The following is a 491,992-nucleotide window of genomic DNA, read 5'->3' on the forward strand; positions in this document are numbered from 1 at the left end:
AGCCCAGGAGCCCTCAGGGATGTCCACTTGCCAGCAGGAGCAGGCCTAAGCTGCAGTCGGACATCCTTAGCGCTGCTGAGGAGGTGGGAGAGGCTCCCACCACCAATGCTGTACTGGCAGCCATCAGCCTGGCTTGTGGTTGAGCAGAGCATCTGCCCCCTGGTGGTCCGTGTGTGTCATGGTGACCAGTCATTCCCAGTCGTTCTGCTGTTAGGGTCAATTTGCATATTACCCTTTTATTATATAGGATAGAGGCCTAGTGCATGGGTGGGGGCCAGCTGGTTTGCCCTGAAGGGTGTCCTGGATCAGGGTGGGGGTCCTGCTGGGGTGCCTGGCCAGCCTGGGTGAGGGGCTGAGGGCCATTTTCAGGCTAGCCACAGCCCCTTCAGGGTGGGGGGTCCTGCTGGGGTGCCTGGCCAGCCTGGGTGAGTGGCTGATGGCTGTTTGCAGGCTGGCCAAGCCTCCCAGCGGGGACCCTCACCCCATGAGGGTGTGGCCATCCTGGGTGAGGGGTTGATGGCTGTTTGTAGGCTGGCCATGGCCCCCAGCCACCCAAGCTCCCAGTGGAAGCTGGCTGGAAGCCGGTATCTGGGATTTATTTATCTTCTATAATTGAAACTTTGTTGCCTTGAGCGGATGCCTGAGCCAGCCAGGGCAGGCAAGAAGCTTGGTTTCCTCCATCGCCGGGGCAACCAAGCCTCCCGCTTGCTCTAGCTCCGTTGCTGCCGGCCGCCATCTTGGTTGGGTTAATTTGCATATAGTCACTCTGATTGGCTGGTGGGCATGGCTTGGGGTGCAGTGGAGTTGCAGTCAATTTGCATGTTTCTCTTTTATTAGATTAGATATATGTGTGTGTGTGTATGATATATGATATAGGATATATGATACATGATATATGATAGCTTAGGGAACATGTCAACCAAGTACAATATTAAAAGAGTTGTATGTGAACATATTAGTCCGATCCTTCCTGACTTTGACTTCCTTCTATGAGAAATTCTAATAAATATGTGCTTACCTTTGTATATTTCTTCAGAAAGTCAGGAGGGCCAAGCCCTGGGCACATACACTATGAGTCACTCCTACTAGAGTCAGAGAAGAAGAGGAGCTGGAGGTGAGAATACAAAAGGAGGTGGAGCAGACGGCTGAAGAGCAGAGGGGCTGGCGTTGCAGTCTTGATAAAGTTCAAGTAGATGAGTAGTGCATTAAAAAGTGTCCCCCCAAAATTCACAATCACCCACAACCTCAGAACATGACTTTATTTGAAAATAGGGTCTTAGCAGAGGTAATTAATGTAAGGGTTGAGATGAGATCATACTGGATTCGAAAAGAACATGAAGATACACACAGGGCAGAAGGCCAGTGAAGACGGGAGCAGAGATTGGAGTGATGATGCCACAAGCCAAGGAATGCCAGGAGCCACCACTACCTGGGATGGGCAAGGAAGAACCTCCCCTAGAAACTCTGGAGGGAGTGTGGCCCCGTGGACACCTTGATTTTGGGCTTCTGGCCTCCAGAGCTGTGGGAAAATACATTCCTGTGTTTTAAGTCACCCAGATTGTGGCAATTTGTTATGGCAGCCACAGGAAATGAATACAATGAGGAAAAGTACAAAGTAAATCAGGTCCTTAGAAGTGGGAATGAGCCTGAGAGGAAGAAGGCGGTGCTAAGCCTGAAAGAGTAGTTGACAGCATGTGCTTCTGCACACAGATACCGAGGCCAGGACTGAGACCACAACCCTGGGAGCTGGAGGCAGCTTGAGAATTACCTGCTGAGCTGTGCCTCACTGGTTAAATAACATCGTTCTAAACCTTTTTTATCTCAAGCACCAACCTATGTGACACCTCTAAGTGACAGCAGAAAGAAAGAAGAGCAATGCAGCTGTGAGCCAAGGAGCCTGGTCTGGCTCAACATCAGGCCCATCGCCCCCTTGGCTGGTGCCAACTTGCACACTGTCTCCAGGGCCCTGCAGGCAGAACGAGGGAGGTGGAAAATCAGCCTTTCCAAGTCCTTGGGTCAGGAAGAGACTGAATATGTGGATGGAAAATGAGGCTCAGAAAAGAAAAACCTCTTTGCGTGCATATTATCTGCAACAAATCAAAACAAATATGCAAGCATCTCCCTGAAACTACTGGGAAGAAAAGGGAACACTATTATTTTTTTTAGTAACATTCCTGCTACTACTAATTTAAAATGTGCAAAATGCCAATCGTGTTGCCTTTTTATAGACATCAGTTTTAGGATTAATGCAATAATAAAAAGGCTTTTCATATATTTTCCCCACTCAGAATCTTATTTTTCCACAAGATCTCACACTCTGCAAAAGCAAATTTTCCTGTCTCCCCACCAAAACCTCGTCATAGTTCGGCCTGGTGAAAAGTATTTCCAGGCCCCTCAACTGGGGTGGATGAGCTAAAAGCCTTGATTTACATGGGATTCTGTTGACATTGCGACATTTTCTGCACCACTAGCCCCGTCATGTAGTATCTCCCACCCACCCGTCTGCTCCTCAGCCCTTGGATGGCAGAAACTGCTATGTTCCTGGTGTTCAATTAAGCATTTGATGAACCAAACCAAACTGAACGGGAAGGTTGCCTGAAATAAAGGCTTCCCGAGGCAGAAGGACCGAGGGGAGCCTTGGAGGATGGGCAGAGGTCTCTATACTGCAGGCCGTGGGGAGCTACCCAAAGGGAGTAGTTGTCGTGGCTTGGAAGGTTCACTCTGGAAGCAGAAAAAGGTGGGCATGTTTGGGGAGAAAGTGATGGGTTAAGTTGAAAAAAAAAAGGAGGCAAAAAAAGCAATAAGGAATCCAGTTAGCACTAATTCAGGCAAGAGATGAAGAGGGTCTGAGCAGGAGGAGCAGGAGTAGGAGAGAGAAAGAGAAAGGGACAATCAGAAGCGGAACTGTTTGGATGATGTTGGATGGGGTGTGTTTGTCTGAGCCTGAGTTCCTCCACAACCGCCCCACCACCGGCAAAGGCAGAATCCAAGACAGAAGTGTGTGTGTATAAGTAGATTTGGGCAAGGACCCCAGGGAGCGGGAGAGAGGAGTCGGAACAGTGGAGCAAGGAAGAACAAAGCAATACCAGGATGAGGAACTTGATTAGTGACTCTATATCTCTAAGACCTTTGAGCAGCCATTCCATCCCACACTGGCTCGGGCTGTTCCCGTGGGTGTCCACTGCCCAGCAGACCCCTGGTTCCTCAGGTGTCCCGTGTCACCTCAGAGAAGTGAGAGGTGCTGAGCTCAGCTCTATGTTTTACTCTTTTTAACAGCAACTTTTTCCTGATTTTTGAATAAGGGGACCTTCATTTTCATTTTGCACAAATTGTGTAGCCTGTCCTGACTCCTACAAGGGAGGCAAACTCAAACACAGGTCCTACCTGATGATAGTCAAGGTGTTAACGTGTCATGATCTTATTTGGAGGACGGGTGGTGTGTGTGTGCGCGTGTGTGTTTCCAGTTTGCATTAGACCCTGTGTGTGGGGACAGGCCCAGGGTTTGGAGCTCAGGTGTGCTATTACTGCCATCTTGTGTTCAACTCGTGCACAACACAGAGCTCTGGAGGAGACTCCCAGGCAGGGGCACTGGGGCTGCTAGCAGAAGTAGGTGCAAGGACCACCCACACTCCATGGCCAATACATCAAGGATGTTTCTATTCAGCTGGTGGTGTTCCATGAAGACAGGCTATCCATACACACCATTTCAGAGCCTGTGTGTGTGTATGTGTGTGTATCTGTGCCTTTCTGCCAGCACGTTCTTTCCCTTCACACTCACCTTCCTCTTGTTTGTAGTTCCTCAGAGCTGAGAGCCCCTCCCCACACTGAGAGCCCCTCAAGTCTGTTTCTTTTGTTATTTCTCCAGCTCTCCCTATGTGGGGGCCTGGCCCTGAAGGCCCCTCCTGGACAGCTGATTGGGAAGCAGGGGCCACGCCAGGAGGGAAGTCAGGTCCCGAGTCAGCCTGGGCAGGACAAGGACTCTAAGGACAGGCACTCACCAAGTAAGTATTTTACCATGTGACTCTGAAGTTTAAAAACATATTTATTTATATTTTCCTCTTTGTAAGGTTTGTTAGCATGTAACTCTTTTATCTATCTAAATACTAGTATATTTTGATAAATGGTAAGAGGTAAAAATACGATTGAAACATTTCCCCCCAAAATCTTTAAATTCTTGTTCCAGTTCCACTTGTTGAATGATTTTTATGCTTCCTTTCATATATAACCAAAGGTGGTTTTTTTTTCTGGCCTATCTATTCTAGTTAATTTACCTGTCTGTGGATTTTGGCACCAGTACCAAAGTAGTGTGGTCATGCTTTATAACATATGGCTTTTTAATATCTCGTAGGGCAAAACTATTAAGTTATTTTTCTTTTTCAAAAATCTCATAGCTTTCTACCTCCCTCCCATCCCATATATTTCAAAATTATTTTTGTTAAGAAAAATTTCATTGGGGTAGTGATTGAATTGGCACAAAATCTATACACTAACCAACTGATACGTTTTATAAGGAAGGATTCCATGAGAGTTGGGCCTGTGTCCCTGAGCTGTCATTTCTCCAGAGGACAGTGTGGAGTAGGGATTAACAGTGTGGACCTTGGCCTAGGACTAGCTCTGTGAACTTGGCAAGTCTAACCTCACTTTCACAATCTATACAGTTGTTTTATCATTGTATTAGGCCTAGAATCAACATGGTGACTAGGAACAATCCCTCACAATCAAATCTCAAAACATTTAACTCTTAAATTTTACTCTGTTCACCCCAAAAGTAACTTTTAAGCCTCCAAAGGAAAGACAATATGGAAACAGCAAAGGCATTTTAACTGGCAGTGGTGGCTATCTCTACCCATATCTAAGTCTATAGTCTCCAACTGACTCCAATTGAATATAAGTATCAGAAGGGCAGGGATTTTTTTCTGTCACCCCACTTCACACACAGTGGTATATAATAGGCACTTAAAATGAATTTGTTGATTGAATAAATGAATGAATGACGATGGTTCTCCTGACAGTAGAATTCCAGGACAGTAAGCCCAACAGCCTTACCCACACCTGTCAAATAGCCAGGGAGACTTGTAGACTTGGGTAGGAACGAAGGCAGCTTAAGAGAATAGGTAAAGCAGGAGGAAAGGGAGCATCAGGCTGCCCAATAGATATCAAAGCTGCGTTCGTAGGCTTGCAATTTGCCCAAGTACCGTTAATTACCACGGGAACGCACATTCTGTAACTAACCCCACCATCCCACAGGGCGCAGACTCGCCCGCCGCCACGCCAAGCCACGCCCCTGCGGCCCAGGCCCCACCCTGCGGGTGTCTCTTATTCGGCAGTGTCAATAAAGTTGCAGCGGTTTGACTTTGCAGCGAACAACATGGCGACCTCCATGCTGGGCTCACTGCTGCGGACCGTCCGGCAGGTCAGGCCCGGGTCCTCATCCCCACCCTTCCCTCTTTCCCCCTTTCCCCCTAAACCGCAGGCACCCCACTCCTCTGCCACCTGCCGAGCTCGGCGCGGACCCGTCCCAGGGGTCCCCCCTCCTCCGGCTCGATTCAGAGGAGGCCCGGGCTGATGTACATTCGGCATCCGTCGCCGTGAAACTGATAAGCATTGAAAGCTGCAGCCTGACGACTTATGAGTGAGTGCAGGGGGACCAGGAAAGGGGTCCGGGGAGCGAGGCCCCAGGGACCCCGCGGTTAAGACATGAGAGCCGAGCAAAGCAGACTTGAAAGGAGCTCAGCGAGGGAGGAGGAGAGCCGGCAGTGGCTGACCTGGAAGCGGGAGGCGACAATTTCAAGGAGCGGGGAGTAGGCAACTCGGGAAGTCACGGCTCAGTTCCCGGTCAGGGCACATGCCCGGGTTGCGTGTTCGGTCCCCAGTGTGGGGTGTGCAGGATCAATGATTCTCTCTCATTGTTGATGTTTCTCTCTCTCCCTTCCCCTCTGAAATAAAAAATATATTTTAAAAAATGAGGAAGGGCTGAGAACGGGCTGCCGGGTTAGCATGGTGGAGGTTGGTGGGGTGAAAGCCTTCAAGAAAGAATGGGAAAGAAAGCGGACACAGAGTAGAGACAAGCCTCTGAAGACGTTTTGCTGCAAAGTGGGGCAGAAAAATGGGTCAGGAGCTAGAGTGACGAGTTAAGAGTGGGTGTTGTGTGTGTGAGTGTTTTTAACATGACAGAAGTAAACGTATTTTTTGTGGTAAAGGAAGAAATCCTGTAGAGTGGGGTGGGGGGTGGGGGGTGGGGGGGTGGGGAGATGGAGAGGGGAAAATTGCCGGAGCTGTATGTACCCTTGTGTAGGTAGGCAAGAGGTGATGGGTTCATGAGGTACCATTGGTCTTAGGAACATGGACGGTTCATCTTTAGTATCCTTGCTTAATAGAAATATAATGCCAACCGCATACGTAATTCAAAATTTTCTAGTACCACATTAAAAGATTTTTTAAAAGCTTGAGTTAATCTTAATTTTTATCCCCCAGTCATGGGAGAAAAAAGAGCTACAGGGGAAGCTATCAGAAGGAGTCAAGCTTCAGCTAGAGCAAAACTCTGAAGGGGTTGTTAAGAGAAGAAACTGAGGATTTAGATTTTGATGGCTGTAGGTGGAAGAGGGCTCAGTGGAAGAGTTTTAGGAGATGAAGAGGAATTTTAGGAGGTGAAGAGACTCTAGAGGGGCAGGACAGGATGTGTACAGAACAGAACGAAGGCAATCTTAATATATAAAGCACTGGTATAAAATAAGAAAAACCAATGTAATAGAAATATGGGCAAAGAACACAAAACATTCACAGAAGAAATATAGATCAATACATTTTTAAAGTGTATAGTTTTAAAAGTGTATTTTATAATCAGAAAAAAAGTTATATAAAGAATGAAAGTTTTTTTTAAAAAAAAAATAACTATAGGGTGTCCCAAAAACATATATACACACTTGGAATAATTACAAAGGCAGTGCTTATTAAAATACATTTCAATCAAAATTGAGCTATCAGCTTTTAAAGTGTGTTTTTTTGTGACACCCTGTAGAAACCTGTTAAGAAATGGTAGAAAGTTGATTGTAAAGAATTTAAGGGAAAAATGTTTCACCTTCCAACACACATTTTTGGCATTGTATTAATTGCCACTATTTTGGTTTAATGTACATCCATAAACGGTATTTATTCTGAATTAAGTCTATTTAAAATTACTAAAAAAAATAGTTGATCCTAAGTAGCGACTAAAAGAGGACTGCAGGATGGGGACATGGCAGAGCCTGGGTCTGACTATCCCTCACTTATTCTTTATCTTTTTTAGATGGTTCCTTCATCAGCTTCAGGCCAAGTTCGAGGCTACTACGTAGACTGGAGAATGTTGCGTGATGTGAAGAGAAGGAAAATGGCCTATGAATATGCAGATGAGAGGCTACGGATTAATTCACTTAGGAAGAATACCATTTTGCCAAAATACCTTCAGGTTAGCTAATTAAGATGAGTCCCTGACCACCCAAGATCATTAACTCAAATCAGACCACTTTTGATACTGTTTGTTGTGACTTACTGTCAAAATAATTTCTGGAGAATATGATCAAATGCTCTCAGTCAACACAAATGAATACCCTCGAAACTGATTTTGGTGAGTTTCAGATTAAAGAGAATTATTCATTCCTAACTACTAAGCCTTTAACCATTTCAGTAGGTGATGCTTAGAAAGTACTGGGGCATGCTAACCACACCAGAAATTGGGCAGTTATTTGACCTCGGAACGCCCCCCCCCCCCCATCCCCCCTACCCCTACCCCCTGCCTCATTCCAGTGTCCTAAGCTTTGCTGATGCATGGGGCTGTGTTCTTCACCCAGGGCCATTTCTAGCCTACTTGTCTGAACTCCTTTGCCCACCTCTGTGTACTGAGGTGGCCTTCCAATTAGGTTTACTTTCTTATTAGACTCCTTGAGTAAGAGGATGACAACCCTGTTTGGCATCCTGAAGCAGAAGGTCCTGCACCTACCTGGTGACATAGATAGAATACTTGCATTCAAGAGTAGCATCAGGGGGTATAACTCAAACTCAAGGCCACTCAACTTATCAAAAGCTCAGAGTAAAAATAAAATACATTTATAGAAGTTGGCAGAATATATCAGCCATTAATTACTACAGATTCTTTTAAATCTTGTCTAGATTAAGCCAGATGAACAGAAAACTGAGTGCGCTGGACACTCATTACGGCTTTTACTGTAATGGCATTTAGGTACTTGCCTATATTTAGGGAGTAACAAGGGGCCCTCTCAGCTCAGGATGTTGTGGAGGACATTATCTATGAAGACTCCCTGAAGAAATGTCTGGTATGAGCAGCAATAATGGTGCCGAGATTCTCTGAATTATGAGACCTGATCGTGGCCCTGTGCCTAGTAGCTTCCAAGTCAATATTTCTGTCCCAGTTCTAACCAGATTACAGGCTTTCAGAGCATGTAGCTTTGTCTCATTTTCCCTTTGCCCCAATTTCCTCATTGTAAACTGCCTTAAATGTTTTTGGGAACGAGGAGAGGTAGGGAGTGTGTGTGTGTGTGTGTGTGTGTGTGTGTGTGTGTGTGTGTACATATTATGTACATACATAAATAATTTGCAGCTATTCTTCAGTTTCTGCCTTATGAAACTTCATTCTTCCAATCTGGTCATTTTTCTCTTCTCCAGTTCTTCCTATAGTACTTACTGTCTGTCATTTATTGACCTAATTGTGTTGTTTTATATAATTATTTCATAATAGCAACACATGTATATGCTTTTGGAGATCAGGAACTATTAATGCTTAATAATTTGTTAATTTAGTGGCTTTCATGTGCATTTTCTCATTTATGTTCTTTTAATACATTGGAGTAATTATTTTGCTTCCACCACAGTCTAGCACAGGGTCAGTCATACTTGCTCTGTAGTAATCTGTTTTTCTCCTCTCAACCACTTTTGCCCTAACCAGACTCACTCTCTACCTTGCAAATGATCTTTTAAATATGTAAATCTCATCTAATCACTCACCTTTGCTTTTCTATCAGTCAGAATCTTTACCACAGATGTCAAAGCTCTGGGGATCCTACCCTTACTCCCTCTCCAACCTCATCTCAACCATATTTGTTCCTAATTCAGCTTTAGTCCAGAAGTTTCATACTTTCAATGACTCAAAAGTCGCATGGGAAATAACCTAACTTTATACCCCAAGGAACTAAAAAAAGAGCAAATTAAGCCCAAAATTAGCAGAAGAAAGGAAATAACAAAGATAAAAGCAGAAATAATGAAATGGAGACCAGACAAACACTGAAGATCAGTGCAACTACTGAGCTGGTGATTTTTCTGGTCTGTTTCTACTTTGAGGTGAAGGCTCCCTACTATGTTCAGGGTTCTTTGGCCAAACTCTGGCCACATTAGTGAATCTAGCCTATTGTTTTCTTCCTCTAAGCATTGACTTCACCATGTCTGTGTAACAATGTTGTGACTTCCCTTAGGAAGTGGCTGATGAAGAAATTGCTGCCCTTCCCCGGGATAGCTGTCCTGTTAGAATCAGAAATCGGTGTGTTATGACATCCCGTCCACGTGGTGTGAAGCGGCGTTGGAGGCTTAGTCGGATCGTCTTCCGTCACTTAGCTGACCATGGGCAGATGTCTGGGGTCCAGCGAGCAATGTGGTAAACTGCCTTAGCTCCAGAACCTACTGCGCTTGCAGGGAACCAGTTCTGACAAGACAACACTCTTCTAACAGACAAAAACCTAGTTTTAATAGGAATCTAGTCTACCTGATGTCTAGTTAAATTACTTTTAAATTTTCAATGAAGAAACCTGGATGTTTCATTCTGTCAGTGAATCTTCTTTCCTGTTGGACTAAATGAAACATAAGTGTTCCCAAGCATGATGCAGAGTAATAAAAATATTTTCTGTGAAAATATGCGTTGTATGCTTGCCTTTTCCTTCAAATTTAATCTTCTAACAACAAAAAAGGGTTCCTGTATTTAAGGGCATTATCTCAGAAAGCAGGATTTATCTTATAGTTCATCCAAATCATTGACATGGAGCTAGCTCACCTATGGCAGGCACTCTAATGCTGGGCTGGCTTCCCTAACCTGCACAATTCACTGTGCTGTTAGTTCACTGTTAGAAAAACAGTATGTGGGAGGGTAGAGCTGATGTCTGGATTAGCTAATGCTCAATTTTTGTATGATGGCTGAAGCACTAAGTGTTTTCTTGTTCCATCTTCAAGGACCCTTAGAACAAAGCCCCTAAAAATCTATGCAAAGAGGAAAAGTTTTGTTGAAAGTATATACTCTCTATATTCATATTTATTTCACCTGTAGCAAAAGAGTGAAAGTAGCAGTAACAGTGTGGATCAGCCCGGTGATAACAACGTGCAGAGCAGTATGGCAGCACTGACTTAATGTTGGGACAGTATTCCTGGAGCCGATACCTGCACTTACATCAGGAGGCCAGGGATGTGATTCTTTGCAGACAGAATGGTGCAAGCAAAGGGCTAGACACATCAAACTGTGAAACTAGTCACTTCAGTGTATCAAACATGTAGTGCAAAACAAGGACCATACCATGGAAAATGCCATATATGGCAAAGAGTTAAGACTGAATTTAAATACCAGTTATTGGAGTTTTAAGCAAAGGAATGACATCAGCAGCTTGCTCTACTGCTGTGTGGTAGATAGTCATGAGAGGAAGAGGCTCCATACAAGATAATGGGTCAGGACAATGTCTTAATTGTTCAGGTAGACAAGTGCCTGAACTAAGTAGTGATATTAACAAAGGAGATGACAGGACAGATCTAAGTTATTTAGGAAAGAAAATTGGGTAAGACTTAGAGACTGCCTATATTTAAGAAGTAAAAGGGCTCTCTGGGTTCCTGGTAAGGGTGACTAGATAGATGACAGAAGGCAACTCCCAGATAGAAGATCTGGGGGGAAAGAATGGGTTTAAGGGAAACAAGATCTCTAAGTTCAGGTCTCAGCCATGCACTGTTTGAGAGGCCTGTTCCATCCCGAAGTCTACTGTGCAGGTGGATAGCAGAGTCAAGAACTTGGTGGAGATGAAGTTATGAGAGGGAATTGTCAGGATACCTTGGATTCATGTTTCCTAAATTTATCTTCCAGTTTACAAATTGGAATGCTCTAGCAAATCCCAACTAGAAACTAGTATTAATCAAATTCTAACTAGAACATCACATTTGCTGATCTCTGGCATTCACTGGTAAGACACGCCCCGACTTTTCTTGTTTGGCTCAGGATCCAAGTGCAATCCAAATCTGGTTGCTCTGTCTCCTTTTTCTCCATGTCTTTCATTTGGAGGAGCCAGGTTATTTGTACTGTAGTGTCTAACATTGGGCTGTTGGCTTCTTCGTGTGTCCTTTAACTTATTCCTGTCTTTCCTATAAACTGGTTGTTACATCTAAAGGTTTAATAGACACAGGTCCAATTTTTTTTAAATGAATTTTCACAAGTGTGTTGTGTACTCTTACATCACATTAGAAGGCACATACCTGGTTGTCCAACTTTTAGTGATAATTCATCAGGGGGCTCAGCCTGACCCCTACATTTAAAATTCATCATTTATTAACCTATCATCTATCACTAAGGATTGCAATGGTGATATTCTAAATATCATCACTTTTTCTGCATTAGCTACAATTTGTCTGTAGGAACTTTCCCTTATCAATTTATTATTCTGAAATATTTTACTTACAATAAAGACCAGATAAATGCATGATTTTCTATCAATTTTCAGAGTAAATGAATTGATGCTCTAGCAACTTCCAAAGGTAACAAATAATCTTTCACTATCCCAAACTTGTAGATTTTGTTTCAATCCACTCCAGACATTATTTTTGAGACTCAAATTAATCCTTCCACTGCCCCTTATACTCCCACGATTGGGTCCTTTATCCTGTTGACTTGATATAGGATATATGATCTTCCCTCACTTTCTAGCATAAGATAACCCAGGCTTACCTTTGTATTTCCTGCCTCAGACAATTTTTTAAAAAATGTTATTAATTTCAGAGAGAGGAAGGGAGAAGGGGAGATAGAAACATCAGTGATGAGAGAGAATCATTGACTGGCTGCCTCCTGCATGCCCCACACTGGGGATCGAGCCCACAACATAGGCATGTGCCCTGACCGGGAATCAAACCGTGACCTCCTAGTTCATGGGTCGAAGCTCAACCACTGAGCCACACCAGCCCGGCACAGTTTTTTTGCATCCCGGGGCCTGTTAGTAGGAAATGGTGTGTACTTGGGGTGCTACTCATTACTAATGAATTCTGAATTGTCATTGCTGTAAACTTTTAGGCTCTATTGGTGAGACTTGCAAAAAAATGGATATTTTTTCAAGATAAAAATAGTTTATATTGATTTTATACTTATAAAAACCTTAGCTCCTCATGATATCAGTCTAGTTTCACTATCTCACTAGTGATGGACAGTCAAAATACCATGTTCTAAAGTCATTTGAAAGTAACATGCATTTATAATCTGACATGCATTAGGTGTTTTTCCCCAAATTTTAGGGTTATTTTTTATGTAGCTTTTAAATTAAATTTTAGATGGTTCTAAAACCAAAACTAAAGAAAATGGTACATTCACATAAATACTGCTTCCATCTTGTCTCTCTTTTCTCATTATTTACCGTTTTTATTACTTTGGGCTTACTCTTCCAGTTTCTTTTTGAAATACAGTGGGGCCTTGACTTACGAGTGTCCCGACTAACGAGTTTTTTGAGATACCAGCTGTCTCTCTACCGATTTTTTGCATTGAGTTGACAGTAATTTGAGTTAACGAGCTCGGTCTCGGAACAAATTGAACTCGTAAGTCAAGGCCCCACTGTACAAGCAAATACATGTATGTGTGTGCATTCACATTTCCACCCATTCTAACACTAAGGCAGGTAAGTACTAGTACACCACAAATGGCATTCTGCACTTTGCCGTTCCACTTACTGTATGCTGGTAATTATTCAATACACTAGTGTACAGAAATAATCTTCATTTCTTTTTGTGACTCTAAGTACTCCCCGTGTGAATGTACCATAGTTTATTCAGCTAGTCATCTATTAATTGACATTTGGGTGTTTCCAATCTTTTGCACATATTCCAAATTCTGGCCAGTTGCCTTTGGGGAAAGAGCCTAGAATCGTGAGCCAGATGATAAATGCACATGTAATTCTGGTAGAGATTACCAACTGTCCTTCTACACAAGTTTTAACCTTCTCATCATTTTGGTTCCATTCCCTTATATGAATTTTCCCATACCCTCAACAATCAGTATGCTCAATTTTGGGTTTTCCCAATAAAAGGTAAAAAAGTGTTTTTAAATTTCTCTTCCAAACAAGGTGGGCATCTTTTTATGTTGAAGTTCACTTGCATTTCTTTTTCTGTGAACAACAATTTCTTAATTTTGGAATCTTCTTGACACATCATGTATTTTTTATTGTGGGATTTTTTTTGGCTATGTAAACATTTACTATGTAGTTAAAATTAACCAATATTTAGCCTTATTACCGCTAGATTTTAAGTCACATAGTATAGGTTTCCCTCACTCTTAGGTAATAAAGGAGTTCTATCATTGTCTTCTAGTACTCATATGGCTTCATATATATATTAGCTTTCATCTGTTTGCAATGTATGCATATGGTTATTTTTGGTTATCTCAATAAAAGCCCATCTCTGCCCCTTGTTGAAATGCTATTAGAGGCATACCTTGGAGAGATTGCAGGTGAAGTTCCAGACCACTGAAATAAATTGAGTATCGCATAAAGCGAGTTGTAATCTTTTTGCTGGTGGAGGGTCTTGCCTTCAATTTGTAAATAATGCAACACCTGTGGAGCGCAATAAAGTGAAGCTCAATACAACTTCTGCCTTGGGTCTTTTTCTATTCTGTTCCATTGGTCTGTTTATTCATGTGTCATCATCACAGCTTTAATTATAGTTTTACTAACATGTTCAGTAGTATTAACAACTAGCCTATATATAGGCTGTTTATTCATTTTAAATCCTACCTAATAAATTTTATTCTACCACTTATACCAAATTCTCTCATTATAGTAGTCTTGGCTAATCTCCTCTTGGCTCTCCTCTATGTATTTGTTTTCTCTTATTCCTCAGTTGCATTGGCAAATACCTCCAATATAACATAGTTATGGCGATCATAGGTTTTTTGCTCTTCTTCTTGTTTTTAGGAGCAGCAATTCCCTCTAAAATAAACCATTTCTCCCCCAAAGCCTAACTTTTCCTGGATAAACAGATAGTAAAGATATTCCACTGAATAAAAACCTAACTTCACTGAAAATAGAAAAGATGGATTTTTACATTTGTTTTTAGCTTATGGTTATTGCTTTTTGTAAGCTATCTGATCCATGGCAAAACTTACTAATTGGTACTATACAAAGATATTTGTTTATTCTTGTCAAAATCAGATTTAGTTTCAATTTATTCATAAAAAACTATATCTAAACCCAGAGAAAAACATTTGTGATTGGATCATTAGGACATTGTTATGCATGGTATATGTATTACTTAAGCTGCTAACAGAAAAGAAATTAATGTCTCTATAGCAACCTTGAAGCACAAATACAAATTTGCATTTTCTGAAAAAATTCAAGTTTTATTTACTTGTTCTTACATTGGTGAGAACTGATGTCAAGAACTTAACAAGCGGTAACATTTTTTCCCCCACCTCCTAGCTGAACAAAAATACACACAATATGGCATTTTCATTAGGCAAGACTTGCTTCTTTACATTTCACATGAGAATGCAAATATTAATCTTTCTTGAACAAAATGACCAGTTTACTAAGGAAACCATCTTTAGAGGAACTGTTGAATAAGCATATTTTATTTAAATAAATCCTCCAGCAGGAGAATTCATTGCTTTTACTTAGAAGAAGGCTCTGTAAAATTATCTGTTAAATTATCTGCAGCTCACCAACATGTCCTTATTGGAAACATCATTATTTCCACATCACAATTCCCGAAAGAAATTTAAAGTCTCAGAATTCTGTCTCTCCTTTGGCTTGCTTCTCTCTTGATTGTACCCAGGCTTTATTAATGGTTCGCTTCATATCATCATCTCCATCTTCATAAATTTTCTTTAGAACATTCATCAGTCCCTCACTAGGATCTGTTTCAGTGTCATAGGAGGGCTTTCTGTTAAAAAGAAAACGTAATAATTAAGAAGTATGTATATATACATCTAAAAATTATGTGTGTGTATATACACAAATGATCCCATTTACTGACAAATTTTATATGCATGATTGATTACTAAGTATGGGAAGATACAAATCAGGTTAACGTTTGTAGCAAGCAGAGGAGTGGAGGTAAGGGGAAGATATTGAGTATCTAAAGATATTCACAATACAGCACATAACAAATTCATCTTAATGAAAACAATATACACCCACACATTATGTTTCTGGTTGTAGCAAAGAGGGGTTATCAAAACGGCTAGGAGTTTTCTTGGGACAGTGAGATTTTAGTTAATTTTTAGCAGAAGACGTAAGTAAATAAGCATTTACTTTTCTGAACTGTCTTTTTTTAAAAGCATGTTTCCTCGTATTATTTGAAAAAAAAATATTTTGAGAGAAAAACACAAACATACGCTACATATGGACACACACTGAAGTTCATATTTTTTAATTAGAAAATCCCTCCTCTTAAGCCTGAGATATATGGGTATGGGCCTGGGCCTGGCAGTAAAAGCAACAGTCCTTAATGTAGTTAATACCCTTCGTGCAATCAATGTTCAACCTAGGCCAATTAACTCTTATTTATTTATTTATTTTTAATATATTTTACTCATTTTTTACAGAGAGGAAGGGAAAGGGATAGAGTTAGAAACATCGATGAGAGAGAAACATTGATCAGCTGCCTCTTGCACACCCCCTACTGGGGATGTGCCCACAACCAAGGTACATGCCCTTGACTGGAATCGAACCTGGGACCCTTCATTCTGTAGGCCGACGCTCTATCCACTGAGCCAAACCAGTCAGGGCCAATTAACTCATATTTAATTCTTTACTCACCTCATTTATTAAGTGCCAAGTTATATACTGGACATTGGAGATATACAATAAGACAGGGTTCTGTACTCAGGTAATTCACTCTAGATTTAAAAATCAGTTCCACAGAGAGTGCCCAACTCTAGTCAACCACATACCAAATGCATGCTGGCTATGAGAGAGGAGTGAGAGAAAGGTGGATGGCTAACTCATTCCATGTAGTACATTACCAATAGAGAGGAATGTGTGACCTAAAATGGAAGTGCCTTGAATAAACATTTTTTAGAATAGCATTAAGGCCAGATAAAATTATTCTATCTTTTCCACTCTACATCAGTGACAATGAAACTCCATAACTACATTACCAGAAACTTCTATGGAACTCAAAAACCACAGGGTATCTGGGTCTCTCTGGAACTACTAAAATGAACTCTCTGGGAATGGGCACCATATCTAGAGCAGCACTATTGGTCCAGGGTTAAGAACCAGCAAAAAAGAGCCAACCAAATGCAACATGCTGGACACTTCCAGTAGGTTCTGATAGTTGGAGCATAAGTTAAGATAATTGGGTTAGTCAGTGGACACTGAGAGGTAAATGGTCAAATCACAGACTATACAACTCTGTTATCTATAAAGGTAAACTATTAAAAATTTATAATCCAGCAAAGAATACATTAAATTTCTTAAGAAAATGAAAGTGAACTCACTCTTTCTCTTTGCACTCTTTTTCAACTTGAGTCAGGTAGTCCCACCGTGTGTTTTCCGCTTTCTTTCTACATAAGATAATGACTGTATCTGTCTTGACCTAGAATACATGGAGATAAACATGAATGCTTAGAAGACAATTATTTATTCACTAATCATTACTTTAATGTGTAGGACCTGTTTTAAGAACTAGTAATACCTTTATGAATAGAGGCCAGAGTCTGAACAATCATGGACGAGAAAGACCACAACAGGGAAAATTAAGAGTACTAAGTGCTCTCAAGACAAAGAGGGTGCTAATGGGAGCTGGGGAAGGACCTTCATCAGGAAGCACTCTCCAAGATCCAGGAAAAAGAGTCTTCGAAGCAACTGGTACAGCAACGATAAGGGCTCCAAAATGGGATGATTTTGGTGTTTGAATAAAAAGAAAAAAGGAGTGGCTGGATTTTGGTGAAGCGTGGAGTAACATAGTAAGAGGGGTCAGAGACAGGCAGAAAATCCAATCATAAAGGCAGTATCACTGAGTCTGAAAGGTAGTAAGAAAACAGGACAAGTAAGAGTATACAACTCTTTCAGCAATGATCCATGTAACTCCTAGGACAGGAGTCTTTTAAGTATCCTTCAACTATGGAATTAGCTGATGAAAACTGAGGAGTGAGACACAAGTTAATCAATAAATTATATTCCAGTATTACCTTTACGCTGCTACATAATTCTATGTATAGATGGCAGAATGAGACATCTATATACCAGATGTATTAAATCTCATTTATTTAAATCAGGTAGAAAAGAGGGATTATCTGAACTAGGGAAAAGTGTGAATAACAGTTTTTGAAAAGATAGTTTATTTTTTAAAACACATATTTAATAGATTTCAGAGAGGAAGGGAGAGGGAGAGAGAGATGGAAACATCAATGATAAGAAAGGAATCATTGATCAATTGCCTCCTGCATGCCCTACACTGGGAATCAAGCCCACAACCCCAGCATGTGCCCTGACCAGGAATCAAACCGTGACCTCCTGGCACACAGGTTGACGCTCAACCACTGAGCAAGACTGGCTGGACAAGACAGTTTATTTTTATAGCTTCTAACTCCAACTAGGCTAAGTACTTAAGTCCTTTTATGTATCAAAACCACATAAAGCTTCTAATAATAGCTACTATTAATTTAAACACTTTATATATATTTCATTTCAGTATATAATTTCAGCTTTGTGAAATAAATTATTCCCATAGTACAACTGAGGAAACTGGGACAGGAAGTTATTAAGTGACCTGCCAAAAGGTCACAACCAATAAGTGGCAAGACTGGCATTAAAACTCAAGTCCCACTCTTAACCATTTTAAAAGCATAGTCCTCTCCAGAATTTAATGCAATATTCCTATAATAATCTGTTTTTCTGGAGCAGGGGTTGGCAAACTTCTTCTATACAGGACAAGAGAGTAAATGTTTTAGGCTTTGTGGGCCACGTGATCTGCTGTAGCTACTTAATTCTGTCGTCATAGCACAAAAGCAGTCGCACATACAATACACAAACAAGTGTGGCTGTGTTGAAACAAAACTGTACTTACAAAATAAGCAACATGCTGTAGTCTGCTGATTTTTGTTATACAGGATTAATTTATTCTACTTCATCTCAATTCTAAATTGGCCAGGTACAATTTAATGAGATTTCACAATATGACAAAAAAAGCAGACTTACTTTTTTTGAACTGCCTTCCACAGAGATGGGTTTCAAGAGATTGTTCACAATCATGGAGTAATTCTTCCCATTTAGATTCTTTACCAAAAGATCAAATGACCTACAACATAATAACAAACATATTATCTTTCTGGTTCTATGAAAGGTGCTATCTAGTTTTTGTGGAAATAAGCCACAGTTGAGCATCTGGCCATCCCAGAGAAGATTCACACCTTCAAAGCAGATGTGTAGGGCAATTGATTCTAAATTTAAGCAGAATTTTAGATACTGTAAAAAAAAAAAGAGGCCATCACAAAGTCATCGCTGCCTCACAGCTCACTGTCTTCCCCATAATGGGAACTCACCTCTCTGTGAAGTGCACCTGCACATTCTCCGTGGGGACGTGCTGGACTCCAGTTAAGGTAATATAGATTTTCACAAACTTATCTGACTGATCCCACCCTAGTAACAAAACAACAAAAAAAGACATGAGTGAAGTCTGACACTATCTCTAAAACAGTAAGTGCATATGGCTTATCATAAACTAAGTAAAATGGAAATCTAGTAATAGAAACATGAAAAAATTAAAATATATTTTTCTAGATGGAGAAGAGCTTCAAAGCAGTTAAGTAATCTACCCAAAATTAGGCATTTAGCCGGTAGTAGAACTTGGAATCAAATCCGTGTTTACTGAACACAAAGCCCATGTTTTATTCCTCAAAATAAAGAATATGGTCCTTAAAAAATATGTGTGTGTATGTATGTGTGTGTGTGTGTGTGTGTGTATATGTGTGTACATATATACTAGAGGCCCGGTGCACAGAATTTGTGCACTCGGAAGGGGAGGGGTGGGTCCCTCAGCCCGGCCTGTGCCCTCTTGCAGTCTGGGACCCCTCAGGGAATGATCACCTGTTGGCTTAGGCCCACTCCCCGGGGGAATGGGCCTAAGCTAGCAATAAGACATCCCTCTGGCAGCCCGGGAGCCCTCGGGTGATGTCCACTTGCCAGCAGGGAGCAGGCCTAAGCTGCAGTCAGACATCCTTAGCGCTGCTGAGGAGGCAGGAGAGGCTCCCACCACCACCACTGTACTGGCAGCCATCAGCCTGGCTTGTGGATGAGCAGAGCTCCCCCTGTGGGAGCACACTGACCACCGGGGACAGCTCCTGCATTGAGCATCTGCCCTCTGGTGGTCAGTGTGTATCATAGTGACCAGTCATTCCCAGTTGTTCTGCTCTTAGGGTCAGTTTGCATATTACCCTTTTATTACATAGGATATATCCTCATCCGAGAATGCTTTTCCATTGATTTTTAGAAAGAGAGAGGGAAATACAGAAAGAAATATTGATGTGAGAGAAACACATCAATTGGCTGCCTCCTGTACGAGCCCTGACCAGGGCCAGGCTAGGGAGGAGCCTGTAACCGAGGTATGTGCCCTTGACCAGAATCGAACCTGGGACCCTTCAGTCCACAGGCCAACGGCTCTATCCACTGAGCAAAACAGGCTAGGGACTTAGTATATTATTTAATAGTAGTTTGTTTCCCCTATTTATGGAAATAATTTTGTCCTATCCCTAAATATTGGTATTCTCCACTAAACTGGATTACTAAACATCAATACTAATTCCATAGTCATTTCTACTTATCTAAGCAGTTCAACAAACACAACCAATTATAGCTTCCTCAATTCCCTTCTTTGACAAAGTAAAATATAGAGTCCAATTAACCCAAATCTGCTAATTTGACTAACCTAACATTTACTAAATGCCATTTCAGTATATACTGTCAAACTACTGACATTATAATCTAGATCAGTGGTTCTCAACCTTCCTAATGCCGCGACCCTTTAATACAGTTCCTCATGTTGTGGTGACCCCAATTTCATTGTTACAAATTGAACATAATTAAAGCATAGTGATTAATCACAAAAACAATATGTAATTATATATGTGTTTTCCGATGGTCTTAGGCAACCCCAAGGGTCGTTCGACCCCCAAAGGGGTTGCGACCCACAGATTGAGAACCGCTGATCTAGATGATTTGTCAACACAAAAAATATACAAACATCACATAAAAGCATATTATGTTTACTGTATACAATTATATATATATCCCTAACACTTCCCCAGTTTGTGCTATAGAATAAAAGTGTCAATTTTTTAAAAAGTCCTACAGAGTCCTGTAGAACTTCATCTAACCTTTTCCCATTCATTCAATCCATCTTTCACATTAAGTATCTCCCTAAACACAAATCTAGGTTCTTACTTAATGCGCCATAATCCTACCACCATTAGACTATTTTCCTGTATCAATCAACTAAATACATAGCATAACTCCTATAGTACATCTCTTAAGCATGACACACACTGCTTTTCATTATGACAATACTCAAAATACATGGTTTGAGCCCAGCCAGTGTGGTTCAGTGGTTGTAGGTCTATGAACCAGGAAGTCATGGTTTGATTCCCAGTCAGGGCAAATGCCTGGGTTGTAGTCTCAATCCCCAGTGTGGGGCATGCAGAAGGCAGCTGGTCAATGATTCTCTCATCATTGATATTTCTATCTCTTCCCTCTTCTCTTTTCCTCTCCAAAATCAATAAAAACATATATATTTTTAAAAATACATGATCTGATGCCTTTAATGTCTCTATTCATGTCATTTGTTCATGAAATTCCCTTTCTTTTTTCACACTTGCTGAATGCACCCTTCAAACTCAAATGTTTCTTCTACAAGTAGAATCATTTCATCAGCTGCATTCCCATAATTTGTAAATTTATTAAGGATTTACTATGTACAAAAAGAAGCCTAAGGCTGTCCTTGCCTTCATAATAATTCACCACTCAGATTTAAGTCGTCCTACTTACAAAACAAAAAAAGTTACGATCTACTGAGGACAAATGGTATTGTTAGATTTTTGTGGTATTAGTTTTATGTTGTCCCAAGCACCATAAGCAGGGTCTGGGTCTTCATCATTGTTGTGCATCTGATATCACTGTAATCAGCTAGTCCTATCTAATAAAGAAAGAATATGCTAACTGACCCTCACACCATCACATAGAGTCACCCACAACCAATAAGGAGGGAATATGCTAATTGACTGCCACACCCTCAAAGATGGCGACGCCCACAGCCACAAGATGGCAGCGCCCAGTCCCCTCAGCCCCACCAGAGTGGCAGGTGTGTGGCAAGGCCTCCAGAGTCCCCCAGTCCCCTCAGCCCCACAGCCGCCCCGGGCCGGCCGAGGCTTGCGCTGCCGGCAGTGGCAGCAGCAGAGGTGTGATGGGTCGCCTCCCACCCCTGAGGGCTCCCTGACTGTGAGAGGGGGCAGGCCGGGCTGAGGGACCGCCCTCTCCAATGCATGAATTTTCATGCACAGGGCCTCTAGTTATTAACAATAAGAAAGGAACAAAGAACAAAGGGAAGGCCAAACATGATTAGCATGGCCATTTTGGGCAGCTTCACCAGGAAGCTGCACTTTCACATTCCCCAGCCAACTACTGGCCCATTCCCTGCAAAACACTGGAGGAAGGGGTCTAACAAAGGGGAGATGTGCAGAAAAGTTGGGGTGACCTAGGGAAGGTACTTGCCTGCTGATCTAACCTGGGGAACCATGGATTGGCTATAGGGGGCATGGCCTATGCAAGCTCATGAAAATTTGGGAATACATAATCCCCCAAAGGTGCTTGCCCCCAAACAAAGGAGCTTGATCTCTTGGTGCTCTTGGCTCACTGGGCTCTCCTGCATTTGCCCACGTTCCCTCCACAGCCACGTGGCCCTGCAGACCCTACTGATGGACCGCAACTGGAAACACAAGCCAACCTAGCTCAATGCTGGACTGGATGGACACTGCTCCAACATGAAATGAAAACTCTAGGCAACAGCTTTGATCCAAGCTCTGCTGAAGCCATAGCTATACTGCTATGGCAGGACAAAGGAAAATGGGACCTTGGAAACTCAGGTATATAATTCCACAGAAATAAAGTTTTCTACAGTATCTTACCCTCCAGTGCGAGTATCAGAAAATTCTTTTTCTTAGGTCACTGCAAGCCTACTCCCACCAAAAACCAGTAGGGACAAGGAGTGCCCCCCACCAATAACATGTCCACAAGTCCAAGCACAACAGTGGCACATAGGTACTCAAAATTTTACTAGATTTAACTAGATTTCTTTCCTCAATTAATATTAGTGGTTGTTTGGCAAAATGAAATGCAAAACAGGATGAAAATCAAAACAAAAAGCTCTGTTCCATATATACCGAGTAGGTTCTTTCTTGTTGCTATTCATCATTGTACTAAATCAACTTGCTCTGGTAATAGCTTCTAGAATGTATCCTTAGCCTATCCTTTTTCATCTCTTAAAAAGCATCTTATTAAATAAGTGATGTATTCAAACCACCAAAACAAACACTCAAAACTATTTTTAAAATTAAGTTTGTTATGTTAGTTGGTCACTACTGAGGACTCAGTTGCTCACAGGAAAAAAAGAGCTGGATGTAGGGGAGCGTGTCATACCATAATTACTGATTTTCACTGTATATCCCGTTGTAATGGGAGCAACCACTGCAGCTGGCTTTTCATTGTCAAGTTCTGCTTTCCTTGGTGATTTCTGCTGCGTCTTGTTCTTGACTTCAGTCTCAATCCTGGATTTTTCAGCTATAAGAGCATCACGTACTCTCTTTCTAGTGGCCTTTTCCAGCAGCACCTTCACCTCTTCAAGATCTTTCTGTAGCTGTGTTAAAGTAAAAGATAAGTCAGTTATGATAAGATAAAACTTGGTATTATGCCTTTTGGTCATTTCAGTTTTCTGAAATAAGAGCTAAGAATTAAGGACGTTCATTTAAATTTTCTCAGGTTGGGTAGTAACCTGAATTCTTTCCTCCAGCCTATTTTAAATAAAAAAATGAAAACAATCTTGCAATAACAATAGGTAGTCAAGCCTAAATTTTCGAGTTTGGTAAACCATTATCTGCCTTTGTTGAACATTTTCTTAAAATATATTTTTATTGATTTCAGAGGAAGAGAGAGACAAAAACATCGATGGTGAGAAAGATGCATTGATCGGCTGCCTCCTGTACGCCCCCTTCTGGAAATCGAGCCCACAACCCAGGCATGTGCCCTTGACCGGAACAGAACCCGGGAACCTTCAGTCCGCAGGCCAACGTTTCATTCCCTGAGCCAAACTGGCTAGGGCTGTTGTAGAACATTATATTTACAAGATACTTCTGTGATTTAAATTGAGATGAAGAAATCATTTTTTTAAGTAGAAAATGAGTTCATAGATTCCCTTATAACATGCAGTCCTAGTCATCAGGAATTTTAAAAATATTAAAGTAAAAGGATGAGGGAATACATGATGAGTGGTGAAATGCTCTAGTAACTTGACTGAGGTCATCTAACTCTATCAGGAATTGTTCTTCGCTAATATTCCATCACCAAACACCTAAATATTACACCTAAAAAAGTTTGAATTTTTAAGACAAAAGATAAAGAAATTGTATCTCTGCTTTTAAGAAAAAGTCTTGTTCTGAAGCTCCAGGCTTATATTTATGATCAAAAGTCTTGGACTTGGTTGCACAATAGAGAGAAAAAGCCTGGGCAAACAATCCAACATACTCCTGATCATTAGAAAAGCCACCTGTTCTTTCCTCATGCCAGTACCTCGCCTACTGAAGTCTACTTCTACTTTCTAAAGGTAGAGCCGTTTTTTAAGTTTGAGAGTTAAGACACTGTTAGAAAATTAATGGGCTTAAAAAATATTTTTCCAATTATCCTCTGACACATTACAAATAAGGAATTTGTTTTTCTTAAAATAATTTTACATTCTGGCCAATACTAGCAATTTGATAGGAGGATGCTTACATTATATCCTGAGGACATATAAAAAGCTCAATATAAACATCGTTAAATAACTCAGTATAATATCTGAAGTAGAGTTTAGGAGTCCTAATGTTTCTCAAGTCTTATAAAAAATGCAGTGACAGAAAAATGAATGCTTTCTCTTATCCAACTCTTGTATTATCTCATTTAACTCAGATGCCCTTGCTTCACCATCTGTAACTGATAACTGTGCCGTCTCCTGTCCATACTCACGACCCCGAGCTCCTATTACTAAGACAAAAAAATTGCAAGCTTATCTTGGGAGCATAACACCAAGATGTTTTAGTTCAAAGCAAAGCAATATTTTTTATTATAATGGTTTAAATTTTTCATATGATTCTAATACCGATAAAAATGTTGAAATCAAAATTAGTTTATGTTCCTAGAGTGAGAATTTAGTTTTAAAAATGTACCAAACAAGAGGTTTTACTTCTTGATTAGAATAGAAATCCTTTTTTGAGCAGACCCTGAAAAGAACTCTGAGAATTAACGGATTCCCAGGCCCTTTGTAGCCAGTTTTGGCTCTCAAGCACTACAAACTACAAAAGTAAGGTACATCCACTGTAAGTCTGAAACAACGTCAAGCAGGCCGTTTTGGTATTCCTCAATTGTTCTGTCCCTGCAGTCCTGAAACCAGTAAAAGTGATCCCTCTGGTGCCTTTCCTGCACGCATACTTTAAGGTGCCTTAGATAGAGCAGCTTCTCATCTAATTTACCTTGGCATTCACTTGTTTTCCTTATGCAAAAATCACATATCCCTTTTATACCCACCCATAAACACATTCAAATTTATCTTCTAATCTAGTGCCAAATCCTACACTATAAGGCACTAAAATCAAGTGCCTCAAAGTGGGGAAAGGACTGAAAAGACATTTCTCAAAAAATACACAAATGGCAAAACCACTAAGCACATGAGAAGATGCTCAGCTTCATTCATTAGTCATTAAGGAAATGCACATCAGAACCACAATGAAATACCACTTCATACCCATCAAGATGGCTAATGTCAACAACAAAAACACCCAGGAAATAACAAGGGCATCTTCAGACACTGCTTGTGGGAATGTAAAATGGTACAGCCACTTTGGGAAGGAGTTTGGCAATTTCTCAGAGTTAGTTGCCATATGATGCTGCAATTCTACTCATAGGTATACACATAAGAAAACTGAAAGCCATGTCTGCATAAAAAGTTGTTCACAAGTATTCATAGCAGCGTTGTTCCTAACAATCAAAAAGTAGGAATAATTCAAATGTCCATCAATTGATTAACTGATAAACAAAATGTGGTGTATCCATCTAATGGCATATTATTAAGTCATAAAAAGGAATACAAGCTCCACCATGGATGAACTTGAAAACATTATGCTAAGTGAAAAGGAACCAAAAAGCAAAAGGCCACATACTGTAAGCTTCTATTTATATGCAATGCCCAGAATAGGCAAATTCATAAAGACAGAACTGGATTGGTGGTTGCTGGAGGAGGAAGAATGAGGAGTGACTTTTTAATGGACCCCTAGGTTTCTTTTGGGGTGTGATGAAAATGTTCTGGATTAGCAGTGATGGTTTCACAACACTGTGGATATACTAAAATGCACTGATTTGTATGCTTTAAATTGGTTAAAAACAGTGCATTTTATCTCAAACAAAACACCCTCCACCAAGCATCCCTGAGTTTAAGTACCTCAACTGAGAAAGCCCCTTGGTCCTGGCAGGGTAGCTCAGTTGGTCAGAGCATCGTCAGATGTGCCAAGGTTTCAAGTTCCATCTCGGGTCAGGACACACACAAGAATCAACCAATGAATGCATATATAAGTGGAAAAACAAACTGATGTTCCTCTCCCTCTCTCCCTTCCTTTCTGTCTCTCCCTTTTTTCTCCCTCCTCCCCGTCCCCACCTCTGCAAAAAAAAAAAAAAAAAAAAAAAAAAAAAGCAAGTCCCTTACTTTGAAGAGGATGAATACTGAGCTATCCTGATGTTAAGACTGTAAAGTCACTTCAGAGGTTATTTCCTCAGGGCACCCAGTACCCCAAGGCCTATCTTTCACCCATCACATAAACTTGTGGCAAGTTATCCAGAATAACACTTAAATACACACACACTTTGTCTTCATTTAAACCAGAGCATGAGACTTAGAGTCACATCTGAGATTCCCCAGACGTGTTCCTATTGAGGGAAAGATGTTCCTATTGAGGGCAACAAATCTAGACACCCAGCACTTCCCTGTGATACTGACGTTCTAATCAGGCCAGGAAAGAGCCACCCGAACAGCATTCGTCCCAGGTGGAATTTCCAAACTGTCTCCAGGAGAGTTGGGCCGCTTCGGCGCAGTTTACAGAACAGAACGGAGGCGAGGAGGAGGCTCTTCCCCGCTAGTGACAACCACCCTCCCATGGGCAGACGGCTGCCCGCCCAGCCCGTTCCGCAGAACTGCTCCTGGGTCCGCACAGCCTCCGGCTCAGAGCAGCACAGCAGCGCGCCCCGCAGCACTGGGCGACTCGCGACGGAGAATCCGCGGGCTGGGACCAGACGTCCCCCCCGCCCGCCACCTTCCACCTGGAGCGACCCTCGGTGTTCGCGATCGGCCCTGATTTAAGGAAGCGTCACGGCCCCGGGGCTGCCACAGCGGGCGCCGAAAGGGCCTGGGGCAAACGTGAAGGTGACCAGCCGCTCGGTCCACCACCCGCACTACCCGAGGCCGAGAAGCCCGCCCGACACACCCCGCTCACCCGCACCGCGCGCGGGGAGAGACCCCGGCCCGGCCACCGGCAACTTTCCCGCAGGGGCAGCTCGGCACCAGGGGCCGCTGCAGGGATGAGGCCGGGGAAGCGCGGGGACCCGACGGCGCAGGAAGCTGCCAGGGGGTCGGCCGCAGGGCAGTCAGCACGGGAAACCGGGCGGTGGAGGCGAGCGACCGCGACGGGGCGACTGAGGAAGATGAGGCGGGATCCTTACCTCCTCCACAGCTGAAGCCATGGTCCGGCTGGGTAGGCAAGGCACGAGCCGCAGCCCCACGGGGGAAAGAACAGGAAACGCCGCACCCACGTGACTCGCAGCGCCCGCAGCCCTGCGACGACCCTGACCCTGCACCACACCGCGGCCCGCCTACCGCGCGCGGCGCCTCTGGAACCTTCGCGAGTCCGGCGTCACAGCCCCCAGCGCCGCCCGCCGCCCTCCCCCCTCAGCCCCGCCCCATCCCGCCGAACCTGGCTCCGCCCCTCCTTCCCGCGAGCCTCCTAGCGACGCTGAACTCTCGCGAGAAGTGTAACGCCATTCCTCTCCGCCAGAACGAGTGTACGTTTGTACGTACGCCTTGTTTGCCCTGGCTGCGCAGTCGCAACTCGGAACCTTACCGCAACCCGGAAGGAACGTATCGGTCTTCGAGCTCCAAGTCGGAAGTTGACTAGAGAGACGGCTGCTTCCGTCCCCTCTAGGACAGCGGAACAACTAGGCAGCCATCTTGTTTGAGGCTAACCTGTGAGCCTCTGCGAGAAATGGACACAAAAGGGAAAAGGGGCAGTTTATTTATGTTGTTAAAACGGGAGAGAACGAGAAGTTAACTATGGAGAACCCTGGAGAGAACAGTGATTTTCACTGGGTTCTGGCACCAGCGACATGGTTGTGTCATCAGGGACCAAGTGGGGCTGCGTTGGGCACGTGACGGCGCGACCGGGGTTAAGGCTACTAATACCAGGCGCCACACACTATAACCTTAAAACACGCGCTCTCCTGTCCCTGTGGTTTGCGGAAGCATTTCCGGGGTGCCCGCGCCCCCGCCACTGACCATTCTGCAAGTCTCCAGTTCTCACGGGGTGTGGATTCTGGGACTGTATTCGGCTCTGCTGGCTCCAGACTCTCAGTAAAAGCCCCTAACAGCGGTTCTCAACCTGGGGGTCGAACGACCCTTTCACAGGGGTCACCTAAGACCATCGGAAAACACATATATAATTACATTACAATTCATAACAGTAAAATTACAGTTAAGAAGTAGCAACGAGAATTTTATGGTTGGGAGTCACCACAGCATGAGGAACTGTACCAAAGGGCTGTGTCATTAGGGAGGTTGAGAACCACTGCAAGAAACCAACCCACTTGTCAGGTGTTTCAGCCTGACAGCCTCAAAACGTCTGCAGCGTGAACACTAACCCCTGAGAAGTCCCTGCCCGCAGTCACTAAGCTTTACTATCGCCGGAGGCAGTGATTAGAATCAGAGAAGAAAAAAGCTTTTAGAAAGATGCAGGTTGATCCTTATCCTAGCTAACAAAGGGGAGTACAATTCAAAAGCAAATGCATGAATTTCACAAACGTGAAATGAAGTCTAAAAACAACAAAACTAGCCTAAGGTGTTATAAAAATCAGGAAGGTCTTACATGCATAGCCCATGGACAGGGACAATAAATAGTGTGAAGGGTTGGGCAGGGGCAGGGGCAGGGGGAGGAGCCAAGAGGAGGTTGGGTGAGGGACAGCTGTAATACTGTCGTCAATAAGTCTTTTGCCCCAGTGCCTCTTCCGGGCCCGTTCGGCGTTTGGTATCTATAATACAATAAAATAAGTCCCTATTTCCTTTTAATTAATTGTCTTATTATTAAGCTAGCTTTTTAAAATTTTATTTTCTTGTTTAAAGTATTACAAATAGTAGTACATATGTCTCCTTTTTCCCCCCATTGACCTTCTCTGGCCTCCCCTACCCCCCCCCCCCACATGCCCCCCCCTCCACCCGCTTGTGCTTATATGCATGCATACAAGTCCCTCCATTGATCTCTTACCCCTCCCAAAACACTCCCCAGCCTTCCCGCTGTAATTTGACGGTCTGTTTGATGCTTCTCTGCCTCTGTATCTATCTTTTTGTTCATTAGGTTCTAATGTTCTTTATTATCCATAAATGAGATCATGTGATATTTATCTTTCTCTGACTGGCTTATTTCTCTTAGCATAATGCTCTCCAGTTCCACCCATGCTTCTGCAAATGGTAAGAATTCCTTCTTTTTTATAGCAGCGTAGTAGTCCATTGTGTACATGTACCTTATTATTAAGCTAGCTTGAGGGTTTCTGTTACTTGCAACCAAGGAATCTCTAGGACAGTGATTCTCAACCTTCTGGCCCTTTAAATACAGTTCCTCATGTTGTGGCCCAACCATAAAATTATTTTCGTTGCTACTTCATAACTGTCATGTTGCTACTATTATGAATCATAATGTAAATATCTGATATTCAGGATGGTCTTAGGCGACCCCTGTGAAAGGGTCGTTCGACCGCCAAAGGGATCTCGACCCACAAGTTGAGAACTGCTGCTCTAGGAAAACAGGGCCCTTGGCAGTTCTGCAGGTAGAGCCTGGAACAAGCGCCTGTGTGTTTTTTCTTCCTAAGCAGACTGGAGTCCAGTGTCAAATAAGAAGTGCTACATAAACACTGGGTTCTGCTGATTTAGAATAAAATCAACTAGAAGAAAACAGAAAAGACAGATATAGACTCGGAAACAAATGTTTATTACTGCTTAATGGGGCCAAAGGGGCAACACAAAGCATTGAAAACATCACTGGCTCACAAAAACAGTCACCTGTGGTTACCTTCGGGGTTGCATTTGTTTATTTCACAAGGCTCCATTCACACATGAAAACAAGCTACTAATCCAGTTCAAGTTCATAACAATTATAAAAGTAAACATTTTGGGGACAATGTACAATAAATTGCACTTTTCTTAACAAGCATTACATTTACATTTGTGGTGTGTACTATGCATAATACATGGAATTATGGAAACATCTAATTGGTCAGTGTTTATAGAGGAGAGAGGCTGCCCACTAAATATTTCTTTTGTCGTCAATTAGCACTGCCGGGGCTAATCAACTCCTTTATCCCAGAACCTGTTTCCATTAGAGAAACCATGGACAAAAATCATACTATTCCTGAAAATAGATGTTAGAGAATTTCTACTACCTCCTCAGCAAGGGAAAGGTAGGAGTTGAAAGAAAGAAAGTGGGGCTGACTGAGAAACTCGTTTCTTTCATTTGAATTAAGGATCCATATATTATGCAAAATACCAAAAATAGAGAAACTGATGTGAAAGGCTATTGGGACATCTTGGATTCTGGGACCATGTCCAGCTTTGTTCTTGTGCTTTCATGACACCAGAGTCTTGATGCATTGATGTCCTTATAACTCAGTTTCCTATATTTTATTCCATATATAATATATACTTATGTTACAGTGGAAAAGATTTTACATGTTAACTTACTGCCAATGAAAACAAAAGGAACTTAAAATGTTCATTTTCTACTCAGTGATTCTTTTTTCTTAAGTTTTTCAGAATACCACTGATGATAAACCTGGGATGGAGGTGGGGAGAATGGGACATGTTGATGAAGATGTTTGTACAGCAGGTAACAAATTCATTTGGAGATAAGCTGGACATGTCATCTTTTAGATGGAAGCTGAGAAGGGGACTCCTGACCGCTGACTGAGTCACTCCCTACTTGTAAACATCCAGTTTCTCATTACAATTCAAGATCATCTCTGCTTGAGGTGCAGCCCCCACTAAAGTATTCATTTTGGTAGCTTTTGAAAGACAAGGAATTCCTAAGGTAAAGGGCTTTGCCTTTATTGTACAGAAGCCACTATGAGAGAGGATGTTTTGGAGCAGTTCTAGTTCAGTGTGACCATGAGCCTGGCAACTCCAACTCGAGGCAAGAGCTTGACAGCCAGTAGTGAACAGGCCATTGAACCGTTACCTGCCCTTCTGTATTCAGTCGCCATGTATGTATTCAGGTGCATGGTACCTGGGTATACAAGAGTTAGGGACACTCTATAAAATTTTACACACACAAATCTAACTGTTCAAATCAAACAATAGTTTGTCCATTCTCTCATTTGTAACGGAAGCAAGAGAATCAGAGCTTTTGTAAGTATTGTTTTTAAAAGTTATATATAGAATCATCTTATTAAGTGTTCTTTTCAAGAGAGATAAAACAAACAAGGTATTTAATTTTTTTAAAGCTCCTTTGTCCCTTAAAGGGGTCCTGAATTCAGACACCCACCTTAGCAGAATAGTTAGTAGAGTGATTTCAGCTAAAAAAAAGAAAGAAAGAAAAGAGTCCCTTACCTCAGTTACATGTGATTCTCAGCTGCAGCACCTAATCAACCCTTTTAAGGATTCCTCACCTCTTGTGCCCTAAACTGTATATTCTCTTGTTTTACTCACTTTGGCTTAGAAATGAAGCCACTAGTTATTAACTGGAAAGTATTTAAGAAAATGGAGTAGGGGTTGAGAAAAATAAATAATATATAGTATAAAAGAATGAAAACGTTGAAGAAATGAAACAAGATATATACGATTAAATATCCCAACATCAGTACAAAGATTGCTTTTCTATTTTACTATGAAAGTTTAAGAAAGTCAATGAAGAAGAAACTGCCAACTTAATAGCCAAGAGAGGGGAATACAGGTATTAGCTGTATGTTGATATAGGCCAGAGGCCTGTATGGTATTCCTATCAGTGTTTCTGAAATGCTCTCATATACAGAACATTAGGTAACAGAGTTTGGCTTTTTTGCATTTAATTATATGTAACTAAATATAATCAAATTGTGCCATGGCTCAGAATGTGGGTAGCTAGCAAACATATGCACTGCAAAATTCAGCTTGGTTTTTTTCAGCTTTAAAATACATGTTAAATAAGATTTTCAAGATATAAAAGCTACTGAATTGAATAATCAAGTTGAAGTTCATTCCCTTCATTTATTTTGCAGAATTTAATGAAAAGAGAAATAATCACTTTTCAGAATGTTGCAAATGTTAGATTCTGGAGGAATGTTTTAGATAATGTGTTCTAGAAAAGATGAAAAACACACTCTAATATCTGAAAATTTCCTGGATATTTGGGCTAATCTCTTTCTAAAGGAATCAAGAGAAGAGTAGCAATTCTCAAATATACTTCAAAACAAGTGAAATTAAAACTAGCAGTTAATCCTAGGATGCATGAGTTTTAAACAAAAGACAGTGAAGGACATGTGGTTTGAGATAATGCTGTTATAACATATTGTTTGAATAATCATATCATATACCGTATTTTGAATTTTCTTTCTTTCTATCTTTACTATTGCTACTGATCCAAAGGCATTGCAGTGAAAAAGTTTAGACTTATGGTGCCAAAACATACTCAAGTATGATATGGAACCGGAAAAGAAAAAAGTCTGTAGATTACCATTACAATCTTTAAAAAGAAAATGCAAAAGATTGATTTACTAAACATTTGGAATGTATATACCTGGTGATTTTATTTAAAGGAAAAAATGAAATTTGACCAGGTTTACAGGTAAGCACTGGACCTTAGAACAATTTTATTTCTCCCTCAACTAGTATTTAAGGAAAATTATGCAATTTAGTCATTCTGTGGAATGTGCCAATTTTTGGAAGTTAAAAAAGCTCTGTATAGTAGATCTATAAGATTCACAAAACAGAAAAGAACATCTTCAATTTAGCTGGCCATTTGATAAGGCAACTTGTACAAGGCTTCTTGGTATCAAAGCATAAAGTATCGATAAAGCTAACAAATTATACTAAATGATTTACAGAAACAAATACCAATATGCAATTCTCTAGCCATTATATTTTACAAAAATAAAAAATAAAAATAAAAAGATTAGGTTTTCTAAACCACCATGTAGGGAATGTTAAAGTCAACATAGACACTGGAATGCTGGCTTATTTTAATTTTTGGTAAAAGGAAATGAATATAATGATGAAAGATGTCAGGACCCAAAAAAGAAATGCTGTAAGAAAGTATTATTTCATAAGTGTAACAAACAAGCCTATAAACACTGATGAAGGGACTTCACTTTTTAGAGTTTAATGACCATTTTAGAGGGAAGCAAATTGTAGTGTGTGCTCCTGGTCAAGATGGCTGTTATTTGATCTTTATCTCCAGGAGTGTGTTAATTTTAATTGCACCATATGGCACACATGAGAATCACTCTGGCGATACAGAGGTTAAGATCCTTTGCAAAGAATATGTTCAACAAGGAAACCAAGGATGAGTGTCAGTAAATGTTACTGTACATACCTAACCATAGTTGGGTTGGTGGAAAAGGCCAAATGCCACCAAAAAAGCTTAGGAAATGGTAAAATTTGTTTTGCCCTTACCAAAGGATTTCCTGTGAGGACTATTGATATATACATGTTACATATAATAGAAAAAATATTCCCATCAACTTTTAAACAATAGTTTTCTTTACCTTTCCATGAGATAAGTATTTCTATAAAGGTTTCATATTCAATCAAAAATGTTACAAATGCATTTGCAGCCTCATTTAGGAGTACCAAGGGCACATTTTGGGGGAGCTATAGAAATCAAGAAAAGCTGCCTAAGATTAAACTAAGATGATGTGAAGCTGACCTCCATTTCCCCATCTCATAACTTTAACAAAGTTACAGTATATTAGTGTTTCCTTAGCAAGCATATGTCAACATTAAATGACATTCTCTGTCCCTGTTTCTGAACACAGTGACTAAACCTAGATCTTTCTTGGCTTCTCTGGTGAAGGTTTCCTAAGGCTACAACTCGCAATGTCCCCTTCGACTTGGCGTTTGCTAGCACTCACAACTGTGCTCATATTTAGGACCTTGCAATTCCTGTGTGGAGTTCTTAAAAGGACCTGTTAGAACAACAGGGCCAAAGTGATTTATTTCTTCCTGTGTTTATCGAAATCTCAGTTCCTTTTCTCTAGTGTGACTTCTCAACAGCCTAACTTATCCTATAATTCTTGGCACTTCGTTTCCAGATGCACCCAACATAAAATGAAATAAACTAACTTGCTTCAGGGACTGTTCAGTCCCAGGTCTGTCCTTCCCTCCGACAGGTCACCGCTCTCCAGGACATCGCTTTCAGGAGGAAGCCTGACAGTGGTCCTGACCAGCCCCACAGTGTGCTTTACCTGAATAAATGCTGAAAAGTTAAGAGTTTTAGGTTTCAATTTCTTTTTGTGTGGCAAATATCGTCTTATCACTTCAACCTTGGAATAAAAGACATCTCCATTCTTATGTAAGATAAAAAACAATATGAACAGTTAGTTCTGAATAAAAAGCATTTAGTTCTGAATCACTGATTTCCAACTAAATAGCAGGCATGTAAAATAATGGGTAACACTAGGATGGATCTGAACATGACCTTCCAAGAAGAAGTGCGAAAACAGGGATTCAACATAAATCAGGTCAGTTTCAATAACATCCCTTTGAAAGTGGCAAACGAGAAAGAGTGAGAGCCACTGAAAGAGCGGGCTTGCTTCCCCGCCTCCTTTCTTTCTTTCTTCAAAGGGGCACCTGGGAGAGTCCTCGGGGTCTCCGTCGCTTTGATCGTTGTGCTCCTGTGCTGGGCTGAGGCAGGAACTATGTGCTCTCTCTGGGTGGCTGGGTGCTCTGTGGCGGCTGCAGGGGCTGGGTGCCCGTGGCCGTTTTGATCGAGTTCAGGGTTTTGCTAAACCAAGAGTTTTTTGCAGCTTGAATTTCATTCATAAGGGCCCCTCTCTGATGTTCAAGTTCCTAATTAAAACAGAAACAAAATCATCTGTGTTTTATAAATGTTTTCTCTCTGCCAAAAAATCCAGTACAGCTTCTCAGCATCCCCAGGTCTATAGAGTCATAGTTTTCCTCCCAGAAAACCCAGGAGAAATTTAACTGGCTTCTTGATGCAAAAATAAATAAATAAATAAAAGTTTACAGCTAGAAGAGGTATCACTAAAAACCAGAATCTGTGCCTTCTCTGAACAATTAAATGAAACCTCACATTATCTTTTTATTCCCCCTGCAATTTAGGTTACAACCTGATATAACCTGTTTCAAACCACAAATAAACATAAACATATGGATGGGTTGCATTTTTACTGATAGAGTAAAGCATGAGTGAGTTCTAGTTCCAAACACATGGCCTTTGCCCTGAGAACATACAAGGTCCAGCAGAGACAGCTAAGGACACCAGTGTGTGTGGGTTGGAGCCATGGCAGGACATGGTGGGTACGATTCACTGTTAAAGAGGGAATGGGGGACAGCCCATCAGAAGCCAGGACCACTTTTAATTATGTTATCCTTCGATATGGAAAGAGATTATGGAGAAAGGAATTTGGCCAAATCAGGTAATGATGAAAAGAAGCTAAAAAAAAAAAAAAAAAAGGATGTTCAACCATCGGGGGAAGAATAAACAGAGGAGGTTTGGCCTTTCATTTTTCAAAGTGACCAAGTTCAATGAGAAAGGATCTTGGCAAAAAATTGCAGGGAAAACTAAAAAAGCGTATGCTTAAGTTCTCACAAGATATAATTTTAATTATTAACATTCATTTAAATCTATGTGTTTATATCAGTGCTTAAAAATAATGACAAACACCTGACTATGCAGGACACATTCTTGGGCAGAAAAATGTATTTATCATAACTCCTATGATTCTGAGCTAAATATGTATATTCTAAAGTCCTAAAATATCCCAAACCTTTTATCGAGTCACCAACCTGGATTTTACACTTGGCCTCCACCAGCTGCAGTTTGGTTTGTGCCAATTCCAGCTCCATCTCCCTCAGCTGCTTCTTAAGTGAGTCCTTCTCATCATCCGATTCAATTCCCTGGTCCTCTCTGCTTATGGCTGCTGGCTTCAAAGCGCCCTCCTTGCTGAAAATGTCACTGCAGTGCTTACAGGCCATCATTTTACCCTGAAAGGAGATAACCAACGTCAAGCTGTATTCCATAGCATAAATCACTTCCTGAAACAACATGCGGTTTGATTTTTATTTAGATGCTGTTTGTTGCCATCAAATGCAGGCCTATTTCTGAAGGTCATTATTTCCCTTATGCTACAACCAACATGGTTACAGTCAGCACAAAACCCAAGTATCCAAGACAGATGCCCCTTTTCCTCAAAGTATCTCTAGAGCCGGGGTCCTCAAACTTTTTAAACAGGGGGCCAGTTCACTGTCCCTCAGACCATTGGAGGGCCGGACTATAGTTTAAAAAAAAAAACTATGAACAAATTCCTATGCACACAGAGGCGGCAAAAACACCCGGCGGGCCGTAGTTTGAGGACCCCTGCTCTAGAGAGACTGGGAATAGACAGTATTACAGCCCCTCTTTACATCTGTTGTAGAAATGTTGTACTACCATTACCCTTACTAGATGCCAAGCCCCATCCATCATGCCCTGCATGCAGTATCTCATTTAATCCTAGGGCTACTGTATGATTAGGTACTATTTTCACCCCCTTTTTATAAATGAAGAAACTCAGCATTTAAGTAACTTGCTTAGAGTCGACTAAAGTCATTATGACTAACCTAAATCTACCCTTGCAGCCAATAAAGTGTAAGTCCTTTTGTTCAGCATTAAGCAAAGATGATCACTACTGTTCAAGGTAATAAAAGTAACTCTGACCTGGACTGCCAATGACAGCATAACCACCACCAGGCAACAGCAACTCTCTTTGAGAAAGGAGTGCTGCTATTTGCTTAAAATATCTCCAAAAGTAGTTTAGAGAGAAAAGATATCACATAATCTTTCTATTTCAGCGTCCTACTGTTACAGCAAGCTCAATGCCCATAACCCTAACTTCTCTCTCTCTTCACATGGACGCAGCAGCTCTCCCCCTTTCTGTGTCATTGTGAGCATTGCCACCATTGAGACCTGAAGACTTGGGTGTCTTTTCATTAATTTCTCCTTCCATTTCCAGCTGCTCATTAAATTCTTCCTCTGACATGACCAAGCTCTCCCTATCCCAGGCCTGAATCCCTAAAATTGCCTTCTCAGCCCTCATTGGTTTCTTTCTTACCCCATCCATACTGTGCTCTTCTGATTCCTGCCTGATTAATGTTCATTAGAGACTTAAAAGATATCTGATAGCTCTCCCAAAAACCCTGTGCTGGCTCAGACAGGCACACAGCAAGTGTTTGGTATATGTTTATTGTTGACTAACTATTTGTTGATTAAATAAAATGTTAAAGTGGTGGCTTTGATCTGGGTTTACCAAGCTGGGTAAGCAGTGTCATTAGGCTAAACCTTATAAAGGAAGTGATTAATCTCACAAGAGGGAGGAGGACATTCCAGCAGAGAGGAGACTGTGTGCAGCCTCAGAGAACTGCAGGGAGCGAGACGCTCAAGCAGAGGGGAAGTGATGCGCTAGGAAGAGGTGCTCAGCGAGAAGAGTTCTCCACGGCCATGTTGTAAAAGTCCTGAAACAGAATGCTCATGAATCCTCGTTTTATCCTGAAGAAAATTCATTCACTCACTTCACTAAATCCTGTGCTCCATGTTGGAGTAGAGCAATTAGCCTCATGGAGCAGACATGCTGACGTGTGGGAGAGACCACAGATTCCCACCCACGTCCATATCCTCCCTTAGCAACAGAAACCTGATGTTATTTGGGCAGGAAAATGCCCAGTTAAAAAGTGCCATTTTCTAGACTCGCTTGAAATTAGGTGTAGCCATGAGATTAAGTTCTGATATGTATGGCTACGTAGAGAAACTCATCCAATTGGAGGTAGGCCATTGTATCCTTGCATCTTCTTTGTCCTAAAATTCCACCATGGAATGTGGGTGTGATGGTGGAAACTCCAATTGACAGATTTGACTTTTAGGTGACCTTGAGGATGGAAGCCCATGCTGAGGATATGGGTCACTAAAGTTTGGACACTGGTAAAACCAAGGATCTTTTTAGTCCTAGACTTCTTCTACATGAGATAATCAGCATCTTCTGTGTTTAAACCAATGTTATTTTGGGTTTTTTTATGTGTGGCCTACCTAATTCTAAATGGATACATAGGGTGATTAGTCAAGTTTATATTTGGGAATGATCACTCTGATTACAGTGTAGAGAATTAACTGGAAACAGGATGGTGATAGAGGAATGGTGTTAGGGGATGGTGTTACAGGAGGATCAAAAAATCAGAAGCTATCATCACATCATGCCAAATAAGAGCTGAAGAAGTAGGACTGGAAAGAGAAGAGATAGTGTGGTGTAATGGCTAAGTGTATGGGTTGTAGAGTCTGACTCCCTAGGTTCAAATCCTAGCATGACCACTTATCAGCTTTGTGATCTCGAGGAAATGAATTACCTGTTTTAGAAACTATCATCAATAAAAAGAAGATAATAAATTGGTAAGGAGAAGAGTATAGTGTCTATCTTCTAAGGTAGTTGAGAGGGTTATATGGGATAATAATTATGCAGCCCCATAAGTGTTGGTTGTTATTCTTGATTCTGGCTAAAACAAGTTCAAATGCCTCTTTCTGAATGTCATGCCTTCCATTAGGTAACCCCATCTGTTAGCCAATAATCTCCTCTATTCTTAATGCATACTCTACTCACATCAGTTTCCTTAATGAAATACTGAAATGCTCATTCCTATTTCTAGGTCTTCAACTCACACTGTTTCTTCCAGATGTCCTTTTTTAAATCTTTCTAACTGAATTCTACCCATCCTGCTTTAGTCCAACCAGACCTGAAGTCATCTTTGGTCTACAGTTCTTATGATTTTGCTTTCTCTACAACTGACTGTCAGTGTCATCCAACTCAGCACCTATTTACATGCTTTTGAATTATTTCCTCAATGTTTCACATATATCTGTATAATTTGTTCCTTTAGGAAAATTCTGAGCTCATTGTCAGGTATAATTTATGTTAAAAAAAAAAAAAGAAATCTAATAGCGGTGCACATAGAAGATGCTCAATAAAACTTTTATAGAGTGATTAATATAAATCCTTGTTTATTTTTATTTCCACAAAGATTTTAGTTCAGGATAGTTAATCCTTTTTTGGCCAAGACACTTTGTCAACTGAGTCTTGGTCACTGTTTCTACAAGGTACAAAGAATGATAAAAGCTCAGTGGGAGGTGGGAGGGGTAAAGGAAGAGCAGAAAGGGAAGATTATGAACCCCAAATTTAACAGGTTTGGGGAGGGAGATCACTAACTCTATACTCACTAATAATCTCAGACTGGTGTTTTATAACATGAAATAAGAAAAATACACTTTTAGAATACAAAGTCAGAATAAAGTTCATATTTTCATTTCTCATGTCTCGGATTTTTAGGTTATAACTTATTAAAATGTGCATTTATTGTGTGCTAAATACTAAGCTAAGCACTTTATATACATTATCTTATTTACTCTTCAAAATGACCTTAGGAGGCAGGTACTGTTCTCTCTTTTACAAAATAATAAAGTTTAGAGAGGTTAAATAACTTGCCCAAGTTGTTAAACTATATGCTGAAGTCCCTAGAATGCATAGAAATTACCGGTATTAAACCTGAATATATTCAAATAGAATTACATCAGGTTTCTAGAGCACTGGTCCCAACATTACTTCTTAAGAATACCAATCCATTTATTTAGTTTACTGTTGTTTCTACAGAATAAGCAACTCCTTTTTTCAAAAATAATCAATACCACTAGGGGGCAGCATATAAATAAATGCCACAAGTTTTCTTTAAAAACAAACATCTAAAAAATTGCTGTTTGAAGCCAACATGTGTTTTCCAGTCAAGTTCCAGGTTACCCACGCTGTTCACTGTCTAAGACAGCGATGGGATGAAACTGCGGGTCAGACACTGAAGCACTGCATCAGTTCAGGCACAGCTGGGATGCAGCTGCTGAGGGTTCCCAGGTTTCCACCACCCGAGAAAGCCCGGGCCTCCTGTCACGATGCTGAAACCCACTACCTGCCTCTGACAGCCCATAAGACTTATGGGGACATAACTCTCTGCTGTTGGGAGGAGGATTACACTCCAGTCAGAAGAGAGACACTATTCTCCATGATTCCTCAGTCTTCTACAACAAGGGGGCTGGGGGGGGGGGGGTAGCGGGGGGGATGTAGAAGCCATCCTGCCTGTGGGGCAGCATCACATACTGGGATGGATCCTCCTATCAGGCACTCCCTTAGGGCTGTGAATGTGGAAGAAATTCTATCACTGAACTACTCCACTCTCCTCACCTTCACTACCTCCAGCTCCTCCTTGCTGGCTGCTTGCTGCTTCTCCAGTCTGGTGCTCAACTGGGAACAGATCTAAAGGAAAGAAAAAAAAAGAGTCTCCATACTGGACAATAGAATGATTCTTACAGCATGTGCACATAACTTTATCAACTCCTGTGTTATCACATCTCTGCTGCTGGAAGAAATTGTGCAGATGCGGTCATTTCTGCAGTGAGCAGCTGAAGGCCTGGGAGTGTCCCTGTGTGGAGCACTATCTTAATGAGCAGAAGGAAACACATGAGGAAGATCTGAGTTCTTTCCGTCTCTAGCCTCAGGACTGTTCCAGTGAATTCCTGTCCTGCTTCTGGAATCGCTCTATAGAATCTCTGCTGAGTACCTACTTTGTGCAAGATACTATTTATGCTGGGAACTGGATGAAACGCAGTTTGAACCAGAAATGTCCCCTATCTACAGCCATGGAAAGAGTCTCTGTTTTCAATGACAGAAGTTTCCTTAAGAAGTGGCAGAGTAAATAAAATTTTTTAAAAAGGTTAAATGACCAGAAAATAATAAAGACTAAAATCTCATCAAGTGGTTTGGCAACACAGCATAAAACGTAAAGCCTGGGAGTCCAGTTCTACTACCTTCTAGTATTATGTCCTTGGGAAATTCGTAAGCTCTCGAAGCTTCAGTTTCCTCCTGGCCAGAAAGTGTTGTGCTATGAAAATCAGTGGAAAATATGTACTCACAGAGTTTAGTATAGCACCTGGCTGATAAGTGCTCATTAAATAAAATCTCATTATTACTGATTTAGAAAATAAGGTACTAACAAGTACTATAACAGGTAGAAATAAATGCTTTAAAGCCAAAAAAGAAAAGTTGCTTTAAAAAAATACTGAAAGTTCAACTCTTATGGAACTTGAGTGAAATTTGAATCTTTAATTTTTTGAGTAATGAAATAAAAGAATTAGGGGATGTCAAATTTTCAAGTGCAATTTGGACTGGCAACATAAAAGGTGATCTCTATTATCAAAACAGGCACTAAAAAGAAACCCCATTTTCCTCAAAAACAGTCCTAGAGGCCAGGGCCTGCTTGTAGAGTTCAGTCTCGAATTCTCCAGGTCCACGCCTGGAGATAACAAATAGGTCTGCATTAGTCAACGTTAAAGAGAAACAATCATCCTAGTAATTTTAAGCCATATACCCTTTTAAATAAACCAAAACATTCTAAAATATAGCCAATGATAACCAATTCCAACTATAGAATGCATGTGATCATGTTTTATGTCCTAATTATCTTCAAACAGATGGGCCTGTTGCCTTTTACATGACTTGAAGTACTTGCCAGATAATATTCAAGAACAGTCCCAAGGACTGCTATTTGCAGAGTGTGGCATATGGCCTAGCATGGTGACGAAAACTGCATCTGCAGTGATGGCGGGTTCCACAGCACATGCCTTTAATGTTCCTTGTACTGGTTAATGTCTAACCATGCCCTCTCCCACTTGCCCAAATTCAAAATCTCATGATCACTTCAATGTTTTCCCTCGTTCTAGCAAAACATGGCTATCTTTTTGTGGCTCGCTCTCCTCCGCTTCCGTCACTACTGATTTTAGTCAGGGTCCCATTTTTTCTCACCTGGACTCCATGCTTTGCCACATTCCTGCTCAGGTGTTCCTACTATAAACAATTAAGTCCAAACACCTCAGCTATCCCTGAAGACCTTCCTTAAACTGGGCCCCCTCTCACCTATGCTTTTCTTCTGTATTTGATACTCTTGCCAAACTAAACTATTTCTGTCCACTAATCTACCTCCGTGCCTTTGCACGTGCTGTTTCCCCATGGCCCTCCTCTCCGCTCCCTCTCCACACACCCACATCTCACCCGGCCGCTGAGGCACAACTCACATCAGCCCTTCTCCAGGAAGGGTTCCCTACTTCCCAAATGCAGTAAGTTCCCTTCCTCTTATTTATACACAGATATTGTCTCCCTTTACAAGGCCACATAGTCAAGTGGGAAAATGAGTTCCCACATTCTATACTGTGACAGCAAAGGACACACTGATCCCCTAGCTACTGCTATTCGATACAATCACTAAACTTTAGTCCTTGGCAAAGAGGCAAATGTCACTAGTGTGTTCTATAGGAAATTAGCTTCTAAGTAGGGCAGAGACGGGATCCCCGTGGTAATAATGAGGTTTCTTGTTCCTCTAAATCTATCAAACATTGTGAACAAACAACAGATTGTTTTGCTCAAATAAACCTCCATGTTATCAGCAAGCATGTCCAACCACTGCCAGTTTCAGAGGAGAAAATAAGCCAACAAATGTAATGAATGCAGTGCAGTCATTGTTCTGGAAACTCTAAAAACAAAATATATTTCCCTGAAGAACAACAACAATTACTTTCATAGCAACAAAAACCACAGTGGCACTTTACCTGTTTGTACTCGGCAATGATAGCTGTAGTCTTCTTTATTTCATATTCTGCCTTCTCTAGCTGTCTCCTGAAGACTTCTTTTAGCTAGAAAGGGTGAGAATGAAAAACATCAAGACTCAGTCACAATCATCTAGATTCCCACAAACATCTAGATTCAGGTCTGCCTGAATCAGAGCCAATGGCAAGATAAACACTATAACTATATACATTTTCCTCATTAAAGCTATAACTATCTTAAATTTTCCTCATTAAAGCTGCTTATGCTTACTACTTACTTTACAAATATACTAGGGGCCTGGTGCACGAATTCGTGCCTGGGTGGGGTCCCTTGGCCTGGCTGGGGATCAGGGCCAATCGGGTGCCTCACCCAGTCCCCATTTGACTGATTGGGGCTGGGAGGTTGGCCAACCAGGGGGAGGGACTGAGGGAGGTTGGCTGGCTGCAGGAGGTTAGCTGTGGGAGCGCAATGACCACCAGGGGGCAGCTCCTGTGTTGAGCGCTGTCTGGTTGTAACAGTCACTTAGGCTTTTATATATGTAGATTGTTAATTGTCGATTCAGAAGCTACATTTATCCTTATGAGAGTCTAAAACAAATCCTCAAGGCCACATTGCCTGCACCCTTGATGCTATATGATCAATTACTGAAAAAACATTGTAAGCCCTCCTCTTCATATCCCCAACCGTCACTGCTGTCAGCTCTCTGAAGGCAGGAACAAGGGACTCTGGGAGTGGAGTCAGAAAAAGATGGAGAAAGATGAGAGCCCTGGAGGCCAGGAGATTCAAGGACTAAAGAAACAGTGACTTCAGAAGGAGCTAAGGTGATGCATAGAGGAGGTGCTTGTTACAGTCAAAGAAATACTGAATTATGAATGCTAAGCTTACACCAGCTATTTTCGTAGTCTGGCAGCTCTAGAATTCTAGGTATAGGGGAAGGTAAAGATGATGAAAAGGCTCAGGTGCCACCAGGCTCAGGTGAACTCAGGTCTTCCAAGTTGTTGACCAAACAACCAAACAAAACCTTTGGTTATACCCCATCATTAATTGGGATGCTGTGATGTGGAATTCATCTGTTTATTCTGATCATGTATTTAATGATTAATCTGTACGTGCAATTTATTAGTGCAATTTATAATCGGGCTCATATCATTAGGAGATTTCTGAATTTCTTCATATTTGCTACAATTCTAAAAGCAATTTGTAGGTTATTCTGATTCAAACTTGGTTGTTAAATTAGTCTCTATTCTCTATCTAACAGAATATAAGGACATAAACCATTGCTTTTCCCCCTCCTATCACAGGGCCCATGGACCTCAGGACCGACTTAGATGGCTGAGAGGTTTTGACACTAATTCTCTGAGCCATAGTTTCCACTAATAAATCTCATGAGGGTACCATAATGATTAAAACAGGGAAGAAGCATGGATTAAGTTCACTTGCTAATAGCTTCACCTTTACCTGAGTTATTAAAGTAAGCCCCCAAAGGGTAGGAAGTAAAAGAAAAAACAATACTCATTGAAAGGCCTACATCAAACTGGATAATCAGGCCCTGAAAATTTTCAAGTACATAAAAAAAAATCTTGGTCCAAAATGGGCCAAAGTCATTTTTTTCATTTTCCAAAAATATAATAAATAAATGCAATAAAAATCATAGAACACTTTTTATAAACCCTAAAAGGTACTCAATGATACAACCCTTCATTAGTAACTTCACTGGAACTTTGCCTGCTTGGACCTATGTCTTTGAAAGGCTTTGTGTCCTACTTGATATTTAGTATTTCGATGTCTCAGAACGAAAGATTAAAATAAATGAGTTAATCAGCCTGGCTGGACGGAGAGAGGGAAGCAGCCTGCTCTTCCAGGGAAGCTGCAAGCATAGACGTCTGGGGCAGAGAGGCCCTGCCTGTCCCCAATCCAGGACCTTCCAATGGAAGCGTCTTCCAGCTGAACAGCTTCCTAACTCACGGAAGACTGTCAGGTGCTAACTTCATGGCTGGATCCCAAAGGGTTTCTTTTATTCCCTGGGAGTAAGGTTTGAGAGCTCTGCCAGGAACACTGTTACATCTCCTTCTAAGGCATGAATCAGGAAAATGAAGTGTGACCGATGGAGGCAACTCCCAGCAGAGATTCTGTGGGCTTTGGGCTTCACAATCCTCATAAATTACTCGAGAAGTCAATTACCTTTAGCTCCGACACGAAATTTGCAGATTTGTCAAAGCTCTTGGATCATAATCCCAAGTTACTTAAACTTAGAGAAAAGTGAATGCGCTGGCTAGACAGCTCAGTAAAGGCAAATTCCTACAGGTTGCTTGAGGGGAGAAATGCTGCCTCCTCTTCTAACACCTGCAAAGGGAATGTCGAAGTGTGATGCCACTCACGTGGACTGCTTTGACGTCAGCCTTGATTTAGAATAAAATGATTTCTTGTCTGTAGTATGAATCAGCTCCACATACCTGGGTAACATACCTGTGTAAAAGAAAGCCCGCCTAGGCCTGTTACCTGAGCAGTCTCTTCCTCCTGCTTCCTCTTCTCTTCCTCGGTCTCCACCAGCCTCTGTTTGGTCAAGAGGAGCTCCTTATTCAACACGTCTGCCTTGTCTTCCGCCTGCAAATCAGAGCGTGTCACAGTCATAAAGACAAAGACGGTGAAGGGAGTGTGTTTACTTCTCCAACTCCAGCACTTCCTGTTCCAGCATCACCACAAGCCATTCTTTTTGTTCCTCGCTAACCCTGGGATGGCTGCTTTCACTGAATGCCAATGACATACCAGGCCCTTGGCACGCATTATCTCTAACCCTCACAACAATGACTGTTTTACAGGTAATGGCAGTGAGGTTTGCAGAGATCAAATAACCCGACTGGGGCACACATCTGCTATCAGAGCCATGATCCGAATTCAGACTGGACTGGCATCAGCGCCCATGCTCTTCCTAAATGCTCCTTACACATCTCAGATGTCACCATAGCACTCACTCTGACCCTGTGGAAGTGGTTGGATGAAGGGGGTGGAGCCTTTAGGGAGGCTCTAACCAGCAGTTCCTGTGGGTGGGTTCAGAGAGGGCAAGCAAGAGAGAGGCTGATCCATGGACCAAAGACAGGTGAGAAAATTCAAAGATCAGCTGAGCCCCACAAGGGTATTCACATAGGACAGTGTGTAGCAGGGAGAAATTAAGACCTAAAATCTATGATAGAGCCCTGACCGGGTAACTCAGTTGGTTAGAGCATCATCCTGATATGCCAAGGTTGCAAGTTTGATCTCCAGTCAGAGCACATACAAGAATCAATCGGTGAATACATAAGTAAGTGGAACAACAAATCTTTCTCTCAAAATAAAATCAACTAATCAATAAATAAATACAAAACCCCATGATAGAGAGATCCATGAGGAAAAATGAAGTAATCTAAACAGAAAAGACCATATTTCTAGAAAGGCCCAGGAAAGCTCAGAAAAATACTCTGGTCTTAACTCAGAGAACAGAGCCCAAATTAACCAAGAAAGCACTGGGTGTTAGCTTCACTCAGTTAAAAATGTGCCTATTTTACACTCTAGGGCTCTTACCCCTTAGATCTCAGCTTCAAGTTCACATGTGCAGGGAAGCATGGCTGAGCCCTGCCCCACTGCCCCCATCTAAATTTGCTCCTGTTCATTTAACTCTGTCATACTTCCTTTGACAGCACTTAGCACAGTCTGTAATGACAAATTCCATGTGTCATTTACTTGTGTTGCCCACTAGACTTGAAGCTCTGGGAGGGAGAAACCACATCTCTCTGTGCATCTCTACAGCCCCGGAAGCAAGCCCAAAACAGGTAGAGAGTAGGCACTCCATAAGTATCTGGCGAATAAATGGATGTGGCTCTGAAAGTCACTACAGAAGCAGACCGTGTGGAGTGGAGGTGGCGGAGAGCCACAGGACACGGTCAGCAGAGAAAACCACCGACACAGAGGATGAAAGCTATTTGAAAAAGCTGTCCCTGGCTGACAGCAGCAAAATGTTATCCAAGTAATTGTGAATGCTGGCCAGGTGGCCTCCTGTCTGTTTCGCCTTATCTGCCGCGTGTCCAGATGGCCAGGCCAGCACAGTCTGCTGGGTGCTGGCAGGGAAGCCACATCCAGCTTCTCCGTTCTCACTGTCTGATGTTCCTCATGTCCCGTACCTCAGAGGTTATAGCTCCGTTTTCAGATAACTTGAAAGTGTCAGGTACTTAAGGTGAAAAAGTCCCCTTTAAGGACACTAATACATTAGGTTTTAGGGGGGAAATCTACACAGCAAAAGAGCATCTTAAAATTAGAGGCAGACTTCAAAAATGCAGTTTTGGAAATGTCTACAATAAAAGAAGAAGAAAGCCACTTTCCAGAGGAAGTTTTTAATATAAAAACAACTAAATATTTATGAGGAGAGGGCCTACTATTTTTATTTCACATTTTCTGCTGCACATTCTTCACCAGGCCAAGGTAAAGTAAGCTCACTGGATTTCTACTGCTTTCCGATCTGACAGCTGCAGAAATTTCTGTGGGCCCCATGTGGGAGGAGCCAGAGTTTCCCAGGAGGCTTCATCTGAAGTTTCTCCTCTTTGTTAGGCTTCTGTGACTTGAATGTGAGAGAAACACTGCAATTTGTGATTTAATCTCAAATCCTCCCATCACTTGATCAAAAGGCTCTACCATCAGGATGAGGAGCTTTCAGAGATAGTTTCTCAAAGAACTAGCCAGTTGTTTCAAATAAAACAAAAGAATCTGCCACTTAGTACATGTTTCTGGTCTAACAGGAAACATCATGTGGTTAGGAGGGAGCTAGGCACTTTCGGTGGAAAAGTCCTGGCTGTCTCTCTCCTGTGTTCCTTGGGACCAGGAAAGGACAGGGAGGGCCTGAGAGCCGGGGGCAGCAGAAACAGAACCGGAGATGTATCTGTTCACGTTTCTCATCGCTGAGAAGCCCTTACTGAAGGAGTTGAGGGAGGGTGAGTTCTCAAAAGAGAAGCTGTGTCAGAGAGAAACACTGAGAGCCTTCGTACCCAAGAAGCCTGAAGCCCACGCGGACATGACGAGGGTAAGGAGTAATTTATTTTTTCAGAGTTCCTAATTACCTAATTAGTGTTTGTTTGCTTTACATATTATTTCAAATACAATCTTCTGTCATGTTTGTTTAATGTTTTGCTGTTTTAATGAAGAGATCTGATCTTGTCCCGCTGGGAATGGAAAAGTACTAGGCCAACTGGATGAGGCAGACTCGCAGGCGAGGGCCCCTCCTTGAAGCCGCCGGGCGGGGCACCTAAACTGGGGACAGCTTTCTGGTAGGTGAATAAGCCCTGCTCGGCAGAAACTGCAACATCAGGAGGAGATATCCACGAAATTGCAATTTTTATTCTTTCATCAAGATAGCAAGCTTCAAAAGGCAGGGGCCAGGTCTTATTCTTTAAAAAGAAAGAGAAAGAGAGGTATGAAGGGAGGAAATACGAGGGAGAAGGAATAGATGAAGGAGTTCACTTTCTTCAGGGGCTGCTCCAGTATTTACATGAGCACCTAGGTGCTCAGCACTCAAATATTTCAGGAGTACCCGTGGAGCACCCTTCCAGACTGATCCTCAAAATGGATTTTCTCGAAAAAACTTCTACATAATTAATTTTTACGATGATTTTTATTTGTAGATGACATGTTTTCTTTAAATAATATATTTTAAAATATCCTTTAAAAAGGATTATCCTTAAAAAAGAACTTTAGTTTAAAAATACATATATTATATCATTATCTTCCCACTGTTTTAAAAATCTATTTCAAAAAGACATTTTACAAATATACTTCTGTTCTCCCCTTCTATTGGACATATACATTACTTCTATTTTTTATTCTTATAAGTAACACTGCAGTAAATAACCTTGTATGTATATTTTTGACCAAATCTTTGATACATATATAGAGTGTCCCCCAAAAATGTGTACACACACTTTAAATAATTATTAAGGCAGTATTTATTAAAATATATTTCATTTTCGAAACTGAGCTATCAGCTGTTAAAATGTGTATATATTTTTGGGGGACACCCTGTATATATGCCAGTTTCTTCATTTATAAAATGGAAGATTAAAATAAGTGATTAGGAAGATTAAATGAGATAATGCTTAGAAATCACTAATATAGTGCTTGGGACACAGTAGGTAATCAGTAACTATTTAATTTCATTACTTTTTGAAACTTTTAAAGGCTTACCAAATATACTACCCACACAACTTACAATTTACAGCTCTAGCTTATTTCACTGAACGCCCACTGAGGCCAACTGCTTAAAACATTTTTCATTTAGCTCGCCATCTCAAGAAAACTATTAATGGATAAAAGATTCAAAATGACAGAGTCAGTTATGAGTGAGGGCCATTTGGAAAGCTAACAGGGAACCAAGAATTTCATTACAGTACTAACTCACCACTCTAGTCTTTTTAATACAAAACTGTAACCGCTGCGGTCAGGTGGGGTGTGGTCCTCATCCACTGGAGACGCCTCTTCCTTCTTTGGTTCTGACTCTCTTAGTCACATACTTTTCATACCAACACCTTACAAGCAGGCTAGCTGCATGAGGTTTGTGGTTAAAAGGGCCATCTCTCTCCCACCCCGATTGGCTGCTTTTTCTACCTCCGTATCCGGCGTTCTGAGCAGCAGTCTTTGTTTTATTTCCTAACTCTGTTTGGTGCTGACTCCTTCAGCTTCCACCTCTCCCTGTTAGCACTGTTTCCTTCCCAGTGGTCTTTTCTCCCACCTTACTGCGGTTAAAACTTGTGAGCTGCAAAATCAACTGTGTCCATGGGGAAAAGAAGTTGTGGCAGGGACAATTTTTTAAACATTGTTAAAATTCCTTCAATCTTAATTCCATCAGATTTATGTTATTCATGGATTTGTATTTTAAACAGTGCCAATGCATAGTTAGGGCACAATAATGCCTCTTCTAAGTCTCAGTTTTTCTGATCCCACACTATTTGTTCAGAATGTTCACTTAAAATTTTTTTTAATTGATTTTAGAGAGAGAGAGGAAGGGAGGGAGAAAGAGAGAGAGAGAGGAACATTGATTTGCTGTTCCACTTATTTATGCCTGCATTGGTTGCTTCTTGTATGTGCCCTGACGGGATGGAACCCACAATCTTGGCATATTGGAACCACACTCTAACCAGTCAAGCTACCTGGCCAGGGCTGGGAATGTTCACTTTTTTAAAGTCAGAAAATAGAGTGATAACTTTAAATCTACACAAGACTCCTTCCACATTGCCAACTGTTTTTGAAAACTCCAGCAATAGAAAACAGAAGTCCTAAAGCTGTCAGTACTGTTGGAAAGAACAAAGGAAGTTAAACAATTTAAGGTCTTCCTAGCAACAGCTAAAGTTTATTCAACACATACTACCAAACTGCTTTCCCTTGTTTTATTCTCACATCAGCCCATGCAGCAACCGTTTTTATACCGATATGTAGGGTAAGAACTGCCTGGGTCACGTGGTTAGGAAATGGTAATGCTAGGATTCACACCCAGGCAGTGTGGGTGCTTAGCCACTAGGATGCCCGTTGACCCGACAATATGTGTATCTTAATGTGCATACGTCACATAAATCCTTTACATTTCCTGTCGATGAGCATTCCTGGTGGCGGATGCTCTCAGGTGACTATGCTGGCAGGCCTTGCCTTAGGAAATTACAGGGGCAGAGAAGAGACACGGAGTGAAGAGGTATAAAAGCGTAGGTCACACATGCTTCTTGGAAGTGACCCAAGCCCTTCTGCAAGGCTGGCGTTTCCCACCTGCTCCAATCCGCACAAGCAGTCCCCTCCCACCAACACCCACCCACGCATCCATCAAGCAGCGGACTCCTTGTCAAGTACAGAGGGAGCCCCGGCGGGGCTGTGGTGAGAGCAACTGGGTCCTTGCCCTTGAGGAGGTAGTCACAGTCTTATTTCTTCCTAGTGAATGGTGGGTGTACCTGATCCAAGTCATTCCGCAGAGCAATCTTGCTGGTTACGAGTTCATGGGCGAGGTCATCATTCTCTTGTTCCAACCTCATGCTGGCCTCCTGTAATCTCCGGTTCTCCCTCTGCAGAAAAAGAGCAACAACCAGGGGTGGGGGTTAGTGCCTGAGGTACTAGCAGCAACAGATGGGACTGGTGAGGAAAAACAAGCAGCAACGACTAGTGAACTTGAAGGTGTAGAGGAGAAGGCGCAGTGGCACAGGAGGGCAGGACAGCTGTCTGGGGAACAACAGTGAGTTAAGCGAGCGGTGCAGAGGCGGCACTCTACCCCGTGAACTTACCCCTGCCCCAGACCCCCAGGCAGGGCTTCGTTATAAAACATGTGCCACAAAAAAGCAAAATTTCCACACGTACCCCCAACGCGTGAGGTTCCCACATAGACCTAGAATGCAGACACAGGCAGTTCTTTGTTGGAAACATGCACAATAACCCCACCCTGACCTCAGGGGAAACCACTAGACACAGTAGGGCTGGAATAGGGGGAAACCACTAGACAGGGCTTCAAGTTGTGTTCCCAATATCAGGGGTCAGGATGCACGGGTCCATGACTTTGCTATCAACTGACATTTTCATTCTTTGGGTAAAAATATGTTTACTTTTCTGAACACCAATTTTTGTGTTATAAGAACAATTGTCCTTATGTTTGCTTTGCTGTTGTTGTTTTAAATTTCAGATTAAAAGATTCTGGGTAAAATACATTACTGAGCCCCATGAAATCCCAGGAAGAAAATCTGAAACAAAGTTATATGATGAGAGAACCAAGTCACATTGTTAGGAAGCAAGGTCTCCCCTTAACTAGCCATTATGAATTGTGTACATTCCCATCAGAATAGCAATGTAGTGTTTTCCATTCCGAAGTATCAAAAGTGCTTTTTCTGCTATTGTTAGCAATTACAGGACACTCCAGAGAGCTGACAGGAAAGACTTCAATGTGATGACACCTTCCTGTTTTTCATATTTATACTCCTAGCCGTGCCTTCTGCAAGGGTGGCAAAAACTCAGACAAAGCAGTGTTTCACAACCAGGAGACAAATCTACGTCCTGAAAGAGATTTTGTCATGGCATACTCTGTGTATGTGTGAGTGAGAATGTGTGTGTGAGTGTGTATGAATGTGAGTGTGTGAGAGTATGTGTGCGTGTATGCAAGTGGGTATGTGTGGTGAATTTTGTCTTCTATAGGACAACCTAGGGTTTGTTATATGGAAAGAAGAAAACATAATTTCTTTTTGTTTTTAAAAGAAGGGCTAAGAAACATGGTACATGCAACGCCTGCGGCTGTCCTGGGGGCAGTGGATTCAGAAACAGGCCAGCAGAGAAGCTAAAGCCCAAACTAGTACTCGACTCTAACCAGCCAACAGGGATCCTCCCTGCCCTCTCTTCTGGAGAAGGTAGACTGGGGCAATCGGGGAATGTAAAAACATTTTTTAAAAAGACACCGACTGAAAAAGGTTTAAAAGTCCCAAATCACCTAGATATTTCTAAATAATTTCATGAATTCCATGCAGCATTAAAATGGAAATGAAAAATATCTAATAACAGAAGAAATGCTTATGCTACCTTGAAGAAAAAGAGCTAAGTAAATGGAAAATCCCATTTTTATAACAGCATAAAAGATATTAATTGTGGATAGTGGATTATTTTTATTGTTGTCTTTGTGATATTTAAAGGTTTCTAAGTTTTCCACAATGGATATATAATACATGTATTTTAAAAGTTTAAAAAGTTGTTTAAAAAATAAAAAGCAATTTAGAATTTCAATTTCATTGGAAATGATAAAAATGTCAAAAGAACTTTTTTTTTTTAAGTCCACTCTTGCTAGATGCTCATATTCTGCATGAAACCACAGTGGATCTTCCTTTGTGACTGAAATACAATGTAACCCTCAAAAGTGCTGCCTGGCCAGAAGCCCTTTGCCAAGGTATTTATTCCTGAAGAGACAGCGTGCACATTTATAGGGGCAAGTTGTCCTCATCCAAGTCTATCTGTCCCCTCCACAGATGCTCTGCCCTCTTACAGAAGCATAATTACATGGAGACTAAAATAATGGAGAAGCCAGGGCCTGTGCAGCTGAATCTTTCAGTCTTTGGGGAAGTGATCCAAATTCCAGCAGGGCCTGGAGAGTGCGTCTTTCATGCCAATATATCTAACTATTGCCCCTATTTGTGGAAACAACTTACATACTTGTCAAAAACTCAGATTTAAAAAGAGAGTCAGAAACTTCTCTCATAAATACCCTCCTTGCCAGGAACAGGCAGCAAATACCAGCAGTTTCCTCAACGTATTTCACAATGCAGAAGACATTTTTCTAATTTTTTGATAAATCCCCTCCAAAGGGAACCTGGTAAGACTACTACACTACCTATTCCTGAGTTAAAGTCCTATTTCTACTGAAATTGTACTTGCAGGACTCCGAGGTACAAAAATCTCCCCTAATTATTTACATCACACTCATTTGGCATAAGAGAAAATGTTGCAGCTACCAGTTTTTCAGGTTACATTACATGCTTAGAATTGAGTTAAAATAACCTCCAGGTAAAGTCACACGATGTGAATGGGAAAGGACTTTGTTCAAAGTATTTAAGAAGCACAGGTAGCTACTCTCCCTATGGATCAGAGCTGCTTCTGATGGTTATATTATATGCGGAAGGGGTATGAGCTCAGCTAAAATTCTGACTGGTTAAGTTCCCATTCCAAGACCGATGTAACTTGGACCCTTCTTTACAGACAAACACCTGAGGGTGGGAGACTATCGGGGAGAAATTATGTGTCTGAGGGTCCCTAAAAAGCACAACAGCCTAGGGCACACCTGGCATTTGCTTTAGCAGGAAGCTCAGTCCAGTGTCTGCGAAGCAAGCAGCAGAGTGGGGAGTGTGGTCTCCGGCTCTGCACTCACAGATGTGGGGAAAGCAAGCCAGAGGGAAAATGCAGTATCCTCCTCCACAGCATGACCCTCCTGGCCACTCAGATGGACATTTTCCATGAAGAGGCGCTTGCCCGCACTCACCAAGGGTTAAAGAGGTTGCATCACTTAGCTGTCTTTTCCAGCCTTTCCCGAGGAGCCAAACTCACTTTGGAACTGACTAATTCAAGACAGAGTTCACCTTTACACCAGAACGGAGAAGAAAGTTTCCTTTCGATGGGTTTGGGAAAGGTAGTAACCTTGCTTGGCTCATTTGGAAACATTAGCAAGGGCTGCCCACCTGAGAGACAGCTGAACTCAGCCCCATGCACCTCAGTCAGTCTGGAGACAGTCACGTGTCCTACGTTTGCACAAGCAGATGTGCTGAACGCTCAGCGCCTGTAGACAAAACAGGCTCGTCGCTTCCCCGGCCTCACAGCACAGACTCCAGGAGACACTGCCTCCATAACCCCTCAATCGCTCCTCACGCTGCCTGGAACATGCCCCACCTCGTACAACTGGACAACAAGCAGACCATAGCTTTCCCATTCGTCCCCTCCCCTCCTGCACAGGGACGCACAGCTGGGAGAGTGCGGTTAGTAACTTTTGGGAGGAGGATACTGCATTTTTCAGAGAGACAGACGCTGCTATTACAGACATACATAGATTTTAAAAACTTACCTCCTCAAAAGCCATAGACCAACTACCGTTTTCAATCATAGGTACAAAGACAATTGAAGGAAAAAAAAGAAGATCCAATGAAATTGCACACCTACTGATACATTTAGGGAATGGCAGTAACAGGAACAGGCACTTGTCAATGCTATTTAGCTTAGATTTGCTGTTTTTCCTTAGAGTGTCATATACTCTAAGTTCTCTCTGGGGCTGCGAGCATTCAATGGAAGAAAGTGCACTTCAGGCAGCCAGAGGGCAAGTCTCAACTCAGGAAGACCAAGACTGAGTCACGAAACTCCTCCCACTCCAGGAACTATTTGCCGGTCTGCATGACTGATGAAAATGCTGCGTGTAACTATTACCAACTACAGTGTGAGTTGTTTATGCTGTTATCAGAGCCGGGTGGAAGGAACCTCCTTAGGCAACAAGGTTGGAAATCTTGCAAAATAGTTTATCTTCAGGCAATAGAATGACATTGCTGGGCAGGGAATGCAAAAGAACACCGGGTTCCAGCCCTCCTCCGAGTCTGAGTTCTGAAGTTTGGGTGGAATAGTACAAGGATGGTGAACATCATTTTTTCCAAGACGAAAAAAAACCCAGAAAAATGTGAGCTGGCGATCAAAAGAAAATAAACTGAGCCTTAAAGGAAAAAATGATGGGGAAGGAGGCAGCTTCATAAACTCCAGCTGTGTTTTGGGTGTGTTGTCCGCTGCTGTAATGAATTCTTGGCATGTTTTTGAAGACATTTAAGGGCCAGAAGAAAATGTTTCCCTAAAAGATCCAGTGCAATTTTATGAGCAATGGCACGCTCAGCTCTCACTTATTTTGTTATGGATACCTCCCTCTCTCAAAAGAGGTTATAATCACATTCAAATTTCATCAGGTTTTTTGACATTCAAAGACAAATACTTACACATGAAATGCTGAAATGTCTACACTGTCTGGAAATGAAGATTTTAGAAGGAAAACCTCGATATTTAGAATTGTTTTATGCTCTTCCTTCACCCAACATATCCAATTTTATCTGGCTGGTAGAAATTTAAAAATTTTAAATGTCAAACTAAAAACAAGATTTATCAGTGATAAGTAATGGCAGTTGGCAAACCAGACTGCATTTCTTGTGGCATTAAAAATAAAATCTTAGATTATAGCACAGGGGATAGCAAACTTAATGTAAATGACCAGGTAGTAAATATTTTCAGCTTTGCAGGCCATATGGTCTTTGACACTACTCAACTCTGTTATTACATGCAAAAGAATAACTAAACAAATGGATGTGGCTGTGTTCCAATAAAACTTTATTTACAAACACAGGCAGTGGGCCATATCTGGCCTACAGCCCATGGTCTGCAAATCCCTGCTCTACTCTAGCTTACAAATCAAATTTTAAAAAAGTAAATGGTCCTGGCCAGCTTGGTTCAGTGGTTGAGCATCGACATATGAACCAGGAGGTCAAGGTTCAATTCCTAGTCGAGGCACATGCCCAGGTTGCAGGAGGCAGCCAATCAATGATTTTCTCTTAAAACTGATGTTTCTATCCCCCTCTCCCTCTCCCTTCCTCTCTGAAATCAATAAAAAAAAAATACATTTTTTTTTTAAAAAAACAAAGCAAATGAGTTACAAAGGATGTAGAAATACATGAGTGTGACACATAACTTTCTCAGTAATACCACTTCAACAGAAAACAGAACTTACTGAAAACTGAAGAAAGTTTTGGAGAATTCATTCTGAAGATCATCAATAAACATACTATGGAATTCTTAATACGCATACTGTTTACCTCCCCCAGTGTTAAGTATGACCAATCAGCAGCAGCAGCATCAGGAGCCACCTGCTCTTTCTTAGCTAACCTGTTCGTGAAGCCTCAGGAGCCAAGGGCTTGCCTTCTCCACCATCCTACAACGGCAAGTTCGCTGGGTTTTCCAAGCTCAGAGAGACAGAGTGGCAGTCTTCTGAAGCTTATCATTAAGTTTCATAGTTATCATAAAAACCACCCTCTTGACTATAACCATTCATGAAAAGCACATTATTTCATAACATAATATTTCCAAAAGCCAACCACAGTCTCTGTGATGTGGAAACATAATAAAATGTAACTTTCTTTCCATTTGTAGAAAAACACTTTTCAAACATGAATTCACTTATCTTGACTTCTCTGAATGAGGGGTCCCAACACAGTAAGAAGAGGGGAACCTTTTTAATTTTTTTTGTGAGGTAAGGATTTTAGCATAATTTAAATTCTTCATTAGTCAAGTTAAAAACAAAATGTGATATTATATGTGAGGATGGCAAATAATACAAGTACAATTAAGCTTTACTTCAAATGTTTTGTTTGCATTGTTTTTACCAGGTACAATTAGACAGCTTAATTTAAAGTTATATGCAGAGCAATTGCTCTATAAACATTAGTACATGCAAGAAAACTTTGTAAATTTAGGAGTTATTTTCTTTCTATTTGAATTACATTTTGATTTTAAAATTACTATGTCTAACCTTAAGAAACAAAGTTACATATTTGAAATTCACTTATACTGAGCATGGGTAAGCTACTCCAGTTAGAAATTATGCATTTATAATACTATCTGTGTCCCAAACACAAGAGAGTATAAGCATCCCTGGTTCTTTCTAGGATATGCCCATCTAAAATAGGTAATAGTCTTTTTCGTGCTGTGGGAGATTCACTGAGTTTAATTAATTAGCTATGCTTTTTACGGCATAGCCCTCGTTTGTGCAAGTAGTTCTTTAATTAAACAAGAAAAGCATAGCATCTTCTGGAGGCAGGTGAAGACTGCAATTCTCTAAAAAGTGCTGTGGGCTGATTACATTATCAAAAAACTAACTTTCCCCAGATGGGAACAATTGATCTCCTTAAAAGAGAAAATATTTTATTTTCTGAAATTGGTAACTGTTATTAGTGGCCTGGCAACTAATTTTTACAATGTACTAAAACACCTACACATATCCATGAATGTTTGTTTTCTGGGGACGTGTATGAAAATGAAAATATCCATGATGTACTTCTATGGACAAACCTCCCTCCTGCACGTCACTTCATTTGAAATCAGTAAATATCAGAGTAGATAAAAGCTGCTACACACATTTGATCAAGCCAAACTTAAGGACAACAAAAGAGACTTAGAATACATATCCTATATTCTTCCAATAAAATTTCCTTTTCTGTCTTGAAATCTAGTCATAAAGATACACAGAAAAAGTATACCAAAGGCTATAAGCAGTCAGTATAGAGCTCACGGAGTTTCAAATACAAATTGATGCCAAGAACCAGGTGGCATAGGCAGTGTGTACACATGTTTATTACCTATTTATATATGTTTATATGTGTGTGTGTGTGTATACATATATATCTTCATTTTCATTTACATGTGTGTGTATATGTATATACACACACATGTAAATGAAAATGAATATGCCACCCACTTATGTTGTCCTTTCCCCCATAAATACGGGTACACAGAGTCTATAGTCATTAATTAGCTCCATTCTAAGGTCTCCTCTCCCACAGGATGGCTTCTGCACAGGTACCTCTGTGTGACTCAGGGTTTATGAAAGTTAGATGGTAGGCCAGGCACCCATCCTCCTGGAACACTTTGCTTGAATTTTCTTGATACATAATTCACATAAAATTCATAAAAAATGATATAATTTACCTTTTAAAATACACTCTTGAGTGGTTTCAGTGTATTCGCAAAGTCGTGCCACCATTACCACTAATTCCAAACCATTTTCATTGTGCGTAGGGTTCTACAATTCAAATTTATACCAACACTGTTTTGTCTCTTTCGTTGTGGTTGAGATTTCAGTGTTAGATATTAGACACCGGTGAGTATAGTGACATAACCTGAGAGTGCAGATATTTGCATATAAAAATAAACCCCAACATCCCAGCCGGCATGGCTCAGTTGGTTGTGTTGATCTATGAACCAAGAGGTCATGGTTCGATTCCCAGTCAGAGCACATGCCAGGTTCGTGAGCTTGATCCCCAGTAAGGAGCATGCAGGAGGCAGCCAATCAGTATTCTCTCTCATCATTGATGTTTCTATCTCTCTCCCTTCCTCTCTGAAATCAATAAAAATATATATATAAAAAAATAATAAAATAAACCCAAACACATGTTTAGACTGATAAAGCAAGAACAGGACTGCTGAGAGCTATGTCTGCTTTGTTGAGTCTCTGATCCCACCTCTGGCTTATCTGCAATAGTTCTGTCTACCACCATGCTCAAGAGAAATAGCTTCAAACTGAAACATCTCTTAGAATATCTTACTGCGTGACATTTTTTAAAAAAAATATATTTTATTGATTTTTTACAGAGAGGAAGGGAGAGGTATAGAGAGTTAGAAACATCAATGATGAGAGAAACATGGATCAGCTGCCTCCCGCACATCTCCCACTGGGGATGTGCCCGCAATCCAGGTACATGCCCCTGACCAGAATCGAACCTGGGACCTTTCAGTCCGCAGGCCGACGCTCTATCCACTGAGCCAAACCGGTTTCAGCGTGACATTTTTTTTTTAATTGACACAACCTTCCTAACTCTCTTGCCATGTGGCAAGCTAGAGGTAAATACAACATTGTAAGCAGTATGGATCCTAATGGTGGAGAAGGGGTTGTTAGTTCACTGGTAGAAGTTTTGACTCGAAGCCTCAAAGATCTTCCCATGCTATTCTTAAGAATTTACATAACTAGGTTCCCAGTCCAAGATCTATGACTTATAAAGTTTCCAGGACCTAGATCTTATTCTTGACAAAATTAAATTTAGAAGATGATAAAAGGTATTTTCTAAGACTATCCTAGTATAATTAAATAATTATAATTAGATTCTTAAACTAGAAATTGAGTATGTGAGATAACAAATCTGTTGATTGAAAACTATGTTGTCAATTGTCATCTCAAAAGTATAATGTAATTTGAGGACTATCATTTTACCAAGTATAACTATTGCCAATACAAAGGTCTAGACCAGTGATGGCGAACCTTTTGAGCTTGGCGTGCCAGCATTTTGAAAAACCCTAACTTAACTCTGGTGCTGTGTCACATATAGAAAATTTTTTATATTTGCAACCATATATATTTAAATGCCATTTAACAAAGAAAATCAACCAAAAAAATGAGTTCGCGTGTCACCTCTGACAAGCATGTCATAGGTTCGCCATCACTGGTCTAGACATTGATAAAGGGTTGAGCTATTTGTTAGGTGATGTATTGACCAGCTATTCCAACGATACAAAACAAACGGTTCTAGAAGGGGCCTGATGTGCACATCAGGAGGCCACAGCACTCAAGCAAAAGAATAATATCTGTTTTCAAAACAAAAACAAAAGGTTTAGCTCTACTTTGATCCCACAATAAAAATTATACACATTGATAGTGCTGTGTGGTAAACATTTAAAAAATAATATTATGCATTGTACTATTTATTTATATGTATCTGCTTGTACAGAAAAAGACTTTAAGAAACAATAACAAATTCAGTCCCAGGCAGATTTTAAATATACAATTTTAGTCTTTCATTTCCCTACCTTCTATTTTAAAGCACTCTTCCCAGATTTTATTTATAACGATGGCAGCAATAAGAAAACTAGATTGACGCAAGCAGTAGGAGGGCTTCAAGTTGGATCCTCAGAAATGTTTCCTAATTACTACTTCAAGCCTTTCTAAAGCAGCGTGCTACATGAGCTAATTATTGAGGACTGGTGGCTAGCTTTGCACCTTACTCCAGGAGCACCTTGTGTTACAGTTCTCTACCAGAGCAGTATGTGGGACTCCACTATCAGTTCTGCAGCCAGTTCTATGAACAAGAGGGAAAACATGCTGATATTTGATTATTGGCTAGCAATGCCTGGAAGAAATATGAGGAAGATCTGCAAGAGACTGATGCATAAAAGGTGGTGCTATTCTAGTAATACTTGGGTAAGTGGAAGCAGTAGGCCTAATAAGGCTAAAACGACCATTTATTGCACACCAACCATGTGCTGGGTGCTTAAAATACGCCATTCCCCATTTTCACAACAGTCCCTCCAGGCAATGTGTACACTACATGTTTTGCAGACGAGGAAGAGGCTTAATAGTTAGTCCAATACAATGAACAATGGTGTAAGGATTAAAAACTCCCAATTTGCATTCCACATTCTGGCCCTTTGATTTTGGAAAGCCAGGATTCGAACTCAGGTCTGACTACAAAATCTATATACTCCTTCCACCATGGCCCCTCCCAGAACCCCACATGCTATTCAATTTAGCAACAGAGGCAAGATGTACTATGTAACTGTAGCTGCCTGTGCCCAGGTCTCTGACTACATAAAAGCAACCTTAGTTCCCAAAGTGGAAGCCATGCCACCCTGGGTGATTTAATTCATAATGCCACCCAGTGCTTTTTTTTTGGCAGGATATTGTAACATTCCTCACTGTACAAATACAATATTCTCTTACCCTGATGTGCTGATGTGGAGAGAAAGGGAACAACGCATCTGTAATATTATTTCAGTTGGAAAAAATAAGTTCGAAATTAGTCATTGCATCATGGGAAGTGTTGCTAATTACCAATGAAGAAATCTATTTTTGTGAATAGCCTGATTTAAAAAAATATTATCACTTATTTAACTAAGATGTTCAGATAAGATCATTTTGATTCTGAAACTGAATACTGTAGTGAAATGTTACTGTGACTCAGAAATTTATTTGTGGAAATAAATGTTGCAACAAACACCATGACTGTGCTCAATACAACCTTTGTGGTTTTTATTTGTCCTTCCAAATGAGCTTGTACTTTTCACATTTGCTACAGACACAGGTGAGTCTGAAGCATTCTCTTGCCAGTCTTGGGACAGATCACCTTCTAAAAGTCTTTGTGGATGTGACCGTGCACAGCTAATACAGTACTTTGCCATTTTCCTTTTTCTCTCATTTTTGAAAGTAGTCGAGAGCCACTTTCTCTCTTTCCTTTTCCCTCTCTTTCTCTCAGCTTCTTAGGCAGATTCCCAGTATAAATGCAACAGGTGGCGTTACCTACAAATATATAAACTGAAAGAAAAGAAATATTACGGTGGGCTACTCAGGAAGTGTGCTGAAATGAAAACAGCCCTGGACATTTAGCATGGCCAGAGTGTCTAAATCAAGCAGGAAGGAACAGAGGGACTTGAACTCGCCACAACTGCTGCTAAGGGTCACTGAGGCCCTGCTCTGGCAGGTGCCGCATCTCCCATACCTTGTATCTGTCCATGGGGTCCTCCTGCTGCAGCTGACTCTCACGCATTGTCTGATATTCCTTCTCATATTTCTTCAGCTTCTTGGTCGGTACCTGCAGGGGGGAGAAGGCATCAGAGGAACAGCATGTGAGACGAGGAGATGATTTAGGGAAGCATTCTCTGAGGTGTTCCAATCAAGTCTCTGGCATTCTGATGCCACTCACCCAACTCAAAGTTAGGGGGGAGCAATCTAGATTTGCACTCTTTCTCTGAAAGTCCACTGGTGCGTGTTGTAGGCTTTGTGGGTCCTGCGGTCTAGGTTACACCTGCTCCACGCTGCTGTTACCGCACAAAAGCTGCCATAAGTGATGCATAAACAAATGAGTTTGGCCCTGTTTTAACAAACTTTTTTTTACAAAACGGGCTGTAGTTTGTCCATCTCTGTTCTACAATGTTGCTGATATGCCATACTGCTTTCTTGTTAATGTATTTAACAGTGTTATTAATTCTAACTACTTTCATTTAAGTAAAATTCACTCCTGGCTTCTATCATGCTGAAATGAAAGTGATTTATAACAACAACAAAAACATTTTTAAAATGGAGTTAATTTACCAGACAGAAAGAAGATTGTAAAGCTCGTCACTGCAAGCACAAAGGAATATGGAATCATTGTGCTGAATGAGATAATAGAAAATCATCTAAACAGCTCATCTATTTCTTGCTAGAATTATGTCATCTTTAAAAGACATAAAGTGGTCTAATCTTTTCTGAGAAAAGACTAAAATCTCACAGAACCTTAGAATTTTAAAAGTAAATAAGTAAGCATTTGGAACTGGACAGGCCAGGGTCTACATGCCTATTTTACTTTTCTTAACCCCTCGGCAAAGAGGTATTTAACCTCTCTTAACTTGACTTTCTTCATCTGTAAAATGACAGGCAAAAAAAATTCTAGTTCACAATGGTTGTCAGGAGAATTAAGTGATATAGGTAAATTATCTGAAATAATGCCTGGTTCATGGACATTTTTAAAATTGTTTTTTAATGTATCCCCTCACAATTAATGCAATCTCGTTTGCTCCATAGAACAGAGGAAATCTACTTTTAGGCTTTCCTTGGATAATCAAAATGATATAATCCCTTTAGGAATAATAATCTTAATGTATAGGTCCTAAAGGAAGTGACTGAAAATGAAGAGAAACAGTTTAATTTTTTAAAAGATTACAAATGTGTTATTTTGCTAAATTCTTGATAACGTGGTAAAGGCGCGGGTGATGCGTTGATGCCTCTCAGTATCCATCAGGATGTCTACCAAAGTGGCCCCTGGGAGGCTCTCAACAGATTGTTTCTTGTCGAGTTCAAAACACGTGTATATATGTGTAACAGAGAGCAAGAGAGAATGGACAGCACCCAGACTCGATATAGAATTAACATGCAGCTTTCTGGGATGAAGATGACTTAATTCTCTGGAATCTGGCCAGAAGAGTTTAAAAAAAAAAAAAAAAAAAAAAAAGCAAAGACACCCATCTTATTGTAATTGCTTTGTTCTTTCCACCCAGGAACACTCTGAAGTGTGGAATGATCTGCTTCTCACCATAACTGGGAAGTTTCCCAAACTCAGACCAAACCTGGCAGACAGTGCAAGTCATTGAACAACAACATGATGACAATCTTCATCAAACAAGAAGTCAGACATGCCCCAGAGTGTAACTGATTTACAAAATCTCTGCTGCAGATTGTCATGAGGAATGTTAATCCTTATTACACCATCTCCAGGCATCTCCAACCAGTCACTGAGACTGACTAGAGTGCAATCGAATGGAAAGCACCACCTGCCAACCGTGTGGCCTCAAGATCATCAGATGAACAAGGAGAATCTACATCAGGGGTCCTCAAACTTTTTAAACAGGGGCCAGTTCACTGTCCCTCAGACCGTTGGAGGGCCGGACTATAGTTTTAAAAAAAACTATGAACAAATTCCTATGCACACTGCACATATCTTATTTTGAAGTAAAAAAACAAAACAGGAACAAACACAATATTTGTATTTGCATGTGGCCCGCGGGCCGTAGTTTGAGGACCCCTGATCTACATGATCATGTGATGAAACATTATTTTTCTTGACCTTGATCAGGGCCTCAATTTCTCCTTGTTTTCTTTTCTCTGTATGTATTAATCATACACTTAGAAAACCAAGTAAAAAAAAAACTCTACAGATGAAGTGGCAATCACTAGCACTGAGGGAAAAGAGGAAAGATGCCCGAGAGTTTTAAGCAGTGACAGGTGTTTCATGTATATCCCCAGGGGCAGGGGCAAGGACAGAAGTGAATGGTACTATGAGGAGGGCACCTACCCCAGCAGCCATTCACTCACATTTCAGAAGTATTTCAATATTTTTTGCAACTGAATATCAGTACCAGGGGGTTCCAGGCTGCCCATCAGGCCTGAGAGGAAGTATTTTCTATACGGTTCTAAAATGGATCTATTCACCAATGATGCAAGTACATACGGCAAGCTTGCTCCTAGAGAATTTCTCCTAAAACTACATATTTTTATATTTAAGCTATTACTGATACTATCTTTATATGTAAAAGAGTGTCCTTTTAAAAATCAACCTTGCTACGTAGGTTAAGAGGTTCATTTCAAAGTGAAATTTAAAAAAAAATGCATTAGACACCCTCAATAAGCTAATCCTTTCCCATCTGGCTGAGATTCCAGCATGTTTGGCTTCAGCTTGCTCAGGGAAAGAGAACAGGTTCCCAGAACAATATGTTGCTAGGAGACTGTCCAAGCTTATTTATCTTGTGCTGTGGGGTGATATTGAGCATCCACCTGTGATTGGCACGAAGTAAAAGCGGCGAAAGGGCAGAGGAGGAAGAGACACAAGAGCTGATAGGAAACTTCTGTTATTTATGACACAGAGAAAATGGACAGTTACAGTTTCTAAAACTATATTCCAGGATAAAATTACTTTTATTTTAGTGACTGTCATACTGAGTTTGAAAATTTTCTCATTAGAGAAAGGAATTTTAAAAATGCCTGTAGTATGTAGGCTTAATTAAAGGAACACAAAGTCATCAAGAATTATTACAATTACCCCAAGAGCAGTGTAGGTATCTCTCTCCTTAAATAAATTTAATGCAAGTGTGCACTTGAGGAGTATGTTGAATAAGAAACACCAGTTTTTTTAGATGTCTACCTAATCGGGGTCCTGTTCCACTAACCATCCATGCTCTGCCTGTCCAATACCTCCAATTTGGCTAAATTCAGAAAATGTCCTTAAAGAATCCACAATTGTTTGTAAGTGCAACTGATAATGAGAACTTACAACTTCAAAATGGTTATATGTAGGGCTTGGAGGTTAAACAGGCTTGCACTGGAAACCCTGCTCTGTCAAATATTAGCTATGTAATTTTATAAGCAAATCATTTAAACTTCTTACTGGAAACTTCAATTCCTTTTTTAAAAATGGAGGTAACACAAATGACACCTACAATGACCATCTCCTTTTAGTGAGCACATAATGCACGCCCCAGCACTGAATAAGCACTTAATCCACTTTATATTGCCTTAGCCTCACAAAGTTGAGCTTGGTTTACCAAACCCATTCCATAACATGAGCACTTTGAGAAAGGCCAAGTAACATGCACAGGGACCACAGTAATGACTAGCCCAACAGGCCTTTCTCAACTGCAATGCTCCCTGCCTGTCACCCAGCCAGCACACAGATTCAACCCTGGGGCCCTTGCTAAGCCTCATCAGTAGCTGGCTGCAACCAAAGAACTAATCAACATCAAGATGATGGAGATGTTATTTTAACACCTGACTGGGAGATAATGTACGTAAGATAAGTCATATTACCCAGCATAAAGTAGGAGTTCAGAAAAATATAACACCCTCCCCCTGAACTTTCTGGGCAAGCTAGAAAAAAGGAGTACGTCACACAGACCGTGGGGTGGAGATTAACTCTGGGAGAAGCCTGCTTAAAATTCCATACAGTATTAAGAGGGGGAAGATTGAAATGATATATTTTCCTCCTCTTCCAGCCTTGTGAAAACAAGTATTGAGGCCTAAAGCACCCAGGAGATTTACAGCTTAAAGCAAATCACCTTACGTTATGGACTCAGTCCTGCTCAGATGGAACTGTTTTTGAGGCCAATGACTTCACGGAGAATGCCCTCTCTTCTCTATTGTTTCCTACACTTCTTTAGGATTTCTCTCTGTCCCCACTGCTTCATGTTCTGTGTATACAGATAATCTGGGTTCTCTCTTCCCGCACATGCAACAGTTGTGGCTGGATCACAAGCATTCCTCCTATTGGTTTTCAAATCTGTTTTTCTCAAATTCTTTGCACAAGACAGAGAAAGACATTTTGTCTCTTCTTCTTATAAGCAAGAAAAATTCTTCTCATAATAAAAACATATTTGTTCCAGGGGCGTTTTGACTTTTAAAATGCAAAATAGGGATATTTATCTTCCAATGTTAAAAAAGTTGGTGTATAAAAATGGAGTGCAGTCACCATGCGGGTTAATGCTGCTGCTGACTTCTAACCAGTTTCACTACAGCCTTTAAACTTGCAGCGGTTCTCAATTGGTTATCTTCAATTTTAGGTAGACTTACGGAAATTTTTTCCCTTTGGGAAAAATTCAGAAAACAATCGTATCTTAAGTTGGTATGCTATTACTTCTTTTATTTTTGGGGAGAGGTGCTCAAAATCCACTGTAATATCTCAAGTAAAATTCCACTTCTCAATGAGTCTTTGGTTAGAAATGTACCACTTACATTTTTAGTATAGTGTTTGAAAAGTAGAATGACTACTAAGTACTAAAAAATAAGATTGTAAGATAGTAAATAATACACTAAATCTGGTTACATGTTGAATAGCATTGGTTTGATTCCAGGGAGTAGATTAACCAGATGTAGTCCCAAAACTGGGCCATGGAAAGCTGATACAGCTATACATTCAGAGCGAGCTAATCAAGCTTATTTAAAACTAGACAATGAGACAGGACAGAAAGAGAACAGGGGAGCCAAGTAGGACTTTGTTCTTTATCACCATCAAGTGCTCCGTTCATTATAGTGGTGCTGGCCTTTCCACACGGGATGCTAGGAAACCTGAAGTAATACTTTACGCTCGTTGCTGCTGGCAATTAGATCAAAAGTAAATGCATAGCTCATGCTGATGGTAGGCAGAAGGCTACAGACATTTATGCTATAGGAAATTTCATTCAAGACTAATATGCTGAACAGTAGCTCTATAAAACAATCTGAGTCTTTAGAATCAACTTTTCTAGTACAGAAATCTGAGAAGGATAAATGGTGGGAAAGAAAGAGGAGGAGAGCCCTTTACTGTGTTTAGTTCATCTATCTACCTTTAAGCAGTGGTTCTCAACCTTCCTAATGCCGCGACCCTTTAATACAGTTCCTCATGTTGTGGTGACCCCCAACCATAAAATTATTTTCGTTGCTACTTCATAACTGTAATTTTGCTACTGGTATGAATCGTAATGTAAATATCTGATATGCAGGATGTATTTTCATTGTTCGCAACCCACAGGTTGAGAACCGCTGCAAGTTTAAAGGCTGTAGTGAAACTGGTTAGAAGTCAGCAGTAGCATTAACCCGCATGGTGACTGCACTCCATTTTTATACACCAATTTTTTTTTAACATGGGAAGATAAATATCCCTATTTTGCATTTTAAAAGTCAAAACGCCCCTGGAACAAATATGTTTTTATCATCTTCCATGAAGCTGGCATGGCCATCCAGGAACGAATGCAGTCTGTCCCCTCAAGGAATTTACAGTCTGGTGGGGAGAAAGAGATAATCACACAATTTAAATAAAGACTCATTTACAAAGTAAGGTGAGCCTCTGAGGGAGAAGTAAAGGTGGAGGGAGGGAAAATTATAGCCAGGCTCTAATTTTGATTGCTTTTCTAAGGAATGACACTCAAGCTGAGACCTGAAGAATAAGTCAGCCAGGGACAAGTAGGTAGTGTCCACAGCAGAGGAGCAATGGCAGGTGATGGGGAAGAGCAAGACAGGCTACATGATTTGCCAGGACCAGTACAAAAAGGTCAAGGCCCCTGGTTCAAAGTGATGATTTCAGATGGTGCTAGGCAGTGGTTCTCAGCCTGTGGGTCGCGACCCCTTTGGCGGTCGAATGACCCTTTCACAGGGGTCGCCTAAGACCATCCTGCATATCAGTTATTTACATTACAATTCATAACAGTAGCAACATTACAGTTAGGAAGTAGCAACAAAAATAATTTTATGGTTGGGTCACAACATGAGGAACTGCATTTAAAGGGACAGAAGGTTGAAACCACTGTGCTAGAGCATTAAACTAAGTGTGGGGACCTGTGTGACTGCACAGGTCCGGTGCCCATGAAGCAGGCTCTGGGAAGGGAGGATGCAGTGGAGCTCAAGGCCAACTGGAGCACAGCGAGGAGAGAAGTGACTGCGGAGGCTGCAGAGGTCTGTAAGGTACACGAGCCCCAGGCCAGGTGCAGGGCCAAGACCAGCCTCACAGACCAACCTACAGTGTGTCCTTCCCAGTTCCCCCAACAGTTACCAAAGAGCCAGGCTCTTACATAAGTACTCAACACTAAGGAGGACAAAGAAGATAGTATTTGCTTTCAAGAGGCTTACAAATTGTTGTATAATTTGGGGTAGAATGTGATAAGTTCCACAGAAGAGTATAAGCACCAACTGTGGGAGACTGAGGCATGAAAATTACCTGCTTGAGGGGGAGAATGTAAACACAGACAGGACTGAAATTAGCATTCTTCTGCCTACAGAGCACTGATGTGCATACCACTGTGGAAATGGCAAACACATCAGCACTCCCGTGTGCCAGGAGTGGAATGCTATATACTCTACACGCACTAATATACATTAGCCTCACCTCGAGGAGGTAGGGCTATTATCATCCTCACTTTACAGAGGAGGAAACAGATCCCTTACATTAAGTTGTCCACAGCCACACAGGTAGCAAATTCCATTTATGAGACCAGGTCTAAAGTCCTTGCTCTGAACTACTTACTACACTACACTACCATTTACTAATACTGTTTTATTTTGCTTTGTTTTTAAAAATATGTGCTATACTTATGCCTTTTTTAGTTCTCCCTGGCCGTGTGTTGTCATTTTAACCTTTTTATCTACTCACTAAGCTATATATACTGCCTTGATTTGGCTGAGAGATATACAAGAAAAGTAATTTTCCCTAAAGATTTTTCTGTTTTTATCATTAAGAGCCAGAGCTGGCACAAACAGCAATGCGAAATACACTTAGATATGAATTTCTAAAAGAAGATGACATACACAACGCTACTTTCCTCTGGTATTGACAGCAGCACCAATGCGTCTTTGTACCGATGGCCAACTAGAGCCGATGTAGTTATGCGTGATTACTACTGACTCCATAAGAATGTGAACACTGAAGCAATGGAATTCTGGGAAGTCACACATGGTTCCCAGTGTCCCCATGACCAAATGCAGGATCCGTTCTGTACAGGATTGGGAAGCACATGTATGTGCTCATTATATCAACAAATATCAACAGTGTGTAAGTCACTGTGCCAGATGCTATGCTGGACAGACACCTATGACAAATCCTTTCATCAATAAACTTAAAAAACTATAAAATTTGATTAATGCCATTACAGACATATAAGCCTCATGCTATCATTGGTTGAGAGAAAATGTTTTCACAAATCCACCAGGAAATTTAGGACAGACTTTAAGGAGGAACTTGCACATAAGCATTGACTTGTCCTAGAGGGAGCTTTTGCTATTGACGATTCACAAGTGTCAGGATTTTTTTAAGTAGATATCAGTAGCCTCCAAGGATTACAGGCAGGCAAGGCATTAGGTTTCTTCCCACCACCTTTCTAGGAGGTGGGGAGCTTCACTTGGCCCGGGTGCTCTCAGGGGCCATTCCGCAGGTGTCAGACTGCCTGGCTTATCAGAATCTTACTCGCAATCTATGCAGAAATAGAGGGGCCTGGTAGTATTTCTAGCCAATCCAATTTAAAATTATGATATCCTTTATGCTAATTGGAAAACCCTCTGGTATAGACTTAAATATAAGTAGGTTAAATTTAAAGTAGTTATCTCCTGATTAGGGTCTTTCCAATGACAACCAACTACCCCTAGACTGTGTATTTCCATATCAGGGTACTGCAAATATTAACCAAGTCCAAGGTGTAGACTAAAACAAAAACACGTTATATCACACAGTGTAGGTTGGACTATCTTAATGTAAATTATGGAGAGTGTAACAGTAGGGTAGGCCTGTGAGAGGTACAGAGAGGGGTAAGATATGGTGGAACAGCTCATTATTGCTTATTTTCTTTCCTTATTCCATAAAGGAAGCAGAGGAAACTGCTGTGAACAAAGGCGTGAAGCTAAAAATCATGGGTCTCCCAACTATCTAAGCAGGTATATTTGTCTGGATGAGGAGCTGTTGCCCTGGTGTGAGGCACTGCAGAGCAGGCCGGGTAGAATATACTGGAGCCAGATTGTGGAAGATCTAGATCTCTGCCAATTGAAAGTGTGAACCTATTTTGGTAGTTGCTAGTTCAGTGACCATATTTGCTGAAACTACAATCAGGCACATGGTCTTAACAGATGTTTGCACCCATTCTGGATATGAGAAGCAATTTGGAATAGAAAAGAACCTAAAACACTTAAAAAACCTTTACTGTTTCAATAGCTTACAGGGCTTATAAGGCAGAATACTTGACATTGGAACTATTTTTTTTTTAAAGATTTTGTCCCAGTATTGATAAGAAGTCACTGACGTTTTAAAATTGGGCACAAGAAAGATCAAAAGTGTGCTGGTAAGAATGTTCATCTGGCCTGGCGGGTGTTGCTCAGTGGTTGAGTATCAACTTATGAACCAGGAGGTCAAGGTTGATTCCCTCAGGCTCAATCCTCAGTAGGGAGCATGCAGGGGCAGCTGATCAATGATTCTCTCTCATCATTGATGTTTCTATCTCTTCCTTCCTCTCTGAAATCAATAAAAATATACTTACGGGGGGAGGGGGGATGTTCCTCTGGAAATGACATACTAGTATATGTTAAACTAAATGGGAGGACAAAGAAAAGGAGAAAGGTGGCAAATAAAACTATTTAGAAAGTTATGAAAATAGTTCAGGAAAAAAGCCTTTGTGAAGAAGATAACAATAGAAATGGAAAGAAAGAACCATTAAAACCAATAAAAGAGATGTTGTTAAAGGAAGTCTTTCCTGGTGATTTAGGTCAAGTGATCCCTCCCCTCCTTAAACTTCTTTAGAATTAGTTATACAGCATTTAATAATCACGTATGGCTGTTAAAAGCTGTGCCTGGGGTGTGAATTTTCCTAACCTAAATAGGATGCCTTAAAACAAACAAAACCAAACTTGGTATCTCCAGCTTTGTCCTAACACAAAGCTGAATACTTCATAGATGCCTAAAGCAGGTTGTTTCAGTTAGGTATATTCTTAATATCTCAGGGTTCAAGTGGATTTTGTTAATTAGTTAAAATACTGAAATTTTAAAAAAAGGCAGACAAGGGCCTTGCACATATATTTTCCTCAAGTATGGGTATTAAACGAGATATGTGATGACATAGAGCTGATAAGTGGAAAGACACCAAAATCCACTTAGCATAGGATATTTTTGTTACCTGAATGAGAAGATTGTGATAAGCAATTAAAAATGGCAGTTTTCCTTGATATGTTTGACAGAGCCAATAATTACCTCTGCTCTGTGGGGCAATTTCTAAAACAGTGCATAAGAATGAGATAAATTGAGAAGATTTTTTTATGCTATGCAATTGATGCTGCTCCCTAAATTGAAATTCAGTTCTTTAATCTTGGTGGGGGGGAAACATAAGAGGAAGAGAAAATATTCAGCATACTAAATGCTTAACACACGAAGAATATATATATATTCTTCTATATCTATCTATCATCTATCTATCTATCTATCTATCTATCTATATATATATATATATATATATCTCTGACAATCAATAAGTCGAAGAGAATTCTCATTTTGGGAAAAAATGTAATATTAAACTGTCTTTCTAGAATTGACTGAATCACTTGTATATGCAGAGCAGATCAAAGGAGAATGTATTTGATATTAGGGTTGGCCACATAGGTAAAGGAAAGGCCAGGAGATGAACTTTTCTCTGTGCCTGGTTAAGTCCGTGTACCATTGCTTACAGGTGAATGATTGCTCCCCAAAGCTTGGTGTGGAGTGGCATTTATGTTCCTATTCCCATGGAAACTGTGAGCAGGCAAGAAAAACAAGGTATGGGAAATGTATATTTCAACCCTCACTTCTACCCACCAGGCCCTCTCATTTCCATTGGGAACAGGCACTGAAAGACTTCCAGCAGCTGAAAGAGAAACTCACTCATAGATTGCAGCTGTGCCAGTGTCAGCTGAGAGCTGCAAGTGATGGTTTATAGCAACCGTTAACATTTTTAAATGATGTTTTCCCTAATAAATTCACCTCAGTAATACATTACAAGCGAAAAACTGACTATATAATTAGTATGAGGAAGAATACACAAAGGGGTCTTTGGAGGATTGAGCTGTTGTTGTCTTTCATAATTCCAATGATCATGTATCATTTTAAAACAAATGACTGTGACAGGAAATGCAGTGAAGTGAAGAGGGTGCTCACAAAGTCACTCTGATGTACAGACTTCCTCCAAATGGCGGACGTGGAAAAGGAATAGAGTAACTAATTAAACTGGGGTGGGAGGGGAGAGCAGGGATCTAATATAAAAACTAATTACATTTTATTACAAGAAACGATGTAAAGATTGTCAGCTACACCTAGACTTGGAACACCAAGCCGAATGAACTTGTTGAGGGATCTAGACTTAAGCATTTGTATAAAATTCTATAAACCTACAGAATTGCTATCCAAACCTCCTTGCTTCCCAAGTTCAAAAAGAGAGCTTATACCTGTACTTCTTTAGCAAAACATAACTAAAAAGGACAGGCCAGAACTTGCTAAAGACTACCCATTTCCCCTCTACATCCAAGGGCTTTAGAATACATATGTAAAACGATTTATACAGGGAAAATGTATTATATAAGCTTTTAGCTCAAGGGGAAATAGCTTCATCAATAACCTGAAATGAATTCCATCTTTTTAAAACATGTAAAAGTTGAAAACGTGGAAAAATAATTATTTTTGTTTTACATGTCCATCACTCAGTTTTATCTCTGAGGTTCTTTTTCACTCTTTTTGGAGAGGTCATCATTCCAAATTGTTCACTATAACTCGGCTTCTGTTCACACATGCCTCAGGCAAATACAAAACCTGAACATTATCGACGACAACTCAACAGAATGGTGTCAAGAGCACTAGCCAGTAAGACAAGGAGGGATATTAGAACAGACCTTTGCTGCTTCTTATTCTTAACACCATCTCCAAGGTGATATTTCCAAGACAAGAATATGAGAATAAACTACAGAGGAACTCTCAAGTTCAGATACTCGGTTTTCACTGTTGACTCAAGCCTAATTCTGTTCATGTTTCTGTGTCAGGACATATTGAGCACCTTCTTATCGCTTAGCACCAGGTACTGGTAATACCAACATGTATGAGTAAGACAGATTTCCTACCTGCCAGATACCTATTTTTTTAATAGAAGTATTGCTATTTTTAAATCATTCTTATATTAAAAAATACAGGGTAGCTCTCTTATCCCATCCTTCACTACTATAGACCTTGCTGTACATGAGCAATGTACTGAGATTTTGTAAATGTCACTTGTGATGTAACATATAATCTAAGCTATAAAATGCAGATTATAGTTGAAACAATGGAAGTGACTTCTTAGGACCCACTGTACATCTATAAATATGGGGCCAAAGTAATTGATAAATTCTGGCACTTTCTAATTCTACGTAAATATCTTTCCTTTCTTTGTTCACAAACAAATTTTTGCTGGCTAACAATTTCCTGTGATACATTTTTATTTTCAAGAGATTATTTATGAATGCAAATATGTGGGGACCAGACAAAAGTAAGCCAAAGTCCCTATTAAGTTATTTACTTCATCTCCTAGGATTTGTAAATTTGAGTGGGTACATATTGATATATCTGTTGCGTCTAGTCCAGAAAAAGTCAAAGTTATTACTCCTAAATACTCTCAAAACTATTATTCATATGAATTCAGAACAAAGGCATATACAAAAATTTTGTGAAAAACAATAATAAAGGCCTTCTTTAAGAACAAAAAAAAAAGAAAGAAAGAAAAAGGACACAGAATCTATCTTGAAGAAACTACCAGTATCAAAAAGGGAATAGTTTGAGCATTAAAATAAATATTTGAACAAAACAGAATAATCAACAAAACAGGAAATCCTCAGTCTCTCTCTCTCTCTCTCTCTCTCTCTCTCTCTCTCTCTCTCTCTCTCTCTCTCTCTCTCTCCATAAATAAATTTAAAGTCTGATTCTGAATGGGATATTTACAGAATTTCAAAGCACCTCACCACAAACTTCTCATTAGTTAAGAAGAGGGATAAAGCAATTTAGATGGAGAACCTGGCAGAAACCACCCTTAGTCAAATGATCAAAGTGAGTGTCTCCAGTGATGGGACAATTCGAAATCCAACTCCATCTGACAGGAGGGACGCAGTGAGAAACACACAGCATGAGCTCTATGATATCTGGTCAAAGTGTCCACCCTAAACTACCCTAAATTATGAGGAACCATCGACAAGTTCAAATTGAGAGACACTCTAATGAATAAATAGCTTGCAATCTTCAAAAGTATCAAGGTTATGAAGCTCAAAGAAAGACTGATAGATGTTTCAAACCCAAGTACCTGGCTTAGAAGTGTTCTTAAATTTTTTCTTTTAAATAAATGAATACATACTCCTCTGAAATTTGAAAGAAAAGTACTGACTTTCTGGAGTTGTTTTGATATAATCCTACATGGAGAAAGGAGAAATACGAGATGATTTCTCTGGGTCCTTTCTAATTTACTGATTCTACCCTATTTACCATATACCTGCTTATCTATCACTCAGCGTGCAATGAACAGTAGTTTGAACATGTAGAGCTCAGGACCTCACTGGGCAGGCAAATAAACAACCACATACCAAAGAAAAAAGCATGATCAGTCTAAGGAATGCTGTTTTATGATTTAATTCTTATTGTAATAGTAAGACAGCAAGTCTCAAAAATCTACACCTGGACTCAACGTGGGAGGCAGACCATAACTTCAACAAGAGGCCAGCATGTGCAGTCCTTCAGGTGGCATATCTGCCCCTTGATTGTAAGCTCAACCAGGAAGTAATAGAAACAATACAATGTTTGTTTTTAGGTTAAATATTAACAAAGCCTTCTGGCTGAAAATAGGATTCACCTTTTTGCTTCCTACAGCACCTAGGAGACTAATGGCAAGTAGTAAATGTACCTCCATAGCATGGTCAGGTTATTTCATAACCACTTCAGATGGCTACAGTTTAGCAATTAATCAGTTTTTCACACCTTACACAAAGAACAGAACAGAGCTATATATGTTATATAAATACAGAAACTCCCTGTCTTCCTCCGCCTGTCATAAATTCACCAGTTGGCTGAGACAACTGGTTCTGGTTCAGTATAACTTAGTAAAGACCGACAATAGCTGTCTTCCCTAATCTCTTTTTTTAAAACATGTAAGTCTTGCCAGGGCTGAAGCAAGCTCTGATTTGGCTCAGAGAACCAGCTTCTATTAAGTTTGAAAAGCCTCACAGAGAAAATTCCTGAAAGAGGATCACAGAAAAAAAAAAAAGCATTCTGTTAGAAGCCCTGAGAAATGACTTCCCTCATTCAAAGAATTCAAAGTGAGACTTAGAACTAGGGTATTAGAATACCAATCTCACCGTTAGCACTAAGGATTCTGAATCTTATTCTTGAAATATAATGCAAAAGACATACCATCAGCTTTCTCTTTTAAAAGAAACGGGAGATTTCATCAAATAAGAAAATTCTGAGTTTCACTGCACACAAATTCATTCCCACCCCCAGAGCCTGGAGGAGGTATAAGTATATTGTGAGCACCGGAGAATAATCAAAACTATGCATTAAGAGCATTACACTGCTTACTTGTCATTCTATTTTAAAAGAGGGGACAATGATGGGATGATTTTTAAATGTTTCCGGTTAAAATTAAGAAAAACAACCAAAATAACACACCCATTAAACTTGAGGGTTAAAAAATTCCAAACTCTTCCCCACTTGCTAAGTTGGAACCTGATAAATTCCTTTACTTGGACTTCACATTCATTTGAATTTAAAAACTGCACCCATTATAAGATTATTGTTAATGTTAGTAGGTAAAATATCAATATTAGGGATTTAATTTTAAATCCTTATCTGTTAAGATATATACTTATTTATGAGTAAAATGATATATCTGAAATTTTTATTTAATATTTCAGCAAAGAACAGATTTGGAGAATGAAACAACAAAAACAGGAAACTGATGGTCATTGAAGCTGGGTGATAGGTACATGGATATTCATGGTACTCTTCTCTCTGCTTTTGTGTGTGTTTGATAATTTCTAGTATAAAGGGGTTGTTAATGCAACCATACCGTGAGGGTATTATGCTAAGTGAAATAAGTCAGATGGGACCCTGGCGGGTAGGTCAGTTGGTTACAGCATCATCCCGATATACCAAGATTTTGGGTTTGAACTCCGGTCAGGGCACATACAATTAATGCATAAATAAGTGGAACAACAAATTAATCTCTCTCTCTCTCTCAAAATCAATTTTTATAAATGTCAGTTGGAAAAGGGAAAAAAAACACATATGACTTCACTTATATGTGAAATATGAAAAAATGAACAAACAAAACAGAAACAAACCCAAAGATACAGGTAAGACTGGTGGTCAGCAGAGGGGAAGAAAAGAGGGGGAGGGCAAAATGGGTAAAGGAGGTCAAATGTATGGAAACTAGACCTTTGGTGGTGGGTACACTAAGTACAGTCTAGTGCAGTGATGGCGAACCTTTTGAGCTCGGCGTGTCAGCATTTTGAAAAACCCTAACTTAACTCTGGTGCCATGTCACATATAGAAATTTTTTGATATTTGCAACCATAGTAAAACAAAGACTTATATTTTTGATATTTATTTTATATATTTAAATGCCATTTAATAAAGAAAAATCAACCAAAACAATGAGTTCGCGTGTCACCTCTGACACGCGTGTCATAGGTTCGCCATCACTGGATAGTGTATACAGATATCAAGTTATAATGGTGTACACCTGAATATTACATAATGATATTAACCAGTGTTACCTCAATTAAGGAAAAATAAGAACCCTGTCTCCAAATACAGCCACATGCTATGGTATGGGGTGAGTGTGTGTGTAGAACTTCAACAAGTAAATTGAGGCATGCTGAGGGGGAGGGTGTGTGTGACACATACAAATCGGCCCATACTGATGGTTAAACCACAAACTTTGGAGTTAGATGTGTTTTGAGTCAGAGTTCAGCATATGACCTGGACATGTTGCTTTATCTCTCTAAGCCTTGACTTTTGCATATGATTGTTGTGATGCATAAATGAGATAATCTGCAAAAGGGCTTATGGAACAATGCCTAGCTCACAGTATTCACTTAAATGACAGTTGTAGTGTTCTGGTAAGCCTCAACAAACTTTTATAACTTGATTTAGTTGATGCTTAATAACTTTTCATGTGTTTGGCTTTAAAAATAATTCTTTTTTTTTTTTTTTTAAATATATTTTATTGATTTTTTTACAGAGAGGAAGGGAGAGAGATAGAGAGTCAGAAACATCGATGAGAGAGAAACATCGATCAGCCGCCTCCTGCACATCTCCTACTGGGGATGTGCCCGCAGCCCAGGTACATGCCCTTGACCGGAATCGAACCTGGGACCTTTCAGTCTGCAGGCTGACGCTCTATCCACTGAGCCAAACCGGTTTTGGCTTTAAAAATAATTCTTACAATTTTATTCCAGTAATATTTTTCAATTATCTCATAAGATAAAACCTTTCTCTTGGAAAACATTCGCTCCTGAAGCCATGGGCTGCTGTGTAAGACAGTCACCATGCTGTGAGGAAGCCCCCATCATACGGAGAAGCCAAAGAAGGTGTTTCATTCAGCAGGCCTGGCTGAGCACTATCCTTGAGTTATCCCATTCGGCACCTGACACAAGAGTGAGGCACCTCCAGATGATTCTGGCCTCTAGTCTTCAAGTCACTTCCGTTTGTTCAAGTCTCTCCATAAAGGCCCCAGATGTTCTGGAGCAGAGAGAAAGCCACACCCATTATGCCCTATCTGAATGCCTGACACACTGAACCTGTGAGCACAATGGTCCTCGTTTTAAGATACTGTGTTATGGGGTGATTTGCAATAGATATACTAGAACTATAGACTATAGATAATCAGGACTATTGAAGCATAGAGACATGCAGACTACAGATAATATATGTGACAATATAGTGCATACATAATACATAGTATAGATATTAAGAGCTATAGAAACAAAGGGGACCATAGAAAGTATATAATCAACCCCCTCACTTTAAAGATGAGGAAACTGAGGTCAATCCATAGCTGCCTGATGAGTGACAGACCCAGGCCATGCACTTAAATCTCTTTACTTCCAGTACTAGGCTCTTTCAAAAACATAATTATCTCACAATACAGTTCTATGTTATAAAAGCCTCTTACATCTCTATTATTCAAACAGCAACATTCAGGATATTCCACAAGCTCTGTGTCCAAGGCCAAACATAATTATATTTCTGGATGCAGACAATTTACTGCCTACTACCCCTGGCACATGACAGGCCTCAATAAATGTTTTTTAAAGTGAAGGATTACTAAAATAGGGCAGCTAAAAAAATCTGTAAATGGTGCAGCATAGATCTTCAATGCTTGTGTTTGAAAAAAAAAAAAAAGCAGCATTTTCAGGTTTGAAATAAATGTTTAAGTGATAAAACTATGATTGCCCTTCCCCACCAATTATAAATTCTGGAAATCACACTTAAGGTAGTCTCAAATGTAACTGCTCAATGACTCCTGATGTATAAATAAATATAATTATGTTTATAAATACAACTATACATAATATAAATAAAATTGGAGGTATCACTGTTAATTGCCTGTAAGCATGCATTCTCCCTTTGTTTTTTATTTTTTTAAATATATTTTATTGATTTTTTACAGAGAGGAAGAGAGAGGGATAGAGAGTTAGAAACATCGATGAGAGAGATACATCGTCAGCTGCTTCCTGCACACCTCCTACTGGGGATGTGCCCACAACCAAGGTACATGCCCTTGACCGGAATCAAACCTGGGACCTTTCAGTCCGCAGGCCAATGCTCTATTCACTGAGCCAAACCGGTTAGGGCATCCCTTTGTTTTTTAGTAATATATTTTTAGCTGGGTACATGGCCTTCTGCTAAAGATTGTGCTTCCAAACCTTCTTTGTATGCAAGTTCTGGCCAATGAAAGGAGTAGAATTGTTACATGAAAACTTTCTCCCAAGGCAGAGGCATGCTCTCCCTTTCCCATGTCCACCCGCCCCTCCAACTGGACTGTGGACACAGGAAATGTGCTGGTGAGTTATCTGACCATGAAGATGAGGGCAACATCCCTGAAGGTGGCACATCAACAAGACAGCCAACACGGGTTACGGGTGACCGAGTCTACGGGTGGGATGTACGAGGGAACTTTTGGGTGACATAAATGTTTGAAAACTGGATGATAATAGCACAACTCTATAATTATCGTTCCTGAATTTCAACTGGGCTCATGGGTACCCATCTAAAGATGATCTTTCCCCGCCTTCCCTATAGCTTGATGAGGCCATATGATTAAGCAAAAGTAATGTATGCCATTTTGTACTGGTGCTCTTAAAAAGAGTGGGTTTTGTCCCCCCTTCCTTTCTCCTGCTGGCAGTGATTTGGCAAGAGCTCTAACAACTCCTTGGACCCATACATCAAAGCCACTGTGAGGATAGCAGACCTGTCCTGCTAACCTTGCACTCTTAACTCTGAATTCTGTGTGAGAAAACCACTGAATTTTAAGATAATACAATTACATTACAGAAAATGAAGACTAGAGTTCACCACTCAACATTTGTCAACTGTAAAGTATCTCAGGCAGCAGCTATCTTTATGAACTGTTTGCAGACCAGCAAGAAGAATGTTCTTATATAATTACAGAAAAATTTATGCAACAACTTCTGTTAGTTTTCAATATTTAAGTTCTGTTGTAGACAAATATACTGGGGAAATCTATCATGGACATTTAAGTGCATGTATTGAAAATTTGTTTAAGGAATGTTACTGAAGGCTTGTAACTTTTAGGTATCAAGATTTATTTTCTGAAGCAATGAACTGGCAGGCTTCTTTTTCATTTTATACAACCACTGATATTAAAATAGTTCTAAGTTTAAAATCTGTCCTTTTTCTTTTTCTTATATTACTCCAATTACAATTTAAGATAGGTAAATCATGCAAAAACTTTTTGTGGGCAGTTCATTCATATAAAGAAGCTAGGTATTTACTTACCTGTCACCTGACTTAAAATAGAACTGTGGCAGATAATCAACCAGGAGAGAGCTGAAAGTCAGAAGGCAGGGCACTTTTCTCCACATTGAGGTTACAAGGTTAAGCCTTATAAAATTTCATAAAATAAGAGTTTGGTAAACATATCTTCCTTATCAGGAAGATCTTATCTCAGAAAGAAGGTATGCTGTTCTTCAGGAAAGACAAGAGAAACTGCCTGTCCTAAATATCAGTCCACAGGACTGACCTTTCTATCTCTAGAAACGCAAGGTTTAGGGCTGCTACCTACCATGGTAATGGTGAGCGTACAAGTCAAATCTTCTGGGGGACTATCAAACCCTTATAGTTACACGGTTTTATCACGTGGCTTTTGCAAATCAGCATGTACAGAGTGGACTCTGAATGGTACAATCTGTGTCGCATATGAGAGACATACACTTTCACACAGTGCCAGGAATAATTAAACTGAATAATTGAGCTGCTTAATGGGTATACCAGATGACAATGGAAATGATAACATTAAAGCTGATGCCATTAAAATGGCATGCATGTCAATTATTTTTACTATTTTCTAGTTAAAACCTACAGGTTATAAACATCTGGAATAAATGTCTTAATCAAAATACCAGCTTTACAGTCAGTGAAGCTGAAACAGAGAACAAGTCTGACTTGTTCTCCAATAGGTGGAATAAATTTTATTGTTAAATGAATCCTTTCCTGAAAATCTAGAAGGGGCCAGAATTCACAGCTCGTTTCAACTCATTTCACCTCATCTCTTGGATCAATAAACATTTTCCACATGATTAGACACAGCTGGCTCTATGCCAAACAGATTCAGTTTGTGCCCTATTTATCAGCGCTTGTTTCTACCTTACTGTTAATTCATGAGACATTTCTAGATGTGGGTGTGTTCTTTTCTGAGAATAACAAAACTTATAGAGATCAAAGAGCACGTATTTGGCTTTTAAAAATATCTCTTATAATAAGGCATAGTACACCTTTGCCACTTAATAAATGCACAGTCCCAGCTTATGCAAAGACGAAACAAATATGCAATCCTTTGGACATATGTTTGCTTTAGGTCCTTTTCCAGAACAATGGATGCGAGCTTCTCTGTCCATATTCTCTTGCCTGAGAGATCCCTTTTGTGAGAGAAGTTTAAGAGGCTATTGGCAGTAAAACCTACAGAACAGACCACAGTCATCTGTCTCATGTGGATGTGGAGCACAGGGATAGTATCTCATTAACACCCATTGGCCATGGACAACGCCATTGACCCATCTTGCATGTTTCTCATATAAACAATGACTTCGCAAAAGCATAAATGATTTCCCAAATCAATTTATACTTTAAGTTTTCAAAGGCAAAAAGCACATCTTATCTGTTTACTCATTTGACCTATAAAGCAAAAGCAGGGTGCCAAGGGTAGGAGCTACTGGAATAGCAACGCCAGAAATACCAAGAAGAGGAAGTTTATTAACTGAGCAGGGCTTCTGGTACTGCTCTGAGCTAGTCCGCACATCACAGGAGCTCCAGGGGGAAAACAGGTATCTAAAATAAAACAAGTCCTAGTTCTAGGAGTAGTTTAAAAGTCACTGTCTCCAGAGTCATCTACAGCTCTATCCTATACCATTAAGGCAAGCACAGCCTGGAAGCTGTAAGGATCTTTCACTGCTCAGCCATGTGTGTCTATGTTCAGCAGCTTAGGAGAATCATACCAATAGCAAGGGAGCTTTGATTTTTATAACAACAAATGATGATTCTATTACATAATAGAAGTATTTGAATAGGTTAATTTCAACATCTTAAAATCTAGATAATGTCATTACCAAGCAATAATAGTATGCTCACAAAATTTACTGCCAATCTTATAAGCACATTCTCAGTTTCTATCAGCATTAGCTAAAAATCTAAAAATATCCTTTCTATGGATTCTTTTACACAGAAAGACAGCGCTTAGCAAAAGCAACACAACTACTCAAATCACACAAATTTGCACTCGATTCAGCTATTACATTATTCTACTTGTATCCAACTGAACAGTTTGCACTCATTAAATAACAAAAAAGTTTGCTCTCTTAGGTATTTTATGAATATTATGGTGTTTTATGTCAAGTAAAAATATCTTTGACTTAGCAACTAAGTGGGACTTCATCAAAATTAAAAGCTTTTTTTTTATTATCAAGAAAGTCAAGAGACAACCTACAGAATGGGAGAAAATATTTGCAAGTCATATTTTCTGATAAGGGTTTGAAATTCAGAAAATATAAAGAACTCTTACAACTCAAGAACAAGACAAATAACCCAATTTTAAAAATGGGAAGAGGACTTGAATAGACATTTCTCTAAGGAGGACATATAAATGGTTAATAAGTACATAAGAAGATGCTCAACATCATTAGGCATTAAGAGAATACAAATCAAAAACACAATGAGATACCACTTCACATCCATTAGGATGGCTAGAATTTAAAAAATAGCAACATCATTCAACAATGGGGTAAAATATACATTAATGTTTCTTAATTTGATATGGCCCTTGAAATCCAAATTTCCCTCCTATTCGAGTAAATCTTCAGTCAACATCACAGTTCGTTGACACTTCACTTCCTCCATATCCTATCATAGAGCTTTCGAGTAAGTGTGCCATATGCTTGACCCAAACTGCTTAGATTTTTACCATCACAAATCTTTTATGATGACAAACTTTAAATTACTCCTTATCAGCAACACTGGTTTCACAGTTGCTTCCAAAGCTGACTCTATGATAACTCTCCCAGAAATGACAGTTATATCCAGATACCACCATTCTCAAGACTGCAGACTCTTCTCTCAACATCATTTCGGAAATCATTCTAGTCCAAAGGTCTCCTTGTGGACAATTTTCCATCCACTTCTTTTCCACTACACCCAGTACTACATGGCTTTGTGTGCTGATATTTCCAATTCATTTGCTCAGAGTTCCCTCCCTTTGCCCTACATGAACATCTTCATCTCCCATCTGCACTGTCATACATCTCAAAATCTGTCTTTGAATACTCGGAAATGAAGAACTTGTGGAAGCCCTGTGCTCACAGAAAAATGTATATTTGATAATAAAATGAGTTCCTCAATATATACTCAGATTCTATCCACAATCTTAGTGTAAAGGCTCCTGCATTTCACTAGATGCACATTTCACAAATCCAGACTTTTAGAGGGACAACCCCAACTACAGAACAATGTGTAATTCTGCATCCCTGGGTGCTGAACCTCAGGTACAGGCTAATGCATTAATACTAATCCTGATCATACATGTGTGTACATGTGTGTCTGGGAAGAGTTCCCTATACTCTCCAGGAGGAAAGAATTGCCCTATGGACTCAAACGGAGAATTTAATTTAGAGAATGCATACAATGGGGGGAGAGGGAGGATAAAACAGCTGCTGGAGTCAGAGGCTGGAACTTGGAATTTAAGTTCCAGCTTTGTCACTAAGTTCTGAAGTCTTAGTTCCCTAACTTCTCAGACCCTTTGTTCCTCATGTGCTAGACAGCCATGAACCTTCTACCTTAGGGATATTGAAAATTAAATAGGCAATATTAGTCTATCACTTTGGAACAAAGTAGGTGCTAATTAAATAAATGTTAGTTCCCTCTTCCCACTGTATCATGTGAGTTGCTTCCACCTCCCTTTCTCCCAATCTTGGAGGCAGGTTTGGGTCTTATTTCTTTTTCTAGCCTTAGCACCTAGCACAGCACCTGACAGAAACTAGGTGCCTGATATTTGTAAAATGGAATGGAAGTTAAGTTGAATATATATTTTATGTTTTATAAAAGTTTTGTTTACACAGGGTTTTACTCCTTGTTTCATGGTCCTAAAATTTATTTTGTTAACTCCACTGGCACACATGATAGAATCTGGTGACCATTCACTTAGTTTTTACACACATACCCTATATTCTATAGTGTATAAACTTTTGTGTCCTCACTAATATCTGATCATTTTGCTTGGTGGAAGCAGATTAATACTTTCAAATATTCCAACTACTCTTCCTTTTGGTGCATTCATCCAGAATCCCCCCACCCCAACCCCAGCTCTTTCTGTCCAGCTCTATGTGTAATACAGTACACTGACTAATCAATGCATTATTTTGGTAAAGATTGCCTCAGTAATATCCCTAAGTGATACGCACTGCTTAAACATATGGAGGAATTTACTGGAGCATCTACAGGTGTTCAAAGGAATTCACTAACTTTCAGGTGAGAAGTTTTAGTTGTTAGCCTTTTTTCTCCCAGACCCTTAGTTTAAATCTGTATCTTTAGCAGCCTCTACTCATTACCCATGGTTCTGCCTCTAGTCCAACTTCCACACAGTCATCCTCCAGGAAGCTGAAGACTATTGCTAACCCTCATATTCCTCTCCCAGCAAGCACTAATTTAGTTCCCTTGAGACAGGGTTTCAGGTCAGTTTTACCAGCTAAGTTCCAAGTGTTTTGTATCATGGTTCCCAGGATTATGATTTCTTCTCATTCACTTTGACATTTAAAAACCTGTCCATGATACATCTATATTTTCTTAAGGATAACAAAGTAACTTAAAGGAACATTGCATCATGAGTCATTCAAGTACTTTCTCTAAAATACTAGTACTATGCTTCATGATAAAATCTGTATTCCAATCTGAAAGGAAAAAGAAAACAGAAGAGAATCAGAGCAAAACATGAAAAATGCTGTTATTTCTTTCTAGAATGCAGCTTTCAGGATTCTTCATCACATTAGAGATCTTCGATCTGAAAGGGCTATAACCCACATCTCCCTCGGAAAATGAGAAAATTTAGAACTAGAAAGGTCAAATGAATTGCCAACTTTAAATCACTAGCCTAATGTTTTGACAGCTCCATAAAATTAATGTCTTCTCTGCTTAAAACCTTTGAAACAGCTTTCCATCACCCTTTGCATAAAGTCCAATTTTCTCAGTGCGACTATGAAGGCTCTTCAGGACCTGGCTCCTGCCATCTTCAGCTAATTTCAAGCCCTTCCCTGCTCCTGCACCCTGCATTCCATGTTCCATTTATTTAACATTTTTAAGTTCCTCTTTTGCTCTTCTCTGAGGCTTAATGTATACTTACTCCTCTTCCCTTTGCCCTCACTCTCTTCCCTGATCCCTAACTTAGATCAGTCCGCCCTATATGTTCCCATAAACCCGGGAGCCCTAATCTAGACATTAGGTCTCCCCATATGTCTCTAAGGACTCAGGACTCCTTCCCCCCCCCCCCAAAATCCATACCATTTTCCTGGTGATTATTTGTTTAATATCGACAATGCCTGCTAGTTTGCCTACCCTCTGCAAGTAGGGGCCATATTCACCCTTCTATTTTCGGTGGTCTTATCGAGAACACATTACTGGGCACAAAGTGCATACTTAATAAATAATGAATTTCAAAGAGGCTTAAATTAGCTAATAATTGCTAAAATATCTACTAAAAGGCTGTTATCATGCTATACTACACCAAATCCTTTGAATTTAAGCCTCATATATTACCTTGAACCCTGTTATATTTCATGAACACACTGTTCCAACCAGATTTTTCTGGAGCCTAATTCTGTCAACCAATACGTTAGATCCTCTATAAATTTGATACGCATGCTACAAAAAAAAAACACAACAACAACAACAAAACCACCCTGCTTTTATATACTTGTCTTTCCTTTAAGGAGCTGTCCAAGGATAACTTCTAACATAAGCCACCTCTGTATCTGTGTCTGATCTTCTTTCTAAACCTCTGCTCTCTGAACTATTAAGGTTTTTCTCCATTACACCAACAAGTACTCTTAGCTTTTCTCACAGACGTACTTGAATAAATGAATTGAAAACGAGATTCTAATCAGATGGCAGCAGACCTACGTTCAAACAATAATGCTCTCGTTGGCATGTGCCTTCTCCACAGTGGGAGAAATTCAAAGCAGACGGAACTGTTTGTTTACTTAGTCACTGTAAGAATGCTTGCCACAGAGCAGGCTCCCTGTCTATGTATAGGGCACAAAGGCAAATCTGAAACTTTGGGAATTTAGAGAAGCATGTATACCTTAATACCCAAATAACTGAAACAAAGTAAGAATCTGATAACAGTGCCATTCATCATTAGGACAATCGCTCTCCTTCAAGAGCCGTGCTTCAAAATTTAAGGAAATCCCAATTATAGATCACCTTCCTCAGAAATTGCCGAAGTGTAAAAAAAAGTTCAGGATTCTGATAATCAAAGGGACATATAATCAAAGGAATCCTGGCTTCGGTAACTAATGAGAAAGTACAAAGCACAAAGCTATGCATTTGAAAAAATGGTGAAGAGCACTGCCCTACAGCCAGGGGGCCTGTGTTCAAATTCCGACTCTATTACTTTCCAGTAGTTTGACCTTGAGCTAGTTACTTAATCCGTGTTTCAACCTGATCATCTGTAAAATAAGCCTAAACATATGTATCTACCTCACAGAATTGTGGTTAAATGAATTTAAAAAAGAATAATATGTTCAATAAATTGCATTTTTAAAATAATGTATTCTTTTTAATATGTATCTATTTTAATACTATTAAGATGAAAGCCAGGTTATAACACTGTAGGATTTGTGGACCTTGCTCTTTATGTTCCTTATTATGTCACTTCTCTTTCATCTCAATTTGTGATTTTTCATTTTCTATTCTTGCTCCAAATGTAATATGAAGTCAGTGCTGAATCAAAAAAGGAAATTAGCCCAGCTGGCATAGCTCAGTGGTTGAGCATCGACCTATAAACCAGGAGGTCATGGTCAGGGCACATGCCCCACTTTGAGGCTTAATCCCCAATAGGGAGCATGCAGGAGGTAAACTGATCAATGATTCCCTCTCATCCTTGATGTTTCTCTCTTTCCCTCTCCCTTCCCCTCTGAAATAAATAAAATATTTTCTTTAAAAAAAGGAAATTAAATCTTTCCTTTTGTAGGGTACCAAACACACCAAAGCAAGTACATTTTGCTGTTACATGGGAAAGTTCTAAAAGCTGAAGAAGACTGATAATCTGCACAAGGAGATGGGACACAGAGACACCTGGCCCAGGGTGGGTCAGGACTATGCCAGCAAGCTGTCATCACAGTCATTATCCTGCCACAGCTGGGCCCAGGCTCCTGAGGCCAGAAGCAGGCAGAGTCCTACAGGGTTGGTCTACTAGTAAATAGGTCACAGGTGAGTGAAATTTTTCAGCATGAATTCATGATTTTATATAATGTTCAAATATGTTCAACATACAAAAAACAACTACATAGTTAAAAATTGAGTAGGCTGAATGCCTTCATTGCATCCTGGAATTAGCACTTTTATTTTACACCAGAGGCCCGCCGTGCACAGATTCGTGCACTGGTGGGGTCCCTCGGCCTGGCCTGTGGGGATCACTGGACCTCCGTGCCATCACAGCCCAGCCTTACCCGCCAGCTCGTGGGGCTCCAGGTCACTCTCTGCACCGGTCCCCCACAGCACGAAGTAGTGTGCGAAGTGGCAGGCAGCCGGGGAGGAGCCCAAGCATGGACTGGGCACAGCACCACTCCCACTCATCACAGCCTGCCTGCACCTACCACCACTGCCCAGCTCAGGGGCACAGGGGGAGTGTCTGCAGGAGAGGCTCACACCACCACAGCTGCTGCACTCGCTCGTCAGCCGTGTGCCCGGAGCCTGGCGCCTGTCAGCTGAGCAGCGTTCCTGCTGTGGGAGCACACTGACCACCAGGGAGCAGCTCCTGCATTGAGCGTCTGCCCCCTGGTGGTCAGTGCACATCATAGCTACCGTCCGGTCATCTGGTCACTCAGGCTTTTATATATATAGATTGTCTTTATTTCTTTTTCCCCTTGAAGATTAAGGGAGGTGAAAAGTGTTTTATTGTGGGATACCAGTATCAATTCAAATTTGTTTAGCCATTAAATTATTTTTAATACTTTACTCTCAGGTCTACAGAGAATACATAGAACAATTTCTATTATTTCCAATTAACAGAAATTAATAATTTTCATTCAGTTATTCCATTTACTTATCTGACTATTTTGGTAGAATAGCTATCATGTTTTGACCTGATAAGGGTTGAGAAAGTCCTTGTCTCTGGTAAGTATGTAACAAATGACCTCTTTTCTCACCTGGGGCAGTCTCAACAACCTCTTGCACCAAACAGTGTGCTAAATTCACTTCCATCAAGGATTATAAAGAGTGCTCACTTCCTGACATAATAGATTAAAGTCCTTCTTAGGAGAAAAATGAACTTGTGAGTCCAGCCGGCTCAATCATGCCATTCTTACTTAGAAAAAAATATATTCAAATCCATTCCAGCCTCTCTTATCCTCAGTGAGAAGGCTGGTGACTGAAGAACTTTAATGTGTAACAGTCTTGAGTGCTAAGTGACACATTGTTTTTTAAATCTTTGAAGAGTTCAAGTCGATGGCAAATTATACTACACATTTACAGATGGCATTAATACTTTAAATGGAAGATATTATTCCTGTCTCTTTAATAAGAATGAAGCTGTTCGGCCAATACCTAAGAGAGAAAGTAATTTGCACCTCTCAGGCAGGAGCAATAAAAATGATTGTTTTACATGAAAAAATAAAATTAACTTAAGTGAGACTGTTAGGTTGGAGGGCACTGCAGAGCGTTTGGCCTTCTAATCAAAGGTCATATTTTAATTAAGAGAAATTTTGCTGATTCCAGTATTTATCACATGCATGGTTTTAGCACCATCTCGGATATGCAGAATCCTAAATCATCGTAATGATTGTCACGATCTATCCGCTTGTAGTATTTTAATAGGTGGCTCAGTAAATGCACTTGGGACCTTCCTCTCCTCCCACTTATAATTCTTGGGGTGTAATTAAGGAGGGGAAACTACTAAGGTATCTTTAATGCACTTGTGAGATGGTAGGATACATGCATTCAAACGGGGCATTAGTGATTTGGAGATATTTTTCAAATCCTATACCTGAAGAACAGCCTGCAAAGGATCTGCCACAAACTGTTAAAAACACACCTATAAATGAGCTGGCTATTCCTAACATTAGGACTGTTCCCAGGAGGACTTCTGAGTAGGGACAGTGGAGCCCAGCTCTCTGAAAATTAGCATCCTTAAGACATCTGTGTGGCTGCTAGTGGGGATACTGACTAGAGCCGTACCTGGCAGTGAAACATCACACAGAGCATCTGAAAGGTTTGTAATAAAGTCTTTAACAAAAATAAAAAATGAAATGATTCTTTATGTCTTGAGACACCCATATATTCGAGAAAAGGCCTTCATTGTATATCCCTACATTAACAATTATGCTGTATGCTGTGACTTATGCAGGAATATGTACTAGTTTCTCTTTTCCTTTTTCCTGGATGAAATCATAAGAATCCCTTAACAAGGAGTTTATTCCATCTTTGGAAACCACTTTTTATTACCTAAACTAATACATATTATTTATTGTTTTACGGATAACAGGATTATTTAGATAGAATCTGAGTGGTAAAATTATGAGCAATTTCTGTGTTTTAGTTTTTATTTACATGTATTTTCCAAATTTTCCATCATTACTTGTCATTAATGAGAAAAACACCCTTTAAGTTACAAGATCTTTGGGAAATAGACCCATTTGGCCAGTTTCACTTTAAGTAAATAGATAGACACAGCTATTTCTTCTGTAATATGTATTCATCAACTTTATTACATCATTTCCCTACTCAAACCTTCATCTATAGAATTAAAAGCATCAGTTCCTTCGCATTACATACCAAACCTTCCATGACCCAACCTCTCCTCTCATCAGCTGCTGGTATATTTCCTCCCACATTCTTGCCAGGCAGACCTGCTACCTCTCTCACCCCTGTGTCCCTGAAAGTGCTATTCTTTTGATCTGGAACTTTCCCTCCACCTGATCACCTGAAAATTTCCCTTCTTTTCTTCTTTCCCATGAGAATTCTATTCAACTCTTCCACCTTTGAATGGGCACAGACATACACTGCTGGTGGGTAAAATAATGCATCCTTTAAGTTGGCTCTACCTATCAAAATCACACATGCACATCCCCTTCAATCCAACAATTCCACTCTGAGGAAATTAACCTACAGGTACACTCACACGCATTTCTGAAATGATGAGGTGCACAAGATTTGCAGCAGCAAAATATTGGGAAGAACCCTACATATCCATATATTGGGAATTAGCTAAACATATTATAGAAGTCCATAGAGAAATACTATGCAGCTGTCAAATGAATAAGGAAGCTTTGATGCACTGACACAGAAAATTTCCAACACATATTGTCAAGTGAGAAAAGCAAAGAGCAGAACATGAATGGAACACTATTTTTGAGGGGATAGCATTTTATATTTGCTGAAATTTTGAAACCCTGTGAATGTACTACTTACTCAAAAGGTAAAACTGTAAAGTTTAAAAATCAAAATGCTAAAACAAAGTGTTCACATCCCTATGAAAACATCTTCATTTCCCACACTCCCCTCCTTCATTCCTTTATTCGTTCATTAGAATGAATGGTGAAAATGGGTGAAGGGGGCCAACAGGTACAAATTTGCAGTTATAAATAAGTCCAGGGGGTGAAATGTACAGCACGGTGACCAGAGTTAATAATACTCTTTATAAGTTTATTAATTTATTGCCCCTCTTAAGGTAGCTGAGCTTGGAAAGCATTATGTATGTCAGAATTCCTAATCAAAGAAAGAGCGTTAGGAGCCCTATAATAAAGTTGATAATAAATATGCATTTATGTTTTAAGTTAAAATAAGTGTTTAAGCTAGTTAGTATGTAGTATTTTTTATGCTTCATGTCCTGAACCAGCAGAGAGGCATTAAAATAATCAGAGCTAGTATTATTTTTGTTGTGAATCCTGTTTATAAGCCAACTTGTAATCCTAGTATTGAGTCTGAATGCTACAATTTGATTTCATACTGAGCTTGAGCACTATGGTGAGTTTTTAATGTACTACTACTGACTTCTTTGGAAACCTAATCATTTGAAATATCTGTTAACCAAGCCTAAAATCTGATTCATTAGATTTTTAAAATACAAGGACATCATGTAAGGAATAAACCCTAAATGCCTTCTGCTGACTTATAGAGCCCTCCATCACAGTCAGCGGCTAACTTCTCCAGCCTCATGTCTTACCACTGCTGGCACCTGGCTCCTGGTGTTCCAGCCACACTGTCCTGTTAAATATCAAGCTTGTAACCACTCTGGGGCCTTTCTCTCAGAGGTTTCCTCTGCCTGAGCTTTTCTTTTTCCTGATTTTCTCCTGGATATCAATCAGATCTTAAATGACACCAGTGAGGCCCTCACTGACTATCCAACATAGAGCCTTCAATTGATCACTTTTGATGACATCACTCCATTTTAAGTCTCTGCATAATACTGAGCACTAGTAGAGAAGTGATATCATTAGAATATTTGTATCTTACCTCTCCTCTAAATAGTATAAGATTCAGAATTAATATGTCTTTCTTGTCCACACCTGGATTCCCAGGGCCAAAATGATACCATAGCACCCAGAGGCAGAGTATTTTTGATTGATTATTAAATTGAATACAAACATGGGCATAAAACAAAACAAAACAAAAACTAGAATGAGATTTTTTCAATCATGGCGAACAAGCTATGATTTTATAAAGCAGAAAAATAAAAATTTAATGTATTATATGTTTCATGTCAACTGTTCCTATAAAATCTTTCATAAAACAGATATTTTGAATTAACTTACAAATTAACCTCACCCCCAGAATCAAGTATAGAAAGATTATTTTCCAATATCTGAAACAGGATTAAACGTAAAAAAGTTCTAATTATTATCATAGAAGCTAGTTTAATGATTTCATATTTATTAGCAAAACAACCTACATAACTTCTGAATAGTGAATTACTTATAAAGTCTTACTCAAAGTTAATCTTTTATTTTAAGATTTTGTAAAGAAAGAATCATTGTGGAATAATATCAACAAATATACATATGCCTCTTACTATGTGCTAGGTAGTCTTAAGTGCTTTATATGTATTAACTAAACTAGGCCCAGTGCAGAAAATTCGTGCACTCAGGGTAGGGTCTCTCAGCCTGGCCTGTACCCTATAGCAGTCCAGGAGCCCTCAGGGGATGTCCAACTGACAGCCGGCAGCCAGACATCCTTAGCACTGCAGCGGAGGCAGGAGAGACTCCCACTACTGCCGTTGCACTTTGCCAGCCATGAGCCTGGCTTCTGGCTGAGCGACTCTCCCCGTGGGAGTGCACTGATCACCAGGGGGCAGCTCCAGCATTGAGCATCTGCTCCCTGGTGGTCAGTGAGCATCATAGCAACCAGTCGTTCCAGCGTTTGGTCAATTTGCATATTAGACTTTTATTATATAGGATGATTAAGTCTCACAATCCTATAAGGTGCACCTATCTAACATAATTCCAATTTTACAGACGAGAGAAATGAAGCTTAGAAAGTCAGTGAGCTAGAGCTAGAGGATGGCAAGGTGGGATTTGACCCAGTCTGGCTTCATAGTCTGTGCTCATCACTGCTCCACTTGACACCATGTCTCCTCACCTAACATGCACAGTCAGACTCTCTCCAAGGAATCTGAGTTGTGATTCAGAGGCCGCAAACTACCGCTCTGCAGAAGACAGAGCTGAAACTCTGAATGCTGTACGTCATCCATATTCTGCCCTGGGAATGAAGAAGCAGCGAACTCAGGGAATGGAAGATAAATAAGAGACCCAAAGTGAGAAGTTAATTATATGGCAAGAGACCTGTTGGATGCTGGCCAGTAACAGCCAGCTCTGCTGCCTAGCTGAACTCCTGACCTTGCGTTTATAGGGACACACCTTCGTGTCCATATCATAAACTGCCTTTCTAGTTTAAGATAACTCAAGATTTTAGTACTTAAACCGTAGTAAGAATCTTAACTCATATCAGAACTGATAAGCCAATTGAGGGGAGAGTTGGATCCTTGTACTAAACTGAAATTTATTAAATACTGCCAAATACGCACATGCTAAATAACAATGAGAATAAAACTGTCCAGATAACATTTTTTAAAATATGAATGAATCTTAATTGGTTTTATAATGTTTTCTTCTAATCAATATTTAAAATGTATATCCAGTGAAGAAGTAACCGTATTGATTTCATTGTTCTCATCTCTGGCACATGGAATTGCTCTGGATTTATTTTTTAATTTGACATGCTAAGTAAAATCCATGTACCAACCCAATAAGGAGGAAGGAATTTCACAACGCTCAACCCTCATCTCCCTTCCTTTACTGGCACAGTGCTGCTATTTTGGTATCTGTCAGTTACCAATGCTGTCTAGATATGTTAGTCTGAGTAAACAGCGTTTGTTAAGGGACAGTGTTCTAACCACTGAACACCAAGTATCTTACAGGGACACTGAGGAAACATTTCTAGATGTGGAACATGGTAAAGCCAGAATGGGCCATCTTTTCTCCATTCCATTCTTTTTTCTTTCTTTTTTTTTTTTTAAATATATTTTATTGATTTTTTACAGAGAGGAAGGGAGAGAGATAGAGAGTTAGAAACATCGATGAGAGAGAAACATCGATCAGCTGCCTCCTGCACATCTCCCACTGGGGATGTGCCCGCAACCCAGGTACATGCCCTTGACCGGAATCGAACCTGGGACCTTTCAGTCCGCAAGCCGACGCTCTATCCACTGAGCCAAACCGGTTTCGGCTCCATTCCATTCTTGATATCCAACTTTCCAGTTCAAGTTGGCACAACAACAATCTTTCCAATTTTATAGGGTGGGAAGCTTACAGTAAGTTTCAACTTCTCCATCATTTTCTCTTCTCATGTAGATCAGCGGTTGCTTATTCCTAAGTAATACTACCGTATGTATCCACCAACAGAACCAGCATGTGTGGACTAACTTCCTAACTCACACTGCCATTGTCAAGGGCCTACATGTAGAGATACTTGTCAACTCTTTCCTCCTGCATTGTGGTAATGCCCTTTAAATTTTTTTCCATGGGCAATGTGACTGCTGTCTATCACTGCCTTATTATCGCTGCAGTAATGGATACATCTACTCAGCTGATAGTTTGGCCCATATAAATCCCTCCTACTGATACACTGCCTTCCCACCACCCTGAGCCTCAACCTAAGACCCATTGTACCATCTTTAGGACAAGAGGCTTCCAGTTTCCTGTAGGACTGATATCCTGATAGTGATTGCCTGATTAAAGCAATATGCCAGGGTAACCCAGCTAGTCCATGTTCTCCTTTGTCCACCACCCTCCTCTTCCATCCCTATGGTGCCTGATCTACCCAGCCCACTCCTTCCTTTAGGCCTTGCCCAAACAGTTTGAATAGCCCTTCCCTTGTCAGAAGGGGAGACAATTAGTAAACTCTTTTTCTGTGCTATTTATATGTGACTCACTGAATCCTTACAGTAATCCAGCAAGTTAATTCTATGTCCCTCACTTTTCAGATGAGGAAAGTGAACTTAGAGGAATTAAGTAATTTACCAGGAAGTTGCAGATGCAAAATGTGAACTGAGGACTGTGTAACGTTAAAGCCCCCCAACAGTAACCTCTCAGCCTTTGCACAAGCTGTTCCCCCTGCTCAGAAAGGACCTACTCCCTTCTACGGGCGTCAAGCACCTGGGCAGCCTTCAGAGCCTCACTTACATGCTAAGGTTCCAGTGCAGATGCAAGAAAAAGGGTCCTTGCACTTTGTGTCTGTCTGACTGTAGCAGCCAAGACTCAGTGGGGAAATATAGTGAAAACAAAAACAAAACAAAAAAACAACCAAAACCTCACTTACATGCTTCTATCACCACCTTTTGAAGACTTCTTCCACAGTGTTCAATCAGCAGTAATTACTCTACACTTCATTCTATCCTGATAGCAAACATCACTCCCATAAATATTTATTTTGCTTCTCTCTTACTTGGCAGAACACTGTAATAACCCTGAAGTGTTTGTAATATTACATAGTAGCCTCTACTAATATACATGAGAAAGCAATGTTCCCTTCCTAACCACCTTAGTGATGAAAAAGTTAATTCAGAATATAAAGTAACATTTAATCCGAAATATTAGAGCTTGACCAAGTATGCTTGTTCACTGTTCTAACATTAAATCATACATTTTGAATTTAAATACATATTCAAAGTTTCCTTTGGAATGCATAATAAACGTAACGGGTATGATCTTCCTTTATTTATACTGTCAGGTATGAAAATAACTGGAAATGGTGGAGGTGATAGAGAAGAATGCTGGCCATTCCACACAGAGACAATCAGAAGGAAAACTTCAGGGACTCTCTCCTTTAGCTGCTATTACTCCTGTGTGAGAGGTTCTGGCTGCATTTAAAGGTCCTTGTGGTGCAGGGAGGATGGGGGTGGAGGAGGTGAGAATGGGGGGGAAGAGCAGAGACTAGTGGGGGGGAGGGAAGGATGGGGGGAGGACTCTACAATTTTGTCTCAAAATGCAAGCCAGATAATTTCAGCTAGTTTAACAACCAAAGAAAAGCAATCTGTTGGATTTAAGAGGAGGCAGGAATACTGTCCAATGAGGCACCTTTGTACATGTCCCCTGAGTCATTCTGACTATACTGGATTTTCCTCTTACATACCAACTTATTCGTGCTGGAATGCTAAAGCTCTTAAGTTCTGCTAGTGGTGAGTGTAGTTTAGTTTATCTTAGTAAATACAATACTGGTCTGGGCAATTTCTCATGTTGTGCGAGTGTGCATGATCTGGAAGACGAGATAAGTTCTGCTTGGCTTCCTTATCCTTTTACTTATCTGTGACTTGTCTACAGGGACCTGCATAAAGGGAACTGTGAATTTCTTGCACTGTCATTCATTTTTAAAGAATCAATAGGATATAGCCACATTTTTAAAAAGTGTGGGTCAAGATATTTCTCAAATCAATTTAGTGGCTCATAACTAGCCTTTAAACAATTAAATACAACAGAAAAGAACCTCAATACATCACATGCAGCAACAGAAAGTATTATTTTTTTTCAAATTTTCTTTTAGTCTTGTGTGTATAATGACTTGAAATGTACTTTTTACTATGAGTCTCCATCAAAAATGTCAGAGAGCCACAGGGCTATTTAAGAACAAGAAAAGATTCAGTTTCCACACCGAAACCACTATACCTAATGGGATTTTTACCATTTAAGGAATCAAGATATCTCACATTATGAAATAAAGTGCAAATACAGAAAGATATTTAATCCTGTACTACATAAACTTCTAAATAGCTCTAAAACTTCTTTGTGATAGTCAACCTAAACCCAGAGGATTGAATGTTAGCAAGAATGTCATTTGCTTAACAATGCAGTAATAAGTCAGAAAGAGAAGAACTTTATTTTATACTCTAGAAAATCTGAATATTTATCTTTTTCATACAATTTAAAGGGTTCATCTCAGACAAAGCAAAAAGAAATTCAACATGAAATCAAAGGCAAATGATAAATATTTTATCTTAGCATAATTTTAGTAGTATCTTTCCAGATGAACCCAAACCAAGTATCACCTCCAAGAGGCTATACGCATCAACTCTTTTAAATTTCAAATCTGATTAAAAAAATTAACTGTCTCCTTAAATTCAACATCCCAACATCTAGATTATTTTAAGGTTTGGTATATAGGGGAATATTTTGTGTGCGTAACATGCCTCTGAGGCATTCCATATTAGTGGCTGAATTTCATATCAAATAAGCTCCAGGTTTAGGAGTAGGAGTAGGAGTCCCCTTTGGGGAGCTTAAGTTGATATATATATATATATATATATATATATATTTCATATCACCTACAAATGGAAGAGTGTTTCCCGGTAAACACATTAATATTAATTAATTCATTCATTTTCTCTCTCTTCCTGTCTCTTGCAGGCATGTGTGCACACACACCACACAAGGTCCTATACTTAATTCAGCACAGGATGCTCCCTGTAACTCAGTCACTTTCTAGCTCTTCAGCCTCTTCAGTCCTCTCCACTGCGTCACTTTACCTCTCCCTGTTTTCATCTCATCTCCCCTTTGGCCTGGAAAATTCCTACAAGTTTTTGAAGACTCACCTCAGACCCCATAAGAGCATCTTGACAAGACCATCAGAACAACATAAAATAGAATTCTGAATTCTTTGGATAAGTATTAATGGCGGAATATTGTGAAATCAATGGACAAAATGAAGTTTTAAAGATTATCCACAACCATGGACTCCCCTATCCTGACTTGGTATTTCTATTGTGGTTGTTGGTAACAATCTCCATATATTGCATATAATTATAAAATAGATTATGTATCTTAAATAGGAAAAGAATGCAAAGTAGCCCTAGCCGGTTTGGCTCAGTGGATAGAGCATCGGCCTGCGGACTGAAGGGTCCCAGGTTCGATTCTGGTCAAGGGCACATGCCTGGGTTGCGGGCTCAATCCCCAATGGGGGGCGTGCAGGAGGCAGCCGATCAATGATTCTCTTTCATTATTGATATTTCTATCTCTCTCTCCCCCTTCCTTCCTCTCTGGAATCAATAGAAACATATTTTTAAAAAAAGAATGCAAAGTAGGCTAGATGTTTCTATACATGAACACTTTCAGAAGTATATCATGGTTTTGTATTTGTTTTGCTATTATTTTTGGCCAGCTGATTCTTTCAAACCCCATCTATAAAAGAGCTATGAAAGTGAAAAGTATAGAGAATCCCCATGTATTCATCTCCCAGTTTCAACAATTATCAACACAGTCACCTAGTTTTATCCACATTTTTAACATAATCATATAATTATTGCACCAAAAAAATTTTCTTAATATCACTAAATAGCTAATTAGTAGCCAAATTTCCCCCAATTACCTTATAGATGTTTATTATAGTTCAAATCAGCATCTAAACAAGGTCAGTAACTGCATCTAGTTGATATAACCCTTAAGTCTTTTAAAATCAATCTATGAGTGTCCCCTTTAATTTTTCATTGCAATTTATTGTTTGAAGAAATTGCCATATTATATGTTTAATGTTCATATGCCTTAAAATAGAAAGTCAGGATTTCAAACTAGTAAGATAACTGTTATGATATACTATCCTCTTTCAGAAGAGTACTATACTCTTTCAGAAGAGTAATATTTTTGTGAAGAGAACCACTAAAAAATGAATAAGAAGTTATGACAATAGTAAAGAAAGTTTGTTTAACCGGTATGGATCACTGATATCTTAAACTCAGTAGCCATTATAAGAATGATATCTACAGAGAAGAAACAACAAACATTTGCAAAAACTTCATTTTTCTATTCTGCCGGGACAGGCACACTAATAAGACCCTTGGAGAACGGCAAAAACAACAACAGAATATTAAGTCCAATCTAAGATTATACTAGACGTCATTTTCATAATAGTTCTTAGTAATACTGTAAAGATTCTGAACGTTATTTGATTTTTAAATACTAGTTCAATTCTCAATGTCAATGTTATGGTTCATGGTAAAAATGTTCCACTTCAAAAAGACTGAATTATTTGTGTGCAAATGAAGTTAGCTCTAATAATTGTATGCATTCATAGAAGGCAAATATATGTGGGGCAAAGTGACGGTATCAACCTCACTAAGTATAAAAGCATTAACCTAAGTTTTACTCCTCAGACACTTGAAATGTACTGTAAGATATAACAATGCTTAGTTACGTAAATGAATCTTTGAAAACCTGTAGCCCTTGCTGTGGCCTGTAACACAAAGCCAAGAGCAATACTTTAATTTTGATCCCCAGGAAGCTATGCCCCAATTGCTGTAGGAGTATAACTATCATATCAGAAAAGAAAAAGCCGGCCCCAGAGCAGCGTGCAAGGCACCACCTACCATAGACCGGGGCTTGCTGATGGCCACCAGACTAGTGAGGAAGTCTTCATCGTGCAGCTGGCTGAAAACGTGGGCGTCATAGGCTACCATAATGGAGATTTCTTCCATCATCTTGCCAGCTGACCTTTCCAGGCAGCAGCTGCTGCTCAACTCCAGACCACGCTGTCCAAGGAAAAATCCTACCGCAGCTCAGTGCCAATGCACACACCCACCTGAGTTGCAGGGGGTGGTGTCAAAAGCCCAGAAGGAATAAAAGGGGGAAAAACAGCAGCTGCTCTCACAGGCTTGTCTAGCAATTCACCCCCAGCAGCAAACCAAGGGAGGTCTCTTATCTACGGAGGAAGTATACGCGGTAAACACCTTCTGCATTCTTGACACAGACGCAGAAAAATTCACTTTTCGGAAATCTTCTTTGAACTTCAAAAAAGAGAAATTAAGGTGTTTCCTAACTGAAAATATCCTTAAAGAAAAATTTTTCTTAATGGATTTAAAATATGTTCTTGGTAATTAGAAATTTTTAGAAGTTTATCTTCTTCGGTGTTAGTTATGTCAAGATTCTTCTTGGAGGAGAAGAGGATTTTCTTCCTGCTTATTTCTTCACATTTATAGAAAATAAATAGATGGTGACCTTTAGTGTTTCAGAATGTCTAGCATTCTTGGTGTAGTTAAAAATTATCTCCTTAAGTATGAAAAAAAAAGAGATCCCTTTTCCCCTCTGAGTATTCTGTTAAAAAAAAAAGTACCAAAATATAAAAATGAAACAGGGACCGCAATATCAATTAATAATCAATACTCCCTTCTACCGCAATAACAACACAAACATTTTAAACAGAATTCTTGATTTGGAGAACTGTTTTCTGTTGTTATTCAGAAAGCAGCACAAGGGTCTCATTCCTAAACTGACTGCTTTTCTCCCACAAGAAAGAGTTCTCTTTATCTTTTATGTTTAAGCTCAGAGCTTTCTCTTAATTATCCAAATCAGCAGATAGCCAGAACTGTTGGTGCCTTCGCCACCTGAAGTGTATTTAAGTACAGTTGGCAACTGTAAATGAACCTCAATGTGCGCAGATGAAAATCCGAAAGCTGCCCGTGACTATCATTACAAGGCTCCCTAAATTACCAGGAAGTATAATGTATGCTAATTCCATGGAAAAATCATTAAGTAAATAAAGAGGGAGGACAAAGCTCCTCCAAATTTTTCCAATATTTATAATTAAGCTATTATCTTCTTTGCTGTTTACAGATTATGACACTGCAGTGCAATGAGAAACATTATTTGCTAGATTTAGAAATCAATTTGGCAATGCTTGTCTACAATCAAATACAAACACTGTTTGCAATTTTTTGTCCTAATTACCGATAGCAGTGTTATGTTGTGTAAGTTTATTTGCTTTTCAGAAAACAAAACTTAGAATGAAATTTATAATATCTATTTCTCCAGTTTTCCTGAAGTATCTTCACCTAGATTAGCATGATCACTTCAGTAGTATGTGTTCCATGTAAATGTGATTAGGAGAGTCTTGCAACTGCTATAGCACTCGAGATTAAATATACACCAGTGAAAGGGGTGTTGGGAGCAACCTATTGCTAGGAAACAGAAGCAGGTCTAATAGGCTTATTTAAACAGAAAATGCAATACTTTACATAAATCCTCAAGATTAAAACAACTTCCAACTGCGTTTGACGCTAGTTGGAACCGGTAAAGCATTTTTACTTCTTATTTTTTCCCACAATGCAGCTTTGTCTTTTAAGCATTATTTTCGTTAAAAATCTTTCCAGCACATTTATCTTAACGCTGACTAACCAGGTAAAAATTAAATGATAGTCAGGAGACAAGGTGTTCTAAGGCATCCCGGCAGCTCATACCTTTTGAATTCCTTTTTATCTTTTCAGAAGCACGTTAAAAAATTCTGCAAACCTCTTCGTGCATCAGAAGATTTCCCATTATCTTGCAGACCATTTTCCAGATGGGAAAGCAATCAATCCCTTTTGCTCTCCTACTTTTCTTTGCTACAGTGACTCAGTGCTTCCACACTGGTATCTGAATAAGGTGCACTGACAAAGACACCTGTTGTCGAAGGTAAAGAAACTACTTCCCACAATGCCCTACTCCCTGCTGGCAACTGCCCAGGGGCAAACAAGAATTATAACCTCACCTAAGCAACTGTCAATGTGCCCTGGAGAGCGCATTAGTGTAACAGTAGGTGATCCTGTTTAAGAAGAGCACTCATAATCCAAGAAAAAAAAAAGGGCCAGGAAAACAATATCAAATAGTCTAGGTGTGATGTATTAAGCGTAAGACATTGAAGGAATCAGGGCCATAAGAGTGCAAAACATTTTTAAAAACATAATCAAAGGTTTTGTAAAGGTAGTTTTTAAATTACATAAACAAACAGAAACTAACAACTACAAATAATTCAGTCCTTTTAGAATTCCACAAGGCTTTTAGGTAAATAATTAGGCATTTTTCAAAAGGTAAAAAGATTTTTTTAATTATCCACAGGACTATATTAAGAGTATTTCATTCCTAAATCCAAGAGATCCTCCGTCACAGCCACAGTGCATACATTTTCTAGAGCAAGGACTTTCTAAGTTTGATTTGCATCCTTTATTGTTCCTCCATACTTCACTTTCAGAGTATGCAAAGGAAAATTCAAATGATTCCTTTCTTATGCAATGAAATGTATATGTGGTCCCCACAAAAAGCATACCTTCTGAAAACTGATGATCTATTTTAAAAACTGTCTTTGTACTGGATTTTCCCTTTCCTAAAAACATTTCTGCAGTCTCAGAAATACCAGCTACAATCCCCTCCCAAACTTCAGTGGTCTTCATACAGTCATGTTTACACACAGTCCCAAGCTCCCTGGCAAGACACTTTTGTTACTCTTTTGCCTTTTCCCGGGAGAACTTTGGCCCATTGATCTCCCCTGTTGTTTCTGCAGTTATCTACTTCACACCAAGTGACTCCCCTAAAAATGGTGCAGGGGTAGGGGAAGTGGGGGTGGGGAGTTACCTGAGATCCAGGGTGCAGTGCCCACAACACCATTTGCTGCTAAAATTTACCTGGAGAGGATTGTATATCAAAGGGGCAGCAGACAACACTGGCATCCGTGCTAACCAATATATGGTCCCCAGTTCAAGCAGGACTAGCTCGCTGTCTGTCCCAGGGCAAGTCATTTAACCTCCCTTGGTTTCAGTTTCCACGTGGTCATGCAAATGAGGCATGGAAGAGATCAGAGGTTTTCACCCAGCTCAGAAAGAGTCAAGAGCAATGTGCCCAATTTCCCTCCACTAAATAGGCTTCTTAGGCAATTTGAAGGTGGAAATACCTTTTCAGTCTCTATCAGAATAAAATCAAAGGGAAACACTATTCCAAGATGTTAAAAGAAACTCCCCAGAGATGCTATAATATGTCTCAACAAATGCAATCTACTTTGTACCCTCATTTGGATTTTCTAATAGTACTCTTTTCCCTATAAAAGAGGACTCAGTTGCAGTTGTTACACTTTTTATTAGTTAATCTTTACAGTCTTTCTATTCAGAGGCCAAACCAGCTATGAAATAATTCTCAAAAGCCCCTGGATCTCATCAAGTTAAAATTTTAACGAAGGAAATCTCTAGTGGTTTTGAAGTGCTGTTTTAAGATTTTCACATGGAAAGAGTTTACTCAGGTAGCTGATTTTGTTCCAACCATCATTTTTCTAGGATTATTTTTAACAGAACCATACGTGGGTCATACTGGATGAGTATGAGTCTGATAAACCACCTCTGGCCTTCAGAGAAAACCTATTTATCCTCAAGTGTCAGATTTGGAAACAACCAAAACAAGAAAAACTTGAATAAGATGTGCATATTTTTCTATATTTAGTCTCCCCAAATGCAGCAAAGCAAAGCAGTTTCAAAGCAGTATTTTGTTGTCCACCAGTCAAAGCAGCAAATAAACAAACTTAAAAAACAACAACGCAAATTAAAAAATTATCTCACCTCGCAAGAGTGGCTGTAAAGGACCTTTCCCCATGCCTCAGGTTCTATTTGTTGAACATTCACATCAAAACAACCATAAAATCAGGATGAGAAGGAAAAGAAGACAAAGCTGCCACGACAGAAATAAGGTCTAGAGGGCAGAAAAGTCTTCTGTGTCCCCCACAGGGACAGGTGGAGCCCTGTAGAAACTGCTCATTCTTCCCAAGTGTCTAATTGTCTAATTGAGGCAGGACAGTAAGAAGCCAGGAGAATTCCTTGGCAAGTGGAATGGGGAAACTGAGACATATGGCTGATTCAAACTGGCCTCTTCCAGCACCCTGACTCACCTGCCTCCTTTTCTCTTACACTACCATTCCCTTAAGCATTAAGCCTTCAGGACAATGAAGTTGTGATCAGCATCAAGTAATTTTAGGGGTCTGTTAACTACAGAGACAGAGATTTGGTCAATAGAGATAACATATATGCCTCAGTTGTGTTTCAGCTCAGGCCCAGAGAAGCAGCAAAACCAGATGAAGCCATGCCATGTCTGGCTTCAGGACCAGATGCAATGACCAATGACTCCCTACCCTAGCACCAATTAAGCAGTAGAGACCATGATCCTGAACCCATATGCTCATTTTGATGAGTCAGCATATTAAAGGGCACACCTGGAAACCAGATGAATATTCCATTGAGATCCTCCCCTGAGATAACCCCTAAAATTCCTGCCTTTAGAAAACAAATTAAAAACCCTTAAGACTAAGGACCCAGTGTACGTTCTCTCTCTCTAGAGCAGCTGTTGCCAACCTTTCGGACTTCATGGACCATCAGTGGTCTGCAGACCACCGGTTGGTGACTGCTGCTCTGGAGCACACCCCAACGCCCCAGTCTTCTTTCTTCAGGTGTGTATCTTTGCTTCCTTTTTCCTAAGCTCTAAGGGAATACAAGAAACTCACAACCAGGGGAGCAATGGACAGCAGCAACACATCCTGGGCTACCCCCTGAACCTGCTTGCAATGGCCCTTCTTTGCTTCCCTAGCTTGTTTCCTGAGTCAACACAGCCCAACTGGCTCACTCTTCTGCCTCTGTGACTTTCTTCTAAAAGGCCAAGACAGCTCTCTGAGCAGCCCACTTGAATCTTTTCTTTGAGTATACTTTTGTTTTGCATACTAAATAATCTTCTTGTGCTAGAGTTCTTGGCTCTGAATTCTTTCTTTGCTGAACTCAAGAACCGAGAGCCAACATCATCACACATTACCATCTTTACACATCTTCACACATCTTCCTATTTCAATATAAACATTCATGAAGTATAAATAACAGTATTAAGGGATCATAACAAAATGTTCATGGTATCAACATAGGGATAAAGAACAATAAGAAAAACAAAATTCTACAAGTACTTTGTTAATCACAGAAAACCAATTATTTCAAGTAGGTTTCTATTTACACTTAGAAGTGCACATTATAAAACCCAAAGATAAAATAAAATGAGAATAAGAAACCATAGAAGTATCAATAGAAGAAAGCTTTTCAGAATATTTTGAATTTCAGAATAGTCCAGTAACACACACTGAGTTTGTACAAAGAGGGAAAAAAGGCAACAGTAAAAGATAAGTGAAATCTTAGTTCTCTTTAAAATCATGCAAAGGTAAGTAAAGAAAACCATTATTCTTATGTCAAATTCCAGCCATTCAGCTCATTATCTTTTCTATCTTTCCTAGCAATTGCTAGGCAAATTCAAAACCTCAGAAAAAAAAAACAGATTCTTAAAAAAAAAAAAAAAAAAAAAAAAAAAAAAATCCCTGAGGTTAAACTAAGAAAAAACAGTGGAACATAAAAATACTTAACAATTATACTAGGTATCTTACTTCCTCATTTGCATGTCACTACAAAGAATGAGGGTGAGGTAGATTCCAGACCCTGAAAGAGTAACTGCAACTCTTTCACAGTTCAACTTTTACCTCATTTGTAGCTCTAATCCATAGTCAACTGTTAAAAACAAGACAATTGGGCCCAAAATGGAGGCGCTTATACTAAGCCCCACCCCCATGTCACCAAACAGAGACTTCATTAAAGTTTCATCCCTCCCAGAAATGGAAATTAAACTAGTCAATCAGGAATCACCTGATCAGCACTAGTTAGGTCATTTGCCTGACAGACCTCTAAAAAAGGAAAGTGACTTTGGCAGTAACTATTCTGCTTTTTTGCCTAGTATATCCTCCTTGTCCCGCTCCCTTCTGTTTATAAAAGTCCTTCATTCTGTACAGCTCCTCGAAGCTCCTTTCTATCTGCCCGATTCATGGATGCTGCCCGATTCATGAATCCTTCAATAAAGCCATTAAAATCTTTAAAATTCACTTAGTTGAACTTTGTTTTTAAACACAACACATCCACTTAAACTTTACCTAATTAAACATAAGCGTTTCAAGGGCTGCTACATACCAGTAATCAATTTGAACCACGCTTTGATTGTAAAACGACCAGAATGTGCCAGAAGACACGGCAAAGTAATGTTGCTTCATGATGACGCCCCATCACACACTTCAAAACCAGTTAAAGACACGTTAAAAGATCTTGCCTGGGAAGTATTAACCCACCCGCTATATTCACCAGACCTTGCTCCTTCAGATTACCACTTGTTCCGATCAATGGCACACGCACTTTCTGAGCAGCACTTCAGAACGTACGAAGAAGTGGAAAATTGGATCTCTGAATGGTTTGCCTCAAAACAAGTAAAGTTCTATTGGGATGGTATCCACAAATTACTTGAAAGATGGGGGAAATGTGTAGCTAGTGATGGACATTACTTTGAATAAAGCACTTTTGATGTTTCTCTTGAAATTATCGTGTTTTCTTTGATTACAAAATCCGCCATTATTAACGGGAACACCTAGTAATATTTGTAATATAGTAACATAATGACTAATATATACTAAAAATTCTTTTATAATGACAATAATCTTTAGTAAGCATTCACTGTCCTAGACATAGGATCTCATTTAATCATCACAAGTCAATGAGCTAGGTACTATAATTATCCATTTTATGCACGTGGTAACTAAAGTGTGGAGGAGCTTAGTGATTTGACTCAATTCTTACAGCTAGAAATGAAACTGATAGAATTAAAAAACAGGTATGTCTGGCTCCAAAGCACATACCCCCAATCACTGACAGATGAGAAAGGAAGTAAGCAAACATATACTGAAATCAGCATGTGCCAGACACCACAGCTTCTGAAATACTGGTTTCTCCTCCACATACACACAGCTCACACAATACAATACACCAGGTCTGCCAACGAATGCAATAAGCAGTGATCAGAGGACTGTAACAGAATGAAGACTCTAAAGACAGAAAAGTCTTCATGGAAAAGATGGATTGGGTTTAGACAGGCAAAGTGAAATAAATTTTTTTTAAATTGCCAGTTTTTGCAGATGACATGATTCTTTTTTTAAAAAATATATACCTTTATTGATTTCAGAAAGGAAGGGAGAGGGAGAGAGAGATAGAAACATCAATGATGAGAGATAATCATTGATCAGCCGCCTCTTGCACACCCCCCCCCTCCACCGGGGATTGAACCCGCAACCTGGGCATGTGCCCTTGACTGGAATCAAATCTGGGACCCTTCAGTCCGCAGGCTGGCACTCTATCCACTGAGCCAAACCAGCTAGGGCTGAAATAATTTTTTATAGGGAAAACTAACTTAGCCTGGCCAAAGTGGTAAACTGATGTTGGGTACAGTAAGGAGATAAGGTTTCAAAGGAAGATTTGAATCAACCTGTGGTAGGTTTCAAATATCAGGTCAGCAAATTTGGAATATACTGTCTGTAGGCCAAGGGCAGTCATTAAAGTCTACAAGGTCTAGCCAACATCTATGTCATTAGAGGAAGGACACATGGTATAACAGTCAACACAGGGGCTCCAGGGTTCAGAATAACCTGGTTTGGTACCTGACTCTGCCACATACCAGCTGTGTGACATGAGCACATTACTTAAGCTGCCTCCCCTTGGTTTTCTCATCCATAAAATGAGAAAATAAAAGCGTTTTTGATATTATGAGGAATAATAAGATAATGCATATCAAAGCCCTCAGTAAGCTGCCTGGTTCTAGAAAGTGTTTGATTAATGTTAGCTGCTGTTATTATCAATATTAATGAAAATGATGTCTGCAGGGGCAGGATCATCTGCCAAACACTGAAGGGAAGATGGAGCGGCTGCCTTTAGAAATGAGACGGGATGTTCTCCGTGTGCAGGAACACACAGTCAAGGCCTCCATTCCCTATTGCCTAGTTCAAACCATAAACATCCAGGGGGTGGAATAAAATGTATCACAACTCCAAACCTCTACCAGTGTTCTCTGAGCAATGAAATCTTCCTAGGTCTGGTTTCATTTGGGAGCAATTTGGTAATTTACATGAGGCCTTCTGTCAAAAATAATTGAGACAGGTTAGAGGAGGTAAAAGGGTGGCAATGTGGGTGTATGGTGGGGGTGAGGGGATCTCCTTTAGTTTAGCTGCCCTCTCCAGTTTCCTGACTACAATGCAAACAGTTTAATCAATGACCTCTTATTAAATTGAGCCACTGTGACAAGAACAGGGAACAAAGAGAGCATTTGTTGTACAACGATATTCATCTGGTGTAACCTGATCAACAAAACACGGTTACTCTGGGCTATCATATGAAATACATAGTCCTTCCTTATAATTGTATTATAATAAAATTTTCCACTTTTCATTTGTATCTTTGAGTCAAAAGAACTATCCCACGCAGTGGTTAACAGTAGCAGCTTATCTGGAAGCTTAGACCTGACCAGTAAAACTAATCCGCTGCAGTTCAAAGATAGCTGAGTTTAATTAGGGGTGAAAGGGAAGGAGGACAGAAATAACACATATTTCACATCTATTGTGCTGGGTGGAGCTTTAACTACGTATATATTTTGGTTTTGACAATACTATGAAGCTGGTCTTATCATCCTCATTTTACAAACCAGAAAACCAGTGCCTTAAGAGTTTCAGTAACTTAAGGTCAGAGCCATGATTAAAACTGAAATGTGTGATTACAGAGGTTCTGGGTTTTTCCCCACCTACAACCGGTTCATTATAAGATGAATGAGAGAAGAGAGTAAATTGAATTTGGAAATCCTGAAATAAAAGCTTTTAAATTTTTAAAGCTGAACTCTGTATTTCTCTTATTATATTACTTTAATATTATATCCTCATATATTGAAAATATGAACTAAAAACTCATACTGCATCTAACAATATTATTAACAAGGCATTTGCAAACAAAGAAAAAGAAAAGACTGAAGGTGAACTGCTGACAAGTGCAATACACATATTAACAGTCTGCTACAAACAGAAAGTATCTTGTGGACTGAGGAGGCAGCATTCCTCGAATGATCTGTCAGGGTGGCTTCCATGATGTTAAAAACGGACTTTTTGTTTGCTTTAAGAGCAATAGTAAATTGCTTAATTGGCTAATAGTCAAATAATAAAAAGGTTTTAATTTTTTTAACAGTGGTCCTAGTAGCAGTGGTGGCAATGCCCAGAGCATCCTAGTTTCATTCATTTCAATGCAAGTTTATTTTTTATGTTCAGTTTAAAATATCATCCCCCAAAGTGGTCATTTCAGGTTTAAAAATGGTCATATAGTTTCGTCACAGAGAATAACTCTCGAATATCATGAAGATCAGAAAAATAGTTAAAATCCTTATGCTTTAATTACTCTTCAAATTAAGCATGAACTTCTTAAAAAATATTTTTTAAATATATTTTTATTGGTTTCAGAGAGGAAGGGAGATGGAGAGAGAGACAGAAACATCAATGGTGAGAGGGAATCATTGATTGGCTGCCTCCTGCATGCCCCCTACTGGGGACTGAGCCTACAAACCAGGCATGTGTACTTGACCAGAATCTAAACCCGGGCCCTTCAGTCCCTAGGCTGACGCTCTATCCACTGAGACAAACCAACTAGGGCAAACATGAACTTAAGAGATAATATTAGTGCCTAATGGGTTTAGTTTCAGTCGCAAATTCTAATATGATGACCATCTTTAGACTTAAGGGCATACATATTCTGCAATACATTTTTCTTATTAAAAATGTCCATTTGGGATCTAAGAAAACCTTCAAATGTTTAGGTGAAAAAAGGTCTGCTTACCAGTTAACCAAAGATACATAAAGAATGAAAGGTAGTTCTGACCAGTGTGGCTCAGTTGTTTGAGTGATAGCCCATGCACCAAGAGGTTGCTGGTTCTATTCCCAGTCAGGTCACATGCCTGGGTTGCAGGCTCCATCCCCAGTAAGGGGTGTGCAGGGAGCAGCAAACTGATCTCATTGATGTTTCTCTCTCTCTTTCTCTCCCTTCCTCTCTAAAAATCAATAAAAACATTTTTTTAAAAAAGAATGAAAAGCAAAACAAGCAGCTATCTTCAATTTCTAAAATTGCTACCTATTCATTCTTTATTGTCTTGTGTTAATGATCCTGTATTATAATCTTCAATATAGTTCTTAAATATAAATTTTAAATGATCAGAACTGCTATACAACTATTGTTTTACATTCAAGATAGCATGAATTTGTGGAGAATTATAAGCATGCAATGTAATAAGAGATTATGATTTGCAAGACTAAAATGACCAACATTTACCTATTATTAAAATGGAAGCATAGGAACTTTTTCTCTACACTTAGGCTGGTCTAATAATTAAATTGACATAAAACAGGTTAAAAGGAGAAAAACAAACTTAATTATGTACGTACAGGGGATTGAAGGCAAGTTGGGCAGTTGATGCTTATATGCCATCCTGAGTGAAGAAATGAGATAACAGGCCAGGGAGAAGGGTAATCCACAGGATGGTGAGAAGAGCAGATGGTCTGGTAATCAGATGTTTGTCCTATCATACACACAGATCACTCAGACAAAATGTAATCTCTGGTGATAGCTGTCTTTCTGGGGCAGGCCCCTTCTCTAGATTCCTTTAGGTAGTTAAAGAAGTATTTCTTGAATCTGCTGGATCTTAATTGCTTTCAGCTCAACTTGTTCACATACCAAAGCGGTATATTTTGGGAAGGTTTGTTTGAACCCTTTCAGTAGTAAGACAAAAAGTTGAGAGTAGGGTAATGTTTATATATATTAGCAAATATGTGTAAATAATTATATAGTAAAACTGAATAAAGATACATATTAAATATTAATAAAAATTTGTGGATAATTTTAATTTTTGTGAATAACAATTTCTTTTGCTTCTCCTAATGGCCAAGTAGTTCTTTGATTCTTCACTACTTACCCCAGGATAGAAGCATATGAAGAAAATAGGTCTGAGATTAGGTAATAATGAAGCTTTGAAAGTCATAGCAGGGAGACTGAAACCTCTGACAAGCGAGCACGCCAGGACTAAGTGACAGCAGATGGCAGCTGGGCAGCACCACTTCCCACCCCAAAGCCCTTAGCTCAGATGCTCCTCTCATATACTTCTGGGTCAATAACCAAAAAATTTATGTATAAACCATTTCCATTTAATCTCCAAGTATTTTCCTCTCCTAAAATGTTAATCTATTTCCTCTAAAGAAAATAGCTTCGTGGCATTAAAAACACAATATTGTGGAATTCTGTATTCATGAAATAGAACACATTTCTTTACCCAGCGTATGTGATTGATAGGGTATTCTGTTGGAAACAAATAACTAAAGCAAATGATGAATACAGAGCAATGTTAGTACAAAGATGATGGGAGAAAAGAGACATTCGCATTAAATATACTGTGTTTTTTGTTTTGTTTTTGTTACAAACAACACATATATGAATACTATTAATGCAGAAATCAGAATAAATTCAAAGTAAAACAACTCCACCCTTGTCCCCCAATCACCACACTGCTGTCCATGAGTTCTCTCTTTTTTTCTTTTAATGGTCAATAAAGAAACATATAAATTTAAAATAAGTCCTTCAAGCCTTTACTGGATATGGACTTATTAGTTATTTTGGTGGTTGCTAAGCAACTTTCTCTTCTGTAGGCCTAAAGCACATGAAATTAGAAGGTTTTCAGAAAAAGATGAATTGAATGTAAAATTAAGGAATGGCATTTGAAAAGCAAAAAGGGGGAAGCATTAACTTGCTAATCAGGCCATCAGAGAGGTTACAGTGGTTAAACATTTTGTTTTCCACCAGCACCAAATGGGGTGGTCTTTTCATATACTAATATTGTAATAGTGATCATTATATTCGTCTCTACACTCAACAGCCTAACTATTTTGAATATTGCAAATTAAATCAGATCAGAATACTCCAATTACTGCTACTAACACTGATCTCTATGGAGCTCTTTCTCTAATAGTTATTTTCCTCAAATCCCAAGTTTCAGGGTATGTCACAACCCTGGTTTGTATTTAATTTTTTTTTACTTAATGTAACATGGAATTAGTAAAGCCACAGCTTTATGATGCTGCTTAAACTACTACATCCCTGAAAAGTTTGTTCTTTGATACAACATTGTGGAATAATTCTTTTTACAGGCATTACTTATATCAATTCAATGAGTAAAAAGGAGTGCTATTTAATCTATTAGGTATAATTATGGAAACTTTTTTTAAAAGGTAAATAACTAAAAAGAAAATTACTGTAGAATTTCAACTGTTGTGGGGAAGAAAAGATAGGAAGTGGAATACAGTTCTATCATTGAGGATTCAGGGAAAATTCCCCACCCAACCCTGTATTTCTCCTTTTCCTCATTTTTATTTTTTTTATTTTTATTTTTTATATATTTTATTGATTTTCTACAGAGAGGAAGGGAGAGGGGATAGAGAGTTAGAAACATCAATCAGCTGCCTCCTGCACACCCGCTACTGGGGATGAGCCCACAACCAAGGTACATGCTCTTGACCAGAATTGAACCTGGGACCTTTCAGTCCGCAGGCCGACGCTCTATCCACTGAGCCAAACCGGTCAGGGCTCCTCTTTCTCATTTTTAATATCATGTTGCTAGTTGTGCAAATGGTGTCGGGTTGCAAGTGCCAACCCTTTATTCACAGTCAGTTCTCCCTGAGTTTTCTTAAAGTCCACAATGAGCAAAACTTAATGCAGAGGTGAATGAGGGTCAGCTTTAATAAATGGTCGATGAAAAGAACCTAGAAGTGCGAGGAATATCTTATCTTCATGAAGGAGAAGAAAATTCATGTGTCTGGTCTGTAACCATTCCATGTGTTGGTTCTGCAACCAAAACACTGTGAGCTTCTTATTTTATTTTAAAACAATAGCACTAGACTTAATGATTGGTTCAATTTTGACTGAGCAGTCATTGACTGCACTTTGAAGCATTATGTGAGAATTATTATCTATGAAAGAATCACTCAATCTTTAAACCTGCTCGGGTCAGACACATAACACATAACTAAAAGTAGGAACTTTTAGTGCTTTCTCTGTTTGTTTTCCCATAATAATAACAGTGCCTCAGACCAAACTCAAGAATCCATTGTGGAAATCTAATTGTCTGAAGAGGGGTAAAACGCTAAGAACAAGCAAGCAGTTTGTAACGATATGCATGGTTAAGATGTGAATTTTAATGGTCTTCATTTTGTTTACAAGACCTACCAGAATTAAACATGAGTAGACACTCCAAATTCTAGAACTCTTTTTTTTAAATAATATTTATTTCTTGAAGTATTACAAAGAGTATTACATATGTCTCCTTTTTTCCCCCCCTTGACACTCCCCCGGCCCCCACCCCCCAGTGTCTTGTGTCCACAGGTTATTCCTATATGCATGCATATAAGTCCTTCATTGATCTCTTAACACGGCCCCCTCCCCCACAAACCCTCCCCAGGCTTCCCACTGTAGTTTGACAGTCTGACTAGAACTCTTATATTGAATCACAGAGTCACAAATACAAAAGTTTCTCAACTTGGCACCAAAACGTTTGGGAAGAGTAATTGTATTATTGTAGGGAGCTGTCCTCTGCACCTTAAGATGTTTTGTACCATCACTAGCCTCTGCACACTAGATACCAGTAGTACCCATCCCCCGTGGTTGTGACAACCCCCAAATTTCTAGACCTTGCCAAATGTACCCTGGGGACAAAACTGCCCTGAGTTGCGAACCATGGATACATAGTAAATTAAAGTTATGGGGAAGTGTTTTTTTTTAATCTGAAATTGACTTGTAACCATTAGACTTTTAAAAATAATTTCTAGGTTTTCAGACCCTGTTGATGCTGCCTCCGACCCTATGAAAATTATCAATAAATGAGTCACTGATTAATATCTGTGACCTTATTTTTACTTTGACATGATCTTTGCTTCATAGATTACAAAGAACATTTAAATATTTTCATATTTTAGCTTTATTGATGTGTAACTGACAAAAATCGCATATATATAAGGGCCCTAATGAAAGCAAGAGTTTGTCTAACCTTTGGCCTCTGTATAGGACATAGTCATCCCATCTTCCACAGAGCACAGGAAACTCCCAGGTCTAAGTCGGATGGAAACAAGCTTTCTCCAGCACCTTTTAGTCTGGAGAAGTTGCAGGCTTGAATGGGGCCAATCGGAGAGGTCCACGGTTCAGACTTGCTATAGACTCCCAAAATAGAAATGGATTGTCTCTACTACTAAAACATATGACCTAAACTGAATGGTACTTTGACAGCCCACACTTAATGAAAAATCAGGCTTTCCTCAAAATGTGATTTTAGGTAATTTATTCTCTGTATTAAGAATATCAGACCTTCAAGGGGGTTGGGATAGGAGAGAAACAGAGAACACTGAAAAATCATTTTGTTAAGAAGCATTTACATTGAGTATTACAGTCAGAATTCTTAATAGGCAAGAAGTTTTATTTCAAATTCACTGGTGGAATCTATAAATATATCACTCATTTCCTGGTTGCTTAGGCCATTAAGGGTCTAATCTATTTCCTAAGCTGAAACTAGCTAATGGAAAAATATTTAGAATAGTAATCATCTAGAGAGATGGGCACTTGGCAGCTATTCACCCAAAACATATTCTTGGTCATAATTCCCTTCTGTAATTTACATGGTTTCTACAAGAATAATCTACTTTTTTACAATGAAAGGCCTTTGCTAATAAAACATGGTAAGGTTCCCCTTTCTCTATACCTAATGTTTATGAAAAACTGAATTTACTTCCTACCTTCCCTCAAGAGGAGTTATAAGGTCCAGAAGACAAATAAGCTGACAAATAAATAATCAGAAAACAATGTAAGAGTATGTCTAACTGGCTAATCCATTGGCCAAAGATTTAAATGGGGTTGCTCTGGTTTCAACATGCCCTACTAGAGATATGCACATATTCTGACATATTTTCTATCTCTCCCAAGTGTTTACCATGAGAAATCCTGTGACATCTATTATTGGATGTCTAAAGGGAGAAAAGATATTTCCCAGTGTTGATTTGATGACTATTTTAATACACAGTGTATAAATTTAATTATATGTGATTGTTAAACTAGGCAAGGAAGGGAGAGGTGATCAAGGTCTTCATCAACCCAATTTGCAAGGAGGGTGCTATTAGCAGGTGAGAATAAATAGCTGCAGGAGTAAAATCTTTGAAATGAATTAGTGGGCCAAACAGAAGGAAAGGGAGAGTTATCTTACATAGAGAATAGGAAGCAAATAACCTTTCAACTCTTCTCATGCCTCAAGCATATCAAATCCCCTCACTCCCTGTACAAACCTCCTAACATCCTAATCTACACAAATTGCCTCGTCACATATTACAGCAAATGTATACAGAAGAAAGATGGGAAAAGAAAGGAATGAGAACAAAATTAGGTCCTTGGTATCAACTTGAAAGGAAATTAACATCTTTTAACAGTGATGCTGGCTGCTGAAATAGAAAAATCACAGAATATTGGTGATTTAAAATAACAGCTTATTTTTGTTCATGGGAAGTTCAGCTGGCAAGAGGGTGGGGTTGGGGGTTTCATTCAGAACTCTCACTGATGGAGATTCTATCATCTTCAACATGTGGTTTCCAAGTCAGTTTGGATGCCAATATCCAAATGGCACAAGAAGTAGAGCACATGAAAGCAATATGGGAACTTAACTCCCCCCCCCCCCCACACACACACAGCCAGACTAAAGGAAGAAATGCACATCGCTTTTACTCTCATTCCCCTGCCAGACTATCATATGACTACACCTGACTGCAGAGGAGACTGGGAAATGTAGTGTAGCTGTATTAGCAGGAAGAAAGGAAAATAGGTTTGGTGAGTCATTAGCCAATCTCTGCAGTGTCTTTCCCAGAATATTATACCTTATCTGCAAATACACTCAGATCTTATTTCTCAAGGATGTAAATTTAAATGGCATATTTATTCCAATAAAATTCTACTATTTAACATATTTACCTCCCAATAAAAATTACTATAAAATGGATATAGCCTGCAAAAGATAAATTTTCATTCTCATTACACACTGGCTTATTCAAAGATGAGCTTAAATACATAAAAATATGCTTATATCTCTTTAATTTTATTATCTTTACTTCTACCTTTAAAAGTGGCTCTCTATTTTTACGTTTTCTCTATCTATTATTTCTCATGGAAGTCAGATAATCTCTTGAAAACCCTTCAAAAGATTTGCATTGTACTTAGGATAAAATAAAAAATCTTAAGCAAGGCCTGTGAGCTTCTGCAAGAATCTGGTCTCTGGCTTCTTCTCCAAACTCATTCACTAATTTTGCTCACTCTGTCAGTTCCCTGAAAAGATCAACGGCCTTTCTGCCTAGGGGCCTTCCCACACAGCATTTCCTCGGTCCAGAGGGTTTTTATATGTCTCTTTTTACCATGGGAGAATGGAACTGATATATATATATATACACACACACACACACACACACACACACACACACACACACACTCTCCCATTCACTCAAGCACCATGGCCAAAGCAGGCAATGAACCACTTTGGAGAGGATGAGCTTTCCCCCAGTGCACCTCGTGACAGAGAAGCCCACTGGAGGCCCTGGCTATGTCTTTGTGTCCTGCATGAAGCCTGGTAAAACCCAAGATCTAGGCCATCAGGAACTGGCAAATACCCAAATAACAAACATAGTTTTAGAATTCACTTATACTTCAAGATTCAGCCTTTCACAGGATTTGTGGCTTCTAAAATTTTTCCTTATTTTCCCACTAACTCAGCCATACATTTAAAACTATTTTAAAATTATTTTATCCAGAACTTCTAGAGGTTCTGTACCGAGGGTTTAGACTGACATCTAGTCTACTCTTTTGCCAGAAACAAGAGATCTCCTGCAGCATACTTTACCCGTCTCTTCAGCAGGCTAGCTCCTGTGAATCGTGGGCACCACCTCCACCCTCTTCCCCAATCTAAAAGAGCTCCGTACTACTTTCTCTCTTGCAACACACTTCTCTTTGCCTTTGTAACCCTGATCACAACTTTGGATTATACGTTATTTCTGCATTATCTGTCCCTTCCATTATCCTGTAAGCTCCAGGAGGACAGAAATCTTGTCTGTTGTGATTATTACTAAATAAAGTACCTGGCACAGTGCTAGGACACAGTAGCTGTACAAGAAATCTTAACTACTCATTAAGGGAAAGAATGACTGGATGAAATTTAATATAACCATAGGGAATCAGTAGTTTTAAATCCTGTAAGTGACCAATAGATATTGGCAATATTAAACAACATTTAAATATTGACTGCCTTTAAAAACTAGGCAGTATAGTATAAGGTTAATACAAAAAAAAAATAGTGAGTAGAGGTGAGGTAGTAAAATACAGACTCTGAAACTGACTGCCTGGATTCAAATTTCAGCTCCATGACTTATCAGCCAGGGGGCCTTTGGTAGAAACTTAAACATGCTGTACCTGCTTTCTGATCTGTAAAATCGGGTTACTACAAGTACTTTATGATGGTAAGGTGGCAATTCAATGATAACCATCCAGGCATTCAAGGAAGTAGGGCATCATTGTGGTTGTGGTTGTTATCATTGGAAAGACAATGTTAATCAATGGTGCCATCAAACAAAACTGGCAACTTGCATAGAATCAGAAGGGAAAATATGTAGGAACGGCAAGCTGTGGAAGATGGTGTGGGTTATAGATGTGCCAGCAAGAGGCAGCAGCACACAGACACACCTGGGGGAGGCAGGGAGGAGCTGGCTCAAGGGTGTCCACTGCCAGACTGTAGACATGACAGACTTAGTGGTCAGGGGAGGAGGGGCTGCTGGAGAGAGCCTGGATGGGCCTACCTTCCTCTTCTGCAAATGCTCAGAGCATGTTGCTCACTCGATCCATCACTCTCTGAGGAAAGGACATCTCTGGATCTGATTTCAGGCTCAGTTCATTTCAACTAGTCGGGAGCATCTGCCAAGCAGCATGATTAAGTTGTGTGCCTTCTGACAGCAGCAGGTTTCCCCAGGCATTAAAGGCAGTTCGTCTAGTACAGCAGTTTTCCTGACAAATGGAATACTCTATACATGGATCCTATTTTTCAAAAGACAAAACACTAGATCTTTCCCATTTCCTTTGTTCCTTTTAACTAGCATTTGTCTCCAAATATTGAAAATATATTACACAACCTTCTCTCATGTGCTCATTCCCCACCCCCAGATCCTGGGTCCATCTACAATGAAGTCAATAGAGTTGGGATTTTGTGATACTACACTGAAGACAGGTCTAATTATTTTATAATGAATAATGTTTCACCCTCTTTTAGTAGATGAAAATCTAGTTATTTTTCAGTCACTCTGAGACCACATGCCCAGGGCCCTCATGAAAAATTTACATTAAGATAAGTTTATATCACCTATATTAAAATTCTAAAGTTACATCTGCAGGGATAAAATGACTAAAGCTGAACGGTGAGATGAACTAGGTGAGGAGTGGTAAGATGAGGCTGCTTTGCCAGGCAGACAACTCCAGTGAAAGTGTGCGGAGGAAACTAGAGAAGATAAAAACCGAAGCCAGAGAGACCGGTTGGCCAGAGGCGGCTTTAGCAGTCCCATCCAGCAATGTTAGGGGCCTGAAACTATGACTTGTAAGGCTCTGAAAGATTCTACTATGTCAGACAATTCTCTTGAGACTTTCCCTTATAGGGGTAATGTCTGTGATTTGACTTCTTAAACAATGACCATCCTAAAGTTTGGTGGAATATTTTAGAATAAAAGGTTTCATGTAAATAAACGAAGTCCTTATGTTCCATATAGTATTCAAATTATGTTATTGCTTAAGATATTTTTTCTATTATCATAAAATATAGATATTCTTCTATCAATGGGCATCCTAATAAGATATAACTTATTTACTTGCACAACTCACTTCCTCTTTCAGGAAAGGAGGGGAGTTAGGGAGGTCGTGGCTTATATAAGTTGTGATACAATATAAAGACAGGACTATAAAGAAGTTAATGCAATATGACCATATGAGAACAGGGTACATAAGATAAATTAGAGCTTTTAATAAGCGAATATATATGCCAGAGAAAATTCCCTGTCAACCAAGCAGGCTGATGGAAGTGGAGGGCAAAGTCATGAAGAAGAATACGGTCTTTTTATATAATCTCAGAGTTTAGGAAACAATGGGAGAAATTAGGTGGGCAGACAGACACAGGGCACTGTCATGTGCTAGCAGATCTTGCAGCTCTGGGTTGCCTAGTAAGATTATTTTCAGAGGAATCTGTTGACTATGATGAGAAAGGCATTGCCATGGGCAGAACTGTATGCCCCTCAAATTCATACGTTGTAGCCCTAATTTCAAGGTCCTCAGAATATAACTATCTGGAGACAGGGCCTTTAAAGAGATAATTAAGTTAAAATGGAGTCAGTAGGGTGGATCCTGATCCAATATGGCCAGTGTCCCATTAGGATAGTGGCACACAGAGGGGAAACAGTGAGGACACAGTGAGAAGGCGGCCACCTGCAAGACAAGTAGAGAAGCCTCAGAAGAAACCAAATCCGTAGACACTGATCTTGGACCTTTAGTCCACAAGATTGTGAGAAAATAAATGTCTGCTGTTTAAGCTACACAGTCTGTGGTATTTTATGACAGCCTAGCAGACTATCACAGACATGAAATTGGGGGACAGATATGAGACCCAGGAAAAAAAGTACTGTCTGTTTAGGAACCAACGTAGTGAGAAGCTTCGGCATATAATAAGAGCTGTACAGTGATGCTAAGGGTGAGAGATAACAGAGGGTGATGTAGTCCCTGAAAAAGAAGGAAACACTGCATAGAAAACACTCATAAATATGTCGAATCTGTGCCAAAGTCAGGAATGCAAGCATTCCCTAGCCCAGGGGTGGGCAAACTTTTTGACTTGAGGGCCACAATGGGTTCTTAAACTGGACCGGAGGGCCGGAACAAAAGCATGGATGGAGTGTTTGTGTGAACTAATATAAATTCAAAGTAAACATCATTACATAAAAGGGTACGGTCTTTTTTTTTTTTTAGTTTTATTCATTTCAAACAGGCCGGATCCGGCCCGAGGGCCGTAGTTTGCCCACGGCTGCCTAAACCATGTAACAAAACACTGAGTTTTACCACCTCTTCATAAGATTTGTACTCCAAGATTCCCAATAATAATAATAATAGCAACTACAAGAAGTATTTGAAAGACACTACGTGAACTACATATTATAGTGATTTGGATAGAAAGTAGTACAGGCAGGGAAAAGGCAAAATTCTAGACATTCTAAGTGAAAGAAATAGCTCTCTCCCACAGGTGGCAGCAATAGAAAGCCCCCAAGCCAGATGAATCAACAATAGGAAAAGATTGCCCATTTAATCACAACTTTCAACTACAGCAAGGAATATAATTTTCCACTCAGCAGTTTGTTTGCCTATAAGTGGAGCTTCGGAAAATGGGACAAACAACAGTTGGAGACGTGAATTACACGAAAAAATTTTCACTATCTTTTTCAGGTTGAAATTCTCATTTATATGTGTTTCCATCATTTCAAAAGAAAATAATTTTTCTCAGGGTGGAAGAGAGGAGGAGAGAAAAAGGCATAATAGTAAAATAAGTAGGTTCTCCAGAGTATTAATGAGACTCAGTTAGTGGACAGCTATATGCTAAATGGGTCCGTAAGTTGGAGAAACAGGAATATGGAAAACTAAGTATAATGGAATTATACTCTACAGTGCTCCTGGAGTAGAGGGTCTATGGAAGTGTTTGGAATACTAACTCCCCAGAATCCGATGGCCCAGCCTTCCTAACCTAACCAATTCTAAACACCGAAGACATCTACATTTATTTTTATCACTACCTAAAAAATTAAATTATTTCCACCAAGTGGCAACAAGGGCAGAGAGAAACATCTCTATTTTCTTGTCCAAATAGAACCCCAAACACAATTTGTTAAACACATTTTAACTCTAATCTTTAATATGAATTCAAGTAGTAAAAAAAAATAAAATTGAACTGTGGATTTCATAAATAGTTGAAGGGAAATATTTATTACCATTGTCTCCAAACAGTGAAGATGAGTTCGAATTTTATTCTCCAACACAGATACACATGAATCATAACAATTGGATAAAAAGTAATTGGCAAAACATGCAGAAAGGTCTATGAAATATGAACACTCCCATTTAAGAGCACAATCATTAGTCTTACTAAGACTTTAGAAAACTGCTGAGCATGAAACTGTTGCATGGGAACAAGTTTGAAGGGAGAGAAATTACCAGTTAGAACAACAGTCCTAGTGTTATTTTGCTGTTAATTTTATGTGGAAAGCTCTTACACGGTACCAAGTGTGGAATGCATATACGGGCATAATGCTTTATTCCTATTATTTATTCTTTATTTTTCTAAAAAAAGAGACTCCCATAAAAAAATCAACTTTTATGTCTATTTATCTTACTTTTCTTTCGGGTAAAAAAATGTAATGATTTATATGGATTAGTTCATGAGACAATAGCCAGGGCCACTCATCATTTTAAAATGTCTACACATGGCTTTCTCAATAAACTGAAAGAAAATAACAGGCAGGAGTGGGTGTAATGGTAGAATAAAATGGTAGAAGTAAATAAAGGAAACCAATGCATTCCAGCTGACTCAGAACAGCTAGAGAAGCTGAGCTTTCTGAGTGTGGAGGGGACCTGGGCCTGGGCATCTGGCGCTCTGGCCTGTTTTCTCCACGTGTTAGTAATGGTTTCAGAGCTTGTCCAGCATGTAACATGTTCCCCGCTCATCCCACAATGCATGACTTATGAGAGGCGAAATCAAACTGCATGAATGCCCGTTTTGGGGAAAAACAAAACCAGTGTCCCAAATCTGAGGTGCACCGAGGATCATGAATGTAAAAAAAAGCCTCCAAAGAAAAAAGAGGCAAATGTTTTGATATAGAAACAACCCCATTATCAATTTGTTTATTATAATGTCTCTGTATCCTATAACATAATAAACATTTCCCCAGCAGATTATGGCACTTTAAACCAAATATTCCCAAATGTGGTTGTAAATGTAGAGCCTTTACAGGAACAGAACATGATTAAAAATCACCCTCTTCATGGTTCACAGAACGGCACACATTTTAGTTGCATGGAATCCACAAAAGCTTTGTGTGGCCTCACTGCTAATTCTAAGTAAGCCTCCATTTGGGAGATTACATTCTTGTTTACACACAGCAACAACAACCAGAAATAAATAGCAAGCAGCATGAAGAAATTAGAGGAAAATTGCTTTTAATACAAATGTTCTTTATAGTGTAGCTCTAGTGTGAAAGTTACTTCCAACTAGTCAAGTTCAAATCCATGGCTGCAAATATGAAGGTCTTAGAGGAAAAAATAGTAACTTACAGGTAAACAAATTTACAATCTCACATTAAAAACATGATTTGTGAGAGGCAATATCAAATTGTATTAATCCACTGTGGGAGATGGCACTGCTGTCCAGCACAGTATCTAGGAAACTGAGCTGGAAGCAGAGCTTAGAAATTTCGGAGGCAAACAGCTACCATGGTAACATTTTGTCACTGAAGGCTACCTCTCCAGCACAAGGTAGAAGACATTTCTGGTGTGCAGAAGGAAGATGCCCCGGCAGGACTTTGTTGTAGCCACTAGGGGCCCTTCTCATTTCCCTGGCTCTCTTGCCTCTGCCATCTTTGGTTTTTCCGTCTCCAATTCATGTCAATGCATTAACCTCAGTTAACAACAGAAAAACTTAAGCACAGGTCCGTATTATCTTCCAGTGTCACTAAACTGTCTTTAAAATGTAAGAATTTTGGAGGAAGATGCTCTTTTTCTTAGGTAAACACCATCAGGGATCTAATGTCCTCCGTCACCATTCTCCCTATTTATGGGTTCAAATATTCTTTGTACTTCTTCCCCACCTTCTTTCCTTGTGGTCTCTCAGTCCCCACCTGTCTTCACTTGCTTTTCTACAGTCAGGCTCAATGATCCATCATGTCAACCACTCTCTGGCTACTAGCCTCATCTCCTTGACCCTGTGGTGTACTGGGTAATGAACAACCAGTTCCTGACCCAGTTCCTCAGAAGTGACTGTTAATATTCAAAAACTGTGTGAGCCAGTTAAGTCATTGGTGCCTTGAAATTGGCCACTGTAGGAGAATTCATATATGGAAATTGGCAAAAGCTACCAATCAGGGATTTCCCTTTTGCTCATCCCTCTCATTCCCCCAAGATTTGGTTTATTAGGGCACCATTGTCCTGTCCCCACTGCCCTTCCTTTGCCTCAGCTCTGAGTAAAAATAACTGTCCGCTTCTCTCATGCATATATGTGGGCTGCTGAGTATTTCTGGAGAAACTCACAAGCATTGCAGATTTTTACCACTATGAATTCATTATCTCCAACAATTCTTTTATGTTTTCCAGTTAGTTCTTCCATTCTCTACCATGTCTGTCTAAAAGCTTTTCCATGTTCTTTAAACTTTTGACTCTATATTCCTTTCATTCTAGAATCTGCTTAGTTGAACTAGCAGAAACCTTCAAATGGAATATTTTCAACTTTGTCTTTACCAAACTGCACATTCCCTTTATCCCCATCTATTCCTTGCTCAGTCCCTCCTGCTGTAATGGAAGAAAGGCCCATACTTTTGAGTCTAACCCTGTACCTCCTCAGAAGCCTGTCTCTGTTATCTTCCACTTTTTAAATCGAATCTTCAACTTTTCTTTTTCTATGGGCCTTTCCTTCCTATTTGAAGATGGAGTGCTCTGGTCCTTAGATATCAGCCCTCATCATTCTCTAAGTGAAAGTCACATTGGCCTACTCCTAGTTTCTTAAACATCCCTCCCGCCCTTTCACCTCACAGGGTTTACATATATTGTTCCTTCCATCGGGAATGCTTTGTAATCTCAGTTTAGGAAAGTGTTCCCTAAGTCACTGAGTCAAAGACAGGTCCCTTTGCTCTTTGCTCTCATGTATTCTTATATCTCTTTTGAGCATTTATCTCACTTTGTAACTGTACATTTATTAAGGTGATTATCTAATTGTCATTTTCTGCACAACAGTATAAACTCCATGAGTTCAGAGAGCATATCTGCTTTTGTTTAATCTTGTACTCCCTGGGTTTAGCACAGTGCCTGGCATATATTAAGTGCTCAATGAAGAAATTGATTCATTGAGCTTTTTTTTAACTTTTAAAGACTCATCCTTTTTATCCTCCAAAAATCCATCTCAAGCTCATGTCTACTTATCTTGCCTCTTGTACTCTATTTTGCTGGCTGTCTCTACCATCCCCCATGTTCTCCCCATAAGAACCTTCTTAGAAGAGTTGTTTCATTCTCCTTTTTCCATTTACTCACCCTCCACATAGTCCTTGAATCACTGGCTTTTATAATTCATCATCCACTGAAATCGTTCTCAATAAGGCCATTAAGGACATCTTTATCATGAACTATTGCACAATGACCACTTTCCACTACTTGGTACCTTATATGACCTCTAAGCACTTTTCAATATCTTCCTAAGTGAAAGCAGATACAATTCCCCTTAGTGTTCACAGTTCATACTCTTCTGGGTTTCTTCCTGCCTTCTCACTCTTACTGGCTTCTACTCCTCAGCTCATCTTTTATGTGTTAATGCACCTACCCCCAACCCTTCTCTGGGTTCCTCTATGAGAATTCATCTATGGTTTCAATACTGATGACATATAAATGTCTACTTTTAGCTCAGATCTCACTTCAATATCCACCTGCCTACATGATATTTCTAAGTACTTGGATATGAATTTGTGGATAGACACCACAAACTTAACATGTCTAACACAATTCATTATCTTTCATCCTTGTAATTTGTTCTCCTTTGTTTATTCCCTTTTGCGGTGTGATTACTATACCAAGTTGACTAAGAATCCTGAATGTCATCAATGTCTGTTGATTCTCTCTTTGGAATATCTCTGGAATCTGCCTACATTTCTCCAGCCCATAACAAATGCTCTGGTCATTTTTCACCTGGATTACTGTAATTGTCTCTGAATTGGTCTTACCTATAAAATAAATGTTTGTCTCCCTGTTGTTACCATCTGAACCTGCCAATTTTCACTCTAAATCCTACTAGATGGTATGGCTACTATATACTTATCAGCCTGACAAAAAACTCTGGGAGAGACTAGTTGACACACACATCACCTTAAACATAGTCAAAATCCAGCAACTTACACCAGGACTGGGTTTACATAATTTTCCATGCTATTATGCATTCAAGTTCCACCTTTATGACATGTAAATCTGTGTATCTTACCTTGATATTACAAGCCTGCTCCATCAATCTTCTTGCATTTTCCTCTGCCCTGTATCTCTTTGGAAGCTGAACTCTGAAGAACTTTAAAGCCCCTTCAAAATCAGCCTGCAGAAGATCTTCCTTTGAGGTCTGCAAAATAATCACCCAGATCATCATGACATTTTAGCCTGCATTTATGACACACATGTTGAAAAAAGAATTTCTATTTTCTGGAATGCACTTTTTATAGCTAATATCTAGGTTAGTTCTAAAACATTTTAGAAAGAGATTTCTTTTTTTTTTTTTTTTTTTTTTTTTTTTTTTTTTTAAATATATTTCATTGATTTTTTACAGAGAGGAAGGGAGAGAGATAGAGAGTTAGAAACATCAATGAGAGAGAAACATCGATCAGCTGCCTCCTGCACATCTCCCACCGGGGACGTGCCCGCAACCCAGGTACATGCCCTTGACCGGAATCGAACCTGGGACCTTTCAGTCCGCAGGCCGACGCTCTATCCACTGAGCCAAACCGGTTTCGGCGAAAGAGATTTCTAATCTCTTGATTCAAAGTTGAAATAAGTCACCATAAATCCTAGAAGCAATATAAGAATTAATTAACAGGCTAACATATTTAATTTATATTGCCTGAAGATTTCAATGGTGGATCGTGGCAATGCTAACCAAGTTACAGCTGTGAGAGAAAAATAAATGCCAGGAAAAAAATTGAAACCTGGGACGAATCTGTGACTTTACAGGCATTTTACGGATATTACTACAAAGCTTGCTGAAGACACAGACAATGCAACCAGAGCCCATCTGACTTATATAATAAACACCTAATTGGATGATGGCTTTTCAGCAGCTCATGATGGAAATAAGAAATTGATCGAATACCTTAAAGAATGCTATGGTTACCAGAGGGAAGGGGGGTAGGAGGGTACTAAAGTGTAAAGGGGACCAAATAAATGGTGGTGAAAGATTATTTGACTTTGGGTAGTGGGCACACAATTCAACAGATCATGTGTCATAGAAATGTGCATTTGAAAACAGTAATAATCTCATTAACCAATGTCATCCCAATACATTTAACTTAAAAAATAAAATTAAAAAAAAGAATGCTATGAAAAGTAAATGAAGTAAGCCACTTAACTACTGAACTTCTTATGAAAACTACTGTTTGCAAAATTTACTTCCTTAAAAAAAAACAACCACTTAGAAATAAGTACATGTATGCATAGAAAAAAGACTAAAAGAAAATGAAATAAAATTTTTCTCTGGATAGCATCATGCTTGAGTATTTCTTTAAATATATTTTGTTGTATTTTCTGCAGGAAAAATTTTGTAATAAGAAAGACACTAAGTATTTTAATAAACAATTGTAAGTGATTTATGGAAAATACCTGATACAAATTATAGATTCAGGCAGACTCAGTAACATAGAAGTAAGCCAAAAAGATATTAGATGTTTTAAGAGTCAGTACTTAATTATGCAAGACTTCAGTAATAAAATGAGAAAGAAAAAAAAAAAACAAATAAAAACACGGAGGCTAGAAATCATAGAACTAAGCACTAGTTCAAAATATTACTTTATTTAAATTCAGAAGTACAATAAATTAACTATTAATAGTACACTGAGAGAGTATAAGGAAGTCAGAGAAATTCCTGCTTGTAATAGGGTCTGAGTTGCTGTCCTCACCTCTGTGGTCCAGGCAATTGTTATTTCTCAGGTGAGCCACCACAGTAACTTCCTAACTGGCCTCCCTGTTTCTACTCTTGCTCCCGACAACCTACTCTCCGTATAGCAGCCCCATGATACCCCTTCAGGTCATGTCACTCTTCCATTTAAAGCCCTCCAAGGGTTCCTAGTGTGCTCAGAATAAAAACCCAAATTTTTAGCATTTCCCACAGAACCCTTCATAATCTGCCCCCATTCCCCTCCATCCTCATCTTGAACCACATCCCTCTCAGGCACACTGGCTTTCTTTCTGGTTTCTATACACACCAGGTTCATCCATAACTGAAGGCTACTGCCCTAGCTGTCCTCTCTGCCCAGAACATTCTTCTCCCAGCTCTTCATAACACTCACCTTTTGTTTTCCAAATTTTCTGTCACAAAATGATGATAGGAAATGTGTTTACTAACTATATCTTCCAAGGTAACACTACTTCTTTCATTTGAATAGATTATATAAAAAGATTACCTGGACAGTTAAAAACACTTAAACAATTCCAACTTCTATTTCCTTCCAAGTAGGTAGAAAGAAACAGCCAGAGCTCATAGGTAAGTGGGATGTTAATATATCATCCTTCCCACTCTCCTAGTAAAATGAATTAAGCAAATTGCTAGGCACATGGTAGACACCACATTCATGTATTCCATGGATTCATAAAGGCTCCACTTTAAGCCAACCCAGTATTTTTTAATCAAAATTTATAAAATTCAGATTAGAAAGTGGATTTAGGACTTATTTTGATATAAAGTTGATTTTTATATTTGGGCAGCATCAGAAGTCTACATAGCAATCGCTCTATCTGGGACTCTAACTTCTTTTAAGAGTTATAATCTCTTTCCAATGAGCCATCTGTTATCCCCTGCTCTTTAATTCCCTGCTTAGAAGTAATGTTTTTTAAAAAGTCCACAAATTTAAAAAATACCAACTAGCATGTAATTAGACTGCATAAGAAATTTGATCAAAATTAGACCTTGACATGGCTACTGAAGAGACTGCTAAGCATTTGCCTATATTCATCCACCCTCCTTGGCCTGAGAGTCATTTGGATTCACTGTGCACAGTGCCTGGAGTATCATATGGAAAGTACAGTCAACACTGATATTAACATGTCACGATCTGACAATGACTTCCCATGTCATATAACAGCCAAAGGTGGAAACATTTAGAGGGGAAAGATTTTGAACATAAGTAGAGTAAAAGTTTTTCCTCTTTCTCCAAATTTCACACACTTATAAGAGTGTGAACTCTGGCTATGTGCCTCTGCTGATACCATTTTGAGTGTGTTCTTCCCACTGAAAAATTCAATGCAAGAGCTTCCCATTTTAAAGTGATTTTTTAAAGGAGGCAGGGTGAGTGGAAAGGAAGAATCCTGACGTTTCAGTGTCAGCTCTCAGTGCTTCTATCCCAAACCTCTAACTGTTCCTGGATGGCAAATCTTCTTTAAGGGCCTCTGATAAGCATCAAATTCTAGGTTAGATTATCTTAGGGAATTATTTGAAAAGACATCTAGGCATGATTTTCTCTCTCACCTTTGCTGTTTCCACCACAAATTGGCTTTTTCTTCCTTTAGTTATATAGAGTGTCTAACAAGATTTCTATTCGGTTGAGCAATATTTTTGGAGGTCTGAGACATTTGGAAGCACAGGCTTTAGAAGACAGAACCATTACTTAGCTGGCATCAAAGACACCTATGTCTCTTGTTTTGGTGTTTTAATTTCAACAAAGAAACATTTATTTGGTGAGTCTACCTACAGAATATACGCCTTTTGGTAATATCTATAATAATAAAAGCATAATATGCTAATTAGACCAGATGTCCTTCGGGAGTCCTTCCAGACGACCTTCTGGACAAAGCTGGGCCTGCAAGGGAAGCCTGGGTCCCAGGTGCCTGCTTGCGGCCAGAGGGAAGCCTGGGTCCACAGTGCCTGCCGGCAGCCGGAGGGAAGCCAGTGCCTGCAGCGGGGAAAGGAAGGCCTACTCTTGCACGAATTTCATGCATTGGGTCTCTAGTCTACAATAAAGTCCATGCGCCTGATTTGTTAAGGGGGGGTGTTCTTGACTAGAATTACCTTTGACGAACAATGATGTGCTTGGTGTCCCAGCAGGTTGAGGTCCCTCTGTGAACCAGGGAGCAATAACTAAGGCTCAAAGTCCAAATCTACAACACCATCTAGGTTAATCTCCTTTTATTTGAACAACTTCATTAAGAAGTTAAGTTGTCTTGCACACAAAAAACTATTGGGATCTGTAAAGCAAAATTAGGTATTTGTATATATTTAACTCACACACGTTCATGTTTAAAACATGACTAAAATCGCTTCTCGGCCTTTTGGCTAAGATCAAGTGTAAAACATGACTAAAGACCTAAACTCCAGTGCCGGCCCTCTTGACTGGTACTAGAAAGATGACAATATTGCATGTGGCAGGATTCCTCGTAGGCCCATCCTGGCAGATCAGCCATCGATCCCACATCATTAGCCAGTCCAATCAGAGAGGTCTGAACAACTGTACTTCCCCCAGTACACGTGCTAAAATTTGAGCAGTAATTCATTGGCTAGCTGATCCCAATTCACAGCCATATTGCTAATGAACAGGCATGTGACTTCCCAATATGTAGAGTATCCCATTCTATGAATAATCTTATAAGTGCAACACTGCATATCATCAGAGATTTCCAAATGGCCTCTGGACAACTCGGCATATACTTCTCACATGTACTGTATGGGACACTATGACCTAGACTCTGAATTTTAGAGCCTAAAACAACCCAAGGGATGTACTTCCTCAGATAGGCAACCAGGCTGACTGCATAGTTGCAACATACAAATATGTGTGACCTCCCTAAGACCTGGAGCTGGGAACCTAACTCCCTGTGGATTTTATCATTAATAGTGTGTTTTAAATTAATCTCTAATGAAGATTTGAGTATGAGGGACGTTCTTAGTTATCAGTTTATGTTTTCCTTTAAAACACTGAAAATGTAAATGTCAAAAAGAGGCAGCCCCAGATTACAGAGAGTTACCAGTTCAAGCCCTGGTGACACAAAGTTGTGTGGTCTTTAAGAACATGGAACTGTATTCAGCCAAAACGGATTCCTCAGAGATGCAGAGAATTTGTAGAATATATATTTAGTACTTCTTAGTGTCAAAGCCCCTGAAATACCACACTTTTTATTTCACTTAAAATTTTTATTTCACCTTAAAAGAACAAACACCTTTCTAATAGAATCATGAACCTTCAGTTTTCTCCTGTGTTAAGAAAAAATGTAATTCAGGAAAACAAAATCCAAATGAGCACTGATGACCTCACCTGGGCATTAAAACACATATTGAGTTCTTTTTCTTTCATTTTTAAATGTCAAAGGAATGATATTTCTCAAAAATACAGCCCTCCTCCCTATAATTGTGTGCTAGTCATTGCATCTATCTACATCTTGGAATGATAAACAGACTCTCTTCAGGATGAGAAATCCCTTATAGACGTGGTTGCCTAACATGTCTGTTATGATTATGCAGGAGATTATATTTGTATGCAAATAAATATGTGAAGACTGAATTAATAATGGTAAAGATAAGTATAAACAAAGATGAGCTATACTAGAGGGAAATATGTGAGAGAAAAGAGTTAAATTCAGGCGAGTCAATACTGTACTTCTTAAAAGACTCAAATGTGAGAGAACCATAATGAGGAACAAGCAGAATGGTATTAAACTCCATTATATAAAACAGACAAAGCTAAATTAGTCTTGTTCAAATACCAAATAATAGTTTAGGACTACTGCAGCCCAATTACATTATAGAACAGTTGCTAGGTGTAGTTCTCAAGCCACTAAAAAGAAACCTTGCGCCAGTGATTGTGGGTATTAATTTTAACCCTTGGTAGGAAGTGAGAATAGGTGATTTTTCTCTTGTTCAGGAAATTAAAAAAAAAAGCAAGCCAGACTTCCCCGATCCACTCACAGACTCAATAGTTTTAAGCTCTTTCATAGATACACAGTTTGAACATTCCGGGAGCGAAATGTACAATTTCCCACTCAAAGATTTTTATGGGGTAAAATTCCCTAATCCCCCCACCCACCCCCAAAAGAATCAAATTGGCAATCAGATGGGGAGGTTAGAAAGCAAACCACACACAGTCTAAATAAGTAGCAATAACATCTGTTATACAATTTAACCCTTTGGAGACATAGGCAGAGGATGCCTACACCAAGCTCTTGAGTATTCTGCGTTACTGCTGAGCCGAGCCAGCCAGAAAACCATTATTTTGGCTGCCACAGAGATAATGCCACTACTGTGCCCTGGGCTCTGGAAAAGAACTGTCTCCTCTAGCCAATTAAGGAGTGGACCAGGCTGGGTAGAGCCCCTGGCCGCAGCCACTCGGCACTTCCTTCTCGGTTGAGTGAGAAAGGAGGAGGAAAAAAGACTGCAAGCTCCTCCAGGACACAAGGAATCCTCACGGAGGGTGGCAGATTCCCCCCAAATGAAGTTCAATGAAAAACAGTCTCACCGCCAGGAGCCGAGGCACAAACAGGCGATGCCCCATCCCCAGAAGTTCCAGCACGCGACACGCATACTCATTCACCAGCTTGGTCCTCTCGTCGTGCATGTCCTGGGACTTTTTGACAGGAGGTGTGAGCTTAGCAGCTGGGGCTGGGCAGGGCACCCCTTGTTCCATGAGCAGTAAGTAGGTATCCAGAATGAGCAAGCTGGAGCTCTCATCCACAATTTTAGGAGATGTAGTGGGAGGGGAGCCTGGCTTTGGTCTCCCCAAGAGCAAGCACAATCCAGTCCGTTCTGGGAATTGTCAGCTAATGTCTCCACAAGAAAAACATTTTGGCTAAATTAGCCACAGTGCAAGAGCCCCGAAGAAGATCAGAAAATGAAATCAACTACTGATGTCAATGCAAAACGGCAAAAGCAATGGAATGCAAGAAAATGGCCAAGAATGATGTAGGAGAGTTCAGATACATGTGTCAAAATGTACAAGCTGCTTAGAAGGGTCTAGTGTGTGCGTGTGTGTGTGTGTGTGTGTGTGTGTGTGTGAGAGAGAGAGAGAGAGAGAGAGAGAGAGAGAGAGACTGTGCTTGTGTGTTGTGTGTGTGTGTGTGTGTGTGTGTGTGCGTGTCTGTGTGTGAGCAGACAGCAGCAGCAGGAACCAGGAAGCCAGAGCAGTTGTGAAGCTGCAAGGAGAAAAAGGATGAGCTCATTGCAATCCTTGATTCGTGACAAGCAGCGCTGCTGCTGCTGCTGCTGCTGCTGCTGCCTCTCGCTGTGAATCAGTAATGAAGGGGTAGGCAGGCAGGGAGGGAAGAGGAGGTAGGTGAATGAGCATGCAGAGCGAGTCTCGAGGGAGAATGCTGTAATAAGAAGCCAATGGCGATCGTTGGACAGATGCGCTTCCCCTCCCTGTCCACCTTCAATCAGTGTTCGTCTGACAGCTTATGCTGCTGAATCCTAAACCCACAGACAGATGAACTAGCTTCTCCTAACGTGATGGTCACAGAAAAATCAGACAGCCTGCCAGCTAAGATGCTGACCTTTATTTACTCTTGCTTTTTAATGACAAAAACAGGTAAAAGTCTGATTTTATACTGTGTATTCAAAGTGGGAAGCTCCAATCCTTGTTAGATTACTGAAATCTCCACTGAAAAGAGGTTTAGAGCAAAATGATTGAGTGTGGACAGAAGAGCAAGGATCTAGCATCCAAGAAATGACACACCCTCCACTTGACGTGTTTGTGCAATAATAATGACTCTGCAATGCTAGGATGTGCAGCAGTATTTCAGTATTATGGGAAGGCTAGCCACATTAGAAGGACTTTTTTTTTACAAATACACAATGTGATAAAACAAAAAAACCTACAATATAATGAGTATACATTTAAAGAACTACTGATGTTGAGATTCTCAAAGCAAAAATAACTTTCTTAAGCCACAGACCCTGACACTCAGTTAATAGTCCAAAACACTGTTTTGATAGACTCTGGTCAAATTAATCTTTCCCTAGACATAATATAACTGGGAACTGCCCCTAGTTTAAAAAGTTTACAATCTCAGAATTAAAGTGTTATATTAATTTACTTGCTATAAATAATCAGTTGTAGCCAGATGAAGGCAAAAAGGATCACCTTTAGGGACAGTTTCTTTTTTTTTTTTTTTTTTACATTTTTTGAGTAGTCCTTTATTTTCTTTCTTTTTTTTTTTTAATTAAATCTTTATTGTTCAGATTATTACATTTGTTCCTCTTTTTTTTCCTCCCATAACTCCCCTCCTCCCAGTTCCCGCCCCACCCTCCGCCCTCACTCCCCACCCACTGTCCTCATCCATAGGTGCACAATTTTTGTCCAGTCTCTTCCCGCATCTCCCACACCCCTTTCCCCCCCAGGAATAGTCAGTCCATTCCCTTTCTATGTCCCTGATTCTATTGTAATCAACAGTTCATTCTGTTCATCAGATTATTTATTCACTTGATTCTTAGATTCACTTGTTGATAGATGCATATTTGTTGTTCATAATTTGTATCTTTACCTTTTTCTTCCTCTTCCTCTTCTTAAAGGATACCTTTAAGCATTTCATATAATCCTGGTTTGGTGGTGATGAACTCCTTTAGCTTTTCCCTATCTGTGAAGCTCTTTATCTGACCTTCAATTCTGAATGATAGCTTTGCTGGATAAAGTAATCTTGGTTGTAGGTTCTTGGTATTCATCACTTTGAATATTTCTTGCCACTCCCTTCTGGCCTGCAAAGTTTCTGTTGAGAAATCAGCTGACAGTCGTATGGGTATTCCCTTGTAGGTAACTGAGTTTCTTTCTCTTGCTGTTTTTAAGATTCTCTCTTTATCTTTTGCTCTTGGCATTTTAATTATGATGTGTCTTGGTGTGGTCCTCTTTGGATTCCTTTTGTTTGGGGTTCTCCGCGCTTCTTGGACCTGTAAGTCCATTTCTTTCACCAGGTGGGGGAAGTTTTCTGTCATTATTTCTTCAAATAGGTTTTCAATATCTTGCTCTCTCTCATCTTCTGGCACCCCTATAATTCTGATGTTGGTACGCTTGAAGCTGTCCCAGAGGCTCCTTACACTATCCTCGCATTTTTTGATTCTTTTTTCATTTTGCTTTTCCGGTTGGGTGTTTTTTGCTTCCTCGCATTTCAAATCATTGACTTGATTCTTGCGCTCCTCTGGTCTGCTGTCGGGAGTCTGTATAATATTCGTTATTTCAGTCCGTGTATGCTTAATTTCTAGTTGGTTCCCCAATATAAGATCGAGGGTCTTATTAGTTTTCTTGTAGATCTCATTAAGTTTATCGGCGGCTTCTAAACAGTTCTTGAGAGACCTTAAAAGTGTGGTTCTGAACTCTATATCTTCCATTGACAATTTTGTCCTGTTTCTTTGTCTCCGCATTTTGTTATGCTTCCTTGGTGCACCCCCTAGTGGTCTTTGTTCGAAGTCTTATAGTTAAATCTTGATTGTTGTAGCTAATTCCAGGGAGGGTTTGACCTCCAGGCCAAGTGGCTATGAGAATCAGCTGTGTCAGCAGTGAGAGAACTTCTGTCCTCTAGGGAGGTGCTAATCTAGCCTTTGCCTGAGGCTATCCGGCAAATGCCTGTGTGCAGGGCTTGGGCGGGGCGGGTCGCACAGGATCAACAGGGTGGGCCGGAGAGAGCAGTTATGGCGGCTCTCAGTCCTGTCCCCAGGGGCTCTGCCTCTCTGAGTCCCAGCACCCGCTGCAAAGCTCGGAGAGAAAGCTTCACTCGCTCTGACCGAAGCCAGACAGTCCCGCTTCTCCCGTTTGAGTCTGGGTCCCTAAAGACTCGCCCGGATCTGGAGCTCAAACGCCAACCGCGCCCTCCGCCGCCAGCCCGCTCGCGCACTCCGCACCTCAGAATTTGACTTCAGCACTGCGCCTCCTCTGAGTGTCCATATGCGTTTCTCTTTCCTCCTAGTTGTAGGACTTCCACTCAGCCAGCGTTCCTGTGGTTCTGGGTGATGTCCCTTCCGTTTTTTGGTTTCACTTTTGAAGTAGTTGTTCAGAGCAGCAAACTCCGGCGTTAAGCTATGCCGCCATCTTGGTTCTCTCTAGGGACAGTTTCTTAACTTCAGCCCAACAAGGAACCAATATGGATTCATAACGCTGGGGCAGCAGTTCTGTAGCTGGTGTCAGCGGAGCTGTGCATGGCACAAAGTGAGTGCCAGGGCTGAGAGTAGAGCAACTTCCTCCTGAGCCTTACTTCCTACTCTAACAAATACGAGTTCGAGATCTCTTCAGGTAGCAAAACAGAAACATATTTATCAGCATATATCTGTAATCTTGGTTAGAAAAGTAGATTAATTATGGAATTGGGTTAAAGGAAAATATTGCCTTCCTTAACAGAATATTGTTTGGTTTCCTTTTCTAAAACCTCAGAAAAACAAAAGTTTGTTTCCTTAAGCATTTAAAATATTAATTAACAAAATATTTTAAATAAGATATCTATATGTGGCGGTCAAGCCTTTATTTCTTCCCAAAACAATTTTTTTAAAAACCATACAAAGTGAAGATTTTAGTGTAAAATGATCAAAAGCATGAGAATATTATATACATAGCCATGATAGCAGAATTCTAAGTAATGTGACGTTGTTAGACTCTAGAAAACATGTTTATCCTACTAATGAAAGAAAGGACTGAGACAGCAGAAAGTGAAGTGCTCATGATCATAAAACTTGTCTGAGGCAGAGCCAGGCAGCCAAGATCCCAGAGCCCAGCTACACAGAGAGGAACCTGGTGTCCCCTGCACTGTAACATGCTATATTTCAATGAATGGAGCCATTTTTTAAAAAAAACAATCTTATTAGGAAGACTGTGCTCCATCACTTCACTCCGCATGGGATTGGTCTGGAGCCTGTGCCTGCCATCTGGTAAGAAAGAGTCGAAGGTTCATAGATTTGAGTAGGGAGGGGGCTCCCAAAAGCCTGCCTGGAGGACAGTCACTGCTAAACACACACTGTGTAACGGAGCACAGGTGCCTTCTCAGTGCTTAACTGAGAAGCACCTCTTCTTCAATCAAACAGCCACAGAGGCCACATCCTTGGCAGCTCAGCCAACTGTCTACAGAAGAGCATCTTCTCCAAGCCATGTCTGAGGTGCAGGCTGCACAATGGAATGCTACCCCACTTCATCCGACCCTTTCCCTGGGCGGTGTGCGCAGGGCTCCTCTTTGTTTCCAAGCTTACACAGAAGGCATGCATAAATGTTAGAGCGCCTATTCTTTAATTTTCATTGATCAGGTTAAAATTACAACAGATAGATTCTAAACTATTCCTTGATCTTCTCAAGCTAAATCAGCATTTTACTTTTTATTTTTATGTGTGTGTATTGTCATTGCTGTTAAAAATAATGAGGTGCTGCGTTCATCTTGATAAGTTGTGAATTGCCTCTACTTTCTTCCTCTGGTTTGTCTCCAGTTCTCTGTGAAATGTGCTATCTCTGGCATCTCCGTGTCACATGGAATGATAGGTGAAGTTTAATAGCTGTTTCTGTGAAAAATAATATTTTCAGTGGAGTTATATGGGTCAGCCCATGAATTAGTGAGTGAATTTGTTTCCACAAAATGAATATGTCAAGATGGGGACACTGTCTTTTTGTGAACAGACAAGTCCATGTTCTGAAATAAGATGGTAAGACATTTGCCCAGCCCATGTGGCTCAATGGCTGAGCCTCAATGTATGACCCAGGAGGTCAGGGTTCAATTCCCAGTCAGGGCGCATGCCTGGGTTGCCGGCTCGATCCCCAGTATGGGGCGTGCAGGAAGCAGTTGATCAATGATTCTCTCTCATCATTGATGTTTCTATCTCTCTCTCGGTCTTTCTTCCTCTCTAAAATCAATAAAAATATATATTAAAAAAAAAAAGACACTGTACAGCCATACTATTTCATCCTCTGTGGAATGTGGATTGTAAAAAGGCGAGTGTAGAAGCATGGAGACCAGTCAGGACGTTATTTCAGTAGGATAAGCAGGAAATGATGGTAGCTTAGACCAAGGTGGTGACAGGAAAGATGTAAAAAGAGGGCAAATTCAAGATACTTTTGTAGATAGGGCTTACATGAGGTGTAGATCAATTGAATTTGGAAAGCTGAGGGAAGTGAGAAACCAAGGATCGTGGAGAGATGGTGCAAACTGGTTTTGAAAAACGAGCAAATCATTTATTTTGGCGATAATTTTACTATAATACATAATAATGATGAAATATGATCATGCATGGAAGCGGATGGCGTAATGTCTGACACACCAAAGGAACACATGAGGGTTTAGCATAGTTCGTGGGCCTTATAAACACTGAATAAATGATAACTATTATTATTAATACTTTTAGTCACTTAAATATTTTGCAAAAATCTGCGATGTATAAGTTGCTTTGTTAAGCCCTGTTTGGAAAACATGAGTATGCGCTAGGTAAAGGAGCCCACCAGGCAGGGAAGACTGTATGCACGTGTCCACGTGTTCCTGCCGGCCTGCAGGACAGCCCGCGGCAATACCGAGGTACATAAGTGCTGAACTCGTAAGGGAGGTGCAGAGGGAGCTGATCCTCACCAGTGAATGTAGAGGAAGAATCACCCACATTCTCACTTTTTTGCTACTTCTGAAATTCTGAATCCATTTGAAACCTGAGTATTTATCTCTTTCCAATTAGAAAATATCAGGGCAAGGCTCACAGGGAGAGGAGAGAGAGCTTTATTAACAAGTTGGTAAAAAAAATATAAATAAAATAAGATTCTTGTCTCAGCTTCTTCTACTCATTTATTTAATTTTAATTTAAAATGTTATTATTTTACAGGGCCTTTTTAATATTTCTTTTCTTTAGCAACCGGAAGTCAACTAAAGTAACCTCTTAACATTTAAAGATTTAATATTTATTCCTTCAGCTCTCCTGGAGAGACCCCACAAGGTCACAACATAGCAACTTGTGGGTTTGCTGAGGAATGAATTAGTACTCACTTCCATGTGGCAGGTAGTGAGTAAGCCAAGCTTGTAATCTTTGTCTTTGTTATTATATGTTCTGATGGCAAAGTGGATATTTTCTCTCAATTTTATAAATAAAATGAGTTAAAAATCACAGTGATCTTAAAAATTAGGAAATTCAAGAGCACTTTGGAATATATCCTTCATGAATGTCGAGTTGTTTTTCCCCCTCTGAACCTATGTCTATACACATTAAAGAAACAGACCACACTCCAACTAAATTGGTCTACCTGGTTACCTGCAGTAGTGCCGTGACTAATACCAAATGTAATGCTTCTTAAAGGCTACAATTAATCTATGACCATTGGAAAGACTGGCCACAAAAAAAATGCAGAACCCATTTTAGACATGCAAGTAGCTGTGTCATTGTGGTTTTTGCTAAAGGAGAGAGAGGATTCTATATTTAAAAGCGAAGATATGATAATATTGGTTTTTAAAATGTCCTGCAAGCTTTGGATAATATGTGCTATATAACCATCAACTACGTTAGGAAGGAAAAAAAATTAACACAAAACAACCAGAAACAGCCCTCAGTCCTAGTGGGATATGGAGGAATAAATAAACCCAGGGACAAAGAGCAAAAGGGGAAATATTTGCCTCTCTGTATACACACCACAAGCCAAGAGTTGTGCTTGCTGCTGGGTGGAATACAACACTAGCATGTGATGGGGCCTCTGCTCTCAAAGGTATTAGACTTTATGGGGAAACATGATGCATGATTGGGACAATTAAGGGACAACTGGCCATATGTAATAATGTTCCCAGTAGGTACATTTGAGGCCAGATTATGATGAAAATGGAATGCCAGATAGAGAAATACAATGAAAATAGTTCTTTAAAAAGATTAATCTGATAGCAGAGGAGAGGGACAGGGAGTTTAAGAGAGGAAGAGACTGAAGGTAGACAAGTCATAAAACTCTTCAGTAAGTCAAATGTGAGAAAATGAGAGCCTAGACCATGTGGTTGCCATAGAAACAGAGCTATGGTGAACCTGAGAAGCATCATGAAGGAGAAAACAGCTCTTTGCTCTTTGCTATCTTTGTGCAACTTTCCAAGAACCTGTGGCTTATTATGTCCTCCTTTATATAACTTATTGGTAAAAAACTGCCAGAGATAAAATCCCTTATCATGTCAGGGAAGGTCACATCATAGAGGAAACAGAACACCCCCTATATATGAACACCTCTATACATGAACACCCCCTATATATGAACACCCCTATATATGAACACCCCTATATATGAACACCCCCTATATATGAACAACCCCTATATATGAACACAGTGGCTCTCTCAGAGTTGCTGACTTGAAGTACAAAGTTTGGTTATAAGATCAACTAGAGGCCTGGTGCACAAAATTTGTGTACTCAGGGAGGATCCCTCAGCCCAGCCTGTGCCCTCTCGCAGTCCGGGAGCCCTCAGGGGATGTCTGACTGCCACAGAGGTGGGAGAGTGCTCCCACCACTGCCACTGCGCTCGCCAGCCATGAGCCTGGCTTCTGGCTAAGCAGCGCTCTCTCTGTGGGATTTGGCTGAAACCAGCTCTTTGACATTCCCTGAGGGGGTCCTGGATTGTGAGAGGGCACAGGCCAGGTCAAGGGACCCCACCAGTGCACAATCGGGATGGGGGAGAGATGGGGGAAGTTGGCCAGCCAGGGAGGGACCGTGGGAGAGCTCTAGGGTGTGTCTAGCCCATCTCATTCAGTCCTGATCGGCCGGACCCCAGCAGCAAGCTAACCTACCAGTCAGAGCGTCTGCCCCCTGATGGTCAGTGCATGACATAGCGAGCAGTTGTGTGCCCTTAGCATATCATTAGCATATTACACTTTGATTGGTTGAACAGTCGACTGGTCGACTGGACACTTAGCATATTAGGCTTTTATTATATAGGACTAGAGGCCCGGTGCACAAAAATTTGTGCACTCTGGGGGGAGGGGAGGCCCCTCAGCCCGGCCTGTGCCCTCTCCGCAGTCTGGGACCCCTCGGGAGATAACAACCTGCTGGCTTAGGCCTGCTCCCAGGTGGCAGAGGGCAGGCCCAATCCCTAGGTGCAGCCCCTGGTCAGGCTCAGAGCAGGGCCTATTGGGGAGTTGGGGCGCTGTCCCCATCATGCACAGAGCAGGGCGGATTGGGAGGTTGTGATGCCACCCTCAGTCACGCTCAGGGTAGGGCCGGTTGGGGGATTGGGGCACTGCCCCCTGTCACACTCAAGGCAGGGTCCATGGGGAGGTTGCGGCGCCACCCCGTCACGCACAGAGCAGGGCCAATCAGGGGGTTGGGGCGTTGCCCCCTGTCATGCACAGAGCAGGGCCCATCAGGGGGGTTGGGGCTCCATACCCTGTCACGCACAGAGCAGGGCGGATCAGGGGCTTGGGGCGCCGCCCTCTATCACCCACAGAGCAGGGCAAATCAGGGGGTTGGGGCACCGCCACTCTCACACTCAGGGCAGGGCCGATGGGGAGGTTATGGCTCTACCCTGTCACACACAGAGCAGGGACCATAGGGGGTGGGGGGTTGGGGTGCCGCACCCTGTCACACACAGAGCCGCAGAGTGATCAGGGGGTTGGGGAGCTCCCCCCTATCAGGTACAGAGCAGGGCGGATAGGGAGGTTGTGGTCCCGCCCCCTGTCACACACAGAGCCGCAGGGCGATCAGGGGGTTTGGGCGCTGCCCCCTGTCACGCTGATCCCGGTGCTGGGAGGCCTCGCAGCTCCGCTGATCCCGGTGCTGGGAGGCATATTACCCTTTTACTATATAAGGTAGAGGCCTGGTGCACGGGTGGGTGCCGGCTGGTTTGCCCTGAAGGGTGTCCTGGATCAGGGTGGGGGTCCCCACTGGGGTTCCTGGCCAGCCTGGGTGAGGGGATGATGGCTGTTTGCAGCTGGTCACACACCCTTCAGGGTGGGGGTCCCCACTGGGGTGCCTGGCCAGTCTGGGTGAGGGGCTGAGGGCTGTTTTCAGGCTGGTGGGTGACTGAAGCTCCCAACTGCTCCTTTTTTCTTTTTTTTTCTTTTTATTCTGGGCCAGCTTTAGCTTTGAGGCTTGGCTCCAGCTCTTAGGCCTCCGCTTCTGAAAGCAGGTTTCTGGCCTTTGTTTACAATGTTGCGATCCTGCTGGCTGAAGCCCAGCAGACTAAAGCAGGTTTCTGGGGTTTTGTTTAGCTTCTATATTTGTTACATAGTTGCTTAGAGTTGCAGCTTAGAGGCCTGCAGTGGCAGGCGGGGAATGTTGGAGTCCTCCGTCACTGAAGCAAGCAAGCCTCATGTTAGTTTCAAGCTGCCTGGCTGCCGGCCGCCATCTTGGCTGGCAGTTAATTTGCATATCTCGCTGATTAGCCAATGGGAAGGGTAGCGGTCGTACGCCAATTACCATGTTTCTCTTTTATTAGATAGGATTGGTTTGATTACTTTCTCAGAAAGTCTATTAATAGACTTCAAACCACAATACATTAAGCTGAACCAAGCTGACCCAAGCAGAAGCTGATCTGGTAGCCCTACTCGACTGTCTAGGGCAGGGGTGGGCAAACTTTTTGACTCGAGGGCCACAATGGGTTCTTAAACTGGACCGGAGGGCCGGAACAAAAGCATGGATGAAGCGTTTGTGTGAACTAATATAAATCCAAAGTAAACATCATTACATAAAAGGGTATGGTCTTTTTTTTTTTTTTTTTTTTTTAGTTTTATTCATTTCAAACGGGCCGGATTCGGCCCGCGGGCCGTAGTTTGCCCACGGCTGTAGGGATACCCTGGCTTAAGAGTAAGAGAAAAGTGGAGAGTAGCAATAATCCTTAGTGCACATCGTCCGGTACATCTAACTATCCCCAAGTCCCTCTGACGGCACCTGAGAAATGCTGCTCAGTGGCCCCTCCCTTGCACCCCTGTTGTTGCAGCCTTGGTTAAAGAAGCCTTCATTATTTCTCCTCTGGGCTATTCTCCTAACAGTCTCCATATTCATTACCAGTCTTCACATTTCAGTCTCTCCCTCTATCTCCAAAACTGTCTTCCTAAACACATCAGACCTGACTGTGTAACTGTTTGAAGGTACCCTCTGGCTCACAAGTTCAAAGGTTAGCACACAACTGTAACCATAAGACACACTTCAACAATTTGGACCTCACATACTTTTCCAACTACACTGTCTCCTTGACACCTCCTAGCAGCATTCTCTCGGCGCTTCCCAAACATGCTGTGTTTTGTGATGCCTCTGCTCTTCACATATGCTGTTCTCATCGCCCAAAATATCATTCCTTGTCTTTTTCTTGCTAATCTTTCAAGATGCAAATGTCATTATCTCTTTCAGGCCATCCCTGCCAATATCTCCCTCCTCTGCATCCTGTGCCTGTTCATGACTATGACGCAACAACTCTACGGCAAATACCTGTATCCTTGTCTGTCTCCTCCAACTCTCTGTGAACCCCTCATATGAACTACAACATACTCATCTTTGCACCTTCACTACCAACAGTTCCTAGTCACTATGGTCACAGATCATTTAAATAAATATTGAGTAAATTAATAAATGACTTATGTTCAAATGAAGAAGTGAGTTACACATAGAATTAAAGTATGGGCTTAATTATTATATGTTTTATTGATTTTTTAGGGAGAGGGAGAGGGATAGAGAGATAGAAACATCAATGAGAGAGAAACATCATCAAGTGGCTGCCTCCTGCACACACACAGACCCCTCCTCCCCCTACTGGGAATTGAATCCACAACCCAGGCATGTGCTTTAACTAGGAATCGAACCTTGACCTCCTGGTTCATGGGTCAACTCTCAACCACTGAGTCACACTAGCCAGGCGAGGCTTAATTTTTTAAAAGGCATGCATTAAACTAGGGCTGCGGTTCTCAACCTGTGTGTCGCGACCCCTTTGGGGGTCGAATGACCCTTTCATAGGGGTCGCCTAAGACCATCGGAAAACACATATATAATTACATATTGTTTTTGTGATTAATCACTATGCTTTAATTATGTTCAATTTGTAACAATGAAAATACATCCTGCATATCAGATATTTATTTACATTACGATTCATAACAGTAGCAAAATTACAGTTATGAAGTAGCAACAAAAATAATTTTATGGTTGGGGGTCACCACAACATGAGGAACTGTATTAAAGGGTCGCGGCATTAGGAAGGTTGAGAATCACTGAACTAGGGGATGGTAAGTGTGTTTCTCTTTTATTTACCATCTAAATTAGTAAGAAAAAAGTCAAAATGAAAGCAAGTACAACATTTATGGCTTTCTAAAAGAAGAGAGGGAAAATACTGACACAAAATAAAACAGTGTCAAAGCCAAGAGAAAATAAATGAAACTCAATGTTATTTAGCACTATGCTCACTATCAGGTGGCAGTTGCTTCAGAAATAAGTATATCTGACTTGGGGAGTGCAGGCTAGTTCCCTGGTGGTGGGTCAATAGACAGACCCAAGGACTTTGCACAAAGAGAAGTCCAGAAGTTATTGTTTTAGTTTGAGTTTTAATGTGAAAAATATACTGGGGAGGAGGGTGCTGAATAAAACAACATTTCCTATCTTACATGGAAACAAAGTACATGTTCATGGAAATAGTAATGTGCCTATAAATAGTGAATATTGTAAATTCAAATCATTAAAGTTCTCAAACAAAGATTTCTAAACAATGCCAATATACACCTGAACTAATATTAACATAAAATACAGCTTTAAGAAAACATCTGATTGACAAGTTTATTTGCCCAAGAGGGCAGATGCTCAGAATCTATAATAATAAAAGTGTAATGTGCTAATTAGACTGGACATCCTTCCAGACGACCTTCTGGATGAAGCCGGGGCTGCAAGGGCTGAGGCAAGCCGCTGTGGATGTGAAGGCTGAGCCCCTTCCATGAATTTTGTGCATCAGGCCTCTAGTTTACTATAATAGGATTAAAGCCAAACTCAAGAAAATGATACGGAAATCACTGTGGTAAGTAGAAGACACTTCCGTATGTCTCCTCTACAAGCTATTACATTTAGAGAAGATAAAAACTACAAGTAAATGGGTAAGATGTTTGAAATGGGATTAGCCAGGCTAGATAAACAAATTAACTAAAGAATTAAGTTCCAATTTCCATTTGTTTTACATTTATATATACAGTTGACCCTCGAACAGCATGGGTTTGAACTGAACATGTCCACTTACATGTGGATTTTTTCAATAAATTTGTAAATGTATCTTCTCTCCCTTATGATTTTCTTTTTTTAAAAAAATATTTTTATTGATTTCAGAGAGGAAGGGAGAGGGAGAGAGAGATAGGAACATCAATGATGAGAGAGAATTTGTTGGGTGCCTCCTGCACTGCTCCCACTGGGGATCGACCCTGCAACCCAGGCATGTGCCCTGACCAGGCATCTCCTGATTCATAGGTCGATGCTCAATCACTGGCCGGGCCCTTATGGTTGTCTTAATAACATTTTATTTTCTCTAGCTTACTTTATTGTAAGAATATTGTGTATAATACATATAACATACAAAATATGTGTTAATCTACTGTTTATGTTATCAGTAAGGCTTCCAGTCAATAATAGGCTATTAGTAGTTAAGTTTTGGGGGAGTCAAAAGTTACATGCAGATTTTCGACAGTTTTTTAAGCTGGACTTGAAAAAAATGTGTAGATTTTTAGAAAGGCTGAAAGACAATTCCCAGACAGAAAGCAGCCAGTACCAGGCGTGTGTGCAGCAGGCACTCGTTCAGGCAGAAAGAGTCAAGAACCATCCTTGAAAGGAGAACATAGGGGCTAGGAAGGCTCTGTGCAAACAGAGAGAGAGGATGTGATGTGTGATATAAAGATGCTTTCGGGACACAGAGCTAGTGCTATATTCTGATAGGAGAATGAAAAGACGAATAAAGTGTAATAATCAAGGACATGATGTAGACATGCAGATCATTGTCTTTGTAAATGGAACCCCCTGAAGGTGTATTGTACATAAGATGACTTATCCACATAAAAACAATGATAGCAAAAAAGAAATATCAAAGGCCTCTGAGGATTCTCCATAGGGTGGCTAAAGATACAAAACTGGAATTTGAGCTAGGACAAAATTTAGAATTATTTTCTTAGGAATGTGAATTTATGCAATGCAAAAAGCAGAAGGCTCACCCAACCAGCGTGGCTCAGTGGTTGAGCGTTGACCTGTGAATGAGGAGGTCACGGTTCAATTCCTGGTCAGGGCACATGCCAGGGTTTCTGGCTCAATCCCCAGGAGGGGGCGTGCAAGAGGCAGCTAATCAATGATTCTCTCTCATCATTGATGTTTCTTTCTCTCTCTCCCTCTCTCTTTCTCTCTGAAATCAATAAAAAATTTATTTCAAAATTCAATTTTGGCCCTATTTTATATCTTACTTTTTTTTTTACTTAACTTTTGAAAATATAGAATAAAGTTATAATTATTATATTAATGGCATTGCTAATTATGACATCTAGCCTATTTTGATTGGTTGGTGTGTTTTTCCTCTTCACTGTAGATTAATATCTGCTTTGACCACATAGATGAAAATGATTCTAAGACATTATAAGCAATGTTTCACAACTTTACTTTTTTTGTCGTAACTAGTGAAGTTACTGGCAGCTCGCAGGCAGAAGTCAGGAATACTACTAAACACCCTGCACTGCACAGGACAGTCACCTACAACAAAGACTTAGCTGGCCCAAAATATCAATAGCAGCCCTGAGTTAGGAAAACCCTGCTGAAGCAACTTGGGTTCCTGAAACATCTCATGGAGTTGAGCTGCATATAGGCCTGGAGCACAGGCCTATCCTCTAGTACAGAAATTGGTACCCAGATATTGCTGCCAACACTAAAATTTGAAATAAGTTTCTTGGCTTTGTGGTTGAGTGAAAGACAGGCAAGAAAACAAATATTGCAGACTGGAAAATTGGTGATCCCTTTTATGCTGTCATGATGTTGGTAAAACTGTTACCTGTGATAACCTCAAAAAGTAGACCATGTATGTATCTGTGATACCTGTCGCTCTAGAGAAAGCGGCTGGAAAGTGGTCTATAATCTAAACTGATCAGGTATAATGATTTGAGGCCTGGGGGTTGAAAAATCTAGCTTATCTCCCAAACAGAAGGATAAATAGCTTCTACATTTTTTCACAAGTTATCTCGAAACATCTCAGCCAAAATAGACAGTCAGCCAAGAGGCAAAGATCAAATTAAGAGTGTCACCTTCCCACCCAAGCTATGGCTGGCCTCAGGATAACCACTATTAAAACGGGGGATGCCCTAGCTGGCTTGGCTCAGCGAATAGAGTGTCGGCCTGCAGACTGAAAGATCCCAGGTTTGATTCCAGTCAAGGGCACATACTTGGGTTGTGGGCTCGTTCCCATTAGGAGCATGCAGGAAGCAGCCAATCAACGATTCTCTTTCATCATTGATGTTTCTATCTATTTCTCCCTCTCCCTTCCTCTCTGAAATCAATAAAAAATATATTAAAAAATAAAATGGGGGATGAAGAGAAGGGGCCACTGAAAACAGACAAACAAATAGAACAAGAAGACTTAAGGATTAATGTTTAGAAGCAATCTTTGGATTTACTTACTCACAATGAATTAACTAGAAGCAAAAAACTGAAAGCCTATAAAAATATGGAGGGAATTAATTCACCCCCCCCCCTCAAATCAAAAGGCTTGCCTAAAAAAATAACTTATATTTAGTTTGAGCACTAAAACAACTCTCAGGCTTTCATCTCCCCACAAATAGGAAGTAGCTTTGAAAACCATACAACTTCCAAGGAGGGTGTACACTCTAGCTCTAACTTTAGATACCACCAGGAAGGACAATGGGTAACAGTGTAGCTTCTAGAGCTTAGAACCAAACGGCAGTCAGGTGGGCTAACCAAAAATCCTCTCTACTGCTAGAGCAGGAGTTTTGTAAATTCCCATGGACCACTGATGATGGGGTGTTTCCCATTCTTCCCTTTTCCAAATGAGGGCTTTTATTCCAGTTATACATTTCCCTACCACTTCTGTACATTGGATGTGAGATGAGCAGATACCTTGTCACTGGACTCTGAGGAACCATCCCAGACCCGAGACACAGGACTGTGGATCATTTAGAGAACCTTAACTTTGAGCAGATGAGGTAACCGAATGAGGCCTTTGAACGTTTCCCTTGGGAAGGATGAAGTGTTTATGTGCCGGAATAAAGGTCATCACAGACACTGAAAGGCCAGAGGGGCCAATTATAATGACTGCTAATTGTTCTCTAAAAAATTGTCCCTTTCTTCCATAGACATAATAATTTTAACTAGTTCCCTTACAGGTAAGTGTGACCATGGGCAACATTTTTGTCAATAGAATGTGAAAAAAAGTAATGTATTCAATTTCCTCATGTTTAAAAGGAAATTGCTTGCTGTCTACTTTTGCTTAAAATTTCCCTCTTCCTCTGACTTAGAACTTGATGTGGCATTAATCTCGTTTTAACCATGCACACGAGGATAACATACTACGAGATGGTGAAGCAAGAACACATGGAACTGAAGCCCCTCAGTGATTCATGGAGCTGAGCTGCCTGCCTTTTGGGCCAGCTCTCCTGTTTGTGGACTGGCATGTGTAAGAGAAATAAACTATCTAATTTAAACCACTTTGTTTTTATGGTTTCTCTTTCACGAGCTACTTCTCTTTTTAAATAGCAGCTTAGTCTATATCCTAATTAATCAAGGTTATAAATATTACAAATAAAACATTTTATTCTAAATTCATTTGGCTTTGCCCAAGCCAAATAGCCTTAGTCACAGGAAAGAAACAAAGGAGAGAAAAAAAGAGTAAGGCTCTGAGGTTTGGGGTTATTGTATTTCCAGTAAAAGGAGCGTATTTCAACCTTTTTTCAACCGGCATAAACCAAGTATCAAATAAATTTTAATATGCTTCAGTTGAATTTCCTCTGACTGGTTATACTATTGTGATAATATCAATCAATTCCCACAGTGAGTCATCAACCCTGTCAGCACTTTAATGAACAAAATTAGTCTATTTCATGCGGAAAAGCAAAACTGGCAAGTCTTGCAGATAAAAAGGGTCATAAAAACTTACTGGGCAGTGACATCCTCTGACAAAACTCTCCTGATAACATCGCCCTATTCTCAGCTCACACAAAGTGATTGGACAGAGTGAAATAAAGTTTGAATAGGGCATTAAACAGGATTCAGGGATGACTTCATACATCTTACAGGCTGTGAAAGAAGAAATGGATAAGCAGAACTCGTGATCATTCTTGATTGTGAGCTTGTTTTCATTAACCTAAATTCAATTATTTTTATATAACAATGGCTCCAGAGTTGCTCTGGTTCTGTTTCTGTTCTATTCAACCAGTGACATTTTGAAATTGGGACAACTATCTTTACATGTGAAGTTTATGGGGTTCAGAACACACTATCCCAAAACATGGTACCTGGGCATATTGAATATTTTAAGCTGAAGAAGAAAATGATAGAAGTAGGAAAGTTTCTCTGACCTTCTTCTGTCCTTCTCCGCTGAATCAGGTCATCAGACCCTCATGTGAGAGATGCCCTCCCTATACTTGAAGGAAAGAAACATCCTTATCTCCAAGACAGAGGACTGTGGAGAAGAATATAAAAAAACAAGCCTGGCAAAGTTTCCCCCAGTTTATTATATTTAGCTCACCTCCCCTTTGTCCTATCATATTTCTGCAAGACTATCTACTTTTCATCCAACCTAACATCAAAACATTCAAGTTTAATCAGTTCTTCAGGTCTTTGCTTCCTTTTGAAGGCTCCCATGTCATGTAAAATATGTTATTTAAATTTGTCTGCATTTCTCTTGTTAATCTGTCTTTGTCATCTGACTTATAGGTCTAACCAGGAATCCTAAAAGAGTTCCAGAAAACTTTTCCTCCCCTACACAGTCCTCCAAAAGCTTGGATAAAAAAACTTCCTTTTCATTCATAGTACGTTGGCAACATGAATTTGTGAAATTAAAGCTGATTTGAATACAATTTAAGTGTGAAAAAACATGGGTTTTTGAGTGAGAACTACTGGAACTGAGTATGAAGTGGGAATAATCGTCTCTTTTTCACAGGTGACTGTAAGGTTTAAAACAAACACACACACACACACACACACACACACACACACACACACACACACACACTAGTTTAGTGGTTAAGGACATGGGTTCTAGAGCAAGACAGGCCCAGTTCTGTGTCTGGTGTATCACTGACACTGAATGACTGTAGACAAGTTACTTAAATTCTAAAGCCTTAGTTTCCTCATTTGTAAAATGAGTATCTTGACTCAGCCTACCTTTATAGGATAACAGTTAAAATTCAAGGTCATACAATATGCTAATTAAAATAAACAGTTACTGGTAGGAGCTGGAAGCAGGGGGTAATGGGGAGTAATTGCTTCATGGACTCAGAGTTACAATTAGGGAAGATGAAAAAGCTCTAGAGAAGGATGTTAGTGATGACTGCACAACAATGTGAATACACTTTATGTCACTGAACTATATGCTTAGAAATGGTTAAAATGGCCATCATAATAAAAACAAAAGAAAAGAAACAACTAACAGTCATGAAGATTACTTTAAAAGTGCTTAGCACAGCACCAAGCATATTTTAAGTGCTAAAAAATGGATAGTTCTGCTACTATTAATTTGATTTATTAACTATTCTTGAAATGCATTTGAGAGCTCAACACAGATGGTAAATGCTACGCAATTACCTAATTAGTGATTTTAGCTGTCAGATTTTTACATGGATCCAACATAGTACTTGAGCATCTGGAAACACCTAGTAAGAATAATGGTAGTACAGCAGTGTGTGCACTTATACACACAGCCACACACACACACACACACACACACACACACACACACACAAGTCACAACAACATTTCACTAATTTAGAACAAACTGTTTGTTCACCAACAAGGATGGTGCCAAAGGGCCTTTTAAATGGAATTGAGAATAGTTTACTGGTATTATTTTTAACTATAATGGACTGAATATTCTTTTGCTCCTAATATTATTATGTTACTCTGCAAACTCTTTAAGAGACAAAGATAAACTTTAGCCAAGCATTTAAATAATCAATATGCTAATTACAGGATGATTCTTATCTATCCATTAAAAGACTGAGATGGTTGTATGTAGCATATACAGAGTGTGTCTGGGTGTGTGTGTATGCATACATAATACATACACATACACACATCTAGCATAGACTGACAGCAAGACAAAAATTAAGAGCCTTGGAAACCATATGTTCCTGACTCCTTATTTTATAAATAAAGAAATTAGGTGTTAGAAAGGTTAGGTGACCTGATTAAAATCCCACAGTAAACTGGTGGCAGATATGTAATTAAAGCCCTCTGAACCTCGCCCAGGAATCACCCTCAAATGCACCAGAGCAAAGCACCTGCCGTGGCCACCTTTCTCGTGCCTCCTCTTCACGGGGCTCACTCTGCCCAAAAGGCCCTCCTCAAAGTTTAGTTGTCACCCTTGGACATTCTTTCTTGGTTCTCCCTGAATAAACTTGCACTTTTTCTAGTATTGATCTTTAATCCATAAAAGGCATTATTTCTGGAACTTTAAATGTCCACATTTGTGTTTGTTTTAGCATTTACAAGATAGCATACTAAAACTACACCGATCATCAAACTGAAGCTACACGAGAGAAAAGTTAAAACAAACTAAACATTCAAATTATGCTGGAAGGGGAAACCAATATAAAGGAATTCCAGTGCCATAGAATCAGAAGTGCTGGATTAGTAGCTTCTATTTTCAAAGGAGTGGTGTTTTGCTGCCACCAACAGGACAACAGGCATTCCTTCATGGAAGTTACAAAACTAACAATGTGTAAACTCATTGCAAATTCAGAAGACTGTAAGAACCCTTAAACTCAACAATAAAAAGTATGAGGTAACCCAATTAAAAAATTGGGCAAAATATCTGAATAGATATTTCTAAAAAAAAAAAAAAAGAAGAAGATATACAAACAGCCAATGAACTCATGAAAGGATGCTCAACATCATTAGCCATCAGTGAAATGCAAATTAAACCACAAGGAGATTCTGCTTGCCGCCCACTGGAGTGGCTATAATCAAAAAGGTGATAATAAGGGTTAGCAAGGGTATAGAGAAGTCAGAACCCTCATTGTTTTAGTTGCCTCTTATTTATCCTGTTGGTACGGAGGGATTCTTGCCCTAGGATTGTGGAGATAGTCGATTATTATGACTTGACTAAGAGAGTGCAGTGAGAGGGAGGAAAGTGGGGAGATGAGAAGAGGCTAAACTTGGCCAGACTGTGAAAACCTTGTGGGTTCCATTATAAACTGTGAAGTTTCCCCAAGAGCAGTGGGAGGCCATTGAAGGGTTTTAAGTCAGGGAGTCAGTTACTTCTCTGACCCTCCTCCCCTCGTCCTTCTCAGAGCACAAAGCCTCAGCAGGGCTTTCCACCAACCTGGAATGCTCCTGTACACATCAGCATCGCTCCCTCCCTCACTGCCTCAAGCCTTTGCCCAAGCCCCTCCACCCCTGCCCCTTACTTGGAGGAACCAGACTCCCTATTTAACATGGCAAAACCGACCACAACGCCCTCTACCCTGCTGAACTTCTCCTTTTTCCCACAGCACTACCGCTTCTCATACACACTATTTACATACTTGTTATGTTTCTTGGTTATTAACTGTCTGCTACAACACAGGCTTCATGGAGGCAAGTATGGTATTTTTGCTATTTTAGTTCACTAATCTAGTCAAGCATATAAAATAGTGTCTGTCTCCTAGTAGGTGTTTAGTGAATATTTGCTGAATAGTAAATAACAAAATTTGTTTTAAAAGGACACGAATGGTGGCCATGTGGGAATGGGCTGGACAATGGCCACAAGTATTTGGAGGAGGAACAGCATCCGCTTCTCTTAGCTCCACTGCTAAACCCAAAGCCAAGCCACCAGCTTCTCTTACACATCGCACTCCAGAAAAAGGCGTTCCTCCTCTTTTTTAAGCATAGAAAGCCCTCTTTAAGACCTTTATACTTGTTTCTTCTGCCTAGAAGGCTCATTCTCCAGATTTTGGCAGAGCTGGCTACTTCTTTTCATTCAGTGTTCAGCTCAAATATCACCCCATACAGCATTTTTATTGACAAGCTAATTCAAAGAAAGGGGACTCTGGCCCCTCTGCACCAACATCACTCTCCTTGATAAACCTAAACAAACACAATGCTAAGGTCATTACATTTGTGCAATTACTATCTTTCATTCATCAGAACACAGGCTCCAAGGGGTATGTCCTCGTCAATACTTTACTGCTAATGCCTAGAAAAGTGTCTACCACTTGGTAGGTGTCCAATATTTCTTACTGAAAGAGGTCATGGCAACCATCCAGGTCAGAGAGTTCAGAGCCCAAGCCACCCAAGTGGGAAGATTCTATACATTCTCATCTAAGGGGATTAAGAAATCCCCTTAGATGTCAGAGATTTAAAAAAGAGAAGACAGAAGAGAGGCTAGCTTCCAGGTTTCTACTTTGAGCAGCTGAGGGGAAGGTGATGGAGGAGGAGGAACAGGTCTGGGAGGGCATATTGGTTTGGTTTTGACTTTCGGATTTGATGTGCCTCTGAAACATCTAAGCAGACTTGTTAAATCCACTGCCAAACATTTGAGTGCAGGCTAAATATAAAGAGAAGAATGAACATTTATAGATAAAGCCAGGGGAAATGAACAAGATCAGCAAGGGAGAAGCTGTATAAAAATGCTACAAATCCAGCTTTGCCATTATTAAGCCAAAAGACTTTAGGTAACCTAACATTTATTAGGCAATACAATTTTCTAGACACTATGTTAGAAACTTTTATGTATCACCTTACTTAATTCTTACCATAATCCCATAAATTATTTTCTATTAGTATCTCAAAACTCAGGGTTTGAGCACTTAATTACCCAAGGTCACTGGAGCTGAAATTAGACCCAAATCTGAGTCCAGTGGCTGCGATTTTAACCACTGTGCTTTACTGGGGAAAGGTGAGCCTATATCTTTTAATAAACAAGGCAATTATCACTTTCAACAACGGAATGTCATATTTGACTGAAGAACAAAAACTGACTGGGTTATTTTTACCAACTCTGCAGCAAATGTCTTGCTGTTACCACACATTAAAATAGTATTGATATGTTGATATAAAATCCAACAAGGTAATTATAACTGAATTCTAAAGTGTCTTATAAATTTCTAGCTATCATAGAAAGAACTGCAAATTGAAATGTAGCAGTTTCCTTTTTAGTCTGTATGTTACAGAAGCTTTCTAATAATTCAATGACATGTTTAGGTATCTCCAGGGATGTTATTATGGTTAGAAGTATTTTAAGAAAAAAAACGGGCATCATTTTGATAGAAACAGGTTTTAACTTCTTCTTTTATATCATCTAACTCATATGAATGAAAACCTTTTTTTAAAATTATTAGAATGAGAGCTATGACAGCAAGATTAAATAGATTATAAGGAAAAAAAGAAACAAAGTCTAAATAAACAACAACGAAAGAGATGGGAAGAGGGGAGAGGATCAGAGTTCCTCAAAGAAATCTTTTCTGTGTGTTTAAGAATCTAGAATGCGTCAGCAATGATAAGTTGAATTATGCCCAGTTCTCAGGGCAGAGAGGTCAGAGAGTTTGGTAACTTTAAAAGAAAAACAGACTTACCTTTAGAAGAGCCAAGGCTACATGAAAGATTATATTCAAACCCTGAAATTAAAAGAAAAAGATTCAAAGTCAACATTGCCACATCTACCACAATTTTATTAAGTATTTTCCCGAGACTTCTACACATCATTTTCACTTTCTATGCAATAAAAGCCTAATATGCAAATCGACCAAATGGTAGAACAACCAGCGAAATGACTGGTCGCTATGATGTGCACTGACCACCAGAGGGCAGATGCTCAATGCAGAAGCTGCCCCCTGGTGGTCAGTGTGCTCCCACAGGGGGAGCGCCGCTCAGCCAGAAGCCAGGCTCGCGGCTGGTGAGCACAGCGGTGGTGGCAGGAGCCTCTCCTGCCTCCATGGCAGCGATAAGGAGCAGTGAGCCGAGCAGTAAGGAGCAGCAAGCAGGTGGGCAGTAATAAGCAAGGGATCCTGGACTGTGAGAGGGCACAGGCCGGGCTGAGGGACTCCCCCCCAACCCCCGCTATGCACGAATTTCATGCACTGGGCCTCTAGTACAATAATAATTAAACAAAACATGAGATTTTTTAAAAAAGGTATTTTTTTTCTCTGAGAGGCTTATTGCAAATTTGAGGTGCTATTTAATGAATATTCACATAAAATCATTGTTTTTACCATAAATCACTTTCCTCCTATCTAATTCTGGATTACATGCATGGCCTAAGGCTTGTGAAAGTCAAGTGCCTGGATCAAGATAGCAGTAATGCATAAGTCTAAAATTATTACTGAAATTCCTGGTCTGTATGTCTGGGTGATGTGGTTAAACTGTCAGTGGCAGGCAAAACAAAACAAATAGTGTGGCTGATAACTGCATGGGGGCAGTTGTAAGTATCACACAGGATTTCCATTACTGCTTATTGTTTTGTTGTTTGTTTTAGTTCTTGCTTTCAGGTAGTATTTGTACAACTAGAGATGGTAATTAGGCCTATCTCTAGACTTGCTTTTCTTTCTTTTCTTCCATCTCAAAACCAGAGTAGTATTTCTTTAGAAATAAACAAATTAAATAGCTTGCTAAGAAGCCATATTGGAGCTGAACTGTGAACTCTGAGCTCACAATTCATTCTGAAGAGATGTTAAATTCAAGAAGAGGGAATCTGAAATGCTCAAGATGACAGAATCAGAAATGAGGTTGCCGCAGAATATCCTGTTTCCTTGCCATGTGAGTCGCCATGCATGAGAAGAAAGATCTTTCAAGTAGGAGGTGACTATGTGTTGATATCTCCTATAAGCCCAGGTTCTATTTGATGCACCCTCATCATCTTGGTCACAAATGTAACCTGTCAGCCTTTATGACATGGAACTGAATCAGATGTATTATGCAAAGAACTTCTAATAAACCATCTTTTTTCTGTCTACAAAATCAGAAGTGAGCATTAGGACTAGGTACTTAGAGTGCATTCCTATTATAATTTGCTAATGTAATCTTTCATAGTCAGCCACTAAAAATATGACATGATGGTGGAAGGGAAAATGATAAACAGCAAATATTTGGTTGGAGGTTTTGAATTTACTCAGTTAATTCTTTAAGAAACTAAAAGCAGTAGAAGTAAGTATATTCAGGCCAGGAGACAAAAATTGATTTACAAAGTTCATCACCACCCAAGCAATGACCATAGACTATTTACCAATTAGAAAAAGGAAAAAAGATACTGGAGATCTAAAATGTGGGTTACAATTAAGCAGGTTTTGCTTTCCTAAAGTTGCATCCTCCCCCACTAACTACTGCCCACTGCAGCCAAAACTTGCAAACCGAGAGACAAAGATCTGCTGCCTCACCCCACACTCCCTCCATCCCACATCACTACTGCTGGGCAGTGGTGAATTCTCACAACCTGAGTGCTTACGCACCTGCCATCAGGACCAAGTCCACCTGGCTCTGTTCTTGTTTTTCTAGTCACCGCTCAAAATGTAAGCCTGTCTTGTCTCCAGTTCTCCACCCTAAGCTTTCTCCTGTCCATCTCTCCTTCCCTATCCCTTCGGCACACTCTTTGGAAACGCCACTCCATGTTCAACCAACTCTGCTGTATTCTCCACCTCACTCCCAAACACTCCCCGCTCCCTTGCATTCACAGGAATAATGAGATTTCATTGATGCTCACAACATGTATAATAATTCATATTTTTCACAATATGAGCTTGACTAGCCTAAGGGTATAGATGTATTTAGCAGCAGGCTAGGATCAATCCTGTCCCCAAGCCTCCTAACATCTAGGAATAGTATTTTCACCATATAGTGCTGGTGGAACACACGTAGTAGGTACTTATTTGATGACTGACTGAATGAACTGTATTAGCTATCCCAAACTTTCTGGGATTCATTCTCTTCCCTGTGGACCAGCTAAACCAATTACAGAATCATCATCAAATATATCTCTAATTAACCAAAATAGCCCTCACTAACACCAAGAGAAACATTTATTCAAATTAGTGTGGTGATATGATATTACAATCTATAGATATCATAAGTAGCAAACTAAAACCAAAGTGTGAAGTAGATGGGATTAGAACAGGTAGCCTGTAAGGACAGTTGTCAGAATTAAAATATTAGATCTGACAGAAATAAAGCATAGATTTTTTTAAAAACTATAAAATGTATAGCAATCTTGGCCCATCTAGTGGATCCTATAACCCTCCAATAGTTAACATCAGTGCATCATGATACTCCAGCAGCAATAATGAATGCTTATGTTCAAAATACTGTGCATAGGAAGGGAACACAGTATGTGCTTTAAATTAAAAGTAGATTTTTTTTTTAAGTTTGGGAGGCAAAAGAGATGACTTACAGTTATCAGAAAAAATATATCAAGTAAACTCTTTTAAAAAGTTCAAAATAGCCTAACCAGTTTGGCTCAGTGGATAGAGCGTCGGCCTGAGGACTGAAGGGTCCCAGGTTCGATTCTGGTCAAGGGCATGTACCTTGGCTGCAGGCACATCCCCAGTAAGGGGTGTGCAGGAGGCAGTTGATAGATGTTTCTCGCTCATCGATGTTTCTAACTCTCTATCCCTCTCCCTTCCTATCTGTAAAAAATCAATAAAATATATATTTTTTAAAAAGTTCAAAATAGTCAGGTATTACAGCATCTGCTTACATGAAGCTCTAGACCAGGGGTTCTCAACCTGTGGGTTGCGACCCCTTTGGGGGTCGAACGACCCTTTCACAGGGGTCGCCTAAGACCATCGGAAAACACATATATAATTACATATTGTTTTTGTAATTAATCGCTATGCTTTAATTATGTTCAATTTGTAACAATGAAATTGGGGGTCACCACAACATGAGGAACTGTATTTTTTTAAAAATATATTTTATTGATTTTTTTACAGAGAGGAAGGGAGAGGGATAGAGAGTTAGAAACATCGATGAGAGAGAAACATCGATCAGCTGCCTCCTACACACCCTCCCCTGGGGATGTGCCTGCAACCAAGGTACACGCCCCTGACCAGAATCGAACCTGGGACCCTTCTGTCCACAGGCCAATGCTCTATCCACTGAGCCAAACCGGTTAGGGCATGAGGAAATGTATTAAAGGGTCGCGGCATTAGGAAGGTTGAGAACCACTGCTCTAGACATTATCCATTAACCCTTCCCATCCCAACACACATACACACAGACAGTAAAGACTTCACAGCCTTAAACTAAAGAAGACTGTGTCAGACTATGGAAACAAAGATCCTTTTAGACCTCTGAGTTTTTAAAAATCAGGAAAATCTTGCTAATCTACCAGGATCTTCACTTCACTACAAAATGTATTTTAAAATATCTAACCCATTTTTACTATTAAACCCATTTTTACTATTAAAAACTATTTAAAATGGGTTGGATATTTTTAAATACCTATTTTTTCTTTTAAATAAGACATTCTCACAGGAATACAATTAGAGGTATCATTAAATTGCAGAAACTATCCCTGGGTCAGCATTTGGTCAGTTTAAAAGCTACAAAGAGGTTGGATTTACGATGTGATGATGTCAGTGCAAGCTGTGGTCCCAGCGTCCCACCCAACAATCAAGTGAACTAAGGGAACCACCGTGCACGCCTCTAACACCAGGAACTGAATTCGAATCCCCCACTGTCCACCTACTTCTACATGATCCAACGTCTGCCTAACTGAGCTGACATTTATTTTTTGAAATATATTTTTAAAAGACAAAGATGTTATATATTTTCCAGATGCCTCCTCTTTTCAGGAATGTGTAATCTGCTGCAATCTGTTTGCTACTGAGGGGGAAATAAGGCTTCCTAAGAGGACTCACGAGGGTAAAAACCTTTGGAGAATTATTAAGAGCAAAAATAACAATTAATATGTTGTCATGGTCACTTATTAATTATAGTAAAAGATCTATCTCCAAGAGCAAGAAAATAAATAAGAACCAACATCCACTGAATATTTTCTATGTGCCAAGATCTGAATTAATTATATGAAAATGTGTCCTTATTTAATGCCATGACAAAGCTAAATTCCATTTTTCACACAGGAAGTTAAGACTTAGAGAAGTTAAAGTTAAATTTTCAAGGTCACACACCTAGTAAGTAGATTTTAACCTAAGCAGTGCCATTCTACACATCATACTCTTAACCACTAAGTTAGAGAAGATGGCTCAATGGTAAATGAATGAATTAGTTGGGTATTATTTAATGTGTCCTCTAATTCCTAAAGGATTAAAGTGACTTCTTCCATTTCAAGGGAAGTAAATTTTTTGAACAGAGAGTGGAAAGATACCAAATAGGTGACTTCTACCAAAACTAAGGTTTATCATTTGTCCCTATATTGAAAATACAAAAGTAGCCGACCACTTACAGGATGTGAGGCAATAACTTGTTGTGCCAACCGCTTGTGGTGGACAGAAAGGGTCCCCACCGTCCTCCAGTGACAACAGACTGAGATCAGATTGGGAACCTGCTGTTTCAAAATTCAGTCATAGCCTGGGAGAATGTTCACTTAAAGAACACCTACACGTAATTGCCCCAAATGAAATAATTGCTCTAAAGTGCAGATCGCTATGTTCCTGGGGAGGCCGACAACTAAGCACCCACAATCCTGCACAAAGGAAGGCTGAGTGCAGAGCACCCACAGAAACAGAGAGCGCACCCTGGGGCTCTGATGAGCAAGCAATCGTGGTCTCAGGGAGCTGACAGATTGCATGAGAAGCTGTCAAAGCTGACGTTGACAGCGCTGAGAACAAATGCTGAAAAGGTGGTGTCTAAAGTGCCAAGTGTGCCTCAGCACCTGGGTCCTCAGGGATCAAAAGGGGAAATCAACAGCATGTGAACATGGAGTCCTAACAATAAGGCCGGGAGAAATTATCAAAGCAGAAGTGGCTAAGGTAAGTGGAGCAGACGCACAGACAAATACGGCTAAAGCCAGAAGACATGGGTGCTGCCCTTCCTGATCCATCCAACACGTAACATTCCACCTCAGGAAGGAGAATGACTAAATGAGACCGCATTTAAAAAGCATAATAATGTATTGAGCACTTGCTAAGTACCCAGTGAAAGCTAGCAGTTATTAAGTTCATTTATTTATTGCCAACCAGATCTTATTTTTCATATATACTTTCCACTTAATTCTCTCAACAACTCTATAGCATATGTGTTACTGCTACCACTTTAGGGATCAGGAAACAAAGGCTCAGAAACCTAATACTGATGGTACACGGTAAATCCCGGATTAGAATTTATGTCTGTCAGACAAAAAAAAAAAAAAAAAAAAAAGAAATCCATGCTTTTTCCTTCTAATTCCACCTCTACTGCAAATTCAACATTGGTCAGATATCTGCGATGAATTAAAGATGGTCACAATTTTTTGACACTTCTCTTTTTCAGAATCTGGGAAGACTATGCTACCTCTTTGACCAATAAAATGTGGTGAAAGTGAAGCTGTGCCAACCGTTCTGGGCCCAGACCTTCATGACTGGCAGCCTCCAGGGCCCATTTCTTATAGCACTGGCTCTTGGAAGCCAGTCACCATGTAAGAAGTGCGATTACACCTAGACCCCCACGCTCTAAGAAGTCAAACAAAGACAAAGGGCCTGCAGGATGAGATGCTGTCCATAAGAAAGAAAGGCCAAGGGCCACCCAGGTGCCAGACCTGTGAGTGAAAAGTCACCCTGAAAGGGACGCCTCCAGACCCATGCGCCCGGCTGAAGCCACATGAATCAGAGATGAGCCACACAGCTGAATCCAAATTCCTGACTTAGGAAATTGTGAACAAAATAAATGGCTGCTTGTAATTTTTGAAAGCTTTTTATCTGAACTGATTTCAGAACTAGAAAAAAATTGCCAAAACAGCACCAAGAGCTTCTGCATATCCTTTGCAATGTTAATGCCTTACATAACCACAGAGTAACTATCAAAACCAAGGAAGTGCCCAGCTGGTGTGGCTCAGTGGTTGAGCCCAACCTATGAACTAGGAAATCAAGGTTCGATTTCTGGTCAGACACATGTCCAGGGTGCAGGCTTGATCCCCAGTAAGTGGGGAGGTGGCGGGGAGGAAGTGCAGGAGGCAGCTGATCAATGATTCTCATCATTGATGTTTCTATCTCTTTCCTTCTCCCTCTCTGAAATCAATAAAAATAAATTTTAGTTGTCAAATCTGCTTGGCCTTCTTTCATCTGAGACAGTTTTCAATCTTTGTCTTTCATGAACTTCATACTTTTGAAAAGAGTACCAGCCAGTTATTTTGTAGAACGTCCTCAATTTGATTTGTCTGATGTTTCTTTATGAATAAATTTGGATTAGATGATGTGTTCTTTTTTTTGTTTTGTTAATTCTCACCTGAGGATATTTTTTCTATTGATTTTTAGAGAGAGTGAAAGGGAGGAGGAGAAACATCAATATGAGAGACAAATTGACTGTAGGTGCCCTGACCAGGGCCAGGGATGGAGCCTGCAACCCAGGTATGTGCCCTTGACTGGAATCGAACTGACACTCTAACCACTGAGGAAAACCAGCTAGGGCTCTATGATGTGTTGTTGACACAAATGCCACAGAAGCAATGCTGTGTCTGTGCACCTTATCAGGGGACTATGCAGTATCAGTATGTCTCACTCCAAAATCATTGTTTCAAAGCTACTTGGGTCCAATGTAGCATGTTATCAGGTAAGCAGAACAGAAGCCCTTTGTCTTCTCGTTGATAAATATCTTACTTCCATGATCTATAAAGTAATGCATTCCTCCACAGAAAGAAGAAAGTAAGAGAATTATCATGCAAATTTAAAGAAGTAAATACTGGCTGCATTTAAATATAGGTCCTATGGCAAGAATACCATAATATGTTAGCCAAAAAGTATTTTGCCTTAGTCTGCTCCTCATATTGTAAGTGAGCTCTTTAAAAGTTCAACCTTTTATAACAGAGTTTGATGGAGTAACCATTACTAGTAAAAATGATAGGACCTTTTGGGTTTTGGTTTTTATTTCTGAATGACCACTAGAGGTCAGGATTGCAGCACTGAAAACCAAGCAGCAGCTAAAAAATGATTACAGGGATCTTCACAGTAGCCTCTGTACAAATTTAAGTCCTGATGTTTTAAAACCCTCATGGCTAAGTCCTCCCTTGTGCCTACTATTCACTCACTAATGGAATATAAAATACGACAAAGTCTGGATGATTTCCACTTTTCCTTTCCCCAGTTTTATTATATATTTTCCATTTTTATTATCAAGTCATTTGTTAGTATTTTCCTAATTAGGATGAAGAAGAGAGCTCAAGAATGGGGAGGGATGAGAACTAAATATAACATATGAATGCCTCTAACTGTGGATAATTTTTTTAACTTTGCTTGACTTGCATTTGTTTTTATAAATAAAGTACTGAATAGACATATATCTACAAAGTCTGTGTCCTTAATTATGAGCAGCCCTAGGAAGAATTCTTAGAGGTTGGTGACATCTGAATTAAATAAACCTTCCAGAAACAAGGCAGGTAAAGTGAGAGAAATAAATCAAGTTAGAGGTTTTGACAGGTATTCTGAGGACTACTTAGCAGTCCTAACTACCAACTAATCTTCATCCTCTCCTTCCAAACTCCTGCTAGTTCCCATTGACCCAATTCACCTAGAGGTAGACTAGAGTAGACTAGAGTAGAGGTGCCCCTCTACTCGCTGGCTCTCCTTTCCCCTCGCAACTGCCCAGACCTTGGTCCACAGTATTATCAGTTCTAAAGACAGCTAGCAACATAAAGAACTTTCATTTCCCTTAAAGTCTGATCTCCTTCCTACCTTTATCTCTTTTTGGAGAGTCAGTAGAGTGCAGGGGGTTATGTGATGTACTCTGGAGCCACCCTTCCCAGGTCTTGATCGACCTTTCACCCCCTCCTGTCTGACTTAGAGCAGTTATGTAAACTCTCTGTCTCGGTTTCCTCATAAAGAGCACCTATTTCAAAGAATGGCTGTGAGGATTAAATGAGTTACTATGAGTAAGGCACTTAGAACAGTGCCTGACACACATTATTATAGTACATGTCTGAACACATTATTATAGAAAAGTCCTCAAAACTGAACTTGCCAGGATTGTAAAGGAATTTCAGTTTTTTAAGATCTCAAGGAGTATGCTACATATTCTGATAACAACTGATCTATATATTTCTTGTATAGTTTCTTGAAAAACATTTTCTCCTTTCTCCCAATCAATTTGATCAGATCAAAGACTCACTCTTAAGAGGATGAGAACTGGTCACAAGGAAATGGAGATAGCTAGTAATTCAGGAGAAATAGATCAAAGGATTAAAGAGAAGTGTTCATAGGTTTTGCTTCTTAGAAAGTGATGGAAGCTGACTAATTACATCTTTGGCATTTATTCCTTAATTGCCAGTTGGACTTTAAAAATTTTTATTTCAATGAAACAGAGCTTAGAGGCACTGAAAATGCAGGCAGCTTGCCCTGGTTAGGCTGCTATCGCGCCCCTAACATCACTGGTGAACAGACTGTGCAAGATCTCTGAGCCGGACAGGATCTCTGGGGGTGCATCCACTTGGGCCTTGAGATGTCAAATAAAAGCACAGGGAAACAGTGATAAGAACCAGAGAATATGGAGAGGACAACTGGGAAGCCGAGTATCAGCCCTGTTCAGCGTTCACCGGCCGTGTGGCTCTGTCTCTCATCCAACTGCTGTTCCTTTTGCTACAGTTCACGTTTATTGCTTTTTGTTCTGTCTTCAAATGAAGTAGAGAATACCTGAGTGCAATTTCCTCCTGTAACCAAAGATGCTTTTGAAGGTACACCTTTCAAAGTTAAATATTCTCAATTCTTTTAATCTGTCCTCATCTGTACTAATTGCAAATTCTTTTGTTGTTTGCCTATGAATTAATTATCTTTAAGGCATTCATAAATCTCCTAAAAAAATAAAACTAGATAGTATACTGTAGCATAAGTCCAAATCGTACAGGCTACTATTGAAGAATTGCCTACTATACTCAGAGCATTAAATTTAAGCCCTACTACTAAACTATCTACTGCTTTGAGCTTGAGGTCAGCTATGGGTCTTATAACCTTTTCCGGCCAGACTTACACAAGTCCTCTTCTTTTAAATAAGGGCTATTGGCTTAAACTACCCATAGAGTGCTTTCCAAGTCTAACATTGATCCATTATTCTTTATGATTTAAATATTTAGAATAGACTTAATAGATTTATAGAGACATGGCTGTCTTTAAGTTCTAGTTCACCAGAAGATGTACCAAGGAAGGCACCAACATTACCAGGGCAGAGTTTGGAAACCAAGAGTCACTCACAGAGTATGCCTATAGAATCTAGCAGTGTTAAGACTGGAGGGATTTCCCGGCAAACTTTAATGGAGGCTGAGCTTGTGAATAAAAGTAAAGATGGACAGCCAGGAGAGGTATGGAAAAGGAAATTTCTCAAGTTGAAGATCTAGAGTATAAAGGTTTTTCTTTTGTTTTCTGGATTATCCATTGGAACATATATTTGTTTTAGAAAGCAATGTAATCTGATTTTCACAAATGCTAAGAAAAGCAAGAGAATTAAAAATCCTGAAAAAGTTACCAAGTAGAACGTTCCTTTTCTAGACATTCTAAACATCAGGGCAAGCACTCATTTCAGACGGATATCTAAGTGTTTGTGACAGGAGAACAGTGAACGCCTCTCTATGATTCCCAGGGGCCCTCGCGACCTTTGTGTAGCCTCATAGCTATGCTTCTGCGGGCAGTGAGCCGCCAGTAAAAGCAGGATGTCCCTAGGGCTGCTTCAGAGGAGGTGGGAGGAAGGGGCAATGCTGTTCTAGTTGAGATTGAATTTGGAAAAATGGTCTTGCCCATTAAATTCTCCTCTAGGCCATAATTTTTACTTTTTAATCAAATTCATATGTTCCCAAGCGGAATTTTGTTTATGCCTGTTTTAATTTCCTTTAGGACCCTGAAATTGTGTGACTGGACTGGATGGCTCCTCAGGTTTGAGCAACTCTTCACTTGGGTAAAATCAAAGGCATGCCTGCTCAGAGAAGATGTGGGTAGACACATTACCCTGGCGACCCCACCCTGGTGCACTGCAAAGGTGATTCGTGTTCACAAACAACTAGTGTGGGGGAAAGCCAAACCTTGAGAGCACTGTATGTTCGTCTCACCAAAAAGAAGTCTTGAGTCAAGTAATTACTCTAGAATTTACATTCGGTTACTGGAACTAATTTGTTTAGCTTTTCATCTTTAATGTGGCAAAATTTTAAAGACAACATAAATGGAAATAAATGAGTAAGAAATTGCAAAGTAAAATAAAAGTTGTAGATGGATTTCAAATTGGTTCCAACAGAGTATTTGGAGGTTGCAGTGTGTGGAGATTGCATTGCTTGGGCAATAAATGAATGGGTCTTGAATATAATTAGCTACACAATGTTACCGCGGGGAAGGAATAATAGAAGTTTGTCTGCGATGTCTTCTGGAGAGAGGCTCAGGATTGCTTTTCTCCTCTACAAAGAAATGCAGTTCTGGTGATTGGTACATGAGGTTACTTGTGTGAGGAGGAAAAACAGAATCTTTATGAGTTATTTTTTGTTTGCTGTTTTCTAGAGGCTTGCTCCAGAAGGTGTGCTCTGTGAAGACAGTGTGCCAGCATCGCCTAAGAGTGAGTTCCACGAGCAGACGCTCAGGTTCCATGTCCCAGAACCACCAACCCCGAATCTGAACTGCAATTTAAATAAGATCGCCAACTGCCCTAATCTGTTTGACTCAGTGGATAGAGCGTCAGCCTGTGGTCTGAAGGATCCCAGGTTCGATTCCAGTCAAGGGCATGTACCTTGGTTGCGGGCATATCCCTAGTAGAGAGTGTGCAAGAGACAGCTGATTGATGTTTCTAACTCTCTATCCCTCTCCCTTCCTCTCTGTAAAAAAATCAATAAAATATATTTTAAATAAATAAATAAATAAATAAATAAATAAATAAGATCGCCAACTGATTCAAATGCGTATTAAAATCTGAGATCCACTTTTTTTTTCAGACAATATATATCTATTCTGTGTAGTGATTCCAAATGTAATCTACCTCCCACAAACAGCAGGTGGCTCCATGTAGCAGTGAAAGAATGATAAAAGTCCTAAAGATCAAGCTGTCAAAATTGATCTTTCCAAAAATAACTCTAATTTTCTAATTAGCTTTATAATAGTGACAGATCATTGAAAAGACTTATTTGAAAATTCACTTCAGATGAAGTTTCTTTTGAGTCAGCCTTGCTGACCAGAAATTGTGTGAGGAAATAAAAGAGGAAAGAGGTAGCCTAATTTATAAAAAGTCTGCTGCAAATCTATTTACAAATAGAGGTATAAGTCTCTAACATAAATCTTTACATGAAAACCCCAACCCAGCAGAGATTTCTGGAAGAATAAAGAGTCAAAGGGTAAATGCTAACTGCAAATTATTAAACAAGCAAACAAATCTAATATATACATTTAGAACCATAAAATAATTATTATTGCTTCAAAACTGATTTTGGTCAATAGAAATAACTTGTGCTATTGTCACCTACCGCTCATGCTGAACTATACTTTTTGCTACCAAACTGCATCACATTCTTTTCTTTGACTCCAAAACTCCCAAGCCTGGTCCCAGAACACAATAAAAATCTAGGAAGCATAGTCAGTCTAAACACTGTCAGAGGACAGGTGAGCCCTGCCCTTCTCTGACCAGTAAGCCAAGCGATAGACATTTCCGCAGAGGCCATTTCATCCTTGGAAACATAAAGTACCTGGACTATCTTTTTTAATCGACAGGAAAGAGATGCCATAGACACAATTTCTATACAATTATAGAAGGAAGGCGAAATGTTAAAAGATAAAGATATAAAAGTAAAGTGATATAAAAGGTTATACATTATTGATGCTTCCTATTTGTAAGTCTAAATTCTACTAACTCTCTTTTTCCAAACAGAGAACTTGTGGGGGAGAAAACAGATCATGTTCTCAGAAGGTAAAACAAACAAACAAACAAACCAGCAACAAATCATCAAAAATGTCCTGCAGTATATCCCTCTTCCTCAACCTTTAAACTATCTATGTAGTGCTTGGGGAAAGGGTATTTATTTTCCTGTTCCAGACAGGTATTTTACCTGGGTAAGATACAGCAATAATACCTCTTAAGAGTTTAACTCACAGTAACCTTTGACCTTCAATTGCACAAGTTCACTTGAGGACCAAACAATAAATAAAGGACAATGAATATCCGTGTAACAAATACTCTTGGCCACAGGTAGGCGCTCTTTTCTGATTCAATTCAATCCTACTTTGCCTGACCTCATCTTTCCTCATCAAGCAGTCAGAGTCCATCAAAGAGCCTGCCAATCCCTAACCATGCCTTAACGACAATCATGGCCTCTATTTCTGAAATATAAATTCATCTACCACCCTTCATCTCCTCTGCTGACACCTGCGATGATCAACCATCATTTCTTAAGTGGGACTCAACCATAGTCCCTAACTGATCTCCCTGATCTCCTTATCTCCCTTTAATGCATTCACAACAGCCATAGTCATCTCTGAAACGTTTAAATCAGACCATGCCGTTCCATGCTTAAAGATCTCCAATGGCTTCTCTCTGCACTTGGGATGGAATCACATGTCCTCCTCAATGTGATCGACAAGCTCACACCACTGAGTCCACCTACCTCTTGACCAACTGCTCTCTGTATTCCAGAAGTTCTGGCTTTCTTTTAGTTCCTCCCACCCAAAGCCTCACACGCATTTCCCCCACCTACCAGTGGGAATTCTCCTACTCATCTCTCAGATCTCAGCTTTAAATGTCACTTACTCAGAGAGACCATTCTTGAAACCCTGATCTAAAATAGGCTTACTTATTACAAAAGTTGAGGCATCTTGTACTTTCCCTTCATAGCATTTACTATCATGTATAATCATATTAATATCTGTTAAGTCAATCTGGTCTAATGTAACATTTGAAACCACCATTTCCTTATTTCTTTCAGGATATCTGTCCATTGACATTAGTGGGGCATTAAAGTTCCCACTATTATTGTATTCTCCCTTTATATCCACTAATATTTGCTTTATATATTTAGGTGCTGCTGTGTTAGGTGTGTAGATTATAATCATGTATGTTTTTGTATTTTTGAATTATCTGTCTTCCCATTAGCTTGTTAGCTCAATGGATGCGAAGACAATGTCTGTTCCATTGACCATGGCATTTATTAGGTCTAGCACAATGCCAGGACACAGAAGGTGTTTACTATTTATTAAATAAATTAATGATGGATGAATAGATAAGATATTCTTTTTAGTGAGCATCACTGGTCCCTGCATGTTGAATTGATGAGCTATTAGTTATTAATTTTCTAGAGACAAAAGACAAAGCCTCACTTCTAAACAATTTGGAAGCATATGCTGCTCCATTTTTTGCTTTCTTGGCATCCTTCTAACTGCTTTAAGTACTGAAGTTAGAGTCATCCACTTTTCACACCTTTTTAATGCTTTTGAAATTACTCATGAGTCTCTTTAGACTCTCATATAAGCCTTTAACTACCCAACTATTTAAACTAGTTATACTCCTGTCTTAATGCAATACACTAACAAATGTATTCTATGAATCCCTTCTCCCCTAATATAAGAAATCACATAAAAGAAAAGGCTATAAGAAGAAATCTAATCTAAAATTTTTTTATATTTTTATACAAATATTTTTTAATATTTGTAATTTGTTCCTTCTCGTATAATTCCACAAAAATGTAGTACTGTTAGACAATGTGGCATCATACCACATACTCTTTCATATACTTACTGCAAAAGATAAAAGGCGCAATTGCTAGAGGACAGACTCATAAAAGCCACAATGCATAGTATCAGCATTCCTCCTTTTTATTTGTTTTGTTTGTTTGTTTGTTTATGGTATAGTTAACATTTTACATAGGTTTCATATGTATCACATAATGATTCAATACCTTTATACACTGCTAAATGATCACCACAATAAGTCTAGTCACCATTCGTCACCATACAGAGTTATATTTTTGTGTGTGTGATGAGAACTTTTAACATTTAATCTCTTAGCAACTTTCAAATATGCTTATAACTCTAGTCACCATGCTGTACATCACAATTCCAGAACTTATTTAGTTTATAACTAGAAGTTCGTACCTTTTAAATTCCATCATGCATTTCATCCACGTCCCACAGCCCCCTATTTTGGCAACCACTGATATCTTCTCTATGTAAGAAACTAGACTACTGTCTAACACCAGACACACATATTAATTCAAAATGGATTAAAGACTTGAATTGTAAGACCCGAAACCATAAAAAAATCATAGAAGAAAACAAGCTCCTTGACATTGGTCTTGGCAATGATTTTTTTGGATTTGACATCAAAATCGGAGGCAATGAAAGCAAAAATAAATGGGACTACATCAGACTACAAAGCTTCTGCACATTGAAGGAGGTCAGCATTTATTCTGAATGTTTTTATTCCCACTGAATATATGTCGGTTGATATTACCACACAACTATTTTGGCTCCCCCAGAAATATCTTTCTAAAACATGTACGTCATCATGACATTACCCTAATATAAACTTCCAGTGGCTTCGAATTTTTATAACTGTGCTTCCTGAACCTGAGGCACAGCATGAGATTTTTTTTAAAAAAAGGGAAAATCTAGTCACATTCATGCTTCCACACCCTAATTGAACAAAATTTTGTCCTATAGCATACTATTGGACTTATAATATAACAAAATGATTATAATAAGCCATTCATATATATGTAGAATCTTTTAAATTTCATCATGTGTTTTTACTGTCAAAGAAAGAAATAGGCTTAAAATAAGAGTGCCTCATATCAAGCATACAGAATTTATGAAATACCAACGCACACTTCTCTATTTTTTTTAAAAAAAAGCATTTGTGAATATGATTTTTAAAAAGCTTTGATACTTTGAGAAAAAGGTAAGTTTTAGATTTTCAAAAGACATTTTTAAGCTTAATATATGTATGTATACATAATATGTATAAGCTTAATATATATGTAATAGTATATATGTATAGTAATATATGTATAGTAATAATACATATATTATTACTATTAGTGATCACATATCAACTTCTGACCTAGTGAAAGTAAAAATCTGAATAAGCTCCCCTCCTCCCCCAAACAGTCTGTACTGGAAGAATACAAATTCATCTTCATTCCTTATGTGGCAACTACTAACCCTAAAAGGTTCTGTCTTATTCTTCACCTAAATCTCCATGAAATGAAATATCTGCCTATTTTTCATCGTAATTTGTCCTGCTATAACACTGTTGTAAAACAAACCTGATCCAGACACTAGTGCTGAGGAAGTTGAGCTGTTAAAACACTCATCTGTTCTCTGTCAACTTGGCATTGTTGATAAACTCATGGTAACATCTGAGTAAATAGCTTTGCAAAAATCAGCAGACCAGGTTTTCACTCCCAGAGTCACCATTGACAATACAGCAACCACAAAAACATAGTTGGATATTTCCCTTAAGTTTTGTGTTTCTCTCAATTAATTACCTTGAACTATTACTTTATTTCTAGAATTTGTCAAAATAATAAATTTTAAGAGATGAAAGTGTGCACTATCTCACGCCTCTCCATCTCCCTCTTCTTAATCCTTCAGAGAAAGGTCTCTGCCTGTATAACTCAATAAGTATGAGAGGGGCCAGAAAGTAGTTCCCCAATAACTCTTTGGTACTGCTGCTGTTGGTAATTAAAATGATCAAAAAGCATATATCCTTTAGCCCAAACACATTTCTGTATATAAGTACAAAAAACTGTTAAATCAGCATTCCCTAAACTTGGAAAATTAAAAAACTCAGGGACATCTGTTAAACATGCAGATTATTAGGGCCATATCCTCAAGAATCTTAACTCCAAGATGGGCCTATAAGGTTTGTATATTTAACAAGCACTTCCCAATTCCCCCAACTTATTTTTTAATATATTTTTATTTATTTCAGAGAGGAAGGTAGTGGGAGAGATAGAAACATCAATGATGAGAGAGGATCATTGATTGGCTGCTTCCTGCACACCCAGCACCGGGAATCAAGCCCACAACCCAGGCATATGCCCCAACCGGGAATCAAACTGTGAGCTCCTGGTTTATAGGTCTATGCTCAACCACTGAGCCACACCAGCTGGGCCCAAGTTATTTTTTAAACTGAGATATAATTGTAATTCAAAAAGCATAAAATCCACCCTTTAACAGTACACAGTTCAGTGGTTTTTCAGTATATTTACAAGATTATACAATCAACTCCATTATCTAATTTCAGAACATTTCATTACCCGAAGAGCAGTGAAGCCCCAAGAAAAAGAACTAGATCATATTTCTAGATGGGTGAATAGGCAAAGTAATATCTGCCTGCTAAAGGTGATCTGTTTTTCAGAAGCCTGAAAATTTCATATATTTCAAGGTTGACTCATGGTATTTGAATATTCACTTCAACCCACAGTCACTTATTTTAAGCTATTTACTTTTCAAGTGGAAAGCTTATTAATTATAAGATAAAATGTGCTTTGATTCTAAAAGAGCATTTAAAGTATAGACTATATCAGTTCTACCAGATATCTATCTTTCATCCTACAAAGAGAGGGAAAGAGAAATTCTGAATATTAAGAATATACTAATTTTTCTCTGTATTAAGGAGTCTTGTGGATAAAATGGATTCTTGCCTATCTGCTGATTAGCATAAAGAAGAGATCTAGTCAGAGGTAGTATATACATATTTCACCGGAATGTTGGAGAACAACTAGACCATGATCACTAAATGCCTTAAGTAAGAAACAACCACCAGACTGTGACACAACCCAAAATGAAATCCAATAGGTCAATGAGGCACTGGAACATACAGGAAATTGTTCTTTTCAATGGAAAGTTTTCGGGCATTATTCGTCAGCAAAAAAGAGCAAAATGGGCTGTTTACTAGGCCATGGACAAAAATCAAAATGTCAAGTGGACTTTTAAAAACAAGATAAAACTTCTGAAAACCATGATAAGATAATCCAAAAAGCAGGACCAGAAGGCCCCATTATGCTGCTTTTTAACTAATGCAATCAGCAATTCTAGTGATGGTCGCTGGACATTTATTGTACATTTAGATATAATGTAGAGGCCCTGGGTAATGATGAAAAGGTCAAACCATTATTTGGTTAAAATGTCAAACAATGGATGCTGATGGTAAAGTACCTGTAGAAGGAAGCTAGAGAAGAATACCAGAGAAAACCATTTCATTGTGAAATTCTGCTAGATCATAGAAGGAGCACCTGGAATACGATGTCAATAGTCTTGGACAGAGAGACCCCAACTGATGTTATGAATTGATATGACTTTCGCCTTTAAAAGAGAGTAGGTAATGGGGGCTTCTTCAGAGAAGCAAAGCCCATTGGTCTATTTGCTATGGAGATGGACAAGAATAATCAGGCTATCTGCCCATGTAAATTTAAAAAAACAAACAAAAAAACACTATTTCTAAGTTGGCTAATTTAGAAGCTGAGAAAAATAAAGGACAGCCATCTGTTTGGAGAAGGTAAGAACAAGTGGGAGAAGGTACGTAAGGCTTTTAGTACAGTGTATGGCTCAGAAATACTTGCCAGAAATGCCTTCCAGTATGCTTCCCTCAAATCTTTGAGACTTAAAAAAGGAAGCTTGAGAGTTTATCAGCAAAAATTGGGTATGAATAAAACTAGATGGTGAGGCCAAGTAACTACTCTCCAAAACAAGTTCTCATTTTCAACTACTTCCAGCTGATACTGTGTGCTAGATTTCCTTCTCTAATGTGCAATCTAAATAATTTATAAATTGGGGGACCATTATTACTAATAATTGCAGTGGAGGTCTTTAAACAAGTATTTGTTAGATGCTTTCACAATCCAATTTCTAGACAATGGAAAACATTGAAATATTTTATATCACTTTGTGGATAATCACTATGCTGCCATAACTCAAAACCTTAACAGCAAAAACTATACCATGAAGATAATTTGGGACACTGCTACCACTTCAACCCTGAGGGCCATAATTTTCAAGATTACACTCTATATTAAAACTATTCTGCTTGCATTCTAATTAAATAAATATTTATGGCTGGATAATATGTAGCTTGTTTTGAAGATGCATTCGAGTTTTATTTAATAAATATTATATTTATCAACTGCCAAATTTCAAAGCAGGCAACACTAAGAATTCTAGTCTATGAGGTATATGCACACTAGAAATGCTTTATTGTGCCAGATCCACCAATGGCACAGAAAATCAACAGCTCCTGTTGAATGACTCACCCCAAGACTACCCCTTACCACAGCATATTGGACAAGAGATGGACAGCTAGTGTAAGGTGACCAATACTTGTGACTTGGACTATCCAAGCTTATTTTAAAGTATGAGCAGGACCAATTAGGCTATCCTACTTGGCAAGAGCTGTTGCTACTAGAGTTGAATGGTCCTAGTAGGTCTTTCTGAAATATTTTAGGCCCTGTGTAAAACAAAGCTACAAAGAAACAGGTCAAGAAATAAGGGAGAACATCTAATTCATAAAGAGAGACAGAGAGCAATATAGATGAGTGCCTGGAGTCTCTTTGGCACCACATAAGTCTCCTTTTCCCCCCGTTCATAAACGCATTTAAATGTAGACAATAAAAATAACTTCATCCATTAATTCTTTGTTCCTTTTTTCTTCAACAGATTATTTCTTGTGTATTTACAAGCTGAGTAGTTATATGGCAGTTCACAAAAGAGACATGGCTTCTCTTTTTGGAAATTTATAATCTAGGGGAAGAAATAGAAATTTGAAAAATAATACACAGGGTGCTATCAGAGAGAGTAAAAGGAAGGACCTATTTAGAGATGGGCGGTCAGGGAAAGCTTCTCAGAAGAAGTAACATTTAACCTTAGACTTGAAGGAGTTATCCAGGTAAACAGTGATGAATACACTCTAGGCAGAAGGGGAAAAATTTACAAATGGTTTCAAGCTGAGCAGATCTTAAGTGTTCCAGAAAGTAAAAGAGGACCAGTGTTGAAGTACAGTGAGGAAGAGGAAGATTGACCCTAAGATACCACTGGCAGGAAGGAAGAGCAAGAATACAGGCCAAATAAGACGATGTGAGGTTTATTCAGTGGGAAACCACTGAAGGGTTCTAAGCAGAGGAGTGATATGATCTGATAGGTATTTTATGAAAATCTCTCTGGATGCAATGGAGAATAATAGAATAAAAGATACATGGTGTCAAGTGGAAAAACCACTTGGGAGGTTACTGAATAGGATATGTTACTCGGTTGGAGACAGAAAAAGATTTCTAGATCTATTTTGGAATTAAGAATAGAGTTAACATATGACCCAGCAATCCCTCTCCTGGGTATATACCCCAAAAACTCAAAAACATGTATGCACCCCTATGTTCATTGTGCATTATTCACAGTGGCCAAGACATGGAGACAACCAACATGTCCTGCAATGGAGGATTGGATAAAGAAGATATGGTACATATACACAATGGAATACTACCCAACCATAAGAAAAGATGAAATACTGCCATTTGTGACAACATGGATGGATCTTGAGAATATGCTAAATGAAGTAAATCAGTCAGAAAAAGCTAAGAACCATATGATTTCACTCATGTGGGATATAAAACTAAAACTCATGGACACAAACAGCAGTGTGGTGGTTGCCAGAGGAAAGGGAGTAGCGGGGGTCGAGGGTGAAGGGGGCCTAATATATGGCGATGGATGATGATCTGACTTTGGGTAGTAGGCACACAGTGCAATATATAGATCTTGTATCATAAAAATGTACACTTGAAACTTATATGATCCTACTTACCAATGTCACCCCAATAAATTTAATTTAAAAAAGATCTATTTTGGAAGTAGACTTGATAAACTAGCATTTCCAAATATGTTCAATTATAAAGTGCTGAGAGATACATACATATGTAGTAAAATGCATGCAAGGGAATGATAAACATTGAATTCTGTATAACGGTTCCTCTGAGGAAGGCAAAGGAGGGTATGGTTAGGAAGATGTAGTAATACACAAAGCTAATCTTGTTACTGTTTTATTTCTTAACAAGAGAGGTAGAGATACACACAGAAGCTCACTATATGTCTTAATGGTTCTTTTGTGGGTTTTAAATATTCAATCATAAAAATAAGAGAATATGTTTAGTTATTTTATTCAATCCATAATACAGTTTACCTGTCATGAGTTTTTCTGCAATAAAAAATACTATAAAGTAACTTTAGTTATTCCAATTCATGATGAACTGTAAGATTTTTTCCTAGGAAAAAAATCAGTTACCCTCTGACTTTAAGTCAGTGATCTTTGTGTTGATGATGAGAACCAAACCAACAGCAAATAAACGCTGTAGGTTACTATGTATCTGGTCTTTGTGAGTCTTCAGAGTCATGTGGGTCTGATTTTATTGTAATAAAGTATCACTCCTTTTTATAACAGTAAATATGTACTTTTATTTTAAAGTACTAGGTCTGACATGCTTACTCCCCCATTGACTGTTTTTTATAATTATTCCACCCTCTATATGCCTTAAATGCCCCCTAAAGGTACCAAAACCTACCTAGAACAAACATTGCAGAGAAATGGGAATGTAAGCATTGCCTGAATAAAGCACATAACAGTAATATTCCCAGTCACTCCACAACATCATGTCTCCAAGATGTTCTGTGAAGTGTAGAAGCTGCACAACCAGCCATACTTCCCTCTCACCACTACATTAAATGAAAAAAATGTGATGAATAAAACTTACCCCAGATGATCCATCAGCACTTCATATCCAGAATTCAACCACTTTTCACAACCTCCAGTGCCAATAAAATGGTCCAAGTAGCCCAGATTACTACAATTGCCTCCTAATGGTCTCCAACTCCTCCCAGTTGTGCAACTTGTGTGATCATATATCAGAGCATGTAACTCATACTCAACATTCTCCAGTGGTTCCCCATCTCAGTCCAATACAACCTAAATTCTCTACACTGGTCAAAAGGCTCTATTAAAATCTGCCACATTTCTTCCTTCTTTTGTTTTTCTCCATAGTACTTATCAGCTTTGATCTATTACATAGTCTACTTAGTCATCTGTTTGTTGTCTGTCTCTTCTACAAGGATAAAACTTTAATGAGGGCAAGAGTTCTATCTGCTTTTTCTTTACTGCTCTATCCCCAAACTTGAATGGTGTCAGCATTTAATATATTTTTGTTGAATGAATGAATAAGTAAATATTCTTCTAAAAGTCACCAGAAGCACAAGCACAATGGTTCTGCCATTTTAACCATTTTAATGGTTCTGCCTCTTGTGTAATGACAAAATTAATGAAAACACAAGAAAGAGCTATAATACAACTGATGTGAGAACCACAAAGAGCTTGTAGGTGAGAAAGAAGTTAGGGTCCAGAAATAAGATTTTAGAGACAGTGTTTTCTATTCCTGAAGATTTCTATTGCTAAGTAAAAATTTAAAGTAGCCTATACAGTATTTATTGGTTAATCAAAAATCTCTTCCCTACTTTTGTGGCCAATTACTACTCTTAAAGTTTTCTGAAAGTTTTATATTTATGTTAGAATTCTTAATCTTCCTTATATCAGCCCATTCTGATGTTTTTTATATTCAATGTATTACTTGATAAAGGCGTTAATTAATGCTACTGTAGTAAGCATATTGCAATATATAACCAACATATATCAAACCAACAGGTTATATACCTCAAACTTAGAAAATGTTAAATCAATTATATCTCAATTTTAAAAAATTCAACATATTACTGTTTGAGGGAGGAAAATGGGGCAAAGAGTAAGAATATTATATAATAAATCTACTCTTCAGATTAATAGCTTCTGAAAATTGCCTTGAAAGAGGGATTATACCTGGTGGTATTTAATAAGATATTTTTAACTTTTTTTTCATTATCCTAAGAAGAAAGGAGAGGTAAGAAATATACGCGAATTTGAAAGATCAATGATTTCCTTTAATTTCATGAAATACCAAGTTACTATATAAAGCTGAATATATTTGCTACTCTAAAAATTGAACTATCTGGGAAGAGTCAACTTCAAACCCCAGCTGTCAGTTACCATGTCAAGACTAAAAGAAATACTGTTTTCCTTATGTCTTTTGAAAGAAGATAGAAAAAATACTTTTGGAGGACTCCTTAAATCACAAAAAATAAAAAAAAAATAAAAAAATAGAATGGCCTAGCCCAGTGGTCAGCAAACTGCAGCTTGCGAGCCACATGCGGCTCTTTGGCCCCTTGAGTGTGGCTCTTCCTAAGCTTAGGAGTACCCTAATTAAGTTAATAACAATGTACCTACCTATATAGTTTAAGTTTAAAAAATTTGGCTCTCAAAAGAAATTTCAATCGTTGTACTGTTGATATTTGGCTCTGTTGACTAATGAGTTTGCCGACCACTGGCCTAGCCAGTTTTGCTCAGTGGATAGAGTGTCAGCCCTCAGACTGAAGGGCCCTGGGTTCAGTTACACTGAAGGGCATGTACCTTGGTTGCAGGTTCCCCGGCCCTGGCTGGGGTGCATGCAGGAGGCAACCAGTTGATGTGTCTCTTTCACATCAATGTTTCTCTTTGTCTCTCCCTCTTCCTTCCTCTCTCTCTAAATATCAATGGGAAAATATCCTCAGGTGAGGAAGAAAAAAAAAAAGAAATAGAATGAAACTTCCATTAAGGTTAATGGCTAAAATTTTGATTTTAGCAAAGATGCATCTCTACTGGGAGTGTTGTTAGAAAGTTAATAAAGGATCAATAGCTACTTGACCCTCTCTAAGAATCTCTGTAGTCAGCTAGTTAATTGAAGAAACTGAGAGCAACTAAAAGGATTACACAGGTAGAATTGAAGATAATATTAACTGACTATTTACTGTATAACAGGCACAGTGCTAAGTACCTTATTATTCATAATTTCATATAATCATTATGTAAACCTGAGAGGTAGATATATTGTTAGCTTCATTTAACACATGAAGAAACTGAGACACATATAGGTCAAATAACATGAAGGTGATATAGGAAGGATTAACTAAAAAGCCAAATATCTTAACTCCAATATTAAACTATCTCTATGTTGCTTCTGCAATAACTGAGTACATTGCTAGATTTTCCCCATCAGGCTGACTTCTCTCATAAAAGCACAGAAGCGATTCTGCTCTTAGATCCACTCTTAGTCCCATCCAAATACAACTTCAGAGACCAAGTAAATTACTTCAGACACCAAATGAATTGTATTTTGTTTCATATTCATGAACTCTAATCTGCTCCAGGACCTGTTCTCTTAAAAAATAAAAATAAAAAATAAATAAAACAAAAACCTGCCCTTGACCATGAGGAAGACTTTCAGTGAGTAAAAACAACTCAAATTAAAATGTTCAAAATTTTTTGGAAAACTGCTTGGTGGCATCTATAAACTTTAGTGCTTGGGTGCCCTAACCCAGCAATTCCAAAAAAGTCATATGTATGCTTGCTTACCAAAAGCTAGTCCAAGAATGTTCACAGCAACACTATTCATAATAGCCCTAATCTGGAAACGACCCAAATGCCCTTCAACAATAGCATGAAGAATGAGGAAATGGTGGTATATCCACGATGGAACAAACAAACCATGCCCACATTCAACTACCTAGCTAAAACTCATAAGCATAATGATAAATGAAAAAGCTAGACAAGAAAGAGTTCCTATTGTGTGATTCCATTTATATACAGTTCAAAAACAATCAAAACTAATCTATGGCATTAAAAGTCAGGATAGTAATGACTCTTCAGAGGGGTAATAACTGAAGAGGCAGTAAAAGGGAGGAGGGCCTCTGAAAAGTTTTTGAAAAATTAACACTTTTCCATCTGAGAATTTCCTAGCCTTCCATTTGTAACTAAACATTAATTCAGAACTATCAAGATTTAAATTATTTCCTTAACAAATAAAGAATATGACAAAAAACATAAATGGATGATTCTATTTAAGACTATGGTATCATAGTCTTAAATAGAATAAAATATTTAGAATATTTTATTACATGTGAAAGAATAGCTTTAGTATAAATATTTTATTAACTACAAGAAGGAAATGGGCAAAGAGAAAACACAGACAGGCAGGAAATAAAAGTTTATCTAAAAATTTCCTTTGCAAAATAATATTCTGACAAAGATGAGTTAGTGGAAAGAACAAATATCCTGAAGCATACTCCAATATTGTTCCCAATACGGTTTGTTTTACAAAGCTACTTTGCTCTGTTAAGGTTTGTTATTTATTTCCCTGGTTAACATAATGTTGTGATTAAAACCTACTCCGTGTTTTGGAGAGCTAAACTATGCAACTTCCTAAAACAGCTACAGAGCATCAGTTTAAGAGAAGGGAAAGTGACATCTATCTACGATGCTCTTATTCATTTTAATGAGCATTAAGATCTTTCAAACACTGTGATTATGAATCACAGTTGACAAGTGATAAGAAGTCTTATAAATTTTCTTTTCCTTGCCATCAATGTTGCTAATTTTTCTTAGCAACTGACATTGGAAATTCGAGTATCTTCAAGATGAAATTTCCTGAAGAACAATATATCTGGGTTCCAGAAGACCCGTGGACAGTGCTCCAATATCAGGTAGAGACGATTTTAGACAGTCACCATTCCAGTGATCACACTGTTTTGACTTTGAATAAGACTTTAGCTCCTAATTTTGCATTCTTCCTTTAGGTTAAATTTAGGTAGGCATTTTAGAAACTAATTTGTAAGTAAAACAAGTAGAATTAATGTATTATCAACCAGGTTCTCTAGCTGCTATGATTTCAGAATTTGGGAACTTGTTCTGTGACCCTCAGCAAAACGCTTGACCCTTCTTTATCAAAATATGTTGCAAATCTTTAAAAATCTTACATGCCTACAAAATGCTCTGCACCTTCAGCACTGTAAACCGCCAACTAGAACCTTTGAACCCAGCTATACTCACACAAAATGGTCCCTGTCATAGTAGGCTGAGATATAACAATCATGCTTTATACAGCCGATTCATTTTATCTTTTCAAATCTTACTTTTATAGTTAAATTTCTAGGGTGATTAAAATAGACTTTTCTTTTAAGAAAGAGAAAGCTTTGTGTAAGAAAGGTAATATAGTAATACAAAATTGCCTAGATTATATTAGGTTTATACTTTTGACTAATTACTCCAACTTTTAAAGTTAAGACAGCTATATTTTTATACACATTTATATTCCCAATTAAAAGATTCTTTTCTCCAGCAACTTTCTATCACTGCTAAGACTCAAACATTTTGATGGTCAGTATATGTGCTATGTATATGTAATACTGCTTATTTCTTTAAGAGAACAAAGTAAATAAATGTAGTCATCTAAGAAACTAAAAGCAATAAAATAAATAAATACTAGAGATACCTCAGAAATTATGCAAACTAATTTTTGAAATATTTTACTGTCTGAAAATATACCTATATGATGCAGAAACTTTACTACTTCTTTATAATCTGGATGGAGTCTCAAACATCATATAAAAAGAAATATCTTACGAATTGAGGATTTAATTATTATAAAATTTTCACTCTTGGTATATAATTGCATTAGTACTAAAAACACCTGATTCTAAATCATTATTTAACTTTACAGGTCCTTTATATTAGTAGCCCATTATTACACATATGGACTTATAAATTTAACTATGCAAATTTAATTACCACATTTTACTTTGTAGAAATTATATATGCTTTAATATCCTCATTTCTCACAAATAGCAAAATTTCAATTGAAATAGTCTTTACTAAAAATTCAAAGAGAACTTTTTGGTCAGTATTTATAGCTTAATGTCACAGGAAAGAAGAAAATGAAGACCACTTAAACCATTGTGAGCAGAAACAATGCTCTTTCTCTTTGGGCTTAGGTATGAGAGAGGGGGTCACCCTACCTCACAGAGCAGTAAGTCAATGATGTGGAAGACCATGCAGAGTGGGAACTTGGCGGTGAAAAGAGTGAGAAACCACTGGGAAGCATACATATGGGCCTCCAGGTTCAAGTCACAAAAATGGCTGTGCAGATCCGGTAGCTGCTCCTAAAAGTCAAAGGGGAAGATTTAGTGGGCAGAACGTGCAAGAAGCTTTATTTCCTGCCACAACTGCCATTTATGACAAGCTTCTTATGAACACTTTTCATTTTACTGAAGTAATCCATGAACTGCATAACTACAATGAAGTGATGAGAGGAGGTGGGGATTAGGGACAGACTTGTTATGAACAAGTAACAAAGACCATCTCTTGCTCACTCAACTCGTCTTGTTTCTGGGGAAATGTTCAGATGGCCCACCTGCCTTCTGAAGAACATCGTGACTCCAGGGTCAAGTGACTACCCCCATTCAGGGGTCACCATTTATTTCCCCTTTACCTCTTCTATCTCCCTCACCCACCTCTCCCTCTTGTTGAACTCCTGACTAGCTAGAAAAGAGATGTACTTGTTGTCAACATCATCTGGTTTTTATGCTACCACTTCAGTATATTTTTTGAAACTTAGAAAAGGCCAAAACATAACCAATATTTTAGAAACCTATCTTTGAGATCTTAAAATAATAGCAAAGTACAGAAACTGCAAGTGTATAATGTATGAAATTGAATGTCTCCTTAAAATGTCTTTATGCTAGTTTTATCTTTTTGCCCAAGCTATGCCAGTAAATGCATTTCAAAAGCGTGAAAGGCCAAGTTCACAGCATTAGTGCAGAATTCCCATAACTGAAAGACAAAGGCAAACATAAAAGCCCACTTTCATTTTGTTTTCATAAAAAGACCACAAAAACAAATAGCCCACTTCTTGTGCAAGATGCTCTTTGAAAAACACCCAAATGTGCCCATCTAGTACTTTAACTGGGGTGTTCAATGGTCATCCAATTAACAGACAGAAGGTGCTATCAGAAAAATGTGCTTGGGTTTCTTTTTTGTTTCTCCTTGCTAATCCTCACCCGAGAATATTTTCCATGTTTTAGAGCAGTGGTTCTCAACCTATGGGTCGCAACCCCTTTGGGGGGGTCAAACGACCCTTTCACAGGGGTCGCCTAAGACCATCGGAAAACACATAAATAATTACATATTGTTTTTGTGATTAATCACTATGCTTTAATTATGTTCAATTTGTAACAATGAAATTGGGGGTCACTGCAACATGAGGAACGGTATTAAAGGGTTGCGGCATTAGGAAGGTTGAGAACCACAGTTTTAGAGAGAGAAAGAGATAATCATAGATGTGAGAGAGACACACCAATTGGTTGTCTCTGGCACATGCCCCAACCATGGCCAGGGATCAAACCTACAACCCAAGTATGCCCTCCTGATCAGAAATTGAACCTGTGACCCTTTGATGCATAGGCCAGAGCTCTAACCATTGAGACCACTGGCCTGGGCGTGCTTGAGTTTCTTCATAGTACCATGAACTTGCTATTCAATTATCAGGTACAATTATTTGACTCTCAAAGTGCTTAAGGATAGTGACCTTTAAAAAATATAAGCTTTTGTAATAAGGTAAAAGTGAATAATTCCAAATAAAACTTTTCTTGGAAGAATTATATCTCTAAAAAAGAGCCTGTAGCCTTTAATGCCCTTAGTTACCAGATTCTCTAAGTTCTTTCTTCCCCACCATGCCCATTTGTCATTGTGCTTACAGTTTATTTGACATACTTCCATCCTTTCCATCCTTTTCTTTCTTGTTCACATTTGAGGTTTCCCACCCTCCTATATCCCCTTCTTCCAGGAAAGCTGTCCTTTATCTCACTGCAAACTCTCCATCTTTCACTCCCCTGTTCTCTCCGTCTCCTATTGGCTTCACTTCCCTCTCCAGACACCTGTGGGTCTCCAGACAGGCCGTGTCAATTAGTTCCTGCCAGTATCTTCCACTGCCACATCCCACTAACATTCCTCCCCAACCATTTCACTTTTCCCCAATATAGAATAAATCCCTTCATGAATTTTTTTTCACATTTCTCTTGAGTTTCCAATACCTCATATAGAGAATGCATAGATCCATTATAAAGGTATGATTTCTAATCTCAGTGGAATTTCAAAGCTACTCAATTTTTTTGTCAGTACTAATCAGTAATTTTGCCCTTACAATCTTTTTTATTATGTAATATTTGACATAAATATGTTTCTCATATATATAAATTTATACATACATATTATAAAATAGTAACAACTCTGAGATTAGGAAAGTATGCGGGAAAATTTTTTAAATTTTTATTGAATTTATTGGGGTGACATTGGTTAATAAAATTATATAGATTTTAGATGTACAATTATATAATACATCATCTGTATATTGTATTGTGTATTCACTATTCAAAGTCAAGTCTCCTTCTGTCCCCATTTATCTCTCTTTTACCTCTTCTACTTCCCCCACCTCCCCATTCCCTCTTATAAACATCATACTATTGTCTGTGTCTAGGAGGTTTTTTTTCCTTAATCCCTTCACCTTATGTGGATTTTTTAAAATATGTCTCCACATTACAATATTTTAGGTGTGTTTGACGCTACTATCAATATCTTTCTGTCTTTTCGAAGTATTCTCTATATGTAGACCTAAATATGGTATGGGTACCGGTGCTAATAATACAGAGAAAACTTAAATATTCTTACTCTGTAAATGTCTTTATTTCTTTACAAATAATACTCAACAATCTCTTCATTGACTTAACTCACTATATTCTCATTCAAAGTGTATTAAAGTTGACCATTTAAAAAGGAAGATAATTTTTAAAATGGTCAAATGGTTAAACAAATATTTTATAATATCAACACCAATGTAGATATTGGTCAGAAACCAACTCCATTTGCATTTTCTGTAGAATTCTATTAAATTTTCATAAATCATGATTGCTCATCAATCTTATTAGACTTTTTCTATAACACAACCAATCCCTGAGAGATAAAAGTCCCAAACTTTTATTTACCTGCATTAGTCTCTCCAACTGATAAAATTTGCAATGAAGATCTTCAAAGTTGTTTTTGTAGAGATCTCGTAAACCATAGTCATACATAATTTTCACCAAAACACAGAATGCTTGTTCTTCTGGCATCTACAGAAAAACATAAATACAGAGCATGACTGAGTGGCATTTGGCCAGAATGTCAGAAAATTTCCAACACTTTGTTAGTCTTCTACATTAACAGCTGAAGGCCTGTAGTGAATAAAGTTCTTCAGAGCCAGCCTTCTGCATTGTTACAGGTAAAATCTGTTTTCACAGCTTGTAACTTCTTCACTTGAGATGATCTTCCCACTTTTGTTAATTTAATCATCCTTCCTTCATTCATTCATTCACTATATCACCTTAAAAATAGTTAATACAGTCACATGATTCAAAAATCAAAACAATGTAAAAGTATAAAAGGCAGAAGTCTCACTCCTCTCTATGCCCAGGACACTAACCCCTGTGTCTGACCCCATCTCTTTTGCTTAACTTCATAACTACTCTTAATAATGTCTCATGTATCCTGCAAGTGTTTCTCTATGCAAGTGAAATAATTATATTTCTTATTTTATTTTTTCCCTTTTCTACATAAAGGATAGCTGGCTTTTTTCCTCAGTAATAATTCCAAAGAGGGATTGCTGGATCAAGGGATAAACACATTTTTTAGTTTGGATAAATAGTGCAATACTGTTCTCCCAGAATCTTCTTGGTGTTGCTATTTTTCTTTCTATAAAAAATAGTTTTCCAGAAAGAATCTTGTGTGCTTCTACCATTAAGATTCTAATGGCCAATAAAATCTAATACACCCTCCCAGAAGTATTTTTTTGTGAACAGAGAATAAAGTCCGAAATCAAAGAAACAATCTCTAAATTGTGGTGGGACTGAAAAGTACATATTGGTAGTTACAAAATACGCATGGGGATGTAAAGTACAGCATAGGGAATATAGTCAATAATATTGGAATAACTATGTATGGTGCCAGGTGGTCACTGGAAATAACAGGGGGAATACTTTGTAAAGTATACAATTATCTAACCACTATGCTAATACAGAATAATATTTAACATAAACTGTAATTGAAAAATATAAAAAAATTTCAATTAAATAAAAAGAAAAGAAAAGTACAGATGCCCCATGGGGCACTTATAAGAACCTAATAGGTCTGTGACTTACGAGTTTTAGGCTGTAGAAATGAAAAAGCTACAATGTGATTAACAAAAAGAAAAATATTGGACTATGTTCCAACTTCCCCCATTTTTACCTAAGTGACTTCCTGAGAATCTTTCTTCTTGACCTTATAAGCCCACTCATGCCTCCCCACTGGGGCTCCCTGTAATCTGGTCCCCAAAGAAGCACAGAGAAGCTCTCGTGCAATAAGTGGACATGAGGAAGGATCTGCAATTTTCAGCCCTTATTTGCTTCAATTGCCTGTGTAGGAAAAGCCTGGATATCAGTGCCTTGTTCTCAAGAACGTTATAGCATGTGAAAGACCAATGTCCCCTGGCTGGTGTTATACAATTGCAGCTCAATGAATATAGAAATTTTCATTGTCTGTTGCTCGTTTGCTGAGATGGTTGACTGGATTTGGTAACCTAAAAACAGTGCTCTCATACAAAACACACACACACACACACACACACACACACACACACACAACACTGCTCTCACGTAAAACATACACACACACAAACAGTGCTCTCTATTTCAAATTAATTTAATTAAAAAAGATATTTTGAACAAAGGAAGAAATCTTAGTGCAGGCTATTTCTAAAGAATGCAACATTATTTTTAAAGAGTTTAAATCAAATTAGTGGATCTCAAAGGGCTTGCTTTAATGAATAGGTAATAATTTGTTATTAGCAAATCCTATATAATAAAGAGGTAATATGCAAATTAACCCTCACATCATCACATGTCTCAAGATGGCTGCACCCACAGCAGAGGCGGCGTTCCCACAACAAGCTATAACGAGTGATCAGCAGGGACCTGAGGCTGTGTGGCGCCGGGCTGGGTGGGAGACCTAAGGCTGGGCGCCCCGCCTGGTGGGGCTTGATAGGGGACCTCAGGCTGTACCCCCCACACTGGCACTGGGTTAGGGGACCTCAGGCTGCACCTCCCTGCCCAGTGGGACTTGATGGGGGACCTCAGGCCATGCCCCCTGCCTGGCAAGGCTTGACAGGGGACCTCAGGCCATGCCCCCCTGCCTGGAGGGGCTTGACGGGGACCTAAGGCCACATCCCTGCCCTGGGCCGGGGGACCTAAAGCCACACCCCCCACCACGGCACCAGGCTGGGGGACCTGAGGGTGCGCTGGGTACCTGAGGCTGTGCCCCCCACCTGGCGGGGCCTGACGGGGGTGGGGCCGGCTGGGTCTGGATCTCGCCCAATAGAGGTGGGGCCAGCTAGGTCTGGGTCTCGCGCAATTTCAAGGCGCACGCAGGTGGGTGGGGGCTTGACTCTGGGTCCTGCAGTTTGCCCCAGACTCTGACTGGAGGAAGATGTTCATATACATTCTACTAATTATCTTTCATCTCTGACATTTCTATTATAGAGAAAGGGCAAATAGCAATATTAAAATATTTCCTCTAATTAATTCCCTTTTAATGTGCACGAATTTCATACACCAGGCCACTAGTTAGGTAATAAGTGTTTCTGAAACTTTTGAGAATGTATGAAAGTGGTCCGCCCTTTAAGTAATTTTATGTATTCTTCCTACAATCTTATCAATGATATTGTATCATAATTTGGAAAGCTTATTTGAGCAAAGGAAAACCAGAGCTTAGACTCTGTTTAAATACTGCATTAAAAATGCTGAATTAGGAAAATAAAAAATAAATGAGGGTTTTTTGCCACAGTATATAAAAAATTTAAAAATAAACAAATTGAGGTCTCAATAAGCTGAAAGAATTCAGAGAGACATATATGCAATATTGCAGTCTCTGTTATTCACTTTAACCTGACAAGATCTTTGCTTTCTCTGACTCCCAAAGCTCTTTGTGGCATGTAGTGAAGTTATTTTTATGCTCCTACTAACCCGGGAATGAGCTTTAACTTTGCATCCCCTAAAGATCTTAGCATATAGACTTAAATAAATATCAAGTATTAAATATTTGTTTAGGATAACTTTAGCAAAACTGAATACATCTGCCTTTATCAATGAAGGCATGTAGACTAGTAGGGCCATCGGTGTCACCTGCAAAGATAAGAGCCAGCAAAAATGTAGTGGGAAAGGACAGGTGTGAAAGTGGAAGCAAGAGGCAGCCAAAGGTAACTATATCAGTTCTTGATCTCTTTTAATATGACAAATGCTAAATATAAAAATCTTTTATATTATCTGTACTTAGTATTGGCTATTAAGCTTGCCCCTCAATTTGCATAAAGAGAATCAGTCAGGATCTGAGAATCAACACCTAGCTGTACTGTCAACCTCATCTTACTACAAGAGTGAGTTCCCCACTACATGGTATTGTGGCACCTGCTGACCTTTTTTTAAAGCATTAAAATAACTATTTAATTTATGAAAATAATGGTTCATTGAATTAGACATGCCATTTTTATCATTGATATGTAATTGGTCTGAAGTACAATAAAAGTAAGTCATTGAACAATATCTTTTTAAATATCAGATGTTATTACATGACTAGAGGCCCAGTGCACAAAAATTTGTGCACTCGCGGGGGGGGGGGGTTTCCCACCGCCCGGCCTGTGCCCTCTCTCAGTCTGGGACCCCTCGGGGGATGACCACTTGCTGGCTTAGGCCTGTTCCCCGGGGGATTGGGCCTAAGCTGGCAATCAGACATCCCTCTGGCAGCCCGGCAGCCCTCGGGGGATGTCCACTTGCCAGCGGGGAGCAGACCTAAACTGCAATCGGACATCCTTAGCGCTGCTGAGGAGGCAGGAGAGGCTCCCACCACCACTGCTGTACTGGCAGCCATCAGCCTGGCTTTTGGCTGAGCAGAGCTCCCCCCTGTGAGAGCGCACTGACCACCAGAGGGCAGCTCCTGCATTGAGCATCTGCCCCCTGGTGGTCAGTGTGTGTCATAGTGACCAGTCATTCCCAGTCTTTCTGCTGTTAGGGTCAGTTTGCATATTACCCTTTTACTATATAGGATAGAGGCCTGGTGCACGGGTGGGTGCCGGCTGGTTTGCCCTGAAGGGTGATCCGGATCAGCGTGGGGGTTTCGCTTGGGTGCCTGGCCAGCCTGGATGAGGGGCTGATGGCTGTTTGCATCTGGTCACACCCCCTTCAGGGTGGGGGTCCCCACTGGGGTTCCTGGCCAGTCTGGGTGAGGGGCTGAGGGCTGTTTTCAGGCTGGTGGGTGACTGAAGCTTCCAACCTCTCCTTTTTTTCTTTTTTTTTTCTTTTTTTTTTTTTTTTATTCTGGGATTTATTTACCTTCTATGGCTGTTACTGGAGCTGAGAGCCAGCTCCAGCTCTGAGGCCCGGCTCCAGCTTGAGGCTTCGGCTGCTGAAAGCAGGTATCTGGGGTTTGTTTGGCTTCTATAATTGAAACATTGTTGCTTTCAGGCTCAGAGCCGGGCCGCGGCAGGCGGGGAACCTTGGCTTCCTCCATCACTGAAGCAAGCAAGCCTCATGTTCGCTTCAGCTGTGTGGCTGCCAGCCGCCATCTTGGTTGGCAGTTAATTTGCATATCGCCCTGATTAGCCAATGGGAAGCATATCAGAGGTACGGTTAATTACCCTATTTGTCTTTTATTAGATAAGATGGGTTTCTAATACTGCATATCCATCTTGGCTGTGTACAGGAGCTTTGTCATGGTATCAGTGTTGTTTTATTGAGGGAAAGAGGTGATAAGCATTTAAATCCTTTAACTTAAGATACCACAATGTCATCCATGACTATGAAATACAAAGTTAAATACCTGCCTCACATGCACAATATGAGAATCAAGTATGATGTAATCACTGTTTGGTAACAAATATTGACAATGATCTGCCATCTGTACTAACAAAGGTAATCACTGAATGGAGACAATCTCCAAGTTTCACTGCTTCTTTCTGCAGTGAACCACAAAACAAAGCAGCCCTATGTACTTCAAAAGTCTTTAAGACTCAGCTGAAGTCACACACATCAAGACATTTTTTAAAGCAAAATTATCTGTTGATAATATAAAATAATACTCTTAATTAGGATAAAACTAAATTTTCTGATCTGAATGGTTATTTCATATCTTTTTGCAAGAAATCTACCTTTGTCCTTGAAGGCGCTGAACAGTCTACCAATTTTCTGGGTTTCTTCAACAAAGGTGGATGCTAGTGACTGTTTTGAAAATCAGAAACTCATGAGTCTTTATTTTCTGTTCACCCATTGAACAGCAAATAGAATGAAAATTTCCAGCTGATTGTTTTCCTCTTAAAGCAAATATATGCTAAAATACATCTAAATTAAATGTGTATTTATAAGATATAAAACATACTGTACAACATATTAGTCTGTTAATGTGTGGTCAATTGAAGCTAATGGGACCAGGGTCCAAAGAAAATTGACTGGGCAAATAATGATTAATTTTACAAAGAATAGTAGTAGCTACTGTTATTAGAGGCATTCATTCATGATCCCATTTGATACTTACCAAATCTGTAACGTAGGCATTATTTTTACATTTTAAATAGTGGATGAGTGAAGTTCAATGAAGTTAAGTGATTTGCCAATAACTGCACATCTATTAAGTAAAGCCTGGATTTAATCCCAGAGCTACACCCTTTTTGTGCCAGATACAAAATAGGGACTCTTCATGCTTATGATATAAGGTATCCGATATTCATAAGAACACTAGAAATATAATAATATTGTTTCCATTTTATAAATGAAAACAACAACAACAACGCTGAACCTCAGAGTTTAGGAAACTTTTCCAAGGTCATATAAATTGGAAGGTATTAAACCATAGTTCAAATTTATAGTTGTGCTTTTACTATCCTTTGAATGAGTTCAGCTTTGAAAAGGTAGAGAAACTTAAGTTATCTAAAATGGGAGGATTGCCCTAACCAGTTTGGCTCAGTGGATAGAGTGTTGGCCTGCGAACTGAAAGGTCCCAGGTTCGATTCTGGTCAAGGGCATGTACCTTGGTTGCGGGCACATCCCCAGTGGGGGGTGTGCAGGAGGCAGCTGGTCGATGTTTCTCTCTCATCGATGTTTCTAGCTCTCTATCCCTCTCCCTTCCTCTCTGTAAAAATCAATAAAATATAAATAAATAAATAAATAAATAAATAAATAAATAAATAAAATGGAAGGATCGACAGAGGATTGTTTTTTAACATGTCTTGAATATATTTACAGGACACATGAAGAGGATATTGGGGAATGGCCCCAAAGGTACTGATGCAAGAATGAACTTAGAACAGGAAAATCTCTTGGATTTTAAGAAAAAGTTATTTGGGAGCATAAAAGGGCTTATTAAAACTCCTGTAGTAAGAACATCACTATAAGATGATGTGTTGTGTCTGTCTAGCATCCTGTCTCCCTATCATCTGGTATCAAAACTCCTTTCCTCTAGGAGAGCTGCTCAGGAGGAGCTGATCCAGCTCACTGTCAGCAATTGAGGGAGACTCAAGGCCTGGACAGGGCTAATCAGAACATCCTATCTTCCTGGCCTTAGCAACAGGTTCAGGGACGGCAGGTTCCCAAGGCCAATCAGAATCCTCCAGGAATTCTTTTCTTTTCTTTTCTTCCTTTTTCTTTCTTTACTTTCCTCCTCCCCCTCCCCCTCCCTTCCCCCCCCCCTCCTCCTCCTCTTCTTCAATGCAGGAGCTATAGCAAAAAAACTGGTCCCTTTTAAATGAAGTTATAAAACTGAAAGGATATGAGCCAGGCCAGTCTGCAGACATGTTGCACATTTGTGCCCAATTCATATAATTAAGGCAAGAAAATTTAAAGAAAACAGAGATACAGAGACACAGGTTCCTGACTAAGCAATTCTGGAATCCAGCCATGTCAAAATCACCCCTGCCCTGGACTTCCCAGTTAGGTGAGCCAATAAACTTCCTTCTTAAATTAAGCTGCTTTGAGCTAAGGCTACATCAAGTAGCAGACAGAGTCCTCAATAGCGTAATGGCACAAACACTCTTAGTTATAGAAACACTTGGAAGCCTCTACCTTGTCACCTTAGACTCTGTGGAATCTTTATTTTCAAAAAACTAAGTAGCTCTGCTTCCCATTTAAGTCTATTAGTTAAATCTTATCCTAAACCTGTCTTTTTGAGGGGTGCATTAAAGGTTTCATAATTTTTAAAACTTTTTTTTAAATAAAACACACAGATATGTTAGTAAAAATATATTGGGTTAAAAATTATTGCCCTAACCGGTTTGGCTCAGTGGATAGAGCGTCAGCCTGCGGACTCAAGGGTCCCAGGTTCGATTCCGGTCAAGGGTATGTACCTTGGTTGCGGGCACATCCCCAGTAGGAGGTGTGCAAGAGGCAGCTGATCGATGTTTCTCTCTCATCGATGTTTCTAATTCTCTATCCCTCTCCCTTCCTCTCTGTAAAAAATCAATAAAATACATTTTTTAAAAATTATCTAAAATATGTTATATGATTTTTAGAATAAATGAAGTATATAAGAGGAAATTATCATATTTCCTTTAAGCAAAGACTAACACCATAATGATCATATTGCTAATTATTGCATATTTAACTTCAAAGGCTGGTGAACATATAATGGTTACAAGCAATCCATGCTATAACATTCTTCTCCAATTCTAAATGATCAGTTTCCTGTAATCTCATCAATAGATATAACAGCATCTACTATAATAAACACTTCTTTCATTGTTTAAACTATAACAAGTTACAAAGCTATTATCAAAGCCTTTAGAAATTTCCAAGCAGGAAGGTAATTATTTCCTAAAACTACTTAGACATGAAAAAACACAAAAATTCTAAACTTTTTTTTTTTTTAACATACTTTCACTTTTGGTCTTTCTTTCCTCTTAGGCAGTGCATGTGAAATATAAATGACCGTGGGGGAGGAAAAGACAGCATCCCCAAAGAAGCAGGTTCTGACAATGATTAATGTAGAGCTGCCAAAGAATGTCTGGCAGCAAAAAGAAGCAATAGCTTATGTAACTGATAAAAAATTAGTACGACCCTAATAACATATCTCCTTGGAACCTGAGGTAGTGTATTTGATGAATTGTTTAAGCTAGACTGTATTCTTCTACCTATTTAAACCATGGGGGCAAAAATACGGAAGAAAAGAATTAGTTAACTTTTCTTATTCAAATTGGTTAATGGGTTGGTCAATTAATGGAATATACTGATTAACAGAAGTATTATACATACTGTTCAATTAAAAATTAGAGTATATTTTTCATTAACACTAGGCGGAATATCAGTTCATCTTTCCTCAAAGATGCTGAAGGCATTTCTGTATTTCAAGTTATTTATAAGCCATGGCAACAACTGCATAATTCTACTAATGTACAAAGTGTAAGAGCCTGGATTGAATTTCTATCCATCTTGTGACATACTTTAAAAGCAATTTTGTTGAATAAGTTTACAATGGCTGACTTACCATATAACACTTATAATAGGAGAGGACATAATATAGAAAAAAAAATTGGGTATTTGATTTTTCTGACTATTTGATTCACTCTTCTCTCTTTTTTTTTCAGGGGGAGGTGTTTCCAAACAAATATAAACTTACAGATATCTAAACCTGTTAAATCTCGGAACAGATTTCTCAGCAAGATATTCTTCTCATTGAATTTCAATCAATATATTACAATGTGTTTCACTGGGCTACAGTTAAATGCTAAAATGCTAGACTGTAATATACTCAGTGACTACTTTGTGGAATACAAAGCATCACCATCCACAGCTTGAACATCAGCTTTCATCAGAGCCACTACAAAGGCTCCTTGTAGAAGAACAATGGCTCTGAGCCCTGGTAATAATACCATGTCATTGCTTACAGTCTCCAGCCCCTTGTTAGGGACCTGACAATTCGAGATACTAGGTGGGTTTAGTAGTAGAGAATCTGTGGCCATTAAGTACTTGATTATCACAGGGAATGCCAAGCAGGTTGACCATGGAGATATCAAAGAAAGAGGGAAGATAAGGACAAGATAAAGAAGACCAACAACAGGTGATAATGCAACAGACAAAGAAAACAAACTCCAAGTTAAAGAAGGTGAATAATCACAATAGAACCATTCATATCATTATTATCATTCAAATCAAGTTATCAAAACTAGAACCATACTCTACTATAATTGCTCTTCATTTCCAAAATGCAAACCTACAAGGAATGCTTTTGTTTTGAACTTCCTGGACTTCTCTGATGCATCTGACATTATACATTGTTTCCTCTCAGTTGAAAATCCAGAAATCCTTCAAGGATTCTTCGTCCCTATCAGCCTTTTAAATATCTGGCATCTCTGAGCTCTATCCTGTTCTTCTTACTCTATTTATTTTTCTTTGATGATGATCCACTTTCATAATCTCACTTTTGTTTTTTCACCAGCATCAGTCTCCAGTATCCAATTGGTTGCTGGATAGCTTCACGCAGCTATGTCTCAAATATCCCAAACTCAAGGAATTCAAAACAGAATTCATCATCCCCTCCTAACCCTTTTTCTTCATTCAATCTCAATGGATGCATTTGTTTCTCAGCTCAAAATAACATAATCCATCCAGTCACTAAAACTAGAAAACTAGACATGCTACCTTAGATCCTTCTTTGTCAATGCATCCATAAAGCCTACCAATTTTGCCTCCTGCATGTTTCTTAATTCTGTTTCTCTTTCTCTGGGTCCCAACATCTCTCATTTAGATTGATATTTCCTTTTCTCTCTACTGCTGCTCGTTCCCTTCAGTTCCGCCCAATACAAAGGAGTAATAAAGAATGTATCTGAAATGAACGTCTGACTGCCATTCCCTCACTTGACACTGATCAATGGTTCCTCCTTCGCTTTATTCTAAAGCCCACATTTGTTGACATGATTACAAAGTCTTCGTAATTTGGTGCCTGCCCATATGACCGTTTTTGCCTCATACCTTTCCCTGCATTCAGTTCCTATAGTAACTGTATAGGAACTGTAATTTCGTATTGTTCCCTTTATATACGGTGCCCTTCTGTGTTTTCATACATTCGTTCATGTTGTTCCTTTTGTCTAACAATCTCTACTCCCTCCCTTTCTCGTCTTGCCTCCCCCAACCTCAATTATTTATGTCTTGGCAAAGCTACTGCCTCCTCCAGAAAGTCTTTCTGAAAGTTCTGGGTTGGATAGTTCTTCTATTATTCTCTTACTTTGTGTGTCGCTTTCACTAAGCACACTATAAGTTCTTTAATAAACATAAGGAAAATCAATAAAGACATAGGAATAAAAATAATAAGCAAGTGCCTGCATTCTCTGTGCCCTACCCTGGACCATGAGGCCTTTGAGAACACAAATCATAAATCACTCATATTTGTAATCCCACCCACTAGCCCAGGACTGACAACAGATGCTCAAGAAATATTCTGTTAAATAAAAGTGACTGAGAAGAAAGAGAGTATACAACAATAAATCACGGAAAAGCAAAAGGCCTCCTTGTCACATTCCTTCATAATGGTCCTGAACCTGCTCATTTTGGGGCAGCTACATTGACTTCTTTAATTTTAGAGGGTTCTAGTTAAAAATAACTCCAAATAACCACTTTATTCCCTTCTAGCCAACAAAATTAATTCTAATGAGGAACTGTCCTGTTCTTGACTTCAAAAAAAGACTTCAGATCTCTTACTTTATCACCAAAGGTACGGTTTCTAAAAAGATATGCCATGTGTAATCTCCATCAGGTAAATGGAAAATAAGGAGGGAGGACAAAACCAAGTAGAAAATAAACTAAACTTGGCAGCACCATACCATTTATCACATGGAAAATTACTTACATGCAGAAGCAATACAGCAGCAAGAAAAGACTGTCCTTGGCAGTACCCAATGTCTTCGTCGTAGACAGAGTAGGCCTGAAGGAAAGAGAGAGAAGTCTCATAAACATTCACAGACTTTCACTTAGGGGTTAGCTCACATCAGGCTGCTGCTTGTTCTTGTCCATGCACTGTCACCACAGTTTCTCTGGTCCTTCACCGTGAATGTGTGGGTCATGAGTACAGAGGCATCCCCAAAGAGGCAGCACCTTTCCTAAAGCAATTTTAGATGTCCCATTATCCCCAGGTTCAACTTCAGCATTTGGAATAAAGAGATACTCAGAGCACCTAAATTAATTTTAAAAGATCCATGCAGTTTGTCATCAGGCAAATGAGATCACGGGAGGCAGGAGCTAAGGATGGGAGAAGGTGGGAAGTTTCTGAGTTGATGTGGGTTCTAGTGCACTCTATGGGGGAAATCTTAATGTTGCTGAATCTGTAGTGAGGATCTTCTAATCTAATAGACAAGATAATCACTTTCTATAGCCTTCTCAAACATTTTCTAAGCTATTCTCCCACTTTCCAGAAGGCTAACGGGTAAAAATGACTCCTCCCATTTATTCCACTGGGGCAAAGCAGAAACATTTAGCTGGCATGTTTTACAGAATGGCTAAGAGAGTCTCACAGATGTTCTGGATTCACAATCTTTAACATCATTCTAACCAGGATGGCAGGTACAGAACCAAAGAGGCCCATTCATAGCAAATCCAGTGCTCCTGGGGAAACAGCTGTTATACCATTTAATTCAGGGTTCATATTTATCTTCAGAAGAAAGGAAACAAGGTTGTATGCATAATATATACCACTTAGCACTTCAAACTGCTGGAGCATAACTTTTAAAGAAGACACTCATTAGAAGTTTTTAGGAAATTGACTCAGTTACTGTAGGCATGGTGTGCTGATCAAAGAGTAAAGAAATTAGTAAGCTTTTTCTGTAAGAGTCCAAGGAGTAAGTATTTTCACTTTTGAGGAACACATACATCTGTGGCATGTTTTGTGTTTTTTAAATATATTTTTATTGATTTCAGAGAGGAAAGAAGAGGGGGAAAGAGATAGAAACATCAATATGAGAGAGAATCACTGACTGGCTGCCTCCTGCATGCCCCATACTGAGGATAGAGCCCACAACCCAGGCATGTGCCCTGACTGGGAATAGAACCAGTAACCTCCTGGTTCATAGGTTGATGCTCAACCATTGAGCCACGCTGGCTGGACTGTTTTTGTTTTTTAAACAACCCCTTAAAATATAAAAAACATTTGTAGCTCAAAGGAGGTACAAAAGCAAGTAGCATGGGCCACAGTTTACTGACCCATTCAGGTGCTCCTACATTTATTTCTAAAAGACAAACATCCCAGTTGTGCTGTTTGAGTCCTGGGCATGTATCCCACCCATGTGCTAGATTTCACCTTAGTGAGAGGATTTCCATTTAATGTCCAGGGCAATGATTATCAAAGATAATCAGGAAGGGTTACCATAGGGAGACTAAGTGTGCTATCTCCCAAATGCCAAAGAAGTCAGAGTACAGGGTCTAGAGCAGTGGTTCTCAACCTTCCTAATGCCGCGACCCCTTAATACAGTTCCTCATGTTGTGGTGACCCCCAACCATAAAATTATTTTCATTGCTACTTCATAACTGTAATTTTGCTACTGTTATGAATCGTAAATATCTGATATGCAGGATGAATTTTCATTGTTACAAATTGAACATAATTAAAGCATAGTGATTAATCACAAAAACAATATGTAATTATATATGTGTTTTCCGATGGTCTTAGGCAACCCCTGTGAAAGGGTCGTTCGACTCCCAAAGGGGTCGCAACTCACAGGTTGGCGACCCACAGGTTGAGAACCACTGGTCTAGAGCTCTTTTTTTACTTAAAAAGTTTTTACTGAAATATATAACTTGTGTTCAATGAAATGCACACATTTTAATTGCACAATTCTTTGAGTTGGGTCATTTAGGTAACCCATCATTACAGAATATTTCCATCATTTCAGAATGTCCCTCAACGCCTCTTTGCAGTCAAACCCAGGCAAGTAATGATCTGATTTGATCACAATATATCAATATTATTAGCTTGGCATTTTAAAAAGAATTTCATATAAATGGAATTATATAACATATACTCTTTTGTGCCTGGCTTCTTTTACTCAGCATAATGTTCCTAAAATTCTGTCATATTACTGCACGTATCAGTAGCCCATTCCTTTTTATTGCTGAGTAGTATTCCACTGCATGAATAAACCACAATTTATTTATCAACTCTCCCATTGATTGAACATTTGTTGTTGTTTTTTCCCATTTTTTACTAGTATGAATAAAGTTGTTATGTATACACAAGGTTTTTTGGTGGATATAGGTTTTCATTTTCACTAGGTAAATACCTAGAGTGGAGGTTCAGGGTTCAAATAATAAATGAATGCTCAACTTGATAAGAAATGCCAAACTGTTTTCCAAAGTAGTGGTACAATGATTACAGCAATACAGCTAAGTAGGAGTGCTCAGTGCTTCACATCCTTGTCCATACTTGATATTGCCATTCTCCTTCCTTTTATTACTTCCTGTGGTTCTGGCTTGCATTTTATTGATGGTTAATGATGTAGAGCATATCAAGTGCTTTTAGGCAATTAATACATATTCGTTTGTGACTGTTTTTATTATTGATTCCTAAGATTTCGTTCAGTTTACAAACCCATTGTTAGACTGCATTGCCAGTATTTTCTCCCAGTCTGTGCCCTGCCTTTTCCTTTTCTTAATGGCATCTTTTGAAGTACTACTGTTCTCTTTTAACCTTCTTCTGCTAATGATGATATTATCACACACTCTCCTAATGAGAGAAAAATGAGACCATGAAATCACTATCTAATGAATCTGAAAAGAGCTTTTCTTCATTATCATCAGTTGCCAGAGCTCTGGCGAATTTTAAAAATTAAAAGATAAATTAACATTCTTTTACTTTTTAAATGTTCTTTGCTTTATCCTATCTAATAAAAGAGAAACATGGTAATTAGCCGTACATCCGCTACCCTTCCCATTGGCTAATCAGGGAGATATGCAAATTAACTGCCAGCCAAGATGGCGGCCGGCAGCCAGGCAGCTTGAAGCTAACATGAGGCTTTTTTGCTTCAGTGACAGAGGACTCCAACATTCCCCGCCTGCCTTGCCGGCCTCTGAGCTTGCAGTTTAAGAAACATTGTTACAAATATAGAAGCTAAACAAAACCCCAGAAACCTGCTTTCAGCCAGCCGGGATCTCAGAGCTGGAGTTGATACAATGTTTTGATTATAGAACCCAAAAAAACCAGATACCTGCTTTCAGCAGCAGAGGACTCAGAGCTGGAGCCAGAGCTAAAGCTGGCCCAGAACTTAAAAGCAAAAGAAAAAAAGGAGCAGTTGGGAGCTTCAGTCACCCGCCAGCCTGAAAACAGCCCTCAGCCCCTCACCCAGACTGGCCAGGCACCCCAGTGGGGACCCCCACCCTGAAGGGTATGTGACCAGCTGCAAACAGCCATCATCCCCTCACCCAGGCTGGCCAGGAACCCCAGTGGGAACCCCCACCCTGATCCAGGACACCCTTCAGGGCAAACCAGCTGGCCCCTACCCATGCACCAGGCCTCTATCCTATATAGTAAAAGGGTAATATGCCTCCCAGCACCGGGATCAGCGGAGCCACGAGGCCTCCCGGCACCGGGATCAGCGTGACAGGGGGCAGCACCCAAACCCCCTGATCGCCCTGCGGCTCTGTGTGTGACAGGGGGCGGGGCCACAACCTCCCTATCTGCCCTGCTCTGTTCGTGACAGGGGAAGGCACCCCAACCCCCTGATCAGTCCTGCTCTGTGCCTGATAGGGGGGAGCTCCTCAACCCCCTGATTACCCTGCAGCTCTGTGTGTGACAGGGTGCGGTGCCCTAACCACCCTCCCCCCCATGGGCTCTGCTCTATGTGTGATGGGGTAGAGCCATAACCTCCCCATCAGCCCTGCCCTGAGTGTGACAGTGGCAGCGCCCCAACCCCCTGATCGGCCCTGCTCTGTGGGTGACAGGGGGCGGTGCCCCAACTCCCCTATTGGCCCTACTCTGTAAGTGACAGGGGGGAGCTCCTCAACCCCCTGATGGGCCCTGCTCTGTGCGTGACAGGGGGGAGCTCCCCAACCCCCCTGATGGGCCCTGTTCTGTGCGTGACAGGGGGCAGGGCCCCAACCCCCTGATTGGCCCTGCTCTGTGCGTGACTGGGGGTGGCGCTGCAACCTCCCCATCGACCCTGCCTTGAGTGTGACAGGGGGAGGTGCCCCAACTCCCCAATCGGCCCTACCCTGAGCATGACTGAGGATGGCATCGCAACCTCCCAATCCGCCCTGCTCTGTGCATGACAGGGGACAGCATCCCAACTCCCCAATCGGCCCTGCTCTGAGCCCGACCAGGGGCTGCACCTAGGGATTGGGCCTGCCCTCTGCCACCCAGGAGCAGGCCTAAGCCAGCAGGTCGTTATCTCCTGAGGGGTCCCAGACTGCGAGAGGGCACAGGCCGAGCTGAGGGACTCTCCCTCCCCCCTGAGTGCACAAATTTTTGTGCACCAGGCCTCTAGTACATTTATATTTCTGATTGCTTCATTTGTACTTTTACCCAGAGCTCAGCAGTATGTGTGTGTGTGTGTGTGTGTGTGTGTGTGTGTGTGGTGTATTGGGTGTGCGTTAGGAGTTGGAAGAAGGATTGCAGACAGAGAACAGAGAAGGAGAACAAAGCTGAAGAAGAGGGAGAAGGTTCTAATACTATCCCTATTTGCAGCATTTCTGGTGGTGCTCCGTCACTGCCTTTTTCATGAACACAGAATCCTGGGATTTGCTGATGACAGAGCATGTTGCATGAGTGATAAATAGATATTCAATGCTTCCCCTTCCCCACGAAAGATGTCTAAGTGGAGGATTCCTTAGATCTCTGGATCTCCAAAAGTCAATCATTTTTCACCAACGCTGATGTCATTTTGACAAATGTTGGATCCATCATTACCTAAATATATTTAACATTTATTGAGAAGTGTGCTATTTATATGCTTGTTTGTGTTACAAGAGAAGTTCAATAAAAAAATCAAGGTTGCCCTGGCCAGTGTTTCACAGTGGTTAGAGCATAAATCCTACACTAAAGGGTTGCCGGTTCAATTTCCAGTCAAGGGCACATACCTAGGTTGCAGGTTCGATCTCCAGCCCCAGTTGGGTACATATGGGAGGCAACCAATTGATGTGTCTCTCTCACGTTGATGTTTCTCTCTCTCCCCTCTCCCTCCCTCCCTTACACTCTATCTGAAAATCAATGTAAAAACTATTCTCGGATGAGGATTAACAAAACAACAACAAAAAGAACGAAATCAAGGTCCACCACTCATGAGAGATGGTATGAATTCAGCGAGTCCACAGACTATTCTCTCACCAGAGAGCTGAGGATAACAGTGCAAATCAGTCTGCATTTATCTTACTTTCCACTTGTTTTATAGTTTTGGGTTAGGTTAGTAGGAAAAATGACTTTTTCAGAGGCCACCTACTAAATTGATTTTATGATTCACAGTTTGAAACATAGTGTTCTGGCAAGTTCTTTTGCTTGGAGTTCTCCCAAGCACTGCTAGTCTAAGCCTTCTCCAACTGAACTAAAGTGAACCCTTTCCCTCTACTCAAAACATGCCTCTCTTTGCACCAAACCTCTCCCCACTCCTCACTTTATTTGCTTCTCTGGCCAGACGCCTGTTCAGTCTGACTTTTAGATGACACTTGCAGGTGATAAATAAATGCTAAGTCTGATGGGAAATGAGATATTTACATAGTTACAAATGACCTTACACAAAGTACTTATTAATTACAAAGAGAAACAAGTAACTTTATAGTGCAGAAGGCTGATAAATAACATCTTATTTATGTGATCAAAGTGAGCAGTCAGCAATAATGCAACAGTGTGCTCCCTGCGAGGAACAGGTCATCTCTTCTGTTAGTCCTGCCAAAGATATATAACCCAAATCCAACCGTGAGGAAACATCAGGCAAACCCAAATGGGGGGGCCAGTCTAGAAAATGACTGGCCTGTAATCTTCCAAAGTGCCAAGGTCAAGAAAGTGAAGGGAGGAGTGAGATGCTATTTCAGACAGAAGGAAATCAAGGAGACACGACAACTAAATGAAATGTGCGATTCTGAACTAGCTCCTTTTCTGTAAAGAACATTATTTGGACAATTGGTCTAAAGCTTAGGCAGAAGCAATATATCAATGCTACGTTCATGATTTCTAGGTTCTATTACAGTTATGTGGGAGAATATTCTTGCTTGTTAGAAAACACCCTAAAGTACTTGGCGGTCAGTGTGGCACCATAATGGCAAATCACTCTCAAATAGTGGAAAACACCAAACTCCAGTACTTACAACATTCCTGTAAGTTTGAGATTGTTTAAAAAATATATAGACATGGAAATATACATATGTACATAGATTTGACAGAATCATTTTGTCTGTTGATTGTAATAATAAAATATTGAGGCTTTAAAAATGGTTATTAAGTTTGTCCTATATGCTGGTAAAAGCAGAGTATCTACATAAGCTATGAAAATAGGTTCACTGACATGAAATAATCTAAATACTGGTGATGATAAACATAGAGGCTAGATGTACTCACTGATACTCACTCACAAAGCCATTTTCTTATCTAACAGAGCTGGCAAACTTCCTAGATGTAACTTTCCTTTTATATAACACTTTTAAAAAAGGCCCTTGGCAACACTTTAGAACTGAACTGATATACTTGTGTGGTTTTTTTTTTAAAGAAGGAAATGTAAAATAACTAGACTACCATAACCTTAAAAAAATTGCCTCTATTAAAAGTGAACTACTGTGTGATAATGGTAAATTACTCAGAGTATTTCTTTTACATTCTTGGACTTTTAACTTAAAAAATATAATGCATAAAGGCTATCCTCAACAAAGTCTCTAAAATTAAGCAAGAGCCCTGATCTTAGGAAATTATCCTGAATGATCTGTGTGAATAAAATTACTTTACAGAAGAAAAAAGTGATAGAAATAAAGAGCTCTTTTAGAGTTTCTATACATTAAACATTATCTAAAATGATGACCATGAAAATATGTCTCCCAGATCTCCACCAATGGGGACGTAATTAGCAGAGGGTCTCCACTGCTGTGCTCTGAAACCCATCCTGCATTTGCACCTGAGCCACACTTCCCATGGTTTGCTCCCAGCCAATGACTGAGCACAGCAAGAACACATAGGTAGGCCAGCTTTCGGCAGATGTGGGACCTCACAGGCAACTGTGGTTGAGGACTCCCCACTGGCCTTGCCGAACTTCCCTTCGAAGGACCCTACAGTCTCAGACACTTCCATCCAACTTTCCTTCCTCTCTTCTTCCCTTGGGGTCAGATGAGCACTGGAGTCCATGCTCTCCTAGCTCTCCCCTACCCTCCCCTGCCCCCCCCCCCATTTTCTCTTATAGGCATTTCCCCTGAATATATTTCTTACATCTTTAATCCTGTGTTGGTTACAAGTTTCTTAGAAAACCTAGACTAACACTGTCAGTTTCATGAGTCAAGACCTCTGAGTTGATTATATTGACACTGTGTAACTAGTACTGCACTCTGCTCTCTGAGACAAAGAAAAAAGTCAGAGGTAGCCTCTTCCCTCAAAGACTGAAATGAAACTAATCAGGTGATGTTCAAAACATAAACCATAATAATGGTCTAAATTTCAGAAAGTATTTTTAATCTGTAAATCACTGTGGGTAGAAGTGGGTAGGACAAGCTTCACAAGGGAAGTGGGCAACCAAGATCTGGACAGATGGGGAGGAGGTGGAAAGCAATTCAGATTCACACCCTTCCCAGGTCTTTAAAAGATGCAGGAAGAGGTCTGGTTAAGGAGGAGGCTTTAGAGTTATAAAGATATTGCCAACTGCATAATAATTAGTAAACAGGAAACAGGTCCCCATAATTCCATAACTAATTCACTCAGAAATAACTGCGCGTTTATTGTTTAGGATATTGAAGGCATTTGAATCTAGAATAGAAATAGATCTCTATGTTGTAAAAATCCATAAATGCAGGAGGCGCCATAAGCAGCATTTTATGTGAAGGCTCCTTGTGCTATGTCTTTACAGGTTCATTTTGTTCTTCCTTTTTCTCTATTTTAAAAAGTAATCTAACTTCTTATCTTCCTCAAAGGGCAATGTTTTTTTTTCCAAAAGTTGCTATAAACAAGCCCGTAGGGTAAACACTAATCTCTGTACTCTGATTTTAAACATTTTGTATCATCCTTAGAATCCCACCATTTCCTTTCTATACTCTATAGTCATGGTGTGATGGCTTCAATTAGCCTTTCAGTTGAAAGACCACAGGCTCCACAGAAACTACAAAGCTATTTCAAGGAAAGCTTATAGGACCAAGCACACAAAGGAAATTTTAAATTCTCCTCAGACACTCTCAAAATCATTATAGATCGGTCATTCTCTTTCCAGGACTCCAGCTTCACAAACCTGACCTTTTCACGGTTACAGTTTCAGAAGAAAAATCCATTATTTAAAATAACATCCTATCTTCTTAGTTAAGCTCTGACTCAGAAAGTCTATCCTATTAATATGTATATTAAAGAGGACCACAAAATTTAAACACGAAGCTAATCCGTTATGAAGGACTTTAGTGATACTAACAAATATAAAATGTTTTTGAGATATTGTAAGCAAGAGTTAAGCATGAACACACACACACACACACACACACACACACACACACGCCATTAAGCTTCTTTATATGTGTGTGTATATATGTGTGAGTGTGCATTTGCTGTTTTGAATGGCTATAAACATTGTCCTTGGCAATGTAGCAGAATTAGACAATTCTTCTACAATGGAAAATGTGAAATGGATGATTTAAAGGAAGGAAAAAACTAAGTAAAACTCTTACTCTGAGAGATTAAGATTTATCAGTATGCTAATCTGGTACCCTCGTTATCCCAATGTAAACAAAAGGATCATGAAAATTTCCCCACTCCTTTAGAAAAATCTGAAATTATTAACCAATTACTTGTGTGCCAAAAAGTTTGAGGGGAACATTGTGAAAATTTGATCACTCCTATTTCTTCATGGGAGCTAAATAATGTCTCAAAGAAGTGGAAATTTTGGGGAAAGTGGCCTGCAAAAATACTGAGAATATAAATGAGCAGAGATTTCAATAGTTTCCTAATGTCAAGGGCACGGCTGAAGGAGGACCGACCAAAGAAGAAGGTCTCTAGTAAATGCCTCAGGATTTTAGTCAAGATCCTGGAAAGGTCTCTATACAAGAAAAAGTCAAACCTGAATCAAAGCGTTCCCTCCCCCACCTCCCGCAAATACTCCATCTTCCTACCAGAGGAACAATGAATCTACTCTGGAATAAACATCATCTAAACCTTTATAATTCTCATATAATCCAGAATTCTATTAAAAACAATCAAGCATGAAGAAAACATGAGAAAGTAAATAAAAATCAAAAGAAATAAGAATATATTCATAGGACATCAGGTATTGTACTTTAAATAAAATAATAAAAATAAGAACAGCCTGACCAGTGTGGCTCAGTGGCTGAGCGTTGACCTATGAATTGGGAGGTTACAGTTCTATTCCTGGTCAGGGCACATGCCTGGGTTGTGGACTCGATCCCTAGTGGAGGGTGTGCAGGAGGCAGCCAATCAATGATTCTCTCTAATCATTGATGTTTCTATCTCTCTCCCTCTCCCTTCCTCTCCGAAGTCAATGAAAACATATTTTTTTAAATTTTTTTTTGAAAACATATTTTTAAAAAAATAAGAGCAGATAGCAATGAAATAGAAAGCAAATATTTAATAAATAAAATCAACAAAGCCAAAGTTGATTCTTTGAAAAACTAATAAAATTAGCATAATATCAATTCAATGCAACACCAATCAAAATCTTCAAAGGTGTTTTGTTCCCCCTCCAAAACTTCCAAGCTAATTTTAAAATATGAAACTACAAAGAAACAGATACTAAAAACAATTTTGACGCAAAACAAAGTTGTAGGCCCAACAATACAAGATAACAAGACATTATAAAGCCACTATCATTACAATAGTGTGGTACTGGTGCAAAGATAGATAAATAGATCAATAGAATAAAATGGTTCAGCAAGACACACACACACACACACACACACACACACACACACACACACACACAAACAAACAAAAAACACACACACAACAAAAAAACCAGAATTTTTAAGAGATATATGCACTCCCATGTTTATTGCACTATTATTCACAATAGCCAAGATATAGAAACAACCTAAGTGCCCATCAATGGATGAATGGATAACAAAATGTGGTGTATATACATGCTTATTCAGCCAGAAAGGAGGATAACCTGCCATTTGAGACAACACGGAAGGACCTTGAGAACATTATGCTAAGTGAAATAAGTCAGACAGAAAAATGACAAATACTATATGATATCACCCATATGTGGAATCTTAAAAAAAAAAAAAGTCAAACTTGAAAACCAAGTGTGAAATGATGTTTACCAGGGAGTGGGGGTGGGGAGACTAAGATTGATATTCATGAAGGGTACAAATTTGCAATGAGTAGATATTAGCCATAGAGAGCTTATGCACAATATAATGAATATAGATGATAATATATTATTACAATCATGGAACTTGCTAATAAGACACAAAAAATTAATTATCCAACCACTAAAAAGATAAGATAATTATGTAATGTGATAGAGATGCTAAATATTGCTACAATGGCAATCATATTATAATACATAAATGTATCAAATTAAGACACTGTATACTTTAAATATACAGTGAGTATAATTATGTCAAACATATTCAGTAAAAAAAGAAAAGAAATACAACTCCTGCCCCCACTCCCAAAAAAGAAAGAATGGCCCAGATACAAACCCACATTTACATGGATCTGACTTATAAAAAGGATGCTATAGCAATACAGTAGGGGAAAGAATAGTTGTTTAAAAATAACTATGGATCAATTAGAGATACATATGGGGTGGGGGGTAATGAGCCTTGACTTCTACCTCATCCAAAAACCAACTCTAGATAGATCATAATTCCAATGTAAAAAGCAAAAGAATAAAATGTCTAGATACATCAGAGAATATTTTCATGACTTTGGATTAGACAAATACTTCTTAAACAGGATACCAAAACACTAACCATAAAATAAGTGATTAATAAAGTGGGCCTCACTTTTTTAATAGCTTCTATTCATCAAAAGATACCATTAATAAAGTGAAAAAGAAAGCCATAGAGAAGAATTCTCATCAAAAGAAGTTATCTAAAAGTAAGTCACTAAATGTATTCCATTTCAGGTGTTCCTGAAACACACACCCAACACAACAGCAGAAAGCCAGGTAAATATTCAAAGTTAAATCACACTCCCTTATAGCTTCAGTATCGAGAGATAGAATACCTGACATAGGAATTCATCTGTTATATTTTAGGAAAATTTTGAAAACAACATTAAGAATCATAGCAAATTGGAAGTAGAATAATCTTATCAGACCCCATACTCTAATGAGGAGCAAATCCGAAAAGTGGTTTTCCTCCAAATCTTAGATTTTCCTAGGGGAAGAATCGGGACCAGAACCAGATCTCCTGATGCTCAGTCCTTTAAATTGCACCAACCTGTCCCCCAACAGAAAACAGATTTTACATCATATGTAAATTAGAAAAGTGCTAAAGACACCTGGGATGGTATCACATTTTTCTTCCTTTGAAGGACACTATTTTAAAACATGTTATTGAAAGACAGGAAGGAGGAAGGGTGGAAGGGGAGTCCAAACCTTTACATATTCAGAATCCTATGAATTCTACTATTATACCTCCAGTTCAACTCCACACATAAATTTATGACAACATAAGAATCTTTGAACCATTTTGATTTCCTCCTACTGTGAAAATGATATTAAAAGGCAAAAGCTGAAATTGACAGGGCCATTAAAACATGACAGCAGGTTTTTAACTGTGTTCCCTCTAACCTGACAGTTCAGGCCATTTCTCATCTCACCAGAGCCACAGAAAACTTCACCTACAAAGTCAGACTCTTGTATCCTTGAAACCAGCGTTGGTTTCAATACTTATTGTAATTGAAATTCTCTTAATTTCTGTCTCAATTTAAGAGCAGAGCATACTGTAAGTCGTACAGGCCTTACGGGTAAGGAGTTGTCAGAAATAAATGAGGTAGTAAGTGTGAAAGCACTCTGTAAATGTGAAATTATTATAAGGCACATGGAGGCACTGTATTAAAAAAAGATTTATACGGGTGTTGCTGATGTGAATAAGATGCACTATTCTTAGTGATGCATCATTAGATGCTGATGCTGATCCTTTACAATCAGGAGTAAGACATGGATATCTATTCTCACTGCTTCATTTTAACACTATAATAGAGGTTCTGGCCAGTGCGGTAAGACAGGAAAAAGAATAAGAAGAAAAAAAGAAATTGGTAAGAAGAAGCAAAACTGTCATTATTTCAAGATTATATAACAAAACAGCTGATTTTAGATCAATGTATTATGAATGTTTATTTGGTTTTGTGCAAGGTATCCAGAATGTAAACTCAAAGGTATACTGCTGAGTGTGTGAAGTATAATGTTGGATATTATTCTAGAAATTAAAATGATAGAACAGGTAGGTCACACTCTGTGCCCTGAAAGTCACACACAATAGCTTTTGGGGACATGGGGCGGTCATAAAATGAAAGACTATGGTTCAAACTGAATGCAAAAAGCAAAGGAAATAGGATGTACAAACCTGAGAATACTGAAGTCTAAATTTTTCATAAGTATGCTGTGCAATTTGTGAGTTATCACCACCACCTGAGCTTCCCTTTATGAGCACTTGACTGGAATTCATGGTAGGACTCCAGTGAATTTTGGTTTCTAAAACATTTTCTGATATGTTCATCTCTGCTCTCCTCCATTATCAAAGACTGTTGTAAATTTATGTTTAAGTAATTCCTATTTTAGTACAATATCACAACCCTCAGCAATTTATATTTACTATCTTTAATTTTGAAATGTTTTTAATATGGTTCCTTTGTTCTCTGCAATTTTTACAAAATTTAGTGCAATTTAGTCAGCAATTAAGGTATCTTAGCGCTACATTTTTATAATATTCTTTACCCAAAAACAGCTTTTAAAACTGTCTAATTGCCATGGACAGACAATAATGCAGTGAAGGTCTAGGGAGGGGAACGGAGAGGGGAGGAGGGAGTTAATGGGGGGAAAAAGGGAACATCTGTAATACTTTCAACAATAAACATAAATTTTTAAAACTAATTATGTTTCAAAATCTACATTGATAAAAATCTAGTAAAATGGCTACATGAGTGAGTTACTAATGAATATTTTTTAATGAATTCAAGGTTGGATTATTAGCCTGTAATACCAAAGCAAGGGGTAGCAAGTATTTAAATTTACCAACTGTTTAACTTTTATCTTTGTGTTTAGTAATTTTTCAGATATTTCCCTCTAAATATTACATAATGAGGCAAATATTGTTTTTAGTACAATAGAGTAAAACTAAGTCAGAGGCTGCAAGCATGGAGCCATCTGTTTAGTGATGTGAAAAAAATATCAAGCATCAATCAGAGAAAAATTGAGGGAAAAGTCACTGATAGGTTGAAAACATACTCAACGCTAAGGGGAAAATGTTCTTCTATATCCCGTAAACCAGGCCCTTCTAAATAAACTTAGAAACTGCATACATTTTGATATCTGCCTTACACAAGCCAGAAGCTAATTAGCCTGTAGAATTTCAAAATAGTTAGAAAATATTTTTAATAATTACCTTTTCCTGTTACAAGCATATAATAAATACATTATACATTTTTTTTTGTGGTGTTGGATGGGTTTGACATTTTTAAAACTAAAAGATGTATCACTTTCTAGAAATCAGTACATTCTCAGATTTTCAGTTATTTATGCACTTCTAGTTCTGAATGATACATCCATATAAAAATAGATTTCTGATCAGTGTATATATTTATAATCCTCAAAAATGAGGCCATCAGGAGATAAGAAAAGACAATATAGACTAAACAAGACAGGAGTGAGTGGAGGGCTAACCCACAAACATGCAAGGATGACTTTACTGAAAGCTGAGCCCTTTGCACAATTAAATATCAATCCTGCTTGGTTAGCATATGCAGGCAAGTGTTTTTATAAGCACCATTTAAAAAACAGCAAATATACAATGATGTCGATATGTGAGTATACTTCGATTACCTACTGGCTCATCTCTGATGTTCAAAAGGCTAAATCTGATTATTCAGGAACTGGTTATCTAACTTACAAATTAGCCATAGTGTTTGCTTTTTCTCCATATTTTTACAAGATTTTTGGATAGTTCACTGTTTGTTCATCTCTATCGCAATGGTAGATGAGGATAATGCTGAGTATACCCATCACACATTGTAGGGCAACTTAAGTGTGAGGAAAGGGGCAACTTTGTTTAATGCTTTCATAATTTTGAGTCTTTGGCCTCACTTAGCATCGACAATATGAGGAGTTAACTTCCTATAATGACTAAAAAAGTCATTCTGCATTTCTGATATGACCTAGAGAAATGAATAATATTCTAATGAGTATTCTCCACTAACAGAGACAGAATATTTTGTACCCAAGCATATGTACTGAATGCTAGGAAACAGTTTTCTTCCAGGCCTACCACCCATGAAGGAGAAGAAAGATTTTAAAATGGGACATACAAACTGCACAAAGACGAACACTGTGACAACACAGATTATATCAATAACAGGTGCCACAATACTTCTTAATCCTGCTTTCTGTCAAAAATTGAGACAACTATCACATTATCTTGTCAGAAGGGCAGAGAGATGGGGACTCCACTGAGCGTTTACTGCAGTGGCCTGAAGAGGACCTTCTGTTCCCTTTTGTTTGCAGCAGAGCCAAACTGAGGCTATACCATGCCTCTTCCTCACAAGTTGGCACTGAACGCAGCCAAAAAGATACCTCAGGACCTAGGACTGAGGGTCTGGCAGTTTCCATGTAAAGCAGAGAACATGCACAGAGCACATAAGAAAGGAAGACGGTAAGAAATCTCAAGCTCTTTCAGATGGGTTCCTGAAAGATAGTCTATAAAATCAATTAGAAAACCTGAGGCCGAGGGCCCTACCTTGCAGATCTTGTAGAGCGATTCCTGGCCATCTCCTCCTGTGTCTTTAAAGTAATCATGTGCAGGGAACGTCCGATGAATGTCTCGAGTGATAACACTCTCCTGGGCGGAGTCCTTAAAGAAAAATTGAAATTTCTTTTTAATTATGAAAGCTAACACATATACATGGTAAAAGAAAATTCAAACAGCACATAAAAAGTATGCCCCTCCCATCAATGCCTTCTACCCAAGAACATAGTCTCTCTGGAATATTCCTTATCAGTACATGCAAATGTATTTCATTCTCTCTAAGAGCAGCTACTTAAAAGAATGAGGTACACTGGATATGGATATATCATTACTTATTTATGTATTTATTTATGTATTTATTGAGAGAGAGAGGGAGAGAGAGAGAGAGAGAGAGAGAGAGAGAGAGAGAGAGAGAGAGAGAGAGAGAGAAATATTGATTGGTTGCCTCCCATACACATCCTGACCGGGGATCACACCCACAACCTGGGCATGTGCCCTGACTGGGAATCAAACCCACTACCTTCCAATGTATGAGATGATGCTCCGAACAATTGAGCCATACCAGCTAGGGCAACGATGGCGAACCTATGACACGCGTGTCAGAGGTGACACGCAAACTCATTTTTTTGGTTGATTTTTCTTTGTTAAATGGCATTTAAATATATAAAATAAATATCAAAAATATAAATCTTTGTTTTACTATGGTTGCAAATATCAAAAAATTTATATATGTGACACGGCACCAGAGTTAAGTTAGGGTTTTCAAAATGCTGACACACCAAGCTCAAAAGGTTCGCCATCACTGAGCTAGGGCTATCATAATTTATTTAATATTCTCCTAATAATAATTGTTTTTGCATTTTTTCTATTTATATTACAAATAATATCACTAGAAACATTTGTATCCATATGTTCAAGAATAGGTTCGTAAAAGTGGACTTGCTAGGTCAAAGACATACATATTTCCTTTTTTAAAAAAATATATTCCCATTGATTTCAGAGAAGAAGGGAGAGGGAGTGAAAGAAACATCAATGATGAGAAAGAATCATTGATCAGCTGCCTCCTGCATGCCCGCAACTGGGAACGGAGCCCGCAACCCTGGGAATGTGCCCTTGACTGGAATCGAACCCGAGACCCTTCAGTCTGCAGGCCATAGCCACTGAGCCAAACCGGCTAGGGCATTACTAGTATTTCCATTTTTGATAAAGTTGCTTTCCCTCCAGAGTTGTGCCCAATACATACAAACTGTAGGAAGAGTGTTTCTCCACACCCCACAATACCACCTGGTATCTGTCTTTGTAATTTTGGACAATAACTGAAAAGTCAAACCACAGTAATTTAAAAAAGTAAAATATTATCAATCTTTTCCCCCTGCGAGGTTAATTCCCCAACTTATTCCAGAAAATAAAAAGCCCCAAAACTACTATATTAAGATGACAAATGCTTTTTAAAAGATATATATATACATATATATATATATATATATATATATATATATATATATATACACATACATATACATACACATATACATATATATATGGTTATTTTTTTCCAGATTTAGAATCCTAAAGCTCCAAATTGAGTAAAATTCTAAGCCTTATGAAAAAATGATTAATGATTCACTTGATTTTATTTCATTTCTGTAAAGATGGTTAGTTTTATCTGTTTACATGTCAAGAAGATGTGTTGGGACAATGTCTAGCAACCCTGATGATGGAAATATTTCACATAATTTAAGGATACCTTAATGAATACCACAGAAAATTAAAAATATTTGTTTAATGTCTTGCTTCCATAAAGATTTGAACAAATCCCCTTTCAGTTTAAATCCAGGGAGGAAAAGAATGTTTAATATATGAGTTACTTTAATGAATGGTATTTCCATTTGCTCTCTAGCTGAGACGTGCATAAAGGAAGTAGCTGTGTGGCTTCAAGTGAAGCCAGTGCCTTGTCTTGCTGCCTTTTTCATTTCAGCTGCTATTTCATGCTGGGTGGTAATTAGATCTTCTATCACATAGAGAAAGGACACGGACTGAAAAGTTCCACATTTGCTAGCAAACACCAAACATATTGCAAATCAGTCCAGAGAAAATTCTGATGGCTTACAGGAATGGAATGTTACGAGTTGAATAAAAATGAAACTTAAAAAAATAGCATAACTTAAGAAAAAGCACACATAGAAAGTTTATATTTATCAAGGTAAAGACAGTTTCTACTGATAAAGAATACTTTAGGGTGAGGTGGGCATTGAACAAGGTGGATGAATATGAAGGCAATGTATAAAGAGAGTCACTATGAAATGTAAGTTTTACTTGGTCTGGTCTAGAGAAGAAGGAGGGAGTCTGGTACCAGGTAGAAGAAAGTTTTCACTGTCCAGGTGTTTTCCAAGAGAAGGGTTCTCTTTCCACAGTAATCGTTTCCACTTACAAACTAATTGAAAAGATAACCAATGAAAATGTTATCACTACCGTTGCTGGACTATTTCAAGAGCAAACATATGCCGAGTGGATAACTCTTTTTAGCAGCTTTCAAGATGTTAAAGAGAGAAATCATTGAACTATATTCCCTAGTAACTGCCTACTATTTGGCATCATGCTGTGTCTAAATGGTACAAACAGTCTGATTAAGTAAAAGGGAAACTGATCAGCAATTTCAAGAAAGTAATTTTGCTTAAGATTGAGTAATTTCTTTCTATGCATATGTGAATCTTCCTTGTTGTTTTTTAAAGAGGCAAAAAATCAAATGAAATTACAATTCATAAACTTTTCCTTACTTAATAAACTTTCCCTTTCTAGGGTTACCTTTAAATACTTTCTGCACTTGTGTGCTTCTAGAGTTTTCTTCCTACATATTGATCTCAGTTTCTAAGGGAATAATTTCTGGAACTTCACTTTATAAACTAAATAACTATTGTTACATTGTTCATTGGAAGTAAAGGTCAAGATATACAGTAGACTCTTATGAGTCTGTATAGACTAAAATGAATGAAATTGTGTACTAGACTAGAAAAATAATCATTTTTTAAGCTAAAGCTAATTACCCATATTGTTGAGAGCAGGAACAGTACGTATGTATGTGTATGTGTATGTATGTGTGTGTGTGTGGGGGGGAATATATATATATATATATATATATATATATATATATATATATATTCAGGAATCCAGACCTAATTCCCCTAATTCCCCAAATTCATTCACTCCCTCACCCATTCAACAAATATTAGAGACAGGGAGTCACCAAACCTAACTCTCAAAGAAGAATAAAACAACTGTTCTCTTTGATATTCATTACTTTCTTTTTAGTCTTATTCAAATTATGTGTGTCATTTTTACAAAAAGTAAAATGTATAGAAAGGACAAAAAAAGAGGCCAAATAATTCACCATCCTATGATAAAAGGGTAATATGCAAATAGACCGAACAGTGGAATGACCGGTCGCTATGACTTTCACTGACCACCAGGGGGCAGCTCCTGCATCGACTGTCTTCCTGGTGGTCAGTGCACGTCATAGTGACCAGTCATTCCACCGTTCGGTCTATTTGCATATTAGCCTTTTATGCTTGCAGGATCAGGCCAAAACCGGCTCTCCGCCATCCCAAGGGGTCCCAGATTGCAAGAGGGCACAGGCCAAGCCGAGGGACCCCACTGGTGCACGATAGGGACTGGGGAGGGACACGGGAGGTTGGCCAGCCAGGGAGGGACTGTAGGAGGGCTCCAGGGCATGTCCAGCCTTTCACTCTCAGCCCCAATCAGCCGGACCCCAGCAGCAAGCTAACCTACGGGTCAGAGCATCTGCCCCCTGGTGGTCATTGCATGTCATAGCGAGCAGTTGAGTGGCCTTAGACTATCATTAGCATATTTCGCTTTGATCGGTTGAATGGATGGCCGGATGACCAGCCACTTAGCACATTAGGCTTTTATTATATAGGATGGCTAAAAACATTGTAGAGCACAACCAAAACTGATATGAGGTCATTTTCTTGGAGGGTCCCCATGAGAAGAGTCTCCTTCCCTTCCTCCTTCTGAGCAGAGTCCTTGTTTCTATTAAAAGCAGAGTCCTGCCAACCATGTTCAGAATGAAAAGAGGGAAGTCACTCCTTCATGAGCAGCTACTTCCCCCGTATCCAGAGACTGACAACTTGACCCAGCATTTACTTTCCTGTAAATGCATCTCGCATTCTGATCCTCAGGCCATGATGGTGGATTACTGGCGTTTGGAGCCAGAGGAGCTCATTGGTTCTATTTCTGGCTACCCTACTTGATACCTATGAAACCTGACAACTTATTTAATCTCACTTAGCATTAGTTTCCTCATATGTAAAATGGGATAACACCAAATTCATGTCGTTTAGAATAAAATAATGTGTACACAGTGTTTAGTACACTGCTTATTATAAACTGAGTACTAGAGAAAGAAAAAAATGAAAATAATTATTATTCCCCCTTTCCCCAAGAATCACATTTAACTGTTTAAATATTTTGGTGAACATACATTTTAGACATCTTTCTGTATTTGTACACACTAAATAATAAAGTAAATAACTGTTCTTTGGATATCATGAACATGATTATGAAACCAATTTCCTTAGAATTTTGAGCATGATGACATAATGCATACATGCCCTGTTCTGAATTTCTTGTCCTGTATGTTATGTGTCCTAAATTATCCTTGTTTCTATTAATCCATGAATAAAAGCAAAAGTGAACAATTATTTGAATAAAGTGATGTTTTTATCAACTGACAGACACTCTGGCTCCAGTCTTGCATATGTCCATGCAATAAAGAAAGACGTACACAAGCTCAGAAGGAGGATGGGAAGGAGAGGGTAAAGTGGAAGCTAAATTTGCCAGAGCAGCTACCACTTTAGTATCATGACTTTAGCTTCAGAGGATCAAGCAAAGGGTAAAGTCATAGTTATGGAGAGGACAAATGCCATTGTCACGATTGCATGCGTCCCTTTTGGACTGTTACCACCAAGAATGTAACCTAGCTGGCAAACAAAGTCCTTAAGATGGCCTTCTATTGTGCCTAAGGAGGGGTCCGGTTAGGTCACACACAAAAGCTGACTCAGATCAGAAATTAGGAGTAGTGGGGAAAGATTTGGAAGAAAGTCTTAAAAGTTGAGTTTTATTCCCTCCACCCCTGACACTACCACCAGATACATTTATACTTAGTTAACCTTTTAAGGATTTTCTTTAATTTCCAAACAACTAGATAATAATACTAAAAATCTTCAAAAAAGATGCTGATCTCCAGTGCAAAAAAAAATCTATGGTCCAACAGAGGACATAATCCAGCTGGCTAAAGATCAGACTAAAACCATCTCCAAGAGATATGATGAGAGCAGCTCGATTAACTTTTGATCATTGTAAGTGGGTTCAATTTAAAACTATTACCAAGGGTATTACATGAGCTGTTCTTCCAATATAATGTATATAGCCTCATAGTCTGGAATCCTCTTAATTCCTATTTGAAAAGAATCATCACTTACATGCTTGTTGTGAGCAAGAAATGAACACAGCATTCACGTGTCATCAAGTATTAGGAAGACAAGTGTGGATGGCCATAGCCTAGTATTTTTTATGAAACAATTTCTGGGCTGTCAACAGCAGGAAAGGTATTTTAGTGAGGATGGCAGTTTTCACATGTGACCTTAGTGCCAGGTGAGGTGTAGAAGTAATGTCCTGATAAATGAACACCTTGACTGGACCTTGATTTGCTACATTTCTACGACAGCATCTTTTTTTTTTTTTTTTTTTTTTTTTTTATCAATCTCTATTGTCAAATCCATAGAAGAACTGCATTTTCACTTTTCATCTTTGACAAAATCATTTCAACTTTAGAAGTCCCATGCCATCTTGTCAGTGTCACTAAAAATGCCAGTGTAGAGCTCGCCTCGCCACCGCCCGACAGCAGATAAATGATTCAGAGCTTAAAACATTTGACCTTAGAACGTGCCTTCTATCTATCCTTCCTCCACAGGGATCCTCCTTTAGTTCTGTGTTGGAGCTAGATCTAGGGTAAACATCACAAACTGGTCAGCCTGCATATCCCTGAAAGCAGATGGGTGTGCAGTGGTGGGTCTGATTGATTTGCCTTGATGTTTGCCAAAAATCCAAAGAGGCAGAGATGAAAGGAGAAAATGTAAAAGTGTATCCAGTTTCAAATGTGCTACTAAAATCAGGATCTGGAAACAGGAACACATAAAGGTTGGATCACTGCCAGTCTTCCTTTCTTGAATATGGGCGGGGGGGGGGGGGGGGAGACGGGGAGGGGGGGGGGAGCCGTAGCATAAATGGGGTAATATGGAAGCAATAAAATTAACGCCAACTATCTCATATTGTGAGCAAGCTGTTCTGAGGGCACTGGACACAGATGTTCCCAAATGTCTCAGAATCAAAGCCTGACATGAAGGTCAAAAACACAAGCCGTATTCTGGTCTCACCTTCTAGGAAATCTCTTCAGGTAGAGTAGCAACAGTGAAGCCTAAGGGCAGGGAAAGGGAGGGGAGAGAGGGAAGTGTACTTACAAGACCAGTAAATATTCATGATAGATACCTTGATCCTGAAGGAAGTGTGGGACTGGAGTGGGAAAGGTTTAAATAGAACAAAGGATTCCTTTTGGACCCGGAAATTAAGAAGCATTGAAGCCCAGTCTGAATTTCACTGAGCTCCTAGGAAATCTAGGTCAGAGCTACAGATGACTCTCTATGATGACTATCTGGGATTACCTTTAGACTCCAAATATACCTACCAGATGCATCTATGGCCATATTTGGACATGACCTCCTTCCCAGGGTTGCTGATCACTCATTGTCCCCAAATAAAGGTTCATTTGGGACACTTGGCAGTATTCGAAATTCCTACCAATGGACAGCGATTGATAAACCCTCCAACGCCTGTTAGAATGAGCACAATAACTATACTCCATACTGTTACTTTCCAAAGTGAGATGCATTTACAACTTTGCTTTATGATTTTTCTCAAAGCAGCCCTTTAAACCTTTTTGAAATAAACATTTTAACAACTCCATATTTACTACCCACTGTGTAAAAAGAACAAAACATTCATTTGTCCACAAAATTTTAAAGAATGTCTCTGATAACCAGCATTTGAAAAACATGCTTATTTTTATCTCATTATTACATTTTATAATTTTATTAACTTTGACCATGTATATACCTCATTATTGTTTTTACAGGCTGGATAATTTTCAATCGTTTTAGAAAGCACTCTACCACTCCAATCACTTTAGATCTTTCTCTTTGAAATTCTTGGAGCTAGCCGAAACCGGTTTGGCTCAGCGGATAGAGCGTCGGCCTGCGGACTGAAGGGTCCCAGGTTCGATTCCGGCCAAGGGCATGTACCTGGGTTGCGGGCACATCCCCAGTAGGAGATGTGCAGGAGGCAGCTGATCGATGTTTCTAACTCTCTATCTCTCTCCCTTCCTCTCTGTAGAAAATCAATAAAATATATTAAAAAAAAAAAGAAATTCTTGGAGCTCAGTTATATTTTCTATTTGCTGCATAGTACTAAGAATCAGGCTCTGTTTTAGGTGCAGAAGATATTGTCAGCAAGACAATGTCTTCCTTATGGAGCTTATATTCTAATAGTTGGGGAAAATATATTTAAAAAGCAAGCATGTAATACTGGTTAGTGAAAAGTATGATGAACAAAAATCAAGGTAAAGAGATAGCAAGGAGAGGTCTGATATTTTAGGTATGGTGGTTTTGCCTCTCTTTAGATGAGGGTTCAAATATTCAGACAAAGAGCATTACTGGCAAAGGGGAACGCATATGTAAAAGCCCTGAGGTGGGGAGTGGAATGGCAATATGTTTCTAGACTTTTGCAGCACTTTGCTGACCTTTATCTTTGCAGATGACTCCAATGAATTACCAAACGTGATTCCGATGCTATCCTAAATTAACATGGCTTCCGCCAAAATTTATAATTGTAATTTAGATGAATTAAGAGATGTTTTAATTCATATATTTGAATAATGGGCTCCTAGTGGAACATGTTTACATGAAAGCTTACCATTCAAAATTTAGCTAACACTTGCCATGTGCAATACACTGTATGAGGATCTACGGGATCAAAAAAGCATGGGATATAGACAATACTGTTCCTACATTGCAAGAGGTTATGATCTATTTCTAAAGGCAAAATATAGTTTTAAATCCCAATGGAAGGAAACATGCTATCAGCCAAGTAAGTAATAGAGACAATGGCAGCTACAGGAATTCAGGAGATAAAGTGATTGCAAAAGGGCTGAAGTGGTGAAAATGGCCTTCTACAGGAGCTGGGGACTGGGCTGAGTATTGCAGACAACATGGGCTCAACAAAATTGAAAGATCTCAAGAGAATTCTTTGACAACAAGTATGGTGTGAGCAGAGACCCAAAGCAGGAGAGCACTTGGCATGCCTAGGAGACAGACTCTGACCACAGGAGGGAATTCATAATGGGGTAAGTTGAGTGGGATCTAGAATGTGCAAAGATAATCTTGAATGAAGATGTTTTAACTTAATCCTATAGACAGGAAGGAGCTGTTTCTTTGCTATGGTCTTTCTGATCACAATTTGGGGAAAGAATTGGTACACAGTGAGGAATTAACTTTATCCAAAAAGAGGGCTGGCCTTTCTCACTGGCTACTAGAAGGCGATCTCTAGGCCCTTGAAATTTCATGCCTGAAAGAAGGTTTGCGCATGTGGGCCTTGGCCACCCCATAGTCTAATGATATGATGGGGTTTGGGGCCATGCAGTGTTAGTCCGATCTGTGAGAAGCTGGGGTCCAAAGGTCAGGCACATGGGCAGTAATGCCAATAATGTGTATATTTTTTAAATCCTACAGGACCAATAAAGTTACTCTGTACTAGAATGTGGGTTTTGGAAAAGGCAATTAATTTTTTTTATCAAGTCAGGTTATATACCTGCCATTTTGTTCTTTTTATAACAGTATATGTTTCCATTAACATCAGTTTTTACTCATCTAGAAGTTGAGAATGCACTGATCACCACAACAATAATAACAACCAAAAAATGGGAAGTGCTAAGAACAGAAGGGTTTCTTCCTGAGAGACTATAATAGTTCTAGTTCTCAATTCTAAAGGTCATTTTGATAAACTGAATGCTTTAATTGCATCTAGTAAGTGTCCAATAGGGCTTTGTTTGTTTGTTTGTTTGTTTTTTGTTTTACAAATCCTGGCTAATATTAGAACTTTATTTTCTGATACTCTACTTTGTTTATTTTTCTATATGTAAGATGATTGTCCATTTGCGTTTCTCCAACAGATTTCTCTGGAAGTAGAAGAAACCTTTTGCATAGGGTACATTTGCAACGTGACTAATCCTTTTTGGAATAAAGCCAAAGCATGAGTGTAAACCTAAAGATTTTTATTTTACACCTTTTTTCTCTGTTATGGATTAAAAAATGATATTACTATTCTAAGACTTGGGAGATTTAGGTAGATATATCTTCCAGCTCCTGACACTGTATATTCCTATTCAGTTTCTTTGCTGATTCTTCCTCTGCCTACTCCTCATGGGATGGTGTTACAACCACAGCCTTGTTCTTTGTGCACCCTCCTTGCTGTCCCTGGGAAATCATACCCATTCCTATGACTTCTGCTACCATCTGTCTTCTCTCTCCTAATCTTTACTAATGTAGATTCTAAACCTTACTAATGATCGGAATCATCTGAGAAGCTATTACAAATTTAAATTGCCAGCAAAAGTTTATAAATTGTTACTTGGGAACTATTAGTCTTAGAGAGCTATCATTCCACATCTAAACTTAACAAATCAAAAACTCAATTCAGAATTTTCCATATAATCAGGTGTCCTTTTTATATTCTCACTCTCAATGGGATGAACTTCCACTCCCATCTCTGCTCTTTTAATTAAATGGTACCCATATCTGAATATCCTCATTGGATTGTCACCTCTAAGTGTATAATGATCAGTATATTTATCTTTGTTTCCCTGGTTCCTGAGCCTTTACATGTGCTTAGTAAATGGATGCTCAATAAATAGAATAAGAGAAGTAGGCATGGTAAGCATATACTTCCTATGATGAAGAGACCCAAAGTTTATCATTTTTTGCTTTGAGTTTTAAATGCTTTTCGGACCTCATTTAATCAAGAACATTAGCAAAAGGAAATAATTTGCAACAAAATCTAAGATGATGACAAAGACTCAGAGATTTCTAAATCAAAATTTCACAGTAAAAGGTATACCATGATGTTATATAAACTACAAGGGGAAAAATGAAATGGGTTTCCATCTTAAAATAGAAATCAGAAATTCTACTGCTATTGGAATTGCCAAAAGTCGTTATTACAGAAAGCTGGGGTTTTCTGAGTTTTACTTCGTTTTATATGAAAAGTAAAAAAAAGATAAGAATATATTCAAATTCCATATTATTTTAAAATCAGTCTTTTAAAAGTGAAATAAATCACATAATGTGTTAAAACCCTGCTAGAAGGAAATTACTTCACAGTTTACATGTTAACTCTTTCTCAGTGAAATAGCTTAAAGTAGTAGATTGAGGTCAAGGTTAGGCAAGAATCAGGAAATTCCTTCCTCTTTATTGTACCACTGTATTATAGCATTTAATAGGCTCAGGGTCTTTAATGCCAAGTTAAATCAGAAAAAAAAATGCTCCTCTTTTTTTTATATTAGGACACTCTGGGAGTAATAAATTAATAAAGACTAACATCTTATTTTCTACTTCATAAGACTAGAAGATACTCATGAAAAAAGGATTTTTCTTATATTTTGAATAGTTATTTAGGTTCTATAAAACCAGCACTAGAAAAATATAGAAATAGAAACAGTTTATGGTTGTGGTCTTTCTCACTTCTGAAATACCACCCCCAACCATTTAATTAATATATGAATTTATTTTTTTTCTGATGCCATTTTATTTATTGTTATAAAATAATTATTTGGCATAAACTTATCACATAACATCAATATATGAATTTAAATGTTATAAGGGCCACAGATTTTTATGCAATTTTTTTCAAACATATCCCAGTTGCTAAGAGGGGATATTTAAAGTCTGAATTTTTTTTTAAAATTTATCTTTATTGTTGAAAGTATTACAAATGTCCCCCTTTTTTGCCCAGCTAGCATGGCTCAGTGGTTGAGCGTTGACCTGTGAACCAGGAGATCAGGATTTGAATCCAGGTCAGGGCATATGCCTGGACTGTGGGCTTGATCCCGGTAGGGGTGTGTAGGAGGCAACCTATCAATGATTCTCTTATCATTGATGTTTCTATCTCTCTCTCCCTTCCTCTCTGAAATCAATAAAAATATATTTAAAAAACAAACAAACCAAATGTCTCCCTTTTTCCCCTATGGACCTCTCCATCTCCGACCCACTCCTTCCAAGCCTTCACCACACTACTGTCTGTGTCATGGGCTATGTACATATGCACATAAGTTCTCCAATTAATTTCTGCCCAACCAGTCCTAAAGTCTGAATTTATAATAAAGGGAAAGAAAATACTAAGAAACAAGTAACCCCACTTATTTCTCATGTATTAGGTTGCCATTTGTGGAAGGTACTTGGACTTGATTTGGTGGCTAGCGGGGCTAGAAGCAGGCTTCCTTCCAGGCATTCGTCTGGCATTGCTTGTTTCTATAGGCCTGGTTCTGCAAATAAACACTCTCCCATTTCTCCAAAGCTTTGAGTGATTGATCCTGTTATATATACATAATGGTTCCTATGTTGCATGGTAATTAGGTATAATGGATATGTCGTTCACAATATGAAAATAACTAATATTATTTTCACCACAATTCACAACATTTTACCTACAAGAAAAAGATGGTCCCTTTGTTCACAACACTGTTTTGCCAGTGGTTACTTGGAGGTAACCTTGGAGCAAGTCAGCACAATTTAGTTCATAATGCTAACTTCCTGATGTACAGGAAAGAAAAACCAAAGAAGCCTTTACATGGATTTATCATGTATAAACAGAAAACACTTTGTAACAACCTTTGCTAAATCTACCTTCAACCCAGCATAGGCTAAAATGTTTTATGAAGATGTGTAGTGCTGCAATTAGCAAAGAAGCCACTGATAACAGCACTCCTCCAAGTCAGTATTTCTTGCTATGTCTGTGATATTGTGGTTAAAATCATAATGGCAAATGAGGCAGCCCTGAAGTATAACGGGGTAGCGTGATCCAGAGAACCTATCCCACATGCAGCAATTCTGAGAGCCACTGGGAGAGGGAAGGAATGAGGCTGACTTTAATTCTTAAAACAACTAAAATACAGCATTATGATCCTGAGTGTCAGTCAAGACACCTCTGCCTTAACCAGGAGGGGAACAGCGGCAACCTTTGAAAGTCAGGGAGAGATGGAGATGGATGGCATAAGTGAGACAAGAGGAGTGTTCTGGCTCTAACCGTGACAGCAGGTACTGTGACACCTGCCCCTGGGAGAATCAAGGAAATGCAGCAAAGTCAGAGTTGAAGGGAAAGAATGACACTGGAGGGTGGAGGGCACAATAATATTTCATGTGTAGAACGCTTGCTAGTTTTTATTCGTATCTTACCAAAGAATTCAAGTAGGACACTACTATAAGAATAAGTGCCCTATATAGAAAATGAATGCAATTCAATATGCTCAACTATAATGTGGGCTTTAGTTATCTTGCAATTTTATAATTCTACAAGGGTTAAAAGCTACTATGCTTCACCCCAGCTTTATGGTTCCCAGATAACATAAAGGATGCCCAGTTAAATGCATGGCACATACTTACATTTAACAACCTCCTCTTCCCTCCTCCGCCCGCCCCCCGCTCCCCCTGCCCCCCCCCCCCAGCCCTAGCTGGTTTGGCTCAGTGGATAGAGCGTCGACCTGCGAACTGAAGGGTCCCAGGTTCGATCCCAGTTAAGGGCATGTACCTTGGTTGCCGGCACATCCTCAGTAGGAGGTGTGCAGGAGGCAGCTGATAGATGTTTCTCTCTCATCGATGTTTCTAACTCTCTATCCCTCTCCTTTCCTCTCTGTAAAAAATCAATAAAATATATATATATATATTTTTAAATCCCCCCCACCCCACCCAAGGATATGCCTTTCATTGATTTGGGAAAGAAGAGAGAGAGGAGCATCAATGTGAGAGAGGGAAATCAATCAGTTGCCTTCTGTACATGCCCAACTAGGGACTGAACCTGAAACCTAGGTATGTGCTCTGACCAGGAATTGAACCCACCAACTTTCTGTGTATGAGATGCCACTCCAACCAACTCAGCCACCTAGCCAGGGCCATACTTATATTTAAAAATTAGTTTTTGTTCATCTGAAATTCAAATTTAAGATTTGTCCTACAGTTTTATTTGCTAAATCTGGAAACCTTATCCAGATTACTAATATCACAGTATTGGGAAAATCAATTTCTGAGTACTCTTCATACATAATTTTTTTCAGTTGTTATTAAATACTTTTGTCTGAAAGGCACCATTTTTTATTTAAATTAGTCACATCTGATTTCTCAAGCAAGCTATACTAAATTTACTTAATAAAAATGAGCAAATATTAGTTAAAATCCATAGATATTACTATGAATAGAATCAGAAAGATCTGTTCTAAACTAAAAAAAAAACAACGGAGAGAAAAATGAGGACATCTAGATAACAATGGACAGTCACATTATTAGGGAGGATACCAAGCCTGTGAGGCACAGAAAAATTGAATTGATGGCCTAGAAAATAAGATCAAATTAAGATCTAGCAGACTGATCTGAGGTCCCTGAAGACCTGAAGGCAGGGAACAGAGAGAGAGATTCCTCCTAGTGAATAAAAGAGAAAGATGCTGAGAATGTTTACTTAGTTAACTCTCCTCTGTTCAAATGCCAAATAAAGAGCAATCAATTAACATCTGAAAACTTTTCTGGTCACAGAGAAAGAGGCTTAAATATTAGCATAATGACATTAACTTATACCAGAGATTTTAGTACTATGCCATGTCTTAGGACCTAAGGCTTCAAATGACCATTTATTGCTCTGGTATTTACATGGTAAGATATGAAGAAGTATCAGGACACAACTTGAAAGAAATGGTGAGTGTGGTGTCCTGAGGACAAGCAACATTTGTATATAATTGCCAATTCGGGTAAAATAAAAGTTTACGGGTTGCATATTTTAAATACATTTTAATTAACATTTCAAAGTAAATAAATGCACCTACATTTAAATATTCTTAGTTATTTTTCTGAAGTGTTTTAAATTTTTCATTGACACTTCATTAACTAAGTAACTAGCAGACACTGCAGTACCTGATTATAATAGGCATTTTAAAACAAACTGTTAGTCTTTCGTTGATTGCACTGTAAATTCCTAGTAACTGAAAAAATATGATTTTTCTTCCCATACTGCACTCTTTAAAATGGAGAATTTTCTATTGAAAACAATTTTTAAAAGGTGAAGGGATTAAGAAGTACAAATTGGTAATTACAGAATAGTCATGGGGATGTAAAGTACAGCATAGGGGATATAGTCAATAATATTCTAATAACTATGTATGGTGTCAGATGTGTGTGAGATATATAATATTGTAGGTCAACTGTAATTGAGAAATAAAAAAGGATTTAAAAGAAAAAGAAAAGAGGATTTTCAGTTGAAAACAATTTAAACAGAAATTTCTTTAACACACCCACATACACACACACACTCGAGAGTCCACTTCCTTTTAAACAATTCTTATTAGCTACTTTCATCTTTTCGGCAGTAACCACTAACCACAGCAGGAGCTTAGTCCCCACCTCTCAGGGATTCACAGTCTGCCATCTCACCCCTAGGCCTGGACTCACCAAGGGTTTGGTGGTCTCTGAAGATAAACCACACAGACTGTAACTAGGCAAACCAGGGGCACTGAAAAATAAGGAACACAATTATCTTGGGAAAATTTTATATTTCAATCATAATCAAAATCACTAAAATACTCACAATGGGAACAATCTAAAACTTGCTTCAGGAAATATCCTCAGCCAATCCATTGCTTCTGGGCCCCACCAACCTACTGCCCCCATTCTATCCAATAAGACCATCTGTCCTCACCTCCAATTGGGTAAACTTGCTGATTTTCTTCTATGTGTCCTACCTGTCCAGTAAACAATGGAATACTCATTTCAAGCAGGGTAGGGAAGCAGACAGGATCGGAAGAAAAGACTGGACAAATCTAGCCCTCTTAGGGATATTAGATAATGGGCCATAATTCAAAGGTAGGCTGGGTAAGGTGGCTGTACTATTGGTCTAGAATCAATGCTGTCCAAAAATATATATAATGTGAGCCACAAATGCAAGCCACATTTATAATTTTAAATTTTTGTGTAGCCACATTAAAAGAGTAGGGGAAGTTAATTTTAGTAACGTATTTTATTTAACCCAATAAATCTGAAATATTATCATCTCAACATGTAATCAATATTAAAAATTAACAAAACATTTTACATTTTCATACTGTTTCTTATATCACTTTTTATTTTTCAATTACCATTGACATACAATATTATATTAGTTTTAGGTGTACACCCCAGTGAGTAGATATTACATAACTTACTAAGTGATCATTCCAATAACATAAAAAGAACTCCCCAGACAAGAATAAGCTAAAGGAGTTCACCACCAAACCAGTATTACATGAAATGTTAAAGGGTCTTCTTTAAGAAGAAGAGGGGGGGGGAAAGGATCAAAATATAAACAATAAAATGGCTATAAATACATACCTATCAAGAATTGAATCTTTTAAAAAAACCAAGATAAACAATCAAGCAGAACAGAAACAGACTCAAGTTTCTGAAATCTGGTATGAAATTTGTTATACTTTCCACACATGTCAAGTGCTGATCTGCCACATTTCAAGTGCTTGACAGTACAGGTGGCTAGTGGCTGCCATACTAGACAGTGCAGAAATAGATTTTAACTCCAAAGCCACACTTCAGTCCCTTCATCATAAACTTTTCTCTTTGTAGGGGGTTAGAAAAAATGTCTTTTGAGTGGGAGAGTGAAAACAGGGAGGAGGTGAGAGGGATGGAAATGAAGTTCTCAAAACCAGCCTTTGACTGTGTAAGTTGAGTTAAATTCTGGCCCTAGGAACACACGTTACACAGAATGACCACTGATGCTTTTGTCTCGTCCACCAGTCTTCTGAGATGACAAGGTTTCTTGCAAAGTGGCTAAACTCATTACCAAGAATAATATTTCTTAGCCATGCTTCCATATGGATATAATTGACTACCCTGGGCCAAGAGATAAACACCAGTAAAAAGCACAAGTTGGGGCATGGTCTTCAAAGTCTTTTCTCTAGACTTTGGCTTCAAAGTGCTTCACAGAAGGTTGTGCAAATCTCAGAGATAATTTCTGCTCCCGGGACTGACAAAAATTATGGAAGCAAATCTTAATTAACCTTGTATTGAGAAAGCACTGCCTGAGTTCTCTAAGCAGTGAGAATGCTCCCAGGCTAGATTAACAAAATCCAATTTGGGCCCTTGCTTTTTTCCAGGTCTCTCATTCTCCTTTGGGCACAATAAAGAAGGGCACACAAAACATCCTTCACAGTGGTATACTCTTTTCAGAGACCATATGGTAGAGGGGAAAATGGGCTTTAAAGCTACCTACAAACTAGGTAATGGACAGGTTACTCACCTCTCTGAACTTCGACTTTCTCATTATCACTACTCTCCCACTAAAATGGTGATGCTAATTCTAATTTTCAAAACTGTGTTACATAAGGTATTACATATGCCAATTGACACACAGGAAGCATGCAATTCATGGTGGATAGTATTAAGTCTGAAATTATTTTGCCTCTTCCTATAGCACAAGAGCATTTGGAAGTTGGGCAATTCTTGCTGCCTCCTGATGGTACCAGGCAGCCAGATCCTACCCAGAACTTCTAACATGAAGTCATGGTGAACAGACTGGGGTAGCAAATATATGGCCATCCTTGGAGCTTCTCCGTGGGAACTTTAAATCTCTATTACTGAACGATTATGACCTAATGCTCACTATTGTGGACCATAATCAAAATAAAAAAGAACAAAGAACTAGTAAATCCCACAGTGCACCTCACAGAATCATTTCTGAAAACATCTGCATCTGACAGACAAACATAGAGGTATGTATGGGGATGGTCAAAAAGATTGACCACCACCGAGGGTAGAATTTACTAGAACATACTAGACTTTCAAAGAGCCCTGAAACTTCTCACTTCCTAGGATATGCAAATGAGCAGGAAAAAGAGAGCATCTGACTCCGTTGGAAAGGAATTTTTAGGGCAACCAAGAGGTAGAATTGTCAAAGATGGGCTCTAAATACAGATACAGGATAATGACATAATGATCCAAATTCTGATCAATAGGCCTGCATTACATCTGACTACCTTCAATGACTACAGCACAAAGTGTAACTGCTGAGCTAGATGATATGAAATCTTCCTAGGGTAAGATAGTCACTTTTTAAATAGCATTTCTTTTTAAAAGCACTTGGGAAATATAAGAGCTAAGGGTGTGGTAAAAGAAATTTTCTTGACTTTATAAGGGGAATTCAATATAAATCCTTTTTTGTGTGTGCTATAGTTTGCATTGCTATTTTGGGTTATAAAAAGAAAAACTAACCTTGATTAAAGCACATGCAACTTTTAAAAAATGAAGCACCATGCTTAGGTTTAAAGAACAAAGTTTTAGTATTAAGACAGAAAAACAATTAAAGAAAAAAAGGTCTGTCCATCCCATTGTGAAAGAAACCCTCATTTAAATTCTACCCTCAGCACTCCACCATAGCTGCTCATAGGGTTACACTGACATCTGAATTATCAAGTACAAGGGATATTTTTCAGTGCTCATATTGTGTGAAACAGACAGCTTCTGAGAGCTAACTGTACCTTCCTTTTTTTTCTCTCTCTTATGATGATAAGAAACTTTTAAGATCTACTCTCTTAGCAACTTTCAAATATGGGCATACCTTAGAGATCTACTCTCTTAGCAACTTTCAAATGTGGGGGTTCATTCTAGACCATCACAACAAAGTAAGTTGTAACCTTTTTGCTGGTGGAAGATAGTGCTTTCAATTTGTAAAAAAATACAACATGAATGAAGCTCAATAAAGCAAAGCAATAAAGCAAAGTATGCCTGTATTCAATACAGTATCGTTAACTATAGTCACTAAGCTGTTTATTAGATCCCCAGGACTTAACTATTTTATAACCCACAAGAGGCCCGATGCATGGAATTCATGCAAGGGACTCAGCCCTCGCAGCCGAGGTGACTTGCCTTGGACCTCACAGCCCCAGCTTCGTCCTGAAGGCTGGCTGAAAGGACGTCCGGAAGGTCGTTCAGCTGTCCGGTCTAATTAGCATATTATGCTTTTATTATTATAGACTAGTGGCCCGGTGCACAAAATTCGTAAACAGGAGGGGAGGAATGTCCCTCAGCCCGTCCTGCACCCTCTCCAATCTGGGGCCCCTCTCGCAATCTGGGACTACTGGCTCCTAACTGCTCATCTGCCTGCCTGCCTGATCACCCCTAACCACTCTGTCTGCTGGCCTGCTTGCCCCCAACCACCCCCTCCCCCCCGCTGGCCTGATCACCCAACTGCCCCCCACTGCCAGCCTGCTTGCCCCCAACTGGCCCCCCCACCGGCCTGATCACCCCCAAATGCCCTCCCCTGCTGGCCTGGATCGCCCCTAACCACCTCTGCCTCGGCCCTGCCACCATGGCTTTGTCCAGAAGGACGTCTGGAAGGTCTCCCAGAAGGTCTCCTGGTCCAATTAGCATATTACCCTTTTATTAGTATAGACTAATATGCACTCGGGGAGAAGCGGGGGTCCCTCAGCCCGGCCTGTGCCCTCTCGCAGTCTGGGACCCCTCGGGAGATAATGACCTGCTGGCTTAGGCCTGCTCCCGGGTGGCAGAGGTCAGGCCCAATCCCTAGGTGCAGCCCAGAGCAGGGCTGATTGGGGAGTTGGGGCGCCGCCCCTGTCATGCACAGAGCAGGGCGGATCGGGAGGTTGCGATGCCACCCTCAGTCACGCTCAGGGTAGGGCTGATTGAGGGGTTGGGGCACCGCCCCGTCACACTCAAGGCAGGGTCGATGGGGAGGTTGCAGCGCCACCCACTGTCACGCACAGAGCAGGGCCAATCAGGGGGTTGGGGAGCTCCCCCCTGTTACTCACAGAGTAGGTCCAATAGGGGAGTTGGGGCACCGCCCCCTGTCACTCACAGAGCAGGGCGGATCAGGGGGTTGGGCGCCGCACCCTGTCACACTCAGGGCAGGGCTGATGGGGAGGTTATGGCTCTACCCCGTCACACACAGAGCAGGGCCCGTGGGGAGGGGCGGGGGGGGGGCACCACAGCCTGTCACACAGAGAGCCGCAGGGCAATCAGGGGGTTGGGGATCTCCCCCCTATCAGGCACAGAGCAGGGCTGATCAGGGGGTTGGGGCGCCTTCCCCTGTCACGAATAGAGCAGGGCGGATAGGGAGGTTGTGGCCCCGCCCCCTGTCACACACAGAGCTGCAGGGCGATCAGGGGGTTTGGGTGCTGCCCCCTGTCACTCTGATCCTGGTGCCGGGAGGCATATTACCCTTTTACTATATAGGATAGAAGCCTGGTGCACAGGTGGGGGCCAGCTGGTTTGCCCTGAAGGGTGTCCTGGATCAGGGTGGGGGTCCCCACTGGGGTGCCTGGCCAGCCTGGATGAGGGGATGATGGCTGTTTGCAGCTGGTCACACACCCTTCAGGGTGGGGGTCCCCACTGGGGTGCCTGGCCAGTCTGGGTGAGGGGCTGAGGGCTGTTTTCAGGCTGGCGGGTTACTGAAGCTCCCAACCACTCCTTTTTTTCTTTTTTTTTCTTTTTTTTATTCTGGGCCAGCTTTAGCTCTGAGGCTCCAGGTCTTAGGCCTCCGCTGCTGAAAGCAGGTTTCTGGCCTTTGTTTACCTTCTGTATTTGAAACAATGTTGCGATCCTGCTGGCTGAAGCCCGGCGACTAAAGCAGGTTTCTGGGGTTTTGTTTAGCTTCTATATTTGTAACTTAGTTGCTTAGAGTTGCAGCTCAGAGGCCAGCAGCGGCAGGCGGGGAATGTTGAGTCCTCCGTCACTGAAGCAAGCAAGCCTCATGTTCGCTTCCAGCTGCCTGGCTGCTGGCCGCCATCTTGGCTGGCAGTTAATTTGCATATCGCCCTGATTAGCCAATGAGAAGGGTAGAGGTCGTATGCTAATTACCATGTTTCTCTTTTATTAGATAGGATTCCTTCTCTCTTGGAGCTCCCACATACCTCTCCTCAGTCTCCCTGGTCATCTACTCTTTTTCTATAAAATTCTTAAATATTTTTGGCCCTTTCTTCTTCTTAACTAACACTCTCCTTGTATATACAAGGCCTCAAATCTAACTCATTCACTAATAATTCTCAAATTATGTCTCAAGGTTCAGACTCATTTTCAACTGCCTACTGAGCATCTCTACCTGGTTTCCCCATAGGCACCTCAAACTCAATGCTAAGAAACAACTCATCACCTTTTTCCTGAAGTCTTATTTCCCTCCCATAATCCCACCCCACTGTGAATGCCACCACTCACTATTTAATCCCCAGAGCTAGAAAGCTGGTGTCTCCACATATGCATCCTCTTATCTGGCTGCTGTTATCTAAATCAGTTACAAAGCCTTATTGGCTCTCATTATTGACCTTAAATCCATCATCCTTTCTCCATCTCCCCTACCTTATTTCAGCACCTGAGCTTCTTCTTCCTAGAATATTATAAACTTTTTCTTTCTAAAGTAGATTTATTGGGATATAACTGACTTACCAAAAAAAAAAAAAAAAAAAAAAAAAAAAAAAAGCCACCATTTAAAATATACAATTCAGTGGTTTTTTAGTATATTCACATAGTAATGCAATCATCATCATGGTCTAAGTTTAGACATTTTTATAACCTAAAACTAAGCCTCATATCCTTTACTCTTTTTTAAAAATATATATTTTATTGATTTTTTACAGAGAGGGAGGGAGAGGGATAGAGAGTTAGAAACATCGATGAGAGAGAAACATCGATCAGCTGCCTCCTACACACCTCCTACTGGGGATGTGCCCGCAACCAAGGTACATGACCTTGACCGGAATTGAACCTGGGATCCTTCAGTCTGCAGGCCGACGCTCTATCCACTGAGCCAAACCGGTTAGGGCTATCCTTTACTCTTCACCCCTCAGCATCCCTATTCCTATGCAACCTCTACTTTATGTGACTATAAACTTAATATAATGTTTAAGTTTAAATTTAATAATACAATATGTAGTCTTTTGTGACTGTTTTTAAATTTAATTTAATATAAATTTAATAATACAATATGTAGTCTTTTGTGACTGTTTTTTTTTCACTTAAGCATCATATTTTCAAGGTTCATCCATGTTGAAGCATGTACCAGTGCTTCCTTTTTATTCATTCATTTTTTGCTGAATAATTTTCCATTATATGGACATACCACAATTTATTTATCCATTCATCATTTTATAGACACCTAGGTTGTTTTCACTTTTAGAATATGAATAATGAATAATGCTGCTACGAACATTGTGAACAAGTTTTTGTGTGAAAGTATTTTTATTCTCTTGGGTCTATATGTTGAACTGGAAGTGCTAGGTGATATGGTAATTCTCTGTTCAATCTTCTAAGAAACTGCCAGTTTTCCAAAGTAGCTGCAGCATTTATACATTCCCACCAGGAGTGTACAAGGGCTCTGATGCTTGCCAACACTTGGCTGGCCATAGCCATCCTAACAAGTATGAAATGGTATCTCATTGTGGTTTTGATTTGCATATCTCTGATAGCTAATGATGTTGGGCATCTTTTCATGTGCTAGTTGGCTATTGGTATATCTTCTTTGGAGAAATACCTATTAAAATCCTTTGCTCATCTTTCAATTGGGCTATTTGTCTTTTTATGATTGAGTTGTAAGAGTTCTTTGTTTTTTATTTTTAAATATATTTTTATTGATTTCAGAGAGGAAGGGAGAGGGAGAGAGAGACAGAAACATCAATGATGAGAGAGAATCATCGATGCACTGCCTCCTACATGCCCCACACTGGGGATGGAGCCTGCAACCTGGGCCGGGGCCCTGACTGGAAATCGAATGGTGACCTGGTTCACACTCAACCATTGAGCCACATCGGCTGGGTGAAGAGTTTCTTATATATAATATAGAACAGACTTATTGGCTATTCATGCAAAAAAAATTAACTTTCTTACATAAGTTGCCTCCATTCATGACCTTTTGTGTGGAAGAAAAGAAAATGGTACTTCAAAAGTCATGTTGTAAGTAATGATTATTATACAGATAAAACAGCCTATTTTTTTTTTTTGGTACTTATTTATTTTTTGTTTTTAAAGTATATTTAATTAAAACTTTATTTTTCAATTACACTTTACATTCTATGTTATTCTGTCTTATACTTATTTCTGATGTTTAGGAATAAATTTCCTTGTTTTACAGTGTAATTTTTAAAAAAGAAGTACAGTGGACAAAAGAACATATTCAAAAAGGCAAGTATGAACAATGGTTTACTTTTAGTTTTCATTTTATGATTATATTTCAACATATAAAAGAATTGTGTACCAATTGTTTTTGTTACCAACTAGATAATGTCTTCATTAGCATTTAACCAAGTGCTGCTGAATGGAAGAAGAGAAGCACAATGTAATTGGTTAATTAAGATTTCAAAGAACCTGATGCTCCCTAGAGGGAAGGCTAATTTCTCATTTATAAGGCCATTTATAACTCCAGCTCTGAGAAACAGTCCTAATAAAATTCATAGTTAAGGAGGCCTTCAAATGCACACCAGCCATGAACATTGGGGCTGCCTGCTGTTAGCAAAATATTAATATTTGATGCTACAGCATTTTCATTTTTATCAGATTATTTAGCATAAATCTGTTTCAGGTTCTTATGAAATATTTTATGTATTAAGTAGATTAAATTCGGGTTATAATGGTTGGTTTTAAAATGATTTCAAAATAGTTTATAGTCACTAGGAAGCTATATAATTTGATTAGATTGTTGATTGTGTGCCCTCCAATAAATGTGGGCAGATAAACTATTTTTAGGACAAAAACCCTTATTGTAGGGTCCTTTGAAAAGGACAGGAGGAGAAGAGAAAAAAGAGCCAGAAAGAGAGCAAGGGAGAAGAGAGCAAACCGAAGGAAATAACCCACTTTACCTTGTTTCTGTGTTTTCCAGGTTATCACCTACATGATATATATTACTACCTCATCCGATGCTCACAGCAAGGCTATAGGTACACAGATAATTACTATATAGCACATTGAAAATGAAAAGGCAAAACCTTCAGGTGAGTTAAATTACAACTCAGTTACATGGTTAGAAAATGGTAGAGCAAGTCCTGCCCGCATGGCTTAGTGGTTGGGCGTCAACCTATGAATCAGGAGGTCATGGTTCGATTCCTGAGCAGGGCACATGCCAAGGTTTCGGGCTTGATCCCCAGTGTGGGGCGTGCAGGAGGCAGCTAATCAATTATTCTCTCTCATCACTGATGTTTCTATCTCTCTCTCCCTGACTCTTTGAAATCAATAAAAATACATTTTTTAAAAGAGCCAACCCAGAGAGACGTTAGCATGCTTTTTGTTCTATGTTCCTAGAAATCCTCAACCTGAAAATTTTCTAAAGCAACAGTTCAGTCATCATCATTACAGAGAAACACAGTGATGGAAGACGGATAGGCTTAGGCTGGTGTCCAGATAAACTGCTTTTATATCTCCTCTCCTCTGCACAGGTTGAATGAGCACAGAGCTTTGTATCTGTCAGTACTTAGTAATCAGTGGCACTGTAAGGCCAATACTTCAGGATTGCCTCTTGGCAATGGATCAAGTGACATAATTCCAACACCTTTTACTTATTGCTCAAAATAAGATCAGAGAGTAATAGTTTTACAGTGTCTAAAAACACCTTCTGTCTATGGTGTCACAGAATTTACTTTTGTCATAATAATAACTACATAGGACCTTAGCTTAAAGACAGGTGTCATTTTTCAAAAAAGCCATTTATAAGCCACAATTCTTGATAATTAAAACAAACAAACTACTCTTCAGCTCCTTTCCTTTGTCACAGGATTAGGAACATTCATGCAAGGGAAAAAGAAACTTAAGCAATCTTGTCTGGGAGGAGGCAGAAGTAGCAGAGCTTTGAGCTTCTCTAGTTGGCTGAGAGAAAACACTGCTGAGTTCTTGAGTCCACATCTGGACACATACATGTGGCTTTCTGAGCAGCAACACCAGAGTTACTTTTCAACAATTCCTTGTAAAAACCAGTGGACATCTGAGGGTTGCCAAAATAAAGAGTACAATGAGGCAGTATACGTAGTAGTTACAACATGCTCCAGAATTAGAGGGCCCAGGACAGCCGTGGGCAAACTACGGCCCGCGGACCGGATCCGGCCCGTTTGAAATGAATAAAACTAAAAAAAAAAAAAAAAGACCGTACCCTTTTATGTAATGATGTTTATTTTGAATTTATATTAGTTCACACAAACACTCCATCCATGCTTTTGTTCCGGCCCTCCGGTCCAGTTTAAGAATCCATTGTGGCCCTCGAGTCAAAAAGTTTGCCCACCCCTGGCCCAGGACCAAGTCCTAGTTCTTCCCGCAGCAATCTTTGTTGGTGAAGATTCAGATGGGCTGAAAAAATAACAGGAAATTCCAGACAGAAGTTTATTTTTCTCTCTTTTGTAAACGCCCAAAGGTTGGCAGTGCAGGGCATGTGAAGAAGCTCTGCTCCCCAAAGTCCACGGGAACGCTGCTCCTTCCAGCTTTCTGTCCTACCTTTCCTCGGGTGCAGCCCTGGCCCTAGAGGTCTAAGATAATATTCCTACTGTCACGTGCCGGCGCAGGACAAGGAGGAACAGAGAAGGGGAGAAGAGGGGCAGAGTGGGTAAGCCAACTCTCTCTTAAGAAAGCTTCCCCAAATGACCCACAATACTTCTTTTTGGTCACAACTTGTCGCACTTCACTGCAAAGGAGTTTAGGACTCTGAGTAGCCACATGCCCAGTTGAACTGTTTTTACTATAGGGAAAAGGTGAGAACAGATTTTGGGGTACTAGCTGTCTCTACTACACTGTGTGATCAAGACCTCGTTATGCACTGACTTCTCATCTGAAAAATGGAACAACAAAAGAATCTTCCATCACAGAGTTACTATGAACATGAAATGATAATATACATAGAGGGGTTAGCATAGTGTCTGGTACATAATAAATACCCAGCAAAGTAAACAATTATTTTTCTCTTACTAATTTCCTTTTCAATTGTTAAAAATTGTATGAACAGTTTTGTTGTCTTTAGTTTATCTACTCTTTCCCAAACCCCAAAACATCTGCATAGTGTAAACAGATTGATCTTCTCAAATCACTGATTTCAACAAGACCACTCCTCTTTCAAATGCCCTTGCCAACAAACACACCACACACACACACACACACACACACTAAACATACATATACTGCAAACACTCATTTCCTTTTACTTTCTCTTAGTGGCATTCTTCTAAAGCTATGCCATAACCTCTAAAAACTTCCTTTTACTTCCCCAATATCTTTCCAGAAAAATCTCCTACTATGATGTACTAGTAATGTGGATAACACTAATGACAACAATGACAAAAAATGAGGACCAAAGTACTAAGTTAACAGAGGCCATCAGTTTTTAAAAGTTTTTTTCTTTGTTAGGTAATGTCCTAAGTGCTTTATATGAACCTTCTCTTTTAATCCTCATAATAATCTTGTGAGGTTATCACCATTATTATTTCCAAAATAAAGATCAGAACTAAAGCTTAGAAAGGTTATAACAAAAGTCATGCAGTAAATATATGGCAGAGGTCTGCTGGACTCCAAAGCTGTTCATTTACTGGTAGCCACTGTGTGACACCTGTCTTCCTGTACAAACATGCCATCTGCATTCCAAGTACACACCTGAGTCACCTTGGAATCCTTTCTCTAATCACATCCTGCAGAGCTTCATTAAGGTACAGCTCATGTCTGATCTCTTCTATGGGCCCCTCATAACTATAATGATAACAAACAGCAAATGGTATTTAAATTATACTGCTATAATACTACATGGTTCTAAGCACCATACATGCACTAACTCATTTAATCTTCACAACAACCCTGTGAATTAGACCCTAATTATCCCCATTTTATAATGAGGCAGATATGAAGAGGCAAGCAACTTGCCCCAGTTCACAGAGTTAGTAAATGTTGAAGCCAGGATTCCAACCAGCTAGTCTGGATGCAGAGTTTGTGCTTTTAACCACTAAACAATACTGCCAGTGATTCATCTTTCATAATTTACCTCCTCTGACAAAATATATTCTTCCTGTATCCCTTATTTAGATAGTAAATCACATATAGTCTTTTATTATATAACCATTTCATATATTAAGATATCAAGTATAAGATAAACAAAATTTAGTATACTCATACAATGGAATAACAGTCAGCCATAAAAAAGAATAAAATTTTGATATATGGTACAACAGGATGGACCTTGAAAACATGATGGACATTGAAAAATAAGCCAGTCATAGAGGCCAAATATTGTACAATTCCACTTATATGAGGTATCTAGAATAGGCAAATTCATAAAGACAGAAAGTAGAATGGAGCTTACTAGAGGCTGTGGGGAGGAGGAAAAGTGGAACTTTTACAAGTATAACGAGTTTTTGTTGGGGATGATGAAGACATTTTGGTTATAGATAGTGGTGAGAGTTACACAACACTGTGAATGTATTTAATGACACTGAATTGTACACTTATGAATGGTTGAAATGATAAATATTATGTTACATTTACCACAATAAAAAAATATCTGGGACAATATACTATAGTCACACTCTGTAGACTCTACTGAAGGCTAATAAAACCCTTCTGGGACCAGAAGATGCTAGGAAATGTCCTATATTATTGGTTTGTGCTCTTTAAAAACCTTAAGCAGACAGCAAATGAAAACTACCATTTCCATTAAACACCTAAGCAATAAATCCTTAAGCACATCTTGCTTTGCCAATATGATCATCGTAACCTTCAGGAAAAGGGTTTTGTGCATGTCTGCATGCAGACATATAATGTTCGACAAAATCTTGATTAAACTGAATCTTTGCAATTGTGTCACCAGGATTCAAGGACAATTGTCTAATTTCCATTGTGTAAATGGCTAACATAGGCACAAAGAAAAGTGATGCTGCTTGGATTACTGTGTAAAGCTGACACTAAAAGCTATGGTTCTCAGCCTAGCGTTCGGTAAGTTACTGGATCATGCAATCTTGAAAAACACCACAAAACATCAACATGATGCTCCTATTACAAGAGATGAAAGCAGAGCAGGGTGAATCCTGATCACCACCCTCAGCCCTCCTCAAATGTTCCCCCTACAGCATTCATTATGCCCTCCAGATTTAAAGGGGAGCATTTAAAGACACTAACTCAGAAGAGGTGACCAAAAAAACACAACAACAACAACAAAAAAACAAACCCAGAAAAGAAAAGAGAAAGAACTCAAGGACACAGACAACAGTGTGGTGACTTCCGGGGTGGGGGAGGGTAGAAAAAGGTATAGGGGGTATAAATGGTAATGTGGGGAAAAAGAAGAGGTGACCACATTATTACCCACCCGAGTGACCATGATTGAGAAATAAACAAAGGTGGCACCTGTCCTTCAATAAACGACCTAACCCCTTTTGATGAGGAGGTTCTAAAACCTTCTTCAGGTGAGACTCTGCCAGCTCACTGGCCAGATCCTTCCCCATTTGTCACTTCTCATGTTCAACCCCCTCCAGTTACTGACAGGCAGCAAAATGGAATTTCTCTCCTTGCTCTCTGCTTGGCTTATATTGGAGGCACAAATCATAAACAACACTGGAATTACCAAAAGCTCGAGTATTCAGCAACTGAATGATTAATAACTAGAAATATCACTGAGATACCTTTCAATTTCTTGGGATAAATTCTAAAAGGACTTAAGAATCCTAATTATAAATGAGAAGTTGTTAATATAATACCACACCATAGATCAAAATGTATCTGTCTGAATAACAACTTATAATTTTTCATTTATTAAACAATCAAAGAAAGTTACATCTTTAGATATAGAAGGAAAAGAGTCCCACTCAAGAGCTCTCAAATCTTCATATTTTTCTTGAGATGAAGGATTTAATCAGCTTCCTGAAGCATCTCCCCCATCATTTTATTTATTTTTTTTAACTGTAGCAAATTCCGGGCCTCACTAAACATTCTGTGCCCAAGTTTCCAACACAAAGCACCTGGGACATGAGGAAACAAGGCTTAGGTGGAATTTCTTCGGTTTGTGACTGGTGCTCAAACTATCATGCAGCACAGCTTTGTTTGGTATTAGAAATTTAAATTCAGAAGTACTAGGAAAATTCCAAACTTTGTCAAGTCCAAACAACGAATACCTTATAAATATTATGACAATCAGTTTAATATTAACATACACAAAGGAATTAGAGGGAGAACAGAAGGAAAGTAAAAACCAAGAGAAACTAGAGGGGAATTATAATATTGTACACCTGAAACTTATATAATGTTATAAACCAATGTTACCTCAATTAAATAAATAAAAGTCTCACTACATCTTTAATTACACAGTTGGGTTGAATGCCTATAGGCTACCTTGCCAAGTGTGACTCCGAACAAGTTACTTGTCTATGCTTCTCAATCCTCATCTGCAAAATGATGATAATAATGGTAGTTATCTCACATGCTGTTGTGAAGATTATACACATCCACATTTGCACAGCACAGGTAGAGTGGCTGACTCATCCTAAATGGTCAATAAATGCCAACTGCTACTGCCAGAAGAAAGGGGATTCCAGCAGAAAGAGGGAGATCAGGAGACGGATTTTACATATCCGTCATATGACCTAGAATGAATAAAGCACAACTTCTGTGAGCCTCAGTTTCCTCACCTGGAAAATGAGAATGAGGACAACCACTGCTTACCCTGGCCAACTATGAGAATCAAATAAGATTAGATATGTGGAGAAACTAAGATGGCGGCATAGGTAAACACCGGGAAATTGCTGCCTCCCACAACAACTTCAAAAATACAACGAAAAGACAAAACGGACATCATCCAGAACTACAGGAAAGCTGGCTGAGTGGAAATTCTACAACTAGAAGAAAAGAGAAAAGCACACGGAGACTCAGAGGAGCTGCGGAAGTAAAGTGCAAAGGTACGGAGGCTCGAGCGCGTGCGGAAAGGGGCTGGTACCTGAGGACACGGCTGTCTTTTTGAATCAGGAGGGAGTCACAAGCTCCCGACTGCTCTGAACTCCGGTTCCAGGAAGTCTCTGGGGACCCAGGACTCATACGGGGAGAAAATGGACTGTCTGGCAGCGGGCAGAACTCTGAACTTGAGGGCGGCTTTCCCTCAGAGGTGCTTGCAGCAATTATTGGGCCACTGAGACGCGCGGCCCCTTAGGGCAGGGCTGAGGACCAGCCATAGCTGCTTGCTCTGCCCTTTGATTCCCTGAGACCCCGCCCCACCCAGGCTTTTACATATGAATGCCCTGGCCCTTTGCAACCTGAAAATTACTTAACAAATTGCAGCTGGGCCAGACAGACCCAGAACTTCCAAGAGAAGGCCCAAGGCCCCACAGCAGCTTGCATTGCTTCACAGCTGGGCACCTCCAAACTCCAAAAAAGGAAGGGGAATCTGTAGTTCTCTTTGTAGCTCCTGCTGGGTAGCCTTAGGCAGAGGCTAAATTAGCACCTCCTTAGATCCAAGAGCCAGTGTACCCAGTGGTCAGAGGGGGACCATCCAGATTACAACTCCTCAGATCCATAAGGGACACACTCAGGGCGCAGACTCAGTGAGCACCAAAGCCCCACTGAAGCAAGTCTTGCCCCAGAAGGGTGTCTTCAGCACAGAAGTTCTCCCACTGCAGACACAGCTGATTCTCACTGCCAATTGGCCTGGAGGTCAATTCCTCCCAGTGATCCTACAACAATCAAGGCATAACTACAACAAGACTGTGCACTAAGCCCACAAGGGGGTGCACCAAGAGTGTCCACCTCAGGTAACTGGGGAGGCTGAGCCACTGAGCCCTACAGGAAACCTAGCACACAAAACCACTCTACCAACACAGGGAAGCATAAAAAATGTGGAGACAAAGAAACAGGTCACAAATGACAGAAATGGAGGAAAGCAAACGACTGGATATAGAGTTCAAAATCACGTTTATAAGATTTTTCAAGAATTTTATGGAAACTGCTGATAAATTTAGTGAGACCCTGGAGGATATGAAAAAAGACCAACTAGAAATTAAGCATACACTGACTGAAATAAAGAATAATATACAGAGATCCAACAGCAGACAAGAGGATCCCAAGAATCAAGTCAAAGATTTGAAATACGAAGAGAAAAAAAAAAGACCCAACCGAAAAAGAAAAAAGAAAAAAGATTCCAAAAATATGAAGATAGTGTAAGGAGCCTCTGGGACAACTTCAAGCGTACCAACATCAGAATTATAGGGGTACCAGAAGAAGAGAGAGGGCAAGATATTGAAAACCCATTTGAAGAAATAATGACAGAAAACTTCCCCTACCTGGTGAAAGAAATAGACTTACAAGTCCAGGAAGTGCAGAGAACCCGAAACAAAAGGAACCCAAAGAGGACCACACCAAGACACATCATAATTAAAATGCCAAGAGCAAAAGACAAAGAGAGAATCTTAAAAGCAGCAAGAGAAAGACAGTCAGTTACCTACAAGGGAGTACCCATATGACTGTCAGCTGATTTCTCAACAGAAACCATGCAGGCCAGAAGAGAGTGGCAAGAAATATTCAAAGTGTTGAATAGCAAGAACCTACGACCAAGATTACTTTATCCAGCAAAGCTATCATTCAGAATAGAAGGTCAGATAAAGAGCTTCACAGATAAGAAAAAGCTAAGGGAGTTCATCACCACCAAACCAGCATTATATGAAATGCTGAAAGGTATTCTTTAAGAAGAGGAAGAAGAAAAAGGAACTCTTACCATTTGCCACAGCATGGATGGAACTGGAGAGCGGATAAATATCACATGATCTCACTCATTTGTGGAATATAATGAACAACATAAACTGATGAACAAGGGCTGATCCAGAGATGAAGAGGCATTGATTGGACTGTTGGGCCTTGGAGGGAAGGTAGGGGAGGGTGGGGGTAAGAGGGAAAGATCAACCAAAGGACTTATATGCAAGCATATAGGCCTGACCAATGGGGTGAGGGCATGAGCGGGGGGGGGGGGGGGGAGGGGGGGAGGGGGCAACGTGGGGATAAGGACACATATGTAATATGTTAATCAATAAAAAATATATTTAAAAAAAGAAGAAAAAAATAGACAGATACATCAAAATAAATAAATATATAAAATAAATATTAAAAAAAAAGATTAGATATGTGAAACCACTGTAAAACTACAAATATGTGAATTTTTAAGACATGGAGCTCTGCAGTTTTAACTTTGTATAAAATATGTCTGTCTAGCCCTAGCTGGCTTGGCTCAGTGGATAGAGTGTCGGCCTGCAGACTAAAAGGTCGAGCAGGTTCAATTCCGGTCAAGGGCATATGCCTGGGTTGCTGGCTCGGTTCCCAGTTGGGGGGCATGCAGGAGGCAGCCAATCAATGATTCTCTCTAATCATTGATGTTTCTATCTCTCTCTCCTTCTCCTTTCCTCTCTTAAATCAATAAAAATATATATTAAAAATACTATCTACACTAATAAAAGAGAAACATGGTAATTGGCGTACGACCGCTACCCTTTTCATTGGCTAATCAGAGAGATATGCAAATTAACTGTCAGCCAAGATGGCGGCCAGCAGCCAGGCAGCTTGAAACTAACATGAGGCTTGCTTGCCTCAGTGACGGAGGATCGTTGGAGGAAACCAACGTTCCCCGCCTGCAGCTGCAGGCCTCTGAGCGGGCAGTTTAAGAAACATTGTAACAAATACCGCCGGACTTCAGCCAGCAGATTCACAACATGTAAGCAAAGGCCAGAAACCTACTTTGAGCCGCGGAGGCCTAAGAGCTGGAGCCAAGCCTCAAGGTAAAGCTGGCCCAGAATAAAAAAGAAAAAAAAAGAAAAAAAGGAGCGGTTGGGAACTTCAGTCACTCCCAGCCTGAAAACAGCCCTCAGCCCCTCACCCAGACTGGCCAGGCACCCCAGTGGGGACCCCCACCCTGATCCAGGACACCCTTCAGGGCAAACCAGCCGGCCCCACCCATGCACCAGGCCTCTACCCTATATAGTAAAAGGGTAATATGCCTCCCGGCACCGGGATCAGCATGACAGGGGGCAGCGCCCAAACCCCCTGATCGCCCTGTAGCTCTGTGTGTGACAGGGGCCGGGGCCACAACCCCCTGAGCAGCCCTGCTCTGTGCCTGATAGGGGGGAGCTCCCCAACCCCCCCCCCCACGGGCCCTGCTCTGTGTGTGATGGGGTAGAGCCATAACCTCCCCATCGGCCCTGCCCTGAGTGTGAGAGTGGCGGTGCCCCAACCCCCTGATGGGCCCTGCTCTGTGTGTGACGGGGGCAGCGCCCCAACCCCCTGTTTGGCCCTGCTCTGTGCGTGACAGGGGGTGGCGCCACAACCTCCCCATTGACCCTGCCTTGAGTGTGACAGGGGGCGGTGCCCCAACCCCCCAATAGGCCCTGCTCTGAGCCCGACCAGGGGCTGCACCTAGGGATTGGGCCTGCCCTCTGCCACCTGGGAGCAGGCCTAAGCCAGCAGGTCATTATCTCCTGAGGGGTCCCAGACTGCGAGAGGGCACAGGCCGGGCTGAGGGACTGCCCCTCCCCCCCGAGTGCACAAATTTTTGTGCACCAGGCCGCTAGTATATATATAATAAAAAATATGTCTGTCTAATGATAAGGACACAGTTCTCATCAGTGCCATCTTCACTGAGATCATGTAATGTGTAGTGCATATGTGCACATTATTTTCAGAATGAAAATCTCTTTTAAAAAATACAAATATTTGATAAATATTCTGCATAGCAAGTTATTTAGGTAGAAAATAAAAAGAATTATTTTAGAAAAATGTTTTTTTAAAAGACCTGCATGAATATGTTCTCATTTCTCCCAGGCTTTCTGTCTGTCCTTTGTATTCCCACAGTCTTTGTTAAAGCAATCACTACTGCCTTGCCTATAGTATAAAATAACTGTCTCTCTCACCCTATTCTAAGTCCCAGAGGGAACATACTACCTTGTTTAGGTTTCTAATTTTTTATACAGTTCCTGATACTTAGAAGATTGTAATGCTGTGAAATTCAGGACAAATACACTATCATCAATTATGAACAGTTTTTTCTTGGAAGGTAAACTACTCATTGTCTATACAGCTCACTTGATAACTTATTATGAAAAATCCTATAGCTTCTCTTGGAATACTTTTAGAATATTGTGTGATTTTTATATTGCTATTTAAGCATCTACAAATGTATTATGGTCTTCGCATATAGTCAGATACCTCTTGAGAGCAAGATCCAGGCCTTATATTCCTTCCAAATTCTATATCACTTAGCATCACTCTCACATAGTTCAATAATCAGTTGCTAATTGATCGATCATTGTATATGTGGCAGCCTAACATAACCAATAAGTCCAAGGGGGAAAAAAACAAGGGAATAAAAATTTCATCTTGGTACTTACCAACTTTCTGTTTTTAGTTTTATATCTAGAAAATAAGGAAACTATGATTGTTAAATATTATACAAGAGGCTTAATAAAATCATCTGTAATCATTTTTGTGCTTTGGGGCAAAATGATACTCCATAAATAGAAAATTGTATTAAAATATAGATGTCTAGGAAGCCGGGGAGCCTAGTGCCTAAACTATGATGGATATAAGCAGAGGTTGGCATGAGCTGGAGTAAACATCCCAGGAGGTCATTGAAAGTGATAAACACTTTTAAAAAGCCATAATGTTTTTTAGAGGTGATCTGTTTTCTACTATTAGTGGCAAAAACCTGGGCTGACAATATTTTTTTGAGACTTAAAACTAAGATCTGGCTGGAATGAAAAAAGTTGCCTGGCTAGACACCAATTCAACAACTTTTCCCCCATTCAAACATTTCTCTACATTAGAGGAAGAAAGAAATTAAGTGAAAGTATTTGCCCACATTTTACTATGAAAACAACTATTACGCATTCACATCTTTAAACTGCACTGTTAAAGAATTGTAGAAGCCAAATATAAATTGAGTTGATTTCTGGAACCGTTTGGCTATCACAGTAATGAGCATGTGCTTATTAGATGCCAAACACTGGTCTACATGCTTTGCATATGTTAATTTTATTTAGTCCTCCCAAGTTTTAATATTATCCTCATTTTATGGTGAGGAAAGCAAAGCACAGAGAGGTTAAGTGACTTGTTCTAGGTCACAGAGGAGTAGAGCCAGGATTTGAACCAGAACAGTCTGGCTCCATAGTTTTTGCTCTTAATGTTCTATATTGTATGTCTACGCTATTAGCAGCCAGCACAGATACATGCAGTAACTTTTCAATTTAATTTTATACCTAATTTACATACTTGTATAAATTGAATATTCTTTTCACCAAAATCTTCACATGAAAACGAATAATTTTAAGTCTAAGCACTCATGGTCCAGTGCATGGGAAAGAATATTCTGCTAAAACACTCAAAAATACTCTAACATTGGGTGTGGACAAGCTTTTTTGGTCAAAGGCCAGATAGTACACATTTTAGGCTTGTGACTCAAACATCTCTGTAAGCACTACTCATCTCTGCCTTTGGAGCATAAGAACAGCCGTAGATAATGTGTAAATGATAAGCTTCAAACTTCCTTACAGAACAAGCGGCAGGCCAGATTTGGCCTGAGGGCCATGGTGAGCTCACCCCGCTCCACACAGAAACAATGTATACCTAGACAAGAGTCTACTGTGGTGAAAGCAGGCTAGCCACATAGACTAACTACCTTATTACAAGTTGCTTTAAATAATTTATTTGGTTTAAGGCAGTAGTTCTCAAGCAGGGGTGAGTTTGCCTCCTAGGTCAATGTCTAGAGACATTTTGGGTTGTCATGATTAGGGGAGTGTTACTGACATCTAGTAGGTAGAGGTCAGGAATGCTGCTAAACATCCCACAATGCACAGGATGGTCCCTACAACAAAGAATTACCCAGCCCAAAATGCCAATAGTGCTGAGGTTTGAAGAACCTTGATATAAGATTGACAATCTGTCATGATCTTTTCTATTTATCCCTCTTAAGAGAACTTTCCTGTTTTGTCCTGAAATAACCCTGCAAAGACCAGAAGGTGGACACATTTATCTCATTTTCTATACAAGAAAACTAATATTCAGAGAACTTAAATGATGTACAAGGATTTCCAAAGCCAATCATGTATCAGAGCTAATATTAACCCAGGTCTAATGTTTTCAAACCTGTGTTCACCTCCCCCAATACACATCAGATTTTAATACATGTAATTTCTCTTTTTTTATGAAGTAAATGTTGTCTATATTTTGTCACTATTTGGTTTTCTAAGGTCTCATTGAGGGACAATTCAATCACAAAGGGACGATTCACGTCCTGGGCTGGACAGAGCAGACAGTGCAAGATCCATCACACTACTCAGAACTGCATGCAACTAAAACTGATGAACAGAGTATTTCTGGAATTTTCCATTTTATATTATTGAATCTTAGTTAATCGTGGATAACTGAAACCACAGAAAGGGAAACTTCGGATAAGGGGGACTACTGCATAACTTGAGAGTTTATTTGGAGTCCAGCTACTACTCCTTTTACCAATAATTGTTCCTCCTTTGCTTAGAAAGATGAGCCAACTCATCTATGGAGGTCAACAGAATGACAGCTATCACAGGCAGAATCTGTTTATCTCGAAGGAAACTCTGAGCAAAGCCTTGAAAGTGAGACCAGGTTAAATGAGGTAAAGAAACAAACTTATTAAGCTATATATTTGATTCGATGGAAACTTTAACTTAGTCTGGCAGTAAAACAGCATACGGAGTTCCCTTAGGCTGAGATAAAACATCACAGCCTTTGCAGAAAGCATCAAGGTGGCTGGTCTGCAGCTCCAGGGTGGAGCTTTTGTTTGAAAAAGAGGTCATAACACAACACAACTGAACTGTGGGAAAATTAACAGAGACTTTTAGACATGTCAAAGCCTCAAAGAGTAACAAGAATGAACTGTCCTGGCTTTGACTTAAAAGTTTTTTCCAATTTTTGGAGAAAACTTCAAGGGGAGAAGAGAATGTTCCCTTATTCCTTTCCCCTCTAGGTTATGAGAAAGAAGTGGCTGCAAATGGTACATAATGACTCTTTGAACTGGGAACAGTTAAAATGCAGGGATTAAGCAGGAGTGCTTTCTTTTTCTTCTGAAGAAGAGAGCTGCATGGTAGCATTGGGACTGCCTGTTCACTGACCCCAAGTTCTTGTGGTCCATTTGCTTTTCATGGTCCCTCAATCAGAAAGCAGCCAGTCCCTCTGGCAGAGCAATCTCCTTTCCAATGTGTGTCCTAAAGGACACGAGTCCCTAGACCTTAAGAGTGGTGCCATACTCTACAGGAAGCTAGAGAGTTAGCTCTGCCTCCAGAGGCTTAGATTCTCGGGCAACAACCAGCTCATCGGAGCTCAGTGTAAAGGCTAAAGGAACTATGGGGATCCTAGCTTGGGCAAGCTGTCTTCAAAATTGACCAAGGGGGCAACAAGACAATGTAATTCAGGTACAGCCTCTGACCTGATCGAAGTAAGAACTGTTCAGCAGGATGCTAGCACCTGGTTTCATGGCAAGGAAAATGACTGCAAGATTTTTTTGCCATATCTACCTATCACAAACACACTATACAGTGTTTTGAAGTTTGAAAACTGTTACTCAAGAGTGGGTTAAGCAGGGTGGAAAACAGTTAAATATGAATCTGAAAGATAATCTGTATCTTGGCATATCTGTAAATCTTTATAAAAGGCTCTAAATGTATATGTCACTCATTCAATGGGTACATAATTACTTTTTAATGTTTAACTATAAACAAAGAGTTGTCATTTGTAGAGAAGGGATAATTGTGGAAGAACGCTGGTTATTTTCTCTATTTACTTTACCGTGACTGAGGGAAGCCTATCAGGACATACTGCAATGCCATAAGCCAGGCACCCTCTTGCTTATTCTAACTGCTGGAAACCTAATTAAGGAGCAATAAACAACCCCCTGCGTGCTGGCCTTGGACACTCTGAGGGCAAGCAAAAACACAACAACATGAAAAATGTTATGCAACTATCACCATTCATTATTAACTCCAGAGTTATTAAGCACCAAAAAGCAAAAAGAGTTATGTTACCAACTAAATCTAAAGAGGACTTTCATTTTCTTCCTTTAAGACAGATGAGATCTATGCTAAGATATGTAATGCCCCCACCATCACCCCAGTAAACATTTGATTTCAGAGGATTATCACTTTCATTGAGAGGGAAAAATATAAATTTAAACTTACAGGAAGGTACTTTGCTGAAAAAAACTATTTCAAACAAGTACAAGATGTCTTCTAAAGAAGGGATTTACAGTGTATAAATCAAACCAAACACTTCATCCTATGATACACATTATGGCACATTTTACTTCGAAGTAAAAGTACTGTTGTTTTTTTTTTAAAAAATCTACCATTCCCAAATTCCAAGGAGCTCATTTGCAAATGCCCAGGAGATATAGTAGATTATTATAACCCTAATTGATTTCAATTTTACAGCCACCAGGTCAGAAAGAGGAAAATTTCACCTAATAATGAACACATTGCAAGAAACAGTTTTAGATTTTTAGATATCTCCTTTAAAAGCAAGAAGAACTTCAGATGAAGCTGGTTTAGTGCTCTTAAAAAAATAGAAAGTTAGATAAATGGTGCATAGACTTTTCTCAGAAGAAGCAAATGCGAGGAAGGCTCAATTTTTAAAAATAATACCAAGGATTTGGTCCAATCTGCAAAAGTAATTATACTTGAAAAACAGTGGTGATACAAATGAAGAGAACAAAATGAAACTATAAAAACCTGCTGAATTTGACTATAAATCAATTCATTTTTAAGGGTAGGGGGAGTAACTTAATGCACTGAATTGAGATTTTCCTTAAAGTGGCAAACTTTGATTATTAATCTCTAAGAGGAGGAATACTAATTATAATTACTATGTTGTATTATTCCTATGGGAAACTGCTCTTCTACATACATAAGCAGTCTATAATTTTCTTTTTCTGCACGGTTTTTCTCTTTTCCAGTTTCTTAAGGGGAAATGTAAGTTTCTTGAGGAAGTAAATTAGATTATTGATTAGAGACCTTTCCATATGTCTAATATAAGCATTTAATGCTACAAATTTTCCACCAGCACTGGTTTAGCTGCCTCTAACAATTTGATGTTTTATTTTCACTCATTTCTATGTATTTTTAAAATTTCTTTTGAAACTTCCTCTTTTACTTACAGATCATTTTTCTCCCTGTTTATTTCTGCTATTAATTTCTATTTTAAATTCACTGTTGTCAGAGAATATTCTCTGTATAATTTCAATTCTTTAAAATTTGTTGAGTTTGTCTTATGGCCCAGGATATTGTTCTATCTTGCTAAATGCCCCACCTGTATTATGTTGCTTTGGGGTAGCATGTTCTATATACACCTTTTAGATTCTATTGTTTGATCTTATTATTTTGCTCTTTTATATCCCTGCTGATTTTCTGTGTAGTCATTTTATCCGTTGCTGAAAAAGGGTCCATTTACATTTTGACATAATTTCTTTAGTGGCCACATCCAATTTATTTTGTTCCTTTGTCCACTTGAATATTCAGTAATGAATGTTGGGTAGGTAACTGAACATATAGTAGCAGTCACTAGCTGGCTGACTCTCAGAAACCTGGGGCTACCATTGACTTGCTAATTAGCAGAAGTGCAGTTACTGGAGTAAGATTTATTGACTGGCTGATTTTCAGAGGCACGTGCACTTAATGATGGTTACTTATGCATGACTTGGGACTTTGGGCAAAGGACAGTCTTTTCCTTTCTTGAACATAAAAGTTAAGTACTTCTAATTCTCAGTTCCATTCAGAATAACCTGCAGGAGAGACCATAAAGGAGCATATCTATAATAATGAACGTGTAATATGCTAATTAGACTGGATGTCCTTCCAGACAACCTTCCGGGACGAAACCAGGGCTGCGAGGGAAGCCCGGGTCCCAGCTGCCTGCTGGCAGCTGGAGGGAATCCCGGGTCCCAGGTGCCTGCCGGCAGCCGGAGGAAGGAAGGCCTACTCTTGCACGAATTTCATGCATCAGGGCTCTAGTAGATCTATATTTCTGGAGGTATAATTTTCAGCTAATGTTGCCATTTAAATTATTTAAGTGCCAATTAAGTTAGCTCTAATGGCCAGATTTTTATATGCTGTGAAAATGTTGAATACATGTTATTTAATGCATCCTAATAAAGTCCACACACAAAAATCATTCAATACATGACTACCCTAATCATGAGGGAATGTGTGTGTGTCTTGATAAAGACTGGACTTCAGATGATATGGATGGTTTTTAAATAGGAGAAAGGTACAATTAATGTTTTATACAGGTGGGGGTGGAGGTGGGGGAGTGAGATTCCTTTAACTAAAACCATAATCCAGGAAAAGTATTAAAAATGAGATCCCCAATTATTACAAGGGTACTTCCTTAAACTAAGGGGAGGTGAGGACAGAGGAAGGTGCTATAAATTAAAATAGAGCATGGCTTCTGACTAACTTTAGTCTCAAGGGTTTCAGACTGGCATAGTGTTCAATTCCTATTTAATGGCAAAGCTAACTCCCCTACACTATTTATAGAAAAAACCTAAGCTTTTGGAATTATTCTTAGTTTTAGGGATTCAGGAACAAGTTGACTTGGCTTTTTAATAATTTTACCTCTTCAGCTTGTTCTATTGCTTGAGATCTCAAGAGCTATTACTAAAAATCGAAAGCTTCCACTTCATCTCTGCATAATTCTAAACTTTAGTCTAGAATGGTGTCCAGCTCTATTCACAGTGGATTCTCTCTTCGAGGGCATTCTAAGTTGAAATACCTATATGGTTTTGCATCGCAATAGTTAGAATTAGGTCTCCTCTTTTAATGCATTCTCACTCCATCTTTTAAGTATCTAGAGGAACCACTTTCCCCATCTTCTGCAAACCAAGAAAATTTTGAGTTTTACTTTCTATAATTTTAATTAGAAGAAAATAAAAATAGTCAAAATAATGCATCAACTGTGGAAAGAAGGCTGCCTCTTCTATCTTCTTTTGAGAATTCCTGGTCTATGAAAAAAATTATGTTTACAAAGAGTGAGGTGCAGGATACCAAGAGATGGTAGCAAAAATTGCCAACAATGTAGCCTGTGGCTTCACCACCACTATGGAGCTAACAGATGGATTTGAGGGCAATGACCTAGGTTTCATTGCTGTTCTGAGTGGACTCAGGACAGGGATCCAGATACACTGACAAAATGACTAACATATACTCTATAACATCTGCCTATACTATCTGAGGAATCAGTCATTAATATTTAAATCTTCATGGTATAAACACAATAGTAAGAAACTTTTATAGCTGTGGTATATCTTTTTTTCAATTTAGGTTAATATTATAGTTTTAAATTGTTGTTGTTTTTTTAAGCCTTTTTAGGTGCTTTTAACTAGCTCGTTAAAAAAGAGGGTGCAGGCCAGGCCAAGGGACCCTAACGGTGCAGGAATTCATGCACCAGGCCTCTAGTATGCATATAAGATCTTTGGTTAATCTCTTCCCGCCCTCCCTCCTCCCCCATTCCGTCTGAGATTCATCAGTCTGTTCCATGTTTCCATGCCTGTGCATTAAGCGTCTGCCCCCTGGTGGTCATTGTGTGTCATAGCTAACAATTGAACAGTCAAACGGTTGAATGGTCCCTTAGGCATATACCATACACACACACACACACACACACACACACACACACACACTACTAGGCATATAATATGATATATCTATAAATAAACAAGTTCAGGGTTTCTTCATTATTTCTATTCATACTCTTAAAAATCATGGTAGACAGATAGCCAGTTAGCCTGGAGGTCAAATCACCCCTGGTATTGCCGACAACAATCAAGGCTTAACTACAACAAGACTGCGCACAAAGACCACTAGGGGGTGCACCAAGAAAAGATAAAAAAATGCGGAGACAAAGAAACATTTGACATTCTGGCAAATGTCAGAAATGGAAGATATAGAGCTCAAAACCACACTTTTAAGGTCTCTCAAGAACTGTCTAGAAGCCGCCGATAAATGTAGTGAGATCCTCAAGAAATCTAATGAGACCCTCGATGTTGTGATAAAGAACCAACTAGAAATTAAGCATACACTGACTGAAATAACGAATATTATACAGACACCCAACAGCAGACCAGAGGAGCGCAAGAATCAAGTCAAAGATTCAAAATGCGAAGAAGCAAAAAAACACCCAACTGGAAAAGCAAAATGAAAAAAGAATCCGAAAATATGAAGATAGTGTAAGGAGCCTCTGGGACAGCTTCAAGCATACCAACATCAGAATTATAGGGGTGCCAGAAGATGAGAGAGAGCAAGATATTGAAAACCTATTTGAAGAAATAATGACAGAAAACTTCCCCCACCTGGTGAAAGAAATAGACTTACAGGTCCAGGAGGCACAGAGAACCCCAAACAAAAGGAATCCAAAGAGGACCACACCAAGACACATCATAATTAAAATGCCAAGAGCAAAAGACAAAGAGAGAATCTTAAAAGCAGCAAGAGAAAGAAACTCAGTTACCTACAAGGGAATACCCATACGACTGTCAGCTGATTTCTCAACAGAAACTTTGCAGGCCAGAAGGGAATGGCAAGAAATATTCAAAGTGATGAATACCAAGAACCTACAACCAAGATTACTTTATCCAGCAAAGCTATCCTTCAGAATTGAAGGTCAGATAAAGAGCTTCACAGATAAGGAAAAGCTAAAGGAGTTCATCACCACCAAACCAGTATTATATGAAATGCTGAAAGGTATCCTTTAAGAAGAGGAAGAAGAAGAAAAAGGTAAAGATACAAATTATGAACAACAAACATGCATCTATCAACAAGTGAATCTAAGAATCAAGTGAATAAATAATCTGGTGATCATAATAGAATCAGGGACATAGATAGGGAATGGACTGACTATTCTTGGGGGGGGAAGGGGTGTGGGAGATGCGGGAAGAGACTGGACAAAAATCGTGCACCTATGGATGAGGATAGTGGGTGGGGAATGAGGGCGGAGGGTGGGGCAGGAACTGGGAGAAGGGGAGTTATGGGGGGAAAAAAGAGGAACAAATGTAATAATCTGAACAATAAAGATTTAATTTAAAAAAATCATGGTAGACAGGATGTTTACAGTAAGGATTATGGAGCACATTAACAACAGAACTATCATTTCACAAGGAGTAAATGAGAAGGCAAACAATTTAATTAACATTAAATATCAGAGTTTAGAATGCTTAGATTGTTTAGCTCCATTCAGTAAATGGTGCTTTCTGTTATTTACCTTCACCCAGAGAGTAGGAATTAAATCCTAGGTTTATCTGATGCTAAGCTCTTAACCAGTGAGCTTAACCTCCAACTAAGGCCAGTTTGTATGATTTCTCCATGAAAAAATAATAATAACAATAACTAACATGTTTAGTATGTGTTGATTTTACCTTACTTATTTCTTTCTTTTTTTTTTTAATTGATTTCAGAGAGGGAGAGAGAGATAGAAACATCAATGATGAGAGAGAATCATTGATCGGCTGTCTCCTGCACGCCCCCTACTGGGGATTGAACCCACAACCAGAATTGAACCTGGGACCCTTCAGTCCACAGGCTGATGCTCTATCCACTGAGCCAAACCAGGTAGGGCACCTTACTTATTCTTGAAAATGATACTCTAAGTTGTAGTTATTATTTTTATTTATAGATGAGGAAACCAAAGCATAAAAACGTTTAATAACTTGCCCTAGGAGACAGAAGGCTTAAAAGTGATTGGAATCTAGGCATTCTACTTCCTGAACCCAGGCTCTCAACCACTTCACTAAAGTAATGTGTTTTCCTGCAACAATTTCCACCTCATAAACATTTAGCAGACAAATTCCCTGGTCTGGAATTGGCATCACATTACAAAATGAACTCATAAACATGAAAGATTACACACACATACACATACATATGAACTATTATTGGCCCTGTATTTCTAGGTTATTTGATGTTTAAACAAAATTATCTTTAAATTGTGTTCAAATGTTTCAAATTGCAGAGGCATAATCCTATTATTTCTTCCTATAAATTTGACCTTTTTCCTCCCAAAGAGTTCAAAGTAGTTCTTCAATAAATAACATAATTTTATAACAGAGCAAAATATCATTACACCCACTCGGTAGGTAAAAAAATAACTAAGTTGTAAAAACATTAAATGTCAGACTGCAATTCAAGGAGTAAAAGGCAGCACTGGGAATAGAATACAAAAGTCCCTATAATGGTATATCTATAAGGCTAGGCCTCAAACTTTTGTCCGTTTCAGGAGACATTTATGAGGCACACACTATATCAGACACATGGCAGACAATTTGGGGTTTGGAAAAATGTAAAAAAAAATATATTTCTAAAGTGGCTTATAATCTGGCAGTAAATAAGATATCCGCATAAGGAATCATAAGGGAAGGAAGTACATATTAATAAAAGCTGTTAACAGATTTATAAGGAAACCAAAAGAGAAAAAATTACACTCAGGTTGAAAACGAGAAAGTTTCAAAGGCATTTAACCTGGCGTACCTTAGGAACAGCTAAAACATTCACACACGAAGGGAGAGAAACATGCATTCCAGATAGCAGTATCATCAGAAGCAAAGAAATGGTTTTTCCAAAGAATAGTTCAGAGATGACTGCACCAGCGCACACATGAAAAGGGCAGCGCCACCTACGAGTGGAAAGGCAGGCTCCAGACAGAGTGTGGAGGGCATTCTCAACAGGCTAAGGAGTTTAATATTTTTTTCTAAACCAAGGAGAACAAGAAAATTACATAACAGAATGTGAGCCTCAGGGAGATTGTTCTGGCAACATTTTTAGAAGATTGACTAGAAAAGAGCATAACTAATTGGGTGCACACTTGTTGAGTAACAGTGTGCATGGGGTAATATGAAACCACTGGATACCCATGCAAGATCTTCCTTCAAATCCAATTTTATTGGAAGATTTGTAGATTTGAAAAAAATGATAACTTTTTGTGCTCCTTAAAAGGTCTTTACACATGCATCAGAATCCCACTTCCCACATTGATCACAAAAAATACGGACTAATACATAAAACTCACACGATGGCACAGCATTGAGGCTGTGCTCTAAGGTAGCACCCCTCCTCTCTCCTCAGTGACTAGCTCCCTCTTCTTAGCTGGCTGTTCTAAGATGAAAATGTTTGAGAAACACTATATAAGGCTTTAATGATGTAAGTGGGAAGGTCTAACTTATGCAATCAAATGGAGGTGAATGGGCTAGAGATGTTAGGGGTGAGGTAATTGCGGTCACCCCTTCCTTATTCTTCCGCCCAGACACGGCTAGGTTCCCCTCCTACAAACTTCCATGTTACACTGCACACCACTGCTCCAGCACTTAGCAGATTATGTCAAATGGCCTGTTCCCTGTCTGTATGTACCCACTTCAACTTGGACCATGCCAAGGGACTGTCTTAGGTTACAGTTGTATTCCTAAGACGTTGCGCAACTTCTGGCATCTAGTTAGTATTCAGCAAATGTCTGTTGACTAAATAACTGAAGAAGCAATAGATGAAATGGCATCATAATTATTTATATTTCCCTGTCCCAGAGGGGTGTAACGAGTCTACCCATCTGACCTGAGGATCCTGCTCCTTTTTCAAGGCTTTAATCAGGCCAGAGTAACAATGTATTTTCATCCACTGGGAGGTGTGCTTTGGTCAGATTAGGAGTCACCTCCAAACCCTCCCCCAATGCTGTCCCCACAATTTTCAGAAGAGTGCTCAGCAGTAAGTAATTGGATTGTCCTAATATGTTAGCATCTCCATTTAAAAATTTTAGTGTTTAATATTCCTCCCTAAGGTCACAACAGTTATATAAAAGTTTTATTTTCAGTAAAATCTTTTTTAACAACGACAACGACAAAACAGAAAAATATACAGTTCAAAAATATGTCTCAAATCATCAACAAATCAACAAACGACAAGTGCTGGCGAGGATGTGGAGAAAAAGGAACCCTAGTACACTGCTGGTGGGAATGCAGACTAGTGCAGCCACTGTGGAGAACAGTATGGCGTTTCCTCAAAAAATTAAAAATGGAATTCCCATTTGACCCAGGAATCCCACTTCTAGGAATATACCCCAAGAAACCAGGAACACCAATCAGAAATGATATATGCACCCCTATGTTCATAGCAGCACAATTTACAATAGCTAAGATCAGGAAACAGCCTAAGTGCCCATCAGCAGATGAGTAGATTAAAAAATGGTAGTACATCTACACAATGGAATACTATTTTGCTATAAAAAAGAAAGAACTCTTACTATCTGCAACAGCATGGATGGACCTGGAGAGCATTATGCTAAGTGAAATAAGACTATCAGAGAAAGATAAATATCACATGATCTCACTCATTTGTGGAATATAATGAACAACATAAACTGATGAACAAAAACAGATCCAGAGACATAGAAGCATCAAACAGACAAACCACAGAGGGAAGGCAGGGGAGGGTGGAAAGTAGGGTAAGAGATCAATCAAAAGGCTTGTATGCATGCATATAAGCATAACCAATGGACACAGACAGTCAGGGGGTAAAGGCATGTGCTGGGGGCAGGAGTGGGCTCAGAGAGGTCAATAGGGGGGATGTAGACATATGTAATACTTTCAACAATTAAGAATTTTTAAAAATATGTCTCAACAATAAGGATCATAAATATTACAAATAAGAATGTTTAAATGGGCAGTAAATAAAATTAAAGGTTTGAGGTTAGATGTGACTTCAAATTAAATTTTATCATCATAGGTTTGGACAGTGAGAAAACTGAGAAATAATCTTGCTTTCCCCCTCCTTCTCTTGTTTCCTTTCTTAAATCATTTAAAAAAAAAAAAAAAGGTCTTGCTGCCTGTGAGGCAGAGAAGAGAGCCCAGACCCTATCCTCACAGAGCTCAGAGCATCAAAAATGGAGGAATCAAACAAGAAGCTGCTCCTTGATAGGATTAATGCTGACAGTAGAGCAAAAAATCAGAGTGAAAAGTTACCTTGTAAAAGTAAATAAAGACAGACCAAGTGTCCCATTCAGTCCTACCGGCCTTACCAAGAAAGCTTAGACATTTACTAACTGGGTTTCTTAATGTGGGCTCTTGAAACTATTTCTTCCCTAGCATGCAGTACTTATAATGAGGGGGAAACAAAAACAAAACTATTTTCTTTGTATGTCATTATAAAAAAAGTCAGCATATAGTAGTCTAAAAAGTAAAATATGACTCTTTGCACTTCATGGCAGAATATTAAAAATCCTATCAGAAAATACTCAACAATAGGAAAATGGTTAAATATATACAATAAAAGCCCTACTATAAAATATTATGCAGTCATTAAGCATTACGTTATGGAAAAATATTTAGTGGTACAGGAAAATATTCACGATGATTTGTCAAGTCTAATTTTAAAACAGATGATAAACAGAGCAAGGCAAACACAAAATGCACATGGTTAGTTAGATTGGGCACCCTACTTCCCTTCGAAGATTCAGGAGCCTTTCCTGGACGTCAGGAAAAATACACAGAGAAGTTCTGTTTCTGTGTGAAACTGTGGCTCTCCACTCTGGTTGTGCATATTTTCATTCTGAACAACTGACACTGTATCAGCAGAAGAATGAATTTTTTCATTGCATCTACCCACAGCTCCTTCTAGAAATAGAAAAATAATTCATTACATATGTTTCCTCCGATAGCTGAATTTTCATTACCCAAATGAATTTTATTAGCCACCTTCTCATAGAAATAAGGCTGCCAGCTTTCTTCTCTTTTATTCTTCTCTCCTATTTTTAGTTGCCAGTGTTCTGTAAATGAAAATCTTTTCTTAAAATAGAGGCCAGTTAAATTAAAATGCTGTTTGCGTTCCTGCCTAATACCTAAGTTTAATGTGCAATGGCATATTAATAATAGAATATTAAAATTTCTTGGTATGTTCCCATGTACACTTTGCAATACTCTAAAATTCTAGTGAGAAATACAGAGTCTAGAAAATGGCAGAATCTGATTTGGAAAATTCTGTAAGGGAAAAAAATAAACCAAATATCCTTTCAGCATCAGAAAGTATAAGAATTGCTGATGGTAGGTTAAGAATACTTAACTTTTATTAAGTATCTCTCTGAACACTGACGGTGGAGGACTGGGGAAACAGCCATACAGGCATGATTGTTCCCCCCAAATCTCTTTACCCATATCTGCTGATCCTCCCAGTCCTCTGGGGGAAAGAAGGCTAATCACTAGTACTGATATAGCTCTTTGTTTCTCAAATCTTATTAAGCTTCTTTGCACTTGGTTCAACCTCATAATATGAACTGTCATAGCAACTCATTCAACTGCCTCCCACATATAAGTTTATAGTCTATTTTTAATTGAAACTTCATCTAAGTCACAGAAAAACTGGCAAAATACAAAAGCTCAGCTGGAAAGATATTTCTGAAATTATCTTTATGGTTTGGTGAGGAGAGAAGATAGGCAACTCACTATTTCAAAGCAATCAATAAATGTATTGTTGGCCTTTTATGTCAAAGAACCAACTTCAGAAGCAGCAAGATAAAATTTCACCACCTAATTACATTCTATAACTTAAAAATCTCCTTGGTTTTAAATTTATTTCACCCTATCTTACCAAAGAAAATTGCTTTAAAGTGTAAAATAAACATACAGTGTCTAAATCTGCTCTTTTCCCTAGTAAAAGAAAAAATAAATTATGTAAAAGGTCTAGGGTAAAACCATACAAAGGCAATAATTCAGCTACTCCACCTTCTGCTAAAAAAAAAAAACAACAAAAACCCACAATATTTCTTGCTAAATGTTAGAAAATTTATTTAAAGTAACCAAATATTTTTATTTTAACATAATACATACCCTTCCCCAAAAGATAGTTTATCCCTCTAGTCAGTGACTTAAGCTATTATCTAAAAAAAAAAACTATCGGTTTTATCTAAAAGTTACTATTTGTTAACCTTATTACTGCTTGTTTTGATAAAAATAATTTCTTTTTTAAAAAAAGTAAAACTCTTCCCACATGAAAGGAAAATGCTTATTTTTCTTTCTACTTAATCTGTCATTTTCAGTCACCCTGGAAATGTGTCACAATTTCACATTCTTGTCCTCTTTGTCCTCCCACCCTCCTTTCTTCTATCTCTCCCTCAGTCTTTGCACAGACACATAGTTGCAGAAAGAATTATTTTTGCTTTGGAGTTTTTCATTCTCCAACAGCACTTTAAGGACAGTAATATAAATACTGAGAAAGGGCATACGTTAAATTTCCAGAGTGCTGTATACATGTTGAAATTATTCATTTGAATAAGTTCTCCAAATGCAGACCTCATCAATAATTAAAATACTGATGAAAGAATATTTGCAAAGAGGAAAAAAAATGTTATGATAAAACCTGAGGTGAAATAAGGACAAGATTTCCTACAGAAAACACACATCCATATTATTTTAGCATTTTTGAATTCTATTAACACAAGGCTATCATATTCATTTAACAAATATTCATTGAGTGCTACTATGTGCAGACAATGTTCTACAACAAAATAAAGTTAAAGAAAATGGAAACTTTTCAAGGACAAACCTTTTTTATGCTTATAAAATTATACACATTCAATTTATTTTTTTATTATGCTCAATTTTTCTGTAAAGCTCAGGGGAAAATGGATGTTTTCTAATTCAATGAAAACCTGACAAGCAATTCTGAAAGATGAAAGCCTGCTGTCAGAGCATTTTTTGTAATTACATGAATTTTTTCCCATACATTTTGCATATGTCTTTAGAGTGAATGCCATTCATTTGCATTAGGTAAACGGTACTTTAAAGCTCCAAAGTCCCAATGAAGAAAAGCAAAATATTTAAGTGCCTGAAAGATCCGATAAGACAAAGAAAAACATACTTAAAGATCCTAGTAAAGTATTTGAAAGTAAGCACTTGGTAAACAGTTCCATTAGCCACCTGTTCTCTGACTCTGCTCATGTATTATTATGAGGAATTCAAATCTATCTATATATATATATACCTAAGCAACCATTATGACCAGTCGACCGAACGACCGATCACTATAATGCACACTGACCACTAGAGAGCAGACACTCAATGCAGGAGCTGCTCCCTGGTGGTCAGTACGCTCCCACAGTCAACCTCCCACAGCTGGCCAACCTCCCACGGTCCCTCCCCCTGGCCGGCCCTGATCAGCCCCAATCGCCAGCAGGCCAAGAGACTCCACCCATGCACTAATTCGTGCACCGGGCCTCTAGTGTTAATATAATATAGGTTCACAATAAAGAGTTGAGTATTCAAAGAAAACTACAAAACCAAGTTCTATGGTATTCATAAGGTGGAGAAAATGATATTCAAATGAAAGAAGTGAGGCATCTAAACTGGGTCTTAAAACATACCGAGTATTTTGACAGATGGAGGGAGTCAAGAGAACTTCAACACTACAGACTGGCCTGAGCAAGAGCAGTAAGGCAGAAACACAGGACTTCTGAAACAGACAAGAGAGCAATGGGCCAGAGCAGGGGTCTGGTCTTCAAGGCTTTTCTGAAATGGGCCAGATAATCAATATCTCAGTCTTTGTCAGCCACGCTGTGCCTGTTGCAACTACTTACTCTGTCCCTGTATTACAAGGCAGCCTTAAACAACCATAAGTGAAGAGCTTGGCTGTGCCCCATTAAAATTTTATTTATGGACGTGGAATTTGAATTTCATGTAATTTTTTCAGTCACAAAATATTCTTCTGACCTTTCCCCACCATTTAAAATATAAGAAACCATTCTTAGTTCTCAGATCATACAAAAGCAGGCAGCAGACCAGACCTGGCCTGCAGGTTTCAGGTTGTAAACCCCAGTTAGAAATCCCTAATTATCTGTATCTAATCATAAATGTTTCAATTTTCTCAAGTTTTTAAACTTTATTTAATAATATTCAAAGTTTTATTACTTTTTCTTTCTCTATATCCTAATTTATCCTATATAATAAAAGCCTAATATGCTAAGTGTCCAACCGTTTGTTTGACTGTTCAACCAGTCGCTATGATGAGCACTGACCACCAGAGGGCAGACACTCTGACTGGTAGGTTAGCTTGCTGCTGGGGTCCGGCCAATCAGGACTGGGGGAGATGGCCGGACATGCCCTAGAGCCCTCCCACAATACCTCCCCGGCCCTGATTGTGCACTGGTGGGGTCCTTTGCTTGGCCTGCACCCTCTTGCAATCCAGGGCCCCTCAGGGAATGTCAGAGAGCTGGTTTCAGCCAGATTCTTGCAGGCTGGGCCAAGGGAACCCACCGGTATACGAATCCATGAACCGGGCCTCTAGTTGCATATAAAAAAAATCAGGTCAAAAAAGGAACCTCGAGACTTCAACCACTTTTTAACAACCCTTAATCTTACTTCTTATATATCAATAGGCCTATATTCCCTTGGTGTTAAATTTAACTCAATGTAACATATTAAATTTCTTTTGTTAATTCCTCTACTAGATTTCATCAAACGTTTTATTGCTTCTTTCTGAATTTCTTTGTATAGCTTACTAATTATGGTTATCACTATTAGTTTTCTTCTAGCTAAATATGTTTGTATCTTGTTTTTGTCTCTTGAAGTGTTTTTTGTTTTGTTTTTCTCTCTCTACGACTTCTTGACAACAATAATTGAACTCCATTTCACTGTACCTTTAATTTTAAGATACTCCAGTAATTGCCTCCATCTTTTGGATCTGAATATTATAGAATCTTAATAAGAGTCTCAAAATATCTGTTGAAAATGTAACGCCCTTATCCTAAATTCATCTTTTTTCATCTCCCCAGATAGGTTCATCCATATGGGCTCCATAAGGATAAAGCAAAAAACTTACCATATTTAAAAGAGAATATGCAAAGAGCTACTTAAGTAACATCAAAAAAACAAAACTTTTACAATTAAATTAATCAAAGGTAATCATATTTCTATTAAAAAGAAAAAGAAATGCACACTTGGACACAAAACTTTTACAAATGTGCCTTATAATGCAATATACCAAACTTAGAAGAAAATCATTCCAAAAATCATTTTGTCCTGGTGGATTAAGAAAAGAGACTGAAAACAAAGATATATGCAGCCCTATGTTCAATGAAGCATTATTCATGGCGGCCAAGAAATGTAGACAACCAAAGTATCCTTTGATAGAAGACTGGGTAAAGAAGAGGTGGTACATGTATACAATGGAATACTACTCAGCCATAAGAAAAAATGAAATGCTGCCATTGTGACAACATGGAGGGACCCTGAGAATATTATGCTAAGCAAAATAAGTCAGTCAGAAAAAGCTAAGAACCATATAATTTCACTGATATGTGGGATATAAAACTGAAACTCATAGACACAGACAACAGTATGATGGTTACCAGAGGGAAGGAGTGGGCAGGTAGTAAAGGGAAAGGGGGCCAAATGTATGGTGATAGAAGATGATTTGACTTTGGGTGGTGAGCACACAATGCAATACACAGATCATGCATCACAGAAATGTACACTTGAAACCTATATGATTTAATTGATCAATGTCACCCAATAAATTTAATAAAAAATAAGAGATAACATGACATATATATCTTGAAACAAATTATAATTTAGAAACCACCACTAACCTTCAAATCTAAAAAGCTAATATTCTTATATTTTATTCTTTACCTGTAATTATAGAATCCAATTTTGAGCCCTAATAATTAGTACTACTTCAAAAGACTAAATATTATCCACAGTTCATTTAAATATAGCTGTTTGGAAAAATAAAAATAGTAAGGAAGTATCTGTTTATGGCAAATGACTCATTTTTAGGAAATAAAAACTTAATGTGACATAAAAATCCTCCCAGAGGAAAGATATTGATGGTGATGGCAATGTTAAATAACAGCTATTAATACTGATTATGTGTTTACCATGAGTCTGACACTGTTCTTTATACTTTATACTTTACATGTAATAATACTCACATGTAATTATCACATCAACCCTATGAGAAGGTGCCCTTTTAATAGATGAGGAAATTAAAACACAGTGAGATCAAATAACTTATACCAAACTCATAGATCTAGAAAGAGGCAAAGCCATGCCAGAAACTTGGGAAGTCTGGCCTCAGAACCTGAACTATTAACCACTACACTATAGGTTATAATATAAAAAGTCAATTTTTAATGGCTTTATAAATGGAATCCTAACCACTTTAGTTTTCAACTGTGGGAGTTTACATACAATTTCAAGTACAGTTGGGTTAGCATCTAATCATACTACAAACATTTTATGTTGTCACTTGGTGATAAGGCTAATATTTACTAGTACTAGTCAATAGATGGTTGAAAGCTGTCTTAAAATGCTGCATATTATTTTGAAAACGTGACAATGACAATTCAATGTGATGAATGCCTTAAACAGGCATGATCTGGTGAGTGGAAGACAAACAAACACTGCTATACTTTAAAATTTAGATCAGTTGTTCTCAAAGTGTGGTTCCACACTCAATAACATCAGCATTAAGAGTTCAGTTCCTGGTTAAAAACCTATGTGCAATTTTTCAGGCCTGACCAAAGGCAATTATAAAGGCTTTAGCAGGTAAAACTCATAGGGAAAGTTGCATTCCCAACACCAGACTTGGTGCACAGCTAACGCATAATGCATTGCAGTCTCTAAAAAGAGTTGCAGTCAAGAACTCAGGCCCGAGGAGAACCAAGATGGCGGCATAGGTTAACGCCGGAGTTTGCTGCTTTGAACAACTACTTCAAAAGTGAAACCAAAAAACGGAAGGGACATCACCCAGAACCACAGGAACGCTGGCTGAGTGGAAGTCCTACAACTAGGAGGAAAGAGAAACGCATACGGACACTCAGAGGAGGCGCAGTGCTGAAGTCAAATTCTGAGGTGCGGAGTGCGCGAGTGGGCTGGCGGCGGAGGGCGCGGTTGGCGTTTTCAATCGGAAGGGAGTCGCAGACTCTGAGCTCCAGATCCGGGCGAGTCTCTAGGGACCCAGACTCAAACGGGAGAAGCGGGACTGTCTGGCTTCGGTCAGAGCGAGTGCAGCTTTCTCTCTGAGCTTTGCAGCGGGTGCTGGGACTCAGAGAGGCAGAGCCCCTGGGGACAGGACTGAGAGCCGCCATAACTGCTCTCTCCGGCCCACCCTGTTGATCCTGTGCGACCCGCCCCGCCCAAGCCCTGCACAGAGGCATTTGCCGGATAGCCTCAGGCAAAGGCTAGATTAGCACCTCCCTAGAGGACAGAAGTTCTCTCACTGCTGACACAGCTGATTCTCATAGCCACTTGGCCTGGAGGTCAAACCCTCCCTGGTATTAGCTACAACAAGGTTTAACTATAAGACTGCGAACAAAGACCACGAGGGGGTGCACCAAGGAAGCATAACAAAATGCGGAGACAAAAAAACAGGACAAAATTGTCAATGGAAGATATAGAGTTCAGAACCACACTTTTAAGGTCTCTCAAGAACTGTTTAGAAGCCGCCGATAAACTTAATGAGATCTACAAGAAAACTAATGAGACCCTCGATCTTATATTGGGGAACCAACTAGAAATTAAGCATACACGGACTGAAATAACGAATATTATACAGACTCCCGACAGCAGACCAGAGGAGCGCAAGAATCAAGTCAATGATTTGAAATGCGAGGAAGCAAAAAACACCCAAACGGAAAAGCAAAATGAAAAAAGAATCCAAAAATGCGAGGATAGTGTAAGGAGCCTCTGGGACAGCTTCAAGCGTACCAACATCAGAATTATAGGGGTGCCAGAAGATGAGAGAGAGCAAGATATTGAAAACCTATTTGAAGAAATAATGACAGAAAACTTCCCCCACCTGGTGAAAGAAATGGACTTACAGGTCCAAGAAGCGCGGAGAACCCCAAACAAAAGGAATCCAAAGAGGACCACACCAAGACACATCATAATTAAAATGCCAAGAGCAAAAGATAAAGAGAGAATCTTAAAAACAGCAAGAGAAAGAAACTCAGTTACCTACAAGGGAATACCCATACGACTGTCAGCTGATTTCTCAACAGAAACTTTGCAGGCCAGAAGGGAGTGGCAAGAAATATTCAAAGTGATGAATACCAAGAACCTACAACCAAGATTACTTTATCCAGCAAAGCTATCCTTCAGAATTGAAGGTCAGATAAAGAGCTTCACAGATAAGGAAAAGCTAAAGGAGTTCATCACCACCAAACCAGGATTATATGAAATGCTGAAAGGTATCCTTTAAGAAGAGGAAGAGGAAGAAAAAGGTAAAGATACAAATTATGAACAACAAATATGCATCTATCAACAAGTGAATCTAAGAATCAAGTGAATAAATAATCTGATGAACAGAATGAACTGTTGATTATAATAGAATCAGGGACATAGAAAGGGAATGGACTGACTATTCCTGGGGGGGAAAGGGGTGTGGGAGATGCGGGAAGAGACTGGACAGAAATCGTGCACCTATGGATGAGGACAGTGGGTGGGTGGCGAGTGAGGGCGGAGGGTGGGGCGGGAACTGGGATGAGGGGACTTATGGGGGGAAAAAAAAAGAGGAACAAATGTAATAATCTGAACAATAAAGATTTAAATAAAAAAAATAAAAATAAAAATAAATAAAAAAAATAAAAAAAAGAACTCAGGCCCCCTGGACAATCATCCTCTTCCATTCCTCCCAGCTGCCTTCATCCCTAGGTCTCTTTATCTGAGGACGTTGTGGAGGTCTTCTTCAGGCTTCTCTGCTTTAAGTTTCATATGGGGGTGAGGGGAGCCTTGACACTTTTCTCCACTACTCACTGCTTTTCCTCCTCCTGCCCAGATGTCATCTAGGGCCTTTTAGTCCGGGCTCCCTCAACATTGAGACAATCCCCTTGTCTGTGCTGACCCACCCGACCCTCAACTAGTATGCCCTTCAATGGGGAAAATGGAATAGGGGAAATCAGCATTTCCTCCAGTTTTAGACTCTTGCTAATACCATAGCAGTAAATGATTAAAGGCTTGATTCTTTCATTTTTGGCTTGTTGTTTTAATAGTTACTCTGACACTTGGAGGTTCAGAGTACTCTCTTACCAGCTTAGCTGAGCTCCTAAGAAGCATCACCTGAGAACTAACTAAAAAAATGCAAAGTATCAGGCCCTATCTCAATTGAACTGAATAAAAAACTTGGGGGAAGGGGCAGCAAGCAATCTGCCCTTTAGCAAGTTCTCCAAGTGATTCTGATCAGCACCAAACTCTGAGAACACTGCTTTAGAGAAACCCTCCCCTTTCTTCCAAGTATATAAACAATTCCTAGTTATTTCTTGAGATATTTCCTAGGAGCACTTCTGAGAAGAATGACCAATCACAGCTCAGAAATTCTGGAGTTGAAGAATGCAATGAATGAAATGAAAAAAATGCAACAGAGAGCATTAAAAGCATAATAGAACAAACAGAAGAAAGAATATGTGAAGTAGAAGACAGGTCAGAGGAGTATTCAGAAAAGTATTCAGTCAGAGGAGAACAAAGAAAAAAAATGAAAAAGACTGAACAAAGTCTACGTGAACTATGGAATAGTTCAAAAAGAGAACCAGCCTGTGCATTATTAGAGTTCCAAAAGAAGAGACAGAGAAAGCTTATTTAAAGAAATAATGGCTGAGAACTTTCCAAATCTGGAGAGAGATGTGGACATCAAAGTTTCTGAAGCTCAGAGGTTCCCCAATCCAATTTTACACCACAACAATCTTCTTCAGGACAGGTTATAATAAAACTGTCTCAAATGAAAGAAAAGAGAAAAAATTTAAAGCAGCAAGAGAAAAAAATATTCCTCACATGTAAGGGAATCCCTACAAGACAATGAGCAGATTTCTCAGCAAAAAATTTGCAGGCCAAGATAGACTGAGATGACATATTTAAAGTGCTGGGGGAGGGGCAGGGTAGGAATTGCCAACCAAGAATACTTTACTCAGCTAACATGTCCTTTCAGAACTGAAGGATCAATATGACTCTTCCAAATAAACAAAGGCTGAGGTAGTTCATCACCACTAGAACTGCCTTATAAGAAATGCTGAAAGTTCTTCAAGATGAAATTGAATAATATTAATTAGTAACATGAAAATATAAAACATACTCATTAAGGTAAATATATATTCAAAATCAGAATACTCTAGTAATATAATATGGTGGTGTGTTAACTCTAGTATAAAGGTTAATGGACAAAATTAATAAAAATGACTATAGCTACAATAATCTGTTAATGATATACAATTTTAAAAAATGTAAATTGTGACATCAAATAAAATAACTGGGAGTTAAAGGGTAGAATATTTGTATGGGGTGAAAGTTAAGTAGTAATCAGCTTAAAGTGGACTGCTTTATCTACAAGATGTTTTACGTAAGCCACATGATAACCACAAAGGGAAAACCTGCAGTAGGTACAAAAAAGGTAAAGAGAAATGAATCAAAGCAAACCACTATGGAAAAACATTAATTCTCAAAGGAAGACAACAAGAGAAGGAAAGGGGAACTACAAAACAACCAGAAAACAATAAGATGGTATTAGTAAGTCTTTAAATAGATTGTCTCCCTTAAAAGACACAGAGTTGCTGAAAGGTTAAAAGACTAAGATCCAACTCTATATTGCCTACAAAAGACTCATTTCAACTTTAAGGACATGTATAGGTTCAAAATGAATAAATGGAAAAAGATATTCCATGCAAATAAAAACAAACAAAAAAAGCAGGAGTACCTACTTCTATCTACTAGTATCAAAGTACAAGCCAGAGAAAAGTGAAAATTTTAAATCAACTGGCTATTTCATCTAAATAAAGCCAATACACTCACATGATATTTTCCATGATTTAAAATGGATTACATGTTTTAGCCTAAGTTAGAATTATAAGTAAACAACTTGCTAAATTGCAATATATCCAATGAAAATATTTTTCTTTTACACCCATGACTGAATCAAATTAATTTATTCAGACTAAAATGTAAATTATTTTCTGAGTTTTATTAGTGACTATCATTGGCTCACAGCTATATTTTAGATTATCTGGGCCACATAAATTCTTTAATAGGTTTGTTTAGTTTTCAACTGATATTCTTAACAATAAAATACTTGTTAAATCAGATTCCTACAGGATAAAAAACCTAGGAAACTCACTGCTCTTTTAATTTTGAATATAAAATCTGTTTCCACATGCCACTGATTAATACAAAAATTTACTAGGGTTTTGAACAATCAATCTAAAAAACACAAATTAATCAAATGTGAAGTAGTTATTTTGTGTGTTTTTTCTGTGGCAGTCAAAAGATGATGAGTGAGGAAGTAAAATATTACTCATAGTTTAAATATTATAGTTGATGGCATTTAATAATTAGTTCTTATCATAAACCTATTTTATTACTAATAACTAAATTCACTCTGCACCAGTTGCTATGGCTGCATGACTTCCCTGAACAACAAATTCCTCAAGTTCTGCCATGAAGGATGCTGCTGACCTAAAAGTCTTTATTTTGAGAACAGGGAGAAAAATATACAATTTTTTATTTCATAAATGTCTAATCAATACTTGGAATTGCTTTCCAATCTTTGAAAAGAGTTTTGCTCTCAGAGTCCTGGGGACTGAGGCTTTTGATTTGGCTTTCATTTTCTTATTCCCTTTAATAAATGAAAACATTCTTGATAAAACCAGTTCAGCCGGGCTCACCTCAGGCAAATTGGCTCCAACTATAAATAGTAAAATCTGCCATCTGCCTTTCTATTCTTGTGCTGAATGCAGTGCAGGCATTGTGTTCACACTTCAATGGTGCCAGGAGAAAATAATAGTGTAAGACAGAGATAATGAGGTGAAGAACAGAAATGGTCCTACTATAATTAACTGCTGTTTTGATATTCGCCACAATAAAGCATACACAATGGTGCTGAGAAAGCCCAAAGCCACAGTGCATCTTAGCCTCCTAAAGGGGTTTGAAATCAAACTGGTGTTAGATAGAGTCCAGTGATTTTACATCACTGAAGATTAATTAAAATACAAGGAACCTAAGCACAGTGAGCAATATATGTTTGTCAGGTTAGCAAAAGATTCCATAGTAGTACCACATATTTTTTATTCTAATAGTATTTAATGAGGCATTTCTTTCTATGATCATGGCTATTTTCCTATTCTGTTTTAAAGAGATAAGCTCTTCAACGATAAAAAGCTTTTGCTCTACCTTACCCTCCCCCACTCTTCAGCTCCGAAACTCCATGCAAATATTCATTTCATACACAGCTCCCATTGTTTCTCTTGTGACATTTTCAATATTCTGCTACTAAAAGATACAGACTTTTTCTCAGTCTTGCTGTTGCATACATCTAACCTATTTTAAATAAACAGTGACTGTCATTTGCGTGTTGAAATTAAAGAGGAATGTTTACAGGGTGACTGCTATACTGTATATTCCTCTATTAGTATCCCTGTTATTCCTATATCAGTAATTACTGAAGCCATTTGCTTATTCATGTAACCAACAGCCAACTCCAGAAGGCACTATTTACTCCTGGAGAAAGTGCCATTCACATATAACACCTTAGGAATGGTGCCCCCTAGAGTATTAACTCCATGTAATAAAACCTGTTTTAATATATGTTAAAGTTAGATTGCATCCCCATAATATTCCCCTAATGACAGTAGTGTGATGCCTTAGCAAAATATTATTCAGACCTGTATCTAAACCCTTCCCCTTAGTGAAATTGTAGGGACATTCCAATAGATTTCTCTTTGAAATAATTCATTAGCTCCCCATTTTAAAGGAATTATAAGCTAGCACTTGAATTATATTTGGTAATATAAATTTTACAGCATCTATAATTTTTTAAATCACTGTTCAAATAAACCCCTGAGTTCAAATCTCAGTTCTGCCAATTACTAGGGCTAGTTATTTAACCTTGTCACCTCCATTTCCTCATCTACTAGTATACAATGAGAGTCATTATAATGGCTACTTCATGGGGTTGTACTGAGGATAAATGAGATATGGCATATAACATTTAACACTGCACTTGACACAGTGCACACTCCATAAACATTATCTATCTATACTAATAAAAGGGTAATATGCTAATTAGACCAGGAGACCTTCCGGACATCCTTCCGGACAAAGCCATGGTGGCAAGGCTGAGGCAGAGGTGGTTAGGGGTGCCAGGCCAGGAGGGGAGGGCAGTTGGGGGTGATCAGGCCAGCAAGGGGGGGGGGGGCAGTTGGGGGCAAGCAGGCTGGCGGGGGGGGCAGTTGGGGGTGATCAGGCCAGCAAGGGGGAGCAACTGGGGGCAAGCAGACTGGCGGGGGGGCAGTTAGGGGTGATCAGGCCAGCCGGGGGGGCAGTTGGGCACGAGCAGGCCAGTAGGCAGAGTGGTTAGGGGCACTCAGGCAGGCAGGCAGGTGAGCGGTTAGGAGCCAGTGGTCCCGGATTGCAAGAGGGATGTCCAACTGCCTGTTTAGGCCTGATCCCTGTGGGCCTAAACCGGCAGACATCCCTCGAGGGGTCCCAGATTGAGAGGGTGCAGGCCGGACTGAGGGACACCCCTCCGCTTCCCCCTCCCCCCGCATGAATTTCGCTCACCAGACCACTAATATATATATATATATAAAAGGCTAATACGGTAAGCATCCGACCATCGACCAGTCACTATGATGCACAAGAACCACCAGGGGACAGACACTCAACACAGGAGCTGCCGAGCTGTAGGACTGGGCAGCAGTTGTTCTCGGGTGACCATTATAATTATTTCTTAGGATTTAATCATGATAACTGATCTAAGTTTAGCCTTTACATTAAGCCACTAACCTTTGTTTTTAGGATGTTCTTCCTTAAAATTTAATACTTCAATCATAGTCTCTTGACCTTCATAATTATATTGGTAGGAGCTCAATTTTTTTTTTCATTTAAATATTTTAAAGTTATCTTCCAGGAACCATCATTCTTATTTTTTTAAATATATTTTTATTAATTTCAGAGAGGAAGGGAGAGGAAGAGAGAGACAGAAACATCAATGATGAAAGCAAATCATGGACTGACTGCCTCCTGTATGCCCTCTACTGGGGCTCAACCCTCAATCCGGGCTTGTGCCCTGACTGGGAATCAAACCATGATTTACTAGTTTATAGGTTGATGCTCAATCACTGAGCCACACTGGCCAGGCCATCACTCCTATTTTGATTAATAAAGATTTAGCAGGTGCCCAAGAAATGTCTCCCACTGATCTGACTGGCAAAAATTGTATTAGAACCCAAACCCAAGACAGAATGCTAGCTATATTTTTTTAATACTGTGATTTTCAGAGTTATGCCTTTAACACTGTTATTATGAGTAATAAGAAAGACTATCTCTATTTATAGTAAACTGTACTTGAGTATATATTAGTCAGGAGGTGGGCAAAGCAGGGAGAAATGGGGGACATCTATAATACTGTCAGCAATAAAAATAATAATAATAAATAAAAATGGTGACTTGTGCAAAAAAATAGAATAAATGCTCTCTATGCTCAGAGCACTTCAATACAATACATCTAGTCATGATGAGTTACTACAGAACTAAAAATATCATCACTTTTCTTAAGGACCTTTCAATTCAATGAAACATATATATAAGTATGGTTTCAATAATAACAAACACATGGAAAATATCTAACAACAGGTGTGTCTAATAGGTCCATACATAGAAAATGGGCAATTTGCAAAAGAAACCAATCAATCTTCCAATTACACTATAATAGCAAAGATCTCTCAAAACTATTAGATGTATTACATAAACTACAAATGAGCAGGAAAAAGAACACACCTATCAAGTGGGAGCAAGCTCTGTGGGAGAGTTTTCTGCTGAATAAGTCACACACACACGCTCACACGCTTTTCAAAGTTGGAATACCTCAACTACCTCCTAATTTCAAGATTTTTGTCTAATCTCATTAAAGGAGCTGATAATTTTACTTTGCAAAGATAGTGGATATTTCAGATAAATTTGACTTATTCTTACAATATATTTGTCCATTATACTAATTATGGGTCCTACTTTCACAGATTTATGTTGAAATAGCATAAATAAAATAATCCTTGTTGAGTTTAGCAAAACACCCAGGACGAGCAAGTGCTCACTACTGGTTAGTGACTGTTCTCATTATTATTCGGTAAATAATATATAAGAGTAGCAGCACGTTTTACAAATGACTAGTCATGGCCCTTCCAGTCCATAAAGCATCTTTGTGAACATTAGAAAAAGCATCCCTTCCCTGGACTAGCAGATATAATCCCAAGGGGAAGTGTGCACTTGAGGGAGTTGGGTAGCAACCTGCCTCCAAGCCAGACTCCCTGCAGGTTATCAGCCTTGGATAGAATACCTACAGGCATGGCTCAGGGGTTGAACATGGACCTATGAACCAGGAGGTCAGGCTTGATTCCCGGTCCCGGTGTGGGACATGCAGGAGGCAGTCAATCAATGATTCTCTCTCATCATTGATGTTTCTGTCTCTCTCTCCTTCTCCATTCCCCTCTGAAATCAATAAAAATAATTTTTTTAAAAAGAATACCTACAGGTAGGTAGGCAAAAAACACTTATTGAACAAAATGAGTTTAAAGCAGAGATTGATGTGAGGAAAGAACCATTAGAAACATTTAGGAATATTGGGAAATAAATTTTTAAAAATGTATTCAAACAAGGGCATGTGTGAATGTATACATTATGTATTTCATCATATTATGTCTTCATAATATTGTGTATTTCATAATAGTATACACTATGTATTTAATAAGCAAGATTACTTTATTTGAGTGGATATGAACTCAGATATAACAGGAAAAGAAGGAAGTCACCTGGATGGGGAAGAGCAGGTCACTGGGTAAAATCCTGAAGGAATGCGGTATACCTGTAACCATACAGGTATAGGTGTAATGAGGGATCCAGATGCTTTGGGTAGAGGGTGAATGAAATTGCTGGGAAGGGGTGAACCAGATCTAGCTCCTGGTTGTCATACAACTAGTCCTTTCTATTATACTACAACATTTAGTAACTAACGGGGGGCGGGGGGGGGGGGACGTACTGATTCTCAAACAGTCAATACCTGTAACCTTGTTCCCTGGGGCACACATGAGCCAATCTGCAGAGTGGAACCTCAGAACATCAGAAGGAAGGCAGAGGGCAGAGGCTCTCTCCAGCAAGCTCACACCACCTCGAGAAACCGGGGATTGGTTAGTTCTCTAAGTGTTTCTAACAACAAAAGCCCTTCTTGGTTAAATTCACAAAGGATCATGAGCAAAGTTTTCTCTCATCTCCCTCTTCTTTGTTATTTATATTAATCGTCCTTTACACATTGAACCAAATGCTTAACATTACCCAGGCTGACTCTACTCCTCCCTTCCTTTAGCTCCTCACATTAACTAAAATGTGGCTTTCTTTCTCAGTCTCTCCAATACAAATGACTATGTGCCACCCCAACTCTTTGTTCCTTTTTGCCAATTACAGGCCACTGTTCCACCAACTTCTCGGATTTCAAGTCCTTGCCAAATACTTCTACTGATCTGTCACGTATACAACTCCTAAATAAGTACATTTACAACAATGGGAGATGTGTGCTCAAATATATTTACTGACAGGGCATGCATTCAAAAAGTCTGGAGAACAGCATGGCTCGGAGCTGGAAGGGAGTGCCTGAGGCCTCTCTGTCACTAGTCCAGGATTTAATTCCTCCAATTTCTGGGGTGGGCACGGGTTTCAGAACACAGAGAATGAATGCTGCTGAAGTTGAACTTCCCTTTACAAAGGGAAAAAGGAAAGGACAAGGTTGTGGGGGGGGGGGGGGGGGAATCCCACAGGGATAAATAACTGAAAAATGTAGCCCAGTAATCAGGACTTCCTAGTCCTAGAGGACACTGTAGGCTGACACACATGCACATGTTAACTAGATGGTGGTCAAAAGGGCAAGAGACCACATCAACACTTCATCTGTGAGGCCTCAAGACCCTTTCAGAGGTTTCTCAAGGTCAAAGCTATTTTCTTGCTAATACTACAATGTTATTTTCGTTTCCCGCTCTCTTTCTTGAGTATACGGTGAAGTTTTCCAGAGGCCACATGACCTGACATTGCAACACAATGAAAGAAAAGCAAATCTGAGATTCTAGTTCTCTTACATTAAGCCAGATATTAAAGAAATTTTCATAAATGTAGAAAACCATCATATAATTGGCTTATTATTATTTTAAATAAATTAATAAAACTGTTACAAAACTTCTGTTTTTTATTTCCAATATGGTAAATATCAATAGAAAAAACCCACACAAACAAGAACTTTTGAGGGTCCTCAGTAATTTTTAAGCATATAAAGCAGTTGGTTCTGAGACTAAAAACTTTTAGGACTGCTGTAATAGACACATAAATTAGATTCTCAGGACCTGGGTTGCAAATTTAGATCCAATCCAAAACCTGTCAGAAAAATTATGATTAAAAAGAATGGGGTGTCTTGGGAAAACAAAGATGAAAAATCGCCATCTTGATCAAGAAGCCAAGATTAGCTAGTATAAAAGGACCAGGAAAAGCAAAAGATCTCTGAGGAAAAAAACTCCACACTGAACTTTGAAGTTCCTGGGCCTGTAGGTTCTGCCTTCATCTTCTTATCACAGAGGCTGGCCCCTTATGCATCTATTTAAATGACAACCGGGTGTGTAATGTTTAAGTAAGTGAGTGTATTTAATGCATGATAAGTCAGCACACCAGATGAGCTGTTACTTATAGCAAATTACCTTTGTCTAGCTCAAGGGTAATTTAACTCTTTCAAGATGAAGCTACTTCGTGGAAGGGGTGGCTATGGCTGCTGATCACTCCCTTCTATCTGATTTCTACCCCAACCCAAAACTCTACACTTTTAAGGTAGCAAATGAACCCCACCAAAGGTAATGTCCTCCCCCTTTTGGGGCCTAAAATAGAGCACATTCTTCGTGGTTTAAAAAATCAAATAGCATAAAACAACCCATTATTCCTCTTTTCACACAAGTGATCTTCCTAAAAGCAACTTTTTTCTTATTCTAATAATAATTAGCATTTTTCCTACGTGTCCATCTGCTTATATGGCTATTTCTGATTTCTTCATTTTAGATTTTGCCTCTAGGTTTCTGCCCTCAGAACTGAACCTTCATCTTTAAATGAGAAGTAACATTCATTGTCACCACCTTTTAGTTTTCAAGAGTCTCTCTTCCTTTGACTTTCATCACAATATGTATCATTGCAAAATAAAGCAAAAACTCATACAAATATGTAGTTAATTTTGTTAGTTTTTCAATTTTTCATATGAAGAGTGCTTAAAAGATAGTCTTATTGTTACATATCTGTTACCTGTTATACATTCATTTTAAATAAATAATTTTATTTAAGTAAAATAATTTTTGATAACTTCAGTACACCATTAGGAAAATTACACACCAAAATAGACTATGAATAAAGTTTTTAAAAATTTTTTTACATTTCATCAAAACATGATGCCAATAATATGTCTGAGCCTATAATATAATGATTTCCTAGAAAAGTGGCAACTAACACTCTGTGGGCCTGAACCTTAGCAATGGGCAGTGAGAATGGAGAGGAGGAGACAAATGTAATCATGGCTGTTACATAAGCAGAAGGGACATGTCTTTTGTTGAATATGTAAAATGTTTTTAATTGTCCAAAGTGACTTAAAGTGCCATGAACTAAAATGGTAATGTCTGTGTGTAGTGGAGGTTGGAGGGTGACAGAAAAGAGAGAATGATTCTTAGAAGACATTTAGTTTAAGATATTCCTACACTTCCAGTATAGACATCCGGGCAACACTTAGAAATGCACTTTTGGAGTCCAAGAAACTTGAAGACCAAAAATATATGTTTGGAAATCAGTGCATAGAAATAGAAAGGACTTCTAAGGAATGGATTAAAGTGGGTGGTGGGAGAAAAGGACTGAAAACAGCTCATTGAAGGATGCCTATTATTTAAGGTTTGGAAAGGGGGTGTAATAAATTATTCATTAGAGAATTCAGAAGAGTATAACAAATCTGACAATTTTAACTTAGGTTACCATAATGCATTCTTGTACATTACCTGAGGAAAAGGGAAAAAGGAGGAAGGGGGTGTTAGAAGATTATATATCCTATCTAATAAAAGAGAAACATGGTAATTAGTTACGACCGCTACCCTTCCCATTGGCTAATCAGGGAGATATGCAAATTAACTGCCAACTAAGATGGTGGTTAACCACCAACAAAGATGGCGGTTAATTTGCATATGTAGGCACAATGCTGGGAGGCGAAAGGGAAAGGACAGAAGAAGTCCCCTGCCACTGACGGTGATCCGAAACCCAGGGGGGAGCTAAGAGCCGGGGGCAAAGGCGCCCGGTTCTCTGATCATGGCTGGGGGACAGGGGGTGGAGCCAGCTATGGGAGGGAGATGGGGGTCCCCTGCCCAGGCCTTACACCTCTGGCGGAGGCATCAGGCCTGGCAATCGGAGGGTGATGGGGGTCAACGCCTCTGGCCAAGGGGTCAGGCCTGGGCAAGGGTGGAGCCCGTGATCGGGGGAGATGGGGTTCCCCTGCCCAGGCCTGAAGCCTGGGCCAGAGGCGTCAAGCCTGGGGTGGGGGTGGGTGGGGTGCCAAGTCACAGATTGGTGTGAACTACAGAGGAAGCACCTTTTCTGACCGCTCATTGGTTAAGTTCCCTGTATGCCACTGGTAATATTCTTAGTAACTTGGGTAATAAGAATCCAAAACGGTGATCTAGAGTTTTTCACCACACTCCTGGTGAAAAAAATGAAGGTCCGCTGCTGGAGGGCTAAGAAATGTCATATCCTGCCCTAGCCACTTTGGCTCAGTGGATAATGCCTTGGCCTGCCGATGGCAGGGTCTGGGTTCAATTCTGACCAAGGGCATGTACGTAGGTTGCAGGCTCCTCCCTGGCTGGGGCACAGGTCAGGGCTCATGCAGGTGGCAACCAATCAAAGTGTTCCTCTCATTTTGATGTTTCTCTCTGTCTTTCCCTTTCTCTTTCATATTCTCTAAAAATCAATGGAAACATCCTCAGGTGAGGATAAAAAAATAATAAAGAAATTATTATTATATGAAAGACATCTTGAAAATGCCTTAAAAAAGTTGTCATTTTTTCATGGTGAAAGGACTGGAATCCGTGTTGATGAAAAAACCTTGCTGGCTGCAGTGACTGGCAGTGGCTGCAGCAGCGGGGTGATGGGGCTGGTGCTTTCCCCTGATCAGCCCGGTCACCTCCCACAAAGGGAGGCCAGACTGCGGCTTAGGCCCGCTCCCCAAGGGGAGCTGGGAGCGGGCCTAAGCCATCAATAGGACACCCCCTGAGGGCTCCCAGTATGTGAGAGGGGGCAGGCTGGGCTGAGGGACACTGCCCCCCCCACCCAGTGCACGAATTTCGTGCACCGGGCCCCTAATATATATATTTGAAATAAGACAAAAGAGGCAAGATGAATGTTTTTAATTCATAAGCTGATATGTTACTAAGTCACATACATTTTCACAGAGAGGAAGGGAGAGGGATAGAGAGCTAGAAACATCGACGAGAGAGAAACATCCATCAGCTGCCTCCTGCACACTCCCTACTGGGGATGTGCCTGCAACCAAGGTACATGCCCTTGACCGGAATCGAACCTGGGACCCTTGAGTCTGCAGGCCATTGCTCTATCCACTGAGCCAAACCGGTTATAGCAGGTTCACTATTTTCAATGTAAAGCATCAAACCTAAAATAAAGAATATCTGAGCAAAAGATTTTCATCATTCTTCTTCAAACCCTAATTACCTTTCTCCACCACCATCTAAGACTAGCTATTTTTACTCAGAGATCTTAGCCAAAAATGCTCTAATTACCTTGTTCTGAATAGACTGGCTCATCCCTATTTATACAGTGCTCTGAACATTTAAAATGCACCAGTAGTTTTTAAACACTGGTATAATATATATCACCACAATTTAATTAAATGCAAATGTACTCCTTTTGCATTCCTACAAAAATGAATACAACTGAACAGGACTTGCAAGTTATATAGAAGTAATAAAACGGGCATTGTTTGTATGTCAGAGTAACACTTCTGTCATACACTGTGTATAATATCATTATTGCCATGAGAAGAAAATTGAGTTTTCCAATAAAAACATGTGGCATTTGTTCAGAAAGGACAATCATTTCCATGCAACAGCCTTGGTCTAGATGTGTCCCACAGACACTTGCCCATGAATAGCTTTTCTGAGGAATGATGCTGTAACAATTTCTCTAACACTCCCAGGAGGAAACAACTCCCTCAAATAGAGATCTGGGTAGAATACACAATTGCAAATGACATGCCAATTCATTATATGTCATCAGATCTTAACTGCTTTTCCTCTGGCCAAGATACCATTTAGCTCAAAAGCAATCAAGATTCTTCCAAAGAGAATATTGCAGAAATGATGAAAAACTACATTAAGAAGAAAATAACCCTGAGGTTCAATAGCAATGTAAATTGCATAATTGTACTGGTTCAGAGAAAGAGAAAACAAAAAACAAAACACCCTGGGAAACAAAAGCATATAGAAGATCTCAAAGTATATTGAAAGCTCACTGTAGAAAACCACATTAAAAATATGTTCTCTGTCCAGCCGGTGTGGCTCAGTTGCTTGAGTTTGTCCTGTGCACCAAAAGGATGCTGGTTCAATTCCTGGTCAGGGCACATACCTGGGTTGTGGGTTTGACCTCCCGGTCGGGGAACATACAGAAAGCAACCGATCTCACTCTCTCTCTCTCTCTCTCTCTCTCTCTGCCCCCTCCCCCCAACCCACGTCCTCAGTGATGATTAAAAAAATATATAGTCATGGCCGGTTTGGCTCAGTGGATAGAGCATTAGCCCACAGACTGAAGGGTCTCAGGTTCAATTCTGGTAAAGGGCATGTGCCTCAGTTACAGACTCAATCCTGGGCCCCAGTCGAGGCACGTGTAGGAGGCAACCAGTTGAAGTGTCTCTCTCATCAGTTTCTCTCTGTCTTTCCTCCTCTCTCTAAAAATCAATGAAAAAACATCCTTCTGCCAGGGTTCTGAAATTTAGAAAAAAATAGATAAGGGATCTTGGGTTTTGTTTTACAGCAACATGCTACAAACCTGTGTAGGGAAGATATGGACCTCTCTTGCAACAAAGTAGAAAATGGTGGTCTTTATTATTAGCACAAACCATACATATGTGAAATTAGGAAAAAGAAATGCTTTTATTTATTCAAGATGTCATAGTACTCATACAATTGTTTGTTTATGCACTTTCAAATTTAAGATGCTGTTGCAACACAGCTACAACATACTATTTCCTAGGCAGTGAAAATCCATTCATGATAATGCACTCCTTCATTGACATGACTATGCCATAGAGGATGCAGAGACTGAATAAAATGTGGTTTCTACCTTTAAAAAACTTTTTAACTAAGTGAGAGAGATGGCTGTATTTGGTGAATATAAAATATACTACATTAAAGATACTTAATAGTAAATCAAAACTCAGAGACATTTTATTATTTACCATCAAGTTATATGGTTTTCTGAGCCCCAGGGATAGTCATCTGATTGACTTTAGCCTGTGGATTATCAAAGGCCATTGCAACTCATTTATTTTTTTCCTCCCCTAGTCTTTTTACATTATCACCTCCACAAGAGTACCACAATAATAAATCAATTTTGTTTTTCTTCTCTATCTCCTCTCTCTCTCTCTCTCTCTCTCTCTCTCTCTCTCTCTCTCTCTCTCTCTCTCCTCTCTCTCTCTCTCTCTCTTTCTCTTTTGGAATGGGGGCTTCCTGATTACAGCTATAGAAATGGAAGTTTTGAAACTATTGATAACATTAAAGTAAGAGATGGAGGTTATCTATGAGTACCAATTACCTACTCTAGTTGTGCCCTAAAAGCAGATAATAAAAACTGATGGGCCCTAACCGGTTTGGCTCAGTGGATAGAGCGTCGGCCTGTGGACTCAAGGGTCCCAGGTTCGATTCCGGTCAAGGGGATGTACCTTGGTTGCAGGCACATACCCAGTAGGGAGTATGCAGGAGGCAGCTGATCGATGTTTCTCTCTCATCAATGTTTCTAACTCTCTATCCCTCTCCCCTCCTCTCTGTAAAAAATCAATAAAATATATTTTTTTAAAATTGATGGAATAGGTTATTAGAAGGTATTCTTACTTTTTAACATCTATGTTTCCTGTGGTACCTCTGATGCCTTTTGTTTAAATATTTGCTGAATTCTGCATATATGTTCAGTGATGCAATGGAAGCACCAGAATAACACAGCAACACTACTATATCAACAAGCATAATTCTGACCACTATTTTTTACTTTTTAAAAATTTAATTTGTAAAAAGTTTTATCAAAGCAATAAATGTACATAGTTTTAAACAGTGCTATTAAGCTTCTGATTCTGATTACCCTGATAAATCATTTTCAATTTTTTTAGCTATTTCAACCTGTATTTATTTACAGGCAAACCTTTCAACAAAGCCCAAGTGTATTACAGGTACTGGGTACACATGTTATTTACATGGAGTGGTGACCTGGTCAGTGCTTTGGGAGTCTTTTCTTTTGGAATGGTCAGTTTTCCTAGAGAGGAACTCTTCAATTTTTTGACTATATGGTGTTAGTTTGGTTGCTAACATTTTGCCTGGTGTTCTAGCTATATATACTAATTGAATTAACTTTGATACCTGTTGCTTACAAAAATTCTCTATATCAGGAAATTCATTTATGTATATTTTAATAATGATGAAGAGCAGCACATTGTGATGTACATTTTTATTTACTGACATAATTTTCTACTTATAATTTTCATCGTGTCAGCAAATTTTATGTCTTTATTTCAATTAATAGTTTCCAAAAATAATCAGTAGTTTCAGTAAAATAGGAGAATTTTGAAACAAAAAAAAAGCCTGAATACCTTCTAGACCAGCTCCATCATTGTTCAAAATTAAAATTTAAGAAAAAAAAATATAGATATCCTAAGAATCTAGAATGGTATTTTCCCTCAAAAAGAGAGCATATATACCAAGTATTTTCTAAATGGGTTTGTTTTCCCTTCTGAAAACCTTTCTGGAAGCCAAAGCAACCTAGTGTTTTAAAAACACACACAAAAGAAAATGGTTATGCAGTAGGAACACTTTAAGAAAGTCTCCTAATTGTTAGTATATAGCTGCTCTCCCAAAATAATTTTTCAAAAAATTACCAACAGTAATAATGACAATTTTCAGTTGTCAGTGAACAACCAAATTTTCTCATAATGCCTTATATACCCATCTGAGAAGCAACTAAAAAGATATTATGAAAGTATAGGCAGGAAAAACTAAGTGATAAAAGTAAATGAGGTAAGAAGATCAATTAGTTTAGAAAATGTAGAGTCTCACCCTGCCCAGTTTGGCTCAGTGGTTAAAATGTTGGCCCACAGACTGAAGGGTCCCAGATTCGATTCCCGGCCAAGGGCACATACTACAGTTGCAGGTTCAATCCCGGCCAGGTGAGGCAGGGATGTGCCAGAGGCAACCAACTGATGTGTCTCTCTCACATATCTCTCTCTCTCTCTCCCCTCCCCATCTCCACATCATTTTCTCACTTAGAACATAAGAGGTTTGGATTAAATTATCCCAAAACTCTCTTCCAGCTCCAAAATTTTGTAATTATATGACTGTGATTCTAAATAGTCCAGAAGTTATGAGTCTAAAAGTTGTAATTTTATAATTATAAAAACGTAAAGAAGAGTCCTGGGAACAGAAATTAAAATCACAGAGAGAAAGCCAAGGAAGTGATAAGTGATGTATGTTTTGGTTTGATTTTATTTTCTCCCACAAAACAGAACTGCAACAGTGCCAGCTCCACTGTTCATAGCCTCTACCACTTATCAACTCTCCACATGTGCCAGGCGCTGTGCGAGACTGCATGTGAAGTTTACCATCTTCGTGAAAATTCTACAGGGTCATTATTGTTATGCCCAAGGAAACTGAGGCTCAGGATGGTAGCCCAAAGTCACATTGGTTGGAGCTGGAACTCAATGTGTGTTTGATGCCAAAACTCACAACTAAAAATCCATATTTCGAGACATATATAAGCTTCCTAATTCTATCCTATAAAATAAAAAGTTAATATGCAAATCAAGTGAACTACAGAATGACCAGTCACTATGACATGCACTGACCACCAGGGGGCAGACACTCAACGCAGGAACTGGGTTCACAGCTGGCGAGAGCAGTGGTGGTGGCAGAAGCTCTCCCACCTCGGTGGCATTTAGACATCCCCCAAGAGCTCCTGGATTGCGAGAGGGCACAGGCCGGGCTGAGGGACCCCCGCCTCTGAAGTGCACAAATTTTGTGCACTGGGCCTCTAGTATACAATAAAATAACCTCTCCACTATAAACATCCAAGTATTGACCTCAAACAACTAAGAAGCAACAATCCACATGGTCTTCTTTTCTATACCAAAATATACTGTTAGTATTCTGAAACATCCTGAGTCATATTAACTGTATACACAAATTTGACAACCTTTGATGATTATAATTATCCTTCTTCTGTACTATAATTCTAAAATTATTAATTCACATAAAATGATCAGGTTGTTTTAAACTTGAATTTCTAAGTTCTGTAAGATTTCATCAAGAACATATGAACTATATTATAATTTTAGCTACTCCCTGGACCATAATGCATTATTGGTTGTATCTGATCTTACATAAAGGAACTCATCTTTTATTCTTTTTACAGTTCTATTGTGCATGTTGCATTGTGATATTTTGGCATCTGATTGGATAAAAAAAACTTTGGATGAATAATTGCAACTTTTTAATATGAATAGAAAACCTATTCCATTTATGAGAATTCCTAATATTATGCAAAAAAATTAGAATATAAGAAAAACTTTGTTGTAATACATTCCATAGCACATCACCAACTAATACAGACTAAGAGATTATTCCTCTGAAAGAGAACCTTTTGAATTGATCAAACATAGAAATCAATGGAAATTACTATACCAAATGTACTACATGGTCTTGTAGGAGATAATCGATACCAAAGAGTTAATTCTTAGCTTTAATGAGGAGAAAATAATGCTAAATAGTTGCAATTAAAATTTTGTTTCAGTTAAAATATGCTTATTCCCCATATTGAAAAGATTCAATAAATCTTACCTACTGATTAGATTTATTGGAGTCTACCTGATCACTTAATAGAAAATCATTAAAAGGAGGATAACAAAATGTATTTGATTTTAGCAAGCTCTATCTTTATCAATTAACACACTTAAACAACATGTGAATATTGATTATATAATTACATATAATTAATACTTAGAAAACATTTGCATATTTCTATAGATTTAGATATAAACTCATGTATAAATAATCTTCTTTAGTGGAATCATTATACTCTATTAATATATTTCAATACTAAATAAAAATATAAATCAATTAGTTCAAAGCTCAAAAAACTGAAAGGATTAAATTACTACATCTTTTCCATGCAGAACTTTAGAAATATGGAATGAAAATATAAAACTGTCTTTCTAAGTGCAATGAAGGTAATATCCATGAAACTAACAGGATCTTGAAATAAATCAAGCCTGTAAGGTGGCGGGTTTTGAGGGATTTTATTTTCCCTTTCGGGAGACACTGCAATAATCACTGTGTAGTTAAGACCTCTGAGATAGAAATCAGTTCGTAAAATTAACGTGAAGGCAGTCATGGTCAGAGCTACTGATACTGTAACATGTAACTCCCTCATGTTAACAGAGATATTCAACCATAGGTGAAATGGCTTAATTAGCTTTTCAGTCCAACAAATCAATAGGCAACCTACCTAGGGCTCTCAGAATCTTTTGTTCAAATGACAAGGCTGCTGCTCTTTCTGAGGAGAGACAAAGGGGGGGGGGGGATGGGGAGGAGGAGGGAGGGAGAAAATGAATCTGCAAGAAGCTGCCAATGACAAAAGGTCAAAAGGGGGTGGGGGTGGGGTGAGAAGTATAAAGAACAGACTCAGAGAACCAGAAATCAGTATACCAGACAGATTTCAGGTGACAAAAGAAGAAAATAAAACTCATACAACACAGAAAGACCAGAAAACCAATGGGGCAAGGGACTATGGGAAGACAACGAATTGACACGAAACACAGAAGCATTATAGGGAAGAGCTAAAAGCAAAAACCCAAGGCACTGGGATGCCAAGCAGCTTCCTTGTTAAGAGTATGAACTCCACAACCTCAGATTCCACATGGAAGCTCCTGAACTTCCTTGTGTCGCTTCCCTCACATAAACAAAGTGATCTTAACAGAACATTAGGCTTGGGCATCGCTCAGTAGGCAGGACTTGGCAAAGATGTATCACACGTGACTCACCCAACTCTCCCCCTTGATTTGTATAAACCAAAGCCCTCTCCCCTTCTCCTGGCTGTGGAAAGGGTGAGGGTCCAGGTATCTCCTGTGGCCTTAGTAACCTAAATCCCAGGGTAAATGAAAGCCACAGCGAAGGCAGATTGAGAGCAAACATGTAGGAGGAGAAGGGAGGGAGGGAGGAAGTCATTTAGAGACATTCTAAAATAAAAGATCCAAGATTTAGTTGCCTGGAATTCTTTCTACTGGCCAAATAATTAGCTTTGTTAACTTTAATTTTCCAAACTGGAGGCAAAACAATCTAGTGGTTAAGATTCTGGAACCAAATGTAAATAGGTCCAAATCTCCAGAGAATAATTCCACTTCACAGGGAAAACCATAAAAGCTCTTATAAATTATAAGTGCTTGGTAGAAATGATCTCAAAGGAACTTTTTTCCTACTAAAACAGCAATGACAATAATTCAACTGAGGATGAGATGAACAGAGTGTCAAGGTCTACCAACCAGGCCTGCAGTGCTTTAAATAGCAGCAAAACAGAACACATTTCTTTCTCTACCATGTTCTTATCTTATAAGAAACAGCATCTATTGGCCCAAGGTAAAAACAGTATATCAACACAAAAGTGGCCTGGCTGAAGGTGGTTGTGGCTTTATCTGCAGGAAACCATCAACAGACTTAAGCCCACTTAATTCTACATAAACCCTTCCAAACCTCCAACATAGCACTATTTTCAAAAGGCAAAAAACAGATCAATGCCATATCCTCCCTAAAAAAGCTTATACACGATGTTCTAAATACATGCTCTCAAAAAATACTAGACTCCAATGAAATAAAATTTTTCTTGAAAAATAATATGTAAGTGTAAAATGGCAACTTCTAAGAAGTATTTAAATTTCAAAATAAAGGTGAAACAGATTAAGTCTTGAGATGAAATATCAAGTTGGATGTTTGGATAAACTAATACTTTAAAAATACATGTAGATTTTACTATTTGAGAGTACAGTCTGCCTATAACAGCTATTATTAAGTTTAACACTGGGTAGGGTTATGAACTTCAATAGATAAGCAAATAAAGAACCTAAAAACAATACTTTCAATCTACTTACATTGAACATATTATTTTTGACAAATTTAAGACTGCTACTATACTTCATGAATGTCATTCAATAAATATTTATTAAATGCACATTATGCCAGGTTCTGGAGTGCAATGGTGAAAACAAAACAAAACAAAAAAAGACATAGCCCCTGACTTCATGGAGCTTACAGTCTAGTGAGAAATACAATTAAGTGAGGAATAACATTGCGGTGTGTTAAGGCTGAGACAGAGGTACAAGGCGCTGTGGGAAAGCAAAGCCGGTGCACCTGACCAGGATGGAAGAGGGAAGGAGAAGTAGTGAATGGTGAGGGAATTTAAGAAACCCTTCATTCCCCCAAAATTTACCATTTAAACTAAGACTTTATGGATCACTAGGACTTAAAGGGAAGGCAGATGAAGGATCCCAGTAAAGGAAGCATTGTTTGTATAAGAGAAAAGGGACAGGGTAGGGTGGGTAGGGAGAAGAATATAGGGCATTTGAGAAACTAAAAGTAACTCATTTCTTAGTGAATGAATGAAAACATTTTCCCTTCACTCATCAGCTCTATTTGTTTATTCAATTAATATTTATGGGGCTCTGACAAAGTTAATTTGTATATCAGGACCCACAAAATGATGGGCTGCCCAATGGCTCGATTCACATCACAAATCTAAACCTAAGGCAGCTTGCTTTTATGGAAAACATCTCACTAGCAGGTCAAGGAAACCTAACATGTACCAATCTCAGTCCTCCAACTCAGTTTCAGCTCACTTACCTGACCCTAGAAAACAGGACCTGCTAGTCTTTTTCTGTTTTTAATTTAAATTCTTTTTTAAATATATTTTTATTTATTTCAAAGAGGAAGGGAGATGAAGAGAGATATAGAAACATCAATGCTGAGAGGGAATCATCGATTGGCTGCCTCCTGCACGTTGGACTGAGCCTGCGACCCAGGCATGTGCCCTTGACAGGAACTGAACCTGGGACCCTTCCGTCTGCAGACCGATGCTCTATCCACTGAGCCAAACCGGCTAGGGCTAATTTAAATTCTTTATTGTTTAAAGTATTACACGAGTTTCCTTTTTCCCCCCATTGACCTCTCCCTGGTCACCCCCCCCCCGCCTTCACCCCCCTACTATCTGTGTCCATTGATTATGCTTATATGCATGCATACCAGTCCTTTGGTTGATCTCTTACTCTCTTACACACACACACACACACACACACACACACACACACACACACACCCGCCTTTTCTCATAGGTTGGATAGTCTGTTCGATGCTTCTATGTCTCTGGATCTATTTTTGTTCATCAGCTTATGTTGTTCATTATATTCCACAAATGAGTGAGATCATGTGATATTTATCTTTCTCTGACTGGCTTATTTTGCTTAGCATAATGCTCTCCAGTTCCATCCATGCTGTTGCAAATGGTAAGAATTCCTTCTTTTTTACAGCACCGTAGTATTCCATTGTGTAGGTATACCACAGTTTTCTAATCCACTCATCTGCTGATCTGCTAGTCTTTTAAAGAAATCCCTGACCTCCTAGCCAATCGTATCCTGTTTCTGCATTGCCTCTTCTACCGCTCTATAAAAATAGCTCTTGCACAAAACACCTCTGAACAGTGTTTCACTGCCCCCAATCCCTCCACTGTCTTGCCTTGATTAAAGAATATCAAGCTCATTACTAAATAGTTTTGTTATTTGACAGCTCCTACTATTTGTCACTCCTTTCAACCAGGGAGGTAATCTTTATTTTTTTTAAATTATAAAACACAAACAAAAGGAAGTCAATCTATGTTATAAAGGCTCTTTCTCATTAGGATGACTTCGTTACACAAAATTCCTTTGAAAAACAAACCAGAAAGAAAATTGATGTAAAGCTGAATAAATAATTTGTGGAGGAATTAAGTCTTGAAATAATGGTTTGTTTGTTTTCCTTCCTTTCTTATCCCATTTCCATATTTTGAGTTTTCAAAATATGTTCATCTTACAGTTCAGTAGATCAGAAATCCGACCCGGGTCTCCCTGAGCTAAAATCGAGGGCTGCACTCCTTCTGCAGCTCCACTAAGAGAACCTGCTTTGAGTTTTTCCAGGTTTTCAGGGCTTGTGGTCCCTTACTCCATCTTTAAAACAAGGGCTGATCGTATCACTCTGACTCTCCTTCCATTTTTAAGGACTCTTATGATTGTACTGGGCCCACCTAGATAACCCAGGCAAATCTATCTTTTAAGGTTAACTGATTACTAACCTTAATTACATCTGCTACCTTAATACCCCTTGGCCATATAATTTAACATATGAGGTTCTGAGGATTAGGGCATGGATATCTTTGGGCTGCTTTTTCTGCCTATCTCAGTTATACACAATATTGAGGAACCTGCAATGATCTCTCTCCTCCTGTGCTTTGTATCTGCTGGGTTAGATAGAAAATGTGTACAAAATCATACTGTCAATGAAAAATGCATCAAAAGTACTTCAAGTAGGAATTAAATGACCGTAGAGATGAGAAAGAACATTTTCAGCTCAAAGGTTTATAGGGAAGACTGCACATGAAGGAGGTCTTCAAGCACAGACAAGATCTGTAACAGGCAGAGATGAGTATGAGGCATTATTTCTGGTGGGGGCCTTGTGCTAAATGGAAGAAAGGTAAAAAAGGAAGACATTGAACAAGTCCTGCTGGGGTGAAGAGCACTCAATAGCAAGCAGCGGGAACTGAGAATTTCAAGGAGAAAGTGGTAAAAAATTCAACTGTGGCAGAGATGAAGAAACACAATGACAGGAGAGGTCACTGGAGTTTTAATTAGTGGATCATGGGTGATCTTCAGACAAGCACTCAGTCAAGTGCTGGCAGCAGAAGCCACACTGTGGCTCCCACAGTGGGCTGGCAGCAAGTGTAAATGATTCTTTTGATAAATCTGTAGTTAAAAAAAGTAAAATATTTTTTAAAGAAGTTTGAGAAGACAGTAAGATAAAAGGTTTGATCGTATGCTGATGGGAAGAAGTCAATGATAAAGAAGAATAAAAGCAAAAAATCAAATCAAAGACAAAGGTCGCAACTCTCAAGTCAATACCTAAGGGTAAAAACTTATAATAAAGCTATTGACAATATCAATTAAGAATATCTGCTCTAAAACTTTAACTTTTTAAAAGAAGAAAAATCTATTAACTGCTTAAATTCTTAAGATGACTTGAAGAGTCTCTCCTAATCTATTTTGAAATTAAAATATAAGTCCCAGCCAAAGAAATATAAGTCAAAGTGCTCTGTGACAGTAAAATGGAAAATCATCTTTAAAAGGAGGGAAATGCATTCCCTTTTCCCCAGTTTTTTTCTGACTGGGATGTAGACTTGAAGGCAGGAGCTTGAGCAGCCATACTGAACTGCGAGGTAGAAGCTATGTGATGGCAGGGCAGCAACAAAATAAGAATGAGTTTAGGTTTTTTATGCACTAAAGCCACCTCACTAGCCTTAGAATTGTCTACCTCCAGACTATTTCCATGGAAGGAAAACAAACTTCTACCTTCTTTAAGCCATGTTATTTACAGGATTTCACTTTATGTAATTGAACCTAATCCTAACAGATACAATGTGCTTATCCTAACAATTCCACACCTGGCATATGCTCTAAAGTCTAAACCAGTGCTGTCCAAAAGAGTGTTCTGTGATGATGGAAATGTTCTGTATTTTTTGCTGTCATTCAGTAGCTACTAGTCACACGTGATTACTGAGCATTTGAAATGCTTTATAACACTTAAAACATTTTAAATTGGATTTAACTTCAATTAATTTAAATTTAAATAGCCACATGTGGCTAGTGGCTATTATATTGGACAGCACAACTCTAGGCATCAGGGAGCATAAAAATTGTGACTGAGTTAATTTAGGAAGATATCAAATTCCTTCCTAATTGATATATAACAAGACAGTAAAATTCTCAACATTATTTTAATTTTCATAAGAGATATGCCTGTAATTAAATTTTGCTAGAGTAATTCTATTACGTTTATCATGAGCCATACCTTTAGGAATTTAGAAAACGTTAGTCACAATGATGAAGACAATGTGACAGCGAATCTGTAACACATTTTCTACTTTGGTACTGAAACCTCTCCTGAATATCTTCTTCATTAGAAACCCACTGCTCTTAAAAATGTGACAGAATTGAAATATTTTTACATTTTTTTCCCATTCAGATGTTCTCTGAACTCAAAGCAGCTGGAATACAAAAAGGAATATCTACAAAGGTGAAATGCCTTTTCAGTTCATTAACAATTGACCTAATATTATGCTAGAGAATATCAAAGCAAAATTCTTACCCGAATTTCAATACAACTACTTCCTAGCACACGATGAAAAAAATGTTTGGTCTGCTTTAAAAACCAGTAGACACTTTTCCTCCCAAGGCTAACCATCTTTGTGTTAAGAGGTATGGATATTATGGATTATAAAGCACGGTTCTTTGGTTATTAATAAACTAGAAAATTAATGACAGAAAGATACTTCGAAAGGTCACTTAGTTTATGTTCTCATCCCAGAGAGGATTATGTAATTGCCCCTAGACATGTTGGTCTACCTTCTCCCCTTTCCCTTCAGGCAGAATTAATCTCTCTCTGTGACCATAAAATATTTTGTGTGATATATATCCTTCCCACACAGCACTTACTATACTAGTTCATAGTGGTTTTCCAATCTGTCTCTGTTCTAGACCTTGAAATTCTCAAGGGCAAGAGAGACCTCAGAGGGGTACAATGGTGGTGGAACAAAACCATCCAGACGCAGCACACAAAGGAATCTGCTCTTGAGGGCAGAGGAGCAGAAAAGGAGTAATGTAATCACTGCTTGCTAATCCCACATTTCTGTCCAAGGCTGACCTTGGTTACAATCTGCTTTTATTCAATTCACCCTGTAAATTCATTTTTGGGTAGACTTCTGTTTGCTTAAAATTTTTGAATTGCAAAATCATATGCAAATAAGTGATAAATGAGATAATAAACTTAAGCATATGATGGATTAATCCTAAATAAAGCTTTTAAATCACTTTGGTTAACATTAGATAGTTTGCTAAACAGAGTATATTCTACATGGAACTCACTGTGTCTGATAAAATTAACTAATAACTGCAACCTCTGTACAACCTTTTTGTTTTAAATAATTTGTAGAGAAGCAATTAGGTATTATATAAATACCACCCACATCCTTAAAATAAAAAGAGACATGAGCAGATGAAGAATCAATTTTAAAGTTATGAAAAGATGTCATTTTAAAAATTTCACTTTGAGTGACACACTTTTAAAATTTAACTGCTGTCTTAAACTAAAATAACAAACTCACTAGTTATCTGAATTCCTAATTTTTTTTTGAACTTTAGAACCAACTGTGTATTTCATAAGGAATAGGCTAGTCTGGTGACACCAGGTAAATAGAATAGCAGGTACTATTAGAGGTGTAGGTGTATCCCAGAGACAGTAAATATCCTGGTCAGAATATCCAAGAGAAGAATCACCACCATTTCCCAAACCTACTAAACTTACTCACCTATTACCTCAGCCAATTATCCAATTCATACTCCTTCAAAGTTAATTAGGGAGTAAATGAAACTCTGGTCTTCACCACTGATACAATAACCCTGTGCCCTCTGCCTGAGGCAATGGGACAGAACAGAGGAACATACCACATTAGACCACTGGGTCCTCATTGACCAAATACTACATCCACATTCAACAGTCGCCTTTCAGATGGGCTTTTCATTGTATCTTTGGCTTTAAAAAAAACTGTCATTTCAGAAAGGACTATGATTTTCCATAGCAATTCCAATCTTTGCAGAACTATTTGATCTACCTGCACCAAAAAAATCTCCATGTGTAAAAGCCCAGTGACTGGACCAGCGGAACAATCAGAATGACCAATGGCTATGATGTGCACTGCGGCAGCCAACCAGCCTGATCCGGCCAGATCGGCCCCCGTAGCCCATCCCCCCCGCCCCACAGACCTGGCCCAATGAGCCCCCATCAGGGCAGGTTGGCCAGACCCCACCCGTGCACAGATTTGTGCACCAGGACTCTAGTAAATAAATAAACTTTAAAAAACAAATTTCTGAGTTTCAAAAATGCAGATTCCTAGGCTCCAAAAGACCCACAAAACGGACACTGAAGATGGGAGCTCAGGCATGTATACTTTTTTTTTTATTGATTTCAGAGAGGAAGCGAGAGGGAGAGAGAGGTAGAAACATCAATGAGAGAGAATCACTGATTGGCTTGCCTCCTGCATGCCCCCAACTAGGGATTGAGCCTGCAAACCAGACATATGCCCTTGATCTGAATCGAACCCGGGACCCTTCAGTCCACAGGCCGACACTCTATCCAAATAGGCTAGGGCAGGCATGTATACTTTTTAGCAAACATTCTTTTATGCGATTCCAGTGCATGTTAGAGTTCAAGAACTACTGCCCAAGAACAACCTATTACTGTGACACTTGGTATGTGTGTCAAGAAGTACTAGACTTACACATAGAAACTCCACTTTGAGGGTATGGCCCTTAGATCAGGGGCAGTGGCATCACCTAGGAACTTGTTAGAAATGCAGAATCCCGGGCCCATCCGTGAAAAACATCTGCATTTCAACAAGATCCCTGTGTGATTCACGTTTACATTAAAGCCTGAGCTATACTGGTCTAGAGCAGTTATTCTTGGATGTGGTGTCCTGGAGCACCTTACATCAGCAAAGAACATTAGGGATATTGCGGTAAACACCAGAAATATACTTTATATTAAAATAGCAATCACAGCCAAGGCTCTATTGAAATGCAGAGGAAAGACTCAATATCTTTTGGTGAATTTTAAAATGTTCATGATATCATTTCCATTCTACTCTACCAAGCATTGTATTAATCAAAGAAGACAGAAATCATTCAAAATACAACTGAAAACAGACAAAAGCTGAGAAATAGAGGTTTCATAAGCAGCAATGCTTTTTGAGTTACTTTGGTCCTCAATTTAGACCCACTTAACACATAAGGAATTACCGAGACCTTAATCATTTAATTCAGCACATTCTAAAAGTTTTCCATGTATGAATGCACTGGAGGTTGGGATATAGTTTCTTATTTAATAAAAACACTTGGTATAGAGAATCAAAAACATAATGTTAAGGGACAGTCCTCCCTGTTTCTTTTTTTCTTTAACAAGGTGGAATACAAATCAGAGATGACTAAAGTTCAAAAAGATTCACTTGAAAGTAGATAGGCAAAACTAGAGATAATGTGCATAGTCAAGATAAATGTTATGCTGCCTTATAAATAGAAATGACAATGTGTTTTCTTAATCATGGAAGTATATAAATTAATTATCAATTTTATTACTAGTAATGACACTATTATCACTCAACTATAGGAATACTATCTATATATTCAGCTTATTTATAAAATATATTAGGCAGGGTTGATTTAAATATGTTTTTTAATCTTTGGAAATCTCAGAGCACTTACTGGAAATCTTATTAATGTGAAAGTATGATAAATAAATTTTAGGTAACTTAAGAACAAAATAAATGCCAATATCCTCTTGAAAAAATATAATTATTATTATGTCAGGATCCCTGTTGTATACTATCATAATAACTAATTATTATATCAGTTTTAAATATTATATATAACACATATATATATCACAGTTTATTACAGTATTTACAGAGAATAAAATCTGTCCAGATGTTCAGTACCTTTGCCCTCAGTCCCTTGAAAACTGGGTCTGAAAACAATGACATAGGAAGCAAATACCAGAATATTATTTGAAATAGCTATCACTTGTTTGCTGACTTTGAACCAACACTACACTCCAAACTGACACTACTTCCTTTTCTACTTTCTATACTTGAAATAAAAATAAAAATATAATGTTCAAAAATACAACTGCTCAGAAGTCCTAAATGTTAGACAATGATGCTAACTCTATCACAACAATGACTACGACCAGGAAGAGAATGACTCCAAAGTGCTTAGAAGCACAGGGGAGATTATTTCCTTATGAACAGCATGATTTTAGCTTGTGATGCTATTTGTTCATACCTTTCAGTAGACTGGCTGCCATTCAAACCTATAGATTACTGGCAGAAATCTGTGAAAGAAACCTACGAGTATTAACTTTTGTGTTTTATCTTGTGCCTAAAATAATACTTGAATTATAACAATCTGGCAGAGGTCATATGCACAGCTTTGCTATTGCAGCACACCCAGCTCTGCTCCTGTGACAATGGTAGTCAGCAGTACCACCCTCAGATCCAGGAAAGAAGGGACACAGACACTGTGTTTCTAAGGACCCTGGCTATCACAAATACTCCAAATCAAATCTATTGAAGAACACGTGGGCGCCTTGGGCCACTCAGATGAGCTGAAGCTGTGTGGCCTGTGACCCTAAACATCTACTGTCATAAGTAACACTCTTCAAGACCCAGGGAAGTGCTTCCCCAGATTTCTAGAATGCCCTGAAGGTCTATGGGCTCCGTTGCTGGTGAAGACAGAGATACTGCTTATAGTTTCCAAAGGATTTGAGCAATGAAAGCTAATAAGTAATTGATCCTAGACACAAATCCATGATAATTCAGTTTTACACTGCTTCTCCATCCCCTGGCTTCATGAGAAAAGAGCATTCATAACTGTTACTTGTCAATGACAGAATATTGTAAGAGGCTCTAAGAAGGGGGTAAAGCAACAGTATCATGACATTTTCTATGGGATTCTCTTTGGTTAATCAAAGTACTTCTATTATGTTGGATTTTGTGGTGAGTAGTAGACACAGAAGGTTTTAAAAAGAGTGTCAATCTAGTTCAGCGGTTCTCAACCTGTGGGTCGCAACCCCTTTGGCGGTCAAAGGACCCTTCACAGGGATCGCCTAACACCATCCTGCATATCAGATATTTACATTACGATTCATAACAGTAGCAACATTACAGTTATGAAGTAGCAAGGAAAATAATTTTATGGTTGGATCACAACATGAGGAACTGTATTTAAAGGGCCAGAAGGTTGAGAACCACTGATCTAGTTAAAGAAACAGAACTATTTCACATACTCTAGCAGACAACCATCAAAAATTAAAATGACACTTTACAACTAAATACATACATAATTTCCAAGAAAAGTATGAAATACATTATTTCATTTTAGCCTGGCTGGTGTGGTTCAGTGGTTGAGTGTCAACCCATGAACCAAGAGGTCATGGTTCAATTCCCAGTCAGGGCACATGCCCGGGTTGTGGGCTCAAACCCCAGTAGGGGGTGTGCAGGAGACAGCTGATCCATGTTTCTCTCTCAACTCATCGATGTTTCTCTCTCTCCCTCTCCCTTCCTCTCTCTGAAATCAATAATAAAAAACAAGTTATTCATTTTAATGTAGCATGTATTAGCTACCTATTACACATATAAGATTACATTAGGCACTGAAGATCTCAAATTAATTTTAAAAATAGACTCTTTGAAGTTAGAGACTCTGAAGGACACAGCACCAATGTTTAAGTATAAAACAACATGGTAAGCATTACATGAGACATGTACACAAAATGCCAAAGCCAATTCCACCATGTGTCACAAAGGAGAAAACTATATTAGTCAAAGAAGGTCTAGAAAAAGTTGGGGGAGGCCCTGAAAGAACAGATGGATCTGGATTAATGCCTCGGGCATTTGTTTTGGAGGTCAATAATCTCGGAGAACCTGAACATTATATGCAGAAGCCTAAGAAAAATGACTGACTGCAGGACTCCTTGACCTGCTTCAATAACAGCAACTCATGTATGTGTGTATACAGACAGTCCTCGGGTTACCTCGGACTCCACGTACATCATTTCGTGGTTACGTCGCCATGTCCCATTTATTTATAAAAAAAAAAAAAAAAAAAAAAAAAAAAAAATCCGTCATTTCAACATATGTACATATGTGCTTTATGTTTTTTATTATTTATTTACCACAAGTAAAGGTCAGGAATTTATCTTTCTTTTACATTTGCTTTGCTGTTTCACTTCATCACTGCTGTGTATGTGCTCCATGTGAGTGACATAGGTGCTTATGTAGGTGGGTTCCGACTTACGGCGATTGTTACCTCGTGTCGTAGGAACGGATCTCCAACGTAACCTGAGGACCTACTGTATATGTATCTAAAGAAGATTCTGTTGATATTGAAAGAAAGTTTGAAAATTTTAATAATGCTAGCATCACATAATTATATATGCCAAATTACCCTTACTTCAAAGAGTGTCTAGTCTGCCAGGAAATGATTTCTATTAACTTCTAAGGGGCCTCGGCAGTAAGAAATCATCCTAAGGTGGAAAAGGGCAGCAAATGCTGCAGGGAGGGAAAACAATATTCAGGCATTTTGTCCTCTGAGTGCCCTTGAGACTACAATGTTTCTACCTCCCAATTCTAAATGGGACTTGTCCTAGAGCTCAGGACAACAAATACTATACCAAAAACAGGAAAATAAGATATCGCTCAAAAAACCTCTGAGACACTTGGAGTATAAGACAGGAAAGCTTTGGGATCCATGTAGTGCATGATAATACATCCACTTTTGAGGGTGGGAAGAGCTGGATGTTTCCTAAGGTACCACTGAATGCAGCCTGCTTCTGCAGAGCTCCTTAGGAAGCAACAAATACCTGGCACATAAGGAATTCTGCAAACCAGCATGGTGCACAGAGGTCCTATCCGTCAAGACATGAGCTCTCAATACAAGCATCAAATAGCAGCAGCCTCCCAGGAGGCAGAGGTGGACATCACCAAACTGCTGTTGCTGCATAAATATGAAATCCAGGCGGGAAGAGGGGGGTTGAGGAAGTTAGATAGAACCAACTGGGTTCTTGAATATACGAGCAATTATATATGAAAAGATTCCATAAAGTGAAACAAACAACATGAATAGTCTCTCCTGACATTATGACAAAAATCAGAGACCATGCCAAATCCTTTTTAATGTAATTATTATAATTTTTCTTTCCCCATCATAATTTCTGATTAGATTTACAGCACTTTCATCACTCAAATGAAATAGATCTTTCTTTGTGCTTATTGACATCAGTAACTAAACGAACAGTAAAAGCTTGGACAAACATGCAAGACACATTCATGTCACAGAACTCAAGAAATATCAATTTCAAATTTCAACCATATATTATTCTGGAAATAGTCCTGGATAACACTGTTCTTGATGCTGAATCTTGCAAAACCACCTAATGGGCTAGCTCATGGCTCATTTCATATGAATAAAGTTAAATGTCCATTTAAATAGGATGTAGATTTTCACAAACACTGAATCACTCACATGGCTTTCCAGGAAATTAAATTAACACAGCCCATTTGATTTTCAATGTTCACATTTTAGTCATGCCCACTTTTTAGCAACCAAGCAAAAATTCAATCTCTTGATAAATGAATCCTTCTAGATATTTAATTTTTTCTTTGAATTCTTTGGGGTAATAATGTCCAATATTCGCCTAAAAAAACTAACCACTATTTGAAATTCATTGTTTGATATTTATACAAAAATATCTGTCCACTCAATAATATGGAACCTGCTTAAAATTACATCATCAAAATATTTGTTTAAACTCGAAGTAAATAACTCTATTTTATGCTATAACTCTACAAAATTACAAAACCAATGTAGAGTATGAATCTATCATTGAACAATTACCAGGATGAGTTCTTATTAAGAAATAAAGTATACTTTAAATATATACAATTTTATTTGTCAATTATAATAAAGCTGGGGGGAAGACTGTATAATCAGGGTATCAGATAATAAGGATGATGTCTATTTGCATTTTAAGATTTTAAAATAATTTTTTGTAAATAAAGCTGAGAAAAATATAAAATAAACTATTATTAGAAGCTCTGATGACCCACATGAAAACATAAAAATATCACAGAATTATTTAATACAAAGTCAGCTTACCTGTACTGATTTTTTTTTGTATGTAAAACTCTCTTCCAGAAATTAGTGTAAGTCATTCAATCCTTCCATGATAAACTACAGCACCATGGTATTTCTCACATACAGAAGAATTCTTAAACTTCCATTCATTTATCCTTACATATATAAGGTTTGTGCAGCCATTAAATTACAGAAATACAAAAGAAACTTTAAAAATACAATGTATTGAGGGAGAACCAAAATGGCAACACTTGTACTTGCTTCCTCCCACAACCACATCAAAATTACAACTAAAATACAGAACAACTATCATTCAGAACCATGGGAAAGCTGGCTGAGTGGAAGTACTACAACTAGAGAGGTAAAGAAGAAAGTGCATGGAGACTGGTAGGAGGTTTGGAGGCACGGAACGGGCTGGCATCCAGGTGTTCCGCTTTTTTAATTGGGAGGGAGATACAAGCTCTCGCTTGCTCTGAGCTCCAGTGCCAGGTGAGACTCTGGGGGACCCGGACACATACGGGGAGAAACTGGACTGTCTGACATCAGGGCAGGAATGCGGGGGCAGCTTTCTTCCAGACAGAGGTGCTCCCAATGGTCATTGTTCCTGTGCTGGGACCTCCCTGGTGCAGGGCTGACTGGCAGCCATTACTGTTTGCTCCACCCTGGAGATTCCCTGAGATTCCACCCCACCCAATTTACAACACCACCCAAGCTGTGCTCAGCGGCTTTTGCATATGAATGGCCTGTCCTTTCTCAGCCTGTCAAACAAGCTGCAGCTGGGTCAGAGAGCCCCAAAGCTATCAAAAGAAGCCCAAGGCCAGCACCAGCAGCAGCCTGCCTTGCTTCACAGCTGGGCCTCATCTGGGTACCTCCAAACCCCATACAAAGAGGAGGAATCTGCAGATCTCTCTGTAGCTCTTGCTGGGTCGCCCCAGGCAGTGGCTGACTTTGCACCTCCTTAGAGATACAAGAGCCAGTGTACCCAGTGGTCAGTGTGAAACCATACCAGATAACAACTCTTCACATCCATAAGTGACACATTCAAGGGGCAGACTCAGTGAAGTGGAGCACTAAAGCCACACTAAAGCAAGTCCTGCCCCATAAGGGTATCTCCTGCACAGCAGCTCTTCCATTGTAGACACAGCTGGTCCTCACAGCCAATTGGCCTGGAAGTCAATTCCTCCCAGTGATACCAACAGCAATCAAGGTTCAACTACAAGAAGACTGTGCACACAGCCCACAAAGGGGTGCACCAAGAGTGTCCACCTCAGGTGATTGGGGAGGCTGAGCCACTGGGCCCTATAGGACTCGTACTACACAGGCCACTCTATCAACTCAAGGACTTAGCAGCTACATAGAAACAAACACAGAGACAAAAGAAACGTGTCACAAATGAAAGAAGTGGAAGAAAGCAAACTACTGGATATAGAATTCAAAATCACAGTTATAAGGTTACTCAAGAATCTTCTAGAAACCTCTAAGGAACTTAGTGAGACCTTCAAGGATCTTAGTGAGAATGCAAAAAAAAAAAAAAAGAAAAAGGACCAGTCAGAAATTAAGCATACACTGACTGAAATAAAGAATAATATACAGAGGTTCAACAGCAGACAAGAGGATCCCAAGAATCAAGTCAAAGATTTGAAATACGAGGAAGCAAAAAACACCCAACTGGAAGAGCAAAAAGGAAAAAGAATACAAAAATATGAAGATAGTGCAAGGAGCCTCTGGGACAACTTCAAGCATACCAACATCTGAATTTTAGGGGAGCCAGAAGAAGAGAGAAAGCAAGATATTGAAAAACTATTTGAAGAAATAATGACAGAAAACTTCCCCCACCTGGTGAAAGAAATAGACTTACAGGTCCAGGAAGCGCAGAGAACCCCAAACAAAAGGAATCCAAAGAGGACCACACTAAGACACATCATAATTAAAATGCCAAGAGCAAAAGACAAAGAGAGAATCTTAAAAGCAGCAAGAGAAAGAAAGTCAGTTACCTACAAGGGAGTACCCATACGACTGTCAGCTGATTTCTCAACAGAAACTTTGCAGGCCAGAAGGGAGTGGCAAGAAATATTCAAAGAGATGAATGCCAAGAACCTACAACCAAGATTACTTTATCCAGCAAAGCTATCATTCAGAATTGAAGGTCAGATAAAGAGCTTCATATACAAGAAAAAGCTAAAGGAGTTCATCACCACCAAACCAGTATTACATGAAATGTTGAAGGGTATTCTTTAAGAAGAGGAAGAAGAAAAAGGTAAAGATAATAAATTATGAAGTAGGGGAGGGCGGGGGTAAGGGGAAGAGATCAACCGAAGGACTTGTATACATGTATATAAGCCAAACCAATGGACATGGACAACAGGGGGATGGGAGCATGAGTTTGTGTGTGGGGGGGGAGGTTGGGGGTTAATGGGGGGGGATGAGGACACATTTGTAATACCTTAACTAATAATAAAAATAAAAAATAAAAATAAATTATGAACAACAAAGTGACAACAAATACATATCTATCAACAAGTGAATCTAAAAATCAAATGAATAAAAAATCTGATGAACAGAATAAACTGGTGAATGTAACGGAATCAGGGCATGGAAATGGAGTGAACTGACAATTCTTAGGGGAAAGGAGGTGTGGAGGTGTGCAGGAAGAGACTGGACAAAGATCTTATATACATGTATGCAGTACCTATGGACGCAGACAGTGGAGTGGCGAGGGCCTGGGGTGGGGTGGGAACCGGGTGGAGGGGAGCTATGGGGGGGGGAGGGACATATTTGTAATAATCTGAACAATAAAGATTTAAAAAAATACAATGTATTATTAGAGAGTGTAATTTAAAAAGGCAAGAATTGATCTTAAATCACTATAAAATATTCCACATACAAAATACTGAAATAACCTCCGTATTATAGACCCGCACATATGTGACTGTTATGTGGACAGAAAACAAAACTCATGACCAAGAAGATCTCTTCAAACCTTAAGATTCCATTATATTGTATTTCTAAAGTGCTAAAGTTTTCCTAAGTAGGGAAACTTGACAACTTTAGTCATGATCCTCACCAATTTCCTGACTTTGAAAATCTCTAGGGCAATCATTTATTAGCTTCCCAGGGACAGATGCCCAGTGGGGAAAAAAAAATAGTACTAATATCTTGAGTTTAATATACATGTCAGTATAATGTTAGTTGCCAAATAGCCGGAAGAAAGGAGGCAGCATATATGGGAGGGAAAGGACATAGTTTTAGTGTCAGACAAAGCTGGATTCAAATTCTATATATTTTACCACTTAATAGATATATTTAAATTCTGGTGCTAATTTCCTCCCCTGTGAAATGAAGTTACTAAAAGGGTTAAATAAAATATTCTATATACACATATGTAATATCTTAATCAATAAAAAATATATATAAAAAAATAAAATAAAATTTTTTAAAAAGTGATTTGAGATCAAAAAATATATATTCTATATAAAGATGTTTTCACAGCTCTTGTCGTAAAGTAGTTGTGTTATAAATATGTCCCTTCCCTGCTATCAACAATTTTATTCTTTGTGACTAAGTGAAATACCCAGGCAATTTTCATATTAACTTTCAGCATCCCATGACCATGACTCATTTTAGACTTAGGCTCAAAGAGAAACCAAAGGCCATTAAAAGATTTGGTATTGCTAAACTTTGAGAACTGGGGACCACTGGAAAGGTGGTAAATGAGAAGATAAAGTTTAAGCTTTCAATTAAAAAAAATGGATTTCAAAGTTGGTAAATTTGATGCTTTTTCTAGACAGACGACATATAAGACTTAAAAAACAAAAGTGTTTCACTGTGTTCATCCCTAAGAAAAAAATGGCAAAAATCTAGCTATGTGTGTATTTGTGTACGTGAACATGCATTTAAAGGGTTTTAGCTCAGGAAAACCCAAGATGGAATATACTTAATTTTTGCAGGGCTGACAATAACTATAGTTGGCTGTTGCTAGTATTTATTGGGCTCTCCTTTCTATATACCAGGCACTATGATAGGTGATTTATATTCATTATTTCATAAATCCCCATGAAGAGGAACAATTATTAGGAAACCAATGGTCAGAGAGGTTAGATAATATGCTCAGTATTACACAAATAATAGGAAAAAGAATACAAAATTAAAACCCAAATATTGCATATGAGCATAACCAATGGACACAGATGGGGGAAGGGGTGGGGGGAGGGCATGTGCTGGGGGTTGGAGGAAGATAGGGGGAGGTCAATGTGGGAAAAAGGAGACTTACGTAATACATTAAACAATAAAGAGTTTAAATTTTAAAAAAATAAATTGACTTTAGAATGCAGGCTTAACAAGTATGCCTCTCCCTCTCTAGCAAATATCTCATGAAACAATTGAAAACAAGAGGGAACATAGCAACTAGATATTAACATTACATCAAGGTATAACTAGTTATTAGGAAGAATTAGAGGTAGATATACAGCCATACTCAAGATGTGCTAATTATATAAAGCAAAATCCACGTAGAAGGAAACTGTTTGCTAAGTTCATTATTGCTGACTTGAAAAACAACAGAGGAGGTAAGCTTTTCAAATCTACAAGATCCAAAGGGATCACATAAAAATGAGAAGGAAGGGCTTGGAGGTGAGATTGAATTTTATAGGGAGGACTGTAAAGCTCTGCAAGTAGGATCAATAAAATGATTTTCCAAGTTCAGAATAGAGAAAGAGCTGGTAAAAGACTTGTTCGAAACCAACAGACCTGAAGAAGTACACTACAAAGCTAGGTGACCCTGCTGTTGAACCCACTAAGGATATCTGGGGCTGCACTAATGGAAACAAATTGTCTAGGTATGGCAAGTGTTAATCCCACTGTATCCACTGTAAGTGAGAGCACACTGGGCTAGAGAACACTGTGTCTAAGTCCGACAAGGTCTAAATTTTTCTCTCTGGCTTTTTAACAGTGGTCTTGTGGATCTAGTAGTCCAAAAGCTCCATTGAACATATAATTAAGATGTTTCTACCTTCCTATATATATAGGACAACAGCAGGTCAAAGTCCATCCCGCCCTTGTATGGATTTTCATGGTACCAAAGGCCGTGAGTGTTGTCGTGTGAAGGGCAATCAAGATGATGAGACATTTGGAAACCAAAGTACATGGAGAAGCAGTAGCCTCCCATCTCTACGCCTCTCTATCCTATAGCCCTGTGTTATTTTCTTCATGGCATGTTTCCTAATCTGAAATTATCTTCTCTTTTACTTGTCAGTGTCTTAATTTGGAACACTTTTGGTTTACTTCTATTTGGAATAAACCCTATGAGGAAAGAGAGCCCATCATTCTTGTTCAACACCATATTCTAAGTATTTCAAAACAGTGCCTTGCACCTAAGAGGTGCTCAATAAATATTTGCTAAATGGATGAATGAGTAAAGGGTCGGAAAATAAGGATGTGTAATCTGGGAAGAGAAGGAAGATATAAGAGCAGTTTTCACATATCAGATGTACTATATAAAAAAGAAGACATTTCTGTTCTTCTCCAGAAGAGATGACATAGGACCAAATGGTAGGCATTTCAAGAAAGAAAACTTTGGCTCACAACTAGGAAGCATCTTCTAAGCCACAGAGCCCCCTAATAATTAAAGTGGTCACCTTGTTAATTCTGAAAGGATTCTTAGGAGTAGGAGACTGTGTCCATGGGTCACCAGTTAATCACAGTTCATATGATTCAAAGTACATAAAGAATATAATAAAACTATACATGAAGATTGAAAGTAAAGAAAGTGATCTAAGTGGTAACTCAGAGAAGGTATCTTAGAACACAGAAAAATGAATACACATTGTATTCTGAATGAAATGGGGAGAGAGGGAGAAGAAAGTCTTGTAGTCTTTTTCCAATAGGCATTTATTAAATATACAGAGCTGTAAGCTGGAAATGGACATTTATTACATACACAGAGTTGTAAGCTGTACCAAAGCAATTAATAAGAAAACAAAACCAAATGAGACAGTCAGTTTAAGGAATAAGAGTTGGCAATAGTGAGTTCCCGTTATAATTTTTGGGGTTTCAATTTTTATGAGAAATGAAGAATCTGAATACTAGATACATGTAACTAGAGAAAAGGCACAAGGCCAGATTTAGAGCTTCATTTCAGAGCACCTGGCAAAGGATGGTAGTTCAATCCCTGAGGATGTGTTCTCTGTGGAAATATTCAAAGGGAACAATAAATGAGGAATGGGGAGAGCATCACAAAATTACAGCTCTTGTAAGGATCATTTTTAAATGTCATCCAATCCTTCGTCCTTGGGCAGAACTGCAAAAAAGGTCATTATTTTCATCTTAAAAATTCAACTAAAAGGCATTCTTAAAAATCTCCCTGAAAAATATACTCCAAATGCTAAAGATATCTGTATTAAAATATTTCTATATTTCAAATGTAGTTATGAAATACAAATGGCAAATTTTCTTATAGTAAATAGTATCAAATAATCATACTGAATTATAGTTACATTTGCTAAATGAATACGCAAAGGGACTTTAACACTTATTTCTTGGCCTTTTAAAAATTTATAACTCAGTATAAAGTATAAGCTTAGAAAATAAAATATTCTCTTCTGACAAGTCCAAAATATCTACCAATATTTTACATACTTTTCAAATGGTAAAAAAAAAAAAAAAAAAAAAAAAGGTTTCTGCACTTGTATAAATGCTCTACAACTCTAAAATAAATGGTACCTTTCCTGTCACAACTTAAATAAAATGTAATTCATGAAATTTAAATTATGAAGCTTTAGTTTGTTTGTTCCAAATTGTGGGTATATTGTTCTTGCTATTCTTAATTTTCTTCTCTTATACAATCAAGAACAAGGTTAAAATAATAATAAAAATTAGAGAAAAACTAGGTTTTATAAAAGGTAAACAATCTTTGCAATTTGGAAGTCTGGAACTCACAAAATTAGTAACTATTTGGCAACTAGTAATAAGGAAGAAAAATGAGAGGCAAATGTTGTTAAATATTCTTACCAAAATTATATAACTAAAACTGCTGTATACAAGAAACAACATTAAGTGGTAAGGTAAGGTAAGGTGCATTTCAAACAAAAGGTCTTCTGCTGTAAAAATAGGTCTAGCCCAGCTGGTGTGGCTCAGTGGTTGAGTGTCGGCCTATGAACCAGGGGGTCACAGTTCGATTCCCAGTTGGGGCATAGGCCTAGGTTGTGGGCTCGATCCCCAATGGGGTCATACAGGAGTCAGCCAACCAATAATTCTTTCTCATCATTGATGTTTCTCTCTCTCTCTCTCCCTTTCCCTTCCTCTCTGAAATCAATAAAAAAATATATTTTTAAATAAATAAATAAAAATAACAGGTCTAATCTCATTAAAAGGGCCTACATTCAAGGTTACTTCTAAGCAAATGACCACCTTGGTGTATATATAGGGAATTTTATTGCACCAATCTCAAAACACACTAGACATATACTATTCTAGTAAATGTCAATGTAACATAATGTATAGAGAAGAGTTAATATAGCAGACCTGGAACTGCCTATCCTTAAAACAGCCTCCTCGAAAGGTTAGCCCTTGGCTAACTTCTAAAAACTTGGCTGATAAACAGTTCCCTATAATGATATAAAACTCTTCCTAAATGATAAGGGTAGCTCATTGTACCTGGATTATTTATGCAAACAATATGGTTTATATTAAACTAGAGGCCCAGTGCATGAAATTCATGCATGGGGAAGGGTGGTCCCTCAGCCCAGCCTGCATCCTCTCACAATCCAGAACCTTTCAGGGGATGTCCAAATGCCAGTTTAGGCCCGATCCCGCAGGGATTCCTGCAGGTCGGGCCTAAACTGGCAGTCGAACATCCCTCTTGCAATCTGGGACCACTGGCTCCTAAATGCTCCCCTGCCTGCCTGATCGCCCCTAATCACGCACCTGCCTATCTGATCACTCCTAACCTCCTCTGCCTGCCTGCCCGATCGCCCCTAACTGCTCCCTGAGGGGTGGGGCCAGCCGGGACGAGGGGCCGTGGTGTTCTGGTCTCTGGTAGTTCTGGTCATTCCACCATTTCAGTCGCTGGGCTTTTATTAAATAGAATATCTGCTTTCCTTCTGGGAGTCTGGGATTTTGGTAGGTGCTCAGCCAAGGATGCTTGTGTGACCAGCCCCCAGTAAAACCCTGGGGTGCTGAGTCTCTAATGAGCTGCATAACACTGCACGTGCTGTCACTACATACTGGAGGAATTAAGTGGAAACTGTGTGACTCCATTGGAGAGGACTCTTAAAAGCTCCCATCTGGTTCCCTTTGCTAATTCTGTTTAATATCCATTTGTTGCAATAATTCTTAGCCATGGGTATAGCCAATCTTATGAATCCTTCCAACAAATCACCAAACCTGGAGGTGGTCTTAGGGACCCATGACAAAGCTTGATTTTTTTTTTTAAATATATTTTATTGATTTTTCACAGAGAGGAAGGAAGAGAGATAGAGAGAGTTAGAAACATGGATGAGAGAGAAAAATCGATCAGCTGCCTCTTGCACATCCTATGCCCGCAACCCAGGTACATGCCCTTGACCGGAATCGAACCCGGGACCTCTCAGTCTGCAGGCTGACGCTCTATCCACTGAGCCAAACCAGTTTTGGCGACAAAGCTTGATTTTTAAACATCAATTATCTGGCCTTATACATTAACTATGTCTATCACATTTAAAGATGGCAAACATTTAATGAATATATTCAAAACACAATGAAGATTCAAAAAAACTGGACTAAATGAACCAGCTCTAGCAAGATGAAATTTAAGGGAGAGAAAGATAAGGTTTTAAAAAAACACACACCATTGTACATGTAGAGAAAGAACGTATAATTAAGAAGGTGTGAAAAATATTTATGGGTTTATTGAAAATAAATATGTTAAACAGTAAAGCATAACTAACAAAGATATCTAATTTACTTTTGTGCATAAAAATTAGCAGTATGAAATATAAAGCAAGCAAAAAAGATAACCCACTTTCCTCTGACACTGGTCATGTTACATACAGAACATTATATTCAGCTCTGAGCACCATTTAAAGAAGGATATATTAGAGCATATTCTGAGAAAAGCTGGTGATGAGCTTCAAAACCATAATTTACCAGAAATGCTCCAAGATAAAGAGAAGACCAGAGATTGGAACAATAGTTCTACTAACATATGAGAAGGTTTGGGGTAATATAGAATTTTAATTTTTTCTATATCATCATAAAGAATTCAGAAAGACATTCATTTCAGCTGAATGCAAATAAAAATTATCCAAAATTCAAATCTTCCCAAAGTGCATTCATCCTCCTTTAAAACACATTCAAAGCCTACACTATGGGGTTTGGAAGGAAGAATTCAATTAGAGAGAATAGCTATATTAAATGATACCTATATTAAGTAATCATTCGACTCTCCTAATACACTCATTTTTATGGCTTCCTCACTTAGTCTCTAATATAAATGCAGAGGGGAAAAGGATTTGCGGTAACCTTCAGTACAACCACACCTCCACTGAATTGGGGGGGGGGGGGGGGGGGTGGTGGAAAAAAACAAAAATACAGTTAATTTGGATAATTAAGTTCAATTGAACTCAAGAAATAAATGACTTAATATATAGAAAGCACTTTATACTTAGCTCAATAAATATTGAATAGCCACTAAATATAGAGAGATTTGAGTAAAAGACACAATGAAGAGAAAAGATGCAGATGTGTGAGCATCCCCTGCTCTTTTCACATCCACACCAGGTAGGACTTCTTCAAGGTGGTAAAGCTGCTGAGGGAATTGTCCCCATAGTTCTGCGGGTCAGGTAAATCCTAGAGTCAAAACCAGGCCTGGGGTCCGCAGCCCTTAACAGCTGAAGTCTTGATGCCCACATACACTCCAAGGATCCACGACCTAAAAGTCTGCTTAGTAAAAGGTCCTCCCCTTCCTGGAGAGGCAAGTAGGGATGTTACTGCTGTAACAGGGGCAGAAGAACATGTTCTAAGTCTTTCTCAAACTTCAGTACACAGATGGTCCTGGGGCACACACAACACACACTGAAATAGGCAATGCTGAAGATAGCACCAATCACAGGGCAAGAGCATTAACAGAATTCCGTGTTCTGAAAATAACATGGTCTTAACCAGGGGTGGGCAAACTTTTTGACTCGAGGGCCACAATGGGTTCTTAAACTGGACCAGAGGGCCGGAACAAAAGCATGGATGGAGTGTTTGTGTGAACTAGTATAAATTCAAAGTAAACATCATTACATAAAAGGGTACGGTCTTTTTTTTTTTTAGTTTTATTCATTTCAAACGGGCCGAATCCGGCCCGCGGGCCGTAGTTTGCCCACGGCTGGTCTTAACCAAGCAGCAGCAGAGTAAATGGTGAACTAATAAAGTGAGAAGATAATCTGGGCTCAAAGACCTTTGAAATAAAGAATTATTTCTTTAAATGAGGTTCAGCAGACCCATTTTAGCTACATTTGGCGAGGGGGGTGGGGGGGGCAGGTATGCTAGGAAAACAAATACCAGAAAAAACTGCATTAACAAAACAACCTCTTAAAGGAGCTGGGAGGGAATAAAGTGAAAATCAATTCCCTTAATTTACTTGTTACTGTAGACTTTCTGCTGGAAAGTTTGTGGTGAAACAACATAGCTTGATAATTATTGGTGTGAAGATAAACTGGCTCGCTCCTTTTGGAAAGCAATTTGGCAATATGTATAAATAATCTTAAAATATCTCCATACATTTTAACTAAGTATTTCTTTCTTAAAAATTGTAAGAATACTAAATAGAGACAATGTTTTATTTATAAAGATGTTCATAAAGAATATACAATAACATCAAAAATGCTTATATTATAAATAACTGCATTTAAAAATCCTTGTTTTAAAATTAAAAAATATATTTTTATTGATTTCAGAGAAGAAGAGAGAGGGAGAGAGAGAGAGAGAAACATCAATGATGAAAGAGAATCATTGATTGGCTGCCTCCTGCATGCCCTCTACTGGGGATCAAGCCTGCAACTCTGGCATGTGCCCTGACCAGGAATCAAACTGTGACCTCCTGGTTCATAGGTTGACGCTCAACCACTGAGCCATGACAGCAGGGCCAAAATATCCTTTACTAGTATATAGAAAAAGTGTTAGTCCATAGTGGAAAAAAAAGAAGAAATTGAAAAGTTGTTATATCTAATTATATATCAGTAATGGAACAATGGGTATTTAATTTTCTTTTTTTTGCCTTTAGACCCCTAAACTTCCTCAAGGGGTAATACTTCTTTAAAAATTAAAAAACACACAAAATGAATCTTGATTGAAGATGAAAAAGGAGAAATTAGTTATGTAAAAGGGATGGAAATCAGGAGAGGCAGAATTTGGAAATAAGTTTACAGTGATTAGCTATAATTCATTCTTTTATAAAGTTGTCTGAAATTAAAAGGTGCTAACATGAAAGGGCAAGTTGGTGGATATATGAAATAGACACAATATCAACATTCGAATAATCTCTATAAGAAGTCCTTGAGGTCTTCTCTTAACACCTCCAGTCTACTGAGTACTCTGAAAAGGGTAGGAAGACCTAATGAATCTCTGAGATTTTTCATCTGAAGTCAAACTAATGAAAACCTGATAATTTGCTATCTTCTTTTTTTAATCCTCACCCAAGGACATGTTTTTTACTGATTTGAGAGAGAGAGAGAGAGAGAGAGACATCCATCAGTTGCCCCCCCATACATGCCATGACCAGTAAAGTTTTAAGATCTTAGACACATAAGATTTTTTAGTTGCCTGGGAGTGGTGGAAGTAGGATAATAAACTAATCTTTGGGATAGTGAGTTTTTCCTCAAAATCTATTTGAAGAGAGCAGCAATTTGAATGTATATCTATTTGCAATTTTTAATTTTAATACAACTTCATTTTAAATTTTAACCTTTGGCAAGAAAAACATTTCACAAAAACCTAGATATACATTATACAGTGGTTTTTTCCTTTCAAATAAAGAACTATGCTCGACTTTGAAATTCATAACTGCAAGCATTTCTGAAAAACCAATTTTGAATCATCTTTTCCTTGTCAAAATAATAAATATAAGAAAATTCCAAATATATTTTAACTTAGTAAAACATTAAAACCAGTATTTTCAGGAATTTTTTATTGGCTTCTTCACAAATTATCTTTTAATCTTCTCTACATCTATCATTTATAATATCAATTTAACATTTTTATTATAAAATTCCTGAAAAAGTAAATGAAATAACTGTGAAGAGGCTATTAGCATAACATGTATGATCTAATAATACCTATTTTAAACTTCAAACTCTATTATGAACATAACTGCTTTAAAATTGTATTTTACACTGAGTATATCCGTGATCAATGGTTTGTGACAAGCATAACCACAGACAAAACACTGGTCACCGCTTGCTACAGTCTGCACTGCGTTCAAAGATATAGTCTGACATTCTTTTTCTAAAGATATTTTATTGGTTTTTAGAGAGAGGAAGAGAGAAAAGCATTAACGTGAGAGAGAACCATCCATCCCCTGCCTCCTGGATGCCCCCTATTGGGGACCAAACCCACAACTTGGGCATGTGTCCTGACCCTGAATCAAACCAGCAACCTTTTGGTGCATGGGACGATGCCCAAACAATGAACCACACTGGCCAGGGCTATATTTTGAATTTGAATGAACAGGCTATATACATTTATACTTGATTTTGTGTTTGTGGGGGCCTCTCAACTAAAATAATGCCACAACTTTGAATTTATAAAGTTTATTCGGGCACTTTTAACTGGCATCAACCATATTTACACTTGCTTAAGTAGAAAACATAAAATAAAATTGGAGTCAAATTTTTAAAGTCAAAGATAAAAGTGATTTCTCTTGAATAAAGTAGCATTTGGGAAAGTTTTAGAATTTTAGCAAATACTACCATTCAATAAATTTTACTCTATGTGCTATGTTTCTTGATATTTATCATCTATAAATTTTAGAATCTCAAAAATTAATATGGTCCCATTTACTATGGTGAAGGTACTGATATCCTATGTGTTTTATGTTTAATATCTATCAGACACACCAGACACTTGCTAGATTTATTACTGTGATATTTTCACCTTCATGGGCAATCTACTAGTATATATATATACTAGTGAAAGCCTAAGTGACCGGCTGACTGGCTGACCGGCTGGTAGCTATGACGCACACTGACCACCAGGGAGCAGACACTCAACACAGGAGCGGAAACCACAGGCATGGAAAGATGGAACAGACTAATGAATCTCAGAGGGAAGAGGGGAGGGGGGAGGGAGGGAAGAGATTAACCAAAAATCTTATATGCATACTAGAGGCCCAGAGCACAAATGCACCGGTGGGTTCCAAGGCCTGGCCTCGCCCTCTCGCAATTTGGGACCCCTTGGGGGATGTCGGACTGCCGGTTTTGGCCTGGTCCCTGCAGGACAGGCCGAGGGACCCCACCTGCCAGAGGGACCCCGCTCACTCTGCAGATGCCCTTCGAGCTCTGGCTACACCAGGTGCAGCTAGCTGTAGAGGGACCGTGGGAGATTGGCTCCAGGGCATGTCTGGCCGGATTTGCCCAGTCCCACCCCTCCAGCCACCTTCTAATTAATTTCCTTTCAATGTGCATGAATTTGTGCACTGGGCCTCTAAACATATATAAGAATAGAATAAAATTACCATTAAAAAGTTATAGATATGACCTTTTTAGATGGGGGGACTGAAAATAGAATCCTGCCAATCTATGAAATGCAGGGTCATCCTTTTGTTAAAGATGTGGGAAAAAATGCTAGAAGGTGTCATCAGTGGTGCATAAAAAAACCTTACAGTGATTGATATCCATTTCAAATTCAGCAAATAACACTTCAAACCATTTGTGTTGAAGCAAAAATAAGAACATCTAATATCATAAGTAGAAGGTCATCAAATTTCTCTGAAAAACTATCTAAAATAACAAGTATTATGAAAATCATATAAACTATCATCAAAGCAAAATAGTTTTAAGACAAAACTGTATAATGTTACTTATAGAAAGAACAAAAGCTGTTTAGTGAAATGTCAAAATATTTTTTAAATAGACATTATTTTTATTAAAACTATTTTCTCTTCCTAATTATTAAAAAAGTAAATGCTCATTGTAAAAATAAATTGTAAATAAAATATTAATAAAGAAGTACCTAATCACATCACTTAATATTTTAAAAGATGCCCACTTTTACTATTTTTAAAAAGTTATGAATATTTTAAATTATAGAGCAAAACTAGCACTGGATAAAACTTTCATTTCCAAGAAACACTGGTCATTTTGTTTTCCCCAATGTCTATATACTTGTCTGTAGAATATGCCACTTTCTACATAACCTTCTTAATCTTACAATAGTTTTGCTCAGAGAAAAGGTCAACTGTTGGAACCTAAAACATTAAAATAGAGCATCCACAGTAACACAGGCTCCTGTGCACTGCCAGTGCTTCTACCTGAACACAAGTGATGCTATGCTCAGCATGTTACATAGCACTTCTCCATATCTTGTTCTTCTTTACTTGTTTATCACATACTTGTTATGTATATATATAAATTAGTTTTCAGGGTGAGGAGAGACAGAGCACAGTCCTTTAACACAACAACATCATTTATGTGTACACTCACATAATAAATTATATATTCTGTCATTTATAACCAAATTGGATAATTATCACAGAACACTATATAATGATGAGAATAACAGCTATGCTTCCTGTTCTTAAAACGCATTATTCTGAAAAAAACAGAGTTGTTTCAAAATAAGTATTACCTTATTTTATAATTATACACATATTAAAGTATGTCAAAAGAAAGTTAAGTGGCTTACCCTAGAGTTACACAGGAAACATTACAATAAATAGAGATTCTAAACCTAAAACTTGCCTCATAGTGGCTCCCCTTTCAGGCTACAATAAAGACTTCCATTTCTACTCTTCTTCAAAAAAATTCTCTTTCAATAAGAAATTTATAGAGCTTTTTAAAAACTATTCAAGGAAAACTTAACAAAAATGAACAAAAGTAATGTCAAGGAAATGCCATGCCTGGGGTTTCACTTTTACTATTTTAAAAAATAGTTTGATTATAGATTACAGATTATAGACTAACCTGGAAAGTTTGGGCTTATTAAAATTGCTGTTTTCATCAAAGAGATTTGTAAGATCAAGAAAAAAGATATCACCAGAACAGAAAAAGAAGTGAAGCAAAAGATTTAGGTGAGAAAAAAAGAAAGAGAATTTTTGTATGAAAAGAGGTACAAAGGTTTGAAGGCGCTTTTTGTGGGGGAGGTGGGGGAGGTGGAGGGAGTATGTATAGTGGTTAAGTGTGCAGGCTTTGGCTCCAGGACAACTGGGTATTACTGAACTTCTGACACTGACTTTATTGAGTGACCTTGGATAAGTCACTTTTCTCTAGTTTCCTCCTCTCTATAATGGGAATAACAGTAGCTATCTCAAAGAGTCATAGTAGGATTAAATTTCACATGTAAAACTTAACACGGTGCCTGGCGCATAACTGTTGTTAGAATTATTATTAGAAAAAACTAGAAGAGGAAAATGCAATAAACATGACCTCACGGTTCCTATACAGGTCATCTTCTGAGTCTTTTCTAACTATCTGTACACTCCAAACTTAAGGAATCAAAATGTGTTTGTTCTCAAATAATACATGTTGAAGGTCCTATTTATGACCACTGAAAAGTTATATTATCATGTTTCATTGAACTGATCTAAACTTAAAATGTGCATTTCAACTTTTCCAAGATGCCAATTGCAAACTGGGGAAAAGAATTAATGTAAGCAACCCAAACCACAGAAATATAAAACAGTTAAATTTTGATCCCAAACAAGTAAACTCTTGTTCCAAGTTAAGTATTTTATTAAACTGGAGCAAAGTCTGATTTTGATATATAGAATACTATTTTATTATTTATTTTAAACCTTTCTTACATTTTAAAAAATATACAGGGTTTCAGAACAACCTCAATAGAATGATGACATTTCCACTAAAGGGCCTATGAAGTCAAACCACCAGTGTGCAACATGGTTGGCTTCCGTAGGCACATTCATTAATGCATTTCATAAAACAAACAAATCAAAAATGCTGAGAAGAAAAATACTCAGTAGTAGTTTGATATAAAATTTAAAATATCTATCAGGCAGGAAAATTATGGTAAAAAAAAAGTAAGATTTACATGTTTTACCACTCAGACCTGCTTCACTACTAATTCCCAAATGCCATTTTGTTACATCTAAACCCCTGACAATTTATTACACAATTCCATGTAGCACACTAAAAAATAAGCTAATTTAAACTCTGAATATGAAAACAGATCATTACAAAAGAAAATACTGAAAGCTGTCACCTGTATTTCATAATTAAGTATATTATATTCTCAGCAGCACTAAGAATACAGCTTGATTTAATATAAAGATCTAAATAACAGCTACACAAAAGTATTTTTTCACTAAAATAAGTTTTTGTATATTTTTTCCATATGTTGGTGACTTAAGCAACATTGATCTATATATTGTGCTAAGAAAACATTAGGCACAGATCACAAAATGTCATTTACATTTTCTTTGTTGTAAAAAATATACTATGTGCAAACGCATATTACACAGATGATTGGTGGACAGAACAGTAAGTTTTGTAAACCTAACACAAAAAGGTCAATATTTTAGTCTTAAAAATAAAAAAAGACACACCAAATAGCTTTAAGAGCAATGCCTCACTTCTGGGTGAGTACTCACCATGTGCATTAGAATTATTTGTTGATTGTATTAAAGGAAAACAAAGCTTTACTATATAGCAAAAGGGACACCACTTTGGGAATGTGAAAGAATTTAAAAGAAATCAGAAAAAATGTTTCGAAAAGCCATTAAAAAGATTTAACATAATATCTCATACTGGTTATTGATTGCTTTGTTGGAAGGAATAAATTATTTAACATTTTGATTGCTCTATGTAGTAGATTCTTTCATTAGCTAAGACACTTCTGAATTAAGGTACCAAAGGATGCAGATAAAGGGAAATACAGCAGGAATACAGGGGAGGGGAGCATCATTTTACCCTGATAAAAGAAAAATACTGTTTGTTTTTTGCTCATGGCAGAAAATGTGTGCTGTGGAGATTATAAAAACACAAGCAAAAAGGGTTGTGTGGCAGGTACTAACATACAATGCTTACTATACATCCATGAGAGACCACTTACGGATTTCAGATCAGTGTGTTTAAAAGTACACTTTGATGCCAAAGATTATACTTTGCCACATATATAATATGTAGCAATTTTCTATAGAGGAAAATCGATGCAAGTAATTTCCACAAACACAATGAGAGTAAAGAGACAAGAATCAGAGACAAAGACAGAGGACAGAGTTCAATCAGAGAGAAAGACACCGAGGGGCTTGGCTCGCATCCTCTGGAGTATCTGGCTTACTTTTGTCATCCTCAGTGCTTAATTTTTCCCACTACTGCACATTGATACTCACATGCTATATTTATCTCATGAGATTACTCTCTATACATCCTTTCCTTTAGTTTTTTCCTCCATGAAAAAAGAGAAAAAAATGAAACCTTTAGTCCCTTCATCTCATATTACTATTCAAGTAAATATTTCTCTAGTGGCAAATTTCCAGATGAATCAAGACTATGAACACAAACCACTATCCATTACACTTGATTTACTGGGCAGTTCTCTTCAAATGGAGCAGGAATTGGCCCGTTTCCTGGGCTTGGGGTCTCGTGTGTCCTGCTCCTTCAGACACATACAAGACGTGCACATTGTCTCGGAAAGCCTTCGGAGGCCTAGCCGGAAAACACTGTTGGAAAGGCTGTATATTACACAGTTACAAAAACTATTACTTATAGCAAGCCAGGTTGTTAGGAAGGACAGTGTTGGATTGTCTAAGACCCGGGAGCTTTCCAAAAGAAAGTAAATAATATAGGGGAGCCACAGCATGTAAAATACGCTGGTTATCCGAAACAGGACCATGGCATAGCGACGGTCGGGGCTGTGTCCAGTCTCTCCAGAGGCATCCACCTCATTGCTCGGGAACCGGGCCCTCCGGTCATGTATCTCTTTGGTGTGCTGCCGGCAAATTTTGAAAATGTGGAAGTAAGTGAAGCAGACAACAAAGGCAGCAGGAGCATAAAGTAAACAAACAATAAAGCCTGTAAAATAGGCACTGGTGAGCCAAGAGGTGGCACACCATTCAAAAATGTCACCGTGGTAACCAGGTTTCCCCCAGCCAAAGAAAGAAGGCAAGAAAATTAGGCAGGAGTAGATCCAGATTAGAATAATGCAAATTCTCAGCCGACAAGGGGTGACCAGTTGATTGTAGGAGAGAGGCTTGGTGATTGCAAGATAACGATCCACACTTATGCAAGCAAGACATGCCATAGAAACACTTTTGAGAACAGAGATAATATATCCAAAAACCTGGCAAGTCAGTGACTCGTGGATACCTGTGGAGTAGTGGAGAAGCGAGAGAGTAGGAACCAAGCAGCTAACTCCAACGAAAAGATCAGCATATGCCATCGTCTGGATGAAGTAGCTGGTGGTATAATGGTGTAAGAGTGGAGCACAGTGAAAGACAAAGATGACTGTTAAATTCCCAGCAATGATCAGAAATGTCAGCAGGACAATAACAACTGTCTCAAAGACGCAGATGTCCACTGCACTGTAGTGGCCAAATCCTAGTGGGCAGGAGTGACGCTCAGACACATTCACAGGGCCACTGCTCAGGTTTAGGATCCTCCATTCAGTCCACCTGGATTCGTTCATGGCTTGGAATTGAGGGAACCTGCAGCCTGGGCTACAGCAAGCCGGTGCCCTGCCAGCATCTGTTAAACTCTGCACCTGAGAGTCTCAGAATCAGCTTCAGGAGATGGTGGCAGTGCTTCTGTCACAGCTGAGCATCCCAGAAAGGACTCAAGTCTCTTCATCAGCCTCAGTGAGCAGTGACACACCTCAGTTTTAAGGGGAGAGGGAGGAGAATAAGCTATAGCAGAGGTGGAGAAAGGTCACCATTAGCATCCTCTGGTGGTCTCAAACAACTTTTTGCAGACACAAGGCACTTCTAGGGAAAATGGATTTATCACCTTGCACAATAAAAAATTAAAGCTGCAAAAAGAAAAAAAGCAATTGCCAAGAGAAGAAAAGCTTCTGTGGGTTGTTTGTCCTCCTCAGAGAGGCTGTTTCTTAAGGATCAACTAGAAAGAATGAGAAAAGAAAAAGTCTGAAATTGTCTCAGGATTCCTGTTTCATCTAACATAAGAAGTGGATTCATATTTTAGAATTTAAATAATTAAGATCTCAGATTTGGTTGGAAAGCTAAGAAAGAGTTCATTGTGACAAAGAGTGTTTTGGGGCTCAGTTGAGGGTTTGATGCTGGTGGGTCAACTTTATGGTCCATTTCTCTCTCATTTCTTTAAGAAGCTAAGAACTGCCACCACTACCCTCTTTCTGGAAAAGGCTAATTCCAAAAGATTCATCTGTATTTGGGCACAAAGGAGTAGAACAGAGGTAACAGACTCCAGATTGCCATATAGCTTTCATGCGAAAAACAAAACAAAACAATACATATTTCCAGTAGGAAGATAATAGGTAATGGATTAACACCTGACAAAATATGACAAACTTTTCATTCTGCATGCATTTTTTAAGTGCTCAGAAAAAAAAAAAAAACAGTTTTAGTATATTACAGTTACTGGTGCTACCATCAACAATGTAATTTATACTTCTTCCTTTTCAAAAGAAAAATACATTATTTTGCTATTAATTTCAGCATCATTAACTTTCATTGTCTGATATGCCACCTTCCTTAAAATGAAGCATGACCATAAAATATACAGCTCAAAGTTATTGCTCACCTTGCAACCACACCTATGTTTCAAATATATCTGTGAATTTACATGAAATTTAGACAATAATGGAAACTTTCCTATCTACTCTGAGCTTATCTGACTAGAAATGCTGCCATTATTTACTACTTAGGTATTTCTAGTAGACAGCATAACCTATACTTCTCTGCCTTTTCTATTTTCATTAGATGATTAACACAATAAAGAAACTTGAACTAAATCTTCTGAAAGTAGAAATTTACCTTGTTTGCATTTTTTTGCAGTTATATAGCAGCCATATGTTTTTTTAAATGTCTCTTCTATTTCTGCATTCTATTTTGAGCAAGTACTCAATTAGCATAGGGGCCATTGGGTAGGTTGTAAAATGATTTTGTTTTAAAATACCTCTAACACATCAAGATGAGTTTAAATCCTAGAGTCTGAAATATTGAAAGGATTAATGCAGGAATGAATCCACCCAACAGGCTTCCAAGGTCGTCCTGATACAAGGTTAACATTGTCAAAAGTCTTTTTTAAAGTATAGGCATTTCGGAGAGTCGCTTGTCAGCCTTTGTTGTCACACCTTTTGAAGAAATGCCATAGGTTAAAAACACAGACTTCCTCAGGAACAATGCAGCGGCACTCTTCTGAAAGTTATTTTCTCGTGCATCACCAAGTCATGCAGGGAAGTCCTTCTTCTTTTAAAACAGCCACAGGATATTCCTCCTTTCACATTCCCAGCTTCACTTGTCACAAAATAGTTCTCTTGTTACAGGAATAAGGCAGTGCTCCTCACATACATTCACTGTTATGAGCTGCTCGATTCAGAAGTCCGACTCACTGTGATGCAGCTTCCAGGATGCTGTCAGGATATTCTTCACAATCGCTCGGCATCACTGCCTCCACCTGAGCTGGAGCCGGGCTCCTCCTCCTCATCCTGAGCTGATGCAGAAGAACTCACCATCAGAAAGGTGACTCGGTCCTCCTGCCCCAATCAACAGCACAGCCAATGGCTACAGCAGCTGAAACTGTCACTAGGTAACAGTTGCCAGGCACATGCAGGCTTATAGACTTACTCGGCAAGCTCCGATCAAGATTGACAAAAGAAGACAATGGGACTGACCGATCCTTATAACATATTAATGGCATGTATGGACGTCTAGAAATAGTCTCCCTGTATCATTTGTAAAGATTATTTCCTCTGGACAGGACAGGAAAAATAAAACAAAACTGGAATACACCTTTAAACCCTGCAGAAAAACTACCACAAGGTACTATGACACTAAAAAGTCAGCAGTAATTTAATGCTCATTGGCAGAAAAAACTTATTAATTATTAAAAATCAGCTAAGTCTTCATGAACTCAAGTGCTATAGTTACTATTTTTATTCTCTAAAATATAGTTATATTTTGATTAACAGAAGTTAGAAATCCCTAATCTCTCAAACCCCCGCCACACCCACACTAACCTGCTGAATTTGATGTAGTTAACTGTACAAACAAAGCCTTGGAGCTAACACCTGTACACTGAAATCAATTTGGGAAAATACTTAAGGTCAAATATGACCTCAGAAGAGTAGGTATTAAAAATAAGCAGAATGTTTGCTTAATCCACTTTTCACCCTAACATGAAAAAGATTCAACGAGTCAAAGAACTTGTCATACAGTACCTGAGTTACCCATACCCATGTTCAAAGAAAGAAAATTTAGCTCATTTATTTGATGAAGGTTAAAAACATTTTCATTTATTTTGAGTTACTATCAACAAACATTCACTATTTTAAGCATAATTCTTATGGGGTCAGCACTTTTCTTAAAAGTGATTTAGAATAATTTACCAATATTTCAGAATTAAGTTAGGGAAATTAAGATGAAAATGGAACCTGAAGGGCTTCTCAGTGGTTAGAGCATTGGGCCACAGACTGAAGGATTGCAGGTTCAATTCCCGGGCAAGGGCATGAACCTTGGGGCATGTGCAGGCGACAACCAGTTGATGTGTCTCTCTCGCATCAATGTTTCTCTCTCTCCTCCTCCTCTTCCCTCCCTTTCACTCTCTCTAAAAATCAAGGGGGGGGGGGGGATCCTTAGATAATGATTTAAATAAAAAGATGAAAATGGAAAAGAACTAACATTTGTTGAGTACATTCTATGTGCCAATCACTACGCTATGTGCTTATAAAAACCTAACTTTCTATGAAGTAGGTACCATCATTATCATTTCCCAAGAGAAGAGAAAGGGTTCTAGAGAAGGTATGATAACTTGCCTATTACAGAGTCATGAACCTAGGATTGAAATGGGTCAAAACTGTCATTATTAACATGGTATTTATGAACCCCATCCTTTTTTTTTTCTCCTTTCCACCAATGGCTGCCAGTCAGGAAATGTCTAAGAAGAATTCTTTTGGATTTCAAACAACAATTTGTAAAGAACAGAGGCCCTATTCTTTCCTTTATGTTGATCTGCCTTTCAGGAAGACCTATTATTGCTAAAATTTTTAAGGGTTTAGGTAAAGAGAATGGAAGTGCATTTTTCATTACCAGAAAAATTTATAAACAAGTTAGAATAACAATCTTAGAATGAGAACCATGTTGAGGTTTGAAAGTAAATATTTAAATTTAATATAAAAAGGCTAATGTAAATAATGCTGCAGTGAACATAGGGGTGCATCCGAAGAAAATAAAAATTCAAAGAGATACAGGCACCCCTATGTTCACTGCCGCATTATTTACAATAGCCAACATATGGAAGCAACCCAAATGTCCATGATAGATGAATGAATAATAGTATGTGATATATATATATATACTGGGTGGCCAGATTATTATGACTACCTGACGTTTGTAGGCAAATTAACTATAATTTCGCACTGAAGTTGCTAGAGGGCCAGACCATTATAAATAGGGAAGCAGGTTGTTTACCACAACAGAAGTGATTTTTTTCTGAAGATATGGGTAAACAACATGATTTAACATCCTTTGAATATGGGATTTCACACACACACACACACACACACACACACACACACACACACTGAGTGGCCTGATTATTATGACCACCTGACGTTTGTAGGCAAATTAGACGTACACTGCATCATATGGGATATGGAAGCCGAAGGCCTGTTCGAACACCTTTGCTGTCTGCAGTTACCAAGACAAAACGTCTCCAATTCACACAGGAACACAAAGATTAGACAGTCGAGCATTGGAAAAAAAGTCATGTGGTCCGATGAATCACGTTTCCAGTTGCATCATGCAGAAGGCAGTGTGAGAATTTGGAAGAAACAGTGTGAAAGCATGCACCCCACATGCATGAGTACAACCCTTCAAGCTAGTGGGGGCAGTGTTATGGTTTGGGGCACGTTTTCCTGGCATGATTTGTGCCAGGAGCCGGTCCATGCTTGCTGTTTCAAGGGACCTGGCATATATGGCATACTGTTCTTAATATGTTTGCTCACCTTCTTGGCACTATGTGTTTTAACCAAGGTCTCTGAGAAAGGTTGTTTCCCCAGGTAGGGATTTTCCCCTGAAGTTAGGGAGGGAATAAAACCTCTTAACTAAGTGCCAGGTGGGTAATTAATCACTTTAACTACGAACAATCATGCTTAAGCTACATAATCTTTACTCCCTGGAATGGAGATAAGAAACGCCCTAACCTTTGAAATAGAGATTGATAGGATTGGAATCAACTGGTATAAATACAGGTGTAAGAAGACAGAACGAGGAGAGACGGAACTTAGGCACAGAACCTACACAGAACGTTCTCTAGAGACAGAAGAACTTCGCTGGAGAGAACATGGCAAAAGATCCTCGACTGAACCTGACTATAGAACATGGCAAGAGAACCTGACTAGAACTTGGTGACTGAACCTGGCTGGAGAACCTGGACAGAACCTGGCTGGAGAACCTAGCGAGGGAACATGGCTACAGAACCTGGCTGGAGAACCTGGAGAACCTAGCAAGAGAACATGGACACAGACCCTGGCAGGAGATCCTAAGCAGAACCTCTCTGGAGATCCAGACCAGAACTTGGCTGGAGATCCTGGCTGGAGATCCTGGCTAGGCTGCTGATCAACTGAACACTGTCTCCGTGTCATTCCTTCTTCGCCGACTCTGTCCACACCTTTGGGGACCCCTGGACCTGCTGGGGTTGGACCCCGGCAGATTTGGGCCCTTTAATTCATGTGGAACAACGTTTGAATAGCACAACATACCTAAGTATCACTGCTGATCAAGTTCATCCTATCATGTTGATGGTGTATCCCAATGGAGATGGCTTCTTCCAACAAGACAATGCACCATGCCACAGTGCTCGTATTGTGCAGAAGTGATTTCAAGAACATGAGGGAGACTTTACCTTGCTTAGGTGGCCCCCACAATCACCAGATCTCAATCCAATTGAGCATTTGTGGGACAAAGTTAAAAGAGCCATCAGGCAGCTGGTTCCACAACCATCAAATGTCACAGAACTGGACAGTGCTATTCATCAGGCATAGTGTCAGACTCCTCACATCACCTTTCAACATCTCGTGGAGTCAATGCCAAGAAGAATCGCCACAGTATTGAAGGCAAAAGGTGGCCCAACGAAGTACTGAGGGGTGGTCATAATAATCTGGCCACTCAGTGAATATATAATAGAATACTATTCAGCCATAAAAAATGAAATCTTACCATTGGTAACAACATGAATAGACTTAGAGGGTATTATGCTAAGTGAAATATGTCAGACAGAGAAAGATAAATATCATATGATTTCAATTATATGTGGAATCTAAAAAACAAAACAAATAAAACAGAAACAGATTCATAGGTATAAGAAACAAACTGTTGGTTACCAGAGGGGATGGGTTGGGGGGCAGGTGAAACTAGGGGAGGGAATTATGAGGTATAAACTTCCAGTTATAAGATAAATAAGTCATAAAGATGTAATGTACAGCATAGATCATAGAGTCAATAATATTGTCATAACTTTATATAATGATAGATGGTAAGTAGTCTTAATGTGGGGATTATTTTTAAATATATATATATATATATATATATATATGTATACACACACACACACACACACACACACACACACACACACACACACTAGAGGCCCCGTGCATGAAATTTGTGCTTGGGGAGGGGGGTCCCCTCAGCCCAGCCTGTACCCTCTGCATCCTCTCCAATCTGGGACTCCTCGGGGGATGTCCGACTTCTAGTTTAGGCCTGATCCCTGGGATTGGGCCTAAACCGGCAGTTGGACATCCCTCTCACAATCCTAGACCTTTGGCTCCTAATCGCTCACCTGCCTGCCTGCCTGGTCACCCCTAACTGCCTCCCCCACTGGCCTGATCGCCCCACACTGCCTCTGCATGCCAGCCTGATTGCCCCTAATTGCCCCCTGACAGCCTGATCACCCCCAACTGTCCCTCTCTGCAGGCCTGGTCACACCTAACTGCCCCCCACTGGCCTAGTCACTCCCAACTGCCCCCCCACTGGCCTAGTTGCCCCTCACTACCTCCCTGTCAGCCTAATAGCCCCCAACTGCCCTCCCCTGCTGGCCTGGTTGCCCCAAACTGCACCCCCCTGCCGGCTTGGTCACCCCTAACTGCCCCTCACACCAGTCTGGTGGTCACCCCCAACTGACCCCCCTGCTGGCCTGGTTGCCCCCAACTGCCACCCCTGCCAGCCTGGTCACCTCTCACTGCCCCCCGCCCCCACCGGCCTGGTTGCCCCATGCAGCCTCCTTGTTCAGTCGTTTGGTCGTCCCTAACTAACCCCCCTGCCAGCCTGGTCGTAGGCTGCCATCTTCTGAGGGTGTGAGGGTTAATTTGCATATTACCTCTTTATTATATAGGAATATATATCATATCACTATGATGTATACCTGAAACTAATAGGATATTATATTTCAATCTTATGCCAATTTTTTAAAAGGCTAGAAAAGTTCTATTTTATAGGAAAGCATTTTGACTTTTTAAAAAATATTTTTATTGATTTCCGAGAGGGGAGAGACAGAAACATCAATGATTGGAGAGAATCACCGATTGGCTGCCTCCTGCATGCCCCCCACTGGGGATCAAGCCCGCAACTCAGGCATGTGCCCTTGACCAGAATCGAACCCAGGACCCTTCAGTCCACAGGCTGACTTTCTATCCACTGAGCCAAACCAGTTAGGGCAGAATTTTGATTTTAGAAATGCCTAAAAGTATTAAAATCATACAAAATTGGATTTAACTAACATTTTACAATAATATTAAAAATTAAGACAGCTAACTCTCACAGCCAGTTGGCCTGGAGGTCAAATCCCCCCAGTATTAACTACAACAATCAAGGCTTAACTACAACAAGACTGCGCACAAAGACCACTAGGGGGTGCACCAAGAAAGAATTAAAAAAAATGCGGAGACAAAGAAACAGGACAAAATTGTCAATGGGAGATATGGAGTTCAGAACCACACTTTTAAGGTCTCTCAAGAGCTGTCTAGAAGCCGCCGATAAACTTAATGAGATCTACAAGAAATCTAATGAGACCCTCGATGTTATGATAAAGAACCAACTAGAAATTAAGCATACACTGACTGAAATAAAGAATACTATACAGACTCCCAACAGCAGACCAGAGGAGCACAAGAATCAAGTCAAAGATTTGAAATGCGAAGAAGCAAAAAACACCCAACTGGAAAAGCAAAATGAAAAAAGAATCCGAAAATACGAAGATAGCGTAAGGAGCCTCTGGGACAGCTTCAAGCGTACCAACATCAGAATTATAGGGGTGCCAGAAGATGAGAGAGAGCAAGATATTGAAAACCTATTTGGAGGGGAAACTAAGATGGCGGCATAGGTAAACACCGGGAAATTGTCGCCTCACACAACAATTGAAAATTACCGCAAAGGACAGAGCAAACATCATCCAGAACAACAGAAAGGCTGGCTGAGTGTAAATTCTACAACTAGAAGGAAAGAAAAGCACGCTGAGAGCCAGAGGAGCTGCAGAGGTGAAGTGCAGAGGTACAAGTGCAGAGGTACGGCCGGCTCGCCCGCGAGCAAATAAAGGGGGTGGCACCTGAGGACACGGCTGTCTTTTTGAATCACAAGCTCCCGACTGCTCTGAACTCCGGTTCCGGGAAGACTCTGGGGACCCAGGACTCATACGGGGAGAAGCTGGTCTGTCCGGCAGCGGGCGAACTTGAAGGCGGCTTTCCCTCAGAGGTGCTTGCAGCAATTAGCGGGTCACTGAGACCCGCGACTCCGGGCGGAGAATCAGCCATAGCTCCTTGATCCGCCCTTTGATTCCCTGAGACCCCGCCCCACCCAGGCTGCGGCAGAGGCTTTTGCATGTGAATGTACCTAACTGCAGCCGAACCAGGCAGACCCGGAACTTCCAAGAGAAGGCCCAAGGCCCCGCAGCGGCTTGCATTGCTTCACAGCTGAGCCTCTTCGTGGCTCCTGCTGTGTGGCCTCAGGCAGAGGCTGAATTAGCACCTCCTTAGATCCAGGAGCCACTGTACCCAGTGGTCAGAGGGGGACCATCCAGACTGCAACTCCTCAGATCCATAAGGGACACACTCAGGGAGCAGACTCAGTGAGCACCAAAGCCCCACTGAAGCAAGTCTTGCCCCAGAAGGGTGTCTTCAGCACAGAAGTTCTCCTACTTTAGACACAGCTGATTCTCACAGCCAATTGGCCTGGAGGTCAATTCCTCCCAGTGATTCTACAACAACCAAGGCACCAAGAGTGTCCACCCCAGGTAACTGGGGAGGCTGAGCTACTGGGCCCTACAGGACACCTGACGCGCAGGGCCACTCTATCAACACAGGGAAGCTGCCAAAATGCGGAGACAAAGAAACAGGTCACAAATGGCAGAAATGGAGGAAAGCAAACGATTGGATATAGAGTTCAAGGCCACGTTTATAAGGTTTTTCAAGAATTTTATGGAAACCGCCGATAAATTTAATGAATCCCTCAATAAGTATAGTGAGACCATGGAGGACATGAAAAAGGACCAACTAGAAATTAAGCATACACTGACTGAAATAAAGAATAATTTACAGAGATCCAGCAGCAGACAAGAGGATCCCAAGAATCAAGTCAAAGATTTGAAATACAAAGAAACAAAAAATACCCAACCGAAAAAGAAAAAAGAAAAAAGATTCCAAAAATATGAAGATAGTGTAAGGAACCTCTGGGACAACTTCAAGCGTACCAACATCAGAATTATAGGGGTACCAGAAGGAGAGAGAGGGCAAGATATTGAAAACCTTTTTGAAGAAATAATGACAGAAAACTTCCCCTACCTGGTGAAAGAAATGGACTTACAAGTCCAGGAAGCGCAGAGAACCCCAAACAAAAGGAATCCAAAGAGGACCACACCAAGACACATCATAATTAAAATGCCAAGAGCAAAAGACAAAGAGAGAATCTTAAAAGCAGCAAGAGAAAGACAGTCAGTTACCTACAAGGGAGTACCCATACGACTGTCAGCTGATTTCTCAACAGAAACCATGCAGGCCAGAAGAGAGTGGCAAGAAATATTCAAAGTGATGAATAGCAAGAACCTGCAACCAAGATTACTTTATCCAGCAAAGCTATCATTCAGAATAGAAGGTCAGATAAAGAGCTTCACGGATAAGAAAAAGCTAAAGGAGTTCATCACCACCAAACCAGCATTATATGAAATGCTGAAAGGTATTCTTTAAGAAGAGGAAGAAGAAAAAGGAACTCTTACCATTTGCCACAGCATGGATGGAACTGGAGAGCGGATAAATACCACATGATCTCACTCATTTGTGGAATATAATGAACAACATAAGCTGATGAACAAGGACTGATCCAGAGACGGAGAGGCATTGATTGGACTGTCGGGACTTGGAGGGAAGGTAGGGGAGGGTGGGGGTAAGGGGGAAAGATCAACCAAAGGACTTATATGCAAGCATATAGGCCTAATCAATGGACATGGACAACGGGGGGGTGAGGGCATGAGCGGGGGGCGGGGGGTGGGTAGAGGGTAACGTGGGGACAAGGACACATATGTAATATCTTAATCAATAAAAAATATATTAAAAAAAAAAAAAAGAAAAGAAAACCTATTTGAAGAAATAATGACAGAAAACTTCCCCCACCTGGTCAAAGAAATAGACTTACAAGTCCAGGAAGTGCAGAGAACCCCAAACAAAAGGAACCCAAAGAGGACCACACCAAGACACATCATAATTAAAATGCCAAGAGCAAAAGACAAAGAGAGAATCTTAAAAGCAGCAAGAGAAAGAAACTCAGTTACCTACAAGAGGGTAACCATACGACTGTCAGCGGATTTCTCAACAGAAACTTTGCAGGCCAGAAGGGAGTGGCAAGAAATATTCTAAGTGATGAATACCAAGAACCTACGACCAAGATTACTTTATCCAGCAAAGCTATCATTCAGAATTGAAGGTCAGATAAAGAGCTTCACAGATAAAAAAAGCTAAAGGAGTTCATCACCACCAAACCAGTATTATATGAAATGCTGAAAGGTATCCTTTAAGAAGAGGAAGAAGAAGAGAAAGGTAAAGATACAAATTATGAACAACAAATATGCATCTATCAACAAGTGAATCTAAGAATCAAGTGAATAAATAATCTGATGAACAAAATGAACTGTTGATTATAATAGAATCAGGGACATAGAAAGGGACTGGACTGACTATTCTTGGGGGGGAAAGGGGTGTGGGAGATGCGGGAAGAGACTGGACAAAAATCGTGCACCTATGGATGAGGACAGTGGGTGGGTGGCGAGTGAGGGCGGAGGGTGGGGTGGGAACTGGAAGGAGGGGAGTTATGAGGGGGAAAAAAGAAAGACAAATGTAATAATCTGAACAATAAAGATAAAAAATAAAATTAAATTAAAATTAAAATTACATTAGATAAATATTCATAAATGTAGAAAGAGCCCACATTCCATACAAAGAAAAGTCAAATAATGTTTTATTACAAAACCATTGAAAAATAAAAAGCATCTAAACAAATGATTTTTCAAGTATAGATTTTACACATTTTTTTATTTATTTTTATTGCTTACAGTATTACAAAGGGTATTACATATGTGTCCCTTTGATTTTACACATTTTAAAGACAGTTTTGAATTATAATTTTCTAAAATCAGGTACATGGCAAAAAAAAAATCTCATTTATGGAAATTCAAATAGTAGACCACTAAAGCACATTTATTTCCCAAAAAATCACAGGCAGGGATCTGAATGTAAGAATGCTGTAAATAACATGTAACTGTACATGCTTTCAAAGGTATATGAGAAGGAAAGTTCAAGGAGCAGTGCCTTTGACCCATTAAGCTTCCTTCTATCCTTCCACCAAAGTTTCAGTAGTTCTAACAAGACAATTTTCTTCTTTTTAGAGACTGGCTGTTTCTACTAGTCCCTCACTTTTCTTCCTTCCCATCCTTTTCTCAGATCTGATTATATAGGGACTAATTTACAATGTGAAGCTCTAATAACAAGAGTATTATTATCATATATCTACATAGCTCATTACATTAAGCATTCTTTGTTTTTACATTAGGCATAATTCTCTTCATTTGCAGGGTCATTAGGTGTTTGATTATTGCCACTCTTAATACAGTCATTACCCTTCCTCTTCTTTCAACTAATGGATGCTAGTCAGAAAATCTCTAAGAGGACCTCTGGCTCCTAATTGCTCACCTGCCTGCCTGCCTGGGATTTCTCCAGAATTACTTCTAACAGCTAAAACTCTATAACTATATGAGATGATACATCACAGGTATTTTGTTTTTTATTTATACCTTAAAGATGTTTTATATATTCTTTTATGTATCAATATTTTGTTATTAAACATCTAAGCAATTACTCAATAGGCTCTCAACAGTAAAGCAAAAAGGTAAATAGAAGTAGGCAATGACTATCAAGGAGAACTACACAACTAATATATATATTAAAAAGTAAACAAATATAGAATAAGTAAAAGGTTTTAAAATATATTTATTAAATGTACCAATGATGTATACATTCAGATTTTAACTATTTCTTCTACTACTACTCCCATTGGTTAACTTTTCTCCATCATCACTGTCACTACACTAAGTAAGCTAGCATCATCTTGTGTGCGGACTACTGTAGTGGCTTCCTGAATTTTATGTAGCCTCTTTTCAATCCATTATGCACAAAACAGAAAGAATATTCTTTCCAAAATGCAAACCAGATTGTACCACTCTTCTGTTTAAATTACTTCAGTGGTTTGACACTGCCCTTAGAGATAAAGACCGAACAGGCCCTATAAAATCCAGCCTCCATATATCTAGCCAATCTTACTTCTCTCTTCTATATTGTTTAGGATTAGCTAAACTGGCTCTGTTTCCCCCATCACTCCACCCTCCCCCAGTCCCACATATATGTGCTATGTTCCCTGCTGCCTAGGTTATCTGTACCTGCTGCTTACTATGCCATCACACTTCTCTTAGTTAATTCTGATGTACTCTTTGCTTTCAGTTCAAATACTATCTCCTCAGAGAAATCTTCCATGAATTCCCAGACTACACCAGATTCCACACTTACCATAGTTATAATGATCTCTTTCATCCAGAGGAATCTTCCTGACTAGATTGCCAGCCCCATGGTAGAAGCAACATTTTGTTCCTCATTATATCTCAAGTGTCTACACTACAGAGTTGGGTATAGAATAGGAGTTGAACAAATAAATATTCAATATCATTTTAATATAAATCATATAAAAAAGCTTAAGAGTCTATAAGATGACAGAAAAACACTAATAACCAGTTTCTGTGAAATTCAGACTACACATAGTTCCTTGCAATCCCTTGTTGACATAAGCTTCACATGAAAGCTATAAAATTTATGACCAAATTGCAGGGGGAAAATGATTAGTCTTCTAATATATTTAAATTAAGGGTAACATTCATCGATACTACTACCTAAACCCAATTCTATATGAATATTTAACTAGTGCTTTGAAAAAATCATATCTAGCAAGAGATGATGATTATTTACTTATTTTTAAAATGACAAATGCTGCAAAATGCAGTGCCAATGTATTTTAAATGTAGTACTATCAAATGTAGTATTAACAATATCAAGGAGCCCTGGCCAGTTTGGCTCAGTGGATAGAGCCTGAGCCTGCAGACTCAAGGGTCCTGGGTTTGATTCCGGTCAAGGGATATGCCCGGGTTGTGGGCTCGGTCCCCAGTGGGGGCTGTGCAGGAGACAGCCGAGCAATGATTCCATCTCACCATTAATGTTTCTATTTCTCTCTTCCTTTTCCTTCCTCTCTGAAATCAATAAAAATATATTTTTTAAAAAACAATATCAAGGCAAGGTGGTTTCAGTGCTAAAAAAAAAAAATAAAGACTCTGAAGCAGCACATATTACAATCCACTGATTTAGTGGCCTCTCAAAGGCAAAAAAAAAGTTTATATTGTTAATTTCATTTCACTGTAATGCAAGTTATTGACAATTAGAAAATATTTAACAAAGGTTAAGTTAATCACACTACAAAAGAAAACTTCCTCAACCTGGAAAACCATGAGAAACAGTCCATGGGAAAACCTGCAGCTAACATGATATTGAAAGGTAAAAGACTAAATGCTTTCTCCTCTAGATGGGAAACCAGGCAAAGGTGTCTGCTCTCACCACCTCTGTCCACACTGTATCAGAGGTCCCAGACAGTGTAACAGGCAAGAAAAAAGAAATAGGTAAGCCATACAAGAAAAGGAAGGCGTAATTGTATATATACGAAATACTTTTAAACTACCCAAAACCCATCAGAAATAATAACTGTCAAAATACAAGGTCAATAATACAAAAATCACTACATTTGTAACACACAATTGTAAATAAAATTTTAAAACAATAAACCATTTACAATAGCCTCAAAAAAAAACCAGAAAAATATGGATAAATTTAACAAAAGATGTATAAGACCTCTACCTTGCACACTACAAAATGTCATTGAGAAAAATTAAAATACGTAGCAATATATACCATCTTATGGATTAGAAGACTCAATATTGTTAATAATGCCAGTTTTTCTCAAACTGATCTATAGATTTATTTGCTATTCCAATTAAAATACAAGCAGATATTTTATAGCACTAACAAGTTGTTTCTAAAATTTATATTTAAGTACAAAGAACCTAGGATAGCTAAAACAATATGGGGAAAGAATAAAAAAGTTGGAAGACTGGCAAACTTATTTCAAAACTTACTCTAAAGCCAAGGTAATGAAGGCTGGCATAAGGATAAACAGATCACAGAAGAGAATAGAGTCCAAAAATAAACCCACACTTACTTACCAACCAAATTTCAACAAAATCTAAAACAAGTCAGAGGAAAAGAAAATCTTTTCAGTAAATTGCAGTAGAAAAATTGGATATCTGGAGGAAAATGAACTTAGACCTTTTCCTCATACCATACACAAAAAAACACTGGAGATGATCATAGATCTATACATAAAAATTAAAACTATAAATATATAGCTTCTGGGAAAACATTCTAGAAGGAGAATACCTGCATAATATGAGAGTAAACAAAGATATCTTAGAATACAAAAAACAATAACTATAAAAAAATTTAATAACTTACACTTAACATCAAAATTCTGATTTTCTAATGATATTAAGAAAATCAATAAGCAAGTCAAAAGACTGGGAGAAAATGTTAGCAAAACACATATCTAACAAAGGACTTGTGGTCCAAGTTCTACAATTGACCCCTATAATTTGTTAATAGAAATACAAATAACCCAATTTAAAAATGAGAAAAACTGGCCTAGACATTTCACAAAGTAAGGTATACATATGACCATTAAGAATATTAAAAAAGTGCTGAGTATCAACAGGCATCGAGAAACAGGAAACTACAATCACAATAAGATACCATTATACACCCACCAGAATGGCTAATATTAAAACATTGACAAATACTAAATGTTGGTAAGGATGCAGAATAAGTGAAAGTAATCATGTAAAATGGCCCAACTTTAAAGCAGTTTGGGAGTTTCTGATAACATTAAGCAAATCTGCCCTAACCCATCAAATCTACCCACTAAAAACAGAAACACATATCCATTAAAAAAAATTGTATAAAAATGTACACAGCAGCTTTATTTTTTATAGCCAAAAACTGAAAACAACCATCCATCCATCAATAAGGGAATGGATAAACAAACTGTGATATGCACATACAATGAAGTTCTGGAACAGGCAAACTAGTTCTGTTTTTTCTTTTTAATTTGAATTCTCTATTGTTTAAAGTATTACCTAAGTCTCCTTTTACCCCCATTGACCACTCCCTGGCCACCCCCACTCCCCAGCACATGCCCTCACCCCACCCCACCCCACCCAGGTCTGTGTCCATTGATTATGTTCAGATGCATGCATACAAGTCCTTTGGTTGATCTTTTACCCCCTCACCACCCCCACCCCTGCCTTCCCTCATAGGTTGGACAGTATGTTTGATGCTTCTATGACTCTGATTCTACTTTTTTTTTTCCATCAGTTTATATTGTTCATTATATTCCACAAAAGAGACCATGTGATATTTATCTTTCTCCGACTGGCTTATTTTGCTTAGCATAATGCTTTCCAGTTCCATCCACGCTGTTGCAAATGGTAAGAATTCCTTCTTTTTTACAGCAAAATAGTATTCCACTGTGTAGATGTACCACAGTTTTCTAATCCAATCATCTGCTGCTGGGCACTTGAGCTGTTTCCAAATCTTAGCTATTGTAAATTGTGCTGCTATGAACACAGGGGTGCATATATCCTTTCTGATTGGTGTTTCTGTTTTCTTGGGATATAGTCCTAGAAGTGGGATTACTCAGTCAAACGGGAGTTCCATTTTTAGTTTTTTGAGGAAATGCCATACTGTTCTCCACAATGGCTGCACCAGTCTGCATTCCCACCAGCAGTGAAGGAGGGTTCCTTTTCCTCCACATCTTCTCCAGCACTTGTTGTTTGTGGATTTATTGATGATAGCCATTCTGACAGGTGTGAGATGGTACCTCATTGTTGTTTTGATTTGCATTTCTCTGATGATTAGTGACTTTGAGCATGTTTTCCTATGTCTCTTGGCTTTCTGAATGTCCTCTTTTGAAAAGTGTCTATTTAGGTCCTTTGCCCATTTTTTTATTGGATTGTTTATCTTCCTTTCGTTAGGTTGTATGAGTTTCCTGTAAATGTTGGAGATCAAACCCTTATCAGAGATAACACTGGCAAATACGTTCTCCCATACAGTGGGCTTTCTTGTTGTTTTGTTGATGGTTTCTTTTGCTGTGCAGAAGCTTTTTATTTTGATGTAGTCCCATTTGTTTATTTTCTCCTTAGTTTTCATTGACCTAAGGCAGTGATGGCGAACCTTTTGAGCTCGGTGTGTCAGCATTTTGAAAAACCCTAACTTAACTCTGGTGCCGTGTCACATATAGAAATTTTTTCATATTTGCAACCATAGTAAAACAAAGATTTATATTTTTGATATTTATTTTATATATTTAAATGCCATTTAACAAAGAAAAAACAACCAAAAAAATGAGTTCGCGTGTCACCTCTAACATGCGTGTCATAGGTTCACCATCATTGCCCTAAGGGCTGTATCAGTGAAGATATTGCTTCAGCTTATGTCTGAGATTTTGATGCCCGAGGACTCCTCCAAGATTTTTATGGTTTCCCATCTTATGTTAAAGTCCTTTATCCATTTTGAGTTTATTTTTGTGTATGGTGTAAGTTGATGGTCTAGTTTCATTTTTTCACATGTATCTGTCCAATTTTCCCAACACCATTTATTGAAGACTATCTTGACTCCATTGTATGCTCTTGCCTCCTTTGTCAAATATTAATTGAGCATAATGGCTTGGGTTGATCTCTGGGTTCTCTGTTCTGTTCCATTGATCTATATGTGTGTTCTTGTGCCAGTACCAACCAGTTTTGAGAATAGTGGCTTTGTAGTATAGCCTGATATCTGATACTGTGATCCTTCCAACTTTGTTCTTCTTTCTCAAGATTGCCGCAGCTATTCGGGGTCCAGTCCTGAGAGGGGAAGTTCATAGCATTACAGGCCTACCTCAAAAAACAAGAAAAACTGGTAATAAATTATCTAACTTTATAACTTAAAGAATTAGAAAGAGAGCAACAAGAAAAGCCCAGCGTGGGCAGAAGGAAGGAGATAATAAAGATCAGAGCAGAAATAAATGACATAGAGACTAAAAAAAAATACAAAAGATCAATGAAATCAAGAGTTGGTTCTTTGAAAGGATAAACAAGATTGATGAACCTCTAGCCAGGCTCACCAAGAAGCAAAGAGAGAGGACCCAAATAAACAAAATCAGAAATGAAAAACGCAAAATAACAACAGACCCCACAGAATTCCAAAAGACTATAAAAAAATATTATGAACAACTCTACTCCAACAAACTAAACAACCTAGAGGAAATGGACATAGTCCTAAAAAAATACGACCTTCCAAAACTCAATCAAGAAGAATCAAGAAATCTCAAGCCGATAACTAAGGAGGATATTGAAGCAGTCATCAAAAAGCTTCCAGCAAGCAAAAGCCCGGGGCCAGATGGCTTCACAGGAGAGTTTTACCAAACATTCAAAGAAGAACTAAAATCTATCCTTCTCAGACTATTCCAAAAAATTCAAAAGAAAGGCAAACTAGTTTTTGACGAAAGAAATCAGAACATAGTTGCCTCAGGGTGAGTGTGTGTGTGTGTGTGTGTATGTATGTATGTATGTATGTTGACTGGCAAGAGGTATAAGGAAACTTTCAGGGAAGATGAAAACATTTTGTATTTTAATTGCTGTGTGCTACATTCATGCATACATGTCAAAACTCATCTAAATGTAACATTTAACATCTGTGTATTTCAGCTACATGTAAGTTAGTGCTAAAGAGAATGATAAAACTATTATTGTACTTGCATTTTTCAAGTGCTCCATTTTTGTGTAAAATCACTAAATTAGAGTCTTAAATTACCTGAGCGAATTTTAAGGCACTGCCAGGAAATCATATATAAGTGTTGGCAAAAGTGAGTTTATAGTTGTGAGTATGTGAATCAGAGTTTATTATTGTACTAGAGGCCCAGTGCATGAAATTCATGCACTGGTGGGGGGGGACAGCGGGGGGAATTACCAAACCTTAGTCCATGAAAACCTCAGTTACACAGATCTTGTGATTCCCAAATAATTGAGGATTTCTCTTTTTACATTTTAAAAATTTTGTTTTGCTCTATCAAATTTTACATTTAAATCTTTGTAAGAAGTATCATCCACTCCTCTGCCCTCTTAAACTAATAATTCTGAATATACTTTAATGTTAGCTTGGCAGGCTGGGGTCATTACTGTTAACATCAATTAGAACACTATCAGATGATATACTCATGCCTCTGTAGCTGCTGGATTCAGTATACATGTATAGCAGGAAGATACCAGTATATGTATGGAGAGAGACCTGTTTAATTTCCACAACTAACTGGGCATCTAGAAAAGAATATATGGCTTCCTATATTTTCTGACTCTATTTACATAGCAAATATGCAGTGCCCCTCCTTCCTCTTCTTATTTGCTATCTTTAATTTTCTGGAGGATTAAATATCAGAACTACACTTATGAGGATTTTGTCTCAAAAAGTAAATAGTAGAACTGCTCTGTTTCCTAAAGTGCCCTAGCCCAGGCTTGAGCTGTCAGATATTTCCAGATCAGAGAGGTGGTGACTATTTCAGCATGGCAATAGATATGATAAGTACACTTAAAGACACATAGGAAAAAGGAAATTCCGAGTTTTTTGTATCTTCTATGGAAGAGCTATTCATTAGTCATGTTCTCTTACTCTAAGAAATAACAAATCTAGAAATTAAACTGTTGAAGGTTTTTATATCAATGAAATCCCATCAAATATTATCTCACAGAAAGAGTTCAATACAGCCACTATCTTTAACTTTCACATAGAGGAAAAACAGAGAGGAAAAAGTTTAACTTTACAACATCTCCTGCAAAAGTCTATTAAAAAATATGAAAACATAATAGCATAATTACATTTTCAATAATGGTTCACATTATAGGAAATAAATGTTTATTCAAATTCACTTTTATTTATTTATTTTTTAAAATATATTTTATTGATTTTTTACAGAGAGGAAGGGAGAGAGAGAGTTAGAAACATCGATGAGAGAGAAACATCGATCAGCTGCCTCCTGCACATCCCCTACTGGGGATGTGCCCGCAACCCAGGTACATGCCCCTGACCGGAATCGAACCTGGGACCCTTCAGTCCGCAAGCTGACGCTCTATCCACTGAGCCAAACCGGTTTCGGCTCAAATTCACTTTTAATTGAAAGAGGTTTTTCCTTATAAAAAATTGCTATTTTTTTAAGGTATCTTTTTTTTAAAATATATTTTATTGATTTTTACAGAGAGGAAGGGAGAGGGATAGAGAGTTAGAAACATCGATGAGAAACATCGACCAGCTGCCTCCTGCACACCCCCTACTGGAGATGTGCCTGCAACCAGGGTACATGCCCTTGACCGGAATCGAACCTGGGACCTTTCAGTCCCCAGGCTGATGCTCTATCCACTGAGCCAAACTGGTTAGGGCTAAGGTATCTTATTGTTATGGCAACGGAAGTACTAAAAATAATAAAGAAATATCAAAGTTGTTATAGCAACTGGAATTTTAAAAAGCCATGAAGTGTAAAGTAATCAAACCTTTACTTGGCTTGAAATGCAACATCTATGACTCAGTTCTCAAAATGAAACTTGAAATACTCATGCTCTTGTCTTTACCAGTTGTCTCTAGAATCCAAATTTAAAAACAAAACAACAAAAACTTCAGCAGAACAGTTCAACTATTTTTTATATTCCTTGTATCCTCCATCATTTTATACACAGTCAATAATAGGGCTTTGATAACCCTACAAGATACTGAACTCCATGAGTAGCAGGACATGTTCATTACTCAACAAATGCACACTTAATTGAACTCAACTATTCAGAGTTTGTACAAAATCTGGATTTTTCTGGTCTTCTAACCTGCTCCTTACCTCTAATTTCACTGCTCTAATCGAAATAAAATACACTGAAGATGGAAAAGATCTCGCTGTCAATGTGCTTTGACCAAATTCCTCCAATTAGAGTTAATATTTTTTGCTGAAGGATTATTACAAGCTAGGTGTTCAGAGATGTTCTGGAACCTCTTCTCATAGAGGTCACAGTCTAGTAGAGAATGAACTCAAGTAGGTCAGCATCACTGGAATATAAAGTGCAATGTGGGATATTATGAGACCAGCAAGAGAGAATTCACAAAGGTCCTATAAGCAGTGGTAATGTCTTTAAAGACTTTAAACCAGAGAATAACATAAATTGATTATTTTCCCAGAGGTGGCCAGGTTAAACAATTTAAATTTTAGATTTATGTGCTTTACATTAGAAAATCAAGGTAAGTCTTTACTTTCATACTTTCATTTGTTCCTTTCTAATATCTAATGACCAAGATCCGAGTGACAAACGTAGCAAATGGTGTGAACATAGCACATTTCTCTAGTATTTATGAACTGAAGAGAATTGACTGGGAATAGACAGACCCCTACGTATATCTCTCCATACCCTTCTGCTTTATTTGTACTTTATCCATCTCCTTTTTCAGTATTTTTCCAAAAAAAAAAAAACACTGGCTGTTTTTAAGCTAGCAGTGGTTTATTTCTGTGAGCTAGTTAAGACAACTTGAGAAGCTCAGACTGGACAAGGTGGGGGGGGGGGGGGGAGAGCCAAAAGGATTTCCCTTAGACCCTGAATGGGAGAGCTGCAGTTCTGGTTAGTGAAGCCTGTTGTTATAAAGTCTGACAACTCTGCAGAAAGAGAATGCTTTCAAAACTCCAATCTCTTCCCTTACCTACATTACCTGAGGAAGCCTAGTGATGACTACTACTATTTTGATCCTGAACCCAATACAATTCTATTGTCTTTTATTATAATAAATAACTTTTATTGTCCTTTATTTGAATAATTTGCAAAACCTTGCTTTATTCTTAATGCTTCTTAGGATCATCCAACAAAATCTTATTTTTGTTAATTTTTACAAAAAATAACACAAGCACTCAAAAATAGCAGAGTATCTACAAATAAAGTAAATTATTCAATAATTAATCATTTTAATAATGTAGTCGTTTCTATCCCTGTAGTGCCTGTATGATTGATTTTATAATAGTTGTTGGATTTCTATTTGTTCACACCACATATGGTGTCTAACTATATGTATATATATTATTTGATATATTTCTCAAACTGAAGTCCAAGGAATCTTTGTGAATATATTGTTAGTGGTCCGTTATAGGTACTCTATAGTACTTTGTAATTTTCTATTTTTATATCCACAACAATCTCAAAGCTTTACTAGAAGTATATTCGGATTATCTAACTGCTAGCTCATAACTAAGTATTGTTCTGCAATGTTGGTGCCAACATTCATTGAAGCATTCACCATTGTGTTGGAGCCAAGCAGTTCTTAATTTGTTGCAAGCTAAGAAAATAGAACATAATGGCACTTAATATGTAAATGATGTACCAAGAGAAGGTCACATGACCTAACACTACACCATACAAATAAGTTTTTCCAGTGGGTTGGAAAAGTGTGCTGGAAAAATCTGAGTCATCTGAAGGCACATGGCCCCATAAGCGTAATAAGCTAAAAAAAAATCTATATTGTAGCTGTCAGGATCACATTCACACTGTATAGCAGCAATTTAATTTCAGGAAAATAACTTCATCTGTAACATTAAATTAATGTGGTAAATGTCCATATGTATTGATCTTATTTCTATTAGATTTCTTATGGTAACGAGAGCTAAAAGTATAAAGAGTTTATATTTGACTTTATATTGTCACTTATTTAGGTAACATTGAAATCATTTTTATAGTCAACACTGGTGGAAGGGGATTGTTGATGATTTTTTAGCCCCATGAAATGGTACGGCATATTATTCAAAGTTCAAAACGCTGACACATATCATAGTTGAGATTCAAAAGATGTCTTTTAATAATGATGACTAAGAACTATGGCAATACAAGTGAAAGGGAAGCAAAGCTAAAGAAAAATATTTAACTAGGTTAATAAGAAACAATATTTGAATCTACAATGACCATAGTCTTATAGAAAATATTCAATTACAAGTCATCTGAACAGATGGAAAAAGAGTTATCAAATGATATAATTATCATAAGAGTCTCATTTACACATATATTTGGTTTTAATGAAAGTACTAGAGAAAGTCTTGATTATTACCCCCTCCTCCACAAACTCCCACCATCTCCCATTTCCACCCCAAACACTGCATTGCCTGCTCCTAGACCTAGACACTCTTCTCATTTACCTTTCTATCTCTCCTGGAGCCTAACATGCAATGCTCCAATCATACATGTTCAGTTCATGTTTGTTGAAAGGATAATATTATTGTTGACTCAACACTTTTGCCCAAAGATCTCATAATACTTTATAAACAGACATTACTGACTTTGCAGCATCATACTACAAATATGATGGAAGAGGGACATGTCAACAGAAAAGAATGAAAAGAAAATCCTCTAACTCTCAGACCAGGGATGTATTAACCACAAGATCATTAAGCATCTGTTGCAGGGGCCTAAAATAATTTACTTAGCAATTTAATTCACCAACCAACAGAGGTTTGAGTATATTAACCATCTTCTTCACTAATTTATGAGGTCCTCTGAAAATGTCTCTCATTACTGTTATCCTCAATGGCAAGCACAGTGCCTGGCAAATAACAGAAGGCCATAATATTTGCTAAATAAATCAAGTTGACTGATTTGTGTTCCTCCCCTGCTGAATGTCAACACAAAAGATTATTTTATAAAGCTGGAATCTAATCTGGAATAAACAGCAGGATTCTCTTAAAACATCAGAAATTGGAGTGGCTTAAACTCAGAATAGAAAGATTTTAAAAGAAAGCTAAAAATATTATACTTTCTCATCATCGTTGGGTCATGTTACGGGGGGGGGGGGGGGGATGAGGAAAATGAGAAATCAAGCGACTGACCTACATCTGCCAGGACAACTTTGTTTCTCACCAGGCAGTTTCAAAGCTAAGTGGCTAAAGTGATTAGGGAGCATAGGGAACAACTCAGAACACGGAACCTTTGACAGAAATCACTTTTAAGAGACAGAAATTGAGAAAGGAAAGAATAAACCAATTATGCTGTTTTCAAGATATGCCTAAAAGAGGGACAAAATGTTGCTAAACTGGCAAAAGCCAACTAAGAAAATGTCTCTATTAAGAATGATTAGGGGTCAAAGAAGAAAATGTGATTAAAAACTGAATTAGAAGAGTGAAGTAGGGATCAGCAATCATTTGGTACTTTTTGGCTCATTAAACAGCACCATGTGACAATGTTTACAAACTCCTGAGCTGGGGGCTATGACTTTGAATGTTCACATACACATACACACGTATATATACACATATCCTGAGACTAAATGTTCCTGTTACCCTAACATTGGCATCTCCACGATGGCAGCTCCAACCAGCAATGTTCTAGGTGTTTTCAGTGATGACCATAACACAGGCCAAAGCTTGAAAAGTATAGGTCTGCAACATGGACTCATTACAAGTGTTACCTTCCTCTGCTTTTCCCATTCACTCTCTTACCCATCCCAACTTTCAGGTGCTGAAATAACCTGTTATGTAAGCAGTATAAAAACAAAAAGATAATTTACAGAAATACAATTATTTAAAAAATTGAAGCTTTTTGGAAAAAAGATAATTTTGTTCAAAGAAAAGTATTCTTTGGGTTCAAAGCAGATTCTTGTAGGACTTAAATGTGCCAAGAGGATGCCGGAATTAATTGGGTATTTAAAAATCAGAACACTAACACCAAGTAATCCATAATCAGCTTTTATGCTAGGAAAAAACGTCTCACAAAATTTTATTCAATACCCAATATTATGAAGTTACTTATAGGATACCAATGGAATAAATCAACTTCAGATTCTTTTGTTTCTTTTATAATATATGAAGGATTACCAGAGTTATGCCTTTTGAATAATATCAAACTGTGGAGTGTTAATATTCCAGTCTTTCAGCAGTCATCATAGAAAGAAGGCATGCATTAAGATGTATTTGTGATAGAAAAGTTTTAGATAAAAAAAGTTTCCGAAAATTTGAGAAAACACTTATCCAACATCCCTAGTATGTCTTTATACTTGTAAATCTGATAACCATAGCCTTTTAAATACTTACATATGTAAATATTATAGGGGGTCCAAAAGAGCTGCAGAAATGTGAGGAATTTTCCTTATAGTAATGGGTTAGAATGACATTTTTCCTAATAACTCCTTTTATAAAATGTACCGCCCAAGCTGAATGTCATTATGGGACTATTTATAATTTAGAACTTTCTGTCAAGATGATTTTATGCCCTGACATGGCACTGAGTAGGCTGGAAACAGCTGTATGCCCCAAAGGGAAATGAAATTCTTGGTGTTATTCATGAGTAAAGGTATTAAATATGAAGTATTTCGTATAGAATTTCATGAGAATAATGGTTAATTGATTGTAACACAGTAAATCCATGCCACTCAAACAATAACAGTTACAATAATAAACGCTATTCCACCAATAAAGTTCCTTCCTTATAAGTACACTAGAGGCCTGATGCACAAAATTTGTGTAAGGGGCTCAGCCCTCACAGCCCTGGCTGCCTTGCGGCCCCACAGCCCTGCCCACTGGTCATTCCGGAAGGTTGTTGTGGAAGGTTGTTCCAGAAGGTTGTTCTGCTGTCTGCTCTAATTAGCACATTAACTCTTTATTATATAGGATGAAACAATTATAAATATAACTCTAACCCTTTGAGTTTCCTAATAAAGTAGATGTATAGCACTATTACAATTAAAGTTTTTGTGCACAAAATGGATGTTTAAAACATTTTGGAAAATTTCAGACAATGTACCCAATGTCCCTGGAATGTCTTTATATTTGTAAACTTTAACTTTGCATAAAGTGGATTTAACCAACATAAACGGAATCAAGAGAAAACTAGGTAACATGAGGATGTACTGCATTTCTCAAAAGCACTGGTTTAAATCCCACCATTAATAAAAGACAATGGGCAGGATAATCAGACTAGCGTGTTTTTGCTTTGTTTTGTCTTCTTCTGTTTTACTTATTCAGTTTTTTTTAATCCATTAGAATTAAAAATATTAGGTTATGTCTAATTTCTTCCTTATACTTGAAGGGATTTTCATAAGAATCCAAGTTTGTGAAGAATTCTGAATACAACTGTTGCAAATACTCTTCATGTCTCAGGCAAATACTACTGGAAACCAGTAAAGAAAGTCTAATTTAACTTATTCACTGGATGACAGGGAGAAAGTCATTTGACTTCTTCCAGTCCCAAATGCCTAACATGCCTCATTTATTACACGAGGTGCTTACCATATGAAGTGTGCTATAGCAACTCTAGATGCTTTTTGTGAAATTCTTGAGAGCCCTGAAATTTTTATGTTCACAAGGACACCTATTAACAATATTATAAATTTGAGCTGAGACACAAAGTTGTAGATATAGGAGTTACAAAAAAATACTAATAAAGAATAACATACTACAGTGTCTGTTGGTTAGGCAGGTCAAATTCTATCTATAGCAAATGCCATAACAATTTCCAATGTAAAAAAATCAGCATGACAAAAAGATTCCCAATGCTGTGGCTGATGACCTACAGATCTCAAATAACACTCAGTTTATAACACTCTTCCTTACCAAGTGAAACAGGAGGAAAAAATAGTAGAAAGTTCTCTAGTATTTGCTTCCCCTTAGCAACAAAGACAATTTAACCGTTCTGTTCCAAATGCTAAATGATAATCCTATTGTTGGTTTATTTTAATTTCACAAAAACCTGCATTCCAATTGTAGGCTACATTTTTTAAATAATAATAATGCCATTAAAATGATCTTGAATTTCCTAGCCTCCAGAACTAAGAGAAGTAAATGTCTGATGTTTAAATGCCACCCAAATTATGTTATTTTGTTATAGTAGCCCAAATGAACTAAGACAGCTATAAAATATAAATGACCATTCTTATAATGAATTTTATTTTCTCTTCTTAAAACTTTTTTTTTAAGTTGCTAACCACCCATAGCTAAGACAGACTTTATAGTTTGAGCAAAATCAAGTTAACCAGTGCTAAAACAAAAAATCAACACTCTCATAACATTCATAATTTCCAAGAGATAATTCCAAAATTATTTGCCAAAAAAGTACAGGAATATGTAATCCATCTGCAAAGGAAAAAACTATCAACAGAAGTCAACCTTAAGATGATCTAAATGTTGAAGTTATCAGACAAGAATATTTAAGCAGCTATTATAACTATGCTCATTAATGCTAAGAAAATTATACTTGTAGTAAATAAAAGGAGAAAAAATTTCAGGAGAGAAACTGGCAATATAAAATAGATACAAATTAAAAGTATAGAATACAAACATACAATAAAAATTTACTGGAGCCCTGGCCGGCTTGGCTCAGTGGATAGAGCTCCAGCCTGCAAACTGGAAGGTCCCGGGTTCTATTCCGGCCAAGGGTACATGCCTGGGTTGTGGGCTCATTCCCCAGTGGGGAGTGTGCTGGAGGCAGCCGATCAATGATTCTCTCTCATCATTGATGTTTCTATCTCTCTCTCCTTCTGCCTTCCTCTCTGAAGTCAATAAAAAAATATGTTTAAAAAAAAATTTACTAGATGGCCATGGCTGGGTGGCTCAGTTAATTGAAGTGTCATCCTGTACACCAAAAGTTTGCATGTTCTATCCCTAGTCAGGGTATGTATGGGAGACAGCAAATCGATGTTCGTTCGTTCTCTCTCTCTCTCTCTCTCTCTCTCTCTCTCTCTCTCTCTCTCTTTCTCCGTCTCACACTCATCTTCTCTCTAAAAAAATCCTCAGGGGAAGATTTTATAAAATTTTACTATATGGACTTATAGTAGAGACTGAAAAAGAAAAAGTAGCTCTAGCTGGTATGGCTCAGTGGATAGAGCGTCAGCCTGCAGACCAAATGGTCTGGGGTTCAATTCCGGTCAAGGTCACATACCTTGTTTGCAGGCTCCTTCCTGGCCCGGGCCCTGGTCAGGGCTCGTGCAGGAGGGAATAATGATTCAAATGATGCAGGACCAGCTAGCTATGTAATTTGTGGGTGTCAGTGACAAATGAAAATATAGACCCATTATTCAAAACTAGCAAGAGTTTCAAGGCAGTAACAGCAGAAAATTTAACCAAGCAGAGAGCCCTTCTAAGTGTGGGGCCTTATGCAACTGTACAGATCACATGTCCATGAACTCAACTCTGGAGTGATCATTTATTTTCATCAGGAATTATGGATACCAAGGCAATGGACCATCATCTTCAAAATGCTGAAAAAAAGAAAACTGTCAACATAATTGTGTATATCCAGAGAAAATACCCTTCAAAAATAAAGGTACAAAAAAGACATTTTCAAAGAAAAGAAAATTATGTTGTTACCAACAAGCCTGTACCGAAGTAATGCTAAAGGAATTGTTTCAGGTGCAAGGGAAATGAAAGCAGAGAAAAATTTGGAACTTTAGGAAAGAATGAAGACCAGTGAAAATAGTTATAAATACCTAGATTTGATTCTTTGTCCTAAATGCATCACCGGGAGGGTTTTAACCAATTCAAAAGAATATATGCACCCCAATATTCATAGCAGTGTTATTTACAATAGCCACGCTCTGGAAAAAGCCCAAGTGCCCATCAGTAGATGAATAGGTTTAAAAAAAAGCTGTGGTATATTTACACAATGGAGTACTGTGCAGTTATAAAAAAGAAGGAAATCTTATCTTTTGCAACAGCATGGATAGACCTGGAGAGTATTATGCTAAGTGAAATAAGCCAGTCAGAGAAAGACAAATATCATATTCCTATTTACATGTGGAATCTAATGAACAAAATAAACTGATGAACAAAAGAGAAACAGGCATGGATACATGGAACAGACTGACAGCTGTCAGAAGAAAGGTGGGTTGGCAGAAGTGGATGAAAGAAGTGAACAGATTAGTCAAAGAACATATATGCATAATCCATAGACACAGGCAGCAGTGTGATGATGGCCAGAGGGAATGGGGGGCAGGGCCTGGGTGGGGGTGGGCAAAGGGGTGGGGGATGGGGACATCTGTAATTGCATCAACAATAAAAATAAAGTTAAAAATAAAAATAAATAGAGTTCTCTGGCTATAATGTGAACAGGCTATAGGAAAGTGGAAAGCAGGGTGTGTGAGAAAATGGATGCAGAAAAAGCATTTCAAAAGCCACTGTTGTAACATTGGAAAAAGATGCACCTTGGAACCTAACCATAGCAAAGAAGATGGAGAAAGCCCACGTTTGAATCCCAGTTGCAACATATAACCATGCTCTTTCCCACTATACTGGACTGTATCAACAAGAAAAAAGTGCAAAGTATTTTCTCAATGTATGATACTGACAGAAGATGAAGCTTAGCTTAAGCTTCATTTTGTCCTGGAAGGTTCCCTAGAAATATGTTCACATCATTATATGTTTTTGTAAAATATGCCCCTCCAAAAATTATTTCCCTTAAGGAGCTCCCCCAACTCAAAAAGTATGTATTTGTCAGGCACAACAAAACCTGAATCCATATTGGATACTCAGACAAAACTAAGTAGCTTTATGAGAGAGATGAAAGGCATATTAGAAATGAAAATAACAAGTTAGTTAATAAATCCTCTTGAGCACTCAGAATAATACTAAACATGTCTTGAATGATGAGTGTCATTTAAAAAGCATTCCCACAAATTAATAACATTCAACCTAATGTTTTCTAAATCAACAATCTCTATTAATATATAGTATGTTCAAGATCTTATAAGTATGTCTACAGCAGTGATCAAATACATCATGAATAATGAAATCACTTCCTGGAAGTGATTTCTAAAAGGTAAGACAAATCAAGAGGCTCTTTTGGTTAATGTAGTTAGTATGTGTACCTTCATTTTCACAACAAAGGCACTGGCCAGGTTTTCCTAGAGAACAGTTTGTCACAATATCTTTCTGGCGACGTCTTCGCCCATTACCGAAATGGAAAAAGAAAAATTGCCCTCCAATAACTTTAACCTCCGTGTTAAGCTACTATCTTCATGACAGAATATTTTTAAGTAATGTGGTTTGCTAAGTAAAGGACACTTCTCTCAATAAAACCCGGCAGAGGAATGTGAACAGGACTTACCTTCCTTAGATTTTAAATGTGCTCAGTAGAGTAATACAGGAATGAAGATTAATGGAAGTCATATTTAATTCTTGTTCTTTGGCCTCAAATGGAAAACCTAGAGTCTCCATACATTTTCAGAATTAAAGAAGAAGTGTGAATCAAAAATGAAAGTGGACAGCCAAAACCCAGGAGAGAAAAATCATTCAGAAAAATCATCTTCTACTTCTTTGATTCTTTGACTTTCCTTCCTTCTTTTCCATCAAATAAAAGCCAAATGTCAGAAGATTTAGATGTTACTTTATGTATAATTTAAGAAAAAAACCTTAAGCCTTATAAGGCAACTATGTTTAACCCATTTTCATAGTTATCATTTTATATTTATTTACATATATATTCTTTTGATAAGAAACTATAACTATTTTAGTTTTTAAACTATATTGTTTTATCTATCTTTTCTTAACAATATAATGTTTAGTAGTAAACTCTGTATTACGATGAAGGCCATCCATGATGATATATAATTTTACAGTAAACAGTAAGCTACATTGTGACTTTTTAGTATATGTATCTTTCTTAACTAATATAATTAGCCAGAAATAATTACATGCATTCACTGAGTTCATACTCATTTAAAAATATTTCAGGAACATTGTAGAGTTTAAGGTCTAGCTGCTACTCAAACTGTGGTTCATGAACTAGCAACAATGAGAACTAGTTAGAAAGGAGAATCACAAGCCCCACCCCAGATGTACTGAATCCAAATCTGTATTTAACAAGATCTAGAAGGGACTCACACAGACTGAAAGTGAAAGGATGGAAAAATATCTTTCAGGCAAATGGAAAGGAAAAGAAAGCTGGGGTAGCAATACTTATATCGGACAAAATAGACCTCAAAGTGAAGGCCATAACAAGAGATAAGGAAGGCCACTTCATAATACTAAAGGGATCAATACAACAAGAAGATATAATCCTGGTAAACATATATGCACCCAATGCAGGAGCACCCAAATTCATAAAAAAACTCCTGGAAGATATCAAAGGAGACATCGACAACAATACAATCATAGTTGGGGACTTTAATACACCACTGACAGCACTGGATAAGTCCTCTAGACAAATAATCAGCAAAGATACAGCAATCCTAAATGACTCACTAGATCAGATGGACTTAATAGACATCTTCAGAACACTTCACCCGAAAGCCAGGGAATATACATTCTACTCAAATGCTCATAGGACATATTCAAAAATAGACCATATATTGGGTCACAAGCAAAGTATCCCCAAATTCAAGAAAATTGAAATCATAAAAAGCGTCTTCGCAGACCACGATGGCATAATATTAGAAATAAACTACAATAAAAACAACCCAAAATACTCAAACACCTGGAAGCTGAATAGCATGCTATTAAATATTGATTGGGTTACCAATGAAATCAAAGAAGAAATTCGAAACATCCTGGAAACTAATGACAATGAAAACACAACAATCCAAAACCTATGGGACACAATGAAAGCAGTCCTGAGAGGGAAGTTTATAGCTCTACAGGCCTATCTCAACAAACAAGAAAAAATGGTAGTAAATCATCTAACTCTACAACTCAAAGAATTAGAAAGAGAGCAACAAGAAAACCCCAGAGTGAGCAGAAGGAAGGAGATAATAAAGATTAGAGCAGAAATAAATGACATAGAGACCAAAAAAACAGTACAGAAAATCAATGAAACCAAGAGCTGGTTCTTTGAAAGGATAAACAAGATTGACAAACCTCTAGCCAGACTCACCAAGAAGCAAAGAGAGAGGACCCAAATAAACAAAATCAGAAACGATAGAGGCGAAATAACAACAGACCCCACAGAAATACAAATGATTGTTAAAAAATACTATGGACAGCTCTACTCCAACAAACTAGACAACCTGGAGGAAATGGACAAATTCCTAGAAAAATACAACATTCCAAAACTCAATCAGGAAGAATCTAAAAATCTCAACAGGCCAATAACTATGGAAGAAATTGAAGCAGTCATCAAAAAGCTTCCAGCAAACAAAAGCCCAGGACCAGACGGCTTCACAGGGGAGTTTTACCAAACATTCAAGGAAGAACTAAAACCTATCCTCCTCAGACTACTACAAAAAATTCAAGAGGAAGGAACACTTCCAAGCTCATTCTATGAAGCCAGCATCACCCTAATACCAAAACCAGGTAAAGACAACACAATGAAAGAGAATTACAGGCCAATATCCCTCATGAACATAGATGCCAAAATCCTCAACAAAATCTTAGCAAATCGGATCCAGCAGTACATCAGAAAGATCATACACCATGACCAAGTAGGATTTATCCCAGGGATGCAAGGATGGTACAATATCCGCAAATCAATAAACGTGATACATCACATAAACAAATTGAAAGAAAAAAACCACATGGTCATATCAATTGATGCAGAAAAAGCATTTGACAAAATTCAACACCCATTTTTGATAAAAGCTCTCAGCAAGGTGGGAGTAGAAGGATCATACCTCAACATAATAAAAGCCATATATGACAGGCCCACAGCCAACATCATACTCAATGGACAAAAACTAACACCATTTCCCCTAAGAACAGGAACAAGACAGGGATGCCCCCTCTCACCACTCCTGTTCAACATAGTACTGGAAGTGTTAGCCATTGCAATTCGGCAAGAAGAAGAAATAAAAGGCATCCAAATTGGAAAAGAGGAAGTAAAACTGTCCTTATTTGCAGACGACATGATATTATACATACAAAACCCTAGAGACTCCATCAAAAAGCTACTGGACTTAATACATGAATTTGGCAATGTAGCAGGATACAAAATTAACCCCAAGAAATCCGAGGCATTTCTATACACCAATAGTGAACTTTCAGAAAGAGAGATTATAAAAACAATCCCGTTTACCATCGCACCAAAAAAATTAAGCTACCTAGGAATAAACTTAACTAAAGAGGTAAAAGACCTCTACTCAGAAAACTACAGGACGTTGAAAAAAGATATAGAGGAAGACATAAACAGATGGAAGAACATACCGTGTTCATGGATTGGTAGAATCAACATCATTAAAATGTCCATACTACCCAAAGCAATCTATAAATTCAACGCACTTCCCATTAAAATACCAATGGCATACTTCAGAGATCTAGAACGAACTCTCCAAAAATTCATCTGGAATAAAAAAAGACCTCGAATAGCTGCAGCAATCCTGAAAAAGACCAAAGTAGGTGGGATCTCAATACCAGATATCAAGATGTATTACAAAGCCACTGTTCTCAAAACTGCCTGGTACTGGCACAAGAATAGGCATATAGATCAATGGAATAGAATAGAGAGCCCAGAAATCGGCCCAAACCAATATGCTCAATTAATATTTGACAAAGGAGGCAAGAACATACAATGGAGCCAAGATAGTCTCTTCAATAAATGGTGCTGAGAAAATTGGACAGATATATGCAAGAAAATGAAACTAGACCACCAACTTACACCATACACAAAAATAAACTCAAAATGGATAAAGGACTTAAATGTACGACAGGAAACTATAAAAATTCTAGAAGAATCCAAAGGCAACAAAATCTCAGACATATGCCGAAGCAATTTCTTCACTGATACAGCTCCTAGGGCACTTGAAACTAAAGAGAAAATGAACAAATGGGACTACATCAAAATAAAAAGCTTCTGCACAGCAAAAGAAACCATCAACAAAATAACGAGAAAACCCACTGTGTGGGAAAACATATTTGCCAATGTCCTATCCGATAAGGGCCTAATCTCCAAAATTTATAGGGAACTCATACAACTTAACAAAAGGAAGATAAACAATCCAATCAAAAAATGGGCAAAGGACCTAAATAGACACCTTTCAAAAGAGGACATTCAGAAAGCCAAGAGACATATGAAAACATGCTCAAAGTCACTAATCATCCGAGAGATGCAAATCAAAACAACAATGAGGTACCATCTCACACCTGTCAGACTGGCTATCATCAACAAATCAGCAAACGACAAGTGCTGGAGAGGATGTGGAGAAAAAGGAACACTTGTGCACTGCTGGTGGGAATGCAGACTGGTGCAGCCACTATGGAAGACAGTATGGAGTTTCCTCAAAAAACTACAAATGGAACTCCCATTTGACCCTGTGATCCCACTTCTAGGAATATATCCCAAGAAACCAGAAACACCAATCAGAAAGGATATATGCACCCCTATGTTCATAGCAGCACAATTCACCATAGCTAAGATCTGGAAACAGCCTAAGTGCCCATCAGTAGATGAATGGATTAGAAAATTGTGGTACATCTACACGATGGAATACTATGCTGCTCTAAAAAGGAAGGAACTCTTACCATTTGCAACGTCATGGATGGAACTGGAGAGCATTATGCTAAGTGAAATAAGCCAGTCAATGAAGGAAAAATACCACATGATCTCACTCATTCATGGATAATAGAGACCATTATAAACTTTTGAACAATAATAGATACAGAGGCAGAGCTGCCTCAAACAGATTGTCAAACTGCAGCAGGAAGGCCGGGGAGGGTTGCGGGGCAGGAGGTAGGGGGGTAAGAGATCAACTAAAGGACTTGTATGCATGCATAGAAGCATAACCAGTGGACATAAGACATTGGGGGATAGGGGAGGCTAGGGGACTGTCTAGGGCGGGGGGATAAAATGGACACATATGTAATACCCTTTGTAATACTTTAAGCAATAAAAAAAAAAAAAAAAAAAGAAATATTCAAAGTGATGAATAGAGAACCTACAACCAAGATTACTTTACCCAGCAAAGCTATCATTCAGAATTGAAGGTCAGATAAAGAGCTTCACAGGTAAGAAAAAGCTAAAGGAGTTCATCACCACCAAACCAGCATTATATGAAATGCTGAAAGGTATCCTTTAAGAAGAGGAAGAAGAAGAAAAAGGTAAAGATACAAATTATGAACCACAAATACACATCTATCAACAAGTGAATCTAAAAATCAAGTGAATAAATAATCTGATGAACAGAATGAACTGGTGATTATAATAGAATCAGGGACATAGAAAGGGAATGGACTATTCTTGGGGGGAAAGGGGTGTGGGGGATGTGGGAAGAGACTGGACAAAAATCGTGCACCTATGGATGAGGACGGTGGGTGGGTGGGGAGTGAGGGCGGAGGGTGGGGTGGGAACTGGGTGGAGGGGAGTTATGGGGGAAAAAAGAGGAATAAATGTAATAATCTGAACAATAAAGATTTAATTTAAAAATAAATAAATAAATAAATAAATAAATAAATAGCAATTACTCCAAATTCACAAGATTATGTTTGCCCTAAGCATGCCATGAAGTTCATAAACCTTAGATTGTGCTGTCCCCGCAATTGTTTGTACAAAATTTACCTTCTTGAGCTATAACTGATTTGAAATAAAGCACAGAAAATAACTGATCCTAAAGGGCCACAACTGAAACCAGCTACATACAAACATACTCAGAGTCTAATGTGTGCCAGCAGGTGGGAAGGACCCAAGGAAGAATAAGTTACAATTCCAATCCTTCCTTGGGATAGCTTTCCAGTTCTTATCTTCTTAAATTGTCTAATACTTCCCTGTTTTAGAAACTAATAAAATTCTGTAAATGCATTACAACAAATATCAAAAGATAGAAAGGAAAATTAACAAAAGCAACATTCAGAACAATTAGTAGTTCATAATCAATTACCACTTGGGAAATTAAGAAATATCTGGTATGTTGAACATAATAATAATCCTAAAATCACAAACAATCCTGAAAAACAAGACATATAATACATATACTTTATAATGCACATACCCTCATGAAATTAAAATACTGTCTCTTATACATTAATTCTCTACACAGACTTCTGTTAAGCTAACAGAAATGCCAACATGATTTAAATAGATAAGTTTACTAATAGTTGCTGGATATTTTTTATTTAGATCCTACATGATATGCATATGTTTGTTTATGTTGACATTTAGGTACATGCATACCCAAAGTTGTCTAGTAGGATTATATCTAAGTAGCATAGTTTGTTTCAGGATTTAAAAAGCATGGTAAGAGTATAAGTTAAAAAACCTTGCAGAGCAATCACAATATTGTAACTCCAAAATTACTGCTATTGTGTAAATTTACCTGAAAAAAAGTCTATGAAATATCAAAGTTTATCACTACAAATAAAGTCTGGTAGAAATCCTTAAGTCACCCTCTTTCAACTAGGACATAAGCAGTTAAAGAACATTGCTGGAAGCTGGACAGCAAGTAGCTAAGCCAACAGTTTCTTTCCATTAAATACCTTGAACAGGCAGCTGAAAGCAGTTTCCTTTTTAATTAGAGTTGGTTTTCTGATTAATTAGTCCCAGAACCCTTAATGCAAGACTACACTGTGCCACTGGGACAAAAAACGATTCTCCTTAGAGTACGGTCTCATCTTTTCCTGAGGATCAGTTCAATCTGCTTTCTGTTCAGAAAGGGTCTTTCCAAAGAAGTTGGTTGGAAAACTGTAGGTCAATATCATCATCAACCCCACCAGGAAAAAAGAGTATTTAAATTATCTAGGGAAACTCCTCAATCCTTAATTTAAGATTCTGCTATAGTTTTCTACTCAGAAAAATCTTGATTTTTAAATAGTATGTAATAGAAATCAATTTTCCTGTTGACTGTATGATCAGCTCTAAAGGACTGAACAGTACAGAAATTTTGTAAACATACCCAAATCATCCTTGCCCATACTTGAGCTTTGAAACCTTCAAAGTAAAGATCTGAGGTCTCTAGAAAGTAAAGTAAGAAAGCTATAGAGACTTTGATTAAATAATTTCTATGAAGATATGGAACCTTACTTACTAGAGAACCTAAGTACCAACTAGACAGATGGGTAGAAAAATTAAGATAAGCTGTCAATTAAAAATTGCTATATATATATATATATATCTCCTATCTAATAATAGACAAACATGGTAATTAACCATACCTACGCTAGGCTTCCCATTGGCTAATCAGCAGGATATGCAAATTAACTGCCAACCAAGATGGCGGCCGGCAGCCAGGCAGCTGAAGCAAACAGGAGGCTTGCTTGCTCCAGTGATGGAGGAAGCCAAGGTTCCCCGCCTGCCACTGCTGGCCTCTGAGCTGCACTCTAAGAAACAATGTTGCAATTATAGAAGCTAAACAAACCCCAGAAACCTGCTTTCAGCCAGCCGGGCCTCAGAGCTGGAGTTGCAACAGTGTTTCAATTATAGAAGCCAAACAAACCCAGATACCTGCTTTCAGCAGCCAAGGTCTCAGAGCTGGAGCTGAGCCTCAGAACTAAAGCTGGCTCTCAGCTCCAGTGACAGCCATAGAAGGTAAATAAATCCCAGAATTAAAAAAAAGAAAAGAAAAAAAGGAGAGGTTGGAGGCTTCAGTCGCCAACCAGCCTGAAAACGGCCCTCAGCCCCTCACCCAGACTGGCCAGGCACCCCAGTGGGGACCCCCACCCTGAAGGGGGTGTGACCAGTTGCAAACAGCCATCATCCCCTCATCCAGGCTGGCCAGGCACCCCAGCGGGACCCCACCCTGATCCGAGGCACCCTTCAGGGCAAACCAGCCAGCCCCCACCCATGCACCAGGCCTCTATCCTATATAGTAACAGGATAATATGCAAACTGACCCTAACAGCAGAAAGACTGGGAATGACTGGTCACTATGACACACACTGACCACCAGGGGGCAGACGCTCAATGCAGGAGCTGCCCTCTAGTGGTCAGGGTGCTCTCACATGGGAGGAGCTCTGCTCAGCCACAAGCCAGGCTGATGGCTGCCAGTACAGCGGTGGTGGTGGGAGCCTCTCCTGCCTCCTCAGCAGCGCTAAGGATGTCCGACTGCAGTTTAGGCCTGCTCCCCGCTGGCAAGTGGACATCCCCCGAGGGCTGCGGGGCTGCCAGAGGGATGTCAGATTGCCATCTTAGGCCCAATCCCCCAGAGAGTGGGCCTAAGCCAGCAGGTGGTCATCCCCTGAGGGGTCCCAGTCTGCGAGAGGGCACAGGCCGGGCTGAGGGACCCCCATCTCCCCCCCGAGTGCACAAATTTTTGTGCACCGGGCCTCTAGTATGTATATAAAAGCCTAAGCGACCATTGGACTGGTAGCTATGACATGCAATGACCACCAGGGGGAAGATGCTCAACACACAGGCATGGAAACATGGAACAGACTAATGAATCTCAAAAGGAAGGGGAGAGGGGGGAGGGCAGGAAGAAATTAACCAAAGATCTTACATGCATACTAGAAGCCCGGTACATGAATTAGTGCACCAGTGGGGTCTCTCGGCCTGGCCTGCGGGGATCAGACCGAAACCAGCTCTCTGACATCCCCTGAGGGGTCCTGGATTGTGAGAGGGCACAGGCCAGGCTGAGGGACCCCACCAGTTCACAAATCTGTGCACCGGGCCTCTAGTTATAAAATAAAATAAAGTAAAATAAAAATTGCCATTATACTTTTCAAAAAAGAACTCAATATTTAGAGTTAAATGGAATCGCTCCTTTTTACATCATTTTTGTTGGTATCAAGGTAAAAGTCATCTATTAAAATATCAAGTAGTTTTCATAAACGTGACAGAGATCTTCCCTGTAAAGGGTAGAAGTGATTGAGTTATTCTGACGGTAACAAGTAAAGTTCTCCCTTATAGAGAAGTAAGTATGCATAGCCATAATATTCCAATCCAGGAATAAAAACATTTTGAGCAACTTTTACCTAGTGTATTCATTATTCATTAGAAATAAAAAGTTAAACTCTATTATGCACATAATAGAAGCACTTCTGAAAAAAACTGATTGTGAATCTAGAAAAAGTAAAGATTTAACATAAAAAAAAGGGACCCAGTAAGAATCAAAACTGTTATTATACAACTATTCCTTTAAAAGTATAACATATCAAATTAATTACAATGCTTAGTTTGAAACACTCTGTGGAATTAATATCAATTAAATCAAAAGGCAGATTATGGAATAAAGCTTTAATGTCTGAAAAAATTTCAGCATCAATAATATCCCTTAACATGGTATTTATCTAGTATCTTCTTAAAGAAGTTCAAGACATTTCACAAAGGAACTACATTTTTCTATGGCTAACAATACCTTAAATTTACTCATTGATCTATTTTTTTTCCATCTGCTTATTTTTCTCTGATGGAAAAAGGAAGTAGAAACTTGGATATATTCAAATTTGTAATAGGAGACATACTACACATCATATTTTGGGATCTTTAAGTATACACATTAACAATTACATATCTTCTTCAAAAGCTCTAAAGATATAATTCTCTTATAATGAAAAAATTAAGCAAATTAAAAAGACAACTTTCCAGAAAAAAAAGAGAAAGAACTCATTGACATGGATAACAGTATGGTGATTACAGGATGGAGGAATGGTGGGTGGAGATGGAAAGTGGTATGGGGGGATAAATGGTGATAAAAAAAAATTAAAAATAAGAAGAATAACCATAACTTTCAATGCCTACTCTTGAAGGGTGGTCCCTAAGAGCTACTCATTAAATGTGATGAAAATCGTAAAACTTGGCCTGGCCAGTGTGGCTCACTGAGCGATGTCCAATGCACCAAGAGGTCACTGGTTCAATTCCCAATCAGGTCACGTGCCTGGGTTGTGGGCTCGATCCCCAGTAGAGGCGTGCAGGAGGCAGCCACTCAATCATTGATGTTTCTATCTCTCTCTCCCTCTCTCTTCTTCTCTCTCTCTCTCTAAAAAAGAAAAAAGAAAGAAAGAAAAATCAATAAAAACATTTTTTTAAAGCTTTTCAAATCATGGAGCACCGCCCTGTAGAATTTAATTCATTTAATTATTCAACAGATATTTATTAAGGGCTAGTGCCAGGCCCTGGGGATACAAAATACAACAAAATGACAGTCTCTCTAAGATGACACAGTCTCCTATCTTGTCAGTTTAAAAATCAACTAACAGCCATACAACTAAAAGGCAGCCTAATCTGAGAAAGTCACAGGGAACATGAAACCAAGCAAATATAACAATTAATGAAAACCACTTTTCAGAGCTCCATTTAAAAAGGAAGGCAGGTATAAAGGAAGATATGATGAAGAGACAAAGACATACAATCTATAAAGAGACACAAAACAAGGAAGAGAAGATACTGAGAGATTCGTGATGTAATTTAAGCAAGAAGCTGCAAAATGGAACTGGTACCAAAGCATGAGCAGAACTATGTAACACAGTGATGTAGGGTGGACTTTGGGTACCTGCCTCATAGGTATCTGCTATCTCTCCCTTTTTTAACCTTGGCACTAATTAGTGGTAAATATATCTAAACATAAATTTGTATGGAAAAGTAAATCAAAGCCAAAGTAAAAACCCTGAAGAGAACTCACCACACCATATTATCCAATCTATCTATACATATAAAAGGCTAAGTGACCGTCCAACCATCCGACTGGCCAGTAGCTATGACACACACTGACCAACAGGGGAAGATGCTCAACACAGGAGCTGCCGAGCTGCGGTCACTTGGCAGCAGCGGTTCTCGGGTGATGCACCCCAGAACCAGAGAGGAGGGAGCCTGATTCTGGGGTGCGTCACCCAAGAACCACCCTCTTGCATTCCAGGACCCATCAGGGGATGTCAGAGAGGCAGGTTTCGGCCCGATCCCCACAGGCCAGGCTGAGGGAACCCACCTGCGCGAAGGATCCTGTTCACTCCGCAGATGCCCTTCGAGCCATGGTGCCACCCCTAGGTGCGGCCAGCCTGGGAGGGACCACTGGAGGTTGGCTCCAGGGTGTGTCCGGCCCATTTCACCCAGTCCTGCTCCACTGGCCACCTTCTAAATAATTTCTTTTCAATGTGCACGAATCTGTGCACTGGGGCACTCATACAATATAAATATATATACTCTAGAAATTTGTGCTGATATGATCAGTAAAGTTATTATGAAGTTGGGATCCAGGAGTCACACTGTAATCCTAGGCTCCTGAAAATTTCTGAGGTTTAAGAAGAATATTACTGCTTTCCTCTTATCCTTGTCTATAACTATAAATATAGCTTTTATGCCACTGAATCATCTATGCTCAACAATCACCCAAAAATCTTCCTTCAAAACAGAGTGCTCCCACTCTAATCCCATCATATGAAAATGAAGGTAACATTAGAAAATCATCATTTCAATTTACCTCAAAACTACTAACTTTGTTTAAAGGATAATGAAACTAACATTTGTTATGAGAAACAGAACATTATCACTTAAGTGTATGAAAATAATTAAGGATATATTTTTAAATTTTTGCAGAAACATGTTCAGTACTGGGGGAAAACTTTTAGTTCTCAGATTCACACTTAATTCTAGTTTCTACATGCAGGTGTCAGTATAGATATGATAGAAGATGAAAGAACTCAAGGGATGAGGACTGAGAAAATTTGATTAAAATTCTACTGTGAAAAAATAATATTATGTGGTAAAAAACCACCACCTTTATTACACAAGAAAAGAGAAAATAAAAGGTACATTTTCTTTTAAAATCTCTTTCAATAATTCTTACTTTCCTTTAATAAAGGAAATATCTACATGTTCAAGGTATTTACATTACAACATAGTGAGTGCTCTTTATTCTCCTTCCCCACCTTATTTTTTTAATTAATAAATTTTAAAGAACTCTAAATCTTCTGGAGAAATTTTTGTAAATTTTATGGCAGCAACAGTACAAGAGTCCATGGATTTTATACATCCCAATGGTACAGACCCAGATGGAATAACCCCATTCTATCAAAAAGCTCATTTCCTCAACTAGATGAGGTGATGACAGAGACTAGAGCAGCGTGTAATTAGGCAATGCCCTGCCTTTCAATGAAATCTAGTGTTGAGCGTTGGTTGATTAATATACTGCAGTGAATTTTTAAAAAATAAACCTTATAAAGAAAAAGCAGACATCTACCTGACTAAATGATGTTCAGAGTTTAATTTGGTTGCGAAAGCTTATCAGATAAAAAAATACATAACTGACACCATATTTTCACTTTTCAATTACATATGCATCTATTCGATCATAAGAAAAATACCAATTTAAGCATTTCCTCTTGAGAATGTCCATAACTATAATTATAGTACATTCTAACAAAGTAGAGTAAAAATGTTTCTTTAGCTACATGTTTTAATAAAAGCCATCTGCTACAATAACGCACTGGAGGACAGAGAGAAGACAGGCTTTATTCTGAGCAGTACCAATAATTTGACTAGGATAAACACAGGAAGCTTTATCTGTTCATACAAAACTCAAGAAAGCAGAGAACTTGCAGAAATCTTAAAATGTTTGTTTTTTATTTACATTCCAAAAAGATTTTCGCATCAACTGCCAAAGTAATATTGGCAATTATTGCCCTTTTTGCTCTCTGATAGAGGTTCGAGCACATGCTCTCTGCAGTTTATAAACTTGGTCTTCTTCTTTGCAAGTTTATACTGTTTTATATTTAGCCAATAGAGAGTATTTTTCAGTTCACTGATTTAAAAAATTAATATGTATCACCATCCTAGCACAGAACTTAAACAACAGGTACTCAAACATTTATTGAGTAGACATTATACTACTTGATAAAACTCTATTACATCAATCCTAGGTTATCAAATAAATATTCTCTTGTGATATCTTTTTGATACAACATATTTTCTGCAGGTCTTCATTTCATATGTTTATTCTAAGAAGAATAAACTTGTATTACATTCTTCCCATTTAGCAAGGGACAAGCATTGACCCGTGAACAGTGAATGTAGTTGGATAACTGGGGTGGGAGTGAGGAAAGGAAAGATTTCACTTTCTAACACTCCCTGAATAATCCAACCAAGTCACTAACTGATAGGTGAGTCATTACATAAACGCCCCCTTACAATGCACTTCCTCTCCTAGACTCCTCAGACATATTTAATTCCCACCTGGCTCACCCAAGCAGAGCTGTTACTACTTCATCTATATTCCACACACATGATTAAGATACCTATTATACCCTATATCACAATATACTCGACCTATCTGTGTACAGGCCTGGCTTCCCCCAAAGCTACACTCCTCAAGGGTATGGACTCTTTTCATCTACATAGCCCTAGAAACCACAGAGAGTGCAGTCATAAAAGATGCTCAATAAAAGTTCTGGGGGTGGGTTAAAAGGGGTCAAGGAGGGGGGAGGGGGACCTATGTAATATGTTCAAACAATAAAGATTTAATTTTTTAAAAAGAGTTACTGAATAAATGAGTGTGTTAATAAGTGAATGAAATTAATGCCTGCCTTGCAATCTTGATTTTATCAGACAGTCATTAGGAGTGACTTTTAGAGAATATCATTGGACTTTATGATATACTTGAATATGCATAACCACTAAAATAGCAACTCGTGAAATCACTACAAAGTCAAGTTTTAGAATTCAAATTTTACATGATATACACCAGCCAGAAAAAAAGACACACAAAAGAGACAAATCTGACATTTGATGCTTCTACTAAAAAGATTCCTTCTCCATTCCATCAGCTGTTATTCACATCATGTGTTCTTATGAAAACCACGTGACTGGAAGTTGTCACACATATTGAAGTAGAAGTATACACTGACACCATAGCCATTATCTCTATTATCATGTTCATGATGTAATATCATATTGGTAAAAATAGTAGAAGCTAATCTTGAATACTTACTACGTGCCAAGCACTGTATCATTTTATTTAATTCCCACAACAATCCCAGTAATGATCCCTGCTTTACAAATGATGAAATTGAGGCTTAGAAAATTGGGATAACTTCTCAAGATCACAAATTAATATGTGGGAAGAGTGAGACTCAAATCCAGGAGGAAAGGTTGGTGTTCACTATGGAGGGCGACCGTGGCTTCAAATTCTAAGCTCTGCTGCTTACTTACTAGCTTGGGACCTTGAGCACGTTCCTTACATGGCGCTTGGTATATATGGTAAAACTTTTATCACATATATGAGCATATACTTGTAGTGTCAGGAGTTCATGAATGATATTTTAATTTTTCCCCCAAAGTCTGAAATCTTGAAAGGTATGAATTAACAAAGCCTCTAGCTGCTACCCTATGAGCAGCCATTAAAAGTACTGTTTGTTATTTATATGAAAAAGGGATCTGACATCCAGAATTATGGTCTTTGCACATTTTTGCTCAGATAGCCCCATCAATAACAACTTTTCTGAGCATAAACTTCCAATATATGTCTATTTCTCTCACTATTTATTTTTATTACATACCAGTACTACTGTATTATACTGTTATTTTTATATTTTTAACATTCAGTCTCCAAATTCTCTACAACTATTTGTACAAATTTAACCATATTTGAAATTCCTGATTTCAGGTTTTTAAGTAAGAAGACATAAAGAGTTTTTATAATAACACACATGTAGTTTTCAGTGGAAAAATCACATAGTGGTATTTAAATTGCCAAATATGTCAAATGCCATTCTCTATAACATGAGTTTATTTCCACAGCAGGTGCTCTGTCATCCATCATCATAATATTATTTTTTACTTAAAGGGATAGATCAGTGTTTTTTAAACATCTTGCTATTAACATCATGTGACAGCAATCTTTTCAAAGCGCTCATCCATTCTATGAGTTAAGGTTAAATTAAAACTAGATAACCTATAAATCCACGTAATCAAGCACATGTAAACTGTAAAAAACTGTAATATTCTGAAAGTGAACATTTGAGTGTCAGCACCACTGTTATTCAGCTCCAAGGTGTGCAAACCCCTTCTTCTCTCGGGTCACTCCTGAACCACATGGGACAAGTGGCCACTGGGCCCAAGGACCTAGTGAGATCTCAGTACCACAGCACAACAAATGTCAGCATAGCAAGTATCAATACAGTTCCATATCCTTGTGTGTTTGTATTTTTAAAAATACAAATGAAACTTTAGACATCCTCCCCATGGATCACCTTGCACATGCCACTGTAGAAAACATTAATCATAAAAGATGGTTTAAAAATCTGAATTTAGCGGTGACTGAATATCCTAGGCACTCAAAAATATTTGTGGAAGGGAGGGGGCAAAGAAGGAAGGACGGGAAAAAGGAATTAGAGGAGTTAAGGAATTATAAAAGTTGATATATCCTGAGGAACAACGTCTTGGTTATCAAAAAAATCACATTTATGAATTAAAATTTTTTAAAGTTGCTATTATTTCAAAATCTACATTTTAGAGTAGATTAAAAAATTAGGAGGTGAGACCTACAAAGACAATCTAGGATTGAGGATGACCTTTACCATGTTCTAAAATCAGCCTTTTAGACATAAGCAAAGGAATCTACATTGAATCCAGAGGCTCCTGATGTGGGCAGCTATTGCCCACATCATTGAATGGCAAGGTCATTTAGGCACAGAAGGCCTTTTAATTTCATGTTAAGTTAATTTGATTTTTAAAGTATACTAGAAGCCAAGTATATTGTGAACAAGATAACTGTACATAAATCTCAAACAACAACAAAAAAGGTTACTTTATTTCACTTAAAATATATTCCAATTTGGTAAATAGTTATTATAAAGTCACTTACAGGGAAAAATGAAAGCTAAAGCATAAAGTGTTTGCAGCTGACTATGGTGTATTGTTTCCACTATCCAGCAAGGGTTCCAACAAAAGGCAGAACTATTCACTGCACTCCATCGATAGCATGTTGAAATAGGTCCAAAGCATTATTGGAGTTACGAGTTAAATGTTGTCCATGAGCATAACATGAAAATAGCTTCCTACCTTTGTGATGAGAAGTCGGTATCTATCCAGCATTGCCTGGTTGTCATGGCAGCCTGCTAACAACTGCCATACCTCTGCCCTCAGAGCTTCAGGGATGCCACTCTTCACCAGCGTGGACAGTCCTTTTGGTCGTACACCAAGGTTATTGTGCCTGAAAAAAACAAGAAAATAAGACATTCATACACCCCTCACCACTGCTGAACTGCTGTTGTTATGAAAAGTATATTAATGAGTTTACATAAAGTATAAGCCTGTGTCAAAAGAGAAATGGGGGAAGAGCACGAGATAATGATATTAAGCTCTGTGATGTCTTTGACTATGTTCCTTGATCTTATCTTCTTTATTGGTGAACCATGTTATTCCACCATCAAGGAAAGGTTTTTCTTCCTCTCATTTACTTTATAAATCACCCTATGAACTTTCTCATTATAACTAGAGGCCCAGTGCACAAAAAACTGTGCACTCAGGGGGGTCCCTCAGTCCGGCCTGTGCCCTCTCACAGTCTGGGGCCCCTCGGGGGATGACCGCCTGCTAGCTTAGGCCCGCTCCCTGGGGGATCAGGCCTAAGCTGGCATCAGACATCCCTCAGGCAGCCCGGGAGCCCTCGGAGGATGTCCACTAGCCAGCGGGGAGCAGGCCTAAGCTGCAGTCGGACATCCTTAGCGCTGCTGAGGAGGCGGGAGAGGCTCCCACCACCACCGCTGTACTGGCAGCTGCCAGCCTGGTTTGTGGCTGAGCAGAGCTCCCCCTGTGGGAGCACACTGGCCACCAGGGGACAGCTCCTGCATTGAGCATCTGCCCCCTGGTGGTCAGTGTGTGTCATAGTGACCAGTCATTCCCAGTCTTTCTGCTGTTAGGGTCAATTTGCATATTACCCTTTTATAATATAGGAGTGCCTGGCCAGTCTGGGTGAGGGGCTGATGGCTGTTTGCAGGTTGGCTATAACCCCCAGCCACCCAAGCTCCCAGTGGAGGCTGGCTGGAAGCAGGAATCTGGGATTTGTTTATCTTCTATAATTGAAACTTTGTTGCCTTTAGCAGAGGCCAAAGCCAGCTCAGGGCTGGCGGGAAGCTTGGCTTCCTCCATTGCCTGGGCAACCAAGCCTCCTGCTTGTTCTAGCTCCGTGGCTGCCAATCGCCATCTTGGTTGGGTTAATTTGCATATGGTCACTCTGATTGGCTGGTGGGCGTGGCTTGGGGTGTAGCAAAGGTATGGTCAATTAGCATCTTTGTCTTTTATTAGTGTAGATGAATGTATTAACTAAATATTTCTAAGCAGCATGTCAAGGCACAAAAAGAACCATCTGAATCTCCTGAGATAAATGTATGGCAAATTGGCTAAGTGTGTGTGCGTGGCAGGGGAGGGGGGGAAGTGACCCTGAAGCTGAAAGTGGATCATAGGCTCTGGATCAACATGCCCCCAAATGCCCAAGAAGCCGAGAGGCCAAAGAATAATGCAGATAAGTCCAGCTTGTTGGTTTAGAGTTTTAACAGGGAACTTACCTACAGGAATGCAGTCCTGGACACCAGCAGGACAAATGGATCCCAGCAGCATTCACTACCACCCAAACTATCTGTTTTGTGCCCTCTAAGTGATGAACCTATATGTTCCAAAAGGAAAGTAGGGGTAATAGGTGGACAAAGGGGCCAGATACCAGGGGTTCTGGTGCCAGGGTGAGTTAAACATTGAGAATGCCTTAAAAAAATCACTCATCCTCCATATCTAATCAAGCTCAATTTCCAGTTGGGTTCCTTATCTTCCACACCCCCATGTGATGTCTGAGCATGCTGATCTGTCTTCATTAAGAACCTTTTTTAGGTCAGTTTAGCCAAGATCCCACATTACCCCTGAGGTTTCTGCTTAGTAATTTTCCATCCACTGACCTCCACCTTGCACCCTGGCTGTAAATTCACACTTTTTTTTTTTTTTTTTTTGCTTTTGCTGTATTTGAGTTTGAGCCAAATCTTTCTCCCCCACTGCAAGACCCACTTCAGTGATCCCTATACCTGTATCAAGATAGCCCACCCCCTTTGAATGAAGTCTACCTGTCTTTAAGAAGTGTCATGAATAGTTTTACTTCAACACTAACTCAGGGCCATCTAAATTGAAAATTGTTGATCATAAAATAATAGGGACAATAACACTAAACAAAATCAGTAAAAACAGGTGAAATAAATTTAGATAGGTCAACAATGCTTACAATGAATAAATTAACTTCTGGATATAATATAGGGAAAAATAGTGGAAAATTTTTACTATGGACTAAAGAGATTGCTGAACATCCTTTCAGTGGAATGCTGGAGCTTCTGAGAATTATCTGATGGCATAGGGGTGTATTTATTTGTCTTTGACTAGGCTAATTCACAACTCTCATCAGGTAGAAGATAACATGTAGAAAACTGATAATAATGCAAAAGTTTTTTGTACCCAGCTATTCAAGTGATTCCTGTTCATACAATGCAAATGGACTGTTAGGTGGAGAATACAAATCTCTAAATCAAATCCTCATTTTGATTGGTTCTAATATCTTATTGGTTCCCTATGAATTAATGAGCTAAACAAATTCTGAGATGTGTTCTTTTTATATTTGTACATGTATGATAAATCAAATTTTCTTTGTTTAATAAAGGCGAGGCAGCAGGCCCTCTCTTCCTCTTAGGGTAACTCCTTACAAGCATAATAGGCTCAACACTTTGATTAGGAATTTGACAAACCTAGTCTCCAGATTTTAAAATGAAAAGTCATAAACCTTCCAACCCTTGGATCTATAAATACACGTCTTCAAATTAACTCAGGAGTCTCTTAGGATATGTATAGGAGATCATGATAAATAACATTCATTTGACTCTTAAGATAAAAGTAGTTTAATTGTTCTTATACTTTATTGTACCTTTTTTTTTCTGTAGTTTCTCCTGGACTACCTGCATGCATATAATCTGATCTGTATACTCAATTAAAAAATAGTGTTTTCCATATGTCTACACTGATATGGAGGAAACTTTTCATTGGCAAGATTATTTTATCAGCATATGACATCATGATTATCTTTTTTAAAAACTTAATTATAATAAATATAAACAGAGTATTTACAATAAATATAAACAGAGTACTTTTTTTTGATAGTTCCAGATAGAAAAAATCCCAAAATGTAAAGTAATATAGTCAGAAAGAATAAAACAGACTGAGTTATAGTTTATAATCAGTGGTGAAATGAGTATTTCTAAACTCTACAGCCCCTTTTTGTGGTAACTGTCTTGGTAAATGTAACCCTATAATAATGCTATCTATGTGTGTTGGCATACAGCATAAAATTGACTGCTCTGAGCAATGTTATGCCTGGAGAAATAATAAGGCAAAATATGTCTTTCAAAAGTAAGTTATATAAGACCATACTGGTGGAAGACCTAGATAAACATAAAGAGTATTTGTGAATTTTATTTTAACTTTTATGTTTTTAAAAATTCATTAAATATTAAGATATATGAACACATATTTTATACAACAAAATTATATAATATAAAATCTAACTAACTCAATATCAATTATGTAAACATTTTCAATAAGAAAAATAAATTTTTACCATCTTCCTAGCAATTCTCCCCAGGAATACAGGATCTTCTCAGGACAATCCTTAGACACATCACCTGTTCCACTTGAGAGTTCATTATCACTCTCTGCAGAAAAAAAAACACAAAAACAAAAGCAACAACATTATGAAAAAATGAATTCAGCATTGTCGTAGGTAACAAAATTAACACCCAGAAATCAATGGCATTTTTATACATCACTAAATGAACTCTCAGAAAGGGAAACAAATAAACAAAGAAAAAAATCCCATATACCATTGCAACAAAAAAATTAAGATCCTTAGGGATAAACTTGACCAAGGAGGCAAAAGACCTGTACCCTGAAAAATACAGGATGCTGAAAAAGAGATAGAGGACGATATAAACAAGTGGAAGAATATACTGTGTTCATGGATTGGTAGAATTAACATCATTAAAATATCCATACTACCCAAAGCAATCTACAGATTTAAGACAATTCCTATTAAAATACCAACAGCATATTGCACAGATCTAGAATAAATACTCCAAAAATTTATGTGGAACCAAAAAAGACCCCAAATAGCCACAGCAATCTTGAGAAAGAACAACAAAGTTGGATGACTCTCAATACCAGATATCAAGTTATACTAAAAAGCCACTGTACTCAAAACAGCCTGGTACTGGCACACAAACAGGCATATGGCTCAACAGAACAGTGACCCCAGAAATCAACCCAAGCCATTATGCTCAAGTAATGTTTGACAAAGGAGGCAAGAGCATACAATGGAGTCAAGACAGTCTCTTCAATAAATGGTGTTGGGAAAACTGGACAGGTGCAAGCAAAAAAAATAAAACTAGACCACAACTTATACCATACACAAGAGTAAACTACAGTAAACTCAAAATGGATAAAAGACTTAAATGTAAGTCGTGAAACCATAAAAATCATAGAAGAAACCATAAGCAGCAAAATCTCAGACATTTCTTGTAGCAATATGTTTACAGCTACATCTCCTAGGGCCAAGGAAACTAAGGAGAAAATAAACAAATGGGACTACATAAAAATAAAAAGCTTTTGCATAGGAAAAGAAGCCATCAACAAAATGAAAAAAAGAGCCCACTGCATAGGAGAACATATTTGCCAATGATACATCCGATAAGGGGTTAATTTCTAAAATAGAGAGGGAACTCAAAAAACTTAACAAAAGGAAGACAAACAATCCAATTTAAAAATGGGCAAAGGATCAATATAGATACTTCTCCAAAGTGAACATACAGAAGGCCAAAAGGCATATGAAAAAAAGCTCAAAGTCACTAATGATCTAAGAGATGCAAATTAAAACACCAATGAGATATCACTTCACACCTATCTGAATGGCTATCATCAACAAATCAACAAACAAGTATTAGTGAGGATGTGGAGAAAAGGGAACCCTAGTACAAGGCTGGTAGGAATGCAGACTGGTGCAGCCACTGTGGAAAACAGTATGGAGTTTCCTTAAAAAAATAAAAATGGAACTCCGATTTGACCCAGTGATCCCATTTCTAGGAATATATACTAAGAAACCTGAAACACCAATAAGAAAGAATGTATGCACCCATATGTTCATAGCAGCACAATTTACAATAGCTAAGATTTGGAAACAGCCCAAGTGCCCATTAGCAGATGAGTGGATAAAAAAGCTGTCGTACATCTACACAATGGAATACTACACAGCTGTAAAAAAGAAAGAACTCTTACCATTTGCAACAACATGGAAGGACCTGGAGAGCATTATGCTAAGTGAAATAAACCAGACACAGATAGATAAGTATGATATGATCTCACTCATATGTGGAATCTAAGGAACAAAATAAATTGATGAATAAAATAGAACCAGAGACATAGAAGCATGGAACAGACTGATGAATTTCAGAGGGAAGGAAGGGGGGGGGGTGATTAACTGGGAAACTTATATGCATATATGCATAACCCATGAACTCAGACAACAGAGAGGTGAAGGCCTAGGAGGGCCAGGTAGAGGGTGGAGGGGTCAATGGGGGGAAAAAACACAAAAACAAAGGGGACATCTGTAATACTTTCAACAATATAGATAAATTTAAAATAAATAAATAAAATCTATATTCCAGGCACTATGCTAAGTTTTACAGGCATTATCTCATTTCATCCTTTAAACAACCTAATGAGGTAAGTCACTACTAATTTGTCCACTTAGAAGACGAAAAAACTGGAGGCACAGAGAGATTAAGTAACTTGCCCGTGGTTACCCTGCTAATGGTTTGAAACCAGAGTCAAATACCACCTCTCCGTATAGTTTTCCCTACCACATTTCTAAAGGAGCTGGGCTCGGCATTAGCAGGTACCAGTCTGTGCCAAGTGCCTACCATCTAGTACATGCTGGGAGCGAAAGCCAAGAATGAAAAAGCCAAGCCAAACTAAGTTCCTTTTAGTCAGTTAATATTATACCCTGTTCATATCTTATTGCTGCATTTACTACATTTTGCTAAAATTAGCTACTTATGGGTCTTTTTCTTCAACTAGACCAGTGATGGCAAACCTATGACACGCGCGTGTCAGAGGTGACACACAAACTCATTTTTTGGTTGATTTTTCTTTGTTAAATGGCATTTAAATATATAAGATAAATATCGAAAATATAAATCTTTGTTTTACTATGGTTGCAAATATCAAAAAATTTCTATATGTGACACGGCACCAGAGTTAAGTTAGGGTTTTTCAAAATGCTGACACGCCGAGCTCAAAAGGTTCGCCATCACTGAAATAGACTATAACCTTCTTGAAGAAAAAAGTCATGTCTTATTTATTTTTGTGTCAACAGCACTTGGCCCACTAAAATTTTATTAAACTTTTACAAGTTTGATAAAACCTACTGAGGAACTAACTTGAACTACAGATGGCTTTCTAATGATCTGAGCTGATCCAGGAATCCCGCTTAAAAACACAGAAGAATAAATCATTTATGTTTCCTACCATCTTTCAGTCTGAATCCTAATCATTAAGTTGGCAGTGGAGGTGGGTTAGGGGGTCAGCATGCACTTGTGCTCCTAGACATAAAGGTTCTGAACTTTGCACCACCTACCTGTGCCTATGGAAATAAAGTCCAGAGGGTGCACTTCGCAACACAAAAAATAAAGGCTGTAAAATGCTGATGATAGTCCCAGACATGTGTAAATGTTCAATAAAAGTTAACCCCGATTATTACTATTAACATGTCACAGGAGCAGTCTCCAAGGACTATCACAAAAATAAGTTCCAAGGTCTGTATGCTTCTAGGCACCTTCTAAACCTTAACACCACTGACAAAGTGTAGGGTCTCCAGATTTCACTAGAAGTCAGTGTCCGGAATATTTACATTTCTTCAGTCAGATGAAGCATGACTAAGATGTCTTAATCGAGCATAAGTACATGTGATTTGATTTATGACCACCATACCAAGAAAAGCAGGTCCTGGTCAAAGAGGAATCAGCCTGAGTGACCACAGTATGACAGAGAAGGCACAAGGTGAAACATTTGGGAGGAGGGGAGAGAATCCTAGGGGAAGGTAAATTCCGTCCCCTCAAATACGGTGGGTTATTTCTGGTTTCCTAGGAGTTTTGATCTGTATATCCATGGTATGCTGGGATCCCGAAACATTATACACCTTTTAACAGATAAAAATCCAGAAGGCGTGGGTATGAGTGGAAAGGAGGAGGGGTTTTTCATGATTCCACTCCCACACTATTAGGAAAGCAATGTTCACTGTCTTCCTGACTCCCCTTTAGACTAACGTGCAGGCAGATGTACAAACCTAATGAGATGTTTAGAATTTAACTGTAGTAATTATGAAATATTAAATCTCTGATAGGAAGAGCAGTATAAATGAGGTTTAACAGTCATATAGGCACTTACAAAATTAAAATTAAAATTTATTACCTAACAAACATATAAAAAATGCTCAACCTCACTTTGTAATCGGGGAAATGAAAATAAAATGGACACTACTTGTCCCTAATCAGAGTGATAAAGATTTAAAAGACTGATAATATCTGCTGTTGGTGACGGCACAAAGGAGAGAGGGTGCTAGGTGGGCATACATTTGCAGTCTTTCTAGAGAGCAATTTAGTCATCCCATCAACAACCAGATCGGGCACAGCTCAGGAGATCAATCTAGACATCCGTGTGTGTGCTTTGGGGTATATGTAAAAGGAAGACTATTCTTTACAATATTTGCAATAGCATGAAAGAAAAATGGGAATTGCTCTTAAAACCTCAAAAGAGAAATGGAAATAGAAATTATGCTATATTCATGCCATAGAGTATTATATGCAATTAAAAAGAGTGAGAAATCATTTAATGTAGTATACACAGTAGACTGTTTAATGAAAAAAGTAAGTTGCCAAACAAAAGGATAGGCATATTAGAAAAGGATACATATTTCTCCTGAGAATTAGAGTTCATGGGCAGTGGAGGTCCATTTTATATTTATTTACATTTTTAAACCTTAAGAGAAAGTAGACTCCATATTTTTTGTGTGTTTGTTCTCTAAGTAATGCAAAGCTGCTTATCTTCCCAAATTGTAAATCTTTGACTGGATTTACAGACAGTTTTTCAACAGTTCTTTTAATTTATTTAAATGTCCCAAAGATTTGATTAAATAAATGATTTTCTCAGTCAAAAACCATTTTAGTTGATTCGGAAAAATCAACTTGGAAAAACTGAAATGACAAACCTATCAACAATATTTTCTAGGGAAAACCAGAACATTATTATTATAAGTTTATCTCAAAGAAAAAATCCCCTTGATGTCTTTCTATTACATTCTGTTCATCATTTGCCAACAACAATAATTATTTTAAGAACTCCAGTCTGTTTCCAATCAATCTCTTCCTTTTATTAGGCTACTATTTAAAATACTATTGATATATCATCGTGAATAAAGTCTTATCTTCCTCTTAGCATGATGGATTTAGACAACCTTTTCAAACACATGCTTTACTAAACCACTTAGGAAAATATAGTTACACATAAAAACGTTAATAGAGAGAGATAAATAAAATCAAGTCAAATCTATATAAAAACTGTGTGGCATTTACACAGTTGCATTGACCCTTCAAATACAAAGGTCATCCATCATTTAAAGGTCATCCCTACTATCAACAAAGACATTTATAAAATCAAATTAAGCCTTCCAACCTTCAAAAAAGGATCTGTGTATAACTTTATTTATAACTAGAGGCCCAGTACACAAAAATGTGTGCACTCGGGAGGGTCCCTCAGCCCAGCCTGTGCCCTCTCCCAGTCTGGAACCCCTCAGGGAATGACCACCTGCCAGCTTAGGCCCACTCCCCAGGGGATTGGGCCTAAGCTGGCAGTCAGACATCCCTCTGGCAACCCAGGAGCTCTCGGGGGAGGTCCACTTGCCAGCGGGGAGCAGGCCTAGTTGCAGTCGGACATCCTTAGCGCTGCTGAGGAGGCAGGAGAGGCTCCCACCACCACCACTGTACTGGCAGCCGTCAACTTGGCTTATGGCTGAGCAGAGCTCCCCCTGTGGGAGCACACTGACCACCAGGGGGCAGCTCCTGCATTGAGCATCTGCCCCCTGGTGGTCAGTGTGTGTCATAGTGACCAGTGATTCCCAGTCTTTCTGCTGTTAGGGTCAATTTGCATATTACCCTCTTATTATATAGGACTAGAGGCCCGGTGCACAAAAGTTTGTGCACTGGCGGGGGGGGGGGGGGGGCGGTCCCTCAGCCCCACTTGTGCCCTCTCACAGTCTGGGACCCCTCGGGAGATAACAACCTGCTGGCTTAGGCCTGCTCCCAGGTGGCAGAGGGCAAGCCCAATCCCTAGGTGCCTGCCCGCAGCCCCTGGTCGGGCTCAGAGCAGGGCCGATTGGGGAGTTGCGGCGCCACCCCGTCACGCACAGAGCAGGGCGGATCAGGGGATTGTGGTGCCACCCCTGTCACATACAGAGCCGGCCGATCAGGGGGTTGGGGAGCTCCCCCCTGTCATGCACAGAGCAGGGCCGATCAGGAGGTTGTGATGCCACCCTCAGTCACACGCAGGGGAGGGCCAATTGGGGGGTTGGGGCGCCGCCCCGTCACACTCAAGGCATGGTCGATGGGGAGGTTGGGGCGCTGCCCCATCACCCACAGAGCAGGGCCGATCAGGGGGTTGGGGCACTACCCCATCACACTCAGGGCAGGGCTGATGGGGAGGTTGCGGCTCCACCCTGTCACACACAGAGCAGGGCCCATGGGGGGGTTGGGGGGCCGCAACCTGTCACACACAAAGCAGGGCCGATTAGGGGGTTGGGGAGCTCCCCCCTGTCAGGCACAGAGCAGGGCCGATCAGGGGGTTGGGGCACCTTCCCCTGTCACAAACAGAGCAGGGCGGATAGGGAGTTTGTGTCCCTGCCCCCTGTCACACACAGAGCCGCAGGGCGATCAGGGGGTTTGGGCGCTGCCCCCCGTCACGCTGCTCCAGGGGCCAGGAGGCCTCGCGGCTCTGCTGATCCTGGTGCTGGGAGGCACATTACCCTTTTACTATATAGGATAGAGGCCTGATGCATGGGTGCGGGCCGGCTGGTTTGCCCTGAAGGGTGTCCTGGATCAGGGTGGGGGTCCCGCTTGGGTGCCTGGCCAGCCTGGATGAGGCGATGATGGCTGTTTGCATCTGGTCACACCCCGGTCAGGGTAGGGGTCCCCACTGGGGTGCCTGGCCAGTCTGGGTGAGGGGCTGAGGGCCGTTTTCAGGCTGGCGGGTGACTGAAGCTCCCAACCGCTCCTTTTTTTTTTTTTTTTTTTTGGATTTATGGCTGTCACTGGAGCTGAGAGCCGACTTTAGCTGTGAGACCTCACTGCTGAAAGCAGGTTTCTGGCTTTGTTTACTTTCTGTACTTGAAACTTTGTTGCGACTCCAGCTCTGAGATCCCGGCTGACTGAAAACAGGTTTCTGGGGTTTTGTTTACCTCCTATATTTGTAACAATGTTTCTTAGCAGCTCAGAGCCCAGCAGCGGCAGGCGGGGAACGTTGGAGTCCTCCGTCACTGAAGCAAGCAAGCCTCCTGTTCGTTTCAGTAGCCTGGCTGCTGGCCGCCATCTTGGCTGGCAGTTAATTTGCATATCACCCTGATTGGCCAATGGGAAGGGTAGCGGTCGTACGGCTAATTACCATGTTTCTCTTTTATTAGATAGGACTAGAGGCCCGGTGCACAAAAATTTGTGCACTCGGGGGGGAGGGGGGTCCCTCAGCACGGCCTGTGCCCTCTTGCAGTCTGGGACCCCGCGGGAGATAACGACCTGCTGGCTTAGGCCTGCTCCCAGGTGGCAGAGGGCAGGCCCAATCCCTAGGTGCAGCCCCTGGTTGGGCTCAGAGCAGGGCCGATTGGGGAGTTGGGGCGCCACCCTCTGTCATGCACAGAGCAGGACGATCGGGAGGTTGTGATGCCACCCTCAGTCCCGCTCAGGGTAGGGCCAATTGGGGGGTTGGGGCACCTCCCTCTGTCACACTCAAGGCAGGGTCGATGGGGAGGTTGCGGCACCACCCCCTGTCACACACAGAGCAGGGCCGATCAAGGGGTTGGGGCACTGCCCCCTGTCATGCACAGAGCAGGGCCCATCAGGGGGGTTGGGGCTCCTTACCCTGTCACGCACAGAGCAGGGCCCATCAGGGGGGTTGGGGCTCCTTACCCTATCACGCACAAAGCAGGGCCCATCAGGGGGGTTGGGGAGCTCTCCCCATCACGCACAGAGCAGGGCCAATCAGGGGGTTGGGGCGCTGCCCCCTGTCACGAACAGAGCAGGGCCCATCAGGGGGTTGGGGCGCCGCCACTCTCACACTCAGGGCAGGGCCGATGGGGAGGTTATGGCTCTACCCCATCACACACAGAGCAGGGCCCGTGGTGGGGGGGGGGGGGGGGTTGGGGCGCCACACCCTGTCACACACAGAGCAGGGCTGATCAGGGGGTTGGGGCGCCTTCCCTGTCACGAACAGAGCAGGGTGGATAGAGAGGTTGTGGCCCCGCCCCCTGTCACACACAGAGCTGCAGGGCGATCGGGGGTTTGGGCGCTGCCCCCTGTCATGCTGATCCCAGTGCCGGAAGGCCTCACGGCTCCGCTGATCCCGGTGCTGGGAGGTATATTACCCTTTTACTATATAGGGTAGAGGCCTGGTGCACGGGTGGGTGCCGGCTGGTTTGCCCTGAATGGTGTCCTGGATCAGGGTGGGGGTCCCCACTGGGGTGCCTGGCCAGTCTGGGTGAGGGGCTGAGGGTTGTTTTCAGGCTGGGGGTGACTGAAGCTCCCAACCGCTCCTTTTTTTCTTTTTTTTCTTTTTTATTCTGGGCCAGCTTTAGCTTTGAGGCTTGGCTCCAGCTCTTAGGCCTCTGCTGCTGAAAGTAGATTTCTGGCCTTTGCTTACAATGTTGCGATCCTGCTGGCCGAAGCCCGGCGGACTAAAGTGGGTTTCTGGGGTTTTGTTTAGCTTCTATATTTGTTACATAGTTGCTTAGAGTTGCAGCTCAGAGGCCTGCCTCGGTAGGCGGGGAACATTGGAGTCCTCCGTCACTGAAGCAAGCAAGCCTCATGTTAGTTTCAAGCTGCCTGGCTGCCGGCCGCCATCTTGGCTGGCAGTTAATTTGCATATTGCCCTGATTAGCCAATGGGAAGGGTAGCGGTCGTACGCCAATTACCATGTTTCTCTTTTATTAGATAGGATAATAGAGGCCCGGTGCACGAACTTGTGCACGGGTGGGGTCCCTTGGCATGGCCAGCGATTGGGGCCGATGGGGTCTGGCCAGCGATTGGGGCCGATGGGGTCTGGCCAGCGATTGGGGCCGATGGGGTCTGGCCAGCAGGGGTGCAGGAGGTTGGCCGGCTGGGGTTGGGGGAGCCGTGGGAAGTTGGCCAGCCGGGGGAAAGGGCCGCAAGAGGTTGGCTGGCCAGGGGGAGGGGCTGTGGGAGCGCACTGACCACGAGGGGGAAGCTCCTGTGTTGAGCGTCTGCCCCCTGGTGGTCAGTGCACATCATAGCAACCAGTCAACCAGTGGTTCAGTCGTTTGATCATTCAGTTGCTTAGGCTTTTATATATATAGACTTGAGGCCCAGTGCACAGATTCATCCCTCAGCTGGCCACTGCAGCCCAGCTTTCCCTGCCAGCTCGTCGGGTTCCAGCCCACTGTCTACATTGATCCCAAACAGCATGAAGTAGTGCGGGAAGCGGTAGGCGGCCAGGAAGGAGCCCAAGCCTGGGCTGGGCGCTGTGCCTCTCCCACTCATCCCAGCTCCACTACACCTGTCGCTGCCGCCACTGAGGCATGCAGGGGGAGTGACCATGAGACAGACTCACACCACTGTAGCTGTGCTCACCAACTGTCAGCCTGGCATCTGGTGCCCACCTGTCACCTGAGTGGCACTCCTGCTGTGGGAGTGCACTAACCACCAGGGAGCAACTCCTGCGTTGAGCACCTGCCCCCTAGTGGTCAGTGCGCATCATAGCTACCAACTGGTCATCCAGTCAACCAATCACTTAGGCTTTTATATATATAGACTAGAGGCCTGGTGCATAAAAATTTGTGCACTCGGGGGGATTGGGGGTCCCTCAGCCCGGCCTGTGCCCTCTCACAGTCTGGGACCCCTCGGGGGATGATCATCTGCTGGCTGAGGCCTGCTCCCCAGGGGATCGGGCCTAAGCTGGCAATCAGACATCCCTCTGGCAGCCCGGCAGCCATCGGGGGATGTCCACTTGCCAGAAGGGAGCAGACCTAAGCTGCAGTTGGACATCCTTAGCACTGCTGAGGAGGCAGGAGAGGCTCCCACCACCACCGCTGTACTGGCAGCCATCAGCCTGACTTGTGGCTGAGCAGGCTCCTCCATGTGGGAGCTCACGGACCACCAGAAGGCAGCTCCTGCATTGAGCGTCTACCCCCTGGTGGTCAGTATGTGTCATAGTGACCAGTCATTCACAGTCTTTCTGCTGTTAGGGTCAGTTTCCATATTACCCTTTTACTTAATATAGGATAGAGGCCTGGTGCACGGGTGGGGGGCCGGCTGGCTTGCCCTGAATGGTGTCCCGGATCAGGGTGGGGATCCCGCTTGGGTGCCTGGCCAGCCTGGGTGAGGGGCTGATGGCTGTTTTCAGGCTGCCCGCACCCCCTTCAGGGTGGGGGTCACCACTGGGGTGCCTGGCCAGCCTAGATGAGGGGCTGATGGCTGTTTTCAGGCTGCCCGCACCACCTTCAGGGTGGGGGTCGCCACTGGGGTGCCTGGCCAGCCTGGATGAGGGGCTGATGGCTGTTTTCAGGCTGCCCAGACCCCCTTCAGGGTGGGGGTCCCCACTGGGGTGCCTGGCCAGCCTGGATGAGGAGCTTATGGCTGTTTTCAGGCTGCCTGCACCCCCTTCAGGGTGGGGGTCCCCACTGGGGTGCCTGGCCAGCCTGGATTAGGGGCTGAGGGCTGTTTTCAGGTGGGCCAAGCCTGCAATTGACGCTCCCAGTCTCTCCTTTTTTTTCTTTTTTTTTTATTCTGGTACTTATTTACCTTCTGTAATTAAAGGTTTGTTGCGGCTCCAGCTCCGAGGCCAGCTGGCTGAAAGCAGGTATCTGGGGTTTGTTTAGCTTCTATAATTGCAACATTGTTGCTTAGAGTGCAGCTAAGAGCCCAGCCGAGGCAGGCGGGGAACCTTGGCTTCCTCCACACTGGAGCAAGCAATCCTCATGTTCGCTTCAGCTGCCTGGCTGCCGACCGCCATCTTGGTTGGCAGTTAATTTGCATATCCTGCTGATTAGCCAATGGGAAGCGTAGCGGAGGTATGGTTAATTACCATGTTTGTCTATTATTAGATAGGACTAGAGCCCCAGTGCATGAAATTCATGCACTGGAGGGGGGTGTCCCTCAGCCCAGCCTGCACCCTCTCCAATCTGGGACCCCTTGGGGAATGTCCAACTGCCGGTTTAGGCCTGATCCCTGTCAGTCAGACATCCCTCTCACAATCCAGGACTGCTGGCTCCCAACCTCTCGCCTGCCTGCCTGCCTGATTGCCCCTAACCGCGTCTGCCTGCCAGCCTGATCGCCCCCTAACCACTCCCCTGCCAGCCCTGATCGGCCCCTAACTGCTCCCCTGCCGGCCCGGTCGCCCCCAACTGCCCTCCCCTGCTGGCCTGGTCGCCCCTAACTGCCCTCCCCTGCCTGCTTGGTCACCCCCAACTGCCTTCCCCTGCTGGCCTGATCACCCATAACTGCCCTCCCCTGCCAGCCATCTTGTGGTGGCCATCTTGTGACGACATGAGGGCGGTCATCTTTGACCACATGGGGGCAGCCATCTTGTATGAGGGTGTGATGGTCAATTTGCGTATTACCTCTTTATTATATAGGATGACAGCTTTGTATGTAAATATGTAAGATTTCTATACATTTGAAATATACTTCAATAAGACAAAACAAAAAATCATCAGGTCATGAGATAATTATTTCCCTTAAAAAAGAAATGAAGGAATGAGATTTTATATTATCTTAATACTTTAGATACCAAAGATTTTTCCCCTTGATTCCCAATTATTCTATGGATTAAATTAAGTTAGGAGAATGGGATTTTACTGAAGAGTGAGGAAATTCCATTTCAGTAAAACTTCAAGAATTTAAAATAAAAACATCTTGGTATATAATGTGAACTCTGAATATTGATGAAAAACATGAGTTTTCACCCAAACTTGAGGTAGCACCAGCCACGGTGCTAATCCAAGATTTTGCATAACATATTTTACTTAATTCAACCTCCCTCTTATCTTCTAATATCCTTTCCTATTCAGCCTTCATCTTATTCTATAATATTTTCACTGTGTTGATAGGGAAATTGCAAAGGCAGCCTTGTAACAATGTCTCTAAGTTAAATTATACATTAATCTTAATCTCCATTTTTCAAGAAGTTTGAAGCATGAAGCCTGGCAAAGAAGCATCACATTAGCTGGCAATCAGGAGAATTTGGGGGTTGGGAAATGTGAGGCATTTAATCACACTGAAGTTAGAAAGATGAGGAAGGGCAGCTGCATGCATACTGGAATGACATGAAAATAGCACTAATTAAGAAAGAATTAGGGATAACTTTCTATGGGGTACTGGTTAATTCAAAATTAATTTTCTAACTTCTGAAATGAATATTTTTAACAAATTAGAAAAATATATAAAAAGGGAAACATGATCCCTTAATTCTTGATAATGAATCTTTAATGTTTCAGAAAATATAAATAGTATATCTACAAAGAACAAAATAAACCAAATTTGATACTAGCATAAAAACAAAAACACCAAAATAAGAAAAATAATAAAAGAACACCAAAAACAACCAAACCTATAAAAGCTTAATAACAACATAGAAGCACTTTAAAATCAACATTTAACTCTTTTTCTAAATACATACAATATAAAATTTACAACTCATATTTACTATATTCACAATCTTATATTTACTATAAAGTTAAAACTTAAACTTTACGCATTATATTTTTAAAACTTTTGGATAAAATTGTCAAGGTTGATTTTCTTACCAAAAATTCTACATCATATTAACATTGAAAATCAATCCTCCCTGAAAAAGCTTATATAACAATATAAAAACTATATTTATGATCGTAAGATGTACTTTTTCTATTGGATCATCCATTTATGATAGTATGAATTAAGTACACATTTGGGAGTTGCCGAAACAACCAAGAGTACAGTCGTAGCCTACAAATTACCAAATTGTTTAGGCGCACTTAAATACTGAGAAAGATGGATGCCTACCATGAAACTTATCTGAGGAAACACTAACTCTAGCATGCTTCTCTTTTTTTCTCGCTACTTCTCTTATTTCCTTTCAAACATATTTTCTATGAAAAAAAAAAAAAAACCCAACTCATGAAACTTGAGTTGCTCTAATTAAGATCATTTCAAAAACCAAGAAAAAAAATCCTTGTTTTTTTAGATAGCATAGCCAAACCATAAACAAAAAAAATGCAGACTATACTAAACGTAAAAGGTACAACCAAGAGTAAAGCTTACCTATTATTACTGTGAATCTGGTATTTTACAATTAGGCATGTATCCTAAAGGAGGTCATACTGTACTCCCCATCTGTTGCCTTCTTGTAACTTACTATCCATGTTACAAGTAACTAAATACAGCAGGTCCTCGAATAACATAGTCTTATCGTTCAACATCATTTTGTTATAATGCTGATGAGATGCCATAGGAACTCAACTCTCCTTTATAGCAACTAGCCCATGGTAAATTGGTTTCATTATCATCGTTTCGCTTGAAGTCACAGAAACTATCAATGACATTATGTGAGGACTTACTGTACCAGTCTCAGGTCAACCAACAGAAAGCCAGTGTGAAATTCAGATGAAGCAACACCAGTGTGCCTCAAGTTTCAAAAGCAGGAGCCATTCAGAACATGTGGGAGTACATGAGGCTGACAAGGTAATTTAAAAATAATCCCTATAATGGTGCATTGATGAAATTAATCTTCTGCTAAGATCCTTGCATTCAAATTAGTACTCTTTAACACACTTGTTTTTTTTTTAACAGCATTTGAAAAATATGCAAAGATACCTTAATCCATTTTATTTTATATCTTTCCCCCAAAATTAAGAGCAATTTAGTGCTTTTAAATGGATCCCTTTTTAGTTAAATTACAAGCTAAGGCAAGACAATTTAGAGTGACTTGAACTTCCATTTCTGCTTTGACAGGCAAATTGTTGAAAATAATTAAATAAAAGAGTATTCCAATCACCCCAGCAGTAAAACATTTCTATGCCACCTCCGGCTCTAACTTTTGATGCTTGCGTTGACAGAAATGTCAATTACAGAACTAATAATAAAGTGTATTGAAAATGTATGAAACGCCTGATCTATAAAAGAATAGGAACTATTACTTCCTACTTTGTGATTTTTGTAGTTTTAATATAGGTGATGGCTTAATACATTTTCAAAAGACAAGGTGATATATCAAGTGGTAAAAAACTGCTAAGAAAAGAAGTGAAAAAATTTTAGAGAAAAACAGAAATCTGGTGACTTGCTTTTATTCAGACCATACACAAGGAGAAATTGAAAACTTTATGTATGTTTTTCATAATTTTAAATTCAATTCCAGAAGTGTTACCTGTGTTTTTTTCAGTCTTCCTCACTACTGAATTATTTTGAGCCATTATAAAAGGAAAAATATTCATTATTATAATATTTGTTATAACCTATATTGTATTTCTTTTCATTTATTTACTAGAGGCCCAGTGCACAAAATTCGTACACTCAGAGGTGAGGGTCCCTCAGCCTGGCCTGCACCCTCTCGCAACCCGGGAGCCCTCAGGGGATGTCAGGCTGCCCGGAGGCGGGAGAGGTTCCCACCACCACTGCTGCACTCGCCAGCCAGCCGTGAGCCCAGCTCAGGCTTCTGGCTGAGCGGCACCCCCCTGTGGGAGCACACTGACCACCAGGGGGCAGCTCCTGCATTGAGCATCTGCCCCCTGGTGGTCAGTGTGCATCATAGTGACCGGTCATTCCGCTGTTCAGTCAATTGTATATTAACCTTTTATTATATAGGATTATTTGTTCATTCATTGTTATTCATACTATTTACTGAACAATCAAGATCGCCTTGAGAAGGCAGCATCTGAGAAAAGATTAGAAAGAAGAGGGCAGAGAAGTTGGCAATCTAGGAAAACCAGAGTTCCAGCCGAGGGAACAGCAAGTGCAACAGCCCAGAGACCTATGTTGGTCGGCAAGATGGCAAAAGGACAAGTGTGGGATTTGTGAGGCAGAGAGAAGGAGAAAATGAGGTCATAAAGGAACAAATCAGAGAGCAAGACCGCATATGGCCTTGTAAACCATGATAAAAGAAGTCTAGTTGAATGAAATGAGAGGCCAACAGAGGGTTTTAAGCAGAGCAATAATGTGATCTGACAAATTTCAAAAGGATGAAATTTGGCTGGTGTGCGGAAACAGGCACAGGATGGCAGGCAGGAGACCAGTTAGGAGGCACTGCAATAATCCAACACAAGAAATGACAGGCCCAGAGAGAGGCCGGATTCGGGGCTCTGAGAAGTTGCCACTGGCTGACACAGGAAGACTAATAGGCTTCAGCCATCTTCTCCTCCTAGAACACAGGTTCACTCCATAGAATAAAAAAGAAGAAAAAAACCAAGATGGCAGCATAGGTAAACGCCGGAGATTGCTGCTTAGCACAACCACTTCAAGAATACAACTAAAAGACGGAACGGACATCATCCAGAACCACAGGAAGGCTGGCTGAGTGGAAATTCTACAACTAGAAGGAAAGAGAAAAGTATACCGAGACTCAGAGGAGGTGGGTGCGGAAGTAAAGTACAGAGGTATGGAGGCACACGTGGAGAGGGCTGGCGGCTGTGGACACGGTTGTCTTTTTCAATCGGTAGGGAGTCTTAAGCTCTGAGCTCCAGTTGTGGGCGAGTCTCTGGGGACCCCGACTCATACGGGAGAAACTGGACTGTCTGGCATCAGTCGGAACTCGAGGGCAGCTTTCTCTCGGAGGTGCTTGCAGCGATTGCCCGGACACTGAGAAGCGAGGCCTCTGAGGGCAGCCATAGCTGCTTGCTCTGCCCTGTTGATTCCCTGAGACCCCCACCCCGTCCAAGCTGTGTGCTGGCTTTTGCATATGAAAGCCCTGGCCCTTTGCAATCTGAAAATTACCTAACAAACTGCAGCTGGCCCAAAGCCCCAAGGCAACTCGCATTGCTTCACAGCTGAGCTCCTGCTGGGTAGCCTCAGGCAGAGGCTAGATTAGCACCTCCTTAGAGATCCAGGAGCCAGTGTGCCTGGTGGTCAGAGTGGGACCATCCAGATTGCAGCTCCTTGGATCCATAAAGGACACACTCAGGGGGCAGACTCAGTGAACACCAAAGCCCCACTGAGGCAAGTCTTGCCCTGGAGGGGTGTCTCCAGCACAGAAGTTCTCCCACTGCAGACACAGCTGATTCTCCCAGCCAATTGGCCTGGAGGTCAATTCCTCCCAGTGATACCTACAACAATCAAGGCTTAACTACAACAAGACTGTGCACAAAGCCCACAAGGGGGTGCACTCAGGTAACTGGGGAGGCTGAGCCACTGAGCCCTATAGGACACCTAACACAGAAAGCCACTCTATCAACACAGGGAAGCATAAAGAATGAGGAGACAAAGAAACAGGACACAAATGACAGAAATGGAGGAAAGCAAACTACTGGATATAGAGTTCAAAACCACACTTTTCAGGTTTTTCAAGAACTTTCTAGAAACCGCTGATAAATTTAGTAAGAACCTTAAAAAGTCTGGCAAGACCACCGATAAATGTAGTGAGACCGTCAAGAAATCTAGTGAGACCCTCGAGGTTATGAAAAAGGACCAACTAGAAATTAAGCATACACTGACTGAAATAAAGGATATTATGCAGAGTTCCAACAGCAGACCAGAGGATCACAAGAATCAAATCAAAGATTTGAAATACGAAGAAGCAAAAAACACCCAACCGGAAAAGCAAAATGAAAAAAGAATCCAAAAATATGAAGATAGTGTAAGGAGCCTCTGGGACAGCTTCAAGCATACCAACATCCAAATTATAGGGGTGCCAGAAGAAGAGAGAGAGCAAGATATTGAAAACCTATTTGAAGAAATAATGACAGAAAACTTCCCCTACCTGGTGAAAGAAATAGACTTACAAGTCCGGGATGCGCAGAGAACCCCAAACAAAAAGAATCCAAAGAGGACCACACCAAGACACATCATCATTAAAATGCCAAGAACAAAAGACAAAGAGAGACTCTTAAAAGCACCAGGAGAAAGAAACTCAGTGACCTACAAGGGAATACCCATACGACTGTCAGTTGATTTCTCAACAGAAACTTTGCAGGCCAGAAGGGAGTGGCAAGAAATATTCAAAGTGATGAATAGCAAGAACCTACAATCAAGATTACTTTATCCAGCAAAGCTATCATTCAGAATTGAAGGTCAGATAAAGAGCTTCACAGATAAGGAAAAGCTAAAGGAGTTCATCACCACCAAACCAGTATTATATGAAATGCTGAAAGGTATCCTTTAAGAAGAGGAAGAAGAAGAAAAAGGTAAAGATACAAATTATGAACCACAAATACGCATCTACCAACAAGTGAATCTAAAAATCAAGTAAATAAATAATCTGATGAACAGAATAAACTGATGATTATAATAGAATCAGGGACATAGAAAGGGAGTGTACTGACTATTCTTGGGCGGGGGGAAGGGGTGTGGGGGATGCGGGAAGAGACTAGACAAAAATCGTGCACCTATGGATGAGGACATTGGGGGGGGGTGGAGGGGGGGGAACCAGGTGGAGGGGAGCTATGGGGGGGAAAAAGAGGAACAACTGTAATAATCTGAATAAAGATTTAATTAAAAAAAAAAAAAAGAAAGGTCCCAGGTTCGATTCCAGTCAAGAACATGTACCTTGGTTGTGGGCACATCCCCAGTAGGGGGTGTGCAGGAGGCAGCTGATCAATCGATGTTTCTAACTCTCTATCCCTCTCCCTTCCTCTCTGTAAAAAATCAATAAAATATTAAAATAAAAAAGAAGAAGAAAGAAGAAAGAAGGAAGGAGGAAGGAGGAAGGAGGAAGGAGGAAGGAGGAAGGAGGAAGGAGGAAGGAGGAAGGAGGAAGGAGGAAGGAGGAAGGAGGAAGGAGGAGGAGGAGGAAGCAAAACCACTCAGAAGACAAGACTTCTGGAAACACACCTCCATCACACACAAGCAAGGCCTTCCATCCAGCTCAGGAGTGACTTGTCAGGCCCTCTCTGCTCTCTCCTAAGTATGTGCACAGCATTGCACTCGTACATAGCCTTCCAGACCTCCAGCAACACGTTGGATCTTATGAAGGCCCACTCACACCATAAATCTCCCAGCTAAAACTCTGGCCCATCTTTGGCTTTTCCACACCAGAATGGCAACCTCATGCTATAGGCCAGCTATGGGCCTTCCCTTTTTTTTCAGCAAAAGAAACTGTGGTACATCTACACAATGGAATACTATCCTACCTAATAAAAGACAAAACGGGTAATTGACCATACCTTCACTACGCTTCCAATTGGCTATTCAGGGCGATATGCAAATTAACTGCCAAGAAAGATGGTGGTTAATTTGCATACGTAGGCACCAAGCAACAAAGCGAAGCCGGCCCGGGCAGGAGCAGCGAGCAAAGGCCAGCATGGCAAATGAAGAACAAAGAGGGAAGCGCGCTGCGCCAGCCTCGGCCACGCCCCCAGGGCCCGCACACAGAGAGAGAGGGGCTTAGCTCCTCGCTTGCCGCACGCCCCTGGGGCCTGGACCCCTCCCAGCGAAGAGCGAAGGCCTGGGTTCTGGGCGCCGGAGGAAAACTGATGCCAGCAGCTAGGGGAAGGGGCCCCCGAGTGGCCCCAGACTGTGAGAGGGCACAGGCCGGGCTGAGGGACCCACCCAAGTGCACAAATTTTTGTGCACCGGGCCTCTACTGCAGCTATAAAAAAGAAAGACCTCTTACCATTTGCAACAGCATGGATGGACCTGGAGAGCATTATGCTAAGTGAAATAAGCCAGTCAGAGAAAGAGAAATATCACATGATTTCACTCATTTGTGGAATATAATGAACATAAACTGATGAACAAAAATAGATCCAGAGACACAGAAGCATGGAACAGACTGTCAAACCTCAGAGGGAAGGCAGGCGAGGGGTAAGAGATCAACCAAAGGTCTTGTATTCATGCATGTAACATAACCAATGGACACAGACAATAGCAGGGTGAAGGCCTGTGCTGGGGGGCAGGAGTGGGCAGGGAGAGGTCAATAAGGAAAAAAGGAGACATATGTATTACTTTCAACAAAAAAGAATTTAAATTTAAAAATAAAGAAGTATGGCCCTGGCCGGTTTGGCTCAGTGGATAGAGCGTTGGCCTGCAGACTGAAGGGTCCCAGGTTCGATTCCAGTCAAGGGCATGTATCTTGGTTGTGGGCACATCTCCAGTAGGGGGTGTGCAGGAGGTGGCTGATCGATGTTTCTAATTCTCTCTCTCCCTTCCTCTATGTAAAAAATCAATAAAATATATATTAAAAAATAAATAAATAAAAATAAAAAAAGAAGTATGAGTTGTTTCCAGCTGTCATCATTTAAAAACTAGACCTAAAGTTATTTTTTAATGCACTTGTTTACCCATTGTTTGAAATCATTCTTCAAAACTGCTTTTACATAAAACAATACTGTTTGGTCTCATGTTATATTTTCATATTATATTTTTCTATTCAAAGTCTCCAATTCTTGACAGATCTAGAACATGATTTAGAATATGTAAGATCAAGAATATGTAGTCTTCCCTAACCGGTTTGGCTCAGTGGATAGAGCATTGGCCTGCAGACTGAAAGGTCCCAGGTTCGACATCCGTCAAGGGCATGTACCTTGGTTGCGGGCACATCCTCAGTAGGGAGTGTGCAGGAGGCAGCTGATCGATGTTTCTCTCTCATCAATGTTTCTAACTCTCTATCCTTCTCCCTTCCTCTCTGCAAAATATCAATAAAATATATTTTTTTTAAAAAAGAATATGTAGTCTGTAAAGGGAATACTAAAAATACTACCTTTTAAACATTAGGAGTGAATACCATTCAGTGATTTAAATAAGAAAACCTGGATTTTGCAAGTTATAAAAATTCATGGTTTGAATTCTGTATATTATACTTTTTGGTCCTATGACCTCGAATGATTTGCTTTAAAAGTTTTAATCTACTTTCTCATATGAAATATAAAGATGATAATAGTTATATCTCAGAGCTAATGTGAGTAAAATATGTAAGTAGGTCTACTTAATATCTAATACATTATATTTCAAAAAGCAAGTACTTAATCCATGTTAGTTAGCTTTCCTTCTTTAAGTTATTAAAAGTGAAGAACTGTTGCCCTAAGTGGTTTGGCTCAGTGGATAGAGCATCGGCCTGCAGACTGAAAGGTCCCAGGTTCGATTCTGGTCAAGGGCATGTACCTTGGTTGCGGGCACATCCCCAGTAGGAGGTGTGCAGGAGGCAGCTGATCGATGTTTCTAAGTCTCTATCTCTCTCCTTCCTCTCTGTAAAAAATCAATAAAATATATATATTTTAAAAAAAGTGAAGAACTGTCTTTACTAAACTAGAATAAGGACATAATTATGTGATACTAAGCTGTACAATGTATTCTTATTGAGAAGTGTCTGTCATCTACCATTTTTGGTCTTTCCCAATTCTAGTTCCATATATTTTTCAATTCTAAAGGAAATTGCAGTTATGCAAGAAATCACCCGAAATATTGTGTTTAAATAACTTGCTGGTTGATGCTTGTCACACCTGTTTATTATTCTTTGTCCTGAACACATGGCTCAATTACATTCCCCAACCACCCCTGTGGTTCTTGTTTAGCAGAAAATAACGGGCACCAAATTTTTGGTCTGGCCTGGAATTCTTGTCTGTGTCATCTCTTTTCCTCTTCATGTTGGCTAGGATGAAGATGATCACAACGGTGTTCCTGGAAGTCTTATATAGAATACAGTGGAGTCACACCATGGAAGCAAGGGCTGAACTCTGCGATCAACAGAATACTGAGAAATGATGTTGTGTGACTCTAAGGCTAAGACATTGAAAGCACTGCAGCTTCAACCTTGTCTGGTCTCTTGGATTGCTATCTAGGGGAAGCTAGCCATTACACCATGAGGACATCCAAGCAGCCACTATGAGGAGGCATATGTGGAGAGGAAGAGAAGTTTCTTACCAACCACCAGCATCATTTGGCAGCTATATGAATGAGCCCTTGGAAGTTTCTCCAAGCTTTCAGCCCTATCCAGTGAAATCTTCAGATGACTACACCTCAGACTATATCTGACTCTTCAGAAGAAACTCTTAGCCAGAATTGCCCAGACAAGCCACACCCTAATTCCTGACCCACAGAAACTGTGAGAGATAATAAATGTTTTTATTATTTTTTAAGCCAAAAACAAAAGAACTCTGACCTCTACCTCCCTCCAAACATACATAAAAACTTATATAAATCCTAGACAATCATAAAGGAAAATATTGACAAATTATAGACTTCATAAAAATTAAACTTTTGCTCTTCAAAAGACATTGTTCAGAAAATGAAAAGGCCAACTACGGAATGAGAGAAAAATTTGCAAAACATATCTAATAAAAGATTTTTTATCAATATATATAAAGAAATCTTGAAAATCAAGAGAAAGACAAATAGCCAAATTTAAAAATGCATAACAGATTTGAATAGACTCTTGCCCAAAAAGATATACAAGTGGCAAATCCTATATAATAAAAGGCTAATATGCAAATTGTCGCCTCGGGAGTTCAACCAACCGGGAGTTCAACCACTCGCTATGACATGTGCTGACCACCAGGGGGCAGCACGGAATGAAGGAAAGCCTCAGCCAGCGGCCAGCAGCCAGGGGAAGGAAAGCCCCCAGCCAGCCCTGATTGCCAGCCAGGCCTAGGGACCCTATCCATCACAAATTTCATGCACCAGGCCTCTAGTATTATATAAAAAGATGGACATCATTAATGGTGAGGGAAATGCAAACTAATACCACAAAATACCACTATGCACCCACCAGAATGGCTAAAATGTTTTAAACTAACAATGCCAAATATTGATATGGAGCAACTGACTCATACGTTGTTGATAAGGATGGAAAATGGTACAGTTACTTTGAAATACAGTTTAGTGGTTTCTTATAAAGTTAAGTATATACTTATCATAAAACCCAGCCAGTCCACTCCTAGGTTTTTACCAAAAACCAATGAAAGCATATATTCACCAAAGACTCGTACTCAAATATTTATAGCACCTTTATTCTTAATAGCCAATGGCTATAAACAACCCAGTGGTCATTAACTGGTGACTAGATAGATAAACAAACCATGGTATATCTTTATAATAGGTTATTATTCAGTAGTAAAAAGGAATCAAATACTGACACAACATAGATAAATCTCAAAAGTACTATGCTATGTAAAGATACCATATAGAAAAGATGTACTACATGATTTCTTCTACATGAAATTATAGGAATGGTAAACATAGTGACAGAAAACAGATCATAGTTGTCAGGGATCACAGGTGAGGGGAAAGGATGGACTCTAAATGGTATAAGGGAAGCTTTTGTGTAATGGAAATGCTTTATATTATGACTAGAGGCCCGGTGCACAAAATTCATGCATGGGGGGGGGGGTGTCCCTCAGCCCAGCCTGTACCCTCTCCAATCTGGGACACCTCGGGGGATGTTCAACATGATCGGGCCTAAACCGGCAGTCAGACATCCCTCTTGCAATCCAGGACCACTGGCTCCTAACCACTCACCTGCCTGCCTGCCTGATGGCCCCTAACTATCTCTCCCTGCCTGCCTGATCGCCCCTAACCCCTCTGCCTGCCTGCCTGATTGCCCCTACCCACCTCTGCCTGCCTGCCTGATACCCCTAATTGCTCCCCTGCCCACCTGATCGCCCCTAACCACCTCTGCCTCGGCCCCCGCCACCATGGCTTTGTCCAGAAGGACGTCCAGAAGACGTCTGGTCTATCTGGTCTAATTAGCATATTACCCTTTTATTAGTATAGATTCTGCTGGTGGTTATACACCATTTGTCAAAATTCAATGAACTATATACACAATAAACAGTTACATTCCATAGTACATAAATTACATCTTCATAAAGTTTTTTAATAAAACACTTAGAATAATGTCTAGCATATATAAGCACTCAATAAATATTAGCTAAAAATAACTATTATTTTTATGGCAATCCAAGAAAGAAATGGTTTCACAGATAGAAAGACTGAGAATTTTAAGATGTTTTTTTCAAAATAAGATAAATTCAGAAATTTATTTTTAATAAACCCTACCCTATTAGCAGATAATATAAGGGCTTAAAGTAAAGATCTGTCATTAAGCTCTAGTTTCTATAAAAAGATTACTGAGCACACAGCCAAATGAAGTATGACTCTCATGCTGGAGGTTCAGCAGCATCCAGGTAGAAAACAGAGCAGATATCACACTAATTCAAAAAAGCGAGTGGTAAGTGTTATAAAAGCAACAACAAAAAAGTCATAAGTGAATAATGCCTCATGAGAAGTAGGGCATAACATTTCACTGAAATTCTAATGACACTTGAGAGAATTTGAAACTTCTCATTAAACACTTCAAAACTACAAATAAAATAGGAAGCAAAACAGCAAAGCAGGGCTATCAAATTTAAGCAGTTGCATAAGTGGCAATGGGGACTATACAACCAAGAAACCCAATGAACCAAATTCTCTTTGCATCTAGCAGAATCTAGCCTGAGAAGGGCCGAGACTAGGAGTGACACACACACACACACACACACCACATCTCTGAGGATTGTAAGTAAAGCAGCTATATAAAGAAAGGGAACTGAGTAAGTGTCCCTTCTTACCCTCTTCTGCTTCATCCTCCTGGGGTGACATTGGGCCCCCTCCACTAGTAGGAGTGACAGGTTCCTCCTTCTCAGACTCTCTCTGTAGACTCACCACCTCATAGATTGCATCTCCAGCACTGGTGTGACCTTTTCCCTCTGTCTGAGAAAGAGATAAACATGTGTTTCAATATGAGAAGTGTGAAGGAAACACTGTTTCAATGGTCCATTAAAAAGTGCTGAAATAAGCCCTAGACGGTTTGGCTCAGTGGACAGATAATCGGCCTGCGGACTGAAGGGTCCCGTTCGATTCTGGTCAAGGGCACATGCCTGGGTTGCGGGCTCAATCCCCAGTATGGGGTGTGCAGGAGGCAGCCAATCAATGATTCTCATCATCACTGATGTTTCTATCTCTCTCTCTCCCTCTCCCTTCCTCTCTAAAATCAATTTAAAAAGTGGTGTTTTTTTAAAAAAAAAAAAAAAGCACTGTAATGAAAAGCAGCATGTCATGCTTGAAAAAAAAATTGGAAGTACTTTGTTCTTCACATGGTATTTGAAATGTATGGTTCTTATAGCATTGTTTTAACCAATACAATGAAACCTGCTAACCATTTTGGAAGAACTCAATCTTTTTTATCATAAAAACCCAAGACACCACAGATTCTAGGGCATGCAGGTAAGCGAATGTTGCTAGATTCTTAGGACTCACTACCTCGCATTGAGATAAAGAGGTATCACAACATCCCTCAACTAATTCATGGAAGTAAATAGTTCCTACCTTATCAATGGTTTATATTATAAATGGATTATTTTTAAGAAGGAAAAACTAAGGCAACTGCTAATTAATTAACCAAGCATGGCCTACAAAGCCCTAGATAAACTGCCTCCAACACCTAAGCGTGTCACTACATTCCAGCCACTTTGGCCTCATTCAGCACTGGGAATCTTTAAATTCTCTCCCAGCTGAAGGTGTAGGGACATCCTTTTCTCAATACAGCTTTTCCTCCTACTCTTTGCTAGCCCCCATCAAACTCAGATCCTTTCACTTCTACAAAGAATTTAACCTCTGTTCCCTATGTTTTGATTCTCATACCTTGTTCTTCCTTCACTTCCCTCACCACAGGTAATTACACATTTATCATATTCATGTGTTTAATGGCTATCCTGTCTACAGGACAGTATGCACCTTAAAGACAGGGACTATGTTGATTTTCAATCAGAAATAATACAGTGCCTGACACATAGGTACTCAATAAATATCAGTGGAATGAATGACTGGTAATGGTTACCTTCTTCCTTCACTATAAAACAAAAATTATGTGTATTACCTACTAACACTGCCTAATTTAGGAATGTCTTGGAAACCCTACTTTTGTTCATTTAATATTAAAATAACTTTATAACTTTACTAATAAGTCAAACAATATACAGGATGGGGCAAACATAGGTTTACAGTTGTTCATATGGAAAATAACACAATAATTAATAATAATACAAGAATAAACTGTGTTTTGCGTACTTACAACTATAAACCTACATTTGCCCCACCCTATATTCATATAATAGTATAGAAATAATTATGAAAAGTAATCAGATATTACTTGAATATTTATTCATTATAACTGCTGTTTTTTTTAACTTACATTACCTAGATGTGGATTTTTCAAATACTCTATTGGTTGACTCTAAACATCATTTAATTAGAGAAATTTTATGGCTTTTTATTGCTACTTAAGGATCTTGACATTTAAAAAGAATGATGAAAAAAAATATGCTATTACATGAGGAGAACAAAAAGGTCCTACCTGTTTCAACCTCATGAAGAAAGTCTCCGTGAAAGTCTTTCTGCTGAAATACCAGAATCGCTCATTTGCAGGGTATACACGTACTACTGTCTCCAGGAGAAAGCGGACAGGCTCCACCACCTCCGTGACGACCATATCCACTGCCACAGTCATGTACACTCGTTTATCTGCAGCAGAAATTTTCTGTGTTTTTATGCTGGCTTTATTATACCTTCATTATTTAAGAAAACAGTTTCCTCACTTACTATCACATTACCTTCTATGTTTAATTTTAAAGGTTTTCATGTCAGTTTGATTAAATAGTAACCAAGTATTCCAAATATGTTGCTCATCACACAGAATCCTATTTTAATCAGCTATCCAAATCTTCTCTGACAACTTTAATATTTTTTCCCAAATCAGGTCTTACTATCCTAATAAAAGAGAAACATGGTAATTAGTCGTAACTTTGCTACCCTTCCCATTGGCTAATCAGGGAGATATGCAAATTAACTGCCAACCAAGATGGCGGCCGGCAGGCAGGCAGCTGAAGCAAACATGAACAGGAGGCTTGCTTACTCCAGTGATGGAGGAAGTCAACGTTCCCCGCCTGCTGCAGCTCAGCTCTGAGCTCTGGATGAAACAATGTTGCAATTATAGAACCTAAACAAACCCCAGAAACCTGCTTTCAGCCAGCGCGGCCTCAGAGCTTAGAGCGGCCAGTGATGGCAACAGAGTTTCAATTATAGAATCTAAACAAACCCAGGTACCTGCTTTCAGCCGGCAACAGCCTCAGAGCTGGAGCCTGCTCTCAGCTCCAGTGACAGCTATAAAAGGTAAATTAATCCCAGAATAAAAAAAGAAAAGAAAAAAGGAGAGGCTGGGAGCTTCAGTTGCCCACCAGTCTGAAAACAGCCCTCAGTCCCTCACCCAGACTGGCCAGGCACCCCAGTGGGGCCCCCCACCCTGAAGGGTGTGTGACCAGCTGCAAACAGCCATCATCCCATCATCCAGGCTGGCCAGGCACCCCAGTGGGGACCCCCACCCTGAAGGGAGTGTGACCAGCTGCAAACAGCCATCATCCCCTCATCCAGGCTGGCCAGGCACCCAAGCGGGACCCCCACCCTGAAGGGGGTGTGACCAGATGCAAACAGCCATCATCCCATCTAGGCTGGCCAGGCACCCAAGCAGGACCCCCACCCTGATCCAGGACATGCTTCAGGGCAAACCAGCCGGCCACCACCCGTGCACCAGGCCTCTATCGAATATAGTAAACGGGTAATATGGAAACTGACCCTAACAGCAGAAGGACTGGGAATGACTGATCACTATGACACACACTGACCACCAGGGGGCAGACGCTCAATGAATAAGCTTCCCTCTGGTGGTCAGGGCGCTCTCACATGGGAGGAGCTCTGCTCAGCCACAAGCCAGGCTGATGGCTGCCAGTACAGCGATGGTGGTGGGAGCCTCTCCTGCCTCCTCAGCAGCGCTAAGGATGTCCAACTGCAGTTTAGGCCTGCTCCCCGCTGGCAAGTGGACATCCCCCGAGGGCTGCCGGGCTGCCAGAGGGATGTCTGATTGCCATCTTAGGCCCAATCCCCTAGGGAGCGGGCCTAAGCCAGCAGGTGGTCATCCCCTGAGGGGTCCCAGACTGCGAGAGGGCACAGGCCGAGCTGAGGGACCCCCAATCCCCTCGAGTGCACAAATTTTTGTGCACCGGGCCTCTAGTAAAATAAATAAAATAAAATCTTCAGGATATCTTTTACACTAAAACTATCTTTCAGATTTCCCAGAAAAACCTCTGGAAAAATCACGGAGGCTTGCTCTTTCATTTTATAAAAAGAGACACTAGAAATCATGTTTGTTGAGTTGCTTGGAAAGGTCATCAAATCAGAAGAGCTACTCTACCTTCACTATATTAAATTTGCAAAGGGAGATGCTATTAAAATGAATACTTCAACATTATATGCTTTAAGAGAAATCCCTGGGTATCTGTCAGTTCCCTCCTTCATTGTCCACAATATATATACTGACCCTCAAGAAAATCACTGTGATTTTCATACATATTGTATGTATCTGAGTCCTTTTTGAGAACAACAATCAAAATTTCAGTTACTATTTAAAATGTTTACTTGGCCACGGCCTTCCTTTAATTTTTTTTTTAATTAATTAATTTATTTCTTTACACATAACTGAAGTGATGTTACAGTACATAAGTTATTTACAACTGTGCAGTAATGTGTTGCAAAATAAATTATCTAGAAGGCAGCAAAAACCTTTAATTTGAATCTAGAATCTTCCAGGCCATTGGCTACTGGTTTTCTACAATTTCATAATGATAGGTTGAAATATGGATTTGATTTGATTTGATTTGCCCTACTTCAGATTCATTAGGATTTTTGAGTCTGTGGCTTGGTTACTCCATACCATTTTGTCATTTCTTCATTACTTTAAAAACTTTTTTCCAATTTATTGTGCCCACCACTTTTAGTTCTGAGTTAGAGGGAGAATCAAATGGCCAAGCCCACTAAAAGAAACATTCAATTGTGCTTTTAAAAACATTTTACAACATTTATACTCATCAACCTCACATCTATTAATATCATCAAACTCAAATATTGTATTGCATTCTTATATGCATTCTGCTGCCAACTGAAGAGAAAGTAGGATTCTCTAGATATTGTACTTGGTCTAGAAGACCTTAAAGTCTAAGGGAATAATGTAGAGGGGTAACAGAGAAAACATAGACTATAATACACAACTTGGTATAGTGAAAAGATCCAAGACATTTCCTCTCCCAGGGCCTCAACTTCTTCTGTAAAAATCAAACTGTAATTCATGAATCTCCTCAATAATTTATAATATCAAGGACACGATTTGAAAATTTTAGCAATCAGATAAACATTTGAGTTTGCATATGAAATAATTTAAATTTAAGATACATTATCTTTTGGATTAGAAGATTATTTTAATTCAATATTACATGAAGTTTATTTTAATAAAACATAAATTTTAAAATATATTGTCTTTTATTTGAGGATTCAATGTGTATTAAAGTACAAAATGAAACTGAACTATGTTACATTAAAAATAGATAAAAACTGCTTTACTTATTTTTTGAAATTTGAATATTTTATTCTTCAAAATTATCAACTGGCTTATTTTTCTCATTTTTGTGGTTTCTTTCTGAGTAATAATAAGAAAGAAGTTAATAAGCTGGTACTTACAAGTCTAGCTCCAGAAATAAAGAACTGTGAGTGTAAAAATTATTTATTCTTAATATATGAAAAGCTAAATTTTATATAATCATTATTTTTTCTACCTCTTTAGCCCTCAGTATGAAATAGCTTGATGTGTGATTAAATGCATGCAATTTATGGGACTGGAAAAGACTCTTTAAAGAAATTTGAGAGTAATTATCATTTTAATATTCTTCATCAATATATTATACTTCCATATCAGTATTCACTAATGCTCCTGTGTTTAACCAAAAGTCTACATTATAAATGAAATAATGTAAGACAAAGATAAAAAAAAAAAAAAAATCCATTATTTTCTCAATATAAATTATTGGTTGAATGACAGTAAAGAATTTAGTATAAGATTATAATTCATGAGGTAATTAATGTTAGTTTGAAAGCAGATGATAGAGGAGCAAAAAAAACAAACAAACAGGTAATTGACAGATACCTGAAAAAAGTAGGAATAAAAATAAACAGTGGAAAAAATGACCAATGTGACTACATACCATTCATAAATTCTGTTCAACACTAGTCATGTTCAACAAAATGAAAAGGTAAACAACAAGGAAAAAAGGGTTTGTCATAAATGATATCCTTGCTATACATTACTAAGATCTAAACTCCCTAAGTTCAAAAGACTGGAACAAAATTGTAAGTTATATTTTTTTAAAGTTAAAATGCTTATCAAAAATATGCAGAATTTTAGAATTTGCTTTCATTATTTCATTCATATTCTTCCATCATTTTGCCTCCAAATAAAATCACTCTATAATGACATATAAAACACAAAGCACAGCCCTGGCTGGTGTTGCTCATTGGTTAGAGCGCTGTACTGTGCACCAAAGGGTTGCGGGTTCGATTCTCGGTCAAGGGCATGTACCTGGGTTGCAGGTTCAACCAATTTTTCTCTCCCACTTTCTCTCTCTGCTTCCCTCCCTCCTATTTTTCCCTCCCTCCCTCTACCTCCTCTCTTCCTCCACTCTCTAAAAATCAATGGAAAAAATATACTCAGATGAAGGTTAACAAAAAATAAAAATAATAAAACACAAAGCACAAATACTTTCTACATAATCTAATAAAATTAATTCATGTATCTCTAGGGGGGATTCTTTTGAATACTGGAGGTTTTCCCCAATAGATAGGTAAAATAGAAAAAGAACCTTTAAACTCTAAAGAAGAATAACTCCTAATGTAATATTTCTTTAAAGAAAATCCGCCCCTGGCTGGTGTGGCTCACTTGATTGAGCATCATCCCATGCACCAAAAGGTTGCTAATTCAATTCCTGTGAGGGCACATGCCAATGTTGCAGGCTCAATCCCCAGTAGGGGACATGCAGGAGGCAACCAATAGATGGTTCTCTCTCACATCGATGTTTCTTTCTCTCCCTCTTCCTTCCTCTCTCTCTAAAATCAATAAAAACATATTTTAAAAAAAGAAAATTTGAAGGACTTACTGGAGATACAAATTGATTTCTCACAAAATTTAGAGCACCATTCTAAATAGTATTATGTAAATAACAATCTTCTTAAAATTCACACTGAACCTGTGTTTACTTTCTATTGCGCCTCAGTACAACAGTGTTCAGTGTCAATAATTATATATGTGTAGTAATCGTGTGAAACCACATAAGATTTAGCATGTTTTAATGCATTATACACATTAACTTAGACTATTATTTTCCCTGCAATAGACCGTTCTCCTTATGCTAAAGAAATAGTGTTGGATGTAGAAATGAAAAATGAATAGTAAGAAAACTATATCAGATATGTTTATTGTGCAAAATACAAGTCTGGGCTAAATTTTATAGTAAAATCTATTAATGAAAAAAATACTCCATTTTAAATGAGCAGCAGATATTTTTTTTAAAACGTGGCAAAACAACATTGTCCATAATGTGAAATTTTAAGCAAATAATAAGGAATCTTTTAAGAAAATTCACCTTTTGGGGTTTCTTCATTAAGTGCCAGAAATATGGGTGCATTGGGGTTCCACATGCCGGTGATAACGTAAGCCCTCCCGTCATAGCTCTTTCCCATGGATTCCTGTGAAAGTCCAAACAGAAATATATACATCAAGAAAATCACCATTTCAATTAATAAGTTTATCTTACTTTAAACCAGGGGTCGTCAAACTACGGCCCACGGGCCACATGCAGCCCGCCGAAAACATTTGTTTTTTTACTTCAAAATAAGATATGTGCAGTGTGCATAGGAATTTGTTCATAGTTTTTTTTAAAACTATAGTCTGGCCCTCCAACGGTCTGAGGGACAGTGAACTGGCCCCCTGTTTAAAAAGTTTGAGGACCCCTGCTTTAAACAATCCAATTTACTAAAATTTGGATTTACAATCAAAAGGGGGGGTGGGTATTTTCTCTGTAAATTTTTTCACCCTACAAAAATATTTCTTTGAATATTAAATTCTCCTACAGCTTTCTTCAAACAGTTTCTTTTAAAGACATGTACCTTTTGGCCCGGCCAGCATGGCTCAGTTGAGTGTTGACCTATGCAGGAGGTAAAGGTTCGATTCCTGATCAGGGCACATGCCCCAGTTGTAGGCTCATCCCCCACTGTGGGGCATGCAGGAGGCAACCGATCAATGATTCTCTCTCATCTTGATGCTTCTATCTCTTTCTCCCTCTCCCTTCCTCTCCGAAATCAATTTAAAATATTTTAAATAAAATAAAAAATAAAGACATGTACCTCTTAAAATAAAAGAGTCCATGCTGGATCACAAAAACATAATATTGCTATGAAGTTATACTTAACTTGATCTTAGGCTGCTATCAAAATCTCATATACTCACACATACAAGGATGTATGTAGTTGCTATGAAAACTATAGATCAGTGATGGCGAACCTATGACACGCGTGTCAGAGGTGACACGCAAACTCATTTTTTTGGTTGATTTTTCTTTGTTAAATGGCATTTAAATATATAAAATAAATATCAAAAATATAAGTCTTTGCTTTACTATGGTTGCAAATATCAAAAAATTTCTATATGTGACACGGCACCAGAGTTATGCTAGGGTTTTTCAAAATGCTGACATGCCGAGCTCAAAAGGTTCGCCATCACTGGTATAGATCTTACTGAAGACAGTTAAATTGAATTTATAGCTAATCACAAGATAGCATTTTCCTCCAATGCTCTAATTTTAATATATTCTTAAAATATTAATTTACTTTGTCACAATCAATACCTTCAAAGTGAATATTTTCCTGCTATATATGTCAGATATTTATACACTTTCTTAAAATCATAAGTCAATAGGAGGAGACTAATATTGGTTTGTAATCAACATGGATGCTTACTATCTCCCTCTACCCTTACACTCACTCCGTTCTTCTTCCCCCTTTCCTCTCCCCTTCTTCTTCATTTCCTCCACTCTTTAAGACTTTTACCTAGCCAGCTCCTGACTCTCCCTACAGAAGCCAGCAACTCCCTATACTGAGGGCAAGGCCACATATAGTTGGGGGAGAGGGGAGGTTAAAGGTTGTCCCATGGGAGAACTGCACACAGAATACAAACATGTGCATATGTAAAACAGAATATTATCTACAGTACTTTCAATGTTCTGTACCAATTTCCTATTGTAAACAGAAAAGTTTCAAAGGGTCAGACTAAAAAAAGAGAAAACTTTTTTTACAAAATTACCCCCCTCCCACATATGCTTCTCTAAATCTCTATAAAACTGTTTCAGTCATTTGGTATATTTTTATGGTGTATTGGTGATATTTCACTAGTCAAATTGCTTAGCTTGAGTGCTAAGACCACATTCAATGAAATACACTCAAGGTCATGTAAAGGAAACTCACTCAGTACCTCCAATACTCATATATTCATATTCTCCCTCTCCTTTTCTCCCTCTCCCCCTCTCCATCCCCTTCTCTCTCCTTTATCTTCTCTCTCTATCCTCTAATTAGACCCTCAAGAATGAGCATCTAACCCCACCTCCCAAAGAAACACAATCCACCTGTGGACAAGAACAGTGCAATGCTTGAGTCTAAAAAGAAGAGCTAGACCAATAAAAGTCTTTCTTTTAATTAACAAATACAAAGGAAAGTGGACAGTTAAAAGTAGAGCTAAAAGCTTTGATAAGAAGTCAGGTGGAAAAAAAAATAAAAACAAAAACAAACAGAACAAAAAAACACAAAAGAAATAAAAGAAAATAAAAACAACAAAAAAAAGAAGTCAGGTGATGACAGGTCACATCCTACCTAATAAAGAGAGAATATGCTAATTGACCCTCACACCGCAAAGATGGCGGCACCCACAGCCAATAAGTAGGGAATATGCTAATTGACTGTCCCACCCTCAAAGATGGCAGCGCCCACAGCCAATAAGGAGGGAATATGCTAATTGACTGCCCCTCCCTCAAAGATGGCAGCGCCCACAGCCACAAGATGGCGGCATCCAGTCCCCTCAGCCCCACTGGGGCGGCAGGTGCTCTGCACACCTGCCTCCAGAGACCCCCAGTCCCCTCAGTCCCCCTGCTGCCCAGGGCCGGCCCGAGGCGCAGGCAAGCCTCGGATGGTGGCTCCACAGCCGCCCAGGGCCGCCTGAGGCTCAGGTAACCAGGGCCGGCCGAGGCTCGTGCTGCCAGCAGTGGCAGCAGCAGAGGTGTGATGGGGTGTTGCCTTCCCCTGATCGCCAGGTCGCCTCCTGCGCCTGAGGGCTCCCAGACTGTGAGAGGGGACAGGCCAGGCTGAGGGACCCCCCTCCAGTGCATGAATTTTCATGCACCAGGCCTCTAGTATAAAATAAAATTAGATGATGAAAGGAGACTTGCCTTGGGGTGGTGAACACAATACAATATACAGGTGATGCATTATAGAAATGTACCCCTGAAACCTATATAACTTTATTAATCAATGTCACCCCATTAAATTCAATAAAAATTTAAAAATAAATAAAGTGAAGCTAGATATGTGATGATAATAGAAACTATATGGTAGGTAAAACAGATAAAGAATAGCAGAGTATGAGGAAACTGCTAAATGCTGAGAGAAATGGAAAATATTTTTTAAATCCTTTAAAATAATTAGTCACACAGTCAAAAAACAAAGGCAAATATTGAGAAGCAGGAAGGGAGGGAGAAGGGGGGAGAGAGGCAGAGGAAGGGCAGGGAGGAAGGAAAGGAGGGAAAAGGGGAGGAAAGAGCAAGAAGAAAGAAAGAAAGAAAGAAAGAAAGAAAGAAAGAAAGAAAGAAAGAAAGAAAGAAAGAAAGAGGCAAAACTTTCAAAATTTGTCAGAATAATATGTAAGAAGGTGAAATTTGTTTTCAAAAATGTTCACATATTTGGACATGTCATAGAAGACAGAGAAGTATCAAAGTCTTGCTCTAGCGGGGAGAAGTAACACAGATTAGACCAAGTTACAAGGAATACAGTATCAGGTGATCACAAAAAATAACTTTGTAATAACCAGCACTGTCCCATAATCTTCATTATAAAGTAACGAGTTCCTTTTTATTAGGCATAGTCTAGCCGAAGCTCAATAACCATGTATTAAGACGGTATGAAAGATTAACAGCACTGGGTAGTAAGTCACAACTGTTGATAACTGCAAATGCTGGCCCTCCCACCTGACCAACTTCTGGTTGTACAGGTCAGCCCACTTCTCTTTCCTGGGGCTTTAATGCCGACAAGCCCTTTGATTTCAACATGGACTCTTAAAGGTGGAGACTGCACGACAATGAGACATACAAAGGGCCTCAGGAGTTCATGCCAGGCCTGTAATTCTATAATGTGAACTTAAGCTCATGGAAAAATCTCTGCCAGTGATTCATCTTAATCTCTGAAACTGTGAAAGACCATGACTAGTTAAGACCTAGAAGCATGTACGCATTTAATGTCCCTGGACTACCGCCTCATGGAATTTTCAGGGCTTGAAATGCTCTGGATTGCCTCAGGTAAAAGCACTTGCATTACTGCTGTGCCTTAAAGAGGGATGGAGGAGAGATGGATCAAAAGCTCATTTGTTTGCACATTCACTGTAACTGGTTGTCCTTACCATGGGGTTCTTCCTCTAAATTCCTGTGGCTCACTGGACCAACTCAACCCACTTAATGAGAGCACTTAACCCACTGCTATAGTTACAGACTCATAAGGTCTGTTCCCATCATAAGACTATGAATCCACAGATGGTGAGAGTTGTGTTCTACCTTATCTACAACCCCAGCACTTCACACAATGCTTGGCACATAGTTAGAAGTTCAAAAAGGCTGACTGAAACACCCCAGTACCACTAGAAAACCATGTGATCGTCACCATGAAATAAAGAAAATGTTGACATAATTGGTGACATTTATCTGACATTTGCAAAACACAGCTGAAAAGAAAAAAAAAATATTTAGTACTTGTTATCACTAAATATAAAAACTGCAGTGAAGTAAGTAAAAAGCTTTATGCTTACTCTAAGATGACCATTTCCTATAACATTTCTAAATTGCAAAGTAAATGTTTTCATTAACTGCAATATTAGAAGGTGTTTATGTTTAAAAGTTAGGATGGCTTGCTATTTTTACATCAAATACAAACTCTTAAATATATATTGACCTTTAAGGGCATTCCTGAAATAAATAGCACTCCCACAATACATATACTTTGCTAAGGATAGATAATGAAGGAGGAGATATTCAGAAAGGGAAATGCTTTTAAGAAAATAAAAGCATCTATCACAGGACTCAAATTAATAACAGTGCATTAAAATAAATAAAAGGTACCATATTCACTCTGGATATGCCTGTGATAATCATGTCCTTGTTATTTTTGGCTCAAAGAAAAGACATCCTCCTAAGAAGCCAAACAGGTGAATAGATGGACATCGTCATAACACTGTTCTTCTATTTGCTTTGAACTTGCATATGATTTTTTGGTGGGAATTGTCCCAAATCTTTCCCTCATAAGTAATTTTAAGTTTAGGTTTTCAAATTTCATTATTACTATTATACAGCTGAAAGTCAGAAACAGATCTCTCAATATGACAATTTTAAAATAGAAAATATTTTAAAAATATAAAATAACTAGATCTATACTTGGTTAAAGTGTTTAAGGTTAATATTACCATATCCAGTAAATGCATGTCACTGTTCTTCACGTTTCGACCTGGGCTTAATAACATTCCAAAACATCTGAAAATTTGAGGGAAAAAGGAGAAATAAGGTATCAAAAATATATAGAAGCCCAGTGAACAAAAAGCCTTTTTATAATAACTATATAATCTGACCTCTGTACTTACAAATAGCTTTCTTATTATAGAGAAACAGCACAGATAAAAATTCATTAAGATACATAATAAAAATCACATAGAAATAACTTATCTAAATTGCCAAATCTTTATTTCTACATGTAAAAGATTACCAGTGATCAGAAACTGTGATAAAAATGGCCACAAAAATTTTTGATTGAAACAGAAAACAGTTGAAGTTATTCCAAACATATAGGTCAAGATCATATAACCCAATTAAATTAAAAAGGAGATTTTTTTTTAAAGAATAAGAAAAAGACACTGTGCTCTCCCTTTGTATCAAGCTATATTAATAGAAACAATCACCCTGGCCCTCACCAGTCATGTTCACTGAGTAGCTTATTAAAACTATGTCCTCATTTGAAAAGAAAAATAATAATATAAAATACATTACTAAAAGTACTATTATTCAGTGAAAACATTATCCAATGTATTATATGTTAGTAACCATTTACTTTATTCCATGCTTCCTGATGTAAAAGAAGTGTTAGAAATCCCATCAACACTACCCCTTCATTTGTAGAAGGTTTTCATAAGCTGCAAAATTCAGTTAAATCTAATATTTTTATTTGTTAGGATATACTTGTTAATTCTGCTTTAGAGGGAAGAAAGGTAAAGCCCAGAGAAGTTAAACAATTTATTCATATTAATGTGGCTATTCCACAGGTCTTGTAACTCAAGAGGCAATGTGATCTGTCCACTGTGTCCCTCAGCCAACAACACATACTCACACGTACTAGTGTTTTTATTGTAGCTTTCCAAATTTAATATGCTATGAAGCACTTTATACAAGGAGTAGAGAATGTAAATCAATTAAATATGAGATTTTTCAAATTTTTTTAAAATCTATTTTATTGATTTTTTACAGAGAGGAAGGGAGAGGGACAGAGAGTCAGAAACATTGATCAGCTGCCTCCTGCACACCCCCCACTGGGGATGTGCCCATAACCATGGTACATGCCCTTGACCGGAATCGAACCTGGGACCCCTCAGTCCGCAGGCCGACGCTCTATCCACTGAGCCAAACTGGCTAGGGCGAGATTTTTCAAATTTTAAAATAGTGGCAGCTAACCAGTCAATATTGAATCTGATCCTTGTTGTTTCCCAAAGGTTTACTTTTCTAGTAGCACTAGCTTTTTCTCTTTTTTTTCTATGATCAAGGTAAGTGATTGATCCTATCCAAACAGGAGTTCAGTAAGCAGTGAAACGATATCTACTTCCTGTGAGTACTTCGAGATATTTTGCTCAGGGCTCCTTTTGGCATCCGAAAACAATCAAGTACATAACAAAGATAAAGTTGAAAATCTCTGAGGATAACTTTCCAAGCATATTATTGTATCACTGAACAAAATATAATCTACTAATACAGAGATAATTATATTCTAATAGTCATAATTGCAATATTACTACTATACACTATTTGATCTCTCTCCTATGAACTACTATAATAAACATTACCTGTATAAATTAAATGTTAATTAATTATGCAATTCATTGTACTATTTCTCTGACTATTGCTTAAATTCTTGATAAACAAAAATAAAAGTTAATTATTTTCAGATATGAAATTTGATCCCCCAACAAAGAAATCAGGTCAATAAAGACAGAAGATTTGTCTCACATTCCCTGGATAGCAGTCCCCCCTTATCTACTGGGGATTCATTTCATACATGAAACTACAGATGGTACCAAACCACATATATACTATGTTTAAGCTGTACATACAGACCCTTTCACTTAAAGCAGTGGTTCTCAACCTTCTGGCCTTTTAAATACAGTTCCTCATGTTGTGACCCAACCATAAAATTATTTTCGTTGCTACTTCATAACTGTAATGTTGCTACTGTTATGAATCATAATGTAAATATCTGATATGCAGGATGGTCTTAGGCGACCCCTGTGAAAGGGTCGTTCGACCCCCAAAGGGGTTGCGACCCACAGGTTGAGAACCGCTGCAGCATCTTACAGCTCTTGGGCATATCCAAATTGTCAACATCACTACTCTTCCACTTTGGAGCCATCATTAAGTAAAATAGCAGTGACTTAAATACAAGTACAGCGATAGCTTAACAGTAGATCTGAAAACCAAGGCGACAACTAAGTGACTAACAGGCAGGGAGAGTGTATTGCCTGATTTTGTCACCTTACTCAAAACAGCATATAGCCCTAGCCAGTTTGGCTCAGTAGATAGAGCCTCGGCCTATGACCAAAGGTTCCCGGGTTCGATTCCAGTCAAAGGCACGTACCTTGGTTGCAGGCTCCTCCCCAGCTTGGCCCTGGTTGGGGGCTCGCGCAGGAGGCAACCAATCAATGTGTTTCTCTCACATCAATGTTTCTCTCTGTCTTTCCCTCTCTCTCCCACTCTCTCTAAAAATCAATAAAAAAAAAATCCCTTAAATGAGGATTAACAAAAAGAAAAAAAACATGTAATTTAAAACTCATGTGTTGTTTTTTTCTAGAATTTTCCATTTAATATTTTCAGGCCATAGTTGCCACGGGTAACTGAAACCGCAGAAAGTGAAACTGAGGATAAGAAGAAACTACTACACATTTTGCTTCAGCTTTCATCAATCATAGTTTAAAAGAACAATTCCCTATATTCTAAGGTTTTTAAGTTATAAAACTATTATATACTCATTGTAAAAAGTTAATGAATACCAAAATATATAGGAAAAAAATTAATTCTCCCTTCTCTCCCTATCTTAGGCCCATTAGAAACTAATGCCAAAGTTTAATTGCACCCTCCATACTTTTCTTTTGCTGTTTTTGAAAATTTAAACTCTTATTTTGTTCATCTAGCACTTATAGGTAAATGCTATATTTTTATAATGGTACAATTTTATATTTCTTTAATATAATTCCTATGTTAAGATCTACTGCAAAAGGAGCCTTGGAAGTTTAGGTATTCCTTAAATGGCAATGCTTATTACCTTCTTTTGATGATGCTTGATGTACTGTTCTTTTTCTGGGTTATAAAAAAAATCCTGCCACCAACTGGCAGTGTAACCTTAGAGAAAGCACCCCACCCCCTTGGGCCTCCACTTCCTCTTTCAGAAAGGGGGATAATAAATACATTCTGAGGGTTCTTCCAGCACTAAATTTGCACAATTTTTTTTCTATCAAGCTGTATTAGTCATTTCCAAAATTATACTTCATTAAAGCACATCAGGTTTCCTGTGGGACAAGCAGGGTCTATTAGGAATAAGGTGTCAGTAATTAGATAGATATTATTATCACCACTAACACCTAAGGCAAATAGTAAGTGTTTCACTGGGGAGTTCAAAGCATTCAACCTTCACTTATTAACTCTATAAATAATGTAGAAAGCAAATTGCTAGCGCACCTATTTTCTGAAGGAGTTCACAGGCTAGTAAGGGAGGAAAATAAGTAAACAGACAATTACAACCTGAGATGGTGAGTTCTCTGACAGCTGTAAATGCAGAATGTTAACAAGCAGAGCAAAGACACACCCAGCATTATTTATAATATAGTAAGTAGCTGACCTGCCCAAACTCTGAAATCAAACCTTCTGAGAATGAGATGATATTATCATATTAATTATGCCAGCTACTGTTTATTGAATGCCTTAACTTTAAGTCAGACATTACTATATTGTTACATTTACATTTCAAAACAACCTTCTAATAACCTAATAATAAAACTGGTTTTCAATAAGTAGAAGTGATTTGCCCAAACCACACACATATTAAATTATAACGCTGGGATTCAAGCTCTTGTCTATGACTCTAAAACCGCCTGGTTTTTCACACATTATATTCTGACTGCCTCCCTAGACTATCGGTAGAACAGATTATACATTTCCTGGGTGATCCTGGGCAAGTCACACACTTCAAAGTTTCACCACATTTCTGAAATACCAATACTTCCTGTATACATGTTCATGAAGTTAATGTAAAGTTGAAATGAAAAAAACTAATAGTGGACTAACACTGCAAACTACAGAGCAGTGCCAATTATAAATTATTACAATTACCAAAGAGAAAGTTCAGTCTTCCATAATGCCTAGTGAGCTTTTACTCAAAACAGTTTTAAACAGCTTTAACACCAAGTTAGTACCCATACCAACACCAAAAGCTCAGTGTATCTAGCATTGCTTTAGACTTAACAGTGGGCAAATAAGTGAGAAAGATAAAGATGATATGTTAATGCACTGCAATAGGAGACTAATTATTTTCAACTTTAGCTTTTTGTCCCTCAAATCATTAGGATTCTATACACCTCCATAAAAATTATGGATAAAAAATAGGAGAGGAAAGAAAAAGAAAAGGAGGCAGGCTAAACTTTGTTATTAAAAATGAAAAAAAATGACAGTATGACAGAAGGGGCAAACAACCACAAACAAGAAAAGCTAAAACAAATCATATTTTTAGAACATATAAAAACTCCAAACAATTTCATAAAAATTGTAATCCCAGTATGTTTCAACATAAAGAATTTAAAGCAAAATATAGAAAAGCCTCCTACATAAAATTATTGGATTGTTTTTGCCTTACTGAAGGAATCAAGGAGAGAAAGATATACAGGCATTCCTCAGTATGCACAGTAGTGTGGAACTACAAAAACCTTGCAAGCTGGAACTCTGCAAAAGTTACCTTATAATCCGCGGGGGAAATATGATTGTTCTGTGATCTTTAAATATTGGTAATGACAAATTCTAGAGTATGACCACGGAAGTAGGTGACTGAGGCAGGAAAAAGGACAAGATCTTAGGACAAACAGAAATCAAGAAACTAAGAAGGTAGATTATTAGAAAAATGATCTACATAGATGCTAAAACTGCCAAAATTAAAATAAGCCTAATAATTAGAGTGACAGTGAGCCAGGAGCTAAATCTTCAAAGAATGATGGGAACCCCTAAGAATTTGTAGATAACTGCAGCGAGACAGGTGAGCAGACGATAAAACCTGAGAGCATAAACTCTAAAGCTGTAAGTTTTTAAGGAAGAAGGAGGAACAACAGTGGAAGAAGCAAAGGCATACAAGAAAGATGCTTTTACACCTCCAGTCCAGAGGGTACAGGCAGTGGGAAAAAGCCATCATTTGAAAAGCAAAAGCCAGGTCCTACAAAGTGAAAGGGACATTCAAAAACAAGGTGGAGGTGGAGGAAAAAAGGAATTGTGCTGATGATGGACTAGGAGTTCTAGAGTGTAGAATGGAGTGGTTTAGAAAGTTGGGCCCAGGTGAAAGATGGGGGGGATATACAGAGTCATTTGGGGATTAGAATCTGAGTATTGATGAAAAACCCAGGAGTCTTATAAGGCCTAAGAGGAACAGGCAAAGTAGAAATAGATTATTTCAGTGAGGCTGAAGGTTGAGGGTAAGAAGAAGGACCTTGGCAAGAGCATGCAGAGCTCTGGAGTACCCTGCTTCACTACAGTTTGGATAGCTAAGGTGCACAAGTCAAGGGAGGAGCAGTATTACCAGAGGAATGTGGTGCTCTGGGCACCCTCTTACTGATATTGATGGGGGAGGGTAGGAAGGGAAACAGAATACATGAGTGTGGAGGAGGTTTTACTTAAAGGAGGTTTTTCTTTACATCAAGAAAAGATTATTTCTGGATGTCCAAAGACACTCCCATTTGATGAGTTTGCAAAGTTATAAAAATATCCTCAGGTGAGGATTAACAATAACAAAAAAACGAATTATTAAATGTAATAGAAAGTGAATTCTAAAGAATACCCTAAGGCTAAGGGAGAGCCCCAAGGAACAGCAAACTCAGAGGGTCCACTCCCTAAGACCATTGGAAAACACATATATAATTACATATTGTTTTTGTGATTAATCACTATGCTTTAATTATGTTCAATTTGTAACAATGAAAATACATCCTGCATATCAGATATTTACATTACGATTCATAACAGCAGCAAAATTACAGTTATGAAGTAGCAACGAAAATAATTTTATGGTTGGGGGTCACCACAACATGAGGAACTGTATTAAAGGGTCATAGCATTAGGAAGGTTGAGAACCACTGCCCTAAAGCTTTATTCAGACCTCACTAGAGAGGGTATGATGGCAACCTAGTGGAAGACAAAGAAGTTTATTGGATTGCTCAGGCAAAGCTGGGCCACAAGCAAGCAAAACAACCCTTGAGGTGCAGGCAGCCAAGGTGGGCAGGCAACAATGGAAATGAGGGCTCCTGGAGCCAGCTTACTGGCAGAGTGGTGCAAGCCCCGGAGCCCACAGTGTTTGTGTCTGGAGGCCACAAGGTCTCGCTGAGTCAGCACCAGGACTAAGGGCTAATAGAGGGTGAGCGTGCACTGGATGCCCAGCTGGAGCGCAGCACCGTTGGATGCACCGTTGGATGTTCCAGAATCTTGCAGCAAGAAATAAGCACACCAGAACCAGGAAAAGTCCCTTTCTCCTGCAGTGTCCCTCCAGCACCCTCTACTGGCACAATTTAATATTGTGCTTGCTTGCAAAGAAGAAATAGGTAAAGCTTCAACTAATGCAGACAAAAAGAGTCGATTTGGAACCAAGAGACAGTAAACTGATTACCAGCATAGAATATAATTAAAATACCCCATCTCTTCTAATTATTTAACAGCCAGGTTTGAAATCACAATTTCCTAAACCAATAAATAAGAAATTATTTTCTTAATGTAAATTAAGAACATAAATTGGCTCACCATTATGAAAAATATGGAGGTTCCTCAAAAAAAACTTCTTTTAATTTAAAAATAGATCTACCATATGATCCAGAAATACCATTTCTGGATATATACCCAAAGAAAATGAAAACAGGATATCAAAGAGATATGAGACATATGCACTCCCATGTTTATTGCAGCATTATACATAATAACCAAGATATAAAAACAACCAAAGTACCCATCAATGGACGAATAAAGATGACACACACACACACACACACACACACACACGAATATTATTCAGCCATGATAAATAAGAAAATCTTGCCATTTGCAACAACATAAATGAACCTTGAAGATACTATGCTGTGAGAGTGGGGAATAGAAGAGATGTTGTTTAAGGGCACAAACTTGCAACTAGTAGTAAATAAGTAACAGAGGTCTAACCCACCGTATAGTGAATGTAGAAAGCAGTACTGTGGTATAATCAAACTTGCTCAGAGACCAAATTTTAATTATTCCAATCACAAAAAAATAATTATATGACATTACAGAGGTGCTATCACTACAATAGCAATCATATTATAATACATAAATATATCAAATCAATATGTTGTATACCTTGAATTTACAGTATTATATATCAATATAGCATTATATATATAAAAAGGCTAAGTGACCAACCACACCTCTGTCCGACCATCCAACCAACCAGCCAGTTGGTACATATGACAAGCACTGGCAATTTAAAAATAAACGTTGACTCGCGCATGCACGATACATGTAAAGTTCTCACTGGTGCCAATCGCTTGCGTGTGTTTTGATTTGTCATTGTCAATTTGGTTGTTTTTGTTGACATTCAACGTGAACCACATCGTGATTTATTCATTGATCATCTGACTGACCTACCAGTCGGTACATATGATACGCACTGGCAATTTAAAAATAAACCTGGACTTGCGCATGCACAATACATATAAAGCTCTCGCTGGTGCCAGTATAATACTATATTATAAATACTATTTTGACATGTAATTTTTTGCAGTAACATAATTACCACACGAATCTTCTAATTAATTTCCTTTCAATGGGCACGAATCTGTGCACCAGGCCACTAGTATAACATAATAAAAAATTACTTCTATATTTGAACAACCTGGAACTCTCCTCAGCTAAGGCCCAGAAGCCCCTTTGTCCATAACTGTCTGGATTAGTCACCTTAAGTTAAATAAAGCTAAGTAAAGGTCTCTTGCCGCTAGAAAAGCAATCAATTAATTAATAAATTATTATTGTATTATAGAAGTATACTATGATTTAGAAAAGAATTCAAAAAGAGTTCTAATAGCCCAACCCATGTGGCTCAGTGACTGGGCATAGACCTATGAACCAGGAGGTCACATTTCAACTCCCGATCAGGGCACATGCTCGGGTTTCGAGCTCAACCTCCAGTAGAGGGGGGTGGGGGGTGGGGGGGTAAGGGGAGGTTCCTGCAGGAGGCAGCCAATCAATGCTTCTCTCTCAGTATTGATATTTCTATCTCTCCCTCTCTGAAATCAAAAAATATATATTTTTTTAAAAGAGCTCCAATAGAAATCTATAGATTGTACCAATGTCAATTTCCTAATTCTCCTATTGTACTAGAGTTATATAAGATGTTCCCATTTAGAGAAGCTGGGGGAAGTATGCATGGAGCCTCTCTATACTATTTTGTAATTTCCTGTGAGTCCATAATTATTTCAAATTTAAAATTTTATTTAAATATAAGCTCCAACATCTGTAATAGATGAACTTATACAAACATAGTATTTCTTAGTATCTGACGCTAAAAAGGTAGTAGTACTACATACATACGTCTATAGTGCTATCTCCATCTACTGGGTGCCAGCAGAAGCCAGCAATGAAAGACATTGAAAATTCTGTCCTAATCACAAGTTCTAGCCCAAAGGCTGAAAAACAGAAGCTTCCAATTATTAACTCTCAAAGCATCTAAAGTAACTATCAGAGAACAATGAAATCGTTTTGTATAACTAAACTTTGCTTTCCTAAGGAAAAAGAGAGTCATCTTTCTAATAAATTTTTCTCATTCTCAGGATATCCATTAAGAAAAGTTATTAGGATATCTGAGACTCTTGATTTGATTAAAAGATTTCATAGATACACTAACTTACATAAGGGGATAAAAGATGCAAATAAAACTAACATCTAGGCAACTTGAAGTCAGTGACTTGAGCTTCTTTCTAAATCAAACGGGAACAACTTGCCTAGGGTAAAGACAAAAGTATATGCTAGGCAAATTCAGCAAAAGACCCTCAGAATGGACTAACATCCAATTAAATCAGCACAAAAATAACAAACAGCTCAAACACTACCACCTGTCTACTTTAGCGATGTCAAACTATGCTAGAAAATTGTTTGGACTGTAAGAAGAAAATAGCCCCTGATGAATTTTTTTCAGTACCTGTTGGCTTGGAAATCTTTTCCTTAAGAAAATAATTCAAAAAAGGTAACTGCCAGCATTTACAATCCAGAGGTGTTAAGAATTCTCTTGACAAGACTGCCACCTACTGGATTACCTTAAATTCCAGAATTTAACATTTTGAGATTTTAAAATGTTAAATACCACATATAACCAATAAAAGACAAGGGTGTGCCCTGACCGGTTTGGCTCAGTGAATAGGGCATCAGCCTGCGGGCTGAAGGGTCCCGGGTTCGATTCCGGTCAAGGGCATGTACCTTGGTTGCAGGCACATCCCCAGTGGGGAGTGTGCAGGAGGCAGCTGATCGATGTTTCTCTCTCATGGATGTTTCTAACTCTCTATCCCTCTCCCTTCCTCTCTGTAAAAAATCAATAAAATGTATTTTAAAAAAAAGACAAGGGTGTATTTTTTAAATAATAATAATAATAATAATAATAATTCCAAGCAGTTACAAAAAAAAAAAAACCCACATCACAGGAAATTCTGCCTGTTAAATTATTATTAAAGGAAGACCATTAGCCTGAAGCAATCTCAGTAAATTTTATTTTTTTAATTTATCTTTATTTACTTAACCAGTTCATTCTATTGTATATTTATTTTATTGTTGAAAGTGTAACAGATGTCCCCTTTTTTCTCCATTTACCCCTTCCACTCTGCATGTATCCTCCAACACCAGGCCTATCACACTAGAGTCTATGTTTGCAGAGCTCATCTGACAGATGTGTGAAAAAGGAAACAAAGAAACTTAACATGAATTTAGTAATTATTGCAGTATATATGAACTCACAGTTGTTAGATATTATCGTCAATATTACTTATATTAAAATAAGAGCAATACAGTAAGTGGTTATAAAGGTAATAATTTTTAACCACCCTAATATTATGCAAGTGGGTACTTGGGGCTTAGATAAAATTTCTAATGATGCAGCAATATGTTATGATTACAAAAGTGCTTTACCTCAACTTAGGCAGAGTTCACATAATGTGCTCTAAAATATGCCTTAAAATTATTCCAAAAGCAGCTGAAGTGATAATGAAGACACTGATGTTGAAGATTATTGAAGAGATTATAATTACAGTTGTCTTATGAATGTGAGCATGGACAAAAAGCAACATTTCTAAGTTATTATTTTGTGTAATATATTTTAAATGTATATGCAAATGTTTAAATTAACCAAAAAAAATATTATGTTTGGGCATTCAATGATTTCACCTTTATTCATCAAGGTTTCTACATTCAAGGAGTTCAAACTGGGAGCTTCTCATTGGAAAAAGGAAGGCCTATACCTTATATATAAGTACACTATATGCCTCTAAAGTAGAGGCATATTAGACCTCTTAATCATAAAACTCCAAGATTTTTAATTACTAAAAGTTAAATTACAGTGTGGCCTTTACTTAGGAGTTTAATTCGTTCCGAGACCAAGCTCGTTAAGGAGCTCGTTAAGGAGCTCGTTAACTCAAATTACTCTGTCAACTCAATGCAAAAAATCGGCCAAGAGACAGCTGGTATCTCAAAAAACTCGTTAGTCGGGACACTCGTAAGTCAAGGCCCCACTGTACTCAACATCTAATACTTCTTGGCCTGTGTTATTACAGACTTGACAAATGGAAAGTTGCCTTCTGAGGTATCTATCTCATATATATAAATAAGGAATAGCAAGAAAGATTGATTTGACCAAACAGGGTTGAAGAAGTTGTTACTGAAAAAATAGTCATTTCATGTTTATTGCTCCCATCAATGAGATTTCAATGAATCAGTTATATCTAACTTATTTAAGCACAGAAAGTATTATGATTCTCACCCTCATCTTCATTTTTTAAATGAAGAAACTGAAGTATGGTGAAAAGCCACAGTGATTGATACAGCTGAGATTCAATAGTATGTCTCTTGAAACATAATAACAATGTCAATACAAGTTTGCCGTAGCATTTAGGAGCAAGCTGCTTACCTTTCAATAGCTAATTCTTTGTTAGAAAGTTGCTGCACTGTAATCACAACCTTCTTCTCTATTCCTTGCTTCAATTTGAAATAAAATTTATCTCTGTCCTTAGGCACAGGACTGAAATATGCAAAAAGAACAGGAATTATCAATACAATAAGTAATAAAATAACATAAGATAGTCTATTGCAACATTAGAATGAGACAAGGTATTTAAGCAACAACACCCTTATTCTTAAAATGTACTAAACTCTCATCCTGCCACACAGTAACAAACTATCTATAATAATAAAAGTGTCATGCTAATTAGACCGGACATCCTTCCGGACAACCTTCCGGAAGCCAGGGCTACAAGGGAAGCCTGTATCCCGGGTGCCAGAGGGACACCGGTGCCAGCAGCCGGGGGAAGGAAGGCCTGCTTTTGCACAAATTTCGTGCATTGGGCCTCTAGTAATTTTATAGTCAACAAAACCTAACAGAGGTTAAAAACAAGATTTTGTAAATGACATCATTTCAAATTTTATTTTTTAAATTTAACAAATTTAGTAATATGTTTTAGTAACTTGTTTTTAAAGATAGTCCCATGTCTGATTTAGCTGGAAGTGCAGTTCTGAGTTCTTTTAACATAGTGAAACCCAAGGCAAAAAAAATTAGAAGATGAGCTTACTTTTAAACATCTAGAACAGTGGTTTGCAACCTTCCTAATGCCACGACCCTTTCATACAGTTCCTCATGTTGTGGTGACCCCCAACCATAAAATTATTTTCATTGCTACTTCAAAACAGTAATTTTGCTACTGTTATGAATCGTAATGTAAATATCTGATATGCAGGATGTATTTTCATTGTTACAAATTGAACATAATTAAAGCATAGTGATTAATCACAAAAACAATATGTAATTATATATGTGTTTTCCGATGGTCTTAGGCGACCCCTGTGAAAGGGTCATTCGACCCCCAAAGGGGTCGCGACCCACAGGTTGAGAACCACTGATCTAGAATGTGCGATAACTGTGATATATCCAGGAAAATATACATAAAAAATGGACAAAGTGATATAGATTGCAGCATTCTAGCCTAGGCAAGACTGAATATTCGTAAGAGTTATTAAAACAATAAATGTCTAAAATATAGGTTGTCTTATCTGAAAAAGAAAGAAACCTTGAGCAACTTATTTGACCTAGGATCAATTTCTGTATCTATAATAAACAGATAAAATACCTACCTAACAATTATTAAAATTGAAAGCACAGTTAAGGCACTTACTAGTAAGTGATCATTAGAATATGACTGGCCCTACCCGGTTTGGCTCACATAGAGCTTGGAATAAAAATCCTTCACCCTGAGTGTAAAGACAAATGGGAGTGAGGAATGAATGAAAAAAAACACATGGAGCCCTCGCTGTTTTGGCTCAGCGGATAGAGTGTCGGCCTACAGATCAAGAGTCTGGGGTTCGATTCAGTCAAGGGCACGTACTTCAGTTACAGGCTCCTCCCCAGCCTGGGCTGGTCAGGACACATGCAGGAGGCAACCAATCGATGTGTGTCTCTCACATCAATATTTGTTTTTCCCTTTCTCTTCCACTCTCTCTAAAATCAACACAAAAATATCCTCCGGTGAGGATTAAAAACAAAAGAATACAACTGTGTCCTATTATCCGCCTATTTTTGAAATGGAAAAAACATTCTAAATATACCATAGAATGAACTGGTTAAGTAAATGATGGTCAAACCACACAATCTACTACTGGTAACCATTAAAAATAATTTTGATTAAGTACATTTTAATAAAAAATTCTTATAAAGTTAAAAGAAAAATTTACATGTATAGAAATATATTTAAAAATATCTCCTAGAAATAAACAAAGGAAATAACTAAAATATTAAAAGTGATTGTCTTAGCTGACAATACTACAGCTGTTTTTTATTCTACCTTTATTATTTTACTAAGTTTTCTATAATAAATATCAAGACTTTTAAATATTAAGAAAATCAGCCGAAGCCGGTTTGGCTCAGTGGATAGAGCGTCGGCCTGCGGACTGAAGGGTCCCAGGTTCGATTCCGGTCAAGGGCATGTACCTGGGTTGCGGGCATATCCCCAGTGGGGGATGTGCGGGAGGCAGCTGATCGATGTTTCTCTCTCATCGATGTTTCTAACTATCTCTCTCCCTTCCTCTCTGTAAAAAATCAATAAAATATATTTTTAAAAAAAATAAAATAAAATAAATAAATATTAAGAAAATCACTTACATAAAATATTTTAAAATCAGGAGAAAAGTGAAACATATTCACCAAATATTTCTTTAGCATTTTAAAGCTTGAAACGAACATTGTATAGTTTCTGGCCTCTTTATATTAGCCAATATCATATTTCAGGCACACTATCAATTTATTTTCATTCCAAATAACCTCACCTAAAGTTTCCTTTTCCATCATCTTCTTTTACCTCCAAGGAGACACTGAAGGTAAACACATCACTGTCGGGTGTAGGAATAACTGAGTCTTTAACATCAGACACTTGTCTGGAAGAACGTTTGAATGCTGTACAGAAACTATATAAAATTCTGCTTACCTAAAAGAATAAAAATGGGAGTACCATTAGGCAAGGCTTTAATTGCATTTTTATACCCTTCTCTCCTAATTCTTGAATCTATAATTTACCGTAACATTTTTCTTCAGCAGATATAGTATAGGCATATATACAGTTTATAATATATGTTGTATAGTCTGTAAAATTTAAATATATATATATATATAGCTACTTCTTTCGATCTGGCATTTAAACACAGTAATAAAGATATTTAAGTTCACAAAAGATCTCTATTTATTTATAGATGAGTCTAGACCTCAGAATATAGTATATTGCAACGAATGAATCGAAAGATAATTACTAGAATGATGCCGGCATCTAAACCTTCCCAATCAACACACACAAACAAGGTTTTAGCCCAAGTCGTCAATTTCTCTTTTCACTTCCCTCAGCTTCAGAGGACTAGACATTTAGGCATAGAATGAAGCAAATACTAGTTTTTGCAATAAACAAACACAATAATATGGTTGTTTCCAGTGTTGTCACAAATGTGGTTGTGATATAAAGGTATTGCAGGATTCCAGAATGCATGCTGAAATGGTCATATCTATTTTACTAGTAGTAAGCCACCCTCATACACTTCCCCTAAAGTGGAAAAATATCACACACTATTCCAGAAGTTATTCTCTTCCTCAGTTCCAAAAGAAGCATCATACCATCTCACATCTGTGTAAGCCTAAAGCACAAAAGACCTTCCAAATCTCCTGGGCCACTCATGGGTTGAACAAAGAAACACGATGAAATAAGAAGGGTTTAACAAAGGTCATATTTTCAAAACCTCACATTGGGAGGAACAAGTAAAGAGACTTCTCTGGATGTTAATAAATCCTTCACTTTAAATAGAGTGGGTTCAAATTACTCACTGAATTATATTTGTCTAGGACTGTAATATTTTGTAATTTGCTTAAAACAAGAACCCTTTCATCAACAGTAGAATTTCTTAAAGTATGAGGTATTTCCCCATTTTTCTATCTTGTTATATTCATATATTCTACCTTTTCTCATACATTCAGTCTGTCACATTCAAAAACAAGTAATTCTCAAACCTCCATCAGCCATACTTACACATATTAATCTATATTACCCTAAAATGCCTTGCCAATGCCAAATTCATAGCTTCTTAAATATAAACTTTTAACTGTATAAGAATGTTTAACTTCAGCAATATCACATTGCACATAAAATTTTAATATTCTAATGTGTCATCTGATTTTAATGTTATATTAATGAATAAAAACAGCAAAGGATTGACATTAACAAAAACTGTAGGCCTCATATCTTAGACATTTAAAACAACGATAAATTTACTCATTCTTTCCACAAATGTATTTTGAACATGTTCGGTGCACTAAGTATTATACAGCAGTTAACATGAAGTTTACATTCCAGCACATATATGAAAGCTGAATGTGCTTGAGGTAGGTGAGGACTTATTAGGTAAGCCAAAAGCAGAAATGTTTAGTCTCAACTGGATACTTATTTGACTTAGCTCAGTAATTTAAGTGTTATAGAGGAAAACAGAACCAAAGAACATGCTAAGAATATGTCATTGAATATTGTGCCTACAAAGTAAAGTGTAAATAGGAACTTTAAACTACTTTTGGTTGAGTACTCCCCACCTCCTAACCACCAATAAAATGTGAAGTCTATTGGTCTCTTTTTACCCATTCAACTTCAGCATATTTTTAAGAAAACACTATATGTGCAAACAGGGAAATACCTTTTTCCCCTGTTTTACATAATTTTTCAAACATTTGTATAGTCAAACTCCAACTATATTTCTTTTTTTCTCCTCTCCTATATCGTCTATTTCACTTTCTTTGTGTCAAAGCTATCAGCAAGCCTACCACATCATACCACATCAAGAAAAGTCAAAAAAACTTGGCAAATTCTAAAGTAGATGGCAAGGCTCAGGAATTTCTCTTTTAAAAGGTTAAGTATATGGGGCTGAGCCAGAGTAGGTAGAGAATGATGGGGGGCGGGAGGATCAAACTACACCTTTCTCTCTTTTTGGAGGAAAGACACAACAGTACATTAACATCATTAATAGCAATCAAACTGCATTTAGTCCTGAACGTATCTTACAAGTTGCTATTTCCAACAAAAGGTTAAAATCATTTGTGAATTCTAGAGTGGTAAATAAGCTGGAATGGTATCCACAGATTAGTAAGGTAGAGAGCTTCAGAAACAATAATGACCAATATTTATAGTTACTGGAACAAACCGGGTAACCAATATCATTACAAGAAAATTAACACAAGCCATGGCAAACATTTCTATATATGCCAACTATTGCATGTGCACGCACGCGCACGCGCGCGCACACACACACACAAAGACACACACACAAATGTACTAGAATAGGCCTTTTCTTTGCAGAAGGCAAAAGTTTATTGACATAATACAGTACAATTTTTCCCCAGAACACAGTACGTATAGAAAGCACTAATTAAACATAAAACTATGTTGGGATTGTTGTTGTTATTGTGTTATTGGTTCTGAAGAGGTGAAAAGGAGAATGCATGTAGATACATGGAAAGGAGAAACATCAAAATCTTAACGCTGGTGAAATTTTGAATTATATATATATTTTATATATATATATATATATTTTATTTCGGTATTTTCCAAATTCTCAAATATGTACTACATGTTAATAGTAAAAAAAAAAAAAAAAAAAAAAAGTGCTATTTTAGCCTTGGCTGGGTGGCTCAGTTGGTTGGAGTATAGTCCTGTACACCTAAAGGCTGTGAGTTCAAATCCCAGTTAGGGTACATACCTAGGTTGCAAGTTTGATCCCCGGCCAGGGAGCATATAGGAGGCTACCAGATTGGTATTTCTCTCTCACATTGATGTTTTTCTCTCTCTCCCTTCCTTCCTCCCTCTCTTCCCTGATTTCTAAAATATACCATTAGCCCTTGATGGTTTGGCTCAGTGGATAGAGCATCGGCCCTCAGACTTAAGGGTCCCAGGTTTGATACCAGTCAAAGGCATGTACCTCAGTTGCAGGCTCGATCCCTGGCCCTGGTCAGGACACGTGCAGGAGGCAACCAATTGATGTGTCTGTGTCTCTGTCTCTCCCTCTCCCTTTCACTCTCTCCAAAAATCAATGGAAAAGTATCCTCGGGTAAGGATTAACAAAAATAAATAAATAAATAAATAAATAAATAAATAAATAAATAAATAAAATATATCAGTAAAAACATATCCTTAGGTGAGGATTTTTTTTAAAAAAGACATTTACTTAAATAATATAGTTAATTAAATAACCTAGCCCATTTTTCAAAAATAAATATTTTTTACTAATATTGGTAAAAGAGAATCAACTCTTTTAAAAAGACCAGGTGTCAGTACCAAGTGGGCACAAGACTTATCAGGAGGAATTACTTGGTAAATTATATAAATGTCTAACCACTACACTGTACATCTGAAACTGATATAATATTAAATGTAAACTGTAAGTGGAAAGTAAATAAATAAATAAATAAACAAATAAATAAAAACACCATATGTCAAGAAAATATTCACCCCAAAAATAAATGTAGGAAAATCATTCTATAAAAGACACCTGGAAAGATATGTATTAAAATTTTTAAAACATCTCGCTCAAATTTATTACTCAGTGAAAGGGGCTAAAATAAGAGGCATATCATAAAATAAAATAAACTTTTTAAAAATTTATAAAAATCTACAGAAAACACTAACAGCATAACTTCTGAATTAATTTCCAATGTAAAGTGTTTTGCTAAAATAACATCAATAAAAACCAGTGCATTAAGAATTAAGATCTTCCCAATGATACCCTTAATATTTCTCATAAAACACCTCTGAATGCCTAAAACCAGATAACAACCGTGCTTCTAAAATATAACACTGAGAATTGCTAGTAATGAATGATAAGTATGTTAAAACATACAAATAACACAAACATCAAAGTCTGTTTTGAAGAAAACGATCACACTGACTAGTAGAAATAAATTCTTAAAGAGTCAACTAAGCCTTTTAAAGTATCTTTAAGAACAGTTTTGTATAATATATCCATAAAAATGTAACAAAAATAGGTGCCTTCTTGGCTTTTTTCTCTATGCTTTCTGATATTTCACTTTTTCAGCAGAAGCCTAGCCCATCATTCTCCTGTACAATGATCACCGGCATCAGGATTCTTTGTGCTGGATCCCAGATCTTTCGCCACAGATCACTGAGATTCGCTCCAGCAGAGTCCTGCAGAGTCCTGCCTCACATCTAGGGTGTGAGGCAAATGTGCGCTAAATCTTCTGTGGGGTTAGAACCCCTAATCCTTGTGCCACAGGTCCAAAGAGGCCATCACCTTCGCCAGCTTCCCCTCTGCCACTGCTGCTGGCTGCTGCCTGTGGGACTATATGGTGAAATAAGAGCATGACAGTACAGCTGGTAATGGTAGCCATGTTGCTTTTCCTACTTGAAAAGACATCTTCTTGCCTTAACCTACTTCTTCATGTCTCATCCAGGGACTCTGAAAACAACGAAAAACAAATTAATTAGCAACACTGCTACACAGTACATATTTAAGCAATAATAATGTCTATCACATGTTCCGAAACTATCTTTGCCAATTGTTTGTGCTCACCAAGACAGCCCAAATACTAAGGACTAAAGTTGTCCCTTCACCACAGAACAAGAAACTTCTGGGAACAAAATAACCTGACAACTGGTAGATGTAAGAAAAAGACTTTAAATTAATTAAAGGGTAATTGTTTTTTTGAGGGGAGAGGAAGATCTTCTATAAAAGCATGGGTAAAAAACAAAGGCAGGTGGGATGCAAACTCTATAACCAATCAATCCCTTTATAAAGCATAAATGAATGACAAAAATCCATATTTGCCTGTTACAATATTAAAGCAACAGAAAAGTTGTTACTGAAATTACATGGGGCCGAAACCGGTTTGGCTCAGTGGATAGAGCGTCGGCCTGCGGACTGAAGGGTCCCAGGTTCGATTCCGGTCAAGGGCATGTACCTGGGTTGCGGGCACATCCCCAGTGGGAGATGTGCAGGAGGCAGCTGATCGATGTTTCTCTCTCATCGATGTTTCTCACTCTCTATCTCTCTCCCTTCCTCTCTGTAAAAAATCAATAAAATATATTAAAAAAAAAAAAAAGAAAGAAATTACATGGGGCTTCAGAGTCAGAGACTTCCATTGGAAACCCAGCTCCATCCTCTATTCTCTTAGTCTTCAGATAAGCAAAGGGTAACTACATGTGCCAAACAAACCAGAGCACTTCTAAGAACACAACGGAGTGCCATTAATAATACACCTGGAGAAGAGGGATAAACTATGACTGCCCCAGGCAAGAAGGAGCATAAGATCATCAGTTTAAATAAATAGTATCTATGTCATGGAGCTGTGATGAGTATTGATAAGTGCTCAGCATTGTGCCAGGCATAAGCTCTATATTTACATGAGGTTATCTTTGTTTAGAAATGATGTCCTTTCTTCATAAAAATTTTTAAATTAATTTATTTGAGAGAGAGAGGAAGGGAAAGAGAGAGAAAAAGAAACATCGATTTGTTGTTCCACTTATCTATGGATTCATTGGTTCATTCTTGTATGTATCCTGACCGGGGATCGAACACGCAACCTTGGCATATCGGGCAAATGCTCTAACCAACTGAGCTGCCCAGCCAGGGCTAGAAAGGATGCCTTGTAATAAAGTTTAATGACAATTTTGTATTCTCCTTCAAGCAATGAATTTTACCATCAATGTCCTATAATGTAACACTTTGAAAAATGTACTCTAAAAAATAATAATAATACATGGAAATAAAAAAAATACATGGACATCACTTGCTCACAGCCTGCCAAGTACCAAATATTCTCTCTAGAAATACTATTTAATACCATATCCAAAATGGTAAGGGTAAGAATTCCCCAGTTTTATCCATGCTTTCTCACTGTTAAAGCTCCAAAAAATGACAAAGATGCCTTGGCAGTGTGGCTCAGTTGTTTGAAGCATCATCTGAAGCACCAAAAGGTTGTCGGTTCAATTCCCAGTCAAAGCACATGCCTAGGTTGCAAGTTCGATCCCTGGTAGGGGCGCATATAGGAGGCAATCAAAATGATGTTTTTCTCTCTCACTCTCTCTCTGTCTCTCTCTCTCTCAAGTCAATGAACATGTCCTTGGATGAGGATAATAAAAAATAATAAAAAATTAAAAATTTTAAAAACCTCAAAAATGACAAAGATTTCCCCACCCATAAATAAGTGGATGCTATAATCCAAAGAGAGTTTCATACCGTCACAATTAAGAAGACTGCTGCAGCCAGGTCCCTTTCCACTTCCTTTTGCCGCAGTGTTTCTGCCTCTCCAAGCAGCAGGTTTTGCAGCTCTTCAACTTTCACTTCCTTGCTGTTGAGTGCCAATTGTCCAGAAACCACACAGGGATATTAAATGGTGGCTGCCAACATGAAATGCCAGCACTCTACCATCAGAGTGTGTGTGTACATAAATGTTGGCTGAAATAGAATCAGAACTACTTCTCACACAGACATGGATTCTGATAGAGAACTCTATGGCTACAATCTAAGTTACATGTGTCTGTGCATGTTCATTTTGGTGTTCAGGAAATAAAGACTGACATGCCCCTCGTGCTTAGTATCAAACACACAAGTTTACATGTTGTGGCCAGAAATAAGCTCTCAGAACTCCTGTTAATACAATGTTTGTTTACGCTTCATGGTAAAGAGCAAAGACAATAACTACAGCTTTCAGCATTTTCTGCTGACAATTTATATTCCCCAAAGCACACACTCTGGCGACCTTGCTTATCCAAACCCATTGATTAAAGCCTAAGTACTAAAGTTCTAAAAGTGCAATTTCTTTTTAATTAACAGATGCAGAAATGAAGGAAATTTCCCCATGTATTTACCAGCCATTTGATTCTGAATTATTTCTCCAGTCTTAGAAGAAACCACCACTTAAGAATGGCTAAAAGGAACTTCCTGGCCCCTTCGAAGGCCTCCAAGTTGACACCCTGCTATATGTGAGCATTTGTATATTTAATTAGGCCAGTTTTCTAGAGCCAAAGCCAGCCGCTAAGTGGATGTACGTAAAAAACAGTCTCTAGTGAAACTACAGAGCTCTATGAAACCACTTTAGTACAGTATCCAAGTGCAAGCAATATGCAACCATCATGCCCGGCAGACGAAAAGGTATTATTAGAGGCAGTTTTTCAAATCACATGGACCAATCAACTTGGGCAAAATAATAAAAAGGTGCAAAAAAAATCCCTCTTTCTAACTAATCCTGAGCAATGACTACCATGGTGGGGTGGGAGGACAGCTCGTCAAGTGGCCTTCTCCTGTTACATCTATTAGGCTGAGTGTGCCCCACCTATAATACCACTTTCCTGCATAGTTATAAGATTTGACTTTTCCATATTCAGTTCTATGCCAGTAAAAATATGCTCTTTCTCTTTAGAAATATACTCCAAGTTTATATAATATGGTACATACGCATACATACAAATTTATGACTAAGATTAGGGCTCAAAAATACTACTCTAATTCGTCTCCTTAGCCCATTGCTACAATATATTATACTTACTGCCTCTTTAATTTCACAGGTGAAAACGTGTATCTGAAATTCTTCTGAACCATGGGAACTCTCTGTAAATGCAAAGCAATTGCTCTCTGTTGTCCCATCATGTCCACGTGCACAGAACAGCACCTTATAGATGGGAAAAGATGCTATCTCCACATTGCTGGACTGATCTATGATTCTGCAGAACAGTGGTGGAAAATGAAATAAAATATTAACTATCAAAGAACAAAAGCAAATAGTTTTACTATGCCAATAACATATAAACATAATCATCTTAAAATCACAAAATAAACTGGTACTAATAATGTGAGAAAACCATTTGTCTTCATAGTCTTGCTATCCTATCTAATAAAAGAGAAACATGGTAATTGGCGTACGACCGCTACCCTTCCCATTGGCTAATCAGCAGGATATGCAAATTAACTGGCAGCCAAGATGGCCGCCGGCAGCCAGGCAGCTTGAAACTAACATGAAGCTTGCTTGCTTCAGTGACCGAGGACTGCAACGTTCCCTGCATGCCGCTGCAGGCCTCTGAGCTGGCAGTTTGAAACATAGTTACAAAAATAGAAGATAAACAAAACCCCAGAAACCAGCTTTCAGCTAGCTGGTATCTCAGACCTGGAGTTGATACAGAGTTTCGATTGTAGAACCGAAACAAACCAGATACCTGCTTTCAGGAGCGGAGGCCTAAGAGCTGGAGCCTCAGAGCTAAAGCTGGCTCAGAATAAAAAAAAAAAAAGAAAAAAAGGAGCAGTTGGGAGCTTCAGTCCCAGCCTGAAAACAGCCCTCAGCCCCTCACCCAGACTGGCCAGGCACCCCAGTGGGGACCCCCACCCTGATCTGGGACACCCTTCAGGGCAAACCAGCCAGCCCCCACCCATGCACCAGGCCTCTATCCTATATAGTAAAAGGGTAATATGCCTCCCAGCACCGGGATCAGCGGAGCCGCGAGGTCTCCCGGCACCGGGATCAGCATGACAGGGGGCAGCGCCCAAACCCCCTGATCGCCCTGTGGCTCTGTGTGTGATAGGGGGTGGGGCCACAACCTCCCTATCGGCCCTGCTCTGTTCCTGACAGGGGAAGGCGCCCCAACCCCCTGATCGGCCCTGCTCTGTGCCTGATAGGGGGGAGCTCCCCAATCTCCTGATTGCCCTGCGGCTCTGTGTGTGACAGGGTGCAGCGCCCCAACCCCCCGACCCCACGGGCCCTGCTCTGTGTGTGATGGGGTAGAGCCATAACATCCCCATCGGCCCTGCCCTGAGTGTGACAGTGGCGGCGCCCCAACCCCCTGATCAGCCCTGCTCTGTGGGTAATAGAGGGCGGCGCCCCAACCCTCCCACCCCACGGGCCCTGCTCTGTGTGTGATGGGGTAGAGCCATAACCTCCCCATCCGCCCTGCCCTGAGTGTGACAGTGGCGGCGCCCCAACCCCCTGATCGGCCCTGCTCTGTGGGTGATAGAGGGTGGCACCCCAACCCCCTGATCTGCCCTGCTCTGTGTGTGACAGGGGGCAGCGCCCCAACCTCCTGATTGGCCCTGCTCTGTGCGTGACAGGGGGTGGCGCCGCAACCTCCCCATCAACCCTGCCTTGAGTGTGACGGGGCGGTGCCCCAACCCCCCAATCGGCCCTACCCTGAGCGTGACTGAGGGTGGCATCGCAACCTCCCAATCCACCCTGCTCTCTGCATGACAGGGGCGGCGCCCCAACCCCCCAATCAGCCCTGCTCTGAGCCCGACCAGGGGCTGCACCTAGGGATTAGGCCTGCCCTCTGCCACCCGGAAGCAGGCCTAAGCCAGCAGGTCGTTATCTCCCAAGGGGTCCCAGACTGGGAGAGGGCACAGGCCGGGCTGAGGGACCCTCCTCTCCCCCCCGAGTGCACAAATTTTTGTGCACCAGGCCTCTAGTATGTATATAATGTATAAGCACACAAATTCTTCACCTTCTTTTGACAATTACTTCACTTTTATGTTTCCTATGATCTAATTCACTTACTGCCTGTCACCCATCCCTAAATGCTAGCCTTTTTCTGTTACAGGAAAAGGAAAAGGAATGCCAGCACAGAATAGCATAGATGATCCAAAGGGAGTTCATTTCTACTGAAAGCAGCACCTGTAAGTTTATCCAAGCCCCAGGTCACTGTTCAACTGAGACCTCTTTTATCACAAAAACGGTCAGAGTGGTTCCACAGATCCAATTAACAGGAGAATTTAAAAGTATAAGGAAAAAAAAAAAAAAAGAAGTATAAGGAGTCTGTGGAATTTAAGAACAAATTATTCTCTGAATTTCCCTATACAAATTCCAAGCCCTAGATTGATCTAAAAATTCAAGAACACTGCAGGGTCTCAAACTGTGAAACTGAGGGGTATCCACTAAAAACAGAGGCAAGTCAAAGCACTGGGTTTGTCAAGAAGTATTTGGTACTTTGAAACTAAACAGGTAACATTAAAAAGCATTTTGACATTTTTAACAGTTATACAAACAATATATCGACAAAACCCTTTTCTGAAAAATTCAAAGCATTTTTACCAAAACCTTGCAATTTATATTGCTATTTTAGAACTTAGCTAACATTTTTTTCACATTCTAAACTTTAGAGAATGATGAAAATCGGGAAGAGTTTGAAAAAAGATTAAGACAACTTTCGGGGAATATTATAGGTTTAGGATACATTCAACCTAATTCCTAGAGCTGGTACACTTATTTGTTCATTCAGCAAATATTTGCTGAAAACTTGGACCAGATACTACTCTAGACACTGAAGTAACAGCAGGGAAAAATAGAAATACCCTGCTCCCATGGAGCTTATGTCTAGTGAGGAAAGTAGACAATAAACAAAAAGCAAGTAAGTTGTATATAATGTCAAGTCAAGGAAAAGTGCTATGAAGGGAAAAGAAAAAAACAGCGAGGAGAAAGAATATAATCACAGGTGTGACTGAAGGCCACTGGAGGGCTGAATGTTGGAGTAACATCTGATTTACATGTAAAGAAATTCAAGGTTCGCCCTAGCTGGTTTGTGGATAAAGTGTCAACCTGCGTATTTGAAAGGTCCCGAATTCGGTTCTGGTCAAGAGCACATGCTGAGGTTGCGGGCTCGATCCCCAGTAGTGGGCATGCAGGAGGCAGCCAATCAATGATTCTCTCTCATCATTGATGTTTCTAACTCTCTCTTCCTCTCCCTTCCTCTCTGAAATCAATAAAAATATATTTTAAAAAAATAAAAATTCAAGGTTCAGATGACATTAAACATTATTACTAATTAAGCATAAGGAAAAAAAACCATTTTGCTTCTTTCCAGTCTGATGAAAAGAGCTTAAAATGAAGGGCTCACTTCAATTTTTTGACCCACTGTTAATGACAAGGTGGAGGCATGCTATTAGGCTCTTCAGAATACAAAAACAGAATTACATGTATTTTATGGTTATATTTCCACTTATATTCTAAGTATAATTTTGCACATGCCCCTTGCAAATAAGGAACACAGTCTAAGCCTAATCATGTTTCCTTTGCATTACAGAGTAAAAGTGAATTAACAGTAAGTCCTAGGCTGATTTATGATATAACATCATCACCATCGCACAAAATCTGCAATATGTCTAAGAGGAGAAGGGGGATTACAGCTCACCTCACAGAACCTTCTGGAACATTTGGCACATACAGAGTAACGGGAAAGGGGTACTGACTCGAAGATTTCATAGTTGCCATTGCCCGTAAAGCCTCTACTTCATTACGTGGGGAAGAAACCTTCATACATCCTAAGTAGGTCAGTTTGTTAAATAAAACACTATCTTCTTCCGGCAATCCACTTGGAGAAGATGGTCTGAGTGCAGAAATTTCTAAAGAAAAAAAAAAAGCACTCAAAAGTCAATGCAAAATTTCACAGAAACATAAGAACCAAAGTGGGAGCTCTCAACCAGCACTGAAAAGCTGGTGGCTGTGATCTTAAAAACAAAGTTAACAGGATTTTTAAATTTTCAGTATCACTTTATCCCACTTCTCCTATGGTTTCTATGAGTTCAGTACAGTACCTGTATTTGATGGATCCAAAATTAACTGAAGAGATGGCTTATTTGTTTGGCTGGCTGAAACACCTCCAAGCGAATGGTCTGAAATCTCACTGGAACTTTGACGATCCACTAGAAGGCTGCCTTGCCCTTTTTCAGAATCTCTCAAAATCTCTTCCATGGCTTTTTCCAATTGTTCATCACCATTAGAAACTATCTACAGACAAAGCAAGACAATTCTGTATCAATCATATTATGGTTCTGGAGCTGAATGAAAATATTTCACTTCTAGAAGAAATTAAAACAATCTAAATATTTGTTTAAATATAGTTAACTTAACATCAAGAATTTACACAGTTTTACCTAATTTTACAAGATATAATACAAAATCCTGAATTACAAAAACAGCCAAACTAGAAGATTATTAGTTTCAGAAAAGGATTTCTCAGAAAATGCTTCAGGCACTTTCCAAGTACATCTGATCTGAGAACTTGTTTACAGATATTTTCTTTCCTTGTTATTTTCTTTTTAGTATTTCATAACATATTCCAGAACCAAATAATCTTAAATGTACGGGCTTTAGGGAAAGCCTGATAAGTTTAAATAGGCCACAGTCTACTGTGATATCATTTAAAATGTCATATTTCTTATCATAACATAAACATATTTCTGATTTTTTAAAAAATATATTTTTATTTATTTCAGAGAGGAAGAAATATCCATGATGAGAGAGAATCATGGACCAGCTGCCTCCTGCAAGTCCACCACTGGGTATCAAGCCCACAACCCGGGCATGTGCCCTTGACTGGAATGGAACCTGGGATCTTTCAGTTCGCAGGCCTATTTCTGATTTCTTTATAAATTTTGTTTTCTAGCTGCCAAGAGGAGTGTTGCTAATTTCTTTATATTTATGTTAACTCAGGTTTTTCTTAAAAGCAGAGAAGACACAAAACCTAAGTAATAAATAACATCTTAAATACATTAATACTAAAATACAGATATTCAAAGAAATTTAAATAGTTATTTGTTTAAATAGAAATTTAAAGAAATTTAAATAAAGCTATTGGTTATTTTAACAAAATTATAAAACTATATCTTCAACATAAGGTAAAATGGGTATTTAATAATCTGATTTTTATATAATTTTATTAGATTTGTATACTAATATATCTTTGATGCCATAGTTTAAATTAAACAAAAATCATTTAAAAAATATGTAGCAGTTCTGACTACCTTCTCTACTACTGTTTCTAGAAGATAGCTATGCAATTCTCATGCATCTATACCTGGGTTTGCTTGTTTTTTTCTTTGAGTTAGGAAAGGCAACACAAAAATGAAAAAGGAAAAGGAGCATAACCAAATACAAACACTAAAAATAAAAGACATATATTTTTAAAATATCTAAACAAGGCAACTGTTAAATCACATACTACAGTGTTACCAGCTGATTTGAGGTCATAACGAAAAAAAAGTGAAAGTAAACATAACTATTTATATAATCAACTTAACCCAGTAGTAAGAGAGATAAAAATATTCAAATAAATTACATTTATGTAAGATTTAACCATTAAGTCTAATTCTCAATTATCCTTTCTCTTTCTCCTCGTCTATTCCATTCTTTCTAAATTCCGAATTAAAAGATAAATAACCAAAAGCAAAAAATTTCAAAAATATACAAACCAAATAAGAAGCCTCTAAATACATCAAACATTGACTCTATTCTCACAGTCAACACTGGAGAAAAACCTTTGGATTTTATACATCTCCTTTCACCTAGTTAAAAAAGCCATAATTTAAAATAGTATCGTTTGTAGGAAAGAAAAACTACCTTCAGTTCAGGTTTTTCTTCATCTTTTGTAGAAGTATCATCTGCATGCTGAGGAACCAAAACAAATTCTTCACTGTTCTGTGCAGCCACAGAATCTGATGACCCAGTAACCTTCTGTAAGGAAGCTCTGACCTCCATTTCAGTCCTGCAAAAATCTCTTCCCACATCCACCTGGTAAAAGCCGCAAGGATTAAAAACAAAAACTATTGAATAAAAACATGAACTGATCAATCCTCAGCCTTTAAAAATGGCTCATGTGAAGAAGAATTCTTCTCACTAGACAATTATCTCAAAACTAAGGAAGCTACCCTCTTGGACTGTGCCACATAATGGAAATATACTCTCTTCGCCCTGAGTTTCCAGACTAACAGAACCATACTGTTCCCTGAAAAACAATATAAACCCGCCCATATCTCAACTACTACTGTTTAACTATTTTTCTCCTAGAAATACTATTTTTATTGTTTTTAATAAATAGAGGAAAAATTAAGCATGATATTAGAAGTATCTACAAATTCACACACACAAAAATATATTCACAGAATTATTTTGTAATTAAATCTAAATGTCTTAAAAAACGTATCTCCTCAAGACTATATATAGTACTTTCAAAAATATTTTATGTTACTAAAATTAACTAATATACAATTCAACACCCTAAGCCATATGTCTTTTTTTTTCCCAGACACATTACCATTTATGAGCTGGGGGGTGGGGGGGGGGTGTCAAAGCTTTCACATTGCATTTATGTAGCAAACAATGTTACAGTGATCAAATACAGTGTAATTCTATTTTCTGGATAGATCTCTACACCACAGAAACTCAACATTCTCCAAATATTCACACTTTAACTCAGCATGAATACTACTACATAGCAGACATTGCACTCAGCACTGGAGTTACATGAGTGAACAGCCTGCTCTCCTGGAGCTGACATATAGTGAGAAAACAAGCAATGACGCAAATAAGATAATTCCAAATCACTCTAAAGCAGTGGTTCTCAACCTTCCTAATGCCGCGACCCTTTAATACAGTTCTTCATGTTGTGGTGACCCCCAACCATAAAATTATTTTTGTTGCTACTTCATAACTGTAATGTTGCTACTGTTATGAATCGTCATGTAAATATCTGATATGCAGGATGTATTTTCATTGTTACAAATTGAAGATAATTAAAGCATAGTGATTAATCACAAAAACAATATGAAATCATATATGTGTTTTCCGATGGTCTTAAGCAACCCCTGTGAAAGGGTCATTCGACCCCCAAAGGGGTCGCGACCCACAGGTTGAGAACCGCTGCTCTAAAGGCTATGAAGATTACTAAAGAGGTTAATGTGACAAAGGGTAGCTTAGCTGTAAGTAAGGTGGTGGGAAAGGACTCTCCAAAAGGGTAATATTTGAGCTGAAACCTCAAAGACAATAAAAAGGACCTGCTCAGTGACCAAAGGGTAATATGAAAAGGGGTAAAACAAGTAAGCCAGGGTTAAATAGGAGAGGACCATGTAACTATAGTAGCCTGCTGATCTAAGCCTAAATTCCCCCAGAAATGTTCTTTTTCTCTTTCTAATTCGGTTACTTTGCTCATTGCAGCATATAAATATGGCTGCAATATCTCATTTTGCCATTAGGTGACACTAACACCATTACTCCTGACCCTTAGAAAAAAAGTACTTGCAGCTTCAAGTTATACTTTTTAAAAAAATTAATTACTTCCCAGCTTTATTTAAAAAATCAAAAATTCCACTAATATCAAAATAAAAAATAATTATACTCCTAGGCTAACAAGATAGCCATCATTTATATGTTAGACATGTTAATATCCTTCTTTTTTAAAACCCTTCAAGTACATTCATCTGTCCTCTCAAAGTTTTTCTTATTTTGTATGTTATATGTTTCTAAAAATGCAGTATGTGTTAGCAGCCATGTCTTTACCCTTCCAGATTGCCCCATGAATCCTTGATTGCCAAGACACACTCCAGGTATTCTTTGTGTGGCCAATCCTTCTCCAAGTCCTTTTCAGCTGCCACTCCTCTACTTAATATCTACATGTTAGAAATTCCCCAAGTTCAGGTCCTGAGCTTTTTTCTGATTCCTTGCCACACACTATAAGTAATATCTCCCATTGTCATGAATTTAAATACTACCTATATGCTGACAGTGTCCCAAATTTCTACCCCAACCTAAATGACTCCTCTAAATTACTTATTTGGAACACATGTGGAATTCTCAGTAATGCAAATGTGATCAAAATGGAATTTCTAATGTCTTCTCCAAACTTGCTTCTCATTCAGATTTTCCATTTCAGTAAATAACAACACCTCCTACCAAGTTGCACACACAAAATATCTGGGTCTCATCCTTAACTCATCTCTACTGCATTCCTCACATTAGCATGTCAGCCCCACCTCTAAAATACACCCTACATCTATCCCATCTTGCTCTATATCCATTTTACCAGCCTAATCCAAGCAATGTTTTTATCGACTATAAAAGTCTCGAACCCATCTCCTTCCTCCATTCTACTCCTCCCTAATTTACTCTTCGCAGAGCTACCAAAGAACACTTTTAGGAAATACACTGAATTACATTAAAACTCCAGACTAAAATTTTTTTACTAAAATTCAAACAAAATCCAAACTGCTAAACAGCACTTACAAGGCCCAACACACCCTTGCCTCTGTCACTTTATCATTTCAACTCTTTAATCACAGGAAATTCAGTCCCAACTTAGAGTCTTAGCTCTTGCTTCCTACCTTCGTATGACTGACTCCACTGATATCAGCTTTCATTCACCCATTCAACAAATATTTTATGAGTCCCTACTAGCTAGAAACTATAATGGGAACTGGAGACTAAATGATGAGTAAAGACAATGCAGTCCTGGTCTTCCCAAAGCTAACATTCTTATGGAAGAGATAAATAATACAAATGTGAGTAAATCAGGATCACATACTGGAATAAGTATTACAGAAGGCGAGGAGAAGGCAGGAGGCAATACGGATCCAGCTGATGTCTGGACTTAAAAGAACGAGTAAGCCATGGAAAGAACTAGGGAGAAAGAACTTGATGTGAGAAACGCCTTATTGAGGAATGGAAAGGAGACCATGATAGCTAGATCATAGTGAGTATGGGTGAGAATAGCAGGAGCTGAGATACAGAAAGGATGACAGAGAAGCCTGAAGCCGTCACAACGTAAGGCTATCTAAATAAGCACCCTCCCCAAACCCAAACTCTGCTTTGTTTACCAGGGAATATTCCATTCCTTGCATAGTACATAGTACATAGTAGATATTCAATAAATGTGTGGAACAAATTGTTCGTAAAAGCACCAATCACTTGAAAGTTCTCACAAAATAGCAAATGTAAAGCCAGGACTCAGTAATTACTTCAGAGTAATGCTCTGCCCTGCACTGTCATACTGCCTTTTAGTCTACTCATCGGCTGAGAACAGGGTTGGTATGTGTCTCTACAGAATGCCACTGTGCACACCGGATCTCCTGCACTCCTTCCCACATCAAAACTTACCTGTCTCTTCCCCCAAAGCATTCTTCTTAGATCAGTGATAAGTAACCTGAGAGTTAACTCTGCATTAGAGTGTTAGTAACTATTAATGGTTGCTCAATTCAAATTAGATTTGCAGAGATCTTTTAAATATGGAGTTTGCTGTTCTGTGAACTCAAGATTAATAGATTCATTTCAATTCAGCAAGTAAAACAGTACAGTACACAAAAGCAAAACTTATTTTAACAGCATTTGGTTAAAGGCTGCCCTATTATAATCTAAAAATTAGAATGTAAAATCTGACAAAGAATGTTTACATCTCTTCAGATTAAAAAAAAAACATTACTGGGAACTATAGGCATAAAAATTTTAATTTTTAGGGCATTTTAAAGGTATATGAGAATAAGGGACAGAAAACTTATCAGTGCTACCAAGAATATGATATATGATATATTTTTCCTCATTACCTTCTCACCTGTTCTGAACCCAAAGAAACTCAATAAATATTTTTTGTTTAATTAAATCACATAAACATCCCCACACCTGTAACAATTTTAACAAGTGAAATCCCTATTAATTCTTACTCTAATGCCACATCATTTTTGTCAAATAAGCAATATATCTAAATTAGCATCTCACTTGGATACCTAAAACTACAATTTTCACATATACTAGAAACCGTATAACCACATTCAGCAAAGTCTAACTGGCAGCTATCTTCTTCCCAAAATAACTAAACACATTCAAAAGATAAAGTCGTAGTGCACATGGTCCAATTTCTTTCTGTGCCAAATGTGGTTAGTCTGCTTCTTGCTTTTATATTACGTGTTTGCATGTATTAATTTTCAAGTAGCTCTTAAACTGAAATAGAAAACTGAAAAAAAAATGAATGTAAATCCAGATTTGGTAAGCAGGAAGGACTATGAGGCATGAAAATTAGAATGACTATAGTAGACTCATTACAAAGGTGGAAATAAAAAATATTCTTAATTTACAATAAGAAAATAGCAGGCAAGAGCCACACTAATATGTAGGTGTGTATGCAAGAATGTCCCTGGCCCTGAAAAGGGCACAAAGGGGTCTTATTAATTCATATTACTTTAGTGGACACCTACTTTTATTAGTCCAGCAATCATCTGCAAAACTACTTTTCTGAGAATAAGGCTTCCCTCTATTCAAACTACATGACTTTTATAGAAACCTCAACACTGTGGCCAAACAGATTCAAAGGTAAACAATGAATCCAAACTAGACCAATTAACGTATTTCCTAAGATTTCTGGACTGATGACCAAAGAGTTCATCATGACAGTGCCCCTCTTACAGCAGAAACTTTTAAGATGTAAACTGGGAATTGTTGGTGACAATGTTTTTACCCATCTGAAGAATGCCAGTATGTAGGGAGAGAGTGAGAAGTCATTCCCATACACAGACAAGCAAGAGAGTCTTACTTGAGTCCATCATTTTGAGTCACTCCTGAAGCCTAGCTCCATCTGTTCCCATCCTCAGTCTTGGTAAATCCACTGTTGCCTTAATTCTATAAAATATCCCTTCCAATAAATTCCTTTTGCATAAGCTAGTTTAAATTGAGTTTCTGTCACCTGAAGCCTAATGAGTCCTAATGTAACTATATGCTAGCCAAAAGACATATAAGCTTATATTTTAACAGGCTGCAGATAGCAATATGGTTTCATATAGTAGGTATGAGAACAGAAATCTGGGTAAAGGAAGAGCAGAGAATCTGAAAAATTGACAATAATTTCCCAGATTAACAGTGTAGTGGATATGATGAATGAAAGAAAAAATAGAGAAATGAATTAATTGAAATAATCACAGGAACAAACACAGGATAACACAAGTGGTAATTACAGTCAAAGGATGGTTTAAAAGACAATAGGAAAATATTTTATAACCAAAATAAGAAGCCAACAAAGGACAAAAAGGAATTTAAAATGGTAGGCACATTATGATTATTGCTGCATAATGCTCCTATCATAAAAACAGAATGTAATACAGGAAAAAAAATATTTTATTTAAAAATCTGTATTAGGATGATGACATTCATAAGTTAACTGTGATAGATCAGGTTATTTTTACCAATTTTTTTACTCCCTATTACAGAATTGTACATTTGTGCCTCTGGCCATATGACTTTATAATGCCTCCCAAGAGAGTAAGTGAGGCAAAATATCTCCCTGGCCAAATCATTTTGGAATGAGCCACAGAATATCAATAAACAAAACCTGAGCAGACAGTTTAAATTTGCTTGAGTTATTTGGCTTGGTCTCTTGAGAAGACCAAGAAAAGAATATGCACCCAAAATGCAACATGTGAATAAGACTTGAATTTAATCCACAGCCGGAAGTATAGTCTCCCTCACAGACCCCCAGAACCATAAGTTAAAAAACAAAATGTTTATTGTTGAAGCCATCAAACATTTCAATATTGTCACACAGCACTCCCAAAGCAACAGCTAATTAAGTGATCTACTATTTTTAAATTTCTTCAGCATTGTTATACTATCTTGAGATTAAACTCAGGGAAAGCTAACAGCAACTAACAAATCAATCTCTCAAGGAGATACTGCTATGACTCTTCAACTATTACCTAAAAAAACTCCAGCGGTTTCTATAATTATTATTGACATTCCACTGAATTAAAATGTACTTTAATAGCCCACCCTTCTAATACTAATATTTAACTCTAGATATATTCAGTTATGTAAAACTTTAACCCATGTCTCATACTGTAGTTTAGAAAAGCCTACTCAGCAATAACTTCTAGGCAATAAATATAAGTTTAAAATATTGTAAAATATATATACTCAAAAATTTTAATGAGGATTAACTTTAATTCTATATTTTTCTCTTGGTTTTTCTGCTATAATTACATATGCAATCAATTCAAAGGTAAAGTTGATGCAATTCAGTTTCATAAACTTGGCTTAAGACTAATAATCATCTTTGTGCCCAATGAGTACAGGTATATGGTCAAGGGGGAAAAAATCCATCATATGACAGAATACAGTACAGAGTCCTCTCCTTTCCTCCCTCCCTTCCCCTCTCCCTCCCACACTCTCTAAAAGTTAATGAAAAAATGTACTTTTTTGTGAGGATTAACAAAATAATAATAATAATAATAATAATAATAATAATGGAAGGATGTATCCTATATAATAAAAGCCTAATATGCAAATCACCCGAACAGTGGAATGACCAGCAGAATGACCAGTCGCTATGATGCACACTGACCACCAGAGGGCAGACACTTAATGCAGGAGCTGTCCCCAGCCCACAGGCCCCAGGCCAGCCAAGGCAGGTGCCAGCAGGAGCCCCCTGATCGCCCTGCCAGGCCCTGATTGCCAGCCAGGCCTAGGGTCCCTACCCGTGCACAAATTTTGTGCACTGGGCCTCTAGTTATTTAATAAAGGTGATAAGACAACCAGCTAATTATTAGGGAAAAATTAAATTTGATCCCTACCTGAAACCAAAAAGAAAAAGACTGATAAACTTAGCATATCAAGTATTGTGGGCAAAATTTAAAGGCAAGAGTTTGAAATGGTATTGTCCTAAATATATAACAAGCTGTTAGAAATAAAGAAAAAAAGATAAATACATCAATAGAAAATGAAATAGAGAACACAAAAAGACAAAAGACCAATACACATATTATTAAATTTTTTTTAGCATCTATTCTATCTCTTCCCCAACTGTATAGCAGCCTCAGTCCCTAGCCTATTGGGGGAAGGGGGAGGGTGATAGAGGGAGGAGGAATGCTGCAGGTTGAGTCTCTAAATGAATTCTACGCCAATTAACTAAATACCTTTTACTTTAACACTTTGTTTCAAGCGGGGCACTAAGTCTTAAGGCAATTAACATGGCATTTTCCTGACAATAGTTCAAGGAAGAATATAAGAACTAAACTGTCTCTTCAGAATAAACCCACAAGAGAATGTATTGGAAAAGAGAGAGAGTCTCTCCTCCCTCTGGACAGCATGGCATATAGATATAAGGCCTATAAAAGATCTCAGGTGTCAGGGAAAAGGTAAAGAATGATGCTAAAAAAAAAAAAAAAAAGTGAAAACGTTTTTATTTCACTAGAAGTTAAAGAACCTAAAGAGACATGCTTTGCAGTTAATGAGATAATTACATTTTAGTTTCGGTTGAAAATAACAGTAAACTGGAAAATAACATTTAAAATATTTTTCAGCCTGGCTGGTGTGCCTCAGTGGTTGAGCAAAGACCTATGAACCAGAGGTCACGGTTTGAACCCCAGTAGGGGGCATGTAGGAGGCAGCAGATTAATGATTCTCTCTCATCATTGATGTTTCTATCTCTCACTCCCTCTCCCTTCCTCTGTGAAATCAATAAATATATTTTTTTTTCAGAGAACCAGCTACTAACACATATATTAGGCTAGACAAATAGATAAAGCTAAATTCTATATCTATTGTTGATCTGTATCTACTTGTGTATAGAAGTTACATAAACACATATTTTCATTGTCCAGGGGAACTAAATGTGTTGAAAAATTATAATGCTTGTACCAATCTGACCAAAATTGTTCAGATGGAAAGAAAGGTAAAGCTCCTCTATGAATAAAGATGATTATTTAAGAGACCTACAGCAGCAGTTCATAAAATGCTTGCATGACAGTTTTGTGAGCTTCTAAAGAAAATGATCATCCTTAGCTGGTCTATAAAACACAATTTTATACATAACTAATAATAAAACATAACTAAGCATGCAAGAGGAAGGAGTGAATAATTAAGTTAACAGACATTTGCTCCACTGTCCAAGAACAACATTCATCCAGCCTAATGGCAGTCGTACAAAATGATACTCTTTCCTATATCTCTTATTCTGAAACTGAATTAAAATGAGACAGATGTTTGAGGGCTTCTTCAACAGTTTTCTCTCAAGAGGACACCAAGCTATTAGAATTTACTAAGCACCAGTGAGTACTATGGAAAAAGAAAAAGAAACAAATGATCAACCCCTCTAACTGAAACTATAGCAGAACTACAAACAACTATCAAAAACTCAGAGATAAGCCCTAGTATGTCAGATTTTCCTTAAAGTATTAAAGAAAATCAGGGGTAAGTTAATCAAAATCTGAAAAAAGATGTCTTTCCTAAAATTAGATAGAGGTGCACAACATCATGAATATACCATTAGATAGATAATGGTGCACAATCTCATGAATATGCTAAAAACCACCCAACTGTACACTTTAAAATGGTGAATTTTATGATATGTAAACAATATCTCAACAACAAAAAGTGTAACTAAAATCTATATGTAAAACCTCCCAAAAAGAGAAGGAAAATATATGTAAAATAACTATTACAAAAATATGTAAAAAACTATCAGAAGTTTTGTGTTTAGCAAGAATTTGCTATTAAGCTGTACTTTCTGTATATTCCAAGATCTCTTTTCTCAGGGGAAATAAATTGGGGGAGGGGGGGTACAAGTACATATTTTGTCTCCCTAATAAGCCATGAAATTTGAATATCTGAATGGACATGCAAACTCTTTGCTAACATTCCTCATAAACAAACTCTACTCTGAGAGACCTGTCAGAGCCTGCTAAAGTTTCAGTTCAGAGTGGCCTGCTCTAATTTCATTTCTGTGTTTTTCATGTTAGTCAAGGCTGCTCAGTCAATTCTAATAGCTGGATCCTTTCTTGTGAAAAAACTGCTCCTACCTTTGCAGACCTAAGCTGGGAGCTGAGCTGCCTGATCCCACTGGCAGCCATGTTCATACAATAGTCACTTGGCACTTTCGGTTAGGAGTTCTGTGTTATCTACGCAATACAAGTTCTAAGCTGTCTACCTAAATAGGCAGATGACTGTCACCTCTCTAGAAAGCCTCTACATCCTAGAAACAACCCCAGAGGAACAGGATTTCTCTTTTCCAGGATACATAAGGCAGAAGACATCTAGGGGAAGTCAGAATAACGAACGGCCCTTTATCCTGAGCTACACTGATGTTGCTTTTACCTTTGTTCTACAACAATAAACAAGAGAACACAAACAAAGAATACTCTAATTTATATTTCACCTAAGATTTTATAAATAAGTAAATATTTAGCTGTTATTATAAAGTTTTATTTTTATAGAAAAGGCATAATTGACTTGATTGTAACTAAGTACTCAATTCAAATAGAGGCATCAGTGTCAGGAAAAAAATCTAGCCAGCTAGCTCACATTGCCAACCCAAGATCATACTACTGACCTGAATTACAGGCACCATGCTCATAATAATTACCATTTACTAAGTATCTATGTATTTATAATGCTTCCATAAACTCTACAAGGTAGCTATTATCCTCATTTTATACATATGAAAACAGGAAAAGAGTAGTTGTTAAGTAATCTGCCCAAGGTCACAGTGTTAGTATGTAGCTAAAGCAAAACTCAAAACTAATTCAACCTGACTCTGAAGATCCTGCTTTTTCCACTGATAGATGCCCCCTAAAAGAAAAATTTTACAATAATAATCTCTAACATTTATCAAGTACTAATTTTGTACTATGCACTTCATATTCCATCTCATTTAATCCTCACAATATAAGGTAGAGCTAATATTAATCCACCTTTATAAACAAAGAAACAATAGAATGCTAAATAACTTACCCCAGGTCACAAGACTAGTATAGCAGTCTGACAAGAGAGGCCATATTCTCAACCACTTCACACACACGCGCACGCACACACACACACACACACACAATTGACAACAGTTATGTAGCAGGCACAGTACTACATACTTTTCTTCTGTTTCTAATGTAATCCCTCCAAGAACTACTAAACAAACTCTAGAATTTTAAAAGTTCAGCTGCTATTATATCTCAACCAAAACAGATTTTTAGTTTGCCATTTCGATGACATTTTAGGATGATGAGTTTAAGAGAAAAAGTAACCTATATCCAGAAGACAAAGTTAGAGTCCTCAATACCTTAAAAATAGAAATTCACTATGCTGCCACAATTTTAACAACTGTATAATTTTCCTTCACCCTTACGTTCAAACATATCCTAATTTGCATGCTTAACTCTACTTTTCCTTTAGTAAACACATAGTCAGAAGCTGGTAGTTACTAGAATTTACCACTTTACTGTCTGTTAATTGCTCTGTCAGGAGTTTTACAGTATTTGTTAATTAATTTAATTGTTAGTTGGAATTAAAAAGGAAGTAACTCACCCAAGAACCACACAACCAGTAACTGATGGAAATGAGATGCAAATCCAGGTCTACTCCAAGTACCATTCTTAAATTATGCCACATCTTAAAATCTAGGGACTTTTTTATGAGAGATGTATCTAGATTGAGGGGAGGTGGGGCAGAAGCTCTTATATTGAACAATAGGAATAACCTTGCAAATCAGAAACTAGTACTACTCCATCTTTGAATTTCTTGAGAAACACTTAGTGAACTGGTTAACAACAACGAAAGTACGAACACTAGATAAAAAATAAAAATTTCTAGCCCTATCCGGTTTGGCTCAGTGGATAGAGGGTCAGCCTGCGGACCAAAGGGTCCCGACGGTTCCATTCAAGGGCATGTACCTTCGTTGCAGGCTCCTCCCCGGCCAGGGTACTGGTTGGGGCGCATGCAGGAGGCAACCAATCTATATGTTTCTCTCACAGCAATGTTTCTCTCTGTCTTTCCCTCTCTCTTCCACTCGCTAAAAAAAAAAAAAAAAAAAAAAAAAATCAATGGAAAAATATCTTCAGGTGAGGCTTAAAAAAAAAAAAAAAACTAAAAATTTCTATAGACGGCTAAGTCATGTCTTTCTAACTTTGAGAAAATGAAGCAACTATACTTGCCATAATTTCTGAAGATGACCCCAATAATATAAGAAAAATAATTAAATACTTGCCCAAAAGGTGCCAATAAATATTTTTTAATGTGCATGCCATGGATTTAGTAAATCAAACGTTTACTGGAAGTCTACTATATACCTAACATAAAAACTGGAGTTTAGAGATGAATAAAACCAGTGGGCTCATTAAGTTCTAATTCCTTTAATAGTGCAAAGGGTCCTGCAGCTTCTCAAATTGCCACATACACCTTATAGATTATTTGATCTCTAAAAATGAAAGAAAACAAAACTTCCAGCACTTTCAAACAACCCTCCTCCACGCTCTAAAATTATTGTTTAGACTCTTAGAGCAAATCATTTATCCTAGCCAGTTACTAAACTTTAATACAAAATAAAAATGAAGATATTTCAAAACTTAAGATAAGAATTAAAGAGCCCCGATCGGGTAGCTCAGTTGGTTAGAGCATTGTCCCAACACAACAAGTAGGACCACTCATTATTTTGAGAAATTTATTTTTTAATTTATCCTGTTATAAGTATCCAAATCTTAATTAAGTACCTTAAGATCTCCCTTAATGTATCTGAATAAATCAATGTACAACACAAGGCCAGTGAAAAAATTCTTACTAAACAATAATTATGTGCAAGGCATCCATATAAAGTTTAAGGCAGTTTAATGCTTTTTGAGTGTTTTGCTACACACTGATATAAGTAACACCTTTTTTCTTTTCAAAATATCATCACATTGGTTCAAACAAATTAAAGCTCTGATTTCAAATGACACTTAAGACACTTAGTGTCCACTAACTATATGCTCCCTTCCCTCAAAATATGGAGAATATGATTGAGGTTTCATTCTGACAAGAAAATGAAAACTTACACATGGTGGTGTGTGTAATATTCATATGGTCAAGTCTGCAATATGAGGGCACATCAGCATAAAGCAAGTGTAACCTTCTGCTTTCATGAAATGAGTAAATCAAAGAAGCAATATTAATTTGAAGCCATACATGTTTTCAATTAACAGTACAATTTAGGAATATAAGAAGTAATTTACTATACTTTTAATGTAGCAGTTGTAATTTTTGAAGATGTAAACATTCAAGGCCTAGTATAAGAATAAATTACTACAGGCCCAGCGGCGGTGGCTCAGTAGTTGAGTATCTATCTATGAACCAGGAAGTCACAGTTTGATTCCCAGTCGGGGCACATGCCCAGGTTTCTGGCTCGATCCCCTGTGGGGGGCGTGCAGGAGGCAGCCGATTAATGATTCTTTCATCATTGATGTTTCTATATCTCTCTCTCCTTCTCCCTTCCTCTCTGAAATCAATAAAAATATATTTTTTTAAAAAGAATAAGTTACTACAATTCACAAATAGCAGTAACAAAACAGTATTGGGCATTTTTGTGTGTGTGTTCACAACAATCACTTAGCATACTTGTATTCCCACCTAACAAAAGAAGGAATGCATTCAAAAGATTAAATAATTTGTTCTAGTTAATACAGCAAATTAAATATGGGGTCCAGATGTGAAGCAACCAAATCAATCTCACCTTGTAGGGGTCTGTCTGCTAAGACTGCCCATTGGTCAAGTGCCCATCTCAAGCCCAGTGGTGGGAGTGGGGAGAAACCAGGTTAAGTGCTTTAAAACATGCCTGCCTAGCTCCTGCCCAAAGTTTCCATCTGAAGGGACTGTGGCTTTGGCAGGTGTCATGACTCATTGCACTGAAAACAAACCCCTATTCTTCTGTTCTACTCCATGTGGGGGCTTTCACTTCTTGCCGAGTAGAGTGCAATACTAAAATCCTCACCACATTTTCCAATCCACCTGTACTGGTAATAAAGCTCAATACTTTATTTCATCCTACATGTGGCTCCTGCTTCTGTTCTCAATTAGTTAAAAATCCAGAGAGTTCCAGAAGTGACTTAATTACACCCTCCTGAACCTCCAACTGATATGTGCAGTAAAGTTAGAGAAATAGACAGGATTGGGATGAAGCTGTCATTAATGAAACACTAACATCAAGAGAACCACAAGGGCAGTTTCCGGGGTTGGTGGGTTTCTTTGTCCTGTGGAGTTGGGCGGGTGCAGCCGTGGCTAATTTGTAGGGGGTTCCGGTCCCACCTCGCCTGCAGGGGCGAGAGCCAGTACCAGAGCGGCCCTGGGCGTGGGAAGTTTGTCTTCAACGACTGCGAAGATGCAGCAGCCTGACTTCTGGCCTGACTTCTAGTGCAGGCTTATTTCTCCCAGGAGGCCCCAAGGCCAGTGCTCCCTGTGGACAACTTCAGACCACATAAAAACATCACCCCACCACCTCCACAGCAACACGCAAGGGGCAGAGGCAGTGGGTACCACAGCCTGCTGTAGTAAATCCTGCTCTGTGGAGAGGGCCCCAGCACAGCTGATCATCCACAGTGGTGGTTCCTCGCAGGCAAGCCTTAAAGCAGCGGTTCTCAACCTGTGGGTCGCGACTCCTTTGGGGGTCGAACGACCCTTTCACAGGGATTGCCTAAGACCATTGGAAAACACATATATAATTACATATTGTTTTTGTGATTAATCACTATGCTTTAATTATGTTCAATTTGTAACAATGAAAATACATCCTGCATATCAGATATTTACATTACGATTCATAACAGTAGCAAAATTACAGTTATGAAGTAGCAACAAAAATAATTTTATAGTTGGGGGTCACCACAACATGAGGAACTGTATTAAAGGGTCACGGCATTAGGAAGGTTGAGAACCACTGCCTTAAAGCTTATTGGCTTGAAGAGTAAATCCCAGCCATTGTTGTGCTAACAGCAATCAAGGTTCAACTACAACAAGAGGGTTTACAGCTCATAGAAGGAGTGGTTGCATAACTGCAGTGCCCAGCTTGGGTGATCAGGGAGGCTGACCCTATAGGACACCTACTACAATAGGCCACTCTACCAAGCCCAGGAAACTTAGCAGCTCTACCCAGTACATAGAAACAAACACAGGGAAGCAACCAAAACATGGAGACAAAGAAACATGTCACAAATGAAAGAACAGAAGAAATCTCCAGAAATCTCTAAATGAAATGGAAGTAAGCAAACCACAAGATAGAGTTCAAAACAAAGTTTATAAGGATGCTCAAGGAACTTAATAAGAGCTTCAAGGAACTTAGTGAGAATGAGAACATTCTCTCACATCAATGTTCCTCTCTGTGTGTCTCTCCCCCTCCCAACTACTCTCTCTAAAAATCAATGGAAAAATATACTCAGGTGAGGATTAACAAAAAAGAAAAGAAAGGTGAGTGCTAAACCTGGTATATAGGTAGTGTCAGCTCTCTTTATTCACCTCAGTTTTCCACAATTAATAGATCAGCAGAGAATGTTTTGTTTTGTTTTCTTTCTGGTTGTAATTAAAATAATTCTACATTTACACAATCAGAATGCAATGAAATGCAACATTCACATGAATTCTTAAGATAAAACAGAGAATTTAAGAAATTTTCAAGCTGCTCTCAGGTATATCCTGAACTTCCAGTGGGTATTCTCACTCTCCTCTGCCTTTAAGGTTCTTTGCATGTAGTTTACACAAATTTACAGGTACTTTACACAAATTTGGGAGGGTAAAATGCCAACAGTGGACTTGTCTGGATTATCAAATCTGGAAACCTTCTCCGATCCTTCCAAAAAGAGTCAATCACCCCTCTACAGTGTTTCTACAATGTTTTACATTAATTTATATTCTTACTCTAACCTTTAAATAAAACAAAAATATTTTAATTACAAGTAAAACCTAAAAGAAATAAAAATTTTAATTACCCTTCAACATACTTTAGCTCTATAATTCTCAAAGCAAGCTGCAATTATCTCCATCTCAACTGGGATATTCACTTACTGAACAGTCCTTAACCAGTGCACTCTGAAGTCAGATCTAAAAGATTATAAGGCATCTCCAGATCTCCGCACATTCCTCAGATCCTGTCATCAGAAATAGGAGAATGGTAGGGTAGAGAGCACTGAAAGACACCTCCTAGATTCCTTCTATCCTTTGGGTCACATGTCAAGGGAAAGGGTTGCCAGCACAACTCTACCCCAACCCTGAGTGACAGCTAAGTTCACCTTCCACACCACTTTTAGGTTGAACATCTTAAATAAGGTGGACATTCTTGGCACCCAAGTGCCAAAATCAGTAGATAAATGGATAAAAAAAGTTGTGGGGCATTTACACAATGGAATACTATGCAGCTGTAAAAAAGAGAGATCTCTTACCCTTTGGGACAGCATGGTTGGACCTGGAAAAAATTATGCTAAGTGAAATAAGCCAATCTGAGAAAGACAAATATAACATGATCTCACTTATTTGTGAAATCCAATGAGCAGAATGAATTGGCCAACAAAATAAGACCTGAAGCATGGAGGCATGGAACAGACTGACATATCTTGATGTGGAGTTTGGGGATGAGAAGAGATAAACCAAAGAACTTATATACTTACAGGCATAACCCATGGACATGGGCAATAGGATAGTAAAGACATGGGGCGGGGGGGGGGGAGATGAGGGGCTGGGAGGATGGGGGAAAGTGGGGGGAAAGGGGTGATATCTATAATACTATTAACAACAAAAAGTATATTTTTTAAAAATTTAATTACCCCTGGTTGCTACAAATTGAAGGAGTAAATAAAGAGAAGCAGGTATTAGTCTGAGAATCGGACCTACTAGGAAGTTCTAAGGAGAGTACAGGGGTTAACACTGCAGAATCTCAGAAAACCTCTACTACAAGACTCTAGGCAAAAACACTGCCAAAGGCTTCCAATTAAAAAAAAAGTAATATGGAACATCACAGACCAATCTGCTCAGCCTCAACCTATTCTAACTGTTAACAGTAGTTACTTCTGGAAAGAAAAGAGGAAGTGGGTGGGGGGGAGGTGTTACATGTAAAGGAACTTTCATTTTTACTACATATATGTAGATATATTTGTGTATTTGCTGAATCTTTTACCAAGAGACTATACTCGTATGGTAAATGATTTTTTTAGTTCAACAAAGACTAAAAAATATAAATACCCATAAAAACAATTTACAATTTTGTGTGGATACGTTTAGCAAACATTTTCTACAGGGAATACAGTAAAGAGCAGACAGTGATAATGAGTATATGAAATAATGGAGTAATAAATACTACGTACTAACATTTATTAAGTACTTACTACAAGTCAAGTCCTAGTCTAAGTCCTTTATATGTATCAACTCATTTGACCATCACACATTATTAACCCCCTTTTACCAAGAAGAAACCTGAGGCACAAAGAGCTTATGTAACTTTCACAAAGTCACACAGCTATTACATAATGGAGACAGGATTCTTACAGTGAATCTGATTATAAAGAAATCATTTTTAATCACTGTCTCTCACATTACCTGTAAGAGGAAGAAAGAGCATGAAAATCATAGCATAATGAGAAAATGAACAACCTGACTTAAAAATGGGCGAAAGACCTGAACAGTTAGATCACCAAAGAAGACATATAGATAGCAAATAAGTATATGAAAAGATGCTCCACTTCGTATGTCATCAGAGAAACGCAAATTAAAACAACAATGACATAACACTATACAACTACTAAAATGGTCAAAATTCAGAACACTTACATTGCCAAGTTCTGGCAAGAATGTAGGTTCATCAAATTGTAACAAATGTACCACTCTGATGCCCCATGTTGACAGTGGGGGAGGCTGTGTGTGTATGGTGGCAGGGGTAGATGGGAAGTTGCTGTACTTTCTGCTCAATTTTGTTGTAACACAAAACTTCTCTGAAAAAAAATTATTCAAAAATTTAAAATAAATAAAAATAATAGCATTATGGGGTTTTATAAAAGCAAGAAGATATAAGGCAACCTCCATATGAAGGCAACCTTCATATGATTTAAAAGCCTAATGCCACTTTCTTCCTGAGTTTTGCTGACATTTCAAATGAGTGGATTACCATGGCCATTTCTGGTCAAGCATCTTTATGAATTTGAATTCCTGAGAACACCAGGTTGGGAGTGGAGGTGTTTGCTGCTCCAGGATCAACAGATTCAAATTCATCAACTGAGCACTACTAATCTGATAAACTGTTTTCCACACATCTTTGGTATTCTTGCTGCCCCTACCAAACTAATTCCTATGATGGATTTTTCCTTCACCTGCTTCCACTGTAGCAGATTTCTATGTAATCCTTCTTTATAAGAATTTCCATTTCAAAGAGATTTTATGCTCTTCCTTTTAACACCTTTCCCTTTGGCACTGCCCAGGCAATAGCAATGAAGAAATACCAAACCAAAAGAAAAAAAAAAGAGGACAAAGGATGTATACCACCAATCATTTCAGCCAAGTTCCAACAAGCTCTGACAAGCATAGGTTCACTCACATCCCAATGGCCTGAACTTAATTACGTGGCCACTCCAGCTTTCAAGAAAGGCTGTAACCGGTTTGGCTCAGTGGATAGAGTGTCGGTCTGTGGATTGAAAGGTCCCACGTTCGATTCCGGTCAAGGGCATATACCTTGGTTGCGGGCACATCCCCAGTAGGGGCTGTGCAGGAGGCAGCTGATCGATGTTTCTCTCTCATCGATGTTTCTAACTCTCTATCTCTCTCCCTTCCTCTCTGTAAAAAATCAATAAAATATATTAAAAAAAAAAAAAAAAGAAGAAAGTCTGGTGAATATAGTCTTTATTATGGACTAGAGACCCAGTGCATGAAATTCGTTCACGGGTAGGTTCCCCAGGCCTGGCCAGTGTCAGGGCCGATCTACCCCCAGCTGCCAGCTGGGACCTTCCTTCATTCCACGCTGCCCCCAGTGGTCAGCGCACATCATAGTGAGCAGTCGAACTCCCAGTCGGTGGAACTCCCAAGGGGACAATTTGCATATTAGCCTTTTATTATATAGGATGACCATGAGGCCAGCTGAAAATGCTATTAATTCAGAAGAAAGGAAAGACAGCTATTGAGGGATAATTACCAAGCCCTGCCACACTCATCCTTATATCCTCGCCATAATGAATGACACATACAACAGTGGCACTCAATCTATTTTACTTCTTAAATCAGCTCAATTGAAAAAAAAGCAAACATTAACTGAGAGTCTCCTGTATCAAGTTCAAAATCCTCTGTTTTGTGTTAAGGTTCTTTTTTAAACTAGTACCATCCTCCTTATATAATTTTATTTGTTAATATTTAAGGGGCACTTAGAATGCTTCATAAAAGCACAGGCCTTGTAACCCAACTGCCTTAGTTTAAATTCCAATTCTACAACTTACTAATTGTGTAATCTCAGGTGGGTAACATGATTTCTCTGTGCCTCAGATTTCAGACATGTAAAATAATGATAATGATAATAATACCAACCTTCTAGGGTTATTTGCAGATTAAATGCATGAATACACATAGTACACTTAGATCAGTAACTGTCATATGGAAAGCACTTAATAGATGGGTAGCTACATTCTTCCCCAGCATTACTGGCCAACTAATTGTCCCAGTGTCTTATATTATCCTTGAGACTTTATCAGATCCCAGTTTAAGGTAGTCATTTTTACTTTTGTTCTACCTCTTGAATTCTTAGTAACTATCCAATCTTTTGATCTTGAGAAGTGCAATTTTCCATAACTTGTACTATATGGCTTCAACTGTAAAGCCTTTCTATTTTCTCCTATTTATCTAATGCCTACTAGTCTCACCTCAAATCCCAAAAAATATTCATATTCATTTTTTATCTTATTAATTCCAGTTAAACAGTATGCACTTGGAGGAGACCTTCAAATGCCTACACTCTCAGCTTCTATCCAGGCCCCAGATGAGTGGTGATTAAAGATAAAGGTTAATGGCCAGCTGCTCTTTATACACTTCAACTCAAACAACATACTACAGCAGAGTGAATGCAATAGCAGAAATGAGAGTCTGTCTCCTAATAAGGTAGACATTAAGGGGATTTGCCAAATGTATAATGATGCTGTCGTCTCACTAAATTGTTTTGTTTCAGAGATAGTTACTTTTCTTTAAAATGTTATTTAAGTTAACATGCAATGCCTTTATTACTGTTATTTTTAACTAATAAGCATTTTAAATTTTAATTTCTAATAGAGTAAATAGCCCCTTATACATATCCAACATCCTACCTTTAGGGTCATGTTGTTCCCTTTACCTAAGTACCCTTCCTTTTGGCTCATACAGATTAAAAGTAGCTGTCACATCTTCTCTCTCTCTCTCTCCCAATTTTTTTTGGGGGGAGGCAACCAAATTTTTGGTGGCCTTGAAAAGAAAAAACAAACAAACAAAAAAAAGTAGTTGTCACTTGCCCTAACCAGTTTGGCTCAGTGGATAGAGTGTCGGCCTGTGAACAGAAGGGTCCCAGTTTCGATTCCAGTCAAGGGCAACCTAACTCTCTATCCCTCTCCCTTTCTCTTTGTAAAAAATCGATAAAATATATTTTTAAAAAATAAATAAATAAAAGTAGCAGTCACTCAAACATGCACTCACAATTGAGCTGCTTTTAAATTGTTTCTTTTGAAGAAAAAAATAATAAAGCACCCTTCCTCTCTCAGCTGGACACATCTAGATGCTATAATCCTTCAAAACTCAGCTCAACAGCTACCTCTTTCATCATCTCCTACTACAAATGATTTCTTCCTACTTGAATTGCCAATGTACTTTATCTGAACTTCTCTCAATTAACATCTCTAAATGATTTATCTTCCTTGAGTGCAGACTATTCATCTCCAGCTCAGCTTCTGGTTGTTCAGATTAAGAGAGTGCTTGCAAAGAGAAAAAGTATGCACAAGGAATATACATATGCAGAGGGAATATAGAGGGAAATAAGGACAGGGAAAATTCAGGGTGTGGATAAAGGCAGAGGGCCCAGGGGGTGAGTGAGTGCATGCGTGCAGGATATGTTCAGAGGAATGCACTGAAATCCAAAGAGCTTTTATAGAGAATGAGAGAAAAGATTACACAATTCTGAGAAAGCCAAGATCCAAAATAATATTTAAAGGCATTCCCTGAAATTTTTACTTCTAACAAATGATTGGGAAGTTCCCCTTTAATGTCCTTGAAATACCACAGCAATCATAGCAGCCAACATAGCAGAAATCACAGCACTGTGATCACTATGTGGTGAACACAGTGCTAAGGACTTGGCCTGCTTTTTATCAGCTAATCTTCACAGAAAATCCGTGTCCTCAAATATTTACTGATTTCCTAGAAGAAAGGGGACATTGACCCTGGTTTGAGTCTTATTTTTTAACGTTTTTTTATTATTGACACTCTTACAGATGTCCCCATTCCCCTCCTTCCCGCTTTGAGTCTTAAAGCTGACTTGCATAACCTCTTTAGCAAGACCATATTTGCAAAAGTACAGAGTAATCCAGAAAAAAGGAATTTTTTAAAAATCTATTATTCTATCTTTCAGCATAAAATACTGTAGCTCTGGCCACCATGTATATACAATATTACATAAGTGGAAAGGAGGGTCCTCCTCCGACTGATAGGATTTGAGGAAAGCTTAAGCCTTTTGGTTCCATGGGATTGTTGGAGAAGGGAGATTCAGGTAGATCTAGGGGGACAAACATGGGAGTTTTGTTTTCAAACCTGCCCAGAAGGATAAACATAGGGGCAGGAGTAGAAATAATTAGCTATTTGGGAAACCTGAGAGCTTTGAGGGCTATTGGCACACTCTCAGACTTTAACTTTCCTCAAAGGTACAGGGTACCGTGAAGCAACATCAGTAAAGGCAACTAGATGGTGGAGCCAGAAACCAGTGTGGATTCCTATGTGCTGGGAGTTGTGAGAAAGGGACCCCGAATTGTCCGTGTGACCAGAAAGAAGTGTTGAGAATACCTGTGGACCAGCTGAAGTTGGACAATTTCAGTGCCAGGGAGATTACTAGTATGATTCACCAATGAGTATCCTCACACTTTTACTTTATATCAGTGATGGCGAACCTATGACACACGCGAACTCATTTTTTTGGTTGATTTTTCTTTGTTAAATGGCATTTAAATATATAAAATAAATATCAAAAATATAAGTCTTTGTTTTACTATGGTTGCAAATATCAAAAAATTTCTATATGTGACATGACACCAGAGTTAAGTTAGGGTTTTTCAAAATGCTGACACATCGAGCTCAAAAGGTTCACCATCACTGCTTTATATACTTGTTTTATAATTTCTGCAAAACAGATTCCTAAAGGGAAACCACTAGTCAAAAGCTATGTCCATCCTACATTCTGAGAGCTACTAACAAACTGTGCACCTGTGTGCAATGCATGCTGCAATGCCACTGATTTATGCAAATATCAGTTCATGGCTCAAATAAAGAAAGGGCTTTCTCATAGTTAAAAATGTCCCACAGCAGATCAGACTGCCTGAGTCCACAGCAGTATGTGTTTCAGAACAGACTGGACAGTCAGAATGCTGTCGACGGCATTACAACATCAGGTACAGGGTCTAAAGTATGTTGGATATTCAGATGTACTCGGGACCTCCCAAATGTAGCAAGGCCTCCACATAGTGGTTCTACTGGCCTGAGTCCTACCACATGCCGTTTCCCCAGGCAGCCTAAGAGAGCAGCCTGGGAGCCTCCAGTTGCTCTCTCGAAGCACTCGGGCCCCTCTCTGAGAGTCTCTGCAAAAACTTACTCCTGGGCTCTTCCTGTCCTCTGCCTCCAACACAGGTACATCCATCGAGTCCCAAGCGGATACAACTCGGGTACCGCTATAAGCATCCTCTGGTGGTCTCAGGAACAACACCAGGTTTTCCCAGTGTGCAAACACACCTTCTTTTGCATCTGAAGGGGAGCATAATTGTAGGTAAAAAGAGCGGCCAGTGGCAAGCTTCAAGTGGAGCTGTTTTTTCTCATGACTGTAAACAGACAACTTTACAAACTTCAAAGGAAGAAGCCTGGTCAGTTCCAAGGTCTTCGCTGACTTGAGTCCCCTTCCTTGGGTGTGTTGATCATGTCTGGCATAGACTGCACAGCTGACAGCTCGTCGTGCCAGCAGCATGACGTCAGGTATTGTGAGGCTGGGGCTGGTATATGCAATGCCCACAGTAATCACTTGCATACTGTTGTGCACATCAATCACTTCTCCTCTTTTGCTGATCTGGATGAAGTCACTCTCAAACATAGGAATGCGCTTGAACATGGTAAATGCGCCTTTGCACAGCTGCTGCTGCAGCTTCCCCGTGGAGCCGTGGAACATGTGCAGCACATGGCTGCTCTGGGCACTGCCCTGCCAGAGCATTGTGTTGCTACCCATGTCGGTCCTTCATTGAGACTGCTGCATGTCCTCTCCCCAACCTCCTCCTGGGTCTGAACCACAGCCCCCCTCAACCCCAGCCCTCCACCCCACGGGCCACCTTTAAGCTTTTGCTATTGATTATGACCTGCAGTCAGCTGTCACACACAGCACTGTGTCCTCATCCCCACAGCTGCCCCCGCAGGAAGGGACAGCGTCCTCCTGCAAACAGCCACCCCACAAGGGCACAGAAAGTACCAAATTCTTATGTGTTTTGCTAGCGTAACACAAGTATGCTTCTTCAAGGACACTTGTTTTCATGCAGCTACCAGAGGCAATGATATGTGATTAGCAGTCCCTGTCTTGCTTTAATCTATAAAGGTGATACTAAGAGGTGACAAATACTTAAGGCTTTATAAGAACTGAATGTATTTTTGAGCTTTTGCTTAATGTTTTCTTTTATAGTTGTCAGTGAATTTCTATGAAACATTAACTTCAGTCACCAAGTTTGAATTTAATAATGTACATAAAGGTTTAACAGGGAAAATGTTCCTAAGAATCTCCTATCCTGCTCAAATCTGCATTTGGTTGTAACTGTCTATAAACTGCTTTCTCAAAAATTCAATTATTGAGCTGCTTCATTTTTTTCTGGAAAGACTGAGTTTGCTATTTGTTGCCTACAAGGGAACAAATAACTAAACTGCATGAAGAGTTTATTAAGTTAAACTGGCATTCATATGATATGTAAGGTAAATTTTGCTTTTATTTTTCAATAAAAGGTTTTTATCTCAATATTTCATATATCAGGTATATAACAGCCTTGTTCTAGGGTTTCAGCTTGCCTCTCCTAATTTAGCATTGCTGACCCAGTCTTCAAAAAGACATGCTAGGATATAAAGCCTTCATGTTTTTATAGTTTCTATTACCACTAGATTTGAACTTGAGAGGATGGAAACCTAGAACTCGTGAAGACTGCCATGTGAAATCTGAGCATGAAGGTAACAAAACGGAATAGAAACTTGTTTCTGAATGCAGCCATACCTGAATCAGACCCAAAACTTGGGCTTTTCTATAATAGGAGACACTAATTCTCTTTTTTCCTTTTTGAGTTGGGTTTCCCACTTATAACAGAAAGTGTTCTAAATAACTCATCACAGCTGCAAAGCAAATGCTGCAGGGCTGATGAGAGTATGTGACCAAGGACCTTAACCTGGCTGACCAGCCAAGAAAGAGAAGTTACGTACAAGTAGTAATGTCTAAACCAAAATGTAAAAGGTGTGCAAGAAGAAGCCAGATCAAAAGGAAGGAGCAGGTGCAGAGAATATGTTTTCCAATAGAGTGAAGAACTGCTATGAGGGTTTTTTCAACATTTATAGAACTGATGGAAGGAGGAGATGGAAGGAGGAGAGAAGAAATGTGAAAAGGTTGGAAAGGATGATGGAGACTTCAAAGGCCATGTATTGGCATAAGTTATGTGGCCACTTGAAAAGTTTTTAATTAAAATTTTAACAAATGCACATGGCCAAAATTCAGTCAGTGCAATAGATGCTATTAATTAATAAACTCTTCAAAATTCTCCCACCTCAAAAAAGCATTGAGTATTTCTAAGAGTTGACAATCGATAACAAACTACATCTCAAAGAACAAGAAATGAGAATATAAATATACGATGACTTTTAAAAACTAAGAAGGGGTAGACAAATGTAACTGTAGATTTAAGGAGGACCTAGGAAGACACTGGATCCCTCGATCTAAATTATTCCTTCAAAGTGTCTCTCTTGGAGTTATTAGTTATTAAGAAGAAAAACAAATTATAGGTACCTAAGCAAAAAAAAAAAAAAGGTTTTTTTTAAAAAGTATCTCCAGAACAGCAAGGAACTAAACTTTTAAAGGCCACATAGCCAAGAATAAACCTAAGAGTATGTCTCAACCTGCCCAGTGTCTGTGCCCAGATGTCATAGCTTGCACAACCAACAGCTGACACTGGATGAATGCCACACTTAGAACCGCTGTTTCTGATGCTTCTAAAACTAAACAAGAATGGCTACTGCTACCACCCATCACCAGAGTGGATTGTGTGCAGTACCATCTTCTTCAATATGACTAGCTTCTGGTCCAAAATTGGAGGTAGGCATATTATACTGATGGAACCTATCCATGTCTGAGATGAAAAGGGGGCTCGTAATAAAGTATCTAACATTTTTAGCTTTTCTAGTGGAAGGCACTGACTCACAAATTGAAGGGTTTGCCAAATGCAGGAAAAGGTTCAAATGCTGAAAGTAAATAAATGACAAATGTTTACGACTCATAACAACCCTACTGATGGCATTTAGGCAACCACACTACCCTAAATAATAATTATCAAAATCATATGGTACTGCCCAACTGGCATGGCTCAGTGATTGAGCATCGACCTATGAACCAGGAGGTCACGGTTCAATTCCCAGTCAGGGCACATGCTTGGGCTGTGGGCTTGATCCCCAGTGAGGGGCATGCAGGAGACAGCCAATCAATGATTCTCTCTCATCATTAATGTTCTATCTCTCCCTTCCTCTCACTTCCTCTCTGAAATCAATAAAGAATATATTTTTTAAAAAACACTATATTGTACTTAGAGTCAAAGCACTGTACCACAGATGACATGTTGCTTATAAGGGAAAAAATAAACTTTATAATAGAATGATTAGATTTGTCACCGCTTTACTCGCTGATCAATATCAGCACCACTAAGAGTAGGACAATCAGATCTGTGACTCCAGATATAATGCATTATGATATACACAGCATCAACCATAAATGCTGGTGCCCAAAAATGTTTTTAATTTAAACAAATCATGCCAAAACCGGTTTGGCTCAGTGGATAGAGTGTTGGCCTGTGGACTGAAGGGTCCCGGGTTCGATTCCGGTCAGGGGCATGTGCCTGGGTTGCGGGCACATCCCCAGTGGGGGATGTGCAGGAGGCAGCTGATCGATGTTTCTCTCTCATCGATGTTTCTGGGTCTCTGTCTCTCTCCCTTCCTCTCTGTGAAAAATCAATAAAATATATTTTAAAAAAAAATATGACTGAGGAGAGATTTGAAGATGGCGGCGTAGATAAACGCCTATACTCATGACCTCCCGCAACCACATCAAAATTACAACTAAAATACAGAACAACCATCATCCATAACTACTGGAAAGCTGGATGAATGGAAGTCCTACAAATAGAGAAGTAAAGAAGAAAGCACACTGAGACTGATAAGAGGTGTGGAGACATGGAACGTGTGCCATTTTTTTAATTGGGAGGGAGATCATCCCTGTGGAGACCGCCCGAGGAGCAAGGGGTCCCAAACCCACACCAGAACCCAGCCCAGGGTTCCAGAGCTGGGAAAAGAAGTCCCTAAGGGCAGTAAGAACTACGGGTTGTAAAAACCAGTAGGGATTGGGGCTTAGTGACACAGAGGCTGCTGGAGACCCAGCTGTTCCTCTTAAAAGGCCAGCACCATGAATTGAACTTAAAAGATCCTGCTTCCTCTGAGCTCCAGCACCAGGGCAAGATTCTGTGAAACACAGACACATACAAGGAGGAACTGGATTGTCTGGCATCAGGGCAGGAACTCAGGAGCGGCTTTTTCCCAGATGGAGGTGCTCGCAGGAATCACTGTTCCTATGCTGGGACCTCCCTGGTCACAGAGTTAATTGGCAGCCATGTCTGTTTGTCCCATCCAGGTGATTCCCTAAGACCCTGCCTCATCCAATTTACAACCCCAACCAAGATGTGTTCAGTGGATTTTGCATATGAATGTCCTTTCCTTGCTCAGGGTAAAATCTCTCAAACAAGCTGCAGCTGGGTCAGGGAGCTCCAAACCTATCAATAAAAGGTCCAAGACCCAGCACCAGCTTGCCTTGCTTCACAGCTGGGCCTTACCTGAGCATTTCCAAACCCAATACCAATAGGAGAAAGCTACAGATCTCTCTGTAGCTCCTGCTGGGTCGCCCCAGGCAGTGGCTAACTTTGCATCTCCCTGGAGACCCAAGAGCCAGTATACCCAGTGGTCAGTATCAGACCATACCAGATTACAACTCTACACATCCATCAGAGACCCACTCAAGGGACAGACTCAGTGAGTACCAAAGCCCCACTGAAGCAAGTCCTGCTTCATAGGGGTGTCTCCTGCATCACAGCTCTCCTACTGTAGTCGCAGCTGGTCCTTACAGCTAATTGGCCTGGAGGTCAGTTTCTCCCAGTGACACCAACAGCAATCAAGTCTCAACTATAATAAGACTGTGCTCTCAGCCCATAAAGGGGTGCACCTAGAGCTGCCAGATCAAGTGACTGGGGAGGCTGAGCCACTATAGAATACCAACTACACAAAGCCACTCTACCAACTCAAGGAGACATAGAAGCAAACACAGAGAAGCAGCCAAAATGCGGAGACAAAGAAATGGAAGAAGCAAACTACTGGATACAGAGTTCAAAATCATGGTTAAGATTACTCAAGAATCTTCTAGAAACCTCAAAAAAAAATGGAAAAGGACCAGTCAGAAATTAAGCATACACTTACTGAAATAAAGAATAATATTCTGGGATTCAACAGTACAGTAGAGGATTTTGAGAATCAAATCAATGATTTGAAATATAAGGAAGCAAAAAAACATCCAACCAATAGAGCAAAAAGAAAAATGAACCCAAAAATATGAAGACAGAGTAAGGAGCCTCTGGGACAACTTCAAGCATACCAACATTCATAATATGTGGGTGCCAGAAGAAGAGAGCAAGATATTGAAAACCTATTTGAAGAAATTATGACAGAAAACGTCCCCTACCTGGTGAAAGAAATAGACTTACAAGTCCAGGGAAGCACAGAGAGTCCCAAACAAGAGGAACCCAAAGAGGACCACACCAAGACACGTCATAATTAAAAATGCCAAGGGCTAGAGACACAGAGAGAATCTTAAAAGCAGCAAGAGAAAAGCAGTTAGTTACCTACAAGGGAATGCTTATACGGCTGTCAGCTGATTTCTCAACAGAAACTATACAGGCCAGAAGGGAGTGGCAAGAAATATTCAAAGTGATGAACAATAAGGACCTACAACCAAGATTACTCTACCCAGCAAAGCTATCATTTAGAATTGAAGGTCTTCACAGAATAAAGAGCTTCACAAACAAGAAAAAGCTAAAGGAGTTCACCACCACCAAACCAGTATTATATGAAATGTTGAAGGGTATTCTTTAAGAAGAGGAAGAAGAAGAAAAAGAAAAAGATCAAAAATATGAACAACAAAATGGCAACAAATACATACCTATCAACAATTGAATTTAAAAATGAAAATAAAGGAATTAAGCCCTAGCCGGTTTGGCTCAGTGGATAGAGCATCAGCCTGTGGACTGAAAGGTCCCAGGTTCAATTCCGGCCAAGGGCATGTACCTTGGTTGCGGGCACATCCCCAGTAGGAGGTGTGCAAGAGGCAGCTGATCGATGTTTCTCTCCCATCGATGTTTCTAACTCTCTATCTCTCCCTTCCTCTCTGTAAAAAATCAATAAAATATATTTTAAAAAAATAATATAAAGGAATTAAGAAATCTAATGAACAGAACAAACTGCTGAATAAAATAGAATCAGAGGCATGGAAATGGAACAGACTGATGATTCTCAGAGAGAAGGGGGTTGGGGGGCAGGAAGAAATTAAACAAAGATCTTATATGCATATATGCATTGCCTATGGACACAGACAATAGGGTGGCAATTCCTGGGGCAGGGCAGGAACTGGGTGGAGGGAGTAATGGGGGGGGGGGGGGAGAGGCACATCTGTAATAATCTCAACAATAAAGATTTTTTTATAAAAAGTATGACTGAACCCAGCCGGTGTGGCTCAGTGGTTGAATGTCAACCCATAAACAAGAAGGTCAAGGTTCGATTCCAGGTTAGGGTACATGCCCGGGTTGCAGGCTTGATCCCCAGTGGGGTAGGGTACAGGAGGAAGCCGATCGATGTTTCTCTCTCATCATCAGTGTTTCTGTCTCTCTCTCCCCTCTCCTTTCCTCTCTCTGAAATCAATAAAAATGTTTTTTTTAAGTATGACTGAAAGTACTACTAAGCACCAAACACAAAAAGAAAAGGAGAAAACATTTATGAGGATTTATGTGCCAAGAACTGTGCTATGTCTCCTCTTTATTTTAACTTATTCAAGATAAACAACCCTATGTAGTGAGTACTATTATCCCCACTTTACAAATAACTTCCTGATGCCATACAGAGCCAAGATTCCAATGTACAGCACACCAATTTCAGAGCCCTAAACAAAAGTTTTTGCTCTTGAAAAGCCTATTGTCTAATACAAAAACAGACAAGTTACAAGACAATATTATTAGTATCACAACATAGGATGCTCTGAAAGCACACATGAGAGATTTCTAATAGTCTACAGTCTAAGTAAAGGCTTTCAAGATGATGCTATAATAAACCATTCAGAACAGAAAAATGACCTGGTCCACACTCTCTAAAAATAGCTGATAGCCAAATGGTCAAGAACCCTAATTCTAATATCTTATATAAGCAAATAATCTCTCACTAATGTTATATAGCAAATGCTGTGCTGAACTATGTCTAGTATTCCATAAAATCTGCAGGTCGATTTAGATACTCCAGGCAGCCATACCTGAAACCCCAAACCAGGATACATAACCCTCTGAAGCTTTCCTGTATGACACATCCTATGCTGCCCCATCCTTGCTACACTCCCCTTTTTTTTTATGTTTCTCCAATATGACTGTCGGCTCCTTAACAGCCTCTTATCTCTGCTTCTCTCATACTGAATTCATGCTTTGCCATGTAAATAAAACAATGTCAGAGAATGAAACGAAATGTATAAAGAGCCAGAGAGCTATAACACTCCATACAATAAAAAATGACCTTTCATACTCATCATGATATTAACTTTTACCTGAAAATATACACTCAGGAAATCTAAATTTAAGGGACACTCATAAGAAAAGTATTAAGTACAAACATGTGACAACCTATTCTTAAGTTTTTCTACCCACCACATCCTCAAAAACATATTTTTCTATGGGGGGGGAGGGGAGCAAAAATACATAACTATACCTTTCCCACGTTTGTTCAATCTACGTTAAAAAAAAAAAAAAAAAAAAGAGAGAGAGAGAGAGAGATTTAATGAATGGTGCCTGTTGATAATCCCAGCTAAATGAAAATGTTACCTTGGGTCTATCAAGCTATTTTGAGGTATCAGAATAGAAGAAAAGTCACCCATTACAAAGACTCATAGATTCTTAATGCTAGAAGGATCTTCGAGGTCACCTAATGTTATTTACATATGCTCCTTATTGTAGAGAGAATTCAGATCACTAGGAATCATCCAACCCACTTTTACTCAATACACCACAACCTTTCTACCTTCCTTTAGCATTTACACACTGATCCTCTGGACTCACACAAAATATGTCTTCTACTTTGCAGTGTAGCCTTTCAAATTCTCATTTGTTTGACTTATTTTATGCCATTAGTGATTGCAAAATAATATATGTAATCTAGCTGATCTAGTTCAAAGATTTCTTTGGTTTCTCAAAACTAACTAGTAAAATGAAAACATCAGGCACATTTATAGGTGTTATTTTGTAAACCTTACCTTTTTCACCCTCATAACCACCCTATGAAACAGACAAGGCAAGTCTCATCATCCCCATATAAAGAACCATCAATATAGAGTAGGACTTGAGAGTCACTACTAGGACAATTTAGGCAGATTTAGGAGCAAAAGAGACCTGCTTCTTAAGAACTCTGATTTTAAGCAAGTGAATGAACACTAAACCGAATGTTTCCTCAGCTGAAAACTGGAAATAGTATAATAGCTCCTACCTCACACAGTTATTGTGAAGATTAACTAGGTAATGTGCATTATCTTATAACTAACTCATTAAATGTTAGTTATTATTAATTATGCAAAAAGAAAAAACTGTGGTAAATCCCTTATTCTCTCTGAATTTCATAGCAGCACTACATCAAGAAGTCCTGTTTTACCTACATTGTCTTCTACAAAATCAGAATGTTTTTAGTTATTTGCAGCTTAATGACTATTTTTCTTTACACACACACACACCGACACCTCCTGGCCAATTAAAATTTCCAAAATCTACTATTGTCATCCTCTTCCAAACCCAATTCTCAAAAGCACAAATTTGCTAAAGCGCTTCTTTAGGAAAGTGAATTCTCAGTGCAACATAATAAAGTTCTACTATGATTCGCATACAAACATACTGAGATGTATATGCAAAATGGGAAGTATCACATTAATTGCTAAACAAACAGGCTTCCCTAACCTACTATTATTGCATTATCTTTTAAAACTATCTGATATCTTCAAATGATAGAGATTGCTATTTTAGTGTTTGTGAAACCAAGTGCAACAGGAGAAACCTGTTTCATCTATCAGAACTATTGACAATGTTGACAAGAAATACAAAATGCAGGCCAAAATTTAAAAAGAAAAAAAAAACCCTAGAGGCCAAGATTCATTAGTGAAAATTAAGCTGCATAACTTTTTTTTAATAAACTTGATTTGCCTAGGAATAATTCCTGACACTTTTTGTTTGTTTTTATTAATCCTCACCTGATGATATTTTTCCATTGATCTTTTAGAGAGAGTGGAAGAGAGAGGAAAAGAAAGAGTGAAACATCGATGTGAGATAAACACATCGATTTGCTGCCTCCTGCACGTACCCCTTCCAGGGCCCAGGCCGGGGAGGAGTCTGCAACAAAATTACATGCCCTTGGCTGGAATCGAACTCAGGACCCTTTGATCCACAGGCCAATGCTCTATCCACTGAGCCAAATCGGTTGCGCAAGCTGCATAACACTTGCATAAAAATTCCCATTAACTACCCAATTTTCCCATTAACTACCAGGAACTTTGTGTTAGTGTTAGAATCTATTCTAGACTACTGAAGGGGGGAAATGGATGGAAGAAAGAAGACATTAACTGAATTACAATTCAGTACTAACTTGATAGGCAGTAACATATCTTTGTTAACACAAAAAGACTAGGGCAAAGGCAAATCAAAACATTAGTCCAAACATGGCCGTTAAAATATGAGAGGAAGTTTTAAAATGAAAGAATACGATTCAAGACAAAAGAGGTTTGTGGAACTAAAACAATAAATGAATGAGATATGATGGCAAATGGCCGCTGAAATAACAAAATTACAGTAAAATAATCTAAGAAACCGAACTGTTGCCAGTATATGTAAAGGCTCCCTTTAATGGTTGACGGTTTCACTAACGTATAATCTATTCAAAGTGTCATACCAAGATAAATTTACTACAGAGAAACAAACTACTCAAGCAAATACCTAATTACCACTTTAACAACCGTTTGTATTTACATAATGCTCTTAGCAGAGGGCCTCAAAATGACAACCACATCTTGAAGCACGGAATAAATACTCTACATGGTTTATCAAAACTAGTGTTATTTGTCTCTTAAACCTTAAAAACTGAAAAACACGGGCTTATATTTTTTCTAAAAATAGTGTTTGTTATTTGCATCCTCTGTAATGGAAGTCTGATTTTAAAGTCCTGCAATTTGCATTACTGCTAATAATAAGGGCAGAATACAAGTGTATATGTGGGGTAGAAGAGAGGCTGAGAAATCCTTCACTGGTACGTGAATGAGTTCTACACTTGCCTTTTAAAATGTGCCCCTTTCTTGGAAATTTTGCATATAAAAAATCCTTTTGGGTATGCATTACTTTCATAATTGTAACTATTTAACATGACAGTCTACAAAGAGCTAGACATTTGTTTTTAGATATTTGCCAGGTAGACTGTATTTTCACCACAAATTCCTACAACTAATAGGGGTGTCTGTGTGTGTGTGTGTGTGTGTGTGTGTACACATACACATAGACACATCTATGTATATGTGTATATCTTTAAAAAATGTTTGCATAGTTTAAGTTAAGGACATCAACATCACATTTTGTACCACAAAAAAAAAAAAAAAAAAAAATGATGGTAGAAAATTTGGAAGGATTCTAATAAACTCAATTTGTAAAGCCTAACACATCTTCCTCCCTGCCCACCGCCCCCGCCCCCCCCCAAAAAAAAAAAAAAAAAAAAACCAATAAAAAAAGAGACTGTGCTGACATGATTAGCTAGTCCATTCAACTGGTGGGAGGTATCAGGCAGGTTGCATCTGAACTTTTATCATGCTACTTGGGGTGTGCTGTCTTGTGGAGCAGTTCAGATGAAACTTCCTAAAATGACAGGACAATATATATACTTTACGTATCAGAAGCTTAAATAAATGAGGAACACAGTATATACAAGACACTATTCATACTTATTATGGAACCAAAGCTTATCCTGAAGATTCTTTGTCGACCATTCAGAAGTCAACTGGCTTTTTTTCCCCCCCTTTTTTTTTTTTTTACAAACCAAGTAGCTATTTACTATAGCAACTTCATTACCAAGATTACCAAAATTTTCCACACACTTCCAACAGTCTCTGTATGTGTTGTTACCTGGGCAACAGTCTAAAAGTGGTTTTACCTTTATAGAACTAGTGGGTCAAAGAGAAATAAAGCTTCTTCATATTGACTGTACATCATTTTAATTAGAAGCAATAAGTGTGAAATCATCAACAGACAGAAAACCTTGAGAACTGCCACCAGTGCCTCATTTTGATTAACAGACACAACTTGAGGCCATTTATCTTCATTTCCAGGCACCTAATTCCACTGTGGAACAAGGCAAGCTCCATCTAAGACTTCAAAACATCCTGTCATACAGGCTGTCACACACATAAATGCTGAAATCCAAGGAACTTCTTTGAGTGAAAAAAATCTATCAATCCTTCCCACAGCTGGCTGTGGTGTGAAATACCCGGCCTTGCCGCCCTAAATTCTGAAAGCTAGTCAGCTCAGCAGAGCATCTATATAAAATGCCTTTCTGTCCGAACCAGACCTGCCTCCAAAAATTAAGTCCCAGTTATTTAAAAAACACATTTTAGAGGGCACTTTGAAAAGACTTTCAAAACAGTTTCCTGCTCTGCTACAGCCAATTTGATGTTGTCTATTTGGCAAAACAAAAAATAATGGTATCTCCTTACAAAAAAAATAAAAATATTTTTCCCTTTGCAACAATTTTAGGACTGTAAACTTAAGGTTGTTTCCCTAACACATACTTTTCCCTTCAGCTTTTACTCTAAGAATAGATACCTAAGTGTTCTTTGCGTCATATTCTAATCAGGAGCATAGCATATAAAGTTTATTTAATGTTAAGAAGTATTGGGTGATCCTAGCTGGTTTGGCTCAGTGGATAGAGCATCATCCTGCAGACTGAAGGGTCCCGGGTTCAATTCCAGTCAAGGGCATGTACCAGTTGTGGCTTGATTCCCCAGCCCTGGTCAGGGTGCATGCAGGAGGCAACCAAGTGTCTCTCTCTCACTTCAATGTTTCTCTCTATCCTTCCCTCTCTCTTCCACTCTCTCTAAAAATCAATGGAAAAATATCCTCAGGTGAGGATTAACAACAACGAAAAAAGAAGTACCGGGTGACTCCAGAAACAAAAATGAAAGGTAAACTGAAAAGCAGAAAGGGGCACTGGCATTCAAGGCTCTTCACCATCTGGTGCTGACTCTTTCTTGCCTAGCTCTTTCCCTTTATGCCTTTTGATCACCATGGCCCCGAAAGGCCTTTCTCTCTATACTATTTATCTTATTTCAACATGTCCAAATCCTATCCATTCTTCAAAGCATGGTGTAAAAGTCATCATTTCCTTTGTCCTTCAACTAAAAGTAATCTCTCCCTCCTCTCACTAAACCAGTGGTTCTCAACCTTGGCTGCACATTAGAATCACCTGGGAATCTTTTTAAAATCCTGGTTTCTGGGCCTCATCCTCTGGAAATTCTGTTTCTTTGTTATTGGGTGGGGCCACAACATTAGTAACAAAGAAACAGAATTTCTGGAGGATGAGGCCCAGAAACCAGGATTTTAAAAAGATTCCCAGGTGATTCTAATGTGCAGCCAAGGTTGAGAACCCCTGCACTAAACTCTTGTAGTACCTTATCTATATTTCTTTACTACACAATACTTTCTGCCTTACATTATCTTTGCTTCCATATTTAACCCCCCACAAGAGCACAAAGGCCTCAGGGTCAAGGTTCATGCCTTAAGCATCTCTATTCAAAGTGCTTAATACAGTGTCTTGCACATACTAGTATGAGGCCCTTCAACTGAGCTACATGAACAGCTTGGGTTAAGACAAAAGAGAAGTCCATTAGAAACAACTCCAGATTAGGAGTCCAGAGACCTGGCATTATTAACAACTAACTATATAGCCTTCAACTTTAGTCTTTTAGCATGTATATCTGCAAACTAAAGAGGTGGACTAAACCACTGTAAGCTGCTACATCAACTGGCTGTAAAACAAATTAAGGGGTCAAAACCCAGATTTTTTTAAAAAATATCAAAGTGTGTTGTAGGCAGTAGAGTGCTATAAATGTTTAACAGTTGCTATACAGAGTGGAAAAAACCCTAAAATATACCATTAGCTGATTCCCCTGGTGTAAATACTGCCACCATGGCTGATTTCAATCTACCAACATAATGTCACTGAACATGGACTAAGTGGGAAGAGAAATGCATAACTGCCTTGCAAACCAGTATGATGAGCCAGCTCTAGCAAGGTCCTAAAAAGGTAAGTATTGTTTTGCCAAACTTCTCTTTCAGCTTTGTGAGCATGTGTTGAATCAGGGTATAAGTATTTCTTACTATAAGTCACAATCAAAACAATTTAATAAATATTCAGCTAAATAATCACCTAGTCTCTTCCACATGTACTACACAATGCAATAAATCTTACTCTTGGGTACATCTGTAGTCTCTTCACCACAATTTGTATTTCTCTGCAAAAATGAAAGTAACACAGGCAAAGTATAGGGAGTGGAAATTTGGCTTAGGACGTATCAGCAAAGGACCAAGATTCTCAGCCTTTGTTCAGCCCCACACACCTGAGGGACACAATATATTCCCACAAGTAGCAAAGGCTCATTTAGCGAAGGGTTGAGGGAAGAGGAGGAAAGGAAGAGAAAACCTATAGTTTGAAAACAAAAATCCAAATATTGTGATGTTTGTGCCACACCCCCACCCCTCAGAGAACCTGGGTACAGAGAATACCAATATTGTAATAAAGTAAGTTTCCATACTTAACATTTCCAAGCCAAATTCCCCAGCATAAACTTGCATCCCTCAATGAGACCTCCATCACTAAGAATTCCCTACTGGAATTAAGTTTTTGCCATGGACTAGAGACAGGTAGTATTTACTGAATTTAGAATAGGCAAGGGGGAAAATACCACAGCAAACAGTTGTTAGACTTCGTAGTGTGGGAAAATCAGGCTTTTATTCAAAAAATACTTTATTTTCTTACTTCTTATTTAAGCTTTCTAAACTGGGCAAAGAGAGGAAAAGTTTCTTGAATATATTTTTGGCTGTACTATGTCTATCACAACAAAATCTGTAACCAGATTGTTCATGAGTGTTTATAAAGAATTGTTTTCTATTTTTAAGACTATTTAGAAAACAAGAAGGCTCAGAATTTCAAATCTTAGCCCAAATCTAACTCCAAATCAATTGAATATATGCCTAAAAGTTTCCCAGGAAAATCCCCAAAAATTACACCAAAAAATTCCCCCCAAAAATGTCAGAAAGGAGTCAGCATGAGCACAAACTTACTATACTCAAAACAATGATGGCATCCTATCTGCTGAATGAGTACAATATGGCAAGTAAATGAAGTATGAAAAGGAGAATGTTGAGATACAAGTTCTGCTTAATCCCATCTTCTTTATTAAGGTCCATTGATCATAAAGTGAAAATCACTCCCCACTCTGAAAAGCCAAGAGTCAAATCAAGTCACCATGCTGAGAATATTAATGCTCTCCTTAAAAATTGAGTATGTTGCCCAGCCTGCGTGGCTCAGTGGTTGAGCTTCGACCTATGAACCAGGAGGTCATGGTTTGATTCCTGGTCAGGGCACATGCCTGGGTTGTAGGCTCAATCCCCAGCGTGGAGCGTGCAGGAGGCAGTCAATCAATGATTCTCTCTCACTGATGTTTCTAGCTCCCTCTCCTCCTTTCCTCTCTGAAATCAATAAAACTATCTTTCTTAAAAAATTTGTGGGACATAGCAAAAAACTCTGATCATGGGAATCCCATAGGCTACAGTATCTATTTTATTCTCCAAACACCCTCTATCCAGCCATAATCATCCCCACACCACTTCAAGACAATGGCAAGCTAGAATGCAGACCCTAAATACAAAAAATGTTTGCTACTACTCTCTTCAGAGTTAATCTCTACAAGCCTGGCTATCTCCCACTCATAATATTTTTACTCAGCACAACAGAATTCCTCCTTTTGACTACTCCAAAAGAATGGATAAAAATGCTTTCAGCTTTAAAGCTGTTTCATCTGAGTTCAAATAAATATACAAGAATTCAACAAATTCAGAATGGATTAAGGCAAAAACAATTTTTTAAATACAAATTTTAGAAGTCATAAATTTAGAATCAATTAGCTGAAATATGAAAACTCCTGCTTCACATGCCTAATAAAAGTCTGTCATCCAAATAAAAAATATCATAATAACTACTAGAATGAAAAGAAAATTATATAAATCATGCAACAAGTAGCAAAGGAATAACAATTCTCAGACTATCTCAACTATAATATATACAGATTGGCATCAAATAACTCAGGCCCCAAAAAAGCTTCATACATTTATAGTCACATCTTTTTAGGTCTATTCACTATATGCCCCAGTAGTATTGGGACCTACTACCTGTTTCTAGCTTTCTAGCATACAAAGTAGGCCATATAATATGTTCACATGTTAATCACTGCCCAATGACATCCAATTCTTCCCAGATGACTTATTAATACATAACATAAGAGCACAGTCCGGCTGGGCGTGGCTCAGTGGTTGAGCCTTGACGTAAGAACCTGGAGGTCACAGTTCGATTCTGGGTCGGAGCACATGCCCAGGTTATGGGCTGGATCCCCTGTATGGTGCGTGCAGGAGGCAGCCCATCAATGATTCTCTCTCAACATTTATGTTTCTCACTCTCTCCCTCTCCCTTCCTTTCTGAAATAAATAAAAAATATTCTTTTTAAAAAAAAAAAAAGCACATTTTGAACCGATTTAATACAGACACCAGTCTAACTCAGAGTCTCAACTAACTCCCCAAGCAGGTGAGCACTTAATACAATTTTATGATATTGTATACATGAAATTCCTCTTGCCTTTCCCCTCTGCAATTTCATCATCAGTTTCATACGGGACTCTCTATTGAGACAATGAATCACAGCCCAGTTCTCCAGGGCTACCAGCTCGTGGACCAATATTTTCCATGGGCAAACTCCACTCCCCATTTGACCGCAAGCGGACTTCATGTTTGTATCTCCTGCTGTCCTAGTATTGGATATCTTCCGAAGTACAGCAGAAACCAAATATAAAAACACGAGTCTGAGAAAAGTCAGCAGGCTTTCATGCAATTGTGTTTCCAGAATCGCAACAAGCAACCATGTACCTCCTCCCGCCGTGGATGCACAAGGAAATGTACATGTATTAAACCTGCAGGCCTTGAGGTCAGTTTCCAAACAGCACTGAAATCCGTCAGGCAAGCAGAAGTTCTCCCTATCTGAGACTGGCGGTTCCCTTCACTTTCATGAAACCCTCAATTCCGCCACGGACCACCTAAATCGGGGTACGTTTTCCAAGGTCAGCCTTCCCACGAGGTCCAAGGGGCATACCCAGCACCAGGGGTTAGAAACCCGGGCGGTGAGGTCCCCTGGCGCCCCCGTCCACACGCGGACGCACGGCTGCCCGCCCTGCACCGTGGCGACCCGTGCGAAGCCCTCGCCCGTCCCAGAAACTTGGACTCGGCCGACTCTCGGGACTCAGCACCCACGACCTGGACGGGGCTGTCGGGCCAGGCGGACGGTCCGTCCGCGCGGGGCGTTCCTCGCAGGTGGACATCTGCCCAGGACGCAGCCCGTCCCACGCGGCAAAACCACAGGACTCCACAGCCGAGCCGAGCCGAGGCGAGCGAGTGCCGGGCGGAGACGAGGGAGTGCGAGGGCGCGACCCGGTCACGAACGGAAAGAAACCCGAGTGTGGGCAAGAAAACACCCCACCAGGCGCCGCGGGGCTGCTGCGGCGGCGACCCCGGCGGCGGCCACCGCGGAGGCGAAGGCAATGTCAGGAGGGCACGGCCGGGGCCGAGCGCCCCAGTGGCCACCCGCCCCCAGGTGAGAGGCGCCCACCCCGCCCGCCCCGGCCGCGAGGAGCCGCCACCCCGGAGAACCTCGCAGTCCGGGCGGCGATCGACCGTCCCGAGCGCGCCCCGTGCCCTCCTCCCGAGGTCCCCTCGCAGCGCGGCCCGGCCCGGCCCCCTCCTCGACCCTCCTCCCTCAGCTCAGCCCCGGAGCCAACACCCCCGCCCGGCCCGCCGCCCCTGGCCACCCGGCCGCCCGCCGGCCCCTCAGGCAGCCGCGACCGCCTCACCTCCTCACGTCCCCGCGGGCAGGGCCGCCACAACTCTGCCAGGCGCCGCGTCCCCGCCGCCGCCCGCGCTCTGCGGCCGGGCCGGTCCCGTTCACTCCGCGGCAGCCGGAGCCGCGGGAGGCGGAGGGAGCGAGAGGGCGGGGGAGAGGCCGCTGGCAGGAAGAGGCGAGGAGGGAGCGGGCCGCGGGGGAGGTGCATCGGGGACGCGCACGTCGAACCATCGGGAGCGGCGCGCGCGCTCCCGGCGGCGGCGGCGGCGGCGGCGGCGGCGGCGGCGGCGGCGCGCGCGGCCCTGGCCTGGCCGCGGGGCTGCCGGACTGGGGGCTGGAGGTCCCGCAGGACCTGGGCTGTTGGAGGGGGGACCCGGGAAGGGGCGAAAGCGGCTCGCCGCCCTCCGGAACCGCACCCCGGGACGCCACAGCAGCGGTTGCGAGTTGTTGGAGAATTCTGAGTTGGGGACGATGGTTTTCTTGCTCGTAAACCTGGTTTCCATCCTTTCGTTAATGTCCAGTCCTCCTCAAAGAATACGAACTCTTGTCTGTGTCTCTTGCACGGTGTCACGAGCTCATGAAACGCTCCCTTGTTAGTGGGTCATGTGGGACTCGGGGAGATTGGAGAGAGAAATAACCCACGGGGTTGAACAGAGAGCGCTAAGCACTGCTTGGTGTTTATAAGAAGAAAACGTGCACCTCTTTTTCCGTTGGGGTAATAAATGGAGGTGTACAAACGAGGTAGAGATAAAATAACCAACTCTTTTCCTCTACAAATAATGTACCAAAAAAAATAAAAGCATTGATCCTTGAACTGTGTGGACTTTCTCCTTTCTGGATCCTGCAGCCAGAAATGACCTGTAAATGTTCCCGATTTCCTTTGCACTTTGTTTCTATGTTTGTGGCACCTAATATTCAACCTTATCTGGGTAAATCTGCGCAAAATTTTATCCCCCTAGGAAATCCTGGAGAACCTGCTTCATCCGTTTTTGCGTCTTCCACAAAGCCTAGCATAGTGCACAGCTCATAGAAAGTACTCCAGCCCTGGCCAATTTGGTTCAGAGTATAGAACGTCAGCCTGCAGACTCAAGGGTCCCAGGTTCGATTCCAGTCAAGGGCATGTACCTTGGTTGAGGGCACATCCCCAGTAGGGAGTGTGCAAGAGGCAGCTGATCGATGTTTCTCTCTCATCCATGTTTCTAACTCTCTGTCCCTCTCTGTAAAAAATCAATAAAATACATTTAAAAAGAAAAGAAAGTACTCCAGCCCTGGCCGGTTTGGCCCAGTGGATGGAGCATCGCCCTGGGGATTGAAGGGTTCTGGGTTTGATTCCGGTTGGGGGCATATGCCCGATCCCCAGTGGGGGGTTGTGCAGGAGGCACCCCATCAATTATTCTCTCATCATTGATGTTTCTATCTCTCCCTTCCTCTCTGAAATCAATAAAAATATAAAAAATAATAAAAATTAAAAAAAGAAAGTACTCCATAAGTCAGCAGTTCTCAACCTGTGGGCCGCGACCCCTTTGGGGGTTGAACGACCCTTTCACAGGGGTTGCCTAAGACCGTCGGAAAACACATATATAATTACATATTGTTTTTGTGATTAATCACTATGCTTTAATTATGTTCAATTTGTAACAATGAAAATACATCCTGCATATCAGATATTTACATTACGATTCATAACAGTAGCAAAATTACAGTTATGAAGTAGCAACGAAAATAATTTTATGGTTGGGGGTCACCACAACATGAGGAACTGTATTAAAGTGTCGCGGCATTAGGAAGGTTGAGAACCACTGCCATAAATGCTACTGCCGAACAAGTGAATATAGTGCAGCAAGACTTCATTAAGTACAGGGTCTAATGATTTGGCTCTACAATGACTCCTTTAATTTGAAATTTTCCCTTCTGTCCCACGTCAATTCCCCTGCACTCATTTGCCCACCTAGATCCAAAAGCTTCTGAGAAATAATGACATTTGTCAACAAACCTTCTCCCTCAAGTTCTTTTTCTTTTTTCGTAATTTAAATGTCTATAGAACAAATCCGGTGTGGCAATTGTGTGATTTCTCCTCCCTGAGGAGCTCCTTCTCTGAGGTCCTTTAGTAACCTCTGTATTCCAAGAGTATACCTAGCTCTGGGCCCGACTCAAATGCTGGAATTTTTATATTTAATCAAGTTAGGGTTAGAATAACTCAAATCATCCATTGATTTCCTGAGATAGTACCTACTAATAAATCAGCCAAGAAGTAGGTACTGAGCCTCTACTGAATAAAGTACTAGTAAAATTACACTAGGCACCATGACAAAGTCACAGATGAAAAAGCTGTAGTTCTGCCTCCTGGTATCTCCTAAATAGACAGAAGCTTTTTGACAAAAAGGGCAGCACTGTGGTAATTATCTGCACTCAGTAAGAGAAAATAAAATTTTTAAATGGTAAGTCCAAAATAAATACCGTGTTCCCCAAATTCAGTTCCCTAGGCCTCTGAAAGCAGTAACAGTGGTCACCATGGGCTGTTCAATCCTATTAAAGGGGAGCATAACATCTAAGTCACTAGTACAGGATCAACCCATGTGCCAGCTTGTTACCAGGAAAAGGAAAACTCTGTCCCATGGCCACATGTCACACCTCTAATCACCAGGGGTCACTCTGTAACACTGAACTGTTCCTCACAATAGAACCTAGATAAGAGATGTCACACGAGAACCTAGATAACAGGCAAGTCACAGGAGAACCCAGATAAGAGACCGTGGAGGTGATTTGGTAGAAACTCATCCTTACCACAAGAAAAACAATTCTTAAGTACATGCCAAAGAATTAATAATAAAACATTCCTCATATGGTGTGTGCTGCTCACTCCTCTCCCCACTATGGCTTCCTTTACATTAAAACTATCCTAGCAGCCCAAGTCCAGGAAAGGACTGAAGTTCTTACTTTTGCAGAAGGTGTTATAAAATATTCTACATGGTAGAAACTGGTGGCCTAGGCCCAGATCTAACACACAAATATAGTTTGTCTAAGCATCTGAATGATGCTTCAAAAAAATTAGCCAAAGCCAAAAGTTAAAAGTCCGAAGATTTCACATGCATTCCCGACTTCTCTTTAAAACGTAGATTTGGCCCTAGATGATTTGGTTCAGTAGATAGAGTGTCTGCCTGCGGACCAAAGGGTCCCCGGTTAGATTCCGGTCAAGGGCAGGTGCCTTGGTTGCAGGCTTTTCCCTGGTGCAGGAGGCAACCAATCGAAGTGTTTCTCTCACATCAATCTCTCTCTCTCTCTCTCTCTCTCTCTCTCTCTCTCTCTCTCTCTCTCTCTCAAATTCAATGGAAAAATGTCCTTGGGTAAGGATAGAAATAAATAAATAAATAAATAAATAAATAAATAAATAAATAAATAAATAAATAACGTAGAAGATTTGGTAACAGTGGGCTTACATTTTCACCTGGTGACAATCAACTACAGGACATGCATGCTCTTTCCCCACAGTTTCTCCATTCCCCATTGTACCATACACTATCCTATTTCCCTCATTTGGTCTATAACTGCTGATTTAAAATATCATAATGTAAAAAAACTTGGAACAAGTTAAATATTGAACAAAAATGAGAGAGTGAAAATTATGGTATTTAATGGAGTGGAATATTATAATGCTTTTATAGTGGGTATTACTAGTTGACTCCCCAATATGTCTTTCTGCTCCTCTGAATTGTGAAGCAGCCATTGATGTAAGAACATCCAAACATGTAAATAATTTGTATAAGAATTTATTTGAGACAAACTTACAACAGTTGCCAGGAAGATCTCAGATGTTCCAGAGAATAACAGTTATGCAATTTCTTTTTTTTTTAAATTAAATCTTTATTGTTCAGATTATTACATTTGTTCCTCTTTTTTCCCCCCATAACTCCCCTCCTCCCAGTTCCCGCCCCACCCTCCACCCTCACTCCCCACCCACTGTCCTCATCCATAAGTGCACAATTTTTGTCCAGTCTCTTCCCACATCTCCCACACCCCTTTCCCCCCCAAGAATAGTCAGTCCATTCCCTTTCTATGTCCCTGATTCTATTATGATCACCAGATTATTTGTTCACTTGATTCTTAGATTCACTTGTTGATAGATGCATGTTTGTTGTTCATAATTTGTATCTTTACCTTTTTCTTCTTCTTCCTCTTCTTAGAGGATACCTTTCAGCATTTCATATAATACTGGTTTGGTGGTGATGAACTCCTTTAGCTTTTCCTTATCTGTGAAGCTCTTTATCTGACCTTCAGTTCTGAATGATAGCTTTGCTGGATAAAGTAATCTTGGTTGTAGGTTCTTGGCATTCATCACTTTGAATATTTCTTGCCATTCCCTTCTGGCCTGCAAAGTTTCTGTTGAGAAATCAGCTGACAGTCATATGGGTATTCCCTTGTAGGTAACTGAGTTTCTTTCTCTTGCTGCTTTTAGGATTTTCTCTTTGTCTTTTGCTCTTGGCATTTTAATGATGATGTGTCTTGGTGTGGTCCTCTTTGGATTCCTTTTGTTTGGGGTTCTCTGCGCTTCCTGGACCTGTAAGTCTATTTCTCTCACCAGGTGGGGGAAGTTTTCTGTCATTATTTCTTCAAATAGGTTTTCAATATCTTGCTCTCTCTCATCTTCTGGCACCCCTATAATTCTGATGTTGGTACGCTTGAAGCTGTCCCAGAGGCTCCTTACACTATCTTCGTATTTTCGGATTCTTTTTTCATTTTGCTTTTCCAGTTGGGTGTTTTTTGCTTCTTCGCATTTCAAATCTTTGACTTGATTCTTCCGCTCCTCTGGTCTGCTGTTGGGAGTCTGTATAGTATTCTTTATTTCAGTCAGTGTATGCTTAATTTCTAGTTGGTTCTTTATCATAACATCGAGGGTCTCATTAGATTTCTTGTAGATCTCATTAAGTTTATCGGCAGCTTCTAGACAGTTCTTGAGAGACCTTAAAAGTGTGGTTCTGAACTCTATATCTTCCGTTGACAATTTTGTCCTGTTTCTTTGTCTCCGCATTTTTTTTTATGCTTTCTTGGTGCACCCCCTAGTGGTCTTTGTGCGCAGTCTTGTTGTAGTTAAGCCTTGATTGTTGTAGTTAATACTGGGGGGATTTGACCTCCAGGCCAACTGACTGTGAGAGTCAGCTGTGTCTGCAGTGGGAAAACTTCTGTCCTCTGGGGAGGTGCTAATCTAGCCTTTGCCTGAGGCTATCCGGCAAATGGCTCTGTGCAGGGCTTGGGCGGGGCGGGTCGCACGGGATCAAACAGGGCGGGCGGAGCAAGCAGTTATGGCTGCTCTCAGTCCCGTCCCTAGGGGCTCTGCCTCACAGAGTCCCAGCAACCGCTGCAAACCTTGGAGAGAAAGTTGCCTTCGAGTTCCGACCGAAGCCAGACAGTCCCGCTTCTCCCATTTGAGTCTGGATCCCTAGAGACTCGCCCAGATCTGGAGCTCAGAGTCTGAAACTCCCTCCCGATTGAAAACAACAACCACGCCCTCCGCCGCCAGCCCGCTCCGTGTGCACTCCGCACCTGAGTATTTCACTTCAGCACTGCGCCTCCTCTGAGTCTGGGTATGATATTCTCTTTCCTCCTAGTTGTAGAATTTCCACTCAGCCAGCCTTCCTGTGGTTCTGGATGATGTCCGTTCGGTCTTTTAGGTGTCCCCTTGAATTGGTTGTTCGAGGCAGCAATCTCCGGTGTTAACCTATGCCGCCATCTTGGTTCCACCTAAGAGTCTCTTTTTCCAGTTATGCAATTTCTTTTGTGCATTTGAAATTAAGGAGGGAATGTAAAGAAGATTCCATGAAAGTGGAAGAAAACAAGGCAGGGATTGGAGTACAGGATAGTCAAGCGAATGTGCTCTCTCTCTTTTTTTTTTTTAATTTTGTTTTATTGCTAAAAGTATTACAAAGAGTATTACATATGTCTCCTTTTTTTTCCCCCTTGATCTTCCCCCGACCTCCCCTACCCCCCAGTGTCCTGTGTCCATTGGTTATGCTTATATGCATGCATACAAGTCCTTCAGTTGATCTCTTACCCCACCGCCCGCAACCCTCCCTGGCCTTCCCACTGTAGTTTGACAGTCTGTTCGATGCTGCTCTGCCTCTGTATCTATTTTTGTTCATCAGTTTATAATGGTCTTTATTATCCATAAATTAGTGAGATCATGTGATACTTATCTTTCTCTGACTGACTTATTTCACTTAGCATAATGCTCTCCAGTTCCATCCATGTGGTTGCAAATGGTAAGAATTCCTTCTTTTTTACAGCAGCATAGTATTCCATTGTGTAGATGTACCACAGTTTTCTAATCCATTCATCTGCTGATGGGCACTTAGGCTGTTTCCAAATCTTAGCTATGGTACGAATGTGCTCTCTTGAGGGTGGTTACACCTTTGAGGGCTATTACTTCTGGTGTGTTAACATAAATGCACAAGAACAATGGACAGGGCTTGCTTAAAAACCTGTCACTAAAAAAGTCATAGGCCTTGAGCATGACTACCCAACATGACCTGCCCAGCTGGGAATTTTTGATCAGTTCACCCTGTGAGCTTATTTTCATAGAATCCCTTTTTCGTTCACACAGCAATGATTCAAATGGGAATAGGCCCAGATCCAGGTGTGGGCCTATTTTCTAAGGATATATTTCCTAATGGATGTACATAGTCAGCCTAATCTTATCCTCACCAGACACTGTGAGTGTTCATGGGTAGACCCTAATGCAAGTCTAAATTGGTCAATCAGCCCTAGTTGGTTTGGCTCAGTGGATAGAGCATTGGCCTGCGACTGAAGAGTCCCAGGTTCAATTCCAGTCAAGGGCACATGCTTGGGTTGCAGGCTTGAGACCCAGTAGGGGGCATGCAGGAGGCAGCCAATCAATGATTCCCTCTCATCATTGATATTTCTATCTCTCTCTCCCTTCCTATATGAAATCAATTTTTTAAAAAGTATATATTTTTAAAAAATAAATAAATAAAAATAAATTGGTCCAATCATAAGGAAGGCCAGACCTTGTGTATGTTGGGAGAAGATATGTCCTTTCCCTCTTACTCTGGCTGGTGTGATGGGTGGATGTGAGTCCTATAGTTACTGCCACTTTGCTACCATGACGGGAGACAGCCTGAGGATAAAGCTAACATAAGATGGAAGAGCTTAAACCCAGCTTGAAGCCCTACCCTTACTCTGGATTCAGTAAGTTCCCCAAGCCAATACATTTTCTTAGCTATTTAAGAAAGTTTGAATTTGACTTTTTATTACTTGCAGCCAAAGCTAAATTTTTCATGCATGGTTACAGAAGAAAAAGCTGTAGTTACATTATCTGACTTTTCTAAGGATATATTTCCAATGGAATGAATAGGTAACAACCTACTTGGTAAAATTTTAGAGGATCCTGAAAGGAACTTGACCACCCTCCAAAAATCCTTTCCTGACTAGGTTACCTGAGAATACTTTTTTTTTTTTTTAGTTTTGAATTAAATCTTGTGCTCGATTTAAATAAACTTTTCCTGAAAAGAATACTTCATGACTCTAATCAGTAATCTCGCATAAATGAATTTGTTAGATGGGTTTTGTTGTTGTTGTTGTTTGTGGTTTTTTGTTAATCCTCACCTGAGAGTATATTTTTTTAAATATATTTTTAAAATGGATTTCAGAGAGGAAGGGAGCGGGAGAGAGAGATAGAAACATAAATGATAAGAGAGAATCATTGATCAGCTGCCTCCTGCACGCCCCACACAACATGGAGCCCACAACCCAGGCATGTGTCCTGACTGGGAATCCAACCATGACCTCCTGATTCATAGGTTGACACTCAACCACTGAACCACAACAGCCAGGCTGAGGATATTTTTCCACTGATTTTTTTTAGAGAGAGCAGAAGGGAGGAGGAGAGACAGAGAGAGAGAAACATTGATGTGAAAGAGACAGATCAATTGGTTGCCTCCCACATGGGCCCCTACCAGGGCCAGGGATCAAGCCTACATCTGAGGTATGTGCCCTTGACCAGAATCGAAAGCAGGACCCTTCAGTCGGAAGGCTGACGCTCTATCCACTGAGTCAAACTGGCTAGGGCTAGATGGTTTTTGATTGTGGGGTGTTTTTTTTAATAGTGGGAAGATTGGAAAAGAGATACTGAGAACCAGAGGAAGGAGGGAATCACAGAAGGAGCAAAGAGGAGCCTACATACAGAAGGCAAAGTTTTCTATTTTACAGTTTTATGGAGGGCTGAAATTCAGAGCAATTCAGGAAAACCATACTGAGCCTGTATGATCAGCCAAATCTATGTTTTTAACACTGAATCAGAATAAAATCAAACAATATGTATATAGGGATCAGAAAGTTTCCTAGCAGTAGAAGAGGCCAGCAGACCCATAAATGTCTCTCTGAATTCTAGCCAAAGTGCTACTTTTCTAATTTGATAAGAAATGAAAAGGATACCTACCCAAAACTGTTTCTCCCATCCCTTGTGGCAGATGTCTGAAATTCACCTCACCATCAGTCTTCTTCTTTGGTCTGGGGTAACAAAATCACCTCAGAAGTATATTAAAAATGCAGACCTCTATACAGAACCCCTAAGAGATTCCGTAACTTTAGGACAGTGGTCGGCAAACCACAGCTCGTGAGCCACATGCGGCTCTTTGGCCCCTTGAGTGTGGCTCTTCCACAAAATACCACATGCGGGCACGTACAGTGCGATTGAAACTTTGTGGCCCATGCGCAGAAGTCGGTTTTCGGCCTGGGTGAGTCTGTTTTGAAGAAGTGGCGTTAGAAGAAGTGGGGGTACGTTTGCTGAGGTCGACCCCTCAGATTGAGGACGTTTTTAGCAAAGACCAGCTAATTAAGTTAATAACAATGTACCTACCTATATAGTTTAAGTTTAAAAAATTTGGCTCTCAAAAGAAATTTCAATCGTTGTACTGTTGATATTTGGCTCGGTTGACTAATGAGTTTGCCGACCACTGCTCTAGGATGGCACCCAGGGCTTGTTTTATTTTAACTTTTTATTACAAAAGTGTTTAATCACATAACAAGAAGAGAAGATAGTATGTCAGTCACTCAGCTTAAACAATTATCAACATATGGCCAATCCCCTCTTCCTCATCTGTCAGTCTCAAGCATGTCTCCAGTTCCAGTACCCACGGGACTTCAGCGTGTCATTGGCTTCAGTTCCCGCTAGTGCTTTGTGTTTGCCTGTTCCTTTTTCTAGGACCTGAGGTGTTCCCCTTTCTTGCTTTCAAAATATTGAAATTGGCAGCATCTGTTTTTTTGTGGGGGTTTTTTCTCAAAAATTTTAGGTTATTATCCAGCACTTTTATATTTTGGGAAAGGTAGAGAGTCTTTCTTTGTCAGCCTAGTTCACCATATTAATATAAATTTGATTAATTTTATAACAATGTAAAAAAAAAAAAAACACTGTTGAAAGGAACTCCTTTATGACAATGTAAAGAAGTAGTTGAAAAGGAATTCTATTTTGTTGTTCTTGTTGTTAATCCTCACCCACAGGATATTTTTCCCATTGATTTTTAGAAAGAGTGGAAGGGAGTGAGGGAGAAGAGAGAGAGAGAAACATTAATGTAACAGAGACACATCAGTTGGTTGCCTCCCTCATGTGCCCTGACCAGGCCAGAAGTCAAACCTGCCAGCCACGTACATGCCCTTGACCTGTGCCCCTTGGGTGCACAGACCCACGCTCTAACCACTGAGAAACACCAGACAGGACAGGAATTCTATTTTTGAAAAATGTAAAGAAGCTGTATAGTCGAATAGGGAGCCTGCCTCTGTAGATGTGGTGGCAGCCATGTTAGCAGAGTTCTGGCTCCCTGATGCATTCTCTACACCAGGCACACAAACATAGCTTTGGCATGACCCCAAGTCTCCTTGAAGTACTTTGCCACAGGCCCAGAATTTAGGCTTTGGGCATATAAGAAATATTTGTTAAATACATATGTTTTGCAGAAAAACAACTTCAAAAAATGACAAATACTTGCATGGTAAAGCCAGGAAAATTACCACTTTCTTCTTCTGAGTCAAGGGAAATTCATGCCCTCTCCACCAATTCCCTTCCCCTCCCACAAGACATTTTTTAGTGCCCTTTCCCCTTGCCACATAAAAAAAAATAAGCTGCAAATTTAATATTTTTTAAATGACTTGTGTCTAAGTTCTACAAGAGTCTATCTAATATAAAAGTATTAATTGGGGGTTATTAAATGACAGATACTGTTGCTTTAGAATATATTATAAAATTCCTGCCCTGGCCAGTGTGGCTCAGTTGGTTGAGCAACATTCCATTCACCCGAAGGGTCATGGTTTGATTCCTGGTCAAGGCACATACCCATGTTGTGGGTTTGATCCCTGGTCAACCAATTGATGTTTCTCTCTCATATCGATGTTTCTCTCTCTTTCTTCATTTTTTTTTTCCTTTGTCTCTCTCTAAAATCAATTTTCTAAAAACTATATTAAAAAAAAGATTCCTAGCACTTTCTCTAACACTTCTACAATTTCAGGAAGACTCTTACCATTCTGTCATTCTTTTATTTAATGACAATAACAACCTTTTGTGAAGATCTTTAGTTTATGATAATTATACCTATATACATCATTGCTAATAATTTCAAACTTCATACTAAAATCCAGGTTTTAGGATTTTTTTTAAATATATTTTTATTGATTTCAGAGATGAAGGGAGACAGAGAGAGATAGAAACATCAATGATAACAGAGAATCATTGATCAGCTGCCTCTGGCATGTCCCATGCTGGGGATCAAGCCCACAATCGGGCATGTGACCTGACCAGGAATCAAACTGCAACCTCCTGCTTCATAAGTCAGCACTAAACCACTGAGCCATGCCAGCTGGGCTTTAGGATTATTTTTAACTAGAGGCCTAGTGCACAAAAATTTGTGCACTCGGCGGGGGGGGCGGGGGGGGGAGGGGTGGTCCCTCAGCCCGGCCTGTGCCCTCTTGCAGTCTGGGACCCCTCAAGGGATGACCACTTTCTGTCTTAGGCCTGCTCCCCGGGGGATTGGGCCTAAGATGGCAATCAGACATCCCTCTGGCAGCCCAGCAGCCCTCGGGGGATGTCCACTTGCCAGCGGGGAGCAGACCTAAGCTGCAGTTGGACATCCTTAGCACTGCTGAGGAGGCAGGAGAGGCTCCCACCACCACTGCTGTATTGGCAGCCATCAGCCTGGCTTGTGGCTGAGCAAAGCTCCCCCATGTGGGAGCGCACTGACCACCAGAGAGCAGCTGCTGCATTGAGCGTCTACCCCCTGGTGGTCAGTGTGTGTCATAGTGACCAGTCATTCCCAGTCTTTCTGCTGTTAGGGTCAGTTTGCATATTACCCTTTTACTATATAGGATAGAGGCCTGGTGCACAGGTGGGGGCCGGCTGGTTTGCCTTGAAGGGTGTCCCGGATCAGGGTGGGGGTCCCACTTGGGTGCCTGGCCAGCCTGGGTGAGGGGCTGATGGCTGTTTGCAGCTGGTCACACCCCCTTTAGGATGGGGGTCCCCACTGGGGTGCCTGGCCAGTCTGGGTGAGAGGTTGAGGGCCGTTTTCAGGCTGGCTGGCGACTGAAGCTCCTAGCCTCTCCTTTTTTTCTTTTTCTTTTTTTATTCTGGTATTTATTTACCTTCTATAATCGAAACTTTGTTGCCGTCCTTGCTCGCTGCAGCTCTGAGGCCACGGCCTGCTGAAAGCAGGTATCTGGGGTTTGTTTAGCTTCTATAATTGAAACACTGTTGCTTTCGGGCTCAGAGCCAGGCCGCGGCAGGAGGGGAACCTTGGCTTCCTCCATCACTGGAGCAAACAAGCCTCATGTTCACTTCAGTTGCGTGGCTGCCGGCCACCATCTTTGTTGGCAGTTAATTTGCATATCGTCCTGATTAGCCAATGGGAAGCATAGCGGAGGTATGGTTAATTACCCTTTTGTCTTTTATTAGCTAGGATAAGAAATGTGTCCTGTGATTACATATTCATAATGTGATATTTTATAAGGTAGATGGTGAGTAAATGGATGTTCATTGTGTTACTCTCTACTAGAGGTCCAATGCACAAAATTCGTGCAAGAGTAGGCCTTCCTTCCCTGGCTGCCGGCACCAGCTTCCCTCTGGCACCTGGGACCCGGGCTTCCCTCGCAGCCTCAGCTTCGTCCAGAAGGTCATCCGGAAGGATGTCTGGTCTAATTAGCATATTATGCTTTTATTATTATAGATGCCTTTCAGTATACTTAAAATTGCATAATAATTTTTAATTGAATTCCACCATCATTTTGTGTCTTACTTTGGATATATACCTTTCAATCTCTTTTTATAGAATTAACACCTCACTCTTATGTGCCTCCACAACACCCAGTACACACTTTCTTTCAGTACCTATAACAATTTCTTACATTTAAAATTTGACCATCTATCTCCACTATTTTTAGCTCTTTGAGGACAAAAAGCATCTCTTTTTTCCCCCTAGTACCTAAAAAGTTAGTAAATGCTTACTGTATACCTGATAGAATGAATGAATGTATTCACAAATTTTAGAAATTACTGAGATGTTTCTCTTCTTAATGAAACAACAAACTTAATTAATATAACAAATTACTGAATTTCCTAATAATTAATCATAAATTAGTCTTTCTTTGCTTGCAAGGGACAAAAAAAAAAATTCTCTACAAAGAGAAAGCAAGCTTTTAAAGAAAATAATATCTACAGTAAAATCAATGATCTTTTTTAATAATTCTAACTTGGTAGCAATGTTTGTGACCCAGCCATTTTAGTAGAAGAAATATACTTAAGTCTCTATGCCAGTCACTCCTAAATGCTTGCTTTCCACCTTAGTAACAAAACCCAATTCTTTAATTAGAACAACTACAATTCCTGGCCTCCCTTGCACCCATGCATTCTGGCAAAAGAGAAGTGACAGAAATTTTGTTCAAAGAGCAGGAATGGGCTCTTCTTTCTTCCCTCTTACTACCTGGAACATAGGTTTGATGGGTGCATCTAGCAAGTATCTTGGACCAGGGTACGAGAGTGCACCAGAGGTATGGTAGAGTGATGACCTGGGAAGAGTTTAGGTGCCTGGTGACTTTGTAGAACTTCCAACCCACCTGAAACACCAACTTCCAAACTTCTTTTATAGAGAATAAAACCTTGTATATTTAGTCTATCATTATTTATTATTTTTTGTTTTACTCACTGTAGTTGAACTTAATTCTAACCACTGCTCTTACCCTTTTTTAGAGTCATACTTCTTCTAAGCTCATTCATATGACTTTAGAATAGAGAATTAAAATAGTTTCATAATAATGTAACCTTTAAAAGTGAAATTCTTTATTTGGATCCATCATATCTAAAAGAATAGATGATACAGGAAAGCTATAGGAGCATTTCAGTCACTATATTATCTTTACCACTGTGGCCAAAAAGTATGTTTTGGTTCAATCATCTTTTTACTGAAAGGAAAGTCTGAATATTCTATATTCATTTATTTCAGGATGCTGCTGTAGTGATTGGTGAATGAACCTAATACAGGAATTGCAATTTTTTTATTTTATAAATGTGGGCCTGCAATGCTTATTTCCTTCTAAGACTTCAACCTACAAGTTCTGAAAGGCTTCTACTGACTGTACAGTAGACAGTCTGTGTGTTCATTACAATGAGCTAGTGTGATTTGTGAGATATAATCAAAACATAACTGTTCTCAGAAATTAATTCAGAAGGGTGAGCTTTTCCCCCTGCCACAAAGATGTAAATTTCAGCAAGTTTCATGATTTGTCTGCTCACTTATTCTTACAACCACTTTCAATCATACCGTTCAGCCTCAATCTGACATTTAGAAAGGAAAGCCTTAGAGAAAAGGCCTGTGGTCAGCTGCCTCTCCCTTTTCTGCTGACTTCCTCTTCCACTCAGTAACTGTTGTTTTTGGAGTCTCTGGTTGGAGTACAGGGAGAGAAGAGAGCAAAAGGGAGCAGGAAGGTCTTACTTGGCTGGTACTACAATGAGAGAGATGACTGTACTTTCTGGGACTTGCAGATGTTTGAAGCTGGCTCTTTGTCTTGTGGGAACTTTTGTGAGTTCCTCTGAGGCTCACATGCCAATCAAGCTACAACTGGTCCAACAACTCCTGTGACATGGGCCAGGTATCCTATTCCTCAGGCCACTTATCCCATAGCCTCAGATTTATTTATTTATTTATTTATTTATATTTATTTATTTATTTATTTATTTATTTATTTATTTATTTATTTATTTATTTATTTTTGAATATCCACGCCATACAGGTCTTTTCTCTTAGAGCTCAATTAAAATCTCAAGAAGTTCTCTTGGACAGAAGTCAAGGAGATCTTTGGACTGGCTCTTTCTCCCCTTTGTGACCCACATCTGGTCTGTGGGAGGCATGATACATCCTTTGTCCTGATAAACTCTGAGGGAGCTGACTGGTCCCAGTGCAACTGGGTATATCCTCTCTGATAACAAAGAGCCTGCCAGGCCCTCTAGATTTTCCTGGGTGGGGAGTCAGACATCAGCCCTTTATGCCCTTCCCATCAGAGTTCCCTGAACAATCCTGTAAGAATACCCTCTCCCTTGGCCAGAGGTGAAGGGGCATGCACCCTCCCCTCCTTCACTCTAGTGACTGACTCATTTAATATTATATCTTCTATTGCATGCACAGCACAGCTTTCTCTAAAGGACACGCTTCACAAATGTAGCCGCACTTTCCACTCTCTGACCCTAGCAGTTTTTAAGAACCATCTAACTAGTGGATATTTGCCTGCAATTGCTGCTTGGTAGTATGGTGCTTCACTCTGAGAAATCACACCTGTTGCATTGGAGTGCTTCTGTAGAAAATTCTATACACTCTCCTTTACACCTGTGACAGCCTCAGGATGAAAGTAGCTAAGGCTTTTTGAGACATGTTTAACCAAGAGAAAATAAGCATAGTTTTCCAGTATGTTATGCTTTAAAAACTAAAATCCTTGTTAGAACAATAGGAATGCTAACTGATAATGATAAACACAAAGGAGCCACTTATCTAGAATTTTATTCAGATAAAATCGCACACTCTTTTTGTCTGGCATCTGAGCTACATTTTGGATTAATAACATTTTTCACAAACTGTCTAGAAAAACCAATATAAATTTTGATGAGCAGAGTTCAGGGAACTCAAACATAGGTAAGTGAACATATTTCCCCAAAGAAAATATGAAGCATATGGTCTGACATTTGATTTGGCAACAGGACAGAATATTTGAAATTGGGACTTTCCAGAAAAAGAAAGCATATGGTCACTCTAGGCATAAGAGAGAAGGCTGTAAGGCGTGAGAGGAATGAGCCAAAGAAAGATGACTGAGTGCACTGAGATTAAGCGATTGTCTAATGTCATCAGCATTGACTGCAGAGCATTAAAAATAGAGCCTAGATATAGAAGCCAACCAAGATCCCCTGAAGAGTTTCCTGCCCACTCTCCTCTCTCTGGTGTGACTGACACTAGCGCCTCCAGCAACAGCCCAGCAGGTAGGCTGTAGAAGTGGGTGATGATGGATTCTGAGGTAACAGCAGACATGAGGGTCAGCAAGAAACAGCAAAGTAGTTGGGAAATAGGCAGCAAATACAGCGGCAGGGCCACTGATTGGCTTCCTCCAAACTCCCAGCTAGAGACAAATACCAGCATTGTAACTATTTTATTGAATAGCTTATATGTTCCTCAAATAGAAGAGAAAACCAAAAGACGTATTTTCCTTTTAAAAGGGAGATAATATGTTTAACCCAAAGAGAAAACTGATTAGAATAATTGCATTTTGGTATTATCTGCTTGACTTCCTCCTATAAAAAGTATAAATTACCAAACATCTATATTTAAAATAAGGAGTATAATATTAACATGGGACTTCATGGGATAAACAAAAATAAATTTTTAAAATCAGGATTTCTTGAGAAGGGAATAAGAGATTGAAAATTAGCTAGAAACCTATTCAGGGAGGTAGTAATTTGTAAAAAACAAATATCTAGGTGATGATGACAAAGCAAATAATGACAACTCTTGGAGAGTGTGATAATTATCTTCAGAATTCGAGTTTGCTTTTTTGCATTTTAAGGTAGAATTAAGTGGTTAATCTCATATATCCACAGTAAAGAAAATGGGCACATGATAGGAGAAGATAATTTTTTAAGTACAAAGCTAAAAAACATATTTAAATGTTTAGCCTATGTTTATATCCATAAAACAAAAAGATATCTCTTTATCAAATTAATAAAGGTCAAAAACAATGATAATACTTAAGTGTTGTTGACAGTGGAAGTATACAGTTTTATAGATGTTTAGCAGAAAAATAAAAGGCATAACTCTTCTGGGAAGCAATTTGGCAAAATATAAGAAAAGCCTCAAAAATGAGAATAGTTTCTGCTGTAAAAATTCTACTTCTAATATTTACTTTTGGGAAATAATCATAAAAATGTCAAGGAGCTCTGCCTAGTGTTTCTCAGTGGTTAGAGCATTGACCTATGAGCCAGGAGTCATGGTTCTATTCCCAGTCAGGGCATATGCCCAGGTTCTGGGCTTGATCCCACGGGCATGCAGGAGGCAGCCGATGGATGATTCTCATCCTTAATGTTTCTCTCTCTCTCCCTCCCCTATCCTCTCTCTGCAATAAATAAAGACATATTTAAAAGTCCACTGATGATGTGTTATGATTTCTCTATATACATTGTGAAAGACTGACTCATTTAATATTATATCTTCTATGCATACACATGGAAAGAAATTTATAATGCTAATAAAAACAACTTCTGAATTATTAGTTATAATGTGACCTCAAATTTTAAAAAATCCTATAGCTATAGATATGAATGCTTACAAAAAAGAATGCAAAATTGTTAGCAGTGGAAGAATTATGGATGCTTACTGCTATTTGAATTCTTTTATCTTCTATTTTTATTAATAAAGATATACTATTTATGTAATAATATTTTCATAAGTATTTTATGAGCCGGAGTATCCTCACTGAAGGTTTTCTCTCCAAAGGATAAAAAATCAAAGTGCAGGAGTATGAGGATGTCATGAAGGTTAGGCTGAATGACAGGCCCAGGTGTTCACTAGCGATGTCTAATTATCAGGAGAAACAGCAAAGAACTTCTGTATGTGCTCCAAAGATGAATGGGGGGAGAGGGTGAGGTCCCACGTCCTTTTTTTTTTTTTTTTAATTTTAAAATTCTTCAACTGGAGAAACAAAGCATTCATAAATTTTAGGGAGGTGGGATGGGATGGAATGAGGAAATTTAAAGATTATCTGTTAGCAACTTTACTTTTAAGTGATTTATTCTGACACTATTTGTTATCTCATCATCGGGGGAAAATAGTTCATGATACTATTTTAGCATGGAAAGCTGATACCATCAAAATTATCTCCGAATTTCAAAAATACAGTTAGCATGATCACTAGATGCTTTTACAGCATCTTTCAAAATGTTAAAAGATTTCACCAACATCAAATAGGGTCCATAATAACTCTATGAGCAGAATCAAACCAATATGATAGGTTTGATTGTCAAACCCAGGTTTCTAAACTGCTTACACACAAAGGTGTCCATTTCAGCCAAAGTTCTTAGTAGCAGTGACAATAGAGACCAACTCTTGCTGATTTAAGCAGAACAGTTTGATTAAAAGGATATTGGGTTACACTTACACAAAATTTTTAAGGGATATTGGGTGGCTCACAGAAATGCTGGGAGAGCTGAAAAATTAGGCTTAAACTTAAGTGACAGGGATAAAACACCCACAGAACTGACCTGATAAGTAAGTGGCTAGAGTAAACAACCATCCTTGTCTTCAGTTTCCAGACAGCTTTCCATGCTAAAACTGGGAAAATGCTGGGCAAATTGTGACAAGTTTGTCACCCTACATCTGATGCCATGGACATCAAGCTCTGGCCACTTTCGCATTGGAAACTATAGCTTGCAGTAACATCTACTGCCACTAGGAGACAGGGAGAAAGAAAGGCGGAAGGAGGAAGAGACAAACTATTTCTTGTATCCAGCAAGGAGTCAAAGGTCCAGCATAAATGTCTGAATGGAAAGTCCAGGTTACATGCCTGTACCCTAGCTGCAAGGGGAGCAGAGAAGGTATTGGACATCTTCCACTTCCATTAGGAAAAAACCTTTGCTTACCATCAAGATTTTTAAAGTGTAGAATTCTCTAAATACAGGGAAGCCATTCAGGTGGCCAAAATAATAACCAACTTCTACTACAATATCCAAATTATTTTTAATTGTCTAAAATTATTTATTTAGGAAAACTAAGTCCACCATTTGTCTGATGTATAGTGGTTTCTTTGATTTAAAATTAAGTTTTGAAATTCAGATTAACAGATGGTTACTATAATATTATCTTTATTATTTGACCATACAATAGTTTATGACTATTATAAACTTTAAAACTGAATGATGAGCATAATCCTATACTTTGTAAAAAACTTAATCCTTCTAAATTTTGTTCATCATACAGCATTGTTCCATTTCTATTATTTACACACACACACAAATTTCTTTTTTGTTTTCAATGTTTCTAGAGGAGACAAGTAGTTATACACAGGTTACAATGTATGCCTAGAAGGAATGGATTTTAATGGAAACCTTTTATCTAGGACAAACCTTAAGAACAGTAATGGACAATGTGTTCTGCACAACTCTTTAGCATTCATTCTTTCTTACATTCATTGTGGTCAAGTGATTTGATCAAAGGATTTTAAGTCAATGCTTGCGTATTTTTCTTAGCTGTTCATTTCTTTTACAGAATGACCTGGAACAAACCCATTAAGATTTTTTGTTTTGTATTCATATATTGAACTATAAAATGAGAATGCCTATAATTAATCAAAGATATGGTTTCTACTTGTAGATGGTAAAGAACAAAACAATGGAGTAAGAATTCTGGTCCTGCCGGCCATGGTGGCTCAGTGGTTGAGTGTCGACCTAAGAACCAGGAGGTCAAAGTTTGATTCCCAGTCAGGGCACATGCTGGGGTTTCGGGCTTGATCCCCAGTGTGGGGTATGCAGGAGGCAGCCAATCTATGAATCTCTCTCATCATTGATGTTTCTCTCCCTCTCCCTCTCCCTTCTTCTCTAAAATCAATAAAAATACATTTTAAAAAAAGAAGAAGAATTCTGGTCTTTTCATGATATAATGAGGTCTTGGTCATATTGCTTAAATTCTCATGTCTCAGTTTCCTCAATCCATAAATGATAATAATAAATGCATTATCTATCTATCTATCTATCTATCTATCTATCTATCTATCTATCTATAAAGCCCTAAGCGACTGGTCGACAATTCAACCATTTGATCAGTTGCTACGATGCACACTGACCACCAGGGGGCAGACGCTCATTGCAGGAGCTGCCCCCCGGTGGTCAGTGCACCCACAGGGAGAGCACCACTTAGCTGTCCGATGGGCACCAGATGCCGGGCTCACAGCTGGCAAGCACAGCAGTGGTGCAAGCCTCTCCCGCCTCCGCAGCAACACTACCGAGCAGTGGCGGCAGCAGGCACAACGGGGCCGGGATGAGAGAGAGCGGTGCAGCGCCAGGCCCTGGCTTGGGCTCCTCCCTGGATGCCTGCCACTTCGCGGACTACTACATCCCTCGGGGGTCTGGGATTACGAGAGGGCACAGGGGCACAGGCCAGGCTGAGGGATCCCACCAGTGCACTAATTTGTGCACTGGGCCTCTAATATATATATATATATCCCAGCAACCGAACGGCGAAACGACCAGAACAACCGGTCGACCAGTCGCTATGACATGAACTGACCACCAGGGGGCAGACGCTCAACACAGGAGCTTCCCCCTGATGGTCAATGCACTCCCACAGTGGGAGCACCGTTTGGCTGACCAGGATGAGCAGCTGCCCAGGGTGAGGCCGAGTCTCTGTACCTATCAAATACCTGAGACAATCCAGACTCTGGCCTGCCCCCACCAGCTGATGCAGGCCCTCTAAGGTGTGTTCTAGAAAGAGCGCAGGGAGCTGGCATAGGTGGATGGCAAGAGGGGACATGACCCCCGAGGAGGCTGTCCTGATGGCTGAGGATCCTGGAGCACGGCTGCCCTGAACATCCCCGATGGTGTCACCGACCTGGCATTGCACATCAAGGACATTCACTGAGTGGCTTTGGGTGTAAAGCTCTCCACCAGGTTCCTCCAGGACACAGAACATGCCTTTACCCAAGACAATATCCTGAAATATCAGTTCAGACTAATTTCCTCATTCAGCAGTCGCTCAAAGGGCAGGTCCATAGCCACTCAGCTGACTGGAATGAGCAGTGCCAATCCGTGCAGGCCACACCCTCCCAGTGCATGAATCCATGCACCAGGCCGAGAGAGAGAGAGAGAGAGAGAGAGAGAGAGAGAGAGAGAGAGAGAGAGAGAGAGAGAGAGAGAGAAAATATATATGCATTTTTAAAAGTATGGAACAGCAAATACAAAGTGTTATTTTTTTTTTTACTATAGTTTACTGAACCATTCCTTTATTGTTAGACATGTGGGGCAAGAGATACATGTGATCACAAAGCTCTTTCCAAAGTCATAGTCCTGTCCACAAAATGCTGGGCTGCGGTCAGCGCTCAGTCTCAGCGTCTTGTCCCATCTTCCAGATGACCAGGCACATGCAGGCGCTGGCGTCCTCGCTGGAGCTGTGGCCATCCATCCAGTCTGGATGACGTGTCCGAGGTAGTGAGCCGTGAGGTTGCGAAGGGAGCGCTTGTAGGGGAGGCCGCTGCGGTGCGGGAAGAGCACCGATGTGTCCAGCACGGTGCCGTGGATGAGCCTCAAGGCCAGCAGGTCGCTCTGCAAGCTGTGTCCGATGAGGATGGTGTGGGCATTGAAGAGCGTCAGCAAGGCGGCCTGAACGTCCCGGATCGAGGTGCTGATGTGGGCCAGGTCAGCCGCGGTGACTCCGGAAAACCTGGTGTTGTAGTCGACGATGTCGCGGTCTGGCCTGATGAAGGTGTCGTACACCAGCTGCAGGGCGCTGTCCACCACGCTGACACGGGTCAGCTCCAGGCCAGAGGTGGTGTAGCACATCTCACAGTCCAGGGCGTAGATGCCGGGGTGAGCCCCTGGTGGCAGCTCTTTGTCCAAGGTCTGCACGAAGCCCTGCAGGTCCTGCTGGCAGCCGTCCTGCACGTGCCAGGCCACCTGGCAGCCAAGGGAGCCGATGGGGGCCGAGCAGCATGTGTACTGAATCTCCCAGCCCCCCAGCCGCTGGAGTGGGGCGCAGCGACCCCAGTGGTAGTGACATTCTTCCTGGTGCACACAGTGGCCTGAGGGGGCCACGAGGTACTGGGTGCCACAGCGGCAGCACAGCCTGCAAGAGGCATCCTGGGTGGCTTCTCCTGGGCGGTGAAGAGGACAGCGCCCCCTGGCCTCTTGGGGTGCGCGAAGGGGTAGCCATTCTCCTTGAGCTGGGCCTGGGTTAGCAGGTGCTCCTTGAGGCGCTGGTACAGGGCGGCCCCTTGCAAAGGATCCTCTTCAGGGGGGCTGTTCGGGCACTGGAGTGAGAAGCTGGTCTGGGCGGCCAACTTGCCCCCCAGCACCACCTCCTGGAACACAGCCCCTCTGTCCCAGGTCTTGTGGAGACCGGCTCCAGGGCTGGGTTCCAGGCCCTGCATCTTGTGGAAGGTGTTTGCGGCCACGTCCCGGTCCATCCTCTTGTTGCGGCTCTGGTGGTAGACCGCCTTCTCCTCCTTCAGCTCCTTCTCTGTGGCATCCTGGGTAGAAGAGCAGAACTTGAGACCTTTGTCCATAAAGAGGCTAAGATGGCATTGACGGGTGATGGCGGGCACTTTGCCCCCACACTCTTTTGGAGGAACGGGCTTCTGAGAACTCTGCTCAGGTGGGCCGCAGGTTACGAGTTTGGGAGGCACAGTGCTGGTGGCCTTGGACGCCTGGCCTGATGGGCACGGGCTTCTGGGAGCTTGCTGCCCAACCCCTGGGCCTTGGGAGGAGGGCTGCTGCTGCTGCTGCTGGCCGGGAAGCGCCTCTTGGCACCTGCAGCCAGGCAGGGCATGGTGTCGCAGGCAATCCTCCTCTTGTCTCTGGCAGCTGAGAGGTGGATGGAAGGGGACTTCGGGGCCAGATCCTGGGCAGCCTGGGTCAGGCTGGCTGACTCCATGGGAGGCTTGTCTGCTCCCTGCAGCAGGTCACACAGCTCCTGGGCGGTGGGTAGCCGGGTGCGGGGGGCCAGGCCTCTCCTCATGGACTCTGGCTGGATGATGAGCTATATGGGGGCCCAGGTGTATATGGGGGGCACCGGGAGCAGGCCGCCAGGGCCAATAGGTTGATGGCAGGGCCACTGGCAGGAAGGCGGGTGCACCAGGGTTGGGACAGGGCAGGAGGCACCCAGCTCGGCCTCCTGAGCTTGCAGATGGCCAGGAGGAAACCAGCTCGGTGCCGTGGCCCTCAGGAGAGCTGGAGCTCGCGCTGCTTCACTTTTCCCTGGTAGCGACATGGTCCTTGCTTTCCTGGGCTCTGGTGTCTAATGGCCTAGGCTGGGTGCCCTCAGCCCTTATATAAGCAGAAAGCCTATCTCCAAGCAGATTAACTCGCTCAGCCAATGAATCGTACTTGGTCTCATCTTCTCTAGATTGGTTTTCAGAACCCAGGGCACCTGGAGTCAGATGCACACACTGATCCCAACCTACTTAATCCGATATTCTCTGGACTGGCTTCTAGAATCCCAGAGCTCCCTTGGGACCGAATCAACAGGAGGGAGCTCTGAGTGCAGAGGGTGGGCCCCATCCTCTGCTTAGTTCTCCTAGTGCCAGGTCACTGAGTGCCGGAAGCCGGTCCATCCTTGCTGCTTGACACAGTCGCTGAAGGGAAGAAACATCTGCACAGCATATGTTTCAAGGGACCTGGTGTATATGGCATACTGTTCTTAATATGTTTGCTCCCCTTCTTAGCATTATGTGTTTTAACCAAGGTCACCTCTCCGAGAAAGGTTGTTTCCCCAGGTGGGGATTTTTCCCTGGAGTTAGGGAGGGAATAAAACCCCTTAACTAAGTGCCAGGCAGGTAATTAATCACTTTAACTACGAACAATCACACTTAAGCTACATAATCTTTACTTAGGATAATCTCCTTCAGTTACTTCCTTGTAGCTTAATAGAACAATAGGGTAACCTTGGAATGGAGATAAGAAATGCCCTAACCTTTGGAATAGAATGGATAGGATTGAAATCAACTGGTATAAATACAGATGTAACAAGACAATAAACACAGAACCTGGCTATGATAATCACCTGAATGCTGCCTCCATCCACACCTCTGGGAACCCCGGGACCTGATTGGGCTGGACCCCAACAGACGGCTCCCATTATCACCTCCTGCCTCCTTAGTATTCACAGATGGTTCCTCTAATGGTAGGGCAGTAATAATCATTGACTCAATAACCCATGCTCAACAAACCCTAGAAACATCAGCCCAGAGAACAGAGCTTTTAGCAGTCATTTATGCTTTTGAACAATTGCAACAGGTTCCCTTTAACTTGTACACTGACTCTCAATATATAGTTAAATTATTTCCTCATATTGAGACCGCCTCTCTCCCACAAGGAAGAACAGCCATTTTCTCTTTGTTAACTCAGCTACAAACTTACATTCATAAACGAGAAAAGGCTTTCTATATTGGACATATTAGAGCTCATTCCTGCCTACCAGGACCCTTAAGCAAAGGAAATTATCAAGCGGATCTACTAACTCGCCCAGTAGTTTGTACAGCTCTAGAAGAAGCCTGGCGGTCTCATGCCATTCACCATCAAAATGCTTCTGCTCTCCATCTATATTATCGCATATCTAGAGAAGCTGCTCGAAGTATTGTGCATGACTGTGGCCATTGTCCTACTCATTTTCCTAGCCCTGCTACTGGAGTTAATCCAAGAGGACTTAGACCCTGTGACTTATGGCAGACAGATATTACTCATGTCCCACCTTTTGGCAAACTTTGTTATGTGCATGTTTGTATTGATACCTTTTCTCATGTTATCCTTGCTTCTGCACGTACAGGAGAAGCCTTTAAAGATGTAAGTCAACATTTATTCCAATGTTTTTCCTACCTAGGAATACCAAGGGCACTTAAAACAGGCAATGGGCCTGCCTATACCTCTAGAGCTTTTAAAAACTTATGCTCTACATTCGGCATCACACATACTACAGGAATACCCTACAATCTTCAAGGCCAAGCAATAGTAGAAAGGGCTCACCAAACTTTAAAAACACAAATTAAAAAATTACAAGAAAATGAGTTTAAATATTCCTCTCCTCATCATGTTCTACAACATACTCTATTTGTAATTAATATACTAAATGTAGATTCTGAGGAAAATTCCCCGATGTACAGACATTGGAATCCTGATCTAACTAAACCTAAAGCCCTCATCAAAAAAAAAAAATCCAAAGTGTTATTGTTGTATTACATCTTTCAGCATTTACTATTTGAAAATGTAGAGTGCTTCTTTTATCTAGAAAATATGTCTCTGAAAATCAATTTAAAATTATTGAAGTTGATAGGTAAGTCCTTTTAAGTTTTTAGTTATTTTATGTATGACAGATTTTTAAGTGGTAATTATTAATACAGTTTTCTTACACTTACTGTTTCCTAGACTCCATTTCTTTCAAAAGTTTTCTGAATTATATATATAGTTGCTGAAGTCCTGCGGGTGCTCTTCTGAGTATTTTTGTTTTTTAAACCTAAGCTGTCCAAGATAAGATTCCATACAGGAGACAACCATTAATACAGCAAATAGAAAGTATTACAATTGTTCTACTTAAAATAGTTGCCCCATATTGGAGGTATAGAATATAAACTCCATTTATAATGGGAGGGAACAAATGAAGTAGAGGAGAATCTGTTGGAAGATATTTGTTTGGCAAATATACCATATCTACTTTGTGAAATTACCAAGTGCCTAAGGACTAGAAAAGTATGCACATACCCCTATGAAGAGGCTTCTTTGTTTTCTCCATCTCTGGCCCTTTAAATAGTGTCTGGATAATCTCATATTAACTCTCTGGAACTGTGAATTTGTAAAGAGTGCTGATGTAGGACAGTCATGTGATTGATAGAAACACCAGGAATACAAGCACGCAGGCAAGATGCTTATTCTGGCAGCTTCATAATTTGGGCTCCTCAGTGGGGAAATATCTCAAGCCCTCTCCTTTACAAAAGTTCTCTTTATATCTCAACCTTAATTCCTTTCTATTTTTAATCCCCTTTCAACACAGTGGAGGCTGAATTGACACACCAGTTTTTGTATTTCAGCCATCAACACTTGAGTTGAAGACAAACTACACTGCCTGTTAAACTCAAGTGGGATAAACCCTTCTGACTCTTTTCTCACACCTACTCTGAGTGTCTTTATCACAACAGTTGGGTGTAGGGCAAATGATCTCACTTAGAAGAGGCGGTGCTGTCTGTTTCTCTGGGTGACTTTGGGCAATCTCTCATGTTCTTTTCCTAGAGAATGTAATGTCGATAATAAAGAACTATGTTATCTGTCTTACCCATAATAAGTACTCCAAAAAAATTTGTTGCACAGCCAGTGTGGCTCAGTGGTTGAGTGTCGACCCATGAACCAGGAGGTCACAATTCGTTTCCAAGTAAGGCCACATGCCTGGGTTGTGAGCTCAATCTGCGGGGCACAGGGCGGAGTGGGGGGGGGGGGTGGACATGCAGGAGGCAGCAGATCAATGATTCTCTCATCATTGATGTTTCTATCTCTCTCTCTCCCTCTCCCTTCTTCTCTCTGAAATCAATAAAAATATTTTTAAAAATTTGTTGTTTGCTGACTTCTTTTTTTAAAATATATTTTATTGATTTTTTACAGAGAGGAGGGGAGAGGGATAGAGAGTTAGAAACGTGGATGAGAGAGAACCATCGATCAGCTGCCTCCTGCACACTGACTACTGGGGATGTGCCCGCAACCAAGGTATATGCCCTTGACCAGAATTGAACCTGGGACCCTTCAGTCCACAGGCCAACGCTCTATCCACTGAGCCAAACTGGTTAGGGCTGACTTCTTGATTGAGAGGCAGAACTTAGATTCATAGATGGAGTTGTTCTCTTTTTTCTTCATCTTTTCTCTTACTTACTGCTTAGTTGTTCGATTTTTGCTCTACTCTCTAAAAGATTTTCTCAACTGGATTTTCCAATTCTTCTGTTGAGTTTTTCATTCATGCTACCCTAGCTTTAATTCCAAAGAATGATTTTTGCTATCTGAATACTATTCTTCTGTAGTGTCTTATTTCATGAATGTAATATCTTCTCCTGTTTAGTTTTTTTTCTCTTTGCCTAATTGCTATTTCCTCAAACTTTCTTTCTTGCACTTACTCATTTTTTTAAAATATACTCTTTTATTGATTTCAGAATGAAGGGAGAGGGAGAGGGAGATAGAAACATCAGTGATGATGCCGAAACCGGTTTGGCTCAGTGGATAGAGCGTCGGCCTGCGGACTGAAAGGTCCCAGGTTCGATTCCGGTCAAGGGCATGTACCTGGGTTGCGGGCATATCCCCAGTAGGAGATGTGCAGGAGGCAGCTGATCGATGTTTCTCTCCCATCGATGTTTCTAACTCTCTATCTCTCTCCCTTCCTCTCTGTAAAAAATCAATAAAATATATTAAAAAAAAAAAAAAAGAAAAAAGAAACATCAGTGATGAGAGAATTATCAGCTCCTCGTACATGTCCCCCATTGGGCTCCTCCTGCATGTCCCCCACTGGGGATTTCTCCAATTTTCCTCAAATTTCCTTTCTTGCATTTTGGTTTTTCTCTTTCTTTCATAGGATTTTTTCAACTTTCTGATACTTAATTATTTGGTTGCTCATATTTAAGAGTAGGACACTAAAAGCTGATCTAAAGATTTGAGCATATGTCAACTCTGAGTTTTAGTGTGAAATGATATGGTTGGGTCATTTGTTGAGGAAATCCTGAATTGGTATCTTTTGCTTTCTTTGTGGACTGGTCCAAACCCCAGAGAAGGATCTTCCAATCTCCTGCCTAGAGGGTCTAGGTCTGACTGTCAGTGTCTTGGAGTCAACTGGAAGCATCCTATATGATATGAATTTCCCATGCAATATAGCTTCAGCCAAAATAACTATCTCGCATCACATCACCCAGCAGCAATTAGTGCTGATCTTAGAGAACAGTGACATGGCCACTAAAAACTCAGTTACGCCCTGGCTAGTGTGTTCAGTGGTTAGAGCATCGGTCTGTGCACCAAAGAGTCGAGAGTTCAATTCCTGGTCAAGGGCACGTACCTGGGTGGCAGGTTCTACCCCCAACAGGGTGCATGTGGGAGGCAATCAATCAATGTGTTTCTCTCACAATGATGCTTCTCTCTCTCTCTCTCTCTCTCTCTCTCTCTCTCTCTCTCTCTCTCTCTCCTCCTCCTCCTCCTCCTCCTCCTCCTCCTCCTCTTCCTCCTCCTCCCTCCCTCCCTCCCTCCCTTCCACTCTCTCTAAAAATCAATGGAAAAAAATATCCTTGGGTAAGAATAATTTTAAAAATTACAAGCCTGGCTGGTGTTG

The 491,992-nt window shown here is 39.3% G+C and overlaps 5 protein-coding genes and 1 long non-coding RNA gene across 24 annotated transcripts; 1 reads left to right on the forward strand and 5 right to left on the reverse strand.

The window, feature by feature from the left end:
• The first annotated feature begins 5,334 nt into the window (after positions 1-5,334).
• Positions 5,335-9,895, forward strand: MRPS14 (mitochondrial ribosomal protein S14). The gene is made up of 3 exons (XM_036344469.1): positions 5,335-5,413; positions 7,286-7,444; positions 9,462-9,895. Exons 1-3 carry the CDS (start codon positions 5,369-5,371, stop codon positions 9,642-9,644), a joined length of 387 nt encoding a protein of 128 aa, XP_036200362.1. The 5' UTR covers positions 5,335-5,368; the 3' UTR covers positions 9,645-9,895.
• A 4,689-nt stretch (positions 9,896-14,584) lies between these two features.
• On the reverse strand, positions 14,585-27,430 carry LOC118673111 (calcyclin binding protein). The gene is made up of 6 exons (XM_036343591.1): positions 27,216-27,430; positions 22,899-23,115; positions 18,755-18,851; positions 18,411-18,510; positions 16,709-16,806; positions 14,585-15,147 (listed from the first exon to the last, which is right to left on the reverse strand). Exons 1-6 carry the CDS (start codon positions 27,234-27,236, stop codon positions 14,991-14,993), a joined length of 690 nt encoding a protein of 229 aa, XP_036199484.1. The 5' UTR covers positions 27,237-27,430; the 3' UTR covers positions 14,585-14,990.
• A 2,295-nt stretch (positions 27,431-29,725) lies between these two features.
• Positions 29,726-464,555, reverse strand: RABGAP1L (RAB GTPase activating protein 1 like). 19 transcript variants are annotated; one of them, XM_036342969.1, is made up of 26 exons: positions 464,434-464,555; positions 425,285-425,455; positions 423,481-423,673; positions 423,078-423,288; positions 419,459-419,633; positions 411,703-411,860; positions 409,298-409,408; positions 398,070-398,136; positions 392,944-393,046; positions 387,780-387,946; positions 385,996-386,137; positions 362,563-362,656; positions 358,983-359,133; positions 208,380-208,493; positions 193,156-193,230; positions 182,247-182,372; positions 179,226-179,369; positions 152,820-152,861; positions 124,444-124,572; positions 61,427-61,519; positions 50,582-50,692; positions 45,096-45,233; positions 42,632-42,715; positions 40,215-40,286; positions 35,755-35,952; positions 29,726-34,794 (listed from the first exon to the last, which is right to left on the reverse strand). In XM_036342969.1, the coding sequence occupies exons 2-26, from the start codon at positions 425,420-425,422 to the stop codon at positions 34,642-34,644; spliced, it is 3,189 nt and encodes a 1,062-aa protein (XP_036198862.1). In that variant the 5' UTR covers positions 425,423-425,455; positions 464,434-464,555; the 3' UTR covers positions 29,726-34,641. The 19 variants fall into 19 exon arrangements, 18 of the variants coding, with proteins under 18 accessions (XP_036198862.1, XP_036198859.1, XP_036198857.1 ...); XM_036342966.1 differs by lacking the exon at positions 464,434-464,555 and adding an exon at positions 442,244-442,261; XM_036342964.1 differs by lacking the exon at positions 464,434-464,555 and having other exon boundaries at positions 45,129-45,233.
• On the reverse strand, positions 310,503-315,822 carry GPR52 (G protein-coupled receptor 52). Its single transcript, XM_036342984.1, has one exon. It carries the CDS (start codon positions 313,921-313,923, stop codon positions 312,838-312,840), a length of 1,086 nt encoding a protein of 361 aa, XP_036198877.1. The 5' UTR covers positions 313,924-315,822; the 3' UTR covers positions 310,503-312,837.
• On the reverse strand, positions 325,025-334,013 carry LOC118672908. The gene is made up of 3 exons (XR_004973244.1): positions 333,690-334,013; positions 328,284-328,303; positions 325,025-326,634 (listed from the first exon to the last, which is right to left on the reverse strand). It is a non-coding gene; the product is annotated as an uncharacterized LOC118672908 (long non-coding RNA).
• Positions 464,556-484,935: 20,380 nt separating the features above from the next.
• LOC118673675 (RNA exonuclease 1 homolog) lies at positions 484,936-487,324 on the reverse strand. The gene is given in 4 exon segments (XM_036344820.1): positions 484,936-485,118; positions 485,121-485,792; positions 485,795-486,367; positions 486,370-487,324. Coding segments are annotated over 4 exon segments (1,635 nt in total). The 5' UTR covers positions 486,668-487,324; the 3' UTR covers positions 484,936-485,026.
• Positions 487,325-491,992: the final 4,668 nt, after the last annotated feature.

This window comes from Myotis myotis, unplaced genomic scaffold, assembly GCF_014108235.1.
Source record: "Myotis myotis isolate mMyoMyo1 unplaced genomic scaffold, mMyoMyo1.p scaffold_m19_p_18, whole genome shotgun sequence".
Classification (NCBI taxonomy): domain Eukaryota; kingdom Metazoa; phylum Chordata; class Mammalia; order Chiroptera; family Vespertilionidae; genus Myotis; species Myotis myotis.

Excerpts from the sequence above, each read along its gene's own strand:
- MRPS14 (XM_036344469.1), top strand. The coding sequence starts at position 5,369 with ATGGCGACCTCCATGCTGGGCTCACTGCTGCGGACCGTCCGGCAG. Across the intron at positions 5,414-7,285 it reads TGCTGCGGACCGTCCGGCAG|ATGGTTCCTTCATCAGCTTC; the intron begins GTCAGGCCCGGG and ends TATCTTTTTTAG. Across the intron at positions 7,445-9,461 it reads TTTTGCCAAAATACCTTCAG|GAAGTGGCTGATGAAGAAAT; the intron begins GTTAGCTAATTA and ends GACTTCCCTTAG.
- LOC118673111 (XM_036343591.1), bottom strand. The coding sequence starts at position 27,236 with ATGGCTTCAGCTGTGGAGGAG. Across the intron at positions 23,116-27,215 it reads TGGCTTCAGCTGTGGAGGAG|CTACAGAAAGATCTTGAAGA; the intron begins GTAAGGATCCCG and ends ACTTTAACACAG. Across the intron at positions 18,852-22,898 it reads AGTGAAAATCAGTAATTATG|GGTGGGATCAGTCAGATAAG; the intron begins GTATGACACGCT and ends TTTTGTTACTAG.
- GPR52 (XM_036342984.1), bottom strand. The coding sequence starts at position 313,923 with ATGAACGAATCCAGGTGGACTGAATGGAGGATCCTAAACCTGAGCAGT.
- RABGAP1L (XM_036342969.1), bottom strand. The coding sequence starts at position 425,422 with ATGGAGGTCAGAGCTTCCTTACAGAAGGTTACTGGGTCATCAGATTCT. Across the intron at positions 208,494-358,982 it reads ACCGACTTCTCATCACAAAG|GACTCCGCCCAGGAGAGTGT; the intron begins GTAGGAAGCTAT and ends TTTTTCTTTAAG. Across the intron at positions 50,693-61,426 it reads ACCCCATGGACAGATACAAG|AGGGAGAACCGGAGATTACA; the intron begins GTATGGGAGATG and ends CTTTTTCTGCAG.